Genomic DNA, 576,716 nt, shown 5'->3' with positions numbered 1-576,716 from the left:
GCCCTGCAAAAGCATGTGGAAGGAAAAATTAAACATGCGCTACTAAACTCCATCAGTAGCAAGGTCCACCTGACCACCGATGCGTGGACCAGAAACCATGGACAGGGATGATACTTTTCCCTCACTACCCATTGGGTAAATGTTGTGGAGCCGGGCACAGATCTTGAGAGAGCCGCTGTACGTGTTCTGCCAACTCCAAGGATTGCAGGAATCCAGTCTGTACACATTGACTCCTCCTCATACTCCAGTTCCTCTGAATCAGCGATGCAGGAGCCGTCACGGTCTACCTCCACATGTACCCGTGAACGCTTACCTGTTACGACCAATATGAGCACAGCCGTGGCCAAACGTCAACAGGCTGTACTGAAATTAATTTCTTTGGGGAATCGAAGCCACACAGCGCAGGAGCTCTGGAATGCCATCAAGCAAGAGAGTGACGTGTGGTTTGTGCCAGCGAATCTCCAGTCAGGCTTGGTAGTGTGTGACAATGGCCGAAATCTGGTGGCAGCTCTGGGCCTAGGCAACGCCACTCACATCCCATGCCTGGCACAAGTGCTCAACTTGGTCGTGCAGAGTTTTTTGAGGGACTATCCGGATCTTGATGCACTGCTGCACAAGGTCCGCATAGAGTGCGCTCACTTGCGGCGTTCCAGCATGGCAAGATCGCGCATTGCAGCTCTGCAGCGCCGATTCTGTCTTCCGGAACATCGCATCATATGTGACCTACCCACCAGGTGGAATTCAATGTTACATATGGTGGAACGGTTTTGTGAGCAGCAGGCAGCAGTAATGGAGTACCAGCTGCATCAGGCGCAAACAAGTCGCACTGCGTGCCGTTCACACTTCACCACCACTGTGTGGGCCTCTATGAAGGACATCTGCCATGTTTTGCGTGCCTTCGATGATTCCACGCGGATGGGGAGTGCAGATGATGCACTAGTCAGCATGACGGTCCCCTTATCTGCTTGCTTGAAAAAACACTGCAAGCACTAAGGGAGGAGGTTGTGGAAGAGGTGGAGGATGAGGAGTCACAAATGCTATCTGCTTCTGGACAGTCTGCACTACGTGGTTCCTCACAAAGGCCTAGGCAGGGGGCACTTTGTGAGGAGGATGAGGAGGAGTCAATGGAGGAGGAAGACATCTCTCCAGAGGAGGGAGGTACAAAATGCTCTAGTAGTCAGTATGTAGAGCGAGGGTGGGGTGATGCAGAGCAGGCAGAGATGACGCCTCAAGCAGGGGACAGCGTTTCTTGGCCAGTTGACAGTCTGCAGCACATGGTTGATTTCATGCTGCAGTGCCTGAGAAACGACCGCCGCATTGCCCACATTCTCAACATGGCTGATTATTGGGTGTACACCCTCCTAGATCCTCGCTACCAGGACACTTACAAAGCCTCATAATACCGTTGAACCGGAGCGTAAAATGTGGGAGTACCAAGACACACTGGTGCATTCCATCATGTTCTCCATTCCACCCGAGAGCAGTGCTGCTAGTGCTTTGCAAAGCAGCTCTGTGCGTCGAGGCAGTGGAGGAAGCTCTGCACAAAGAGGGAGCAGAAGCAGCACCTCAGCATAAGGCAAGACCAGTATGGCCCAAATGTGGCAAAGTTTTGTGTCCAAGCCACAAATGTCTGCACCATCACAGACGGCTCTAGTCAGCAGTAGGCAGTGTTTCTGTCAGATGGTGACAAACTACATGTCTTGCTGTCTCAGTGTACTCCCAGACTGCTCTTCCCCCTTCAAGTTTTGGGTCTCTAAGCTGGATACATGGCCAGAGCTTAGCCAGTATGCATTGGAGGTGCTGGCTTGCCCTGCTGCTAGTTTATTATCGGAACGCTTCTTTAGTGCCGCAGGAGGTGTACTAACAGACCGTCGCACACGACTATCCTCCGATAACGTTGACCGGCTTACTTTTCTGAAAATGAACAAGGCCTGGATCTCGCCAGAATTTGCCAGTCCTCTTCCAGATTAAATAATTGGTTGGCAACACTATCCAGGCCTCCTGTTATGTTAATGTTTCTACCACCTGAACTGTAATCCCTGGGCTCCAACACCCCCAATTGCTGCTCAGAAGTGCCATCTGCACAGAGAAAAACACTAGCTCCTGTGTTAGTGGGGTTCAGTAATGCCAGCTGCTCCCCTGCTGCGTGTCCGGCAATATCTCCTGCTCCGTCCACATTCACACAACATCAGATATTAAACTTGCTCCAATTAGTCCTCAGCCTACACCGTGATTGACCCTGGGCTCCAAAACCGCCAGTTGCTGCTCAGAAGTGCCATCTGAACAGAGAAAAACTCTAGCTCCTGTATTAGTGGGGTTCAGTAACGCCAGCTGCTCCTCTACTGTGTGTCCGGCAATATCTCCTGCTCCGTCCACGTTCACACAACATCAGATATTAAACTTGCTCCAATTAGGCCTCAGCCTACACCCTGATTGACCCTGGGCTAGAACACTGCCAGTTGCTGCTCAGAAGTGCCGTCTGCACAGAGAAAAACACTAGCTCCTGTGTTAGTGGGGTTCAGTAATGTCAGCTGCTCCCCTGCTGTGTGTCCGGCAATGTCTTCTGTTCCCTCCACATTTACACAACATCAGCTATTAAACTTGCTCCAATTAGGCCTCAGCCTACACCCTGATTGACCCTGGGCTCCAACTATTAGGAGTCTGGGTCATTCTATGCATATGCAGCAACCCAGATTCTCACATTTGTCTCCAGAGGCTAAGTCCTTTTTCCCTGCTTCTGAGCATGCTCACGGGACTAGCTCTCATTGGAGTTCAGGAGTCAGGTGCTCAGGTCCTGCTCCTGATTTGATTGGTTATGCTCGGTGCTCTGGAGATTTCTGGCAGGTCCTGTACGCTATAAAAAGTGCGCATGGCCGCTATGCCATGCGCTAGTATTTTCTATACTTGCTGCTGTGTGTTTGGTGATGGATGCTTGGACTGGTGAATGACTTATTAAGAAACCCCTTCCCTCTGATAATATGAATGTGTGAGTGATTGGGATACAGCCAGTATGCACGCTAGCGCCAGCGCGCTCAAACTCCACCTTTTACAGCAGCCAGCGTCTTGCATTGCGCCTGCTAATTGCGCTTGCAGCCATTTTGGGCATCCGCAGCTGCGACGCCGTGCACACGTCCAGTCACGGTAAGTCCATTTGGCGGTAGTGACGTCTCTAACTACCCCAATCTCTGGCTACCGCACGTGTGCCACTGATTATCTGTGCAGTATATACAGACTCAGCATTTTTGTGTTTGTGTTCTTGTGTGGAACTCTGTGAGTTCCAACAGAGCTTGCTTTTGTGCATCAGGTGCAGTCCTTCCCTGTGCACATTACCGTCCTGGTGCTCTGCCTTTTCAGCAGCGGTTATTACATCTACCGCACGGTGGACCCCGGGCGGCAAACACGCTTTATTTATATTTTTTTAAGAGTGTTCCGCCGCCGTAACACCAACACTGCCAGTTGCTGCTCAGAAGTACCATCTGCACAGAGAAAAACACTAGCTCCTGTGTTAGTGGGGTTCAGTAATGTCAGCTGCTCCCCTGCTGTGTGTCCGGCAATGTTTCCTGCTCTGTCTACATTCACACTACTACTGATTTAAACTTGCTCCAATTAGGCCTCCGGCTCCACTCTGTTTCTAGTATTTACCCTGGGCTCCAACACTGCCAGTTGCTGCTCAGAAGTGCTGTCTGCACAGTCAACATATGCTCCAGTGTTATTGGGGTTCAGTAAGGTCAGCTAATCCCCAGCTGTTTGTCCGGCAATTTCTCCTGCTCTGTCCACACTCACACAACTACAGATTTTAAACTTGCTCCAATTAGGCCTCTGTCTCCACTCTGTTTGTAGTATTTACCCTGGGTTCCAGCACTGCCCGGCAGTGTCTTTGGCACGGGTACTCCCTCCTGCCCAGCCTGGTTCCAGCACGCCAGCTGTTTCCGGGTAGTGTCAACGTCACTTTGCCTCCAAAACTTTGTCCTGTCGTGTTGGGGTCGGGTTAGCCGACTCTATGGTGCCTGCAGTTTACGTGCTTCCTATGTGGGCTGCGGGATCTGGCAATAAAGGCTGGTTCCTTAGTGCCATTAGGACAAGCACCCCCTGTAGGACTGTGGGGTTCGGTAATTGCGGCCGGCTCGTGGCCTTGCAACTTTGTTTTTCATGGGTACCTTCTGCTACCCATCCAGGTTCCAGTACCGTCAGCTGGTTCTCGGCAGTGCCTTTGGCTTAGGTGCCTCCTTCTCAGTATCCGAGTTCCAGCAACGTCTGCTGGTCCTTGGTAGTGCTTTCTAGCACAGGTACCCCCTGCTTAGTAACTGGGTTCCAGTACCATCAGCTGGTCCTCGGTAGTGCCATTGGCTCTTGTTCCTTCTGCTGCCCTCTGGGTTCCAGCACCATCAGCTGGTCCTCGGTGGTTCCACTGGCTCTTGTAGCTTCTGCTACCCATCCGGGTTCCAGTACCGTCAGCTGGTTCTCGGCAGTGCCTTTGGCTTAGGAGCCTCCTTCCTGGTATCCTAGTTCCAGCAACGTCTGCTGGTCCTTGGTAGTGCTTTCTAGCACAGGTACCTCCTGCTTAGTAACCGGGTTCCAGTACCATCAGCTGGTCCTCGGTAGTGCCATTGGCTCTTGTTCTTTCTGCTGCCCCTCCGGGTTCCAGCACCGTGAGCTGGTCCTCAGTAGTTCCATTGGCTCTTGTGGCTTCTGCTACCCATCCGGGTTCCAGTACCGTCATCTGGTTCTCGGCAGTGCCTTTGGCTTAGGTGCCTCCTTCTCGGTATCTGAGTTCCAGCAACGTCTGCTGGTCCTTGGTAGTGCTTTCTAGCACAGGTACCTCCTGCTTAGTAACTGGGTTCCAGTACCATCAGCTGGTCCTCGGTAGTGCCATTGGCTCTTGTTCCTTCTGCTGCCCCTCCGGGTTCCAGCACCGTCAGATGGTCCTCAGTAGTTCCATTGGCTCTTGTAGCTTATGCTACCCATCTGGGTTCCAGTACCGTCAGCTGGTTCTCGGCAGTGCGTTTGGCTTAGGTGCCTCCTTCTTGGTATCCTAGTTCCAGCAACGTCTGCTGGTCCTTGGTAGTGCTTTCTAGCACAGGTACCTCCTGCTTAGTAACTGGGTTCCAGTACCATCAGCTGGTCCTCGGTAGTGCCATTGGCTTTTGTTCCTTCTGCTGCTCCTCCGGGTTACAGCACCGTCAGCTGGTCCTCGGTAGTTCCATTGGCTCTTGTAGCTTCTGCTACCCATCCGGGTTCCCACACCGTCAGCTGGTTCTCGGGAGTGTCTTTGGCACGGGTACTCCCTCCTGCCCAGCCTGGTTCCAGCACGCCGGCTGTTTCCGGGTAGTGTCAACGTCACTTTGCCACCAATACATTGTCCAGTCGTGTTGCGGTCGGGTTAGCCGACTCTATGGTGCCTGCAGTTTAGATGCTTCCTATGTGGGCTGCGGGATCTGGCAATAAAGGCTGGTTCCATAGTGCCAATAGGACAAGCACCCCCTGTAGCACTGTGGGTTTCGGTAACTGCGGCAGGCTCGCCGCCTTGCAACTTTGTTTTTCATGGGTACCTTCTGCTACACATCCGGGTTTCAGTACCATCAGCTGGTTCTCGGCAGTGCCTTTGGCTTAGGTGCCTCCTTCTCGGTATCCGAGTTCCAGCAACGTCTGCTGGTCCTTGGTAGTGCTTTCTAGCACAGGTACCTCCTGCTTAGTAACCGGGTTCCAGTACCATCAGCTGGTCCTCGGTAATGCCATTGGCTCTTGTTCCCTCTGCTGCCCCTCCAGGTTTCAGCACCATCAGCTGGTCCTTGGTAGTTCCATTGGCTCTTGTAGCTTCCGCTACCCATCTGGGTTCCCGTACAGTCAGCTGGTTCTCGGCAGTGCCTTTGGCTTAGGTGTCTCCTTCTCGGTATCAGAGTTCCAGCAGCGTCTGCTGGTCCTTGGTAGTTCTTTCTAGCACAGGTACCTCCTGCTTAGTAACCGGGTTCCAGTACCATCAGCTGGTCCTCAGTAGTGCCATTGGCTCTTGTTCCTTCTGCTGCCCCTCCGGGTTCCAGCACCGTCAGCTGGTCCAAGGTAGTTCCATTGGCTCTTGTAGCTTCTGCTACTCATCCGGGTTCCAGTACCGTCAGCTGGTTCTCGGCAGTGCCTTTGGCTTAAGTAACTCCTTCTCGGTATCCTAGTTCCAGCAACATCTGCTGGTCCTTGGTAGTGCTTTCTAGCACAGGTACCTCCTGCTTAGTAACCGGGTTCCAGTACCATCAGCTGGTCCTTGGTAGTGCCATTGGCTCTTGTTCCTTCTGCTACCCATCCGGGTTCCAGTACCGTCAGCTGGTTCTCGGCAGTTCCTCAGCCTTCTTGTACCTTCTGCTACATTTCCAAGTTCAAGCTTTCTGAAATAGTTTTTGGTAATCACTCTGGATCTCCCTGACGACGACCCTGAAGACGACCCCAAAGAAGACCAAAAAGATGACCCTGAAGAAGATGACAAAGAACATGAAGACAACCACCAAGATGCACAACAACAAGAGAAAGAAGACCAAGAAGCAGAAGACCAAGAAGCAGAAGAACAAAAAGCAGAAGAACAAAAAGCAGAAGAACATTAAGCATAAGACTAAAAATCAGAGCAAAGATATTATCTAAATTATAAGCAGAAGAAGACTAAGCAGTGTATGGGGGTGAGTCCGTTCCTCCTCATGTTGCCCCTGGAAAATGCCTGCTGCTGTAGGCCAAACTGAACGCGGACAAATGCTGTTGTAAATCTTTTGTGACAGGCAGAACGGAAGGTGTAATCTTCAAACTTTTATAGATAACAACAACAGGAATGCCTGTCACAAATAAGAATATGATGAAGAAGTAGAATCTGAAGAAAAATAGTTGAATAAGAAGAATATGAAGAATGTAAAAAAAAGAATAATAGGAAGAAGGTGAAGAAGAAGAAGATGAATAAGGTGAAGAAGAAGTTGATGAAAAAGATGCTGCTCCTGCTGAGGATCATGAAGGAGAAAGTGTGGGAGAAGTAAAAAAGAAGGTGAAGAGCATGGAAGTAGTGAAACATACATATCTGACAAAATATAAAAAAGGTTAACATAGTCAATATCTTTGTAACTCCGAACGTCTTAAAAAAAATTAATTCCTGCTATTACATTTGATTGGGCTAGACCTCTATGCCTTTAATGTCTCCTCCACCTCCCCCAATACATTCTACATTATTCTTAGTTGTTTTCCTTCGTGTAGAATTAACCTACAAGGAAAGAAAGGGTTTATTTTAATTCCAATATTTCTGTCCCTTTGACTTGCATTGGTTTCCGGTATCAGAATCAGCAATATTCGATACTTTTTGGGTATCGGTCCGATCCAATCCGATCCGATATTTCCCTATATCGGAAGGTATCGCTCAACACTATTCAGGACAATCTGAGAATGAGACAAAGAAATTCATCTTTAACTTCAAATATAACATGAACACAAATTTAATACAAAATGCAATAGGGACAAAAATGGCACTTAATGGAAAGTGATCCCAATTTACAATACACAAAATTAAATAAACCCATCTTCTTATACAGAAGGAGCAAAAACCTGGGGGATACAGTATTTTAATATGAAATGAAAAAAGAAAAAATGAAAAACTGTGCGTCTTTATTTCACATGAATTCCATAAATGGATATGTGGACATGCAGGACGTTAGAGGAATGCTAGGGGAGGGAGGTGCCGGACAACAGCCGTTTTGCGATTACTCGCTTCTACGGGTCCAGGTGAAGCGAGTAATCGTGAAACGGCCGTTGTCCGGCACCTCCCTCCCCTAGCATTCCTCTAACATCCTGCGTGTCCACATATCCATTTATGGAATTCATGTGAAATAAAGACGCACAGTTTTTCAGCTATATTGGTGAGTGCTGCATATTTTTTCTTTTTTCATTTCATATTGAAATATTCATATTTTTTCATGCAAGCACCACCGTTTTTTGACTGAAATATATACCGCAATACTTCAGATAAATAGCTCCATCTGTTAATGTGGTGATTTGTGTGTCCTAGTTTGCCGTTTATCTGCTTGCTCTTTGCTGGGATGATACGGTATTTTAACCTATAACAGGTTTGTATCAGAGAAGACTAACACCTGGCTGGATAAATATAATTCGGTAAGAAAGTATAAATGTGGGAATTGCTCTTTCTGTAATTTACATATCACAAGAAAATATATCAGAGTGGGTTCAATACTTCATGATGTTAAGGAATTTATTTCATGTCGTACTAAACATGTAGTTTATTTTAAATTTTGCCCCTGTAAAATTTTTATTTAGGAAAAACAATTTGCCCATTATTCATTAGATTTAGAAAGCATTTCAAATCCATCACATCCAACAATGTCACAATGCTAATCCACACTCACTGCAGTTTGCAGGATTAGAAAATGTGAAACTACGCACGCAATGAGGCGATCACCACTGCTTATTATTAGTCAGAGAGGGTAAATGGATTTTAAATGCTGAAGCCCTTAGGCTTGAATGAAAAGGTAGACATGTCAATTTTTCTGCAAGAACTATTGAGTTGGAGATTTTAAATGATGTATGCAAATTTATGTTAATGCTTTTGTGATTCACCACTTACAAAAGGAAGTTATCAAACATGATTTTAGAATGGACCCGTAGAAGCACTATCCAAGTGCAAAATGGCCGTCGTTCACCTGTCTCCCCTCATGTCTCCTCCTGCATGCTGTCTTACTGCTTTAGGAATGTCCATATGAGTCAAAATAAAGGACTTTTAACCACCGAGGAAATGGTGAGTGCTGCCTTTCTAAATAATTACTCACGTTTAGTGTTGAGCATTCCGATACTGCAAATATCGGGTATCGGACGATATTCGCTGTATCGGAATTCCGATACCCAGTACAGGTATTTTTACATTATCGAATACCGGAATCAGAAGTTCCCATAATGCAATGAGCTAGTGTTGTGGCTGTGATTGGCTGCTGAAATTATGTCATCATGACGCGCGGTCTGTGAGCATCATGATGCGTGGTCTGTGCGGGCCTGCCGGGGGTTTGTGTGGGCCTGCCGGGGGTTTGTGCGGGCTGCCAGGGGTCTGTGCGGGCTGCCGGGGGGTCTGCGCGGGCCTGCCGGGGGTCTGTGCGGGCCTGCTGGGGGGTCTGTAGGGGCCTGCCGAGGTCTGTGTGGGCTGCCAGGGGTCTGTGCGGGCTGCCAGGGGTCTGTGCGGGCCTGCCGGGGGTTGTGTGTGTGTGCAGGCATCGTCCGATGGGACTACGAGTCTCATCGGGCTATGCCTGCTACAATGACAGTGATTGACACATTAGCCAATGATGGGACAGTAGTAGTCCCATCATCTGGCTAATGTGTTGAATGTAAAAAAAAACCCATACATACTACATACATACTACATATATACAACATTCATACAACATACATACATACATACATACTAGATACCACATACGTACATACTTCATATATACTACATTCATACAACATACATTCATACTACATACATACATACTACATACATACTACATATATACTACATTCATGCAACATACATACATACTACATAAATACTACATATATACTACATTCATACAACATACATACATACTACATACATACTACATATATACTACATTCATACAACATACATACATGCATACTACATAAATACTACATATATACTACATTCATACAACATACATACATACATACAACATACATACTACATACATACTACATGCTACATACATACTACATATATACTACATTCATACTACATACATACATACCACATACTACATTCATACAACATACATACATACATACTACATACATACTACATATATACTACATTCATACAACATACATACATACATACATAGTACATACTACATACATATAACATACATAAAACATGCTACAGACATACAACATACATACTACATACTACATACTACATACTACATACTACATTGTAGCAGGCATAGCCCGATGGGACTTGTAGTCCCATCGGACGATGCCTGCACACACACAACCCCCGGCAGGCCCGCACAGACCCCGGGCAGCCCGCACAGACCCCTGGCAGGCCCGCACAGACCCCCGGCAGGCCCGCACAGACCCCCGGCAGGCCCGCACAGACCCCCGACAGCCCGCACAGACCCCCGGCAGCCCGCACAGACCGCCGGCAGGCCCGCACAGACCCCCGGCAGGCCCGCACAGACCCCCGAGAGGCCCGTACAGACCCCGCCCGCACACACAGACACGCACAGTTTCTGCCCACGCACCACCCACACTCTTCCCCCCTCCCAAACTGGATGTGCAAGTAAAGAAAGGGGTTTTTTTTATTCCGATATTTCTGTCCCATTAACTTGCATGGGTTTCCGGTATCGGAATCGGTGATACCCAATACTTTTTGAGTATCGGTTCTATCCAATCCCATCCGATATTTCCCAATATCGGAAAGTATCGCTCAACACTACTCACGTTTATTGTTTGCTACTGTAACACAAGAAAATTTTCTTTAGCAGCTATTGTGGTTTAATAATAGAAGACAAAGCACTGGTGCCTACCTATTCCTCACCTCTACTTGTTCTGATTATTTTTTTACTAACTGTTTTGTCTCCCAAAATAAAGAGCTCATTTTTGTGAAAAAAACAATAGCTACTTAAATGGGTTATCCACTACTAGGTCTACCCCTTCTTGAACTAAATGTTTGGCCACAATAAAATAAAAAAAACCTTTACTCACCTCCCGTGCTGGTACCATTCCAGCAGTGTCAGCACTCGCGTTGCGGACTCTGTTGCGCTGGAATGACACTTGGTGCCCGGTGGTCAATCAGCGCTGGCGTCACTGTCCCCACCTCCATACAGTTTGAACATACAGGCTGCATGTGATTTCTGACTAGGTTACAGTCAAATATAAAACCATGTCAGTAGGCATCCACTCCAAAAAGGAGATTTTGGACCATTTATACAATATAAGGAGCCTAAAAGGTATAATACTTCAGAGTGTAGTTAAATAGACTATTAGTTACCAGCGATTACTTTCCATTTTCCCTTAACCAGATAGCTTGAGGTTATTTGGACATTCATAAGACTGGGTTTGCATTACAGAGCTTAAAACTGGTTCAATATACACCTAGGACACCTCAGAGTGTTATTTTCTGAGCATTTAAAGGCTTTTCACTATTTTGATTTGTGGTGACTTTATTCACTGTGAATCCAAATTTTGGAAAAATGTAGCGAAGCCGGCGAAATCGAATTTCAAATGATACACTCACTTTTTACCTTTATGAGAAACTTCTAATGATTCTGGGCTAATTTGGAGATGAGCAATGCTTTTGCCATCATGATGGAGTAATATGACACAAGGCAAAAGTAAAAACTAAGTGTCTCAATGAACAAAGCATTGAACTTTTCGGACCATGGACAGGTAACTCCCCGGATTTCATAGCCATTAAATAACCTGTGGCCAAGTGGCAAAACAAAGAAAGGCACTTAAATTGTGATAAACTCTAAGCATTGATTAGATAAGAATAGGTTGTCATCGGTCAAGATTTGTCCCAGAAGCTGATATCCAGCATATCAGGGCAAATTGTAGAAGCCTTTAAATATAAGGGTCAACACTAGTGTTGAGCATTCCGATACCGCAAGTATCGGGTATCGGCCGATACTTGCTGTATCGGAATTCCGATACCGACTTCCGATATTTTTTCAATATCGGAATTCGGCATCGGAATCGGAAGTTCAGTTGATTGACGGCCTGACGTCATCATGATGCGCGGTGTGTGCGCATCATGATGCGCCGTCATTTCGGGCCTTCCGGGGGTCTCTGCCGGCCTGCCGGGGGGCTGTGCCGGCCTGCCGGGGGGCTGTGTGGACTGCCCGGGGTCTGTACCGGCCTGCCGGGGGGCTGTGCCGGCCTGCCGGTGGTCTGTGCACCCTGTGGGGGTCTGTACCGGCCTGCCGGGGGGCTGTGCCGGCCTGCCGGGGGGCTGTGCTGATGTCCGGGGGTCTGTGCAAGCATCGTCCGATGGGACTACAAGTCCCATCGGGCGATGCCTGCTACCATGACAGTGATTGACACATTAGCCAATGATGGGACAGTAGTAGTCCCATCATCCGGCTAATGTGTTAAATGTTAAAAAAAAAAAAAAAAAAAAAAAAAAATACTACATGCATGCTACATACATACTACATGCATGCTACATACATACTACATATATACTACATACATACTACATACATGCTACATACATACTGCATGCTACATACATACTACATACATACTACATGCATGCTACATACATACTACATATATACTACATACATACTACATACATGCTACATACATACTGCATGCTACATACATACTACATACATACTACATGCATGCTACATACATACTACATATATACTACATACATACTACATACATGCTACATACATACTGCATGCTACATACATACTACATACATACTACATGCATGCTACATACATACTACATATATACTACATACATACTACATGCATGCTACATACATACTACATATATACTACATGCATGCTACATACATACTGCATGCTACATGCATGCTACATACATACTACATATATACTACATACATACTACATACATGCTACATACATACTGCATGCTACATACATACTACATACATACTACATGCATGCTACATACATACTACATACATACTACATACATACTACATGCATGCTACATACATACTACATATATACTACATGCATGCTACATACATACTGCATGCTACATGCATGCTACATACATACTACATACATACTACATATATACTACATACATACTACATACATACTACATGCATGCTACATGCATGCTACATACATACCACATATATACTACATGCATGCTACATACATACTACATGCTACATACATACTACATGCTACATACATACTACATATATACTACATGCATGCTACATACATACTACATGCTACATACATACTACATATATACTACATGCATGCTACATACATACTACATGCTACATACATACTACATATATACTACATGCATGCTACATACTACATGCTACATACATACTACATATATACTACATGCATGCTACATACATACTACATGCATGCTACATACATACTACATGCTACATACATACCACATATATACTACATACATACAATACATTCATACAATACATACATAGACATACAGTACATATAACATAGAGTAACATACTTACCAATACTTGTCACATTGTTCCCCGAAGCCATTGTCTTTTCCGGGATAAATATTAACATAACAAACCACAAAAATACTCACCCACGATCCGAAGCAGTCCACGAGTGTGTCCCACGACGATCTTGGGTAGAGAACTGCAGCATCAGATGATGCTGCCGTTCTCTACGGGCTGCAGGAATCCAATGACGGAAGGTAGGTATCCTTCCGCACTGTATTCCTCCGCCACTTAAAAAAAAAAAGTCCCTAGTCTCACTTTATGCCATTGCTGTGTGGGAATTTCTGATGCTGATGCTGCAGTTCTCTACCCAAGATCGTCGTGGGACACACTCGTGGACTGCTTCGGATCGTGGGTGAGTATTTTTGTGGTTTGTTATGTTAATATTTATCCCGGAAAAGACAATGGCTTCGGGGAACAATGTGACAAGTATTGGTAAGTATGTTACTCTATGTTATATGTACTGTATGTCTATGTATGTATTGTATGAATGTATTGTATGTATGTAGTATATATGTGGTATGTATGTAGCATGTAGTATGTATGTAGCATGCATGTAGTATGTATGTAGCATGCATGTAGTATATATGTAGTATGTATGTAGCATGTAGTATGTAGCATGCATGTAGTATATATGTAGTATGTATGTAGCATGTAGTATGTATGTAGCATGCATGTAGTATATATGTAGTATGTATGTAGCATGTAGTATGTATGTAGCATGCATGTAGTATATATGTAGTATGTATGTAGCATGTAGTATGTATGTAGCATGCATGTAGTATATATGTGGTATGTATGTAGCATGCAGTATGTATGTAGCATGCATGTAGTATATATGTAGTATGTATGTTGCATGTAGTATTTATGTAGTATGAATGTAGCATGTATGTAGTATGTAGTATGAATGTAGTATGTATGTAGTATGCATGTTGTATGTATGTAGCATGTAATTTTTTTTTTTTTTTTTTTTTTTTTTTACATTTAACACATTAGCCGGATGATGGGACTACTACTGTCCCATCATTGGCTAATGTGTCAATCACTGTCATGGTAGCAGGCATCGCCCGATGGGACTTGTAGTCCCATCGGACGATGCCTGCACAGACCCCCGGAGCCTGCACAGACCACCGGCAGGCCGGCACAGCCCCCCGGAGCCTGCACAGCCCCCCGGCAGGCCGGCACAGCCCCCCGGCAGGCCGGCACAGCCCCCCGGAGCCTGCACAGACCACCGGCAGGCCGGCACAGACCACCGGAGCCTGCACAGACCCCCTGGCAGGCCGGCACAGCCCCCCGAAAGGCCCGTACAGACCCCAGAGAGGCTGTACAAGGGCAGGAAAGGGTTTTTCTTATTCCGATACCGGAAGTCCCATAGACTTGAATGGGACTTCCGGTATCGGAATCGGCGATACCGATACTTTTTTTAAAGATCGGCCGATACCATCCGATACGATACTTTGAAGTATCGGACGGTATCGCTCAACTCTAGTCAACACTTTAAATATTAACTCTTTGCATAAACTTGATGTATGTGTCAAAAACGTTTAAAAACTTCAGTAATCACAGAAACATCTGACTAAGGTTAAGTTCCCATCTTGAGCTTTTGACGCTACATATTTTAGTCACTCAAAAATCGAAGTGTTTAACAGTTCCTGCAAGTTATAGAAATCTCATGCCCACTGTGCGCATTTTGTCCAGTGTAAACTGAAATATGGTTCGTTTTTGAAATCTGCAGCAATTCCATTTTCCTTCCAGGTTCATTGAGCTTTATGGGCGGATTTTCTCCTTATAATATTAACATTATTCTCATGGCCAAGCCTTGAGTCAGGATTGTCAAGGAGTCCAAGGTTAGAAGCCAGTATGTCAAAACAAAAGGAAGAGACAAAAGCATAGTCTGGTAATGTCAGTAAACCAGGTGGACAGTGGATCAGAGCAGAAGGGGTGAAACAGACTGATAGTCAGAACAAGGTCCAAGGTCAGGCAATGAAAGATCAACATTTAGAACTCAAGACACAGAGGAAACAAATCACACTGAGCTAAATGTACATCTGGCAGAGGTCTGGGAGAAACAGCTCAGTTAAGTAGCATGGCAATTACCTGGGATAATGAACACTTGGAGAGAGCCAGTGCCTCCCAGTCTCAGATTGGATATTCGACCTATTGATAGCTTCAACGTGCCCCTGTACCAGTTTGGATGACCGAGCTGTCAATAACTGTCTCACAGACACACTGAGTGGAACCATGACAATAATTGCATAAGATGCTTATCCGCTGCATAAATGCACTAAAAATGCATGTAATCTGCTAATGACTGTACGAAAAAAGTTTTGTCAGAGCTAAAGTGCAGAAATTAAAAACATAGTATAAAAACAAAGCTACTTTATTGAAAACATGACAAACCAAAAGAGACAAAATTACAGCATCAAAATATGATAAATCACCACTCCAGCATTTTTTTTATTTCAGCACTGGAGTGGTGCTACTAATTTAAATTCCTTGCCCCAAGTTTACTCACCAGTTTTTCCGGGCATCGCTCTTGTCTTGTGTGGCCATCTTTTGACAGCAACTTTTGAATTGACTGGAAGATAGTGGTAATGGTCATAAGCTCTGAATATAAATCTATGAGAGCCTGGAGCAATCTGGCAGGTCACAAACTGCAGAAGACTGACCGAAGTGGTGCCGAGAACAGGTGAAGACTGCGACTGGTATGTGTGAGCCTAAGTGCAGGGAAATTGGGTCAGTTACACCACTCCAGCACTGCAATAAAACAAATGCTGGAGTGGTGCTTTAGGAAAACTCATTTAAAAACATAAAGAAACACAAGTAACCTAATTTACCTAAGAGGTGAGAAATGCTTAAGAAAATCTGGACCATCAAAAACTCATCAAATATGCATCTTGGGAATGTAGCATAAGATGTGAAAACACTGAAGCAGCAAACTTTGTAAAAAACAAATTTTGTGTCCATCCAAAAGAGTAATACTGCACTTATCAGCTAAACCAGTGTGCACAGATGCCTCTTGTATGGGCTCATACTCAATTAATTCATTTGTTGTACTGTATTTAATACTTACTGCTTTATATCCATGACTGGGGCCTCTCTAGATCTTATCAGGTGGAAGGTGCTATAGCAAATAGATGCAGCCTGGTCTTGTGCCTTTGATCATCTAACCACCCCCTGATGTGCTGACCCCAGCTGCCAAATTATCCCAAACCAGCTCCCACAATCCCTCTCTCCTGACCCTGTAGTGTGGCCTATATATTTAGTAGTTCTTAAGGGGAAGCACGCAGTGTGGGGTGCAGCACGCAAGCATCCCATAAGCAAAGCATCACAAAAGCTAAGCATCAAGCAAAACGGCAGTTATCCATGGTAGTTAATCAGGGCAGGAATCTGGTAACCCACACTTTGCTCTCCCCTTTAACCATGTGGTTTATTTCTATCCTCCTGTGCTCCCTTGCCATCCACATTCACAACCCAATCCCCCCTCCATCACGACTCATACACATCAGCCCCTCTATACTTTCCTCTCCCATGTACAGCTCCCATACACTCCTCACCTTCCTGAAAAACCTCAGCCCAACTTGCCCAAACACATCGCAGAAAAAAACTACTTACAATTCCAACAACTATTTGCTCTTTATCTTCCTACTCCTACTATTTCAGGTGACATCTCCCCCAACCCTGGTCCACAATCCCCCAACCTCAACCCCTACCCTACCTCATATCGAAACCATAATAATCTTTTTAATATTACTTGCGCTCCCTCATCTCCATCTTTTAATTGTGCCTTCTGGAATCCACGGTCTGTATGTAACAAGCTTCCTTTCCTGCACAACTACTTTCTGAACAAGTCTCTTAATCTGTTGGCCCTCATTGAAACCTGGATTCAGGATTCTGACACTGTCTCTCCTGCTGCCATTTTCTATGGTGGCTTACAATTCTCTCATTCCCCGAGACCCACAAACAGACATGGTGGCGGAGTCGGCATTCTCCTGTCCCCACAATGCACTTTCCAGGTCATCCCCCCAGTTGCATCACTCTCATTCCTTTCTTTTGAGGTCCACACCATCAGGCTCTTCTGTCCCCTCTCCCTCAGAGTAGCGGTCATATACAGGCTGCCAGGCTCAGCCACCCACTTCCTTGACCACTTTTCAGCCTTGCTGCTGCACTTCATGTCCTCAGAACTACCAACTCTTATCCTGGGAGACTTCAACATCCACATTAACAGCCCTACTTCCACATCTGCATCTCAGCTTCTATCACTAACCACCTCTCTAGGCCTCTCGCAGCTTTCAACCTCTGAGACATACAAGGACGGTAACACCCTTGATCTGGTCTTTGTCCAGCTCTGTTCAATCTCTCACCTAAATAACTCACCGCTTCCACTCTGGCCACAACATTCTCTCCTTCACGCTCACAAATCCTCGCCCACCCAAGCTCGCTCCTACCTACCACACAGACAGAAATCTACAAGCCATTAATCCTCAGACACTTTCAGACTCCCTACACTCATCACTGTCCCCAATCTCCTGTATTTCCTGTCCTGATCTGGCTGTTCATCACTACAACAACACTCTTAGAAGCATTCTTGACCAAGTAGCTCCCCTCACCCTCAGAACCTCCAAGCACAGAGTAAAACAGCCCTGGCTCACATCGCAAACTCGACTTCTCCAGCGATGCTCTAGGAGTGCTAAACGCCTATGGAGAAAAACCCGCACACCAGAAGACTTCATCCACTTCAAATTTATGTTAAGAACCTATAACGCTGCCCTTCACCTCGCCAAACAGACCTACTTCACCACCCTGATCTCCTCACTAGCCAACAACCCCAAGAAACTTTTTGACACTTTTCACTCCCTCCTCAGGACAAAAGCACAAGCCCCTATCACAGACATTTGTGCTGACGACCTGGCCTCCCACTTTACAGAAAAAATAGATAATATCCGTCAGGAAATCTGCTCCCAACCACCAAGTGCTGTGGCTCCCAACCCTTCCTGCATCAGACCATCAGCAGATTTGGCTTTCAGTACCATCTTTATGCTGATGACACAACTATATACGTCATTCCCCGACCTTACCCCGCTGTACTAAAGAATGCCAGTGACTGTCCGCAGTCTCCAACATCATGTCCGCTCTCTATCTGAAGCTCAACCTCTCCAAAACTGAACTTCTTCTGCTCCCGCCGTCTACTAACCTCCCTAAATCTGACATTTCCCTCTCCATGGGTGGCACCACAATAACACCCCAGCAGCAGGCGCGCTGTCTGGGTGTTATGTTTGACACCAATCTCTCCTTCACATCCCATATGCAATCTCTTGCCCGCTCTTGACGCTTACACCTAAAGAACATCTCTAGAATCCGCCCGTTTCCCACCATGGAAACAACAAAAACCCTCACTGTAGCATTGATCCACTCCCACCTGGATTACTGCAATGCTCTATTAATTGGCCTCCCCATTACTTGACTATCCCCTCCCTAGTCCATCCTTAATGCAGCAGCCAGGGTCATCCATCTGGCTAATCAGTACTCGGACGCGTCTTCTCTATGCCAGTCCTTACATTGGCTGCCCATTCATTATAGGATCCAATTCAAAGTACTTGTTCTCAACCACAAAGCTCTCCACAGTGCGGCACCCCCCTACATCTTCTCCCTCATTTCTGTCTATCGGCCTAACCGACCACTGCACTCTGCAAATGACTTTCGACTAACCTCTGCACTAATCTGTACCTCCCACTCCCGACTCTAAGACTTCTCCCGCACTGCGCCAATCCTCTGGAATGCTCTACCTCAAGAAATTAGGACTATCCACAATTTGCATAGTTCCAGGTGCTCCCTCAAATCACATTTGTTCAGAGCGGCCTATCACGTTCACTAATCAGTCATTCTATGTGTAAGGGTGCATGTGTAGCCCATTCACTATCTCCATCCATCACTCACTCCCTCAAGATGGCTGGACCATCATTGTAAATACATCATTGTAATTACACACCTGTATTTTGTATCTCCCCCACCTCATTGTAGATTGTAAGCTCTCACAAGCAGGGTCATCTTATCTTATTTTGCTTTATTTATTGCATTGTTAATGTTGTTACTTATGACTTATGTTTGGAACTGTTAAACTGTAAAGCGCTGCGATTCTTGTGCGAGTCTCTTGCATGAAAACCTGGCACTGCCGCCGGCTCTTGGATCGGAGCATGTGGCTGCATAGAAATACATGTAGCCGCACGCTCCAGTCCGAGTGTCAGCAGCAGTGCCAGGTTTTCATGCGAGAGATTCGCATGAGATTCGTGCGAGTCTCTCGCAAGTGAGTATGAGCCCTACTACTCCATATAGTTCATAAGGATATGGTGGTGCTCAGCTTCTGTAGCAGAATAAGGTGCCAAAAAAAGCAAGGAAAAAGCAGCACTCATTCAATAGAATAGTCCTTTATTCCATATCACGGGACAAAAAGTATTAAGCAGAGAGGAAGCATGATGGAGGATGACGGAATATGGAATAAAGGACTCTTACGGGGTATGCGACAGAGCAGGAAGAGACAAAAGGCCGATAAACAATCCAACAAGATTTATTGGAACAGTGAACTGGAGCAACAGAAATTAAAGTAATTCTACAGGGTCCGTACTGAGTCCACAATGAGTCCACACAAAGGGAGCAGATCCGGGGCTGCCACCTGGCAATCCAACGCCAGGAAAATAGAAATAGTCCTTGGGTGAATTCAATGGATCCAGCAGATGAGGGACACAACACAGTCCAACATGGCCGCTTCTAACAATACACAAGGTCACTGGCATCTCGCCTCAGCATAAGATCCCAACCCTTCACAGGTCACCACACAACAACAGTCTTTAGATTCAGTACTCAAATCCAGTAGGGTGGTGAGACATCACAATTCCATGTGGCAAAATAATCTCCAATCTCAATAGATGATACCAGGATCCAGCCACAGCTGCATATCCTTGTCCTTCAAAGCACACAGCATCAACTAACTTACCATGTGGCTTATTGTCCTACCACTCTTAGTATCTCTGCCCAAAAAAGGGGCTAATCCCAACACCCACCCCCTTAAACATAGCTCCAAGGACTAAGAACATTCCAGAAACCCTGTCTGCAGTCTCTGTACAGGTTTGTGTATTGGAGATGCCCCCTGCAGAGTGGAACAAAGACAAGCATGCCCCCACCAGATACAGAGCAAGGAATGCTAATGTAAGCCGGATTACAGTATGGTTCATGTGTACAGGCTGGGGAGTGACTCTCTGTTACAACCCCTTCCACCCTCAACAGGTCACTTTTCAAGTACACGTATACATGGCTGACATGACTCATGGCTCCTGTCTGGACAATCCATCAGCATTTGTGTTGACTGCCTCATCTTTATTGCATGGAGAAGTTGTAGGGTTGAAGGCCGAGCTCCATTTTACCTCCTATTTGACTTAAACTCGGCTTCCTGCACCTACAAATTGACATTGTAGCTCTCACACATCATTTCCTTGGACAATATCTGCAGGCAGGCCCCTCATCACCCCAACCACACATTGCTTGACTCCAAAGTCCAACTCTAAACTTACTTTTGGGATACTCTTCCATTGGCCTCCAGCTAATTTAATGGTAATCCCAGGTCCATGCTCTATTGCCTCTGGCCAAACCACTCTGGGATCAGCCATGGTGAGAAATGCCCCAGAGTAAAAAAAACAATAACACTCCAACTGTCCAGCATGACCTCCTGTAACTGTTTTCCTTGAGGATTAAAGGAACTTGTGGCTGTTGCCCGCACCCCATAAACATCTAATGGTTGAACATGGATTTCTGAGCCATTAGGCATGTCAATTGGGAGGTGTGGCACCTCTTCCTTCATTGTATTTGGCTGTAAATAATTGATAGGCTGATTTGGTGTAGGGTCATTCCTCAATTGACCATGAGGGCAGGTGTATTCCAGATGCCCAGGCTGCCCACATCGGTAACATCTGGGCTGTGTCACACCGCTTCCCATTTTCCATCTGGGGAAAGAGGTAAGGGAACCTGGAGGCTTATATCCATGTGAAGGTGCATGAGGTGGTTGTTGGTGTTGAGACCTACTTCTCCACTTGATAACTGGGCATGTGGCCTGCAGATGGCCAGGATACCCACATCCATAACACCTGCATTCTACTCGTTTATCTCCTTGTTGCATTCCAGAGGAAGAGGCAGGACAAGCTGGAAGGTGAGTGTAATAATTATAGGGGATAACTCAGGAGTCTCTGTGCATGGAACAAGATGACTACAGGACACAGCTTTATAAGTGATAAAGTCTATATTAACACACGGTGATACAACAGATGCAGAAAGAAACTCAAGTCCATAACAATTGGAGAAAATATAAGAAGCAGCTTAGCAGTCTATAGGAACTTTAGAGGAAGATGCAATCAAGCAAAAAGTCTATGAAGCACAGTTATTTCTTGAGGATACTTGGCATGAATAAATCCTTGTCTTAGTCCAGACACAGATAGGTAAGCTTAAAAGGCAGTTCAAATCTTATCTTAGCTTGACCAGGAAAATAGTCTCAGGCTCTTGCAGAGCAGGAACAGCTTACATGTCCAGCAAATGCAGATGGAAGTGAAACACGAGCAGCAGAGGAAGAAGAGTTCTGGAAACTGGAGTATGCAGCAGGAACTCAGAGCAGAGCAGCAGGATCACCACACAGGTTCACAGGAGCCGGTATATAGCCAGGGAGCAATCAGAGGTCAGGAGCTGGATGCAAGGCAGAATACTCAAGCACAGACTGAAGGTTGGGGTGGAGTTTTATAGCAGGAGGACACAATGCACATGAGACCAAGGACACCATCTTGGAAAAGGGCAGTAATGCAAAAAGGTAAAAATGTTCAGAGTCCTGACAGTGAGTCACATGGGTATCAACATGAGGTGGTGGTCTAGTGGGCCAGCAATCTTTGGGGACTGAAGGACAAGAGACCACTGGTAGTGGGGTGCTGGTAGTTTTTACTCCACCCACCAGTAAATTTTTCCACTGAGGATTGATGGGGAGAATCTCATCAGCTAAAGTGGGAGGTTACTCAACTGTCGCTGGTTTTCTCTTACGCACCCATTCCTGATCTCAGCGGGGCATTTGGTGTAGAACTGCTCTTTTAGTATGACCTGGAGGTAAGTATCCCAAGTTAAGGCCCCCTCTCCCTCCAGCTAGCGGTGACATACTTGTTTGAGCCTGTGGGCATATATCTTGAAAGTCACTTCCCCCTCACAAGCTAAGGAGCGGAACAGCGTGCTGTAAGTGCCTGGACTTACAGCATAATGTTCCAAGATGGTCTCCTTAATATTCCCATAATCACAGTTCGACCAAGGGTCCATAGCTCTATAGGCTTCAATAGCTCCACTCTCTAAGAGCCCCACTAGATGTCTGACTCGCTCCCTTACCGGGACTTCCATTAATCGACATTGGTGTTCGAAGTCCTGGAAGGAGCCCTCAATATCACCTGCAGCCTCGTTAAAGGGCTTAAAGTCCTTACGGGACACACTTGGGAATTCCCTCATGGTGGGTGCTGTGGTTACAGACTGTCTGGAGATTCTAGCTGCTTCCACCATGCCCTGCCTCTCCTTAGCTGTGCGAATGGCCTCCCTCTTATCCTCTATGGTGGCCTCATCCCCAAGCAATGCCATCTCCTCCTCGTACTACACAACCCACTGACTTTTTTGGGCATTTACCTGCAGCTCCTGTCTTTCCTCCCTTTGCTGTGGGAATCTTGCAGGTAAGCTCCTTCCAAAGCCTTAATTAGTTGCTCATTGGTCAGTCCTTTGTAGCAGACTCCTAACTCATGGGCCTTTGTTTGTAAGCTCCCCACATTCCAGATCCTGTATCCTGAGGTTCCGGTTCCAGACATTGATTGGCTGCTGTTCCCCATTCCTTCTGCTCTGATCCTACTGCTGCCAAACCAGTTTATGTACTGGAGATGCCCCTTGCAGAGTGGAACAAAGACAAGCATGCCCCCACCAGGTACAGGGCAAGGAATGCTAATGTAAAGCCCCCGTCTCACATAGCGAGATCGCTAGCGAGATCGCTGAAGCGTCACCGATTTTGTAACGCAACAGCGACCTCACCAGCGATCTCGCTACATGAGACACGCAGCGGCAACCGCCCCCCCCCCCCACTGGATATCGCTGATCATGCTCGAATGTCCTGGGCCATTTTTTCATCGTCAGTATCCCGCTGGCCAGCACGCATCGCTGTGTTTGACCCTACGAGCGACGTCGTTGACGATGCAGAACTCAGGGACGCAGGCTAGAATCGTTCAGAGAAGCTGCTGTGTGACAAGGTACCAACGACCGCTGAGGATCGCTGGATGGTTGCTGCGTCGCTGAAGAGATCTGCCTATTTGGCAGCTTACTAGCTACCATTTAGCGACACACCAGCGATCCTTTCCAGGTCGTATCGTTGTCGGGATCGCTGGTGCATCGCTAAGTGAAACGGGACCCTAAACAGGATTACAGTATGGTCCATGTGTACAGCCTGGGGGGTGACTCTCTGTTACAAGGATGATTTTATGGAACGATGAATGTCGCTTTTTCCGGCACCTTACTATGCTACAGAAACTGAGCACCATCATATCCCTATGTGTCAGTCTCAAAACTTTTGACGACGACTGTAGACAGCCGTTTTTGCAAAAATGCTGTATTTGTTTGTGTGAAATATATTACAACCAGCACATTTTTGTGACTTTTTTATGTTTTTTTTCCACACATTTGCTAAGTTTTTTTCTAAGTCTGTGTGGTGCTCTGTGTGTTATTTTGCTTTGTGTGGTGATCTTTCTGCATTTTTTCTATAGGCTTTCCTTTAGAAAAAATAAGTGTGAATAAAAAAAGGCACAAATAAAGCATTAAAGAAACTTGCCACCAAGTTTTTACCATACGAGGTAAGACCAGTACCTTTCATCCCAGATATACAGCTTTCTAACATGCGGTATATATGCCCCTAATATGGCCTGCAAGACAAGAAAAGACCACTTATAATACTTATCTACGGGGTGGTTGGGCCCGTTGGGTGCTGATTATCTAGGTTCGGTGCCTCCTTTTTTGTTGCAATGGCGCCCTCCTTCTTGCTTCATGTGGAAGACATGTCCTACATCATCCCCACATCTCCAGCAACATGCTCCTGCACATGCGTACTTTTCTCGGCCCTGTTGAGGGCAGACCAAAATACTGCAGTGCACATGCTCAGGAAAAGGCCAAAGAGCCCCAGCGCATGAGCGCTGCAGTACTGCCAGGGCAGAGAAAAACGCTTGCAAAGGAGTGTGATACAGGGAACACTGTGTGGATGACGTAAGACGTGTCATTCATATAAAGCAAGAAGGAGAGCGGCATCGCAAGAAGAGAGGAGGCACCGGATCCAGACCAGAGACACCCAATCGGACCTGACTAACCCATAGGTGAGTATCATAAAATGTCTTTTCTTGTCTTGCAGGCCATATTGAGATAAAAGGAGAGATACAGGGCGCATCCACTGTGTGAAATCCGTATAAAACAATTAAAATTGTGAAACAGTAGGGAAGGTGCTCACCTATTGGGGTTGTGAGGAAGTCACAACACCCATGAACGCTTGAGAAGCAGCAGCAAGTCTGCACAGGGTCCTAGGACAGAATTGCAGAACTGACGTGGAAGTGCAATAAGGACTGCGCTTGCTTCTGGTAGATCTGCCCTGATGAAGTGAGCCAGCAGGCTCAGGAAACACGTTGGCTGAATAAAGAACCCTTTACTCTACCAGAAGCAAGCGCAGTCCTTATTGCACTTCCACGTCATTTCTGCAAGGCCATATTGAGGGCATACAAACAGCATGTTAGAATGCTGTATATCAGGGATGAAAGGTACTGGTCTTACCTTATATGGGAAAAACCTGGTGTCAGGTTCCCTTTAAAGACACCACATTAAAATAATTCCCTTTTTTTACAAGCCATAAAAATCCCGCTGTATGAAGGAAGCCTACTGGTTATTTATATATTGTTGTGCTCTTGAGACACAATGAGGAGACTTTCAGTGCTGTCACTTTCTATTTATGCTGTTGGTGACAGTTTCACCTTTGTGCTACTTGTAGGGTTCTCTCAAATAAGGGGATTACCTAGCTACCTACTTAAACTGCCTAATGTAAGGACACAGCTACTATGGTTTTAATCTCAGAATGCTCCACTGATTTATCCTATTAGCTCAATTTACCATGAAAACGTAGCACTGACATGAAGGCTTTTCCAAATAGCAATCTGCCCAGGTTTCGTGTCTACACAGGGGAAATTCCTAGTACATTTCTGGCTCTGAAGTCTGATTATGCTTCTGCTGATGCCTTCTGCTCAATGATCCTTTTTTATTATAAACATAATACATATCGTTTACTATCATTCCAAAATAAGTATTATTACTGTTCCATAAAAGATCATGCTTTTAATTAATTCAGCAGATCTTATGATAAAGTGCGGACACTGAGGCAGCCAGACATTTCATATGCATTTTTCATGCTCATTTACAGGCATACTGTATAAGATGACACCAAGTATTCTGATAAATGGAGTTTGAAAGTTATTTGCTTGTCAAATGACCCTGAGGATGAACGGCTTTTCCTGCTTGCATAGGTGCAACTTCAACAATGCTTATGCAAAACGAAATTGTGAATCAATTGCAATTTGCAATCTGTCACTCACTTCATTGTCCTAGACTGAAGCTCTATTTATATATCTTTCTTATTATAGCAGACTTTAGTCAAGAAAGACAGCAAGGCAATTACTGTAATGTGTAACGTCTGTTCACTCACCCACTCTCTATGTCTGTTTATCTTAAAAATTCCTATTATTCTGCAAAGGGAGGACCCATAGACCATGGCCAAGGAATCACCACATTGCATAGTCTAGAATTTTAAGTAACCAAATTAGTGAGCACCTCTACTAGTCATGAGCGAATATACTCGTTGCTCGGGTGTCCTCCGAGTGCTCAGAGATTTAGTTTTCGTCGCCTCAGCTGCATGATTTGCGGCTGCTGGACAGCCTGAATACATGTGGGAATTCCTTAACAAACAGGTATTCCTCACATGTATTCAGGCTGTCCAGCAGCCGCAAATTATGCAGCTGCGATGACAGAAACTAAATCTCCGAGCTCGCCAAAATACTCGGAGGTCACCTGAGCGTGCTCGGGAAAACCCGAGCAACGAGTATACTCGCTCATCACTAAACTCTACCCAAGTGAAGAGGATCTTGAATGTAGGTTCCAAATCTATCTTTTCACAACTATTTAATACTTAAATTGTATCAAAAATGTTTTTCTAAACTAGTCAATCCCTTTAAGTGCTGAGAGCAGGTGGAGAATTTAATAGATATTACAGTAGGCAGAAGGTTTCTGGTGCAGAGCATGACTGGAAGAATGAGACTCAATAAAGAGGTATTCTCATGTTATGACATTGGCATACTTATCTAGACATCATGAAAATAAGTAACTGACTTGCTTTTTGTATCTTCTATACAGTGGGTTCGAAAAGTATTCAGACCCCTTTAAATTTTTCAGTCTTTGTTTCATTGCAGCCATTTGGTAAATTCAAAAAAGTTCATTTTTTTCTCATTAGTGTACACTCTGCAGAAATGTAGAATTTTTTGCAAATTTATTAAAAAAGAAAAACTGAAATATCACATGGTCATACGTATTCAGACCCTTTGCTCAGTATTGAGTAGAAGCACCCTTTTGAGCTAGTACAGCCGAGAGACTTCTTGGGAATGATGCAACAACTTTTTCACACCTGGGCTTGGGGATCCTCTGCCATTCTTCCTTGCAGATCCTCTCCAGTCCATCAGGTTGGATGGTGAACGTTGGTGTACAAATTTCAAAAACTGACCGTCACATCCAAGCATAAGCATAGTGTGAACAGGTGCTTAACCTAGAATCACCAACTCATATACATTCAAGCAATAAAGGAAGCACACTGTAGCGCCAAACCATGCAAATCCTCACTGTATATGAGTTGGTGACTCTTGAAACTTGTATTCATTTACCTTCTGACTGAGCACTCCACCTGTTAGCTGCAGGCGTTTTTAATCAAACCAGGGCCATTACCCCTCCACAGAGATATAGACTTCAGTCCTAACAGAGGATTTTTCATAGGTTCCCATTCAGATGGAGACTACAGTCTTAGTGAGGATTGGCATAGAATAGGGACCTGGAAAACGAGAAATGCCTTATCGTGGCTTCCAGGTACACATAACTTGGCCTTTTTATGCGCTAAATTTTCTCAATTTTTCATACTTCTAATGCAGTAATGCAATTCATTATTCATTTTTCATGCTTGCATGGTTTGGCGCTACAGTGTGCTTCCTTTATTGCTTGAATGTTGGTGTACAGCCATTTTCAGGTCTCTCCCGAGATGGTCAATTGGGCTTAGGACAGGGCTCCGGCAGGGCCAGTCTAGAAAGGCCATAGAGTTGTTCTGATGCGACTTCTTTGTTATTTTAGCTGTGTGCTTTGGGTCATTGTCTTGTTTGAAGGTGAACCTTTGGCCAAGTCTGAGGTCCAGAGCACTCTGGAAGAGGTTTTCATCCAGGATATCACTGTACTTGGCCACATTCATGTTTCCTTCAATTGCAACCAGTCGTTCTGTCCCTGCAGCTGAAAAACACCCCCATAGCATGCTGATGCCATCACCATGTTTCACTGTTGGGATTGAATTGGGCAGGTGATGAGCAGTGCCTGGTTTTCTCTACACATATCACTTAGAATTATCACCAAAAAGTTCTATCTTCATCTCATCAGACCAGAGAATCTTATTCCTCATAGTCTGGGAGTCCTTCATGTATACTTTTCAGCAAACTCTGTGCGGGCTTTCATATGTCTGGTATTGAGGAGAGGCTTCTGACTGGTAGAGGGCTGCAGTGATGGTTGACTTTGTGGAACTTTCTATGCATCTGTGGAGCTTAGCCACAGTGTTCTTGGGGTTCTTCTTTACCTCTTTCACCAAGTCTCTTCTCCCACAACTGCTCAGTTTGGCTGGACAGTCAAGTCTAGGATGACTTCTGGTGGTCCCAAACTTCTTCCATTTAAGGATTATAAAGGCCACTGTGCTCTTAGGAACCTTGAGTACTGCAGAAAGTCTTTTGTAACCTTGGCCAGATGTGTGCCTTGCCACAATTCTGACTCTGAGCTCCTTGGCCAGTTGCCTTGACCTCATGATTCTCATTTGGTCTGACTTGCACTGTGAACTGAGAAATTTTATATAGACAGATGTGTGCCTTTAGAAATCAAGTCCTATCAGTTTAATTAAACACAGCTGGACTCCAATGAAGGAGCAGAACCATCCCAAGGAGGATCACAATGAAATGGGCAGCATGTGATTTAAATATGAGTGTCTGAGCAAAGGGTCTGAACACTTAGGATCATGTGATATTTCAGTTTTTCTTTTTAATAAATTTGCAAAAATTTCTTCATTTCTGTTTTTCTTTTAGTCAAGATAGGGTGCAGAGTGTACATTGATGAGAAAAAATGAACTTTTTTGAATTTACCAAATGGCTGCAATGAAGCTAAGAGTGAAAAATTTAACCACTTTACTCCCAAGGGTGGTTTGCATGCTAATTCCCGGACCAATTTTTACAATTCTGACCATTGTCCGTTTATGAGGTAATAACTCTGGAACGCTTCCATGGATCCTGGTGATTCTGACTTTATTTTCTCGTGACATATTGTACTTCATGTTAATGGTAAAATTTCATTCATATAACTTGTGAAAAAAATGGAAATTTGGCGAAAATTTTGAAAATTTTGCAATTTTCCAACTTTGAATTATTATGCTCTTAAATCACAGAGATATGGCACTCAAAAAACTTAATAAATAACATTTCCTACATGTTTACTTTGCATCAGTACAATTTGGGAACAAAAGTTTTTTTTTGTTAGGAAGTTATAAGGGTTAAAAGTTGACCAGCGATTTCTCATTTTTACAACACCATTTTATTTTTACGGACCACATCACATTTGAAGTCACTTTGAGGGGTCTATATGATAGAAAATACCCAAAAGTGACACCATTCTAAAAACTGCACCCCTCAAGGTGCTCAAAACCACATTCAAGAAGTTTATTAACCCTTCAGGTGCTTCACAGGAGTTTTTTGAATGTTTAAAAAAAATGAACTTAACTTTTTTTCACAAAAAAAATTACTTCAGGTTCAATTTTTTTATTTTACCAAGGGTATCAGGAGAAATTGGACTGGAAAAGTTATTGCTCAATTTGTCCTGAGTGCGCCGATACCTGATATGTTGGGGGAACCACTGTTTGGGTGCATGTCAGAGCTCAGAAGGGAAGGACAGCCGTTTGACTTTTTCAATGCAAAATTGGCTGGAATTCAGATCGGACGCCATGCCACGTTTGGAGAGCCCCTGATGTGCTTAAACAGTGGAAACCCCCCACAAATGACCACATTTTGGAAAATAGACCCCCCAAGGAACTTATCTAGATATGTGGTGAGCACTTTGAACCCCCAAGTGCTTCACAGAAGTTTATAACGTACAGCCATACAATTAAAAAAATCATATTTTTTCCACAAAAATGATCTTTTCATCCCAAATTTTTATTTTCCCAAGAGTAACAGGACCCCAAAAGTTATTGTGCAATTTGTCCTGAGTACGCTGATACCCCATATATGAGGGTAAACCACTATTTGGGCACATGGCAGAGCTCGGAAGGGAAGCAGTGCCATTTAACTTTTTAGGCTGGAATTGAGATCGGACGCCATGTCGTGTTTGAAAAGCCCCTGATGTGCCAAAACACTGGAAACCCCCCCAATTCTAACTCCAACCATAACCCTAACCCTAACCCTAATGGTAAAATGGAAATAATTTTTTTTATTTTATTATTTTTCCCTAACTAAGGGTGTGATAAAGGGGGGTTTTGTTTACTATATATGGCGGGTTTTTATTTTTGGCAGCTGTCAAACGCTCAAAGACGCTTTTTATTGTAAAAATAGTTTATGCATCACCACATTTTGACAGCTATAATTTTTCCATATTTTGACCCACCGAGTCATGTGAGGTCTTATTTTTTGCGGGACGAGTTGATATTTTTATTGATACCATTTTCGGGCACGTGACATTTTTTGATCGCTTTTTATTCCGATTTTTGGGATGCAGAATGAACAAAAACCAGCATTTCATGAATTTCTTTTGGGGGGTGCGTTTACACCGTTCCACGTGCGGTAAAATTGATAAAGTGGTTTTATTCTTCGGGTCAGTATGGTTACAGTGATATCTCATTTATGTCATTTTTTATGTTTGGCGGTTTTAGGCAATGAAAACAATTTTATATAAAATATAATTATTTTTGCATCGCTTTATTCTGTGAGCTATAACTTTTTTATTTTTTCGCTGATGATGCTGTGTGTTGGCTCGTTTTTTGCGGGACAAGATGACGTTTTCAGCTGTACCATGGATATTTATATGCGTCTTTTTGATCGCGCGTTATTGCACTTTTTGTTCAGTGGTATGTTAATAAATCATTATTATTTGCTTCGTTTTTTATTTTTATTTTTAAGGGGTTCACTAAAGGGGTTAACTAATGGGACAGTTTTAAAGGGTGGGTCATTACGGACACGGCGATACCAAATTTGTTTACTCTTATTGTTTTTATATTTTCAAAAAATGAATTTATTAGGAAATTTTTTTTTTTATTTATTTAGCGATTTTTTAAAATTATTTTTACACTTTTTTTTTTTTTTTTTACTTTATTATAATGTCCCATGGGGGACATCACTGTCCTGTGACAGATCGCTGATCTGTCACATCAGAGATCGCTGTGACAGATCAGCGATCTGTCACAGGCACTGCTGCAGGCTTCCTCATGCCTGCGCTCTGCGGACAGTGAGGAAGCCAGCTCCCTGCAGGCCCCCGAAGGTCCCCGTCACCATATTGGATCCGGGGACCTGCAGGGAAGGTGACCCCCGCAGCGGCGCTGCACATCACGCTGCTGTGGGGGTCGCAGGGAAGCACGGAGGGAGCCCCCTCCCTGCCGATGCTTCCTTTAACCCCCGGTACACCGCGATCATGTTTGATTGCGGTGTGCCAGGGGTTAATGTGTTGGGGGTGGTCCGTGACCGCCCCTGACACATTGTGCCGGCTGTCAGCTGTGATAATCAGCTGACACCCGGCCGCGATCAGCTGCGCCCCCCCACCGTGAGCGCAGCTGATCGCATTAGACGTACTATTCCGTCCTTGGGACTTAGGTCCCAGGTCACATGGACGGAATAGTACGTCTAATGTAGGAAAGGAGTTAAAGGGGTCTGAATACTTTCCGTACCCCCTGTAATTTTTCTTCTATGAGGGCTTTTATCTTTCATAGAGTATGTCCACTAAAGCTTCGGCCTGTCCTAATTAGAACAGAGTCTTATTGAGCGCTCAAGGAAAAGAAGAAGCTAAATACCTTGTTAGCAACAACTCATTCCAGCAGGACTCTGCTAGTTTATTGTACATACATATATTTATAGATGCATGCAGAAAAGGGTGCTTATCCCATTAACATAAGGCTGAACTTCTTAACTAATTGGTTGGTTTGAATACATGAACATATATGGCGGTGTCCGGCATGAGGGTGACTTAGCAATATAATGTATGGCACCCATTGTTCTGCAAATGTCAGCAAACTCTGGTATAGGCTGGTGCATCTGGCCCAACTTCCTCATTTCCCATGTCTGGTAGATATATCACAAGACAATGACAAGACAATGTTATCATGGGACCCTGTTGGTTCTCCAGATGGGCTCATGGGGTTAGGTCATCTTCAGCAACTGATCACAAAGTTCAAGATAGTTGTGAATGTCCATATGAGTATATATGAGTACATAGCATATAACATATAGCATGCAAGTGAGATCTAGATGAAATACATATATATATACATATATATATATTTCCATCACAAGAGTATGCACAGTAGGTACATTTTAGCTGAAGAGTTAACTTCACTAATAACAGTTAGTACTCTCCAACCCATTGATTTTTTATAAAGGTTTTAGCTGTTGACCTCCCCCTCCCTGTCAAGCTCCTGACTGAACAGCTGCTATCAGTCTTGCAAAATCACAAACCCCCATCCCTACCATCATCAGTTTTCAGAGCAGTCATGTTGGGAACCCTGGTGAGCAAGCAGATTATTGACTTGTTCTGTTCCTTTAGCACCCTTATGCCCATTGTCCTGCCTGGCTGCAGCATATTTGGGTATGGTGACACCTAGAAGTGTCCTCTCATGTGTTTTCTTCTAATAAACCAAAATTTTCACTCAAGTAGGAGTGCCCTCTACCCAGCAACAAGAAAGTGAAGAGGCTGGAGGGTTGTGTTATCCTGAAGACACATGTTGAGAATGACCCTTTAATTTATACACAGTCATCTTTGCAGTCCCTCTCCTGCATGAATCATTAGCCTCTCTTAATATGTCCATAAAGGCGATTCTCAGGTTAACCAACCTATACCGATACCTATGTCCAGTCTGTGCATTGCAATGAGAAACATGATTGCCATATATACTCGTATATAAGCCGTGATTTTCAGTACATTTTTTTTTGTGCTGAAAATGCCCCCTTGGCTTATCAGCTTATACACAAGTCAATTGTCCCAGAGGGGGCAGTGGGTCACAGAGGCAGGAGCCAGCGGCTGTGGCTAAAGCCTGTGCCGCTGCTATAAAAGCGCACAGTGCCAGCCGCAGCCGCTGGCTTCCAGCACACATACTCACCTTCTTGCGCGCATATCGCTGCATCTCGTTCGTTCCGGCGCCAACAGCTCTTCTGACCCAGCTCATTAAGGTAATGAATGCGTACACCTCTCCACTTCCAAAGGCGTGGAGTGAATATTTATTACCTTAATGAGCGGGGCCACGTGATCGCAGGAAGAGCTGCTGGCGCCAGAACAAACGAGATCTAGCTAGCGAAGGTGGTCAGGCAGGACAGGGAATGGGGGAGCCATGCATATCAGGACAGGGACTGGGGGAGCCATGCATACAATGACAGCGACCAGTTGAGCCATGCATACAATGACAGGGACCGGGGGAGCCATGCATACAATGACAGGAACCAGGGGAGTCATGCATACAATTACAGAGACCAGGGGAGCAATGCATACCAGGACAGGGACCAGGGGTGCCATGCATAAAGTGACAGGGACCAGGGAGCCATGCATATGTGGCGCCCCTGAGGCTTCAGTCACCAGAGAGGTACTGCACCTTCTCCTAAGGTGTAGTGCCCCACCATCCAGGTAAGGTGGGAACTCCTGACCACGCTCCACACCTGCATTCCACACACAGGATAGTTCAGTGGGGCCACCTAACAGCTTCAGGCTGGCGGTTAGCAGAGCACCCCTCGTGGAACCCTGCTTCATAACACGAGATGTGCTGGGTGGCGGGTGGAGTGAGATGATATAAAAGAGTTGGAGAGAGAGAAGAGAGAAGAAAGAAGATGGGTGTCTGAAGGACGTGCTGCAGCAGGTCCCGGTGATCTGGGCTGCTGGCACGAGAAAGACCAGAGAAAGAGACTGATAAGATTGATAACCTAACCTTCCATTAGAGAGATAGAACAGATCGGAACGAAGGAGAATAGAAGGACGGTGGGAAGCTGGTTGAAGAAAGATAGAGAACCCTTCCAGTCCAGAGCGCAAAGGCCGGGGCCCCGTCCCCGAGGTTGATTGGATCTTTATGTCCGGCAACAGACACCGGAGGTGTAGTGAGCCGCTAACGCCTTGCTCCCATCATAGACTTGGGACACAACAGCAACTGAATAGAGAGCCGGGACGCAGTGAGGAGTCCCCGAAGCAGGCTACAACTGTCTGTCATACAAGTAGAGACTAAGAACACCTAGAGAGAGGCATTCCAGGGTAACTAAATACTGGAGTGCTTCGCACCTAAAGGCGCATTGGAGGAGTCGTTCAGTAGAGTTACATGTTGGCGGAGTGTGGAAGGGAGAACCCTATCTGGCCTGGAGGTTTGCTGGAGCCCTGACCTGGAGAACACAGTACGGAGGCGGGCATGTGTGTGAACTGCAAACAGTGAGTAAAGCCTTGGAACCGCACACCCTGGTGTCCTCCAGTTATTCCAGCACCGCTACACCTGGGTAACAACATCTATACCATTCTGAGCCTCTCCTCATCCATTGCACCTACACTGCCCTGGGACTACAGCTCCACCTGTGGGGAGCTACACCATCTTTGCTGCACCACACCATCAGTCCCAGCAGATCTGCCCGCAGCGTTGGCTCAACATCTTACTTGCCAAACACCACGAGTGGCGTCACGAACTATCCATATAAACTACATTGCAACATCACCGCCATTGATATTGGGTGCCCAGGGCCACGGACCGGGTCACCGCTCCTGTGACACGCATCCCCCTGACACCGGCCCGGTACAGAGTACCCCGCTGCCCTGGGCGAGACGGGGCGACCCACATACCAGGACAGGGACGGGGGAGTCACCAGGATAGGGATGAGGGGACAATGCATACCTGGCTTATACTTCAGTCAATAAGCCTACCCAGCTATCCATGGCAAAATCAGGTGCCTCAGCTTATATTCGAGTCGTCTTATACTCAAGTATATACGGTATACGAAAATTCAGCCTTAAGAAGATGCTTACTTTTCCTTGCATATATAACCATGGAAATTATTTATTTCTGGACATAAGCTGCAACAGCTAATGCATTGTGTATGCAAGTTAATTATCAGTTGCACATGTGGCACTTGAGGTTTGGTGTTGTGTCCATGCTTGCAAGTGCATGCTGGTTAAATGTCTAAGCATGCAACTGGTATTCAAATTTTTCAGATTTTTCCCTCGGCTAAAGGTCTTTGCGCACTTCTTACAGATAACCTTGGCCTGATCATGAGGATTTTGTTCAAAAAAGTGCCACACTGCACTCTTCCTACTTTGGCAGACATTTTGCGGCCTAGCACGCTGTGATCTTTTGACCCTCTGGACAAGCTGTCCAGCAACTCTTTTGATGTTTGGAACCTGTCTTTGGAGTGCTCCGGGCCTGCCAGATAACAGCTGTTGCGATGTCGATGTCTGCTGTGGATGCTCCTCATCTGAGCTATTGGAAGCAGCACCCTCTTCCCCCAATGGATGCCAATCTGGGTCAACAACTGGGTCATCCATCACCTCCTCTTCTATGTCATGTGCACCTTCCTCTGTGTCACAGTGTATGGTGGTATAGTGTGCGGGAAGGGGCACCTGAGTCTCATCAGGGTCAGAATCTGGCTCTGTACACTGCGAGGACAATGTAGTGCTCTGAGTGAATGTACCAGCAGAATCATCCATCAGCGGCTGTGCATCAGTGCACTCCATGTCAGATTCATCTTGGCCTGGGTAATTCACCATTTCTCTTGATAATCCAGGCATGGCATGTGAAAACAGCTCCATGGAGTAATCAGTAGTATGGCCTGCGTCATCCTTCAATCTTGGTTGGGGTGAAGGACACAAGGAAAGGTGTGGTTCATGAACATGAGCCTCCAATGACGACTCAGTGATTTTACTTTTTACAACTGAAGAAGAGGAGGCGATAGAGCTGGAGGCTGAGTCAGCAATGTAAGACAAAACTTTTTCCTGATGCTCTGCCTTTAAAAGCGGTTTGCCAACTCCTAGAAAACTAAGCGTTCGAGGCCTTATGTAGCCAGACGATGACGCAGGGTCAGCACCTCCTGCATTCGATCCACCACCAACACCATCATTACCAGCTGCCAACCCCCGCCCAATTCCACGGCCTCTTCCACCAGCCTTCCTCATTTTTGGTAGAAATGTAGACAAAATCCAACAAACTATATAGTAATGTAAAACAAGGTACAAGGTGTCTATTTAGAAAATTAGGAAGGGGAAAGGGAAATTTGTGCTCACCAAAATAGTCCTGTAAGCCGGTCGTGCCTAGGGATCAAATGGCTGACCACCATGTGTTGCAAACATGAAGAGAGAAGGAAGATCCGGCACTGGAGACTTAATAAAATCCACGATAAGTTTTATTCACATAATTTCATGATAAAACCATAAAGGGGAAAACAGACCCCCCACGCCTGACCCGTTTCGAACCTTACACCAGGTTCTTCCTCAGAGACATGTGTCTATAGGACAGGGGAGTTTTAGAATTTCTGCACACACTTGTGGACAGTGGACACTTGTGGATTGTGTGAGGCCCACTGATATCTGAGCGCTATGTGACACGCTCGATGGCACAGCTGCCTGTGACCAAAGTGACGAGAGGATAATGGAGATTTTGAATCTCTGCGTACACTTTTGGACACTGGACACTTGTGGATGGTGTGAGGCCCACTGATATCTGAGCGCTATGTGACACGCTCGATGGCACAGCTGCCTGTGACCAAAGTGACGAGAGGATAATGGAGATTTTGAATCTCTGCGTACACTTTTGGACACTGGACACTTGTGGATGGTGTGAGGCCCACTGATATCTGAGCGCTATGTGACACGCTCGATGGCACAGCTGCCTGTGACCAAAGTGACGAGAGGATAAGGGAGATTGGATTGCTTTTAAAAAAGCAGTTTGCGGAGCAGTGGGTAAACAGCAATGCCAGCCTGTCAGGAAGTCTTAAAAGGCAGCCCAACAACCAACACCACTGATACACCACAATATAGCCTCCCCTTGCACTGCACACACAGTGACTTGTGTGTTGTGCAGGCCAAATCGCTAGCAGCAGAAGCAGTTTTTTTGTCTTCTTCCCTGCCTAACGCTCTCCCTACAGAATCAGCAGCAACCTCTCCCTATATTAAGATCGGCAGAAGTAAGATGGCGGTCGGCGTGCACGCCCTTTTATACCCCCTGTGACGCCCACCAAAGCAAGCCAATCACTTGCATGCCCTTCTGAAAGATGGTGGTGACCCGTGCCTATGTCATCACGTTGCCCACAGTGTCCGTGGATCCTGATTGGCTGAAAAAGAGCGCAAAACAAACTTTTGAAACGCGAGTTTGGCGCGTAAGTCGCCGACCTCGTGGCCGACCTCATCCTAGGGTCGGGTTTCGTTTCATGAAACCCGACTTTGCCAAAAGTCGGCGACTTTTGAATTTTTTCGACCCGTTTCGCTCAACTCTAGTCAAGGGTGATGTCAAATAAACAATTGATACATTCAGTGGGGAAAATAACAATTTGATACACTGACAATCTTACAAGTTTTCCCAACTGCAAAGAATGGAGAGGTTTGTAATTTTTATCATAGGTACATTTCAACTGTGATCGACAGAAATTAAAAAAAATTCAGAAAATCACATTGTATGATTTTTACATAATTAATTTGCATTCTATTGGATAAAATAAGTATTTGAAACAATAGGAAAACAGAACATAATACTTGGTACAGAAACCTTTGTTTACAGACGTTTCCTGTAGTTCTTGACCGAGTTTTCATACTCTGCAGCAGGAAGTTTGGCCCAGTCCTCCACACAGATCTTCTCTAGATCTTTCAGGTTTCGGGGTTGTCGCTGGTCAACACTGAGTTCCAGTTGCCTCCGAAGATTTTCTATAGAGTTCAGGTCTGGATACTGGCTAGGCCACTCCAAGACCTTAAAATGCTTCTTACAGAGCCCACTCCTTAATTGCCCTTGCTGTGTGTTTTGGGTTATTGTCATGCTGTAAGACCCAGCCAAGACCCATTTTCAATGCTCTTACTGAGGGAACGAGGTTGTTGACCAAAATTGTGTAATACATCACCCCATCCATCCTTCCTTCAATATGGTACAGTCTTCCTGACCCCTTTGCAGAAAAGCACACCCAAAGTATGATGCTTCCCCCACAATGCTTCACAGTTGGGACATTGTTCTTAGAGTTGTATTCATCCTTCTTCCGTCAAACACGTGGAGTTGATACCAAAAAGTTCTATTTTGGTCTCATCTGACCATAGGACCTTCTCCCCTGCTGTATCATCCAGCTGGTGATTGGTGAACTTCAAATGGGCCTGAACATGTACGTGCATGAGCAGGGGGACCATGCGTGACCTACAGGATTTTAATCCATAATATCGTAGTGTGTTACTAAAAGTAATATTTCAGTCTGCGGTCCCATTTTCTCTTCAAGTCATTGACTAGGTCCTCCTTTGTAGTTCTGTTCTGATTCCTGACTTTTGTCAGAATCATCCTTACCCCATGAGGCGAGATCTTGCATGGAGCCTTAGAACAAAGACGATTGACAGTCATCTTGTATTTCTTCCATTTTCTAATAATTGCATCAACAGTTGTTGGATTCTCACCAAAATGCTTGCCTATTGTCCTGTAACCCATCCCAGCCTTGTGCAGGTCTACAATTTGTCTCTGTTGTTCTTAGATACTATGGCCTTGGTCATGGTGGAGAGGTTGGAGTGTGATTTTTTAAGTGTGTGGACTGGTGTCTTTTATACAGGTTACAAATAGGGATGAGTGATCACTAAAATGCTCTGGTGAATTTCACTTCTTAGGTTTCATTGGCATATATTTGGACCTTAAGGAGTTTCTCCCTTGCCGCTCACATTTTCATTGAGAGATGAATAGTGTCGATGACAGGCACATCAACACATATCTGCCTTAACATGCACCTGATTGGTGAATAGGAAGAGCTGCCAATCTTATACATCCTGGCAGGTATCTGTAGATACAATGTCATCCACTCTGCTCACCTCCTGATGATGAAAAAGTAACACGGCACAATCTCTTTGAAACCAGTTGAACAATATTTTAAAGAACCACACCCATGAAAGATGTTATCCTCTTAATATACAGTATTTCAGTCATCATATTACATACCTCCCAACTTTTGAAGAAGGGAAAGAGGGACAAAGGCTGCGGCATGCTGAGCACTGTGGCAAATTTTGTGTCACGCCCCCGACCACACCCATTTCACAACTAGTCACACCCATGTCCAAGCCCCAACTGCACCCATTTAGCACTGCTGATCACACTGACTGGTACTGAAGGCACAGTGGCTGGCATTATGGGCACAGTAGCTGGCATTATGGGCACAGTGGCTGGTACTGTGGGCAAAGAAAGAAAGGAGAGCGAGAAAGAACAGAGAGAACGCACAGAGAGAGAAAGGAAGAGGGGAAAGAAAGAAAGAAAGAACAGAGCAAAAGAAAGAACAGAGAGAGAAAAAAGAAAACAAAGAGGGGAAAGAAAAAAAGAACAGAGAGAAAGAAAGAACAGTGTGAGAAGGAAAGAACAGAGAGAGAAAAAAAGGAAGAACAGAGAGAGAAAAAGAAAGAAAGAAGGGAAAAAAGAAAAGAGAGAGAAAGAAAGAACAGAGAGAGAAAGAAAGAGGAGAAAGAAAGAGGGGAAAGAAAGAACAGAGGGAGAGAAAGAAAGAGAAATAAATAACAGAGAGAGAAGGAAAATATAGTGAGAAAGAAAGAAAGAGGGGAAAGAAAGAACAGAGAGAAAAAAAGAAAATAGAGGGGAAAAAAGAACAGAGAGAGAGAGAAGGAAAGAACAGAGAGAGAAAGAAAGAACAGAGAGAGGGAAAGAAAAAAACAAAGATTAGAGAGGGAAAGAAAGAACAGAGAGAGAGAGAAACAGAGCGAGAAAGAAAGATTCTATAAAGATACTATAGCAGTCCGGCTCCCATTGTAATGCCCACCTGAGCCTCCCGGTGCAGGACATATCATGATCCACTCACATGGCTGGCATCCCTGATTCCAAGGCGATCCCGCTGTCCGAGCTGTCGGAAGAGGACACAGTGATGGATCTGAAGGATTTCCTGAAGTGCCTCCATGGTTCCGTCACAATCTCCCCCCGAAATTACCTTATTTCCAGTCAGTTTCCAGCACATCACTTCCATTGCAACGTCACGTGCGAGTTTTAAAGTGCTCCTCAGGGCTCTGCCATGTACTCCTGTGTCCACAGGAAAAGTAAACTCCCGGCCGGGACAGTGGGGCAGACTCTCAAAATCGGGACTGTCCCACTGGATCCGGGATGGTCGGGAGATGTGAATGCTCCCCATGCATGTCTCCGCACACCTCATACACACACGGTTCCGCTTTGTATGCCTTGAACACACACGGCTCCACTCCGTACACCTTGTACACACATGGCTCCACTCAGTACACACATGGCTCCACTTCACACACCTCATATACACGCGTCTCTGCTCCGCACACCTCGTACACATGGGGCTCTGCTCTGCATACCTCGTACACACATGGCTCTGCTCCGCACGCCTCGTACACATGCGGCTCCGCTCCATACACCTCTGTACACACACGGCTCTGCTAAACACCAAGTACACACACGACTCCACTCCGTACACCAAGTACACACGTGGCTCCGCTCTGTACACCTCGTACACACACGGCTCCGCTCTGTGCACCTCGTACACACATGGCTCTGCTCCGCACACCTCATACACACACGGCTCCGCTCCATACACCTCGTACACACACAGCTCTGCTATATCCACCCTGTAAATCCCTCCTGACCCCAAACATAAACTTCCTCTCATCCAGCACCATGACAACCAGCACAGCAGAGTCCTGCATCCACTGAGGCCCCTGATCATGTGACTCCTGACTCCTCCCCTCCTGTGACCTCATCACAGGTCCTGGCGTACAGAACAGCCCAACGACGTCATTGCTGGGATTTATCAGTGAGGGGTTGCGGTGGGTCTCTTGGAGGGCGAAGAATGGATGGGGTCAGTGTATGGGGGGGAGTGGTGGCTCAGTGCAGTGCGGGAAAAATAGCTCCCGTGTGGGACAGCAGGGCAGGCTGTGAAAATCAGGACTGTCCCGCTAGATCCGGGACGATTGGGAGGCATGATATTATATAGCACTGTGTACATAAAATTGCTCATTTTGCTTCTATCCAACTAATTCTTCACATTTCTTTGCTCTATGTAGAAACAGGAAGTCTATTGCCCCTGAATTAATCATACCCCTCTTCAACTCCTGACCCAGTTGTTCTGCTCCTCCCCGCCTGCCAGAGACTTTTGCAGTGACTTATTACAAAAGAGATTTCCTGTTTCTACAACGTAAAAGGATTCAGCTAGTCTGTTTTTAATCACATAATTTCATAGACCTAATGGATAAAATAATTAGCTGGGAAGAAAGGCAAAATCAGCAATTGTATGTACTCAGTGCTATATAACATGATGATTATGATGTATTAAGAAGATAAAAATGTTGATGGGAGTGCTTCTTTAATGATACCCGTGTGTCTTTGACCATGGGTAGGGGGTGTGCAGGTTTGGGGCCCTTCAATACTGTGCATGCCTGCCTAGTGAAACCGGCTACACTGTGAATATGTGGTTACTGTTTATACTGTGTAAATATATGTTTGTGAGTATTAATATGTCACTGTATATAATATAATGGTTCATGTTCTAATGTCTTTCATATTATGCTGTGCTAGAGATGATAATAGGGACAGCTAATGACTCAGATAGGTTTAACATGTTGGTAGCATTGGTAGTGTTATGACAGTGGGTAGCATTGGTAGTGTTATGACAGTGGGTAGCATTGGTAGTGTTATGACAGTGTAGTTTTGAGTTAGTGCTAAGGGGGCACTATATAGGCAGAAATGGAGATTAGATTTAGATAAGATAGTATTAGGCCACTAGGAAGATAGTATGGGAGGAGTTAGTTAGAGGTTAGGAGAAGTTTTGTGAGAAGTAGTGAATGATTGTTGAATGACAGAGACAAGAAGAACTGAAAGGAGAATTCTGAAGGATGAAAGTCTGTGGGGCACAATTGGATCTAGGCAGCCTGAAAGGATCAGTGGCTAGACTGTGAGGTAACTTCTGGACATCCGGGACCTATGGTCCAAACAAGATTTGCAGTGGCATCCTGAATTTTCACCCAAGGTGGGGAAAGTGGACGGGGAGCACCTAGAATCAGCTAGCTTGATTACCCAGGGAACTGCGTGACTGGATACCACGTTGCCAGAGGTTGTAATGACAGAAAAGATGAGGGAGAGCTTAGGAGGAGTTCTGATGACGTTTGAAGACTGTTGGATTAAATTTGCTTTGAAGATGCACAAATTAAGCAAAGTTTTAGTAAAAATGAACTTGGACTTTGATACCATTTGTGTGTGCCTGCGACGAATTGGAGCTCTGCATGCTGTGAAGGATTCTGGCCCACAGGTGGGTGAACTTTATGGCACACACAGTACAACACAAGATGGACACTTTATTCTGTAGCGGAGCATCGGGGTGTGATTAGGAAGCAACAGCAGACCCTCGCCATGACTACCACTCTATTATTGTCACAAGTTGCCCATGTACTAATTACCAAATAGCAGAATAACATACAACATCATGCAGAGTCTCTGAAGCCAAATCTCAATCCATTATAGCATTCTTGCACTTGCAAGATTTGCACCATGAATGTGCAACTAATAGACTGCTCTGCAGCAATTGTAGACAGGACATAAAACTGTTTTCCATATGGGGTATATATTACAGGTATGACAATTGCAGCTACTTTATGCAAAAGCAGATGTCATCCTATTCAGAAAATAACATACTGTACCTATATAGTATTAGCATTGTGCCGAGGCATACGCAGAGGTAAATCTGCTTTCATTGCACCACCAAGGCCGCTGATGTATTTGATAGATCACTGCTACAAAGGAGCATCAGAAAATTCTTATAATTTGTTAAGGTATGCAAAATATTTCATTCTAAACGTAGTGTCATTAAACATGAGTTTATGTGGTTTTATTGACTGGTCTGCAATTACAAATTTCATATGAGACAGCTACGGGTCCTATTTATTTTGTACATTCTGATTTATTGGATTTTCTCTTCTACCTTTGGCCCGTTGCTTGCCCCTTGGCCAATAAACTATAGGTTATTGTTGCGAGTGCAATCAATACCTTCACTATCAGCAGTAAACACTGCACCATCATGTCATGTTCACCATCCCTTTTATGTAAATGAACAGGTCTATTTAACATGCAAAAACACATTTCAGAAGGAAATTCAGAAACCATGTCATGATGGGAATGTTATGCTGCATTAGGCACACTGGCTCAACAGCAATGATTCCTTAGAAATGATTTTTAAATGTTGGCGACTATGCTTGCAATGTTCATCTGGTCTATAACTAATGCAGTCCCCTTGTTTTCATGGTTATCTATTAATAATGAGCGAGCACTAAAATGCTCGGGTGTTCATTATTCGAGTCTAGCAAATCATAATGCTCGGGTGCTCTACTCGAGCAACGAGTATAATGGAAGATAATGGGAATATCAAACTTTTTTCTGGCAGCCCCCCCAAAGGTCTGAAGGAAGTCTAAAAACAGTGGAAACAGCGCTGAAATGGCATGGGACAGCATGGAGAAGACCCCTGAAAGCATCTCTGAATTGCAGGTCACGGCAGCAGTGACCCGGTCCGTGGCCCTCGTTGTGCAATGAAAAATAAAGATGATTTTGTGGAATAAAGATGGGAAAGTTTATAGGGGATTATGTCGTGACGCCACCCGTGGTGTTCGGTAATAAGAAGATGGCCGACGCTGCAATTGAGATCCACTGGTGTTTGGTGATGCAGCAACGATGTTACAGCTCTCCACGGGTAGAACTAGACCCCAGGGCAGTTATAAGATAGTAGGTGATGGTAATGACTGTAGTGCAGGGCAGATGACGCAGTAAATAAATCTGAGGACACAGCGGGGTGCAGTCTTCACACTTTTACTCACGGTCTTTCAAGTTACAATCCTCAGCCGGGGTGCTGTGTCTTCCGGGTCGGCGGTCCAGCCAGCTCTCAGGTAGTTTGAGGTACACTTTTCCAGAACCCCCTTCTTATGTTCCTTCTCTTGTCGTCTCACTGCGCTGGCTCCCGCCTCTCTTGCCCTGCACCTCTCACACCTCAGGGGCACCACAAATGCTCCTCCACCTTGGGCTATGTTTGCATGCTGTAGTTTCGCTGTGTTTTTGCACATTTGCATTGCTTTAAATGGTGAAAAAAACATTGTAAAGGAAATGTAATTTTAATACCTTATCTGCCCATGTGGCGTGTGAGACATGATCAGACACATCCTGTCCAATTTATGAAGGAGCTACTCTGAAAGTCACATTTTTTTCAGGGCCATTAGGCGGCCATCATTATTTGTACAGGGCCATAAGGCGGACATTACTATTGTTAGAGGGCCAGCAGGTGACCATCACTATTATCAAAGGACTGTCAGGCGGCACTCACTCTAATTTTAGAGGGCCAACAGCCAGCCCTCACTAAGCATTTTCGCAGGGCCTGCAGAAAGCTACTGCAATATAATTTATCCATCTGAGGTAAGCAATTTTTTTTCCGTATTACTACTGTAAAGTTTGAAGCTTGGAGGGCCAGCAGGTGGCCCTCACAATTTATAGAGGGACCGCAGGCAACCCCCACTATTTTTAGAGGGCCTGCAGGCATCTTGTGGACAGATGAGACCAAGATAGAGTTTTTGGTAAAACACATCATTCTACTGTTTACTGTAAATAGAATGATCCCTACAAATAAAAAAACACAGTAGTTACAGTCAAATATGGTGGAGTTTCAAATAAATTTAGGGGTAGTTTTGCTGCCTCTGGCCCTGGGTGCCTTGACTTTGTGCAAGGCATCATGATTTGTGAAGATCCCCAAAGGATTTTGGTTGTAATCTAGTGCCCGGAGTCTGAAAACTAGGTTTTCATACTAAGTAATGAGTCTTCCAGCCGGACAATTGCCCAAAAAGAAGCACCCAGAAATAGATAGAGACAAAGCACTCGAGAGTTCAGAAGTGGTAATTCCAGCTGCAGTTGTCATGTCGGACGCTGTTCACACCACAGCATCCGGCAGGCAGAGGTAGTTCCACCTCCAGCCACTATAGCCTCAGTGGCGCCGGCCTGATCTTCAGGCTCTCGGGGGTTAATCCTGCTGGAGACCAGGTTGGCTGGTTAGTCACGCCCACGGTCTTTAAATAGTCATGCTGGCCTATGGGCGTCGCCGATTATAGCTTGTGTTTCATACCAAGTGGTTCCGGTCTGGAGTGGAGGTGTTCAAGAGAGAGAGATTCATATCTGGTGTCGTATGATCCGTCGTTATCCTTTCTCCTTCCCATATTTGTGTTTAGTTGTGCCCTGTTCACATTACTGTTTATTCCTGTGTGTGTGCGGCGCAGTGCAGTTTAAGTTCTCCCTGTCTGTCATTATTTGTGTGGGAGCTTTGGTGGTGACTTCTCACTGGGTGGAGGGTGGAGGGTTAAGTGCAGGGCTGAGCAGGAGATAAGGAAAGGTCGGAGGCTCAGGCATTTGCACCTTCAGCAAAAACCCTGGGTTGAGGGTCAGACAGGGTTTCCCCTAGTAAAGGGACACCACAGGGGCCCCGGGTCTTTCAGCCTTAGTTGAACTAAGCCCCCGTGACATTATAATCGGCCCACATTTTTTCAGGAGTCCATGGATCCATTAGATTCCATAACCCGCCAGTTGGCGGCGCTGTCCATACAGGTCTCCGAGTTGAATGGGGCAGTTCAGCAGCAGGGCCTGGTAGTAGCAAAGGTGCAAACGGCATCTGCAGGTATCGGTGCAGAGCCGAAGTTTCCGCTGCCAGAACGATTTTCAGGCGATCGCAGCAAATTTGTCGTATTTCGGGAGGCCTGCAAATTATACTTCCGCATGCGGCCAATATCCTCAGGTAATGAGGCCCAGCGAGTAGGGCTGGTGTTGTCATTACTGAGTGGTGACCCCCAAGCATGGGCATTTTCCTTACCACCTGACTCTGCTACATTTCATTCGGTCGATAATGTTTTTTCTGCCCTCGGGCTCATTTACGATGACCCTGACCGACTGGCTCTAGCGGAATCTAAAATCCGCGCCCTCCGCCAGGGGGAGCGCTTGGCAGAAGACTATTGTTCGGAATTTCGCCGCTGGGCTGTAGACACACAGTGGAATGACCCAGCACTGCGGAGCCAGTTTATTCATGGGGTATCAGGGAGGGTGAAACAAGCCCTCCTGATGTATGAGACTCCGGCATCATTGGAGTCTGCCATGAGTTTGGTGATACGTATTGATCGCCGTTTTCGTCAGGGGGCACAGGAGACGCTACCTCTGGGGGAAAACAGAGGTGCAGGTGTGGTTGAAGTAGATGAGTCCCCTGAACCTATGCAGATTGCTGGCGTGGCACAGGTTCAGCCTCGCGCTCCGGGAGTCCGGAAGTCCGGAGCATGTTTCTACTGTGGTAAAGGTGGTCATTATGTTAACGTTTGCCCGGTACTACCTAAGAGGGTCACACCGGCGGAAAACTGTTAAGCTCAGAGGGTATGGAGGAGACCCAACTGAGCGTATGCATATCCTCCATGATGGTATCTCAATGTATGCTCCCTGCCAAGGTTATTGTCGCCGGCAGAGAGCTACCTATATCAGTGTTTGTGGATAGCGGTTCCGCCACCAATCTCATAGATGAGGAGTTTGCACACACCGCCGGGTTTAAGATTGAAAAACTTCCTCACCCCATACAGGTGGTGACCATTAATGCTGTTCCCCTCCCTCAAGGGGAGATTACTGAGTTTGTGGCAGAGGTGAAACTCCACATTGGGGTCCTACATTCTGAGTCGGTTACATGTAGGGTCCTCCGTAATCTCCCAGCTCAAATGGTCCTGGGTTTTCCATGGCTGTCCAGGCACAACCCGGTAATTGATTGGAAAACTCAGGACATAGTACAATGGAGTGGTTTCTGCCAAGACAATTGCTTGGCCACATGTGTGTCCGCCGTGACGCCCAGCCTGCCGGAGGCTTTGCAGGATTTCGCGGATGTTTTCTCTGAGAAGGGTTGCTCAGAACTGCCTCCACATAGAGCCTATGACTGTGCTATTAGGCTAAAACCCGGGGCCAAATTACCTAAGGCCAGGATGTTTAATATTTCTGGTCCTGAGAGACAAGCTCTGAAAGACTACATCGCGGAGAGTCTGAGCAAAGGTCACATCCGGCCTTCGTCCTCGCCTGTAGCCGCGGGGTTTTTCTTCATTAAGAAGAAAGATGGGGGGTTACGCCCGTGTCTGGATTTCCGAGAGTTAAACCAGATTACTATCCGTGATCCCTACCCAATGCCGTTGATCCCGGATTTGTTCAACCAGGTAGCGGGGGCAAAATGGTTTTCCAAGCTGGACCTCAGGGGGGCGTATAACCTCATAAGGGTCCGTCAGGGGGATGAGTGGAAGACGGCGTTTAACACTCCTGAGGGTCATTTTGAGAGTCTGGTTATGCCGTTTGGGTTGACCACCGCGCCTGCCGTTTTCCAACATTTTATTAATGATGTCTTTGCTCATGTCCTGGGGAGATTTGTGATTGTATACCTGGATGATATCCTCATTTATTCTAGCGATCGGGACACTCATTTGCAGCATGTTAGGCAGGTGTTACAGTTGCTCCGGGAGAACCAGCTCTATGCTAAGCTGGAAAAATGTTTATTTTTAGTCCAGGAGTTGCCCTTTTTGGGATATATTGTGTCCGCAGCTGGTTTTAAAATGGACACCGCTAAGGTGCAAGCGGTGTTGCAATGGGAGAGGCCGGAGAGTCTGAAAGCACTCCAGCGGTTCCTGGGGTTTGCGAATTATTATAGGAAATTTATAAAACACTTTTCGACTGTCGCCAAACCGCTCACGGACATGACAAAGAAGGGTGCCGATCTGGCGAACTGGCCTGAGGTGGCTATACGTGCATTTGAGCGTCTGAAGAATAGTTTTGCTTCAGCCCCCATTCTGGTGCAACCAGACGTGTCTAAACCTTTTGTGGTAGAGGTTGATGCGTCGGAGGTGGGAGTGGGGGCAGTACTGTCTCAAGGCTCGTCCTTGAGCGAGATGCATCCATGCGCCTACTTCTCCAAGAAGTTGTCGCCGGCCGAACGGAATTATGATATCGGCAACAGGGAGTTGTTGGCCATCAAACTGGCTTTTGAGGAATGGCGACACTTCTTGGAGGGGGCGGCTCACCAGGTCACAGTTATCACCGACCATAAGAATCTGCTCTACCTGGAGTCGGCCAAGCGTCTGTCTCCTAGGCAGGCTCGCTGGGCATTGTTTTTTACTCGTTTCAATTTTCTTGTGACGTACCGTCCCGGGGCTAAAAACACCAAGGCGGATGCTTTGTCTAGGTGTTTTCCGGGGGGAGAACCTCGGGAAGAGCCGGTACCCATCCTCCAGAAAGGGGTAGTGGTCTCGGCTCTCACGACTGAGGTAGAGGCGGAGATTGCCGAGGCCCAAGAGGAGGTACCACCAGGACTTCCCGCCAACAAATCATTTGTACCCCTGCATCTTCGGCCTAAGGTGTTGAAGGAACACCACGATTCGGTACTGGCTGGTCACCCAGGGGTGAAGGGCACCTTAGAGCTGGTATCGCGTCGTTTCTGGTGGCCCAAAATCCGGCAGGACGTGGTCTCGTACGTGGCAGCTTGCATCACGTGCGCTAGGGCTAAGTCACCCCGAACCCGTCCTGCTGGCACGCTACAGCCTCTGGGGGTACCCAATAGGCCATGGACAGAAATCTCCATGGATTTTATCACTGACTTGCCAGCCTCGGCAGGGAACACGGTCATCCTGGTGGTGGTTGACCGTTTTTCAAAGATGGCGCATTTTGTGGCGTTGTCCTCTTTGCCCAATGCTAAGACGTTGGCTCAGGTATTTGTGAAGGAGGTGGTCAGACTCCACGGAGTACCGTCTGACATAGTATCTGATAGGGGTACGCAATTTGTGGCGAGGTTTTGGAAAGCTTTTTGCTCAAGGTTGGGGATCAAGTTGTCACATTCATCGGCGTTTCATCCACAGTCTAATGGACAAACTGAGCGCATGAACCAAAATCTTGAACAGTATTTACGATGCTTTGTGTCCGACAACCAGGAGGAGTGGTCTACTTTCCTTCCTCTGGCCGAATTCGCATTAAATAATCACCGCCAAGAGTCATCAGGAGAGTCTCCATTCTTTTGTGTGTACGGTCAACATCCTCAGTTTTGTACCTTACGTCAGGGTGACTCCGGGGGGGGTGTCCCGGAGGAGGATCAGCTAGGAGCCCAATTGTCATCAGTCTGGAGGCGGGTGAAACAGCGTTTGTTGAGCATGAGTGCCAGGTACAAACGGGTGGCTGACAGTAGACGCGTGCCAGGTCCGGACCTGTGTGTGGGTGAATGGGTGTGGTTAGCTACGAAGAACATAAAACTCAAAATCCCTTCTTTAAAACTGGGTCCAAGGTTTATTGGGCCTTTTAGGATTTCTGCCATCATTAACCCAGTGGCTTATCGGTTGGAACTTCCCGCAGTGTACAAGATACACAACGTGTTTCACAGGGCTTTATTGAAAAAGGTGGTAGGCTCTGTGGACACAACGCCGATGCCACCTCCAGTCATGGTGGATGGCGAGTTAGAGTTCGAGGTCGCCAAGGTAGTGGACTCTCGAGTAGTACGCCGTACTCTTCAGTATTTGGTGCACTGGCGGGGGTATGGTCCAGAGGAAAGGTCTTGGGTTCCAGCCTCAGACATACATGCGGATCGGCTGGTCAGTTCTTTTCACCGTCGTCATCCGGACAAGCCGGGTCCTATGAGTCTTGAGGGCCCTGGGGTCCCTCGTAGAAGACGGGGTACTGTCATGTCGGACGCTGTTCACACCACAGCATCCGGCAGGCAGAGGTAGTTCCACCTCCAGCCACTATAGCCTCAGTGGCGCCGGCCTGATCTTCAGGCTCTCGGGGGTTAATCCTGCTGGAGACCAGGTTGGCTGGTTAGTCACGCCCACGGTCTTTAAATAGTCATGCTGGCCTATGGGCGTCGCCGATTATAGCTTGTGTTTCATACCAAGTGGTTCCGGTCTGGAGTGGAGGTGTTCAAGAGAGAGAGATTCATATCTGGTGTCGTATGATCCGTCGTTATCCTTTCTCCTTCCCATATTTGTGTTTAGTTGTGCCCTGTTCACATTACTGTTTATTCCTGTGTGTGTGCGGCGCAGTGCAGTTTAAGTTCTCCCTGTCTGTCATTATTTGTGTGGGAGCTTTGGTGGTGACTTCTCACTGGGTGGAGGGTGGAGGGTTAAGTGCAGGGCTGAGCAGGAGATAAGGAAAGGTCGGAGGCTCAGGCATTTGCACCTTCAGCAAAAACCCTGGGTTGAGGGTCAGACAGGGTTTCCCCTAGTAAAGGGACACCACAGGGGCCCCGGGTCTTTCAGCCTTAGTTGAACTAAGCCCCCGTGACAGCAGTAGCGTAAAGTGTTCCACCACTGCCTCTTAAGGGGGTTTTACACTAAGCAATATCGCTAGCAATATCGCTAAAACGTCACTGGTTTTGTGACGTTATAGCGATATTGCTAGCGATATCGCTATGTGTGATACTTACCAGCGACCGGCTCCCCCGCTGTCCATCACTGATCGCGCGAGAATGTCCGGCTCCATTTCTCGTCGGGCGCTTCCTGCTGAGACTTCCTGCTGTGACGTCCAGCGACGCGTGGACGCGGGCGGTAGGACGTCTGGATCGCTGTGTGTGAAAGGTAAGTATCGTGCGCTGCGTCGCTGCTGCATCGCTGTGAGATCTTTCTGTATGAAAGCTCACTAGCGATCATTTAGCGATGCACCAGCGATCCTGACCGGGTCGGATCGCTGGTTGGATCGCTGGTGCATCGCTAAATGTAAAAGGGCCTTTACAGTTGTGGCCAAAAGTATTGACACCCCTGCAATTCTGTCAGATAATACTCAGTTTCTTCCTGAAAATTAATGCAAACACAAATTCTTTGGTATTATTATCTTCATTTAATTTGTCTTAAATGAAAAAAACACAAAAAGAATTGTCCTAAAGCCAAATTGGATATAATTCCACACCAAACATAAGTATTGGCACTGTTCGAAAAATCATGTGATGATTCTCTAATTTGTGTAATTAACAGCACCTGTAACTTACCTGTGGCACCTAACAGGTGTTGGCAATAACTAAATCACACTTGCAGCCAGTTGACATGGATTAAAGTTGACTCAACCTCTGTCCTGTGTCCTTGTGTGTACCACATTGAGCATGGAGAAAAGAAAGAAGACCAAAGAACTGTCTGAGGACTTGAGAAACCAAATTGTGAGGAAGCATGAGCAATGTCAAGGCTACAAGTCCATCTCCAAGGACCTGAATGTTCCTGTGTCTACCAGGCACAGTGTCATCAAGAAGTTTAAAGCCCATGGCACTGTGGCTAACCTCCCTAGATGTGGACGGAAAAGAAAAATTGACAAGAGATTTCAACGCAAGATTGTGCGGATGTTGGATAAAGAACCTCGACTAACATCCAAACAAGTTGAAGCTGCCCTGCAGTCCGAGGGTACAACAGTGTCAACCCGTACTATCCGTCGGCGTCTGAATGAAAAGGGACTGTATGGTAGGAGACCCAGGAAGACCCCACTTCTTACCCCGAGACATAAAAAAGCCAGGCTGGAGTTTGCCAAAACTTACCTGAAAAAGCCTAAAACGTTTTGGAAGAATGTTCTCTGGTCAGATGAGACAAAAGTAGAGCTTTTTGGGCAAAGGCATCAACATAGAGTTTACAGGAGAAAAAAGAGGCATTCAAAGAAAAAAACACGGTCCCTACAGTCAAACATGGCAGAGGTTCCCTGATGTTTTGGGGTTGCTTTGCTGCCTCTGGCACTGGACTGATTGACCATGTGCATGGCATTAAGAAGTCTGAAGACTACCAACAAATTTTGCAGCATAATGTAGGGCCCAGTGTGCGAAAGCTGGGTCTCCCTCAGAGGTCATAGGTCTTCCAGCAGGACAATGACACACTTCAAAAAGCACTAGAAAATGGTTTGAGAGAAAGCACTGGAGACTTCTAAGGTGGCCAGCAATGAGTCCAGACCTGAATCCCATAGAACACCTGTGGAGAGATCTAAAAATGGCAGTTTGGAGAAGGCACCCTTCAAATATCAGGGACCTGGTGCAGTTTGCCAAAGAAGAATGGTCTAAAATTCCAGCAGAGCATTGTAAGAAACTCATTGATGGTTACCGGAAGCGGTTGGTCGCAGTTATTTTGGCTAAAGGTTGTGCAACCAAGTATTAGACTGAGGGTGCCAATACTTTTGTCTGGCCCATTTTTGGAGTTTTGTGTGAAATGATCAATGTTTTGCTTTTTGCTTCATTCTCTTTTGTGTTTTTTCATTTAAGACAAATTAAATGAAGATAATAATACCAAAGATTTTGTGTTTGCAATCATTTTCAGGAAGAAACTGAGTATTATCTGACAGAATTGCAGGGGTGTCAATACTTTTGGCCACAACTGTACATACAGATGATAGAGAGAAACTGTGAATGGACACAATAATTTTAACTGCTTTTATGAATTTCTGTGTACAAAACACCATAAAACACATGAATCGGTCGGATACGAATCGGCCTTGAAAAGATTTTTTGTCTAGAGGAACGCAAGTAATACTATCAGCTTTGATGATTTTCTGAGTATAGATCACCATAAAAAACATGAATCGTTCAATGAGTCTATGGAAAAAGCGTCAACAAAGCTTAAAATTTTTAAGACAATAATCCCTGACGACATCCGGGTTACCAGAGATGATAAACTTCCTGATAATGCGCAGTGCATGATCAGGAAGTGTCTCAGGTCAGTGTGCAGTAAGTGCAGCGCTGACAGCTTCTGTAGCATAAATCCTACAAAAAATACGGAGATAAAGACCGCAAGTAGAGTAAAAAAGGTCACTTTATTGTAACAGACTCTTTAGACAAAATGTACAAAATACAGACAAAGAACAAAATGCTCATTCAGGGCTCATATGTAGTAACCGCTACTAACACCCTATATATAACAGAATGGGTGATAAGAAATGAAGCAAAGAGTCTCAAAGAGAGCCATTCATTATATAGTATATAGGCCCTCACTATGAGAAAACAGAGCTAACACACTCCAAATAGAAAAATAATGTGTAGATAGATAAATATCTATCCAAAATAATAATACTATAATAAATGGAGACAAAATCATACCCATATGTATCTGTAGGTGAGCGCGGCACTAAAGAGAGCAGCCCCGACGCGCGTGTGAGAATGGTAGACCATTTGAGATACAACAGCTCCGAGACAGCCACCTTACTACTGGGCTTAATATCTTATATTGAAGGGTGTTTTTTGTATTTTTTTAAATGTATTATATTTGTGTATGTCTTTTTTATTATGTTTTATTTCACATTTTGTCACTTATATTTTCCCTTCTGTTTAGGGATTTTTATAATATAGCATATTTTCTTGTCTTATTTTGTCCACGAGATTTTGAGAATTATATAATAATATTACGCTCTATTTAATGCGCGTTCACTTAGAGAGGATTTTCTTATAAATATAGTATCTATATTCATGTGTGTCCATTTTTGACTATGTGCCCCTATAATATGGCCCTTTTGGGTCATTGTCTTTAGTTTCACTGAAGAATATTGATTATTTTTTGAATGCACTATTATGAGATGTAGCGATATGTATGCCCTCTTTTTTGCCCCTACATAAGATGGCTGCTTTAGCGAGTGCGCATGCCCAGTGTGGCCGCTCTTATGATTCATCTCCCAGGCGGCCGGCAGTGATGTGGGAGGCGTGTGACGTCATGAGGGGTTTTCCCTCTGCCTTCCGATCACATGGGCGGCTGTGGGCGTTGTGTCATGGCGCTCTGCTTCACACTGTGCATGCGCCGATTATGGCGCTGACGATTCCACACACCTGGGTCTCCTGCATAAAATGACCACAATCTCAACACACAGACACAGCCCCCCGAGGAAGCCCATGCGAAACGCGCGTCGGGGCTGCTCTCTTTAGTGCCGCGCCCACCTACAGATACATATGGGTATGATTTTGTCTCCATTTATTATAGTATTATTATTTTGGATAGATATTTATCTATCTACACATTATTTTTCTATTTGGAGTGTGTTAGCTCTGTTTTCTCATAGTGAGGGCCTATATACTATATAATGAATGGCTCTCTTTGAGACTCTTTGCTTCATTTCTTATCACCCATTCTGTTATATATAGGGTGTTAGTAGCGGTTACTACATATGAGCCCTGTATGAGCATTTTGTTCTTTGTCTGTATTTTGTACATTTTGTCTAAAGAGTCTGTTACAATAAAGTGACCTTTTTTACTCTACTTGCGGTCTTTATCTCCGTATTTTTTGTAGGATTTATATTATTGTGGAGGTTCCGTAGTTATTTATATATCCTCAATGAAGGTTTATTTGCCTATATGAGTGATGGGTGTGTATCAGTGGCATTTATTCTCAAGTCTTTTCTGTGTTTTCACAGCTTTTTCTGCTGATCAGATGGATTTTAAAGCACGTGAACAAACGTGGCTTTTGCAGCTGGACAAGGTGTTTAACAGTGGTTCATGTGTGGTTGTTGACTCCAAGAATAGGGACTTGACCGAATTGACAATTAAATATAAAGAATTACTCCAGAGAAGGATTCGCTTATGGTGGAATAAATCCTTTTTAGAAAGATACATCTCATGTGGCCTTATACCGAGAGGTCTACGTGTTCAGATTTTCCCCTCTTTTAGTATTGAGAGTGACCAATTCAGGAATCAATGGGAAGAAATTGCATCCACATGTTCCAAAGGCTTTATGGGGCTATTGATTTCCAATAATGAAGGAACTCTCAGTGAGATTGATAGAGATCTAATCCTTATCCAGGATGAGATCAACAAGAATCTAACTCCTGAAACTAGTATTAATTTCAAAAAAGAGATTGATAATGAAATAGAGAAATGGGAAAAAGATATTGCTTCTATTAAAACTAAGAAATATCAGCGTGATTCAATGGATGCCCAAAATAACCGGGTTTATAGATGGAGATCCAATCTAAATAGGAGATCCACATCCAGAGCACGATCTGTTTCATTTTCATCAGTTTCTTCGGTGGATGATAGATCTGGAACATCTGATAGAAATAGAGTGGGTTCTGACAGATCTGATGGCAAAGACCGTTGGCAGAGAACGACTACATTCACTAATAAAAGGAAAAAAGCTATATCACCTCAGAAAGACAAGAGACCTAAGAATAATACTCTGGAGGTAATTAATCTATCTTGTCATACTTTGACTATGCCTCAGAAGGAAGTTTTGGGTCTCGGTCTTTCTTTTTCTCCATGTAATAATTATGATTATTTTACAGCATTGAAAGATTTGCATTTATTTTCACGAAAACTTGTCCTGAAAAAGTTGCATTCACGGTCTGCAACAGAAAATTTAAGTATTGCAGAACAAGAAGCTATCTCTGTATTGGAGGATCTGGAAAAAGAATCTTTGGAGTCATCTGCAGGTATTTCTCTTCCTCTCATTTCTGCTAAATCGACCACGTTTCCCCCTTTTTCCCTCTGTCTGCAGGTAGACATTTTCACCAGATTGGTCTCTGCTGATTTAAAAATGGTTTCCAATAAAGGGAAGAGGGATAATCTGACCGCGGTTCAGAGGGAAGTTTTAAAAGAATTAAAAGGATTACATGATGTTGTTATAAAACCAGCAGATAAAGGGGGGAACGTGGTCATTTGGCCAGTTGAGAAATACGAGAAAGAGGCTTTTAAACAACTACGTAATAAAGAGACTTATGAACTTCTTTCTCAGAATCCACTCTCTCCTTTTCAATGTGAATTATTGGAAATCCTGGAGGAAGCACTTGATGTGGGTATTATACATAAGAAACTGTTTGATGGATTGGTTACTAAAAACCCTGTCATTCCCACGTTCTATCTTCTCCCCAAGGTCCACAAAGACGCTCTGAACCCTCCGGGACGTCCTATTGTCTCTGGCATAGGAGGGCTTTGTGATCAGATTTGCAAATTTATTGATTATTATCTTAGATCACAGGTTGAGACGTTGCCCTCCTATGTCAGAGACACTACTGACGTCCTGAGGCGTGTGGATGGGGTTGTCCTTGAATCTGATATGCTGTTAGTTACGGCGGATGTTGAGGCACTATACACCTCCATCCGCCATGAAGATGGACTTAAGGCAGTGTCATTTTTTCTAGAATCTAGTAATATTGATGTGGATGTTAGGAGTCTGGTGTTGAGGCTCTTGCGATTCATTCTTACTCACAATTTTTTTACTTTCAAGGATCGGTACTACCTCCAGAATAGGGGCACCGCTATGGGGGCGGCCTGTGCGCCCTCTTATGCTAACCTCTTTCTGGGATACTGGGAGAGGAGCATTTTCCAGGGGGGTGTGCAGTCCGCTCCCCATATTCTGGGGTGGTACCGTTTCATTGATGATATACTTTTTATTTGGCAGGGCACTGTTGATCATTTACACGATTTTATGCGGGAATTGAACCGCAACAGCCTCAACATCAGACTCACATATACTTACCATCAGAAAATGATCCCTTTTTTAGATGTTACTCTGGTTGTCCAGAATGATGGTTCTATCCACACTGACGTATTTAGGAAGGAAACATCTGTGAATGCCCTCCTTCATGCCTCCTCGTCTCATACGAACTCCACAATAGGAGCAATTCCTATTGGACAGTTTTTACGAATGAGGAGAATTTGTACTACTGAGGAGGCATTTGAACGTCAATCTGTGGACCTTGGGGAGAGATTTCAAGCGCGTGGATATAGCAGGAGGAGTATTAGGAGAGGATATTATCGGGCGAGGAATTCTAAACGAACTGAACTACTCGCAATGAATAAAAAGGTCAAGAAAGAGGATTTAAGAATACGATTCATATCAACATTTAATCATAGGTGGGAGACTATAAGATCTATTCTTAAAAAACATTGGCCAATACTAAAAACTGACCAGGTGCTGTCTAGATATCTCTCGGATTCCCCCCTGATGACGGCAAGGAGGAGTAGGAATTTGAGAGATATCCTTGTACAGAGTCACTATGTCCCCAGAAGACCTGATCCTTTTGGGGCTGGCAGACGGAAATGGGGTTTTTATCCCTGTGGAGATTGCCTAGCATGCCGAAATCATGTCCGTACCACATCCTTTAGGTCTGCTGATGGTCAGAAAGATTTCAAAATTACGGATTATATCTCGTGTAGTACTACATTCGTAGTCTATGTGGCAAAATGCACTTGTAATTTGTTATATGTCGGCTTAACATCACGCGAATTGAGAATTCGCACTCGTGAGCATGTTAGAGACATATCAGCAGCAAAGACGGTGGAGGACATTGCAGTATTGAAAACTGTCCCACGACATTTCAAATTGTGCCCTAAAAGTAATCCCAGAGACCTACAAGTCTTTGGCATTGACAAAATTAGATGTGGCATCAGGGGCGGGGACATGAAGCGCCTTTTGGCACAGTTGGAATGTCGTTGGATCACTGTTCTGGGGACCATGAGTCCTTTTGGCCTGAATGAGCAGCTCAGTTTTGCATCTTTCCTATGAGTATTCTCGAATTGTCCCTGTTCTTGGATTTTAATCTGTGTGTTTTTTGTTTTATTTAGTAATTCTTGCTCATTTCATCATTGTCTGATGTTCTTGGACATTTTGTGATTGGAGATCGGTGATCCGTGTGAGAATGGTAGACCATTTGAGATACAACAGCTCCGAGACAGCCACCTTACTACTGGGCTTAATATCTTATATTGAAGGGTGTTTTTTGTATTTTTTTAAATGTATTATATTTGTGTATGTCTTTTTTATTATGTTTTATTTCACATTTTGTCACTTATATTTTCCCTTCTGTTTAGGGATTTTTATAATATAGCATATTTTCTTGTCTTATTTTGTCCACGAGATTTTGAGAATTATATAATATTATTACGCTCTATTTAATGCGCGTTCGCTTAGAGAGGGTTTTCTTATAAATATAGTATCTATATTCATGTGGGTCCATTTTTGACTATGTGCCCCTATAATATGGCCCTTTTGGGTCATTGTCTTTAGTTTCACTGAAGAATATTGATTATTTTTTGAATGCACTATTATGAGATGTAGCGATATGTATGCCCTCTTTTTTGCCCCTACATAAGATGGCTGCTTCAGCGAGTGCGCATGCCCAGTGTGGCCGCTCTTATGATTCATCTCCCAGGCGGCCGGCAGTGATGTGGGAGGCGTGTGACGTCATGAGGGGTTTTCCCTCTGCCTTCCGATCACATGGGCGGCTGTGGGCGTTGTGTCATGGCGCTCTGCTTCACACTGCGCACGCGCCGATTATGGCGCTGACGATTCCACACACCTGGGTCTCCTGCATAAAATGACCACAATCTCAACACACAGACACAGCCCCCCGAGGAAGCCCACGCGAAACGCGCGTCGAGGCTGCTCTCTTTAGTGCCGCGCTCACCTACAGATACATATGGGTATGATTTTGTCTCCATTTATTATAGTATTATTATTTTGGATAGATATTTATCTATCTACACATTATTTTTCTATTTGGAGTGTGTTAGCTCTGTTTTCTCATAGTGAGGGCCTATATACTATATAATGAATGGCTCTCTTTGAGACTCTTTGCTTCATTTCTTATCACCCATTCTGTTATATATAGGGTGTTAGTAGCGGTTACTACATATGAGCCCTGTATGAGCATTTTGTTCTTTGTCTGTATTTTGTACATTTTGTCTAAAGAGTCTGTTACAATAAAGTGACCTTTTTTACTCTACTTGCGGTCTTTATCTCCATATTTTTTGTAGGATTTATATTATTGTGGAGGTTCCGTAATTATTTATATATCCTCAATGAAGGTATATTTGCCTATATGAGTGATGGGTGTGTATCAGTGGTATTTATTCTCAGCTTCTGTAGCATGCAGATGCTGCTTCATCTGCATGCTATAGAAGCGATCAGCCTGCAAAAAATGATTGTTCCATAGTGGGACAAAGTGTAAAAGATAGAATAAAGTAAAAAAAAAATTAAATAATTGTAAAAATATTTTAAAAAATAAAAAATAATAATAAAAAAATTAATATATATTCTATGATTAAATAAATATTTGAATGAAAAAAATATAAACAATAAAAGTACACATATTTGGTATCGCCGCATCCGTAACAACCCGACCTATAAAACTGTCCCACTAGTTAACCCCTTTAGTGAACACCATTAAGAAAAAACAAGACAAAAAACAATGCTTTGTCATCATACCGCTGAAAAAAGTAGAATAACACCCGATCAAATAAATGGATATAAATAAACATGGTACTGCTGACAACGTAATCTTGTCCTGCGAAAAAACAAGCCCCCATACAGCTCCATCACCAGAAAAATAAAAAAGTTATAGCTCTCAGAATAAAGCAATGCAAAAATAATTATTTTTTATATAAAAGAAATTTTATTGTATAAAAGCACCAAAACATAAAAAAGATATAAATGAGGTATTTATATAATCATACTAACCCGAAGAATAAAACTGCTTTATCAATTTTGCCACACATGGAACGGTATAACCGCCCCCCCAAAAGAAATTCATGAATTGCTGATTTTTGTTCATTCTGCCTTCCAAAAATCAGAATAAAAAGAGATCAAAAATTGTCATGGGCCCAAAAATGGTACCAATAAAAACGTCAACTCGTCCCGCAAAATCAAGACCTCATATGACTCTGTGGGCCAAAATATGGAAAAATTATAGCTCTCAAAATATGGTGATGCAAAAACTATTTTTTGCAATAAAAAGTGTCTTTTAGTGTGTGACAGCAGCCAAAAATAAAAACCCGGTATAACGCCTCTTTCACACATCCTGATATTTCCAGTACTTGTAGATGTCTGTGTCCGTGTGTGTAATACTTGCGGCACATGTGTGGCATGCGTGTGCCACATCAGTACCACAAGGACGGAAGCCAGGGATGAAGCGTTACAGTAAGCGCTGTTCCCCGACGATGGGTGCTGAACACGGCTCTCATCATACTGCCCTGCTCTGCTGGTGATTGGCACAAGCAGGGGAGAATGATGAGAGCCGTGTTCAGCACCCGGTGCCGGGGAACAGCACTTACTGTAATGCTTCTTCCCCAACGCCGATGCATGTCACATGGATGACATCCATGTGTGTTATGCATATACACGTGTGCTGGACGTTTTGTGGCCCGTGCTGACATTAAAAAATGAACATGTCAGCATGTTTGTCCCACGGAAACACGGTCCGTGGAAACACACTGACGTGCACAGACCCATTCACTTGGATAGGCAAATGGCGCTCCATTCCTCGCAAGTCTCTCCGCATAGCTGCTCAATGGTATAAAATTCTGTAACACGCCCATGGTGTCAATATGATCACTGCACCCCTAGATGAATTCAATGAGAGGTGTAGTTCATAAAATGGGGTCACTTATGGGGGGTTCTGCTGTTTTGGCACCTCATGGGCTTTCCCACTGGGTCATGGCACCAGCAAACCATAACTGGTGCTCCTTACATTCTGAGCTCTGCCATGTGACCAAACAGTGGTTTACCCCCACATATGGGGTATCAGCGTACTCAGGACAAATTGCACAATAACTCTTGTGGTCCAATTTCTTCAGTTACCCATTGGAAAATAAAAAATTGTGGGCGAAAAGATAATTTTTGTGGAAAAAATATGATTTTTTATTTTTACGGCTCTACGTTATAAACTTCTGTGAAGCACTTGGGTGTTCAAAGTGCTCACCACATATCTAGATAAGTTCCTTAGGGGGTCTAATTTCCAAAATGGTGTCACTTGTGGGAGTTTCCACTGTTTAGGCACGTTAGGGGCTCTCCAAACGCGTTGTCATCGACATTGAGCTCGACATACTACTGCACTATCTTCTCCCGTTGTTCACTATGAGTCAGATTTGAACTCTGTTCTGCTCTTGCACAGGATGGTCTAAAAAATTTGTGAAATGACTCACAGAAATTACTTCTGCCACTTACACTCTTGCTGCTGCTTCTAATGGTTTTTTGTTGACGACTCGATGTTCCCAGATTTGGAAGTCTACAACTGCGATGCACACTGTGTGCCTCACTGTTGTGTTGCAGAAGATCACACTTAAGATTGTCTACAAGCATGTTTCGATACTTCAGCATGAACGCTCCCCTTTCCAGAGGGGAAGCATCTGGCTATATTTACTCTTGTGCTGTGGATCTACCAGGGTGGTAACCCAGTAGTTATCAATATTTCTAATCCTAACAGTACGGGCATCATGTTGCAGATAGTGCAGCAAAAAGGCACTCATGTGTCAGGTGCTTCCATAAGGTCTAAGTCCGTGGTGTTTTGGTGGTGGGGTAACACACAAGCTTGCTTTCTCTGTCCCCTCCCACCAACCACGGACAACAGAGAGGGCATCATCATCATCTTCATCTCCTAGCTGTTGCGCATCCATCACCTCTTCCTCCTTGTACTCCTCCATTTGTTCCCCAGTTCCTGCGCCATCACTAACAGCTTGTCTGGTACAATGAGCCCACTCGATAGCTGTAATCGACCACCTGCCTGTGCAATGACAGTCCGGAACGTAGAGATATTGTTATCCCTTTTGTATCCTCCTCAGGTTCCTCCTCTTCTGCTGGGACCACTACCTTCTCACTCAGACTATTCAAAGTGTGCTCCAAAATGTCAAAAAACAGAATTGCGATGCTGATGACGGCATTGTCAGTGTTTACCTTCTTAGTAGCCATTTTGAAACTGAGCAACTGGGTGCAGAGATCCTCCATATGTGCCCACTCCGCAAGCATTATTTGCTTCATGTTCATACTGTGTTAGCTATGCAAAATGACATTCTGTACCAGGGCTCATTGCTGCTGCCACAGTTGCTGCAACATGTGCAAAGTGGCATATCAACCGGTTAATTCGTAGCCCGAAAGACCTTTGTAGTGATGCCTGTGGGGTGAAAACAGCAGAAGTGAGCAGACAGTGACCATGCTTTCTGCAGCATCACATCCAGGCCAAGATAGTGGTGGAGAAATTGCTGTACCACCAGGTTGAGGATGTGAGCCATACAAGGCACATGTGTGAGGTTTCCGCAGCATAGGGCTGCCACCAGATTTGCAGCATTATTGTACACGGCCTTCACTGGCTCCAGGTTCAGTGGAGACAGCCATTGCTCAAACTCGGCCTGGATAGCTGTCCCTAACTCTTGATCTGTGTGACTGTGATCTCTAAGGCATATTAATTTAAACACTGCCTGACTGCGGTGAGCCCTGACATCGCAGTATGGAGGTTCTCTCTTCACTGTTGGTACTCGTGTCTCATAAAGGGAGAGGTTGCAGGTAGGGATGAGTGAGTAGTGAAATACTCGGACTCGATGTACTCGTTACTAGTAGCGAGTCCAATGTATGTCTATGGGAAATGTGAGTAATGGGCGGAGACAATGTGTGCGGGCGGAGAATGTGTGTGGGGGTCTGTGGGGCTGTGTGTGTGCGGGCTCTGCCGGGCTGATTGGGGGTCTGTGCGGGCTCTGCTGGGCTGATCGGGGGTCTGTGCGGTACTCGCCAAGTACCGAATCCTAGCGAGTATATTCGCTCATCCCTAGTTGCAGGTTGAGGCCTAGAGGAAGTGGAGGAGAAAGAAGCAGTGGAGGAAGTGTTAGATGCAAAGGTTTGCCCCGCAAGCCTTGAAGATTTCAAGACTTGTGTAGCAGCCTCTTCCTCACCAGCCCCCACAGCCACCAAAGTCACCCAGTACCGACTCAGCGATATGTAACACTTCTGGCCATGCTTGCTTCTCCTACTGTTAGTGGTGATTTTCACCCTGTCAGACATACATTTTTTCAAGGAACGGGTGATTTTGTCTGCAACATTCAGGTGTAGTGCAGGCACAGCTTTCTTTAAGAAAAATTGGCGACTGGGCAACTGGTATTGGGGGACTGCGATGGCCATCAACTTTTGGAAACTGTCTGTATCCACCAGGCAGAAAGGCAACTTTTCCATGGCCAACAGATTTGAGATGGTGAAGTTCAAGCTCTTAGCCTTGGCATGTGTAGAAGTAAAAAATTTTTTTCATTACCACAACTGTGGAACTAAGGGCTGGCTGCTGTGCTGAGAGGTGGTGGAGTAGGGCATACAGGGCAAACTGCTGGACTATGAGTGAGGTGCAGGCGAAGATGTTATGGTGGATTAAGAACGATCACTAAATTAACAATCAGTATTTGTTTGCAGAGATAGTGTGGCTGGACCACAGAATTAGCATAAAAGATTTATAATCTGAAATGTGGACTGGTGGCTGGACCACACAATTATCACAAAGGATTTATATGCTAAAATGTGGACTGGTGTCAGGACCACAGAATTAGTTGAAAAGATGTACAGTTAAAACCAGAAGTTTACATGAGAGAGGCCTGTAATTGACATCATAGGTAGACCACAACTATAAGAGTCAAAATGAGAAAACAAATCCAGAAAATCACTTTGTCTGATTTGGCCAGATTCATTTTGCAAATTATGGTGGAAAATAAGTATTTGGTCTTTAACAAATGTTCTTGTCAATATTTTTTTATATATCCTTTGTTGGCAATGACAGAGGTCAAACGTTTTCTGTTAGTCTTCACAAGGTTGGCACACGCTGTTGGTGGTATGTTGGTCCATTCCTCCATGCAGATCTCCTCTAGAGTAGTGATGTTTTGGGCCTGTTGCTGGGCGACACGGACTTTCAAATCCCTCCAAAGGTTTTCTATGGGGTTGAGATCTGGAGACTGGCTAGGCCACTCCAGGACCTTCATATGGTTTTTAAGAAGCAACTCTTTCATTGACCTGGCAGTGTGCTTGGGATCATTATCATGCTGAAAGACCCATCCACATTTCATCTTCAATGCCCTTGCTGATGGAAGGAAGTTTGCACTCAAAATCTCACGATAGATGGCCCCATTCATTCTTTCATGTATAAGGATCAGTCATCTTGGTCCATTTGCAGAGAAACAGCCCCAAAGCATGATGTTGCCACCCCCATGCTTCACAGTAGGTATGGTGTTCTTTGGATGCAACTCAGCATTCTGTCTCTCCAAACATGATGAGTTTTGTTTCTACCAAACAGTTCTAATTGGTTTCATCAGACCATATGACATTCTCCCAATACTATTCTGGATAATCCAAATGCTCTCTAGCAAACTTCATACTGTCCTGGACATGTACTGGCCTAAGCAGGGGGGCATGTCTGGCACTTCAGGATCTGAGTCCCTGGCGGTGTAGTGTGCTACTGATGGTAACCTTTGTTATGGTGGTCCCACCTCTATGCAGGTCATTCACTAGGTCCTCTCATATGGTTCTTGGATTTTTCCTCACCGCCATTGTGATCCTTATTACCCTACGGAGTGAGGTCTTGTGTGGAGCAACAGATTGAGGGAGATTATCAGGTCTTGTCTGTCTTCCATTTTCTTATCATTGCTCCCACAGTTGATTTCATCGCACCAAGCTGCTTGCATATTGCATATTCAGTCTTCCTAGCCTGGTACAGGGCTACAATTTTGTTTCTGGTGGCCTTCGACAGCTCTTTGGTCTTCACCATTGTGGAGATTGGAGTGTGACTGTTTGACGCTGTAGACAGGTGTCTTTTATACTGATAACGAGTTCAAACAGGTGTCATAACTACAGGTAATGAGTGGAGGACAGAGGAGCCTATTAAAGAAGAAGTTACAGGTCTGTGAGAACCAGAAATCTTGCATGTTTTTAGGTGACCAAATACTTATTTTCCACCATAATTTGCAAAATAAATCTTGCCAAACTAGACAAGGTGATATTCTGGATTTGTTTTCGCATTTTGATTCTCATAGTTGTGCTCTACCTATGATGTCAATTTTAAGTGGGAGAACTTGCACAATTGGTGGCTAACTAATTACTTTTTTTTCTACTGTAAAAAGACACATATGCATGTTTTTCTCAATATCTGATATAAAATCAGATTAAACCTCTCCTGTTTTAGGTCAATTAGGATTACCATAATTATTAATATTTGCCAAATGCCAGAATAATGAGAGAGAGAATGTTTTGAGGCATTTAAGGCTGGTAGTTGAGCTGCTCCAACTGATGCTGGCATGGCAGATGTTGCAAATGGCCTTTTTTGGGTTAACTGGACTGCCTTTAAAAAAGCAACAGACTCTGAAACAAACCTTGGCTTAGCAACTTCACCCGTGTTGGTGCTCTGTGGAACAATTGTCCACCTTTATTCTCTCGCCATCCTACTTCCTGCTTGTTGTGGTGCTGCAAATCCCTCCCCCTGTGCGCTGCTGTCCTCGCTCTGCATGTCACTTTCCCAGGTTGGGTTGATGACTTCATCGTCCATCACCTTGTCTTCATCTTCTGCACCCAAGTCCTCCTACTGACTTTATGATGTAACAACATCACTTGTTGGCAACTGTGCCTCATCGTCACCAGCCTTTGCGACAATAGGTGCATTTTCCTACCGTCACCTTCTTGTGAGTGTGGCTGCTCAAATGTTTCAGCATTGCTACATGCAATCCCCTCATGAACCACTTTTAACGAGCAGGCTGAAAGGACAAAATCTATAAATGGAAACATGAACAGCTTTTCGGAGTGTCCAAGTGTGGGATCACTTGTCTCTGGGCACTTGGCTTGGTGGGAGGAAGGAGAATCAGAGTGAGGATTATGTGTTCAAGAATCACTGCTACTGAGACTGGACCGTGTGGAAGACAGGGTGGTGCTGGCAACGTGACTGGAAGTATTATTTGAAATCCATCCAATAACTTTTTCACACTGGTCTTCCAAGAGTGGTGTTCTGCGCAACTGTGGGACAGGAATCTAGAGACATGATGTGTGTGTTTTTTGTGCTCCTGCAGCAGGCACAGTTTCACCTTGCCCAATGCCTCGCCTCTGTTCTCACATCAGCATCATGTCCACTTCTGAATCTGTTACCACGCACTTTGCCTATTTTAAATTATGTATGCTATGTCCTTGTTGAAAAAAGTTGCAGTATTACAATGCCAGCAAAATTTGACCACTTCAGATGGAAATTTTAGACTGTAATATCAATATAGCTATACTATTTGTAAACAATGTTTTTTTTTGTTGTTTTTGCTTTGAGACACAATGGTAGAACAATAATTGCTGTATAAAATTTCACTGCTGAAAAAAATTGCAGTATTATAATGCCAGCAAAATTTGCTCACCACAGATAGATGTTTTAGACCGCAGTATCAATATAGTGATGCAATTTCTAACCAATCTTTTTTTTCTGTTTTATCGGCACAAATGTAGCACAATAAATGCTGTATAAAATTTTATTGCTGTAAAAAAAATGCAGTATTATTACAGTCAAATTTGCACAATCTCTCCCTAATTGCTGCTAACAGTAGTATAAATATGGATTATCATTAGCACTAAGAAGATATGTTGTACTTAAAAGAAATGTTAATGTGGTTCAATCCCTGGCTAATACGCAGCTACAATTCTGTCACTCTTTCACCAGCACCTATCCCTGCTTTGACTGTTCCCGGGGTACAGTGTGATGAGCATAGCATCTCTGGTCTTGAATAGACCTGATGACGCTATGCAGCCAGCCTATCACAATAATGCCACAACCAAGATAGCAATGGCATTACAGTAGCTGGCAGGCAATCCCCACATGTTCATTGGCTGTCTAAAAATCGTCAAAGATGTGGGGCTGGGACTCGAGCTCCTGCTTGTGCATTAAAAATACTCGCCGAGCAACAAGCATCCTGAGCACAATAATGCTCAAGTGAGTAATGAGTAGTGATGAGCACGCTCACTCAATAGGTAATGCAAATGTTACTTCATTGAACATGGTCTAGCATTAGATTTGGTTACAATGTAGCTATGGCTATGTTTAGGATGTCCTCTGGCTTCTCTGCCTGCTGCTTCAATTTAATATTTAGGAATCCAATCTCAAATTACACTGCGGTAGTATGTGTGGATTTGAGATAATCCTCTTTGGAAGTTATTAAAGATAAATATAATTTTCCATTTGACGAACACTCATATCTCTCTATATCAACATGACAGGAATATTTGACTGCTGAGCTTTTTTTGGGAGCTTCCTTCTCCTTTAATTACATTAACCTTACACTTGCTTTCATTCCACAGCTCAAATCATCATTGCCTGTCAAATACATGTTTTGTTAATATAACCATACTGGATCATAAAATCTAGTTTCATCATATTCTGCAAATGATGGAAGATATAAGCTGAGGTAATAAACTTTATAGCATATGAGTGTTTGATTCCCATCCAAGACAATAAGAAGGTTCGGGATTAGTGTTGAGCATTCCGATACCGGAAGTATCGGGTATCGGCCGATATTAGCGGTATCGGAATTCCGATACTTAGTTCCGATACTTTTGTCATATCGGATTCCGGAATCGGAATCGGAATAGGAAGTTCCCATCATGCTATGAGCCTGCTTGCTTTGATTAAGCCAATGGGAATCCTCCGAAGTGTGGGCACATCCTGTTAGGCATGTAGGCATGTTAACTATTGGCATGGCTGTGATTGGCTGCCGAAATGATGTCATGATGCACTATAAAAGCCACCGCAGCCGCCATTTCTGGTCACTCTGCTGTGAATTCAGTTAGGGACAGGCTGCTGTAGAAGACTGTGAGGGACAGTTAGAAATAGCGATTCCACCAAACATCTAGTGCTTTACCCAGGCTACATAAACCACCACTGTAGCCTTCTTTGCCCTAGCAGCAGTGTTCACAGCTGTCTGCAAGGGCTGTGTGAGTGCAGCTCACGCTGTGGAGTGGGTCCTGCAGCCACGTCAGGCTGTAGGCCACCCAGTGTGATCACTGCTGCCTCATACATCTTTTATTTTTTGAGCTGCATTTTTTACATAATTTCAATCTAGTGTGCTTCCATCCGTATCCATATACGTTGGTTGCAAACACTAGTAGTAGACAGCGGAGCCTTTCTGCAGCCTTTCAGTGCTAGTGTCCACTTTGCTGCACTGTTCACGGCTGTCTGAGAGGTCTCTGACTGTGTGTGAGTGCAGCTCACGCTGAGTAGTGTGTCCTGCAGCTACGTCTGGCTGTAGGACGCTCAGCGTGCGTCAGTGCCTCACACATATTTTTATTTGAGTGCAGCTCATTTTTTCTTCTATTAGTGTGCATCCATCCGTCTCCATCTACGGTGGTTGCAAACACTATAAAGGAGTACACAGCGGAGCCTTTCTGCAGCCTGTCAGTGCCAGTGCCCACTTAGCTGCACTGTTTACGGCTGTCTGAGAGGCCTCTGACTGTGTGTGAGTGCAGCTCACGCTGAGTAGCGTGTCCTGCAGCTACGTCTGGTTGTAGGACGCTCAACGTGCGTCACTGCCTCACACATATTTGTCTTTGAGTGCAGCTCATTTTTTCTTCTCCTATTAGTGTGCATCCATCCGTATCCATCAACATTGGTTGGTTGCAAACACTATATAGGAGTAGATAGAGGAGCCTTTTTTTCTGGCTTGTGCCCTGCCGGCGCAGCCAGATTAGTATTACCCAATTTTTTTGGAGCCTCATCTTTTGCATTGTAGGTTACCTGCCTGCATTGTAATAGCTCCAAAAAGTTGGTGATACTATCAGTTTCAATTCTTTGTTCACATACTTTGAGTTTGTTTCCAACAAAGAAACCACAAAAAAAGTTCACCAAACACTACATTTTGAACTTGTGTAGGCCACATCAGCTCCTATTAAAGTCTAGTCCACACACACACACACTTCATAAAATTAGTGTTTCTTGTACCTGTAACCAGCTGTTCAGGAATAAGCACACTAAGGCCCCCGTTTGTACTTTTTTGCCTATCTTAAGCAGTCTTGCAAGATGAAGAAGGCAGGGAGTAAGGCGCGTGGGCGTGGGCGTGGAGTTTCAGCAGGGAGAGGACGTGGGGATTCTGCAGGGAGAGGACGTGGGGATTCTACAGGTAGAGGACGTGGGGATTCTGGGCCTGCTGCGGGCACCAGTGGATCAGCATCCCCCAGTTTTAGCAGGCAACAGTCCTTTATGCGCAGCTTTGTAGGACCTCAACGTACCCCACTGCTGCGGGAGGAACAAATTGAAGCCGTTGTCGGATGGATGGCAGCTAACGCATCGACTTCAATTACTTCCGCATCCTCTCAGGGTCAGAGCACCGAAGAGCAACCATCTGTCTCTTCACCACCTGCCAAAGTGCCCAGGCAGTCAGAGAGACATGGACAGGAGCCATCACAGTCTCTACTTCTGTTCTCGGAATCTGTTGGCTTGGAAAGAGGGGGCCAGCCAAGCAGCATTCCTGAATGTGAAGAAGAGGGAGTATGCAGTGATGCGCAACTTCTTTGTCCCTCTGAATCTGAAGAGGCGAGTGGGCCAGTGCCTATGGTCAGCACACCTCAGTACGCATCAGATGATGACGAGACTCAGTTGCCACTTTCTGGTGCGTACGGTGCTGGCGAGACAACCCCGGAGAAGCAGCTGTTTGAAGAGGGGAGGGAAGATGATGAGGTCCTTGACCCATCATGGCGTGAGCAACAGGAAGGTGGTGGGAGCAGCTCGGAGGAAGAGATTCCCCTACCGGCCAAAACAGGAGGCAGAGGGAGGGGGAAGACTTGGTTGCCTGTACCCTCCACTTCGGCACCCGTTAGGAGCATTCCTCCTTCCAAAGGCAAACCGGGCGCTCACAAGAGTTGCAGTGCGTGGTCCTTTTTTGACACAGTTGCAGATGACATTTGCTTTGTCAAATGCAAGCTGTGTCATCAGAGAGTCAAAGGAGGGAGAAATGTCAGCAACCTCAATACCACAAATATGTGGAAACATGTGCGCACCAAGCACGAGTTGGAGTTGCAGAGACACCCTGAAGACGTAGGCCAACGTACAGCACCACCTACCACCTCTTCAGTTCGTGTTGGGCCCTCTTCCTCCAGCTCACACACTGCTGGTTTGGCTTCCTCACAGGATCGCCAAGGAAGAACCTCTGCCACTGTTGTCCGGAGACCCTGTCAGATTACACCCATAGCAGCACGTTCCCATCCATCACAGCCATCGGTAGCACAGGCATGGGATAAAAGGCGCCCTTACTCGGCAAACCATCCCCGAGCACAGTCTCTGAATGCTGGCATTGCCAAACTTCTGGCAGTTGAAATGCTGTCATTCAGGCTGGTGGACACTGACACCTTCCGGGACTTAATGGCATTGGCAGTCCCCCAATACAACGTGCCCAGCCGCTTTTATTTCAGCAGGCGAGCCGTCCCTGCCCTGCAGAAACATGTTGAGGGCAAAATAAAACATGCGCTACTAAACGCCGTTAGTAGCAAGGTCCACCTGACCACCGATGCGTGGACCAGTAACCATGGACAGGGACGATACCTTTCCCTCACTGCCCACTGGGTCAATGTTGTGGAGCCGGGTACGGATCTGGAGAGTGGCGCTGTACGTGTTCTTCCAACGCCACGGATTGCAGGACTCCAGTCTGTACACATAGACTCCTCCTCCTACTCAAGTTCCTCAGAAACAGCAGAGCAGGAGCCTGTTACGACCGATATGAGCACAGCCGTGGCCAAACGTCAACAGGCTGTACTCAAATTAATTTCTTTGGGGAATCGAAGCCACACAGCGCAGGAGCTCTGGAATGCTATCAAGCTGGAGAGCGATGTGTGGTTTGGGCCAGCGAATCTCCAGCCGGGCTTGGTAGTGTGTGACAATGGCCGAAATCTGGTGGCAGCTCTTGGCCTAGGCAACCTCACACACATCCCATGTCTGGCACATGTTCTTAACTTGGTCGTGCAGAGCTTTCTGAGGGACTATCCGGATCTTGCTGCACTGTTGCACAAGGTCCGCATAGAGTGCGCTCACTTGCGACGTTCCAGCACGGCAAGATCGCGCCTCGCTGCTCTGCAGCGACGATTTGGCCTTCCGGAACATCGCATCATATGTGACCTACCCACCCGGTGGAATTCAACGTTACATATGTTGGAGCGGTTGTGTGAGCAGCAGGCAGTAGTCATGGAGTACCAGCTGCATCAGGCGCAAACAAGTCGCACTGTGCGCCGTTCACACTTCAGCACCATTGAGTGGGCCTCTATGAAGGACATCTGCCTCGTTTTGCGTGCCTTCGATGAATCCACGCGGATGGCGAGTGCAGATGATGCACTAGTCAGCATGACTGTCCCCCTTATCTGCCTGCTTCAACAAACACTGCAAGCACTAAGGGATGAGGTTTCAGAAGAGGTGGAGGATGAGGAGTCCCAAATGCCATCTGCTTCTGGACAGTCTGCGCTACGTGTTTCCTCACAAAGGCCTAGGCAGGGGACACTTTGTGAGGAGGATGAGGAGGAGTCGATGGAGGAGGAAGACATCTCTCCAGAGGAGGGAGGTACACAAACCTCTACTCAGTATGTACAGCGAGGGTGGGGTGATGCAGAGCAGGCCGAGGTCACGCCTCAAACAGGGGACAGCGGTTCTTTGGCAGTTGGGAGTCTGCAGCACATGGTTGATTTCATGCTGCAGTGCCTGAGAAACGACCGCCGCATCGCCCACATTCTCGTCTCGGCTGATTATTGGGTGTACACCCTCCTAGATCCTCGCTACCGGGACAGCGTACAAAGGCTCATACCAACGTTGAACCGGGAGCGTAAAATGCGGGAGTACGAAGAGTCACTGGTGCAGTCCATAATGTTTTCCATTCCACCCGACAGCATTGTTGCTAGTGCTTTACAAAGCAGCTCTGTGCGTCGAGGCAGTGGAGGAAACTCTGCACAAAGAGGGAGCAGAGGCAGCGCCGCAGCACAAGGCAAGACCACTATGGCCCAAATGTGGCAAAGTTTTGTGTGTCCACCACAATTGTCTACACCATCAGCGACGCCTCGAGTCAGCAGGAGGCAACGCTTCCGTCAGATGGTGTCAGACTACATGTCTTGCCCTGTCGCTGTACTCCCAGATGGCTCTTCCCCCTTCAAGTTTTGGGTCTCTAAGCTGGATACATGGCCAGAGCTTAGCCATTATGCATTGGAGGTGCTGGCTTGCCCTGCTGCCAGTGTATTATCGGAACGTGTCTTTAGTGCCGCAGGTGGTGTACTAACAGACCGTCGCACGCGACTATCTTCCGATAATGTTGACCGGCTGACTTTTCTGAAAATGAACAAGGCCTGGATCTCCAAAGACTTTGCCATTCCTCTTACAGACTAAATTAGTGGTTGGCAACTGTATCCAGGTCTGCTGGTGTGTTCATTTTTCTACCACCTGAACTATAATCCCTTTGCTTCAACACAGCCAGTTGTCGCTCAGATGTGTCGTCTGCACAGAGAAACACACTAGCTCCTGTGTTAGTGGGGTTCAGTAATGCCAGCTGATCCCCTGCTGTGTGGACGGCAAAGTCACCAGCTCCATCAACATTCAAACCACTACTGATTTTTAACCGTGCCCAACTTAGGTCTCTGGCTCCACTGTCTCTACTATTTCCCCTGACCTCCAACCCCGCCATCTACATCTCTGAAGTGGCGTCAGCACAATCTACACTTGTTCCTGTGTTCCTGTGGCTCAGTCCCATCAGTTTATCCCCTGATGTGTGTCCGGCAAGGTCTCCTGCTCTGTCCACATTCCCATAACCAGTAGTGGGAATGAGGACAGAGCTGGCGAACTTGCCGGACAAACATCAGGGGATCAACTGACGGGACTGAGCACCAGTAACACAGGAACAAGTGTAGATTGTGCTGACGCCACTTCAGAGATGTAGCTGGCGGGGTTGGAGGCCAGGGTAACTAGTAGAGACAGTGGAGCCAGAGGCCTAAGTGGAGCATGGTTAGAATCAGTGGTAGTCCACAACCTCCATAAAAACCGCTGCCCATTGGCCTCTGCATGCGGCATGCGTAATCCTGGGCTCCAACAGCTTCAGTTGGTGTTCAGAAGTGTCGTCTCCACAGAGCCAAACACATTCGTTAGAGTGTTAGTGGGGTTCAGCACTGCCAGCTGTTCCCCTGCTGTGGAGATGGCAAGTCTCCTGCTGCCTTCACCTGCCAAAATCCAGTAGGCCACAGCCTGCTCCTCGCCTAATCCTGGGCTCCAACAGCGTCAGTTGGTGTTCAGAAGTGTCGTCTCCACAGAGCCAAACACATTCGTTAGAGTGTTAGTGGGGTTCAGCACTGCCAGCTGTTCCCCTGCTGTGGAGATGGCAAGTCTCCTGCTGCCTTCACCTGCCAAAATCCAGTAGGCCACAGCCTGCTCCTCGCCTAATCCTGGGCTCCAACAGCGTCAGTTGGTGTTCAGAAGTGTCGTCTCCACAGAGCCAAACACCTTCGTTAGAGTGTTAGTGGGGTTCAGCACTGCCAGCTGTTCCCCTGCTGTGGAGATGGCAAGTCTCCTGCTGCCTTCACCTGCCAAAATCCAGTAGGCCACAGCCTGCTCCTCACCTATTCCTGGGCTCCAACAGCGTCAGTTGGTGTTCAGAAGTGTCGTCTCCACAGAGCCAAACACCTTCGTTAGAGTGTTAGTGGGGTTCAGCACTGCCAGCTGTTCCCCTGCTGTGGAGATGGCAAGTCTCCTGCTGCCTTCACCTGCCAAAATCCAGTAGGCCCCAGCCTGCTCCTCGCCTAATCCTGGGCTCCAACAGCATCAGTTGGTGTTCAGAAGTGTCGTCTCCACAGAGCCAAACACCTTCGTTAGAGTGTTAGTGGGGTTCAGCACTGCCAGCTGTTCCCCTGCTGTGGAGATGGCAAGTCTCCTGCTGCCTTCACCTGCCAAAATCCAGTAGGCCCCAGCCTGCTCCTCGCCTAATCCTGGGCTCCAACAGCGTCATTTGGTGTTCAGAAGTGTCGTCTCCACAGAGCCAAACACCTTCGTTAGAGTGTTAGTGGGGTTCAGCACTGCCAGCTGTTCCCCTGCTGTGGAGATGGCAAGTCTCCTGCTGCCTTCACCTGCCAAAATCCAGTAGGCCACAGCCTGCTCCTCGCCTAATCCTGGGCTCCAACAGCGTCAGTTGGTGTTCAGAAGTGTCGTCTCCACAGAGCCAAACACATTCGTTAGAGTGTTAGTGGGGTTCAGCACTGCCAGCTGTTCCCCTGCTGTGGAGATGGCAAGTCTCCTGCTGCCTTCACCTGCCAAAATCCAGTAGGCCCCAGCCTGCTCCTCGCCTAATCCTGGGCTCCAACAGCGTCAGTTGGTGTTCAGAAGTGTCGTCTCCACAGAGCCAAACACCTTCGTTAGAGTGTTAGTGGGGTTCAGCACTGCCAGCTGTTCCCCTGCTGTGGAGATGGCAAGTCTCCTGCTGCCTTCACCTGCCAAAATCCAGTAGGCCACAGCCTGCTCCTCGCCTATTCCTGGGCTCCAACAGCGTCAGTTGGTGTTCAGAAGTGTCGTCTCCACAGAGCCAAACACCTTCGTTAGAGTGTTAGTGGGGTTCAGCACTGCCAGCTGTTCCCCTGCTGTGGAGATGGCAAGTCTCCTGCTGCCTTCACCTGCCAAAATCCAGTAGGCCACAGCCTGCTCCTCGCCTAATCCTGGGCTCCAACAGCGTCAGTTGGTGTTCAGAAGTGTCGTCTCCACAGAGCCAAACACATTCGTTAGAGTGTTAGTGGGGTTCAGCACTGCCAGCTGTTCCCCTGCTGTGGAGATGGCAAGTCTCCTGCTGCCTTCACCTGCCAAAATCCAGTAGGCCCCAGCCTGCTCCTCGCCTAATCCTGGGCTCCAACAGCGTCAGTTGGTGTTCAGAAGTGTCGTCTCCACAGAGCCAAACACCTTCGTTAGAGTGTTAGTGGGGTTCAGCACTGCCAGCTGTTCCCCTGCTGTGGAGATGGCAAGTCTCCTGCTGCCTTCACCTGCCAAAATCCAGTAGGCCACAGCCTGCTCCTCGCCTATTCCTGGGCTCCAACAGCGTCAGTTGGTGTTCAGAAGTGTCGTCTCCACAGAGCCAAACACCTTCGTTAGAGTGTTAGTGGGGTTCAGCACTGCCAGCTGTTCCCCTGCTGTGGAGATGGCAAGTCTCCTGCTGCCTTCACCTGCCAAAATCCAGTAGGCCCCAGCCTGCTCCTCGCCTAATCCTGGGCTCCAACAGCGTCAGTTGGTGTTCAGAAGTGTCGTCTCCACAGAGCCAAACACATTCGTTCAAGTGTTAGTGGGGTTCATCATTGCCAGCTGATCCCCTGCTGTGGAGATGGCAGTCTCTCCTGCTGTCTCCGCATTACAAAGACAGTAGGCCTCTGCCTACACCCTCCTATTTCCTGGGCTTCAACACAGCCAGTTGTAGTTCGGAAGTGCCGTCCACACGGAAAGAGATACTTGCTCCCGTGTCACAGTGGGGTTCAGTAACGTCAGCTGATCCCCTGCTGTGTGGATGGCAGTCTCTCCTGCTGTAAACTCATTCAAAATACAGTAGGCCTCTGCCTACACCCTCCTATTTCCTGGGCTTCAACACAGCCAGTTGTAGTTCGGAAGTGCCGTCCACACGGAAAGAGATACTTGCTCCCGTGTCTCAGTGGGGTTCAGTAACGTCAGCTGATCCCCTGCTGTGTGGATGGCAGTCTCTCCTGCTGTAAACTCATTCAAAATACAGTAGGCCTCTGCCTACACCCTCCTATTTCCTGGGCTTCAACACAGCCAGTTGTAGTTCGGAAGTGCAGTCCACACGGAAAGAGATACTTGCTCCCGTGTCTCAGTGGGGTTCAGTAACGTCAGCTGATCCCCTGCTGTGTGGATGGCAGTCTCTCCTGCTGTAAACTCATTCAAAATACAGTAGGCCTCTGCCTACACCCTCCTATTTCCTGGGCTTCAACACAGCCAGTTGTAGTTCGGAAGTGCCGTCCACACGGAAAGAGATACTTGCTCCCGTGTCTCAGTGGGGTTCAGTAATGTCAGCTGATCCCCTGCTGTGTGGATGGCAGTCTCTCCTGCTGTCACCTCATTCAAAATACAGTAGGCCTCTGCCTACACCCTCCTATTTCCTGGGCTTCAACACAGCCAGTTGTAGTTCGGAAGTGCCGTCCACACGGAAAGAGATACTTGCTCCCGTGTCTCAGTGGGGTTCAGTAATGTCAGCTGATCCCCTGCTGTGTGGATGGCAGTCTCTCCTGCTGTCACCTCATTCAAAATACAGTAGGCCTCTGCCTACACCCTCCTATTTCCTGGGCTTCAACACAGCCAGTTGTAGTTCGGAAGTGCCGTCCACACGGAAAGAGATACTTGCTCCCGTGTCTCAGTGGGGTTCAGTAATGTCAGCTGATCCCCTGCTGTGTGGATGGCAGTCTCTCCTGCTGTCACCTCATTCAAAATACAGTAGGCCTCTGCCTACACCCTCCTATTTCCTGGGCTTCAACACAGCCAGTTGTAGTTCGGAAGTGCCGTCCACACGGAAAGAGATACTTGCTCCCGTGTCTCAGTGGGGTTCAGTAATGTCAGCTGATCCCCTGCTGTGTGGATGGCAGTCTCTCCTGCTGTCACCTCATTCAAAATACAGTAGGCCTCTGCCTACACCCTCCTATTTCCTGGGCTTCAACACAGCCAGTTGTAGTTCGGAAGTGCCGTCCACACGGAAAGAGATACTTGCTCCCGTGTCTCAGTGGGGTTCAGTAATGTCAGCTGATCCCCTGCTGTGTGGATGGCAAAGTCTCCTGCTGCCTACACAGTCGTACCACTACTGATTTTTAACCGTGCTCCAATTAGGCCTGTGGCTCCACTGTCTCTCGTATTTCCCCTGTCCTCCAACCCTGCCAGTTACAGCTCCGAAGTGGCGTCTGCACAATCCACACTTGTTCCTGTGTTACAGGTGTTCAGTCCGGTCAGTTAATCCCCTGATGTGTGTCCGGCAATGTCGCCTGCTCTGTCCACATTCCCATTATGGGAATGTGGACAGAGCAGGCGACATTGCCGGACACACATCAGGGGATTAACTGACCGGACTGAACACCTGTAACACAGGAACAAGTGTGGATTGTGCAGACGCCACTTCGGAGCTGTAACTGGCGGGGTTGGAGGACAGGGGAAATACGAAAATCAGTGAAGCCACAGGCCTAAGTGGAGCTTGGTTCAAATTAGTAGTCTACAACCGATCTTAAAATTTCTTCAATGCAGCCTCAGCCTGCTCCGTGCTTGTCCCTGGGCTTCAACACAGCCAGTTGTTGCTCGGAAGTGCCGTCTTCACAGAGTAAAACACTAGCTCCTGTGTTTGTGGGGTTCAGTAACGTCAGCTGTTCCCCTGCTGTTTTGATGGCAATCTGTCCTGCTGCCTCCCAATTGACAGCACATCAGGCCTCAGCCTGCTAAGTGCTTGTCCTGGGCTCCAACATCGCCAGTTGCTGCTCATAACTGACTTTGGCACGGGTACTCCCTCCTGCCCAGCTTGGTTCCAGCCCTGCCTGCTGTTTCCGGGAAGTGTCAATGTCAGTTTGCCACCCCAAGTTGCCATGTCGTGTTGCGGTTGGGTTAGCCGAGGCTAGGGTGCCAGCAGTTTAGGTGCTTCCTATGTGGACTGCGGGTTCTGGTAAGAAAGGTTTGTTCCATAGTGCCAGTAGGACAAGCACCCCCTGTAGGACTGTGTGATTCGGTAACTGCGGCCAGCTTGCGGCATGCCAACTTTGCTTTTCAGGGGTAACTTCTGATACCCCTCCGGGTTCCAGCACTGTCAGCTGGTTCTCATCAGAGCCTTTGGCCTAGGTGCCTCCATCTCGGTATCCGAGTTCCGGCAACGTCTGCTGGTCCTTGGTAGTGCTTTGTAGCACAGGTACCTCCTGCTTAGTAACCGGGTTCCAGCACCGTCAGCTGGTCCTCGGTTGTGCCATTGGCTCTTATTCCTTCTGCTGCCCCTCCGGGTGCCAGCACTGTCAGCTGGTCCTCGCTATTTCCATTTGCTCTTGCAGCTTATGCTACCCCTCCGGGTTCCAGCACCGTCAGCTGGTTCTCGTCAGAGCCTTTGGCCTAGGTGCCTCCATCTCGGTATCCGAGTTCCGGCAACGTCTGCTGGTCCTTGGTAGTGCTTTGTAGCACAGGTACCTCCTGCTTAGTAACCGGGTTCCAGCACCATCAGCTGGTCCTCGGTTGTGCCATTGGCTCTTATTCCTTCTGCTGCCCCTCCGGGTGCCAGCACTGTCAGCTGGTCCTCGCTATTTCCATTTGCTCTTGCAGCTTATGCTACCCCTCCGGGTTCCAGCACCGTCAGCTGGTTCTCGTCAGAGCCTTTGGCCTAGGTGCCTCCATCTCGGTATCCGAGTTCCGGCAACGTCTGCTGGTCCTTGGTAGTGCTTTGTAGCACAGGTACCTCCTGCTTAGTAACCGGGTTCCAGCACCGTCAGCTGGTCCTCGGTAGTGCCATTGGCTCTTGTTCCTTCTGCTGCCCCTCCGGGTGCCAGTACCGTCAGCTGGTTCAAGAGGACAAAGAACAGGAAGACAACCACCAAGATGCAGAACAACAAGAGAGAGAAGACAAAGAAGCATAAAAAAAACAAAGCAGAAGAACATTAAGCATAAGACTAATACTCTGAGCAAATGATATTATCTTATTTATAAGCAGAAGAAGACTAAGCAGTGTATGGGGGTGAGTCCGTTCCTCCTCGTGGTGCCCCTGGAAAAGGCCTGCTGCTGCAGGCCAAACTGAACGCGGACAAATCCTGTTGTAAATCTTTTGTGACAGGCAGAACGGAAGGTGTAAACTTCTAACTTTTCTAGATAACAACTACAGGAATGCCTGACACAAACAAGAATATGATGAAGAAGAATAGGAAGAAGATGAAGAAGCTGAATATGTAGAATAATAATTGTTGAATAAGAAGAATATGAAGAATGTAAGAAAAGGAAGAAGAAGAAGAAGAAGAAGAAGAAGAAGAAGAAGAATGTAAAAAAAGGAAGTAGAAGAAGAAGAAGAAGAATGTAAAAAAAGGAATAAGAAGAAGAATGTAAAAAAAGGAAGTAGAAGAAGAAGAAGAATGTAAAAAAAGGAAGTAGAAGAAGAAGAAGAAAAATGTAAAAAAAGGAAGTAGAAGAAGAAGAAGAAGAATGTAAAAAAAGGAAGTAGAAGAAGAAGAAGAAGAAAGAAGAAAGAAGAAGAAGACATACATGTCTGGCAAAATATAAATGAGGCTAACATAGTCAATATCTTTGTAACTCCTAACATCTTTAAAAAAAAAGTTTAATTCCTGCTATTCCATTTGATTGGGCTAAACCTCTATGGCTTTAATGTCTCCTCCACCTCCCACAATACATTCTACATTATTCTTAGTTGTTTTTCTTCATGTAGAATTAACCTACAAGGAAAGAAAGGTTTTTTTTAATTCCGATATTTTGGCCCCATTGACTTGCATTGGTTCCCGGTATCGGAATCGGCGATACCGATACTTTTTTTTAAGATCGGCCGATCCATTCCGATCCGATATTTTCAAGTATCGGCTGGTATCGCTCAACTCTATTCGGGATATATTTTGCTGATTTTATTAGTTACTTAGTCAGGAATTATATCATACGAATAAAAATTACAGTAAAACACTGTTCACACCGCATTTGTCGATTCTATTGTTCTACTGAAATTGACAGTAGTGCTCAATCCATTGGCATAACTAGGGTACGTTAGACTTCAGGGCTAAATTTTAACATTGTTTTCTCCCCTACACATACACATACACACTAGCATGTTGCTAAACTGTGCGGGCCACGTAGCATTGATGGAGCCTGTGTGGGCTGCGTATGAAAAAATAATGCAATTTACTGAATAACAAATATTATCCCCATACTATTTCTATGACTTGTGTCCGTAAAATTTAAAGTACAGATAGCTATAGCTGATTACCCTCCCTCCATTTTTTCCCAAATTTACAGTAACATTACTTTTTTATGTCCTACAGTAACAGCTTCCCACAAATTATTATACAGTAGTGATGTTCAGCTATGTGTCTCCTATACAGTAGTAATGCTTATATTCTCATTGTGCATAAATGCAGTAGAATTTCCCCTACCATAAAGTAGTATTGTCCACCTATTATGCCCCTATACAGATGTAGCGTGCCTATTATGTAGCCCCAATACAGTAGGGATATTCCTCTATGTGGCCCTGTTGTGAATTCGCTTTCTGGCCTACCTCTGGTGGGGTCTGCTCTGGGGCAGTTTAGATTTCCCCTTTCTTGTTTTAGGCTTAGTTAGCTCTCCGGCTGTGCCGAAGCGTCTAGGATCATCGTAGGCACGCACCACGGCTATTGCTAGTTGTGTGGATAGGATCAGGGGTCTGCAATCTGCTTAGTTACAAACCTCTCTGGTTTTCTGTGGCTTAGATTGGGCTTGCTCTCCTCCTCGGTGACCCAATCATAACATGGCCCCATACATTAACAATGTCCAAAATGTGGCACCCATATAGTAATAATGCCCCTGAATTCTGTCCAAATAAATTAATAATGCCGATCATGAAGTAATAATGCCCACAAATTCTGACCTCCCATAAAGTAATAATGTCCCTCAATGTAGGCTTCACAATAATGATGAATGACTCCTAATTAGAGATGAGCGACTTTGCCTTTTTTAGGGTCGAGTCGGGTTTCATGAAACCCGACTTTCTCAAAAGTCGAGTCGAACGAAATTGGCCGACTATCGGGAAAAGTCGGAGGTCCAACTGAAACATGAAACCCAATGCAAGTCAATGGGGAAGCAAAGTCAGCAGGGAGGGGATGACAGTAAACTCACCTACATTGCCCATTTCAATGCCAACGACATCAATTCTTATTACTTAAGCTTGTCAACCTTAATTTACTTTATAATAATAGTTACGCAATGAAAACTGGGGGCTATTTGGCTAAAGTTGTGGGGGGGAGTAGGGCTGGCTCCAGGTTTTCGTGTGACCCGGTCGAAAGTGTGTCAGTGGGCCCCTTTAACACATACCAAAATTCATGATGCTCCGATACGGCAGAGAAATATCGGTATAGTGAAATGACAAATACTTTACATCTTACATTACATGACTGATTTCTATTTTAAATTCTACAATAGCTCAAAAACCAGACAATATATGCCTCCATACAGTATTATGGCCACCACATAGTGCACCATACAGAATAATGAGCCCCATATATTGCTCCATACAGAATAATTGGTCCCATATAATGTTCCATACAGTATATGATGAGCTCCACATAATGCTACAGTATACTGTATGATGGTCCCCATACAATGTGCCATACAGTATAGGACGGTCCCCATAGAGTAGAATGAGCCCCACATATTGCTCCATACAGTATAATGAGTCACATATAAAGCTCCATACAGTATATGATGGACCCCATATATTGCTCCATACAGAATGGGCTCCATATAATGCTCCATACAGAATAGGCCCCATATGTGCTCCATATAATGCTCCATACCCTATATGATGCCCCATAAATAATGAACCCCATATGATGCGCCAGTATATGATGGACCCCATGGATAATGCTCCATTGTATGATGGGACTATATAAAGCTCCATATATAATGGGCCCCATATGATGCTCTAGTATATGATGGGCCCCATATGATGCTTCAGTATATGATGGGCCCCATGGATGATGCTCTATTGTATGATGGGCCTATATAATGCTCCATATATAATGGGCCCCATATGATGCTCTAGTATATGATGGGCCCCATATGATGCTCCAGTATATGATGAACCCCATGGATGATGCTCCATTGTATGATGGGCCTATATAATGCTCCATATAAAATGGGCCCCATGTAATGCTGCAGTATATGATGGGCCCCATGGATGATGCTCCAGTGTATGATGGGCCTATACACTGTGTGCAAATGAGTATTTTGATCACATCATCCTTTTTATACATGTTGTCCTACTCCAAGCTGTATAGGCTTGAAAGACAACTGCCAATTATGTTAATCAGGTGATTTTCAACTCTGTAATGAGGAGGGGTGTGGTCTAATGACATCAACACCCTATATAAGGTGTGCTTAATTATTAGGTAACTTCCTTTCCTTTGGCAAAATGGGTCAGAAGAGAGATTTGACGGACTCTGAAAAGTCAAAAATTGTGAGATGTCTTGCAGAGGGATGCAGCAGTCTTGAAATTGCCAAACTTTTGAAGCGTGATCACTGAACAATCAAGCGTTTCATGGCAAATAGCCAATAGGGTCGCAAGAAGCGTGTTGATAAAAAAAGGCTCAAAATAACTGCCCTTGAATTGAGGAAAATCAAGCTTGAGGCTGCCAAGATGCCATTTGCCACCAGTTTTGCCATATTTTAGAGCTGCAACGTTACTGGAGTATCAAAAAGCACAAGGTGTGCCATACTCAGGGACATGACCAAGGTAAGGAAGGCTGGAAAGCGACCACCTTTGAGCAAGAAACATAAGATAAAACGTCAAGACTGGGCCAAGAAATATGTTAAGACAGATTTTTGTAAGGTTTTATGGACTGATAAAATGAGAGTGACTCTTGATGGGCCAGATGGATGGGCCCGAGGCTGGATCAGTAAAGGCCAGAGAGCTCCACTCTGACTCAGACGCCAGCAAGGTGGAGGTGGCGTACTGGTATGGGCTGGTATCATCAATGATGAACTTGTGGGACCTTTTCGGGTTGAGGATGGAGTGAAGCTCAACTCCCAGACCTTGTGCCAGTTTCTGGAAGACACCTTATTCAAGCAGTGGTGCAGGAAGAAGTCGATATCGTTCATGAAAAACATGATTTTCATGCAGGACAATGCTCCATCACATGCATTCAAATACTCCACAGTGTGGCTGCCCAGTAAAGGTCTAAAAGAAGAAAAAGAAGAAAAAATAATGACATGGCCCCCTTGTTCACCTGATCTGAACCCCATAGAGAACCTGTGAGATCTACAGGGAGTGAAAACATTACACCTCTCGGAACAGTGTCAGAGAGGCTGTGGTGGCTGCTGCACACAATGTTGATCGTAAACAGATCAAGCAACTGACAGAATGTATGGATGGAAGGCTTTTGAGTGTCATCGTAAAGAAAGGTGGCTATTTTGGTCCCTTTTTTTGGGTCTTGAATGTCAGAAATGTTTATTTCTACATTTTGTGTGGTTATATTGGTTTACCTGGTGAAAATAAACAAATGAGATGGGTATATATTTGGTTTTTATTAAGTTGCCTAATAATTCTGCACAGTAATAGTTACCTGCACAAACAGATATCCTCCTAATTTAGCCAAGTCGAAAAAAAAACCCACTCCAACTTCCAAAAATAGTAAGCTTTGATATTTATGAGTCTTTTCGGTTGATTGAGAACATATTTGTTGTTCAATAATAATAAGAATCCTCTCAAATACAACTTGCCTAATAATAATTATGCAAACAGTGTGCAATGCTCCATATATAATGGGCCCCATTTATAATGCTCCAGTGTATAATGGGCCCCATATATGATGCTCCAGTGTATGATGGGCCCCATTTATAATGCTCCAGTGTATGATGGGCCCCATTTACAATGCACAGGTGTATGATGGGCCCCATGGATGATGCTCCAGTGTATGATGGGCCCCATTTATAATGCTCCAGTGTATAATGCTCCAGTGTATAATGGGCCCTATCTATGATGCTCAAGTGTATGATGGGCCCCATATATAATTCTCCAGTGTGCAATGCTCCCCATATATTGCTCCAAACATTAAAAAAATGAAATACCTCTCCTCGCTGGGCACTGCTCCACTCTAGACTCCTCAGCGTCGACATATTCAAGCTCTCTGCACTTGGACTGTTCAGGCAGAGGGCGTACAGACGTGACGTCATCGCGCTCTCTGACCTGAATGTCACTGTCAGCAAACGCGGAAGAGGTCACAGCGGTGGAGCAAGGAGAAATAAGTATTGCAAGTTCTGGTGCCCTGAGCAAGCAGGGGGGGCCCACTCATGGGCGACGGCAGTGGCACAGTGCCCCTCATAGTACGACGGTGTCTGTGATGGCGAGTGGGCCCCGCCACCATCAGACACCAGCATACTGTGAGGAGCCCTGTGCCAGTGCCATCGCCCACGAGTGGGCCCCCCACCTGCTCAGGGCACCGGCACTTGCCCGGGTGCACCAGGTGCTGACGCCGGCCCTGGGGGGGGTACAGCCCTGTTAGGGAGGTGGAAAAACTGGCATATGTTGAGGTGTAGGCTGGATGTTCAGCAGCTGTAAATGGAGGAATTGCGGAAGTCTGAGGAAGAGGAGGACAAAGCAAGCCATTTTGCTGGCAACCTATGTGTCATCAGGGGAAGGTGGTACAAAATCCTTTGAAACCCAGGCATGGTTCATTTTAATGAAGGTGAGATCACCAACATTTTGGGTCGACAGCCGGGTCCTTCTTTCTGTCAGGGTTGATCCAGCAGCACTGAAGACTCTTTCTGATAGCACACTACCAGCAGGGTAAGCGAGCTCCTGTAAGGCATATTGTGCCAATTCAGGCGAGATGTCCAGTTTAGAGACCCATTAGTCAAAGGGGAATGAACTGTGAGGGAGAACATCGATAGGGGAGGAGAGGTCATTTTGAACAATAGTTGACAACTGCTGTCTCCTGTCTGTTGCAATCGATTCAGTATTAACAGTCGTGTGTGCGGTCCTCGAGAAATCAGTCCACAACATGGTCATGAAACCCCTGTCTCGGGTTCTCAGTACGGCTCATGGTAGAACCTGCACCGCTGCTGTGTGCTGGGAACGCCTCTAACAAACGGTTTACCAGAGTTGCTTGTTTGTTCGCCAATATTAGCTCTAGGTTCTCCTGTTGCATGATGTTCTGTAATTTGCCTTTATAGCATGGATCGAGGATGCTGGCCAACCAGTAGTCATCATCCTTCATAATTTTGACAATGCGGGGGTCCCTTTTTAGGATCCGCAAGAGATAATCACATATGTGGGACAATGTTCCAGGTGTCAATGATGCACTGACAGTGGTGGGTGGAGGAGCACTTTCTGCCAAATCCATATCCCTCCAATCACGCACAAACCCTGTACCTGACCTTGGCAAGTCAACATTTTCTCTTGCCCCCCGAGAAGCATCCTCCTCCCCAAAGTAATCATCCCCCTCATCCTCCTCCTCCTCCTCTTCTTCGTCCTCCACCCTGTCCAGGACAGTTCCCTGGGCAGAAAATGGCTGACTGTCATCAAGGCTTCCCTCCTCCTCTTCCTCCTCCACTGCAGATGCCTGATCCTTAATGTGCGTCAAAATTTGCATGAGCAGACACATAAGTGGTATGCTCATGCTTGTGATGGCATCGTCTGCGCTTACCCGCCGTGTGCAATCCTCAAAACACTGAAGGACTTTACAGAGGTCTTTCAGCTTTGACCACTGCACACCTGACAACTCGATGTCTGCCCTCAAACTGCCTGCCCGAGTATCCTCCCACAAATGCATTACAGCCTGCCTCTGTTCGCACAGCCTCTCAACCATGTGCATGGTGGAGTTCCACCTTGTTGCAACGTCTATGATTAGGCGGTGCTTGGGGAGGTGGAGCGATCGCTGCAGCCTCTGCATACAACTGGAGTCTACAGGCGAGTGACGGATGTGCAAGCACAGTCTTTGCACCTTATGGAGCAGGGTTGTTAACTCTGGATAATTATTTAGGAAGCACTGCACCACCAGGTTCAAGGTGTGAGCCAGGCAAAGTATGTGTCTGAGTTTTGAAAGGGCTATGGCCTCCACAAAATTACAGCCGTTATCACTGACTACCTTGCCTGGCTCAAGATGTAGACTGCCCAGCCATGACTCAGTTTCTCGCTGCAAGTAGTCAGCCAGTACCTCCGCGGTGTGTCTGTTGTCGCCCAAAGACATCATCTGTAAAACAGCCTGTTGACGCTTACCACTAGCTGTTTGATAGTGGGACACCGAGTGTGCAACACTGGCAGCTGCAGATGGAGTGCTCGTGCGACTGCGCTCTGTCAACGAGCTTTTGCTTCTGGAGGAGGAGGAGGCGGAGGGTCAAACGCCTACAGCCAACTGTTTCCTATACCGTGGGCTAGGCAGCACTGTTCCATCGCCGTTGTCCCCTGTGGAGCCTGCATCCACCACATTAACCCAGTGCGCAGTGATGGACATGTTATGGCCCTTGCCGTGCCTACTGGCCCATGGATCTGTTGTGAGGTGCACATTTCCACTCACTGATTGTTTGAGTGCATGGACAATGCGGTCTTTCACATGCAGGTGGAGGGCTTTTCTAGAAAAAAAGTGCCGACTGGGTAGGAATGCTTTGCTTTCAACCAAATGGAAGGGCATCATCTCTAATGAGATCAGTTTGGCAATGTAGGCTTTCAAAGCCAGTGTTCGCGGATAAGAGGATTGTTACCTTCACGCTAGGCAAGGTGGAAGTCCAGAGTGGACCCTCTGGACCGCGGTACCGAGGGGCCCCGGACGAGCAACCAGGTGGGCCCGACCCCTATTCAGGGACCGTTAGGAGCAGGTCCGGGGATTCGGATGCCGCGGTAGCCAGGACCAAGAGGGGCGGCTCGGAGCGTGCTGGGGAGCTAGGCCCGGGTAGGCGAACTGGAGTAGGACGGCTGGAATGAACCACGGGCAGTGGGACTGAGACTGGAGTACAGACCACAGAAGGAAGGCTGGAGCACGGACTACAGGAACGGAGGCAGGAGCACGGACAACAGGAACGGAGACTGGAGCACGGACAACAGGAACGGAGGCTGGAGCACGGACAACAGGAACGGAGGCTGGAGCACGGACAACAGGAACGGAGGCTGGAGCACGGACAACAGGAACGGAGGCTGATGGGAGCACAAGGCAGAGAGGTTAATGCAAGGGGGCCCAGGGTGCTAAAGGAACATTAACGATCAGGCGCCTCCACTAAGGAAGGGCGGCCTGATATAGGCAGGGGCCTGCTCCCATTGGTCCGGCGGTGCTAGCCGGTCAGGGCACCGCCGGAATAGTGAGTCAGCCAGGGAGAGCCGGCCGCGGCCTAGGACGCATGCGCAGGAGTCGCATTAACGTCACAGGCCGCGGACCGGCCAGAGGAGGACGCTGCCGCCGGCGCTGGGAGGAGGAATGCTGCGGAGCCGACAGGTGAGTATGGAGACAAGCGGCAGAGTGCGCAGTGGAGACCGGAGCAGGGCGCGCGGCAGTGGTTGCCGTAACAGTACCCCCCCCTTAAGCCGCTCCTTACTGCGATTGGCAAAAAATCTCCTAAGAATGTGGGGAGCGTTAATGTTCTGCCGGGGTTCCCAGGATCTCTCCTCAGGACCAAACCCTCTCCAGTCAATAAGAAAAAAGGTTCTACCCCTAACCCTCTTCATGGCGAGAATGTCCCTTACCTCGAAGGTGTCGTCAGCACCCACCGGCCGGGGAACAGGACAAGGAGAGGGTTGAAACTGATTCAGCACCACAGGTTTCAGGAGAGAGACGTGGAAGGTGTTCGGGATACGGAGCGAAGCAGGCAACCTCAGCTTGTAGGCGACTTCATTGACACGTTTCAGAATCTCAAAAGGACCAATGTACCGGGGACCCAGCTTGTAAGAAGGTAATTTCAGCCGGGTATACCTGGAAGAGAGCCAGACTTTATCTCCGATGTGAAATGGTGGAGGGTCCAACCTCTTCTTGTCTGCGTGTCTCTTCATCCGTTCACTGGCCCTTCTGAGGGCAGAGTTGGTCTCGGACCAGACCTCCGAAAATTCTTGGGACAAGACGTTGGCTGTGGGTACCTCGGAAACTGGGATTACAGGGAGAGGCATGCTGGGATGTTTGCCAAATACCACGAAGAACGGAGACTTAGTAGTGGCCTCGCCGGCATGATTGTTGTAAGCGAACTCTGCCAAGGGAAGTAGGTCCACCCAGTCATCCTGGTGAACGTTGGAGAAGTGACGAAGGAACGCGATCAACGTCTGGTTAGTTCGCTCCACTTGCCCATTGGTCTGTGGATGGTAGGCTGAAGAGAAGTCCAGGGAAATATCCAGAAGCCGGCATAGCGCTCTCCAAAATTTAGACGCAAACTGAACTCCACGATCCGACACAATACGACGGGGTAGGCCGTGAAGCTTAAAAATGTGATGGACGAAGACTTTGGCCAATTCGGGCGCAGAGGGAAGACCGGTCAGAGGAATAAAATGCGCCATCTTGGAAAAGCGGTCCACGACCACTAGGATCACCGTGCAGCTGGAGGAGCGGGGCAAGTCGGTGATGAAGTCCATGGCGATGCTCTCCCAAGGAGATGTAGGCACCGGTAAAGGGAGCAGCCGACCAAACGGAGACCGATGTGGGACTTTATTTCTGGCACAGGAGGAACAGGCGGCAACAAAGTCTGCTACGTCTCGGTGGAGGGTTGGCCACCAATAGTACCGGGACACGAGAGCAAGGGTCTTCTGTATTCCGGCATGACCAGCCAATTTGGAGGAATGTCCCCACTGTAGGACTTTACCCTTGAGACTCTCCGGCACGAACGTCTTGCCTGGCGGTGGAGAAAGCAAATTCAACGGAGCCACAGTGATTATCTTCGTAGGCTTGATGATGTGAGATGGTTCCTCCCTAGCCTCGGATGGTTGGAAAACTCGGGACATGGCATCGGCCTTGGTGTTTTTGTCTCCGGGACGGAAATGGAGCTCAAAGTCGAAACGAGCGAAAAACAGGGACCACCTGGCCTGTCGAGGGTTAAGTCGCTGGGCGGACTGCAGGTAAGCCAGGTTCTTGTGGTCCGAGTAAATAATAAACGGGTGGACGGCGCCCTCCAGAAGATGGCGCCACTCCTGCAGGGCCAACTTGATGGCTAAGAGCTCCCGGTCGCCAATCGAGTAATTGCACTCCAAAGCTGAGAAGGCCTTGGAAAAGAACCCGCAGGGACGTAGGCGACCAGAGGGGGTTTTCTGGGACAGAACTGCCCCGGCGCCTGTTGAGGATGCATCCACTTCCAACACGAAGGGTTTGTTGCTCTCCGGACGGGACAAAACTGGAGCCATAGAGAAAGCTTGTTTAAGCGAGTGGAAGGCCTCCTCAGCCTCCGATGGCCAGAAGTTAGAACTGACCCCCTTACGGGTAAGGGCAGAGATCGGCCTGGAGAGTGAGGAGAAGTGCGGGATAAACTGTCTGTAATAGTTGGCGAATCCGAGGAATCGCTGGATAGCCTTTGTGCCGATGGGACGGGGCCATTTGAGAATGGCAGACAGTTTCTCGGGATCCATCTGCAACCCGGCGTCGGAGACAATATAACCCAGAAACGGTAGTGAGGCCTGTTCAAACAGGCATTTCTCCATCTTGGCATACAAACGATTCTCCCGGAGACGCTGCAGAACCAGACGGACAGTCCTCCTATGAGACGGAAGATCCGAGGAGAAGACAAGGAAGTCATCCAAGTATACCACGACACTGGAGTACAAGAGGTCTCAGAAAATCTTGTTAACAAACTCCTGAAACACAGCCGGAGCGTTGCATAGACCAAAGGGCATCACCAGGTACTCGTAATGACCGTCACGGGTGTTGAAGGCGGTCTTCCATTCATCACCGGCCCGGATACGGATAAGGTTGTAAGCTCCTCTGAGGTCCAGCTTGGAGAAGATCCTTGCCCCTCTGAGGCGGTCAAACAGCTCCGGGATGAGAGGAAGAGGGTACCGATTCTTGACAGTGATGTTGTTGAGGCCCCTATAGTCGATGCATGGACGCAGCGAACCGTCCTTCTTCTTGACGAAGAAAAAAACGGCTCCTGCCGGAGAGGAAGACTTCCGAATGAAACCTTTGGCAAGGTTCTCCTGGACGTATTCGGACATAGCTGTAGTCTCTGCAGGAGACAGCGGGTAGATCCTACCCCTGGGAGGAGTGGAACCGGAGAATAATTCGATTGGGCAATCGAAAGGGCGGTGCGGTGGAAGGACCTCTGCCTCCTTCTTGTCGAAGACGTCGGCATAGGACCAATAGGCAGCCGGAAGCCCCGAGAGTCCCGGAGGGGGGCGTGCAGAGACGACAGGACGAATAGAGTTCAGACACCGACCTAGACACCGATCACCCCAGCGCAACACCTCCCCAGACGACCAGTCGAGGACCGGCTGATGAGTCCGGAGCCATGGAAGACCAAGCAAAATGGCGTGAGACAAATCGGGTAACATGTAGAAGGCCACGCTCTCCCGATGGAGAGCACCGACTTGCAAGACAACCTCTTCTGTGACCAAGGAAATGGGTTCCCATAGTGGTCTGCCATCCACGGAGGCAATCCAACGAGCATTCTTCAGGGCCACCAAGGGAATCCGGTATTTATCCACCACATCACGCCGGATGAAGTTGCCTGCCGAGCCCGAATCCACGTAGGCCACCTCGGACCCACGCCTCTCCCCTGAAAGCAAAAGAACAGATAACGTAAGTGGTTGAGAGGAATCGTATTCACCTAGGGAGGCCTCTCTTACCTGGCCTAGGCGGAGGAGTTTCCCGTCCTCAGAGGGCAAGAACGGATAAAATGCGAGGCTCCTCCACAATAGAGACATAAACCTTGCGCCAGTCTCTCTCTCTGACGTGTCTCAGCTAACCGTACCCGGTCTACCTGCATGGGCTCGGGAAGAGGGACGTGAGCGGAACTCGCTGGTCGTGGCGTAAAGGACCGATCAGAAGGCGGAGCTGGCCTGGGGGATCTCCTATCCCTAGCAGACTCCCATGCGCGTTCCTGAAAACGGAGGTCTATGCGGGTAGCCAGGGAGATGAGGTCCTCGAGAGTGGAGGGAGTATCCCGACCCGCCAATTCGTCCTTTATCCTGCCCGACAGGACCCGCCAGAAGGCTCCCACCAAAGCCGCATTATTCCACCCCAATTCCGACGACATTGTGCGGAACCGGATGGCATACTGACCGACCGTCAGGGTGCCCTGGTGCAGGTTGAAAAGGGACTCGGTAAGGGAAGCTACCCGGCCTGGCTCATCAAATACCCTCCGAAAGGTGTCCAAGAAGAGCTGGATATTTAACACTACGGGATCATCCCTCTCCCAAAGAGGATTGACCCAAGACAGGGCCTCTCCCCCCAGATGGGATATGACAAAGGCCACCTTGGCCCTATCGGAGGGGTACTGATGAGGCAGAAGCTTAAAGTGCAGGCTACATTGGTTCAAGAACCCTCGACACTGCTTGGAATCCCCAATGAATCGGGGGGGTTTGGCTAGGCGGGGAGAAGGGAACGGCGCAGGACTAGGAGGTGCGACAGAGGCCGCAGCGGCGGACTGGAGGGCCACCAAACGATTATCCACGGAAGCCATGTACGACAAGATATGGGACTGAGCATCCTGCTGCTGACCCAACTCTTGCTGGAGACTGGCCAGCTGGGCAGCATTCCCCAGATCGGCAGCCTGGAGAGCTGACAGACGTGACTCCATAGATTTCATTATGGACATGATCCGCCCTTGGTTCTCCCATAGGAAAAGCAACTCCTTTTGAGCGGGAGCGGAGGTACCGGCGGGGTCCATGGCCTGATCGTACTGTTACCTTCACGCTAGGCAAGGTGGAAGTCCAGAGTGGACCCTCTGGACCGCGGTACCGAGGGGCCCTGGACGAGCAACCAGGTGGGCCCGACCCCTATTCAGGGACCGTTAGGAGCAGGTCCGGGGATTCGGATGCCGCGGTAGCCGGAACCAAGAGGGGCGGCTCGGAGCGTGCTGGGGAGCTAGGCCCGGGTAGGCGAACTGGAGTAGGACGGCTGGAATGAACCACGGGCAGCGGAACTGAGACTGGAGTACGGACCACAGAAGGAAGGCTGGAGCACGGACTACAGGAACGGAGGCAGGAGCACGGACAACAGGAACGGAGACTGGAGCACGGACAACAGGAACGGAGGCTGGAGCACGGACAACAGGAACGGAGGCTGGAGCACGGACAACAGGAACGGAGGCTGGAGCACGGACAACAGGAACGGAGGCTGGAGCATGGACAACAGGAACGGAGGCTGGAGCACGGACAACAGGAACGGAGGTTGGAGGACGGACAACAGGAACGGAGGCTGAAGGGAGCACAAGGCAGAGAGGTTAACGCAAGGGGGTCCAGGGTGCTAACGGAACATTAACGATCAGGCGCCTCCACTAAGGGAGGGCGGCCTGATATAGGCAGGGGCCTGCTCCCATTGGTCCGGCGGTGCTAGCCGGTCAGGGCACCGCCGGAATAGTGAGTCAGCCAGGGAGAGCCGGCCGCGGCCTAGGACGCATGCGCAGGAGTCGCATTGACGTCACAGGCCGCGGACCGACCAGAGGAGGATGCTGCCACCGGCGCTGGGAGGAGGAATGCTGCGGAGCCGACAGGTGAGTATGGAGACAAGCGGCAGAGTGCGCGGTGGAGACCGGAGCAGGGCGCGCGGCGGTGGTTGCCGTAACAAGGATGAGTGTCAGGAACACCCAAGTACTTCCCCGGGTACTTGGAAAGCCCGAACCAGGCGATCTGCATGTACAGAGTGAGCAGGGACCCATGAGAGCTCCTCTGGTCCATATCCCTTCCAGTGGACCAGACACTGCAAAGAGCAAAGCACGCGCCGAGAGTCCACAATACGTCCGACCTCATACTCCAATTGACCCTCCACCAGCACTGGAGGAACAACAGGCTCAGAGTCCTCTTTGACAGACCCTATGGATTTCAACAGAGATTTATGGAACATATTGGATATTTTTAAGGAGGCGGGGAGACGCAACCTATATGCCACTGGGTTGACTATCTCCATAATCTCGTACGGTCCAATGAACTTTGGTCCCAACTTAGCTGATGGTGCCTTTAAGTTGATGTTACGTGTGGAAAGCCAAACCTTCTCTCCCACCTGAAACATGTCTCCCGAGGCTCTCTTTTTGTCAGCAAAATATTTGTACCTCCCCTGGGCCCTAGAGATATTACGCTGGACTTCAGTCCAGAGGTTTTTTAACCGTTGAACGGACCCCTCTACCCCTGGACAACCGGAATCCACCTGTGAAAACTCCCCAAAAAACCCATAGTTAATCAGGAATGGGGACATGTTGGTGGACTGACTCACCCGGTTGTTAAAAGCGAATTCAGCCAACGGTAACGCATCACATCAATCCTCCTGTCTGGCGGAGGTCAGACACCAGAGAATTTGTTCCAGGGATTGATTGGTGCGTTCTGTATGACCATTACTCTCCGGGTGATATGCCGACGAGAAGGAGAGTGAGATGCCCAATTTCATACAGAACTCCCTCCAAAATTTGGCCACAAACTGCACACCTCTGTCAGACACAACATTCAGGGGTACCCCATGCAAACCGACCACATACTGCACAAACAACCTTGACAATGTTTCTGCTGAGGATAATGCTGCCAAGGGAATGAAATGGGCCTGTTTAGAAAACCTATCCTCCACCACCCAGATCACAGTATTGCCCCTGGAAGGTGGAACGCCGGTAATAAAATCCATGGAAAGATGAGTCTATGGCCTATCAGGAACCGGTAAAGGTATGAGTTCCCCAGCCGGCCGGTTATGCGAGCTTTTGGAATGGGCACACACGCCACAAGCAGAAAGAAATTTCTTGACATCGGACCTTAGTGAAGGCCACCAAAAACCCCTGGCTACTGCCTCTCTAGTGGCCGTGATACCTGGATGAGCACTCAGCCTAGACTCATGAAACTCCTGCAGAAGTCTAGGCCGCAATGAATCTGGAACAAACAGTTTATCCCCTGGCCTGGTTGCCGGAGCTAGGGCCTGAGCCCTTAAAATTTCTTGTTCCAACTCAGTTGAGACCCCCGGCACTACCACCCCTGGGGGAAGAATGGAAGACAGCGGCTCAGGGGGAGACACTGGGTCAAAACTTCTGGACAGGGCATCCGCTTTAACAATTTTGGACCCCGGTTGAAAAGTAATGGAGAACTGAAATCGTGAAAAAAAAAAGTGACCAACGGGCTTGTCTAGGAGTAAGCCTCTTAGCAGATTCAAGGTATGCCAAATTTTTGTGATCCGTGACAACCGTGATAGGGTGAGCCGCCCCTTCCAAAAAGTGCCTCCATTCCTCAAACACCAGCTTGACCACAAGAAGTTCTCTATTGCCTACATCATAGTTTTTCTCGGCTGAAGAGAACTTCTTGGAGAAGAAGGCACAGGGTTTGAGATTGGTAAGGGTGGCCGGACCCTGAGACAGCACAGCCCCCACCCCCACTTCAGAAGCATCCACCTCCACAATGAATGGTCTGGACGGGTCTGGTTGTACCAACACCGGGGCAGACATGAAACATTTTTTAATAGCTGAGAAGGACTCCTTAGCGAGTACAGACCAATTTTTTTACATCAGAGCCCTTTTGGGTAAGATCCATGAGTGGTTTAACCACTTGTGAGAAACCTTTAATGAATCTTCGATAATAGTTTGCAAATCCTAAGAAGCGCTGGAGACCCTTGAGATCTCAAGGCTGAACCCAGTCAGCGATCGCCAGCACCTTCTTAGGATCCATACGAAACCCCTCACAGGACACAATCAACCCCAGAAAAGACAGTTCCTGTACAAAAAATGAACATTTTTCCAATTTAGCGAACAATTGGTTCTCCCTGAGTCTCTGGAGAACTGTCTGTAGATGTTGCAAGTGAGATTGGCTGTCCGGGGAATACACCAAAATGTCATTTAAATAAATAATAACAAAACAGCCTATCAGGTCAGAAAACACAACATTGATGAAATTCTGGAAAATAGCGGGTGCATTAGTTAACCCAAACGGCATTACCAGGTTTTAAAAGAGTCCTTCTGATGTGAGGAACGCAGTTTTCCACTCGTCCCCTTCCCGAACCCTTATCAGATTGTAGGCCCCCCGGAGATCTAACTTGGAGAACCACTGGGCCCTGGCTAACTGGTTACATAAGTCTGGGACGAGGGGAAGCGGGTAAGTGTTCCTAACCGTTATCTTGTTCAGTTCCCGAAGTCGAGGCACTGCCGTAAATCACCATCTTTCTTCTTCACAAAGAAGAATCCTGCTGCCACAGGTGACACAGAAGGCTTGATATGCCCTTTGCGGAGACTGTCAGCTATGTACTCCTTCATGGCTTGGCGCTCAGACCCAGACAAATTGAACAATCGTAGGGTCTATGTGGTGGCAGTGGTTCAGCCTCACTTTTGGAAAAAACGTCTTCGAAATCCTTCAGGTACTCCGGAATACCTTCCAGACCGACAGACGACACAGATACGGATTTAACAGCATTAACAAGATGTCCTAGGTTACCACATTTATCCTTGCATCCACATTGAGTGATCTCCCCTGTAACCCAATCAATGGTAGGATTATGGCAGTGAAGCCAAGGCATCCCCAGTACCAGTCCTGCAGGCAAGTTATCTAGCACAAGACAACTTTGTTTTTCCACATGAGTGGAACCCACTTTTAGAGAAAAAAGTTCAGACCTGCAACAGATACCGTCCTGGGTAAGAGGGGACGAGTCAATTGCCACAAGATTAACAGGATCCTGAAGCCTGACTGTCCCTATCTTATTAAGAGTCATAATTTTGGTATCAATCAGGTTCACAGCAGAACCACAGTCAACAAAAGCAGTTGTCTGAACCGGACCATTACCAAGTTCCAGTTCCACCTGCAGCACCACTTTTGCACATGAGGAAAATTGTACCTGAAGGACTGGGTAGCCTCCTCGACTTCTACCCAGACATAGTCGTTTCCCGCCATCTTGGAGGATGACGGACAGGAGGGGCAGTCCTTCTTTCAGTGTCCAGATTCCCCACAATAGAAGCACAACTGCTTCTCCAGGCGGAGTCTTCTTTCCTTTTCCTCACAGGTGACAGCGCTCACCCCCATAGCCACAGGAGGAGTCCGGGTCTCATCTCCACTGAAGAATAATGGTGTTTCCAGTTGCATAACACCTCTAGCCCGCAATCTGCGATCCATGCGAACCGCTTGGGTCATGGCATCCTCCAGGGAGTCAGGCGGAGGATGGAGTGCCAAGGCATCCTTCAGATGTTCACACAGGCCTCTATGGAACAGCCCCCGAAGGGCAGCATCACTCCAAGAAATCTCGGCTGCCCAACATCTGAATTCATTACAGAACCACTCAGCCGAGTGCTCCCCCTGACAGACACTCATCACCTTGTCCTCAGCCAAACACACTCTATCAGGCTCATCATAAATAAGCCCTAAAGCTTCAAAAAACGCATCCACAGACATTCTCTCAGGGGCAGAAGAGGAACGCGAAAATGCCCAGGCTTGTGGGGACCCCCTAAGCAGGGACATAACCACCCCCACCCTCTGTTTCTCATACCCAGAGGAGCGGGGTCTCAAAGAGAAAAAGAGCTTACAGCCCTCCTTAAATGCTCTGAATTCATTTTTGTTACCAGAAAACGTATCTGGCAATTTAACTGGGGATTCAGGGGGACTAAAATGACATCTCTATTCCCAACCTGCTGGAAGCCTGCAGAAAGTACCCCCTGAACTGAGTCCTCAACCCACCATTGGAACTGGGCCAGAGCTTGGTGTTCCAAACTAAGCTTCTGCAGTGACTGAGTCAAGCATTTCACCTGCTCAGATAAAGCACACATTGGATCCATGCTGCAGAAGTGAGGATAGAAAAAAAATTCAAGGCCAGTTATAATGTCAGGAACACCGCACTGAACTTGCTCACTGAGCCAGTGTGCGTGTCCTGAGTAAAGCGAACTGTGCTCAAAGATACCTGTGAAGTGGGCAGCAGCCGAGTAGATGCGTACTTCAGAACAGCAGGACCTGAAGCACGTGACTGCTGGGGGCGTGGCCTAAACTCCAGAGAGCTAGGAGCTGCAAGAGAACTCCGAGCAGGGTAACTGCAAGACAAAGTTACCAAGGGGCATAGACAGGGAGGATAGTCAGGACAGAGCCAATGAGTCATACACAGAGATAGCTGCAAGGTACAAGAAGGGCAAGCAAAGAGTAGTCAGGTCACAGGCAATGAGTCATACACAGAGAGGGTAGAGCAGTACAGAATCAACAGGCAAACTCACAACGAGAAACAGAACCGGGTCAGAACCATATAAACAAGCTATAACAACAAACAGGCACAGGCACACAGAGGTCAGCACACTCGGCCAAAGGCAAAAGTATAACTGGTGGGGATTGGAGCTTCCCAGGGGCTTAAGATGCTCTCCCAGAAACAAAAAGAGGCCACAATCATTAACCCCAGGTGTGCAGGTCAAAACCTGCACTGAGCTCCAGACATTAACCCCTGACATGCAGCTCAAAAACCTGCACTGGGATCATGACAATGAGTACTTTCTTGTCCTACTCAGAGTGTCTGGTAGGGTGAGCTGGAATTGAGAGCTGCATATGGGGGAACTTGCATCAGTGCACTCCATGTCAGATTCATCTTGGACTGGGGAATTCAGGATTTGACTTGATAACCCAGACATGGTATGTGAAAAGAGCTCCATGGAGTAATCTGAAGTGTGGCCTGCCGCATCCTTCACTTTTGGTGGGGGTGAAGGACACAAGGAAAGATGTTGTTCCTGACCAGAAGCCTGCACTGACGACTCAGTGCTTGCAGTTTTTGAAACTTCAGAAGTGGAGGCGATAGAGCTGGAGGTTGTTTCGGCAATGTAAGCCAAAACCTGTTCCTGATGCTCCAGCTTTAAAAGCGGTTTACCTACTCCCAGAAAAGGGAGCTTTTGAGGCATTCTTGAGCCAGATGATGACGCAGGCTCAACACCTCCTGCCTTAGGTGCTATTGTGCTTTTGGCACTACCAGCAGATCCACCACCACCATCAGTACCAGCTGCCCCCCTTGCCCACGTCCGCAGCCTCTTCCACCATACTTCTCATGTTTGGGAAAATGTACCAAAAATACCACCAGATATATGGAACTGTATGAGGAGCGTACAGCTGTATAAGGTGTAGGGGAAAATTTAAATCACCGTATATATTTCCTTTTCCACACACAGGCGCTACCACATTATGGATTTGACCGTAATCTAAACAGCAGATATACAGTACTGTATCGGAAACGTACAGCTGTATACTGTGTAGGGGAAAATTTAAATCTCCGTATATATTTCCTTAGTCACACACAGACGCTCTCCCAGTATGGATTTGACCGTAATTCGAACTGCAGATATACGGTACTGTATGAGAAAAGTACAGCTGTATACGGTGTAGGGGAAGATTTAAATATCCGTATATATTTCCTTAATAACACACAGACGCTCTCCCACTATGGATTTGACCGTAATCCAAACAGCAGATATACGGTACTGTATCAGAAATGTACAGCTGTATACGGTGTAGGGGAAAATTTAAATCTCCATATATATTTACTTAGTCACACACAGATGCTCTCCCAGTATGGATTTGACCGTAATCCAAACAGCAGATATACGGTACTGTATCAGAAACGTACAGCTGTATACGGTGTAGGGGAAAATGTAAATCTCCGTATATATTTCTGTGATACTTTATGAGAAACTCCTGGAGTGGACCCACTGGACCGTGGCAACGAACCTCCCACGGGCGAGCTGACCAGGTGGACCACCCCCTATACAGGGAGTGTTTGGGGCAGGCCCGCGGGTAACTATTACCACGGCAGCTGGTACCCAGGGCAGGATACAGGAGGCACGACAGGAGGGTGGAGAGGCTGGTGGAAGATCTCCCCGGGACGGGAACCAGGACGGCGAACGAAACTTGAATGGAGGCTAAACGGCAGGGTGCGGACATAGACAGGAGGGCGCAGCTGCAAGACAGCACAGGACAGAGTGGAGCCACGGACTAGCAGGACCTAGAAGAGAAAGGAGCAGAGATCACGGGTAAGCAGAGGACTGGAAAGAGGAAGCTGCAGGCAGAGGAGCGCTCAGGGGAACGAGGAGCCAGAGACATTAGCTGGGCACAAGTGATCATCAGGCACTGCCAGGAAGAAGAGGCGGCCTGATATAGGGAATGTGCCTGGGACTTCCGGTTATGACCCCCTCCCAGAGCCGAGAGAAGGAGGAGGCGCGCACCTTCAGGGGAAATGGAGAGCAGGAGACGGGCGCAGCAACGGCTGCAGCAGCGGCATGACACGGGACTGCTGGAGCAGAGGTGAGGGGGCCGAGGAGGAGTGCGGCAGCGACCGCAGTGGCGTGACCCAGGCCTGCTGGAGCGGAGGTGAGAGGACCGCAGAGGGGCGCGGCAGCAGACGCAGCAGCGGCGTGACAGTACCCCCCTCTCTACGCGCTCCCCTCCGCAAACTGGGAAGAAAGTTAGCCAAAATCCTGGGAGCCTGGATATTCTCCCGGGGCTCCCAGGATCTCTCCTCGGGGCCAAAACCTTTCCAATCAACTAGAAAAAAGGTTCTCCCTCTTTGCTTTTTCATGGCCAAGATGTCTTTAACTTCAAACACATCATCAGCGGAGACAGGTTGTGGAGAATGGGTAGGAGAGGCATGGAAGCGATTGAGAGTGACAGGTTTTAGAAGGGATCGGTGAAAGGAATTGGGGATGCGAAGCGAGGCGGGAAGCCGTAGTTTGTAGGAGACATCATTGATGCGAGCCAAGACCTGAAAAAGACCAATGTACCGGGGTCCCAGTTTGTGCGAGGGAATCTTTAGGCAAACGTACTTGGAGGATAACCAAACCTTATCACCCGGATGATATAGTGGGGAGTCCAAGCGCCTCTTGTCTGCGTGTCTCTTCACCCTATCACGAGTTAACTCGAGAGCGGTCTTGGTCTCCTGCCAGATCCTGGAGAAATCCCCAGACAGAAGATCTGCTGCCTTTACACCCGAGATAGGAGGAACCGGTAAGGGTACACCCGGATGTTGCCCGTAGACGACAAAAAAAGGTGACTTGGTAGAAGATTCGCTGATGTGGTTGTTATAGGCGAATTCAGCCCACGGGAGTAAGTCAGCCCAGTCATTCTGGTGAGCATTAGAAAAATGCCGGAGATAGTTCACCAAATTCTGGTTAGTCCGCTCTGCTTGACCGTTGGACTGAGGGTGGTACGAGGAGGACAAATCAAGTATGATGTCCAGAGACCGGCAAAGGGCTCTCCAAAATCGAGAGGTGAATTGAACTCCTCTGTCCGAAACAATATGCTGGGGTAATCCATGGAGACGAAAGATGTGATGGATGAAGATTTTCGCCAAGTCAGGTGCTGAGGGTAGCCCAGGAAGAGAGACGAAGTGGGCCATCTTGGAGAATCTGTCTACGACCACAAGGATGACGGTGCAGTTTGCAGACTTGGGTAGATCAGTGATAAAATCCATGGCAACATGTCGCCACGGAGCCTACGGAACTGGAAGCGGATGTAGAAGGCCGGAGGGCAGCTGCCTAGGAACCTTGCTCTTGGCACAAAACAGACAGGAGGCGACAAAACTTCGGACATCCTGGAGAAGGGTAGACCACCAGTAGTAGCGGGACACAAGAGCAAGCGTCTTCTTTAGGCCGGCATGACCTGCAAGTTTGAAGGCATGACCCCAGTGTACGACCCGTCTCCGGTCCTTCACAGGCACAAAAGTTTTACCGGGGGGGGGGGCGAAACTAACGTGACAGGTGCCACCGTTATGAGCCTGGAGGGATCCAAGATGTGCGTTGGTTCCTCCTCAATATCTGCCGAAAGGAAAGACCTGGACAAAGCGTCAGCCTTGAGGTTCTTGTTACCGGGATGGAAGTGTAGATCGAAGTCGAATCATCCGAAGAACAGAGACCACCTGGCCTGCCGAGGGTTGAGTCTCTGTGCCGATCGAATGTAAGCCAGATTTTTATGGTCCGTGTAGATAGTAAACGGATGTACGGCTCCCTCCAATAGGTATCTCCATTCCTCCAGGGCTAGCTTGATGGCTAGCAGTTCCCGATCTCCAATGGAATAGTTCCGTTCCAAGGTGGAGAATGTCTTGGAGAAGAATCCGCATGTAACAAGCCAACCGGAGGAGGATTTCTGAGAAAGCACAGCTCCGGCCCTAGTTGCCGAAGCATCCACCTCGAGGACAAAGGGTTTGTTAGCCTCCGGGTGATGGAGCACAGGAGCTGTAGCGAAGGCTCGTTTCAGCGACATAAAGGCGTTCTCGGCCTTGGGTGGCCAGACTTGGGGATTCACTCCCTTGTGGATCAAGGAGGAGATGGGATGGGTCAAGGAGGAAAAGTGGGGAATGAACTGCCGGTAATAATTCGAGAAGCCAAGAAATCGCTGTATTGCCTTAACGCCATGGGGACGCGGCCAGTTGAGCACGGCTGACACCTTCTCTGGGTCCATTCGTAAGGCTGAGTCGGAGATGATGTAGCCTAAGAACGGAAGGGAGGACTGTTCAAAGGCGCACTTCCCCAGCTTAGCATACAGGCGGTTCTCTCTCAGGCGCAATAATACTTGACGAACATTTCGCCTGTGGGCAGACAGGTCAGGAGAGAAGACGAGGATATCGTCCAAATACACTACCACGCAGGAGTACAGATGGTCACAGAAGATGTCATTAACAAACTCCTGGAATACTGCGGGAGCATTGCACAAACCGAAGGGCATAACCAGGTACTCGTAGTGCCCATCCCTGGTGTTGAAAGCGGTCTTCCATTCATCTCTGGAGCGAATACGGATGAGGTTGTAGGCTCCACGGAGGTCCAGTTTGGTAAAAATTCGCGCCCCACGCAGTCGATCGAATAACTTGGGAATAAGAGGTAGTGGGCACTTGTTTTTGATCGTGATCTCATTAAGACCCCGGTAGTCAATACAAGGCCAAAGAGACCCATCCTTCTTCTTGACAAAGAAGAAGCCTGCTCCGGCGGGTGAAGACGACTTCCGGATGAAACCTCTGGCCAAATTCTCCTGAATGTATTCGGTCATGGCTTGGGACTCAAGAGGATTCAGAGGATAAATCCGCCCTCGGGGTGGAGTAGAACCTGGAACAAGATCGATCGGACAATCATAAGGCCGGTGTGGAGGAAGACTCTCTGCCTCCTTCTTGTCGAAAACGTCGGCGAAGGACCAATAGGACGAAGGCAAACCAGCTGGGGCCGAGGCCGGTGGTGAGGTTTTGGGAGGCTGCACAGGAAGGAGGCGCTTAGGCTACTTTCACACATCAGGTTTTCGGCGTCAGGCGCGATCCGGCGTCGTGCCGGAACGCCGGATCCGGCAAATGTTTAGTAAAACCGGATGTGACGGATCCGGTTTTCTGCCGGATCTGTCTTTTTCTTGACAGACAAAACCGGATCCGTCTCATCCGGTTCATCCGTTTTTCTATCCGTTTTTCGACGGATTACGCCAGATCTGGTTTTTAAAATTGACCCTTGTGGCCTTCCGAACGGGATTGGCTACTGGAAAACTATATATAGCATGTTCCTACAGCCCTTCTTTGACAGGTTGTAGAGGAGAAAGTGCAGGTTGGAGAGAAGAGCAAGTTACTGGCGAAGATGGATGTTGTCATTGGAAATATTACCACTAGAAGTTCTGTGACGGTTTCAGTAATGAGGGACAATTTTGCACTATACTTTATGTCACCTCAAGGCAGAGTACACTGGCAGGATGACAGAGTGTGAAAGATTTGTGCCCTAACCAAACTTGTGTACCTTCTGGACCAACAGTATATACCTTTGCCAACCAAAGTTGGCTATCTTGTCATGGTCTTACTATTTTTAGCTTTAGGCCACAGGTGTGTACCTGGTTGTGTTTTATGCAAAGTATTTCACCTTTTAACAAAAGTTGTGTACATTGTTAGGAAATCACCAACAATAAACACAACTTTTCAGGTGAAATACTTTGCTTCAAACACAACCAGGAACACAACTGTGGCAAAAAGCTAAAATTTACCCACAGTTATATACCTGGTTTTGAATACCTTTTTACCTTTTAAATACCCTGTATTTAACCTTTTTTTTAAACATATTTCGCCGCAGAAAGAAATGACAGACAACCAGTGTAAACAATAATTTAACTTTTATTTAAAATATTTTTTGTTGTGTAAACTGTTTTTAAAGTTAAAAAAACTTTTTTAATAAAGGTTTGAAACCAACTGGGCATTTTTATTACAAAACACATCATAAATCTGTGTAGTGTGGGGTGGAAATACTGCTGGAGGGGCTGCGGGACACTTCGACAATGGGAGTGTGGAGAGAGGACTGGGATCGTGGTGGGGAAGGAACAGTTAGAGGTGATGGTGTGGAAAAAGCTACAGAATGGGTGGACATGTGGGAGGCAGAAGAGGTGGTGGGCGGTGGAGTGGAGGGTTGGGCAGGGACTGTAGGAGCAGATGATGTTGATGGAAAGTTGTATGGGGAAGGAGTTTGGTACGGGGAAGGAGTTTGGTACGGGGAAGGAGTTTGGTACGGGGCAGGTTGCTAGAAGTGGGGAGATGTCTGGTACTGGGGAGGTTGCTGGTACTGGGAAGGTTGCTGGTACTGGTGAGGTTGCTGGTATGTAATAGGAGGGGGAGGATGGAAAGTGGCTGGAGGGGGTGCAGATGTAATAGGAGGGGGAGGATGGAAAGTGGCTGGAGGGGGTGCAGATGTAATAGGAGGGGGAGGATGGAAAGTGGCTGGAGGGGGTGCAGGTGGAGGAACTACAGTGGTGGGAGGTGGAGGTTGGGAGGTAACCTGCTGTAGAGCACCGTGGCACGAATGCATTACATGCATCTGCTGGGTAGGAGATAGTGTTGCCATGTGCTCCACAACAGACCTGAAAAAGGTGTGGTTTGGCGAAGATCTTGCTTCTGAATGCATGGTTTGCAGAAGTGTCTTCACCTCCAGAATGCTTGAGTTGATCTGCTGAAAGCCTGCGGAGATTTGCTCTGACAAGACTTTTAGACAGTTCTGGAAAGATGCATTCAGATGCAAGAACTCTGGCGCATAACTCTTTTCCTGACCCCTCTGCCGCTGCCGCCCAGTACCCGCAGGTGTACTAGAGGTGGCAGGGGCAGAAGGGTGGGGTAAAGGGAAAGCGATCTCCTCACCAGCAGCTTCATGTAATGTAGGCGGCCACGATGCTCCTGTGCTGGTGGATGGGACAGATGGGTCAAATGTGTGGGAAGGCTGGGAAGGTGCAGATGTACCGGGGTGGTCGAAGTGTCCCTCGGTGCCGGTCTCCTCAGGGATCGCCTCAGAAGGGTTCAATCGTGCAGGCTCCCGAGTGCTGCTCACCGTGCTGTGGAATAAAGAGAAAAAAAAACAATTAAAATACTGACATGGTATGGCCCTGGCTGAAAAAAAAAAGTTACATCTAACATTTTTTTTCACATGTGGTGTGTAATATTTACCTTCTAGTGACCATTGTTTCCCGGAGGAACGACAGGGCTTGTGCGTACTTGTACTTGCTCCTGCGTCCTCCAGATCCACTCGGGGCCCGCATCTCTTTATTGAACTCCTTCTTGAAACGATCCCTCACAGACCGCCACCGATTCACAATTCTGTTCCCTGAAACGAGAAAGGAGTGGTTAGTATACAACATCAGTGTTTCACAAACTCCAGTCCTCATGGTCCCCAGGGGTCATGTTTTCAGGATTTCCATAGTAAATAGAAATTCTGAACACATGATCCGTGGGGACCACGAGGACTGGAGTTCGGGAAACACTGGTTTACATCAAGCAACCGGTACTGTATATACTTACGCTCTTTAATCTGGGCCCGAACATCGAGGTCCTCCCAGCGGCCCACAAGGAGAGAACAGATTTCCTCCCAGAGTCGTCGGGAACGATAAGGTCAGCGTGGCGGTGGTCAGCCATATTCCAGAGCGGCTCCCTTTCTCTGACGAGATCGATGAGGTGGTCCACATCGAGTCCTCCATCCTCACCGTCAGAGTCGGGAGCACGCTGTGAAGGCTGTTAAAGAAAAAGACAAAAATAACATAATTAGCCTCCACAAAAGAAATGAAATAAAAAGTGCAAAAAAAACAAAGCAAAAATATTTATACTTACATGCTGGTGACCGCCGCGTTGCTGTCGCCGACGACCCTGGGAGGCATTGCGAGGACCTCTTGGCCGAGCACCAGATTGGGAAGACTAGAGAAGAAAACAAAAAATGTTATGTCTTTGGATGTAGGCATTTGTTTGCTGTGTGTGGTCTGCAGAACATTGTTTTCTATGTGTTGTGTGTAGTGTGATGTTGTGTTTCTGCGCTTGATGCAAAAAACTTACCAATTGTGAGCCCACTCCAAGTGTCTGTCCACCCCTTCCTTCTTTTTCTGGGAGCTCCTCTTCATCTTGTGAATCCTGTTTTGAAATAAAAGGCAATGAATAGACATATATTACAGAGATGATGGATTTTGGAAATAAAAACTTACCATCAAACGCTGACGATGCGAGGGAGGGCTCCTAGAAGATGATGTGCTGTCTTCCTGGTGGCCACACTCCATGCCTGTGGGTGGTGTTCCAGCTGCTGCCATTGCTGCTGCTGCTGCTGCATCTATTGGGCGGCTGTTGAATAAAGAGAAACAAAGGGCCAATGAATATCTTGATATTCAATAGCCCTAGTTTGGCGGAATGGGGGATTTGATAATTACCGTCTCTCATCTGCTGCTGGCCTCCCCTCCTCAGCATGTTCCATTTGCTGCTCCATTTGGGGTGGTGGTGGTGCTGATGGTGCTGCAGTGGTCTCCTGCCTTCTCCTGCTGCGCTTGGTTGCTTTCTTGGGTGGCATGTTGGGTGTGGCTGTGGGTCCCACTGTCTTGCTTTTATATATGTCTTGTGGGCAGAGCTACTGAGCATGCTCAGACCAAAAAAAACGGATCCGGCCACCGGATCCGGCTTTCGCCGGATCAGGCGCATTGCGGCGCTCATAGGCTTTCATTGTGTGAAAAAGCCGGACGCGCCGGATCCGGCGTGTCCGGCTTTTTCGCCGGAGACAAAAAACGTTACAGTAGCCGTTTTTTCCAGACGCCGGATCGCGACACATTGCCGGATCCGGCGAAAACCGGATGAAACGCATGGCCATCCGGCGCGATCCGGCTCAAATGCAAGTCAATGGGGGGGAAACCGGATCCGGCATTGCATTTCGCCGGATCCGGTTTCTGTCAAAAGCGCCGGATCGCGCCTGACGGCGAAAACCTGATGTGTGAAAGAGGTATGACATGACTGGCCCCAACGAAGAATGTCCCCAGATCGCCAATCCAGGACAAGATCATGTATCCTTAACCAAGGAAGACCTAACAGCAAGGTATGGGATAGTGAAGGCAGTACGGAGAAAGCTATCTTCTCTCGGTGCAAGGCTCCAATCTGTAACTCCACCTCTTCGGTGACCAAGGTAACGGTCTCGCGCAGGGGAGCACCGTCCACAGAGGCTAACTGCTGGGAAACTCCAAGGACCTGACAGGTATCCGCAATCTTTCAACCGCCTCGAATTGGATGAAGTTCCCCGCGGCCCCCGAATCAATATAGGCTAGACGTTTGGAACCCAGGATCAGCAAAACAGAAAGGGTCAAGGGTAGAGAGGTGTCACTGACACCTAGGGAGGCCTCTCTTACCTGTCCTAGGAGGAGGCGTTTCCCGGCCTCACCGGGCAGGAACGCAGGAGGTGGGCGGCACTGCCACAATAGAGGCACAGGCCATGCGTGAACCTCTCCTGGCGACACTGCTCCGCTGGCTTAAGACGGTCCACCTGCATGGGTTCCGGGGCAGATGCCGCAGCAGAAAATCGCGGGCGAGACGGGCTGCGTGTAGAGGGAGATGAACGGAAAGGTCGCCTCTCCCTGGTGGCCTCACGGGAGCGCTCCTGGAAACGGAGGTCGATTCGAGTCGCCAGGGAAATGAGGTCATCCAAAGACGTAGGCGTGTCCCTCCCTGACAATTCATCTTTGATTCGAGCGGACAAACCACGCCAAAAAGCCCCCACCAGGGCCTCGTTGTTCCATCCTAGCTCAGAGGACAACGTACGGAACTGGATGGCGTACTGCCCTACAGAAAGGGAACCCTGGCGGAGGTTGAATAAAGCCTGGGTGGTTGAGATCAGGCGACCGGGTTCGTCAAAGACCTTCCGAAAAGTCTCCAGGAAGGCAGCAAGCTGAGAGACTAAAAGATCGGCCCACTCCCACAAGGGATTTACCCAGGCCAGCGCCTCCCCGTCTAAGTGGGATACCACAAAGGCTACTTTGGCTCGGTTGGTGGGAAACTGCAAAGGCGACAATTCAAAATGGAGCTGACACTGGTTAAGAAACCCCCGACACAGCTTGGGATCACCGATATAGCGCAGGGGTTTAGCCAAACAGGGTGGTGGAAGCGGTACCACTGCCTGGGCTGTGACAGCAGTCGCGGTCTGGAGGGCTAGCAGGCGGTTATCTACTGAAGCCATGTAATTTAAGATGTGGGCCTGGGTATCGCGCTGCTGAGCAAGCTCCTGCTGGAGAGTCGTGATCTGAGAGGCACCTCCCTGATCAGATGCCTGTATAGACGACAGACGGGACTCCATGGACTTAAGAAATTACATTATTCTCGCCTGATTCTCCTGGAGGAACAGAAGTTCCTTTTGGGTTGGGGTCTGGGAACCAGCGGGATCCATGGCCTGATGATACTGTGATACTTTATGAGAAACTCCTGGAGTGGACCCACTGGACCGTGGCAACGAACCTCCCACGGGCGAGCTGATCAGGTGGACCACCCCCTATACAGGGAGTGTTTGGGGCAGGCCCGCGGGTAACTATTACCACGGCAGCTGGTACCCAGGGCAGGATACAGGAGGCACTACAGGAGGGTGGAGAGGCTGGTGGAAGATCTCCCCGGGACGGGAACCAGGACGGCGAACGAGACTTGAATGGAGGCTAAACGGCAGGGTGCGGACATAGACAGGAGGGCGCAGCTGCAAGACAGCACAGGACAGAGTGGAGCCACGGACTAGCAGGACCTAGAAGAGAAAGGAGCAGAGATCACGGGTAAGCAGAGGACTGGAAAGAGGAAGCTGCAGGCAGAGGAGCGCACAGGGGAACGAGGAGCCAGAGACACTAGCTGGGCACAAGTGATCATCAGGCACCGCCAGGAGGAAGAGGCGGCCTGATATAGGGAATGTGCCTGGGACTTCCGGTTATGACCCCCTCCCAGAGCCGAGAGAAGGAGGAGGCGCGCGCCTTCAGGGGAAATGGAGAGCGCGCGCCCTCCTGAGCAGAGTGGAAGCGCGCGCCCGGAGAGCAGGACACCAGGCAGGGGCGCGCGCCCGACGGCTGCAGCAGTGGCATGACACGGGACTGCTGGAGCGGAGGTGAGGGGGCCGAGGAGGAGTGCAGCAGTGACCACAGCAGCGGCGTGACCCGGGCCTGCTGGAGCGGAGGTGAGAGGACCGCGGAGGGGCACGCAGAGGACGCAGCAGCGGCGTGACAATTTCCTTAGTCACGCACAGACGCTCTCCCAGTATGGATTTGACCATAATCAAAACAGCAGATATACGGTACTGTATCAGAAACATACAGCTGTATACGGTGTAGGGAAAAATTGAAATCTCAGTATGTATTTTCTTAGTCACACACAGACGCTCTCCCACTATGGATTTGACCGTCATCCAAACAGCAGATATACGGTACTGTATCAGAAATGTAAAGCGGTATATGGTGTAGGGGAAAATTTAAATCTCCATATATATTTCCTTAGTCACACACAGATGCTCTCCCACTATGGATTTGACCATAATCCAAACAGCAGGTATATACGGTACTCTATCAGAAACGTACAACTGTATACGGTGTAGGGGAAAACTTAAATCTCTGTATTTATTTCCTGAGTCATACACAGATATGTATTTGTCCGTGATACCAGCCGGTACACGATAGTGTGTGAGGAGTGTACAGCTCTATACGGTGTGGGAAAAAATGAACGGTCGGTAACTGTGCAGAAAAAAAGTATAAAAGTATTAGTGCTGTGTAAAAAGCAGTCTGCACAGAAGTGTACACACAGCAATGCAGCTATCAGGCAGCCTAATAACCAGCGCTGCTGCACACAAAAAAATCCTCCCCTGTCACTGCACACTAACTGTACAGCACAATTTCTATCAGCACAAGCACAGAATTACTTTTCTTTCCTGCCTAACCCTCTCCCTACTGAGAAACAGCAGCAGCAACCTCTCCCTACGCTAAGATCGGCAGAAGTAAAATGACGGTTGGCGGTCAGGGCTTTTATAGCCACTGTGATGCCACACAAAGCAAGCCAATCACTGCAATGCCCTTCTCTAAGATGGCGGTGGCCGCTGCCAATGTCATCTTGTTGCCCACAGTGTGCGTCCTTGCTCATTGGCTGAGAAAAGGCGCCTGCAAGCATTATTGGAAACGCGACTTTGGTGCTCGGGTCGACGACCGCATGGCCGACCTCACGCTATGGTCGGGTTTCGCTCGGTGAAACTCGACTTTGGCGAAAGTCGGCGATTTTTGAACCTGACTGACCTGCTTCACTCAACTCTACTCCTAATTTTGGTCCCCATAAATTAATAATGTCTCCCAATGTGGCCTCCATATAGTGATGATGCCCCCCATAAAGTATGTCCTCATATATAGCCCCCATGTTGTAAAAATATCCCTCATTTCTGGTCCCCATATACTAAATATATTCCCCAATGTAGCCCTCATATAGTAATAATTGTAATAATCTGTCCAAAAGTGCCTTCCTTATAATACTAATTTCCCCAAATTCTTGCCCCCACAAGTTATGTCACCCATGTAGCCCCCATATTGTAAAACTGTCCATCAATTCTGGTTTCCATAAAGTATGTGCCCCTATGTGGCCCCATTATTTTATTTATATCCCACAATTTTGGCCCAAAAATAGTAATAATGTTCCCCAATGTAGCCCCAAGATAGTAGAAGTGTTCCATAATGTGGCCTTCATCTAATATATAAAGCTCAAGTGTGTGTATGTATGTATGTATGTGTGTGTGTATGTGTATGTGTGTGTGTGTGTGTGTGTCCGGGATTGGCATCCGCACCGTCGCAGCTACAGCCACAAAATTTGGCACAGTCACACGTCTGGACCCCGAGAGCGTCCTAAGCTATGTTGTGAGGCGAAATTTTAACCCCGCGCATTCCAATTCACCAAACAATTTTGCCCCTATCTACATACTGGGGGAAAAGTGTGTGCGTGTCAAGCCCCGCCCCTCATTATGATGTCATAATGCCCCTATCTACATACTGGGGAAAAAGTGTGTGCGTATCAAGCCCCGCCCCTCATTATGATGTCATAATGGTTGCCATGGCGACGCTGATGTCATCATAGGTTGCAAGCCCCGCCGCTCATTATGATGTCATAATGGTTGACTATGGGATGGAGGATTTGTGATGGGTATATGGGCACTGGACTATGGGATGGAGGATATGTATGACGGGTATATGGGCACGGGACTATGGGATGGCGGATGTGTGATGGGTATATGGGCACTGGACTATGGGATGGAGGATATGTATGACGGGTATATGGGCACGGGACTATGGGATGGAGGATGTGTGATGGGTATATGGGCACGGGACTATGGGATGGAGGATATGTATGATGGGTATATGGGCATGGGACTATGAGATGAAGGATGTGTGATGGGTATATGGGCACTCGACTATGGGATGGTGAATATGTATGATGGTATATGGGCATGGGACTATGGGATGGAGGATGTGTGATGGGTATATGGGCATGGGACAATGGGATGGAGGATGTGTGATGGATATATGGGCACTCGACTATGGGATGGAGGATATGTATGATGGGTATATGGGCACTGGACTATGGGATGGAGGATGTGTGACGGGTATATGGGCACAGGACTATGGGATGGTGGATATGTATGATGGGTATATGGGCTCTCGACTATGGGATGGCGAATATGTATGATGGGTATATGGGCATGGGACTATGGGATGGAGGATGTGTGATGGGTATATGGGCATGGGACTATGGGATGGAGGATGTGTGATGGGTATGTGGGCACTTGACTATGGGATGGAGGATATGTATGATGGGTATATGGGCATGGGCCTATGGGATTGTGGATATGTATGATGGGTATATGGGCACGGGACTATGGGATGGAGGATAATTATAATTTGCTATAACTAACCACAGTTAGTTACTATGCCCGGGCAGCGCCGGGCTCTTCAGCTAGTATATTAATAAAGTCCCTCAATTCAGGCCCCAATAAATTATGCCCCCTTTATATCACTCCTATTGGAATAATGTCTCTCAATCCTGGCTTCAAAGTTGTTCCTCAATTCTAGCTTATTTACATCAATATTAGGTGGCCTCTATCATGCCTATCCTGACAGTGCACTACTAAAATCATGAACCCAATCTCTCGCCTGTCCCCACTCTCGTGCTGAGCAGCTCAGACCTCTTTCTTTTTCTCTTGGCTGGCTCCCTGCCCCGCACTTAGTCTATATGCACAGGCCTATCAGAAGCCTGCAAATGCAGAGCATGCTGGCGTCACATTGCAGGTAGCATACTAATGTCATACCGGTGTCATGTCATTGCCTTTGTCTGAAGTCATTATGCTGTAGTACGCTTTACTTCAGGTCTCTTTTAGGTCCGCAGCCAGAAGCCAGTAGTGCCATAGCTTTCAGTGGACACACCTAAATTTGAAAATAGGGCTGGACCCGTCTTGTCTCCATCCCTCATGCACTCCATGCAACCATGTTCAGCACTCCCCTGGCTGGATAATCCATCATATATCGGACAATAGTCAGCACCTGATAGAACTCATAGATTATAAAATATAACCCGGTGATTGTATTTCAGTCATGTTATTCTTCATGGTACATTTGGAAAAATGGTACATTTGGTGCTGAAAGAGGGAGTGAGAATAATCCCCCTTTAAAGGAACAGCCACAGACCAAATCTGGTGTAAACAGAAGAAATTTGCTTTTGCTATGTTAGCGCACAAAAAAAGAAAATTAGATCTACAGAAAGGAAGGAATAGAACTAAGCATCAGCACATGTGAAAAAGACTTGGGTATACTAATAGAGCAGAGATTGAACAAGAGTCAACAGTTTGATGCAGCAGCAAAAAAGGCAAACACAGTAATGGAATGTATTAAAGTGAATCTGTCACCTATTTTTTCACACATAAGATGCGGCCACCGCCATCAGGGACTCATCTACAGCATTACAGCCCTCGATGTAATCTGAAAGATAAGAAAAATGAGTTATATTATACTCACCATTTTTAATTACACCATTTTGTTACAGATGTGATCTTTTGATCGCCCGTAATTGCATTTTAATGCAATGGCATGGTGACCAAATAAACGTAATTCTGATATTTTGACTTTTTTTTCTCGCTACGCCGTTTAGCGATCAGGTTAATCACTTTTTTAATGATAGATCTGGCAATTCTGAACAGATCCCCTGTATGTAGCAGAATAACTCACTTGCTATGAGCGCCGACCACCGTGATCAGGTGTCACCGATGAGCAGATTTCCGGTACGCTTGCCGGAAGCACGTGTTAAATGCTGCTGTCAGAGTTTAACAGTGGCATTTAACGGGTTAACAGTGGCGGGAAGATTGCGATTCCTCCCAAGGCAGTTAGGCTGGTTTCACACTAGCGTTTGTGTGCACAGCGTTTGCTCCGCATCGATCCACATGCGTCATACATATCTTTAACATGGTGTATGCAGGGACATGCATTTGCATGCATGCGCATACTTCTGCGTACGCATGCGTTGTTTAGCGGTGTGCGGCGGTGTCCGGCAAACGCAACATGTTGCATTTTTTGAGGCGTCAAAAATCCATCGAACATGCGCAGGCATGCGTATGCGGATGAGTGCGTAAAAAAAACGCACTACTGTCTATGGGATCGCATTGGTACGCAAGGACATGAGTTCGATACGCTTGCGTTCTTCAAAATGTAAATAGAAATCCCATGAGACACTCCCATTTTTGTCTGGTGTCATATCTAACTCATGCACATAAACAACACAAACCCGAGCAAAGACGCATACAAACGCATGCACATGCAGCTTTTTTCCCATCATGTGTAAGATGATGCGCATAAAAAATGCTCCAGAAACATGCGTTTTGCATGCGGATGATACGCTGCGGACTCAAACGCTGATGTGAACCTAGCCTAAGTGGCACATGTCTGCTGTTCAAAATAGCTGACATGTTCCCGGAAAGATGTGGACTCACCGCTAGAGCCAACATCAAAGGGAGAGTGTCCGAAATTGGCATACTATTACGCGCGATATCGGAAAGTTGTTAAAACAAATCTGTCACTACATTCCACAATATGAAGTGCATATATTATCAAATAGTTTGGTATTACAAACAAATTATGCACCTGATGATATTATGATATGACAAAATGAAGCCTGTTTTGAGATACTTAAATCTGTCACCAGATTTCATGCTACAAATTGCAGAAATTATTATGCACATGATTATTAAACTGAATTTTTTTTAATTAACTCTTTGTGATATGTAGAGCAGCACTTACTGCATGTGTTGGGGGACACTCCCTTGGCAACAGGATTCTCTCACACATGAATGATTTTCTCCATTAAACAGTCTATTTGGTTTATTTAAAAGTCATACACCGCACCGTAGGCCATGTTGTACATCACAGACCTAACATATAGTCCATAGCACTTTATAGTATCTGGCTTTACTTGTAGTCACTAAACACGCTGGACTTTTCACTTCGTCTCAATACCTTGGGTGACCGCACGCTGAAGAGTTCATTACACATATCAACAGAACATATGAAAACCAACAGTCTGTTCCAATGGCAGATACTTCTCTGCCATTATTATAATCTCCTTTCCTGGAGTTACCTTCCTGGAGCTCCTGCTCCACACACTGACCACATTTCAAGCTTACAGCACAGACTTCCTCTGCGACACATATCGGCCATTTACAATAATGCCGGTCACTGTCTCATCATCACAGTTACACCTCTGTGCGTATCCTGAGGAGCACATACAGTGCCCCCTAGCTGTAACAGGGTTCACTGCCTCACATACCCCTCCTCTGTTCAAACTTGTGGGGTTGAACACTTGTCACGAACCAGAGGTCTTGAGACAGGACACACACACGTTACCTTGCCCTACCAGTCGAGAGAACCCTATCAGTCGGTTTTGAGCATCATTCATCATCACACCCTTGCTAGGCCTCCCCTGCCCCCAGCGGTCAATATGTAAGCCTTGTGCTTTGGCCCTTAAGTCACAGTCTGTTGTGTTATCAGACCCTTTTTAGTCACCACACTTTTCAAGTGCTCCCCTTCACCTGTCCTTTCTCTCCATGGCTGCCTCCCATGGTTGTTGCAGACCCACTTACAGTCGAGCCTACAGTCTGGTCTGAGTCTGACCCATCTAGTACATCACAGGGGCTACTGTCCAGGTCTCTCAGCCTCATACTAAGTGCAGCACTGCCACTTGTAGATTCTCGGCCTCCTAGTCTTGCTGAACGTCTTTGGCTGCCAAGCCATTCCATTATTTGGAGGGCCCCTTCTGTTCCCTTTACCTTGTGTTGAAGGCGGCCGCCACCTTATATTCTGCAGCTGTTTATTAATCTGCAGTCTGTACCATTTAAGCTGCTCTATCTCCCTCAGATATGTCACCCGATATTCAAGGAGCATTCGGATATACGTAAGGCTTTCCATTGAGCTGACAATGACAAATGGTACCATCCCATCTTCACCAGCTACCTGAACTTCGTCTTTAGCCGCAATCTTCACTTTCATCACACCGGTTCTATTCACGAGTTCCTGCATCACTTTTCCCAGTCTTCCAATGACTTTCCCCACCAGTTTTCTGGGTACTTGAACAATATCTTCCACAAAGCCCAACCGACTTTGAGCTTTCCTGGCATGCTCCAAACTTCGAGCTGCATCCTTATTGCTCAACAGGATCATCTGTTTTGCGTGGAGGCATTGTAGGTCCCTCAGGATAGCCACCCGCTTCACTGTGACTTCCCTAGTCGACAGTATCACCAACTCCTGAGTCTCTGGCACCCAGTGCACATTACACACTTCTACCACCTTTTTAAAGGCCTCATGCACATCTTCACTGGTACATGCTTATCGCACGTCTTCGGGTACCTCTATCACGCACTTGAAGAGCGAAGTCTCCTCTTCATGGACGGAAAGCTCCCGCTTTGCCATGGACCTTTCCATCAAGACATCTGCCACGACCGGGTGACTGTCTTGTTTAGCTCTTAGCGCAAACTCTTCATGAGCTTTAGGCTGTGTTCACACACAGCATTTTTTTAGCGTTTTTTACCGCGGTTTTCACTATAAAACCGCTAAAAATATGCTTCCCAGTCATTTCTATGCATTTTGCACTTTTTGGGCACATTGATGCGTTTTTTACCGCGAAAAAACCGCATCGCAGTAAAAAACGCAGCATGCTCATTAATTTTGCGGATTTTTCCGTGGTTTTGGCTTCTTCCATGCGGTTTGAAACCGCTGCGGAAAAAAACGCATCAAAAACGCATCAAAACTGCGGAAAAGTAGGTGCGGTTTCTGGGAAGGGATTCAGGTTTTTGAGCAGAAATTTTCTGCAACGTGTGCACTTAGTCTTACACTCTTCAAGACCCCTCGCTAAGATGGGCATTTGCTGTTCCGCCTTGTTACCACTCTAGCACTGCCGCTGTAAGTCTGCGACCACCAACTTCTTCTGTTGCAGAAGACTTCCTAATGCTTCTCTGAGCATCTCCATATCTTCCAAAATGGCCTTGCTCTAGGTTTGACACGTTAGCAGTTGACCTCTGAGCTCAGAGACTTCCTTCTACAGTTCATCCACTCTGCGATCAGCCGCTCGTCTAAGGACCCTTTTACGTTCGACATGCTTTTCACTATGTCTTTAAGCAGCTTTATTTTGTGATCTTGTTCTCTTTTGGCCAGCACGTGTCGCACCATCACTTCTTTAATTATATCTTCAGATGAGCCATCTTGCCCACCCACACTCTGCTGCTTCAGAGTTCTACCTGTTCCTTCATCAACAGGTTCCACTTTCTCTGGGGTCTTCCGTTTATCACCTTTTACTGCCTCTAGGGTCTCTGCTGAGCTCTCTGAAGAATCGCTGTTCTCTCTCCCAGACTCCAAAACTGCATTTTCTTCAGATTTCTGTTCTTGCGCTTCCTTCTCACCAATCTTAGCTTTGACTGCCAAAAGCTCAGACGCCAGACAATGCACCTGATCCAGCGGCGCGGAGTTGGCGACTTCCATGCTAGGCACTTTCAACCTCTCTTGAGGCTTTGACCGGTCACCCTTAGGTACCTCTCAACTCTCTTCAGTATCTGGCTGATTTCTCACATCTTGACCAACAGCACAAGTCACTGCTTTTTCTTTTCTGGTATCCTCAAAGGATGCAACTTGTTCAGCCCCTTTTTGTCCTTTACGTCTCTTGCAACGGGAGGAAGACTTGCCATTTATACCCAAGTCAGTCTTACTGCACTCTTTTTCGCTTGCGTCTCAGTCTGAATGGGAGTCACCAACACCCGATCGGCCATTCTGGAACCAGCAGTCCCCACTTCTAATGGTCATACTTTATGATATGGCTGACACTGTCATGTCGCTAAGGCTAGTTTCACACTAGGGTATTTTACATGCAGCGCACGGCACCACAAAGACCCGCCTCCTGCCTGCCCCATCTGGTCATCTCCTCCTATTATCGCACACTGCCGCATGCGATCAGCGCACCCTATCTTTAGCATAGGGTGCGCAGACTGTGCGCTGGCCATGCGCTGGTAGGATTTTTGCGTGCGCTGCGCACTTTGGAAGGTGCGCCGGTGTGCGCCGAACGCACCATGTTGCATTTTGGCGCGCTCGGCACACCTTCAAAAGTGAGCAGCATACGCAAAAATCCTACTAGCGCACGGCCAGCCCACGGTCTGCGCACCCTATGCTAAAGATAGGGTGCGCAGATCGCATGCGGTCGTGTGCGATAGTAGGAAGAGATGACCGGACGGGGCGGGCAGGGGGCGGGGCTTAGCGGCGCCGTGCGCTGCATGTAAAATACGCTAGTGTGAAACTAGCCTAAGATGGGCCCGTCCACCATTTTCCTTGGTCATGCCTAACTTAGGACTGTCAACTCTAGGGGGCACAGTCTCCACATTATTACCTCCTAGACATATTAATTCTACAGAGACTTTTTCTTTTAACCACCAATCCCACAGGGCTTCCAAGTCCCGGCCTATTACCATAAGATACAACAAGTCCGGGATTACCCCAACTTCATAGTATGTGGAAACTTCAGCCGCTTCAATGTAGAGGAGCGCTGTCAAAAGTCTTTTAACGTCCTCACCAGAGCGATTCACTCTCGGCCCCGTCCCAGGTGACACAGAACATTCAGGAGAGATCCTCAGCAAAGACACTCCACTCCTCGGGTCTACCAGTCCCATGACACTTTCCCAATCTAGCCAGAAGGGACACTGTCATGACACCTTATTGGCCAAGCAATCCACAGAATAGCATGGACCTGCATAGCATGAACTAGGTTGTTCCCGGCTACAGTCCAATGGCACATTCGCCACCACCTCTTTTTTTGCCACCACCCCTATTTAGGCTACAGCCTCCTTTTGGGACATTTCCCCCTTTTGGGACTTCACCCCTTTTTTGGCAACCATCCCTGCTTGGGTTACTGCCCCCTTTTGGGACTCCATCCCCTTTTGGGCACCCATCCCTGTTTGGGTCAACGCCCCCTTTTGGGACACCACCCCCTCTCTGGGGAACACCCCATGGACTCCTCCACGGCACTCTCAGGCCCAAGTTTGCACAGTACACCAATATGTCTCTGGGCTTGCAATGGCCTTTTAAGAGTTTTGTACAACATGGACCAGCAATGTCCTTACGACACCTCACCAGCTCTGGTAGCTTCCACTGCAGCGCCTCTTGCTGCTTGCTACTGCTACCGCAGCTCCTGCTGCTGCAGAACCTCTTGCTGCAACTGCAGCTCCTCTACTCAAGGCTCTGCACCGCTGACTTCGTGGACCTACCGTTCCACAGCAAAACTTCGTAACCCGACCAAGTTACCGCCAGAAGTTTGTAATCTTCGTGGACCCGCCGATCCACAGCAAACTTTGTAACCCCACTGAGTTACAGCCAGACGCTTGCAATCATCATGGCCCCACTTAGCCACAGCAAGCTGTCCTGAAAATTTTTTTTGTGCTTCCTGGACCGTGCCTGCAGTGTAGCACCATATGTAAGACAGCGCTTACTGCATGTATTGGGAGGACACTCGCTTGGCATTGGGATTCAGTCACACAGGAATGATTTTCTCCAGTAAACAGTCTATTTGGTTTATTTAAACATCATAAACTCCACCGTGGCCATGTTGCACATCACAGACCTAACACATAGTCCATAGAACTTTATAGTATCCGGCTTTGCTCGCAGTCGCTAAACACGCCGGACTTTTCACTTCGTCCCATTATCACACATGCTGAACAGTTCATTACATTTATCAACGGAACATAATAACACCGACAGTCTGTTCCAATGGCAAAAACTTCTCTGCCATTACCTTCTTGGAGCTCATGCTCCACACACTGACCTCCTGTCTGTCTTGCTTCCCAGGGAAGCTGCCGAACTGGGATCACCAGACAATGCCTTGCTCACCAGGCCACCTGACAATTCCAGACCCTCAGACAGATGGTAGCCTCCCCAATGCAGTGCCATCACAGACTCTGCCAGTCCATGGTCTCACCCTGTTCTCTTCAGGAAATCTGTCCCCTCCTGGGACCTTCCAACACATATACTTTCAGGATCTTAGAACAGCGAACATGTGACCCAAATCCTGGTCACATTATGTATCTGTAACCACCCCCATAGGTGGGCAGTGTATGCGTGTTTAGTCAGTCCCGCCAAGCTCTCCGACTACCCCTGTAAGCCCCCCTTATAAACTGCACAAACACATGTGGAATTACAAGTGCCAGAGCAACCACATTTCGGGTTTACAGAGCAGACTTCCTCGGCGACACATACCGGCAATTTACAATAATGCCGGTCACCATCCCAGTTATGCCTCCGGGCATATCCGGTGGAGCACATACAGTGCCCCCTAGCTGTAACAGGGTTCACTGCTTCACAGATGCTTTTGTACTTTAAAAATGCTTGACAGAATGGCTGTCTAACTCTTACTGACATGTTACACTCAATTTCCTCCTACTTAACCTGATAACTCCTCAGTATACCTTCTCCCTGCTGCTGCTAATATTTCATACTGCTCAGTACAGGTTTTAAATAATAGTAAGGCTTGGTGGTCAGAGATTGAATAATTTCATGAACACTTTTATTATTTCTCTGGGACTCATAAAATGCTCATTAAATGTCAAGATTTGCAACCATTCTCACATAGATATTAACCCCTTTACCTCCTGAGTCTTATCCATACATCCCTGTGACCTGGTACTTATTGACCTGGGACATATGGATACGTCCCGGTGATTTTGCATGCACAGAGGCTGTGCATGCGATCGCCGCTGGGTGTCAGTTGATTCTGCCAGCTGACAACCCGCACTGAGTGCCAGGAGTGGTCCCGCACTGCTCCCGGCACTTTAACCCCCTAAATGCTCTGATTGAACTTGATAGCAGCATTTCAGGAGCAGATGAGGGAAGACAGCCCCTCTGGCCTTCGATTGGAGACACCGCAACATCATCTTGGGGTCCAGTCCGTTGCCATGGCAACCCGATGTCATCATGACAAAATCCGGGTTACCAGAGCTAGCAAAGTTGCTTGATCATTCTCAGAGCATGATGAAGCAACTTTGTCAGTGCAGCAAAGACAGTTTGCATAGCATAGGGATGCTCCAGCATCTCTATGCTATACAAGCTATCAGCATAGAAAAAATGAAATCCCCATAGTGGGACAAAGTAAAAGAGTAAAAAAAAGTTTAAACATTTTTAATTTGCATTAAAGAAATATATAAAAAAATCAAATAATAATAAATATATAGTACGTATGAATACATATTTTTATGAAAAAAAAATACAAGCAAACATATTTGGAAAAACTGTGCCCGGAATGACCCAACCTATTAAACTGTCCCATTAGTTAACACCTTTAGATAACACCATAAAAAAAGAAAATAAAAAACAAGGCAAAAAACAATGCTTTATCATCACATCGCCAAACAAAAGGTGGAATAAAACACGATTAAAAAAAACAAACAAATGAACATGTTACCACTGAAAACTTCATCTTGTCTTGCAAAAAACAAGACAAAATATAGCTCCATCAGCAGAAAAATAAAAAAGTTATAGCTCTCAAAATAAAGAGATGCAAAAATAATATTTTTTTTATAAAATAGTTATTATTGTGTAAAAGTGCCAAAACATAGAAAAGTGGAAATCTTGTTATAATCATACTGACCCGAAGAATAAAACTGCTTTATCAATTTTACCACATGCAGAATGACAAAAAAATCCTGAATTGCTGTTTTTTGCTCATTCTGCCTCCCAAAAATCGGAATAGAAAGCGATCAAAAAATGTAATGTGTCTGAAAATGGTACAAATTAAAACATCAACTCATCCCACAAAAAATAAGCCCTCACATAACTCTGTGGGCTGAAATATGGAAAAATTAAAGCTCTCAAAATGCGGGGATGCAAAAACTAGTAGCAGCCAAACATAAAAAAACCTGATATAAATCTGGTATCACTGTAATTGCGCCAATCCGAAGAATAAAGTCGCCATATCACTTATACCACATGAGGAATGGCTGTTGATTTGTTCACTCTGCCTTCCAAAGATCGCAATAAGACTCATCGCACATTTATTGTGCGCTCTGCACTGAGCGATTGCATTGGTGTTTCCATGTAAATCTCTGAAAAACGGGATTCAGATGGAACCTCTGGCAGAAGATTCAATTATGAGGCAGATGGAGGCACTTTAGATGTCATCTGACATGTGATCCGGTGGTGTCCGTCTTTTTAGGATTGCATAAAAGTGCCGTTGGCCACAGTTTTGTGCACTTCTGAAAAGAAGGACACCACTGAACAGAGGCCAGATGGAGTCCAGAATAACTCTGCTATATTATTATATTGAAAGGATCCCTCGGGAGTTTCATCTGAATTCACGTCACTCAGAGATTTAGATGGGAACACCAATGGAAGTGCTCATCGTAGAGTGCCGGATAAATGTCATCCCAAACGTTATGTAAAATGTCCCTAACAAAAGCTTCAACTCAATCCACAAAAAAAGGAAGTCCCCACTCAGGTCGATCATCTGTTAGCGGAAATATAGGAGCTGCTACATTACTGGTAGCACAAATGCTCTGGAAAAGCGAAATGGCTCCTTGCTCCTAAAATGAAATTCAGCAAATTCTCTCCCAAATCTAAATTCTCTCATCCCTTCTGAGCCCCCCAAGTGTACCTAAACCACATATAGCGTTCACATGGTTGGCATTTCTGAAGTGATGAGAACCCGCCTAACTTACGGGCGCATATCTCCAGAAGCATGGGCTGGGCATAACGCACTGGTCACTATAAGGTACTGGCCACTACAATGTATTGGTCACTACAGCATACTGGTCACTACAACAGTAATTTGCAATTTTCATTCAACAACATTCATTGCTGCTTGTTTCTGGAAAACACCATGGAATCAAAATCATTATTACACCTGTAGATAAATTTCCAAAGGAGTATAATCTCCAAAATGGGGACACTTGAGGGAGGAATTCTGCTTTTCTAGCACTTAGGGGCTCTTTATATGGAGTTCACAAACTATTTCAGTAAAAAATGTGTTCCTGGAGGCAAATAGCGCTCCGTCCCTCCCGAGTCTCTCTGTATGGCTAAGCAGTACTCTACAGCCACATATTACCATGTTCAGTAGAAATTGTGAGAAAAATTATGGTGCCATTTTTACCCACTTCTTTTGTGAAAATGTAAAATTATGGGCTAAAACAAAGTTTTGGTGGTAAAAATGTAATTACTTTTTTCATTGCCCAATGGTATAAAATTTTGGGACACACCCGTCCCGTGGTGTCAATATGATCACTGCACCCCTAAATGAATTTGTTGAGAGGTGTAGTTTGTAAAATGGGGTCACTTATGGGTGGTTTTGCTGTTTTGGCACCTAATGGGCTCTCCTAGTGAGTCATGGCACCTGCAAACCATAACAATAGAATCTGCACTATAATATGGCATTTCTTCCCTTCTGCGCTTTGCACTGTGCCTGAAAAATATTTCCTGATTACATGTAGGGTATTGGCGCACTAAGGAAAAAATAGATCTCAATTTGTTCTAAAAAATGTTACTATAAAACCTTAGAAAAACTAAAAACTTGGGGCTAAAACAACTTTTTAGTGGTAAAAAATGAAATTTATTCCCCGCTCAATGGTATAAAATTCTGTGAGGCCCATGTGTAGTCAATATGATCACTGGACCCTTAGATGAATTCATTGGGGAGTGTAGTTTGTAAAATGAGTTCACGTATCGGGGTTTCTGTTGTTCTGGCACCTCAGGGGCTCTGCTAATGTGATATGGCACCTCAAACCATTTCAGCAAAATCTGAACTACAATATGGTGCCTCTTCAGTTCTGAGCTTTGCACTGTGCCTCAATAGTAGTATTCCCCCCACATATAGGTACCGGAATACTCAGGAGAAATTGCAAAACAAATTTTATGGTGCAATTTATCCTGTTACACTTGTGAAAATAAAAAAATGGGACTAAGTAACATTTTTGTGTGGAAAATGATTTTTTTTCCACGGCTCAACGTTATAAACTTCGGTGAAGCACCTGGGGGTTCAAGGTGCTCATCACACATCTAAATACATTTCTTGAGGGGTCTAGTTTCCAAAATGTTGTCAGTTTAGGGGATTTCCACTGTTTATGCACATTCAGGGCTCTCTGAAACGAGACATGGCGTCCGTTAATGATTCCAGCAAAGTTTGCGTTCAATAACTCAAATGATGCTCCTTCACTTCCGTGCTCTGCCTTGCGCCCAAAGGGTGTGTGCACACAGATTCTGCTGTGGATCCGCAGCGGTTTTGGCCCTGCGGAACCGCACCATGTACAGTAGCATTATAACCTATGGAAAACAAAAACCGCAGTGTGGCGCCCCTGAGGCTTCAGTCGCCACTGCACCTCCTCCTGCATCCAGGTAAGGTGGAGACTCCTGACCACACTCCAACACCTGCACCCCCACACCACAAAGTAGTGTAGCAAAGCACCTTCGGCGGCTCCCTGCTTGGAGTAGAGCAAAGCACCCATTGGTGGCTCCCTGCTTGAACGCAAAACGTGCTGGGAGGCGGGTGGAGTTAGTATATATTGAAAGAGCGGGAAGTTTTAGGGGCCTTTTGAGTAGTCGGAGTTGGAGAGTGAAGAGTCAGCCAGTGAGTGCAGCTGAGTGGATCCCTAGAGACAGAGGGATGGATGGAAGTGCTGCAGCAGATCCCAGTGACCTGGGTCTGTTGGCACAGGAAAGGAAGAGTGAGAGAGCGACAAAAGACTGAAAGCCTAATTCTCCATAAGAAGGAAGGTTTAGTTCGGAACGTGAGGAGAAAAGAGAACAGAGATCTTGGGTTAGAGGAGAACCCTTCCTAGAAGTTCTAAGCGCAAGGCCGGGGCCCGGTCCCCGAGGTTGTATGGATACTAATAGTCCTGTAGCAGACACCGGAGGAATAGAAGTAGTGACCGCTTTATTCCCACACAAGACTTGGGGGCACAACAGCAACTTAATAGTGAGCCGGGACTTAGTAGCAAGGAGTCCACGAAGCAGGCTACAGCTGTCTGCCGTACATGTAGAGTTCATAGGAACATCTGACAGGAGGCACTCCAGTGTAACTCAGTACTGAGAGTACTTCATTCTTAGGCGCTATAAGAGGAGACATTTAGAGAAGGCACATGTTGGCGGAGTGTTGGAAAGGAGTGCTTCATTGGGCCTGGAGGTTGACTGAGTCCCTGACCCGGAGAACACGGCACGGAAGCGGGCACCTGTTTGCACAACAGACTGTGAGTAAAGCTTTGGAACTGCATGCCCTGGTGTCCTCCACTTATTCCTGCACCAACACATTCAGCACGGCTACATCTTGGTGCCCTCCGCTACACTGTCTGCTCCTATCCCGTCTCCTCAATTACTACACTGCCCTGGGACTATAGCCCTGCCTGTGGAGGGCTACAACATATTTGCTGCACCACACCTTCAGTCCCAGAGGATCTGTATGCAGCGTCGGCTTAACACCTCCCTTGCCGAACACCACAGGTGGCGTCACGAATCATCAATAGACTTTATTTCCCTTTTACAATGGAGCCCAGGGCCACGGGCCGGGTCACAGCTGCCGTGACATTCCCCATTGAGATCAACGGTCCCGGTCCCGAGTACCCCATTGCCCTGGTGACCGAGGGCGCTCCACTGACGGTGCAGAATTTTCCGTGCGGTATTGCTGCGGTTTTCAATCCGCAGAAAGAAATGACATGTCAATTCTTTCTGCGGATTCCACTGCGGTTTGCCATCTGCTCCTTTATAGAGATGATAAACCGCAGGCTAATCCGCAGATAAACCGCAGGCATGTAAGAGGCATGCTCAGGAGAAATTGCATTTTTTCCTGTTACCCTTTTGAAAAAGAAATTGGGTCTAAAGTGAGTTTTTGTGAAAAAAAGTTAAATATTCATTTTTTCCACATTCCAAAATTTCCTGTGAAGCACCTAAAGGGTTAATAAACATTTTGAATGCGGTATTGAGTACCTTGGGGGTGCAGTTTTTAGAATGGTGTCACTTTTAGATATTTTCTATCATTGATACCCCTCTAAGTCACTTCAAATATGAGATGGTCCTTAAAAAAAATGGTTGGAAAATAAGAAATCGCTGGTCAACTTTTAACCCCAAAAGCTTTTTTTTTAAATTGTGCTGATCTAAAGTAGACCTGTGGGAAATGTTATTTTTTAACTATTTAACTATTTTGTGTGACATGTCTCTCTGATTTAAGGGCATAAGAATTCAAAGTTTGAAAATTGCAAAATTTTCTAAATTTTCCACAAAATTTCAGTTTTTTTCACAAATAAACTCAAATTATATTGAGGAAATTTTACCCCTATCATGAAATACAATGTCACAGAAACACTGTCTCAGAATCAGCTAGATCCGTTGAAGATTTTCAGAGTTATTAACTTATAGGGCTTATACTCACATGCAAGAAACTCGGAAAAGTCTCGCACGTCAACACCCGGAACTGCCGCCGGCACTCGGGACGAGAGTGTGTGGCTGTATGTATTTCTATGCAGCTGAACGTTCCGCTCCCGAGTGCCAATGGCAGTACTGGGTATTGATGTGTGAGACTCGTCCAAGTTTCTCGCAAATGAGTATGAGCCCATAAAATAACAGTGGTCAGAATAGTAAAAAATGGCCTGGTCATTAACGTGCAAACCACCTTGCCTCATCAAGTCTAAGGTCTAATTATTAATATATGCAATACGTATTGTAAAATATGGTGATAGATTTGTTTTTAGGGATAGAAAGGAATACAACAGGGCACCTACTTAAGGGTTATTTCTGGGATATTTTGTTTTTTATTTATTTTACTGTGGGCCTAAAAATCTAACAAGCAGGATTTTCATGGACTGTCAGAAAAATGGAGAACTTTCTTTTTATTTCTTCATGACATTGACTATATGCTTATCAAACTCTGATCAAACTTTGATCAATGTCTGATCAGAATAATCAGTCCGTTTTTCTTGTTCATGGAATATCATATGTGCGAATGAGCCCTTATCTCTATGAAACAGAGGTATTTACCAATTTAACACTGTACTGTGTGGCGGACAACAATCTCTTTTGAGGAATTACAAGAGTCAGATGTAATTATTCTAAAATGCTCAGATGCAACATATAAAGTTAGACTACCTATGCAGTTCTTAGGCAATGAAGAAAAAAAGGTAGTATAAATCTGCTACTAGTGATATATGTCTTTAAATAGTAGTAGCTGTCATTACCAGTGCAATACTCGCCATGTGGCATAGATTAATTATTTAAAGTATCGTCCCAGAATAGCACACTTAAGAAGAAGCTCTGCAACGCAACATCATTTGTCTGACTGGTTTAAATGAGGCAAAACCTCAAAAATGAATAATCATAAAGCTTAGCCAGAAAATGAAAAAGTGCAGCAGGTTTAAAATCAAATCATGTCATGTTCTGCAAGGCAGAGATCAAGGGCCACAGGCAGCTGACAGCGGGATTCAGGATTAATATGTTTAGTTCTACTAGCCCTGGTTTTGTTTGTAGTGGTTTACAAATGAATCGTGATACAAAGTAAAGCAACTCCAAAAAATAATAAATATGGGGATTGTCATTTACATGAATATAAAAGGCTCATCAGTCACCAGAGAGGACATATAACTTCTGAAATGAATCTCATCCTATCGATTAGTAACTAGTGTTGAGCTTTCCGATACCGCAAGTATCGGGTATCGGCCGATATTTGCCGTATCGGAAATCCGATACCGATTCCGATATTTTTTTTTTATATCGGATACCGGAATCGCAAGTCCCAAATTGAACAGAGCCACTATTGTGGCTCTGATTGGCTGCCGAAATGACGTCATCATGATGCGTGGTTTGTGCGCATCATGATGCGCCGTTACTTCGGGCCTTCCGGGTGGTCTGTACGGGCCTGCCAGGGGGCTGTGCAGGCTCCGGGGGGTCGGTGCCGGCCTGCCGGGGGGCTGTGCAGGCTCCGGGGGGTCGGTGCCGGCCTGCCTGGGGGCTGTGCAGGCTCCGGGGGTCTGTGCAGGCATCGTCCGATGGCACTACAACTCCCATCGGGCGATGCCTGCTACCATGACGGTGATTGACACATTTGCCAATGATGGGAAAGTAGTAGTCCCATCATCTGGCCTATGTGTTGAATGTAAAAAAAAAAAAAAAAAATTACATACATACTACATACATACATGCTACATACATACTACATACATGCTACATACATGCTACATACTACATACATACTACATACATGCTACATGCTACATACATGCTACATACATACTACATACATGCTACATACTACATGGAAAACCAAAAGCAAAACACAAAACAAATATCCTGGAATAAAAAAGTAAAAAAATATATTGCAAAAATTGCATGAAGGTAGTAATAATAGTAATAATAAGGGTATTTAGTTAACATAATTTTGATCAAAATAACGTAGAAGCCATCCCGCCACGTCACGGCATACTACATACATGCTACATACATACTACATACATGCTACATACTACATACATGCTACATACATACTACATACATGCTACATACATGCTACATACATGCTACATACTACATACATACTACATACATGCTACATACATGCTACATACTACATACATACTGCATACATGCTACATACATGCTACATACATGCTACATGCTACATACATGCTACATACATGCTACATACATACTACATACATGCTACATACATACTACATACATGCTACATATATGCTACATACATGCTACATACTACATACATGCTACATACATACTACATACATGCTACATACATGCTACATACTACATACATACTACATACATACTACATACATGCTACATACATACTACATACATGCTACATACATGCTACATACATGCTACATACTACATACATACTACATACATGCTACATACATGCTACATACTACATACATACTGCATACATGCTACATACATGCTACATACATGCTACATGCTACATACATGCTACATACATGCTACATACATACTACATACATGCTACATACATACTACATACATGCTACATATATGCTACATACATGCTACATACTACATACATGCTACATACATACTACATACATGCTACATACATGCTACATACTACATACATACTACATACATGCTATATACATGCTACATGCATACTACATGCTACATGCATGCTACATACATGCTACATACATACTACATACATGCTACATACTACATACATGCTACATACATACTACATACATGCTACATACTACATACATGCTACATACATACTACATACATGCTACATACATGCTACATACATGCTACATACATAATACATGCTACATACATGCTACATACATGCTACATACATACATACTACATGCATGCAACATACATATATACTACATACAATACATTCATACAATACATACATATAGACATACAGTACATATAACATAGAGTACATACTTAACATCACTTGTCACATTGTTCCCCGAAGCCATTGTCGTCTGAGGATTAAAAATTAAAATAACAAACCACAAATATACTCACCCTTGATCCGCAGAATTCCACGTATGTCCCACGACGATTTTGTGTGGAGAACAGCAGCATCAGCTGATGCTACCGTTCTCTACGAGTGCCAGGAATCCAATGACGGAAGGTAGATATCCTTCCACACTGTATTCCTCCGCCACTGTAAAAAAAAAGTCCCTAGTCTCACTTTATGGCACTTTGCCATAAAGTGAGACTCGGGCCTTTTTTACAGTGGATTCCTGGCGCTCGTAGAGAACGGTAGCATCAGCTGATGCTGCTGTTCTCCACACAAAATCATCGTGGGACATACGTGGAATTCTGCGGATCAAGGGTGAGTATATTTGTGGTTTGTTATTTTAATTTTTAATCCTCAGACGACAATGGCTTCGGGGAACAATGTGACAAGTGATGGTAAGTATGTACTCTATGTTATATGTACTGTATGTCTATATGTATGTATTGTATGAATGTATTGTATGTAGTATATATGTATGTTGCATGCATGTAGTATGTATGTAGTATGTATGTAGCATGTATGTAGTATGTAGCATGTATGTAGTATGTAGCATGTATGTAGCATGTATGTAGTATGTAGTATGTAGCATGTATGTAGTATGTATGTAGTATGTATGTAGCATGTATGTAGTATGTATGTAGCATGTATGTAGTATGTATGTAGCATGTATGTAGTATGTATGTAGCATGTATGTAGTGTGTATGTAGCATGTATGTAGCATGTATGTAGTATGTAGCATGTATGTAGTATGTAGCATGTATGTAGTATGTAGCATGTATGTAGCATGTATGTAGTATGTAGCATGTATGTAGTATGTATGTAGCATGTATGTAGCATGTATGTAGTATGTATGTAGCATGTATGTAGTATGTATGTAGCATGTATGTAGTATGTATGTAGCATGTATGTAGTGTGTATGTAGCATGTATGTAGCATGTATGTAGTATGTATGTAGCATGTATGTAGCATGTATGTATTATGTATTATGTATGTAGCATGTATGTAGTATGTATGTAGCATGTATGTATGTAGTATGTATGTAATTTTTTTTTTTTTTTTACATTCAACACATTAGCCGGATGATGGGACTACTGCTGTCCCATCATTGGCAAATGTGTCAATCACCATCATGGTAGCAGGCATCGCCCGATGGGACTTATAGTCCCATCGGACGATGCCTGCACAGACCCCCGGAGCCTGCACAGCCCCCCGGCAGGCCGGCACCGACCCCCGGAGCCTGCACAGACCCCCGGGGAGTCGGCACAGCCCCCCGGCAGGCCGGCACAGCCCCCCGGCAGGCCGGCACCGACCCCCGGAGCCTGCACAGACACCCGGGGAGTCGGCACAGACCCCCGGGGAGTCGGCACAGCCCCCCGGCAGGCCGGCACCGACCCCCGGAAGGCCCGTATAGACCCTCAAAAGGCTGTACGTGGGGAAAAAAAGGGTATTTCTAATTCCAATACCGGAAGTCCCATAGACTTGAATGGGACTTCTGGTATCGGAATCGGCGATACCGATACTTTTTTTTAAGATCAGCCGATCCATTCCGATCCGATATTTTCAAGTATCGGCTGGTATCGCTCAACTCTATTAGTAACCAATTCACAGTTCATTTTCAGAGCTTATTTGTGAAAAAAATGCTTATCATTATAATATCTGAAAGCATATTTACTGAGGGGCAAACTGTAATTATAGTATTATTGATAATGTCGCACATACAGGGAAGTTCTATTGTACATGGACCCATGGGCAAGTGTTTCCACATACGTAGGTCTCCGGCCACAGAACCTCCACTTGGTTACCCATTACACTTGGGGTTAGTGAGAACCCGTCAGCTGTTACAAAAGTGGACATGCCTGCTGTTTTTGACAGAACGGAGCCTGACATGTTGTGAATGACTGGAGAGGGTGGTTCAGGAGTAGCTCTAGCTGAATTTCAATGCCATCAGCAGGGGGCTGGACCATTTTGGTCTTCAAAAATGAAAGAGTGGCCTTAGCTCATCTGTCAAACCTTTGAGGTTTTGTCATACCCAGCATCAAGCATTCTCTCAGAATGTGTCTTCAGCCCTGCTGGTGTCCTGACGGATAAGCACATCCAGCTTTCTGCTGAAAGCAATTATTAACAAGGAGAGCCAGAGTCAAATATACTAAAACAAAGTACCAAATTTTATTTTTATTTTTACACAGAATTACAATAAAAAAGGAAAGAATAATAACAATAATATATAATAGTTGTGGGTATATGTGTGATTAGATCCCAAGGTAAAAAAAGGGCCAGAGAATAGGTAAGGACATGATGATTTATAAAAATGGGTCACCCGCCAGGGCCGTGGGGTACTCGGGACCGGGCTGGTATCTCAGAGGGAAGTGTCACAGTAGCGGTGACCCGGTCTGTGGCCCTGAGAGCCCATGTAAAAGGAAATGGTGTTAAGCGTGGCTGATTAAAGTTTATAATTGGATGATTCGTGATGCCACCTGTGGTGTTCGGCAATGAAGGTGTTAAGCCGGGGCTACAGACAGATCCTCTGGGACAGATGGTGTGGTGCAGCAATGATGTTGTGGCAATCCATAGGTAGGGCTGTCGTCCCAGGGAAGTGTAGATGAAGAACTAATGAGGAGAGCGTAATGGTGCAGTGTTAAGCACAGAGATATAGCAGTGCTGAGTGGGTTGGCGCAGGAATAAGAGTAGGACACCAGGGCATGTAGTTCCAAAGCTTTACTCACAGTCTGTTGTGCATACAGGTGACCGCCTCGGTGCTGTGTCCTCCAGGTCAGGGGCTCAGCCAACCTCCAGACAAGATGAAGTACTCCGTTCCAACACTCCGCCAACATATGCCTTCTCTGAACGTCTCCTTTCTAGCGCTTGTAATGAAGTACTTGTGGTTGTGTGTTAAACCCAAGTTGCTCCTTTAAGATGTTCCTTTGAACTCTACTTGTATGGCAGACAGCTGTAGCCTGCTTCAGGGACTCCTTGCTGCCAAGTCCCGTCTCACTCACATTGCTGTTGTGCCCCCAAGTCTTGTGTGGGAATAAAGTGGTGACAACTTCTATTCCTCCGGTGTCTGCTGCAGGACCATTAGTATCCATACAACCTTGGGGACCGTAACCCGGCCATGCGCTTAGAACTTGAAGAAGGGCCTTGCTCTGACCCTAGTCCTTAGTTCTTTTCTTCTCCTCACGTTCCGTACAAATCAATCATTCTTATGGAGAATCAGGCTTTCTACTGGAAATCTCTTTCCAGTGCCAGCAGCTCCGGGTCACAGGAGACTGCTGCAGCACCTCCTTCCATCCATCCCACTCAGGGGATCTCCTCTCACAGACTGACCTAGTCCTAATAATCTCCCGCTCTCTTGTGCAGACTAAGCTCCACCCACCTCCCAGCACTCTTCGTGTTCCAAGCAGGGAGCCACCAAAGGTGCTTTGATACACTACTATGCTGTGTGGGATGCAGGTGTTGGAGTGTGGTCAGGTGTCTCCATCTTACCTGAATGGTGGGGTACCACACTTCAGGAGGAGGTGCAGTACCTCTGTGGCGACTGAACCCTCAGGGATGCCACATACCCCCCCATTAAACACAGCACGTCCTCGGGCTGCAAGTGAAACAAAGATATTACAAATAAGGAACATGCAAAATTTTTGAAATGCTTGATAAACAGTTCTTAACTAAACTTCCCAATTGACTCTTGAACGTTGCAGAACAATTTAACAGACTAGCTATAACTTAACATATTACCTAATTTAAAGTGCTATTGGATAATAATAATTACTAAGAAGTTTACTGCTAATTCAAGTACCATCATCAACACATTTTTCTTCTTCCTTTTGTCTTTCACATTTTCCACATTTTCCTCCTTCCTCTAGACCATGAGTGACAACCGCTGATGCCTGGTTCATCACCTGCATTCAAATCTTTATTCAAATTTCACATCTTTATTCAAACATTACTACAAGACTAAATTCTATAACTCTGTTGCTATCAATATCTTTATCAAAGACTATCATGACAACCTATTCTTATCCTTCACTACAAAATGCTAAGCATTAATTATTAAGACATTAGTGCGATTATTCTTGGATAAAGTAGACACTGGTCCAGCACAAAATGTCTTGAAATGTCCTTATGATAGAAGCAGAGCTCCCAGTCCGAGATAGTTTTTATTTAAAGAAGGCCTATGTAAAACCAAGAGAGGGCACCTTAAAAGGCACAACTATATACAAGAAAGTTTGTGACTCATTCCAAGTTCATGATCACTGCAGTTCCATTTTCAAAAATACTAATGCCAAAAACTAGGCAAACTTGAAGAAAAACATGATAAACAATGGGGCATAACAGTGTCAATACCATCCTGGGTAACAGTTCAGTTACTGGTACATGTTCTTTTACTGGTGGTCTCCTCCTGGGGTAGTAGAAGCAGATTTCTTTTGCTGCTTCCAGGGGAGATTGTCTGCTTTTCCACCTCCTGGTGGGTTAATGAATTGCTGGTATTCCTTCTCCCAAGGAGCTAGGTTAGTGGCTGCTTGTGCAGATGAAGTGGCAGCTGGTGGAACTGCTGCCTGTGGTACAGCAGGGGTAGCAACTTGTACCTGGGGATGTTGTACCTCAGCTTCAGGTGGTATCTCTGCTGCCTTGGCTTTTGGTCGGATCGCTGGTGAAACTTTTGCCTGTGGCCGCTTGTAGGGTGAGACGCGGGGATCATGAATCTCTGGAAGGGGAAACCCATGATGCATAGTAACACCCATCAGCTGCTCAGACTCCTCTGCTGAGATCATAAGATGTTGAATGGGACGTGCCTGCTCCAGCCTTGCTCTTTTTAGCAGAGCCTTCTTCCACTTCCCCATCGCAGTCAGCTTAGTGCCTTGGAATTGAGAACACAGCTCTTCCATTTGCCCCATGCGGGGTATCGGCCCGTTGCACGCGGTGTACGGGAACTCAGGGGGCAACCCGGTTGCAGGGGCGGCAGTCGTACCTTATGCTTCCCGTTGGTGTCTTGGCTCCGGTGCCGGTATCGGACAGTAGCTGGTGGCAGCGGTGGTCACTTGCTGCTAGGTCAGAGGCCGGGGATGGTGGTGGTGCGGATGGCGTCTCTGGGTCCTCAGGGGCCTCCAGCGGGACCTGCGCAGCCACTCTAGGTCCAGGCAGGAGCACAGCTTTTTCCTCCTCAGCTCCCAGGCCCTCGAGTAACTCCTCCTGGCAGGCAGTGCTCAGCGGCGGTTGCAGCGTGGAGGTGATGACAGGCGCTGCCGATGGCATCGCAGCAGCCGCAAGTTCTGCCGGTACTGCCTGAGGGAGAACCAGTGCATCGATGATGGGTACTGGTGGTGTAGGCCCTTCCTTGGCGCGCTGCAAGTTCAGAGTCCACAAAGCCTCCTGCTTCAGCCACAGACAGTGCGTCAGCTGGGCAATTTCATCCTCCAGCTGCTGGCGGTCCATTGTGGAAGCGGGGTTGGAGCCTTCAATCAGTGCGCCGAGGAAGATCAGCTCGGCCTCCTCGCGCTCTTCAGGCCTCCGTGCTTCTTCCAATATGGTGTCCTGGCGTTCTTTCTCCCTCCTGGGCTCTTTTCCCGCCACAGGGCCTCGCTCCTCCTTCTGGGGGCGGCGTCTTCTTCCTCTGCCTCCATACCAAGCCAGTATAGAAACCCCTCTGTGGGTGGGCCATGTTGCTGTTGCATAGAAGTTCAGGCAGGGGAGGCCCAGGACAGTTCACGCTCTTTTCTTACGGCCACCCATGTTGTCACGCCCTTCTTCACCGCGCCAGTGGCTATTTTGAGAGTCCATTTTACAGTCTATCAACTTGGTTATTTTGCACATTCTCAGCAATTTTAAGTCCAATAAATCTTCAGCACACAGGACCCGGTGGTACTGGGCATCGTCATCCTGTTTGTGACACCAAAATGTGTCGCCTGCCAGGGCCGTGGGGTACTCGGTACCGGGCCGGTATCTCAGAGGGAAGTGTCACAGTAGCGGTGACCCGGTCCGTGGCCCTGGGCGCCCATGTAAAAGGAAATGGTGTTAAGCGTGGCTGATTAAAGTTTATAAGTGGATGATTCGTGACGCCACCTGTGGTGTTTGGCAATGAAGGTGTTAAGCAGACGCTGCAGACAGATCCTCTGGGACAGATGGTGTGGTGCAGCAATGATGTTGTGGCCCTCCATAGGTAGGGCTGTAGTCCCAGGGAAGTGTAGATGAAGAACTAGTGAGGAGAGCGTAATGGTGCAGTGTTAAGCACAGAGATGTAGCAGTGCTGAGTGGGTTGGCGCAGGAATAAGAGGAGGACACCAGGGCATGTAGTTCCAAAGCTTTACTCACAGTCTGTTGTGCATATAGGTGCCCGCGTCGGTGCTGTGTCCTCCAGATCAGGGGCTCAGACAACCTCCAGGCAAGACAAAGTACTCCATTCCAACACTCCGCCAACATATGCCTTCTCTGAACGTCTCCTTTCTAGCACTTGTAATGAAGTACTTGTGGTTGTGTGTTAAACCCAAGTTCCTCCTTTAAGATGTTCCTTTGAACTCTACTTGTACGACAGACAGCTGTAGCCTGCTTCGGGGACTCCTTGCTTCCAAGTCCCGTCTCACTCACGTTGCTGTCGTGCCCCCAAGTCTTGTGTGGGAATAAAGTGGTGACAACTTCTATTCCTCCGGTTTCTGCTGCAGGACCATTAGTATCCATACAACCTCGGGGACCAGACCCTGGCCATGCGCTTAGAACTTGAGGAAGGGCCCTTCTCTGACCCTAGTCCTTAGTTCTCTTCTTCTCCTCACGTTCCGTACAAATCAATCTTTCTTATGGAGAATCAGGCTTTCTATATCTCTTTCCAGAGCCAGCAGCTCCAGGTCACAGGAGACTGCTGCAGCACCTCCTTCCATCCATCCCACTCAGGGGATCTCCTCTCACAGACTAACCTAGTCCTAATAATCTCCCGATCTCTTGTGCAGACTAAGCTCCACCCACTTCCCAGCACTCTTCGTGTTCCAAGCAGGGAGCCACCAAAAGTGCTTTGCTACACTACTATGCTGTGTGGGATGCAGGTGTTGGAGTGTGGTCAGGTGTCTCCACCTTACCTGAATGGTGGGGTACCAAACCTCAGGAGGAGGTGCTGTACCTCTGTGACTGAACCCTCAGGGGCACCACAAAAACATATGAGTTATTCTTCTAGTGTTATAAGTTTATAAAAGACATGTCAAAAAACTGGTGTCCCTAAACTGAATTGATGCCCTATGCTGCCCAATAGTGGAACAATAGTACAGTAGTGGGACAATAGTCCAGTGTCTGTCAGTAATTAGTAGATAACAGAAAACTAATATTGAACATAATTCATATTACGAAAGTAGTGAGTAAGGAAGGTATTCGCCCATTATGTCTGTCCTGCCTGGACTGCGGCCAGATCCCCAATGCGCGTTTCGCATCGATGTCGCTTACTTAGGGGGTGTGCAAGGAATCTAATCACACTTGTGCGCACAACTATTATATATTATTGTTACTATTATTGTTTGCTTATTTTATTGTAATTCTGTGTAAAAATAAAAATAAAATTTGAGATTTTTTTTAGCATATTTAACTCTGGTTTTTTTTGTTAGTTATATCATGATGAGTCACTAAATATATGGGTACATCAATAATATAGAACTGATATTCTTGTATAATGTCTCCTGAGAGTGTAGACCACATAACTTTCATCAAGATGAACAAGTCATGGACAAGAGCATTAGCCCAAATGATTTTGATTATGAAATGAGACATGGTTCCTGCACCAGACTATTTAGCCCAAACAATTTTGATTATGAAATGAGGCATGGTGCTTGCACCAGAGTATTTTCCAAAACAATTTTGGTTATGAAATGAGGCCTGGTGCCTGTACCACATTATTAGCACAAATGATTTATTTTATGAAATGTGGGCTGGTGCCTGCACAACAATATTAGCCTAAATGATTTTGATTTGGAAATGTGGACTCCTGCCTGCCTCTAAATATTAGCCCAAATGATTTTGATTAAGAAATGAGGTCTGGTGCCAGCACCAGAGTATTAGACCAAACGATTTTGATAAGTAAATGTGGCCTGATGCCTGCACACTAATATTAGCCCAAACAATTTTGACTAGAAAATGTGTTATGAATGAGTCACCGAAGGAGGAAAAAACAAAAATACAAGCTAAGTCCAGAAAACCGGAGAGGTTGGTAGCTATCGGATTGCAGACCCCTGATCCTATCCACAACAACTAACAGTAGCCGTGGGGGGTTCCTACGATGCCCTAGACCCCTCGATCACAGCCGGAGAACTAAATAGGCCTAAAGAAAGCAAGGGGAAATCTAAACTGCCCCAGAGCAGACCCCAAAGCAATAGGCAGCCCCCAACATTTAATGACGGTGAAGCAAGGTGAAAACACTAACACAGATAGAAAGATAGATTGAGCAAGCGATGGGGCCCAAGCTAACTAAAAAGGACAGGATAGAAAAGCTGCTGTCTGCAATCCGTAAAAAACCCTACCAAAAAATGTCCCAACCGTCTGATAGGAAAAAAGGCCCTGAAGTCACTAGGACTTCAAAAAGACTATATCAGCACTCAGGTAAATTCTGAAGACAGAGCAAAAAGACAAACTGATCAGAGACAAAAATGGAGCTCAGCACACCCCCGACCGGGGATGGCTGAACTCCAAAAAACAAGGTAAACAAAACAAAACTAATAAGTTCAGTAGCAGAGCAAAAACTTATCTTTGGGAAGCAGGAATCAGACTGGTCTCCAGGAATCCAGCAGAGAAATCACCAGCGACTCAGAAGGGCGTCGGCTGCCTTATATCCAGTCAGAATTTCCTGTTACCCAGTCATCATCTACCAGATCAGGTGTTTGGTAATCAGCCTCACTACCTTCCTTCACCAGAAGAGGGAGTTCATCAGACATCGACGGTGAAGGGGAAAATGAACTCACAACACGGCGAGGGCAGCACGGTGGCTCAGTGGTTAGCGCTGCAGCCTTGCTGGGGTCCTGGGTTCGAATCCCACCAAGGACAACATCTGCAAGGAGTTTGTATGTTCTCCCCGTGTTTGCATGGGTTTTCTCCGGGCACTCCGGTTTCCTCCCACACTCCAAAGACATACTGATAGGGAATTTAGATTGTGAGCCCCATCGGGGACAGTGATGAAAATGTGTGCAAACTGTGAAGCGCTGCGGAATATGTTAGCGCTATATAAAAATAAAGATTATTTATTTATTACAACAAAAATGTGTCTTGCTGCCTGCACCCCAATATTAGCCCAATCAATTTTGATTAGGAAATGTGGACTCCTGCCTGCCCCCAAATATTAGCACAAACAATTTTGATTAGGAAATGTAAACTCCTGCCTGCCCCCAAATATTAGCCCAAACAATTTTTATTAAGAAATGAGGCCTGGTGCCTGCACCTTTTGATTAGGAAATTTGACCTCCTGACTGCAAGACCCGTATTTGCCCAAATGATTTAGATTAGGAAATGTGTCCTGGTGCTTACACCTCAATATTAGCCCAAACCATTTGGAATAGGAACTGTGGCCTGGTGCCTGCACACCAATATTAGCCAAAATGATTTTGATTAGGGAATGTGGACTCCTGCCTGCACCCCAATATTAGACCAATAGATTTTGATTAGGAAATGTGTCCTGGTGCCTGCACCCCAATATTAGCCCAAACAATTTTGATTAGGAAATGTCAACTGGTGCCTGCACAACAATATCAGTTGAAATTATTTTTAATAGAAAATGTGGACTCCTGCCTGCACCCCAATATTAGCTCTAACAATTTTGATTAGGGAATGGGGACTGGTACCTGAACAACAATATTAATCCAAACTATTTTGATTAGGAAATATTACTTCCTGACTGCAACACAGTATTAGCTCAAATTATTTTTATTAGAAAATGTGGACTACATTATTAGCACAAACTAGTTAGATGCTGGAAGTTCGATTTCACACAGGATCCTATCAAACTATATGACAACTTGCAGCAACAGCAGTAGCAACCTCTCTGCACTGTTACATTGACAAAATGGTGCAAAAACAAGATGTCCACTTTTTATATGGATAGGGACATGTGACTTCGTCTGCCAATGACAGAAGCCCTTGTGTCTGGACATTGTGGATAGTTTCTGCTCCTGATAGGCAATCGGAATCTACACACATTAAGTTAGTTAAAAAAAACCAATAACAGTCTGACGCTCCACTGACCACTACCCACTCCCTCCCCTCATAAAACACATCCCACTGGCTCATTATACGTCAACACTATCCTAGCCAAAGTCCTAACAAAAGCATTACTGGAAACGTGATAATTTACTGAACTGTGCCAGAATCTAGATTTGCGGAAAAATGCTCGGGAATCTGAGCACAAATGTTTTCGCCATCTCTAGTGTTTTTGCTCATCTCTAGTCATGACTAGTGTTGAGCATTCCGATACCACAAATATCGGGTATCGGAATTCCGATACTGATTTCCGATACTTTTTGCATATCGAAAACCGGAATCGGAAGTTCCCATAATGCTATGAGCCAGTTTGATTTGATTCAGCCAATGAGGAATCCTAAGAAGTGTGGGCACATCCTGTTAGGCATGTAGGCATGTTAACTAATGGCATGGCTGTGATTGACTGCTGAAATGATGTCATGATGCACTATAAAAGCCGCTGCCGCCATTTTGGGTTCACTCTGCTGTGAATTCAGTTAGGGACAGGATGCTGCTCTTGTGTCTCTGAGGGACAGTTAGAAATATCGATTTGCTAGATTGTGCTTTACCCAGGCTAGTTTAGCAACCCCTGTGAGAAGCTTTCTTTTGCCTTGCAGCGCTGTTCACAGCTGCCTGCAAGGTCTGTGTGATGCAGCTCACGCTGTAGTGTGTTCTGCACCACCTCTGGTTGTAGGCCGCTCAGCATGCGTCACTGCCTCATACATATTTATTTTTGTTTTATTGCTGCTCATTTTTCATTAATTCTCCTATTAGTGTGCATCCATCCGTATCCATCTACATTGGTTGCGATAGAAAACAAAAAGCAAAAAACACAAATGTCCTGAACTAAAAAGTAAAAAATATACTGCAAATAATGCATAAAGGTAATAATAATAATAATAATAATAATAATAATAATAATGGTGTTTAGTAAACATAATTTTGATCAAAATAATGTACAAGCCATCCCGCCACGTCACGGCAACCCTTGTGGGACAGTCCCTACTCTAGTATTTAAAACCTTTTCACTTGCCAAGTGACGTGAATGTGAATAAGAATCGAGCGGCTGAACCACTAGTAACAGCTTAGGCCAGACTGGATGGCTTTCCCAGCTCAGAAAGAGGGCGGTCACACCCAAACATGCACTGAATGCACAATGAAATGAATAAAAAACAAATCTGAACTGAGAAAAGTAAGTTAATGTGTATGCATAATGTAAGTGCATATTAACACATGACCATTAACCAGAGAAAACAAAAAGCCTGGCCTAAGCTGTTACTAGTGGTTCAGCCGCTCGATCCTTATTCACATTCACGTCACTTGGCAAGTGAAAAGGTTTGAAATACTAGAGTAGGGACTGTCCCACAAGGGTTGCCGTGACGTGGCGGGATGGCTTGTACATTATTTTGATAAAAATTATGTTTACTAAATACCCTTATTATTATTATTATTATTATTATTATTATTATTATTACCTTTATGCATTATTTGCAGTATATTTTTTACTTTTTAGTTCAGGACATTTGTGTTTTTTGCTTTTTGTTTTCTCTGGTTAATGGTCATGTGTTAATATGCACTTACATTGTGCATACACATTAACTTACTTTTCTCAGTTCAGATTTGTTTTTTATTCATTTCATTGTGCATTCAGTGCATATTTGGGTGTGACCGCCCTCTTTCTGAGCTGGGAAAGCCATCCAGTCTGGCCTAAGCTGTTACTAGTGGTTCAGCCGCTCGATCCTTATTCACATTCACGACACTTGGCAAGTGAAAAGGTTTTAAATACTAGAGTAGGGACTGTCCCACAAGGGTTGCCGTGACGTGGCGGGATGGCTTGTGCATTATTTTGATCAAAATTATGTTTACTAAATACCCTTATTATTATTACCTTTATGCATTATTTGCAGTATATTGTTTACTTTTTAGTTCAGGACATTTGTGTTTTTTGCTTTTTGTTTTCCCTCGTTAATGGTCATGTGTTAATATGCACTTACATTGTGCATACACATTAACTTACTTTTCTCAGTTCAGATTTGTTTTTTATTCATTTCATTGTGCATTCAGTGCATATTTGGGTGTGACCGCCCTCTTTCTGAGCTGGGAAAGCCATCCAGTCTGGCCTAAGCTGTTACTAGTGGTTCAGCCGCTCGATCCTTATTCACATTCACGTCACTTGTCAAGTGAAAAGGTTTTAAATACTAGAGTAGGGACTGTCCCACAAGGGTTGCCGTGACGTGGCGGGATGGCTTGTACATTATTTTGATCAAAATTATGTTTACTAAATACCCTTATTATTATTACCTTTATGCATTATTTGCAGTATAATTTTTACTTTTTAGTTCAGGACATTTGTGTTTTTTGCTTTTTGTTTTCTCTGGTTAATGGGTTAATGGTCATGTTTTAATATGCACTTACATTGTGCATACACATTAACTTACTTTTCTCAGTTCAGATTTGTTTTTTATTGGTTGCCATAGAAGTAGACAGCGGCACTGTTCACGGCTGTCTGTGAGGTCTCAGTGTGTGAGTGTAGCTCACGCTGTAGTGTGTTCTGCAGCCACCTCTGGTTGTAGTCCGCTCAGCGTGCGTCACTGCCTCATACATTGTCCTTTTTTGCTGTAGTGCTGCTTATTTTTCCTGAATTTCTCCTATTAGTGTGCTTCCATCTGTATCCAGCTAGATTGGTTGCAAACACTATATACGAGTAGATAGAGGAGCCTTTTCTCTGGCTTGTGCCCTGGCTTGGGGCCAGCCAAGCAGCATTCTAGAATGTGAAGAAGAATGAGTATGCAGTGATGCGCAAATGCTTGTGCCCTTCAGCCCCAGCCAGATTAGTATTAGCCTATTTTTTGGAGCCTCATCTATTGCATTGTAGGTTACCTTCCTGCATTGTAATAGCTCCAAAAAGTTTGTGATACTATCGCTTTTACATCTTTGGTCACATCCTTTTTGTCTTTTTGAAAAAAAGCCATGTAAATAAAGTTCACCAAACACTCCAATTGACAGTTGTGTAGGTCACATTAGCTCATATTAAAGTGTAGTCCACACACTTTACAAAATTAATGTTTCTTATATCTGTTAGCAGCTGTTCAGGAATAAGCACACTAAGCCCCCCTTAGTACTTTTCTGCCTATCTTTATCAGTCTACCAAGATGAAGAAGGCAGGGAGTAAGGCACGAGGTCATGGGCGTGGAGTTTCAGCAGGGCGAGGACATGGGGATTCTTTGCCTGCTGCGGGCATTAGTGACTCAGCATCCCCCAGTTTTACCAAGGAACAGTCGTTTATGCACAGCTTTGTAGGACCTCGCCGTACCCCACTGCTGCGGGAGGAACAAATTGAAGCCGTTGTCGGATGGATGGCAGCTAACGCATCGTCATCAATTACTTCCACTTCCTCTCAGGGCCAGAGCACTGAAGAGCAACCATCTGTCTCTTCACCACCTGCCAAATTGCCCAGGCAGTCAGAGAGCCCTGGACAGGAGCCATCTCTACTTCTGTTCTTTGAATCTCTTGGCTTGGAAACAGGGGGCCAGCCAAGCAGCATTCTAGAATGTGAAGAAGAATGAGTATGCAGTGATGCGCAAATGCTTTGTCCATCTGAACCTGAAGAGGCGGGTGGACCAGTGCCTATGGTCAGCACACCTCAGTACGCATCAGATGATGAGACTCAGGTGCCACTTTCTGGTGCATACTGTGCTGGCGAGACTACCCAGGAGAAGCAGGTGATTGAAGAGGGGAGTGACCCATCATGGCGTGAGGAACAGGAAGGTGGTGGGAGCAGCTCTAAGAAAGAGATTCCCCTAACAGTCAAAACAGGAGTGAGAGGGAGGGGGCAGACTTGGTTGCCTGTAGCCTCCACTTCGGCACCCGTTAGGAGCATTCCTCTTCCAAAACTCAGAACGGGCACTCCCAGGACTTGCAGTGCGTGGTTCTTTTTTGACACAGTCGCAGATGACATTTGCTTTGTCAAATGCAAGCTGTGTAATCAGAAAGTCAAAAGAGGGAAAAGTGTCAGCAACCTCAATGCCACAAATATGTGGAAACATGTGCGGACCAAGCACGTGGTGGAGTTACAAAGACACACTGAAGACGTAGGCCAACCTACAGCACCACCTACCACCTCTTCAGCTCGTGTTGTAGCCTCTTCCTCCAGCTCACACACAGCTGGTTCGGCTTCCTCACAGGATCGCCACGGAAGAACCTCTGGCACTGTTGTCCAGAGACCCCGTGACATTCCACCCACAGCACCACATTCCCTGTGATCCTCACACTCCCAGGCCACTCTACAGCCATCGGTAGCACAGGCATGGGAGAAAAGGCGGCCATACTCGGCAAACCATCCCCGAACACAGGCTCTGAATGCTGGCATTGCAAAACTACTGGCCCTTGAAATGCTCTCATTCAGGCTGGTGTAGACTGACACCTTCCGTAACTTCATGGCATTGGCAGTCCCACAATACACCGTGTCCAGCCGCTTTTATTTCAGCAGGCAAGCCATCCCTGCCCTGAAAAAGCATGTGGAGGGAAAAATTAAACATGCGCTACTAAACGCCGTCAGTAGCAAGGTCCACCTGACCACCGATGCATGGACCAGTAAATATGGACAGGGACAATACCTTTCCCTCACTGCCCATTGGGTCAATGTTGTGGAACCGGGTACAGATCTTGAGAGTGGCACTGTACGTATTCTGCCAACTCCAAGGGTAGCAGGAATCCAGTCTGTACACATTGACTCCTCCTCATACTCCAGTTCCTCAGAATGAGAGCTGCAGGAGCCATCACGGTCTACATCCACATGGACCCGTGAACGCTTACCTGTTACAACCGATATGAGCACAGCCGTGGCCAAACGTCAACAGGCCGTACTGAAATTAATTTCTTTGGGGAATCGAAGCCACACAGCGCAGGAACTCTGGAATGACATCAAGCAGGAGAGCGACGAGTGGTTTCTGCCAGCAAATCTCCAGCCAGGCTTGGTAGTGTGTGATAATGGCCAAAATCTGGTGGCAACTCTGGGCCTAGGCAACCTCACTCACATCCCATGTCTGGCACATGTGCTCAACTTGGTCATGCAGAGCTTTCTGAGGGACTATCCAGATCTTGATGCACTGCTGCACAAGGTCCGCATAGAGTGCGCTCACTTGCGGCGTTCCAGCATGGCAAGATCGCGCATTGCAGCTCTGCAGCGCCGATTCCGCCCTTCCGGAACATCGCATCATATGTGACCTACCCACCAGGTGGAATTCAACGTTACATATGTTGGAGCGGTTGTGTGAGGAGCAGGCAGCAGTAATGGAGTACCAGCTGCATCAGGCGCAAACAAGTCGCACTGCGTGCCGTTCATACTTCACCACCACTGAGTTGGCCTCTATGAAGGACATCTGCCACATTTTGCGTGCCTTCGATGATTCCACATGGATGGCGAGTGCAGATGATGCACTAGTCAGCATGACTGTCCCCCTTATCTGCCTGCTTCAAAAAACACTGCAAGCACTAAGGGATGAGGTTTTGGAAGAGGTGGAGGATGAGGAGTCGCAAATGCCATCTGCTTCTGGACAGTCTGCGCAACGTGGTTCCTCACAAAGGCCTAGGCAGGGGACACTTTGTGAGGAGGATGAGGAGGAGTCAATGGAGGAGGAAGACATCTCTCCAGAGGAGTGAGGTACACAATGCTCTAGTAGTCAGTATGTAGAGCGAGGGTGGGGTGATCCAGAGCAGGCAGAGATGACGCCTCAAGCAAGGGACAGCGTTTCTTGGCCAGTTGGGAGTCTGCAACACATGGTTGATTTCATGCTGCAGTGCCTGAGAAACGACCGCCGCATCGCCCACATTCTCAACATGGCTGATTATTGGGTGTACACCCTCCTTGATCCTCGCTACTGGGACAACTTACAAAGCCTCATAACACCGTTGAACCGGGAGCGTCAAATGCGGGAGTACCAAGACAAACTGGTGCATTCCATCATGTTCTCCATTCCACCCGAGAGCAGTGCTGCTAGTGCTTTACAAAGCAGCTCTGTGCGTCGAGGCAGTGGAGGAAGCTCTGCACAAAGAGGGAGCAGAAGCAGCGCCTCAGCACAAGGCAAGACCAGTAAGGCCAAAATGTGGCAAAGTTTTGTGTGCCCGCCACAAATGTCTACACCTTCACAGACGGCTCCAGTCAGCAGGAGGCAACGTTTTCGTCAGATGGTGACAGACTACATGTCTTGCCCTCTCAATGTACTCCCAGACGGCTCTTCCCCCTTCAAGTTTTGGGTCTCTAAGCTGGATACCTGGCCAGAGCTTTGCCAGTATGCATTGGAGGTGCTGGCTTGCCCTGCTGCTAGTGTATCATCGAAATGTGTCTTTAGTGCCCCAGGTGGTGTACTAACAGACCGTCGCATGCGACTATCCTCCGATAACATTGACCGGCTTACTTTTCTGAAAATGAACAAGGCCTGGATCTTGCCTGAATTTGCCAGTCCTCTTCCAGATTAAATAATTGGTTGGCAACAGTATCCAGGTCTCCTGTTGTGTTCATGTTTCTACCACCTGAACTGTAATCCCTGGGCTCCAACATGACCAGTTGCTGCTCAGAAGTGCCATCTGCACAGAGAAAAAAACTAGCTCCTGTGTTAGTGGGGTTCAGTAACGTCAGCTGCTCCCCTGCTGTGTGTACGGCAATGTCTCCTGCTCCCTCCACATTCAAACTACATCAGATATTAAACTTGCTCCAAGTAGGCCTCAGCCTACACCATGATTGATCCTGGGCTCCAACACCGCCAGTTGCTGCTCGGAAGTGCCGTCTGCACAGAGAAAAACACTAGCTCCTGTGTTAGAGGGGTTCAGTAACATCAGCTGCTCTCCTGCTGTGTGTCCGGCAATATCTCCTGGTCCCTCCACATTCAAACTACATCAGATTTTAAACTTGCTCCAAGTAGGCCTCAGCCTACACCATGATTGATCCTGGGCTCCAACACCACCAGTTGCTGCTCGGAAGTGCCGTCTGCACAGAGAAAAACACTAGCTCCTGTGTTAGAGGGGTTCAGTAACATCAGCTGCTCCCCTGCTGTGTGTCCGGCAATATCTCCTGGTCCCTCCACATTCAAACTACATCAGATTTTAAACTTGCTCCAAGTAGGCCTCAGCCTACACCATGATTGATCCTGGGATCCAACACTGCCAGTTGCTGCTCGAAAGTGCCGTCTGCACAGAGAAAAACACTAGCTCCTGTGTTAGTGGGCTCAGAAGTGCGGTCTGCACAGTCAACATATGCTCCAGTGTTATTGGGGTTCAGAAATGTCAGCTGATCCCCAGCTGTGTGTCCGGCAATTTCTCCTGCTCAGTCCACACTCACACAACTAAAGATTTTAAGCTTGCTGCTATTAGGACTCTTCCGCCACTCTGTTTGAACTGTAATCCCTGGGCTCCAACACCGCCAGTTGCTGCTCAGATGTGTCTTTGGCACAGGTAGTCCTTCCTGGCCAGCCTGGTTCCAGCACGCCAGCTGTTTCCGGGAGGTGTCAACGTCACTTTGTCATCAATAAGTTGTCCTGTCGTGTTGCGGTTGGATTAGCCGACTCTATGGTGCCTGCAGTTTAGGTGCTTCCTATGTGGGCTGCGGGATCTGTCAATAAAGGCTGGTTCCGTAGTGCCAAAAGGACAAGCACCCCCTTTAGGACTGTGGGTTTCGGTAACTGCGTCCCGCTCGTGACCTTGCAACTTTGTTTTTCATGGGTACCTTCTGCTACCCATCCGGGTTCCAGCACCGTCAGTTGGTTCTCAGCAGTGCCTTTGGCTTAGGTGCCTCCTTCTCGGTATCCGAGTTACAGCAACGTCTGTTGGTCCTTGGTAGTGCGTTCTAGCACAGGTACCTCCTGCTTAGTAACCGGGTTCCAGTACCGTCAGCTGGTCCTCGGTAGTGCCATTGGCTCTTGTAGCTTCTGCTACCCATTCGGGTTCCAGCACCATCAGCAGGTTCTCGGCAGTGCGTTTGGCTTAGGTGCCTCCATCTCGGTATCCAAGTTCCAGCAATGTCTGCTGGTCCTTGGTAGTGCTTTCTAGCACAGGTACCTCCTGCTTACTAACCGGGTTCCAGTACCGTCAGCTGGTCCTTGGTAGTGCCATTGGCTCTTGTAGCTTCTGCTACCCATCCGGGTTCCAGTACCGTCAGCTGGTCCTCAGTAGTGCCATTGGCTCTTGTTCCTTCTGCTGCCCCTCCAGGTTCCAGCACTGTCATCTGGTTCTCGGCAGTGCCTTTGGCTTAGGTGCCTCCATCTCGGTATCCGAGTTCCAGCAACGTCTGATGGTCCTTGGTAGTGCTTTCTAGCACAGGTACCTCCTGCTTAGTAACCGGGTACCAGTACCGTCAGCTGGTGCTCGGTAGTGCCATTGGCTTTTGTAGCTTCTGCTACCCATCCGGGTTCCAGCATCGTCAGCTGGACCTCGGTAGTTCCATTGCCTCTTGTTCCTTCTGCTGCCCCTCCGGGTTCCAGCACCATCAGCTGGTTCTCGGCAGTGCCTTTGGCTTAGGTGCCTCCATCTCGGTATCCAAGTTTCAGCAACGTCTGCTGGTCCTTGGTAGTGCTTTCTAGCACAGGTACCTCCTGCTTAGTAACCGGGTTCCAGCACCGTCAGCTGGTTCTCGGCAGTGTCTTTGCAACGGGTACTCCCTCCTGCCCAGCCTGGTTCCAGCACGCCAGCTGCTTCCGGGAAGTGTCAACGTCACTTTGTCACCAATACGTTGTCCTGTCGTGTTGCGGTCGGGTTAGCCGACTTTATGGTGCCTGCAGTTTAGATGCTTCCTATGTGGGCTGTGGGTTCTGGCAATAAAGACTGGTTCCGTAGTGCCAATAGGACAAGCACCCCCTGTAGGACTGTGGGTTTCGGTAACTGCGGCCGGCTCGCGGCCTTGCAACTTTGTTTTTCATGGGTACCTTCTGCTACCCATCCGGGTTCCAGCACCATGAGCTGGTTCTAGGCAGGTCCTTTGGCTTAGGTGCCTCCATCTCGGTATCCGAGTACCAGCAACGTCTGCTTATTCTTGGTAGTGCTTTCTACCACAGGTACCTCCTGCTTAGTAACCGGGTTCCAGTAAAGTCAGCTGATCCTCAGTAGTGCCATTGGCTCTTGCTCCTTCTGCTGCCCTTCCGGGTTCCAGCACCATCAGCTGGTTCTCGGTAGTGCCATTGGCTCTTGTAGCTTCTGCTACCCATCCGGATTCCAGCACCATCAACTGGTCCTTGGTAGTGCCATTGGCTCTTGTTCCTTCTGCTGCCCCTCCGCGTTCCAGCACCATCATCTTGTTCTCGGCAGTTTCTTTGGCTTAGGTGCCTCCATCTCGGTATCCGAGTTCCAGCAACCTCTGCTGGTCCTTGGTAGTGCTTTCTAGCACAGTTACATCCTGCTCAGTAACCGGGCTCCAGTACCGTCAGCTGGTCCTCGGTAGTGTCATTGGCTCTTGTAGCTTCTGCTACCCATCCGGGTTCCAGCACCGTCAACTGGTCCTCGGTAGTGCCATTGGCTCTTGTTCCTTCTGCTGCCCCTCCGCGTTCCAGCACCATCATCTTGTTCTCGGCAGTTTCTTTGGCTTAGGTGCCTCCATCTCGGTATCCGAGTTCCAGCAACCTCTGCTGGTCCTTGGTAGTGCTTTCTAGCACAGTTACATCCTGCTCAGTAACCGGGCTCCAGTACCGTCAGCTGGTCCTCGGTAGTGTCATTGGCTCTTGTAGCTTCTGCTACCCATCCGGGTTCCAGCACCGTCAGCTGATTTTCGGTAGTTCCATTGTCTCTTGTTCCTTTTGCTGCCCTTCCGGGTTCCAGCACCATCAGCTGGTTCTCGGCAGTTTCTTTGGCTTAGGTGCCTCCATCTCGGTATCCGAGTTCCAGCAACATCTGCTGGTCCTTGGTAGTGCATTCTAGCACAGTTACCTCCTGCTTAGTAACCGGATTCCAGTACCGTCAGCTGGTCCTGAGTAGTGCCATTGGCTCTTGTAGCTTCTGCTACCCATCCGGGATCCAGCACCATCAGCTGATCCTCGGTAGTTCCATTGCCTCTTGTTCCTTCTGCTGAACCTCCGGGTTCCAGCACCGTCAGCGCCTTTCGCTTAGGTGCCTCCAACTTGGTATCCGAGTTCCAGCAATGTCCGCTGGTCCTCGGTAGTGCTTTCTAGCACAAGTACCTCCTGCTTTGTAACCGGTTCCAGCACCGTCAGCTGGTCCTCGGTAGTGCCATTGGGTCTTGTTCCTTTTGCTGCCCCTCCGGGTTCCTGCAGCGTCAGCTGGTTCTCGGCAGTGCATTTGGCTTAGGTGCCTCCATCTCGGTATCCGAGTCCCAGCAACGTCTGCTTGTCCTTGGTAGAGCTTTCAAGCACAGGTACCTACTGTTTAGTAACCGGGTTCCAGTACCGTCAGCTGGTTCTCAGTAGTGCCATTGGTTCTTGTTCCTTCTGCTGCCCCTCCGGGTTCCAGCACCGTCAGCTGGTTCTCGGCAGTGTCTTTGGCACGGGTACTCCCTCCTGCCCAGACTGGTTCCAGCACGCCAGCTGTTTCCCGAGAAGTGTCAATGTCACTTTGTCACCATTACGTTGTCCTGTTGTGTTGCTGTCGGGTTAGCCGACTTTATGGTGCCTGCAGTTTAGGTGCTTCCTATGTGGGCTATGGGTTCTGGCAATAAAGACTGGTTCTGTAGTGCCAATAGGACAAGCACCCCCTGTAGGACTGTGGGTTTCGGTAACTGCGGCCGGCTTGCGGCCTTGCAACTTTGTTTTTCATGGGTACCTTCTGCTACCCACCCAGGTTCCAGCACCGTCAGCTGGTTCTCAGCAGTGCCTTTGGCTTAAGTGCCTCCATCTCGGTATCCGAGTTCCAGCAACGTCTGCTGGTCCTTGGTAGTGCTTTCTAGCACAGGTACCTCCTGCTTAGTCACCGGGTTCCAGTACCTTCAGCTGGTCCTCGGTAGAGCCATTGGCTCTTGTTCCTTCTGCTTCCCCTCCGGATTCCAGCACCGTCAGCTGGTTCGCGGCAGTGCCTTTGGCTTAGGTGCCTCCATCTCGGTATCCGAGTACCAGAAACGTCTGCTTATCCTTGGTAATGCTTTCTAGCACAGGTACCTCCTGCTTTGTAACTGGGTTCCAGTAACGTCAGCTGGTCCTCGGTAGTGCCATTGGCTCTTGTTCCTTCTGCTGCCCCTCCGGGTTCCAGCACCGTCAGCTGGTCCTCTGCAGTGTCTTTGGCACGGTACTCCCTCCTTCCCAGCCTGGTTCCAGCATGCCAGCTGTTTCCGGGAAGTGTCAACGTCACTTTGTCACCAATATGTTGTCCTGTCGTGTTGCGTTCGGGATAGCAGACTCTATGGTGCCTGCAGTTTAGGTGCTTCCTATGTGGGCTGCGGGTTCCGGCAATAAAGGCTGGTTCAGTAGTACCAATAGGACAAGCACCCCCTGTATGACTGTGGGTTTCGGTAACTGCAGCCGGCTCGCGGCCTTGCAACTTTGTTTTTCTTGGGTACCTTCTGCTACCCATCCGGATTCCAGCACTGTCAGCTGGTTCTCGGCAGTGCCTTTGGCTTAGGTGCTTCCTTCTCAGTATCCGAGTTCCAGCAACATCTGCTGGTCCTTGATAGTGCTATCTAGCACAGGTACCTCCTACTTAGTAACAAGGTTCCAGTACCATCGGCTGGTCCTCAGTGTTTCCATTGGCTCTTGTTCCTTCATGCTACCTATCCGGTTTCCAGTACCGTCAGCTGGTTCTCGGCAGTTCCACAGCCTTCTTGTACCTTCTGTTACATTTCCAAGTTCAAACTTTTTGCAATGGTTTTTGGTAATCACTCTGGATCTCCCTGACAACGACCCTGAAGACCACCCCAAAGAAGACTAAAAAGATGACCCTGAAGAAGATGACCAAGAGGACAAAGAACATGAAGACAACCACCAAGATACAGAACAACAAGAGACAGAAGACCAAGAAGCAGAAGAACAAAAAGCAGAAGAACATTAAGCATAAGATTAAAAATCAGAGCAAAAGATATTATCTAAATTATAAGCAGAAGAAGACTAAGCAGTGTATGGGGGTGAGTCCGTTCCTCCTCGTGGTGCCTCTGGAAAATGCCTGCTGCTGCAGGCCAAACTGAACGCAGACAAATCCTGTTGTAAATCTTTTGTGACAGGCAGAACGGGAGGTGTAATCTTCAAACTTTTATAGATAACAACTACAGGAATGCCTGTCACAAATAAGAATATGATGAAGAAGAAGAATAGGAAGAAGATGAAGCAGAATATGAAAAAGAATAATAGTTGAATACGAAGAATATGAAGAATGTAAAAAAAAAAAATAATAGGAAGAAGGTGAAGAAGAAGATGAATAAGGTGAAGAAGAAGTTGATGAAAAAGATGCTGCTGCTGAGGATCATGAAGGAGAAAGTGTGGGAGAAGTAAAAAAGAAGGTGAAGAACATGGAAGTACTGAAACATACGGTACATATCTGACAAAATATAACAAAGGTTAACATAGTCAATATCTTTGTAACTCCGAATGTCTTAAAAAAAAAATAATTCCTGCTATTCAATTTGATTGAGCTAAACCTCTATGTCTTTAATGTCTCCTTCACCTCCCCCAATACATTCTACATTATTATTAGTTGTTTTTCTTCATGTAGAATTAACCTACAAGGAAAGAAAGGGTTTATTTTAATTCCGATATTTCTGTCCCTTTGACTTGCATTGGTTTCCAGTATCGGAATCGGCGATATCCGATACTTTTTCGGTATCGGTCCGATCCAATCCGATCCGATATTTCACGATATCGGAAGGTATCGCTCAACACTAGTCATGACTGTAGCACTGGCCTGCAAGTCTCCTAAACATTTGCTATAATTAGGAAACAAAATAAGCCATAACAGGAGTGTTAGGAAGAATGTGAAGTGACATGCACTGTATTTATTAAAGCATTGCACTATTTTAATAAAATGTGTGATGTGCATGCAGATGCTTGGCAGGGGTGCAGTTGCTTGGCAGAGGTGCAGTTGGCAGCGATGAGACTCAAGTTGACTCTTCTGTGTGCTTTTCTTTGCAGTGACAAAACTTCAGTATTGCGATATTAAATGCATGAGATTCGCATTCAGCATTTGATCACCGCCCTCATCTCATTTTATCTCATAGGTATTACCATGATTTCTTTTAAACAGCATGTCCTACACATTGTGTTTCTGTAGATGTCTGCAAAAATGGGTTAAAAGCACCCTTTAAAAGACAGTATGATTAAAATGCCAAAAAAGGTGAAAAATCAGATCTAAGAGTCTCTTCTAGAAATAGTCACCTAAAAGAGTTTTCTCCTACACAATTCCCCTTTTATAAACAAAGCAGTATGAATATTAATTTAGGTAATAACTCTCTAAATACAGCAACCATGGGTGGTCTATGCTATGGAAACAGCCGAGTTGGCTGTGCTGCTATAATCTCCCATTCACTTCTATGGGAGTGACAGAATCAGTGAAGCACAGCCTGCTCGACTGACTCTAAAACCTTGCAAAAAATATACAGATATAAAGATACAAATAGACAGATATTTTCATCTTAGCAAAGAATAAATTAATGCCCTTTTTAACTAATCACTGTTGTCCTGGCTTTTGAAACCTTATTAGGGCCGCTTTCACACTTCAGGCTTTCGGTATCCGGCATGGGGCGGCAAAAAACCGGACTACTGGATCCGGCCGCATACGCAGACACCAGATCCTTCTTTCTGTCGGATATATTCCTGGCAGAGAAGATTTCCGGGCATGCGCAGTGCGAAAAACCGGTCCGGCGTTGGGAAAAAACGTTGCATGCAACGTTTTTTCCAGACGCCGGATCAGCTATTTTCTCCGGATCCGGAAAAAAACGGAGCGCCGCATTGCCATCCGCATTTGCGGCGGCAATGAAACAGCACGGGGAAAAAAACGGATCTGGTCGTAACAGGTGCCGGATCCGGCAGTCCAGTTTTTCGACGCACCATGCCGGATACCGAAAGCCTGAAGTGTGAAAGCGGCCTAACTGTTATCACTGGACAAGGTACAGCAGCCATAGATTTCCACTATAGTCGATGGAGTGCAAAATTACATGGCGACCATTCAAATGAATAATCAGGGTCACCAAAGAGGGTGATCCTCTATAAACCTCTCTGTTTCGACCCATAAATGGGATCCCAAGCTGAGAATTTTTCTCTAAAAGCCCCCACACACATTAAAAGGCTTCCAACCTAATAACGTTTTGGCCATCTTAGCTGGTTCCCCCAAACCCAGGATCCCTCAATCAGCTGAACCCTCTTGGGTTCTCTATTAGAAAGCCAATGACTAACATGCTTATCTCAGCTAGAACAATGCGATCGGCAGAGTAAAATCATACATGCTCAATTTTCATCTCTCCTGACCATCAGTCGGCCCACAACCTAATATATATTAGATCGTCGTCTGAACCGGTTGATAATCGGGGTTGTTTGCCAACATTAGTCTGATCTGTATGAGGGGCGTAAATAATTGTGTCTTATTTTTTGCCTAGGCAAACAGACTAGGGCTTCATTCAGCCTTCTGAGATTTTCCACAAATGAAAGAAAAAACAGGTGTCATAAGTTTTTGTGATCCAAATTTCCTCAGTGTTTGTTAGTGTCAGTTTTTATCACCAATGTTTCATCAGATATTTTTATGCATGAAAAAATAAACAAGTTGGAAGGCTTCTCCTATATAATAATGTAAACCCTGGACAGCATGCAGATCGGAAACTCATGGCATCCATGTGCTGTCCATGATTTTCATAGACTTGTATAGGAAATTTTGATCCATGACGCCCATCAAAAATTGACATCTCTCCGTCACTTTGTGGACCATTGGGACCACAGGAAAATAAGAACATATGAAAAGCTCCACAGCCTATAATGGGTACACGTTCTATAGCTGAAAAACACAAATAGGACAGGTACATACATGTATGGATTTTACATACATTAAACCCATGTACAGGTTCAATAGGAGCCCTTCTTTTTTGCAGTACACGCATGATTCTCAACTAAATTTCTAAATCCCTTATTGAATCCAGAAATAGCAATTCTCTGATATACTGTAATGTTAGTGCTGGATTAGCTGTAGGATTAGTTGTCATGGAAATGATGGGAATGGGAATATAAACATTACTATAGGATTTTCTGTCCTGGATCACAAAACTTCCATGGCCTCCCTACCTTCTTCACATGCCACTGCATAGGATAATAATCCTATAATAGAAATCTTCTAGTTATACTGCCTCCAAATCCAATCATTAAGAGCAACCTGTCAATAGAATATGACCGAATATTTAAATCAAGTTTTTATGTTAAATGTACTTTTTTTTTTTTTTTACAAATTTTTGATTCTTTTTACAATTTCATATTACGGTTCTTCTTTTTTTTTTTTTTTTTAATCTGAATTTTGCACACCTGCCATTAAGCTTAATAATAGAGTCATACTTCAATTTCTGCACATAACAATTTTCAACAGTCTCATTATCATCACAGACAGGATCTCAATGAAAAGTAACATTGCTGCCTAAGTTCATATGGCTGCTGTCAAGAAAAGTAAGTAGGGTTCTAGTATTAGGCCTTCTGGCTAGTGTGAAAATTGCTAGATTTTTTTTTTTTTTTTTTGTAATATACCACTCTAGCATTGTTTTTATTTTACCACTTGAGTGTTGCTACTAATCTAAGTTCTCTGCCCCTGATCTTGTACATACCAGCCGCTGTCTTCAGCTGTGCCCTGCGCTGCTCCTGTCTGGCTCCAGACCTGGAGGCGTGTTGGGTTTTGCAATGTTGTTGGGCGATCTGGAAGTTACAACTCAATGTAAGTCTATGAGAATCAGATTGAGTTCAGAACAAGAGTCTCAGAGACTTACATTGAGAGCTTGTGACTGTTACCTCTTACTTCTGGTCAGTTAGCAGTTGTAGTAGCAAGATGAAAGTGTGAGACTGGAGTTGCATCAGGAATAGTTGAAGACATTGGCTGGTAAGTATAATACCAGGGTCAGAGAACTTAGATTAGAGGCACCACTCCAGTGCTGAAATAAAAAAACGCTGAAATGGTGCTTTAAACCCTTCATGACATTTGACATACTTATACGTCATGGTTGGGTAGGGGTTCCCAACCAATGATGTATAGTAACTTATGGCAATGCAAAAACTTGTTTTTGCAATAGAAGCATTTGTGTGTTAGCAGTCAATCATAAAAAATAATATAAATATGGTATTGCTGTAATTGCACCAACCCAAAGAATAAAGTCATCAAATCACTTATACCACATGCATGGCCGGCGTTAGGGGCAGACAATCCAGGCAGCCGCCTAGGGCCCTGGAACCTCCAGGGGCCCCCAGACAGCTGCTATAGGACCCCTGAGTAAGAGGGCCTGGCACCATCCCTCCCCCACGCATTGGTTATTCAACTTATCGGCATCATAGATACAGTTGAAAGTAGTGATGGAGGTGATAGCATCATGTGACGCTCCCTCTCCCATCACCCCCCCTCTGCCTTTGACTCAGCAGCATGTCCTGGCATTGGAGCTGATGAGAAGCTCTGTAGAAGCCATAGCAGAGGGGGAACGAGGAGGAGAAGTAAGTAGTGTATATGCATTATAGTGTGTGTATGCATTATAGTGTGTGTGTCTGGTGCACGATACTATGTGTGGGGGGACTGCACCATACTGTGTGGGGGCTGCATTAGACTGTGTATGTGGGGGGGTGCATTATATTGGATGTGTGGACTGCACTATACTGTGTGTGTGGAGGATGCATTATATTGTGTTGGGGGCTGCATTTTATTGTGTATAGGGGGCTGCATTATACTCTGAGGGTGCTGCATTATACTCTTAGGGGGCTGCATTATACTGTGTGTTTTTTGGGGGGCTGCATTATACTGTGTGTGTGAGGGGGCTGCACTATACTGTGTGTGTTTGTGGGGGGGCTGAATTATACTGTGTGTGAGGCTGCATTATTCTGTGAGGTGGCTTCATTACACTGTGTGTGTGGGACTGCATTATACTATGAGGGGGCTGCATTATACTGTAAGGGGACTGCTTTATACTCTGGGTGGGCTGATTATACTGTGTGTAGGGGGCTACATTATTCTCTCAGAGGGCTGCATTATACTTTGAGGGGGCTGCATTATACTCTGAGAGAGGCTGCATTATGCTGTCAGATGGTACTACATTATACTCTATAAGGGGAGCTGCAGTATACTCTCAGTAGGGCTGCATTATGCTCTGAGGAGGGCTGCATTATACTCTATCAAGGACCATGGGGAGTGCATTTTACTATCTGTACTATATGGGTCCTGCATTAAACTGAATCAAGAACTACCTGCACGAATCATTCTTCCTCAGCTGAAGTAAGGGTATGTGCACATGGTCAGTAAACACTGCAGGTTGGCCTTTGCATACTTGTGCAGACACCAGATGTTACAGCATAGTGGATGGGATTTCAAGAAATCTCATGTCCACTATGCATTCAGAGATGCCCGCGGCTCACCTGCGAAGAAGGACATGTGACTATGGGGTTAGTAATTTGGGCATCTAATTGACGCCTTTCCATTACTAACTTCGGGGCTTGATGTCACTTTTCTGGGGTGGCTGAGAGCTGATGTTTTTAGCCTGGGGTGCCAGTTTCCATGGCCCCTTCCTAGGCTATTAATATCAGCCCGCAGCTGTCTGCATAGCCTTTGCTGGTTATTAATTATACAGGGACCCAACGTCACTTTTTTTGGGTCCCCCATTTTAATAGCCAGTAAAGGCTATTTATACAGCTGTGAGCGGATATTAATAGCCTGGGTAGCTCCATGGGTCTTACCCCCTTCCCAGGCTATAAACATCTGCCCCCAGCTATCTGCTTTCCCCCTGCTGTTTAAGAAAATTACTTGGGAGCTCACACCATCTTTTTCAGAAAAATAATCTTTTATTAATTAAATACATGTACAGTAAGCTGCACACACACTGACCTAATTGTATTTGTCACTGGTATCTATATATCTACCTAGTCTATGTGTATTTATTGTATGTAATCCATCTATTCTATGCTGTCGGCTCCTGCTGTGATTTTACACTGATGAATTGCTGGCTTTATTCAATCTATCTAGGTCCTTGAGGGGAGATATGCAGCTGTTAGCAGTGATATGAGCTTGGAAGTATGCTCCAGCACCTATAGTGCTGAGAGAGTTATTTGGGCTATTCCAGGGTCAGGTTTTATGAGCAGTCATAAGAGATGGGTGGGAATGACCTCTCACATATCCCAACTCCAGGGGCATGGTTTGGCAGGTAAAATGGAGGTCGAGTCTCTCATTCAGTGTCTGTGGCTGGAGGTGTGGAGACCTCCAGTGTGTGTTGCTAAAGACACTGACCTGAGTGGGCGAAACCACAGAGCTATATGGACTATTTATTTGCAGTTCACCATCAGTGTGTGTTGCTAAAGACACTAACCTGAGCGGGCGGACCTGCAATACCATATGGACTATTTGTTTTCAGTTGGTTTTTCACTTTGTGCCTGACAAGGCTCTGTTCTGTTTTGCCACCCGGTGCGGTTTATGAAATTAAATAAACCTGTCTGGACTTTGCATGAAAATCTCCTCCTGTGCCTACCTCAAGAGCAGCTGAGTGAGTGCAGATTCCTACAATATATTATATGTGTATATGTATGTGTATGATGTGTAAATGACTTAGAGAATTGCTCTATGTAAAAGCTCATGCTAGAATCGCATTGTAATATGATAGCAATCACACTGCATTCGGATGTAAATCAGATGCTAGGTGTGAAAAATCGGATTTTACTCCCATGAAAAACGCATGACACTCGTCCGACTTTGCAGGAACAAAATAGGACTGATTTTAAAATCGCTAGTGTGACTCCATCCTAACATGAAATCCAGCATGTCACGAAACAACTGTCTCAGAATCACTGGGGTATGTGAAAGCGTTCTAGAATTACCTTATAAAGTGACGCTGGTCACAATTGTGAAATTTTGCCTTGTCAGAAAGGTGTAAACAGGTTTGGTGGTGATGGGGTTAAATTACAGAACTTAGTGATATGAAAAATTAGGGTTAGGGTTATACATTTGTCTGGTAGCTGAAAAGAACAGGAAGTACAAATTTAATATTAGGCTTAGTGGCCAGTCTAAAAAGTGTAAGATTTCTGACTATTCGTTTAACATACATAGTGATATGGAAATTAAAAACTACATCAAAAAATTGAAAAGAAAACCAACCCATCACTATAAGTCACCATTAATCATTATTCTTTTTAGAACCTAAGTTCACAACCATCTTGTAACTGGATATATGTATTTTAACGGCATTTTGTGCTGTTTCTCCTGCCATCTGCATCCCTAGACAGCGCACCTACACTTGTGTGTATACATTTGTTTTGCATGATAAGGTTGGAAAATGATTATTAAGCACAAAATATTCTGAGGTCATGTCCATAAGCAAAACGCTAACACTGCTATATACAGTATATATAGATGGGACTCTAACCGTATTAAAACCAGCTTATGACTTAGCACTTAGCAGCTCTTCTTTATTTCCTTTGTTTTCCAGTATTTGACCCGCGATTATGATCACTATGTCTATTTTATTTGCTGCTCTCAACACAAAAAGTGGAATGCATTATAAAAATGGCTTTAAGCATGAGGTCATGTGGTCTGTATCTTGACTGAAGCTACACCATGACATTTCCATTAGAAATATGATTAAAGACTTGGAGTGCAGCCAGAAAATCTCATTTTAAAGCTGGCCACAGTAGCAAATCCATTTACATCTTTAAAACATTCAGATTCAATAAATACATTAAAATAATATATCGAATTTGGATAGGTAGGCCGCAGATTGTGTCTCCATATATCAGATGGTAATCCTGTATAAAGGCTGTACACACAAACAATTAACATATCTAGACCTTTCTGTAGTCAGCGGTTTATCTGAGGACACAGGGAAGTAATTAATTGTACAGTATACAGATTCTTACTGTATTACTGTACATCATGAAAAATTGATTTGTAGTAAGAAATCAGTGACATAGACACATATATTTCCTATTCTATTGGAATGTTCCTATACACTGAAGGGGATTCTGTCATTCCATTAAACCTCTGATATGTCATAGGGGCATAAATAGTATTGACTAAGAGTTTCGGATAGTGGTTGCTTAAGGAGGACCTGTCAGCTCTCCTGAGGTGTATGCTTTGTATTCTCCTTACAAGAACAATTATCAAGCATCTTTTCTTGGAAGTCAGAATTAACCTGTTCCTCTGTTATTCCTCTAAAATAAAAAGAATAAAATTTGTGTAACAGGCTGGGTGGTGGAACCACTATGCCAAAGCCAAAGGAAGACCTGGAGGAGCATGACTAGGAGCCTCACCCAATCCAACCACAGACACTCAGCAGCTAACAACACCGCAGTCTGTGGAGAGACAAGAGAGGTGATCCAGGTGCTACTCCAGGACTGAACTTGGGCAGATGGCGGCTGACCGTTAGGAGCGGAGAGCTGGAATGGCCTGGGGAAATGTCCAACAGATGCAGGCAGGTAGACAAGATGACAGGAACCACAGGTGCAAACAGGACAGTCTGACGGAGAGATAAGCACTAACAGGTGCAGCTGGCTCAGCTGCCGTTGAGGTGACCACTGGTGGGTGCAGCTGACTTAGCTGCCGTTGAGGTGAGCACTGGTGGGTGCAGCTGGCTCTGCTGCCGTTGAGGTGAGCACTGGCGGGTGCAGCTGACTCTGCTACCATTGAAGGAAGCAGTGGCGGGTGCAGCAGACTGAGATGCTAGTAGAATCATAGAATCGTAGAGTTGGAAGGGACCTCCTGGGCCATCTGGTGCAACCCCCTGCTCAAAGCAGGATTCGCTAAATCATCCCAGTCAGATGTCTGTCCAGCCTCAGGAGACCTGAGAACTGACAAGCGTGTTAGGAACAAACTCACAACATTGCACAGGCACCTCCATGTTGGAGAAGGCGGTTTAAATAGTAAGAGACCTCCAGCTTTTGGCTGGGGACATTTTAGAGGAACGCGTGTGGCCCCTTTAAGAAAGAGGAAGTGTGCGCGCTCTCTAAGCACAGTGCCTGGAGACCTGTTAGGAGTGCGTGCACCCTGGGCAGCAGCAGGCCATGAAGGAGCAGGATGGGAGCCTTGGCTGTGAGTATGCCGATGTCTCTGCAGGGAGAGAAGGACTGAAGGCAAATATGCAATGGCTACAATAAGTCACTACTCCCCTTGTCAATAGGGAAAAAAATGCTGCAACACTGCTATTTCGTGGAGATACAATAATTCACAGAAATCAGATATGTCAGGAATGACAACAGGTCTTTGTTAACTCCTTAAATTTCTATTTCCTCCCTTTCTTGCAAAAGCCATAACTTTTTTATTTTTCCATCAACATAGCCGTACGAGAGCTTGTATTTTTTTTTGCAAGGCGAGGAGTTGTAGTTCTAAATGACACCATTCATATTAAGATGTGATAAATGGAATAGAATTGCAAGTGGAGTGAATTGGTGAAGATGTTTATGTTTTTTTTTGTTTTTTTTTTAGCATTTGTTGTTCAGTGAAAATGAACAGGCAACAATCCAACTTACATAATTTTTTTGTATATTAGTAGTGGAAAAAAATGTAGAAAATTCCTACTCTACAATGTTTTGGTTGGTATCATTGCACTTTCTGTTAACTTGCGTCGAAAATGACAATTCTGGGGTTTCATTTTTTTTCTTTTCATTGTTTACTATATTGAATAGTTTTTTTTTTATTTGTTCAGGCAGTTATAAATGTAGCAAATGCAAATATGTTAATATTTTTTCATATTTTACATTTCGCTGTTTTTGTTTGATTCACTAGGCCTCAAGCGATGTCAAGATGTGCATCGCCTTTCAAAGTCATGATGTCACTTGAGGCCTAGTCAGCCCAGAGGCGCTTAAGAGTGAAGACAGTAGAGAAGACTGTAACCGGAGTGAGGTACCAAGCCACTGGGAACAGGGCGGCATACATGAGGAGTGAAGTACCATTTCTAAAAAGAATATAGCATGTCGAACTACATTGAAAAGTCAGGTTCTGTAGAAACTTAATTTTTTGCTAAAATTTCTTTTTGTTTTTCCTTGAATCTATTTGCTCGTTTCAAATTCACTTTAATTATGGTTTTATAGGTTTACACTTTCACCATCAGATTATATTAACTGGTGTTATATACTCCTTATTAATCAAATGGCAAACATATACTGAACCATGAATGGAAAGTCTGGGAATTATGGAAATCACCGGATTGATAGTTATGCTAATTATATGCAAATGGTGAAAAAATAGAAACATAATTTACAAAACATCTCAATTTATTCAGTATTGAATAAGAGAGCCATACACAGAAATACAGGCACTTCCACACCTTGGCTGCTATCAATGAGGTTATTAATGGTTGTCTGTGGAATGTTCTACCACACACTGAATGCACTTTGTTATCAAGATCTGCTGCTGGCAGGTCCCTTTGCCATTGCCAACCAAAGAAGTCCCAGATGTACTTGATGGCAGACAAATCCAAGGACACAGCAGGCCATTGCAGCACTTTTAAGTCACATCGGCTTCTCACAGCAGCACAAGCATCATATGGCGTATTGTTATTGTGCTGAAAAATAGCTCCTGGAAAACTTGTCCATACCACTAGTTCCACAACCAGTTATAGAGAACCTGTCAGCAGGATTTAGAAAATTAGGAAGGGGAAAGGGAAATTTGTGCTCACCAAAATAGTCCTGTAAGCCGGTCGTGCCTAGGGATCAAATGGCTGACCACCATGTGTTGCAAACATGAAGAGAGAAGGAAGATCCGGCACTGGAGACTTGATAGAATCCACGATAAGTTTTATTCACATAATTTCATGATAAAACCATAAAGGGGAAAACAGACCCCCCACGCCTGACGCGTTTCGAACCTTACACCAGGTTCTTCCTCAGAGACATGAAACAAAACAGTTCACAAAATGATTATAAACATTCCTAATCAGCAGAGGGACTCCACACATGTGTATAATCAAAGAGGCAGACAACTAAGCCCTCAAATCACTGGTGGAGTCACTCCCTTGCAAGAAGAAAGAAAAAAAAAAAAAGGAAAAGACCAATACAACAATGGACAAGACATAGAATAAATAAAAATATGTGCAATACACACGTATAAATGCATAAATACATAGCAACTATCAAATGACAAACAAAAAAAAAAAAAAAAAAAACACCAAAAAAAAAAAAATAAAAAACACCAAAAATCTCAGCACTCAATAGAAATACATAAGATCATTTCTATAATTTAGACCTTGCGGATATCGTGCATCAAGCGCAAGTATCCAGAAGGCTTCCCAACAGTGTAGTAAATGTTCCCAGTCACCCCCTCTGGGGGGTTTCAATACCCGTTCTATTCCCTTAACTTTAAGACTGCATAAATTACCCTTGTGTATTTCAAGGAAATGTTTGGACAAGCCAGACACATTCCTACGACTGGACATAGACTCTGGATTAGAAGCGGTGATGTGCTCACTTAGTCTCCTCTTCAGGCTGCGTGTAGTGCAGCCAATGTAATATAAACTGCACAATGTGCACTCTGCCATATACACTAAGTGTGTGGTGTTACAATTCATGTAGGTTTTAATTTTGTAGGTTTGTTGTGTACTAAAATTAACAAATCTATCTGTAATATCCATATAGCGGCACAAACCACACAATTTTTCACCACACTTATAATTGCCCAAGTAATTTAACCACGTAGGTTTAGTGCAATCAGACAAATACAATGAGGGGGACAAAAATGACTCAAATTTTTAGCTCTCTTTGGAACACACCTATGTCCACCAGCCAATATCTGCGATAAGACTGGATCTTGATGTAGTAAGGGAAGATGTTTGTTTATGATTTTAATAACACCCTTGTAATCTGAACTGAAAGCGGTAGAAAAAGTGGGAATATTTTTATTTTGATTAGTGTGTACCATGTCATTCTGCAATAAACTACTCCTAGTTTTGTTATCCACTTTCTTAATAGCCCTATTTAACATCCAGTTCTTATAACCCCTTTTTGATAGCCTGGTGCAAATTTTACGACGCTCGGATTCATAAAGAGCGTCATTAGAGCATGATCTTTTGGCACGGATTAATTCACCCAACGGTAAATTTCGTATCACATGTGGCGGGTGACAACTATCCGCATGCAATATGGCATTACCACTGGTATCTTTTCTATATAGGGAAGTATATATATTCCCCGTTTTGACATCTCCCATAATTTTAACATCCAGATATGTGGCACAAATGCCATGTATTTCGTGGGTGAATTTAATATTCAAAGAATTAGTCCCAATATACTCAAAAAACTTAAGCATGCCAGGAGAGGGAGATACATCACAACGATCAAACCACAAAAGGATCACGTCATCAATGTATCTCCCCCACCACAATACATTGTCTAAATAGGGATTATCCATAGTATATATATATTTGTTCTCCCAAAAGGACATATATAAGTTGGCCAGAGTAGGAGAAAATTTTGACCCCATCGGGCAGCCACACACCTGAAGATAGTACTTAGTGTCAAATTTGAAAAAATTGGTGTTCAAAAGATGTTGTAGCGCCATAATGATAATTTTTTTAAGATCAGAACTGAAATTACTTTCTTCAGTCAAAATGGTGGAAACAGCAGATAATGCCAAATCATGAGGTATACATGAATATAGAGCAACAACATCACATGTTATCCATGTGTGGTGAGGCCCCCATGCAACCTCCTGAAGTGCCTGCAGAAGCTGTTTGGTGTCTCTAATGTGACCTGGTGTTTTCAAAACCAAAGGTTGTAATTTTCTGTCTATCCACTCGGAGAGTTTTTCATTAACCCCTCCAATACCGGCCACTATGGGCCTGAAAGGTGGAGGAAACACGCCTTTATGAATTTTGGGTAAGGCGTGAAATACAGGACACACTGGTTTATCCACATATAAAAAATCAGCCATGCGCTTGTCCAATACTCCCAAAGCAAGACCCTCCTGCAAAATCACAGATAAACCTTGCTGAATACAGCTTGTAGGATCATTGTTGAGAGGATGATATGTATTAATATCAGATAACATGGATAAAATTTCATTGCGATATAGTAGTGAGTCTAGAATCACCACTGACCCCCCCTTGTCTGATTGGCGGACTACTATATGTTGGTTCTTACTTAGTAAATGAAGCGCATGCTGCTCAATTGCAGATAAATTCATACAAGACTGCACATCTGAATCCAACAGAGATTTAACATCACGTTCTATTGCCCTCTGGAAAGTATCCATAATGGGCACTCTAGATATCAGGGGATAAAAAGTGGGGTTAGATATCTGTACATTTGTGTCACATTGTACTGCTGTATGTTGATTTGTGTTCTCCAAACTAGACAACATGTCAAACAAAATTTGATCTCTAACAGGAGCAGCAAGTGGCAACAAATCAACATTGTTTGAACTCAAGGATGATATATCAGAAAATTGATTACCAATACCAGACTCAGGAGTAAAGAAATGTCTCTTAACTGTTAATAATCGCACGAATCGATTGACATCACATAATGTTTGAAACAAATCCCCTCTACATGTAGGAACAAAGGAAAGTCCTCTCTTCAAAACGCTCAGCTGAGCTTCACTCAGTATGGTAGCTGAAATGTTTATAACTGTAAACTCATCAGACGCAGCAATGTTACCGTTTATTTCCTCCAATGATTCACATTCCGCAGACCATATTGATGCTTTCTTCTTACGTCGACGTCCACCTCGCCTTGTTTTCTTTGATCGTTTTTTGCATGTGATGTTAAAGGTAACACCCGATTAGAGTCCATTGAACCCTCAGAAGTAGTAGGTGAATTAAAAGACTGTTCACATGAGGAAAAACTGACGTTGTTACTACGGAATGATTGATTCCTCTTGAGAATAGATCTAGGCTTATACGGAGTGAATTGTTTCCAATCATAAACCATATTAGAGTCATAGTCCCTGCGATCACGCAGGAACTTATTTTTCTTGGACTTGGTAATGCCGCTTTCCAAATTATCAATATTAGCATGTAATCGTTCATAGCTCTTAGAAAATGTCATATGATCAGAAAATACATCCAACTTAGACTCCAAATCTTTGATGGAAGCTTCAATGTTGGTCAATTTGACAGATTCTTCCTCCACAATAAGAGACATTAGTTTCAAAGAGCATTCACTCAAAATATCATTCCACTTCTGTAGAAAGGTATCATTATAAATCACAGTCGGTACCTTTTTTAATCTCAAACCTCGCGGTATCATCTTATGACTAACGTATTTCTCAAGAGTCACTGAGTCCCACCAGGTTTTAAGGTGAGAAGTCATCTTTCTCTCCAACTCAGAGAAAAGTGAATGCATGTCCATACTAATCTTATCCTCATTATCAGAGGAAATGCCAAATAATTCATCAGCTTTTTTTCTTCTTAACAAGCAAGTTGCTGTAATATTTTTAGTCCCGGCTTGCATGTTAACAAATGTGCGGCTTGATGGGAGCACAGTTAGTCAGTATATTTAGAAAATTAGGAAGGGGAAAGGGAAATTTGTGCTCACCAAAATAGTCCTGTAAGCCGGTCGTGCCTAGGGATCAAATGGCTGACCACCATGTGTTGCAAACATGAGAGAAGGAAGATCCGGCACTGGAGACTTGATAAAATCCACGATAAGTTTTATTCACATAATTTCATGATAAAACCATAAAGGGGAAAACAGACCCCCCACGCCTGACGCGTTTCGAACCTTACACCAGGTTCTTCCTCAGAGACATGAAACAAAACAGTTCACAAAATGATTATAAACATTCCTAATCAGCAGAGGGACTCCACACATGTGTATAATCAAAGAGGCAGACAACTAAGCCCTCAAATCACTGGTGGAGTCACTCCCTTGCAAGAAGAAAGAAAAAAAAAAAGGAAAAGACCAATACAACAATGGACAAGACATAGAATAAATAAAAACATGTGCAATACACATGTATAAATGCATAAATACATAGCAACTATCAAATGACAAACAACAAAAAAAAAAAAAATAAATAAAAAAAAAAAAAAAACCCCCCCAAAAAAAATAAAAATAAAAAACACCAAAAATCTCAGCACTCAATAGAAATACATAAGATCATTTCTATAATTTAGACCTTGCGGATATCGTGCATCAAGCGCAAGTATCCAGAAGGCTTCCCGACAGTGTAGTAAATGTTCCCAGTCACCCCCTCTGGGGGGTTTCAATACCTGTTCTATTCCCTTAACTTTAAGACTGCATAAATTACCCTTGTGTATTTCAAGGAAATGTTTGGACAAGCCAGACACATTCCTACGACTGGACATAGACTCTGGATTAGAAGCGGTGATGTGCTCACTTAGTCTCCTCTTCAGGCTGCGTGTAGTACAGCCAATGTAATATAAACTGCACAATGTGCACTCTGCCATATACACTAAGTGTGTGGTGTTACAATTCATGTAGGTTTTAATTTTGTAGGTTTGTTGTGTATTAAAATTAACAAATCTATCTGTAATATCCATATAGCGGCACAAACCACACAATTTTTCACCACACTTATAATTGCCCAAGTAATTTAACCACGTAGGTTTAGTGCAATCAGACAAATACAATGAGGGGACAAAAAATGACTCAAATTTTTAGCTCTCTTTGGAACACACCTATGTCCACCAGCCAATATCTGCGATAAGACTGGATCTTGATGCAGTAAGGGAAGATGTTTATTTATGATTTTAATAACACCCTTGTAATCTGAACTGAAAGTGGTAGAAAAAGTGGGAATATTTTTATTTTGAATAGTGTGTACCATGTCATTCTGCAATAAACTACTCCTAGTTTTGTTATCCACTTTCTTAATAGCCCTATTTAACATCCAGTTCTTATAACCCCTTTTTGATAGCCTGGTGCAAATTTTCCAACGCTCGGATTCATAAAGAGCGTCATTAGAGCATGATCTTTTGGCACGGATTAATTCACCCAACGGTAAATTTCGTATCACATGTGGCGGGTGACAACTATCCGCATGCAATATGGCATTACCACTGGTATCTTTTCTATATAGGGAAGTATATATATTCCCCGTTTTGACATCTCCCATAATTTTAACATCCAGATATGTGGCACAAATGCCATGTATTTCGTGGGTGAATTTAATATTCAAAGAATTAGTCCCAATATACTCAAAAAACTTAAGCATGCCAGGAGAGGGAGATACATCACAACGATCAAACCACAATAGGATCACGTCATCAATGTATCTCCCCCACCACAATACATTGTCTAAATAGGGATTATCCATAGTATATATATATTTGTTCTCCCAAAAGGACATATATAAGTTGGCCAGAGTATAATATAATATAATTATATGCAAATGGTGAAAAAATAGAAACATAATTTGCAAAACATCTCAATTTATTCAGTATTGAATAAGAGAGCCATACACAGAAATACAGGCACTTCCACACCTTGGCTGCTATCAATGAGGTTATTAATGGTTGTCTGTGGAATGTTCTACCACACACTGAATGCACTTTGTTATCAAGATCTGCTGCTGGCAGGTCCCTTTGCCATTGCCAACCAAAGAAGTCCCAGATGTGCTTGATGGCAGACAAATCCAAGGACACAGCAGGCCATTGCTGCACTTTTAAGTCACATCGGCTTCTCACAGCAGCACAAGCATCATATGGCGTATTGTTATTGTGCTGAAAAATAGCTCCTGGAAAACTTGTCCATACCACTAGTTCCACAACCAGTTATAGAGAACCTGTCAGCAGGATTTAGCCCTATAAACTAAAGGTATTGCCATAATAGCACTGTGATGCTGATTAATATGATACTTGATGTGAAGGGATCCGCTCAGTGGTTATTTAATTCTTACCTTTTGAAGTTTTCATAAAATGACATTTTGTTTGCTTCGGGGTTGGATGTGGGGTCATGGTCTTTTTCTCGTTTTAGTGATTTAACCAGTGATGTGCCCAATTCTCCAAAGTCAAGTTAATAACCTAATTGTTAGCAATGCAAGTCATGTAAGTGCGTGTATTTCTCTGCGTGGTGCTCCATGCTGAATAAATTGAGATGTTTTGAAAATGTTGTTCCCTTTTTTCATAATTTCTATATCATGAACATGTCTATCGACCCTGCTGTTTCCATAATTCCACAATATTTCCTTCTTGGTGTTGCAATGTTGAGGATTGTTTTATATTATTATTATTATTATTATTATTATTATTATTATTATTATTATTATAGTGTTATAGGTCTATTAGGAGTGACATAAATTCCGTATATGCTCCCTGATTATGATATATTACGTAGCACAACCTAAAGCTGCAAGCACACTGGATTTTTATATTTACCATCAATCACTAACGCATCACTAGATTCTTAGTAAAGCGAACCATGTCATGAAACAAATGTAAGACACTAATGGAAGGGAGTATGAATAAAGTCTAATACATGTGGCAATTTTTACAGTACAGGAGAACAGTACAAACTAGGTCCCCAACAATTTAAAAGACAATAAATCTACATTAAAAAGTCACTTTTTAACCTACTATTTGCAATCTCAATTATTTTGCTTAGTGGCATGTCCCACATGAACAGTATGAAATATTTTTTATGTGAAGTATTAACCCCTTTTGAACATCGGGCATAATAGTACGCCAATGTCGGACTCCCCCTGTTTGGTGCGGGTTCCAGCGCTGATATATACATCTGACATGTGCCTGCAACAGACGAAGGTGGAATCGCGTTCCAACCAGCGACTGTTAACTAGTTAAATGCCGCTGTCAATTTCTGACAGTGGCATTTAAGTCACACTTCCGGCAAGTGTGTAAGCAGGTTGCTGAATGCAGTGATGGACAGGAGGCAGAGCAAGGGTTAACAAGTTTAATAACAGGGAAATACTCCATGCAGGGAGACAAAGGGTTAAACAGGGGATTAAACAGTTCAAAAGGTAAAGGATACGGAGAGTTGGAGGACAACGGTTCAGATAATGGCAGTTCTGATGGAAGTCAGTGGTTCCTAAGCTCACAAAGTGAATAGCGCCGACAACGGTTGGCGCGGTGTCTTTTCCAATGCAGTCCTGTAGGCAACAATATCCTGTCATCTGGCGGCAGTGGTCGGTCTACGGTACCTTCCACTGGCCCTAGTCCATATACTGCAGTGGCTGGCTAGGGTACAGGCCACAGTCCTGTACGAACCCAACGTGGCTCTGCAACTATATTCACTGGTGAAGTCAGGTCACAAGTGTCTGGGCAAATATTTGCTGGCAGCATCAGGGAGCAAGTGTCAGTCCCGTATGCGGTCCCCCTTATGTGGCACGTATGCAGTACTCATGGACACTTAGAGTGCGGCGCCTTTCTCTCTGGTAGTCACCGGCATACTGTAAGACTCTTTCTCTCTGGTCCTCATTGTTGACGGCGGGGAAGCTGCACGGACACTGTCCTGTGTAATGCTGGTGATCCCAGGATGGAGCACTCCACTCTGGCTGCTGCTGAACACCGGCTTCCCTGAGCACCGAAATACCTCTCTCACTGGACTGCTGCAGCACTCCCGGCTTCACTCCTGGCAGTGGTCCCTCTGTAGACTGTGGGGCCCTGCCGCAGCACCGGTACTCTGTGGTGAGGGACGGGGAAGCAGAGTGCACCATTCACAACTCTACGTGCTACTCTGTGTTTGCGCCAAACTGACCTGCTGCGCGTGCTTTTCTCTTTTATCCCCCGCTGCTGCATGTGCTTTCCTCCTGTCCCTCCCTGCCCTCCTCAGAAAGCAGGAAGGTCCACCTCTCTATCGCTTCCCCCAGGCAGCAGGGGAAGGTCCGCCTCACTCAAGTCTCCCCCCGGTAACAGGGGATGCAACCCTTTCAGTTCCTGACCCGGCACGCAGATGCCCACAGTTTGGTCATCCCCCTTACACTCCTCCTCTCCTTTAATTTGCCAATCCACAGGCGAGAGTTCTTCGTGCTCCTCTATGGTCTTCTGAGGTGGGACAGATGCCCACAATTTTTGCATCCAGTTCTGCCTCTCTTGCATCACATTCTGCCAAAAAAGTTTGTTCTTTGCACACTGAGCACTTTGAGGCTCCTCTTGGATTTGCTCATTAGGGGTACTCATTGAGTACATCCGAATTCAATGGAGAAGCCATCTCTGAAATCTGTTCCTCTTTAGAGTCAACATCTGGCGGGTCGAGAATTTCTTTTTCATAATCAACAGCTGTAGGAGGGAATATCTCAGGAACACATTGAATCTCTTCTATTTGGTCAGGATCCATTGGACTGTCCGGCAGTAAACTATCCAGTTCAGAGGATGAGGCCAGGGGTTCTTCCTCATAACCATCGGGAACCTTGGGAGTGAGCGTTTCAAGAACATTTAACACTCTCTCCCATTCTTTGGGATCTTGTGGCAGGCAAGGTAATGATATACTTCGGTGGACTACTCAGGTAGTTGGGTCGCCCTCCCAGGGCTATGGGGTACTCGGTACCGGGCCCGATGAGCTTCAATGGGAGATGTCATGGCAGCTGTGACCCGGCCTGTGGCCCTGGGCGCCCATTGTAAAAGGAGTTGTTGCAGTGTGCTTATGGTGATGAAAGTTTATAAGTGATTCCTGACGCCACCTGTGGTGTTCGGCAATGAAGATGTAAGCCGACGCTGCAGACAGATCCTCTGGGACAGATGGTGTGGTGCAGCAGTGATGTTATAGCCCTCCACAGGCAGGGCTGTAGTCCCAGGGCTGTGTAGGTGAGGTGACACGTAGATGGTGTAGTGTCAGGCGCAAGGGATGTAGCAGTACTGGGCAGGTTGGCGCAGGAATAAGTGGAGGACACCAGGGCATGTAGTTCCAAAGCTTTACTCACAGTCTGTTGCAGGTACAGGTGCACGCATCCATGCTGTGTCCTCTGGGTCAGGAGCTCAGCCAACTTCCAAGCAAGATGCAGTACTTCTTTCCAACACTCCGCCAACATATGTGCCTTTTCTGAACGTCTCCTCTTATAGCGCCTTTGAATGAAGTACTCCTAGTACTGAGTTACACTGGAGTTCCTCCTGTCAGATGTTCCTATGAACTCTACTTGTACGGCAGACAGCTGTAGCCTGCTTCGGGGACTCCTTGCTACTAAGTCCCGGCTCTCTCTTATGTTGCTGTTGTGCCCCCAAGTCTTGTGTGGGAATAAAGTGGTCACTACTTCTATTCCTCCGGTGTCTGCTGCAGGACCATTAGTATCCATACAACCTCGGGGACCGGGCCCCGGCCTGGCTCTGTGAACTTGGGAAGGATTCTCTCTTCCAACCCTGTTCCTTAGTTCCTCTATTCTCCTTATGTTCCGTTCTAATCCTTCTTCCCAATGGAGAATCAAGCTTCCTTTCTCTGTCTCTTTCCTGTGCCAGCAGACCCAGATCACTGCGGCCTGCTGCAGCACTTCCTTCTTCCATCCCTCTCCCAGGGATCTTCTCTGTCTCACTCTCTGTCCTTCTACATCCTCACTCATTGACTGAATGAATGACTGACTGCTGACTCAACTCTTCCCGCTCTTTTATTTAAACTAAACTCCACCCACCTCCCAGCACGTTTCGTGTTCCAAGCAGGGAGCCACCAAGGGGTGCTATGCTACACTCCAAGCAGGGAGCCGCCGAAGGTGCTTTGCTACACTACTTTGTGGTGTGGGGTGCAGGTGTTGGAGTGTGGTCAGGTGTCTCCACCTTACCTGGATGGTGGGGTACCACACCTCAGGAGGAGGTGCAGTACCTCTGTGGTGACTGAACCCTCAGGGGCGCCACATAGACGTCCCTTCTTGCCCTCTGGGTTGAGTCTCACAAACAGGACCATTGGGTTCGAATCGGCATTTCACCAGATTCGCCTTCCCTGAGCAGCGCAGACATCTCACCGTAGACAGTCGACACCTTCTTCATCTCTTCTCTGCATCCGTCATCATGGCGCTGTCTTGCTCTGGGTGGGGTTCCCCTCTTCTCGCCGTACCTTTTCTCCAAGGGGCGGCGCTCTCTCCAATGAGCAGGATTTTAAGAGAGATGAGTGGATCTTCGCCATCGGCTGACTTGGGTAGGGCAACTTCTGGACAGGTGTTCCATTCTTTCACACGTCCAACACCCACTTCTGCACCTGTCTGGTGGGCCCATTGGTCGAGATTGCCATCCGGGAAGCATACCCCCTCTGCATTCGCTCACCACCCCACGATACGGGGTTAAATTCTGGAGCTGCCGCTGAAATTTTCTTCATGCTCCACACCTCTCCTCTAACTTCTTTTGTCTTTTGCCAGGCGTTACCTTTGGGTATGGCGTTGGGCTTCCTTCAGGCACCCAATTTCTGCCCATATTTTCTGCATTCCCTGCCATAGTTCACTGGACCACCCCGGCTCTTCCTCGTTCGGGGTGGATAACTCACACCTCCAGACCATCCCTGTCAAGGCTGCGGTCCCCTGCTCCTGCTCGCTTATGCGCTCCTCTGCCACAATTTCTGCAAAAGTCATGCGCGGATTACCTCGCAGGCACTCACGCAAGGCTTGCTTAAGCAGTGCATCTCTAAAGCCTGTCACTAACTGGTCTCTCAGAAGTATGTTGGGGGGTCCTATGCCTACGTCACCTCACTTAGTGATTGCAGCGTGGATCTTTTGCAGTGCATTCATGTAATGGGTCACGGTCACCCCCTCCCTTTGGACATGCCTAAACAAGCACTGGCGCAACTCCCCTATGTCCGTGGGGTCTCTGTGTGTTTCCTCCAATATGTGTAACACCTTGTCAAAAGTGTCTCACTCATGGGGAGGTCATAACATGACAGAGTTCCTTGTCTCCCCTTCCAAAGCCATCATGGCAACTTCTGCCTCCATCACGGGGGTCATGGGGTGCATCCTCAACATACCGCTGACTCATTCAGTCCAGTCCCCAGCATGATGTTATCCCTTGTAAATTTGGGGAGGTTACTCAACATTGCCCCAGTGGTATACTGGCCCTTGGGGCACCCCTGACCGCTTCGTCTGCCACCTCTGCGCCCGCAGACTGCATCCTGCCGATTACGCTAAGTGTAAGCAGGTTGCCGGATGCAGTCATGGACAGGAGGCAGAGCAAGGGTTAACATGTTTAGTAACAGGGGAAAACTCTACGCAGGGAGGCAAAGGGTTAAACAGGGTTTTAAACAGTTCAAAATGTAAATGGTGAATGGGATGACAACAGTTCAGATAACGGCAGTTCTGATGCAACTCAGTGGTTCCTAAGTCCACAAAGTAAATAGCGCAGACAACAGCTGGCGTGGTTTTTTCCAATGTGGTCCTGTAGGCAACAATATTTTGTCTTCTGGCGGCAGTGGTCGGTCTCCGGTACCTTCCACTGGCCCTAGTCCATATACTGCAGTGGCTGACAAGGGTACGGGCCACAGTCCTGTACAGACTCAACACTGTACGACGCTTTCTCTCTGGTCCTCACTGTTGATGGCGGGGCTGCTGCACGGACGCTGTCCTGCATAATGCTGGTGCTCTCAAGACAGAGCACTCCTCTCTCTGGCGGCTGCTGCTGAACACCCAGCTTCCCTGAGCGCAGCAGTCCCTCTCTCACTAGACTGTTGCCGCACTCCCGGCTTCTCTCCTGGCAGTTGTCCCTCTGTAGACTGTGGGGCCCTGCCACAGCGCCGGTACTCTGTGGTGAGGGACGTGGAAGCAGAGCATGCTGCTCGCTGCTCTGCACGCTGCGCTGCATTCCCGTCAAACTGACCTGCGCTTTTCCTTTCTACCCCCGCTTCCCCGCACGCTTTACTCCTGTCTCTCCCCACCCTCCTCAGACAGCATGAAGGTCCGCCCCGCTATTGCTTCCGCCAAGCAGCAGCGGAAGGTCTGCCTCACTCAAGCCTCCCCCTGGGAACAGGGAATGCAGCCGTTTCAGTTCCGGACCTGGCACGCAGGTAACCACGGTCTGGTCATCCCCCTTACAAGTGCGCCAGAAATCCTGCTCATCGGTGACCCTGTCACATGTTTGTGGGTCACCGATGGATTGGCATGACAACCAGAGGTCTCCAGCAGACCTCTTTTGTTGTCACTGTCAGATTGCTATGAGCGCCTCCTGGGGGTCGACGCTCATAGCCAATGAGCATTTCTGCTACATACAGGTGATCTGATCATCGCCTGCATGAAGCAGAGATGCGATCTGATTATGACAGCTTCCAGTCTCCCATGGACACTATTGCAGCATGCCAAAAATAAAAGAAAATATTTTTAAAAATATAAAAAAATAAAAAATATACAAAATTCAAATCATCCCCCTTTCGCCCTATTCAAAATAAAACAGAATCGCCCAATCTATCAATATAAAGAAAGAATTAACCCAATTGTTAAACGGTGTTACGAGAAAAAAGTTAAAACGCCAGAATTACGTTTTTGGTCGTAGCAACATTGCATTAAAATGCAATAATGGTAGATCAAAAGATCATATCTGCACCAAAATTATATAATTGAAAGCAACATCTAAACCCTCACTCAACCCGAGATCACCAAAAATGGAGACGCTATGGGTAATGGAAAATGGCACAATTTTTTTTTAACAAGCTTTGGAATTTTTTTTTCACCACTCTTATAAAAAAGAACCTATACATGTATAATGTCTGTGAACTCGTAATGACCTGGAGTATCATAATGGCAGGTCATTTTTACCATTTAGTGAACATGGTAAAAAACTCAACCAAAAAACAACTGTGGGATTGCACTTTTTTGCAATTTCACCACACTTGGATTATTTTCCAGTTTTATAGTACACGATATGTTAAAACCAATGGTGTCGTTCAAAAGTGCAAGTCGTCCCGTCCTGAACAACTCATTTTTAAATAATGTCTTCTCCTTTGTAAAATAAAAATAACATAATCATCCTTTAATTATTGTTATGCCATGTGAACTTTGCAGTCAATCAGCCGATGTTGTTGTGCTGCTGCACTCTTACTATGTTACACACCTCTCCCGGGAATTTCAGGCTCTTCTTCCTTCACGTCTATACGCTGACCTCTGTTGTGCTGCACATCAAGTTTTGCAGTGGCGTGTTATCTCCATGGTCCTATTTAAGGCCCATAAGACTTTAGTTTGGTGTACTCCACCTTCTGTCTACACTGTGCTTTAACTTGCTTCATTCCCAACTGACTTTCATTTCATCCGTATTGCTGCTCCCAAGATTCCTAAGTGTGCCATCTTGTCAGCTGCACGAGCCCTCTGGGTCCATATACGTGTACCCAGACCTATGGCTTGCTGATGACACTTCACCAGGTGAGCCTCACATACTACTTCTGCGTGTGCAAGGTTGTTCAGAAATTTGTCCAAGGGAAGTGACATAAAAACGTGATGCAATCTCTTGGAGACCTGGTGCCGGCATCACTTGAACGGCATTGGTGCAGGAGGGGGAGTTTGTTTATTATTTTGTGGGGTGTGCTTTTTTTAAAAAGGGTTATCAGGTCATTGAACAGTCTCTTTAAAGCTAAATACTTACACATGTTTTTAAACTTTACAAATTAAAATGTTTTCTTTTAAGAACTTTGGATTTTACCAAACTACTGGTGCCAGTCTCAACCTTTTGGGCTCTCTCTTGGGATATTGGGGAAAAAAGAGACTTATTTTTGACAGTTTCCAAAACCCTTAGAATGGGATAAGAGGGAATATGTGAACTACTCCTGGTAGAGGTTACTATCTCATTAGTGCTTTATACCTTGCTTCCATCAATATTTTTTAAACAGATCATTTGGTGGCAATTTTGGGGATTAGTGGACAGAACAATTAAGGCTCTTTGGATGTACCCGGCAGCATAGGCCCATTTTACACAGCAGCTTTATGATTATATGTTTCTACAACAAAGCTAGATTATGCTTTTCTTCTTGCAACATTGTTGCCTAGGTTTTATGAGCTGAATTATTTATGTTGAAGTGCATATACAATATTAACTGTTTTTGGGTCAGACTGTAGTATTAGCTTTACAGTAGACATTATTGAATTCCACTTGTGCCAACTCAGCCCTGCTTTAAGTACAGTTTATCTACATAAAATAGAATTCTTACAATGTTCTATATCCTCACAATGTAATAAAAAGTAATTCCAATGATGTTAGATTTTATTGAAATTAACTCAAATTTCTACATCCTGCACAGCATCAGATTAATTAAAGGATTTGTATGATCCTAATTCAATGACTCCTCTCACTTTTTGTTGTGCTATGTCTTCCTTTTTATTACCGAAGTTCCCAGTTTTTATGCAGTACAATAAAACTCTTCTCTTAGTATGGCCCTTCTCACTTGACAACTATAGAGGCTATTTAGAGCTACTGGGCTGTCTGTTTAAAGGTAATAAGTCACTAGGTTTTTGCTACCTGGCATGAGAGCAGCATAATGAATGGGGAAAGACACTGATTCCGCTATGCTGCTCTCAGTTTAGGTAGCAAAAACGTGGTAGCAGATTCCCTTTAATGTTAGAAACCATTTTCCCTCCTTTTGTCCATATTAGGTAATCACTATCACTTATTCCTTAACATTTCAGCTGGTAAAATTCAGAGGTTAAAACCGAGCCCCCCACTACCACTTGGAAAAGCCTAATACTGCACAGAAATTTAGATCTATGAGGTAGTTGATGGAAAGTTGCTGCTATGTTGTCGCATTACTCACAGACATTGTTGGGGTAGCTATTTAGGGAGGGCTAAATTAACCCTTCACGGTTGAGCCAGTGATGTCCAAATTATTCCAGTGTTGCTAGCAACTCAAATGATCACACGGAGACGGTGGTCTCTGTACGGGAGGATCGAGGCAGATCACTAAGCCCCTTTATTTTAGTCACTTCTTTTATAATATTTTGCTTAATTATGCAAGGTTCTCAACTACCAATAAAATCATGGTAATGCTTCACTTTGTAAGCCAATAATATTGCAAGAAAACCGGAAACTACATATATGTCCGTATCCAAATAGAAAGTACTATAATGGCATATTCTTCAGAGTTTTACACCCCGCCTCCCTTATCTTGCACCTGATGGGAACAGTCTGGTTTCATGACAGTTTGAACTTTTACCTAATTACAAAATGTATCTTACATCAACAAAAACAGTGAAACGAAACCTTCAGAGAATGGATAAAACGAAACTTCAGCTCTGATTTTAGTTTTAACCCTTCACATTGCCCCCTAGATAAATTTTGTTAACACATATGCAGCATCAGAGGTGCTATCCCAAGCTAACAGCTTGAGGGGTACTGGTCTTCACATGACTGATGCCGTGTTACCAGTCATGGCTGTCGCGGCGCACCCGTCCCCCCTGTATACTGCAGTTCACGAATAACAATTTTTGATGACGGTGGTGGGGATCTTTTGTAGTTGGCATGTGCTTGGCTTCAACATCTTCATCAAGTAGCCTTTTAAGATCGGTGCAGAGAAGAGCAGGGGCAACAACACCTTTGGTATCATCATTAGCTGGCTTAGTGCAGAATTTCCTAATACATACAGAAATACACCAAAGAACAAGTTTTAGTATCACATATACAACAAGGATTCAAGCAGCAATGTGTAACAAGCTTTGTAAGATCCCAGCTACCAAACCCCCTATTCCCTTAAACCAATTGGCTGGATTGAGAAAGGAGAAGGTGTCTGACCACCAACTGTCCTTAGTACAATCATTATCTTTATCATATTGATCTCTGAGTCTTTGAATATCTTCTAACTTTAACTTTTAACTTCTACCAATAATAATATGGAAAATGTGAAAAACCAAAATATTATGTCCCTTCATTTGCTATTGGCTTGTTGGGTGATGAGGAGAACTTGATAGGGACCATCATACAAGGGTTCTAGTCCATGCTTCCTGACATGCCTCTTCACGACTATCAAATCACCAGGCTTCAGGTTATGACAGGTGTCGGTTTCTGCTGAATCTGGAAAAGAAGAAGAAACTAGAACATAGGTGTTAGCAAGATTTTTACTGAGCTGAATAACATATTGAACAGCACGGTCAGTCTCTTCTGATAACTGCTGGGGCTGGAAATTTGCAACTGGGGGCCTAGTACCAAACAATATCTCATATGGGGACAGGCCATGTTTTGCAATAGGGGTAGTACGAATATGGTATAACACAATGGGTAGGAGCTCTGGCCATGGAGCCGTAGTCTCCTGCATCATTTTGGTCAATTGTCCATTCAGTGTGCCGTTCAGCCTCTCAACTTTCCCACTGGATTGTGGGTGGTATGGAGTATGGAGGGCTACAGTGGATCCAAGCATTGTCAGAACTTCTTGGTACACATGAGAAGAAAAGGCCGGACCTTGGTCACTTTCAACAACTTCTGGAACCCCATATCTGCATATAACTTCCATCACCAGTTTTTTCGCTGTGGTCTTTGCAGTCATGTTGGTAACGGGGAATGCTTCCGGCCAACTGGAGAACCTGGGCCCAGTAGAATTTTTGCACCAGTGCGAGGGCCTGATTCTTTCCTCGATATGTAGGCCCATGTGCCCATAGCAGGGTACATCCGCTTAGGGAGACACACAAGTTGGTCCTTTTCCCAGAGGCCATTATCCATACGTGCCCCATCAGTCTTCCATTGCTTCACCTCTTCCTTTGGAGACATTCTCTGCATCGTCATTAAGCTGTCTCGCAGGGCTCGACAGAAAACTTCAGTCTGTTGTAGATCATCAGGTTCTTGTAGGGTCAGTGCTTCTTGTAACTGTTTACGCTGAAAGCGTGTGGTCACCATAGCTGGTATGGTTGGTTCAACGGGTAAGAGAGCAGCGGCTTTTGCTTGCATATCCGCAAATATGTTGTCAACAATCTGTGGACTGGTCATAGGACTGTGTGCCTTAACTTCGATAATAGCCATCTGAGTAGGTAATTTGATCGAGTCCATGAGGGTTTTAACAGCTTCAGCATTTTTCACTGGGGTTCCGGCAGCAGTAATAAACCCTCGATTTCCCCATAGAGCCCCAAAATCGTGAGCAATACCAAATGCATACCGTGAGTCCGTGTATATATTAGTTCATCTGTTCTTGGCCAAAGTACATGCAGTAGACAGAGCCTGGAGTTCTGCTTCTTGTGCTGACTGAGGGCGGGAGTGCAGTTGGGTGTTGAATCTACCAAACTCATCAACATATCTTGAACCATCCGTGTATAACACCAGATCGGGATTTGGGAGTGGATTCTCACTGACATTTGGTGGAGTAGCTGTTTCTTCTGTCAGAAGTTGGGAACAATCATGTTGGAGGTAATCCTCATCACTGCCATCTTTCCTTATAATTCAATATACCGTCTTTCAAGGCGTTGTAAAGGGGTTGCATTATGCGGGATGCATCCGGTATCCACTGACAAAAATAAGTGCATAGTCCAAGAAAACGCTGGAGTTCAGTTTCATCTTTTGGGAAAGGAAGGGAGCTGACAGCTATTTTTCTTTCTTCTGCGAGGTGTCTGGCACCCTGAAGGAGACAGTGACCCAAGAATATCACTTGACCAAGGCAGAACTGAAGTCTCGAGGCCGAAACCTGACAGTTCAGTGCTGCCAGATACTTAAGGAGGCTAACAGTGGCAAAAGACACCTGCTCATTCTTTTTTTTTTGCAAACTGGTTAGGACTGTTTTGGGCCCCTTGTGGCATAACTGTCCATGTTAACTGTCGTCCCTGATAAGTGAATGCAAATAAAAACTGGCAATCTGGGGTAATGGAATGCTAAAGAAGGCATTGGCAAGATCAATAACTGTAAACCAAGCAGCATCCTGGGGTATTTGGGACAAAAGAGTATGTAGATTAGGCACCAGGTTTAAGAAACACTTTTACTGGTTCTACAGGCATTTTCCCTATATCATTTGGCCCTTTTGACCAAAGTTTAGATGGTATCTCTGAGAGGTATGGGGTGAGTCATTGATCCTCAGGCAATATTGGGGGTGGATCTGGGCCTATCAGGGCCATCATAACCGTGGGAAGGGCATGCAAAATACAGATTTCCTCACTGTCTTCATCTACATAGGGATTATATAACGTAAGAGCCATCTGACCATCATCTTGGAATTGTATTCTGGAGCGGAACTATGATAATAAATCTGCCCCTAGTAAATTTACTGGACATGTGGGGGGAGTTTATAAACTGAATAGTAACCTCGGGGAAGAGTTTTATGGGGTTTATAAAAGTATATTAATTGGGTCTGCCATCTACCTCTTGATCTGAGAATTGAATAGGGATATCCATAGGTACATCTGATGACTTGATTAAAGCATTGGCCGCCCCAGTGTCTACCATGAACTTAACAAGGGTGACCCCTTCAGGGAGCGTGACGGTTGAGCATGCCCCAGGTTTGGTGGAGGACATTGTGATGGCAGACCCTGGTTGGCCACCCCTTTAGTATGGACAATTATCAGGATTTTGGGGCTGTCCATAACAGGGGTATCCTCTAGGGTTCCCAGTATTTAGATTACGATTGGAAGAGAGAACTTGAGGGTAGCATCTATCAGCGGGAGTGTGACAGTCTCTCTGATAGTGACCAAGTCGCCCTCAGCGCCAGCATTAGCAGGGAGGGGCTGAGGAGCAGGGTTCCCAGTAGCTGAAGTCTGAGGGGGGCCAGAGTTTGTTGTGTGGGCTGAAGGGCACGCTGTGTGCTCGCAGCTGCGGTGGGGGCTAGAGGCTGCTGTTTGCTTTTTTTTTTTTTCTCTCTCTCTGCTGAACAGAGCGGGTTAAAGTCTTCTCAAAACTTTTTTTTTCCCTCTGGATCTGGTAAATGGAAGGGGTGGATACTCATAACCAATAGCAATAACGGGGACTAAGGCTGGCGGCGGATGATAATAGGTGCCGTCAGCAGAGGTGGGGGCTGTGACTCTCGGTCTCCTTATACAATTGTCATCTAGCAGGGAGACCTCTTCTTTCAAATCATCACTTTTAACTATTCGTCTGCCTAACACATTAGTATCAATCTTAGTGTCTTCTTTAATCACATTCTCAATTCTTTCCTGTACCACAACACTTTCAGTCTTTTTCACAGTGGTAGACAATTTTCCTTTTTCTACATAGCAATAAAAACAATCAGAATTCACTTGCTGTTCAATTTCCACATAACCTTCATTATACAATTCATGTGCCAAGCCACAGAATTCCTCAGCGCCTTTAAGTAATCCATCATCAGTCAACCTACCTTTATTTTATTTTTAACTCCTTCGTCCCATAGCGTAGGCTGTAGCCTCCCGCCCTTAGGAAATCCCAAAATTGAAAATATTTTTCCTGCATTCCTGACAGATTTCTTTCCTCGTCTTTGAATCATAAGACTAACAGTATCTGATCCTTCACACAATTCCAAACTTTTCTTTTTCTTCCACAGAAACATAATTCTCTCCATTAGAGCTAAATATCCTTACTTCAATTGTGCACAATACTGGAGCGGCCGTCTCAGTTTGTTCCACAGGGTCAATAATCCCCCTCTGGGATTGCCCTAAATTTGCGGTACACAGTGAAAGGAGGAGGGCGTCTCAGACTATCCCTCCGGACACCTCTGGTTATATATATCTATCTATATATACCTGAGTTGCGTATCCTACCCAGTCTTCGATCACTCACCACGCCCGATTACTAATAATGATCAGGAATTTCAGGGTATTTTGACTATAAAGAGAGCCACAATCACTGGTCAATCCGGGGTGTCGGTCCCTTATGAGGTACGGTTCGAGCACTGGGCCCCCAACGGGACTGCACCTCTATATGATTCCACCCATGAATCACCCCACCAGGGGACAAACCTCAGATCCTCTTTGCAGCAACAAGCACAGGAAAACCACACCAACGGTCAGTCTGAACAGTATAACTGCCAACTTACCGTGGCTCTGAGGGTCCTTTGTCTTGCTGTCCTTCGGGGGCAGAGGCGTCCCTGTTCGGGGGCCCCACGTTGCGCGCCAAGCTGTCGGGGTAGCTATTTAGGGAGGGCTTAATTAACCCTTCACAGTTGAGCCAGTGATGTCCAAATTATTCCAGTGTTGCTAGCAACTCAAATGACCACACGGAGATGGTGGTCTCTGTACGGGAGGATCGAGGCAGATCACTAAGCCCCTTTATTTTAGTCACTTCTTTTATAATATTTTGCTTAATTATGCAAGGTTCTCAACTACCAATAAAATCATGGTAATGCTTCACTTTGTAAGCCAATAATATTGCAAGAAAACCGGAAACTACATATATGTCCGTATCCAAATAGAAAGTACTATAATGGCATATTCTTCAGAGTTTTACACCCCGCCTCCCTTATCTTGCACCTGATGGGAACAGTCAGGTTTCATGACAGTTTGAACTTTTACCTAATTACAAAAATGTTTCTTACATCAACAAAAACGGAGAAATGAAACCTTCAGAGAATGGATAAAACGAACTTCAGCTCTGATTTTAGTTTTAACCCTTCACAACATGAGGAGGACAGGAGAGGGATTCCTGCCCTCCTGTCTCTATGCCACAAGATCAATTAAATGGCACAAGGAAGGTATAACACAAAATATAAATAAATTTTATTCTCACTGAAATTCATATTACATACAATCACACATACTGTAGATACCTCAAACTATCAAAAAGTCGCTTGCAGCTTGAACAAAAAACACTTCTGTATCCACTAAATAAGTCATTTACTGGTGCATAGATGGCAAAAAATACCCATTCAATTAGACGATAATTGCCGCTGAAAATCCATATTATATAAGATGCCCATTTAACATCAGTTTACATCTAAACATAGTGCCTGGATTCCTACACGGCAAACAACATCCTTTCCATATAATGGGTGATGAACCATAAAAGACGCTACTAAATATATAGGTTAGCGATACCTGAATGTGTGTCCAAGCTGTCACCGCTACCCACCCCGACTCGCGTTTCGCCTGTTCTTCCGGGTATTGCTAACCTATATATTTAGTAGTTTTGAGCAAGAACATTTTTAGCTGTTTTTCAGAGTGAATAACAAGTTTAGAAGTTTGAGGAGTGAGCAACAGTTACTCATTAGTGGAGAAGGAAACCTATTTCTCTGATAATATATAATACAAAACGTATTATCCTCGCTTGTACTATTGCGTTACGCAGTTTGTTGAAATTATATTGACTATTCATGGGAGAGTAAAAGCAGCATCATTTTTAGGTTATTTTCTAAACTGGGTTTTTTTCTGCAGAATTTACCGTTTTATTTTTACTTTTTGCCCTTTTAGGTAAAATCCATTTCCTGTGCAATCATTGCAAGCTTTCAAACAATATATGAAAGCATTTCCATAGTTCTGTAAATATCAATGTACTCTACAGTAATCTAATGAACCCAAGAACAATCCTTTCAAGTTACCTACAAGTGAGAGTTGTAAAAACTGCAAAACCCTGATGACTAGAGTTGAGCGATACCGTCCGATACTTCAAAGTATCGTATCGGATGGTATCGGCCGATCTTTAAAAAAAGTATCGGTATCGCCGATTCCGATACCGGAAGTCCCATTCAAGTCTATGGGACTTCCGGTATCGGAATAAGAAAAACCCTTTCCTGCCCTTGTACAGCCTCTCTGGGGTCTGTACGGGCCTTTCGGGGGGCTGTGCCGGCCTGCCAGGGGGTCTGTGCAGGCTCCGGTGGTCTGTGCCGGCCTGCCGGTGGTCTGTGCAGGCTCCGGGGGGCTGTGCCGGCCTGCCGGGGGGCTGTGCCGGCCTGCCGGGGGGCTGTGCAGGCTCCGGGGGGCTGTGCCGGCCTGCCGGGGGGCTGTGCCGGCCTGCCGGTGGTCTGTGCAGGCTCCGGGGGTCTGTGCAGGCATCGTCCGATGGGACTACAAGTCCCATCGGGCGATGCCTGCTACCATGACAGTGATTGACACATTAGCCAATGATGGGACAGTAGTAGTCCCATCATCCGGCTAATGTGTTAAATGTAAAAAAAAAAAAAAAAAAAAAAAAAAATTACATGCTACATACATACAACATGCATACTACATACATGCTACATTCATACTACATACTACATACATGCTACATTCATACTACATAAATACTACATGCAACATACATACTACATATATACTACATGCATGCTACATACATACTGCATGCTACATACATACCACATATATACTACATACATACTACATGCATGCTACATGCATGCTACATGCTACATACATAACACATATATACTACATGCATGCTACATACATACTACATGCTACATACTACATATATACTACATGCATGCTACATACTACATGCTACATACATACTACATATATACTACATGCATGCTACATACATACTGCATGCTACATGCATGCTACATACATACTACATACATGCTACATACATACTACATACATACTACATACATGCTACATACATGCTACATACATACTACATATATACTACATACATACTACATACATACTACATGCATGCTACATGCATGCTACATGCATGCCACATATATACTACATGCATGCTACATACATACTACATGCTACATACATACTACATATATACTACATGCATGCTACATACATACTACATGCTACATACATACTACATATATACTACATGCATGCTACATACATACTACATGCTACATACATACTACATATATACTACATGCATGCTACATACATACTACATGCTACATACATACTACATGCATGCTACATACTACATGCTACATACATACTACATATATACTACATGCATGCTACATACATACTACATGCATGCTACATACATACTACATGCTACATACATACTACATGCTACATACATACCACATATATACTACATACATACAATACATTCATACAATACATACATAGACATACAGTACATATAACATAGAGTAACATACTTACCAATACTTGTCACATTGTTCCCCGAAGCCATTGTCTCTTCCGGGATAAATATTAACATAACAAACCACAAAAATACTCACCCACGATCCGAAGCAGTCCACGAGTGTGTCCCACGACGATCTTGGGTAGAGAACTGCAGCATCAGATGATGCTGCCGTTCTCTACGGGCTGCAGGAATCCAATGACGGAAGGTAGGTATCCTTCCGCACTGTATTCCTCCGCCACTTAAAAAAAAAAAAGTCCCTAGTCTCACTTTATGCCATTGCTGTGTGGGAAATTCCCACACAGCAATGGCATAAAGTGAGACTAGGGACTTTTTTTTTTTTAAGTGGCGGAGGAATACAGTGCGGAAGGATACCTACCTTCCGTCATTGGATTCCTGCAGCCCGTAGAGAACGGCAGCATCATCTGATGCTGCAGTTCTCTACCCAAGATCGTCGTGGGACACACTCGTGGACTGCTTCGGATCGTGGGTGAGTATTTTTGTGGTTTGTTATGTTAATATTTATCCCGGAAGAGACAATGGCTTCGGGGAACAATGTGACAAGTATTGGTAAGTATGTTACTCTATGTTATATGTACTGTATGTCTATGTATGTATTGTATGAATGTATTGTATGTATGTAGTATATATGTGGTATGTATGTAGCATGTAGTATGTATGTAGCATGCATGTAGCATGCATGTAGTATGTATGTAGCATGCATGTAGTATGTATGTAGCATGCATGTAGTATGTATGTAGTATGTATGTAGCATGCAGCATGTATGTAGTATATATGTAGTATGTATGTAGCATGTAGTATGTATGTAGCATGCATGTAGTATATATGTAGTATGTATGTAGCATGCATGTAGTATGTATGTAGTATGTATGTAGTATGTATGTAGCATGCAGTATGTATGTAGCATGTATGTAGTATGTATGTAGTATGTATGTAGTATGTATGTAGCATGCATGTAGTATGTATGTAGTATGTATGTAGCATGCAGTATGTATGTAGTATGTATGTAGTATGTATGTAGCATGCATGTAGTATGTATGTAGTATGTATGTAGCATGCAGTATGTATGTAGTATATATGTAGTATGTATGTAGCATGCATGTAGTATGTATGTAGCATGCATGTAGTATGTATGTAGTATTTTTTTTTTTTTTTTTTTTTTAACATTTAACACATTAGCCGGATGATGGGACTACTACTGTCCCATCATTGGCTAATGTGTCAATCACTGTCATGGTAGCAGGCATCGCCCGATGGGACTTGTAGTCCCATCGGACGATGCTTGCACAGACCCCCGGACATCAGCACAGCCCCCCGCCAGGCCGGCACAGCCCCCCGGCAGGCCGGTACAGACCCCCACAGGGTGCACAGACCACCGGCAGGCCGGCACAGCCCCCCGGCAGGCCGGTACAGACCCCGGGCAGTCCACACAGCCCCCCGGCAGGCCGGCACAGCCCCCCGGCAGGCCGGCAGAGACCCCCGGAAGGCCCGAAATGACGGCGCATCATGATGCGCACACACCGCGCATCATGATGACGTCAGGCCGTCAATCAACTGAACTTCCGATTCCGATGCCGAATTCCGATATTGAAAAAATATCGGAAGTCGGTATCGGAATTCCGATACAGCAAGTATCGGCCGATACCCGATACTTGCGGTATCGGAATGCTCAACACTACTGATGACTAGTAAAATGGAGATGTATGAATGAACATAACAGCTCATAAAATGGTAATCATTGTTTTCTTTTTCAGCCTTTAGCACATGTTTTGATATATCCTCAGGTACATACATTGTATTCTAATTGCTAAAGGAATGATACGCAGTATACTGTGCCACCATAGCAATTGTACCAGCATGATAAGGAATCCCTATAAAACAGATCACATTTTGTGTTATTGCTATACTGTGTTGGGCACATTCTGAATCTAATAAGGTCTCAGTAGCTTAAAACTTCTAATATTAGATGATGTTCAATTACAGCACAAAAAAAATCTTAATTTGAAGCAGTTCTAGAGCCTTTTACTTCCTGTAGGATGCTATCTTTATGGATTTGTTTAAATATAACCTCTTAGACTGAAGTCTCCTGAGCTCAACAGAATCAAGTCTAAGGGCAGGTGCATACGACTGTAGATTCTCTCATCTGAGGAAATTAGGCCAATTAAGCAAATGACACGCTGATCAAACTTTGATCAGAGTTTGATCAGAGTGTAAGTATAATACGCTCCAATTTTCTCGGATGAGTCAGTGCATTGAAATCAGATGTCATCTGAGTGCAGCCCAATGTCATCTGAGTTCAGCCCGGTGGTCTCCATACACTCATTGACTTGCGAACTGAGTATTGGCTCAAACTCATGCATGCAGCAATTCTTTCATCGGATAGAGTCTATCCAAGGAAGACACTTGGATATGTGCAAGGCCCTATGGACAGATGTTGTGTCAGAATACACTCGGACAGAAAACACGCTCTTCTGCACCTGTCCTAACACTATCTATTACTAATATAAGGCTACTTTCACACTTGCTTTTTTTGCAGCGCGTTTTTCCAGCAAAAAAACGCATGGAAAAAACGCATACAAATGCTGCATTTTTTTCAAGCATTTTTATGCGAATGCATGAAAAAACACAGCGTTTGTATGCGTTTTTAGTGTGTTTTACCGCTTTTGCATTTTTTTCCAACATTAGTTGGCCTCACCAAAAAAATCAAGATAGGGTTAGGATTAACACTAACCCAAACCATGACTTTACTAACCCTAACCCTTAACCAAACCATACTAACCCTAACCCTTAACCAAACCATACTAACCCTAACCCTTAACCAAACCATCCTAACCCAAACCCTAACCTTAACCCTAACCCTAAACCCCCTTAACTAACCCTAACTCTAACCCAAACCCCTAATTTCCATTGTCTAACCAATGCTCAACAAAAAAACGCATGCGCAAAAAAAGCATACATGAGCATGCCAGTGCGCACATATGCACACCCATAGACTTACAATGGGTGTCTTGCTGTAAAAAAACGCATTGCAGGCGCATGCGTTTTTTTGAGGCAAGTCGGACGCCCAAAAAATGCAACAGGATGCATTTTGTGCGCCTGAGCGCACACCACAAAAAAATGCATGCGCGCAAAAACGCATACAAACGCATGTGTATGCGCACATAAGCGCATCCCATGCAAAATATAGGGGGAAAAAGCGCATGCGTTTTTAGCGCTAAAATACAGCGCAAAAAAACGCAAGTGTGAAACCAGCCTTACTGTCTTATATTGATAGTTTGGACATTTGATTTCACACCATCATTGTGCATATTCTTTATTGTATTGGTATTCATTGGCAGCAGTGATTATACTTTTCCTTTCTGTTCCTGTTGCCGTTGGCTGGACATGCTTAGTTGTGGAGCAAAAAAGCACCGCTCCACCAACTACATTTGAATAGTGATGGATGTGCAGTATCCAGCAGAAGTAGCTATGCAGTTGACAGAGCTGTGCTGTCCGGCATTGGAAACGTCTGATCAGCAGTGGTACCGGGTCACACACATAAGGAGACTTATGCAATGCACCTCTGGGAATTTAAATATGCAAGTAGCATCTTCAGAAGTAAGGACTTGATTTCTGACACCACCTATTGGATGGAAAAATCAAAAAAATCAATATGGACCCTTTAAACAAGCCTTGTCACAAGACTTAGGATAAGCAACATTGCAAAACATATGTCTACAAATGGAGTTTCTGGTTTGGCTTCTTATACTAAGTCATGTGGCAAGGCTCGTTAAAAGGTCGATATAGACTTTTGTCCATCCAATATTTGGTGTCAGAGATCAAGCCTTCTTACTTCTGAATAGGTTATTTGCATATTTAAGTTCCCAGAGGAGCATGGCATAGCTTGTAAGGCGCCAGCTTGGCACTCTGCACAAGGAGAAACGTTCCCACTTACACATCACACTGAAAGTGATCCATGAACATTTTGCTCACGGGCATAAATTTCCATACAGGGAAGTTCCAAGGACAAGTTTATCTAACAAAGTGACCATTTACTGTACAATTTATATATGCTGCTGTTATCAGTATTTGCACAAAGCATGATTCCATTATTGAAGTACTCATTGTTCTAGCAAACATGCTGGGGCACCACACTGCAATGTCAGCGACTTTTCAATGATATGATTCTTACCAATCATGGATAACAACATGCTGTGTTGTGACTATTTTGCTATGTTTGTGACCATACATGTGTGTTTATGTGATGATTGTATGCATATAGCACAGATGGTAGCTAGATGTACAAGTCATTTGTCTGTAAGACACTGTTCTTGTAACAGATAATATAATTCAATCCTGTGAGTGCAGTCTCTTATGGGGATTAAAATCCAGGTCCAAACTATTACTCTGTTTGAGATTCAGCTCCACATTAGCCCACCTACAGAAAGTGCCTCCTAAAATAGGCTAATTGTGATTAGCTCTAGAAGGTGGCACAATAACTGAGCAAAACAAATTATTGAGTCGCTGCTCTGCCTCGTCCCATGCAGTTTTGGTGCAGAACAATTTGAATTTTCCTTCTACATTTGCTTTCTACATGGGCTTATATTTATCCTTCATTAGCATTCTCGGGCAGGGAGAATGATGATTATAACCACTTGTAATATATTTTTATTTATATATATATATATAATGGCGCAGTCGGACGGCTGTACAACAAGGACGACAATCACATCACAATGCTCGGACTGGCAGGCAGCTCTCCCTAACAAAGAGAGAGAGCTACACAGAAAGACATGCGGTCAATCTTGGGTCAGGCCTTCCGATGACCAGTCTGAGTATTGCGTGGCAATCGTCGTCCGTGTTACACGGCCGTCTGACTTCCTCCTAATGATGAGACTAGACTCAGTGGTTGGGCTCATGTGTCTGAATATTTCCACACCATGGTGTTCAATGGCTGCACTATTTTGTTTCAAAATCATAAAGCAATTGGCCACCAGAGTCAGTAGTATTCTGACTGCGGGTGCTCTCACCCTAACTTCTTCTACATTCAATATTAAACATTTAAATCAGATGTGTTTCCTGAGAACTGAGTGATATGAGTCTGGGTCTTTTCCCTAACTGCTTTCTGGAGCCAAAAACATCTACATACAGTGGACATAAAGCATTTACACAACACAACCCTGTTATAATGTCAGGTCCATAGTCCCTGCCAAGAAAATCATTTCAGAACTTTTTCCACTTTTAATATCACTCAAATACAAAAATACAAATCAATTGAAAAACTAACTGAAAACGTTTCGGGTGGAAAAAGAAAAGTAAAGAACAAACATACAGGTGTGTGTAGACTTCATGTCCACTGTACATAAAATGAGAGGCGTATGTGTACGTCTACTGAATATGCCAGCGAGATGGCAACCTCATTTAGATGGACCGCTACACTAATCAGACTCATCTCTCTTTCTGCCTAGCCTAAAATGATCTTATGGAACTTAGACAGTTATATTATGGACAGAAGGGCGCATAAGCTGCATGACTAAACTAGAGAAGGCCAAAGTCGGTAAATGCACCATGTAGATGGGCTTTCACACTTTGATCAAAAGCTGCATAAACAACCTCATATTTTAAATGTGTAGCAATTTTGTAGATTCATAGTTATTAAGGTTGAAAAAAGTCACAGATCCATGAAGTTTAATACATACTCCTAAGGGATTGCTGTTATGAATGAGTCACCGAAGGAGGAAAAAACAAAAATACAAGCTAAGTCCAGAAAACCGGAGAGGTTGGTAGCTATCGGATTGCAGACCCCTGATCCTATCCTCAACAACTAACAGTAGCCATGGGGGGTTCATACGATGCCCTAGACCCCTCAATCACAGCCGGAGAACTAAATAGGCCTAAATAAAGAAAGGGGAAATCTAAACTGCCCCAGAGTAGACCCCAAAGCAATAGGCAGCCCCCAACATATAATGACGGTGAAGCAAGATGAAAACACTAACACAGATAGAAAGATAGGTTGAGCAAACGATGGAGCCCAAGCTAAATAAAAAGGACATGATAGAAAAGCTGCTGTCTGCAATCCGTAAAAAACCCTACCAAAAAATGTCCCAACCGTCTCATAGGAAAAACAGGCCCTGAAGTCACTAGGACTTCAAAATGACTATATCAGCACTCAGGTAAATTCTGAAGACAGAGCAAAGAGACAAACTGATCTGAGACAAAAATGGAACTCAGCACACCCCCGACCGGGATGGCTGAACTCCAAAAAACAAGGTAAACAAAACAAAACTAATAAGTTCAATAGCAGAGCAAAAACTTATCTTTGGGAAGCAGGAATCAGACTGGTCTCCAAGAATCCAGCAGAGAAATCACCAGCGACTCAGAAGGGCGTCGGCTGCCTTATATCCAGTCAGAAGTTCCTGTTACCCAGTCATCATCTACCAGACCAGGTGTTTGGTATTCAGCCTCACTACCTTCCTTTACCAGAAGAGGGAGTTCATCAGACATCGACGGTGAAGGGGAAAATGAACTCACAACAGATTGCATACTCTAAAACCAATGGAGATTTCAATTTTTTTAATTTTTGCTATAATATATGACACAAAAAGCCTCTATGTGAGCAATATAGTACAGAAGGTAAAACACATCTATGGATATCTTTTGACAGCTTTGTAAGACTCCGAAGTATAATGACAAAAATTGGCAATATGAATAAAGTCTAATGCATGTAGTTATTAGGAGTTAAATCTTTCCTTTTAGGGCAGATTGGCTCCTTTCAATGGCGAAAGCAAAGCTTCAAGATTTAGCCTTCCCCTGTCCATTCATTCACATCCTCTCCCTTATTATATTCGAATTTGCCCTTTGGAACATTATAGGTAACACTGTTCATTTCCAATGTTTTCAGCTCACTGACAATTATCTATATATGAACAATTAGTACAAATGACATTGTAGTTACGTGTTAATAAAAACAAATGTCTCATATGGACATGTCTCAGCTCTGTCAGCTCTTTGTTAATGCAGATGTACCGTACTTTAGTAATACCTGCAGAGGAACTACATAAAGGTCTATGATGTAGGAATTAAAAGTTGCTCAGTCCAACACATAACATAGTTCAACAAATAACCAAAGTTAAACTAAAGAACTTGGGGAAAAGACATGGAGAAGCAAAAGCAAAGACATGGAGAAAATACAAAATCTGTGCAGACATTGTTCTTGGTTGGATTCAAAGTGAGGAACGCCACATAGGAATTCTCCCCAGACATGTGCTAGTATAGCATGGGCCATAGTGAAATGCTCATTGATGCACAATATGGCACTGTCATAAGATTTTTAACACAGAAAAAAAATGAATAATATAACGGTACCAAGAATTACAATGCAATAGAAAAAATAGATTCCCTCATAACAAACAATATATTTAAAAGACTGTAAAGCTTTGTTATGTTAGACCAAATCTGGGAAAACTGCAGCCTGTGGGCCGGACTGGAACAGCTAGAGGGCCGGATGTGGCCTGTGGGCTGCAGTTTGCCCAACTCTAATACCACTCATGGAACCTGTCAGGGAAACACAGAAGTGGAACATTTTGAATTCTAAGATGTTTGATTCTCATGTCCTACATACTAATTAGATTGTCATCTGAGTGCACCAAATTTGGCCAGAATTTTTAGGCACTCCTCCACATTACAACTACAATACCAAGAATAAAACGTTATAAAATCATGGCAATCACGAGATCGTTAAACTTGTTAATGACATGCAAATAATGTCAAAATTGAGACAATGTTTTTAAAACATGTCAATTTATTTGGTATTGAGTAGTAGTGCTACGTGCAGAAATCCCCGCACTTACACACCTTGGCATGCAATCAATGAGGTTATTAATTCTTGTCTGAAGTATTTGGATACACAAATCATAAAGATCCATTGCTGTCATCTCACTATGCAAAATTAAGCCAAGTCCGGAGGCACTAGAAGCCATGACATCATGTACCATGGCCAATCTGTGTAAAGACGAGCTGTTAGTACACCTGAAATGAAGACTAGAGGGGTTTGCCTACAGTACACTGTTCCACCCCACACCATAGTTCTAAGGGTAGAACTAGTGTGATGTTCATGATGACTTCTTCACAGTGTTGCCCATGTGGTTTCCAGATCAATCTTGGCTATCACTGACAAAAATATAAAATTGAAACTCAAAGCTGAAGAGTATAGACCTCCATTCCAGCCTCCATCTTGCTCCTCACCATGATTGCCTTTGAGAGTAGTGGTATGAGCCAATTGCTGTGCAATCTCCTAATGGTTTGTTGGCCTGTTGATTTGTTAGCCATTTCAATACTGAGGAGTACAGTTATGTTATCAAAATTTATAGACAGTTGTTGGCACTTATCAATGCTGCAAGATTCATTTTAAAAATCACTTTCCAATAAGATGAACCATGAGACTTTCACCATCACTTACTGAGCAGATTTTCTCTGTAATGTGAAATTACAATTTCTCCTTAAGATTGTCTTAAAGGAACTGAATGCATACGATAATTAGGTATTCTGCATAATAGAATTTCAACATATCAAAGTCAGTTGGCAGCTACACTCAGAGTTAGCCAGCCATGCCGAGCAGACTTCCAACAATCTCTTTGGAACGGCATTCTATCAATTGTATGCGTTTGATTAAATAACTCATTATAACAGATGGCCATCTTAGGCCTGCCATGATCCAGACACAATAAGGGACACATTTTGAGCCTTGGGAAGTAGAGCGTAATACACTGAAGGCAGAGTTTCTATACAAATATTTGTATTTTTACTTCTAATGACCTAAAACCATTTCAATTCTTTCCAAATAATGTGATTGCTGTTTTTTTCGTTCTCTGTGGAAAGTGAAATAATTGATAGTCATTAGGCTTTGTGCCAAACCTGATTATTCTTTGGATATGTGGGTTTAACTCTTTAAGGAAAAACTGAAGTAAAAAATAAAGAATACAGAAGGTTGCATTTACAGAAAGTATTTGATCACATTTTCCTGATGGGACATACTCCCAAGAAAGCAAATGACCTGCAGAACCATGCAAATGTATTCTCTAAGCTAAGGTTTTGCATTTTCATATTATTCCTTTTTACAGGCTTACTCTTCTGAAAACCTGTAGTCAGTTATGACTGCAATTGATTCTAATCTTCCATTCTCCTATGTCATATCAAAAAAGGGTTCAGGTTGCTAAGATATGCAGATTTATTTGACATTATTTAATGTTAACACTGGCATAACACAAACTAATACTTGAGGCAGGAACTTCTTTATAAGAATCATATAGTAGAATCTGAGCAATTTCTTACGATAAAATATGTAATGAGTTTCTGACAATTTTTATTTTCTAAAGAGCGATAACAGGAACTTTGGTAGATTGAGACTATGTCTCTACTATCTATTTGCTACATCACACATGAACAATCTGCCTCTTTAAAAAAATATGAAATAAACAGGGAAAAGACATAGTATATGTGGGGGCAAGAAATAACTATCCCAAAGAAATACGAGAAAGCATCATGTTACCACATACACATAAGGATATTATATATTGGGACTTAGATAGGAAAACTGCACAATTTAGAAATAGCACCAAAAAGGAAGCAGTCAAAAAATCCATAAAATTCACAATTTTATTGAAATCACATATATAAAGGACACAACAGTACATGGAATGGGGAAGAGAAATATCCAAACGTGCACAGTGGTGCAAAGGATCAAAACACACTGTGTCCACAATCCCAGGATAGTCAATATCTATCCCCAATAGGGAAGTCAGAGGCAGCTTATCATGGGCACACTGATGAATAATCGATATCTATCCCCAATAGGGGTTTAAACAATTCATCATATACACATCAGTATATAGGCTAAAAGCTCAACCCTCACTGCTGCCCATAATTTCCCATCAGGGCAGAATACAGAAATCTACAGAGCAAATGCTCAAAAGAAGCGCCCTGACAGCATCATCAGTGTTAAAACAACATCAGTTGCATAGATGCCTAGAGGACAACCCCTATACGGCGGATGTTAGAAATACACATAACAATATAAGTGCTGTGAAGGCGTCATTACCCGGGTCTAGTGGAGACGGTGTGGTAGATCCAGTCCCCAACGTGCGTTTCGGAGCCGTGGCTCCTTCCTCAGGGGGCGTGGTGAGTGGGCGCAACCACCCAGTTTAAGTAGCGCACCCACCGGAAGTCCCACCGGCGTGCACGCTATCCGCCAATCAGAGGACGACTCATCACCACAGTGACGCTGAATACATGCGGGCCCACGTGATCAGACGCCGCCGGGTGGGAGGAGTCAACCGCCTGGTCAGCAGACAGCACACACGCGCAATGGATGTGGCTGTAAAGCCACCATTTTGACAGAGGGCAAGACAAAGGGCAGAGGTGAACAATATGGCATAACAGGACAATAGGCATATAAAATGCAGCCGCATAGTGCCTACAAATTGAAAGATAATATAGCAGCTATGCAGAGCAATTAAAATTAAACAAGGCAAAAGGCACAAACATACTGGAATATACAAAATCTGCATTAGAGAGACACATAAAGATTATGGAATACTATAGCCTATACCCACAATGTATAATGGCATATATGATCATATAAAGCATACAAAGTTATATTGACAACAATGTTGAATACAGCATACATATGCCAAATAGACACTTATATACATTGTTAATAGACATGCAAGATATACACCAACTAATATATTACCATACCAAAGCAGAGTGTATGTATGTGTAACACCTCATATACAGAAAATATATAAGACAACCATTAATGATACAGTAACATATATTAGTACATCATATCACATCAACAGAAAATGTAGGTCAATACAATTGTCCTCAATGTCTTGAAAGATGGCTCTGAACTTCATCCACATTCTCCAAACAAATAGATGATGTAAGTAGAACTACAAAAATAAACAATAAAAATGAATAAAATGACAAAACCACTGTAATCACGTAAACATATATCAGACCATGACTATAAGAATGGGACATATGAAATATTTTCGTTTAATCCATATGGTTGGATAGTACCCAATGTCCAAATCCACCTAGTTTCAGACCTAGCTAGACGATTGGACAGTTTACCTCCTCTTATATTAATGTTAAGGGCATCAATGCCACGAACACTAAGTAACGTGGCATTACACCCATGATGTTCTTTAAAGTGTCTGGGCAAAGTTTTCAAGCTCGAGTTGTCAGTGCAGGCAGAGGCGGCCTGTATGCCCAAAACATGTTCTCTTGTACGAACCTTCAACTGCCGTGTTGTCATACCCACATAGATTAAACCGCAGGGGCACGTGGCATAGTATATCACGTACCGAGTGGTACATGTTATACGATGCTTGATGGTAAATGTTTTAGTACCATCACAGTTGGTAAATGAAGTACTCCGTACAATATTGGGGCAGGCCACACATCTGCCGCATGGAGTACATCCCTGCCCAGCCGGAATATCATCCAGAAAGGTGTGCGCCCGACGATCAACATAGTGACTGGCTACCAATTGATCCCTCAGATTTCTAGCCCTCCTAAACGTGATGAATGGATATTCTGGGAGAAATTTATGGAGAACTGAATCAACCTTAAGGATGGGCCAAGCCCTTGCCATAGCATCACGCATCAGCCCATGTTGCGAATGAAAGGAAGTGACAAAGCGAACCATGTCATTTCCTTCAGATCTCTTATTGTTCCTGTAGAGCAAGTCGTTGCGAACTGCATACCTCGCACATTGATAGGCCCTTTTGACACTCCGTCTACTATAACCGCGTGTCAGAAAACGTGTTTTCAACTCATTAGCTCTAAGCTCAAAGTCCGCATCGGTGGAACAGATGCGGCGTAGTCGCAAAAACTGCCCCACCGGAATGGCCTTAATGAGGTGATGCGGATGGCAGGAAGAGGCATGGAGAAGGGTATTAGTAGATGTTTCCTTGCGGTAAATATCCGTTTGAATTATACCTCCCACATCCTTACGAATAGAAACATCCAAGAAGTTGATTTTAGTCGGATCCCATACCAACGTGAGTTTGATATTCAGATCATTACTGTTCAAAGTGGACACAAATTGCTGAAGGTCGATGGAGCTGCCCTGAAAGATGAAGAAGATGTCGTCGATATAGCGTGCCCATAACTGGACACGCTCAATCAACCCCTCTCCATCAGACAGGAAGAGGTCCCTCTCCCACAGCCCCAGGAAGAGGTTGGCATAGGACGGCGCAAAGGCCGCACCCATGGCAGTCCCCTGGAGCTGTAGGTAGAAGGACCCCTTAAACACAAAAAAGTTGTGTGTGAGAGGGAACTCCAAGAGCTCCAGGATGAGGTCTCTAAGTCCAGTTGAAAGTGTAGATGTAGTAAGAAAAAACTTTACTGCACGCAATCCATCTACGTGCTTAATACTGGTATATAGAGACTCAACATCCACAGAAGCAAAAAGAGAATCACTCTCCATGCAGAGTCCATCGACCTTCCTCAATAGATCCCCTGCGTCCTTGAGGAAAGAGGGAAGACTGGATACTAGCGGCTGAAGATGATGATCTATCCATTTATTGATATTTTCAAGAAAGTTCCCTCATCCAGATATAATAGGTCTACCTGGTGGTGACTTGATGTCCTTATGAACTTTAGGTAAGAGGTACAGTGTTGCTATAGTGGGCTCTTTAACGATAAGTGCCGAAGCCAGCTGTCTGGTGACAATGCCATTAATCACGGCCTTATTCACAATCCGATCTAGCTTGTCAGCAAATGCAGAGAGGGGGTTGTATGTCAATCTTTTCTAACATTCCAAGTTGTTTAACTGACGAAACGCTTCCCTCTCATACATTGCTGTAGGCCAGACCACCACATTGCCACCCTTATCAGCCGGCTTCAATACCACATCAGGAAGATTTTGTAAATATCTCAGCCTCACTCTCTCATTTCTAGTCAAATTATCCACCTTGCTGAATCTGGGGATTTTCATAAATTCATCAGTCTCCACACGTACAAATAGATCTATATTAGGACATGAAGTGAAAGGAGGGAACTTCATTGACCGTGGACGGATGGATGGGGGAATCTTACCTCCCTCCTCGTCATGTTCAGCCGCCAGTTCCTCCAGAGTTCTTATAGCCTCCTGTTCCTCCTCTGTAGGAAAAAGATGTTGGAGATCGTTGTTAAAAAAATAACGTTTGAACAGTAATGATCTAGAGAACAAATTAAGATCCTTCACGGCAGTGAAGGTATCGAAATTGGAAGTTGATTTGGTCCAAGATGAAGTGCGTAAAGGATGTTCACCTACCAGAATTCAATCTTAGAGACCTCATCCTGGACCTCTTGGAGTTCACTCTCACACACAACTTTTTTGTGTTTAAGGGGTCCTTCTACCTACAGCTCCAGGGGACTGCCATGGGTGCGGCCTTTGCGTCGTCCTATGCCAACCTCTTCCTGGGGCTGTGGGAGAGGGACCTCTTCCTGTCTGATGGAGAGTGGTTGTTTGAGCGTGTCCAGTTATGGGCACGCTATATCGACGACATCTTCTTCATCTTTCAGGGCAGCTCCATCGACCTTCAGCAATTTGTGTCCACTTTGAACAGTATTGATCTGATTATCAAACTCACGTTGGTATAGGATCCGACTAAAATCAACTTCTTGGATGTTTCTATTCGTAAGGATGTGGGAGGTATAATTCAAACGGATATTTACCGCAAGGAAACATCTACTAATACCCCTAGTTTTTGCAACTACGCCGCATCTGTTCCACCGATGCGGACTTTGAGCTTAGAGCTAATGAGTTGAAAACACGTTTTCTGACACGCGGTTATAGTAGACGGAGTGTCAAAAGGGCCTATCAATGTGCGAGGTATGCAGTTCGCAACGACTTGCTCTACAGGAACAATAAGAGATCTGAAGGAAATGACATGGTTCGCTTTGTCACTTCCTTTCATTCGCAACATGGGCTGATGCGTGATGCTATGGCAAGGGCTTGGCCCATCCTTAAGGTTGATTCAGTTCTCAATAAATTTCTCCCGGAATATCCATCCATCAAGTTTAGGAGGGCTAGAAATCTGAGGGATCAATTGGTAGCCAGTCACTATGTTGATCGTCGGGCGCACACCTTTCTGGATGATATTCCGGCTGGGCAGGGATGTACTCCATGCGGCAGATGTGTGGCCTGCCCCAATATTGTACGGAGTACTTCATTTACCAACTGTGATGGTACTAAAACATTTACCATGAAGCATCGTATAACATGTACCACTCGGTACGTGATATACTATGCCACGTGCCCCTGCGGTATAATCTATGTGGGTATGACAACAAGGCAGTTGAAGGTTCGTACAAGAGAACATGTTTTGGGCATACAGGCCGCCTCTGCCTGCACTGACAACTCGAGCTTGAAAACTTTGCCCAGTCACTTTAACGAACATCATGGGTGTAATACCACGTTACTTAGTGTTCATGGCATTGATGCCCTTAACATTAATATAAGAGGAGGTAAACTGTCCAATCGTCTAGCTATGTCTGAAACTAGGTGAATTTGGACATTGGGTACTATCCAACCATATGGATTAAACGAAAATATTTCATATGTCCCATTCTTATAGTCATGGTCTGATATATGTTTACGTGATTACAGTGGTTTTGTCATTTTATTCATTTTTATTGTTTATTTTTGTAGTTCTACTTACATCATCTATTTGTTTGGAGAATGTGGATGAAGTTCAGAGCCATCTTTCAAGATATTGAGGACAATTGTATTGACCTACATTTTCTGTTGATGTGATATGATGTACTAATATATGTTACTGTATCATTAATGGTTGTCTTATATATTTTCTGTATATGAGGTGTTACACATACATATACTCTGCTTTGGTATGGTAATATATTAGTTGGTGTATATCTTGCATGTCTATTAACAATGTATATAAGTGTCTATTTGGCATATGTATGCTGTATTCAACATTGTTGTCAATATAACTTTGTATGCTTTATATGATCATATATGCCATTATACATTGTGGGTATAGGCTATAGATTTCCACAATCTTTATGTGTCTCTCTAATGCAGATTTTGTATATTCCAGTATGTTTGTGCCTTTTGCCTTGTTTAATTTTAATTGCTCTGCATAGCTGCTATATTATCTTTCAATTTGTAGGCACTATGCGGCTGCATTTTATATGCCTATTGTCCTGTTATGCCATATTGTTCACCTCTGCCCTTTGTCTTGCCCTCTGTCAAAATGGTGGCTTTACAGCCACATCCATTGCGCGTGTGTGCTGTCTGCTGACCAGGCGGTTGACTCCTCCCACCCGGCGGCGTCTGATCACGTGGGCCCGCGTGTATTCAGCGTCGCTGTGGTGATGAGTCGTCCTCTGATTGGCGGGTAGCGTGCACGCCGGTGGGACTTCCGGTGGGTGCGCTACTTAAACTGGGTGGTTGCGCCCACTCACCACGCCCCCTGAGGAAGGAGCCACGGCTCCGAAACGCGCGTTGGGGACTGGATCTACCACACCGTCTCCACTAGACCCGGGTAATGACGCCTTCACAGCACTTATATTGTTATGTGTATTTCTAACATCCGTCGTATAGGGGTTGTCCTCTAGGCATCTATGCAACTGATGTTGTTTTAACACTGATGATGCTGTCAGGGCGCTTCTTTTGAGCATTTGCTCTGTAGATTTCTGTATTCTGCCCTGATGGGAAATTATGGGCAGCAGTGAGGGTTGAGCTTTTAGCCCATATACTGATGTGTATATGATGAATTGTTTAAACCCCTATTGGGGATAGGTATCGATTATTCATCAGTGTGCCCATGATAAGCTGCCTCTGACTTCCCTATTGGGGATAGATATTGACTATCCTGGGATTGTGGACACAGTGTGTTTTGATCCTTTGCACCACTGTGCACGTTTGGATATTTCTCTTCCCCATTCCATGTACTGTTGTGTCCTTTATATATGTGATTTCAATAAAATTGTGAATTTTATGGATTTTTTGACTGCTTCCTTTTGGTGCTATCTCTTTAAAGAATATGAACACCTCCAGAGGAATTTTTTTTCACTTAAATTCTTGTATTTTGGACTAAAAATATATACAATTGGGTTTCATTTTCTGTACTATGCTTGGTAATGTATTTCTGCACTGATGATGGTTCTGTTGATGTATTTATGTACTGATAGTGGTTCTGGTGCTGTGTTCATGTGTGATACCCCAGAGTTGGGGATTACAACAGTTATGTTTATAATGTAAAGCACATTATATGTATGCCATTAATGTTTTGCAGCATTTTTTTAGGGATCTGTAATATTCTATGCATTCAGGTTTGTTATTTGCTCTTTTACTGTGTGTATTACTTTAAGAATAGTTATTCAGTATTTTATATGCAATAAGCTCCCCAGATATAGGCAGTTAAGTAGTTAATCAAAGCACTTGGCAGGTAGCTAGGGAACTAGTTTTGATGGTGGAGTGTGTGAACAAAACTACAGCAACAATAGTTTTTACTAAGAGTTCCTGTAGAGTCCAGTCAGAGCAGCACAGCAACAGGTAGAATATTTAATCTCCCTGTTTCAGCAGGCTGTATGAAGCAAGCTAGCTGGAGGAAAGCGAGGGAAGCATCTAAGACTTTTACTACTGAAAGTGGAGGAACACCTTGGTCCCCAAGAGTATACAGTCTAATTGCAAGTGTGCTGTGGACGCAGCCAGAAGGAAGTCACCCATAGTACAGATGGGAATGCCAGATGACCACACATAATGAAGGATAGTTGGACTAGGACATGCAGACCATCTAGCAGTCATGGCCCAACAAGAGTGGAAGAACATTCCATAGGGTTAGCACTGAACACAACCCTTAGATGCTGAAGGGACTTGCTGCAATGCACTCTTTTTTAGCACATGGTACCAATATCTGCAACCATTTATAGTCTGTGTTTTGGTTCCTGCCATCACAGAGTATGTGCCACAGTCTACTGCTGTTGATAGCTTGAAAAAAGAGGGGGAGAAGCCAGCGCTGCTTGTGGTCAGAACGTAATACATAAAGTGTGAAAACACACATTGGTTTCTATCTGTATTCAAAAATGAGACATTTAGCAAAAAATTGATCAATTGTTTGAGCTACCCCGCCACGTCAAGGCAGTCTCGTATGGGGAGTCCTACTCTACGTTTTTTATGTTCGCTGTGCCATTGCGGCCTCCTAAATGTATAAAAGCAAGACCTCATTACATGCACACTGTACCTCAAGCATTTCAAAATCGTTCCTATGGCACCAGAGGACAAGCGCAGATAAAGGTTAGCCAGGTCCATGCAGACATTTCAGGTCCAACCTCCACACTGCCTGACCAGCACCACAGATAAAGGACGATCCAGGCCCAGATACAGGTGCGTAATCAAATAAAGCCTAGGGCAGGGCAGGGCCGCTGTTAATGTGAACAGCAGCCTAGATCAATCACTAAGAAAACAGAAAGAATAGCGTACATGACCCAGCGCGCACGGCTACAGTGGTGGTCAGCCACAAAACCAATATCAAGAAAAAAGAGGGGGAGAAGCCAGCGCTGCTTGTGGTCAGAACGTAATACATAAAGTGTGAAAACACACATTGGTTTCTATCTGTATTCAAAAATGAGACATTTAGCAAAAAATTGATCAATTGTTTGAGCTACCCCGCCACGTCAAGGCAGTCTCGTATGGGGAGTCCTACTCTACGTTTTTTATGTTCGCTGTGCCATTGCGGCCTCCTAAATGTATAAAAGCAAGACCTCATTACATGCACACTGTACCTCAAGCATTTCAAAATCGTTCCTATGGCACCAGAGGACAAGCGCAGATAAAGGTTAGCCAGGTCCATGCAGACATTTCAGGTCCAACCTCCACACTGCCTGACCAGCACCACAGATAAAGGACGATCCAGGCCCAGATACAGGTGCGTAATCAAATAAAGCCTAGGGCAGGGCAGGGCCGCTGTTAATGTGAACAGCAGCCTAGATCAATCACTAAGAAAACAGAAAGAATAGCGTACATGACCCAGCGCGCACGGCTACAGTGGTGGTCAGCCACAAAACCAATATCAAGAAAAAAGAGGGGGAGAAGCCAGCGCTGCTTGTGGTCAGAACGTAATACATAAAGTGTGAAAACACACATTGGTTTCTATCTGTATTCAAAAATGAGACATTTAGCAAAAAATTGATCAATTGTTTGAGCTACCCCGCCATGTCAAGGCAGTCTCGTATGGGGAGTCCTACTCTACGTTTTTTATGTTCGCTGTGCCATTGCGGCCTCCTAAATGTATAAAAGCAAGACCTCATTACATGCACACTGTACCTCAAGCATTTCAAAATCGTTCCTATGGCACCAGAGGACAAGCGCAGATAAAGGTTAGCCAGGTCCATGCAGACATTTCAGGTCCAACCTCCACACTGCCTGACCAGCACCACAGATAAAGGACGATCCAGGCCCAGATACAGGTGCGTAATCAAATAAAGCCTAGGGCAGGGCAGGGCCGCTGTTAATGTGAACAGCAGCCTAGATCAATCACTAAGAAAACAGAAAGAATAGCGTACATGACCCAGCGCGCACGGCTACAGTGGTGGTCAGCCACAAAACCAATATCAAGAAAAAAGAGGGGGAGAAGCCAGCGCTACTTGTGGTCAGAACGTAATACATAAAGTGTGAAAACACACATTGGTTTCTATCTGTATTCAAAAATGAGACATTTAGCAAAAAATTGATCAATTGTTTGAGCTACCCCGCCACGTCAAGGCAGTCTCGTATGGGGAGTCCTACTCTACGTTTTTTATGTTCGCTGTGCCATTGCGGCCTCCTAAATGTATAAAAGCAAGACCTCATTACATGCACACTGTACCTCAAGCATTTCAAAATCATTCCTATGGCACCAGAGGACAAGCGCAGATAAAGGTTAGCCAGGTCCATGCAGACATTTCAGGTCCAACCTCCACACTGCCTGACCAGCACCACAGATAAAGGACGATCCAGGCCCAGATACAGGTGCGTAATCAAATAAAGCCTAGGGCAGGGCAGGGCCGCTGTTAATGTGAACAGCAGCCTAGATCAATCACTAAGAAAACAGAAAGAATAGCGTACATGACCCAGCGCGCACGGCTACAGTGGTGGTCAGCCACAAAACCAATATCAAGAAAAAAGAGGGGGAGAAGCCAGCGCTGCTTGTGGTCAGAACGTAATACATAAAGTGTGAAAACACACATTGGTTTCTATCTGTATTCAAAAATGAGACATTTAGCACCACTGTAGCCGTGCGCGCTGGGTCATGTACGCTATTCTTTCTGTTTTCTTAGTGATTGATCTAGGCTGCTGTTCACATTAACAGCGGCCCTGCCCTGCCCTAGGCTTTATTTGATTACGCACCTGTATCTGGGCCTGGATCGTCCTTTATCTGTGGTGCTGGTCAGGCAGTGTGGAGGTTGGACCTGAAATGTCTGCATGGACCTGGCTAACCTTTATCTGCGCATGTCCTCTGGTGCCATAGGAACGATTTTGAAATGCTTGAGGTACAGTGTGCATGTAATGAGGTCTTGCTTTTATACATTTAGGAGGCCGCAATGGCACAGCGAACATAAAAAACGTAGAGTAGGACTCCCCATACGAGACTGCCTTGACGTGGCGGGGTAGCTCAAACAATTGATCAATTTTTTGCTAAATGTCTCATTTTTGAATACAGATAGAAACCAATGTGTGTTTTCACACTTTATGTATTACGTTCTGACCACAAGCAGCGCTGGCTTCTCCCCCTCTTTTTTCTTGATATTGGTTTTGTGGCTGACCACCACTGTAGCCGTGCGCGCTGGGTCATGTACGCTATTCTTTCTGTTTTCTTAGTGATTGATCTAGGCTGCTGTTCACATTAACAGCGGCCCTGCCCTGCCCTAGGCTTTATTTGATTACGCACCTGTATCTGGGCCTGGATCGTCCTTTATCTGTGGTGCTGGTCAGGCAGTGTGGAGGTTGGACCTGAAATGTCTGCATGGACCTGGCTAACCTTTATCTGCGCTTGTCCTCTGGTGCCATAGGAACGATTTTGAAATGCTTGAGGTACAGTGTGCATGTAATGAGGTCTTGCTTTTATACATTTAGGAGGCCGCAATGGCACAGCGAACATAAAAAACGTAGAGTAGGACTCCCCATACGAGACTGCCTTGACGTGGCGGGGTAGCTCAAACAATTGATCAATTTTTTGCTAAATGTCTCATTTTTGAATACAGATAGAAACCAATGTGTGTTTTCACACTTTATGTATTACGTTCTGACCACAAGCAGCGCTGGCTTCTCCCCCTCTTTTTTCTTGATATTGGTTTTGTGGCTGACCACCACTGTAGCCGTGCGCGCTGGGTCATGTACGCTATTCTTTCTGTTTTCTTAGTGATTGATCTAGGCTGCTGTTCACATTAACAGCGGCCCTGCCCTGCCCTAGGCTTTATTTGATTACGCACCTGTATCTGGGCCTGGATCGTCCTTTATCTGTGGTGCTGGTCAGGCAGTGTGGAGGTTGGACCTGAAATGTCTGCATGGACCTGGCTAACCTTTATCTGCGCTTGTCCTCTGGTGCCATAGGAACGATTTTGAAATGCTTGAGGTACAGTGTGCATGTAATGAGGTCTTGCTTTTATACATTTAGGAGGCCGCAATGGCACAGCGAACATAAAAAACGTAGAGTAGGACTCCCCATACGAGACTGCCTTGACGTGGCGGGGTAGCTCAAACAATTGATCAATTTTTTGCTAAATGTCTCATTTTTGAATACAGATAGAAACCAATGTGTGTTTTCACACTTTATGTATTACGTTCTGACCACAAGCAGCGCTGGCTTCTCCCCCTCTTTTTTCTTGATATTGGTTTTGTGGCTGACCACCACTGTAGCCGTGCGCGCTGGGTCATGTACGCTATTCTTTCTGTTTTCTTAGTGATTGATCTAGGCTGCTGTTCACATTAACAGCGGCCCTGCCCTGCCCTAGGCTTTATTTGATTACGCACCTGTATCTGGGCCTGGATCGTCCTTTATCTGTGGTGCTGGTCAGGCAGTGTGGAGGTTGGACCTGAAATGTCTGCATGGACCTGGCTAACCTTTATCTGCGCTTGTCCTCTGGTGCCATAGGAACGATTTTGAAATGCTTGAGGTACAGTGTGCATGTAATGAGGTCTTGCTTTTATACATTTAGGAGGCCGCAATGGCACAGCGAACATAAAAAACGTAGAGTAGGACTCCCCATACGAGACTGCCTTGACGTGGCGGGGTAGCTCAAACAATTGATCAATTTTTTGCTAAATGTCTCATTTTTGAATACAGATAGAAACCAATGTGTGTTTTCACACTTTATGTATTACGTTCTGACCACAAGCAGCGCTGGCTTCTCCCCCTCTTTTTTCTTGATATTGGTTTTGTGGCTGACCACCACTGTAGCCGTGCGCGCTGGGTCATGTACGCTATTCTTTCTGTTTTCTTAGTGATTGATCTAGGCTGCTGTTCACATTAACAGCGGCCCTGCCCTGCCCTAGGCTTTATTTGATTACGCACCTGTATCTGGGCCTGGATCGTCCTTTATCTGTGGTGCTGGTCAGGCAGTGTGGAGGTTGGACCTGAAATGTCTGCATGGACCTGGCTAACCTTTATCTGCGCTTGTCCTCTGGTGCCATAGGAACGATTTTGAAATGCTTGAGGTACAGTGTGCATGTAATGAGGTCTTGCTTTTATACATTTAGGAGGCCGCAATGGCACAGCGAACATAAAAAACGTAGAGTAGGACTCCCCATACGAGACTGCCTTGACGTGGCGGGGTAGCTCAAACAATTGATCAATTTTTTGCTAAATGTCTCATTTTTGAATACAGATAGAAACCAATGTGTGTTTTCACACTTTATGTATTACGTTCTGACCACAAGCAGCGCTGGCTTCTCCCCCTCTTTTTTCTTGATATTGGTTTTGTGGCTGACCACCACTGTAGCCGTGCGCGCTGGGTCATGTACGCTATTCTTTCTGTTTTCTTAGTGATTGATCTAGGCTGCTGTTCACATTAACAGCGGCCCTGCCCTGCCCTAGGCTTTATTTGATTACGCACCTGTATCTGGGCCTGGATCGTCCTTTATCTGTGGTGCTGGTCAGGCAGTGTGGAGGTTGGACCTGAAATGTCTGCATGGACCTGGCTAACCTTTATCTGCGCTTGTCCTCTGTTGCCATAGGAACGATTTTGAAATGCTTGAGGTACAGTGTGCATGTAATGAGGTCTTGCTTTTATACATTTAGGAGGCCGCAATGGCACAGCGAACATAAAAAACGTAGAGTAGGACTCCCCATACGAGACTGCCTTGACATGGCGGGGTAGCTCAAACAATTGATCGATTTTTTGCTAAATTTCTCATTTTTGAATACAGATAGAAACCAATGTGTGTTTTCACACTTTATGTATTACGTTCTGACCACAAGCAGCGCTGGCTTCTCCCCCTCTTTTTTCTTGATATTGGTTTTGTGGCTGACCACCACTGTAGCCGTGCGCGCTGGGTCATGTACGCTATTCTTTCTGTTTTCTTAGTGATTGATCTAGGCTGCTGTTCACATTAACAGCGGCCCTGCCCTGCCCTAGGCTTTATTTGATTACGCACCTGTATCTGGGCCTGGATCGTCCTTTATCTGTGGTGCTGGTCAGGCAGTGTGGAGGTTGGACCTGAAATGTCTGCATGGACCTGGCTAACCTTTATCTGCGCTTGTCCTCTGGTGCCATAGGAACGATTTTGAAATGCTTGAGGTACAGTGTGCATGTAATGAGGTCTTGCTTTTATACATTTAGGAGGCCGCAATGGCACAGCGAACATAAAAAACGTAGAGTAGGACTCCCCATACGAGACTGCCTTGACGTGGCGGGGTAGCTCAAACAATTGATCAATTTTTTGCTAAATGTCTCATTTTTGAATACAGATAGAAACCAATGTGTGTTTTCACACTTTATGTATTACGTTCTGACCACAAGCAGCGCTGGCTTCTCCCCCTCTTTTTTCTTGCTGTTGATAGCTTGTATCATTGAAACTGCCTTTAAGATGTACCATCATTTGCTATTAACATCTACTGCTTTGTTTGCCATCTGCTGCCTTTTAGTAAAGTTTTACATATGTTTTACTACCAAGCTTGCCTGCTGACTCTCCTGTCTCCCTTCATCACACCAGCACTACAGGGAACACCACCAAACACCATATAGGTGAGGGGACAGTGCTACCTGCGTTAACCTCTACACACCCACAGCCATGTGCCTATTTCATTGCACTGGAGCTCCTGGCACGGCCACCACCACCATGTAACAACAATAAGAATCTGGTCCATGCCTGGTGTGCTGGGTTAACTGCACTCTGTGTGTGATTAATGTACTAATTATGGTTGTGTTGCTGTATTTATGTAATGATAATCATTTTGGTATTGTATTTATGTGCTGATTAGAGATGAGAAAATATATTGGAGTGGAATTGAATTTTAAACAAATTTACAAAATTCCGCATTCACCAACATGTTTGCTTTCGTGCAAAATCAGAAAAATAGCCTCCTCTGTCCTCCATTTTTAAACTGCAAAGGGTCATCAAACAGTTAAAAAATTCCTAAAAACATTTATACTCTCCTTAATGTTCACCTCTTTAGTCCTTGTGCTTCCTACTGCCACCCATTTGATCCTTGTTGCATTTTCTGATCACCACCATGAGCGCTAAAATCCAGGGAACTCTCATGCTAGGACAAGACTTCCAACTTATGAGACCCGCAAGTGTTCTGCATATGTGCGGGAGTAACCATCACTAGAGTTGAGCGAAACGGGTCGAAAAAATTTAAAAGTCGCCGACTTTTGGCAAAGTCGGGTTTCATGAAACGAAACCCGACCCTAGGATGAGGTCGGCCACGAGGTCGGCGACTTACGCGCCAAAGTCACGTTTCAAAAGTTTGTTTTGCGCTCTTTTTCAGCCAATCAGGATCCACGGACACTGTGGGCAATGTGATGACCTAGGCACGGGTCACCACCATCTTTCAGAAGGGCATGCAAGTGATTGGCTTGCTTTGGTGGGCGTCACAGGGGGTATAAAAGGGCGTGCACGCCGACCGCCATCTTACTTCTGCCGATCTTAGTAGAGGGAGAGGTTGCTGCTGATTCTGTAGGGAGAGCGTTAGGCAGGGAAGAAGACAAAAAAACTGCTTCTGCTGCTAGCTATTTGGCCTGCACAACACACAAGTCACTGTGTGTGCAGTGCAAGGGGAGGCTATATAGTGGTGTATCAGTGGTGTTGGTTGTTGGGCTGCCTTTTAAGGCTTCCTGACACGCTGGCATTGCTGTTTACCTACTGCTCCGCAAACTGCTTTTTTAAAAGCAATCCAATCTCCCTTATCCTCTAGTCACTTTTGTCACAGCTGTGCCATCGAGCCTGTCACATAGCGCTCAGATATCAGTGGGCCTCACACAATCCACAAGTGTCCAGTGTCCAAAAGTGTGCGCAGAGATTCAAAATCTCCATTATCCTCTCGTCACTTTTGTCACAGGCAGCTGTGCCATCGAGCCTGTCACATAGCGCTCAGATATCAGTGGGCCTCACACAATCCACAAGTGTCCAGTGTCCAAAAGTGTGCGCAGAGATTCAAAATCTCCATTATCCTCTCGTCACTTTTGTCACAGGCAGCTGTGCCATCGAGCCTGTCACATAGCGCTCAGATATCAGTGGGCCTCACACAATCCACAAATGTCCAGTGTCCAAAAGTGTGCGCAGAGATTCAAAATCTCCATTATCCTCTCGTCACTTTTGTCACAGGCAGCTGTGCCATCGAGCCTGTCACATAGCGCTCAGATATCAGTGGGCCTCACACAATCCACAAGTGTCCAGTGTCCAAAAGTGTGCGCAGAGATTCAAAATCTCCATTATCCTCTCGTCACTTTTGTCACAGGCAGCTGTGCCATCGAGCCTGTCACATAGCTCTCAGATATCAGTGGGCCTCACACAATCCACAAGTGTCCAGTGTCCAAAAGTGTGCGCAGAGATTAAAAATCTCCATTATCCTCTCGTCACTTTTGTCACAGGCAGCTGTGTCATCGAGCCTGTCACATAGCGCTCAGATATCAGTGGGCCTCACACAATCCACAAATGTCCAGTGTCCAAAAGTGTGCGCAGAGATTCAAAATCTCCATTATCCTCTCGTCACTTTTGTCACAGGCAGCTGTGCCATCGAGCCTGTCACATAGCGCTCAGATATCAGTGGGCCTCACACAATCCACAAGTGTCCAGTGTCCAAAAGTGTGCGCAGAGATTCAAAATCTCAGTTATCCTCTCGTCACTTTTGTCACAGGCAGATGTGCCATCGAGCCTGTCACATAGCGCTCAGATATCAGTGGGCCTCACACAATCCACAAGTGTCCAGTGTCCAAAAGTGTGCGCAGAGATTCAAAATCTCCATTATCCTCTCGTCACTTTTGTCACAGGCAGCTGTGTCATCGAGCCTGTCACATAGCGCTCAGATATCAGTGGGCCTCACACAATCCACAAGTGTCCAGTGTCCAAAAGTGTGCGCAGAGATTCAAAATATCCATTATCCTCTCGTCACTTTTGTCACAGGCAGCTGTGCCATCGAGCCTGTCACATAGCGCTCAGATATCAGTGGGCCTCACACAATCCACAAGTGTCCAGTGTCCAAAAGTGTGCGCAGAGATTCAAAATCTCCATTATCCTCTCGTCACTTTTGTCACAGGCAGCTGTGCCATCGAGCCTGTCATATAGCGCTGAGATATCAGTGGGCCTCAAACAATCCACAAGTGTCCAGTGTCCAAAAGTGTGCGCAGAGATTCAAAATCTCCATTATCCTCTCGTCACTTTTGTCACAGGCAGCTGTGCCATCGAGCCTGTCACATAGCGCTCAGATATCAGTGGGCCTCACACAATCCACAAGTGTCCAGTGTCCAAAAGTGTGCGCAGAGATTCAAAATCTCCATTATCCTCTCGTCACTTTTGTCACAGGCAGCTGTGCCATCGAGCCTGTCACATAGCGCTCAGATATCAGTGGGCCTCACACAATCCACAAGTGTCCAGTGTCCAAAAGTGTGCGCAGAGATTCAAAATCTCCATTATCCTCTCGTCACTTTTGTCACAGGCAGCTGTGTCATCGAGCCTGTCACATAGCGCTCAGATATCAGTGGGCCTCACACAATCCACAAGTGTCCAATGTCCAAAAGTGTGCGCAGAGATTCAAAATCTCCATTATCCTCTCGTCACTTTTGTCACAGGCAGATGTGCCATCGAGCCTGTCACATAGCGCTCAGATATCAGTGGGCCTCACACAATCCACAAGTGTCCAGTGTCCAAAAGTGTGCGCAGAGATTCAAAATCTCCATTATCCTCTCGTCACTTTTGTCACAGGCAGCTGTGTCATCGAGCCTGTCACATAGCGCTCAGATATCAGTGGGCCTCACACAATCCACAAGTGTCCAGTGTCCAAAAGTGTGCGCAGAGATTCAAAATCTCCATTATCCTCTCGTCACTTTTGTCACAGGCAGCTGTGCCATCGAGCCTGTCACATAGCGCTCAGATATCAGTGGGCCTCACACAATCCACAAGTGTCCAGTGTCCAAAAGTGTGCGCAGAGATTCAAAATCTCCATTATCATCTCGTCACTTTTGTCACAGGCAGCTGTGCCATCGAGCCTGTCATATAGCGCTCAGATATCAGTGGGCCTCACACAATCCACAAGTGTCCAGTGTCCAAAAGTGTGCGCAGAGATTCAAAATCTCCATTATCCTCTCGTCACTTTTGTCACAGGCAGCTGTGCCATCGAGCCTGTCACATAGCGCTCAGATATCAGTGGGCCTCACACAATCCACAAGTGTCCAGTGTCCAAAAGTGTGCGCAGAGATTCAAAATCTCCATTATCCTCTCGTCACTTTTGTCACAGGCAGCTGTGCCATCGAGCCTGTCACATAGCGCTCAGATATCAGTGGGCCTCACACAATCCACAAGTGTCCAGTGTCCAAAAGTGTGCGCAGAGATTCAAAATCTCCATTATCCTCTCGTCACTTTTGTCACAGGCAGATGTGCCATCGAGCCTGTCACATAGCGCTCAGATATCAGTGGGCCTCACACAATCCACAAGTGTCCAGTGTCCAAAAGTGTGCGCAGAGATTCAAAATCTCCATTATCCTCTCGTCACTTTTGTCACAGGCAGCTGTGCCATCGAGCCTGTCACATAGCGCTCAGATATCAGTGGGCCTCACACAATCCACAAGTGTCCAGTGTCCAAAAGTGTGTGCAGAGATTCAAAATCTCCATTATCCTCTCGTCACTTTTGTCACAGGCAGCTGTGCCATCGAGCCTGTCACATAGCGCTCAGATATCAGTGGGCCTCACACAATCCACAAGTGTCCAGTGTCCAAAAGTGTGCGCAGAGATTCAAAATCTCCATTATCCTCTCGTCACTTTTGTCACAGGCAGCTGTGCCATCGAGTCTGTCACATAGCGCTCAGATATCAGTGGGCCTCACACAATCCACAAGTGTCCAGTGTCCAAAAGTGTGCGCAGAGATTCAAAATCTCCATTATCCTCTCGTCACTTTTGTCACAGGCAGATGTGCCATCGAGCCTGTCACATAGCGCTCAGATATCAGTGGGCCTCACACAATCCACAAGTGTCCAGTGTCCAAAAGTGTGCGCAGAGATTCAAAATCTCCATTATCCTCTCGTCACTTTTGTCACAGGCAGCTGTGCCATCGAGCCTGTCACATAGCGCTCAGATATCAGTGGGCCTCACACAATCCACAAGTGTCCAGTGTCCAAAAGTGTGCGCAGAGATTCAAAATCTCCATTATCCTCTCGTCACTTTTGTCACAGGCAGCTGTGCCATCGAGCGTGTCACATTGCGCTCAGATATCAGTGGGCCTCACACAATCCAAAATTGTCCACTGTCCACAAGTGTGTCCAGAAATTCTAAATCTCCCCTGTCCTATAGACACCTTGTACCTTGTTTTACATTACTATATAGTTTGTTGGATTTTGTCTACATTTCTACCAAAAATGAGGAAGGCTGGTGGAAGAGGCCGTGGAATTGGGCGGGGGTTGGCAGCTGGTAATGATGGTGTTGGTGGTGGATCTGATGGTAGTGGCAAGAGCAAAATAGGACCGAATGCAGGAGGTGCTGACCCTGCGTCATCGTCTGGCTACATAAGGCCTCGAACGCTTAGTTTTCTATGAGTTGGCAAACCGCTTTTAAAGGCAGAGCATCAGGAAAAAGTTTTGTCTTACATTGCTGACTCAGCCTCCAGCTCTATCGCCTCCTCTTCTTCAGTTGTAAAAAGTAAAAGCACTGAGTCGTCATTGGAGGCTCATGTTCATGAACCACACCTTTCCTTGTGTCCTTCACCCCAACCAAGATTGAAGGATGACGCAGGCCATACTACTGATTACTCCATGGAGCTGTTTTCACATACCATGCCTGGATTATCAAGTGAAATGGTTAATTACCCAGGCCAAGATGAATCTGACATGGAGTGCACTGATGCACAGCCGCTGATGGATGATTCTGCTGGTACATTCACTCAGAGCACTACATTGTCCTCGCAGTGTACAGAGCCAGATTCTGACCCTGATGAGACTCAGGTGCCCCTTCCCGCACACTATACCACCATACACGGTGACACAGAGGAAGGTGCACATGACATAGAAGAGGAGGTGATGGATGACCCAGTTGTTGACCCAGATTGGCATCCATTGGGGGAAGAGGGTGCTGCTTCCAATAGCTCAGATGAGGAGCATCCACAGCAGACATCGACATCGCAACAGCTGTTATCTGGCAGGCCCGGAGCACACCAAAGACAGGTTCCAAACATCAAAAGAGTTGCTGGACAGCTTGTCCAGAGGGTCAAAAGATCACAGCGTGCTAGGCCGCAAAATGTCTGCCAAAGTAGGAAGAGTGCAGTGTGGCACTTTTTTGAACAAAATCCTCATGATCAGGCCAAGGTTATCTGTAAGAAGTGCGCAAAGACCTTTAGCCGAGGGAAAAATCTGAAAAATTTGAATACCAGTTGCATGCTTAGACATTTAACCAGCATGCACTTGCAAGCGTGGACACAACACCAAACCTTAAGTGCCACATGTGCAACTGATCACAACGAAGGTAGTCAGCAACGCTACATTGTTTCCCCCACTGTAAGCCCACCGGTTAGCACAGCAGCAAATGTTGAGGTGTCATTGCAAGACCACAGCAGTCAGGGAATCCCACTGTTATATCAACGAAAGACTGATTCTAGGCCATCAGAAAGAACACCAACTCCATCACCATCATCAACCCTCTCTCAGTCCGCCCTGTCCACCGCTACTTCCACCATATGCAGCTCTCAAGTCCAGCTCACCCTCCCAGACACTATGAGTAGGTCAAGAAAGTACTCAGTCTCTCATCCGCGTACACTGGGTTTGAACGCCCACATTGCCAAACTAATCTCGTTTGAGATGATGCCCTTTCGGTTGGTGGAAAGCACAGCTTTCCGCGAACTCATGGCCTATGCAGTACCACGCTATGACCTACCCAGTCGCCACTTCTTCTCTCGCAAAGCCATCCCAGCCCTCCACCATCATGTGAAAGACCGCATTGTCCATGCACTCAAGCAGTCAGTGAGCAGAAAGGTGCACCTCACAACTGATGCATGGTCCAGTCGGCATGGCCAGGGCCGTTACGTGTCCATCACTGCGCCCTGGGTTAATGTGGTGGATGCAGGGTCCACAGGGGACAGCGGTGGTGGGACAGTGCTGCCTAGCCCACGGTATAGGAAACAGTTGGCTGTAGGCGTTCGACCCTCCTCCTCCTCCTCCTCCTCCAGAAGCGAAAGCTCGTCCACAGAGCGCAGTCGTATGAGCACTCCATCTGCAGCTGCCACTGTTGCACACGATGTGTCCCCCTATCGAGCAGCTAGTGGAAAGCGTCAGCAGGCTGTGTTGCAGATGATGTGTTTGGGCGACAGACACACCGCCGAGGTGCTGGCCGAGTACTTGAAGCGACAAACTGAGACATGGATGGGCAGTGTACATCTTGAGGCAGGCAAGGTAGTTAGTGATAACGGCCGTAATTTTGTGGCAGCCATAGCCCTTTCAAAACTCAGCCACATACCTTGCTTGGCTCACACCTTGAACCTGGTGGTGCAGTGCTTCCTCAAAAATTATCCGGAGTTAACAGCCCTGCTCCAGAAGGTGCGAAGACTGTGCGCGCACATCCGCCGGTCGCCTGTACACTCCGTTCGTATGCAGAAGCTGCAGCGATTGCTCCACCTTCCCAACCACCGCCTCATTATCGACATTGCAACAAGGTGGAACTCCACCCTGCACATGGTGGAGCGGCTGTGCGAGCAGAGGCAGGCCATAATGCATTTGTGGGAGGATACACGGCCAGGCACTTTGAGAGCAGACATGGAGTTGACAGGCGTGCAGTGGTCGAAGCTGAAAGACCTTTGTAAAGTCCATCAGTGTTTTGAGGAATGCACACGGCTGGTAAGCGCAGACGACGCTATCCTAAGCATGAGCATCCCACTTATGCGTCTGCTCATGCAAACTTTGACGCACCTTAAGGAGCAGGCGTCTGCAGCCAATGTTGATGAGGAGGAAGAGGAGGAGGGAATCCTTGATGACATTCAGCCATTGTCTGCTCAGGGACCTCTCCTAGACGAGGTGGAGGAAGAAGAGGAGGAGGATGATGGGGATGATTACTTAGGGAAGGAGGATGCATCTCGTGGGGCAAGTGAAAATGTTGGCATGGCAAGGTCTGGTACAGGGTTTGTGCGTGACTGGAGGGATGTGTATTTGCCAGAAAGTGCTCCTCCACCCAGCACTCGCAGTGCATCATTGACACCGGGAACATTGGCCCACATGTCAGATTATGCCTTGCGGATCCTAAAAAGGGACCCCCGCATTGTCAAAATGATGAACGATGACGACTACTGGTTGGCCAGCATCCTGGATCCACGCTATAAAGGCAAACTACAAAACATCATGCCACAGGAGAACCTTGACCTAATATTGGCTAATAAACAAGCAACTCTGGTAAATCGGTTGCTTGAGGCATTCCCAGCACACAGCAGCGGTGATGGTTCTCACACGAGCCGTACGGGCCGGGGGCAGATTGGCAGAGGTGTTCGTGGTGCACACAGCAGAAGTGGCGTTGGAGACAGGGGTTTCATGACAATGTTGTGGACTGATCTTTCAAATACCGCTCACACAACTGGTAATACTGCATCGATGGAAAGTGACAGGAGACAGCAGTTGTCAACTATGGTTACAAACTACTTTTCCTCCCATATCGATGTTCTCCCACACAGGTCATTCCCCTTTGACTATTGGGCCGCTAAACTGGACACCTGGCCTGAATTGGCCCAATATGACTTACAGGAGCTCGCTTGCCCAGCTGCAAGTGTGCTATCGGAAAGAGTCTTCAGTGCAGCTGGATCAATCCTGACAGAAAAAAGGACCCGTCTGTCAACCCAAAATGTGGATGATCTAACCTTCATTAAAATGAACCACGCATGGGTTTCCAAGGATTTTGTCCCACCTTCCCCTGATGACACATAGGGTGACAGAAAAATGGCTTGCTTTGGTCCACCTCTTCCTGGTACTTCACTTATTTCGCCTTTTGCATCAACTGAATGTCCAACATCAACATATGCCACTTTCTAAAACTCCCTAACTGTGCTGCCTCCCCCCCCATGGCCGGGGTCAACACCTAGCGCACGACACCGTGCGAGTGCAGTTGCCCTGGACAGGTGGGTAGGCCGACTCTTGGGCGCGGGCACTGGCACAGGGTCCCTCATAGTGCAATCAAGTGTCTCTGACGGTGGTGGTGCACACCCGCCGTCAGACACACCGCTGTACTATGAGGGGCCCAGTGCCAGTACCGACGCCCACGAGTGGGCCCCCCTTGCTTGGGCAGGGCCCCAGCATTTGCAATCTTTACCTCTCCCTGCTCCTCCGCTGTGTAATCTGGGCCGTCAAATCCATACTGGGCCTAACACCGTCTGAGCCTGCCTCCTGAGACATATATTTTGAATGTGTACGCTATCCATACATGTTATCCAGGGATACGGTACCCTTTCTAACCTTTGTGCAATCACGTGCAATCCATACTGGGCCTAACACCGTCTGAGCCTGCCTCATGCTGTATAGACATATATTTTGAATGTGTACGCTATCCATACATGTTATCCAGGGATACGGTACCCTTTCTAACCTTTGTGCAATCACGTGCAATCCATACTGGGCCTAACACCGTCTGAGCCTGCCTCCTGAGACATATATTTTGAATGTGTACGCTATCCATACATGTTATCCAGGGATACGGTACCCTTTCTAACCTTTGTGCAATCACGTGCAATCCATACTGGGCCTAACACCGTCTGAGCCTGCCTCATGCTGTATAGACATATATTTTGAATGTGTACGCTATCCATACATGTTATCCAGGGATACGGTACCCTTTCTAACCTTTGTGCAATCACGTGCAATCCATACTGGGCCTAACACCGTCTGAGCCTGCCTCATGCTGTATAGACATATATTTTGAATGTGTACGCTATCCATACATGTTATCCAGGGATACGGTACCCTTTCTAACCTTTGTGCAATCACGTGCAATCCATACTGGGCCTAACACCGTCTGAGCCTGCCTCCTGAGACATATATTTTGAATGTGTACGCTATCCATACATGTTATCCAGGGATACGGTACCCTTTCTAACCTTTGTGCAATCACGTGCAATCCATACTGGGCCTAACACCGTCTGAGCCTGCCTCATGCTGTATAGACATATATTTTGAATGTGTACGCTATCCATACATGTTATCCAGGGATACGGTACCCTTTCTAACCTTTGTGCAATCACGTGCAATCCATACTGGGCCTAACACCATCTGAGCCTGCCTCATGCTGTATAGACATATATTTTGAATGTGTACGCTATCCATACATGTTATCCAGGGATACGGTACCCTTTCTAACCTTTGTGCAATCACGTGCAATCCATACTGGGCCTAACACCGTCTGAGCCTGCCTCATGCTGTATAGACATATATTTTGAATGTGTACGCTATCCATACATGTTATCCAGGGATACGGTACCCTTTCTAACCTTTGTGCAATCACGTGCAATCCATACTGGGCCTAACACCGTCTGAGCCTGCCTCCTGAGACATATATTTTGAATGTGTACGCTATCCATACATGTTATTCAGGGATACGGTACCCTTTCTAACCTTTGTGCAATCACGTGCAATCCATACTGGGCGTGAGAACGGCTGGCGAGCTGTTAAGCAAGCTACAGCACCTGTCCAGACAAGTACAGGGATTCCCTAGCGAGGAGACTTATTTGATTGTTTTCAATGTTGGGACAGCAATTTTTGGGGAGCACTATACTCTGGAGAATGATAGATGGGGCCCACCATACACTGGAACATTCCAAAGGTGGACATCAGACACTGGAGCAGCATTTACAGGGCCCATTATACACTAGAGCATTAGAAATGGGCCCATTATGTTTGGAGCATTATTTGGGCCCATAAGACAGTGGAGCTTCATCCATGGGGACCAACATATACTGTAGAATTATGTGGAGCTCATCATATACTGTTTCAAACATTATATGGGACCAATGATTCTGTATGGAGAAATAGATGGGCCTCGTCATGAGATGTAAAAAGTGAGGTATTTTTCATTGTACTATACCGCTATTTATCTGCCGTATCGGAGCATGATGAGTTGTGGTATGTGTTAAAGGGGCGCTCTTTCGCCCAGGGCACATGAAAACCTGCAGCCAGCCCTCCCCCCCCCACAACTTTAGCCAAATAACCCCCATTTTTCAGTGCGTAACTTGTATTATGAAGTTAATTAAGGTTGACAAGCTTAAGTAAGAAGAATTGATGCTTTTGGCATTCAAATGGGCACTGTAGGTGTGTTTCCTGTCCTCCTCTCACTGCCGACTTTTATTCCCCATTGACTTACATTGGGTTTCGTGTTTCGGGACGATCCCGACTTTTCCCTATAATCGGACGATCTTGCTCGACCCGACTTTTGGAAAAGTCGGGTTTCACGAAACAAAACGCGACCCTAAAAAACCAAAAGTCGCTCAACTCTAATCATCACGAACAATGTGACCATTCAGTGCTCGCTGCATGGATCAGAATATGCAACAAGAACAGGATGTGTGATGGGCAGGAGAGGTGAGCAAATAGATGCTTATAGAGATCTCTTTTATTTTTACATTTTAAGCTTATTATGCTCTGAGTGAACTCAGGGCATAATAGGGGAATTTACATTTCAGGATAATAACGTCTCTGAAAAAAATGTGGGAATATGCAGCAAGCTATCATTTATCCATGACCTCTTTATCACCAACAAACTCTCCTTCCTCGCCATCACTGAAACCTGGCTCACTCCCTCTGACACAGCCTCTCCAGCTGCGCTTTCCTATGGTGGATTCCATCTCTCTCACACCCCTTGCCCCAACAACAAATGTGGTGGAGGAGTTGGCTTGCTCCTGTCTGATACCTGCTCCTTTACCCCAATTCCTCTGCCACCCTGCACTACTCTTCCCTCGTTCGAGGTGCACTCTATCCGCATCTGTTCCCTCTCCAACCTCCAACTGGCTGTCATCTACCGCCCACCAGAACTAGCCATCTCCACCTTTTTTGACCACTTCACCACCTGGCTACACCATTTCCTTTCTGCTGACATCCCCACCATCATCATGGGCGACTTCAACATCCCCATTGACACTTGCACCCCGGCTGCATCTAAACTTCTATCGCTCACGGCTTCCCTCGGCCTCACTCAATGGTCCTCTGCGGCCACTCACAAAGATGGTCACACACTGGACCTTATCTTCACTCGTCTCTGTTCCCTCACTAATCTCAATAACTCACCCCTCCCCCTGTCTGACCACAACCTACTGACATTCTCTTCCCTCTCCTCTCCTACTGCGCAACCCCCGCTCCATAAACTGGCTCACCCTCGCAGGAATCTCAAACACCTCAATTTACAATCACTCTCTGAGTCCCTTCTCCCTCTTACAGACATAGCTTCCCTTCATGATACAGATGCTGCTGCCACTTTTTATAACACCACAATAACAGCAACACTTGATTCGGCTGCCCCCCTCACGCAGAGCAAAACTCGAACAATCAACAGGCAGCCCTGGCTGACCAGCCTGACCAAAGAACTGAGACGGGTTTCCAGGGCCGCTGAGCGGAGATGGAAGAGAACCAATTCTACTGAGCACTTCAATGCATACAAACAGTCCCTTGTCAGCTTTAAGTCCATGCTTTCTGCCACAGAACAAACTTACTTTGCATCTCTCATATCCTCCCTGTCTCACAACCCTAAACAGCTCTTCAATACTTTCAATTCTCTACTCCGTCCCACAACATCTCCTCCCCCTCCTCTCAATTCTGCTGAAGACTTTGCCTCCTTCTTTAAGCAGAAGATCAACACGATCAGACAAAACTTTGGCCTGCAGCCCCAAATGCCCCTCTTAGCCGCTCAGCCCTGTTCTGCAAAAGCCAGCTTCTCCACCATGACAGAAGATCAGCTCTCCACCATTCTGTCAAGATCACACCTCACCACTTGTGCCCTCGACCCACTCCCGTCTCACCTCAGCCCTAACTTGGCCACAGTCCTCATCCCATCTCTAACACACCTTTTCAACCTTTCACTTACAAATGGTGCCTTTCCCTCATCCTTCAAACATGCCTCAATCACACCCATCCTCAAAAAGCCCTCCCTTGACCAATCCTCTGTGTCTAACTATCACCCAATATCTTTTCTCCCTTATGCCTCAAAACTACTGGAACAGCATGTATATCTTGAACTGTCCTCCCACCTCTCCTCCTGTTCCATCTTTGACCGGCTACAATCTGGCTTCCGACCGCATCACTCAACTGAAACTGCCCTAACTAAAGTCACTAACGACTTACTAACCGCCAAGAGCAAGCGACACTACTCTGTCCTCCTTCTCCTGGACCTGTCCTCTGCCTTCGACACCGTAGACCATTCCCTCCTGCTACAGACTCTCTCATCTCTTGGCATCACAGACCTGGCACTATCCTGGATCTCATCATACCTAACAGACCGAACGTTTAGTGTCTCCCTCTCACACACCACCTCCTGTCCATCCTACACTCTGATGCCCGACTAATCCACCTGTCTCCCCGCTGTTCCCCAGACTCCCCCCTATGCCTGCCCAGAGGCTACAATTCAAAACCCTAACCATGACATACAAAGCCATCCACAACCTGTCTCCTCCATACATCTGTGACATGGTCTCTAGGTATCTACCCGCACGCAACCATCAATCATCTCAAGATCTCCTTCTCTACTCCCCCCTTATCTCTTCTTCCCACAACTGCATACAAGACTTCTCCCGTGCTTCCCCCATCCTCTGGAACTCCCTGCCACAACACATCAGGCTCTCACCATCAACGGAAACCTTCAAGAAGAACCTGAAAACCCACCTGTTCCGACATGCCTGCAATGATCCTCGGTCTACTGAACCACAGCAAGACCTGCTCTACCCTCTCCTACTGTATCCTCACCCAGCCCTGTAGACTGTGAGCCCTCACGGGCAGGGTCCCCTCTCCTTATGTACTTGTTTGTCACTTGTCTTGCACATGTTTATTATACTTGTCTATATTTCCCCTTTTCACATGTAAAGCGCCATGGGATAAATGGCGCTATATAAATGCATAATAATAATAATAATAATAATATGGAAATTCAAAATTTATCTGATTCTCTCATCTCTAGTACTGATGATGGAACTACTGCTGAATTCATGTACTTATATTTTGGTTTGTTGCTGTCTTCATGTACTTATGATGGTTCTGGTGATGTATTCCTGCACTGATCATGTACTAATATTGGTTTTTATCCTGTACACATGTGGCAATCCATAACTTGTCAGATAATGTGATACCAGGCTATGTCAATAAAATAGTGTACCATCTAACAAGTTAAGGAGTTAAGGATTACTATAGCTATATTTATGTTAGGAACATTAATCATTTGAATTTGCTGACTGGTAGTAAGATAGGAGTCCAACCTGGGTGTGGTGTGTATTCTGTAATCTCATTAAATATTTGTATAACTACTACATTGTCACATAGTTATTTACGGAGTTATATAGAACTGCAGGAAAATGTGCACTTTATTTTGGTTGCCATTATCTTTTTGGCTGTGCGAGAGATGTTTAATTGGATGTGGTCTGCAGAAAGGGGCATAATTTGAAAAAAGATGTGGTTCACCTCAAGCAAATACGGAACCTGCTTTTAAAAATTTGAATCCCATCCATGCTGCCCTCTGAGATCCCTGCCTAAAAACTCAGTCTCAGAACGAAGTGAAGTGTGTGGAATGTGATCAGTTGCCGAGTTGACATCTGTCAATTTGTAAATGAAGCAATTTCTGGTGCTTTTAATGTCAGCAGGAGTACAGTAAGTGTAACTGGTCTCTATGATACTTCCCAAAAAGTACAATACTGTTTCAGCAGGGCAAGGAAAATAAATAAAACATACAGTGGGTGCGGAAAGTATTCAGACCCCTTTCAATTTTTCACTCTTTGTTTCATTGCAGCCATTTGGTAAATTCAAAAAAGTTATTTTTTTTCTCATTAATGTCCACTCTGCACCCCATCTTGACTGAAAAAAACAGATACACTGCCGTTCCAAAGTTTAGGGTCACTTAGAAATTTCCTTATTTTTAAAAGAAAAGCACAGTTTTTTCCAGTGAACCCCAAGATCACTATGGCTGAGCTCCACAGATGCAGTAGGGAGATGGGAGAAAGTTCCACAATATCAACTATCACTGTAGCCCTCCACCAGTCAGGCCTTTATGATAGAGTGGCCCAACGGAAGCCTCTTCTCAGTGCAAGACATATGAAAGCCCGCATAGAGTTTGCTACAAAAAAAAAAATACGACTCCCAGACTATAAGAAATAAGATTCTCTGGTCTGATGAGATGAAGATAGACCTTTTTGGTGATAATTCTAAGCGGTATTTGTGCAGAAAACCAGGCACTGCTCATCACCTGCCCAATTCAATCCCAACAGTGAAACATGGCAGTGGCAGCATCATGCTATGGGGTGTTTTTCAGCTGCAGGGACAGGATGACTGGTAGCCATTGAAGGAAACATGAATGCGGCCAAGTACAGAGATATCCTGGATGAAAACCTTTTCCAGGGTGCTTTGGACCTCAGACTTGGTCGAAGGTTCACCTTCCAACAAGACAATGATCCAAGGCACACAGCTAAAATAACAATGGAGTGGCTTTTTTATTATTATTATTTATTTATATAGCACTATGGATTCCATGGTGCTGTACATGAGAAGGAGTAACATACAAAGTACAGATATCACTTACAGTAAGCAAACTAACAATCGCAGACTGATATTGTCATGATCCAGTGTTGGATCTGGCGGTATTAAAAGCACAAAGTGAACTTTTTTTACTTTGGTTAAGTTCAAAGGTGTTTTGATTGTCCCCGGTGGTGGTTGTGGTATTGCACTTTGGGTTTTTGTGCACTTAATTAGGTATCAGGTGTGACACCCTATAAAGGTGTGCTAGAGGTGTGCAATCACTGCCTGTGATATTGTGAGTTTGTGTTCACTCTGTTTTTGGAGAGCCTGGATGAAGGATGGAGCTGGTGAGGAGTCCTGCGCAGCTTAGCCAGGGGGGACGTGTTGCAGCTATGGTGTCTGAACGAAGGGCTCGCATGGCGTGGTGGGGTCGCAGTGATGGAGTCAGCGGGAAGTGTCTGCATGGTCTGGTGGAGTGGCTACTATGGAGAGTGGCACTCACCATGTGGGACTTGGCCGCTGAGCTGGACTCAAGCATGCTTGACTTCGTGTCAGCAGCTGAACACTTCCTTGGGACTCTGGTACTAAGCAGCTGCAACTGGTGTTGGACTCTGCTCCAAGGTTGCACTAAGGTGAAGGATCCTGTTATGGTGATGGATCCGGGTGGAGGAGAAGATGCACTCAGGTGGAGGGCTCTGTTGCTAGGAGCGCACGCAACAGAGCAAAGCTAAGTGGTGTTTCCCCTGTATTGTCTCTTTCCTCATGTGTGTTATTAGTGCAGTGGTGGGATTAGTCTCCGCACCGACCCATTCCCTAGTGAGGGTTTAGGGTCAGGGTGAGCAAGGGCGTTAAGGTACGCGTGCGGCGACAGGTGCGGAGCCTGTTTAGGGAATGTACAGGGACACTGGCTCAGGGGAGCTTAGGAGGTCTCCATTTCCCCATTCCCTATCGCAGGGCCCACCATTGTTAAAGTTTCCCAGGTTTCCCCGTTATTATTTGATTTATTGTATAACATGTAATACCTAAATTCGCCAGGTGGAGGCGGCGTATCCACCTGCACGTTTTATTATTTAAATGCGCCCCACTGGAGGCGGTGTATCCAGGGTCACGTGTGTTATGGGTCCGCCTTGCGTTATCATCTGCGTCCTGACACACGTGACCATGACAGATATCGAGGGGAAAGAGAACCCTGCCCTTTCGGGCTTACATTCTACAGGATGGTGGGGAAGGAGACAGTAGGTTGGGGGGTTGTGCAGCAGCTCCAGTGATGGTGAGGCTGTATCTCCAGTAGTGGTGATGAGGCAGTGGGGATCATTGCAGGCTGTAAGCTTTCCTGAAGAGATGGGTTTTCAGGTTCCGTCTGAAGGAACCGATTGCGGTTGATAGTCGGATTTGTTGGGGCATAGAATTCCAGAGGATGGGGGCTATTCGGGAGAAGTCTTGGAGATGGTTGGTTGAGGAGCGAATAAGTGTGGAGGAGAGAAGGAGGTCTTGAGAGGACCGGAGATTATGTGAGGGAAGATATCGGGAGATTAGTTCAGAGATATATGGCGGAGACAGGATATAGATGGCCTTGTAGGTCAGTATTAGTAATTTTAATTGGATGCGATGAGGGAATGGGAACCAGTGAAGAGATTTGCAGAGGGGAGAAGCGGAGTAGCGAGAAGAGAGATTAATTAGTCGGGCGGCAGAGTTAAAGATGGACTGGAGAGGTGCTAGGGTGTTAGCAGGGAGGCCACAGAAAAGGATGTTGCAATAGTCAAGGCGGGAGATGATGAGGGCATGTACAAGCATTTTAGTAGAATGAGGGTTGAGGAAGGGATGGATTCTGGAAATATTTTTGAGCTGGAGGCAATAGGAGGTGGAGAGAGCTTGGATGTGCGGTTTGAAGGACAGGGCAGAGTCAAGGGTTACTCCGAGGCAGCGGACTCCTGGTACGGGGGAAAGCATGATGTCATCAATTGTTATATATAGGTCGGGTAAGGAAGATCTGTGAAATGGGGGAAAGATGATCAGTTCAGATTTGTCGACATTGAGTTTGAGGAAGCGAGAGCAAAAGAAGGAGGATATGGCTGATAGACACTCTGGGATTCTGGACAGCAGAGAGGTGACGTCTGGGCCAGAGAGGTAGAGCTGAGTATCATCGGCATAAAGGTGGTACTGGAATCCATGGGACTTTATGAGTTGTCCCAGGCCAAGTGTATAGATTGAGAAGAGTAGGGATCCTAGAACAGAGCCTTGGGGGACTCGAACAGAGAGATGGTGGGATGAGGAGGTGGTGTGGGAGTGGGAGACTCTGAATGTACAGTTGGAAAGGTATGAGGAGATCCAGGATAGGATGAGGTCTTTGATGCCAAAGGAGGAGATGATCTGTAGTAGGAGGCAGTGGTCAGTTGTGTCGAAAGCAGAGGACAGGTCTAGAAAGAGGAGTATAGAGTACTGTCTGTTAGCTTTGTCTGTAAGTAGGTCGTTGGTAATTTTGATCAGGGCTGTCTCAGTGGAATGATGGAGACGGAAACCAGATTATAGATTGTAAAAGAGCAAGTTGAGAGGTGGGAGGAAAGTTCAGCGTGAATATGCTGTTCCAGGAGTTTAGAAGCGAATTGGGGCAGCAATATTGGGCGATAGCTGGACATGGCTGTTTGGTCGAGGGTTGGCTTTTTAGGGATAGGCGTGATTGTGGCATGCTTGAAAGCAGAAGGGAGGGTACCGGAATTTAGTGATAGGTCGAAGAGGTGGGTTAGAGATGGGATAAGAGTGGTGGTGATGTTGGGGAGGAGGTGGGATGGGATAGGGTCAAGTGCACAAGTAGTGAGGTGCGATTTAGAGAGAAGATGAGCAAGCTCCCCTTCAGTGATGTTAGGTAGGGAGGTTATGGGGTTTGGGCATTGTTCTGGCATGCAAAGGGGTTGTGGTGGTTGAGCAATAAAGACTTGCCGTGTTTGGTCTATTTTGCTTTTGAAATGTGCGGCAAAGTCCTCGGCAGAGATTAGGGAAGTCAGAGGGGGCAGTGACGGGCGGAGGAGGAGTTAAAAGTATTGAACAACTGTTTGGGGTTGTGGGATAAGGAAGATACAAGGGATGTAAAGTAGGCCTGTTTAGCAGAGGTGAGGGAAGATTTGAATGCGAGTGTTGCTTGTTTGAGTGCAGTGAAGTTGTCTTGCGGAAGCGTTTTCTTCCAGCGCTGTTCTGCAATTCTTGATGCTTGCCAAAGCTTTTTAGTGATGCTATTCTGCCAGGGTTGTCTATTGATTCGTTGCACTCTGTTATGCATGACAGGGGAGACCGAGTCGATGGCTGATGCAAGAGTGGCATTGTAGAAACTAGTGTCAGTGTCGTGGAGTGAAGCTATGGAGGACAGTGGTAGAATAGAGTCAGAGAGTGTGCAAGTGTCTAGATGTGCGAGGTTTGTATGGAGGTGTGCATGTTGCTGGACATGGGTGGCAGGTGAGGAGGACAGTGATGAGAAAATGAGTAGATGGTGGTCAGATAGAGGGAGAGGGGAAGTTGTGAAGTTAGATACGGAGCAGAGACAGGTGAAGATCAGTTCTAATGTGTGTCCGTCTGTGTGGGTGGCTGAGGAGGACCACTGAGTAAGTCCAAAAGATGAAGTAAGGGACAGGAGTTTGGAGGTTGCTGACTGGTGGGTGTCAATGGGGATGTTGAAGTCGCCCATGATGATGGTGGGAATGTCAGCAGAGAGAAAGTGAAGGAGCCAGGTGGAGAATTGGCCAATAAAGGCAGTGGTTCAGAACAACTCTGTGACCATTCTTGAATGTCCCAGCAAAAGCCCTGACCTAAACCCAATTGAGCATCTCTGGAGAGACCTGAAAATGGCTGTGCACCAACGTTCACTATCCAACCTGACATAACTGGAAGGGATCTGCAAATAAGAATGGCAGAGGATCCCCAAATCCAGGTGTGAAAAACTTGTTGCATCATTCCCAAGAAGACTCATGGCTGTACTAGCTTAAAAGGGTGCTTCTACTCAATACTGATCAAAGAGTTTGAATACTTTTGACTATGTGATATTTGAGGTTTTCTTGAATACATTTGTAAAAATTTCTACATACACTACCGTTCAAAAGTTTGGGGTCACCCAGACAATTTTGTGTTTTCCATGAAAACTCATATTTTTATTAATCAAATGAGTTGCCAAATGCATTTAAAATCTAGTCCAGACATTGACAAGGTTCGAAAAAAAAGATTTTTATTTGAAATAATAATTTTCTCCTTCAAACTTTGCTTTTGTCAAAGAATGCTCACTTTGCAGCAATTACAGCATTGCAGACCTTTGGCATTCTAGCAGTTAATTTGCTGAGGTAATCTGGAGAAATTTAACCTCATGCTTCCAGAAGCCCCTCCCACAAGTTGGTTTGGCTTCATGGGCACTTTTTGCATACCATACGGTCAAGCTGCTCCCACAACAGCTCAATGGGGTTGAGATATGGTGACTGCGCTGGCCACTCCATTACAGATACCAGCTGCCTGCTTCTTCCCTAAATAGTTCTTACGTAATTTGGAGGTGTGCTTTTGGTCATTGTCCTGATGTAGGATGAAATTGGCTCCAATCAAGTGCTGTCCACAGGGTATGGCATGGCGTTGCCAAATGGAGTGATAGCCTTCCTTATTCAAAATCCCTTTTACCTTGTTCAAATCTCCCACTTTACCAGCACCAAAGCAACCCCAGACCATCACATTACCTCCACCATGCTTGACAGATGGTGTCAGATACTCTTCCAGCATCTTTTCAGTTGTTCTGCTTCTCACAAATGTTTTTCTGTCTGATCCAACACCTCAAACTTGGATTCGTCTGTCCATAACACTTTTTTCCAATCTTTCTCTGACCAATGTCTGTGTTCTTTTGCCCATATTAATCTTTTCCTTTTATTAGCCAGTCTCAGATATGGCTTTTTCTTTGCCACTCTGCCCTGAAGGCCAGCATCCCGGAGTCGCCTCTTCATTGTAGACGTTGACACTGGCGTTTTGCGTATACTATTTAATGAAGCTGCCATTTGAGGACCTGTGAGGCATCGATTTTTCAAACTACAGACTCTAATGTACTTGTCTTGTTGCTCAGTTGTGCAGCAGGGCCTCCCATTTCTCTTTCTACTCTGGTTAAAGCCTGCTTGTGCTCTCCTCTGAAGAAAGTAGCACACACTATTGTAGGAAATCTTCAGTTTCTTGGCAATTTCTCACATGGAATAGCCTTCATTTCTAAGAACAAGAATAGACTGTCAAGTTTCACATGAAAGTTCTTTTTTTCTGGCCATTTTGAGAGTTTAATGGAGCCAACACATGTAATGCTCCAGATTCTCAACTAGCTCAAAGGAAGGTCAGGTTTATAGCTTCTTTAATCAGCCAAACTGTTTTCATCTGTACTAACATACTTGCACAAGGGTTTTCAAGGGTATTCTCACCATCCATTAGCCTTCTTACACAGTTAGCAAACACAAAGTACCATAAGAACAGTGGAGTGATGGTTGTTCGAAATGGGCCTCTATACACCTATGAAGATATTGCATTACAAGCCAGATGTTTGCAGCTAGATTAGTCATTTACCTTATTAACAATGCATAGAGTGTATCTCTGAATCATTTAATGTTAGCTTCATTGGAATAAACTGTGCTTTTCTTTCAAAAATAAGGAAATTTCTAAGTGACCCTAAGCTTTTGAACAGTAGTGTATATCAAAGAAATTTTATTCTTGGAATCATTGGGATCTGTTGAAGTATTCCAGAGTTATAACCCCATAAAGTGACATTGGTCAAAATTGTAAAATTTAGCCTGGTCAGGAAGGTGAAAACAGGCTTCGGAGTTAAGGGGTTAAATGCATATTGTTTCTTATGTGCTTTACAACACCAGCATACATTATGTATTTAATCCTCTACCTGCAATGCATTCTGCTACTGTATAAATAAAGGCTATGAATATCTTTGAGGATCTTCTTAGTGAATTATTTAAATTAACTTCATGATTTGTATTTATTGTTTTTGAACTTGTGATTTTCCATTTAATTCTAGCTAGAGTTGAGTTGATCTTTAAAAATTCACTTCTACATGAATACATTTGGCGGTAAACCAGTCATTTTGTGTCTCATTATGAAATCACTATTTCAATTCTACTAATAGAGTAGGTTCTCATGAACGCATTAAAAAAAATTGCTCAGAATTTCATCCAGAAAAGTGAGACAATTTTTTTCTCACTTGTTATCCGTGTACAGTGTGTAAACAATCTGTTTCTTTTCAGCGCAAATCATTTACAGGACCATTTAACATTTTCTGTGTTACATAATTGCAATGTTTCTATAATAATCAGAGACTATATTGTGGCTTTGTTTTTTGCTTTTTTTTTCACGCACCCATATACTGTACTAGAGTGGGTGAATTTCATCCGATTTAAGGAAGAAACTTATGCAAACTGAGATTTTTCTTTTTAACACGCAGATTCAGTCAGTGAAAAAAATTGATCGTCTGCACTGCCCCATTGAATAACATTGGTTTGAGTGCTATCCGTTTTTTTATGGACAGAACTTGAACTGAAAATATGGTCATATCAACGAGCCCTTACAAATATTATCCATGTATCATTAAATATTGTACTGATATAGTATAATTTGTCATATGAGTGTAGTATTACCAAGTTTTTACAACTCATCACCATAATATCTTGCACTGTATATGTTTTCTTTAGGTTTTCAGATATATTTGACTATTCTTAAAAAGGGTTTTCCGTTTTTTTTCACTAAACTATTTAGTACCAGACATGACACTTGTTAGTTGACTTGGATTATTACATTGATGGGGTCCTTTTGTTCTACTTGGAATCTGTCTTGTTACTTTATATCTCTTTACTTTGCACATGTTACTGGTGCCACTTATTGGAACATTCTGTCTTGGTATATGTATATCTTTTGTATTCAAAAAAATCTTTTTAAGTATATGAAATAAATTGTTAGCTTTGGTGAGACCTTTGTATGCACTCGTTTTCATATGTTGGTTGGTAGATTAGTTTCATAATGTCACATAAATAAATTAGAACAGAATACATTGTAAATATATTGAAAGTGATCCAAAATTGGATCAAATTACATGGGGACCAGGGAAATTTCCCAATGGGTACACTCCTTCAAACATGATTATCAAAAGAACTGAGTGTGAATCCAAGTATAAAATCCAAGTTTTATTAGGATAATAAATAGATCATACAAACATTTTCAAGACAAATACATGAAAAGAGGGGAAAAGGGACAAGCAAATAAATGATACCGGGCCTTAGATAAACAAGAGATGGGAACAGTGGTAGTGAGACTATTAATTTATTATATCATAGTTCGCAACTTAAAGTGCAAGTGCCCAAATGTAAACCATGAAAAAATAGTTCATAAATAAGCAGCAACACATAACAGGGCCTCCCATCAGATCCCTGACCACAACCCATATATCAAAATCGATATTATGGAAACAAACCACTCTTACCCATTGTCCCTCACTAAGGATTCCCGAAACACGCAGCCCCACTAAGGATTGGGAACAAGCAGCCCTAGAAGCATCCCAGCAGGTAAATTATCCAAGCCAAAATAGAAAACTACCGTAATTAAGAGAAAAGTGATTACACTTGAAACGAAAATTCCATCATTGCCCATTTGTTAAAGTTCTGAAGTAGTGGTGTTTTGTCAATACCAAAAAAATTTAATGGTTTTTCCAGACTAATTTTCCCTAATCCTAATTTCCAAGCCAGTCTCAAATCAATAAGTTTAGCTGCAAATCAATGAAAGCTAATGCTGGCACAACCTGGTTCTGAGGAAAAAATAGGTACCTGGAAGTCTGGGTGACCACCTCGACAATCACCCAGACTTAGGCGTTTAGTTGAAGGCTTGTTTGCTTGAGGGCAAGTTGGATAGTACTTTAAAAATGTCCTGAAAGACCACAGTATAGGCAGAATCCAAGATCTTGTCTATGTCTTTTTTTCCATGGTATGAAAACTGGCAACTCCAACCTCCAATGGCTCCACCTCAGGTAAATGTATTCTTGGCCAATCTCCATATGTCCCAGGTCATGGACTTCGCTAAAGAACAAGGGGAGTTATGAAGAACCAGAGCGACCTTTAGTATCTCTGAAAGACCTCTGTGGAACTGGCACCTGAAAGGTGCATCGTTCTATAAAACTTCAATGGATCATTGCTAGAAATTGGTGCCCTAGTCCTTAGCAGAGTGGCCACCCAGTGCCAGGTTCATGATCTTTGCCTTAGCGACCTTGATCCTATCAGGTTCTTCATAGATCAAACCTAAGGCATCAAAAAAGGCATCAGCAGAAGACGTTCTGGGGTTTGTGGTGACAAAGAAAATGCCCAGGTCTGATTGCCCCCACCTACTGGAACTGATCCCCTGAAGATCAAGGTCACAAAGTAAAAAATAGCCTACAGCTCTCCCTGAACAAAACAGTTTTTTTCTCCTGAAAATTTATCAGTGAGGGCCATTACAATTTCGGATAGACCAACTGTAAGCCAGAAGGTACCAACATCACAACCAATGCCAGCTGTGGAGGTCTGTAGGAAGATTTATTGAAACTAGAGATGAGCGACTTTGCCTTTTTTTGGGTCGAGTCGGGTTTCATGAAACCCGACTTTCTCAAAAGTCGGGTCGAACGCAATTGGCCGATTATCGTGAAAAGTCGAAGGCTGAAACACGAAACCCAATGCAAGTCAATGGGGAACCAAGGTCGGCAGTGAATGGAGGACAGGAAACACAACTACAGTGCCCATTTTAATGCCAAATCATCTATTCTTATTACTTAAGCTTGTCAACCTTAATTTACTTTATAATAATAGTTAGGCATTGAAAACTGGGGGTTATTTGGCTAAAGTTGTGTGGGGGGTAGGGCTGGCTCCAGATTTTTGTGGGCCCTGGGCCAAAGAGTGTCACTGGGCTCCTTTAACACATGCCACAATTCATGATCCTCTGATACGGCAGAGAAATAGCGGTATAGTACAATGAAAAATACTTCACTTCTTACATCTCATGACTGATATCCTTTTTAAATTCTCCAATAGCTCCAAAAACGGACACCGCATAGTGCGCTATACAGAGTAATGAGGCCCATATATTTCTCCATACCGAATCATTGGTCCCATATAATGTTCCATACAGTATATGATGAGCTCCACATAATTCTACAGTATATGTTGGTCCCCATGGATGATGCTCCACTGTCTTATGGGCCCAAATAATGCTCCATATATAATTGGCCCCATTTCTAATGCTCCAGTGCATAATGGGCCCTGTAAATGCTGCTCCAGTGTCTGATGTCCACCTTTGGAATGCTCCAGTGTATGGTGGGCCTCATATATCATTCTCCAGAGTATAGTGCGCCCCAAAAATTGCTCCCAACCTTTAAAACAATTAAATAAGTCTCCTCGCTAGGGAATCCCTGTACAACTCTGGACTCCTCATCGTCCCCATCTTCCATCTCTCAGCACTTGGACTGTTTAGGCAGAGGGCATACAGACGTGATGTCATCGTGCTCTCTGTCCAGAATGTCACTGTCAGGAAATGCAGAAGACGTCACGGCGGTGGAGCAGGGAGAGGTAAGTATTTAAACTTTGCAAGTGCTGTGATCCTGAGCAAGCAGGGGGCCTCACTCATTGGCGACGGCACTGGCACAGGGCCCCTCATAGTACGGCGGTGTGTCTGGCGGCGGGTAGGCCCCCTCCCACTGGCAGAGACACTTTTGCGTACTATGAGGGGCCCTGTGCCAGTGCCGTTGCCCATGCGTATGCCCCCCCACCTGCTCAAGGAACCTGCACTTTCATCTGCACCTTCCTCTTTGTCACCGTGTAAGGTGGTATAGTATGCGGGAAGGGGAACCTGAGTTTGATCAGGGTCAGATTATGGCTCAGTACACTGCGAGGACAATGTAGTGCTCTGAGTGAATGTACCAGCAGAAAAATCTAGCAGTGGCTGTGCATCAGTGCACTCCATGTCAGATTCATCTTGGACTGGGGAATTCACGATTTGACTTGATAACCCAGGCATGGTATGTGAAAAGAGCTCCATGGAGTAATCAGTAGTGTGGCTTGCTGCATCCTTCACTTTTGGTAGGTGTGAAAGACACAAGGAAAGGTGTTGTTCCTGACCAGGAGCCTCCACTGCCGACTCAGTGCTTTTATTTTTTGAAACTTCAGAAGAGGAGGCGATAGAGCTGGAGGCTGTGTCAGCAATGTAAGCCGAAACTTGTTCCTGAAGCTCCGGCTTTAAAAGTGGTTTACCTACTCCCAGAAAAAGGAGCCTTCGAGGCCTTGTGGAGCCAGACGATGACGCAGGCTCAACACCTCCTACATTAGGTGCTATTGTGCTTTTGCCACTACCAGCAGATGCACCACCATCAGTACCAGCTGGCAACCCCCGCCCACGTTCACGGCCTCTTACACCATACTTCCTCATTTTTGGGAAAATGTACCCAAAATACCACCAGCTATATGGTACTGTAAAACAAGATACAAGATGTATATAGTATTGGTGAGAATTTGAATCTCCCTAGAGATTTTAGGACACTGAACTATTATTTCAGGCCCACTATAGATTACACCTCAATTTAACAGGCTGAAATTGGATGGTATATGACAAGGTACAAGGTGTATATAGTATTGGGGAGAATTTGAATCTCCCTAGAGATTTTAGTAGGCTGACAATGATGCTCTCAGTCCAAGTATGGATGCAGGCAACCTAATAAGCAGGACTGCTGCACACAAAAGTGTGGAAAAATGAACGCTTGGTAACTGTGCAGAAAAGAGGAAGAAAAGTATTTTTGCTTTTAAAAAAGCAGTTTGCACAGCAGTGTGCAAACAGCAATGCAGCTATCAGGGAGCCTTATAAGGCAGCCTAATAACCAACAGAGCTGATGCACAAAAATATATCCTCCCCTGTGACTGCACACAAACAGTTGTGTTGTACAGTGAAAATCGCTAACAGCAGAAGCAGTTTTTTTGTTCTTCTTCCCTGCCTAACGCTCTCCCTTATTCAGAATCATCATCATCAGCAGCTCTCCCTATGCTAAGATCGGCAGAAGTAAGATGGCGGTCGGCGTGCACGCCCTTTTATAGCCACTGTGACGCCACACAAAGCAAGCCAATCACTTGCATGCCCTTCTCAAAGTTGGTGGTGGCCGCTGTCCATGTCATCGCGTTGCCCACAGTGTGCGTCCTCCATCATTGGCTGAAAAAGGGCGCTGGAAGCATCATTTGAAATGTGACTTTGGCACTCTGGTCGCCGACCGCATGGCCGACCTCACGCTATGGTCGGGTTTCGTTTCATGAAACCCGACTTTAGCGAAAGTCGGCGACTTATGAATTTGACCAACCCGTTTCGCTCAACTCTAATTGAAACTAATTATCTGACCCCGCAACTGATTTTGTGAAGATTCAATACTCCCACATTCCTAGCCAGATCCTGAATTATCTGGGTCAGAATCACCACTTGGTCACAAGCTATGAAGTTATGATGCTGAGTAACTTTTCACGGACAAGCCATGAGGCAGGGTAGTCAAGATGTCCAAGGTCAGATGCCAAGAGAGCTTATTATAAAGGTGAGACAAAAGCGTAGTAAAATCAGGGGAGCTCAAAGATCCTTACAAGGTATTTAGCACAGTTTTTTGAGCAAATGACTGGTGGTCCCCCTTATGGTTGAATTCAGTAGTTTGTGCATCATGGTCTGAGCATAGATGCGATGCACAGGTGTCCTGATCTGAAAGTGAATGAGAACCTCAAAGTCATGCATGAGGCTGTCAAACTCAGGTCAGGAGACATGCGCCAGTCTGCAAATCATGGTCCGTATTTGGACTGTGATACATAGATGTCTAAATTTGGCCTGTTATCATTAGCATGTACATAGAAGAATCAATTGTATGGAATGGGAGTAAAATAGGCATACTTCAACTATTTCCAAAACGAAGCGATATGCTGAAACAGTTATATGAGAGCTCGTCTCATTCTAGTAACGAAAAATCTCCTCTAGTGAAATATCCTTATTTTAAAGGCAGCAAGAGTGTAAATTCATGCTGTTAGAACCACTTTCAACATGTATGTATCAAACACTGGCTGTGTTATTGCAGCTGGGTATGTTATACTCTGAAACTGTGAAATGCTGGCCATAAGCTCTGATGACAATTTTGAGGCATGACCTCAGTGGCTTCCATCCCACTGCTTCCCTAGATTGACAAGTCTCTCTCCACATGTTTGTATATGGAAAGGGATTTGCCAGTATAGGAGAGTGAGGTGAGCAAAAGACACCAGAAATACTGAAATTGTACAGCCAAGAAGGAAAAGTTGTGAGGTTATGAAAGTCACAGGATCCACTCACCTGAAGAAGAAGAATCAATCACTAAAACATGTTGAAGTTTTATCTTTAATGTAGCCACTGTTGATCAATATAATAAATGTTGGATTCCATTAGCCTCTTCATTGCTTTGATGTATTTCCTTGGCACACGAGTTTCCTCTGGATTGTGGGGTTGAGTCCTGCTGATCTCCTGCTACCTATAGTCCCAATTGTTTTTGTTTTATATGTACACTTGATTGTTCCCTCATCAGGGCATTTTCTCTAACCTCATGACACTGCCCTCAAAGGCTATCATGGTGCAGAGCAAGATTACAATGGAGGCTGAAATGGCAGTACAGTATATCCTTTTGAGAGATGAGTGTTGCTTTTGTCTTGGATGCAATACTAGACGGATATACAGTAGGTCTAGAGACCACGTGAACAATGCCGTGTATAGGGCTTCATTAGGGAAAGTCATATCATTCCTACACTTGGGATTATGGTGTGGAGTGTCAAAATTTACGACCTATCTAATTTTAATTCTAGGTATGCTAACAGTTCGGCGTTACATTGATTTGGTTGTGGAACCAGTGGTTCAGCCATATCTCCAGTATCCCAGAAGCTATTTTTCATCACGACAATGCCAGGTTGAATGTTGCTCATGCTACTGTGAGCTACCTGTGTGGCTTAAACCATGGCCTGTAATGGCTCCATACTTGTCTTCTATGAAAAACATCTATGATGTCATTGGTTGGCAATTTCAAAGGGAGCTGCCAGCAGCAGATCTTTACCATTTGCCTGCCCAAATGTATTCAGCGAGATACAACATTCCTCAGGCAATTATTTATAATCTCATTTTCAGCATGCCAAACTGTGTAAGTGCATGTATTTCTAAAAATAAATTGAGATACTTTGAAAATTTTGTGTCCATTTTTTTCCCCAAAATTTGTTCATCATTAACATTTCTATCTATGCAATGATTTTCATAATTCCACAGCTTCCCTTACTTGGTGTTGCAATTTCAATGTTGAAGAGTGTATACAGCTCGGGCAAAAATTAAGAGACCACCACATCAAAACCCTGTAATGGGCAGCCCGTTCTCCAGGCGTGAACCCCATTGAAAACCTCTAGAATGTAATCAAGAGGAAGATGGATAGTCACAAGCCATCAAACAAAGAAGAACTGCTTAAATTTTTGAGCCAGAAGCAGTGTAAAAGACTAGTGGAAAGCGTGCCAAGACGCATGAAAGCTGTGATTAAAAATCAGGGTTATTCCACAAAATATTGATTTCAGAACTCTTCCTGAGTGAAAACATTAGTATTGCTGTTTTTAAATGATTATAATGAACTTGTTTTCTTTGCATTATTTGAGGTCTGAAAGCACTGGTTTTTTTTTTTTTGGTTTTTTTTTATTATGAGTTTATGACCATTTTTCTTTGCCAGAAAAAAAAATACAAAATTTGTTGCTTGGAAATTCGGAGACATGTTGTCAGAAGTTTATAGACTAAAGGAGAGAAAAATCAGACAAACTGAATATTTGAAAGTGGTCTCTTAATTTTTGCCGGAGCTGTGCTAATGTTGTTGCAATACTTCTAGAAGCAACCAGCCAAAAGCCTCCAAACATAGAAAAAATAGAATATAAGTACCACTCTAATGAAAATCAGTGAAAAAGGTGGACTTTATTCACCCAGATACATGCGACATTTCAGCTGCTCATTTGAAGCCTTTCTCAAGTCTTTTTTGGTTTTGCAATATCAATATATTGTATGTGTCGACACATATACACACATGCAGTTCAGCACACATATCTATTGCTTTGCTCTTGGCGTAGGGCGTTCAATCACTGTGGAAGGCAAAACAACAAAATATAGATAGAACATTCACGTTGAAATATGTTTGTGGGAAGGAAAGTTTAAAGACACAGTAATAATAAAACAATATTTGTTGTATCTTCTATGCAAAGTCGCAGAGATGTCAGTTGAAAGCATGAAATCAGTGTCTGCCCTAAGAATATTTATCTCTTCCTGATACAAAAGTGTTTAGACACATGGGATAATCTATGCAGCTTTATTCCGGAGCCCTACTTGTATTTATGCAGTGGGAGCAGGTGGTGGGGGGTTGTTTTGACGAGGTTAATGCGCTCCTCCCATCTTTACCCCAGCAGCAGCAACCTGATATACGTCAGCATGAATTCAATGCATTTCACTGCTGTACAATGAGGAAGAGAGTGCAAAAGCTATGTCAGGAAGGCCGGCTAGCACGCTGAGATTCAGACATGCTTCTTCTAGCTCAAGGCTTGCTCGTTTTCTGTAGGAGCATCATGGGCTAAGGGTTCATTTGGACTGCAGTCTTTGTTCTTACTCATTTTGTCCTGATGACTAGATCCTAAGGGGGATGAGAGAATCAGTTGTCATTTTTCATGTGGTTCCTACGTTATTCTGATCCCTAATTGAGTGCGATTTGGGATGCTTTGCTGAAGATGACGGTGAAAGGTGGAATGATGGTGCCCTGCTCAGTGGCTAATTTCTTCAGTTGCCTGTTCGCCACACATTTCCAATGGGCCTGACTAGCAGGAGCTGTCCAAGGTGCTGGAATGCTCTCTGCTCTCTGTGGTGGAAGAGAACGGATTGCAAAGCGAAAGAAGAGACTGGCTACAATATATTTGGGAGGAAGGTAGGCACTTTCTTTGTTCCGCTATCCCTGATTAATCTACACTACAAAAGCATCAACAGACTAAAGCAGCCAGAAAGGGAGAGGGAGTGCAAGTCTGCCGGCAGTCACAGGGGAGGGAGTACTCCATGAGCCAGACTGCTTAAAACCCTTCGAGTATCTAAGTAGGAATGAAACCCACATCATTTCACGAGGAATAAGCCATTTTCAATGGATTACGGGCTCTGCTGTAATATATTTTGGGTATTTTTGCCTCCTCAGTGTACATTCAAATGAGGCACCGCAGACAGCCGAGCGTGATTGCATTTGATGGTGCTGCAATTTTCTGTGTAGTAAAGTGGAGAGATATTATCCACGCTCTCCCGTGTTGGACCACAGAACAGGGTGTCATCGGCACACACCCATTATCTATGTGCTCATATTGTTGCATCTGGATTTAAAGAGGAAACATTCCTTTTATTTTTCTCTATCTCTCTCTCTTTCTACTGTAACGTTCTAGTCAACTTTAAAGGCCAAAGCCTTGATTATGAAGATTAAAAGGATACCGTCATGAAAGGATGCAAGATTTTACACTGTGGACTACTTCGTCATAAAATGCACTTTAGCTAAAGAAAGACTGTCCGATTTCAAGTCTGTTTTATGGTGCTGAAATATTCTTTCAGATTGCACTGAGAGCAACCCTGAGAAAGGGCTTCTGCTGATAAGGTCACATTATTCTACTGCTCATCTAGGCATAATTTCTTGGGTATGTATATGTATTTGTACAATATAAGCGTATTGATTTTCATGCCATTTTTACCCATATTTTATATACAGCATAAGTACATGTTATCCCAGATATAAGTGTATGACCATGAGCAAAGCTCTTTAGTGTATTTTGTGTAAATGCTGTTACCAAATTCAACTTAAAGCTTCACCACAGCCAAGTAACCTCTTGTTTATGCTTAGAGTACAATATAGTATTTCATTGAGCTTTGCTAGAAGAATTTCGCCAGCTGCTAAGTTGTTTTGCTTTGGGATATTATGAATAATAGATTGTGGAAACATATGTGCTCATTTCAGTTCTGCACGACTCAGAGAATAGAACTTTTAGAAAGGATATATATATTTATATGTATATAAAGATATATATGTTTATATGGGAGAGAGAGAGAGACTAGAGAGATATCCCCCTGTGAAATAAAGGCTTGAGTGAGCACATAAATGATGGTTTCAGACCAGCAACACTAATGTGAAGTCAGCACAGGTCAAGGATGAATTATTTACCCTTTTTATTCACCTCATTGTGCACTTGTGGCTATGGATATAAGAGGATGCTCAGGCTGGTGAATGGTGGGATTGGCAAGGAAGGCTTCCATTTGAACTGACATGGTTTTGCTAATTTGTTTATGATAATAAAAAAAACATGTACTAATGTAATGCAAATCATAGTAACCATAGCACCCTCAGGCAAATCAGGATTTTACTTTTAGTCTCCAATCTGGAAGCAAAATCTACTGTATGCATGTACTAGATACAAAACAATGAACTTAAGACACTAGTTAAACCACTTTCTTACTAGAAAATTAGATGTTTATTTTGAAAATATGAGGTTAGATATTCTATAAAATCTGACAAGTGAATATGACCATCATATGCCATAGTCCGTACTTGTGTGCATGAAGTGCTAGGGTTAATGAAGTGCTAACATCTCAGTAGGACATTATGCTATTGCCTTTTTGACCAGTTATTTATGGCTTTCTTGATGGTATTAATACACTGGAGAAAGTAAGGCTTACAATATTTCTGAAATGTAACAAATTAGTACAAACAGTTCTTAAAATGTATCATATTAATTGGATACACTTGTTTGATGATTGAAGGAAAATGGCTTTAAACGTATATATATTGTAGTGCAGCGGTAACACACTATGCAGTGATGAGGCAGGGACCCAACAAAGTTCCAAACAAAAGTCTCTTTAATGTTTCAGTTCACAAAACGCAGCACACAATATCCTCCGGTTTGCAGCCGGGAAACAGGACAGTCAACCTCCAGATCACAGCCAGGAACAAGACAGTCCACCTCCAGTTTGCAGCCGGGCACATATCCTCTGGATTACAGTCATTAAACATGCCAGTCCACCTCCTGAGACCAGTTGCAGTGGGCAACTGCACACCATGTTAATGTTCTACTCACAGCATTAAAAGTACACAATGTCATCTGGATTGCAACCGGGAACCATATCCTCCAGTTTACAGTCACTACACATGCCAGTCCTCCTCTGACTGTTGCCGTGGGTGACTGCACCACTATGTACGCAGTGGGTGCCAAGCTATTCAGCTGCCTTAGCTGTTTGGCTCCGCTGGCCTGTGTTGCCTCACACAGGTGGAGCGCTGCAGAGCCTTCTGCTCTGTACTCCTCCAACACCAAACTGACTCTGAACCTAACACACCCAAACCATATACTGCAGGGTTTTTAACTAGCAATCTGTGGCCTTCAGCCACATGGAAAACACGGGACACTTCTTTCTGTAGTCTGTTTCAATACACAAAAGCCCAGAGCAGGATGTCACTAAGTCTGCCTTGGACAGCTAGCATGTCCAAGACCTATACTCACTTTAGTCTGCATTGCAACCACAGCTATGCCTGTGACTGAAATGCACTCTCATGGCCTCAATACGCCTCCATGTGCATCCTGGGGGGAACATACAGTGCCCCCTACATGTAACACCAGTCACTGCCTCACAACATATATGAGTTTACCTTGTACCTTTCCAATTTGTGGGCAGGGAGTTGGGATGTCATTGAGCTATTTAAGTGTTCATTTTTTTAAAGAGTACTTTCTCCTGTAGGACCCAGAATCTTCAGTAAATAGACAGTAAGGGTACCGTTACACCTAGCGATGCACCAGCGATCCCGACCAGCGATATGACGCGGTCAGGATCGCTGGTACATCGCTAGGTGGTCACTAGTGAGCTGCCACACAGGCAGATCTCACCAGCGACATCACTGGGGACGGGGGTCGCTACTTACCTGTCAGACGCGGCGATCCTGTGTCCTCCCACCCGGCTCCACGGGTCGCTCGTCGGCGCCACAGGAAGCCCAGCAGGAAGTGACCGACGAGGAATGATTCAGGAGCTTCTCGCGCGATCAGCGATAACCAGCGGGGGAGCCGGTCGGAGGTAAGTATCACAAGCAGCGATATCGCTAGCAATATCGCTGCAACGTCACAAAATCGGTGACTTTACAGCGATATTGCTAGCGATATCGCAGTGTGTAACGGGGGCTTAAGTCCTTGAGTCGTTGTCTCCTGACAATTTGTTCAGATTTTAATGTAATCTATCTATTTGTAGGAAAGCTGAGAGGCAAACAAACATACCGCCATCACAGCCTCCACAAAAGTTGTCACCCAGCTTTCCCCCTAAGTAATGAAACATTTTTTACCTACAGTGGGGCAAAAAAGTATTTAGTCAGTCAGCAATAGTGCAAGTTCCACCACTTAAAAAGATGAGAGGCGTCTGTAATTTACATCATAGGTAGACCTCAACTATGGGAGACAAACTGAGAAAAAAAAATCCAGAAAATCACATTGTCTGTTTTTTTTTTCATTTTATTTGCATATTATGGTGGAAAATAAGTATTTGGTCAGAAACAAGCAATCAAGATTTCTGGCTCTCACAGACCTGTAACTTCTTCTTTAAGAGTCTCCTCTTTCCTCCACTCATTACCTGTAGTAATGGCACCTGTTTAAACTTGTTATCAGTATAAAAAGACACCTGTGCACACCCTCAAACAGTCTGACTCCAAACTCCACTATGGTGAAGACCAAAGAGCTGTCAAAGGACACCAGAAACAAAATTGTAGCCCTGCACCAGGCTGGGAAGACTGAATCTGCAATAGCTAACCAGCTTGGAGTGAAGAAATCAACTGTGGGAGCAATAATTAGAAAATGGAAGACATACAAGACCACTGATAATCTCCCTCGATCTGGTGCTCCACACAAAATCCCACCCCGTGGGGTCAGAATGATCACAAGAACGGTGAGCAAAAATCCCAGAACCACGCGGGGGGACCTAGTGAATGAACTGCAGAGAGCTGGGACCAATGTAACAAGGCCTACCATAAGTAACACACTACGCCACCATGGACTCAGATCCTGCAGTGCCAGACGTGTCCCACTGCTTAAGCCTGTACATGTCCGGGCCCGTCTGAAGTTTGCTAGAGAGCATTTGGATGATCCAGAGGAGTTTTGGGAGAATGTCCTATGGTCTGATGAAACCAAACTGGAACTGTTTGGTAGAAACACAACTTGTCGTGTTTGGAGGAAAAAGAATACTGAGTTGCATCCATCAAACACCATACCTACTGTAAAGCATGGTGGTGGAAACATCATGCTTTGGGGCTGTTTCTCTGCAAAGGGGCCAGGACGACTGATACGGGTACATGAAAGAATGAATGGGGCCATGTATCGTGAGATTTTGAGTGCAAACCTCCTTCCATCAGCAAGGGCATTGAAGATGAAACATGGCTGGGTCTTTCAACATGACAATGATCCAAAGCACACCGCCAGGGCAACGAAGGAGTGGCTTCGTAAGAAGCATTTCAAGGTCCTGGAGTGGCCTAGCCAGTCTCCAGATCTCAACCCTATAGAAAACCTTTGGAGGGAGTTGAAAGTCCGTGTTGCCAAGCGAAAAGCCAAAAACATCACTGCTCTAGAGGAGATCTGCATGGAGGAATGGGCCAACATACCAACAACAGTGTGTGGCAACCTTGTGAAGACTTACAGAAAACGTTTGACCTCTGTCATTGCCAACAAAGGATATATCACAAAGTATTGAGATGAAATTTTGTTTCTGACCAAATACTTATTTTCCACCATAATATGCAAATAAAATGAAAAAAAAACAGACAATGTGATTTTCTGGATTTTTTTTTCTCAGTTTGTCTCCCATAGTTGAGGTCTACCTATGATGTAAATTACAGACGCCTCTCATCTTTTTAAGTGGTGGAACTTGCACTATTGTTGACTGACTAAATACTTTTTTGCCCCAGTGTATGTTTCATTAAATAAAGAAGGCAGATTTGGCCTTGTGAGGGCTACTGTCATATTACTTGCCACCCAACTTTCTCAGAAACAGTCATAGCTTAGCTTAAATTTGAACAGTTCAATAAAGCACGCCATATAGATTTACTGGTGGTTTTTAATTTAGGGAAGTGCTTTTTAAGTCGATTAAATACCATGGATATTCAGATAGAATCTTGCATTTGGCACATTATATGTTTCAGCTTTTTTACAACTTCACCTCTATGGTTATTACTCTATCAGGCCCAAATCAACCGTTTATTAGAACCATTATTGTTTTTCTGACCTTTCAAGTCAGGTGCACAGATGGGAATGCAGATGCATGACCTTAGAAATGAGACACAATTAGGTCTGCACTGATATTATTCCCAGCTTTACGTTAGGGTGTGTTTTGTGCTGCACCCATGCATTAGTAGTGAAGATTTACATTTGCATCAAGTAATATGGAAATATTAGGGAAATTGGCACCAAAAGACTTAGTTTAAGATGCTACAGAAAACTAGACGGCCATTATCTCAATGCTGTCATATTTAAAATGTTTGCAATTGATTTTATAATATAAACTCAAAGCAATGATTAAGGTTAAAGAATATCCAATTCAATATTTGGGAAAGCTCTTTAGTCACATAAGTGAATGGTTAACCATTACATTATAGCAATCATTATATTTATTGAAACTTTTATAATGGAATTACTCATGCAGGTATTGTGATGGTTTTTTTATGCAGTTTTTTAACCAAATCTAGAACTGGATCCAAAAAGAAGGAAAAGTATATAGGGAACACTAATTTGATTAATCTCTCCTCTTTTGTATCCACTTCTGTGTGTGGTTCAAGAAACTGCATCAAAAAGTCCAGTGTGATTCCAGATGAAGTGACCTCGGATGAACTTGGAATTTGGAAAACCGATGGAATTGTTAATTGCTCTTTCTAGCCTTCTTATGATCACACCATTTTGGATCATCTTATTTCACAATTTGTTACCCTGTAAATTATACAACAAAGTCTAGCTTAAGTGGCTTTATTGGTTAATGGAATCTCTACAGCATTTCATCTTTCTGCATAATGAGTTGAATAAGTAGTGAAATGGCCATCTATGGAAAGGTACAATATTAGAATAATTTTAGATTTTGGTTGTTCAATTTCTTATATAGAGGCAAATCTAGGTTTTCCTGCACCTGGGGCAAAAATTAAGTTTGGCGCACCATACTATATGCAGCTTAAGCTGTTTGAGGAGCCATCATGTGACCACTCATATATGATTTGCATACTGAAAGTCACATGCTGACTACCTGTTTTTCCTAATTCTCTCAGTGTTCAGCTAAATACTACAGCCTCTGTTTCACTGAGAGAAGCAAAAAGATATACTAGTCACATATCCGTAAGTATTAAAATTTTATGTGAGTGATCATATGATGACCACTGAAACCGGCACAAAGAGCTGAATCCTGATAGTGAGCATATTACACACTGTTAGGATTTGGCATGCTACAGTGTGGAATTTTATAATTAATGCTCCTAACAAATGCAAATGATGTAATCCTTAACTTAAACAACAAAATCTTTTATTAACATAGTCATTTATCACATTCTCTGAAAAGTTATGGATAGTTACATGTCAATAGGATCAGAAGGAAGCACAGGATTACCTCACCAGAACCACTAAAATTACAGAAATACTACATAACAACCTACATCAGTACAGAAATACAGTACAAGAAGCACCAGTTGAACTTAGATATATCACAGGTCCACCATCAGTCCAGAAATACATCATTAGAAGCACCATCAGTACATGAATACAGAGCCAATCTTAGTAGAGCAATAAATTGTAATATCAGGTCAGATGTTAGAAATACATCACCAGAACCACCTAAGGTACAAAAATACATAATCAGTATTACCAATACTACAGAAATACAGAATCACAACCATCATCATTACAGGAATACATCACCAGAACCTCCAACAGTACATGAATACATCACCAGAATCAATAACAGTACAAGAAGACAGCACTAAGCTTAGTACAGCAATCATTTTTAATATCAGGTCAGATGTCATAAATATATCACCAGAACCACCAGCAGTACAGGAATACATCATCACAACCACCATTGGTGCAAGAATATATCTCCAGAACCACCAACACCACAGGAATACATCACTAGAACTACTATCATCACATGAATACATCACCAGAACCCCCATCAGTAAAAGAATACATAAACAGAACCCACAGCAGTACAAGGATAAATCATCAGAACCACCAACAGTGCATGAATACAGCACCAATACAGATATCAGTACTTTAATATGGAGCGCCCCACAGGGCCTTAGGTTACCCGGTACCGGGCTGGTCAAGTTCTTTAAAGGGGATGTCATGGTGGCAGTGACCCTGTCTGTGGCCCTGGGCGTCCAGTAAGAAATAGAGGATAATTATGTGGCATTTGTTCATGACGCCACCCGTGGTGTTCGGCAATGGGCAGTCGACGCTGTGGTTTTGGTCCACTGGGGCTGATGGTTATGCAGCAAAGATGGTTCAGCTCCCCACGGGTAGAGCGGGGCTCCAGGATTGTTCAGATGGTGGTGAGCGTTGGGGTGCAGAGGAAAAGTAAAGGACACAGAGAGGTGCAGTTTTCTTTACCTTTTACTTGAACTTAAATGCAACCTGGGGTACCACATACAGATGATGGATTGAGTCCGGCTCGCCTGGAGGCATTCTGGGGATCCACCCTGTCAGGTGGGGTTGGGTACCTTCCATCTGCGCTCTGTTTTTGGGTCCCTGCTGCTTGTAGCTAAGCTGCGGCCTTCTCCTGTGTGATGATTGCTAACCTGTATGGCAGACAGCATGAGACTATATCATGAGCACTGTCCTGCTCACTGTCAGCCCCGGGCTCTTGGTCTGCTGCCGTGCCTTCAGGTGTTCAGTGTGGCCAACGAACTTGCAGTCCCCTGCACTCCAGATTTGGCTGTCAGGGCGTACAGCTCCTGCCCAACCAAGGACTTTGGCGTCCCTTTTTATCAGCGCTTCGCTCTGGGGTCAGCTATACGCAATTTTAGTTCCCCAGAACCCTTGTCTTTGCTCCTGTCCCTCCCCTCTCCACAGACCAATTCCAACTGTTTTGTCATGAGCTCTAACTGCTCCTGTTTCCATGACAGCTCCCTTGTTTACTCTCTCAGCTGACTTCTTACTGACTCACTAACCCTACCTGCTGGCCAGAATTTATAAGGAAGCTCCCCTTTCTGACCTGCAGCAGGAACCATCATGCACACTGTGTTACCTGGCATGGGGACCCCCCTCCTGCCTCCAGGCATGACATCACCCCTTAGAGGGAGGCAATGTCACCATGGCAACCGGACTCTGGGGTGCCACAAATACTTGCCAATCTCGGTGCAGTAAACAATTATAATGTCAAATCAGCCCCGTATACAATTGTATCACATGATATCTCCCCATGATATGCCACTTTCTTACAGTCTACTCTAAATATATTGTCACCAGTGTCATCACATATTAGAGGTTGTTAGGTTAAATTAAATGCAAAATGAAGGCTTATCCTTTGGCCACCGTTAGAATATACTGCTTGCATATTCAGATGTTTAACATGTACATACAGTCAGTAGTTATTTTATTTTATTAAGTACAATATCTCCTAGTCCAAATTTCATAACAAAGGTGCCTTTTTAAAGATTTGCTGACTGTAGTCTAATGAACCACATGGAGTCTATTATCAAGTTTATAGAAGCAGCATGTGCTCTGGATTTAGCCATTACAAGATTGGTAGACAGTTGCTTTAGGCTATGTGCCCACGTAGCGATTTTGAAGCAGAATCGCACACCCTGCTCCCGGGAAAACGCATGCGGTTTTTGACGCGCTTTTTTAAGCGTTTGTCAAGCATTTTAGCATGCGTTTTTGCCCATACAATTGATGGTATGCGGAATCACACGCGATTCAACAAAATTAATGAACATGCTGCGTTTTTTACCGCTAAGCGAATCTGCAGCGGTAAAAAACGCACCATTGGCACAACATGTGCATTCTCAATTATGATTGAATGGAATGCTTTTCTTAAGCATTTCCGCAGCAGAATCACGTGTTTAAAAATGCAGCGGAAACACTTAAAATACGCTACGTGGGCACACAGCCTTAAAGATAGGGGTGCATGGTTAAAGAGGACCAATCGCTTATGATAGTAGATTATAAGACTTTATTCAAATAAATGTCATTAGCAAATTAGGTTATTAAATCAGTATAACAGGGACACAGGTTTTGTCTTCATCTTAATAGTGTACAAAATATGGCGAGATTCTCTTTTCTAGGAGACACCAACTGGTTGCAAAGAGAGCCAGTGTCATGTCGGACTGACCTGACTTCTCCTTCAGGGATGTCCATCGCAGCAGAACTCATGGCTGCCTATGGAGTCCTGAGTCAGGGAGAACCTGGTGCCTAAGGCCAGGTTCACCTAGCGTTAATGCAGGCCGTTCAATGCATAGCGTTGACGGACTACATTAATGCTACTCACATAACGTGATCGCGTTATGTGAGCCCGCTAGCGCAGATGCTTCATCTGCGCTAGCAGTGACGGACCCTCGGACGCTGCAGCCCGCATCCGAGGGTCCGTCACAGAATGACAGCACATCGCTAGCGCATGCCGATTTATGGCATGCGCTAGCAATGCGCTCCTAATGGGAGTGAATGGCAGTGTTAATGGATTGCGTTACATCTCATTATGCTGCGGTGTAACACAATCCGCAAAACGGACTGCATTAATGCAGTGCGACCCCAGCCTTATAGCGGACCTGTCATCACCTGTATTTACCTCCTGTGCAGGTGTACTTCTCTAACTCCTGCACAGGTGTACTTCTCTCTGATGGTAGAGCAAAGTACTGTTCTGTGTATGAGTGGGGAGAGGCCAAAGAGCGCCAGCGGATGTGCACTTCAGTACTTTACTTTACCCTCAGCAGGGCAGAGAGAAGTACACCTGCGCAGGAGAATAATGTGTGGATGATGTAGGACTTGTCATCCACATGAAGCAGGGAAGGAGGACAGTGAATGCAAGGAGAGAGGAGAGGAGGAGCTGGACCAAGACCAGCTATGCCCACCGGACTGCATCGCCCGGTAGGTGAGTATAATAAAAGGTCTTTTTTTTGTTCTGTAGAGCAGCTTATATACAGCTTTCCAAAATACTGAAACACAGGGCTGAAAGAGATTCAAAGGTGGTGGCCTTATGTTATATGGGAAAAACCTGGTAACAGGTTCCCTTTAAATCTCAGATTTGAATATCCTACACAGTTTGCTGTCATCAGCAAAGACTGACACTTTACTCTCAATCCCATCCACAAGGTCATTAATAAAGAAATTAAAAAGAATGATCAATGACCAATCAAAACAATAAGCAGAGCCAAATCCGAACATCATCTTATAATAATATCTTATGGCAATTCTGTAAGAAAAATTAGCCCTGGTCTGAAAACCCCCACTATTGAAAATGCATTTGTTTTCTATAGATTAAAGGTGGGTCCCAAGTATCAAGTCCTCTGGTGGGTCCAATGTTCCCCAGTCCAAAACTGAGGCGAGCTAAGCGTATAAAATTTCTGAAAGGCAAAATGGCGCCTTCTCAAATGTGGCAGCATGAAGCCTATTTTGATGGTTTATTGAATTGATCCACTTATTTTTTTTCATAAATTTCTTAAAGGGCCATAGCTGTGATCACCAGATTAGACAAAAGTATTTGCTTACATATTTCTAATTTTTTATGTCTGAGAAAACTTTTATATTTTATTATTTTACTTCAGGAACTTTTTCAGTAGGTGATAGGTCCGCTTTAACAAAATACTTAGATAGGCAGTAGCATTTAAGAGTTACTTAGATGGTGCTTAATGGATACCAGTGATGCCTTCCTAACCACACCACAACACCTTGTAGAGCGTGAATCACTGATACCTCCCAGAAGAGGTCTCTGAACATGTTTGATTTATGCAAAATTCTTCCCTCTACTACTGCAATTGCATTGTATTCAATTTCATTTCAATAGGGGGGCTTTCTACATAATGGGCATCTATCATCAAATCACAGGATAGGTGACAAATATCTTATCATTAAGGTTCCTTCTGGTCACTAAAACGGTTCCCAGGCTCCTGGTTCCCTTTAACGGCAGGACTGCATTGAGGAATAGTATGTACGGAGCAGAGGTTGAGCATGTGTGGATTTGACATTGAGCACTGCAGATGCTGAATTACCACAAGGAAAGGATGGCATGGGCCCACTTAACTACAATTGAAAAGTCAGTGTCCCATTAGTGTATCTGTCAATAATCTGACATTTATCACTAAATATTAGCAAATTTTTTCGAGTGTAATTGAATTCTCAAATTTTCTAAAAATTAAAAGTTCTCCAGAATGCGGATTACTAATTGGCTCAGCATTGTAATTCAGCCGCATCTGGCTGCCATTTTTCTGAGCCATAGGGGAATAAGCGAAAGGTTAAGAAAATGATATCACATTGCTCACCTGTCCGCACATCTTCATTTACCCTCCCACAATTGAGAGCATCCTATTCAGCCTCTTCACTCAAGGTGTGGACTTCAGATATGACTAGGCTTCTGATGTTTCTGCGCATCGTGTGGCTGTGGTGCACATTGTGAAGTCACCACATTAACACACGCATCACGCGAGTGGTCGCACGGAGCACAGACATATCAGAGGCTTAGTTGTGTCGGAGGTGAAGAGAATGTGTGGAATGAGGAAAGGGAAAAAGAAGAGGCACAAAGGACTGGACAGCTGGGGTGGAGGGACAGCTGAGCGGAGAAGTATTACCAGAATTTTTTTTAACAGCCTATCTTTATTATCTTCTGGGGTTGGGAAAGACCCCAAAGCCTAATAAGAAACATTTAATCTCCATTCAATAATTTCAATGCGAATCAAATTTCCCTGTAAAATCTGCATGATTTGAGAAATTCAAATCTCAGCAGAGCCGTTCATCTGTATTAATCACACATTTAAACAAAACCCTTTAAGTTATGCTTCTATGCTTACTAAATGAAAATTCTGCACTAAGAAACAAACTGTACATAGTTGCCCTTTAAGAAGTTGTTCTGCAGTCTCCAGCAGTGGCTGCTATCAGGAGCATACACAGAAATCATGGGACCCCATAGCAGAAGTTCTATTTGGGCACCCCCCAAAAAAAACACTTTAATATTCGGCGGAGTCACAAAAACATATCTCACAACTTTGCTGCACTTACAAAGTAATTTTCCTCGTATATAATCCTCAATACAGTATTTTGGGCACCATGCGGTATTATGGGCACCACATAGTCCTTCATACAGTATTATGAGCACTACATAGTCCTCCATACAGCATTATGGCCCCAATATATTGCTCCATCAGTAAAATGGGACCATATATTGCTTTATTTAGTATAATGGCCCCCATTTATTGCTGCATTCAGTATAATGGACTCAACAAAGTGTTTCTTACAGTGTAGTTGGCCCCATATATTTCTCCATGCAGTATAATTGGTCCCATATAGCGCTCCATAGAGAATAGTGGGCTTCATCTAGTGCTCCATACAGTGTAATGGGCCCCATATATTGCTCCATACAGTATAATTGACCCCATATAATGTTCCATACAGTATAATGGGCCCCATATATTGCTCCATACAGTATAATGGGCCCCATATAGTGCTTAGTGCTTCATACTTTATATTGGGCCCGACATAGTGCCTCATACAGTATAATGGGCCCAATATAGTGCTCCATTCAGTATAATGGGCCCTACAAGTGCTCCATACAGTATAATGGGCCCCATATAGTGCTCCATACAGTATAATGAGCCCCATATATTGCGCCATATGGTATAATGGGACCCATATATTGCTCCATAAAGTATAATGGGCCACATACTATTTATTGCTTAATACAGTGTAATGGGCCCCATATATTGCTCCATACATAAAAAATAAATAATCTCTTCTATCCATTCCCCTGCTGCTTGCTGCTCCATTCTCCTCAGCATCTTCTGACCCTCTACACTGCTCTGCACAGAGGGCGCGCTGTAGTGGCATCATCGTGCCCTCTGTGCTAATACATTACAGAACTCTGAAGCACAAGGGGAATAACAGGAAACAGAGTGTCAGCTGATCGCTCCATTTTCCATCAGTTTTGTACGATGCGGAGGGGGGGAGTGTTTGGACCAGGCTCCCCAGCTCATAGGCCCCATTGTGGCCTCGTGGTCTGCTGCCATTGGTGGTACTCCACTGGCTGCTATATTTGAATGGATCTGAGGAGTATAGCTCCATTCAAAGTGTTTACATCCTGCCACTGCTGGAGTAAATAGTGGTTGAAAAGTGGGGGTGCCTGGTGTCAAACCTTCACCAATCTGATATTAATTACCTGTTCCATGGATAGATCATTAAAAGGTTGTGATCAGAATGCCTTTTCAATAACTATGTCTTCATATGGAAATGCATAAAGTTGTTTCTTCAAAGTTTAAATGGGATGTCCCACGAGCAAAGTTAATTTTATCCAACAGATCTTGCAATAAAAATAAGTTCCACAATTGGTTGTGATAACAAAAATATCCCTGTGCTGAGATAATCTTGCAAATATGTGTACTGTGCTGTGTACTGTGTAATGGCTGTGTCTGACCGTACAGGGACATGGTCTGATCATACCACAGCTCCTGGGCAGGGGAGAAAACAAAAGAGAGTATACAGACAGGACAACATGGGATCACAGCTGATTCGTTCTGTGAAATGAAACGTTTCACTGCATGTTTTTATGCAATGTTTTAACTCAAAGAAAGAAGGAACTGTGATCACATGGTCTAATGTCTGTATAGTTTTTTGCTTCCCTTTCTGCCCAGGAGCTGTGGTATGATCAGACCATGTCCCTTTTGAGTCAGACACAACCATTACACAGTACACAGCTGCAGCACATTTATAAGATTATCTCATCACAGGAAAATTTTTTTTAGCACATCTAATAGTGGAACTTATCATTCCAAGATCGATTAATTAAAATGAACTTTGTTCTTGGGAAAACACACTTTTAAGTTTGCATTAATGACCAGGTATACAAATATACTAAATAGAGTGACCGCTAAATATATAGTGTATATTGATATGTAGTAAAACTTGCAATCATATACATAATATTGTAATTACTACCCTTGAGTGAATAAAGAAAAGATATTGGGCTGTAGAAGAAAGAAACAACCATATGTAGGACAGGAAACAAACAAAAAATTAAACTGGAGTCTGAACTGAGAAAGTAAATTAATGTGTATGCACAATGTAATTCATATTAACACATGACCATTAACCAGAGAAAACAAAAAGCACAAATATCCTGAAATAAAAAGTAAAAAATAAACTGCAAATAATGCATAAAGATAATAATAATAATAATAATAATAGTATTTAGTAAACATAATTTTGATCAAAATAATGTACAAGCCATCCCGCCACATCACGGCAACCCTTATGGGACAGTCCTACTCTATTATTTAAAACCTTTTCACTTGCCAAGTGACGTGAATGTGAACAAGGATCGAGGGACTGACCCACTAGTAAAAGCATAGGCCAGACTGGATGGCTTTCCCAGCTCAGAAAGAGGGCGGTCACACCCTTATATGCACTGAATGCACAATGAAATGAATAAAAAAACTGGAGTCTGAACTTAGAAAGTAAATTACTGCCTATGCACAATGTAAGTGCATATTAACACATGACCATTACACAGAGAAAACAAAAAGCAAAAAGCACAAATATCCTGAAATAAAAAGTAAAAAATAAACTGCAAATAATGCATAAAGGTAATAATAAGGGTATTTAGTAAACATAATTTTGATCAAAATAATGTACATGCCACCCCGCCACATCACGGCAACCCTTGTGAGACAGTCCTACTCTAGTATTTAAAACCTTTTCACTTGCCAAGTGACGTGAATGTGAACAAGGATCGAGGGACTGACCCACTAGTAACAGCTTAGGCCAGACTGGATGGCTTTCCCAGCTCAGAAAGAGGGCGGTCACACCCTTATATGCACTGAATGCACAATGAAATGAATAAAAAACTGGAGTCTGAACTGAGAAAGTAAATTAATGTGTATGCACAATGTAAGTGCATATTAATACATGACCATTAACAAGAGAAAACAAAAAGCAAAAAGCACAAATATCCTGAAATAAAAAGTAAAAAATAAACTGCAAATAATGCATAAAGGTAATAATAATAATAATAATAATAATAGTATTTAGTAAACATAATTTTTTGCTTTTTGTTTTCATATGTAGGACAAGGTTTGATGAACAGAAGCCTGCACATTGGCTATTGAGGTATGTACTCTAAATTTCATCAGATACTCAGCTTGTCTCTTCTCATGCTATGTTATAATGAGAAGATTCTTATAACAAATTTAAAGATGAATGAATATGACGAGATTCAAATTTGAAAAGGAAAATTAGATTTGACGAAAATCGAACTGCTGATAAAAGCTTTTTAGTATGCTCTAACATCTCTCCAAACACCAAGGCATAATGAATGAAGAGATTAAAAATTTTAAAAATATTGTGCTCATCACATCTATCACCTCTACTGGGGTTGTAGCTCTCAACACAGTCTTCCATGGCTCCCTTCCTCCCTCGTGCTACAGTCCAATCTTCTATCTTCAGCCTTCTTCTCACTTTGGTGTCTTTGGTTGTCACAAGGCCTACCATGAAGTCATGACTTGTGCTGCTCCATGCCACTATGGAGTCCAAAAGCACCAAAAAGTGGAGACATAATTAAAGGCTAGAGCTGGAGAGAGGCAGCGAACCTGGGGAGAAACTGGTGGCAGCTGTAGTGCCAGGATAGGTAGCAGATGTATATATATTTTTTTTTTTAACCCCCCCAACCCCTGACTGCCCTAGTGACAGACTTTTTTTTAGATTTGAACAAGCTGAATAGCAAAAACATAGGTTCTAGTGAATCTAAATTATTTGTTAAATTTAAAATAAATTAAATTCCCCTCGAATAGATTCACTCACCTCTAATAAATCTGTAGTTATGCATGCCATTGCCCAATATGAAAATGAAAAAAGACTGCACCCACATTTTTTAGAGAGTAAAGGAAACTGGAATGACATTATAAATGCTGTGAGCTAATAAATCAGAACCACTTTCCACTTGTGTATTGTAAACCAGACCACAAACATTACTCAGCTTTCTAACTGCTTCTGATTTTTACCACTAATGAAGTTACATTCTTAGGCTTACTTGAGGCAAAGACCTGAAGTTGGCATTGCATTTGATTTTACAATGCATCTATGCTGTTGATAAAACCTCGGCTCAGCTTCTTGTCTTGAACATATTTACATATTTTATTTTAGCCTCATTTTCATATTTTGTTTGACATTGAAATCAGCAGCAGAACACTTAAAGCCATGGCCACACGGGATGGTCTACATGCACTAAAATGACAGAACATGTATCTAACGAAAAATATCTGTGCATCACAGAGGCCGCCATGTGCATCTCCCCCCTTAAACAGTGTTAGCATTAAATATGTGCTGTTCCATAGAGTTTTATGAATATTATTGTATTTGCTTAATAATATAATAATGTCTATGTGCTTTACATCTACTTTGTACAAGACTAGGGAAAGATATAGAAGATAGAAGTAGAAAATGAGAGCGCCAGAATAAACCTAGTTAGAATAAGGGGTTTTCCAGGCTGGGAGGAGCTAGAGATGGTTGTAGTGCAGAGCAGGAAGATATAGTGGTGAGCCTTCCTGATTAAGGGGGGACAAGTGATGTAGCAATGCCAGAGGGAAGACAGATAGCCCTGGGGCTGGAGATTGCTGAGGCAATGTGCGGCCATTGAAGTAACCATTCCAAAGAGGATCCGGGGCCTACAGCCAGGACTAGGCAAAGCTGAGCACGCCTTTTACTTTTTTCCATGGGAAAACTGGACAGGGGAAATGGGAGAAATATGGTGGACCTAGGGGCACAGAAGCCGCAGAAGTGAAAGGAGCGTCTGCAGGATGGAAGTTGTCAGAAGAGAAGCAGGGAGAGCTCATAGAATGTAATTGGATTTGAAATATGTTACCTCTGTACAAGAACCCCTGTTTTCACATAAAGTTGAACTGTTGAGTAAAAATATGGAGTCAGGAATTGGTTGTGTAAACCTTGAATCTGGGGCTGAGATCACAGAATCGGAAAGAACTCTGGAGCCTAATGTGAGAGTTCTACTTCACACACATTACACCCAACAGATGGGACATTATGTTTCCCTTGTGGGGTGCCAGGGTGTGGGAGCAAAACAGCACCTCGCCACGACTACCACCCTGGCCACCTCACATAAGTATTTTGGCTATATACAGTGTGCACTTGAGTCTCAGAAAATATTTGAAAGTCTCAATTCACACTAACATCACAGTGAGTTTTTTTCTTACTTTAGGCATTTACTCCTCTCCTTAGTCTCATTTTTTTAAAAAAAATAGGGTAAAACTGAATGGCTTCTATATTTTGTGCTTTATGGCTATACTGTGTTCCAAAATATAAGCTACTAGTACAGATGTTTAAACCGAATCACCATGACTTGAATTTGATAAAAAAAATTAAATTCACATGTGTCAGTAAATTTGAGCAATTTCCAATTTGATTGTTGTGAAGGTCTGATGCCATTTTACACATTTCAGAAGATTACATCAACCACCGAAGGCTCACATAAGCTTAGGCATGACTGCATGGACTATCCTATAATGCGTTGCAGATATCACATCACATGATATAGCCCAGCCAATCAGGAGGAACTATAGTAGTCTTTATAAAAGCTGAAGTAGGAAATGCAGCAGCCATTAAAGAGTCTTTTCGGATATCAAAGGACAACCCAGCTCAGCAATAGAGATAGGAAGAGAAAGCCCTAAAACATTGGACAAATACTCCAGACAGTAATGTAATGTACAACTGCAGCTCTGAAGATGTAGTAGCCTGTGAATAATACAGAAATTAAATTAATAGGGGAGAGAAAAAGAAGTGCTAGCAGCAGTGCCAGTATGATTGATTAGTAATATAGCTAGCTGCCATTTTTCCTGCTACATTCACATTTCAATCATACATTTTTTTCATGCACTAGAAAGCAGCAAGCCAGCACAATATTTTTGCAGTAAAAATATCTGCAATCAGTCACTAGCGACTGAACTAAATTTTTGCATTTCTTATGTAATCCTTTTTATGTCCAAGATAATAAGCTTTGAAAAAAGAGATCGGTATCACCTAAGAACTAAGATATTTTTCTGCACCCTATAAAAAATTACCGAAGAGCCGCCAAGCTACATAACATATTCTGCAAAGTCATTTTATTAAAGGGGTTGTCTGGCCATAGGCTACAAGTCTGCAGTCTCGAGGCTGGCGCCGTGAGCGGGTGGTTATGTGACTGCAAGTATTACATTTTCAGCCACATACCGTCTAGTTGTGTCCAGTCTCACTCAATACAAAAGTACTAGTCAGCATGTGACTGCATCTATGCAAATCACATACTTGAGGTAACTGCTGGAAGTCAGATAGAGTGACTGCAGACTTGTACTATAAGGCCAGACAACTCTTTTAAGTACTTGTCCAGGTAAATCACAAAAATATTCTAGGTCTATAAATGATAAATGATGGGCATTTTATTGCATATGATGGCTACTGTACATACTGATGTAGCATTTATCACAGAGACAAATTGTGCATTACAATAGCATCAATGCAGAACACGACATCTACACTATTTGAGTATTGTGGCCACTCCTATTCAATGTTATTTACAGATGATGGCTGCTATGCCTGAATTTAGAATTTTTAGACATCCACAACATCTATGCAGCAACCGTTATACAACTAGTAAACACTTCTAAATATTATAGTTCATCTACATCCACATGCATAGCTCATGACTGAAGACTAAAAGTCATGCAGGCAGTCCTAATTTTTGTTGAACAGTTTTTCCCTGTATCAGTGAGTACACAGAGATAGCTTAATCATGGCCGTCAGGGGTATAACTTCAATAGGTGCAGGGGTTGCAATCATACCTGGGCCCTGGAGCCTAAGGGACCCAAAAATTCCCTTTGGTCCATATGAAAAGACCAATACTATTGAAGGTGCCTATGAGCTTCAAGTTACGCCACTGATGGCAGGCCACTGGACTAACAGGTTTAGAATGACAAGGGATTTAAATAACTAAAATATGACTTTCCCCAAAAAATCTATATATCAGTCTACTTAGATTTCTATGCTTTATACCATGCTGCCCATGAGTAACATGATCGGTTTCCTTTATGTTTGAAAGGGGTAACTTAGCAGGCAATGAGTTGACGGTGTTTTCTCACAATTCCATGATTCAAATCACAAAGCTCTTAAATGACCGATTCTGTTGCCAATGTTTGTCTATGGAAATAACATATGTATTTCTCATCTTATGGACCTGTGTGTCTGAGAAGACAATAAATAGAAGGGGTGATCATGTCCACGTACTTTAGCACTTGGCTTCTTACTAAAGGGAAACCAACTTTATCCATGATTCTACTCAGTCCCAACCTTGTTTAATCATAGATACGCAATCCCTTCATTAGTTGGATTTATTTTGCCTTTTAGTCATTACCTAAAATGTTCAGGGCTTTGCAGTTTTATTGACAGATTCATTTTGCATCTTGTTGGTCTGAAGTGCAGCAGAGCAATTCATGATCAGGCATATTATGATGCTGCTGTTGTCTAAACTCAACAGATGAAATGTCATTTATTACCAAACTCTCAGGAGGAAGCTCCTTATTTCATCCCACATATTTGTTCCTAACAGGTGGAGTCTTCACTTAGGGTTCAGAGTTTTGACCTTTCCATTGCACACTTTGTTGAGATAAGCTGTCCCATGAGCGCCCTTTGCTTGTATATTGCAGTGACTCGGAGGACTGCACCTGTGCCCATCAGGCTAATTGTAATGAATGCTCTTAATGCTTCCAGATGTACCTTATTCTACATAGGAGTATTTTATCCTAGGTCAGTGGTGGACATTTAATTTTCCAGAGGGGCCATATGAGAAACCATGGCTGTTGTGAAGGGACGAACCAATAGGCTAAAATTAATTCAGCTCAATATTAATACTAATGTATTAATTGTAATGATTTATATTAATATTAATTGTATTGCTTAATATTCAGCAGAATGAAGTATGCTGGCATCTCCTTGTATACCGTATGTGCCCGCACATAGCTGCCCTATATATTGTATGAACCCGCAGTACATATACTGTAAGAGCCCACACACTGCCTGCTAATTACAGTATGAGCCCCCACAAAGCCTCCTATATACAGTTTGAACCCACACATAGCCTTTCTATATACAATACTAGCCCTCACATAGCAACCAAAATACAGAATCAGCCCCCACAAAGCCTCCTATATACTGTATGAGCCACAGCATAGCCTCCTACTTTCAGTATGAGCCCCCACATAGACCCTATATACAGTGTGAGCTTCCAAATAGACTCCTACATTCAGTATATGCCTCTATATAGCCTCCAATATACAGTATAAGCATTCACACATCCTTGGACATTCAGTATAAGTCCCCACATAACCTCCTACATACAGTATGAGTCCACCTATAGCCTCCAATATACAGTATAAGCCCACACATAGCCTCCTATATGTGGTATGAGCCCCACATAGACTCAAATATACAGAGTGGTCTCCATATAGCCTCCTATATACAGTATGAGCCCCCAAATGGACTCCTATACACAGTGTGAGCTCCCACATAACTTCCTACATACAGTATGAGTCCATTTATAGCCTCCTATATACAATATAGGCCCCCACATAGCCTCCTATATACAGTATAAACCTACAAATAGACTCTATATGCATTTTGAACCCCCACATAACCTCCTATATGCAGCATGAACCCTACATAGCGTCCATATATACAGTGTGAGCCCCACATAGCCTGCATATATACAACATAAGCCCTATATAGCCTTCATATGTACGTGAGCCCCACATAGCCTCCTTTACACAGTTTGAGCCCCTCATATCCTCCAATATACAGTATGAGCCCCCCACATCACCTCCTATATACAATATGAGCCCCCCACATAATCTCCAAAGCAAAGTATGAACCTCACATAGCCTCATTAAATACAGTGTGAGCCCCACATAGCCTCCATATATACAGTATAATCCCCACATTAGCCTCCATATATGCAGTGTGAGTCCCACATAACCTCCATATATACTGTGAGCCCCAAATAGCCTTCATATATGCAATGTGAGCCCCACATAGCCTCCTATGTACATACAAGTATCCCATATACAATAAAAACAACAACACATACTTACCTCACTTTTGCTCTCCTGGCGCTCTGCTCCTGTCTTCTGAGCACTGAATCTCAGCAGCAGCACGATAAAATCACATCTTCGTGTCTGCTGTCTCACACGATGATTGGTGGAAGATGGTGGCCCCATTCTCCACCAGTGTTTTTGTGACACCCCAGAGTCCGGTTGTCACTGTGACATTGCCTCCCTCTAATGGGTAAAGTCATGCCTGGAGGCAGGAGGGGGGCCTGTTGTGAGCTCATTTTCGGGTTTGCCTCTGGCTTCTGGTGAGGGTTATGGAGCTGGCTGTGCTGACAGAGGAGTAGTGAGTTCTCTATTTGGACTCCCTCTGTTGGTGAAGGGAGGTAATGAAGCTGATCTAAATGGCAGAAACCGGCCACCTGAGGAAGAGGACTGTGATTGGATATCAGGAATTTCTGATTGGATTTAAGGCAGCCGACTCCCTAGTTTCTTGCTGGTGATTTCTCCTGACTGTGGCTTCTGGTTTCCAGTTTGGTTCCTGCCTTCTTAAAGCTAAGTTTTCTCTGCTATTGTTCATATAAGTTTTCATCTGGTTTACTTAGTTTTTGTGTTCAGCCAGCCGTGGCTGGGACTGGGCTGAATCCCCATTTTGTCTCTGATCAGTTGATCTCTTTTGCTCTGTCTAGCGACTTCAGGGCCTTTTTCTATCAGATGTGTTGGACATTTTTTGGCAGGGTTTTTGCGTGATTGCAGACAGCAGCTTTTCTTTCCTGTCCTTTCTAGTTAGTGAGGACCCCATCGCTTGCTCAGCCTATCTTTCTATCTGTGTTTGTGTTTTCATCTTGTTTCACCGACAATACATGTTGGGGGCTATCTATTCCTTTGGGGTCTGCTCTGGGGCAGTTTAGATTTTCCCTTTCTTTCTTTAGGCTTATTTAGTTCTCCGGCCGTGACGAGGTGTCTAGGACCACCGTAGGCACGCTCCAAGGCTACTGCTAGTTGTGTGGATAGGATCAGGGGTCTGCAATCCGCTAGTTACCAACCTCTCCGGTTTTCTGGGCTTAGCTTGCTTTTTGATTTTTCCTCCTCGGTGACTCATTCATAACATGGGCCCCCATGCCAGGTAACAGATTACATTACAATTCCAGCTGCAGGTCAGAAAGGGGAGCTGCCTTATAAATTCTGGCCAGCAGATGGGGTTAGTGAGTCAGCAAGTAGTGAGCTGAGAGAAAGCAAAGGGAGTTGTCATGGAAATGGGAGCAGCTTGAGCTGATGACAAGACAGTTAAGCCTGAGGTAAAGGATCTTACTGGAAGATCCAGGGAGTTGGAGACTAGTAGCTGATCTGTGAGGAGGGGACGGACACGAGCAGAGAGAAGAGGCTCCAGGGAAGCTAAAAACTGCTTATAGCAGACCCCAGAGCGAAGCGCTAATAGAGAGAAAGGGAGGCCAGAGTCCTGGGTGGGCAGGAGCTGTATGTCCTGACCAACAAATCTGGAAGTACAGAGGACTGCAAGTTCCTGAGCAACATTAAACACCTGAGGGCACGGCAGCGGATCAGGAGCCCGGGGCTGACAGTGAAAAGGACGGCACCTGTGGAATAGGCTCACGCTGACAGCCATACAGGTTAAAGAAACCATGATGCAATAGAGGGCCGCAGCTTAGTTGCAAACAGCAGAGACCCGCACACAAAGCGCAGAGGGAAGGTCCCAAAACCCCACCTAGCAGGGTGGATCCCCTGAATGCCTCCAGGTGAGCCAGACTCAGTCAATCACCTGTATGTGGTACTCCGGATTGCAGCCACTTGCAAGTAAAAGGTAAAGAAACTGCACCTCACTGTGACCTTCTCTTATTTCTCTGCACCCCAGCGTTCACCGCCATCTGAACTATTAATCAACTCTTAACAGCCCTGAGACCATTGCTCTACCTGTGGGGAGCCATTTCCACATCAGCTGCGTCACACCAATGGTCTCAGGGGAACAACACCGCAGCGCTCGTCACCTCTGACCGGAAAACCACGGGTGGCGTCACACTTAAATACCACACAACTTTCCCCTATTTTATTACTGGATGCCTCAGGGCCACGGACCGGGTCACCGCCGCTGTAACATCCCCCATTGAAGTCAATGGGCCCAGTACTGAGTACCCCAAGGCCCTGCGGGGCTCGCCATTTTCACCACTATCTGCATCATGAGGATGCAGATAGCACTGACAGCAGGCGGCGATGCATGGACAGCGGGCAGGGGAGGACTGGGTGCAGCCCATGGGCCATTGTTTCAGCCCTTCGGCTGTCTTGGTCCGCGGGAAGGACTGGAACAGCCAGAGGGCCAGATGTGGCTAGTTTGCCTAGATCTGGCCTATGTAAACTGCTTGTCTTTAGAAAAACTGTCAAGCTTGCAGCTATTGTCCCTAAATTATTGCAACAATAGAAATGAGTGATTTCCAAACATTTAGTACAGAAATGTTACAAAACTGATACTACACTACGGTACTCTAAGACTGATACTGAGGTTGCCATTAAAACTCAATGAATTGCTGACAAATCTAAGGGAAATATTATTAAAAGAGAACTTTTTATCACTTTAGAGGTTAAACTATCCCTTCCCAGACCTAGCTTGTGTATTCAGGTCTCGGCTGTGAAAATTATGCTCTTGTTTTGTCCTTGTCACAAGACAATGACACTTTCTCAAACAGCAGTAAAGCATCACGAGATTGTCTGGAAAATGACAATGACTGTTTATATTGTCACACCATGTCAGATGTCTGGGCTTCAGGTTTTTTGTGGGAATATACCAAATGTAACTGAGTGCAGAGTTTTAGCCACAGAATTATGTTTGGCAAGTATTCATTTTTTTACTTTTTTATTTATACGATTGTCACTTTAGATACGATGTCAAAGTTAGGCCGGGGTCACACTTGTGAGTGTGATGCGAGAAACTCGCGCAAGTCTCTTGCATCAATACCACACACTGCTGCCAGCACTCGGGACCGAAGTGTGCGGCTGCATGTATTTCTATGCAGCCGCACATTCCGATCCCGAGTGCCAGTGGCAGTGCCGGGTATTGATGCGAGAGACTTGCGCGAGTTTCTCGCATCACACTCGCAAGTGTGACCCCGGCCTTATAGTTATATTCAGGTCTGACATCATTTCCTATATAGTATTAGGGTGCATGTTCCTACAACTTACACCATACCACTTCCCTCCATAGCAGTATGGGTCAGCGGTCAGAGACTGTGCTGCTACTTGTAATTACGTGTAAGTACAGATGAAGTGAATGGATCAGGCAGGCACAGTGACATCATGATTGTCTGTCCTCTTAATATATTCAGCCAGGAGAGAAGCTGTGCAAGAAAGCTGACTATGTCATCCGTTTTTTTTTTGGTTTTGTTTTTTTAATTCTGGGCTCACTATCACTATACATTCTAGAATGCCCTGCAAAGCATAAACAGGAAAATAATTATCAAATTATTGTTTTCTTTTTCCGTTAAGGGTCCCTGTTGGATTTGGTGGGATTGGCTGACCATCCCATTTGTATGGGGCTTTATGACTCCCTTTGACAAATATTGTCGGAAGAAAGATGTATCAGGCAGGTGTAGTTTAGATGTCATATTCTTTCTTTCTCACTGGAGAATGGAGTGAAACATTAATTTATATGAGGGAACTGGAAGATTATTCTGCTGACAGTTATCTAAGGTGTATGGTCAGCGTTAGGATATGTTCACACATGAGAAACATGTAGTAGAAAATTCTCTCCATACATCTACCTGGACGTTTTTCCTGCAGCATGTGCATTCATTTTTCCATACTCGATTCAGCTGTAGAGAACAGTCAGAGAAATCTCTGGAATAAATCAGCAAGTCAGAAAAAAAAAAAAAATCTCACATCTGCACTGCCCCATTGAATAACATTGGTCTACTACATGCTGTCCCTCCACTAGGACTAAAAATACGATCATGTGAACACGCCCTTACATTGAGTGTTTGTGACCATTAGCTCTGACTCCCGGTCAGTCAGAAGCTATGGTCACAAGATTGTGGAAAGGGCCAGAGTTGCCCCAGGAATAGCTGAAGACGGCTGGTGAGTATAAGGCTATGTGCACACATTGCGGATTCTGCTTCATTTCCGCAGCGGTTTTGGCCATGCGGAAACGCAGCAGTTCCGCTGACCATGTACAGTACAATGAAACCCTATAGGGTTTCAAAAATGCTGTGCTGACGGTGCCGATTTTTCCGCGCGGTTTACAAACCGCAGCATGTCAATTGTTTGTGCGGATTCCGCAGCGGTTTCATACCTTTACCATAGTAGAGGTGTGAAACCGCAGGGCAAAACTGCAGACCAAACCGCAGGAAAACCGCAGGTCACTTTACCTGCGGTTTTACCTGCGTTTCCGCACGGAAAAACCCGCGGCGGAATCCGCAACGTATGCACATAGCTTTATACTAGGGGCAGGGAACAAGGATTTCTGATACCACTGCAGTGATGAAATAAAAAAAGAAAAATGCTGGATGGTGCTTTAACCCCTTAAAGACAAGGGGCATTTCCGTTTTCACATTTCCGTTTTTAGCTCCCCTTCTTCCCAGAGCCATAACTTTTTTATTTTTCCGTAAATGTGGCCATATGAGGTCTTGTTTTTTTGCGGGATGAGGTGTACTTTTGAACGACACCACTGGTTTTACTATATCTTGAACTGGAAAATGGGATAAAAGTTCTAAGTCCGGTGAAATTGCAAAAAAAGTGGAATTCTTCAATTGTTTTTTTTTACCATGTTCACTAAATGCTAAAACTGACCTGCCATTAAGATTCTCCAGGGCATTACGAGTTTGTAGATACCAATGGGTTCTTTTTTATTTAAGTGGTGAAAAAATTTCCAAAGTTTGTCAAAAACAAAAAAGTCACCATTTTCCAAGACCAGCAGCATCTCCATTTTTCGGGATCTGGGTCTGAGTGAGGGCTTATTTTTTGCGCACCAAGCTGACATTTTTATTGATACTGTTTTGAGATAGATACAATGTTTTAATCGACCGTTATTGCATTTTATTGCAATATTTCCAGAACAAAAAAAAGACCAAAAAAATGTAATTCTGGTGTTTTGATTTCTTCTCTCATTACACCGTTTACTGATCGGATTAAGATTAATTATTTTTATATCTTGATAGATTAGGCATTTCTGAACACAGCGATACCAAATATGTGTATTTTTTATTGTTTTATTTTGAATGGAGCAAAATGGGGAGTGATTTGAACTTTTATATTTTTTTACATTTTTAAAATATTTTTTAAAACTTTTTTTAAACTTTTTACTTGCTTCAATAGTCTCCATGGGAGATTAGAAGCTGTGATCTTCTGATCTCTTGTATTACGCATAGCAGGGCTAAAGCCCTGCTATGCGTAAGAAAAGTTCTCATCTGCTATGTGCACTGGCCAGTTCATCAATGACAACCACAGGAGTCTCCTGCAGACCCCGGGTTGTCATGCCAACTCATTGGCACCTCGCGAGCATGTGACATGGGCATTTAACTAGTAGACAGCCGCGGGTGGATTGTGATTCCACCTGCAGCTATTAGGAGCACATAACAGCTGATCAGATCAGCTGTCATGTGCTGGAAAAGGTGTGAGCTCAGCACCGGAGCCAGCACCAAAGAGGGGGACAGATATACACGTCATAGGTCGTTAAAGTGTTAGGCCGGGGTCACACTGGCGAGGAATACGGCCGAGTGAGAGGAGCTAAAAGCTACGCATTAGACACGGACCAATGATTCTCTATGGGGTCCCTCGCACCAGCCGTATATTTCTCATCCGTATTCTACGTTCCGTGCCAATCGCAGCATGCTGCGATTGTCAGCGTACTACGGCCGTAATACGCCAATGCAAGTCTATGGGTGCGCAAAAAATACGGATTACACACGGACCACACGTGTGACTTGCGAGAAATACGCACCAGGTGTCTTTTAGCAAAGCCGGCAATTCAGTGCGCTATACAGTAAACTCACACTGACAGGTTTAATAAAGAAACGAAATAATAGATATAGACACATAGAATACATATATATATATATATATATATATATATGCATTCTATGTGTCTATATCTATTCTTTGTTTTCTGTTAGAAACCCTGTCATAGGGCTCCATTATATATTATTAGATATATACACATAGAATACATATATATATATATATATATATATATATATATATATATATATATATGCATTCTATGTGTCTATATCTATTCTTTGTTTTCTGTTAGAAACCCTGTCATAGGGCTCCATTATATATTATTAGATATATACACATAGAATACATATATATATATATATATATATATATGCATTCTATGTGTCTATATCTATTCTTTGGTTTCTGTTAGAAACCCTGTCATAGGGCTCCATTATATGTCCATTTTGCAAGCCTGCGAGAAAATCTCTGCATACGGATGCCATACGGATTACATACGGATGCTTACGGAGCACTGTTTAGGGGCCATTCATCCGTATTACGCATGTAAAATACGGACCGTATTTTGCGTCGGTTAGTGTGACCCCGGCCTTAAGCAGAAATCTGCCACTAGTATTTTTGACTAGTAGATTTAAAGGGAACTATTAACCTTCAGATGTGGGGTTAATAGCATTCTGACACAATGCGGCGCTTACACTGAGAGCCCTGCTGCCAGGAGAAAAGGAACATTATTTACTCCGCATCAGATCCTGTTGTCATTCATTGCCAGCAACGCAGTTACAGTTGCTCAGAGTGGTGATTGAACCTGTCACGGTGCCAGTGCCACACGGTGTAAGAGCGCTATTAACTCGCAGATTAATCCCATATCTGCAAGCTAATAGCATTGTTTAATATGTCAGGTTTCCTTTAAGGATACTCCTGCCCTCATCTGTCCTGCATCTTGATTGTGGTTTTACTCCTGTGATTTTTTTTACTGTGCATCAATTAAGGATATATTTTTCATGACCCTACATCCAGTCTGCATGCCGTTTTTGTAGGCTAAAATTGTAATGGCTAAAAAATATGTAAATTCTGAAAAATTATGGCTGCGGTAGTAATACTGCAAATGGAAACATTGAATCATAAGGTCATAACAGACAGCTCCGTGTGAAAGATGCAACCTGACAGTGTGCTTATTTGCACATCTATGCTTGAAATCACAAGAACTGAGTACACACAAACCGAACAGTTCTAGCAACCAGAACATGCTTTGCATAAATGAGAGCCATGTGAATGAACTCTTGTTTTCCTGTATCTCAGAAGAACTATTATGAGCATAGCAGCAGCATTCATTGGTCCCTGTGGCCCAGTACAATGAGAATTGTTGCAATATGCTGAAAATCCTTCCTATGCTATGCGCATTAATAGACGTTTTATAAAGGTGAAGTAAAAGGCGTGTGTGAACTGTGTGTTAGCGCCACCAGTAGAATCTGTTCCTTTTCTGTGCAGATGCAGCATGCGTGCATTTGGTTTCATAAATGTAATACTAATGGTAATAAACACCAGTTAGTAAATCCAAATATACAAAATTAACAATAAACCATATACAGGATCCAATAAAAACGTCTATGGATAATGCTGTATATTCATTCAGTTCGGCTGCAGCATATAGAACTTTTAGTGAAAAAAAAAAATGAATCAAATGTCAGAATAAATGTGTTCATTGTCGATTCAGCCATTTTAATCAAGTCCCGGGAGGTGCGCAACCGTTAGAAAATGTTATACATACACAATGAAACAAATCCAAAATGGAAAAAAATCCAAAGTGGAAAAAAAGCCGGGCTGAATAAACCGCGCTGACCAGAAAAAAAAGCACCTTCGGCTGTCCATATAATAAAAAACTTCTTTAATATGGCTTATTAAAAGAAGTTTTTTATTATATGGACTGCCGAAGGTGCGTTTTTTTCTGGTCAGCGCGGTTTATTCAGCCCGGCTTTTTTTCCACTTTGGATTTTTTTCCATTTTGGATTTGTTTCATTCACTACCAGCGGGATACCAGCGACGACCGGACCTTTATGAGTGATTCCCAGTTTGTTGTGACTCACACAACTTCAGCAGGTGAGTCTAACAGATTGGGCTTGCTTGCTATTGTGGTTCTTCTAGACGATACACCCTATGTGCGCTTTCCATCTTTGTTTTTTCTATACATACACAATGCACATTTAAAGCTTCAATTCCCTTTTTTTTGCCAATGCCTAAGATCTCCTTTAAAATAACAGGGAGGCCTATTTCATTTGGTGGAGCTTTTGTCTGGCCACCATAACGCAGCCAGCAGTTCTGAAGAAGTCTCCTTAATTATCCTCCCTTACTCTTCCCTATATTTAATTCAGTACATTAAATGATCGCCAGTGGTTACAGCTCGGGGCATAAATCTTGCATAAGATTGCTTCAGACGTAGTACAGTAGAGATTGGGAATATTATCCTGGTCTTGACAAAATGCTAACATGGACAAAGCATTTACCATATGTGGAAATGTATTAAAATAAATATTTCTCATGAAGTAGAAAGGCTTTGTGGAGCGTTTTTACATAATAGGCGTTAATGAGGTCTATAGAGAATCCAGCATTCTGCCTTAAGTCAGACTCTTATATGTTATGGCTCCCATTCTATTTCTCCAGTGAAAATGAATGACTTGCAAAGGTACTTATCCTGTGATACAACAGGCAGCATCGCTTGATGAACCCAATCATGTTGCTTAAAGGGGTTATCCGCCTTTAAGTTACAAGTAAGCGGTCACTCTATGTGAATCCTGCCTGCCTTGTGCATTGTGAGGTTTGTCCAATGTCGGTGCCAGAAGCAGCTGGTCATGTGACTGCTAGTATGCAATTAGTATACTTCCGGCCATGTTCAGACTAGACATGTCCAGCCATGTTCCGACTAGAAGTGTCCGGCCATGTTCCGACTCAACATGTCCGGCCTCTCTCAATCCACTTTTGTAGTGGTAGATACCATGTTTCCAACAATATATCCTAGTTTACTGTGTCCAGCAATTGTGATACAATCAGAGTTTTTAGATGTAGCGTGTAGCAGAGCTCAGAAAGCTAACCCCGTCCACTGCACAGCTTTCTGTGTACATTGTCTATTGACAGTGAGCTGATAATCAGTGCTGGGAGTGGGGTTGGACCAGGATGCGCGTGAGCTGTAGTCCTGTATCCTGCTGATAAAACACTCATTGTATTAAAACAACAGCACAGGACCTTATAAGTGACACATGACTGAAATCAGTGTCTTAGCACCTACCTCATGTTGCCCTCAGATTATATAGAAAAAAAACTTGATGACAGATTCCATTTAGACAAAATCTTTTGAAAGAACAAGGTGTTGACCATATTTCCTGATGGACAAAATAACCTAAAAAGTGATTGGACAATAGAAAAGCCTGTATAAAATACACATTTTTAAATAAGTCCAGAATGATTTAAGAGCCTATTATCCGGCAGTGAGTAATGTCTTCTTGTTTTGATTACTCGCTCAACCACTAGATAAAACGTAATGGTACTTGCATGCATCTAATTGAGCATGACCAGGCTTGAGTGCAGCCAACAAATCTAAGTGTCAATATATAGAATTTTATGCATTCTATATATAGGAGACCATGAGGGTGCAGTAGTCGGCACAAAGCAGCCATTCTGTGTGACAAGTATATCCTAATAGGAGACATCTGGCACGTACTTTTTCATATCATTCTGCTTGTAAGAAGGTTTTGTTCCTAATTTGAATCAAATGCTCTTAAACATCTCTTGTACCATATGGTGCACCCAAGTGTTTTTCAGGAAAAGTGTATTTTGCTAAATTAAGTAAGTATGGAGGCGATGCAGTGCTGAGTGTATAAACACACTAGAAATGACTACACGATAACATAAGATGCACCAGTTGGAGTGTTGGCAGACTTTGGTACTTAGCTGTTAGAATATGTTACAGTACAGTATGTCTTATGTAGTGAAGCATAATGGTAAAAGGACAAGTGCTGTATACTATGTGTGCGACACACATCCTGATCCACCATGGTTTGTACTTTGTAAACTTTTTTCCAAATTCCTTTTAATAAATTGAAAGAAGAAAATACAACAGTGATGGTACATGTAGGGATAGACATTAACCTTTTCTAAGTGTCAATTTTAACAGTTGACACTTAGTCTCCAATTTTTGCCAGTGTTTTTACGCCCAAAAAACACTGGAAAGTTGCAAAATGTTGCGTTTTTTTTGTATCATGCCAGTTTGTAGCAGCTTTACCAAAACGGTTGTAGATGGAGAGGAACTGGGGTGAAATGTCGTGTGACTATGCTCACCTGTCAAATGAATCAAAAGAGTATGGGCTCCTTATGCAAAAATGTCATTCAAGTCCCTAACTGGAGTAACATTCCTTGCCAGGCGCCCTAAGCCCCACAACACTGTCAAAATATGTCAAATTCGTCAAGTGGCGTGCGTATCGTAAAGAGACATTCCTATCAAAGTTATTATCCTCTTAATATATTGCAGTCATCATGTTATATAGCACTGTGTACTTACAATTGCTCATTTTGCCTTTCTACTCTTAATTCTTCTCTTTTCCATTTGGTCAATAACATCACGTGATTAAAGGAACGTGTCAGCTGTTTTGGCTGCTATAAGATGCGGCCACTGCCTTTCAGGGCTTATCTAGGCTTATCTACAGCATTCTATAATGCTGTAGATAAGCCCCCGATCCAACCTGCAAGATAAGAAAAAAAAGTTGTATTATACTCACCCATGGGGGCGGTCCGGTGCGGTCCGGTCTGATGAGTGTCAGAGGTCCAGGTCCAGCACCTACCATCTTCTTGCGACATCACTCTCCTGCTTGCTTCATGGCTCCCCGGCATCATGCTCCTGCACAGGCGTACTTCTCTGCCCTGTTGAGGGCAGAGCAGATTCCTGCAGTGTGCAGGCACTGGGTCTCTCTGACCTTTCCCAGCGCCTGCGCAGTGCAATACTTTGCTCTGCCCTCAACAGGGCAGAGAAATACGCCTGCACAGGAGCGCGATGCCGGGGAGGCATGAAGCAAGCAAGAGAGAATCATTGCAAGAAGTTGGGAGGCGCCGGACCCAGACCTCTGACACCCATCGAACCGGATCGCCCCCCCGGAGGAGTATAATAAAACCTATTTTCTCTTATCTTGCAGGGCATTAAAGAATGTTGCAGATAAGCCCTGAAAGGCGGTGGCCGCAGCTTATAGAGGCCAAAACAGCTGACAGGTTCGCTTTAAAAACTGACTAGCTGAATCCTTCTAAGCTCTGTGTAGAATCAGACTATTACACATTTTTCGAATTGGTGAGTGCCGCATATTATTCTTATCTTGAAAAGTCATGTTTACTTCGATGCTGAGCACTTAACACCATTCGATGCACTACTACACCTCTTTGACTACGGGTCAGCCATTCCAACACAGGACCTTTATTTTTTCTAGTGCCGTTACTCTTCATATAGACTTTTAGAACAAAAGTCTATGAATTCAGACTGCCGAATTGAGACAGCGTGCTGTGTACACGTATGCAGTTTTCATACTTGTAGTTATGTGCTGACTGGCTCTTGGAGTCTGACTATCTTTTATCATTTTATGCTTTACAAAAGGAAGTAAAGAATATTCAGCATAGTGCATGTATGCCATAAAGTACTAAACTGCAGTGATCTAAGAGTCAGAGCCTTGATCTGTATAATAACCTGTCCACCAATGTTGTGAGCTGGATATCCAACCATTTTATGTTTATGGAGGAACACTTCAGTCCCATAGAAAAAATATCAGTTGATTAGCCTGAAATATACTCCACCACCAGGGTTTTTCTACCTCCTTTGGAAGCAGCATAATGAGGGGGCTGGGACCCTAATACCAGCGTTGTATCACTTACTGAGCTGATTGTTGCAGTCATGAGTGTTCATCATCAGATCATCAGTGACAGGACTATCAGAACTGCATCCAGGAAGTCCTCGATATTCATGAGCTTTGTCTATCTCTATCCCTTACCATTAATTGGTAACTTTTGCATATGCACAGTGTAGATAGAAAGCTGTCAATCAATGTTCGGGAGGGTTTACACAGAGCTCTGAGAAGACTAGCAGAGCTGCTGCACATGTAACAGTGATTTCATCAAAACTACAAGAGGAAACCTATCAATTGACACACGACTGGAATCAGAGTCTCTGCCCCTACATTATGCTGCTCTTATATGAGGCAACAAAAACTTGTCCACCTCTAGAATTATATTTACAATTGGCTGAGCTGAATGTCAATATGAATGGGAAGTGGCAGGTTTGCTCTCTCAAGACAATCCACGTGCATACCTTATTAAAGGCATATTGACATCGTAGAGGGGGAGTCCTCCGCTTGAAGTGGACCCCATCGGTTTCAGGGGGGAAGAATAGTAACAGCATATTGTGAAGAAGAAAAGCCAAATCTGTGGTTACTAGCCTATTAATACAGTGAAGCCAGATTAGTTTATTAGTAGCCCAGCTTCTGTTAAAGGAGTTGCCTTTGTGAGCCAGTCACTTTACTTGTCACTTTTGAGATAGTGGTAGTGAAGGAAACTAATTATCTAACGTAAGAGAGGTGAACAGACAATTGTAACTTCGTAGTAAAGGTAATACTTTCACGGTGTTGTAGTAATAATATAATCATCGTCATTATCAGAAAGTGAATGCTCATACTGGTAAATCAGCTGATTAATTGTGCAAGGTTTACTGTTTCTATATCTTCATTATGATAGAAAGCCTTGTTATAAAAAAAAGTTATTTATTATCATTATTTATTTATATAGCACCATTGATTCCATGGTGCTGTACATGAGAAGGGGTTACATACAAAGTACAGATATCACTTACAGTAAACAAACAAACAATCAATCACAGACTGATACAGAGGGGAGAGGACCCTGTCCTTGCGGGCTTACATTCTACAGGATGGTGGGGAAGGGGACAATAGGTTGGGGGGTTGCAGCAGCTCTAGTGATGGTGATGCGGTAGCTCTGGTAGTAGTGAGGAAGCAACGGGGTCATTGCAGGCTGTAGGCTTTCCTGAAGAGTTGAGTTTTCAGGTTCCATCTGAAGGATCCGAATGTGGTTGATAGTCGGATGTGTTGGGGCAAAGAATTCCAGAAGATGGGGGATATTCGGGAGAAGTCTTGGAGGTGATTGGGTGAGGAGCGAATAAGTGTGGAGGAGAGAAGGAAGTCTTGGGAGGACCGGAGATTACGTGAGGGAAGGTATCGGGAGATTAGTTCAGAGACATATGGGGGAGACAGGTTATAGATGGCCTTGTAGGTCAGTTTTAGAAATTTGAACTGGATACGCTGAGGGAATGGGAGCCAGTGAAGAGATTTGCAGAGGTGAGAAGCAGAGGAGTAGCGAGGAGAGAGATGAATTAGTCAGGCAGCAGAGTTAAGGATTGACTGGAGAGGTGCGAGGGTGTTAGCAGGGAGGCCACAGAAAAGGATGTTTCAGTAGTCGAGGCGGGAGATGATGAGGGCATGCACAAGCATTTTAGTAGATTGAGGGTTGAGGAATGGACATATTCTGAAAATATTTTTGAGCTAGAGGCGACAGGATGTGGAAAGAGCGTAGATGTGCGGTTTGAAGGACAGGGCAGAGTCAAGGGTTACTCTAAGGCAGCTGACTTCCGGTACGGGAGAAAGCGTGATGTCGTTAATTGTGGTAGATAGGTCAGGTAAGGAAGATCTGTGAGATGGAGGAAAGATGAGGAGTTCAGACTTGTCCACATTGAGTTTGAGGAAACAAGAAGAGAAGAATGAGGATACGGCTGATAGACACTCCGGGATTCTGTACAGCAGAGAGGTGACGTCTGGGACAGAGATTTAGATCTGAGTGTCATCAGCATAATGGTGGTACTGAAATTTATGAGTAGTCCCAGGCCAAGTGTATAGATTGAGAAGAATAGGGGTCTAAGAACAGAGCCTTGGGGGACTCCAACAGAGAGAGAGTGGGATGAGGAGGTAGTGTGGGAGTGGGATATGCTGAATGTGCAGTTGGAAAGGTATGAGGAGATCCAGGATAGGGTGAGGTCTTTGATGCCAACGGAGGAGAGGATCTGTAGTAGGAGGCAGTGGTCAAATGTGTCGAAAGCAGAGGACAGGTCTAGAAGGAGGAGTATAGAGTATTGCCCATTAGCTTTGGCTGTAAGTAGGTCGTTGGTAATTTTGGTCAGGGCAGTGATGGGGGCGGAAACCAGATTGTAGACTAGGTATATGATGAATAAGGGTGCAAGAGGCATCTAGTAATGTGAAGCTGAATAACTACCAGGGCTATAAGGGGCAGTGAAGGAGCCTTTAATAATTTATGTGACCTGTTCTCCTTAATTCACAGGACCACTTATCTGCTTCTAAATTATCTTCTGCAAGATGATGAGTACAAATCAGGAGGACGATACTCTGGGCACATTTCTCCAATATATTGAAGATATGGGGCTCAAGGCCTACGACGGCTTGGTTATACAGAATGCATCAGACATTGCTCGAGAAAATGATCGCCTGAGGAATGAAACAAATTTGGCTTATTTAAAAGAAAAAAACGAAAAACTACGAAAGCAAGAGGAAGTTATTAAACGGTAAATATGATTATTAACCTTAACTTTTATATTTTGAGGGTATTGACACTTTATGGCATGAAGGTGCTTCATACATGTTATAGGGAATATTCCTGCCTATAAATAATTATTCTTGCTTCCCTTGCTATAGCAGACATTGGAAGGCGGCCAGGCAGCTATTATCACTCAGTGCTTCCAGTGCTTTTAAGTGCTCCAGCACACTTAACTCTCACTTTAATTCATTCATAAAGCATAGAAAGGATATGTTGTGGATATTCTCTTCTATGCATGGGGCCATTATATTTTATGGAGCTTTGTAAGGGGCCCATTATACTGTATGGATCATTATATGGGGCCCATAATACTTTATGGAGCATTATATGGGCCCATTATGCTGTATGAAGAAATATATGGGGCTCATTATACTGTATAGAGAAATATATGGGTTGCCTAATAGTGTATGGAGCAATATATGGGGCCCATAATACTGTATGGAGGATTATGTGGTGCCCATAATACTGTATGGAAAACTGTGGTGCCAATAATACTGTATGGAAGACTATGTGGTGCCATAATACTGAATGGAGGACTATGTGGTGCCATAATACTGTATGGAGGACTATGTGATGCCCATAATACTGTATAGAGGGCTATGTGGTGCCCATAATACTGTATTGAGGACTATGTGGTGTCCATAATACTGAATTGAGGACTATGTGGTGACCATTTTACTATATGGAGTACTTTGTGGTGCCCATAAAACTGTATGGAGGACTATATGGTGCTCATAGTACTGTATGGACGACTATACTATCCAGTCTAAAATGAAAAGTCTGCAGTTATTCTGTGTGTCACTCTGTGTGACTGCAGACTTTTGAACTCCCTCAGGGAATGCACTGTGCGCTGCGTGGACTCACCAATTTCTGAGCTATTGTAGAATTTACAATACATATCACTCATGTAATGTAAGAAGTAAGTGAAATTTTGGCATTGTAATATACCTATAATTTTTATCTGTGCATCATGAATCATGGTATGTGTTAAAGGGGTCCACTGAGACTCTTTCACTCAGAGCCATCAAACAGCTGTAGCCAGCTGTTCCTTGTGTTATCTCCTTTGTGTTAATGCCGACATAATTAATGAAATTTTGATTTCGTGCTAAAAATCATTCTTGCGGTTCAGTCTCATTAAAGATTTCGCCCTGCTTGCCTTTAATTTGCACCGTTTGCACTGTCTGTTGCTGAATGCAGAATATGCTAATTGAGAATGAAAGCTCATTCTAACTGACAGAGGTGTTTGTAACTCCTTTATCTCTTTTTTTCGGAGCTCCTCTCAGCCGATTTGTGAGCGGTATGTTTTCTTTATACTGTAGATGGCTCTGTACGGATTGTTCGGATTGCTATATGTGTATAAACTGCTATATGTGTATAAACAAGGCTTTAGATGCATGTAGATGTAAAATCGAATTACCGAAACTAAAACAACTAAGTGGGGTCTCTCTTTTTATATGGACCCCTACTCATCTGGCCCTAGTTGTGACTACTACCTCTGATGCACCCAAGGTGCTTCCCTAGGTGGGACCTCACCCCTAATACAACCATAATTAAATGTTTTGATAGGTCACAGATAAATGAATAGTTTTCATGATGATGAAATTGTACATGTGAATGTGCCTGTTATGCCCCAGCTGTAAATATGCTGTGCTGCTAGGGAGAGCGGCTCTTCCAGGAGGGAGTAAATTACCTTTTATAATGTTTCCTCCTGGGCATCCACCTGAGCATGGTAACTAGGATGAGGATATACTCAGCCAAGAAAGCTAACAGAAATCTCATTATTGGATGTATGGGAGAAAGCATTATGTTTAATCCATATAGCTCGGACTCAAATGTGCAAAACCCAGGAGCACTTGGACTTTGCAAAGTGGAGTGTCTTGTGCCAAACCTGGCTGTGGGAGTCTGCTATTCGCTGATGGAATTACAAACAATTGTCCCCTTTAAAAAATGAAACAAGCAAAGTCCTTAACAACCAAATAACTGAGTTTGCCTAATCAATGAATACAATAATTACTTTGTCTCTCCAGTGCTCTTTATCTGTAGACCACCCTTTGGAGCAACAATTGCAAATAAATGGCTAACCCGAGCATTTTTAGGTCTAAGAGAGGTTATAAAAAATATGAAAGCACAAATCTTATTCAAAAACCTTAATGAGATGGAGGTGAGACAGAGTCTGCAGAATCCTACATCACAGCTCAATTAGTTAAAAGAAAAAAGGGTTTGGCACCGTGTTAAATTAGTTTAAATTAGCTCAATTAGTGAATTGCCAGTAAGAGTCTTTAATGTTTTTATGGCCTTTTTCAATGTCATAGACATCACTGGTAAATAAATCTCAGGAAACCAAATGTCTGGTGCAATTAGAGACCAACTGTTACATGATAATCCCTTCCCATTTGATGGCTGACTTTTCTTTCAGAGTTGTTTTTCATTTTGTGAGGGGTTGACAGGCTTAGCTGCTCCTTGAGGTACACTCAGGCACATGGGTGGTTAAAGTCTCTCAGTGGTTTATTGCCTCATAAACCAAAAACAAAGTGGTAACAAAAAAACAGCCTGTCCAGCTCAAATGAAAATAAACAGTTCATAGACCATCCTGCCTAGGTCCTCTGGTACAACACATACGGAAGCTCTCACAGGAGCTAGCAATCCGGAGGCTTGCTTTCCTCCACACACATGGGCAGAGAAAAAAAACTGGCTGGACCTTTAACTCCCCTCCAGCCACACCCTGGAGGTGCAGATATGGTGGGTAGGCTTCCAGCCCATCTCTGACTTACCCACCATGAAAGCCATGCCCATATGGCAACTGGATTGCTCTCAGTACATATGCTGGAGAAAACACTTATGGCTTTCACATCACACAGGAAAGCAATCTTTGTGGCACATATCTCCCCTCATGTACAACACCAGTGACCCTGTCACAGTTTTTTGAATATCAAATTATATATAGAACATTCCTTGCAGGACCACTGTTGATTTAATTACTTTGTGTTTTTAGAAAAACCCCAAAGAAATGAGAGCTCTTAACCTAATTATTTCACTTATTGTGGATTTTTCTCTCTCTCTTTGAGGCTTATTGGAGATTTTGTTATTTTTTGTTTAGCAATTTTGATCCTTTATTATAGACTTTTTACTTTTAAAGGAGCTGTCAACCACTCGGACAACCCCTTCTGATTTCCTAAGTTTCCCCTTCACTAAAATAATAACACTTATTCTCACCTCCAGTGTGGCCGCCATTCCAACAGTGTCGGCATTGACTCTTCTGGGTCTCACAAGACATATTTATGTCACACGATGCTTGCTGGCTTCATTCTCCCCTCCTTTCAACAAATCAAGACATTCGAAGGAAGGAAAGAGCAGCCCCAGCGGATGTTAATTACGCCTGTCGGAGATGAGAGTTAAGCTAGCGCTGATTGGCAGCAGTGATCCTGTGACATAGCAATGTCATGAGAGCATGGGGAGGAGAACCAGAGCTGACATCGCTGGAAGCGCACCGAAGGGAAGTATAAGTGTTATTGTTTTACGAGGGAAAAATATGAGATTCATAAGGGGGTTGCCCGAGTAGTGGACAACCCCTTTAAAGAAAGCAATTAAGGTGATGCAATATCTTTGTATATTACATACTGTGTCTTAGGCCCACTAGTCTAGGGTTTTAATTGTAATTAAAGCTTAGCTAGTGATAAATCTAAAGTTTAGCTGGGTTCTCTAACAATGACAAAAAGGAATGCTACTAAGTCTTGTGGATCCATTTTGCGTTGATTTAATGGTAGATAGAGAATGGCTTTGTGCATAATATTTTTAAAATTTATAAATCTTTGTATGATTTTCCTTTCTCAAATACACATTGGGATCATCTTCATAAAAGTCAAATAAGCTATTAGGATATATTTGGAAGAATACCCAGAGGAAAAACATGCGTACGCAAGAAGAAAATGCAACTTCAGTCAGATGTTTCCTTTGGAGGTGGAATGTTAAAATGAGAATGAGACACTTGAAAGGTAAAACTTGGGAAAATAAACAGAGAAGAGGAAAGAAAGGAAAACTTGCAATGAAAAAAGTAGTCTACTCTGTAAGGGATGGTAATGGAAAGTAACATGGAGTAATTCTAGGAGCTCAGCCGATAAGGGGCCTGCATCATTCCAATATTACAATAATAGGTCATTTAATGATAGGATCATTTTGGCCAGAACAATCTGGCATTTTTTGTATAATCATTTTACGTTGGCACTGCCTGCCTTTGGGTCAAATTACGAAACGATCACTGACCTCAGGGAGACCAGTCAAAGAAAACACTGCGGCAACCGGCAAAGGCGCTCAAAAAGTGAAATCCTAGGTGCATTGCTCCCTGGGAAATACGAATATGCAAATAAAGTCTGTGGATCTTCCTCCAGGGAAGGACCCAGCCAAGGAGTGGCTCCTTTCGGAAACCACCATTACCACCATATTATGTGGCCCTTTAAGTCAATATCCAGCTCTTTACGAGTTTACAGATATGACTGGGTCCTTCCCTGGAGGAAAATCTGGCTAGTCCCGTGTTTGAGACTCTTAAATGAGGCTCCACGGACTTTATTTGCATATTCGTATTTCCCAGGGAGCAATGCACCTAGGATTTCACCGATTGAGCACATTTGCCGGCTTCTGCAGTGTTTTCTTTGACTGGTCTCCCTGAGGTCAGTGATTCTTTCGTAAACTTCATACCTAGGCACTTGGACACAAAATGATCCATTTTGTTGTCTGCTCCTTTTCTCAAAACTCTCTTAACGCTCATTTATTCAGATTTAGATTACTCCAGTTTTAAAGGTATTAATATAGCTAAAAATAATAAAAATAAACACACATATATTCACTACACATATCCAGACATATATGCACAACATACAGGCACATTTGCAACCACACTAGCTTTACAGTATACAGGCGTGCCATACACTCAGTTATGCATATTCACTATGTACATAACATGCAGACATGCCATACGCTCAGTTATGTATATTCACTATGTACATAACATAGACATATAGACATGCCATACGCTCAGCTATGCATACTCACTATGTACATAACATGCCATATGCTCAGTTATGTATACTCACTCTGTACATAACATACAGACATGCCATACGCTCAGCTATGTATACTCACTATGTACATAACATACAGACATGCCGTATGCTCAGCTATGCATACTCACTATGTACATAACATACAGACATGCCATACGCTCAGCTATGTATACTCACTATGTACATAACATACAGACATGCCGTATGCTCAGCTATGCATACTCACTATGTACATAACATACAGACATGCCATATGCTCAGTTATGCATACTCACTATGTCCTGTACATAACATACAGACATGCCATATGCTCACTTATGCATACTCACTACATACATGATATGCAGACATGTGACCATGCTTACTAAACTGACACATTCCAAACTGGCACACTTGTGCACACTGTACACTCTCGTAATGTGTGATGTGCGCATACCAATAAGGCCTGTTTCACAAATCCGTTTGTCACAATCAGTCAAGATCCGCCGATTTGCAAAAAAAAACGGATCCGCCATTTTTCTTGGCGGATCCGTTTTATTCCCCATTGACTTGCATTATCAGCGGATCTTGACTGATGGTCTTCCGTTGTATCAGTTTTTTTGCGGATCCGCGAAAATTTTGGCGTCCGCTCACAAGCCTGGACGGATGATGCAACGTTTTTTCCCTGGCCGGATCCGCATTCTTGACATTTGATGGTGATTTAACCCTAAATTCATGTCTCTCTCTCTCCGCATCCTCTACCCATATCGCGCGATCTCCTCCATCCCGCGCGATCTCCTCCATCGCACGAGGAAGGCGCGCGTGATGGAGGAGATCATGCGATACGGGTGGAGGACCACGATCTCCTCCATCGCGCGCGATCTCCTCCATCCCGCATGCCTTCGTCGCGCGCCCACGATCTCCTCCATCCTGCGCGATCTCCTCCATCCCGCGCGCCTTCCTTGTGCGAACTCATCCATCGCGTAAACTCATCCATCGTGCAAACTCATCCATCTTGCGCCCACGATCTCCTCCATCCCGCGCGCCTTCCTCCTGCGATCTCCTTCGACCGCTCCATCCCATCTCGTACTTTACAGAGGCCGCGGTCACTTTAATTAACGCCGCTTTCCTTCTTCCACGGATCCGTAGTCCGCGGTCATCCGTACTTTGCTAAACTGGGACGGATCAGTTTTTCTCCCCCTTTGGCAGATTTCAGCTGACCGCCGACTATGGATGTGTGAAACAGGCCTAAGTAATATGTATGTGTCCCAGACGTAACAGACAGCATCACACCATGCCATAGCTATAATGTAGCTCATTTGCTGATCTGTTGAGTTGTGTAATACGTCCTTTGGTGGCTCACATTTACAGGGATAACTGAAAGAGGAGCTGTGCACATAACCTGCCCCTACCTAGAAAACCTTCCATCCTTTCTGGTGCCGTCAATTCATATACAATTGCCTGACCTGTGTGGCAGCCGCTACTAAAAACAAGCAAGCAAACAAATAAACAAACAGGCAAAATTATTACAATGCTGCCACTTAAATTCTCTTACCCTTCAGTGCTTAGTGGCAAATACAACCCAGTACATACAATCTAAGGCCATGTCCACAATATTTTACCTCAGTATGTGTAAGCCAAAACCCGGAGTGGAACGATCGGAGGAAAAGTATAATAGAAACACATCACCACTTCTGTATTTATCACCCACTCCTGGTTTTGGCTTACAAATACTGATGTAAAATACTGACCAAATACAGAACTTCAGAGTCTACAGTGTGTCATCCGTGTGTCCATGTTTACCATCATTGTGTCACCAGTGTTTTTCCGGTATGGATAAAGAAAAAAATTACATGGCTTCTCCTATACAGTACTTGGCACTGTTAAACACGGACAGCACATGGATGGCACACGGATGCTCTCCATGAGCTGTACTTGTTTTTCACGAACCTTTCAACTTGTTTTGGTCTTTGTCATCCGTGCTTCCGGAAAAAAACAGACAAGTACACAACACCATAGTTTAGAACGGGTACATGAAAAAACAAAACGATACAAGATAGACGTATGAAGGAGGCCTTATAATAAGGGAATTCAGTTTTTTCATTCATTTAAAATATAAAAATCTACACTTACAAAGCCCTTGCGTACAATTCTTGTCTTACTTATAAGCTCATATTATCTAGTGTTGGACAGGGGTGCCAAGGGCCCACGAGTAACCAACTCCATAGCCCCACTTTTCAGCTACATACAAATTATCCTCAGTCACCAATTTATATAACAATGAACTGAGTAGATTGTTGCCGCCTCTGTCTGTACATAGTGATTCAAGTATATAGTTCCAAGTACTGCTCATATAAGAAGGCGGTGGTCACTCCTGCACAGGGGCCCACCGGAGGATTCTCCTGTTCTCCTGTGGGACAGTCCAAGCCTGTATATACCACATACTGGTCAGCGGCTCTTCAAGAAACAAGCGAGCCATTCGATACACTATACTCTGGACTGGCTGAATGGCATCCTAGTAGTTAACACATTAGCAGCCAGTTCAGTAGCCAGAAAGCACACAGATGTATTTTCATGTCTCCTGGGATTACCATTGTTACCTAACTGCTATGTTAGAGCTCTGTCATCACGCCAAAGCGCCTTTTGTCCATTTTTCCTCTTTCATATTTCATATGTTCTTGCAGATTGCGCTCCCTCCCCCTTAGTACAAATGAAATGCCAAGTTGAAAGCCTTGCGCTCGCTCATTATTTGTAGTAAACAGCCAGATGCTCTGGGGGTGGCGCATGGCTTGACAGTGCTGCATGGCTGCCTACAAGGATAACACAGGAGATGGGGAGGTTCTCTGTGAAGGCTTTCTCTAACATTCACTCACCATACCTGGATGAAGTGAAGCAGATCCTCAGTGCAAGCTCTTGCCATTTGTGAAGAGCATGGGACACGCGGTTCATTGCTGTCTGGTATGTGCATATTTATTCATGTATATTTCTTTATTTTGCTGAGTAAAGTAAATTAAGGATAGGAATATGAATGATTCATCGCAAGTCACCTTAATGGGATTCAATGGTTTCATATAAACAGGCGTTAAATAATGCATTACGCATATTCGTCGAATTTTCTTGTACTGTAAATCTAATACTGAAATGTAGCTACTAAGACTACCGGGAGATGTTAGGTTTTGTTGGCTTACCCATCCAATCATGAGCAGGTCAGTCCATAGTCTATGTATTGGGCACCGTACACATTAGGCAGCTTTGGGTTCTGCTGAAATATTTTTATTTTTAACAGTGTAATAATTGCTTTATCATAGAAATCATTAGTGCCAGAGGGGTTTGTAAATTAACTTTTCCTTTGCTCTTGAAATAAGTAGTATATTATAATACTGGAGCGACAACACACACGGATATCTGGGGCTTTTGGGGTGAGACAGGTGCATCTCACAAAATTAGAATATCATCAAAAATTTAATTTATTTCACTTCTTCAACACAAAAAGTGAAACTCGCATATTATATAGAGTCATTACAAACAGAGTGGTCTATTTCAAGTGTTTATTTCTGTTAATGTTGATGATTATGGCTTACAGCCAATGAAAACCCAAAAGTTATTATTTCAGTAAATTAGAATAATGAACAAAACACACTTGCAATGGCTTCCTAAGCGTTTAAAATGTACTTAGAATCAGTCTTATGTAAGAAAGTGGACAAGAGGGAAGATGAGTACAGTTGATGCCTAGCTGAGTAACTGCCTGCGACCACCGCCATCTGCTGGTCAAATGCGAAAGTGAAAGTAAAGGAAGAATTACAGTAGTAGGAACTTATTTTCCAACAGGAAGAGTTTAAGGATGACACCAGGTCAGATGACACCTGTGTTGTAGTTACTAGTAATAAAAGGTCTTGCCTGGCTGAAAAGAGGCAGTTGGCACCAGATCCTGTACCAGGACAGGTCGTGTTGCTGCTAGGTGGGCTTATAGCCACCATTACCACAGAGGAGTCCAAGAGCAATCATATGCTGGAGAAGGCCGGGGCTGTAAGTAGAAGATCCATAAGCAGTATCATTAGAAGATAGTGACCAAATGTAAACTGTAAGCGTCCATATAATGCTTACTTGTATATATACTTACAAATAGATTTTCCTTTTTGTGTTAATTAAATAAATAGTGTTGGCTAAGTACCACTGTCTCCACATTGCGCTGTTGCATCCAAGTAACTTGTTGACACTTACTTACTTGTCAGAGCAGACGGGAGAATGGTTTTGTGGTCCAGATGAGGGCAGGAATAGTGCTGGAAAGCAGAGATGTAACCGGTAAGTATTTTACATCACATAAGGATTAGGACTGGAAAATCATGTATAATAGATGAATAGAGAGCTATGGATGTATCTTGTTCATTTGTACAGTATGTTTTAAGAAACAGCTGTGTTGTTACTGAGGCTGTATGTACATTGTATAAAACCCTTGATTGTAATCTTTTAAATCTATACAATTAACTCCTCTCCAATGGTGGGAGTAATAGTACACCCATGTCGGAATCCCTGTCTTTGATGTAGGCTCTGGCGCTGAGCCCACATCTTTCCCGACACATGTCAGCTGTTTTGAACAGCTGACATGTGCCTCCAACAGCCACTGGTGGAATCGCGATCCACCCGCGGCTGATAACATGTTAAATGCCAATGTCAATCTCAGACAGCAGCTTTTAGCTTGCTCTTACAGGAAGCATGCCGATATCCTGCCCATCGGTGACCCTGTCACGTGATTTCTCAAAAGTCGGGTTGAACAAAATCGGTCGAATATAGGGAAAAGTCGGAGGCCGACTGAAACACGAAACCCAATGCAAGTCAATGGGGAAGCAAAGTTGGCAGGGAATGGTGGACAGTAAACACACCTACAGTGCCCATTTCAATGCCAAAAACATCAATTCTTATTACTGAAGCTTGTCAACCTTAATTTACTTCATAATAATAGTTAAGCATTGAAAACAGGGGGTTATTATGCTAAAGTTGTGGGGGGGTAGGGCTGGCTCCAGGTTTTCGTGTGCCCTGGGCCAAAGCGTGTCAGTGCGCCCCTTTAACACATACCACAACTCATGATGCTCCGATGCGGCACAGAAATATAGGTATAGTACAATGACAAATACTTCACTGCTTACATGACTTGACTGATCTACCGTATATACTCGAATATAAGCCAAGATTTTCAGCCCATTTTTTTGTGCTGAAAGTCCCCTTCTCGGCTTATATTCGAATCATATACACCGGGGGGTCGGAGGGGGCGGGGGTGTCAGGTCATACTTACCAGCCCTGACGCTGTCTCTTGAGCCCCCAGCTTCTCCGCGCTCTCTCTTCCTGCCTTCAGCGGTCACGTGGTACCGCTCATTAAAACTCATGAATATGCGCATATTCATGAGTTTTAATGAGCAGTATCACATGACTGCTGAACGCAGGAAGAGAGAGCGCGGAGAAGCTGGGGGCTCAAGAGACAGCGTCAGGACGGGTATGTATAGCGATATTCACCTGTCCTGCGTCCATGGCTGCTTGCTGCTGTCTGTCATCGGTCAGTGACTTCAGACAGCAGAGGACGCGGTGACGTGATTAGTGCGCGCCGTGCCCCCTGCAGTCTGAACGTCACTGACCGATGACGTGGCAGATAGCGGTGAGCAGCCATGGACGCAGGACAGGTGAGTATCTGACACCCAGCAACGGAGAGGTGAGTATGTCATTTTTTTTATTTCTACATGCAGCAGCAGCACATGGGGGAATAATCTAAGGAGCTTCTTATGGGGTCAGCATATGGGGGAATAATCTAAGGAGCTTCTTATGGGGTTAGCATATGGGGGAATAATCTAAGGAGCTTCTTATGGGGTCAGCATATGGGGGAATAATCTATGGAGCTTCTTCTGGGGACACCATATGGGGGAATAATCTATGGAGCATTTGCCACCCTAGGCTTATACTCGAGTCAATAAGTTTTCCCAGTTTTTTGTGGCAAAATTAGGGAGATCGGCTTATACTCGGATCGGCTTATACTCGAGTATATACAGTATTTTAAATTGTACAATAGCTCAAAAAAAGGACAGTATATTACTCCATACAGTATTATGGCCACCACATTGTACGCCATATAGAATAATGAGCCCCATGTATTTCTCCATACAGAATAATTGGCCACATATAATGTTCCATACAGTATATGATGCTCCAGATAATGTTACAGTATATGATGGTCCCCATGGACGATGCTCCAGTGTGTTATGGGCCCAAATAATGCTCCACATATAATGGGCTCCATTTCTAATTCTCCAGTGTATAATGGGCCCTATAACTGCTGCTCCAGTGTCTGATGTCCCCAATCTGGAATGCTCCAGTATATGATGGGCCTCATGGATGATGCTCCAGTGTATGATGGGCCCTAATAATGCTCAATATATAATGGGCTCCATTTGTAATGCTCCACTGTGTCATGTGCCCCATAGATGCTGCTCCAGTGTCTGATCTGCCCCATTTGGAATGTTCCAGTATATGATGGGCCTCATGGATTATGCTCCAGTGTATGATGGGGCCTAATAATGCTCCATATATAATGAGCCCCATTTCTAATGCTCCAGTGTATCATGTGCCCCTTAGATGCTGCTCCAGTGTCTGATCTGCCCCATTTGGAATGCTCCAGTATATGATGGGCCTCATGGATGATGCTCCAGTGTATGATGGGCCCTAATAATGCTCAATATATAATGGGCTCCATTTGTAATGCTCCAGAGTATAAAGGGCCCCATAAATGCTGCTCTAGTGTCTGATGTCCCCCATTTGGAATGCTCCAGTATATGATGGGCCTCATCGATGATGCTCCAGTGTCAGATGTCCCCCATTTTGAATGCTCCAGTAGACGATGGGCCCCATTTTTAATTAACCCAGGCATGGTATGTGAAAAGAGCTCCATGGAGTGTGTGCTGCCGCATCCTTCACTTTTGGTGTGGGTGAAGGACACAAGGAAAGGTGTTTTTCCTGACCAGAACCCTGCAGTGACGACTCCGTGCTTGCAGGTTTTGAACGTTCAGAAGAGTAGGCAATAGAGCTGGTGGCTGTTTCGGCAATGTACGCCAAAATCTGTTTCTGATGCTCTGGCTTTAAAAGCGGTTTTCCTGCTTCAAGAAAAGGCAACCTTACAGGCCTTCTTGGGCCAGAGGATGACGCAGGCTCAACACCTCCTGCCTTAGCTGCTATTGTGCTTTTGCCAGAACCAGCCGATGCACCACCACCATCAGTACCAGCAGCGCCCCCCTGCTCACGTCCGCGGACTCTTCCACCATACTTCCTCATGTTTGGGAAAATGAACCAAAAATACCAACAGAGAGATGGTAGTGTATGAGGAGCGTCCAGCTGTGTAAGGTGTATTAAAAAATTAAATCTACGTATATATTTTGTTAGTCACAGACGCTCTCATAGTATGTATTGGACCGTAATCCAACAAGCAGATATACTGAACTGTATCAGAAGTGTACAGCTGTATACATTTTTTGTGTAACTAACAATCTCCATATATGTATTTACGGAGTGTCACACACACACGCTGACTCTGTATAGATGTGACTGTAATGCGAACGGCAGATGTACAATACTGTTTGAGAATCAGACAGCTCTATACGGTGTGTGTATTGAAAATTGTCAATCTCCGTCTATGTGTATAGGGACTGACACACGCTGTCTGTCTAGTTTTGACCATAATTAAACAGCAGATATACAAAACTGCTTGAAAAGTGGACAGCACTCACTCTAATGTGTAGGTCTGGAAAAACTCCTCGGCTTTTTTTTCCAGAGTCACACACAGATAGCTTCTATTTGTCCGTGATACCAGCCGGTACACGGTAGTGTGTGAGGAGTGTACACTGCTATACGGTATAGCAGAATAGATACACCATCTAAATTACACTGTGCTATAATGTTTAGTGCCGATTTAATATACAATAAATACCACAACCATACCTTAATATCAAAATTAGTAATTCACAGGTGCTTTACAGCATTCATGTGATATGGGCAAAAATATGTCAAAAATATCAAAAATATATCATTCTGCTATATATTATCTTGCTCAGTGTCCCTTTTGGACAGCATTATGCTTTTATTTTTAATTTTTTGCCTTTTTAATATTACTTTAATAAAATTTATCATTTTATACATATTGGGATCTCTTCATTTCTCCCTCATTTCTGTGGTAGATGGGAGAATTGTGTTTTCTATTATTGTTGAAGTGCTTGTTGAGATTTGGACATTTTTATGATAATTATATATTGTGCTAATCACCACCAGCGCTGCTGCACAAAAGCAAAGTACAGTGAAAAGCGCTATCAGCAGGAGCAGTTTTTTTTTTCTTCTTCCCTGCCTAACGCTCTCCCTTATTCAGAATCAGCAGCAGCAACCTCTCCCTATGCTAAGATCGGCAGAAGTAAGATGGCGGTCGGCGGACACAGCCTTTTCTACCCTCTATGATGCCACACAAAGCCAGCCAATCACTTCAATGCCCTTCTCTAAGATGGTGGTGGCCGCTGCACATGTCATCGCGTTGCCCACAGTGTGCGTCCTCCATCATTGGCTGAGAAAAGGCGCTGGAAGCATTATTGGAAACGCGACTTTGGTCTGATCGGCGACCTCATGGCCGACCTCACGCTATGATCAGGTTTCGATCGGCGAAACCCGACTTTAGCGAAAGTCGGCTATTTTTTAATTTGACCGACCCGTTTCGCTCAACTCTAGTTAGCATGACAACCAGAGGTCTCCAGCAGACCTCTATGGTTGTCATAGCTGGATTGCTATGAGCGCCAACCATAGCGGCGCTCATGGCAAGTGAGGAATTCTGCTACATACAGGCGATCTGATCATCACCTGTATGTAGCAGAGGGGATCGGGTTATGGCAGCTTCTAGTCTATCTTGGAGACTATTGAAGCAAGCCAAAAGTAAAAAGAAAAATGTTTTTAAAAATATTAAAAAATATATAAAAAAAATAAAAGTTCTAATCAACCACCTTTCGCCCATTTCAAAATAAATCAATAGTTTAAAAAAATATGCACATATTAGGTATTGCAACGTTCAGAATCGCCGAATCTATCAATATAAAAAAAAATTCACCCGATCGGTGTAATGAGAAGAAAAACGGTAATTAGACCTACCGGTAATTGTGTTTCCAGGAATCCATCCTGACAGCACACTGGAGGATGTCCTTCTCATCCGTAGTGGGACAGGAAACCACGAGAGTTTAAAAGGATCCTCACCTTCCAATCCCTCAGTGATTTCACAAAGCAACACCTCTGGATGGATGCAAACATAGACTTTATTTAAACCAACATTCTTCATACACATGTTACATCACAGTTGTATGGAAAGTATTATCGGGAGGGATCTAACAGTGCTGTCAGGATGGATTCCTGGAAACACAATTACCGGTAGGTCTAATTACCGTTTTCCAGGTCACCACCTGACAGCACACCGGAGTAGTACCAAAGTATATTGGTCCTAGGGCGGGACTACTGCATGGAGCACCTTTCTCCCAAATGCCAGCTGTGTGAAAGGTATGTCTAGTTTACAGTGTTTGGATAAAGTACTAAGACTGGTCCAAGATGCCACCCTGCAGATCTGCTCTGCCGAGGCTCCCCCCCTTTCTGCCCATGATGTGGCCATGGCCCTGGTTGAGTGGGCTCTAAGGTTCCCCGGGGGATTTTGACCCTGTGCTTATAGGCTATGCTAATAGTGGATCTAATCCACCTTGCTATTGTCGATTTTGATGCCTTTTTTCCTTTATTAGGACCTCTAAACTGGACAAAGAGATTACTGTCCTGCCTCCAGGGTCTGGTTGCGTCCAGGTACCTGAGCACAGTTTCCCTTACGTCCAAGTTATGGTAGGTTTTTTCCCTGCTATTTTTGGGAGACTGGAAAAAGGAAGGGAGTACTACTTTCTGATTCATGTTGGAGTTTGAGACGACTTTGAGTAGGAAGGCCGGGTCGAGTCTTGAGACTAAGCGGTCACTAAACACCTGTAAGTAGGGATCCTGGGTCGATAAGGCCTGCAGTTCTAACCTCTTGGCTGAGGTGACTGCCACTAAGAAGGCTGTTTTGAGAGAGAGATTACGAATACCTATTTCTGCCCCTATCTGATATGGCTGCTTGCATAGTGTATTGAGGACTAGGTTAAGGTCCCAAGGTGGTATGCTCTTCCTAATTAAGGGTTTAAGCCTCTGCACCGCTCTCGATAACCAGGCTAATCACGGGTGTGATGATAGGGCTGTGTCATAGAACACGCTCAAGGCTGCTATCTGTACTCTCAGAGTACTGGATCTAAGGCCTTTCCTGAACCCTTCTTGCAAGAAGTCAAGTATTTTCGGGATGTTGGGCTGGTCAGTTCCGACTGTCTCCTCTCCACAAAAGCTACAGAACTTTTTCCAGATTTTATTATATATTGCCGCTGTCATGGGTTTCCTACTTGCTTGTAGGGTTGAAATTACTTCGTCCGATAGACCCCTTGCTCTTAGGAACTGCCGCTCAGGATCCAGGCTGACAACTGGAAGGCTTCCTGTTTTTGATCTAGGACTGGACCCTGATGGAGGAGGTCTTTCCTTCTTGGTAGGTGAATGGGTTCCTCGCCCGCTAGCTTCCTGAGTAGGGGAAACCAACATCTTCTTGGCCAGTAGGGAACTACCAATATGATGCTGGCTCTGTCCTCGCAGATTTTTCTGAGGACCCGTGGGATGAGGGCTGGGGCGGGAAGGCGTACAACAGGCCCCTGCTCCAAGATTGTGATAGGGCATCTATTCCTGCTGGATTTCCCAGGGGGTTTAGGGAGTAGAAGGTCTTGAGTTTTGCGTTCTCTTTGTCCGCGATCAGGTCTACTGTTGGTTGTCCCCAACGATCGCACAGGCTGCTGAACACTTCGTCATTGAGCTCCCAGTCCGGAAGTCCGCGATCTGGTTCTGGGAGCCCTCCAGATGCACGGCCGAGATTGAGAGGACCTCCCTCTCTTCCCATCTGAAAATCTGATCTGCTAAGGCCTAAAGTGTGGGATGTCTTGGTCCGACTTGGTGATGGAGAAAGGCCACTGTTGTGATGGTGTCTGACAGGATTTTGACGTGTTTGTTCTTCACGTAAGACCCGGCAACGAGCAGCACTTTCCAGACCGCATGTAATTCTCTGACGTTGGAGGATCTTTTGCTGTCCTCCGGCCTCCATCGCCCCTGGTAATACCTTCCTGCGACGTGTCCGCCCCAGCCGAATAGACTTGCGCCCGTTGTCACTACAACCTCCGGGGACTGAACCCATGAGACACCCCTTTTTAGGTTTCTCGGAATGGTCCACCATAGTAGTGATCTTCTGGCCCGGAGGGTTAACCATATTTTGCTGTCCAGAGAGGTCTGCCTTCTGTCCCAGGATGCTAGGACTGTGTGTTGCAGGTCGTGGGCGTGGAACTGACTCCATCTGACACAGGAAATGCAAGAAGTCATCAGCCCCAGGACTCTCATTGCGTCTCTGACCGATACCCGATTCTTTGAGAACTGACGAATCTTCTTCGGCATTGAGGTCTGCTTTTCGGCTGGTAGATAAGACATCCTTCTTTCTGAGTCTAACATGACCCCCAAGAATTTTATTCTGGGCTTGGGTATGAGATCTGATTTTGACCAATTTATTATCCAACCTAAACTCTGCAGCGTGGAGATTGAAGACTGACAGTCGACCCTGAGCTGGGTTGCTGAATCGGCTATAATTAGGAAGTCGTCTAAATACGGGACCACTGTGATATTTCGGGCTCTTAGGTAAGCCACTACCTTTATCATTACTTTTGTGAAGACCCTCAGGGCTGATGCTAGGCCGAAGGGTAGGCAACGAAACTGATAGTGGTATATTGTGCCGTCTCTATCGACCGCGAACCTGAGGTATCTTTGGTGATCCAGGTGGATAGGGACATGATAATATGCATTTTTTAGATCTAACGTGCACATTACCATGCCCTTCCCGAGAAGAGGAATCGTGGATCTTATCGATTCCATTTTGAAGCGCCTGTAAGATACCCATCTGTTTAGGGGTTTTAGGTTTATTATGGTTCGGGTTTCCCCCGAGGGTTTTTTATTGCAAAGAGGCTTGAGTAGTATCCTCTGCCTTTCTCCTGGGCAGGAACCGGAGTAACCGCTTCCATGTCTAGGAGATCTTGAATGTTCAACCACATGGGGGAAGCTGAACTGAGCCGTGAACTGGTCCCTAAAATCTGTTCGGGGGCAGGGAGTTGAATTCTATTTTGTACCCCTTCGAGATGACCTGTAATACCCAGGGGCTGGAGATGACTTTCTGCCATTCTCCCGAGAATTTGAGCAATCGCCCCTCCCTACTCTGGTGGCGTCATTTCTTCCGGGAGCTGGACCCTGGGCCGGAAAAGATGTTATCTCTGTTCCTATTTCTACCCTCGCCTCCTTTGGGGTAGCTCCATCGACCCAACTTCCCTTTCCCCCTGTAGTCCATTCTCTGGTTGTAATGGGGTCTACGAGAGGGCTGGTATCTTTTACGTTTCTCCTCAGGGAACCCCTTTTTTTCATCTGATGCTTTCTCCAAAATGTCGTCGAGCACAGGCCCGAAGATCCTGCCCCCCGAGAAGGGAATTGAGCAAAGTTTATTTTTTGACTGCATGTCGCCTGTCCAACTCTTAAGCCAGATAGCCCTTCTGGCTGTGTTGGACAGGGACTGGCTTCTGGCCGTGAACCTAACTGATTCTGCCGAGGCGTTGGCCAAAAACCCCGTAGCTAACAAGTAAGGGGAGGGACTTTAGGATGGTTTCCCTCGGGGTTCTATCTGACAGATGCTCCTCCAGGTCATCTATCCATAGATGCATGTAGCGTGCTACCGATGTCGCGGCTATATTTGTTTTTATGACCGCTGCTGTGCTTTCCCAGGCCCTTTTTAAGAGCCCGTCTGCTTTCCGATCTAGGGGTTCCTTCAAACTTGAGGAATCCTCGAATGGAATTGCCATCGTCTTTGAAACTTTAGCTACGGGAATGTCAGTTTTGGGGATCTCCTCCCAGACTTTGACCTCCTCAGAGTCAAACGGCAGACGCGACCTAAAGTCTCTGGGAATAGTTAACCTTTTCTCTGCCTCCTCCCACTCCTCCAGTATCATCGCCCGTATGTAGGTGTTTACTGGGAAGACCATCGAAGTCTGGGAGCGTAATCCTCCGAACATTTCGTCCTGTATTGAGAGGGAAGGAGGGGGTTCCTTAATCTGCATAGTCCGCCGCACTGCTCCCAATAGTTCGTCTGTATCCCCAGACGAAAACAGGTATTTTCTTCCCCTTTCTGGGTGTTCTCTAATCTCGTTCTCCTCTGCATCTGAGTCGAACAGAATGCCTTCAGATGATGTATCCAACTCCCTCTGTGTTTTCCTGGATGACTGCGGGTTCGCCTGCGGGGTCTGGGAAGTGGCTAGGCCGGATACGTAGGCCTGTACTTCTTCCCTAATTATCGCTCTCATATTAGACATAAAAGTAGCCTGCTCCTCCCCCATTATATGCCTTGCACATGCGTCACAGAGGGTCTTTTGCCACGTGTCCTTTAGCTTCTTAGAGCAAACAGGACAATTCTTATCCTTCCACTTAGGCTCCTTTTTCTTAGAGGTAGAGGTTCCCCCCTAGAACATATAAAATATGGATTCTGTGGGGTCTATCTTTACGGGGCTCTGCAGTGACCTTTTTAGAGGTTACTCACATAACCCTGGCACTCTGCTCCTGCCTCCGTCTTAGCCTGGTCCTCCATCTTCCTGGTGGTGATGGAAACCGCTGCTGTCTGCTGCCACTGTGGAGACACAGACATGTAAGCGGTGACGGGCCCCTCCTGCCATCTGGCCCTGTGGAGCAGAGCTGCATACCACCTCTGTTCTGCCGATCCGGCCTCTGGACGCCTGCCCTTCTCCCTGATAGGCCTATGCTGCAGCGGTGTGCCTGGTACCAGGCGGTAGCCGCCTGAGGCGTCTTAGCGGCGACGCGGCCGAAAGTCACGCGCCCGTGACGCGCGCGCCGGAAGTGACGCGCCCCCCTGGTCTCTGATGCGCACCCTGGCCTGCGCATTCTCCTCTGGTGGGGCGGCCGGCCCTGGGGTGCTCCTGGACTATGACGCACGCCTGCTAGTGCGCGCTCCTGCCTCCGGGCGTAGCGGCTCCTCCGGACATAGCGGCTCCTCCGGGCGGTAATCTCCTGTCAGTGAACCGCTTGTGTGCCCTGGAAACACCAGAGGCGGATTGGCGGTGGTGGCGTCCAAGGTCGAGAGCCCCCGTCAGGAGGAAGCGACCCGACGTCCGGGAGCAGCGCTACACCGGAGTAGCTGAGGGACCCTCCATCGGGTGTCAGCTGCAGATCTCAGCAGGTAGGAAGGGTAAGGCTGGGACCCCCCGATCCTGACCATCTGCATGGAACGGCTGGACATTCTCTCGTCGTTCCTATCCGCAGTGGGACAGGAAAAACACTGAGGGATGGGAAGGGGAGGATCCTTTTAAACTCTCGTGGTTTCCTGTCCCACTGCGGATGAGAAGGACGTCCTCCAGTGTGCTGTCAGGTTGTGACCTGGAAAATCAAATTTCAGAATTACGGTATGTTTTTTGATTGCTACTACAATTGCAGTAAAATGCAATAGCGGGCAATAAAAAGATCATATCTACATGAAAATGGTTTTAATAAAAACATAAACTTGGCGTACAAAAAATAAGCCTTCACCCAGCCCAAGATAATCAGAAATAGAGATGCTACAGGTCTTGGAAAATGGCACCATTTTTTTTTTAACAAAGTTTGGATTTTTTTTTCACCACTTAAATAAAAAAGAACCAAGACATGTGTGGCGTCTATGAACTCGTAATGACCTAGAGAATCATAATGGCACGTCCGTTTTAGCATTTAGTGAACATGGTAAAAAAAAACCCTGCAATTGTGGAATTGCACTTTTTTTTCCAATTTCACCCACTTGGAATTATTTTCCCATTTTCAAGTACACAATATGTTAACATCACTGGTGTCGTTCAAAAGTACAACTTGTCCTGCAAAAATCAAGCCCTCATATGGCCATATTGACTGAAAAAGTTATGGCTCTGGGAAGAAGGGATGTAAAAAACGAAAACACAAGAACGAAAATACCTCCGTTCATGATATTTTTTAAAAATCACAAATTGGTGCCCAAATTACTTAACCCTGCTGTTCTGCTCCCATGTACTATACACTTGTATTGCTCCCGGGTCAGTATGACCCGGTTTATTAAATCTTGATTTTAGATACTCTAACTCAATTATTTTTATACCTTTTGCTTACTAGACTGTATGGAAGCATGTTTGGAAATAAAAAAATAGAAAAATGACATTGAAGTCTTTATTTTATTTTTTTTTATTCAGAAAAAAATGAGTAATAAGCAAAATGAAAAATAGCAAACTACACATATGTGGTAAAAAAAAACAAGCAAATCAAACATTTTGTGAAAAAAAAATTAAAGATAATAAACACTTCAATTTGAACATATTTACATGGTAATATTACTTTATGTATTCTTGCATAAAGAACAATAAACATGGGCTTTGCATAAGAATTTTTTGCATCCAGAACATGTAATACTTGTTTTATTATCTCAAGAATAAGAGCAATAGCTGCACCTTTTTCGTTTTATTCTTAAAGCACCGCTGGTAGAGGCCATGGGGGTAGAAGTGCTTGTGGAGGTCATGGTTTCACTTTCCTGAGCATGTTGCTGGATGCTCTGTACAAGGCCTGCTGCTCCTTCCATTCTGGATGTGACCTTTCTTTCCTCAATATACGGCCTAACCACTGATTTTCCAATAATAATAAAATCTGAGAAAAAAACAACCAGCTTCAAAAGCAATAAGAGGTTCTATACTACATCAAAACATACCAGTGCTCAATGTCCAGCCATCTAACAGGCTAATCATTCAGTCAGAGCAGTGAGAATACTACACCACTTGTAAAAACATTGAGTCTTTCAAATGCAAGTAACCCGCTGCTTCAACAAAGAAGGAGCCAAGGAAAAAAAACAGCTCTTAGCTGAAAAAAGTTTGTCAGCTTTGCAGACAGTATGCAGTGACCTATAGCTTACAGAATCACACAATAATAACACTAAGTACATGTAAAAAAAAATAAAATAAAAGTATTCCTTTACAATATACAATCTACCAACAGAATTTAAGAAGAAAAGCATAACAAGCTAGATACCTGTAAAAAGCCAAGATACAGCCTGGAACAGGGATGTGTACAGAGCTGCTGTCCAAAGAAACTGAAAGGTCAAATGGCTAAGTGTGCTAGCATATGTGTACTGATAAGATCAGAGAAGATAATAACCCTTCTGAAAACAAGGAGATAAGCCAGGAAGACAGACTTACTTAGCAAAAAAAAAGTAATTTGGAGGCCTTTAGAGCGCAGCTTTACAAAATAAAGCCCCCGTTACACACTGCGATATCGCTAGCAATATCGCTGTAAAGTCACCGATTTTGTGACGTTGCAGCGATATTGCTAGCGATATCGCTGCATGTGATACTTACAGTGGGGCAAAAAAGTATTTAGTCAGTCAGCAATAGTGCAAGTTCCACCACTTAAAAAGATGAGAGGCGTCTGTAATTTACATCATAGGTAGACCTCAACTATGGGAGACAAACTGAGAAAAAAAAATCCAGAAAATCACATTGTCTGTTTTTTTTTCATTTTATTTGCATATTATGGTGGAAAATAAGTATTTGGTCAGAAACAAAATTTCATCTCAATACTTTGTGATATATCCTTTGTTGGCAATGACAGAGGTCAAACGTTTTCTGTAAGTCTTCACAAGGTTGCCACACACTGTTGTTGGTATGTTGGCCCATTCCTCCATGCAGATCTCCTCTAGAGCAGTGATGTTTTTGGCTTTTCACTTGGCAACACGGACTTTCAACTCCCTCCAAAGGTTTTCTATAGGGTTGAGATCTGGAGACTGGCTAGGCCACTCCAGGACCTTGAAATGCTTCTTACGAAGCCACTCCTTCGTTGCCCTGGCGGTGTGCTTTGGATCATTGTCATGTTGAAAGACCCAGCCACGTTTCATCTTCAATGCCCTTGCTGATGGAAGGAGGTTTGCACTCAAAATCTCATGATACATGGCCCCATTCATTCTTTCATGTACCCGTATCAGTCGTCCTGGCCCCTTTGCAGAGAAACAGCCCCAAAGCATGATGTTTCCACCACCATGCTTTACAGTAGGTATGGTGTTTGATGGATGCAACTCAGTATTCTTTTTCCTCCAAACACGACAAGTTGTGTTTCTACCAAACAGTTCCAGTTTGGTTTCATCAGACCATAGGACATTCTCCCAAAACTCCTCTGGATCATCCAAATGCTCTCTAGCAAACTTCAGACGGGCCCGGACATGTACAGGCTTAAGCAGAGGGACACGTCTGGCACTGCAGGATCTGAGTCCATGGTGGCGTAGTGTGTTACTTATGGTAGGCCTTGTTACATTGGTCCCAGCTCTCTGCAGTTCATTCACTAGGTCCCACCGCGTGGTTCTGGGATTTTTGCTCACCGTTCTTGTGATCATTCTGACCCCACGGGGTGGGATTTTGTGTGGAGCACCAGATCGAGGGAGATTATCGGTGGTCTTGTATGTCTTCCATTTTCTAATTATTGTTCCCACAGTTGATTTCTTCACTCCAAGCTGGTTGGCTATTGCAGATTCAGTCTTCCCAGCCTGGTGCAGGGCTACAATTTTGTTTCTGGTGTCCTTTGACAGCTCTTTGGTCTTCACCATAGTGGAGTTTGGAGTCAGACTGTTTGAGGGTGTGCACAGGTGTCTTTTTATACTGATAACAAGTTTAAACAGGTGCCATTACTACAGGTAATGAGTGGAGGAAAGAGGAGACTCTTAAAGAAGAAGTTACAGGTCTGTGAGAGCCAGAAATCTTGATTGCTTGTTTCTGACCAAATACTTATTTTCCACCATAATATGCAAATAAAGTGAAAAAAAACCAGACAATGTGATTTTCTGGATTTTTTTTTCTCAGTTTGTCTCCCATAGTTGAGGTCTACCTATGATGTAAATTACAGACGCCTCTCATCTTTTTAAGTGGTGGAACTTGCACTATTGCTGAATGACTAAATACTTTTTTGCCCCACTGTACCTCCGACCGGCTCCCCCGCTGATTATCGCTGATCGCGCGAGAAGCTGCTGGACCATTTCTCGTCGTCAGCTTCCTGCGGCGCTTCCTGCTGTGACAACGAGCGATGCGTGGAGCCGGGCGGGAGGACGCAGGATCGCCGCGTCTGACAGGTAAGTAGCGATCCCCGTCCCCAGCGATGTCGCTGGTGAGATCTGCCTGAGTGGCAGCTCACTAGCGACCACCCAGCGATTCACCAGCGATCCTGACAGCATCATATCGCTGGTCGGGATCGCTGGTGAGTCGCTAGGTGTAACGGTACCCTAAGGCCCTCTTACAAAGCACATTCTGCGCAGAATGTAGTGCACACCTAGTTATCTCTCTGGATGCGCTCTACATTTTAGTATAGACTGCGCACCAAAAATAATCAATATAAAGCCATTTTTATGGTGCGCAGATCTCAATGCATACACCCGGCAGAGCGCGTGTGCGACCCCCATTGAAATAATTTAGGAAATAAATAAATTGATATACAATAGTAGATGCAATAAATAGACCCAACCTCAAGTTTTAGAAACTTATAGAAAGATATCTACAGGGCCACACAAATTCTCTTATGGGTCACTATGACCCGAACATAACAGCAAGGTTAATGTATACTATGTAGCAAGTTGGACCTTGTGTGCTGATATCTAGGACCAGAAACATGGTCCCATGAGGGATTGGCTCTCTTCATGCGCTTGTCCAGGCAGGTGGCTCTAAATGAACATAATATACTGCTCAAAAAATAAAGGGAACACAAACAGCTTATTGCAAATGGAATAGTGTTCCCTTTATTTTTTTTTTGAACAGTATATATACATAAGTCTCCATGGACAATATCCCTAAAATACACAATAAAGTGACATAATGTATGTGTGGCATCTTAGCAAAGACGGCAGAGGATCCTGACATCAGGACATTGCTAAACACTGTACATTCACAGCTTTATCACTAGATAAGGTTGTAAATACTGGATATGAACTGTACATAATGTAATTGAAGAGATACAATTATATTGTTTAGCCAAAACTATCAATAGCTGATATCATAACATAGAGAAACAATGTACCGAAAACTGTCAATGATGTGTCAGTTTCTAAAAGCTTCAGTCAATACAGATGTCAAAGCAAATGGCACAATTGCCTGTTTTTGAATTACAGGGTTTGTCTAGAGGCCAATAGTGGATTGTGAACAGGATTAAGAGATAACAATGGCTCCAGATCAGTGTAGAGGTCAGAGGACAGCAATCCATACAGGAGAGGTCAGAACAGTAGTGTGAAGGGTCCATCGGTCACATACAGCAAGAAGCATCAATGGATTCTGTCTCTGTAAACTAAGAACAGGGCCTTGGAGGGAACACAGCTGCTAACACAAGCACACCTTTGGTTAAACTGAAGTTTATTGTAATATGTTTATTAGGGTGCTTAGTGTGGACAAGAGGCTCAGTGCACCATTCCACCCACTGCATGCCCCCAGTGTCCTTCACTGGTGACTGACAGCGCTGGCTGCCTGGAGCGAGTGTAAGGGTCGGCCAGGACCGTATTCGTGGCTAAGGACTCTGGGGCAACGGAGTCCTGGCCTCCCCTCACATAGACATGACAGCTTCCTGTCAGCAAACCTGCAGCTCCATTCTTCTCAGGGCCTTCTGTAATGCGCTGCATGTTCTCCTCAAGCGATGTGGAACAAACAGAGTCACAGTCACGTTCAACTTTAACAATAACAGCTTTACTCATTTTTGTATACAGCACATCCATTTTCTTTACAGTGGTTACCTCAGATTCCACAGTGCACAATTCTGTCACTTTCCCTATGCTCTCACTGTCTTCTGTTATGAATAGGTCACCGAAGAGGATGGCAGGGATAGGCTAGGCCACAAGGAAACCAGAAAGGTTGGTAACTTAGCAGATTGCAGACCTCAAAATGCACAGGAAGAAACCAATCAAAAGTAGCAACTGAGGGAAGCCTGCTCACTTATATCCTCCCAGTCAGTAACCCCTGATTTCCAATCATCATCGTCAGGTGGCAGACTTCTGTCAACCCGACTAGCTCCACTACCCGCAGTAACCACCAGAGGGAGCCCCGACTCAGAAGTTAGATCAAGAGAATTCACAACAGTCTACCTTCAGCATATCTCCGGGATGTCCCATCCTGTTCAGCATCACAGCATCCTCTCTGTCCAGCTTCACCATTTTTGGAAGTTCCCTTGTCTGTTTTGCCCCAGACAAAAGGGCGTCTGTCCACATAGCAAGCTGCGTCATAGTGAGTGATCAGTGCTGCTGTACCGCTGCCAACTGTCTCACTACTATCTGTAGTGTAGTCATCTGCACTGCTATGTTCTGCTCTGTTGTGAACTGTGTGTCTGTGATCTGCGCTGCTGTGTTCTGCAGTGTTGTCATCTGTGGCCCTCAGGCCCTGGATGGCTGGGCCCATGTCTTTAACGTTACAGAGCTGACTGCCCTGTCAGGGCACTCCTGCCCAACTGATTCAAATCTCAGCTGTTCTTTAGCTTAACGGCTGTTAGCTCCTCCTACGTTAACTATTTACAGGCTGAGTATGCGTTCCACCCCATCTAGTGGCCAACTGGGGTACTACACTTTCCCTACAACTATAACAGTAGTTATACATTGCATTAACATAAATATACATTACACTTTTATCCCTTAAGGTAATACACAGAATAGTGTAGCAGTACCTATGTGATACACATATATTGGTAATACATGTAGCTGTACCAGTAAAGTACGAGAAAGAGATAAAAGATAGACCAATAAGGCTAAGTTCACATTTGTGTTGGAGTCCGCAGCGTATCATCCGCATTACCAAGCGCATGCAAAAACGCATGTTAATGCAGCATTTTTATCTGTATCATCTTACGCATGACGCCAAAAAACCCACATAATTTGCATGCGTATGTATGCATTTTTGCATGCATTTGCGTTTTGTATGGTTATGCATTAGAAATTTCCAGTTTTTTCCAGTAGCTTTTCCTTGACATCAGACACCCAGTAGGTGTGTCTCATGGGATTTCTATATATATATAAATATATATACTGTATATATAGACACACACTGCACTGAGGAAATCCTCATCTTTGACTGCTGTATCTAGCTGCAAGATGGATCTTGACCTGGACAGCTTCCTAGAAGATCTGGATTTACAACTGAAGTTTGCTACTGTCTTTGCTTTTGCTTGTCAATTAGACAGAAGAAAAGAAAGATGGAGAAGACTTCGTCGCTATTGGCAACACCCCATCCTTGAACTCTGATACAGCCGTGGAGCCTACCACTCTTTGTACACTGAGCTGCAGCAAGACCCGGAGAAGTTTTTTGACTACACGAGGATGTCGCCACAGAGCTTCCATGACTTGTTGCTACATGTCCAAGGATGCATCGCCAGGCAGGACACACAGCTCCTTCGAGCAATTCCTGCTGAGGAGCGTCTCTTGGTCACCCTGAGGTACGTAGTGTTGAAAAAGAAACTCCTGTCACAAATAACCCTAACCAATGTACTGATTTTTGTTTTTCATTTTCTTTTCCACAGATTCCTGGCTACTGGAGAGACATTGTCATTGTTGCATTTCAAATTTTGGATTGGAGTATCTACCCTTTCTGGGATTATTGTAGACACTTGTTGTGCTTTAGTTGGCATTCTGCTGCAAGAAACTGCAAGTGAACTCTGGATTGAAAATGCTTCTAAATTCCAGGAAATTTGTAATCTTCCTAACTGTGTGGGAGCTGTGGACGGCAAACACATTAGGATTGTGAAACCAGCTGGAAGTGGAACAGAGTACTTCAATTATGAAAAATATTTTTCCATATAGTTCTAATGGCTATTGCGGATGCCGAATGTAGATTTTTTGCCATGGACATTGGCTCATTTGGATGAGGAAATGACTCTCAGACGTTCAAAAACTGACATGGGCCAACGTCTGTATGGGAATGATTTTAATTTTCCACCGCCACGACCTATTCCCAACACTGATGGACCGCCAAAGCCTCTTGTTGTTGTTGATGAGGCATTCCAAATGTGTGCCAACCTCTTTAAACCATACTCAAGTTGGAACTTAAATTACACACAAAAAAAAAAAATTTCAACTACATACTGACAATGGCACGAAGAACTGTGGACTGTGCATTAAGAATGTTGGTATCGAAATGGCACATTTTGTACACCTCCATTAATTAAAAAATTGACACTATTGATTAGGTTGTGAAAGCATGTGTTCTTCTGCACAACTACATCATGGTAAAAGAGTGACCAAGCTTACAACCTGAGGAGCCTGCTACATTGCATGATTACCAATTTCACGCTCTGACAACCACAGTGGAATTTGCCCAGACGAGGGGTAAGTTTGCCGCTTATTTTGTTTCCAACAATGGACGTGTATTATGGCAAAATGAAATGATTTAAGCTGCTAAGTTAAATGTACCTGTTTTGTACCTGTTATGTTTAAAACATACTTGTAATGTCAAGTATTACATACCTGTTATGTTTAACTGCACCTGTGATGTTAAAATGTACATGTAACATAAAAATTTACCCCTAATGTTTGCTGAGTTAAATATAAACTACCTACCTTCCCTCAAAAATAAGTGTTTGTGTCGTACCTTACCTCAAAAATAAAGTGTGTTTGTGTCGGCGGCAGCATAAAGATACAAATAACACAAGATATAGTGCTAACAAAATACAACTTTTATTTTCAACACTTTTACCAAAAAAAAAAAAAAATGGTTAAGGTTGGGGTGATTTGCTTTTTGTTCGGGGTCTATGTGAGGGTTAAATGGGGAGGAACTTGGGGGTGTGGAACTGTGAGGATAGGATTGGGTGGTAGTTAATGAGGAAGGGGTTACAGGGGAAGGGTCTACAGGGAAAGGGGCAACAAATTGAAGGATTGGATCAGGGATGGCAGTGGAGACATTGGGGATAGATGACAAAGTGGAATCATGGGAATCGATAGACAAACTGGAAGGAACAGCCAGAGACACAAGGGAAGGTAGTGACAAATTGGTAGGTGAGGGTGGAGGTGGTGGGTTCAATGTGGGCATAGTTTTTGGGCTCCTGGTTTTTAGTGCTTGCCAAGACTTTTTTTGGACCTCGCTTTTCTTGGCCGAGTGGGAGTGCTGGGCTCTGTAGCAGTCATCTAGCATGGTACTGGACTGGGCCGCATTGTGGATACTGCTGGCTGCAGGGGTGCTGTAGTGGGCAAGGGTGCTGGAATGGGAAAGGGTGCTGGACTGGGCAGGGGTGCTGTAGTGGGCAGGGATGGTGGACTGGGCAGCATCGTTGATACTGCTGGCTGCATGGGTGCTGGACTCTGGAGCATGGTGGATGCTGGCGACTGCAGGGTTGATGGACTTGGCAGCATGGTCACTCGGTGAACTGGAGACGATGGTGGTTGTGCATAGTTTGTGCTGTGGGAGCTGGAAAGTAGATTGGCTGCTGGTAATATCCTCTGACCTGTTGATTTTAGGATTGTGACTGCTGCTGGGACTGCTGCAATGTGTGGCTGTAAGCAACCTGGCAAGCCTGCATGACATTCAGCTGGAGTTGAGGCGTAAGGTTTTCCAACACGCTCCGCTCAATTGCAGAAAAAAAAAATGTTGCCTAGGTCTCTCAAGGTCGGCTTCCAGGCTGTCAAGGCATTTGTAGACTTCCTTGAACCCACTCTTCACTCTGTCCACCTAATCCCATCCTGCATGACCGAGCTTATTTGCAGAAACTTGGGCATAACTTACCTCTCCCAGGTCCTCTGCCGCTGACGAGAAGACCCAGCAAAAGCAGAGGCAGAGGGCTGGAAGAAGGGAAAACCTAATGGACCGGCTGCCTCTTCCCCAGCCTGTGAAACCTGCAAGGTTGCTCCTTTGCTGGTGGATAACTGTTCAGTGGCTGGTAGATGATGGGCCGCTTCAACCGAGGATGATCTGGGTTGTGTGGTGCTGCACCAGGTTCTGTGTGGGAAAGAGAAAAACAATAGTGCAAAAATCAAGGTTGTGTTGTGCTGCTCCTGGTTTTGTGTGTGGAAAAAAATTAAACATTAGTAAAAAGAAAAAAAAAATTATACACTTATGTTCACTGAGCAAGCGCAGGCCTCATAAAGGCAAGGTCCCAGTAATACTTGTATTTGCGGAACCTTGCAGCAGAACCACTTCGAACCCTCTCTCTCATGTCCTTGTTGAAGTGATCCGTCATTGAGCGCCAACGGATTTTGATTCGCTTCACTGTGAAGGTGAAAAAAAAAAATAGAGAACAATGCACATCCATTCACAGGTTCACTGCTGGTCCAGAACACATTGCAATACTTACCAAAATCAGTTCTGGCCCGCGGCGTAGCACGGTCCCAACCAAGCAGCAGCGATGTTGCCACTTCTTCCCAGAGCCGTCAAATCACCACATTGTCGGAGTGCTGACGGTCACGGGTGTCCCACAACAGTACTCGCTCTTGCACAAGGTGGATTAGTTGTTCGTAGTCTATATCCAGTGTGGCTTCTTCCTGTTGTGAAACCTATGGATAAAATAGAAAAAAAGAATTTTAAGTAAAACTGAAAAAAAATTGTATTACAATTCTGATGAAAAGAATACTTACACCTTGGCTTTCCTCCTGAGACACATGAGCCCGATGACCCTTGGAAGAATCCTCTCCACTGGACTGCTCCTGCTCTTCATCACTGTCAGGTACCTGCAAAGAAATTAAGTGATTTAACACATGTGGAGCATTGCCAGTCAATACATACCAATCAGTATAGCAAATGTGATTACATAATCTTTGTCGGGTCCACCCTGGGAAGAAGTCTGTTCTTCACTTGAGGACATTTTGGAGAGCAGGCAGCAGACAAGTGAAACTCTACAGAAAAGAACAGAAGAAAAATTAAACTTGTAAAGAAAAAAAAAAAAGGACAACAATACTTACATTACAGGCAGTAGTCCAACACGACAGCAGTAAGCACAGGCCAGGGACAGACGGCAGCAACAGGAGACAACCACAGCACCAGGAGACGAGCAGTAGAAAACCACTGCATGAGGAGGCACCCACCGCACCAGAGAGTCGGCCAGTCTACAAGGAACGGAAAAAGCATTCAGATAGATAGACATTTCCAGAGTTTCTATTCTTACATAGACAGTGTTGTCCTCACCATGACAGAAAGCAGCACCAGGAGATGACCAGTAGAACACTGCTGCACCAGGAGACACCCATTGCACCAGAGAGAATCAGCCAGTCTACAAGGAACAGAAAAAGCATTCAGAGAGACAGACATTTCCAAAGTTTCTATACTTAGGCTAGTTTCACACTAGCGTTTCTGCCGCCTGCGCACGGCCGCCAATAAGCCCTGCCCTTGCCACGCCCCCTCCTGACATCACCGCCTATTATCGCACATGGCCGAATGCGATCTGCGCACCCTATCTTTAATATAGGGTGCGCAGACCGTGCGCTAGTAGGATTTTAGAGTGCGCTGCGCACTTTTGTAGGTGTGCGCCGAACGCAGCATGTTGCATTTTGGCACGCTCGGCGCACCTTCAAAAGTGCACAGCGCACTCAAAAATCCTACTAGTGCATGGTCTGCGCACCCTATATTAAAGATAGGGTGCGCAGATCGCATGCGGCCATGTGCGATAATAGGCGGTGATGTCAGGAGGGGACGCGGCAGGGGGCAGAGCTTATCGGCAGCTGTGCGCAGACGGCAGAAACGCTAGTATGAAACTAGCCTTACATAGACAGTGTTGTCCTCACCACATCAGAAAGCAGACCTGACTAGGTGAAGGAAAAGGGCCCTCTCCTGGCTGGTGTAAATGGGAGGCACCCAGGGACATCACAGTGGCACAGGGAGACTGGGTCTCGGAGACACGGAGTTGGGGCAAGGACCTTTCTTCTAAGATAAGGGGCAGAACAACAGCTTCTGCAACTGAGGCCCATAGCAGCAACCATTCATCCAAGGTCAGGGGCTGGGGTGCACTCACCGATCCGGTCACATTAGCCACACCCGACCCATTTCTGGGTTGGGTCAACTCCATCCAATCCACCCATTTTGTAGCGTTTGAAAGTGGAGGGTGTGGCTCTCTTTCCTTTAGCCACACCCACCATGGGCAGGTCGGCGACGACTGGCAGACTTTTGCGCTCTTTATAGGACACGCCCATGAAGGGCAGAGTCACTGGTGTAATTTTCTCTCATGACGCCACTCACCACCATCTTTGTCACTTTCCGTCCCACATAAACATTTAGGCATATCCAATAAAGTGGTCACTTTCTGAATTTCAGTCTCTACTCTCTTTGCGGCATCTCCGCATGACAGTATGGCAATCCACATCAAATCCTCCAGTTTCCATATCATGTGAGGCGCTTGTCACTTCTCTCACATCTCCAGCCTCATCTTTTCCTGTCATATCAGTTTCATCTTTTCTTGTCACATCAGTGTCATCTTTTCCTGTCACATCAACTTCATATTCTACAGCACTCCATCACTGCACGACTTCAGCATCCTGCCGACTATGCCAAGTGTGAGGAGACTGCAGGCACATAGGATGCAGTAACAGACAGTAAACAGACCAAGAGTGATATGGGTTTATTTTACAACAGAAAACTCCACGCAGGGAGAAAACAGAGGAATATTATTCTCTAATGCAGCGAATGACTATTGGGGATAACTAAAGGTACAAGAATAAGTGAGGCAGACAGTACAAATAAATACTGCTTATCCCTCAGGTGTCAGTCATGGTTAAACTCCTGACAGTGACTGGAGCCACTTAGGAGTCGCCACCATTGTCAGGACCACGAGAAGACACCGCCATTGTCAAGATATATTATACCAGCTTCCTCAGGACTGTGTCAGACCTCCATTGCGATGCATCCTAAGCTGCTCCAGTCACGGTCAGGAGTTTAACCATGACTGACACCTGAGGGATAAGTAGTATTTACTTGTAATATCTGCCTTACTTATTCTTGTGCATTAAGTAATCCCCAATAGTCATTCGCTGTATTAGAGAATAATATCCCTCCGTTTTCTCCCTGCGTGGAGTTTTCCGTTGTAAAATAAACCCCTTTCACCCTTGGTCTACTTACGGTCCGTTACTGCATCCTAAGTTCATGCAGTCTCCTCACACGAGCACTGAGTGCAGAGAAAACTGAGGCAAGCCAGTCCTGTCAGTCATCAGTGAGTGATGGAGACATGCAAAACCAGTGGGCAGAATGGTGCACTGAGCCTTCGGATCACTCCACGGGTGTATCAAGCAACCTAGTTAGTGTGTTTGATTAAAGTTCGGTTACTGCAAAATGGAGTCAATGATTTGATTACTCAAAGTGTGATTTTTATAGGGGCTATAACACCTACAAGAATTTGTACTAAGTTTATATTGGCAGTTTGCCCCTGGCCCCTTAATGTAAAAAAATAGAAAAATTGTGTGTTTAAAACACTTTCTTTTAGGATGGGCTTATAGTCTAAACTTTTTAGTAAAGGACACCTGTTAGTAACCACTTGTCATTTTAAAAAAAGATAAATACCTCACTGATGCATACATTGTGTCTGGTCAATGCAGGATTGATATTTTACCTGGAAATAGATGATTGCACTTGATATCATTTAGGCCCTATTCATACTATTACATTTGAGCGTTCCCCCTGATTTCCCTTAAAAATAGGATTCAGATGAACTCCCAGTGTGGACATAAATTGCTTTGACAAAAAAGGAGTTCAAATGAACTCCATTTTTTTTTCTAAAAATCTGCTATGTTTCTGTACCATTCTGAACACACAGACACTTTCAGAAAAAAAAGACAGAGTTTATTTGAACTCCATTTGTGTCAATGCGATTTTTGGCCCCATTGAGGGATCATCTGAATGCCGTTTTTGTGATGATTCAGTTGCAACCCCTGAACGCACCATTGAAGAGCGGTGTAAGTATATCCAAACCAGGATGTGAATATATTGCAGACTTTAGTGCTATTACAGCTAACATAAGAAAAAATTCCAAAAAACTTACATATGATAGGTAGACTCAACAAATCCTGACTGATGCACTAGCAGGATGCAGCAGGCCTCCATTGATAAAGGCTTGGGGCAGCACAGGTGCAACCCACTGATGAAGACAGCCAGTATCCAAAAGAAAAAGAGGAGCTGGCTGCCAAGTGGGAAAATGCACACAGATAAGGCTTGCATAGGATATCAGTCACACAGTGAGGTGCAAAGAGTCTGAACAGCCTATTGATCACGCCCATAGTATTAGCAGGCAGGCTGCTCAGCACTATATACATGCATCACACAGAAAAAACCAAGCCAGCATAAAAGAGGCCTAGCTGCATCCTGCAAAAATGATAAAAAGTGCAAAAAGATAAAAACACTAGTGCATCAGTCAGGATTTGTTGAGTCTACCTTTCATATGTAAGTTTTTTAGTGCTCCTACCTCAGATTTTTATGATCACTGCATACGGTGAAATTAGGAGTGAATATTATTTTTTATGCTGTGGATTTAAAATCTGAACCAGAGTTCAATTTCTGGGTGGAGTTGCAATGATTTTGTTAAATCTCTTCCATTTTGCAGGGAATTTAATACATTGCAGATTGTCCATCTAAATGTACAATCCATAGTATATCCACGCCATGTGAACATACCATAATGGTTCTCAGGCTCTGAAACCCCTTTGTTCTCATTAGTGCTGAGTCTGACTAGTGATGAGCAAGTGTGCTTTTCACTCGAGTTTTCCGAGCATGCTCGGGTATTCGCCGAGTGTTTTGGGCGGACACAGCTAATCATACATACTGTTTCTTATTGGCATCAGTCATGTAAATACACGATAAGCTGAACCAACTGGAATGAGAATAATTTCAATTTGAGTTCTTCCCTCATATTACTAAATCTTAAGGTTATTGCCAATTGCATCTATTCATGTAAAAATAATGAGATCAATAAGAGGTTTAGTTAATTAAAGGTGTTTTCCAGTCTTTTGCAATGTGACTGCAGACTTTTGAATCCTGATAGCGTGCTCACCACACACTGTCAGTATTTTCCGGTGTTCGTGTTAAGATACATGACTGCAAGTATGTGATTTGCGTACTTCCATCCACATTCCGACTAGACATGCATAGCTTGCTCAATTGAGCAAGGCTGAGCACGTCTAGTCGGAATGTGTCTGGACGTATGCCCAGAAAATTACATTGAAGAATGATACTTTTTGTCTAGACTGCTAATTAAAGTGAAAAAAAACTGTGATTGACATTAAGTTAAATAAAAAGATGCAGGTCAATATAGTTTCAACTGATGGCATAAGATCTAATTCACTATTAAACATTATAGCAAACTATGTTGAAAACCTGTCAGTAATGGAAAATCATAACTTTCTACTCAAATGATTTTAATTAATTTAGAAGTAATATATTGTGCATAAAGCCCAATATATACTGTATATCACAGATACGTTTGTTATGTAAAATATATGGCATTAGAAAAAGCCTAAGTGGGGAAAGTCTAGCAAAATAACAAAACACCTTACATGGACATGATGAAAGAAGCACTCCCACAAATGTTCTATTCCTTAAACCTACATAAATGTATATATAATGTAAATAAAGAAATACACCGCGCAATACTGGGAAATGGAAAAAAAACGGTTACTCACTTGATGATGTGTGAAGGATCTCGTGGTAGGAGATGTATGGCGGTATCCGAGATTATTCACACTGTCACAGATGTATGCTGCATCCCGCATGTATGCAAAAGCTGCTGGGTAGATAATATAGGGTTAGATAGGGATAAGCCCGTTTATATATTTACAGAAAAATGGACTAAACTTAAATTACTCACATGAGTATGCCAAAACAATATGAGATCCTTGTTGTGACCACAGACGTTGCTGAGGCGGCAAAAGTGGTTTGCTTAGGCGGCAAACTTGATACACTTGCAGATTAATATTCTGATGTAAGAATGTAGAGATTGAAATATATATTTGAATACAGCAGAAAAAAGAGAAATGTGTGGATACTTGGATGGCAAATAGAAACAGAACTTACTGCTGACTAAATTAAACAGGCAGGGTCATAATGATTATCCCAATGCAAAACTGCTAATGGCACAGGCACTGTAAGTTAGATGAGTGTTCATGACAGCTTGTGCTCACTTGTGGAACGGGGTGCTGGATCCGGTGCACTTACTTGCAAGGCTAGTGCTCAGTGAAGCAGGCTGGGTGCTCAGCGTGAGGGCTGCTGCTGCGTATGCACGTTGAGACCGCCAAAGCCTCGCGCGCTCCGGCCGAGAGCAGTGCTGAAGGAGGCGGCATGTTGTGGGAGCGGGGCTAGCGTGACGTCACACTGGGGCTAGGACGGTCAACCCTGATGAAGAGGGAAGCTATCCCTTGAAACGCGTCGGTATTGTGCAGCTCTTGAGCCACCGTCCTAGCCCCAGTGTGACGTCACGCTAGCCCTGCGGCCGGAGCGCACGAGGCATCGGCGGTCTCCATGTGCATACGCAGCAGTAGCAGCCCTCACGCTGAGCACCCAGCCTGCTTCACTGAGCACTAGCCTTGCAAGTAAGTGCACCGGATCCAGCACCCCGTTCCACAAGCGGGCACAAGCTGTTATTAAAGCTCATCTAACTTACAGTGCCTGTGCCATTAGCAATTTTGCATTGGGATAATCATTATGACCCTGCCTGTTTAATTTAGTCAGCAGTAAGTTCTGTTTCTATTTGCCATCCAAGTATCCACACATTTCTCTTTTTTCTGCTCTATTCAAATATATATTTCAATCTCTGCATTCTTGCATCAGAATTTTAATCTGCAAGCATATCAAGTTTGCTGCCTAAGCAAACCAATTTTGCCACCACAGCAAGGATCTCATATTGTTTTGGCATACTCATGTGAGTAATTTAAGTTTAGTCCATTTTTCTGTAAATATACAAACGGGCTTATCCCTATCTAACCCTATATTATCTACCCAGCAGCTTTTGCATACATACGGGATGCAACATACATCTGTGACAGTGTGAATAATCTCGGATACATCTCCTAGCACGAGATCCTTCACACATCATCAAGTGACTAACCGTTTTTTTCCATTTCCCAGTATTGCGCGGTGTATTTCTTTATTTATCAGCTTCTTTTAACAGGCATCGGCACAGAGCCTGTTATCCACCAGCTGCATCTGAGAATATTGGGCCTTTCTCCTCTTTTTAGTGGACTGGCGCCAGTGTGTTAACTATAAACTAATCTGTATATATAATGTAGTTTTACATTGTGTCCAACACTGCTTCGGTCCTCTTCTCATTCACATGGCGGAAATTCCGACTTTCCAGATCCCACTCGGGTTTATGTGTGATCCGGAACTTTAAGGGTATTTTCACTCCTAACCCTGACGTACCCAACAAGTTTTTCCTAGGAGAGGCCCCTTTAGTAAGAAGATGTTAGTCATAATCCTGAGATGTCAGTGGCGGTTTTTCTATAGTTTTTGCAGCAGAAACACCACTGCTATCTTTTTTCTATAATTTAAACTATTACTTAGAGAAATGATTCTTAGTTTAAGTTGCCTGAAAAATGAACCTGCTACTTCTTTTAACTGCTTTATGATTTCTTTTCAAATAATTTTATTGGTTTTCAGTCATTAAACAGGGTAAGGGAAGGAAGGTAGGAAGGGAGGAAAGGGAATGGGAAGTAAAGAACCTTGTACCGGTACGGAAAAAATTTAAAACCCACAAATAGGCATTAAATAGCATATAGCAAATAACAACAAAAAAGGAAAAGAAAATCGACAATCATGATTTCTAAACCCTGAACTGATTAAAATAAGTAACAGAAGACTGAACATGTGCACCACCATGTCATTTTTACATTGTTGTGCATTGTGTTCACTATTTGCCATAATATTGCAATATTTTACATGTAGGATCCAGGAAGAATCTGCCTGGAAAAGATGTCATGTGGGGCATGCAAATACCCTTGCAATTGAAGCAAATGAAGCTTCAGAACAAGACGCCATGGCTTCTGATACTCCAAAGACTTATATTGTAAAGGCGACCTCTAGTTCACCTGTGGTGCCCCTGAGGCTCAGTCGCCACAGAGGTACTGCACCTCCTCCTGAGGTGTAGTATCCCACCATCCAGGTAAGGTGGAGACTCATGACCACACTCCAACACCTGCACCCCACACCACAAAGTAGTGTAGCAAAGCACCTTCGGCGGCTCCCTGCTTGGAGTATAGCAAAGCACCAATTGGTGGCTCCCTACTTGGAACACGAAACATGCTGGGAGGTGGGTGGAGTTAGTTTACATTACAAGGAGCCAGAAGAGTTTAGGATTAGAGGTCAGTTGGTTAGAGAATTGGAGAGGAGAAGATCCCCAGAGAGAGGGATGGAAGGATGGAGGTGCTGCAGCGTATCCCAGTGATCTGGGTCTGCTGGCACAGGAGAGGAAGAGAAAGAGCAACGTAGACTGAAAGCCTGATTCTCCATAGAAGGAAAGATTAGCACAGAACGTGAGGAGTAAGCGAGAACAGAGGACGAGGGTAAGGCCGGAGTCACACTGGCGAGGAATACGGGAGAGTGAGAGGCGCTAAAAGCACGCATTAGACACGGACCAATGATTCTCTATGGGGTTACTCGCACCAGGCGTATATTTCTCCTCCGTATCCTATGCTCCGTGCCACTCGCAGCATGCTGCGATTGTCAGCGTACTACGGCCGTAATACTCCAATGCAAGTCTATGGGTGCGCAAAAAATACGGATTACACACGGACCACACATGTGACTTGCAAGAAAAACACACCCGGTGTCTTTTAGCAAAGCCGGCAATTCAGTGCAGTATACAGTAAACTCACACTGACAGGTTTAATAAAGAAAGAAAGAATAGATATATACACATAGAGTGCATATATATATATATATGCATTCTATGTGTCTATATCTATTCTTTCATTTCTTTATTAAAACTGTCATAGGGCTCCATTATATGTCCATTTTGCAAGCCTGCGAGAAAATCTCACCATACGGATGCCATACGGATTACATACGGATGCTGACATGCGCAAAATACGCGACCACACCTTGCTTATGGATGACATACGGAGCACTATTTAGGGGTCTGTCATCCGTATAACGCATGTAAAATACGGAGCGTATTTTGCGCAGGTTAGTGTGACTCCAGCCTTAGAAGAGCACCCTTCCTAGAAATTCTAAGCGCAAGGCTGGGGCCTGGTCCCCGGGGTTGTATGGATACTAATGGTCCTGCAGCAGACACCAGAGGAATAGAAGTAGTGACCACTTTATTCCCACACAAGACTTGGGGGCACAACAGCAACTGGATAGTGAGCTGGGACTTAGTAGCAAGGAGTCCCCGAAGCAGGCTACAGCTGTCTGCCATACAAGTAGAGTTCATAGGAACATCGGACAGGAGGAACTCCAGTGTAACGCACTACTAGGCGTACTTCACTTAAAGGCGCTATAAGAGGAGACGTTCAGCAAGGCACATATTGGCGGAGTGTTGGAAAGGAGTATTCCATCTGGCCGGGAGGTTGACTGAGTCCCTGGCCCGGAGGACACGGCACAGAGGCAGGCACCTGTTTGTACAACAGACTGTGAGTAAAGCTTTGGAACTACATGCCTTGGTGTCCTCCACTCATTCCTGCGAGAACCTGCCCAGCACTGCTGCATCCTCTGCGTCTGACACTACACCATCTGCGTGTCACCACACCTACACTGCCCTGGGACTACAGCCCTGCCTGTGGAGGGCTATAACATCATTGCTGCACCACACCATCTGTCCCAGAGGAACTGTCTGCAGTGTCGGCTTACATTCACATTGCCGAACACCACAGGTGGCGTCACGAATCATTTATAAACTTTCACTACCACAAGCACACTGAAACAAACCCCCTTTTACAATGGGCACCCAGGGCCACGGGCCGGGTCACAGCTGCCGTGACACCTCCCAGTGAAGCTCATAGGCGACCCACACATATAAACCCCAAGGTGATCCGTTGAGTTGGAATCTCAGTTACATGAGTGAAAATAAAACTGTAGAGGCACTGGAAACCTGGGAACACGGTGATTGGTAAGTATATTAGCGGACTTACACTACATTAAATACACATTTAGGTAGTTTTAAGTGCAAATGCATTTACAGTCATTGTCTAAAGTATTGGCACCCTTGAAATTGTTCCAGAAAATGCATTTCTCCCAGAAAGAACACATGTTTATTTCATTTGTGTGTATTGAAACAAAACAAAAAAACAGATAAAAAAAAGCAAAATGGAAATAATTTAACACAAAACCCCCAAAATGGGCCTGTCAAAATTGTTGGCACCTTTCAAAAATTGTGGGTAAACAACTTTGTTTCAAGAATATGATGCTCATTCAAACTCACCAGTGCAAAAAAGGGAAGAAGTTGACTCAATCTTTGCATTGTGTGTCTCTGCGTGCCATGCTAATCATGGAGAACAGAAAGAAAAGAAGACAACTGTCTGAGGAATTTTGAATCAAAATTGTTGAAAAATATCAACAATCTCATGGTTATAAATCCATCTCCAGAAATCTTGATGTTTCTTTGTCCACAGTATGCAATATAATCAAAAAATTTACAACCCATGCCAGTGCCATCACTGTAGCTAATCTCCCTGGCCAAGAACAGCAGAGAAAAATTAATGAAAGGTTGCAATGCAGGATAGTCTGAATGATGGATAAGCAGCCCAAATCAAGTTCTAAAGAAATTCAAGCTGTCCTGCAGTCTCAGGGTGCGTCTGTGTCAGTGCGAATTATCCATTGATATTTGAATGAAGTAACATGCTATTGCTAGAGACCCAGGAGGACACCACTGTTGACACAGACATAAAAATGCTAGACTGCAGTTTGCTAAAATGTATGTGAGTAAGCCAAAATCCTTCTGGGAAAGCATCTAGTGGAGAGATGAGACTAAGAAAGAGCTTTCTGGTAAAGCATATCATTCTACTGATCATCAAAAACAGAATGAGGCATAAAAAAAGAACACAGTACCTACAGTCAAATATGGTGGAGGTTCATAGATGTTTCGGGGTTGTTTTGCTGCTTCTGGCACTGCGTGTCTTGACTGTATGCAAGGCATCATGAAATATGAAGATTACCAAAGGATTTTGGGTCACAATGTAGTGCCCTGTTTCAAAAAGCTGGGTTTGTGATCCAGTCCATGGGTCTTCCTAAAGAACCATGACCTGGGACCCCAAGCCCTAGAGAGATCTGAAGTGGCCAGTAATGTGTCCAGATCTAAATCCCATTGAATACCTGTTGAGAGAACTTAAAATTGCTGTTGGGAGAAGGCACCCTTCAAACATGAGAGACCTGGAGTACCCGTATATACTCGCCTATAAGCCGAGATTTTCTGCCCATTTTTTTGGGCTGAAAGTCCCCCTCTCGGCTTATATGCGAGTCATATACCGAGGGTCAGCGGGGGAAGGGGAGCGGGGGTGTCAGAGATCATACTTACCCACTTCTACTCTTACGCCTTCCTTTAGTGGCCTGAATGTCACTGACAGAGGACCCAGAAAACAGAGCAGGCACAATGATGGACCAGGGACAGGTGAATATTCAGCAAAAAGCAGCCGACCGCACAACAGGAGCTAAGTGGATGCAGGTTCAAAGGTTCACGAACCCAAATGAACAAAATGTCCATACAAGAAAAAGGAACAGCATCCAATCCAGGTGAAAATCGTATCAAAAATTTATTAAAATGGCAGAATAAATTTTTGATACGATTTTCACCTGGATTGGATGCTGTTCCTTTTTCTTGCAGGGACAGGTGAATGTCTCAGGTGCCGGGGCCTTGAGCCAGCGGTGACACCGGCAACTGTCCCCACCTGCTCAGTACACCGGCATCTGGCCCCCAGCGACGAGAGGTGAGTATGTCATTTTTTTATTTGCAGCAGCAGCGGCAGCATATGGGGCAAAATCTATGGAGCATTTTATGGGGCAGCATATGGGGGCATAATTTATGGAGCATCTTATAGGGCAGCATATGGGGCAGCATATGGGGGCATAATCTATGGAGCATCTTATGGAGCATCTTATGGGGGCATAATCTATGGAGCATCTTATGGGAACATAATCTATGGAGCATCTTATGGAGAATCTTGTAGGGCATAGCCTATGGAGCGCCTTATGGAGCATCTTATGGGGGCATAATCTATGGAGCATCTTATGGGGGCATAATCTATGGAGCATTTTATGTGGCCATAACCTTTATGGAGCAGCATATGGGGCATATTATTCTATGGAGCTTCTTATGGGGCCATTATTAACCTTTGTGCAGCATTATATGGGGTGTATTTTGTATGGAGCATCTTATGGGGCTATCATGAACTGTATGAAGCATTATATGAGGCTTCAGATTCAATATGGATATTCAAAAACATTTAACCTACTGATGTCTCAATTAATTTTACTTTTATTGGTATCTATTTTTATTTTTGAAATTTACTAGTAGTTGCTGCATTTTCCACCCTAGGCTTTTACGCTAGTCAATAAGTTTTCCCAGTTTTTTGTGGAAAAATTAGGGGGCAGTCGGCTTAAACTCGGGTCAGCTTATACTCGAGTAAATATGGTAGTTTGCAAGAGAAGAGTGGTCCAAAATTCCAAATGAGAGTGTAAGAAGAGTGAACCTGGTTCACCAATTTATTAAAAAGAATAAAAATTCCATGCAGGTCCAACGAAGTCCACTGAATCTGAAGTAGTCCAGCGAATCCTCCTTACAAAGCATATGGAGCCTCCTTGTGACACTGCATAGACTTTGCATACAACCACTTCCGGGTCACACCGCAATGAATGAGACTCGGTGACTCTGAAGAGTGGTGTCATCAGTAACATACACACACACTATACATTATGACATTTTGCAGTTCCTTCTAGGCTTGTGACTGAACACATGAGATGACAGGTCCTGGAGCTAGTTGGGTGGATGGTCCAACTGCTCAGGATGTGCAGCATGCAGGTCTCGGTAGCTTCTTGTCCTGCTGTGCACCGATCACATAGATCGGTTGGGGGCAGGAGAAGAGATCACTTCTCTCTGTGATTGAGAAAAACGCGGTGTCTGCTTTCTCCTTCATCACAGGAAACTGCCTCCGAACTTTAAGACAAACACAGTTTTCTAGCAAGAGTTTATTTTTGCTATAAAGTGCATCTTATAGTCTGAAAATACAGTATCTATTTGACATATCTTTGACAATTGAAGACTACGGCCACTTTGGCATATATGTTACATATAAGGTAAAAGAAACACAATCTTAGTTTATGAAATAGTAACATAGTTAGCAAGGCCGAAAAAAAGACATTTGTCCATCATGTTCAGCCTATATAAATGCATGTCACCACTCTATTCCTATAACAAATAAAAGCCTTTACAAAACTTTGAAATTGTTCAGAATGTGTCTAAGGATTTCATTTAGCTTTTTCTGAGGACTTTGCAGTCATATAAGGAATAATTATCCTAACAAAGGTTTTTTAGTTAGTGAATCATTGTTGATATCTGACTAATGTTCATCTAAATCAACGTTAGACAGATACAGTATATTGCTTACAATCCAAATTGTAAAACCTAAAGCAAAGAGAGTATGCAGAACTCTTAAGTGTGGTATACATGTGGTATCATAGAGCCATTTTTCTCATACAAATCCAGTGTTTAAGTAGTGGCATTGGTTATGTCAATGATTTACCTGCTTGAATGGGTTATAACAATGGAAGAGTCATCTCATTGATGGCTGTATGAAAACAAGCTGGTGTCCTTTACAATTGCACTCAACCTCTTCATCCACATCAGTGAATGCAACACTGCACATTCACTATAAAGGACTGTGGCAGGAAAGTCCCATCCACCCGACATTGTGACCTGCAATGGTCTGAAAACAGGTAAATAACTTCATAAGTTATTTAAATGCAGTCACCTGTATATTACTGGTGATGGACGCGACACAATACACTTGTGTTAGACATCTTAAATAGACATATACTGTAGCAAACCCCTTGAGGGCATTTCATGCATCACTCAACAACTTAATCAATAGGCCATTCTGCTGTCTGTTACAATTTTCTCTTACAGCCGGCAAGACTTACCTGATCGCCAGCTGTTCGTGGTTAGTAATTCTGCCAACATAGCAGAGAAATAATAGACTTCACCCACTATTAAGTTTGCTTTTTTCAATTTTGTGAACTTATTGCTGAGATTTGTGAGGGATTAAGAAATTGCTGTAAAATTACAAATAATAAATACTGCAAAAAAACCATAAATTCTACTATTTTGGGATTATGGTTAACTTAGCATACAGTGACGCATAAATGATGGTTCCTTTTCTTAAAATTTCATGATCTCCTCAAAATTTTATTATTTTAAGGTACATGTCGTGCAAGACTTGAAGGAGGACAGTTTGGCTTGGCTCAAATATGACTTAGATTCATTGTTAAATGTCTCATTAACATTTATGTACAATCTGGACACTTCTTGAAAGACAAAGCAGAACAAGAGTCTGAACCAGGTCTAGGAAATAAGAATTCAAGGGAAACTATTGGGAAGGTTTACAATGGTTTTATAATTTTACAGTAAAAAAATACAGCTGTAGTTTTTTATGCATTTTTTTCAGGCCAAAATCATAAGTCATTTACCAAGATAGATAAAATCTGAGATAGAAACAGAATGAACATATACCCTGCTATAAGGAAGTAAAAAGCAATAGTGCATATAATTAACATAGTGGACGTAGTAAACAATTTTTTTATCAAAAAGAGTGTAAAAGCCATCCCACCAGTGCCAAGGTGTACACTGTTTGCACGGTTTTAACCTCTAGTTTTAAAACCTTACCATTTGTCAAAAATGACCTCAATGTGAATAAGGGGCAAGCAATACCGGGCCCAACTGTGGACAAACAGCCATGCAAAGCTGTATAAACATAATACCCAGCTCAAGGGAAGGAAAAACACACCCTTGTGTACACTGAATGTAGAACCAAAAGAAATTAGCTGGAGCACAAGTTGGTATACATGCAACGTTGTAGGAGCCTGTTCACACTGGCCATTAAACAGACAAAACTTAAGACAACGCATAAATAATAGTATTTAGTAAACACTGTTTTTCATTAAAAAAAGCATAAAAGCTATCCCACCAGGACCCAGGTGTACACAATCGGGCTGATCCAGAAAAAGTACTGTTCTGGAACCAAAACTTTACCACATAGCGTATTAAAAAGTCCCTCACTTTATTCACATTAGTAGGAGTGCTGCTTATTTTTCTATGTATATTATATTAGACTAAAGGTACTGTCACACTTAGCGATGTACCAACGATTCCGACCAGCGATATAACGCGGTCAGGATCGCTGGTGCATCGCTAAGTGGTCGCTAGTGAGCTGCCACACAGGCAGATCTCACCAGTGACATCGCAGCGGTTAGGGGTCACTACTTACCTGTCAGATGAGGCGATCCTGATGTCCTCCCGCCCGCGTCCACGTGTCGGTCGTCTCCACAGCAGGAAGCCCAGCAGGAAGCTGACGATGAGAAGCGGCCCAGGACGTTCTCGCGCGATCAGCGATAACCAGAGGGGGAGCGGTCGTAGGTAAGTATCAGACACAGCGATATCGCTAGCAATATCGCTATAACGTCACAAAACCAGTGACGTTATAGCGATATTGCTAGCGATATCACTTAGTGTGACAGGCCCTTTAGAGGGTAAATGTTTACATAGATAGACAGATAGATCGATAGATAGATAGATATGGGATAGATATATAGATAGATAGATATGGGATAGATACAGTATATAGATAGATAATAGATAGCTATATAGACAGAAGACAGCAGAAAAAGGCAGCAATGTTTTTACCTGCCTAGACCTCCAGACAAATGCACTGTCAGGGCGCAGCAGGCCCATGTAGTTAGGATGGCAGGTAAAAACATCGCTGCCTTTTTTTTTGCTGTCTTTTGAATTTTTGGAGGATTTTAGTCCTCTTTTAGTTGCTGTTTAGAGATATATAGACAGACAGATAGATAGGATACACTGTACATATTAGGGGTACGGGAGCTTTTATAACATCCAATTCTAAATACATAAGCATTAAAATGGAGGTTCCTTCTATGTAAACATTCTACAAGACTTTTTAGTGTGTATGTGGTAATTTTTGCCTGTTCATCCAGAAGAACATTTGTGAGGTCAAACACTGATGTTGGAGGAGAAGGCCTGGCTCACAATCTTCTTTCTAGTTCACGGCATAGATGTTCAATGTGGTTGAGGCCAGTGAAGTTCTTCCACACCAAACTCACCCAACCATGCCTTTATGGACCTTGCTTTGTGCACTGGGGCACAGTCTTGCTGGAACAAAAAAGGACATTTCCCAAACTGTTTCTGCAAAGGTGGAAGCGTACAATTGTCAAAATTGTATGGTATGTTAAAACATTGACATTTCCGTTCATTGGAACTAAAATTCCTATGTTAAGCTTTGTAAAACACCCCTGTAGCATTACTCGATCTCCACCAAACGTTATATTTATCACAATACAGTCAGGCAGGTAATGGTCTTCTGCCATTGGTGAACTGACACTTGGTATTGTGATTGGTGATGCAAGAGTTTAAGGCAGCTGATTGGCAATGGAAACCCATGCCACGAAACACAGTTTTTCTACTGTTAATACCACAGGAGGTTTGGACTCTGCAGTTACAGAGACAGCAGAGAGTTGGTGACTTACGCACTATGTACCTCAGCACACGGTGACCTCGTTCCGTAAGGTGATGGTCTGCCATTTCACAGCTGATTAGCTCTGGTTTCTGAGTGCCTTCACTTTTCAATAATTACTCTCAGTTAATCTTAGAATATTGAGGAGGGAAGAAATGTCATGAACTGACTTGTCAATACAGTGACATCCTAGAACAACCCATTATTCAAATCAGACAACTGAGGAAGGCTGGATACAACCAAAACCCGATGTTTTTTTAAAATACATTTTTGTATATCTACCTTCATTCATTAACATTAGTAAAGGCAGTCTGCATTGTAAGTTCCTGGATTTTACAATTCTGCACATCTGGGTAATGGGACTCAAGGAAAAACCAAAATTTAATGATTAAGAGTGGAGTTCCAATACTTTTGCCTGTATAATGAAGATTGTTTGATAGGATAGATAATTGAAGGAAAATGCATCTTGTCTTGTGCTCAGTAATATACCATATATACTCGAGTATAAGCCGACCCGAGTATAAGCTGAGGCACCTAATTTTGCCACAGAAAACTGGGTAAGCTTATTGACTTGAGTATAAGCTGGGTATGCATTGTTCCCTCATCCCTGTCTTGGTATGTGTGTCTCCCTCTGCTGTATGCATGGCTTGGGTCCTCCCCATCCTCCCCCGTATATGCATGGCTACCCCGTCCTCCCCCTGTATGCATGGCTGGGCATCCTCCTCCATCCTCCCCCTGTTTCCTGATTATCCATCATACTCACCCCCTCCTGGCGTGGTCTCTGCACTTCCTTGCTTCTCCGATGGTTCCCGGCGTCAGCAGCTTCTTCCTGTGTTCAGGGGTCACGTGGTACCGCTCATTAAGGTAATGAATATGCGCTCCACGCCTATTGGAGTGGATTCGCGTGCATATTCATTACTTTAATGAGCGGTACCACGTGACCGCTGAACACAGGAAGAAGGTGCTGGTGCCGGAGACCATCTGAGAAGCAGGGAAGTGCAGATACCGCTCCAGGAGGGGGTGAGTATGATGTGACAGCCACCGGCTCTTATCGCTCCCACTCCCCCCGCTGACCCCCTGAGATAATGACTCGAGTATAAGCCGAGAGGGGCACTTTCAGCCTAAAAAAATGGGCTGAAAATCTCAGCTTATACTCAAGTATATACGGCACTTTATTTATGTTTTTTTTCTGCTTTTAACAGTTCTCTTTTACATTTATATATTATTTAAACAGGTATAAAGCCTAACTTCTACATATACAGAATATTGCTGATTCCTATTATCCTCTGCACCAGTTTTAGACATACCGCCATCAGTTTTTAATTTAATAAATAGTCACCCTTTTCCCAAAAAATAAATCAATTTACTGGAGTGAAGCTTTTGGTAGATTGTCAGGAAACCGTTGTGAACACTAAATTTTATCCTATCTTAACAATGATGATTAGCTCTGGGACTAATGTATGACTTTCCGTTAAGGCAGAGGAATAAATCAGCATGTTCATTAGACTAAATACTTCAGGAGAGAGAACTGAGATCCCTTTATGTAAATCCAATAGGTTAAACCCCATGTCTTACTGAGGCCATTATTTATTATGCATCTTTTATTCTCCCAAATAATTGATTAACTTAGAGACTGACCCAGCCCTTTTCAGTATGTATATTATATGCATACAGTCCATCTCTATGAAAATCTATGCATCTAATTAGTGCCGGACTGGCGTGCCAAGAGCCCACCAGTAACATTGACTCCGGGGGATGCCTGTTCAGCTGCATGCAAATATTATTTTACTCTCATTCACAAATATATATATATATATATATATATATATATATATATATATATTAATACACAATGTAGTTTGTTACATGAATGAGAAGCAGTGAAACAAGTGTATTGTGCCAACTACTGCTCATATAAGGTGGTATGTGCCACTTTCCTGCACAGGGCCCACCGGGGGATTCACCTTTCAACCTAAGGGCGAGTCCAAGGCTGCATCTAATAATATTATTTCTTTTTTGTTAAACATATTAATAATGGCTCCATACGATGCAACAATATTCCCTGCTAGTTGCTAGGAACACATTGATATCTGTACATATAAAACATTTTGGTTTGTGGTCATATTTTTACATTTTATTTTATTACTCAATAGTGTTTTTTTTTACCTCATGCAATGTGGATATAGATGGTATTCCGATCATTTCACACCATGAATGTCACAATTTTATATGTCCTAAAACCACAAATGGTCAGTAATGTAATGTACAGGAGAAAGCAGGCTGACTGGTTTATTTCACTAGTTAAGTCAGCCTCCTTCTTTGTCTATGTATCAGCCATGGTGGGGAAGAAGGATGACTTTAAGGGAAGCAGTCAGCTGTTTAGCCGCTATAAGATGCGGCCACTGCCTTTCAGGGCTTATCTACAGCATTCTATAATGCTGTAGATAAGCCCCCAGTCCGACATGCAAGATAAGAAAAATAAGTTTTATTATACTCATCCAGGGGGGCGTTCTGGTGCGGATCAGTCCAAAGGGTGTCGCAGGTCCGTGTCCTGTGCCTCCTGTCTTTTTGCGACGCCACCCTCCTGCTTGCTTCATGCCTCCCCAGCGTCGCGATCCTGCGCAGGCATACTTCTCTGCCCTGTTGAGGGCAGAACAAATTCCTGCAGTTCTCAGGTGCTGGGCCTCTCTTATCTTTCCAAGCACCTGCGCACTGCAGTACTTTGCTCTGCTCAACAGGGCAGAGAAGTACACCTGCGCAGGAGTGCAATGACAGGGAGCCATGACGCAAGCAGGAGGGCTGCGAGCATAAGTAGATGGGAGGCACCGGACCCGGAGCTGTGACACCCATCGGACCGGACCACCCCCCGGGTGAGTATAATGAAACTTATTTTTCTTATCTTTCAGGTCGGTCCGGGGGCTTATCTACAGCATTATAGAATGCTGTAGATAAGCTCTGAAAGGCAGTGGCCGCATCTTATAGTGGCCAAAACAGCTGACAGATTTGCTTTAATTATTAAAATGAGCCAGTCATCTAGCCTCTTCCTTACACATCACCAACATATGGAGAGGGAGGAAGCATTCTCATGGGTTAAACCCAAGGAGGAAGTCTATCTGGAGCGACTAGCGTCAGTGCTGACAGCAAGACATGGGAAACAATATTAGTAAAACGTATAAATTTCAGTTTTAAACACATTAAAAGCTCGTTTTTCCAGCTGAACACTGTCTTCGGCTTAAATGCTGTCAGTTAAAAAGGAATCTGATTGTTTAAACCAAGTACAGGCACTCAGTGCACCAAGGAGGGGCCAAATATTTAAGTGCACCCAGCAGCTTGTTTTCTATCCATCTCCACCCTTCTCTGGCTCTATAAATTTGTCAATCAAAGAAGAAGTAGGTGAGAAGGTTCACATAAAATGTTGTTTGGCCATGCCAAGGGTGCACGGAACGGTTGTACTTGGTTTGAACAGTCATTCTGTGCTGACAGATTCCCTTTAAATTACAACTATGTGCAGCCTCTAACAGCAAATCCTGTGCCTCTGATCTGCAGTTAAGGCATCTGACTTCCAATTTGGCCTGGTCAATGTAACTTTAGCTTCTGATGGATATAATGTGGCCAAACTTCCTTACGTAATGTCTTTGCAGGACATTATGAGATGTACTTACCATAAATATTACTATAAAAATGTAAATTAGAGATGAGTTTGAAAATGTAAGCTTATTGTTATATAATGTAGGCTATGCTATGAGCAGAAGGAATACAGGCATTTATCTGCTAGTGTCATGCACAGTGTAGGACACACAAAGTGCAACACAAACCAATAAGAGGAAGGGGGGCACAACACTAGGAAAGCAGGGAGTGGAGACCCCTAGGCAGATCTAACATCACCCTGTCTGCCCTAAGAGACCCTAAATAGGTTCCGCACCTATCTCTGAGCAGGATACATAATCCCTGCCAGATCCTAGTGGTAAGCCCTGATTAGGGAAGGAAAAGGTAAACGCTGGTCAAACCCCACTAACACTTAAGATAGCTAGGATAAACCAAACAAGGGAGACACTTAGCTTGAGTAGACTCAGAGATAAACACTGACGCCCTCCAAACTCCAAAGAGGACGCTAGCCAACTGCTACAGCTCAAAGCCTCAACAGGGATGTGCAAATAGATAATAACACCCACAACTCCCAACAGCAAGTTGGTACTTATTAACACCCAGATAGAGGTAGACAGCGCTCTGCAGCCTCTGACACATCCATGACAACTGGAGACTCATTGATGGGAAATTCATTTTGACAAGTAAAAAAAAAATAATTACAGGATTTTTTGCCACATATAAAGCATAATATATCAACAAAGAAACAATACTTTCAAGTCATATAACACATAACATACCCAACATTATGGATTAATGCAACAAAATATACATAATACATATTGATACAGATCAGAAGCAGTTGTGCTACTGTTGGATGTCGTTAATGTCTCTCATACTTGACTTAATCTGAACCTCCACAATGCAGGATTATCAGATTTACTACATGAAAGATTTAGGATAAATCGTTGTTTCAGAAAATGGGGAAAAAATCATCAAGCACCTCGGCTCTCGAAAGTTGGATTCTCACAGAACCCATGATATAAAAACCCTCTATTTAGTTTTGTGTGAAATCAGAAGCAACAGATGTACAGTTCAGGTTTGGCGCAGTTATTGAAATGAGCAGTCTGCCGTCCCACTTCAGTCTCAGCCCCAGTCATGGAAACTATCTTGAGTTGGACACAAACTAAAAAGAACCTGCCAGGAGCAGAGCTTGACACTGAAGAGCAGATCAGCTTTCAGATGCCGAGTACATAAGTAAATTGCATAATTCCCTAATTTCCTAGATTTACCTCCATTTTTGTTCAGTTGGACAACCACTTTTAATGTGAGGACTGCAGTCTATACACAGCGCTACAAATGTACCACCGTTTTCCAGTTCAGTATTGTGACTATAAACATCTGCTCCACTAACCTCTATCATTGAGAAAACAGACCAGTCAACAGTTGCAACTAGCGAATAAAAACCTCTTTGTTTTGCCAGACCCTTTACAAGGGATTATGTACTCCACAAATTGCTGCACTATAGGGATTACTGCAGGATTGTAGTAGTGACCGCCATTGCAATCATTTTGTCAGTAATGCTCTTTTAAACTGGGCACTGTGCCTTGTCCTAGAAATATACCCTGGTCAGCTTTGGCTATCAAAAGCCCTCCTTGATTACAGTACTTATTTTCAGCACAATGCTAAGTAATCACTTGTCTGGTCAGTCCTAAATATACATAGGCATCTTTATAGCAATAATTAATTCCCGCAAATTCCAATAAATATAAAAAAAAAAAGTTCTATCAAAGGATCATACATGTTCTCAAATGATGACATATGTGCTTCTTATTAGTATACATGTATCTTTTATCCCGATTCTGTAATTGGGTAGCCAAAGAGTGGTGCACCCTCTACCTCCCAGAAACCAATTTTGAAAAAAAATAAAAATTGTTCCCAGTCATGCAATGCTCAGCTCAGATGACCATTTAACAAATAAATATCATTAATTCATCTGATTGAGACCAAAATATGAAGCACAGTCTGAGTTGGAAGCAACATTTGTCTCGTCTGGCGCTCTTCTGACAGCAGCCTGAGCTCTGTAAGGAAAATGATTGCTTTTTGCAGCTTTGTCTGCCTCGACGCATGTTATTTACAGTGTGAGGAAGTAAATTTGTTGGAAGGAATGATTGAATGTTTTAGCACTTTGGGTAATGACCTTTTTTGAATAAAGAGTAAAACATGACTTAGAACTATACAGGATGCGCCGAGCAGTCATTTTCCTGGAGACAACCCATACATAATTTAACACAAGTGGCAATCATGTTGACTTCAACAAAGCTACAATTCTCTCGTCTGTTTCATGAAAACTGATTGACTTCTCCTGACCCACAATAGATGTATATTTTAAAAAGCTCAATTGTGCAAGCTGACTAAGCAGCAATGCCGCAACGGTAATTGTGTAGCTGCAAAGTTATACATTACGTAAATATATTTGTTGTGGTTTAAGATTATATTTTGCATTTTTATATCAACTTTACTCACATACTAACAGCACACTAAGTTTTGAGTTAATATGGCTAAAAAATTATAAAGAATAAAATTGTAAATTATTTAAAGCGCAGTTGTGACCATGTCTAATTTAATAAATGCTTATGTTCTTGTAATTATTACATGCTATCTTCTCATACTACCTGCTGCTGGAAGTGCTTGTAAGGAGACCTAAGAAACAACAAAAAATGTTTATAAAGCTATAAAATAATAAATGGAACAATAATCTTACTATTCCCCTTCGGAATTTTCTTCTGCCCCAGCTGTGATGTGTCAACAAGTACATGTGATGGCTGCCACCAATCACTGGTTACAGCGGTGATCTCAGACGTGCTGACACATCATCATTGATGCTCTCTCTAGGTATTTCATTTTTTGCACCTATTTGTCCCATAAGCTTTTCCACAGATCTTTTAAAACATCAGAACAAAAACAGATGTTGCAATGTAAAACAATGAAAAAAATAACAAAAACATTTGTAAAAAATTCTACTTTAAAAAAATTCATTGCATTTTTTACAAGTGATAAAAAAGTGTGTGGAAAGAAGTCGTACCAATGTTTTATATATCCCAAAATGACATGATTAAAAACATCAGCTCATCAAGCAAAAAAGGAAAGTAATTATGCTGCCAGGTTAATAAACATCATAACAACTCCAATAACGGCGCAGTTGCATTTTCTTCACCATTTTACTCCTCTTGGAAATTTCCTTTTTTGAGTAGATTGCATTGTAAAATGAATGGCATCATTGAAAACAAGTCCTCAGGATTGCAAAATAACAAAAAAGTTATGATTATTTGAAGAAAAGGGGAAAAATGTGGTGTGAAGAGGTTAGAGATACCTAATGGTACCTAAAATATTCTTTCTAAATATCTATTTTTACATCATAATCACTTTTGTAATTAATATTATTACACAATACCCTACACTTCTCCCTATCATGCTAATCCCTAAGGCTGTGTGCCCACGATGCAATTTTTAAGCGTTTTTTGCCTCGATTTTCGGCGCAAAAACGCTGCAAAAACGTTTAAAAATTGTGTACAGAACGCACCCCATGCATTCCTATGGCATTCAGCACATGCTGTGCTAATGCTGCGCTTTTTTCCGTGGCAGAAACGCATCGCGGAAAAAATCGCAGCATGATCATTCTTTTGTGCGGAATCGCAAAGAAATGCCGCGATTCCGCACCCATAGGAATGCATGAGAATCGCTTACTTCCCGCATGTGGCTATGCCCACCATGCGCGAAGTTAAGCGTCTCATGTGCGGCTGGTACCCACGGTGTGGAGGAGAGGAGACTGTCCTCCAGGCCCTGGGTACCATACCCCTGTAAAAAAAAATAAAAAATAAAAAATCGGGGTATATTTACCTTCCGACGTCCCGCGCTGCATTCCCGGCCTAAGCATTCCCAGTAATGCCTTGTGGCAAGGTCCTGTGATGACATTGTCTCGCGTGACTCTAGCGGTCTCGCGAGATCGCTATAGTAACGCGAGACCAACGTCATCACAGGTCTCGCAAGGCATTACTGGGAACGCTGAGGCCCGGGATGGCAACGCGGGACTTCGGAAGGTAAATATACCCCGATTTTTTATTTTTTTATCATTTTTAACATTTTATCTTTTACTATTGATGCCGCATAGGTGGCCTCAATAGTAAAAAGCTGCTCACACTTGTCAAACACTATGTTAGACGAGTGTGACCAACCTCAAAATCACTTTCCAAGCGATGCTTCAAATCGCTTGGAAAGTGCTTGAAAAATCGCGGCAAAATCGCGAACAGAATCGCGGTAAAATTGCTGTGAAATCACGCTGAAAAAACGTGCGATATCTGGGAAGGAGTCCGGTTTTCATTGTGCGTTTTAACACGCAATGTGGGCACATAGCCTAAATGTGTTTTTTACTTCACTTCCTGTGACATTTCATTTGAGAAGATTCTCATATGGGATTCACTTCCCTGCACTCACTTCCCTATTACACCTCCTAGAACAGGACATCATCAAGGGGTGGTGCTGCAGTAACTTACCACAGTATCTTTCATCACTACTTTTTACTCTTAGACCTGTGACGGGGACAAGGGGGCATCCTCTACGTCTGGAGGAAAGAAGGTTTAAGCATACTCACAGACGCGGATTCTTTACTGTAAGAGCAGTGAGACTATGGAACTCTCTGCCATATGATGTTGTAATGAGTGATTCACTACTAAAATTTAAGAAGGGACTGGATGCCTTTCTTGAAAAGTATAATATTACAGGGTATATACACTAGTCTCCTTAATATTGCGTTGATCCAGGGAGCTAGTCTGATTGCCGTATGTGGAGTCGGGAAGGAATTTTTTTCCCCAATGTGAAGCTTACTGTTGCCACATGGGTTTTTTTTGCCTTCCTCTGGATCAACATGTTAGGGCAGGTTAGGATAAGTTATGGGTTGAACTAGATGGACTTAAAGTCTCCCTTCAACCTTAATAACTATGTTACTATGTTACTTTTTAAACATATTCTGGTTCCAAGGTGCTACTAGAAGCAGCATGATAGGTTAGCTCAGCACAGGCACTCTGCTTTTGTCCCAGATGCAGCTTCTAACTGATACAAGTTGCCATCAGGGGGTGGAGACAGAAGCAGTGTGAGTGACACCAGCACCAATCCACAGCTTTTATCACCTTCCTCAAGTAAAATGTCATCAGGGATGGTGCTGGTGTCACTGCTCCTATCTTAGCCTTTTGGTGATGTCTTGCTTCACAGTTAGAAGCTGCGGGGGTGGTGACAGAAGCATAGTGCTGGCACTGCGCTCAACTCTCGCACAGCTTATATCAGCACCATAAAACCAGGACATGTTCAAAGGGCAGCGATGAAACTGTAATTAGTAACTGCAGCGTCGCCCCCTAATGACATCCTGTTCCAAGAGTAGTGATAGATACTGCAGGGAAGTAAGTGCAGTACCAGCCTCTTGTGATCTTGACTCCTTGGAAATGAAACAACACAGGAAGTAAAGTAAAAAAAACACATTTAGAGATTAGCAGAATAGGGAGAAGTGTAGGGTATTTTTTTAAAAAAAAGCTAATTACAAAATTAACTAGGGTGTAGAAATAGATATTTAGAAAGGATATTTTAGGCACTGAACCAACTCTTAAAAGGGATTGGCAGACATAGAAAAAAAAAGCTGTGCCATATCTTCTCATGTGATGTGTCTGATAAAGCAGTCTAGCTCCTATAATTAATATGGCTGAGATGCAAAGCCATACAAGACCTGTACAAGACATGGTTTTCTAACCGTAAACAACCCAGAATTAATGGCATCTATTAAATAACGCAAGAGATTATTGACACTACATACAATACAAATTCCATGGATCAGTGCCATTGTGAAGAATCTAAAAGCCCAGTGCAGATGTTAATGTATAGTTATAGATATACCGTAATTATTTTGTGATTATGGATGTGAACTATTTGCAGAATGACTTCTCCAGCATTAGAGGTCTCTTCATTTCTTCTCCTTTCATTTCTTGGCAGTGGATTGTCAGGGTACAGAAATAAACATTGCCATCCCTTATTTTCAGCCCTTAGAGTCAGTACTTAATCACTCACATTCATTTTAGACAACAAAGGGTTTAGTTCTGCTCTTTCTGCATCCAGTATTCCCTGTTGGCCCGGCTGAATTATTACATTTAAAGTAATACTGAATGGATTGTTTATGTAGAGTCACAAGTGACATGTGAGAATACAGTGCTGGATCATGGCTTTGCTTAATCCTACTGTTTGCCTTCATGTCATTTTTCAATGTGTTTTAATTGAATGATTAAACCTTGTAAATGATTTTGTGTAACGTATTTAGTGAAAGCATACATTTCATTGGTGTGTTTATGTCCACATACACGTCTATACACTGTTCAAAAATTAAAGGAATTTTAAATCACACAACGGAACTCAGTAAACAAAAGATTCAAGTTGTAAACAAGTATTACTGAAATAAATTGTGAAATTGTTCAGAATAAAATGATGCATCATCGTTCAATGGCAACCAAGATGATCAACCCATTGAGATCTGTTTTCCAAATCATCCTCAAAATCAAAGTAAAAAGTTGAAGCCACAGGTGCACCCTATTGCCTGAATTTCATCCCAGGAACTCAAAATGGCACTCAGTAGTGTGTTTGGCCCCCAAGTATCTGTATGCATGCTGTATCATGTTTGAGCATGATCCTCATGAGACAGCAGATGAGTTTCATTTTCCTGGATCTAGATCAGGGCATTGGTGAGCTCTTGGGCAGTATGTGGCACTATTTAGTGGCATTGGATTCACTGATACATGATATCTTTGAGTGTTCTCAACTGCTACAGGTCTGTATTTGACATGCAGTAATTGTGTATAAACCCTGGCTATAAGAGGCCGGGCATTGTCTTGCACCAGGAGGGTCCCAGGAAACACTGCTCTAACTTACAATCTGACAAAGGTACTGGGGTGAAATCCTCAGCGTCAAACAGTAGCCATGGTATTGTTGGTTATCTCATGGAGGCTTGTGCAACCATCCAAGGATATAACATGATGTCTTGGTGGTGTGAGCAGGTTGGCAGATGCAGTGACAGTCAGGAAGCAAACCAAGGGTTAACAAGTTTTTACTTAACAGGATATTACTCCACGCAGGGAGATAGGGAAAACTTGAGGTAAAATGCAGGCAATATAGGGAATGCAGGGGTGTAATAGGGAAAAATCAATTCAGAAATAACAAATAAAGTCATTCTCAATGAAGTCACTTATCAATCAGACATCTTCCTGCCAGAAAAATTCCCGCAGTAGATGATGGCACCAACAGCCGTCGGCATCGCGTAGATCCGGTGTGGTCTGGAAGCAGGCGACGGTCCGTGCCCGGTCGGCAACATTATGTCTTTGAAGGATTCTGTAGAGTCCTCAATATGGAGACTCCTGTGACCTGGCAGAGTACGGGCCACTGTGCTGACAGAATTAAGTGAAGCTCGATGAGTCTTCACCCAGGGTTCAAGAAACTGTCCCCGGTAAAAGTCACAGTCTCTATCAGGCGTCACGAAAGCACCCCTGACTGTAGCGTATCGGTTTCCATCTCGAAAGGTCAGAGTCAACCTACACCCGGTGGGCTTCTGGTCCGAGTTGTCATGGTAAATTTCTTTCACGGACAGGTGCGAATCTGCATCACTAACGGTCTCTGAAGCAGGAGTACTCACTCCCCTCAGCCGCTCACTGCACCTTTCTGCCAATTCTGTCTGTGCTCGCATGCTGCACTGCCTCTGGTAATGCTTAGCCACCCCCTGTCAGCAAGTGTAAAGATCTGTCCAGTTGCCTAAACTTTCCTATGGACAACAGAGGAGACAGCTCCGACAGTTCCGGACCCAACACAAGAAATGCATCCCCAGCCCAGTTTCTCTTCTTACAGTGGTTAGCACTGTTGCTGGGTCCTGGGTTGAAATCCCTCCAAGGACAACATCTCCAATGAGTTTATATGTTCTCCCCGCGTTTGCATGTGTTTCCTCCGGGTTCTCCGGTTTTCTCCCATGCTCCAAAGACATCCTGATAGGGAATTTAGATAGTGAGTTCCATTACTAACAGTGCTTATATAGCACTTTAAATACCACAGCACATTACAGATATTATCATAAAAGCAGAATAAAAAAATAATAATACCTAGATCATCACTGATCCTCAACGAGATTGGTCAAGTTGGATAATGTTCAGGATCGCATACCATTTACCAAAGCATCTGCGGACTCAGTCTAACAAAGTAGAAAAAAATGCAAGAACAAAGAAAATATAAATCACATAAAAAAACTTCATATTAAGACCAATGTTATAAAAAAAAGATAAACAGAGTCCAAAAACACTTTCAAGGAAACAAAAACAAAGTGATATATACATTACTGTGCTAAATTTTTAGGCAGGTTTGAAAAAAATGCTCCAAAACTACAACTTTCCCTACAAAAATCAAGTTGTGTATGTCTACAGAGAAATAAAGAAAGCTATGGCTTGTTGAAGAAGAAGGGGGGATGAATTTGCAGAAATGAAAACTGGCAGCAGCAGGAAGGGGTTTTAACGTGTCAAAATGGAAATGTTACTTTGTGGATTACGCAATATTTGATTTTCTTTATTCAATGAAACAACATTTCTGTATATTTTACTGGTGTAGAATAGTGTGATCTCAACTTTTCTAGGCCATTAAGCTTTGAAATGGTCTTGAGGCAACACTGGTACTTTTCGTGTGACCCACTTAGATCACAGGTTCAACCTGCCATCTAATCCCTCACAGGTATCCTACCGTACATAACAAATTTCAGTATTATGTGAAAAGTCTATTTAAAGTCTATAAATAAGAATTACATTTGTACATCAAAATAGATTTTATTAGCACACAAAATTTCATATGCTGTGAGGTAATGAGGTCAAATTTAGTTACTTTATTCACATTCAAGGAAAAATATTTAATACAAAAAATTATGTAATACAAAAACGATGCATTAAAATCCACTTTAATCAGCTATAATACAACTCTATAATATTGTAAATAATTAATACAATATCATTTTGACATATTATAGGATAGAATAGCAAATTATACCAATTAATTTCAGTTGCTATGGGTATGAAATGAAGCTAAATAATTTATACATCAGAATTTGCCTTAAGCAGCCAGTTTAACTGTTGCTCTTATATTAGAGGTACTTGAGAATGTGGTTATTCTTTGGTGCATAAATAATCAAAGATTGAGATGGTGTATGCTTTGCTATTATTAGATTGGCAGCAGGCAGTATATGATTAAGTAAAACTTTTACCATGTGTAATATTGTCTTTAAATGTGACTGCAGACTTGTGCATCCCCCCAGCGTGCATAGTACGCAGGATTGTCTTTAAGACTATGTGCGCATATTGAGTATTTGCTTGGTTTCTGCATCTCTTGACAGCAAAAACACTGCTGCAAAAACGCGTTTTGGCCTAGTTATTTTTCATGCGTTTTGTACAGCAATGAAGGCTTTTTTGAGCTAAATAAACATATTTAAAAAAAAAAGTTTTGTAATGTAATTTCTTGGTTCAACACCACCTTTTTTTTCTCATGCAGTCGAATCAGAGTAATGGTGTCAGCAGCTGTCATTGACACCAAGCCCTAGGCTTAGTAATGAAAAGGTGTGAGCCCAACACCCTTATTACTAAGTCGGTAAGTAAACACAAACACACACAAACAAACATACACAAACACACACATTGTAACCAGCTGATGTAGGAGTGCTAACAGAATGAACCTTCATAGGCTGTAACCAAACACCAACTCTTAATTTAAAAAAAAAATGGAAAAAAAATTATGTGGGCTCCAGCTTAATTTTCATAACCCAGCAAGGGGAATGCCGATGACTGAGGGCTGATTTTAATATTCTGGGAAGGAGCCAATGGCCATAAAGGTTCCCATGCTATTAATATCAGCTCACAGCTGTTTACTTAGCCTTTACTGGCTAGTTTACAAGGGGAACCCAGAAAAAAAATTCAAATAGGGTCCTATAAAATTTAACCAGCAAAGGCTAGCCAGACAGCTGCAGGTTGATATTAGTAGCCTATGAAGGGGTCATGGATATTGGTCCCCTCCCAGACTAAAAACTTCAACTCTCAGCCTCCCCAGAAAAGGTGCATCTATAAGATGCGCCAAATCTGGTGCTAAGCCTCGCTCTTCCCACTTCCTCTGTAGTGGTGGCAAGTGGGGTAATGGTTTGGGGAAGTTATTGTCACCTTTGCCAGTTGACATCAAGCCCACAGGTTAGTAGTGGAGAGGCATCTATAAGACACCCCCATTACTAACCCCATTATTTTACATGTTTTTTTTAAGTGTGAGCACAGGGGCCGGCTGATGAGAGACTACTTCTCCCATCAGCGGCTCCTGCCATCACTGTTATCAGTGACAGCAGACATAGGCTGATGGAAGGAGTAGTCTCATCAGCCCACACCTGCTGACCTGCAGTAAACTTTTTACCATGGGTCATAGTCAAAGCAGCAGGGTCACGCTGACATCTGACAGCATGACACCGCAGAGCTCTGACCGATGGTCTTACCGGCGGTAGCGTTACCGCTGATAAGAACCACCTCGGCGGTGTTTCCCATGCTGTCACAGAGATGACAGCATGGGAAACAATATATGAAGCCAGTAAAAATGTAAACAAGAACTCAGCTAATCCGCAAACATTTTTATATCTGCATTTTTGCTGTGGATTTGAGTGACTCAATTGAAGTCCAAAGTGTGGAAAACATTAAAAATCCGCACAAAGAATTGACACGCTGCAGAAAAAAATGCACTGCAAATACTCAAAGGAAATTTACTGATCATGTGCACAACACTTCAGGATTGTCATTGAATTAACTGGCATAAGGATTCCATAGTATTTTTGGCCCATTTCCGCATGAAAAAATACTGCAAAAATGCATAAAAAATGCACCGTGTGTACATTACTGCAGATTTGTGAATCCTCACTGCGTGTATAGTGCATGCTGTCAGGATTGTCTTTAAGGCTATGTGCCCACGTTGCGTGTTAAAACGCACACTGAAAACCGGACTCCTTCCCAGAAATCGCACGTTTTTTCCGTGCGATTTCAGCGCGATTCTGTTCTCGATTTTGCCGCGATTTTCTCAAGCACTTTCCAAGCGATTTGAAGCATCGCTTGGAAAGTGATTGACAGGTTAGTCACACTCGTCAAACATAGTGTTTGACAAGTGTGAGCAGCTTTTTACTATTGAGGCGGCCTATGCGGCATCAATAGTAAAAGATAAAATGTTAAAAATGATAAAAAAATAAAAAATCGGGGTATATTTACCTTCCGGCGTCCCGCGCTGCCATCCCGGGCCTCAGCGTTCCCAGCGATGCCTTGCGAGACCTGTGATGACGTTGGTCTCGCGTTACTATAGCGATCTCGCGAGACTGCTAGAGTCACGCGAGACTACGTCATCACAGGACCTTGCCACAAGGCATTACTGGGAACGCATAGGCCGGGAATGCAGCGCGGGACGTTGGAAGGTAAATATACCCCGATTTTATATTTTTTATTCTTTTTTTTACAGGGGTATGGTACCCAGGGCCTGGAGGACAGTCTCCTCTCCTCCACACCGTGGGTACCAACTGCACATGAGACGCTTAACTTCCCGCATGGTGGGCATAGCCACATATGGGAAGTAAGTGATTCTCATGCATTCCTATGGGTGCGGAATCGCGGCAATTCTTTGCGATTCCGCACAAAAGAGTGATCATGCTGCGATTTTTTCCGCCATGCGATTCCGCCACGGAAAAAAGCGCAGCATTAGCACAGCATGTGCGGAATGCCATAGGAATGCATGGGGTGCGTTCTGTACACGATTTTTAAATTTTTTCGCGCCGAAAATCGCGGCAAAAACGCTTAAAAATCGCATCGTGGGCACACAGCCTAAGTGTGACTGCAGACTTGTGAATCCTCACAGCATTCACAGTGCATGCTGTCAGGATTGTCTTTAAGTGTAACTGCACACTTTTGAACCCTCATTGCCTGCAAGGTGGCCACTGTCCGGATTCTTAGCGCGCTGTTAGGATTCACAAGTATGCAGTCACATAGAGTGACTGCAGACTTGACCCCCAAGCCTGGACTACCCCTTTAATGGCTTTGTTATGTAAAAACCTCTGCATACTATTAGCTGGGTTCAGAACAGCATAGGAAAAAAATTGCCCTGTTTTCATCCAGAAAACTTGGATGATTTTCCTTCATATTGTCATCCATCCGCCATGTATGTGCCATCCGTGTGTCTATATTTTACACCCATGTGACATCCATATGGCATTCATATTTATACACCAACAATTTAAAATGTAAATTACCAAGTACAGTTTCCTAAGTTATTAGTGGCATAATGGCAAATATATATCTGAAATTAAGAAGTAAGATGCTACATGAATGCTCTGTATGGGATCTGTTTTTTTGGCTAACGCATAGACTTATATATACAAGACTTATAAAAGATGTGGAATAGTACTGCTGAGATTTTTTTCACACAGACACTAGGTCCATGTTAAAAAAAAAACTGTCATCCGAGCAGCCCTGTGGAATTACATTGGTGATTAGGTTGTCCAATTCATAATCACTCAGACAGCACACGTCCATATAACACACTCATCTGAATGAGCCCAACATACAAACACCATATTGAAATCTTTAACATCTGTTTCCAAATCTGGTATTAAACTGAGGGATTAATTGGCTCATTAACACCTTAGTAACTGCAGCTTTGCTCATTAGTACTTAAATATGCATTGCATATGAAAGGGTTATTGCCATCTTAGATAACTATGGCCCAGTTGCATTCACAGGATAAGCGATATATGTCTAAAGGATGTATTTAAACCTGAACCTGTGGAGAATGTAACACAGTAGCATAGTAACATAGTTTGCAAGGCCGAAAAAAGACATTTGTCATAGAATCATAGAATGGTAGAGTTGGAAGGGACCTCCTGTGCCATCTGGTCCAACCCCCTGCTCAAAGCAGGATTCAATAAATCATCCCAGGCAGATGTCTGTCCAGCCTCTGTTTGAAGACTTCTGTTGAAGGAGAACTCACCACCTCTCGTGGCAGCCTGTTCCACTCATTGTTCACCCTGTCAAAAAGTTTTTTCTAATATCTAATCTGTCTCCTCCCATTCAGTTTCATCCCATTGCTTCTAGTCTTTCCTTGTGCAAATAAGAATAAAGATGATCCTTCTACAATGTGACAGCCCTTCAGATATTTCTCGACAGCTATTAAGTCTCCTCTCAATTTTCTCTTTTGCAAGCTAAATATTTCCAAATCCTGCAACCGTTCCTCATGTTTTGCAGACTGGTCACCATTCTGGTCGCCCTTCTCTGAACTTGCTCCAGTTTGTTCATGTCTTTATTAAAATGTGGTGCCCAAAACTGGACACAATATTCCAGATGAGGTCTGACCAAAGAGGAGTAGAGGGAAATAATGACTTCACATGATCTAGACTGTATGCTCCTGTTAATACATCATATAATTGTATTTACCTTTTTTGCTGCTGCATCACACTGTTGACTCATGTTCAATCTGTGATCTATTAGTATACCCAAGTCTTTTTCACATGTACTGTTGCTTAGCCCTATTCCTCCTATTCTCTATATGCTTTTTTCATTTTTATTCCCTAGATGTAGTACTTTGCATTTTCCCTGTTAAAAACCATTCTATTAGTTGCTGCCCATTCCTCCAGTTAATTTATATCTTTTTGAATCCTCTCTTTCTCTTCTCTAGTATTAGCTATCCCTCCTAGCTTTGTGTCATTAGCAAATTTAACCCCTTCATAACCAAGCCTATTTTGACCTTAATGACCAGGCCATTTTTTGCAATTCTGACCAGTGTCCCTTTATGAGGTAATAACTTTAGAACGCTTCAAGGCATCCTAGCGATTCTGAGATTGTTTTTTGTGACATATTGGGCTTCATGTTAGTGGTAAATTTAGGTTGATAACTTTTGCTTTTATATGTGAAAAAGTCAGAAATTTGACGAAAATTTTGAAAATTTCACAATTTTCAAATTTTGAATTTTTATTCTGTTAAACCAGAGAATTATGTGACACAAAATAGTTACTAAATAACATTTCCCACATGTCTACTTGACATCAGCACAATTTTGGAAACAATTTTTTTTTGTTAGGAAGTTATAAGGGTTGAAAGTTGACCAGTGATTTCTAATTTTTACAACAAAATTTACAAAACCATTTTTTTAGAGACCACATGACATTTGAAGTCACTTTGAGGGGTCTATATGGCAGTAAATACCCAAAAGTGACACCATTCTAAAAACTGCACCCCTCAAGGTGCTCAAAACTACATTCAAGAAGATTATTAACCCTTCAGGTGCTTCAGGAACTAAAGCAACATGGAAGGAAAAATGGACATTTTAATTTTTCGAACAAAAATTTTCTTTTATCATCAATTTTTTCATTTTCACATGGGCAACAGGATAAAATGGATCCTAAAATTTGTTGGGCAATTTCTTCTGAGTACACCGATACCTCATATGTGGTCATAAACCACTGATTGGGCGCACGGCAGGGCTCGGAAGCGAAGGAGCACCATTTGACTTTTTGAATGGAAAATATGCTGGAATATTTAGCGGTTGCCATGTCGCATTTGGAGAGTCCCTGTGTGCCTAAACATTGGAGCTCACCCACAAGTGACCCCATTTTGGAAACTAGACCTCCCAAGGAACTTATCTAGATGCAGAGTGATCACTTTGAACCCCCAGGTGCTTCACAAATTGATCCGTAAAAAAAAGTACTTTTTTTTCACAAAAATTTTCTTTTAGCCTCAGTTTTTTCATTTTCACATGGCAACAGGATAAAATAGATTCTAAAATTTATAATCCAACTAATGCTCGTACTATGAATCAAAAAGTAGAAATATATACCTGTATTGTTAATGCAGTAGACTCATGAACATTAGAAATTAAGGAGATAAAAAATGGAGTTTGGTTGATCGAACTACGAAAAAAAGAAGACAGACATATTATATGTGATTATACGGAACCATATTACCCAGTAAAATAAAGATAATAGGGTTGCGCTCTACTATTTAAAAACAGCTACTACTAATATTAATGTGCTGATGTGCTTAGCGAATAAAATCAAATATAATGGATGAGCCGTATGCAATAAAGGTGCTTTAAATGTGTTCCAAGTTCATCTAACCCCAATATATCAAGTACCTCTAAAGAGGAGTGCAGTTAGAAAGGCCAAATACTTCACCACTAACGGTGGTCTTTTGAGCAGTGACTAGAGTTGAGCGATACCGTCCGATACTTCAAAGTATCGTATCGGATGGTATCGGCCGATCTTTAAAAAAAGTATCGGTATCGCCGATTCCGATACCGGAAGTCCCATTCAAGTCTATGGGACTTCCGGTATCGGAATAAGAAAAACCCTTTCCTGCCCTTGTACAGCCTCTCTGGGGTCTGTACGGGCCTTTCGGGGGGCTGTGCCGGCCTGCCAGGGAGTCTGTGCAGGCTCCGGTGGTCTGTGACGGCCTGCCGGTGGTCTGTGCAGGCTCCGGGGGGCTGTGCCGGCCTGCCGGGGGGCTGTGCCGGCCTGCCGGGGGGCTGTGCAGGCTCCAGGGGGCTGTGCCGGCCTGCTGGGGGGCTGTGCCGGCCTGCCGGGGGGCTGTGCAGGCTCTGGGGGGCTGTGCCGGCCTGCCGGGGGGCTGTGCCGGCCTGCCGGGGGGCTGTGCAGGCTCCGGGGGTCTGTGCAGGCATCGTCCGATGGGACTACAAGTCCCATCGGGCGATGCCTGCTACCATGACAGTGATTGACACATTAGCCAATGATGGGACAGTAGTAGTCCCATCATCCGGCTAATGTGTTAAATGTAAAAAAAAAAAAAAAAAAAAAAAATACTACATACATACTACATGCATGCTACATACATACTACATGCTACATACATACTACATATATACTACATACATACTACATACATGCTACATACATACTGCATGCTACATACATACTACATACATACTACATGCATGCTACATACATACTACATATATACTACATGCATGCTACATACATACTACATGCTACATACATACTACATACATACTACATACATGCTACATACATACTGCATGCTACATACATACTACATGCATGCTACATACATACTACATGCATGCTACATGCATGCTACATGCATGCTACATACATACTACATGCATGCTACATGCATGCTACATACATACTACATGCTACATACATACCACATACATACTACATACATACTACATACTACATATATACTACATGCATGCTACATACATACTACATGCTACATACATACCACATACATACTACATACATACTACATACATACTACATGCTACATACATACTACATATATACTACATGCATGCTACATACATACTACATGCTACATACATACCACATACATACTACATACATACTACATACATACTACATGCTACATACATACTACATACATACTACATACATACTACATACTACATATATACTACATGCATGCTACATACATACTACATGCTACATACATACCACATACATACTACATACATACTACATGCTACATACATACTACATATATACTACATGCATGCTACATACATACTACATGCTACATACATACCACATACATACTACATACATACTACATACATACTACATGCTACATACATACTACATATATACTACATGCATGCTACATACATACTACATGCTACATACATACCACATACATACTACATACATACTACATACATACTACATGCTACATACATACCACATACATACTACATACATACTACATACTACATATATACTACATGCATGCTACATACATACTACATGCTACATACATACCACATACATACTACATACATACTACATACATACTACATGCTACATACATACTACATATATACTACATGCATGCTACATACATACTACATGCTACATACATACCACATGCATACTACATACATACTACATACATACTACATGCTACATACATACTACATATATACTACATGCATGCTACATACATACTACATGCTACATACATACCACATACATACTACATACATGCTACATATATACTACATGCATGCTACATACATACTACATATATACTACATGCATGCTACATACATACTGCATGCTACATGCATGCTACATACATACTACATACATACTACATGCTACATACATACCACATATATACTACATACATACAATACATTCATACAATACATACATAGACATACAGTACATATAACATAGAGTAACATACTTACCAATACTTGTCACATTGTTCCCCGAAGCCATTGTCTTTTCCGGAATAAATATTAACATAACAAACCACAAAAATACTCACCCACGATCCGAAGCAGTCCACGAGTGTGTCCCACGACGATCTTGGGTAGAGAACTGCAGCATCAGATGATGCTGCCGTTCTCTACGGGCTGCAGGAATCCAATGACGGAAGGTAGGTATCCTTCCGCACTGTATTCCTCCGCCACTTAAAAAAAAAAAGTCCCTAGTCTCACTTTATGCCATTGCTGTGTGGGAATTTCCCACGCAGCAATGGCATAAAGTGAGACTAGGGACTTTTTTTTTTTTAAGTGGCGGAGGAATACAGTGCGGAAGGATACCTACCTTCCATCATTGGATTCCTGCAGCCCGTAGAGAACGGCAGCATCATCTGATGCTGCAGTTCTCTACCCAAGATCGTCGTGGGACACACTCGTGGACTGCTTCGGATCGTGGGTGAGTATTTTTGTGGTTTGTTATGTTAATATTTATTCCGGAAAAGACAATGGCTTCGGGGAACAATGTGACAAGTATTGGTAAGTATGTTACTCTATGTTATATGTACTGTATGTCTATGTATGTATTGTATGAATGTATTGTATGTATGTAGTATATATGTGGTATGTATGTAGCATGTAGTATGTATGTAGTATGTATGTAGCATGTAGTATGTATGTAGCATGCATGTAGTATATATGTAGCATGTATGTAGTATGTATGTGGTATGTATGTAGCATGTAGTATGTATGTAGCATGCATGTAGTATATATGTAGTATGTATGTAGCATGTAGTATGTATGTAGTATGTATGTAGTATGTATGTGGTATGTATGTAGCATGTAGTATGTATGTAGCATGCATGTAGTATATATGTAGTATGTATGTAGCATGTAGTATGTATGTAGTATGTATGTAGTATGTATGTAGCATGTAGTATGTATGTAGCATGCATGTAGTATATATGTAGTATGTAGTTTGTATGTAGTATGTATGTGGTATGTATGTAGCATGTAGTATGTATGTAGTATGTATGTGGTATGTATGTAGCATGTAGTATGTATGTAGCATGCATGTAGTATATATGTAGTATGTAGTATGTATGTAGTATGTATGTGGTATGTATGTAGCATGTAGTATGTATGTAGCATGCATGTAGTATGTATGTAGTATTTTTTTTTTTTTTTAACATTTAACACATTAGCCGGATGATGGGACTACTACTGTCCCATCATTGGCTAATGTGTCAATCACTGTCATGGTAGCAGGCATCGCCCGATGGGACTTGTAGTCCCATCGGACGATGCTTGCACAGACCCCCGGACATCAGCACAGCCCCCCGGCAGGCCGGCACAGCCCCCCGGCAGGCCGGCACAGACCCCCACAGGGTGCACAGACCACCGGCAGGCCGGCACAGCCCCCCGGCAGGCCGGTACAGACCCCGGGCAGTCCACACAGCCCCCCGGCAGGCCGGCACAGCCCCCCGGCAGGCCGGCAGAGACCCCCGGAAGGCCCGAAATGACGGCGCATCATGATGCGCACACACCGCGCATCATGATGACGTCAGGCCGTCAATCAACTGAACTTCCGATTCCGATGCCGAATTCCGATATTGAAAAAATATCGGAAGTCGGTATCGGAATTCCGATACAGCAAGTATCGGCCGATACCCGATACTTGCGGTATCGGAATGCTCAACACTAGCAGTGACACTTAGGTGCCAATAGACGGAAGCCGATAGCATGTACTTAGCTTGAGGAGAATCCTGGCTATTGGGAGTGAGCAGGTAAGTCCCAGAGCTCTGTTCCGGCCGGTAACAGGCTCTATGTACGAGCAAATGTTCGGTGATCCTCAGAGAATGGCGGACCCCACGTAGATGATGTAGAAGCGGGGAGTAGATGAAAATGTTGGATGCTCACCGGAGTTAGCGGTGTCAGGCAGCGACGATCACGCTAGCCGCGTTGCTGGATGCAGGCACACGTTATCAGCATGGTGTGTGCCTGGCAGGACCTTCGATGACGATTTGGGTCACATGATGCACGTAGTCACGTGATACCCAGCTACAGAGTGCTGCGTGAGCCAAATTTCCAACTAGTTTCGGAATAACACGGATTCCTTCTGCTTTGGATTCTAAAATTTGTGGGGAAATTTCTCCTGAGTACACCGATACCTCATATGTGGTCATAAATCACTGTTTGGGCGCACGGCAGGGTCCAGAAGGGAAGGCGCGCCATTTGACTTTTTGAATGGAAAATTAGCTCCAATCGTTATCGGACACCATGTCGCGTTTGGAGACCCCTGTGTGCCTAAACAGTGAAACCCCCCCACAAGTGACACCATTTTGGAAACTAGACCCCTTAAGGAGCTTATCTAGATGTGTAGTGAGCACTTTGAAACTCCAAATGCTTCACAAAAGTTTATAATTCTTTGCTAGGTGAAGAGAATGGGGCATCAGACTGCGCTGCTCGCCGGTCAGGATAATGGACCAGAGGAGTCCAAGTGGATGTAATAGAAAATAGACTTTATTTCTACGTGTTTCGTGGTGATCACACCACTTCCTCAGGACAGTCTATACACATACACATACAGGGTCTGCTGTTTATAGCAAAAGAGGCAGATGGAGACGCCTCCTTTTAGAAGGCCACACCCAATGGGCGGGGAATCAGACTTAAGCACATATATACATCGTAAATATAACAAACAATCATAAAATATAATGGAGTATATCACTTAAAACCATTGTTCATACATTTAAAAATCTACATGCAGAGAAACTCAATAAAACACAATAAAAAAGTAGTTCAATAAATAAAACTTTGCAAGTTGAGGGAGTGATTGAATCTATGGTGTTAGCTCATTCATTCTTTAGCAGGACCCTGCTAATTGTGCTTTAAACCATTGAGCCACGGAAGGAATTAATTGAATCTCTTTATTAGGTGGTGGTGGAAAATAGATGATAGTGGATTAAAAAACTCTGTAAGAAGGGAAAAAAAAAACAATGAAGGGATGATCCTCTTCATAACAAGGAGCAGATGTTTGTCAAATCTGTATCACAAAATACAGAGGAAAATTGAGGTGGGTTGTACAGGGGAACAGAGAACACTCCATAGATAAATTAGTTGAACAAATCAGTTGTTTCATTGAGTCCATGGGAATTTATAGTGTTCAGCTTGTGAATCCAGAAGATCTCTTTCCTATTAAGAGTCTGGACTCCGTTGGGGTTATCAGGGGGAACATGGTCAATAGGGATCACCCTGAAGGAAATCCTTTTGTTATGATATAACGCTTAATGCCTGGAAAGGCCATGCTGTAGAAATCCTTCTTTTATATTATGCCTATGCAAGTTTATTCTTTTATGTAGCTGTTGCATCGTCCTGCCCACATATAATTTCTTACATTCGCATATGATGACATAGATGACGAAACTGGATTGGCAGGTCAAATGGTATTTGATTTGAAACTCATCTGAATTTCCACTGTCTGCTGAAAAAGTTTTTGCATCATGTATGTTGCAAGAGCAGCATAGGCATCTCGGGATGCCACATCTATAGAAGCCTTGTCTGAGCTTTTTTGCAGAGTAATTGAAGTCCTCTTTCTTCTTTAGCCGGCTTGGAGCCAACATGTTTTTCAATGTCGGGGCCCTTCGGAGGGTTATCAGGGGATTGTTGAGAAGAAGCTTCCCCAATATGGGATCATTAAGAAGTATACCCCAATGTTTTTTCAGAACCAGACGAATTTTCCTGTTCTGAGCTGTAAAAGTGGTAATAAAATTGAAGTTAAACTTAGCATCAGATGCTGATTTTTTTGTTGTATTGAAGATTAAGTCTGTTCTATTTTTTTGCTTTCAGAGAAGGCTCTATGGATCAATTTTTTGGGGGTAACTTCTTTCAAGAATTCTATGTGATAAGACTTTTGATTGGTTGATGAAATCTATGTCCATACTACAGTTCCTCTTGATTCTTTTGTATTGGTTAAGTGTGATATTCCTCAGCCATTTGGTGTAGTGTCCACTTTGATAATGGACATAACTGTTCGCATCCACAGGTTTGAAATAGGTTCTTGTGTGGATTTTTGTACTAACATGAAAGAAAGTGAGGTCAAGGAAGTGGACTGTATCAGGGTTTACTACAGGGGTGAAACTCAAACCCCAGGTATTATCTTCAGTGCTCCTGAGGAAGGACCCCACATCATCATTAGAATTATTATAAATGAAGAATAGGTCATCTATGTAACATTTGTAAATGATGATATTGGGGGCATGTGAACTGCTGAATATGAAGATGGTCTCGAAGATGGCCATGAACAAATTTGCATAAGTAGGTGCCACCTTTGAGCCCATCGCGATCCCCTGATGTGCCTAAACAGTGGAAACCCCTCAATTCTGACCCCAACATACCCCTAACCACAACCCTAACTCCAACACACCCCTAACCCTAATCCCAACCCTATCTATAACCCTAACCACAAGCCTAACCCTAATCTTAACCCTAATTCTAACCCTAACCCTAATTCTAACCCTAATTCCAACCCTAACCCTAATTCCACCCTAACCCTAATTCCAACCCTAACACTAACTCCACCCTAATCCTAGCCCTAAACCTAGCCCTAACCCTAGCCCTAATGGAAAAATAAAAGTAAAAATATTTTCTTTATTTTATTATATGTGCCTACCTATGGGGGTGATAGAGGGGGGTTATTTACTTTTTATTTCATTTTGATCACTGTGAGAGTGATCAAAATGAATGAACCGAATCTGCAGCCTGCAGATGGTGACGCCCATGATCCAGGACCGTGGGACACCGGGAGTGACAGCGGCACTCGGAAAGCATCGGGGGGTGGTTGGGGGATCATCGGACTGCAGGGGGAGTGGAAGGAAGGCGGGGGCAGATGATGACAGCAGCGGCACATCGCCGCTGTCATTCAGTGGGGGGGGCGATCGCCCCTACCAACCGGTGTGTGGGGGGGTCAGGTAACTTTCTCCAGCCATGTCCGATGCTACTGCAATTTTCCTTGATGAAATATTACTATCGCTCTGATTGTCGGTTTCACTTTTAACAGCCAATCAGAGCGATCGTAGCCACGTTGGGGCGAAGCCACGCCCCCTGTGGTGAAGTTCAAAGCCACCTTTATCTGCGGGTCGGGTGACCTTTCAGTGACTCCAGTCACCCGACCCATAGGGGGGCTTTAAAGTCATGACGCCACGTAGGCGTCACTGGTCATAATGGCACAGGTTTTCATGACGCCTATGTGGCGTCATTGGTCGGGAAGGGGTTAATCAGTTTACTCTCAATTCCTTCATCCAAATCATTGATAAAGATGTTGAAGAAAACAGGGCCCAGAACAGAGCCCTGTGGTACCTCACTTGAGACATTCTTAAAACTAGATGTGCAGACATTAACGACCACTCTTTGTCCATCCAGTTCAGCCGATATTCCATCAGAATAAATCCCCATATCTACGTCTTTCTAAAGAACCTAATAACTGTAAGATACAATAATGTTACGCTCCAGAAAGACATCCAGGCTTCTCATGAACCCCTTGGCTTAGTCTGCCATCACCACCTCCTCAGGCAAGGAATTCCAGATTCTCACTGCCCTAACAGTAAAGAATCCTCTTCTATGTTGGTGGAAAAACCTTCTCTCCTCCAGATGCAGAGAATGCCCCCTTGTGACCATCACCTTCCTTGGTATAAACTGATCCTCAGAGATATATTTATATTGTCCACTTATATACTTATATTGTCCACTTATATACTTATACATGGTTATTAGATCGCCCCTCAGTCGTCTTTTTTCTAGAATAAATAATCCTAATTTTGCTAATCTCTCTGGGTATTTTAGTTCATCCATCCCCTTTATTAATTTTGTTGCTCTCCTTTGTACTCGCTCTAGTTCCATTATATCCTTCCTGAGCACCGATGCCCAAAACTGTGCACAGTACTCCATGTGCAGTCTAACAAGGGATTTGTACAGAGGTAGTATAATGCTCTCATCATATGTATCCAGACTTCTTTTAATGCACCCCATGATCCTGTTTGCCTTGGCAGCCGCTGCCTGGCACTGGCTGCTCTTGGTAAGTTTATCATTAACTTGGATTCCCAAATCCTTCTCCATGTCAGCTTTACCCAGTGGTTTCCTGTTCAGTGTGTAATGGTGATATTGATTCCTTCTTCCCATGTGTATAACATTACATTTATCATTGTTAAACCGCATCTTCCACCTTTTTGCCCAAGTTTCCAACTTATCCAGATCCATCTGTAGCAGGATACTATCTTCTCTTGTATTGACTGCATGGAGCTACTCCAACCCATTTGACTGCAGTTCTCTTCATTCTTTGCCATAGGAGTTACGGAAAAAGTTGAGCATGCCATATTGGATATTTCTTTAAACCTTTAAATCTGTCACAAGGTTTTTGCTATCCTACCTGAGAACAGTAAAAAGTAAGGGCAGAGACCCAGATTCTAGTGGTGAATCATTAAGGGTTTTTTGCCTTAGTTTTGATTTTAAAAAAATCCTGTTTCATAGATGAAGATCTGCTAGTCTTCTCTTAGTGTCCTAGCTGAGATACATTCTCAACCTGCTGCCATGTTTTAAACTTCATGAATAAAAGAAGATTTTAAGGGATGATGAGTGATAGTTAGAGATGAGCGACTTTGTCTTTTTTCGGGTCGTGTCGGGTTTCATGAAACCCGACTTTCTCAAAAGTTGGGTCAAACGAAATCGGCCGATTATCGTGAAAAGTCGAAGGCCGACTGAAACACGAAACCCAATGCAAGTCAATGGGGAAGAAAAGTCGGCAGTGAGTGGAGGACAGGAAACACACCTACAGTGCCCATTTTAATGCCAAAAACATCAATTCTTATTACTTAAGCTTGTCAACCTTAATTTACTTTATAATAATAGTTAGGCATTGAAAACTGGGGGTTATTTGGCTAAAGTTGGGGGGGGGTAGGGCTGGCTCCAGATTTTCTTGGGCCAGGGCCAAAGAGTGTCAATGGGCTCCTTTAACACATGCCACAATTCATGATCCTCTGATACGACAGAGAAATAGCGGTATAGTACAATGAAAAATACTTCACTTCTTACATCTCATGATTGATATCCATTTTAAATTCTCCAATAGCTCCAAAAACGGACAGTATATTACTCCATACAATATTATGGCCACCGCATAGTGCGCTATACAGAGTAATGAGGCAAATATATTTCTTCATACAGAATCATGGGTCCCATATAATGTTTGAAACAGTATATGATGAGCTCCACATAATGCTACAGTATATGTTGGTCCCCATGGATGAAGCTCTACTGTGTTATGGGCCCAAATAATGCTCCATATATAATAGGCCCCATTTCTAATGCTCCAGTGCATAATGAGCCCTGTAAATGCTGCTCCAGTGTCTGATGTCCACCTTTGGAATGCTCCAGTGTATGGTGGGCCTCATATATCATTCTCCAAAGTATAGTGCTCCCCAAAAATAGCTGTCCCAACATTGAAAACAATTAAATAAGTCTCCTCGCTAGGGAATCCCTGTACTAGTCTGGACTCCTCATCGTCCCCATCTTCCATCTCACTGCACTTGGACTGTTTAGGCAGAGGGTGTACAGACGTCATGTCATCGCGCTCTCTGACCAGAATGTCACTGTCAGGAAACGCGGAAGATGTCACGGCGGTGGAGTAGGGAGAGGTAAGTATTTCAACTTTGCAAGTGCTGTGATCCTGAGCAAGCAGGGGGGGCACTCATTGGCGATGGCATTGGCACAGGGCCCCTCATAGTACGCCGGTGTGTTTGACTGCAGGTGTGCACCCCCACCATCAGAGACACTTGATTCTACTATGAGGGACCTTGTGCCAGTGCCGTTGCCAAAGAGTGTGCCCACCCACCTGTCCAGGGCAACGGCACTCGCATGGGTGTGTGCGCCAGGTGGTGTCCCCGGCCCTGTGGGGGGAGGCAGCCCAGTTAGGGAGATGGAAAAATTGGCATATGTTGATGTTGGACATTCAGCAGCTGCAAATGGAGTAATTGGAGAAGTCCGCGGAAGAGGAGGACAAAAGCAAGCCATTTTTCTGGCAACCTACGTGTCAGCAGGGGAGGGTGGGACAAAATCCTTTGATACCCATGCATGGTTCATTTTAATGAAGGTTAGATCATCAACATTTTGGGTCAACAGATGGGTCCTTTTTTCTGTCAGGATTGATCCAGCACTGAAGACTCGTTCAGATAACACACTAGCAGCAGGACAATCGAGCTCCCGTAAGGCATATTGTGCCAATTCAGGCCAGGTGTCAAGTTTACTGGCCCAATAGTCAAAGGGGATTGACCGGTGAGGGAGAGCATCGATATGGGAGGAGAAGTAGTTTGTAACCATAGTTGACAACTGCTGTCTCTTGTCACTTTCGATAGATACAGTATTACCAGTCGTGTGAGCGGTACTTGAAAAATCAGTCCACAACATGGTCATGAAACCCCTGTGTCCAACGCCACTTCGGCTGTGTGCACCACGAACACCTCTTTCATGTTGCCCCCTACGGCTTGTTGGAAAAACATCACCACCGCTGTGTGCTGGGAATGCCTCAAACAAACGGTTTACCAGAGTTGCTTCTTTCTTAGCCAATATTAGCTCTAGGCTCTCCTGTGGCATGATGTTTTGGAATTTGCCTTTAGCATGGATCCAGGATGCTGGCCAACCAGTAGTCGTCATCGTTCATCATTTTGGCAATGCGGGGGTCCCTTTTTAGGATCTGCAAGACATAATCAGACATGTGGGCCAATGTTCCAGGTGTCAATGATACACTGCGAGTGCTGGGTGGAGGAGCACTTTCTGGCAAATCCACATCCCTCCAGTCACACACAAACCCAGTACCTGACCTTGCCACGCCAACATTTTTTCTTGCCCCCTGAAAAGCATCCTCCTCCCCAAAATAATCATCCCCATCATCCTCCTCCTCCTCTTCCTCTTCTTCCTCCACCTCGTCCACGAGATTTCCCTGACCAGAAAATGGCTGACTGTCATCAAGGCTTCCCTCTCCCTCTTCCTCCTAGGCTGCAGACGCCTGCTCCTTAATGTGCATCAAAGTTTGCATGAGCAGATGCATAAGTGGGATGCTCATGCTTATGATGGCGTCGTCTGCGCTTACCAGCCATGTGCATTCCTCAAAACACTGAAGGACTTTACAGAGGTCTTTCAGCTTTGACCACTGCACACCAGACAACTCCATGTCTGCCTGCAAACTGCCTGCCCGTGTATCCTCCCACAAATGAATTACATCCTGCCTCTGTTCGCACAGCCTCTGAACCATGTGCAGGGTGGAGTTCCAGCTTGTTGCAACGTCGATAGTTAGGCGGTGCTTGGGAAGGTGGAGCAGTCGCTGCAGCTTCTGCATATGACTGGAGTGTACGGGTGATCGGCGGATGTGCGAGCACAGTCTTCGCACATTGTGGAGCAGGGATGTTAACTCCGGATAATTATTGAGGAAGCACTGCACCACCAGGTTCAAGGTGTGAGCCAGGCAAGGTATGTGTCTGAGTTTTGAAAGGGCTATGGCTGCCACAAATTTCAGCCATTATCACTAACTACCTTGCCTGCCTCAAGATGTAGACTGCCCAGCCATGACTCAGTTTGTCGCTGCAAGTAGTCGGCCAGTACCTCCGCGGTGTGTCTGTTGTCTCCCAAACACATCATCTTCAACACAGCCTGCTGACGCTTACCACTAGCTGTTCAATAGTGGGACACCTCGTGTGCACCACTGGCAGCTGCGGATGGAGTGCTTGTGCAACTGCGCTCTGTGGATGAGCTTTTGCTTCTGGAGGAGGAGGAGGGTCGAACGCCTACAGCCAACTGTTTCCTATCCCGTGGGCTAGGCAGCACTGTCCCACCGCCGCTGTCCCCATGGAGCCTGCAACCACCACATTAACCCAGTGCGCAGTGATGGACACGTAACGGCCCTGGCCATGCCTACTGGACCATGCATCTGTTGTGAGGTGCACCTTTCCACTTACTGATTGCTTGAGTGCATGGACAATGCAGTCATTCACATGCATGTGGAGGGCTGGGATGGCTTTTCGCAAAAAGAAGTGCTGACTGGGTAGGTCATAGCATGGTACTGCGTAGGCCATGAGCTCGTGGAAGGCTTTGTTTTCAGCCAACCGGTAGGGCATCATCTCTAACAAGCTTAGTTTGGCAATGTGGGCGTTCAAAGCCAATGTACACGGATGAGAGGATGAGTACTTTCTTGTCCTACTCAGAGTCTCTGGTAGGGTGAGCTGGACTTGAGAGCTGCATATGGTGGAACTAGCGGTGGACATGGCGGACTGAGAGAGGGTTGGTGATGGTGATGGTGTTGGTGGTGTTGCTGATGGCCTAGATTCAGTCTTTCATAGCAATAACATTGTGATTCCATGACTGCTTTGCACTTGCGACGACACCTCGACATTTGCTCCTGGTGGTTTGCTAACCGGTGGGCTTACAGTGGGGGAAGTGATGTAGCATTGCTGACTACCTTCATTCGGAGCAGGTGCACATGTGGTACATGAGGTTTGGTAGTCCATCCATGCTTGCAAGTGCATGGTGGTTAAATGTCTAGGCATGCAACTGGTATTCAAATTTCTCAGATTTTTCCCTCGGCTAAAGGTCTTTGCGCACTTCTTACAGATAACTTTTGCCTGATCATTAGGATTTTGTTCAAAAAAGTGCCACACTGCACTCTTCCTACTATGAAAGACATTTTGAGACCTTGCACGTTGTGCTATTTTGACCATCTGGCCAAGCTGTCCTGCAACTATTTTGTTTTTTGTAACACGTTTTTGGACTGCTATGGTCCTGCCAGATAACAGCTGTTGCGATGTCGTTGCCTGATGCGGATCCTCCTCCTCCTCTTCTGAGCTATTGGCAGCAGCACCCTCTTCCCCCAATGGATGCCAATCTGGGTCAACAACTGGGTCATCCATCACCTCCTCTTCAATTTCATGTGCACCTTCCTCTGTGTCACCGTGTAAGGTGGAATAGTATGCGGGAAGGGGCACCTGAGTTTCATCAGGGTCTGATTCTGCCTCAGTACACTGCGAGGACAATGTAGTGCTCTGAGTGAATGTACGAGCAGAAAAATCTAGCAGTGGCTGTGGATCAGTGCACTCCATGTCAGATTCATCTTGGACTGGGGAATTCACGATTTGACTTGCTAACCCAGGCATGGTATGTGAAAAGAGCTCCATGGAGTAATCGGTAGTGTGGCCTGCCACATCCTTCACTTTTGGTAGGGGTGAAGGACACAAGGAAAGGTGTTGTTCCTGACCAGGAGCCTCCAATGACGACTCAGTGCTTTTATTTTTTGAAGCTTCAGAAGAGGAGGCGAGAGAGCTGGAGGCTGAAAAGAGAGCCTTCGAGGCCTTGTGGAGCCAGACGATGACACAGGCTCAAAACCTCCTGCCTTAGGTGCTATTGTGCTTTTGCCACTACCAACAGATGCAACACCACCACCACCATCGGGACCAGCTGGCAACCCCCACCCACTTCACGTCTTCCACCATACTTGCTCATTTTTGTGAAAATGTACCCAAAATACCACCAGCTATATGGTACTGTAAAACAAGGTAGAAGGTGGATCTACTATTGGTGAGAATTTGAATCTCACTATACATTTGAGGACGCAGAACTATTGGATGGTGTATGACAAGGTGTAGGGTGTCTATAGGATTGGTGAGAATTTGAATCTCACTATAGATTTGAGGATGCAGAACTATTGTCTCTGGCCCAGTAGAGATTACACCTCAATGTAACAGGCTGAAATTGGATGGTGAATGACAAGGTGGAGGGTGTCTATAGGATTGGTGAGATTTTGAATCTCACTATAGATTTGAGGACACAGAACTATTGTCTCTGGCCCAGTAGAGATTACACCTCAATGTAACAGACTGAAATTGGATGGTGTATGACAAGGTGGAGGGTGTCTATAGGATTGGTGAGATTTTGGATCTCACTAGAGATTTGAGGACGCTGACAATGATGCTCTCAGTCCAAGTATGGATGCAGGCAGCCTAATAAGCAGGACTGCTGCACAGTGCACACACAAAAGGGTGGAAAAATGAACACTTGGTAACAGTGCAGAAAAGAGGAAGAAAAGTATTTTTGCTTTTAAAAAAGCAGTTTGCACAGCAGTGTGCAAACATCAATGCAGCTATCAGGGAGCCTTATAAGGCAGCCTAATAACCAACAGAGCTGATGCGCAAAAATAGAGCCTCCCCTGTCACTGCACACAAAGTGTTGTGTTGTAAGTGGAAATCGCTAGCAGCAGAAGCAGTTTTTGGTGTCTTCTTCCCTGCCTAACGCTCTCCCTACAGAATCATCAGCACCAGCAGCTCTCCCTATACTAAGATCGGCATAAGTAAGATGGCGGTCGGCGTGCACGCCCTTTTATAGCCCCTGTGACGCCACACAAAGCCAGCCAATCACTTGCAAGCCCTTCTCAAAGATGGTGGTGATGGATGCCTATGTCATCGTGTTGCCCACAGTGTGCGTCCTCCATCATTGGCTGAAAAAGCGCGCTGGAAGCATCTTTTGAAACCCGACTTTGGCGCTCTGGTCGCCGACCTCGTGGCCGACCACACACTATGGTCGGGTTTCGCTTCATGAAACCCGACTTCAGCGAAAGTCGGCGACTTTTGAATATGACCGACCCGTTTCGCTCAACTATAGTGATAGTTTTTTCCTTTGTCACATTCCACAATATTGGTTTTGTTTTTACTGGCTCCTGAGATCCCTGCTGTTTAGAAGACTGTCCCCAGCTTTTCTATAAGCTTTTCTATAATAAGGCGAGTGTTTGTACCGGTCTTTCTATCAGTGATAAGCTCCTGATATATAGTCCTAAATATTCTTGAGCTGCAGCTGTTGGCATCCAATAGCACTGATTGGCAATTTTTTACCTATGCACACTGTATGCAGAAACTTTCAGCCAATGGTGCTGGGAGAATTACACGGAGTCCATGACTAAGAGGACTAGCAAAGCTGCAGCAGGTAATTTTATTAAAATTTCATTAAAATTACAGCAAGAAATAAACTAAATAGGACAGCACTCAGTCAGGGTCTGTGCACCTATTTTATAATGCCCTTAGACTGGGAAGTATAAATGTGGTACCTGTTTCTCTTTAACTCCCCATAAGTGTATATTGAGACATGCACATTTTATGGACCAGCTTTTCATTAATTATCTGCCTGGAAATCAGGAGGCCTGTATGCACATATTGTAAATCTATAGCAGAAAAAATGTTAGATATCAGCAATATAGTCATGTGTTTGAAGATGATCCTAAAACTTAAGTGGAATGCAAAATGGTATAATACATCAATTAAAGCACCACTCCAGCATTTATTTATTTTACAGTTGGAGTGGTGCTAGTAATCTAAGATTCCTTCTCCTAGTCCTATACTTACCAGCCATGGTCTTTAGCTGTTTCGGGAGTTGTGTTGTTTTTTTCTGCGGGTTGTGACCTGCCGGATCGCTCTAGTGTTTGCTGGGTGATCCGGAAGTCACAAATTAATGTAAGTGTATGAGAGCCATAATGAGGCCAGAACAAGGCCTCAGAGACTGACACTAAGCTTATGTCTTCCGATCAGTCAGAAGTTGCTGTCACAAATTGGTGGTTCGGGACCGGTGAGTCGCCGGATAAACACTATAAGGGTTATTCACAGTTTACTGTATTGTTGGAACAAGGAAACAGCATCTCAGGCTAGGCCATGTGAGGCCTTATTTCTAAGTACTTAGAGAAGCCCTTGCATTGGAGAGATCGACATTCTCTAAAAGCTTCAAGTCAGCGTTTCTGATTATTCGGGACTCAGCCCAACAAGCACCCTTCTACTACAGTCTCAGGATGTACTGATACTATCTTATATCTGAATATATATTTGCATATATACAGTAAATATCTTTATAGAGGTCTAGTTACTTTGGAAAAAATGCCTCTTCTGTAAGAAATACATCAAAATCTGCACTGAGTAGGGGATTACTAAAGTACTGGCTCAATACTGTCGTTTTATGACTTTATGCATAGATAGGGTTAATTGCGAGTATTTTGCGTGCATATAACTGTTAGTTCTGTTAACTGTACCTGTGTATACTCTTAGGGTACCGTTACACTTAGCGATGCACCAGCGTTCCCGACAACGATATGGATTGCTGGTGCATCGCTAAGTGGTCGCTAGTGAGCTGCCAAACAGGCAGATCTCACCAGTGACATAGCAGCGGTTGGGGGTCGCTACTTACCTGTCAGACGAGGCGATCCTGACGTCCTCCCGCCCGCGTCCATGCGTCGCTCGTTGGCGCCAAAGGAAGCCCAGCAGGAAGCACCAGCAGGAAGCCCAGCAGGAAGCAGATGACGAGAAATGGTCCAGGACGTTCTCGCGCGACCAGCGATGAGCAGCGGGGGAGCCGGTCGGAGGTAAGTATCACACATAGCAATATCGCTAGCAATATCGCTGCTACGTCACAAAATCGGTGACGTTACAGTGATATTGCTAGTGATATCGCTATGTGTAACGGGGGCTTTAGTCGATGTTATTGAGAGTAACTGCTGTCATTGTATTTGTTACTTATACACTGTGTATCTACCATCCTTTCCTTTGTTTTATAAATTGGTTAGTAAATATTCAGATTATATTATCTAATCTTTGTACGAGTCTGCTGATTGCTGCTGTCTCCCTTGTCCTGTGGCCATCCCTCCTCGATTTACAAACACTACCACTGAAATAAAAAAAACACTGGCGTGGGACTTTAATTGAAAACTCCTATATTGTACAATGTAAGGCTATGTACCCACGTTGCAGAGATGCTGCGGAAATTTCAGCAGCATTTCCGCAACTCCCGCCGCTGGAAAAACGCATGTTTTTCCCCGCAGAAAACAAGCATTTTTCTTGTGATTTTCACGTGTGAAATTCAAGCGTATTCCAAGCAATTTGAAGCATCGCTTGGAATTTGATTGACAGGTTGGTCACACTTGTCAAACATAGTGTTTCACTAGTGTGACCAACTTTTTACTATTGAGGCCGCCTATGCAGCATCAATAGTAAAAGATAGAATGTTAAAAATATTAAAAAAATAAAAAATCATGATATTCTCACCTTCCGGCATACCGCGCAGCGTCCCCAGGCCTCAGCGATGCTCCTGTTCCCACTAAGACTAAGACCTTTGATGACATAGCAGATACTGTAGCAGTCTCATGAGACCACTACGTCATCACAGGTCCTTGCCGCAAGGCATTATTGGGAACGGGAGTTGGCGAGAGCATCGGTAAGGCTGTGCGGGACGCCGGAAGGTATTATTTTAATTCTTTTTTTTTTTACAGGTATATGGTACCTAGGGCCTGGAGGAGAATAACCTCTCCTCCAGACTGTGGGTACCATCCACACATGATCCACTAACTTTGCGCATGGTGGACATAGCCACATGCGGAAAGTAAGCGGATCAATGCATTCCTATGCGTGCGGAATCGTGGCATAGGGTGCATTCTGTATGTGTTTTCGCAGTGTTTTCGCGGTGAAAAATGCGGCGCAAACGATCCGCAAAATGGGTACACAGCCTTAAAGTTCATATTTGAAGAAGCAAAGACAGATGCTCCTTCCAAATATTTTTTTTAGAAACTTTTACAAAATTTCTCCTTCAATGTCACTGTGTTTAGTAATGTCACGGAGATGTTAGTAAGAAATAACGTCTCTCAGCTGGACACAAACCGTACACACAATATGCTGGAATTGTCCTTTTGACTTACAGGAATAGGACATGATGACCCATAGAAAATGCTGCATCATCAAAATATATTTTGGCTATTTAACAAGAAAAGCCTTTTACCTTTGCGAAATTATATATTTGACTGCAGCTGCTGTCAGCATTCCAGATTAACCGTTCCTTTCTTTCTATCAGAGGTTGTGTGTCTTCAAGTGCAGTTGAAATTGCAAAGTTTCATCTGTAAATTACTTAAAAATAACATTTGAAAATCAAAACTGCCACATAATAATGTCTCCACGTAATAAAATTGGATATTGTTGCCTTGGAGAGCTCATGTTTAAAAGAAAAGTAATTAGGGCTTTTCATGGCTATATAATTAGGATAAGGTGGTGGCCCAGGAACATGAACTTACTAAAAGCGTTGTCCCATAACTGTGGCTAAAGTAGGTTGGAATATTTGAACGACTAAACACAGAAATTTATATAGGAAGTCAAAAAGGGAGATGCTGTTATTTTTTATTAGTTTATTTATTTTTTCACAAATAAATAAATGCCATTAAATAAGAAAAGGGCTCTAGGATCAGGAGGAATTTAACCCCTTCCCGACCTGTGACACAGCGTGTGCATCATGAAAGTCAATGCCAATCCGACCCATGACACATACCCTGTGTCATGACTTCAAAGCCCCCTTGCGGGTCTGGTGACCGGGGTCACTGAAAAGTCACCTGACCTGCAGATACAGGGGGCTTTGTACTTCACCCCAGGGGGGGCGGCTTAGCCCCAACGTGGCTACGATCGCTCTGATTGGCTGTTAAAAGTGAAACAGCCAATCAGAGCGATAGTAATATTTCATCAATGAAAATTGATGAAATATTACAATCCAGCCATGGCCGATACTGCAGTAGCATAGGACATGGCTGGAGACCCTAATCTGACCCCCCCAACACCGGCTGGCGGGGGCGATCGGCCCCTGCCACGGACTGACGGCAGCGATTGGCTGCTGCCATCACAATCTGCTCCCCCTCCCCTTCCCTCTGCTCCCCCCGCAGTCCGATCACCGCCCCTCACCTTCCACAGTGCCTCCGAGTCCCCCTCTGTCTCCCGGTGTCCCGCCGTCCCGGCTCATGGGCGCAGCCATCTTGGAAAATGGTGGGCGCATGCGCAGTGCGATTGTAATTTTTCACCAATGAAATTTGGTGAAATATTGCAATCAAGCCATAGCCGATGCTGCAATAGCATCGGCCATGACTGCAGACACCCTTAGAGACCCTCCCACTGACTGACGGCAGCGATCGGCTGCCGCCACCCACTGACGGCAGCGATCGGTCGCCACAGTCAACATCAGCTCCCCTCCCCCTTCCCTCCACTCCTCCCAGCCTTCCGATCCCCCCAGCCTTCCGATCCCCCCTCACCCACCCCGGTACCTCCTGTCCCTCTGGCCTTCCCGGTGTGCCGCATCATGGGCACTGCCATGTTGGAAAATGGCGGGCGCATGTGCAGTGCGCCCGCCAGATTCTGCCGGCCTGCAGATTCATTAATTTATTTTGATCACTGTGATAAACTCTCACAGTGATCAAAATAAAAAAGTAAATAAACCCCCTGCTTATCACCCCCATAGGTAGGGACAACTAATAAAATAAAGAAAATATTTTTATTTTTTGGTTAGGTTTAGGGCTAGGGCTAAGGTTAGTGCTAGGGCTAGGGTTAGGGTTAGGGTTGGAATTAAGGTTAGGGTTGGAATTAGGGTTAGGGTTAGAAATAGGATTAGGGTTAGAATTAGGGTTAGGGTTGGAATTATTAGGGTTGGGGTGGAATTAGGGTTAGGGTTGGAATTAGGGTTAAGATTAGGGTTAGGGGTGGGTTGGGGTTGGGATTACGGTTAGGCTTGTGGTTAGGGTTAGAGTTGGGATTAGGGTTAGGGGTGTGTTGGGGTTAGGGTTGTGGTTAGGGTTAAGATTAGGGTTGGTATTAGGGTTAGGGGTGTGTTGGGGTTAGGGTTGGAGTTAGAATTGAGGGGTTTCCGCTGTTTAGGCACATCAGGGGGTCTCCAAACGTGACATGGCGCCACCATTTATTCCAGCCAATTTTGTCATACAGTGCTCTCTCCATTCCGAGCTCCGACGTGTGCCCAAACAGTGGTTTACCCCCACATATGTGGCATCAGCGTACTCAAGAAAAATTGCACAACAACTTTTGGGGTCTAATTTCTCCTGTTACCCTTGGGAAAATAAAAAAAAAATTGGGGGCTGAAATAATTATTTTTGTGGAAAAAAATGATTTTTTATTTTCATGGCTCTGCGTTATAAACTTCTGTTAAGCATTTGGGGGCTTAAAGTGCTCACCACACATCTAGATAAGTTCCTTCAGAGGTCTAGTTTCCAAAATGGGGTCACTTGTGGGGGGTTTCCACTGTTTAGGCACATCAGGGGCACTGCGAACATAACATGACACCAGCAGACCATTCCATCAAGTCAGCATTTCAAAACGTCACTACTCCTCTTCTGAGCCACGACGTGTGCCCAAACAGTGGTTTATCCCCACATATGGGGTACTAGCGTACTCAGGACAAACTGGAAAACAACTTTGGTGTCCAATTTTTTCCTGTTAACCTTGTGAAAATAAAAAATTGTGGGCTAAAAAATCATTTTTTGAGGAAAAAAAAATATTTTTTATTTTCACGGCTCTGCGTTATAAACTTCTGTGAAGAACTTGGGGGTTCAAAGTGCTCACCACACATCTAGATTAGTTCCTTCGGTGGTCTAGTTTCCAAAATGGGGTCACTTGTAGGGGTTTTCCACTGTTTAGGTGCATCAGGGGTTCTGCAAACATAACATGACACCCGCAGACCATTCCATCAAGTCGGCATTTTAAAACGTCACTACTTCCCTTCTGAGCCCCGACGGGTGCTCAAACAGTGGTGTACCAGCATACTCAGGACAAACTGTACAACAACTTTTGGGGTCCAATTTCTCCTGTTACCCTTGTGAAAATAAAAAATTCCGGGCTAAAAAATAATTTTTTGAGGAAAAAAAGATTTTTTATTTTCACGGCTCTGCGTTATAAACTTCTGTGAAGCACTTGGGGGTTCAAAGTGCTCACTATGCATCTAGATAAGTTCCTTTGGGTGGTATATTTTCCAAAATGGGGTCACTTGTGGGGGTTTCTACTGTTTAGGCACATAAGGGGCTCTGCAAACATAACATGACGCCCGCAGACCATTCCATCAAGTCGGCATTTCAAAATGTCACTACTTCCATTCCGAGCCCCGAAGTGTGTCCAAACAGTGGTTCCCCCCCACATATGGGGTACCAGCATACTCAGGAGAACCTAGAAAACAACTTTAGGGGTCCAATTTCTCCTGTTACCATTGTGAAAATAAAAATTAGCGGGCTAAAAAAAATCATTTTTTGAGAAAAAAAATTATTTTTATTTTCATGGCTCTGCGTTATGATCTTCTGTGAAGCATCTGGGGGTCCAAAGTGTTCAAGATGCATCTAGATAAGTTCCTTAGGAGGTCTAGTTTCCAAAATGGGGTCATTTGTAGGGGAGCTCCAAAGTTTAGGCTCACAGGGGCTCTCCAAACATGGTGTCCGCTAACGATTGGAGCTAATTTTCCATTCAAAAAGTCAAATGGCGCTCCTTCCCTTCTGAGCCCTGCCGTGCACCCAAACAGTGGTTCCCCCACATATGAGGTACCAACGTACTCAGAACAAACTGGACAACAACTTTTGGGGTCCAATTTCTGCTGTTACACTCGTGAAAGTAAAAAATAGCGGGCTAAAAAATCATTTTTGAGGAAAAAAAAAGATTTTTTATTTTCTCTGCTCTCCATTATAATCTTCTGTGAAGCACCTGGGGGGTTCAAAGTGCTCACAACACATATAGATAAGTTCCTTCGGAGGTCTAGTTTCCAAAATGGGGTCACTTGTGGGGGCGCTCCAATGTTTAGGCGCACAGGGACTCTCCAAACGCGACATGGTGTCCGCTAACGATTGGAGCTAATTTTCTATTCAAAAAGTCAAATGGCGCTCCTTCCCTTCCAGGCCCTGCTGTGCGCCCACACAGTGGTTTATGACCACATATGAGGTATCGGTGTACTCAGGAGAAATTGCCCAACAAATTTTAGTATCCATTTTACCCTGTTGCCCATGTGAAAATGAAAAAAGGTGAGGCTAAAAGAAAATTTTTGTGAAAAAAAAGTACTTTTTTTTACGGATCAATTTGTGAAGCACCTGGGGGTTCAAAGTACGCACTATGCATCTAGATAAGTTCCTTGGAGGGTCTAGTTTCCAAAATGGAGTCACTTGTGGGGGAGCTCCAATGTTTAGGCACACAGGGACTCTCCAAACACGACATGGCAACCGCTAAATATTCCAGCATATTTTCCATTCAAAAAGTCAAATGGTGCTCCTTCCCTTCCGAGCCCTGCCGTGCGCTCAAACAGTGGTTTATGACCACATATGAGGTATCGGTGTACTCAGGAGAAATCGCACAACAAATATTAGATCCATTTTATCCTGCTACCCAAGTAAAAATGAAAAAATTGATGCTAAAAGAAAATTTTTGTTGGAAAAATTAAAATGTCCATTTTTTCCTTCCATGTTGCTTTAATTCCTGTGAAGCACCTGAAGGGTTAATAATCTTCTTGAATGCAGTCTCCTCTCCAGTCCATACTCAATGCAGCAGCCAGGATCGTCCATCTGGGTAATCGGTACTCGGACGCGTCCGCTCTTCGCCAGTCCTTACATTGGCTGCCCATTCATTATAAGATCCAATTCAAAGTACTTGTTCTCACCCACAAAGCTCTCCACAGTGCGGCACCCCCTTACATCTCTTCTCTCATTTCTGTCTATCGGCCTAGCCGATCGCTGCGCTCTGCAAACGACTTTCGACTAACCTCTGCACTAATCCGTACCTCCCACTCCCGACTCCAAGACTTCTCCCGTGCTGCTCCTATCCTCTGGAATGCTCTACCCCAAGAAATCAGGACTATCCACAATTTGCATAGTTTTAGGCGCTCCCTCAAAACACACCTGTTCAGAGCGGCCTATCACATTCACTAATCAAAGTCATTCTCTGTGTAAGTGTGCGTGCGTAGCCCATTCACTATCTCCATCCATCCTTCACTCCTGCAAGATGGCTGGACCTTCATTGTAAATACACCATTGTAAATACACACCTGTACTCTGTATCTCCCTCACCTCATTGTAGATTGTACGCTCTCACGAGCAGGGTCGTCTTATTTCGTCTTATTTTGCTTTAATTATTGTATTGTTAGCGTTGTTACTTATGACTTGTGTTTTGAAACTGTTAAACTGTAAAGCGCTGCGGAATATGTTGGCGCTATATAAATAAAGATTATTATTATTATTATTATAATGCAGTTTTAAGTAGCTTGAGGGGTGCAGTTTTTAGAATGGTGTCAATTTTGGATATTTTCTGCCATATATACCCCTCTCAAAGTGACTTCAAATGTGAGATGGTCCCTAAAAAAATGGTTTTGTAAATTTTGTTGTAAAAATAAGAAATCACTGGTCAACTTTTAACCCTTATAACTTCCTAACAAAAAAAATTTGTTTCCAAAATTGTGCTGATGTGAAGTAGACATGTGGGAAATGTTATTTATTAACTATTTTGTGTCATATATCTCTCTGGTTTAACAGAATAAAAATTCAAAATTTGAAAATTGCGAAATTTTTCAACATTTTTGCCAAATTTCCGTTTTTTTCACAAATAAATTATCGACCTAAATTTACCACTAACATGAAGGCCAATATGTCACGAAAAAATAATCTCAGAATCGCTAGGATGCGTTGAAGCGTTCCTGAGTTATTACCTCATAAAGGGACACTGGTCAGAATTGCAAAAAATGGCCAGGTCATTAAGGTCAAAATAGGCTGGATCATGAAGCAGTTAAAGAGAAATCTTTCACATTGACCTTGACATTAGTGGAAGCAAAACTTTAGTTCATCTCTGGTTAGTACTTGGTAAATTTCGTTTGTTAGAGGAATTACTAAACACAGACACGTTTCAGTGACTTTCTGTTCTGCAATGAATCAGTTTCAGGTTCAGAGAAAAATTTAAATGCAAATATGCCCAAAATATCCTGAGCTTCAGCAATGTAAAATGCATCTGCAAAATAAAAAGCTCCTGACATGACACGGAAAGGTTTTACCAGGTAAGTGGTGTTTGTTGTTTTTTAGCAAATGTAATGTGAATATAACTGTGTATATTTATCACAAATCAATGTGTATTATAAGTAGAATGACCTCAGAGAGAAAACAACCAGGGTCAGCTACCACAGATTTATCATGCACCAAGCTGTTAGTGAAAATGATTGGCCGCCCATTACATTTCTATTGTAGCAACCAAGCTACACAAATAGTAAACTGTGTTGGAAAAATGGAATTGAATTGAACCCATGACTTGTAGAGCAATAATTTTGCTTACACCTTGAAATACTTTTAGTAGGAGCACGCAAAAATAGAAATCAAAAATTGAGCCACAACTTTAGATACCCCTGCATTTAGAGGGCATCCACGGGAAGTGACAAGGCTGTCCATCAAGTCCAATAAAATACATTAGGCATCATTCCTTTGACATATTTGAGTTAATTGTGAGGGACTGTGTATTCTTTTTCATGTATGTGTATGGACCTGTAGTAAAAAAGGGACATTTTTCTATTGCTTATTCTTCTAAATGGTATGTTGTGGGGCAAGTACTATCAACTGATCTGGATGCCCTTGACAATATTGAGTCTTTGTATTTGGTCATGTGTTTGTATGTGCATTGTTGCAATTCATAACATGACACACATGCTACAATGCAGCAAGATATCTATTTGCTGTAAAGTGTAAATTGACACCAAACTAGACGTGTTCAATGATTTTGCAGTGTAAATGTCCAGTTACAATTATCTCTACCAAGATATGGTTACTGCATTGCCATGCTATTGTATGTGATGACACTTCTGCTCCTCTCTCCCTCCGCCAACTTTTAAGCACTGACAAGTAGAAGCCTATCACAAGCAGGAGAAAAAGAAAACAAGCTAAAGCTGTATCAATAGGATTTACTGAGACTCTTCATTGGGAATCAAGGAACACTGATCAATCACTTCTGCCATTGCATAGGACTCAGCGCAGTAAAGATGCAATGTATTGAGACTGCACCCTCCTCTGAAAAGCCAGAGAAATCATAGGAATTGTAGTCTGCATTAGGGTGTGTGCACACGCTGCGGATTCTGCTGCGATTCCGCAGCGGTTTTGGCCACTGCGGGTCCGCAGCAGTTTTTGCTGCGGTGTACAGTACCATTATTCCCTATGGGAATAAAAAACCGCTGTGCAGACGGTGCCGATTTTTCCGTGCGTCATGTCAATTCTTTCTGCGGATTCCACTGCGGTTTGCCATCTCCTCCATTGAGGAGATGAAAAACCGCAGGGCAAAACCGCAGGCTAATCTGCAGGTAAAACCGCAGGTCTTTTGACCTGCAGATTTACCTGCGGATTTTACAAAATCCGGGCGGCCAAATCCGCACCACAATCCGCAGCGTGTGCACATACCCTTAGGGGAATCATATTAGAAGAAAGGAAGAAATCAACATGGCAGGCAAAACACCAATGGGATCAACTAAATCAGATATACACAAAAGATTTAACATTATTCTTTAATAATAGCCTAGTTATACAAGAAAAAAGTGCTGTTTTCTTATTCACACATTCAAACACACCTATGTGTATACAACACATAAAGTGTATCTTATTCAGGTTAACCTATTGTATATTACAACTATCATGGCGTAATGCTTGATCCTTGTTTATCGGAAGATTAGTTAATATGTTGGTCAATTGACAAAGATCTCGTGCAGACATTTTCTTAAATGATCCTTCAGTAAATCTCCCTTACCTTTGGCAGCGTGCAAATTAGATTTAACATGGTACTTGTCATTTCAACAGCTGGCATAAGTTTTATGTATAGCAATTTCATGACTGTAAAATCGCGAACATAACAAGCTCATTAGTTTTATTAAATTTATGATGCACTTGAAGAAAATAATAAAATCTATGCAAACCAGAACAGAATTAGCAGACTCAAAATGTCTGTATATTGAATTTATTAAAGTGGCGCTGGATTCAATACATACTGAGTCATCTTTTATATTAAATTAGTATTTCAAATACAATTACTGGGGATGACTTAGGCTACATCTTTCTCTTCTGTGCATACAGTAGGTATGCATGAGTGTGAGTTTCTGTGGGTGGTTCCTTTTTCTTATGGGCAATTATTCTGTTTGGTAACTATCTACAGTACCAGTGAAGGGCAAACCCCTGGATGTTTGGGCAAGGCAAGTTAGGCGGAACATTTAATAAAGTTCAGTTACCAGAACAGTACCTAAATCAGAACCCAGACCCCATTCAGACGAATGAAGGGCCTGAACATCCATTGTTTGTCATTTGCATGACAGCCCGGCAAACACTGCCTATGATTGGCTGTAAGATTATTACAGTCGGTCAGATGACAGCATGAGCCAGCAGCTGTGACCGGTGTTATAAAGTTTACCGCTGGCCACAGGGGTGTCACCTGATGTAAGTACTACTACCATCAGCCTACGCCTGCTAACAGTGGGAGCAGTTGACACCGATGGGAGTATTCATCAGCCAGCGCATGCCCTATAAATACATTTTTTTATATTACGTCAGCTTTATCATGGCTGGATATTAAGAATAGAGGGGTCCCCATACAATTTTTATATAAATCATTTTAAAAAATGGAGTGGGGTCCCCCAAGTTTTTATAGCAGGATGTCACTCACCGTTCTCTTGAAATGATTCACTTTATTTCATATCGACAAAGCATAGGCACCAGCACGGGAGAAATGTAAAATGACGGACAACAGCCGTTTCATGCGGGACCTGTTGAAGCGCATTGTGCACGAAACGGCTGTTGTCCGTCTTTCTACATTTCTCCCGTCCTGGTGCCTATGCTTTGTCGATATGAAATAAAGTGAATAATTTCAAGAGAACAGTGAGTGCCATCCTGCTGTCTTTTTTACTATGACATTTCATGTTTTTTCTTCACATAGGGGACATTGGCTTCACATTGAAGCCAATGTCCCCTATAAAAAAAGAAAAATAATAAACAACCATATTCCTCACCTATCCGAAGAGAAGATAATCCAGAATGTCCCACGATTATTCGGATGATATGGAGAGCAGTCACATCAGTGACCGCTTTCACTGTCATCCAGTTTATGCTGATATGAGCTGTGGTGCAGCAAAAGGTGTAGTGCTGGATGGAAGATATATTTCTCCCAGCAGGATAAAATTTGTCTGGGATTTTCCCTAAGGTTGAGGACCTGCAGTGATGTCACGATCACGTGATCTGCCCATGTGATGTGTACCTCATCTGTGGGTGTGGTTATGGGCTATTGGGCTATGTAATGGAGATTGTTGTTTTGCTCATGGTCTTTGTGCAAGGTGTGAGGAGCTAGGCTGGAGTTAGCCTGAACCTGTTCTGTTGGACTACACTTGCTGCAAAGGTTTTGCAACAAGACTCATAGTAACACTGGGAATGGCACCTCATGGACACCACTCACCAGGCAGCCACTTAGTCAAGCTCATCCCTTGCAAGGGTGAGTCTGAGACCAGTGGTTCTCCAAGTTGGAATAGGCTTGTGTTTTTTTCCCTTAATTTCTGCTGCCTACTGTTTAAAGTGTCATTAAACCACTGAAGTTTGGACTCTAAGCCGGTGTGTTGCCTCATTACTGCGGCCCTGCCACTGCCTACCAGAGCAAATCCCTACAGAACGTAATCTCTCCTTTCAGTGTCTAGCGCTGAACTCCTGTGAGAAAGTTTATATACCCTTCTACAGATTCCCCCTACAGATGTGACAAAGTTTACATTTTCACTATTAATTATACGTATAAATTGACAAATACTGTAACCACTTCGGTCAATGGCTTGTGTATTAATCTTAATTATTTTACATGAGATAATGTTCTGTGAAAAGTTATCAAGATTGAACATTATTTGTCAAGTTAAACTTTGCTATGTCTGCATATTTGAATGCCACATTCTGGGCTTTTTTTGCATAGAAATGTTTGTTTTTGCAATGGATTTTTCAAATATAATCCACTTTTCATTATAATCCAGGTGTTAATGTAAAGCAGAAATAGATTTTTATAATCTGGGAAATATCAGGGACATTGCAGGGATGGGTGCTTACTTTGCGCTTACTGGAATAAAGCCATTTCCACTGTTGCTAATAATGAATTGTGAAATAGAATATAATACCACTACTAATGAATTACATTATGTGACCCATTGACCAGCTTTATTGCTGCTTGATAAGTAAATTTTAAGGATGATACTTAAAAATCACATTAAAAATTCAAGAATATTTGAAGGAGAGATATTTTGGCAAAGCATTACAGCAAGTGAATGCCAATTTTTTGAGTATTTAAATGCTATGCTTGAAATATTGTATTGTATATAGCTTTCTATAATTATTTTAACCTCTTATCGTCATGGATACAAGCAGTGTTCTGCACCAAGAGGTAAAGAGGTCAACATAATATGGGCATATGGATATGAAACCTGAATAATCTAGATACGCAAGCTTTAGATGTAAGATTTCTGAAGAAAGCTTTGTGCATGCTTGTAAATCATTAATTCCATTACTATTAGATAGGGAAGGTGTGGCAGGGGAGAACAGGCAAACATCTTATGGACAGAACCGATATCAGCCAATCTGTTCAAAAGACAAAGGTCATTTCTTGGGATTCTGGATAAAAATATCTCAAAAATATATCAATGCAGATGCGTTTCCAGACTTTGCAGTGATGGTACTGTATATTTCAAGTCCCTCTTTCCAGATATACACAGGTGCATCTCACAAAATTAGAATATCATCAAAAAATTAATTTATTTCAATTCTTCAATACAAAAAGTGAAACTCGTATATTATATAGAGCCATTACAAACAAAGTGATCTATTTCAAGTGTTTATTTCTGTTAACGTTGATGATCATGGCTTATAGCCAATGAAAACTCAAATGTCATTATCTCAGTAAATTAGAATACTTTATAACACCAGCTTGAAAAAAAATAATTTTAAAATCCAAAATGTTGGCCTACTGAAAAGTATGTTCAGTAAATGTACTCAATACCTGGTCGGGGCTCCTTTGGCATCAATTACTACTTCATTGCGGAGTGGCATGGAGGCAGTCAGCCTGTGGCACTGCTGAGGTGTTATGGAAGCCCAGGGTGCTTTGATAGCAGCATTCAGCTCGTCTGCATTGTTGGGTCTGGTGTCTCTCATCTTCCTCTTGACAATACCCCATAGATTCTCTATGGGGTTAAGGTCAGGTGAGTTTGCTGGCCAATCAAGCACAGTGATGCCGTTGTTTGTAAACCAGTTAATGGTACTTTTGGAAGTGTGGACAGCTGTCAATTCCTACTGGAGAATGAAATTTCCAACTCCAAAAAGCTTGTCAGCAGAGGGAAGCATGAAGTGCTCTAAAATTTCATGGTAGACGTCTGCGCTGACTTTGGCCTAGTGTGGAAACTTTACACTAGACCTCAAGCAGCTTGGAGTGTCTGTCTCTCCACTCTTCCTCCAGTTTCAAGGTGTATTCAGGATTTGGATCAGATGGTGCAGGGGTTAATAGGGAGAGCCTCTCTATGACGCCGGGGAGGGTTTTTATAGCTTCAGGTGAGCACCCCTCCCTGTCGGTTATACTCCTAACCTAAGTGTGCTCAACCCTCCATCGCTAGTGCCTCTCGCCTGTTCTTGTACGTTGATTGGTGTATGATCTGTTTTGGACTTGGTTTACGTCTCTCGGTTTCTGATTTGGTACTGTTCTGCTCAACCCGTGTATGACCCTCTGCTTCCCCTGACTGCTCTCTATCATTCTGATTTTGTACTGCTTTGCCCGACCCGTGTCTGACCCTCTGCTTCACCCGACTATTCCCTGCCACTCTTATTCTGTACGGCGTTGCTAGATCTGTGTATGAACCCCTGCTTTGCTTGACTATCGCCTTCTCTCAGCCCCTGTGTGGCTTAGTCCCCTGACTATCACCACTGCATCCCGGGAGCTAAGCCCTGCCCCCGCCTCTGACGTGCAGTCACATGGTGAAGGCTCCTGCAGGCACTGAGCGTCTCTCAATCGCTCCTCCTCTCCCGCAGGTCCTGTGTCCGTACTTCTGATCGCAGATACAGTGCCTCTGCCCATTCACCAGGAGTACCATCCCCTGGAGTCTCAGCAGCTTCGGGGCCCGCTGACGCTCGCCTTTCACGCTACTCCCGACAACAACCACTCGTGAGCGTGACATTATAACCGACCAATACCGTTCTTTTCCTTTCTTCTTACCAGACGGGTGTGTGTGTATAGAGGGGCTTTTACTATAGTCATGGATCTAGTGCAGGCACTATCCGAGCAAGTGAAACAGCTCTCACAAATGTTCCAAAAGATGAATGTGGAACAACGCAGCCTGGCCCACATTCAGCAACAGCTGGTTAGTACGGTGCAAGGGGCTATGGCTCCTGAGAGTAGGGATGTGTCCCTCTCGTCTCTGAGTCTCCAGTTAAATTACCTGATTTATTTTCCAGAGACAAAAAGGAGTTCAGGGCATTTCGGGAGGGATGCAAATTGTTCTTCTCCCTGAGGCCCCGTTCGTCTGGGGGAGAATTTAAAAGGGTGGGGGTAGTGATCTCCTTGCTGCGGGGTGCCCCTCAAGCTTGGGCATTTTCATTAGCACATACAGCACCTGAACGTATGACTGTAGATGCGTTTTTTGAGGCCTTGGGCCGTATTTATGATGAACCTGACAGAGTACGCCTGGCGGAGGACATGGTGATGAGTGCACGTCAAGGTCGACACTCTGCGGAGTGGTTCTGTGCGGAGTTTCGGTGATGGTCAGCCGAAGTCACTTGGAATGTTGCCGCACTCCGGGGACTGTTTCGTAGAGGTCTGTCAGAATGCCTTCAGGACGCCCTGGCCTTGCACCCGCCTCCCGATACTCTGGACGAGGCCATGACCCAGGCGGTACGGATGGATCGCTGGCTGAGAGCCAGAGGAGTGATGCACACCGAAACATCTCTGTTCTCTGGAACCAAAGAGGTGGAGGCCAGTTCTATGCCCATGGAAATTGGCGCCACCTCGATCAGAGAAAAGGAGATGAGACGTCGGTGGGATAGACAACTATGTTTCTACTGCAGGGAATCAGGACACTGGAGGACAGACTGTCCATCTTGTCCGGCCTCTGCCAAGCCGTCTGGAAACTACTAGGTCTGGGTAGTGATCAAGGAGGCTGCCCAGACCCTCAGGTACTTTCTTCCTCATGCCCTAAGTTTTTGCTTAATATCGAACTGGTGGTAGACAATAACCGTTTGATTTCTACAGCCTTGGTGGACTGCGGTTCATCCCTGAACTTAATCAGTTCCATCACCGTCTCCAGGGTCAAGATAGGGACAGTCAGGTTGGAGACCCCCCTGAAAATCGTAGCCATTGACTCTTCCCCTCTCACCCGTTCGGGTATCTGTTATGTTACCAATAATTTCGTGTTACAGGTTGGTTCCTCCCATGTTGAGGACAAGAGATGTTTTGTGATGGACAATCTGCCCGAAGGGTTGGTGTGGGGCATGCCATGGCTTCAACGGCACAACCTGGTAATTGACTGGGAGAAGAGAATAATTGTTAAATGGGGCCCGGATTGTATTGACTGTTCCAATAAAACTGTGTGTTGTGTTTCCCCTGCAAAACCTGTCTTTGAGTCTTCTTTTTCTCTGGAGGGTATTCCGGAATACCTGAAGGAGTTTGAGGACATGTTCTCCGAAAGTGAGGCCGAGGCATTACCCCCATACAGGCCATACGACTGCACCATTGACTTGATCCCTGGGTCCAAATTACCTAAAGCCCAACTGTTTAATTTGTCAGGACCCGAGCGTCTGGCAATGAAAGCTTATATAGCAGAAAGTCTCCGTAAAGGTCATATTAGACCTTCAGTTTCCCCGATAGCAGCGGGGTTCTTCTTTGTCAAAAAGAAAGATGGTGGCCTGCGTCCCTGCCTCGACTTTCGGGAACTCAACAAGATTACCATCAAGAATGCATATCCTTTACCCTTGATTCCAGATCTGTGTAACCAACTCTCGGGGGCAAAGTGGTTCTCTAAACTAGATCTTAGGGGGGCGTATAATTTGATACGAATAAAAGAGGGGGATGAATGGAAAACGGCTTTTCTCACCACGGAGGGGTTATTTGAAAACCTTGTGATGCCGTTTGGTCTCGCTAATGCGCCAGCAGTTTTTCAAAACTTCATCAATGTAATATTCATGGACCTAATTGGTCGCTTTGTTGTCATTTATTTGGACGATATTTTGATTTATTCACCTGATGAACACTCTCATTTATCACATGTGAAAACCGTTCTTCAGAGACTGAGTGAAAATCAATTGTTTGTCAAATTGGAAAAGTGTACATTCTTTGTTCAGGAGCTAACCTTTCTAGGGTTTATAATTTCTCCACAGGGGTTTCGGATGGATCCCAAAAAGGTGCAGGCTATTGCAGAGTGGGTTCAACCCCAGGACCTAAAGGGTCTTCAGCGCTTTTTGGGGTTCGCAAATTATTATCGAAGATTTATTAAGGGCTTTTCACAGATAGTGAAACCCCTCACCGATCTCACATGTAAAGGGGCCAATATCAAGAATTGGTCTCTCCCGGCCAAACAATCCTTTTTGGTTTTAAAGAATTGTTTTATGTCCGCTCCGATACTGATACAACCTGATCCATCCCTGCCTTTTGTGGTGGAGGTCGATTCTTCTGAGGTAGGGGTGGGGGCTGTGTTGTCTCAGGGACCAGCTACTCTGACCAATCTCAGACCCTGTGCATTTTTTCCAAAAAATTCTCTCCAGCGGAGAGAAATTACGATGTGGGAAATAGGGAGCTCCTGGCAATAAAACTAGCGTTTGAAGAATGGAGGCACTTTTTGGAGGGGGCAGAACATCCAATTACGGTCATCACTGACCACAAAAATCTGGAATAAATTAAAACAGCGAAAAGATTGCCTCCTAGACAGGCCCGGTGGTCACTGTTTTTTTCTCGGTTCCGGTTCTCTATTACGTTCCAGCCTGGATCTAAGAACGTGAAGGCAGATGCTTTGTCACGAAGTTTTGAACCGTTGTCTGCACCCGAGCCACCATCATCCATTCTTCAACCCGGGGTGGTTATTGCAGAGTTATCGTCAGAATTAGAGCGGGAGATTGTGGGGGCTCAATCTTTAGCTCCCAGGGCCAAGCCTCCTCATCGATTGTTTGTACCACAGCATCTACGTTCCGAATTGTTACGGGAATTTCATGACTCTAAGTTGGGGGCTCACCCAGGTATTGCAGCCACATGTGAGGCAGTGAAAAGAGTGTTTTGGTGGCCATCTATGTCTATAGAAATTAAGGAATATGTCACAGCCTGTGGGGTTTGCGCCCGTTCTAAGAGCTCTCATCTCCTTCCGGCCGGGGAATTGGTACCTTTACCAATTCCGAAAGGACCATGGACTCATCTGTCCATGGACTTCATCACCAATCTCCCTCCATCCCGGGGTAATACGGTGGTCTGGGTAGTCGTGGATAGATTCTCAAAGATGGCACATTTCGTACCCATGGCCAAACTACCCTCAGCTGAGGTTCTTTAAAGAAATTTTCTTTCTCAAATTATTTGTCTCCATCGGGTACCTACTAATATAGTGTCCGATAGGGGGACACAATTTGTAGCAAAATTTTGGCAAGCTTTTTGTAGGAAGTTGGGGATTTCTCTGTCTTTCTCCTCAGCATACCATCCGGAGAGCAATGGACAAATGGAGCGCACCAATCAGTCATTGGAACAAATCCTCCGGTGTTTGACTTCAACATTGCAAGATGACTGGTGCGACGCATTGCCCTTGGCGGAGTTTGCTTTTAATAATCGGATTAATCAATATACTGGTAGGTCTCCTTTTTTCATTAATCTGGGATTAAATCCGCATTTTGGTGAGTTTTCTCGTTTGGATTCAAACTGTCCGGGGGCCGAAGATTCGGTCAGAAAGATTGGTGTTCTATGGGCTAAGGTTCGAGCAAGTATTGGGAAGGCGCAGGAAAAGTACAAACACTTTGCTGATAATAAGAGAGATCCGGGTCAGACCCTACATTGTGGGGATAAGGTATGGCTCTCGACTCGAAACATAACTTTAAAACTGCCGTCCTCAAAGCTGGGTCCCAAATTCATTGGTCCCTATGTAATTACGGAAGTGGTTAACCCGGTGGCCTATCGCTTGCTACTTCCGTCTTCTTTGAAGTTGCATAACGTTTTTCATAGATCGTTACTCAAACCCGTAGGCTCGGTAAGGGAAGAACCCACACCTTTACCGCCCCCCGTTTCGGTGGATGGCCATCTGGAATTTGAGGTACAAAACATTGTGCAATCTCGATGGGTTCACGGTTCTCTGCAGTATCTCGTCCATTGAAAGGGGTATGGTCCAGAGGATCGATCATGGGTACAGGTCTGTACACGCAGATCGTCTGGTTAGGGCATATCATGCGCGATATCCGGGGAGACCTGGGGGTCCGGAGGCAACCCGTTGAAGGAGGGGTACTGTCATGATGTATTCAGGATTTGGATCAGATGGTGCAGGGGTTAATAGGTAGAGCATCTCTATGATGCCGGGGAGGGTTTTTATAGCTTCAGGTGAGCACCCCTCCCTGTCGGTTATACTCCTAACCTGAGTGTGCTCGACCCTGCATCGCTAGTGCCTCTCGCCTGTTCTTGTACGTTGATTGGTGTATGATCTGTTTTGGACTTGGTTTACGTCTCCTGGTTTCTGATTTGGTACTGTTCTGCTCGACCCGTGTATGACCCTCTGCTTCCCCTGACTGCTCTCTATCATTCTGATTTTGTACTGTGTTGCCCGACCCGGGTCTGACCCTCTGCTTCACCCGACTATTCTCTGCCACTCTGATTCTGTACGGCGTTGCTAGATCTGTGTATAAACCCCTGCTTTGCTTGACTATCGCCTTCTCTCAGCCCCTGTGTGGCTTAGTCCCCTGACTATCACCGCTGCGTCCTGGGGGCTAAGCCCCGCCCCCGCCTCTGACGTGCAGTCACATGGTGGAAGGTCCTGCGGGCACTGAGCGTCTCTCCATCGCTCCTCCTCTCCCGCAGGTCCTGTGTCCGGACTTCTGATCGCAGATACAGCGCATCTGCCCGTTCACCAGGAGTACCCTCCCCTGGAGTCTCAGCAGCTGATTCGGGGCCCGCTGACGCTCGCCTTTCATGCTACTCCCGACAACAACCACTGGTGAGCATGACATCCATACTCTGGGATCTTGATTTCCAAGGTCTAGTGTGAAGTATCCACAATCAATGATGGTTTCGGAAGCCATGTCATCTGCTTGTGTAGGTCCACTGTGTTTTATCAAGACTAAAGTCAGAGCAGCCATCTACCAGGAAATTTTAGAGCACTTCAAAGCAGATGAGTTGCCAGCAGCTCTTCCGGCCGAGCGATCATTAAGGTAATGAATATGCACGCGTTTCCACTCCCATAGGTTTGGATTGCTGGTGCCGGAACCAACGAGATCCAGCGAGAGCGCGCAGGCACAGGGATCGGGGGAGCCATGCATATGATGACAGGGACCAGGGGAGCCATTCATACAATGACAGGGATCGGGGGGAGCCATGCATACAATGACAGGGACCGGGGGAGCCAAGCATACAATTACAGGGACCGGGGGAGCCATTCATGCAATTACAGAGACCGGGGAGCCAAGCATACAATGACAGGGACCCAGGGAGCCATGCATACAATGACAGGGAGGGGGGAGCCATGCATACCAGGACAGGGACAGGGAAGCCATGCATACCAGGATAGGGATGAGGGGAAAATGCATACCCGGCTTATTCTCGAGTCAATAAGCTTACCCAGTTTTCCGTGGCAAAATTAGGCTTATACTCAAGTATATACAGTAATTAAAAAAACTGAACATTTCACATTTACAACACCATTTTTACTGTCAGAAAACTATAGAAAGCTACACAGATAGGTCTGATGCACACAACTGATTATCTTAGACGAGTGCTCCCATGGTATTCCATGGGGCTGTGCACATGTCCAATTTTTTTCCTCATACTGGGTGAACAAGGTGGTCTATAGGAAAAATGACATGCATGTCCAACTTTGACTTGAGTGTTAGATCAAAATTGGCAACGCAAGTTTATGATTTCGTGAAAGCATCAGACATCCTAGTGTGGTCTGAATTTCACAGACTGACAGAATGGAGAAGGTGGAAAACTTCTTTTTTCTCTCCACGTCCAAGAAAAACTGACTGTTTTTCTGGGATAAACCTAAGCTTAGATTTAATGTTTCCAAGCTCAAAAAGAAAAAAATTAAAGAGGCATTCCCATAATTTTTTTATCCTCTTATTCTTAATATATTGAAATTATCATATTATATCGCACTCTGTACTTACAATTGCTCATTTTGCCCTTCTACCCAGCAAATTATTCTCTTTTCCATAAGGACTATGACATCACTGGTTTAAAAGCTGGTTAGCTGAATCCTTCTAAGCTCTATGTTGAAACAGGAGGTCAATTTTCCCTGCATGACTCATCAGTCACAGAAAAGTACCTGGCACGGGGGAGCGGCGGAGCAGCTTGGTCAGGAGTTGAAGAGAGGAATGATTTTTACAGGCTCGGTATACTTCCTGTTTCTACATGCAGCAGAGAAAAGAGAAGAATTAGCTGGGTAGAAAGGCAAAATGATCAATTGTAAGTACACACATATAATATAATTGCATTATATTAAGAGGATAAAAACTTTGATGAAAATACTTTAAAAGTATTGTGAATGAAGAAAAGAAAAGAAAATAACTTAAACCAGATAAAATAAACCAATGAAGCAAAGTAAATGGAATTTCTGTCAATGTTTATTTAAATTTGAATAGTAAAACATTATTAATATGATATGACACATTAATAATTACTTTTGCTTATAAAACATGGTCCATATCTGATTTATACTGAAAGTATGTAACGATAACCCTGAGCAATATCTACCGTATATACGCGTGTATAAGCCAAGATTTTCAGCCCATTTTTTGGGGCTGAAAGTCCCCCTCTCGGCTTATACACTGGTCATATACCTGGGGGTCGGCGGGGGAGGGGGAGCGGGGCTGTCAGAGATCATACTTACCTATCCTGCCGCGGTCTCTGCAGCCTGGCTCGCTTCTCCACTGTCTCCCTTCCTGTCTTCAGCGGTCATGTGGTGCCACTCATTACCACTCATGAATATGCGCATATTCATGAATGGTAATGAGCGGTACCACGTGACCGCTGAAGACAGGAAGGGAAGGGAGACAGTGGAGAAGCGAGTGAGGCTGCAAGAGATCACGGCAGGATGGGTGAGTATAGCAATATTCACCTTTCCCCCATTCCATCGCTGCTCACCGCTGTCTCTGCTGCATCCTGTGTCAGTGATGTTTAGGCAGCAGGGGGCGCGGTGATGTGATTAGTGCGTGCCGCCCCTCTGCTGGCTGAACAGTCACTGACACAAGAAGCGGCAGACAGCGGTGATGGACCCAGGAGAGGTGAGTATGTCTTTTTTTTTGCAGCATATGGGGGCATATTCTATGGAGCAGCATATGGGGACATAGTCTATGGGGCATATTCTATGGGGCAGCATATGGAGGCATATTCTATGGATCAGTATATGAGGGCATAGTCTATGGGGCAGCATATGGGGGGCATAAACTATGGAGAAGCATATGGGGGCATAATCTATGGAGCAGCATATGGGGGCATATTCTATGGAGCAGCATATGGGGGCATATTCTATGGAGCAGCTTATGGGGGCATCAACTATGGAGCAGCATATGGGGGCATATTCTATGGAGCAGCATATGGGGGCATCAACTATGGAGCAACATATGGGGGCATAGTCTATGGGGCATATTCTATGGGGCAGCATATGGAGGCATATTCTATGGATCAGTATATGAGGGCATAGTCTATGGGGCAGCATATGGGGGGCATAAACTATGGAGAAGCATATGGGGGCATAATCTATGGAGCAACATATGGGGGCATATTCTATGGATCAGCTTATGGGGGCATCAACTATGGAGCAGCATATGGGGGCATATTCTATGGAGCAGCATATGGGGGCATAGTCTATGGGGCATATTCTATGGGGTAGCATATGGAGGCATATTCTATGGATCAGTATATGAGGGCATAGTCTATGGGGCAGCATATGGGGGGCATAAACTATGGAGAAGCATATGGGGACATAATCTATGGAGCAACATATGGAGGCATATTCTATGGAGCAGCATATGGGGGCATATTCTATGGAGCCGCATATGGGGGAATATTCTATGGAGCAGCATATGGGGGCATCAACTATGGAGCAGCATATGGGGGCATAAACTATGTAGCAGCATATGGGGGCATAGTCTATGGATTCCACCCTTGGCTTATACATGAGATAATAAGTTTTCCCAGTTTTTTGTGGCAAAATAAGGGGGGTCGGCTTATACACGAGTATATACGATATTTAAACAAGTTATCACCTCTGGCAGGTTATAACCGTGGTAGGTTATATGTGTGACCTCCGCTCCATTTATTCTCTATGAGGCCACTGGGAAAAGCCAAGCACATTGTTCACCACCCCAACAGGTTATTGAATGGAGCAGCAGTCGAGCATGTGCACTGCCACTTCATTCTAACAGGTATAAAAGTTCCCCATTCTCCTAATCAGTGATGTTCCCAGAGGTTGACATCCCCACCCATCAACAACTTATCACTTATTTTATGGCTAGCTAATAAAATGTTTTCACTGGATGAACCCTTTAAATGAATTGTTTCATTAAAAAAAACTCTGTCTACATGTCCACCTATATATTAAAGCAAACGTTTCAGCAGGATTTTGCTAAGCAAACTACAGACCCTGTCAGGTTGCCGATGTTATACTGATTAAAATGATATTTGTGGTGAACAAGTCCATCTTGTGGTTCTTGTGTAATTATTGTTAGAAGTTTTCAGCTAATGAGATTCTCGTGCTTTAGGGTGAGCCTGTATGCAGAGTCTTATTTTTCTGCTGTAAGTCAGAGAAACCAAGGAAAGACCTGCCCACAGGTTGCCCCGAAGCTCAAACAGTCTGTATCTATGATGAGGAACATGTCTGTGTTTCGGAGCAGCCTGTGGTCTTTGGTTTCTCTGGCTTACAGCAGGAAGATAAGACTCTGCCTACAGTCCCGCCCTGGAGTATAAGAATCTCATTAACTGAAAACTTCTAAGGGCCCCATCACACATAGCGACTCACCAGCGATCCCGACAACGATATCAACGTGTCAGGATCGCTGGTGAGTCGCTACATGATCGCTGGTGAGCTGTCAAACAGTCAGCTTCACAGTTTACCTTAGTTACTAGCTGATCGCTGGTCTCCCTCCTGTCACACTCAGCGATGCGTGCTGGCCAGCGGGAGACCATGGACCAAAAAAATGTCCAGGGCTTTCCAACAGCGATCAGCGATACCGGCAGGGGGGCCGGTCGCTGATCACTGTCACACACAGCGATCTCGCTGGTGAGATCGCTGTTACGTCACAAAACTTGTGACTCAGCAGCGATCTCGCTAGCGAGATCGCTATGTGTGACGGGGCCCTAACACTAATTACACAAGAACCAAAAGACAAATTTCTTCACCCCAGGTATCAGTTTAATCAGTATAACAACAGCAACCTGACAGTGTCTGTAGCTTACCTAGCAAAATCCTGATGACAGGTTCACTTTAAACAGATTGACATTTATCTGAATGGCCACAATGCAATACTACGTTTTCCCCTGAAAACACATATATGTAGAGATTCCATTCTTGAAACACTACACATTACTGAGATCAGTTCTACTACATAAATTATCCTATACTCTTGGGACCTTCATTGACTTTATAAAGTGCCAACACATACTTAGTGACAGCTTTATAATAACCAATAAACGATAAACTCATGGTTGGGATAAAATTGCTTGCTCTCCTGAAGTAAATTTTTAAAGATACTATTATTATTATTAACATTATTATTATATTTTTTATGCCTCTTTGTTATGTTATTTCTTTGAAATTCCCCGTAAATGTTCCAGTTACCATTCACTGAACAGATGTTATATGCATGAAGGAGCACAAGAAAGTCATTTACTTATTCTAGGGGAAAACTTCAGTTAGATGTGATTTCTCAAAGTAAAGGAAGAACCATTTGATCATATAGTGTACAGGTTCATGTGAGTCATGTGGCCGCCTCATGTCCTCTGTTCATCACCTGGCTGGAATGTTTGAACACTATGTAAATTAGATTATGAGTAAGGTTAGGAAGGACAATCTGTATATAGACAGGCTCATCCTTTCATACTTTTTTTATAGACATGAGTGATTTTGCAGATATGCAGACTGGCAGATTTATTTGAATTTAGCCAGTAAATTCAATTGGCATCAAATGTATTTAATGTAAGTAAAATCTGCCCTTATTACTGGTACAAGACATGTAACCCCTTAACGACATCCAACAAAAACATGTACGATGACGCTTGTTCCGCTCACCGTGCTAAGATGGCTGCTATCTCAGACAGCAGACCATCCCTGTATGTCTGCCCCACCCCACGCATTGGCTAATGCCGTGATTGGCCGGAAAATTCTGATCAGCCAATCACAGTGATTTGACAATAAACTTAAAAAAATAAATGTGACTCGCTGTAGTGTATGTCGCAGTGGTAGTGACATCCATTTTTCTTTTTCACAAAAAAACTAGCTAGCTCTCAGTATCTTTATAGCTAGTGCATTAGAAGAGCATGCATACCAGTGCTAGTGACATCCGTTTCTCTTTTAAACAAAAAAAAATATAGTAAATGCTGAGTAACTTTATACAGTTGTGGCCAAAAGTATTGACACCCCTGCAATTCTGTCAGATAATACTCTTTCTTCCTGAAAATGATTGCAAACACAAATTCTTTGGTATTATTATCTTCATTTAATTTGTCTGAAATGAAAAAACACAAAAAGAATTGTCCTAAAGCCAAATTGGATATAATTCCACACCAAACATAAAAAAAGAGGGTGGACAAAAGTATTGGCACTGTTCGAAAAATCATGTGATGCTTCTCTAATTTGTGTAATTAACAGCACCTGTAACTTACCTGTGGCAGCTAACAGGTGTTGGCAATAACTAAATCACACTTGCAGCCAGGTGACATGGATTAAAGTTGACTCAACCTCTGTCCTGTGTCCTTGTGTGTACCACATTGAGCATGGAGAAAAGAAAGAAGACCAAAGAATTGTCTGAGGACTTGAGAAACCAAATTGTGAGGAAGCATGAGCAATCCCAAGGCTACAAGTCCATCTCCAAAGACCTGAATGTTCCTGTGTCTACCGTGCGCAGTGTCATCAAGAAGTTTAAAGCCCATGGCACTGTGGCTAACCTCCCTAGATGTGGACGGAAAAGAAAAATTGACAAGAGATTTCAACGCAAGATTGTGCGGATGTTGGATAAAGAACCTCGACTAACATCCAAACAAGTTCAAGCTGCCCTGCAGTCCGAGGGTACAACAGTGTCAACCCGTACTATCCGTCGGCGTCTGAATGAAAAGGGACTGTATGGTAGGAGACCCAGGAAGACCCCACTTCTTACCCCGAGACATAAAAAAGCCAGGCTGGAGTTTGCCAAAACTTACCTGAAAGAGCCTAAAACATTTTGGAAGAATGTTCTCTGGTCAGATGAGACAAAAGTAGAGCTTTTTGGGCGAAGGCATCAACATAGAGTTTACAGGAAAAAAAAGAGGCATTCAAAGAAAAGAACACGGTCCCTACAGTCAAACATGACGGAGGTTCCCTGATGTTTTGGGGTTGCTTTGCTGCCTCTGGCACTGGACTGCTTGACCGTGTGCATGGCATTATGAAGTCTGAAGACTACCAACAAATTTTGTAGCATAATGTAGGGCCCAGTGTGAGAAAGCTGGATCTCCCTCAGAGGTCATGGGTCTTCCAGCAGGACAATGACCCAAAACACACTTCAAAAAGCACTGGAAAATGGTTTGAGAGAAAGCATTGGAGACTTCTAAGGTGGCCAGCATTGAGTCCAGACCTGAATCCCATAAAACACCTGTGGAGAGATCTAAAAATGGCAGTTTGGAGAAGGTACCCTTCAGGGACCTGGAGCAGTTTGCCAAAGAAGAATGGTCTAAAATTCCAGCAGAGCATTGTAAGAAACTCATTGATGGTTACCGGAAGCGGTTGGTTGTAGTTATTTTGGCTAAAGGTTGTGCAATCAAGTATTAGGCTGAGGGTGCCAATACTTTTGTCTGGCCCATTTTTGGAGTTTTGTGTGAAATGATCAATGTTTTGCTTTTTGCTTCATTCTCCTTTGTGTTTTTTCATTTAAGACACATTAAATGAAGATAATAATACCAAAGAATTTGTGTTTGCAATCATTTCCAGGAAGAAACTGAGTATTATCTGACAGAATTGCAGGGGTGTCAATACTTTTGGCCACAACTGTAGCTAGTGTATTAGGGGAGCATACATCACAGAGTTAGTAACATCCTTTTTTTTCTGCAGAAAAAAAAAGAATGGTTAGCGCCGAGTTATTTCTTAGCTAGCGCATTAGGGGAGCATACGTTGCAGTGATATTGAGGTCTATTTTTCTTTTGCAGAAATAAATAGCGCTGAATAACTTCTTAGTGCATTAGAGGAGCGCACGTTGCAGTGATAGTGATGTCCGTTTTTCTTTTGCAGAATAAAAAGAATAGTTAGCGCCGTGTAACCTTATATCTGGCGCATTAAGGGAGCGTACGTTGAAGTGTGAATAACGTCCATTTCTCTTTTGCAGACTTAAATATGAGTGTCTGAGTAAAGGGTCTGAATACTTATGACCATATGATATTTCAGTTTTTCTTTTTAATAAATTTGCAAAAATTTCTACATTTCTTTTTTTCCAGTCAAGATGGGGTGCTTAGTGTACATTAATGAGAAAAAGATGAACTTTTTTGAATTTACCAAATGGCTGCAATGAAACAAAGAGTGAAAAATGTAAAGGGGTCTGAAAACTTTCCTTACCCACTGTAGATACATTCCTTGAGGGGTCTAGTTTCCAAAATGGCGTCACTTATTGGGGGGGTTCCAAAGTTTGGGCAAATCAGGGGCTCTCCAAATGCAACATGGTGTCCGTTATCAATACTAGTCTATTTTGCTTTCAAAAATCAAAGGGTGCTCCTTCCCTTCCATGTCCTGCCGTGTGCCTAAATATTAGTTTTCCACCACATATGGGGTATCAGCTTATTCAGGAAAAATTGCACAACAAATTTTGTGGGTCGAGTTTCTCATGTTATTCTTGTGGAAATATAAAAAATTGGGGCTAAATCAACATTTTTGTGGGAAAAATGTGATTTTTTTTTAGTGATGAGCGAGTATACTCGTTTTCCCGAGCATGCTCGGGTGTCCTCCGAGTATTTTGGCTTGCTCGGAGATTTAGTTATCTTAGTCTTATCTGCATCATTTGCACCTTGCAGACAGGCTGAATACATGTGGGAATTCCCTAACAAACAGGCATTCCAAACATGTATTCAAGCTGTCTAGCAGTCGCAAATCATGCAGATGAGACAATGAAAACTAAATCTCCGAGCACGCCAAAATACTTGGAGGACAAAACCCGAGCAACGAGTATACTCGCTCATCACTAATCACTGCACATCTAGATACATTCCTTGAGGTGTTTAGTTACCAAAATGATATCACTTGTTGGGGTTTTTCCACTGTTTAGGTACATCATTGGCTCTTCAAACATGACATGGCATCCACTATCGATTCCAGACAATTTTGAGTTCCAAAAGTCAAATGGTGAACTTTCCCTTCCAAGCCCTGTCGTGCACTGAAACAGTAGCTTTCCACCACATATGGAGTATCAGCGTACTCAAGAGAAATTGAACAATAAATTGTGTAGTCCATTTTCTCCTGATACCCTTGTAAAAATGCAAAATTTGGGGATAAAATAAAATTTTTGTGAGAAAAAGTAAAATTTTAATTTATTTCCTTCCACATTGCTTTAATTCCTGTGAGCACCAGAAGGGTTAAGGAACTTCTTGAATGTGATTTTAAGCAGTTTGAGGTGTGCAGTTTTTAGAATGCTGTCAATTTTGGAGCATTTCTGTCACATAGGTCCCTCAAAGTCACTTCAATTGTGATGTGGTCCCTAAAAAAATAATTTTTTAAATTTTGCTGGAAAAATGAGAAATTGCTAATAAACGTTAAACCATTCTCAATTCCAAACAAAAAATATGCTGATACCAATACATCATTTGCATGTTTTACCAATGAGGCATTCGGTAAAGTAGACATGTGGTAAATGTCATTTATTAACTATTTTGTATGATCTATTTTTTTGTTTTAAGGGCATAGAAGTTAAAAACTTGAAAATTGCAAAATTGTCTAAATTTTTGCTAAAATTTAAGATCATTTTCACAAACAAGCACAAAAATTATTGTCCTAAATGTACCACTAACATAAATTACAATATGTCCCGAAAAAATATTTCCAGAATCACTGGAATCCATTGAAGAGTTCAAGGATTATTACCTCATAAAGTTATTCTTGTGAGAATTGTAAAAATTGGCATGGTCAGGAAGATGAAAACAGGCTTTTGGGCGAAGGGATAAAAAAGGTAAAGACAATATTATACCCATCTTTGCCCCTCATGTTTACCGTAGCTGCAGCTCTCTTCAGAGTTTTCTGTTGGTTCTCCTCTCTGACTCAGCCTTTTTCTCTTCAGTATTCACTCTTTGGCACCTCCAGGGCAGGCTAGGTTTCATATGATGTCATGATGTGCTTCTCTCTGCGATGTCATAAGACCTAGTCAGTATTGAAGGTGTTTAAGACAGAAGACTAAAGAAAGGAACGCAGCAGAATGGAGACTGTCAACAGGACCCTGGGCAGAAGGAGCTGCGGCACCCATACAGGTGAGGGTGATTATAGTATAAATTTTACCTTTTTTATCCCTTCCTGAAACTGTAAAGAATACAGAAAAATGGCAGCCTGCCAACTAAGCTTTGTCCATTTTTTTTAAAACGTTGGCTGAGCTGGCTGGGACCGGTATTAAACCTCCAAAAGTCGCAATGTTTTGCAATAATTAATATAGGTTCATAACAGAAATCGGGCGAAAACTGTTTCATGAGTCAGTCCCTTTATCTTTTCATAGATTGTGTATGGTAATAATATGATAATGGTTTCTGAGGACTGTAATGAACTATTTGTAAAAAAATTAACTATATTTTCTGAGGTAGACTCCAGTTAAAGCTCCAACCTTGTTATGCCCCATTTCATTTACCAGTACTGATTTGCAATTATAATTCTCTATTTAAACCATGTATTGACTTTGACTTAGTATCAACTCTTATGCAAAAGACATCAAATACAAAGTGGAAAACTTCTAAGAACAGGGGATTAAGTAGGAAGAAGTTAATTTTTGTTAAAGTGCAGAAAATTATAGCCAAGTAGGTGAAAAGAATAATTCCAAGACTCAAAATAGTTCTAATTTCTCACAACATTGCTAATACTGCAAGATTTGGAGCACTTTTTGACATTCATAATTACAAAGCTTTGGGAAAGTGGTAAATTAGCTGACTATCAAAATTCATCAAAATAGTGCTGGTCATATCACATTAATGAAAATCACTCTACCCAGAAAATTTAAAGTTACATTGTAAATGTGTCCGACATTTGAATTAACTTTCAATATGAATGAGATGAATGTCTAAGAAATAGAATTTTGAAGAAAAATATTTAAATTTAGCTAATTATTAAAAGGAATTTAACAGGAGGTTCATGCTGCCTTAATTGCTGGCACCATGAATGAGACACTGGCTGTGTGTCACAAGGGCACTGTTCGTGGTAGCCTGGCAGCTCTTAATAGGGTTTCTACTGATAGACATAGCACTTACCACTCTGTCTACTAGATTCCAGGAGTTTCCATGGCCTTCACCTTTTAACTCCTACAAAGCATTCTTGACTTAAACAGAGTCCTTTGGGTTGGAGCCACAGAGTAGGCTGCCGGCCAGTGAAGCCATCTGGTGGTAAGAAGGGTAATCATGCAATGTTATTCTGAGTAGATTAATGTCAGGGACAAAATTGAAAAGCAAATGGGTGGTCAAAATACGAGACAAAGTCAGAAAACAGAATAAACAAAATAGCACAACTCAACAACTGACAGTGTGGAACAGGGACAAAGGAACATAAAGGAGTTTTCCGACAAAGTTATTTTTAATCAACATTTTAATCAGTAGATCTTTGAATAATAATAATAATAAGTTCCACAATTGGATATCTTTAAAAAAATGTTCCTGTGCTGAGATAATCTTATATACATTATGCGGCACTGCTATATGCTGTGTAATGGCTGCGTCTGACCGTACCGGAACATGGTCTTATCATACCACAACTCCTGGCAGGGGAGAAAACAAAAGAGAGTATACAGACATTACAGTAGAGGATTGCAACTGATTCATTCTTTGAGGTAAAACATTGCTTAAAAACAGGCAGGGAAATGTTTTATCTCACAAAAAGAATCAGCTGTGATCCTACGCTGTCCTGTCTATATACTCTTTTGCTTCCTCTCCTTCCCAGGAGCTGTGGTAAGTTCAGACCATGTCAGACACACCCATTACACAGTACACAGCCAAGGTACATTTATAAGTTTATTTCAGTGCAGGAACTTTTTTCTTTTTAACACATGCAATTGTGGAACTTATTTTTATTTCAAGATCTATTAATTAAATTGTACTTTGTGGGAAAACCCCTGTAAATAGCAGCAGCTTTCACCAGGGTTAATCAATAAAAAGAAAGCAAAATCCAGAAACAAAGATAACCTTTAAGCAACCTCGACAGCAACACATGTCCCAAGGAATACTCGGAACCACCGCATTATTTTCCTGCATTGCTCACAGTCAAGGCACAATGCTACCCAGCAACAGCAACCAAAAGAGACAGGGGCAGGCATCGACACGGATGCCACACTGTTTTATTGCAGCCATGCATGTTTCAACAAAGAGATAAATATAAAGAAATATAATTAATGGGAGCCTGACTGACCCATGAACAACACCAATCAGACACTGGCTGTGTTATAGCAGCCATGTGTGTTTTACACTGAATCACTGTGACATTTCACAGAAAACATATTTTAAAAAGTCAACTGTAGACTTTGCATCTTAGATGACTAGTCCGAGGCCTGACCCTAGGCACTTCTATCTGTGTTGTTACCCTAGACTGACAGATCTCCCTATATACACACACATAGGGAGAAAGCCTTTTGGATTAGTCATCCGAGACTTATAGTCCCCGATCAGCTTTTCAATATACCATATTTTTTGGATTATAAGACGCACTTTTGTTCCCCCAAATTTTGGGGGAAAGTGAGGGGTGCGTATTATAATGCGAATCTGTGTGCTGCTGTGCTATAGAGTTGGGGGGCGGCTCTGGCGTGGTGTCAGTGGGCTGGGGTGGGATGGCTGCGGGCTGCAGAGACAGCGGGTGGTCCTGTGCTCCTGCTCATTAGGCTCATGTAATATTCACTGCACCCGCTGTCCATCACCTCGGTGCTGAAGCAGCGCCGAGTTGGTAGACAGGGGACCAGTGCATATTACATATGCTTGCACTCTCCCCCCCGCCCCGTCACTATAGTCACCTTCGATGATGGCTCCTGCTCCCAGCTCCCCCGTGGCTTTCCTGTGTCTGCCGACATCCTCCTCCTGCAGGACGCGCGGCAGCAGCTGCTCATTCAGGCAGTTCATCGCTTCAGGACCTTCCATGATGTGACCAATAGGACCTGTTGGTCACATCATGGTAGGTCCTGTAGCTGCAATGAGCTGCCTGAATGAGTAGCAGCTGCGCACGCCCTTGCAGGAGGATGTCGGCAGACACAGGAAAGCCATGGAGGGAGCTGGGAGCAGGAGCCATAATTAGAAGGTGAGTTAACTATTATTATTTTATCATGTGCTTGCCTGCAGGGGGGAAATATAAGGACGAGGGCCATGTGTGACAGCAAGGGGGAATATAGGGATGGGGGGGACAATGTGTGCCAGCAGGGTGGAATATATGAATGGGGGTCCATGTGTGCCAGCAGGGGGGAATATAGGGATGGGGGGACAATGTATGCCAGCAAGGGGGAATATAGGGACGGGGGACAATATGTGCCAGCAGGGGGAACATACGGATGGGGGGACAATGTGTGCTAGCATGGGGAATATAGGGACGGGGGGACAATGTGTGCCAGCAGGGGGGAATGTAGGGATGGGGGGCCATGTGAATGCCAGCAGGGGGGAATATTGCGACACGGGGGCTGTATATGTACCAGCAGGGAGGCATATAGAGAGAGGGGGCCATGTGAGTGCCAGCAGGGAGGAGACATATAGTGACCGGGGGGGCCATATCCAGGATGGGATGGGGGGGCTATGTGCCAGCACAAAGGGGCAATGTGCCAGGATGGGGTTTATATAGATACCAGGATGAGGGAGATATACGGCATATTATTTGAAAGATGAACACTGGCATAAGATACACCTCCATTTAAAATAAAAAAAACATTTTTTTTCTTTTTCTTCACCAAATTTGGGGGTGCATCTAATAATCAGGTGCGTCTTATAACACGAGAAATACAGTATGTTGTCTTCAAAATGCAGCATTTCAGAGTAAAACTTATATGGCTGCATTAAGGCAGCCAGTGTCTGATCCATGCTACCTGTGGTTCATCGGCATGACCTCCTGTCAGGTTCCCTTTAACTCTGTGTCTATAAATTTATCTCTCAGAGTGAAATTAGTGGTGAATGTCATACCTATATGGAAGTTCTTTTTTACATGCTGTTCTGTGCACATCTGATACATTACCACAACCCCTGTGAAATAAAAATTTAGAAAATATGAACAGAAGGTCAAACATTTAGAGCAAAAGAGTAAGTTCTCTCTCCACATGCAATTTCAATATAGCAGGTAATGACTACTGCGGTGCTAAAACATAGGGTTTCACAAAAGTTGAAAGGCTCAATCTCGCTGCCTACATAAATTAGTTTAAGTGGTGGACTCCTCATATCCCTACATTCGTGTGAAGGTCAGAAAATCATCAGATGCTGTATTCAATATCTCCTGGTAATATTTATTCTTTAGTTCTAAATATATGGATACCTCAATCAGTCATTTCTAGCAATCATTGATGAAGGTCTGTTGTCATACGCAGTTCACTTGATGAAAGTGGCGAACACTTACTATAATAGCAAATGCATTCTGTAAAATTTGACATAATGTTAATTCAATGACAGCCACCATCCTATGAACATATACGATTAACAGTGTTATGTGGCATCTCGGTGACGCCAGAATATTGGTTTCAATAGTGATAGTATTCTTCTATGTTATTTAACTTCATGTTTAATGAAGATTCCACAGCTATCAGTTGTGGATCTAGGGTCTAAATTGTTTGTCAATTATCTGTACTTCCTGGAGGAAGTTGTGACTATCCACCTATTCAAGGAAAGATACTAAAGTGGCTCACCGGTTTGGGTCATTGAGGGGGTGAAGTGGGGATCCCCATTTATGATCTTCATGTGCTCTAGTATGACATATAAATGGAGGCTGACAACTGTCTAATGAATGTCTTCATATTCAAAAATGTACTTTGATACTATTTTTATATTGAAGTCATCTTCCCTATTAGATATTATTATTTGTGTAAATATTTTCCTGGGTTTCTAAGCAGTAAATATATTATAATAGGGATTGCTCAAGAAAGAATAAATGTGTTCAGAAGTAGGTACGTTTTTAAGTTTCATGCTAACATACATATCAAGCTGATCAGCATATATTAGGAATGGACTTTGTGATGAGTGGTGAAGAATGATCACCCGCTGAAGGCTGTAATTAATGTTTTAATCCACTTTTGATCCACTTTTGCATTTCATTGTGAGTTGGAATTGCTGGATGGATATGTTGGGTAGAATATGTGATTCTGTATTTGGCTCCTTGGATGTGAGGGAGTTAACAGTTAGATGAAATGTCAAATCTTCCATGTTATCTGCAGTGGTTTAGTGGGTATAATTAGCTGTAGAAGAGCAAGAGTTGACAGTTGAAGTGAAGAGAAATGTGAGAGACAGTAAGTCCTGTAGAGAACTGAGAGACATAGTAGTGGAAGATTTAAGAGAGAGGAAGATACAGATTGAAGTGAGTACAGCTGAAGTGAAGAGCTGGGAATTGAGTACAGCTCCACTGGAGAGCAGAAAATTCAGGAAAAGCCCCAAGAGAAGCATCGGAGGCACAAGCAGCTAGAGAGATGTCTGGAGACCTCTGTGGGTTCAAATGTGTCACCCTGTAACAATCAGCGGGACTGATACCTGGTGGTGGAGTTGGGAGAATGAAGTCTAAGTCTTGCCTCATGGGAGTATTTGAGAAAGTGGTTGCTATATATGGATTGCTAGTGATGCTAAGGAGGAACATATTGATGCCAAATCTGTATGACTGTGACAGTAAGCTGAATAATCTATGTTATGTGCCACCACGTGTAACCATATAGCTAAACCCTCTGTCTTTTTCTGATGTAAGAAGTATCAAATGTTGTGCTTGCAATCCCTCATGGCTGCTCAGCGCTTATCTTTGTAACTTACAGTAAATGGAATTATGTTTTTAGCTATAATGGCCACTCTTCCTTCTCTGCTTTTGAACAAAACACACACCAGGCAGCTGCCATTAGTTAATTGGGAAGCAGTATAGCTAAGGGGAAGAGGTGTGCCAAAGAAATGGATGTTTATCAATGGTGTCAAGGCACTGGCGAACACAGACAAAAGAGGGCCAGTGTGCAAGAACAACGGGCCCTTGCAGTCTAACAGCTTCTCTTAATGCACAATTCCTGTTGTGGAGGTGGATATGGGCTCTCTTTTCGGAGCCTGAAAAGACTGCACAGGTAGCAACAATGGTATGTCCACCCCTGTGTCAAAGGGTATTAAACAGTACTTGGCCAAGGGAAACCTTACAGCTCCTTCTCCCTATAGAAGGTCATTTCCTTCAAGTTATGAGAAGAGGCTTAATTTACCAATAATATCAGTACTCCAGAGCATTTTTGAACTGTTCTGTTTTGTACTGTTTTGAATTTGTGGGCATTAAACGGAGGTGGTAAGATAGTTTATTTTCCGGCCCCTATAATGATGTTCTACTTCTTGAAGAATTTATGTCTTTGTTTCTTCTTGTGCCTTATGTCTGGAATTGGTAGAAAATAAGCTGTATCAGGCATTTAGGAGGTTTTTTATTATTGTTACTGCACAAACACTGATTCTATACATACAAAGTAAATGTCAATGAAAAACTTCTCAAAAGATACAACATAGATACAACATAATCCTATAAAATTGTGATGTATTGACTGCAATAAATTCTCTATTTTCCTAGTTGAGTTGTATAGCATTCTGCTCTACGTCTACAGCTCGTGCTGCATATATCTGCTAGACACAGACTCCTAATTATCAGAATTTTTCCATAATGTCCTTTCTAAGTCAGAAACCCAAATAGACAAAGCCCACTAATGACAACTTGGAGCCAAACCATACTTAAACATGAGTCAGAGAGCACGATTAATCTGAACACAATCTGCAATTAGGTCCACTTTACGCCATTGTCTCTTCTCATTAGGCATAGAACGCCAGGATCCATTATATTTCATTTTTTGCCACTTGTATAGTATTGTATAAAATTATATTATATCCAAAGCCAACCTTTCCACTCAAATATTCACAAATTCTGTTTTCCTTAATCACAAGTTAAGGAACAGTCTGTATTTTCTATTTCTTGCACAAGTCATACAGGATTTAGTGGATTGCAATGCAGCTTGTTTTGCACTGAATTCTTACTAGCTGCTAATGATTATTCTTCCACTTTTTCAGTATGGCATTAATTGCATTTTACACTGACTGGCCACTTTATTAGAGTCCCCTGCTCTTACGCAATTGAAGATTCCCTTTATGGAAATTAATCATGAAGCAGAAATGGAGCATAAAGTCAAGGGAGCCCATTTTTCATGGATCAGTTTTCTTGGGAATCTACCTTAGAATGGGAAAACCAAGCGACTCGCAATGAGACATGGTCATCAGTGCTAGACTAGCCTAGTCTATTGACCTATTTTTCAGACTATAAGATGCACCGGACCATAAGACGCAGCTCAAATTTTTGGGAGGAAAATATGAAAAAAACATTTTTTTAAGAAAATTGTTGTGCATCTTATAGATCGATTTTATGGTGGCTTACCGGAGGGGTGACAGTGGCTGTGAAGCGGGGTCACAGGAGGCAGGGTCGCTGCTGCAGGAAGCTTGCGGCGGCAGCAGGAATGGGGCTATTTGAAGAATAATATCAAGAGAAAGAGGATCCTGTGGATGTAAACACGTCATCAAAATGGGTATTGACCAGCAATTAAAGTGGAACTGTTACAAGTGGACTTAATAGAAAAGTAACTACTGAAACAATCAACAAATCCAGTAATTTATACCAATTTGTGCTCAATAAACCTGTAATCACTTCTCCACACTTGTCGGTCAATCACTGTGGGTAAGTGGGGGAATAGACTCACTAGATTTGACAGGTCAGAGATTTTCTTGGAGATCTCCATAAGTAATTATAATTTATACTGCACAGTGTGGAATAAATTACATATCTATCTTCTCAAAAGCTTTTTATATACTTATGACCACCAAATGAGAAAGGATGAATAAAATATCAGGTCTACTGTAGTAATGTAGCATTCGTTAGTTTGGTGCACTAAGGGTTCACAGTGAACCTACATAATGTGGTTTAAGAAACAGAAATTAATTGCTACTGAAACAATGTAGCTGAGGTTTGGTTAGTACAGAAGCTCGCTATAGGGCAATACTGCAAGAGAACTAAGAGAGAGAGTGGTGGTAGTGTTCACCTGGGGTGGTTGTGTATGGACACAACACCTATAAGAGCCTTAGAGTGTGCAGCTGCAGCCCCAAAGCTGAAGGAAAACTTCTTCCAGAAAAGAGATCACTTAAGTGGAGAAATCACGGTACCTTGGCTGCGTTTGCGGAAATTAGGAATCCTTGATAGCATAAAATGAAGGTTTTTATTACACCAATGTGTTTTGGTGCCGGACTGTTGCCTTTTTTGTCTTGAAAAAGGCCCCAGTCTAAAGCCAAAATGCAATGGTGTAATAAAAATCCTTATTTTATACTACTGAGTATTCTTTATTTCCGCAAGCGCAGCCCTGGTACCGTTATCTCTCTGCTAAAGTGAATTGAAACTGCACGCATGCTATTACAATAGCATAGCACACAACAGCATTCGGGTTTAGAATTGGTACACCTGTACTTTAAAGTGTGAGCTTCAGCCTAGGGCTAAACTGCAACTTTGGCCGCAGCACATATCAGGCGGTTAAAAAGCGTTAGGTGTCATTGCTACATCACAGCACAACATAAATGAATGGGGTCCAGGGCCAGTTTTCGACAAAGTGGGGCCCTGGGCAAAAGTTTAAAGTAGGGCCCCAAATGCTGACATATTGCACCATCACACAGAAACATTTCGGTTGTATTTCCATGCGCTGAGTTCAGGCCGTTAAACGAGCGTGATCAACAATATCGAAGGCATTCGCCGCTTGTTCCTGAGTCTCTGTACACCAGCTGAAGAACAATGATGGGCACAGATAGCCCTCAATACAGTATAATGCTGGTCCCATATAGTACAATGCATTCCCCATGGTCCTTGATAGAGTATAATGCAGCCCCCTCAGAGGATAATGCAGCAGCCACCCTAAGAGTATACTGCAGCCCCCCTCATAGAGTATACTGCAGCCCCCCCAGAGTGTACTGCAGCCCCCCTCATAGAGTATAATGTAGCCCCCTCACAGAGTATAATGCAGTCCCCCTTAGAGAATAATGCAGCAGCCTATCTCAGAGTATAATGCATCCCCCCTCATAGAGTATACTGCAGCTCCCCCTCAGAGTCTACTGCAGCCCCCTCATAGAGTATAATGTAGCCCCCTCATAGAGTATAATGTAGTCCCCTCATAGAGCAGAATGCAGCCCCCTCAGAGTGTAATGCACCCCCCACACACAGTATAATGCAGCCCTCTCAGAGTATAATGAAGCTCCACACATAGTATAATGTAGCCACCCCACACAGTATAATTCATCCCCTCCACAAACGCACAGTATAGTGCAGCCCCCACACAAAGTATAATGTAGGCCTCTCACACACACACAGTATAATGCATCCCCCACACACACTATAATGCAGCCCCCTACACACACAGTATAATGCAGCCACCCACAAACACACACAAGATAATGTAGCCCCTGCACAGTATAATGCAGCCCCCCCACACACACAGTATGATGAAGCCCCCACACACAGTACAATGCAACTCCCCACACACTTTATAATGCAGCCACCCTCCCCCACACACAGTATAATGCAGCCTCTACTCACAGTATAATGCAGGCCCCCATACACAGTAGAATGCAGCCCCCCACACAGTATAATGCAGCCACCCACAAACACACACAAGATAATGTATCCCCTACACACAATGTAATGCAGCCCCCACACACAGTATAATGCAACTCCCCACACACTTTATAATGCAGCCACCCTCCCACACAGAGTAGAATGTAGCCCCCACACACAGTATAATGCAGCCCCTACACTATCACAGTATAATGCAGCCCCTCACACACAGTATAATGCAGCCCCCACACACAGTATAGTGCAGCCCCCACACACAGTATAGTGCAGCCCAAACACACAATATAATGCAGCCCCGCACATACACAGTATAGTGCAGTCCCCCACACACAGTATAATGCAGCCCCCCACACACAGTATAGTGAATCCCCACACACAGTATAATGCAGCACACACACAGTATAATGCACCCCCCACAAACACAGTATATTGCAGCCCCCACAAACACAGTATATTGCAGCCCCCACACGGTATAGTGCAGTCCCCCACACACAGTATAGTACAGCCCACACACAGTATAGTGCAGCTCCCCACACACCATGTAAAATAGCACACACACAATAGTGCAGCCCCACTCACACACACACTATAATGCACACACACTATAACGAATGCACACATACACAATACTTACCTCTTCTCCTCTTTCCCTACTGCTCTGGCTTCTGCAGAGTGTCTCATCAGCTCCACTGCTGACACACACTGAGTCAGAGGTAGAGGGGGAGTGATGGGAGAGGAAGCGTCATCTGACACTCTCTCCTCTATCACTTCTATAAACTGTATAAGCATCAATGCCATTAAGTTGAATGCGCAATGCGGGGGGGGGGGGGGACGCCGGGCCCCTCTTACTCATGGGCCCCATAGCAGCCACATGGTGTGCCACCTGGAGAAGTAGGGGCCCTAGACAGCTGCCTGGTTTGCCCGCCCCTAACGTCGGCCCTGATGGAGTCACATTGCGACCCAAGTGTACTGTGTCTGCAACAAGCAAGTTACAAAAAAACCAAACTGGTAAGTTTTGTTCTGACTTGCTTGGCATGGTTGCAGTACCCTCAGTGTTGCAGTGTGACCCCATTCACTTGTATTATGCTGCGATGTAACAGCAGCATATAGTGAACTTTGGCCAGGTGACCTGAGTCGTAGCCAGAGTCACCATGCATTCCCAGCCTTATGCTATCTCTTCTGCATTTAAATGTGTGTAAGAGAGATAGGGGAGCAGGATGTCTCTCACCTTCTGTATGTGTATTGATATATGAGATACATCAGCGCAGCTAGGCTACCCTCCTCTTGGATTTTGGGAAAAAGGACAATTAGAGATGGTGCTTGCAGTGCTCATAAAACTGATGATCAATGCCGGATACAAGTCAAACAATAAATGACCAAAAATAGTGTTATCCTGTTAGTCCCTGTGTACACACATGACATATTATTCTAAAAGGTCACCAGAACCTTTAAGTAATTATGTACTTGGCCGCTTATAGAAATTGGTGCTTCGCGATCATCTACATGCCTGAATTGTTAGTCTTTCCCAGTTATGGAAATGTAAAAGCTGCAAAAAGTTATAGCTAATGGTTGATCTACTACTCTAATAATCTCCAGTGCGTTTTCATTGTTATACCCATGCTGACACTTCTATTATTTGAATAGACACTAAATCAACATTTATCTTCTCTATATGAGATGCATCAATTGTGTTTTCAAACAGATTTTTTTTTTAAATGGGATTGAAAGGCCGACAGTCAGAAGATTTGTGTCCCCATTGCTTTATGTAAGATAACCCTAAGTGGTATCTGTCTGTATTTACATAAATATGTGTGATTTGTGTCTTCTAATAGTGGTTTAAAGCCTTAGGCCCCTGATTCATCAATGTGTTTCCCAGATTTCTGGTGTAAACCACTGTGGCAAGTCACAACATTTTTGCACAACACAATGATGAGCAAAAAAATTGCAATTATTAGCATTTTCATGACAGTTTTTCCCAGCTGTACCAAAATGGGCGAAGCTGGAGTGGTAATGGGGGTGTGACACCACAGCTTGTCTGATTCATGATGTGCTGGTGTAATGCCCCAAAGTTGTTGTGTATGTATCTTTAAGATTTAGCAGAGCTAGAATCTACCTCATTATGTTTGCTCAATGTTCACATTTCCTTTGCAGATAGTGTACCTTAGAATTCAGTACATAGAAGTAGTTTAAATATACATAAACTGATGGACTTATTATTTTCTGCTATCTGGAAATTATAAAGAGTTAATAGTTCAACCCTGCTTTCCATATTTGGCAATAAGGTCACATGGTTAAACCACATGACCAAGTCTTGAGCTTATCACAGAAGAGAAGGAGACATCTTGTGTGAGGACATGTAGTGTCTTTGTCTGAAAGCTGGAGGAGCAGGTAGGGAAACTCAGAGCTCCTGTACATGAGAGAACAGAGCCTGAGCTGCAAGCAGTTGTGTGAGACACTGTGCATATAAGCAGAAGATCGAACTCACAACTCGCTGCACCATTTATGTATCTGCATTAATACACTAGAAAATAACTGCTTGTTGCATTGGAATTGAATCTCTGCTGAATCATCCTTTGGATTTACCTATGGTTTCATGCAACAAGTAAAGCTCATTGTGGGGAAACAAGGGGGTTGGCGGGCGCCCCGGCCCGCTAGCCGGAACCGCAAAGACCTTGGATCATCCTGCCTAACACCCGCTCTCTCATTAATGTGGGCATAACGCTTCTTAGACAATGCAGGATGAGGGTAAAACAATGTGGCAATGCTTTATTGAACCACAAAACAGACAGATAACACATAGAACAGCAAAATACCCCAAGATGGTGCACATTACAGTGTCTCACCCTTTTGCTGACCTGCCGGGATAATGTCAGATGTTACATCAGAGCTCCCAGGGTCACTACCCCTCCTGTGGTACACATACAGAGAGGAGGTAACGGCAAGCATAGGAAGATGACAATTCTTTGAGTCCATACAAGGTCCAAAGCCAGTTGACACGAGAGTCACCACCTGGATTATCCAAACATCTCCATGGAGCCAGGCAACCAGCGGGTCCCAATCCTGGCTTTCTCCAAACGTATCCATGGTTCAGTGATGGTCAATGGAGCAGATCTGTATCATTCCAACAGAACCCGAAAACCCCTAGGTTGTTTCCTGTAGTATGACAGATCCGTGTCCCTCGTGATGGAGTCATGATGTAAAATGGCTGCTGTCCTGTCTCTGGTTCTTTGGATGCTTGGAAGAATCTCTGGATCTCTCTCTCAGTCTCTCTGTTTCTGAGTCTCTTTATACAAAGGCATGTAACCTATTTTTATATTTACCCAATGTCTTTAAGTCCACCCTCACAGATAAGGAGAAGAATGATGACGACAAAGTTGCCTTGTTTGATTAAGTAATCTTTTTGCATAGATTTTCCTCCTGTGTTTTAAAAATCAACAAACTTTCTGGGCTAGAGAATGTATAATTAGCATATCAGTAGACCTCTCTATTCATCAAGGATAAGAGAACACTATATTATATCAAATATCAGTTTACAAGTCAATATTCCAGGCTCACACAAAAAAAGTCTGGTTTCTTGACCAAACAGAAATCAACACTTAAATCCAAAAGCCAACATACAGATGAAAAGTCTATTCTTGTTGGTTTGCTACACATAGTCGTCTGGGTAATTAATATATAATCTGGTTTCTTCACACTCATCTATTGTCTATTGGCCTCTCTGTTTTTCTGGCCATTTGGGTGCATTACATATCATCACACTACCAGGAAACAGAAGTGAATACAGTGCACCCTGGCATCACAAACTACATTTTCTTTTACTTTTGTTCCTGCCATAGCGAGGTGTAACATCTGCACACCACAAGGTGCGTGACCTATGGCAGAGTAGTGCATCACTGACATTACACTGGGGTGTACCCTATGTCAGAAATCTTACTTATGTTTCCGACTGGAGTAAGACTAGTGACAAGGCAGTTGGAGGCACAAACCACTTGTGTCATCGATCTCTTCATGAGTCAGGAGAGTCTGAGTCCAACAAGTTGGTCTTGATGAATTATGGTGGCCTTTTTTTAGAATGTAGGTCAAGGGCTTTTAAATAGGTGAAAAAAGGTAAATGGACACTCACAGCGAGATCAGTAAACTGTACAGAGCAATAACATGAAAATGTATATTAAAAATATGGTAATAGGAGAGAAAACGCAGAGAATCTCATATCCACAATGTTTCTCCGAGATCTGTTTTCAGTAGTTCTTTTGCTCATGTATAAAATCCATTGTTCACATAAAGCGAAGTCCCAATAGATAAAGAAACACAAAACCTAGCAAAATACAAATGATCTATTTGCAGGACCCAGGTCTGCACAACCATGATGTGCACCGATCAAAGTAATCAAAATAGGTGCCAGTGATTCCAGCAAGTAGGAGGCAGTTTACAAGGCTCCTGCAGGGCACCCACAAAATGTTGATGTGGCCACTGGACCAGACTCCTGCAAATGTTTTAGTTAATATCGGCTAGAAGCAATACAGGATGCTGAGCATCAAATAACAACTGGTAAGACACATAGTATTATAGATGGATGCAATGTTATACAATGTATAAAGGCTTTATCAAGCAGGAGCCGAGAATAGGTGACACTTATCTTTAGAGCTGGAATAGCAGGAGTTACTAGCAAATAGGAGAGTAATAATTTTGATCTGTTTATACCATTTTGTAACAACACTGCAAACAATAAGATACCTAAGATTTTGTGTCTGTAGCTTACTTTTATCTCAACAAATATCAATAGGATGAATTTGCAAGTCAGTGTCTCACTGGGATTCCTCACTTTGCTGTAATATGCTAGACGTGGCACCGCTATAATGGGCTTCACATACATTCAAGACATTACAGAAAGGCTTTATGGAGTAGCTGGCTGCTAATAGTGTCTGTTTCCTAAGATCTCTGAGACAGAAGGAAAAGCAGACACTGCAGGTAGTTAAGTCTGAACTAGAGTCCTGACTTATATAAACCTGAATCACAAACGCCTCCCTGAAGAAGCCAAACGCGAAAAATACAATATTTGGTTTTAGAAGAAAATGCGCAAAAAATGATCACTTGCTAAAAATTCCCATAATTCATAAACATGAACTGCCCCATCTGCTAATATGTCTATGTTAAGCCTATAGATAGATCAGACATATCGTCATGTGTTATGTTCTAGATCGCTATAAACTTCAATAATGGATGCATACAATCACAGGAGGTGATCAAGGGACATCCATACATCCATTTGGTTTGCTAGGGTATTTTAAGAGCAGCGGACAATTGTCCTTGTGATGTTGGATGAGAGAAGACGTATAAGTTTCATGTTGCTAGGCACTGGGAAAATGACAGCGCCAGGCACTGATTATTTATAAGAAGCCTTGAGAGGCTAATTTTCCCAAAGATGAATCTGGAGGTCTGCCAAATTTGTTCTGAGCACTTGATGCATATGAGAAGGGTTTAGTTATCTCCTTCCTAAAGCAGTTCAATAAACGGCACATTAAGGATTACAGGTCTCCTGCACACATTGTTTCTGTCCCATGTCAGATTATATCATATGTGTGTAGTCCCAACTCCTCAGATTCCCATTGTCATACTATAATTTAGATCATATTATTATTTCTAGCATGGACAAAGTCAAACCAGTGGGTAAGGATAGCCAGACTACTATCTGTCTCTGAAGGAAACTGCAAGATATTACATTGATGACTTATCAGGGAGATTTCCACCCTAGTGCCCCGAATGATCATAAAAATGGGGCAAAGACCCCCTGCGGACAGGCAACCCCTTCACTGTAGTACCTAACACAGAAAGATCCAGTTATTTTTGTTTATATCTGGCTCTGCAGCTTAATCCTTGAATAGTCTTATACATTTTCACTAAAGCTTAAAATTAATCATGAACTCAAATAACTTAGAGTAAAAATTAAGCTATAGTTTAATCCAGGGGTATTGCTAAGGAGACAGGACTTAAAAGATCAGGAGTCCAAGCCTAAAAGTACATGTTTCCCAATACAAGACCCATCCCTGCCACTTAAAATAAAATATATACATATATAATTTTCATATACCACCGTTGATGCTATACCAGGACTAAATATCACCTACATAGTAAAGCACACGTTACAAAGACCAATATTATCACGGCCCCTTATGTTATAGTAAGTCAAACCCTTCAAATAATACACTCGTAATGTTAGGAACGGCGGAACGCACTAAATAAAATCATAATAAAGTGCGTTCGCTGCTCGGGGTCCACCGTGTGGTAGGTGGTATAACTGCCGCTAAGTGGTGGCAGACAAGCAATATGGCGTTATGATGCACACGGGTTAAACTTCACCCAGAGTGCGCAGAGCGGCCTCTGTTCACACACAGAGGTGCTGTAACAAAAAAACACACAAAACGCTGAACCTGTTAGTGACACAGGCTTCAGGTAGATGCACACACGGTATCTGGTCACAGGAGCAGGACCCAAGACAGAGGAGCTGCGTCCCTCTAGACCTACCGTGTGTGCAGCGTCGCTTCTGCGGATGCCAAGGAGGGCTGCAACTGCAGCGTGGTGTAGGACACTGCCGCTCGACGACAAAGCAGAAAGCAAGCGCGATGTCGGACGCTAGCGTAGCGGTGCGGTGAGCACAGTGGCTTAAGGCTTGCCACTGACTGGAGCTGACTGCAAAACTAATTTCCTATCCACTTGCATATTATCAGAGGGAAGGGGTTTCAAATGAGTCAGTCACCAGAATCATGCATCCGTCACCATTCACACATAGCAAGTATAGTTTATACCTACGCATGGCGGAACGGTCATGCGCGCTTTTTATAGCCGTGCGGGACCTTCCAGATCTCCGAGATGGACCAATGAGATCTGGAGCAGGACCTGGGCACATGACTACCGATCCCCAATGGGAGATCATCTCGTGAGCATGCCCAGTAGGAGCACAGAGGGACTTAGTCTCTGGAGCGGTCTGCTGCAAAGCAATCTCCTCTGCAGTAGAAAGACAGCAGGAGACCGCAGAATGTGAGGCTCTGGATTCCTGCAGAGCAGATGCAGAAACCTGATGCCTAACACATAAACCTCTCAAATCTCATCAATATTCCCTGCATGCCTTCTGTCTCTTTTAATTGTGTCCTCTGGAATCCTCTCTCAATGTGTAATAAACTCTCCTTGATCCATGACCTCTTTCTTTCTGATTCTCTTAACCTTCTGGCTCTTACTGAAACCTGGATCCAGCAGTCAGACACCACCGCTGCTACTGCTCTTTCATATGGTGGACTACATTTCTCTCATACCCCAAGATTGGACAACACAGCAGGTGGAGGTGTAGTTCTGCTCCTATCACCCAAATATACCTTTCAGGTAATCCCTCAAGTACCCTCACTTATCTTTCCTTCTTTTGAGGTCCATGCTGTCAGACTCTACATTCCCTTCTCCATGCAAGTGGTGGTTGTGTATCATCCTCCAGACCCCTCCCATCAGTTCCTGGATCACTTTGCCACCTGGCTTCCATAATTTCTCTCCTGTGACATCCCCACCCTCATCATGGGAGGCTTTAACTTTCCCATTGCTTTTCCCCTCTCCCCATTTGCTCCTCATCTTTTATCTCTAACCTCCTCCTTCGGCCTTTTGCAGCTTACTAACTCTCCTACTCATGAAGACGGAAACTCCCTTGACTTGGTCTTCTCAAGGCTTTGCTCACTGTATGATTTTACCAACTCCCCTGTCCCGCTCTCTGACCACAATTTTCATTCATTCTCTGACAAGAACTGCCATCCTGCCCAGGACTCTACTCCTGACATCATGCCTGCATAATTACAAAACACCAGTGATTGTCTTACCGCTGTCTCCAACATGATGTCCTCCCTCTATCTGAAACTGAACCTGTCAAAAACTGAACTCCTTGTGTTTCCTCCCTCTACTAACCTACCTATGCCGGACATTGCCATTTCCGTGTGTGGTGCCACCATTACTCCCCAGCAACATGCCCGCTGTTTTGGGGTTATGCTTGATTTAGAGCTTTCATTCACCCCCACATCCGATCACTGGTTTGCTCTTGTTATCTGTACCTCAAAAATATTTCTAGAATTCGACCTTTTCTTTCTTTCGACACTGCAAAAACTCTTCCTGTGGCTCTTGTTCATTCTCATCTGGACTATTGTAGTTCTCTACTAATTGATCTCCCCCTTACCAGACTTTACCCTCTCCAATCTGTCTTGAATGCTGCAGCCAGGATCTTATTCCTCACCAGCCATTGTACCGATGTCTCTACTTTGTGCCAGTCATTGCACTGGTTACCCATCCACTCCTAAATTTAATATAAACTTATAACTTTCATCCACAAAGCACTCAACGGTTCAGCACCACGCTACATCTCCTCCCTCGTCTCAGTCTACTACCCTACCCGTGCCCTCCGTTCTGCTAATGACCTGAGGTTAACATCCTCCATAATCAGAACCTCCCACTCCTTTCTCCAAGACTTTTCATGTGCTGCACCTATTTTTTGGAATGCACTACCCAGGACACTTTGAATAATCCCCAATACCCACAGTTTTAAGCGTGCCCGAAAAACGAATTTCTTCAGACTGGCCTACCGCCTCAACACATTAACTGTCCCTGTGTTGCCAATTCAATATTTTTTACCATAACCAGGTTCCTCGTATCATGTTCTCACACACTTTATGCATCTAATAGCCCTCTGTGTCTATACTTTTACATATTCTGGCTGATAAAGCGGTTCAAGCAGCATTACATGAAAACCCGATTTATTACATTATGGCTGGTCAGAAAAATGAAAGCAATTGTCACTATTCTTGTCTCCCCTATTTCCTCATAGATTGTAAGCTTGCGAGCAGGGCACTCATTCCTCTTGGTATCTGTTGATTTATGTGGTTATTGTTATACTGTAATTTCTTTTATTGTCTGTACAAGTCCCCTCAAAAATGTAAAGTGCTGCGGAATATGTTGGCACTATAGAAATAAAATTATTATTATATTACCAAAATTGCTGCTATGCTAGACAAAAATAATACTGTTACACGATGATCAATACCATTGCAACTAAATAATGAGTAAGTAGTATTACAACACCTCTACAGAACGACATTCATGGTACAAAGCTCAATATTACTAACAATGGCACCATATACCTACCACTATATAATGACTCGATTGCCCCTCTAAAGAGTTAAAAAAAAAAACTATTACTAACATATAGTGATCAACACCACTCAGACTAACCATATAAGTAATTACAGATCAGTAATATACAGTATAGTGACTTACAGCTGACGTTCTTTTTGGTGGAGTCAGTCACTTTTCTTCTCCATCTGGCCCATACCAACATGACAACTTCTGCCAGCCATGCTCAATTGCAGAGTTTATAAGAAAGACAAATTTGCCTTCTCACATTTCCAGCAGTATCTCCACAACCATCCTGTCTGCACTTGTGGCATGGAGGAATGACCTCAATCCTTCAAAAATTGTGTCATCATGACAATGCTTACTCCCGCCACAAAAAAATGCTACCCAGAGAGAGTGTTTCTAAAAAAATAATAGTGTCCTATAGAAAGTAATAATGCCCAATTTGTATGTGCTACCTAGAAAGTAATAAGGCTCCCAGTTTAGTACCGGACAGTATTAATGCCCCATGAAAAAATTAAGAGAGACATTTTGGGGATTTTATTTTTCCAATACTAATTTTGCATAGTAACTCATTTTTGTAAAATATCTTATTTGTGCTACCACATTTACAGAGATATAACTTTTTATTCTGTTGACGTTACTTTATGAAATTACTTTGATACTTTTGGTGGTGAACAAAAAAACTAACAGGCAATCCTTCATTTGGTATTAAAATACCAACATACACACATGGCAGATCTGGAGAACCTTCTATAGGATTTCATGAAAGCCAAAGGGGGTTGGGTTAACGGAAACCTATCATCACTCCAGGATTGTGGCATGGGTAACTGTCATGGACGTGGTTTGTGGAACCACTGTGCCACGGACCATGGAGAGCCTGGAGGGGCATGACTAAGCAAGCACCTGACTGTTCACTAGAGACTCTGACGGTGAGCTTAGACTTGGCTCCTGATGAACACCAGGTGCCACTCCAGGACAGACCAACGGATGCACAGCAGCTGGACCCAAAGGACAGACTGGAGGGAGCAGCTGGCAGAGTTTATATTAGAATGCAGCAGGCAGAGCTCACATCAGAGTGCAGCAGACAGAGTTTGCACCAGATTGCAGCAGACAAAGTTTGCATCAGAGTGCAGCAAAGATTGCACCAGAGTGCAGCAGGCAGGATTTGCACCAGAGTGCAGCAGGCAGGATCTGCACCAGTGTGCAACAGGCAGGATCTGCACCAGAGTGCAACAGGCAGGATCTGCACGAGAGTGTAGCAGGCAGGATCTGCACCAGCGTGCATCAGGCAGGATCTGCATCAGAGTGTAGCAGGTAGGACTTGCACTAGAGTGCAGCAGAGACTGTTATGCAACATTACACAACATAGATTTCAAAATCGGAAGGTTGCTCAGGCACCTCCCCAGTGGGGAGGAAGCAATATATACATAATGTCCCACAGCTATTGGCTAGTGAGGAAATAGCAAGTGCACACGCTTATCCTTTAAGAGGGTGGGAGTGCATGCACACATGCCCTAAGGGCATGGCCAGAGGACCGGCTGGATGCATGCAGAGCATGGAGAAGGGAAGAACTGACTGCAGCACGGGTGAGTGAAGAGACACACCGGAGACCTTGCCTGTCAGAGCCGGACTCCGGGGTGGTGCTAACAGTGACCGGGAGCCAACTCTCAATCTATTTGCAATATACGGGTAAAGCTCAATGTGGAATGTAGCCTAAGGCCACGTGCACATGTTGAGTATTTGATGATTTTCATACATCCGTATTTGTAAACCAAAGCCAGGAGTGAAACAATCAGGGGAAAAGTATAATAGAAAAGCGTCACCACTTCTGTATTTTTTACCTACTCCTGATTTTGGCTTTCAACTACTGATGTAACGTACTGACCAAATAATCGACATGTGAACGTGGCCTGAGACTTAAGATTGGTCTATGCAAGTATTGATTTTGATCCTGAAATAGAATATAATAAATTAGTATTCTCTTCTTTTTTATCTCCATAAACAGTACCACGTCTCCGTTTGTTGTCCATTGATTATAAATGAAAGAAGCTTAGCTGTAATACCAGAGCTGACCATGGACAAGAGTGGAGCAGTTTCTGTAATAAAACAGATACTTTTTCCTGCTTTGCTAATTAGCGGTATGATCTTAAAGATCTATTTCCATTGGTACCATAGTGCAAAAAGCCTGCAACTTTGAAATTCCAAAATATATCTGGTCCAATAAAATTAACCCATGCACTGTCATTTTCTTTCTGCGTTATTTCTCTTTTCCATGTGCTAATGACTGCATAGGAAAAAGCAAATCTATCATAACCATAATAAGCTCATTTAACCTTATTCAAGAAGTCGACTTGTGAAAAAATAAAAATATTGAAATAATCCAGTAATTAACAAGATCACTATGACCCCATTATCTTGATGAACTGTGGATAATCGCATCATCCTCCCTTTAATTGCTTTTGTGACCTCTGGTATTGGAGGTCTTGATACAGAGACGGAGAGTGTCATGGCAGGCCAGTTTCACACCACGTTTTTGTAGATTACTTGGTGCTTGTACTATAAAACTTTGTATTTAAGTGGCTGCATTTGTACTTATATAGAATACAGCGGAAAAAACGTGGATATCCTTTTCACATACGCTTGTGCAAACAGCCTTTTGGCATTGATTTTTTTTTTTACAGATTGCAAAAAAAACACAAACTGCTGCAGTTTCTCATCCTTTAAAAAATGGATGAAAAAATCAGTTTATTATAATATTTCAGTCTAGTGGAAGATGGATGTAAAAGTATTACAATACAATTACATCTGTTTTCATTATTTTTTTTTTCATATATTTTTTTCTCCAGAAAAGAATTCACATAATCCCATGACAATCATCCGTCTTTAAAACACAAAAATGGATCCGTTTTTATTGTAATGTATATGTTAAAGAATGGATTTACTTATTTTTAAAAGCATCCGTTTAAATCGATTTTACGACGGAGCATATTTTTATGTTTACAATCTAAAAAGGCGTCCCTGTTAAAGATTACAACAGCACGGTGTGAGACATCCCCAGCGGTTTGATGAAAGGGCTATGATGAAAAAAAAAGGAGAACTTGCTGACAAAACATGCAAAATTAAAGACATGTTGATCACAGGTGACTTTTCTATGACCTCCACTAAATTAATCTTGAACACATTTTGCATTGACCCAATTTCCTTAAAGGCCCCTTGATTTATATGATTTAGTGAATATCATTCAGAAGGTCCAAAGACATAGCTGGGAGCAGGAACTTACAGAGAATGTTCCTGTCCTGATGTCTACAAACACTGACATTGTTAATATGTAATTTCCGAAAATAACCGAGCTGGGTTCTCTGTGATCTAAAACAAAACATGAAGTCAAGGACTCTGTGAGCTGCCTTAGGATAATGGCAAATATAAAACACAATTACATAGTTCATGCCTATATAATGCATGAATAATGCGATATAGTCGGAATTAACCATCTTTCATCTCTTGGATTAAGACATCTTTTGTTTTAAAATAGAGCAGTATATATTAAAAAAGAAGTTGAGTGACTTTCTATATTTCATGGATTTTTGCATGCCAATTGAAAGTTGAATAATAATCAAATAATAAATTTCATCGTCTTCAATCTGTGAATTGTAATGTTGAACCAATACGACTGGTCTAAGTATATACAGTACAGACCAAAAGTTTGGACACACCTTCTCATTCAAAGAGTTTTCTTTATTTTCATGACTATGAAAATTGTAGATTCACTCTGAAGGCATCAAAACTATGAATTAACACATGTGGAATTATATAATTAGCAAAAAAAAGTGTGAAACAACTGAAAATGTCTTATATTCTAGGTTCTTCAAAGTAGTCACCTTTTGCTTTGATTACTGCTTTCCACACTCTTGGCATTCTCTTGATGAGCTTCAAGAGGTAGTCACCGGAAATGGTTTTCACTTCACAGGTGTGCCCTGTCAGGTTTAATAAGTGGGATTTCTTGCCTTATAAATGGGGTTGGGACCATCAGTTGTGTTGGGCAGAAGTCTGGTGGATACACAGCTGATAGTCCTACTGAATAGACTGTTAGAATTTGTATTATGGCAAGAAAAAAGCAGCTAAGTAAAGAAAAACGAGTGGCCATCATTACTTTAAGAAATTAAGGTCAGTCAGTCCGAAAAATTGGGAAAACTTTGAAAGTGTCCCCAAGTGCAGTGGCAATAAACATCAAGCACTACAAAGAACCTGGCTCACATGAGGACCGCCCCAGGAAAGGAAGACCAAGAGTCACCTCTGCTCTAGAGGATAAGTTCATCCGAGTCACCAGCCTCAGAAATCGCAGGTTAACAGCAGCTCAGATTAGAGACCAGGTCAATGCCACACAGAGTTCTAGCAGCAGACACATCTCTACAACAACTGTTAAGAGGAGACTTTGTGCAGCAGGCCTTCATGGTAAAATAGCTGCTAGGAAACCACTGCTAAGGACAGGCAACAAGCAGAAGAGACTTGTTAGGGCTAAAGAACACAAGGAATGGACATTAGACCAGTGGAAATCTGTGCTTTGGTCTCATGTATCCAAATTTGAGATCTTTGGTTCCAACCACCATGTCCTTGTGTGACGCAGAAAAGGTGAACGGATGGACTCTACATGCCTGGTTCCCACCGTGAAGCATGGAGGATGTGTGATGGTGTTGGGGTGCTTTGCTGGTGACACTGTTGGGGATTTATTCAAAACTGAAGGCACACTGAACCAGCAAGGCTACCACAGCATCTTGCAGCGGCATGCTATTCCATCCGGTTTGCATTTAGTTGGACCATCATTTATTTTTCAACAGGACAATGACCCCAAACACACCTCCAGGCTGTGTAAGGGTTATTTGACCAAGAAGGAGAGTGATGTGGTGCTACACCAGATGACCTGGTCTCCACAGTCACCAGACCTGAACCCAATCGAGATGGTTTGGGGTGAGCTGGACCTAAGAGTGAAGGCAAAAGTGCCAACAAGTGCTAAGTATCTCTGTGAACTCCTTCAAGACTGTTGGAAGACCATTTCTGGTGACTGCCTCTTGAAGCTCATCAAGAGAATGCCAAGAGTGTGCAAAGCAGTAATCAAAGCAAAAGGTGGCTACTTTGAAGAACCAAGAATATAAGACATATTTTCAGTTGTTTCACACTTTTTTTGATAATTATATAATTCCACATGTGTTAATGCATAGTTTTGATGCGTTCAGAGTGAATCTACAATTTTCTTAGTCATGAAAATAAAGAAAACTCTTTGAATGAGAAGGAGGTGTGTCCAAACTTTTGTTCTGTACTGTATATACCCATGGTCAGCAAAGTCACAGTGGGTCTGCTGTTTACTCCCTACTCATGGCATACCATGTAGATTATGATAACCTATATTGTCACTGGCCATTAAGCCCAGTTGACACTGGCAGGGAAGCAATGACCGCACTCGCAGAGGTCGCAACCAGGTCTTTGTGGGTGAGGGCCCGCCAAAGGCAGCACAATCTTCCTCTGACTGTGTGTTCTTGGACACACATTCAACTGATGTGCATTGCAGTGTAAAGTCTGTGCTTGGTAATACACAGTGATGGCCAATCAGAGGCCATCAGCTGACATCGGCGTGGCAGTAACATCATGCGCACACTCGTTTGCACCCTGATATATACCAGCATGGGGCTCAGGATAAGAGACATATGCAAGGATGGGGTATATATATACCAGGGTGGGGGATTATATGGGGATATATATATATATATATATATATATATTTATGTATATATGTATGTATGTATATATATATATATATATATATATATATATATATCAGGATGGGGGATATGTGGATATATATACCAGGATGGGAGAGATATATAACAGGCTGGGGCCCAGGATAAGGGACATATATAACAGGATAGTGTATATATATATATATAAACTAGAATATGGGATATATATATGTCAGGATGGGGGATATACAGTGGGGCAAAAAAGTATTTAGTCAGTCAGCAGTAGTGCAAGTTCCACCACTTAAAAAGATGAGAGGCGTCTGTAATTTACATCATAGGTAGACCTCAACTATGGGAGACAAACTGAGAAAAAAAAATCCAGAAAATCACATTGTCTGTTTTTTTTCCTTTTATTTGCATATTATGGTGGAAAATAAGTATTTGGTCAGAAACAAGCAATCAAGATTTCTGGCTCTCACAGACCTGTAACTTCTTCTTTAAGAGTCTCCTCTTTCCTCCACTCATTACCTGTAGTAATGGCACCTGTTTAAACTTGTTATCAGTATAAAAAGACACCTGTGCACACCCTCAAACAGTCTGACTCCAAACTCCACTATGGTGAAGACCAAAGAGCTGTCAAAGTTCACCAGAAACAAAATTGTAGCCCTGCACCAGGCTGGGAAGACTGAATCTGCAAATGCCAACCAGCTTGGAGTGAAGAAATCAACTGTGGGAGCAATAATTAGAAAATGGAAGACATACAAGACCACTGATAATTTCCCTTGATCTGGTGCTCCACGCAAAATCCCACCCCGTGGGGTCAGAATGATCACAAGAACGGTGAGCAAAACTCCCAGAACCACACGGGGGGACCTAGTGAATGAACTGCAGAGAGCTGGGACCAATGTAACAAGGCCTACCATAAATAACACACTACACCAACATGGACTCAGATCCTGCAGTGCCAGACGTGTCCCACTGCTTAAGCCTGTACATGTCCGGGCCCGTCTGAAGTTTGCTAGAGAGCATTTGGATGATCCAGAGGAGTTTTGGGAGAATGTCCTATGGTCTGATGAAACCAAACTGGAACTGTTTGGTAGAAACACAACTTGTCGTGTTTGGAGGAAAAAGAATACTGAGTTGCATCCATCAAACACCATACCTACTGTAAAGCATGGTGGTGGAAACATCATGCTTTGGGGCTGTTTCTCTGCAAAGGGGCCAGGACGACTGATACGGGTACATGAAAGAATGAATGGGGCCATGTATCGTGAGATTTTGAGTGCAAACCTCCTTCCATCAGCAAGGGCATTGAATATGAAACGTGGCTGGGTCTTTCAACATGACAATGATCCAAAGCACACCGCCAGGGCAACGAAGGAGTGGCTTCGTAAGAAGCATTTCAAGGTCCTGGAGTGGCCTAGCCAGTCTCCAGATCTCAACCCTATAGAAAACCTTTGGAGGGAGTTGAAAGTCCGTGTTGCCAAGCGAAAAGCCAAAAACATCACTGCTCTAGAGGAGATCTGCATGGAGGAATGGGCCAACATACCAACAACAGTGTGTGGCAACCTTGTGAAGACTTACAGAAAACGTTTGACCTCTGTCATTGGCAACAAAGGATATATCACAAAGTATTGAGATGAAATTTTGTTTCTGACCAAATACTTATTTTTCACCATAATATGCAAATAAAATGAAAAAAAAACAGACAATGTGATTTTCTGGATTTTTTTTTCTCAGTTTGTCTCCCATAGTTGAGGTCTACCTATGATGTGAATTACAGATGCCTCTCATCTTTTTAAGTGGTGGAACTTGCACTATTGCTGACTGACTAAATACTTTTTTGCCCCACTGTATATATATATATATATACTGTGTGTGTATATATATATATACAGTATATATATAGGGGGCATACATATCAGGATGGGGGATATATATACCAGGATGGGTGAGATATATACCAGGCTGGGGCCCAGGGTAAGGGACAGCAAGTCAATCTTATGTAAATGTGGAATGAATAATCACAGCATGTATTTCTATGCAGCTGTCATGCTCGGGCCAGTCTGAGGATTGCGACATGATCCTCTGGTGAGTAATATAGCAGTCTCACTGAATCACTGATGCCGGCACAGAGGGGTAGGCAGGATTATGGGTAGGAAAAGGTAAATATTAATTTCACATTTACATACGCTTCACTTACTGGCAATACTATTCATTTTCCAGAACTTACAGCACCACAACGGGGCAACACACAGCAATAAAAGCTACATATTCTGAAAGGGCTGCCTAAGCCCTATTTCAGGATACTATTACTATCATATGCAAAATTGATCTGATTCCCGTTAAGTACAGTAAATGGAGCAACATGTATGGACTGCCCCTTGTATGAATGCAAAAAGGTGAGAAGGTGACTACTCGTTTTCATAATAGGTGGGAGTGCTAGAACTGCAACTTGTACTTATCTGACATTTATTTACATCATTTTATAAATGGCCCAGATTATAATATCACTTTAGGGTTTTCTTGAGGCTCTTAGAATTGTTTCAATCTGACAATGTGGCCCTTGGACCAAGAATGGTTGCACGGGTCTTCTGCACAACATAACTCCATGGATATAAAACTAGTAAGTAGTAACAAATACTGGCCCATATACCCCTTTAGGTGGTGTGCTACTCATGTTAATCAGTTATGCTTAGAGCTTAGTACTGTATCTTTGAAGTCATATCAATATAGGTGCATGAACCATCCTTGCCTTTGGTACCTTACTCAGATTTGAATAAAAGCTTCATGGCAGTATAGGAGAAAATTTTGAAATGAGGATCTGACACTGCAACCTTGAAAAAGTCCTATGGATACCAAGTGTAGTTTATTATTGTTTAAATATGGTGCATTTCCAGTCTTCTAAAGGCCCCGTCTCACATAGCGAGATTGCTAGCGAGATCGCTGATGCGTCACTGATTTTGTGACGCAACAGCAATCTCGCCTGCGATCTCGCCACATGTGGCACACAGCGGCGACCGGCCCCCCCACTGGATATCGCTGATCGTGCTCGAATGTCCTGAGCCATTTTTTCATGATCGGCGTCCCGCTGGCCAGCATGCATCTCTGTGTTTGATGCCAACGAGCGATCTCGTTGGTGACGCAGAACTCAGGGACGCAGGCTGGAATTGTTTAGAATAGCTGCTGTGTGACAACGCACCAGCGATCCTTACCAGGTTGCATCGTTCTCGGGATCACTGGTGCGTCGTTGAAGAGATCTGCCTGTTTGACAGCTTACTAGTGACCATGTAGCGACACACCAGCCATCCCTACCAGGTCGTATCGTTGTTGGGATCGCTGGTGCATTGCTATGTGAAACGGGACCCTAAGGGTTATGGGACTGATCCAGCACATTCTTCGTTATCACTAAACAGCTACATTTTAAATTCTTAGGTTGGTCAATGAATACAATGACTGCATGAAGCTTATAGCAATGGGGAGTCATTTTATAAACATGTCTTCATGGATAAGCAAAAGTACATATATAGTGATAGATACAGTGACTTTCAATTTCATGGTGGTCATTATTCCACTTTGAGATTCTTTGACCTGATAAGACCCATGTGTATGCTCTACATAATGTGAATGATTGCTGTTCTTACCATATTTTTTCCCTTTCTTATTTACAATAGCATAATATCTACATGGAACCTTCACAATTGCATGCTTTAATACTTAGCCTACCTAGTGCTTTCCTGTTTTATAATCTTGTAACATATAATAATCACCTAGAGAGACATGTGCTATTACTATGCTAAATTTCCACATTTGCTGACTGCACATTTCACAGTAGATGTCAGTCTTAAAATGCAAATACAAGTGCAAATTTATTGCAAATGCATTCCCATTAAAATGCACCTTGAAATGAGGAGACAGACTGAAAATATCTGTTACCTGAGTAACAATGCCAATGTTGATATGTTCCAATATTACCAAGTTGAAACTTCTACATTTGCTTATATATTCTATAAAGGGTCATAGCTATAGAGGACATGGAGGTCACTCTGAGGAGACCAGACGCATAGGAAGAGATCACTTTTATAAATGGCACATGGGAGGTGGGGTCCCCGAATAAACTTTGCATTTGGACTCATAACATTCAGATTATGTCTTTAGGTACAAGTTGCGTCCTGGGGATAGCCTGAGAGGTTGCTTACTGTAGGTCTGTCTGATCTTCTCATCTCCTCTGAGAAGAAGTCTACTTGAAGGCGAGAAAAATGTCAAAAATAGGCACCACAGGGACCTCATTGTCTAATTTCCATTAAATATAATACAGTTGGTATAAACAGCTGTGCTTTCACTATAACATATCAAACCGTGTGACCATTAATTCCTAATTCTTACAACCTATTAACACTTGGAAGATTTGTTGGAAAACTGGTTGTCACTGACCCATTCATCTGTATAGGACTTGCAGAATTGCATGCGCATGCTCCTGAAACAATTTAATTGAGTTAAATAGGGGGTATGGCAGTGAATGTGCTCCATTTGAATATACCCTAAGGGTCCTATTACCTATGTGTGTTAACTATTTGTAAGCCACCATCTGTTCTACACTACTAGTCTGAGTGGATTAAAGCAATATCCCGAAGTTTAGAACAGTTTTCTATGTGTGGAGATGCTGACAGCAGTAGTTGTGCAGCGTATATTAAAGATATTCACTCATTTGGTGGGTCATACAGGACAACTTTTGCAATGTTTCTGCTTAATCGATATCTTTTTGTTTGACAATTCACATCAGACTTAAAATGGCCCACTGGGGACAGGAGAATTCCTGGTGGGCCGCAGTGGGCCCGATGGTAGAGTGCTAGTATACTTGATACACTATGTACAGACAAGGGCTGCATGTAATCATTCCTGAAACAAACTACACAGTTTAACATTATATGGAGGCATAAGAAAATGTGTTTACTACCGTCAGGTTATTTTCTCATGCAGCTGGATACTGGAGCCAAGAATCAATGTCACGGGTGGACCCTTGGCATGCCAGTCCGACACCAATCCACATTTTGTCATGCCTCCTTCTGATCATACATTTTATAGAATCTATATTAGACTTTGGTTTGTAGGCTAATACTAATTGAAATAGCATTGCATTATATTGTTGATTTGATCTAATGTTGAGCTCAAAGGGAAACAAGCGCATGCATACCATGTAATCAACTAGTGCTGTTGCTTAAGGATTCCTGAGAAAAGGGGTACGCATGTTGGCTGATTTCTTTTCTGTAATAAATGTGCAGGGACCCACAATCTTTTTATTCTACAACATTATCAAACAAGAATGTGGATGGCTATTAAAGAATAAACGAAATACCTTCTGTGAAGGGTGCACTTTTTAGCCATATGATGGGGTCAGGCTGCGCTATAAGGTGGCATCATTTTTTTTGGTTTTTGCTATGGAGCTCCCTCATCTTCATGTATGCTTCATCACAAGCTATAGTATTAATAGTCAGTTTAGGGCAATATAATTGCTGCCAGGCTTTATTTTTTCCAGGTAACAATAATTTGTTAAACCCAAATGATTTATCATATTTAAGAAATATAGTGCTAACCATGGTGGCTCAGTGGTTAGCATTGTTGCTTTGTGGCACTGGGTTCCTGGTTTCAAATCCTGCCAAAGACATCTGCAAGGAGTTTGTATATTCTTCCTTTACCAAAGACATCGGCAAGGAGTTTGTATATTTTTCCTTTATTTGGCTGTTTCTTCCTCAGGTTTCCGCCCACAATCCAAAGACATTCTGATATGAAATTTAGATTGTGAGCCCCATTGGAGACAGTGATGATAATATCTGTAAAACGCTGTGGGATTAATGGCTCTATATAAGTGAATAAAATGAATAAATAACATAAATACAGTCATATGTTAAAGTTTGGGCACCCCTATTAATGTTAACCTTTTTTCTTTATAACAATTTTGGTTTTTGCAACAGCTATTTCAGTTTCATATATCTAATAACTGATCGACTCAGTTATATTTCTGGATTCAAATGAGGTTTATTGTACTAACAGAAAATGTGCAATCTGCATTTAAACAAAATTTGACCAGTGCAAAAGTATGGGCACCCTTATCGTTTTCTTGATTTGAACACTCCTAACTACTTTTTACTGACTTCCTGAAGCACTAAATTGGTTTTGCAACCTTATTGAGCTTTGAACTTCATAGCCAGGTGTATCAAATCATGAGAAAAGGTATTTAAGGTGGCCACTTGCAAGTAGTTCTATTTGATTCTCCTATGAAGAGTGGCATCATGGGCTCCTCAAAACAACTCTCAAATGATCTGAAAACAAAGATTATTCAACATAGCTTTTCAGGGGAAGGATACAAAAAGTTGTCTCAGAGATTTAACCTGTCAGTTTCCACTGTGAGGAACATAGTAAGGAAATGGAAGAACACAGGTACAGTTCTTGTTAAGCCCAGAAGTGTCAGGCCAAAAAAAATATCAGAAAGGCAGAGAAGAAGAATGGTGAGAACAGTCTTTCCACAGATTCTTGATTGGATTCAGGTCTGGACATTGACTTGGCCATTCTAACACCTGGATACGTTTATTTGTGAACCATTCCATTGTAGATTTAGCTTTATGTTTGGGATCATTGTCTTGTTGGAAGACAAATCTCAGTCCCAGTCTCAGGTCTTTTGCAGACTCCAACAGGTTTTCTTCAAGAACGGTCCTGTATTTGGCTCCATCCATCTTCCCATCAATTTTAACCATCCTCCCTGTCCCTGCTGAAGAAAAGCAGGCCCAAACCATGATGCTGCCACCACTATGTTTGACAGTGGGGATGGTGTGTTCAGGGTGATAAGCTGTGTTGCCTTTACGCCAAACATATCACTTGGCATTGTTGGCAAAAAGTTTGATTTTGGTTTCATCTGACCAGAGCACTTTCTTCCACATGTTTGGTGTGTCTCCCAGGTGGCTTGTTGCAAACTTTAAACAACACTTTTTATGGATATCTTTGAGAAATGGCTTTCTTCTTGCCACTCTTCCATAAAGGCCAGATTTGTGCAGTGTACGACGGATTGTTGTCCTATGGACAGACTGTCCCACCTCAGCTGTAGATCTCTGCAGTTCATCCAAAGTGATCATGGGCATCTTGGCTGCATCTCTGATCAGTCTTCTCCTTGTTTGAGATGAAAGTCTAGAGGGATGGCCTGGTCTTGGTAGATTTGCAGTGGTATGATACTCCTTCCATTTCAGTATGATCGCTTGCACAGTGCTCCTTGGGATGTTTAAAGTCTTGGAAATCATTTTGTATCCAAATCTGACTTTATACTTCTCCACAACAGTATCATGGACCTGCCTGTTGTGTTCCTTGGTCTTCATGATGCTCTCTGTGCTTTAAATAGAACCCTGAGACTGTCACAGAGCAGGTGCATTTATACGGAGACTTGATTACACACAGGTGGATTATATTTATCATCATTAGTCATTTAGGACAACATTGGATTATTCAGAGATCCACAATGAACTTCTGGAGTGAGTTTGCTGCACTGAAAGTAAAGGGGCCGAATAATATTGCACACCCCATTTTTTAGTTTTTGAATTTCCACAAAAATTTAAAATAACCAATAAATTTTGATCAACTTCAAAATTGTGTCCCACTTGTTGTTGATTCTTCACCAAAAATTTACATATGGTATCTTTATGTTTGAAGCATGATATGTGGGAAAAGGTTGAAAAGTTCCTGGGGGCCGAATACTTTCGTAAAGCACTGTGTATATATATATATATATATATATATATATATATACTAGCTGAAGAGGCCGGCGTTGCCTGGGCATAGTAACCAACTGTGGTTAGTTATAGCAAATTATAATGATTATATTGCACATAAAACCATTTCACATCATATATTCAACACTACAGATTTGCAACACAAATAAACTAAACAATTACCCAAGTATCCTCTCCTGTGTGATACCTTCTGCTGAGCTGTGTATCTAATCATAGCGTGTGTTACTGACTGCTCAGCCGTGTGTCTAATCCTATCCTGTGTGATACTGACTGCTGAGCAGTGTCTCTAATCCTATCCTGTGTGATACTGACTGCTTAGCCTTGTATCTAATCCTATCCTGTGTGATACTAACTGCTGATCGGTGTACCTAATCCTATCATGTGTGAAACTGACTGCTGAGCCGTGTACCTAATCCTATCATGTGTGTTACTGACTGCTGAGCCGTGTATCTAACCCTATCCTGTGTGATATTGACTGCTGAGCCGTGTACCTAATCCTATCATGTGTGTTACTGACTGCTGAGCCGTGTATCTAACCCTATCCTGTGTGATATTGACTGCTGAGCCGTGTACCTAATCCTATCATGTGTGTTACTGACTTCTCAGCCATGTATCTAATCCTATCCTGTGTGATACTGACTGCTGAGCCATGTATCTAATCCTATTCTGTGTGATACTGACTGCTGAGCCATGTGTCTAATAGACGATAACACCATAGAAATGATAAGAATAATAGGCCTCAGTTACCACAACTGTCTACAAAGAAAACTGTTGCTGATAGCAACCAATCACAGCTCATTTTTCATCTTTTAAACAGCTCTGGGACAGCGTGGCGAGTTATGAGTGGCGACTTTTGTGTTTCGACTTTTATGTGGCGAGGTTGGTGTATGTGTGGTGCAATGTGTGCTGAGGGAGGTATATGTGTTGAAGCACGTGGTAGTGTGTGGTGCATTTTGTGTGTGTTCATATCCCCGTGTGTGGTGAGAATCCCATGTCAGGGCCCCACTTTAGCAACTGTACGGTATATACTCTTTGGCGCCATCGCTCTCATTCTTTAAGTCCCCCTTGTTCACATCTGGCAGCTGTCAATTTGCCTCCAACACTTTTCCTTTCACTTTTTCCCCATTATGTAGATAGGGGCTAAATTGTTTGTTGAATTGGAACACGCGGGGTTAAAATTTTGCCTCACAACATAGCCTATGACGCTCTCGGGGTCCAGACATGTGACTGTGCCAAATTTTGTGGCTGTAGCTGCGACGGTGCGGATGCCAATCCCGGACATACACACATACATACATACACACATACATACACACGCTTGAGCTTTATATATTAGATATATATATATATATATATATATATATATACTGCTCAAAAAATAAAGGGAACACCACTTCTGTAAAATTAATCTGAAGCAACCCCAATTGTGAATAGATTTCTCCTGCTGTTGTGCAAATGGAACAGACAGCCCCTATAAAGGGGTATGTAAAGAACAAAGATTTGCAACTGGAATATTTCAATTTCATTCAGTGGTATCTAGGATATGGTATTTTAGTGTTCCCTTTATTTTTTAGTGTTCCCTTTATCTACTAAAGTTTCATACTTCTAGATAGGTCGAAAGAGTTTATTACATCGTGTTTATAACACCAATGTAGAAAGAGGTGTGGGGGAGGAATTTTAAGAGAAGAGGGGGTGGGGGATTTAGAGGTGAAAGGAATTTATAAGTTGTTTAAGTAGTAAAGGGCAGGCTACGGGGAAGTTGAAAGTTGGTTATTATTCTTTTGATATGCAAATTGCCTCTTCAGAAAGAAAGAGGACTTTTACTCTACAGCGCCACCTATTGGTAGTAGCGATCCTACAAGTCACAATCAACCCTTTAACGAGTCTTGTAGTATGACTTAGGATACAAGCCAAATCAGAATCTATTCTTTTGATAGATTTTCAGCCAGCAACAGAACTGAATATTAAAGTCTGGATTAAAGCCCTGACCCCCATGGGTCTATTAAACCAAACTTAGATCAGCATATGGTTTTGTGTTGATCCTAATTCTGTTCATTAGATCTGTCAGTAGGCAGAGTGTTGTGATTGTGCTACAGACATGAAAATGTGGCTGACGACAGCTGTCTGAAATTGACTTCTGTATGTAAAAATGTTTCCAATCGCTTACAGCGAGAAGACAATTTGCAAAGTTAAAACAAAAAGCGATTTAGAAAGTTTCAGAACTTCTGATGCAATGAATAAACTTTAAGACATAAACAATCTGTATAAATAATAACACAAATTTGGCATTCCCTTAAATCTTGCCAGTATACACCACAGAGATCAATGTAACTCTCTCAGAGGGCAACATTGCATTAATCTGACATCTCAAATTCTAAAATTCATATTCCTATAACATTACCATATGAGATAATTAACTTTTCTCTTTAACAATCATCTAAATTGATGTTGTGCCTTCTAACGCATGCAAGCCATTACAGATGCAAGTTTCCTCTTGTCAAATGTAATGAAGTGGGATCAACACCTACCATTAGTTAAGCTAACAGCCTAGGATGTCCTTTATTTCGAAGAGTGCATATAAATCTGTATGTGTCAGACTTTGTGCCATGTAAATAGAGAGGAACAAGGGGAGAGGATGGTTAGCAGTCAGGAGAATCAGGGACAGATTCTTGGATTAATACAGTTTAATCCATTTGCTAGCCCTGTATTACATGACCAGAACTTGGCATAAAGTAATCCAATACCATTATCAAATGTATTCCCACGTGTATTGAACCATCATTCAATGGCCATTTGTCTGACACCATCTTTTCTCTGATGGCGGCAATTTTTCCAGGGTCTATTGACTATAGTTTCGGTGGCTAGCTTAAAATTCCTTTATTAGAAATCCATTGAAATGAGCAAATCCATGCAGAGATTAAAAAACAAATGCATTTTTGGTGCAATAACCACCCTTAATCATATCATTGATACTATGAATAAGGGTGTTTGTCGTCCCAGAAACACTTTAGTGTTTTAATCTCTGCATGGATTTGCTGGTTTTAGTAGATTTATAATGAAGGAATTTTAACCTACCGGATGGATTTACCAAAATTCCCCTTTCCGGTAGTCTGCATTGATGTGCTGTACCAGCACGATCTGGCACACACCGGCTCAACATTCTCAGCTCTAGATTCATCGGGAAACGTGATGAGCGCCATACTACGTTATAACATTTGGGTAGTCTATGTACGTTCAAAAATGATTTATTATAATTCTAAGTAAATGTATTTACTGCATAGAAGAGGTTAGGTTATCAAAGACTCATTAGGTCTATGAATTCATGTGATTAAAAACTGACTAGCTGACTATGTCTAAGCTTTTTTTTTTTTTTTTAGAAACAGGAGGTTAATTTTTCCTGTATGAGTCATGAGTCCCTGCACTGCAGGGAGTTGACACAAAAGGGACATTATTTCTTATAGATCATTTGTTCTATTTGTTTGCCACATAAAACTAGAAAGAACAAACATTCAGACTCAAATAATAACTGAATATGGTGAAATCAAACAAATCTCTCAACACAACTGAGCCAATGGTTCCCTGATGGTTTTTATTTTCCACACTTCTGTGTGATGGATTATCTCCACACTCTGACCATATGTCGATCCCACTGACATCACCACTGCAGCCAGTGATGGCTCTCAATAGTTCCATAATTGAGACACCATGTTATGGCCAATGTGGCTCTAGCAAATATGGTGTATGTGGGTTTCAAGGGTTAACTCGGTTTTTGAATCTTATTCTTCAGTCAGGACTGAAAACCCATGTTAATGATGGATGCAGTGTTGTAGATATACGTATATGAAAAAGAAATATGCCCATAAATGTCATCTGCATTTTATTTATGAATTAATGTAACAGAGACATCCATAGAATTATTCTATAGTCACCAAAGCTTCTGTCTTTTAGATTTTAGGTAGAAAAATATTCTCTTAGGTGCTGACTGAGTGACAGATTCTTGTTAATATACATGTTTCTAATATTTCAATATTTTTTTCTTGTTTAGTTAGTATTATTAAAACCCATACTGAAGAAAGGTCATAATCATATCCAAAGCATGGTCAAATATCATAGTGTGTTGGGTCTGACTTAATTTTTTTACAACTATTCTTCTATTTTACAATGCAGCTTGGTTTCTCTACATTTTCTTGCATTAATGTTTGCTAACATTTTTTCCCGTTAATAAAGAATAGAATTTTAGAATTTGTTCTGCAGTACCCGGCAGTAGCCACTACAAACTGAAAGGAGCTGTGCTTTGCCTCTCTATTTAAAGTGATTACATCCTGTGGGCGCCAGAGCAAATAACAGCTCATCGGTGAGGGTTCTGGGTGATCACATACTGGTATCCTATGCATGTGAATTGGTTACCACTTGGATTTCTTAAAGCGAAAAACTCTAGGGATTTGTTTGTGCACATCAGTATTCTTGCTTACGTTTAAAGGAAACCTGTCACCCCCCCTGGGCGTTTTTAACTAAAAGAGCCACCTTCAGCAGCACTAAGGATGCACTCTGTGAAGGTGGCTCTTCCGTTTCTGACCCCCAGTAACGCCGAAATATTAACTTTTATAAATAGGTCCTCATACCTGTAATGCATCCCATAGGTATGATGTGTCCCCCTGAAGCAGCCGCCTGCCCGCTGTCAATCATGTCTCTGCAGCTTTTGGGCCCTGCATCCCATAGATGTCCATCATGCCCATGTGCTGCCATTTGTGCGCTGCCTCCTTCTGTCTCTGATACCGGCGCATGCTCTGGGAAAACATTTCTCGGGCATGCACAGTGCGCGCTGCCAGTGAGCTGACATCAGGCGATCATGCCTGCGTGTTGTGGAGGCCCCAGATCCTGCCCCGCAGTGTGTGTGTGTTAAGATGTATTCACACTGCGGGGCAGGATCTGGGGCCCCCACAACACGCAGGCGTGATCGCCTGATGTCAGTTCATGGGCAGCGCGTGCTGCGCATGCCCGAGAAATGTTTTCACAGAGCAGGTGCCGGCATAAGAGAAAGAAGGAGGCAGAGCATAGATGGCAGCACAGGGGCATGATGGACGTCTACGGGAGGCGGGGCCCAGACGGCAGAGCAGGGGCATGATTGATGGCTATAGGAGGCGTGGCCCAGATGGCAGTGCAGGGGCATGATTGACGGCTATAGGAGGCGGGGCCCAGACAGCAGCATAGGGGCATGATGGATGTCTATGGGAGGCGGGGCCAAGACGCTGCAGAGAAATGATTGATGGCGGGCAGGCGACTACTTCAGGGGGACACACCATACCTATGGGATGCAATACAGGTATGAGGACCTATTTATAAAAGTTAATATTTCAGCGTTCAGAAACGGAAGAGCCACCTTCACCGAGTGCAGGCTTAGAGCTGCTGAAGGTGGCTCTTTTACTTAAAAACGCCCAGGGGGTGACAGGTTCCCTTTAAGGCAGTGTTCACACAGGGTGGATAGGTTGCAGATTTTATGTCCTGTTTTATAAATGGAAAATCCCAGTAAGTCACAGTAGCAGAGTGGATGAGATTGCACATCCCATTCACATATTGAAAAAAATATGTTCTTGCAGAAATTGACAAGTGGTGCAGTTTTAAATATGCAGCATGTTAATTTCTTTTAGAGATTTTCATGGTGAAAATCCCCATTTACAATGCTTAGACTGCAGTTTCACAGCAAATCGGTGACAAACTCCATGACTTGGTCTGCAACTGGTATTTCCCATTACATTTGGACATACCCTAGGGCAGGAGTTTTACCAGTGACAATCTTACACCTGATCCATGATGAATTATAACGATCTGTTTTACAATTGTTTGACAATTAATCTGTTAGTTTCAGGGTTTTTTTAACTACCAGGTAGAAAAACATTTGGATTTTTAATATTTTTCTATTTTTTATTACTACAGTATCGGTGGACAAGTGGCAAGAGCAAGTGAAGGAAGCTATGTCAATAAACATTTCCGCATGGGATTTATGACAATGCCTGCACCTCAAGACAGGCTACCACATCCATGTTCTAGTGGATTCACAGTGCGTTCACAGTCCCTTCATTCAGTGGGTGGTGTTGATGATGACAGTAGTGGTTGTTCCCGGAAACAACCACCTCCAAAACCAAAACGAGACCCAAACACTAAGCTAAGCATTTCTTCAGAGACTGTCAACTCTGGAACACTAGGAAAGAGTCCAAAGTTCACAGACAAGATAGATGGTAAGTTATCTGTGGAACAAGCGTCCTTTCCAGGCCACATCATTGATGAGAAAATCCTATTTTATAGATAATTTTCTGGGGATTCCTATTATGTTTTTAGAAGTAGTTAACATATTTATATAGTTTATAAATAATACAATTCTGTTAAATTAATGTTTGGTAAAAGAAACAAATCTTAAAAACACCTTTGGCTGAGTTCACACAGAGCGGATTTGGTCAGTAATGTTCTTCTGTGCTTTGACACAGGAAATGCATTTTGGAATGAGTTATACTTATTCTCGATGCAATCCAGATTTTGGCTAAAAAATATTTATGCAAAATACTGATCAAATGTACATTGTGCGAAATTAGCCCTAGGCGAGTTCACCAAGGCCATCCACATTGCATTTGTGTGGCGTGACCACCTTAGAGATGTAATTTTAGCAAATAGGACTTTTCCCATTTACATAGTGCAATTTACATTCCATACCCATTGCAAACGGTTTCATTATATGTAATGTTTTTTAAAATTTCTGCATGCACTAAGTGTAACATTTTTGTAGCTTTACTTAAAGGGGGTCTACCTATCTTGATAATTTCTGGCATTTTGATGGAATACATAGTAACATAGTAACATAGTTTTGAAGGCTGAAGGAAGACCTTATGTCCATCTAGTTCAGCCTATTTTAAGTGCAGCTGTTCTGCATTGTTGATCCTGGGGAAGGCAAAAAACCCACAGAGTAGAAGCCAATTTTCTCCATAGGGAAAAAATTCCTTCCTGTAAGCTGGGTCAACCATCTACCTATAATATTCTGTTATTCGTAACCTTCTATACTGTTACTCACAAGAAAAGCATCCATTCCTTTCTTAAATTCATTCAGTGAGTTGGCCATCACCACTTCCCCAGGAAGAGAATTCCAGAGCCTCACTGCTCTTACCGTGAAGAACCCTCTTCTATGCTGGTGCAGAAATTGTCTTTCCTCCAAACAAAGAGAATGCACCCTTGTTCTTGTCACAGTCCTTGGTACAAACAGTTCATTGGAGAGATCTCAGTATTGCCCTCTGATATACTTGTACATATATATTAGGTCTCCCCTAAGTCTTCTCTTTTCTAGAGTAAATAGACCTAATTTTGATAACCTTTCTGGGTATTGTAGTGAACCAACTCCATTTATCATTTTAGTAGACCGCCTTTGAACCCTTTCAAGTTCAGTAATGTCTTTCTTGAGCACCAGCGTCCAAAATTGCACACAATACTCCAAGTGTGGTCTGACGAGTGATTTGTACAGAGGGAGAATTATGTTTTCATCTCGTGTCCCCAGACCTCTTCTAATGCATCCCATGACCCTATTTGCTTTGGTGGCAGCTGCCTGACACTGGGCACTCCAATTCAGCTTCTTATTGACTAAGATGCCTAAGTCTTTTCCCATGTCTGATTTCCCCAGCAGTTTCCCATTTAGTAAGTAATTATAGCATCTGTTTCTCCTTCCCATGTGCATAACCTTACACTTATCTGTGTTAAACCTCATTTGCCATTTTTCAGCCCAATTCTCCAATTTACTCAAATCTGTCTGTAGTTGCAAACTGTCCTCCTTTGTGTTAACTACCTTACATAGTTTTGTATCATCTGCAAATACTGATATTTTACTGTGTAAGCCATCCACTAGATCATTAATAAATATATTAAATAGTAGGGGGCCCAATACAGAACCCTGTGGTACCCCACTAGTAACCCTGGCCCCATCTGAGTATGCACCATTAATAGCCACTCTTTGTTTTCTATCACTAAGCCAGCTACCTACCCATCTACACACATTTTCCCCTAGCCCAAGCTTTCTCATCTTACTTACCAATCTTTTATGTGGGACGGTGTCAAATGCTTTAGAGAAGTCGAGATAAATGACATCCAATGATTCTGCTTGGTCCATTTGAGAGCTTGCATCCTCATAGAAGCTGATCAGGTTTGTTTGACAGGAGCGATCCTTCATAAATCCATGTTGATATGGAGTTAAACATTTATTAACATTGAGATATTCCATAATGGTATCCCTTAGAAACCCTTCAAAAATTTTACCCGCAACAGATGTTAAGCTTACCGGCCTATAGTTTCCAAGTTCCCTTTTACACCCCTTTTTGAATATTGGTACCACATTTGCTTGCCGCCAATCAAAAGGAACAGACCCTCTTTCTATAGAGTCTTTAAATATAAGGAATAGAGGCCTGTCTATCACATTACTTAACTCCCTTAATACCCGAGGGTGAATGCCATCAGGGCCTGGTGATTTGTCAATTTTAATCGTTCTAAGGCGGTTCTGCACTTCTTCATGGGTTAGGCAGGTAATACTTAATAGGGAGTTTACATTATCACTCTGCATTTCCCCTGATTAATTTCCTGTCTGATTAATGAGGGTGACACCACTGGGAACCATTTCTCTCTACAGCAATGATCCCCAACCTGTGGCTCGGGAGCCACTTGAGGCTCGCGGGCCTATGATGTGCGTCTCACAGCTGTCTGCCAGCCTGGTGCACTAGTACCAGATCTAGCAAACAGTTATGAAGTGCATGTTTCCTGATGGTGACTATTTTGATAAGACTCGCACAGAAGACCAAACCTGGATGCTCATATACTGGCCTTAAGGATGGAGAGATAAAATAGAATAGCAGTCTGGAAATATGAGGATAATGCCAACTGGAGGTGGTGCTTAAAGCTGCATGTGATGGTGGGTGTGCTTGATGCGCGAATACTGAATCAGGGTAAGGTGAAAATCTCTGGATGCAAGTATACTAACCTCTGTGTGATGTCTATGGGTGGGCTTTGGCTGACATTATACTGGCAATGGGGGCTTTGTGTGTCACTTCTTTGAGAGGGCAGGATCAGGCTGTCACCACTCATGGGGGGAGGGGAGGTCTAGATGTGGCTCCTGACCCACTTTCAGAGCTGAATGTGGCTCTCCAGGAAAGAGAGGTTGGGAACCACTGCTCTATAGAATCATGAATCATAAAGGGAGAGCTGGCCAAACATGCCCATGATTCTATCAATTTGTATGGGAGCACCAAAAATTGCTGAACAAATGCAGGAGCTGCCATAGTAATGAATACTCTGACTTGTCTATCATAAATGTATGCCTTATTCTGTTGATGTTCCATAAATGTCCCAATTAGGATAATTCCTTTATAAAACAAATCTAATCTACAGTATGCCACATTGAATAAAAAAAAATCTCAGAAACCCAGCTATACACATTGCAGTAAGTATGTAATTCCAAGTCCATGTCACGGCTCAACACGTGACAATCACTTCAATTCTAGTGTATATTATATATCACATAATATGATTTACAGCCACAATAATATGTTGCAATCAATATCCATCCAGGTTACTTAGTGTAACCTGTTGGTGTGCTGTATGGGAAAACAGACCAGAGCACGGCATGGAAATCATTGTGTGAAACGCATTAAAAAGCACAATGTCCTGCAGTGACCTTAGTATGTCTCCAGTATTGTCCTCTATGATAGGAAATGTCAAACAATTTATCATCACCGAAACTGCTCTTATGGTTAACAGAGAAAATTGTATTGCGTGTAATAAAGAGAAGTGTTTTGTCCACCAGAATGACAGCATACTGTACAGGCTGCTAAATATATAAACCTCTAGTATTTCATTACCAGTGATTTTTATGGAAAGTATCATACTGAGTCTTCACAAAATGTTCTGAAAATAAGAACACAGAGTATAATGTATTCTGCTATCTCCCACACTTATTATGTCATTCCCACTTGTACAGCATTTTTCAAATGCAATTTTGATAAAACTTCTCAAAATAAATGTCTTAGAAACAACAGTTATGGTAAAATAGCTATTATTAAGCTGTGAAGGTAATGGAGAAGTTGACACAAGCATTTTAATGGGAAAACTCATTTTCCTTTGTTTTTTCCCTGAAAGCACTGGAAAATGTTGGATTCTGTTTCAGCTTTTTGTCATCACAATATTAGAATAGTCTGTTCTTACTGTATAGGTTTGAACTGTATAAAGAGATAAATGATATTAAAGGGGTTGTCCAGTCTAAGTCAACAAGGTTGCAGTTATTCTGTATGACTGCAGACTCATGAACCCCAGAGTGTATACACCGTACTCTGCAGGAATTCGCTGGTTTCTGAATTGGTACCGGAGGGAATGTATGAGTTATACATACTCCCGGGCAAAAGCCATCTAGTGGGCGTGGCCATACACTTGTATTGAGCAAGGCTACACCCCATCTACTCCATCTAGTCTGGCCAACTAAAGGGCGCTGCCTCACTCTATGCAAGTGTATGGATGTTAGGTCGCTAGGAGTATGTTTAACTCATACATATCCTCCGTTCCTGACTCACAATGTAGAGAATCCCTGCAGCGCATCATGTGCGTGCTGGTGGGATTTATAAGTCTGTAGTCACACAGAGTCACTGCAGACTTATCGATTTGGACCAGACAACCCCTTTAATTGAAATAATGACTCTCTTTAGCAAGCATAAAAATTATCCACTTTAGGGGTGCTGCCTCACCACTACAAGACTGTTGTTTAGGTGACTTTTCAGAATAAGCAGTTATGACGATTCTGAAGTTGGTTTCTTATTCATCCAGTCTCTTATTCAAAGCTGAAGTTGGTTTCTTATTCATCAGTTTCTTATTTGGCAATTGTTTTAATGTTTTTTATAGGTTTAACAACAAAAAATAAGCATCACAATAATAACGTACCATGCAGCGAGGCACCCTGATGTGAATACACTTAAAAACAGCTACAAAAATTATAAAACTGGCACAAAATTGGGCATCAAAATGGGCAACAAATGGCGTTAATGAAAGGGTTAAATTAATTTGGACCAATGATATCACACCAGATATACAGAACAGGGAGCTCCACATCAAAACGAGGTCTCTCCAGCCTGGCCCAAATGGGTTATGGGCATTAGAATTGACATCAAAGTGCTCAAACAGCCAATTTTCACAGAAATGAATTACTGATGTTTTTAAATGGTTAAATGACTTTGGGCCACTGATTCCACACCACCATTACATTCATAGTGATGCCCCGCATCAAACCCAGTTCCCTCCAGCCAGGCCCAAATGGGTGCTGGGCATCAGAACTGGTATCAAAATGGGCAAAGAGACAATTTTCACAGATTTGAATAAATAAGTGATGTTTTAAGGTGTTAAATGACTTTGGGCCTCTGATCACGCACCCAGACATTGATGCCTTGCATGAAACACAAGACTCTCCAGCCAGGCATAAATGGGTTCTGGGCATCAGAATTGGCATCAAAGTGTGCAAACAGCCCATTTTCACAGATTTGAATAAGTAACTGATGTTTTTAAGGGGTTGTTGCGCGGAATCACGATCTGTTTATTCTTAGTGTGGAATCAGTGGCCTAAAGACAATTAACCCTTTAAAAACATCAGTTACTTATTCAAATCTGTAAAAATTGGCTGTTTGCCCACTTTGATGCCAATTCTGATGCCCAGAACCCTTTTGGGCCAGGCTATAAGGACCTGGGTTTTATGCGGAGGATCAATATCTGTGTATTTTTAGAGTGAGATAAGTGGCCCAAAGTCATTTAACCCCTTAAAAACATCAGTTACTTATTCAAATCTGTGAAAATCGTCTGTTTGACCACTTCGATGTCAATTCTGATGCCCAGAACCCATTTGGGCCAGGCTGGAGGATCCTGTGTTTCATGCAGGGCATCAATGTCTGTGTATTCTTAGTGTGATATCAGTGGCCCAATGTAATTTAACCCATTAAAAACATTAGTTACTTATTCAAATCTGTGAAAATCGTCAGTTTGCCCACTTTGATGCCAATTCTGATTTTTTAAGAACCCTTTTGGGCCAGGCTGGAGGAACCTGGGTTTTATGCGGGGCATCATTAACTGTGTATTATAAGTTTGAGATCAGTGGCTCCAAGTCATTTAACCCTTTAAAAACATCAGTTACTTATTCAAATCTGTGAAAACTGGCTGTTTGCCCACATTGATGCCAATTTTTATGTCCAGAACCCATTTGGGCCAGGCTGTAAGGACCTGGGTTTGATGTGGGTCATCACTTTCTATGTTTTCTTAGTGTGAGATCAGAGGCCCAAAGTTATTTAACCATTTAACCTCTTAAAAACATCAGTTACTTATTCAAATCTGTGAAAATGTTTTATTTTGCCCAATTTGATGCCAATTCTGATGCCCAGAACCCATTTGGGCCAGTATAAAGGGACCTCGGTTTGATGCAGGGCATCACTATCTATGTGTTCTTTGTGTGAGATCAGTGGCCCAAAGTCATTTAACCCATTAAAAACATCAGTTACTTTTTCAAATCTGTGAAAATGAACTCTTTGCCCATTTTAATGCCAATTCAGATGCCCAGAACCCATTTGGGCCAGGCTGGAGGGACCTGGGTTTGATGCGGGGCATCACTATTTATGTAATGGTGGTGTGGAATCAGTGGCCCAAAGTCATTTATCTCCTTAAAAACATCAGTTACTTATTCAAATCTGTGAAAATGTGCTGTTTGCCCACTTTGATGCCAATTCTGATGCCCAGAACCCATTTGGCCCAGGCTAGAGGGTCCTCTGTTTCATGTAGGGCATCAATGTCTATGTATTCATGTGTGTCATCAGTGACCCAAAGACATTTAACCCTTTAAAAACATCAGTTACTTATTCAAATCTGTGAAAATCGGCTATTTGCCCACTTTAATGCCAATTCTGATGCCCAGAACCCATTTAGGCCAGGCTGGACAGACCTGGTTTTGATGTGGGGCTCCCTGTTCTATATGTCTGCAGTGTGATATCAGTGACCTAAAGTCATTTAAGCAAATAAAGTCCGTGGAGCCTCATTTAAGAGTCTCAAATTCGTAAAGAGCTGGATATTGACTTAAAGGGCCACTTAATATGGTGGTAATGGTGGTTTCTGAAAGGAGCTACTCCTTGGCTGGGTCCTTCCCTGGAGGAAGATCTGACTAGTCCCGTGTTTGAGACTCTTAAATGAGGCTCCACGGGCTTTATTTGCATATTTGTATTTCCCAGGGAGCAATGCACCTAGGATTTCACTGTGATTGAGCGCCTTTGCCGGCTGCCACAGTGTTTTCTTTGACTGGTCTCCCTGAGGTCAGTGACTAAAGTCATTTAACTCTTTCATTAATGCCCTTTGGTGCCCACTTTGATGCCCATTTTTGTGCCAGTTTTATCATTTTTGTAGCTGTTTTTAAGTGTATTCACATCAGGGCACCGCGTTGCATTGTATGTTATTATTGTAATGCTAATTTTTGTTGTTAAACCTCTAAAAACATAAAAGACTTTGCTGTAAGTAATAAAAATGCCTTAAAACATTCTCTCTCATTATTCTGGCATTTGGCAAATATTAATAATTATGTTAATCTTAATTGACCTAAAACGGGAAAAGTTCATTCTGATTTCATGTCAGATATTGAGAAAAACATTCATTTTTTTATATATTGTATGTAAACTTCTAGTTTCAACAGCATATTACAGAGTTTATAATATATTTTCCAGTAATTTTCCAGTTAGTTTAAGCAAAGTCTGTAGAAATGACAGTAACAATTAAACAAACATTGAAATGAAAGCCTGGTGGTTTAACTTTCCAGTTTGTTTAGAACCATTGATGCAGATTTATAGACCAAAGCTTTTTGCAAGTTCTCACTACCCATGCAATTAAGCAAAAGTTCAAATTTGAATCATCCCTATTTGCAGCTTCCTACATGGAACTTACATAATTAAATAAACCTTATAGCTACATTGACTTAATGTGAATTATGTAATTCACTAGGCTGGTCTGCACCAGCAGATGAAGAAATGATTTCTTTATTTCTTATATTTTACATTTCATCATATTCCTCAAAAAATATGTTCATTCACATCAACCCAGTCCCCAAATGGAGCCTGCAACTCTCACACATTAGAACTAATTACATAGCTAAAATGATCAAATTGATTTAGCACAAATAGAATTTGAGTCAAATTTTCTGGAATGCACAGTTCTCGGCAAATTTGAATAATGTGCAATTTGATTTGCATGAATCACCCAAAAATGGCTATCACCATTTTATATAATGTATGATTATGATTCTATCAATCAGTCAAGGATTTCACCAAAACTCTTTATGGGACATTTCTTTCTTTCCTTCTCTCCTTTCCCCTTTTGGTCTCCTGTTTCCTGCTGCTTAACTCCATCCTTGGGCACGTGTTCACTACTGTATATATACAGTACAGACAAAGTTTGGACACACCTTCTCATTCAAAGAGTTTTCTTTATTTTCATGACTATGAAAATTGTAGATTCACTCTGAACGCATCAAAACTATGAATTAACACATGTGGAATTATATAATTAACAAAAAAGTGTGAAACAAATAAAAATATGTCTTATATTCTAGGTTCTTCAAAGTAGCCACCTTTTGCTTTGATTACTGCTTTTCACACTCTTGGCATTATCTTGAGTGCAAGAGGTCACCGGAAATGGTCTTCCAACAGTCTTGAAGGAGTTCCCAGAGATGCTTTGCACTTGTTGGCCCTTTTGCCTTCACTCTGCGGTCCAGCACACCCCAAACCATCTCGATTGGGTTCAGGTCTGGTGACTGTGGAGGCCAGGTCATCTGGCGTAGCACCCCATCACTCTTCTTCTTGGTCAAATAGCCCTTACACAGCCTGGAGGTGTGTTTGGGGTCATTGTCCTGTTGAAAAGTAAATTATGGTCCAACTAAACGCAAACCGGATGGAATAGCATGCCGCTGCAAGATGCTGTGGTTGCCATGCTGGTTCAGTATGCCTTCAATTTTGAATAAATCTCCATCAGTGTCACCAGCAAAGCACCCCCACACCATCATACCTCCTCCTCCATGCTTCATGGTGGGAACCAGGCATGTAGAGTCCATCGTTCATCTTTTCTGCGCCGTACAAAGACACGGTGGTTGGAACCAAAGATCTCAAATTTGGACTCATCAGACCAAAGCACAGATTTCCACTGGTCTAATGTCCATTCCTTGTGTTCTTTAGCCCAAGCAAGTCTCTTCTGCTTGTTGCCTGTCCTTAGCAGTGGTTTCCTAGCAGCTATTTTACCATGAAGGTCTGCTGCACAAATTTTCCTCTTAACAGTTGTTGTAGAGATGTGTCTGCTGCTAGAACTCTGTGTAGCATTGAGCTGGTCTCTAATCTGAGCTGCTGTTAACCTGCGATTTCTGAGGCTGGGGACTCGGATGAACTTCTCCTCCACAGCAGAGGTGACTCTTGATCTTCCTTTCCTGGGGCGGTCCTCATGTGAGCCAGTTTCTTTGTAGCGCTTGATGGTTTTTGCCACTGCACTTGGAGACACTTTCAAAGTTTTCCCAATTTTTCGGACTTACTGACATTCTTTGCTTAACTTAATGATGGCCACTCGTTTTTCTTTACTTAGCTGCTTTTTTCTTGCCATAATACAAATTCTAACAGTCTATTCAGTAGGACTATCAGCTGTGTATCCACCAGACTTCTGCACAACACAACTGATGGTCCCAACCGCATTTATAAGGCAAGAAATCCCACTTATTAAACCTGACAGGGCACGCCTGTGAAGTGAAAATCATTTCCGGTGACTACCTCTTGAAGTTCATCAAGAGAATGCCAAGAGTGTGCAAAGCAGTAATCAAAGCAAAAGCTGGCTACTATGAAGAACCTAGAATATAAGACATATTTTAAGTAGTTTCACACTTTAATTATATAATTCCACATGTGTTAATTCATAGTTTTGATGCCTTCAGAGTGAATCTACAATTTTCATAGTTATGAAAATAACAAAAACTCTTTGAATGAGAAGGTGTGTCCAAACTTTTGGTCTGTACTGTATATATTTTCATCTATCACATTTTAAAAATTATAAAAAGAAAAATGTGTTGATGCTAAAGTTTAAAGTTTGGACACCCTTGGAGATTTGTGTGCTCAGATAACTTTGACCAAAGTTTCAGACCTTCATTAGCCTGTTAGCCTAGCATTCTGAAAATTAAAATGGTAGAGGCTCACAAAGTGGTAGACGGTCATAAGAAGATAGCAAAGTGTTTTCAAGTTGCCCTTTCCTCAGTTTGAAATGTAATTAAGAAATGGCAGTTAACAAGAATAGTGGAGGTCAAGATAACATCTGATAGACCAAGCAAAATTTAAGTGAGAGTTCCTTTTAGGATTGCTAGAGGGGCAAATCAGAACCCCCTGTGACTGCAAAAGACCTGCAGAAAGATTTATCAGACTCTGGAGTTGTTGTACATTGTTCTACTGTTCAGAGACAACTGCACAAATATGGCCTTCATGGAAGATTGTCTCTGAACAGTAGAACAATGTACCACAACTCCAGAGTCTGCTAAATCAGCAAAATTAATCAGGCTTGTTTAGATGTTCTTTTGTATACTTCTGATGCTGAATTTTATGGTGAGGATGCAGGAAAGGTTTTCTTTTGATTGAAAATTCAGCGTCAGAAGTATAAAAAACAAAAGAGGATGGCTTCTACAAATGGATAATGATCCTAGACACACATCAAAATCCATGATAGACTGCCTCAAAAGGCATAAGCTAAAGGTTTTACTTTGGCCCTGACAGTCCCCTGAGCTGAATATCATTGAAAATCTGTGGCTAGATCTCAAAACACCAGTGCATGCAAGACGACCCAGGAATCTCATGGAACTGGAAGAATTTTCCAAGGAAGAATGGATGAAAATCCCTCAAAGAAGAATGGAAAGACTCTCTGCTGTCTACAGGAAATGTTTACAAACAGTGATACTTTGAAAAGGGGGTGCTGCTAGGCACTAACCATGCAGGCTGCCCAAACCTTTGCATCTGCCTGTTTCCTTTTCTAATTTTTAAAATGTAAAAGATTAATTAATATATATTATATATATATATATATATATATACTGTATATATATATATATATATATATATATATTATATACAGTATATAGCCGTACATATGGATAGATATATTTTTTGCCTTGAAATAAAATGGAAATGTGTCATCTTTAACTTTAGGCCTTTTAGAGATAATTTCATGTTCAACTTGCTTAACTGTTCACAATAACAGTAATTTTGACCAGGTATGCCCAAACTTTCACATGCCATTTTATTTAACTTGCTGACTACTATGAGTCCTTGCCAATTGTAGATTTTAGCTGAGTGGTATGTTTGCTCTGTGCTCTGTGTTCTGGTATTCTGATCTTTGTTGCCAGACCTTGGATTTGCGGTTTTGACTATCCTTTTGTATTACCCATTTTGCCTTGATGCACTCTGACCTTGGTTTCCTGACCTCAGACATTACCTTGGACTCTACATTTATATAATCCCTTTATCTATGATGTACCCTCCTCGAACTCCTTGACTTCCCTGCCTCACGGCTTGCTCATGTACTCCTTTATGCTGAGAACTGTATACGTAATGAATATATATTAGATATATGTATTTAGTGAATACTTTAATAATTGTATATATACGATATACAGTGGATGTATCCATCCACTGATAATTAGCTTATGGATATTCTGCAGGCTCTCATTGGAGACTTCATTACCAGTGTTTATCCACCACATACTATGTAGACATTTATGACAAGTGAGTCGGATTGCAGCAGTTTTTCCAACCAAACTGTAAATTGCAGATAATTGAGCAAAACAATAACAGAAACACTTCATGATCATGGAGAGATCAAGTATTTGTAAAATGTAGAAAAGCCTCTCCAATCAAGAATAATAAGTGTGCAATGAAACCACCCAGCTGGAAGAAATCAGCAATATCCCAGTATCATAGTTGTAACATGTTAGAATTTGAAAATTAAGAGTTAAATTATTTATTATGTTGTTTTTTACTATTGATAGACATGTAAGCGCAATATACTTTTAGAGACTATTATCTTTAATTTTATATAAAGTTGTTATATTGGTAACATATTTATTTTTGATCGTACAAAGCGCAAACTTAGAAATATGGCTTTAATTTATACAAAAACAAAGACAATATTTGGCTCAGGAAAAACATTGAGGAAGATTTTAAGCCAAAACCAAGAAAAGCTAGTAAAATTCAAACCTCAGACCTAAGCTATGAAGCATACAGGTAAGACTAGTTTAACCATTCTATTACCTGTATGCCCATAGTAATAGGTTAAAAGCATCCAGGAGGGTGACATATTTCCTTTAATACCATATTACCTCTACAATAATGGCCACTTATAGCTTCCTGGTGATAACAGCTGGTTATTGAGGATTTCAAGAATTGGTCTTGTAGGTACAGTGGGTACAGAAAGTATTCAGACCCCTTTACATTTTTCGCTCTTTGTTTCATTGCAGCCATTTGGTAAATTCAAAAAAGTTCATTTTTCTCTCATTAATGTACACTCTGCAGTGATAGTTGACTTTGTGGAGCTTTCTCCCATCTCCCTATTGCATCTGTGGAGCTCAGCCACAGTGATCTTGGGGTTCTTCTTTACCTCTCTCACCAAGGCTCTTCTCCGACGATTTCTCAGTTTGGCTGGACCGTCCAGGTCTAGGTAGACTTCTGGTGGTCTCAAACTTCTTCTATTTAAGGATTATGGAGGCTACTCTTCTCTATAAACCTTGAGTACTGCAAAAATTCTTTTGTAGCCTTGGCCAGATCTGTGCCTTGCCACAGTTCTGTCTCTGAGCTCTTTGGCCAGTTCCTTTGATCTCGTGATTCTCATTTGGTCTGACATGCACTGTGAGGTCTTTTATAGACAGGTGTGTGTCTTTACAAATCAAGTCCTATCAGGTTCATTAAACACAGCTGGACTCCAGTGAAGGAGTAGAACCATCTCAAGGAGGATCACAAGGAAATGGACAACATGTGACTAGTGATGAGCAAGTATGCTCATTGCTCGGGTGATCTACGAGTATTTGGAAGTGCTCTCAGATTTAGTTTCTTTTGCCGCAGCTGCATGATTTGCAGCTACTTGACAGCCTGAATACATGTGTGAATTCCCTAACAAACAGACAATCCCCACATGTATTCAGGCTGTCAAGTAGCTGCAAATCATGTAGCTGTTGTGACAGAAGCTAAATCTCCGAGCACTTCCAAATACTCAGAGACCACCCGAGCAATGCGCATACTCGCTTATCACTACATGTGATTTAAATGTGAGTGTTCGAGCAAAGGGTCTGAATATTTATGACCATGTGATACTTCAGTTTTTCTTTTTTAATAAATTTGCAAAAATGTCTACATTTCTCATTTTTTTTAGTCAAGATGTGGTGCAGAGTGTGCATTGTGAAAAAAACTACCTTTTTTGAATTTATCAAATGGCTGCAATGAAACAAAGAGTGAAAAATTTAAAGGGGTCTGAATACTTTCTGTACCCACTGTAAATGTAACTTGATATTTCCTGAATAAGACCCTTACCGGACTCTCTATTGTTTTTACTTTTTTGTATGTGTAACATGACATTTTTTAGCTTTTTATGTTCAACCTAAAATTGCAAAGATGTGGACTATCTTACCAGCTACAGTACATAATAACAAGTTATACTCCTGATGATTTGAATATTAATACATAAATTTTGTACTGTCCAAGAGCTGCTGCAAAGTCATTTTAGCCATCAGTATGTCTAATCTGTACTCATGACTTGTAGCATCTTTATTTATCTAATAGGCAGAATTACATTTTTATTCTATTTTCTAATTACCTTAAATTTTGCTTAAACTGCTCAAAAAATATTAATTGGTGGTGGGGTGGAAAGCTAATGCTGGATCTCTCCAAAATACACAATATATGGCCACAGTCACTGGTTGGCAAAATACAAACTTTATTTCATAAATTAGTTTTTGCTGGATCTCCACTGTTTTAAAGACTGAGGCCATGCCCCATGTAAGGTCTCAGTTCACTGGAAAAATACTGGGGTAAGCAAGTGCCCTCACTCATAGGATTAGATAACTTATTTTTGCTTGAAAGATATGACATTATCGATCATTTAAAACTATTTAAGTTTTATGCAAATATGCAGTACATTACGTAGTTTTTTATATGTTAAAATTAATGTATGTCAAGTACATTTATAATTTAAGTTTTCTTTCTTTAATTCCTCAGTGGCTGCAAAACAAAGACCTCACAGTGATGAATATACTAAGAAGATTCCTCCTCCTAAGCCTAAACGAAATCCAACCACTCATCTTAGCACATCATTTGATGAGACATATATTAAAAAGCATGGGACAGTGAAGAGTAGTTTGTTTAGAGAAGCATCGTCATCTCACATCAGTTGTGGATCTGGGGACCGGGATGATGAAGAACCTGTTTATATTGAAATGGTTGGGAACATTTTAAGAGACTTTAAAAAAGATGAAGAAGACCAATGTGAGGCAGTATATGAAGAAATGAAATACCCTATATTTGATGATATAGGACAGGACTCTAGGTGTCTTTATGATTTGGATCATATTAGTTGCTCTTCTCAGTGTGCTACTCCCACAGTGCCTGACTTAGAATTCACCAAGTCCTCAGTGCCATCAACTCCCAAGGGCCAGATTTGTGACATTCCCCCTCCATTCCCAAATTTATTATCTCAAAGGCCTCCTTTATTGGTGTTTCCACCAGCACCAGCACAATGTTCACCAAATTCTGATGAATCTCCTTTAACTCCTCTAGAAGTAACAAAGCTACCAGTATTGGAAAATGTGTCTTACATCAAGCAACCAGCTTCTGCTTCACCATCACCAGTTCCAACGCACATTCCAGGACACCAGAAAGTAGATAAAGACCAAACTATTGTTTCCCATGGAATTTCTCCATCTGGTCATACATCTTCGCCACCACATGCTTCAACTACCTACAGAACGCAGTCTCCACATGGCTATCCTAAAAGTCATTCAGCTTCTCCTTCTCCTGTGAGCATGTGTAGGTCACTGACTCCTCTAAGCCTCAAAAGACCTCCACCTTATGATTCTGTGCATTCAGGAAGTCTATCAAGAAGTTCTCCATCAGTGCCTCATTCTAATGTCAGAAACACACCAGAAGGGAAGTCAGTCAGTGCATCTACCAGCACTTATTGTACATCTCAAAGCAGCTCCCGATCCAGGACACCAACAAGTCCCCTTGAAGAATTATCAAGCCTCTTTACCTCAGGAAGAAGTTTGCTGAGGAAGCCCTCCAGTGGAAGAAAGTCTAAAGAACCTTCTGAGAGTAAGTGTAAGGAATATGTCTTGTGCAACTACACAGTGTGCACAATTGGTCAGCAATCACTGTTTGTCAAAAACATTTCTTTATTAAACATGTATAAAAAAACTTTTGGAGGTTTGTAAAAACTTTACATTTAGCTCTATTACAAAGCTCTGCATGATGGTTATTAGTGCTCTGCAACAGTCCTCAATGATTTCCTTAGCATTGCACAAGATGTTGGAATTATCACCTGTGCAATACTAAGTAAATCCTGAAAACATGCACTCTTTGTGCCCCTCGGACAGGAGTTGTGCACCTTTGGACTAAGCCATGTCACCCCACATGCAAAGGATCACGTGTCTACAATCACCCACAGTTTTTCATATTTACTGCTTTTCTCACATGGAGGTTTCATTGACTTGGGCATATTATGGGTGTGTACAACTTTTGACATGTACAAAGCAAAAACACTGCAATCATAAACTACTAATTGGCTCTTTTGTAAATGCACAAACAATGTTCTGTAAGATTTCGTATACATCTAATAGAACAGGAGAAAAATGAGACAACCATTATTGGATAATGTACTACTGAAACACCAAAGAAATCAGCCCGAACATAAGAGTTAGTATCAGCGAAATGTGTAGGAGCACATTCACACTGGCCACCTAACAGACAAGAAAAGCTAAAAACAAATAATAATGAGGAAATAAAGAAATAAATAGTAATAGTACATATAAATAGCATAGGGTACTTAGTTAACACTGATTTGATAAAAAAATGTAAAAGCCATCCCACCGCGACAAGATGTACTCAATTGGCCCGGTCCTATCTCTTGTCTTAAAACTTCACCTTGTGTCAACTGACCTCAATATACAGGGTGGGCCATTTATATGGATACACCTAAATAAAATTCAGACACCATGGGAAACTATATAGATGAAATTCCTAGCTCACATATAAGATAATTCTGTGGTATACTATCTAAGAAGAAGAAGCTTTATTGGACATTGAGCATAAATGACATGTTTTGGTGGGGCCACAAAATATTACATTTAACTCATACCCTTCCTTATGAAGCAATTGAGATATCAGACAATAATTCTACTGATTGCTTTCATGAGATAATTCCCCATGTATAGGATCAATAGAAAATGCCATCAGCACAACCGCTGGGCCCCCACCTATCATCAGAATGAAGCGGCGCAGCGCCAGTTATACTCTTTATCCCCTTTACATTTTTTCACAAAGAACCAAAGCCCTAAACCACCTGTTCAAGGAAAAATATCTAGACATTCTCAGGTCCTCAAACATTAAATATTGGATTTCGAATACAGGTACATTATGTCAATCTATAAGATGATTCTTCGAGTAAATTTTACTTTTATCTTTGTACTGTTTTAGAAGTAAAGAAACATTTGGTGATAAACTAAAACTTTTGAATAATGGCACCACACACATTTAATCTCTTTCAGTTTTCTGCTGCTGATCATAATCAGTAACAAACACTGACCTCCCCCGCAATCGTAGCATTGTACTCCAGGATATTACTGTCTGATCCAATCATTTGTTCATTTTTGGCATTATTGCTTTTGTAATGGAAGAACACAAACCATGAGATGAAAAGCAGCAGTGAAAGTGTTGATGATAATGAAATCTAAAAGTTTCAAAGTTTTATTAATAAGTAATCCCTTCTGTGGCTTTGCAGTCCTTTAACTCATCCTACTGTATTAAAACATTGAAGCATTATCTCCATCGTTGGGCATTGATATGAGCTAATTCCTGCCTCACTGTATTGCATCCTAAAGTAGCATTTGTTGTATGTAGACAGTGGCGTATCACAATATGGCACAGAGTATGTGACTACTATGGGGCCTGGTAATTGGAGGGGGCCTAATGCCAAATGCCAATATTCACTTCCACATCACAATTTCAATAGTAACACCATTATCAGGATCTAGATACAGTAGAGTATACTGGACCTGACGACTTTGTTCCACCAATCCAATTGTGCATCTGAGTTTCAGGACCGCAGTGCGATGACGTCATTGGATTGTGCCTGCTGCGCTGAACCTCAATCCCCACAGCGCTCAGTTTTTCTCACTTGTCATTTCATCCATGTCACCATATCCGTATTACACAATAAATCATGTTAATATAAACCTCTAGTCATATGACAAATAATAAACAATGACATGGACAACCAGCAAGACATACAACCGATGTTAGGTCAAAATCTGCTGCCAATTAAAAGTAGTAGTATTATGTATAGATTTTTGTAGGAATGATGTTTGCACCTAGTAGTCCGTAGATTTCTAAAACACAGTGTTGCTATTATATCATTTATGTATCACTCACTTTACACTATTTTCCATATAAATATTTCCTGTGCTTTGAAACCATGAAATACTTTAAGGTCCACACTTCAACATCTTAGAATGGACATTAATTTGTTCTTTAATAGTTTGAAATACAGAAATACCAAACTCACTATTAACATTTTCCCAACTTTTGCAGTATATATACGTCATGGTTGGGAAGGACTTCCCGATTAATGCAGTATATACATCATGGCTATTGCCCGCACACAGGAAGCTGTGAGTGGGCGATCGGCGCCGGGTGATCAGCCGTGCCCGAACTGCTCCTGTCAGTTTAGCCTCCTAAGTACTGCGATCGATATCAATAGCAGCATTTAGAAGGTAGGCAGAGGTAGGGAGCCCCCTCTGCCATCCAATAGGCAACCCCGCGCCTTATCATTAACATGGTGATACAGGTCACCAGGCTCTAGCAAGTTAGTTAGCTCATGTGCAGTGCATGATCTAACTAATTTGCATCAGTGTAGTGCTAACAGTTATAGAGCATAGCAATGGTCCAGCTCTGCAATTTTCAAAAAGGGAACAAAATCCCTTTAAAGTTAAAGGGTTTGTCAAGTGAAAACAAGTTGCCCCATCTCTAAAGGATAGGTCTAAACTTGCTGTCCCGTGGGTGCCCCAACGATGGTGTCTGCACCGATCAGCATATCTTGACATTTTTATCTCCAACTGGACCTTTTATCTCCATTACAAAATGGAACAACCGGTCAAATGCTCAATTGACGCTCAATTCATTTTCTATGAGGTTGCTGGAGAAAAGCTGAGCACGGAACTCAACAGCACATTAAGGACTGAATGGAGTGGTGGTTCATAACAGTGGTTGGACCCCTACTGATCACCAAGTTATCGCCTAACCCCTTTAACTTAAGATGGTAATGCCATGTAAAGCATTAAATATCAAATTATTATTGCTACATCATGGTATGTAAAGTGTTAAATGTGAAGTTATAGTTTTCTATATCTGTATCTGTCATACTCCACTTTTCTGATATACAGTAGAGCACTAAATCACTTACATAGACAAAGAAATGTAATATAACATTCACTAGCGGGGGCTTAGAACCTGACCATATTATTATTATAATTATTATTATTATTATTATTATTATTACTATTATTATTATTATTATTTATATAGCGCCATTAATTCCATGGTGCTGTACATGGGAAGTGGGGTTACATACAAAGTTATAGATATTCTCTTTATATTTTGAACTCCATTAGTTCTTACAGGGAGATAGATATTTATGATTTAAAGATGTCATCAGGTGTCATCTCTCATCCACAGGAGAGTTGATAACTTGTTGATCGTTTGGATTCCGTCTTCTGGGACTCATAGTGATCATCGGAATGGGAAGCCTCTTCATTCATTCTCTATGGGCGTGCCTAACACTGGCTTGGCTTTTTCCGGAAGCCACATAGAGAGTGAATGGAGCGGCATTAAGATGTCCAACTTCCTAGACAATTTTAAAAATGATTTGTTGAGAAAATCTCCCCTTCTGCCAAGCAGTGCGGATCCCACTGATGTCCAGCTATCACTGCAAAATAGGTGATAGGCTGTTTAAAAAAAAAAAAAATCAATATTTTATGATACTAGCTGAAGAACCCGGCACTGCCTGGGCATAGTAACTAACTATGGTTAGTTATAACAAATCCTCCTTCCCATAGTCCCGTGCCCATATACCCATCATACATATCCGCCATCCCATAGTCCCGTGCCCATATACCCATCATACATATCCTCCATCCCATAGTCCCGTGCCATATACCCGTCGTACATATCCTCCATCCCATAGTCCATTGCCCATATACCCATCACACATCCTCCATCCCATAGTCAACCATTATGACATCATAATGAGCGGCGGGGCTTGCAACATATGATGACATCAGCGTCGCCATGGCAACCATTATGACATCATAATGAGGGGCGGGGCTTGATACACACACACTTTTTCCCCATTATGTAGATAGGGGCAAAATTGTTTGGTGAATTGGAACGCGCGGGGTTCAAATTTCACCTCACAACATAGCCTAGGACACTCTCGGGGTCCAGACGTGTGACTGCAAAATTTTGTGGCTGTAGCTGCGACGGCGCGGATGCCAATCCCGGACATACACACATACATACATACACACACTTGAGCTTTATATATTAGATATATATATATAAATAAAGATTAGTGTATAGCTCCGCCCACTCCTCATAGCCACATTCACTATAATATCCCACATCATCCCGTCAGCCAGTGCTACCGGACTACTACCCCTAATATCCCACATTGTCCAATCAGCCAGGGCCACCAGATTACTAATATCTCACATTATCCAGTTAAAGCCATCGGACTACTACCCCTAATATCACACATCATCCCATCAGCCAGAGCCACCGGACAACAACCACTAATATTCCACATCATCCCGTCACAGCCGCCGGACTACTACCCCTAATATCCCACATCATCCCGTCAGAGTCACTGGACTACTGCCCCTAATATCCCACATCATCCCGTCAGCCTGGGGTCAGAACCAGAGTGCTGAGTGGAACGGTCCTAACTTCCATACTGGGGATCCCTTTAAGAAAGCCTGGGATCAGAACCAGAGCGCTGAGTGGATTTGCCCTGACTTGCATACCAATGATCCCTTTAATAGAACCCTGGGGTCAGAAACAGAGTGCTGACGGATTTGCCCTAACTTCTGTACAGGAGATCCCTTTAAGAGATCCTGGGGTCAGTATCAGAGCATTTGAAGGCAATTGCCCTGACTTCCATACCGGGGATCACTTTAAGAGAAGACTGGGGTCAGTACCAAAGTGCAGATTGGATTTGCCCTCACTTCCATACTGGGGATCCCTTTAAGAGGGGCCTTGGGTCAGAACCAGAGCGCTGAGTGGATTTGCCCTAACTTCCATACTGGGGATCCCTTTAAGAAAGCCTGGGATCAGAACCAGAGTGCTGGATGGATTTGCCATGACTTTAATACCAATGATCCCTTTAATAGAACCCTGGTTTCAGAATCAGAGCGCTGAGGGATTTGCCCTAACTTCCATACAGGAGATCCCATTAAGAGAGCCTGGGGTCAGTACCAGAGCATTTGAAGGCAATTTCCCTGACTTCCATACCGAGGATCCCTTTAAGAGAGGCATGGGGTCAGAACCAAAGCACTGGATGGATTTGCCCTGCCTTTCATACCGGAGATCCCTTTAAGAAAGGACTGGGGTTAGTACCAAAACGCTGAGTGGATTTGCCCTAACTTGCATACCATTGATCTACGGGAGGGGGTGATTCATTTCTGTCATGTGCTCTGTGCTCCTTTCTGGGGGGGCAGACAATGGCTGGGAGCTTATGTTCCTGGGGATGCTAGATTTATCCCACCATGTCAGTGTCTGCTGAGGTGCAGCTACTTTTATCCAGCTCTGGTGAAATGAGAGATGCTTTGTGATTGGTTGCAAGGAAAATTGTTGATCATAGCAACCAATCAGAGCTGAGCTTCTTTTGAACAGCTCTGGTGAAATGAAAGATGCTTCGTGATTGGTTGGTGATACACACATACATACATTCATTTTTACATATAGAGATTATATTCAATATGATTGAATCTGAAAATGACATTAATGGGGTTGCCTGGTTGTTAAATAGAAAATAAAGCCACATATGTCATTAAAGTAAAAAAAAGACTACATAGACAATTCTCTGCTTTTCTACAGGGCTCTACGGGAACCACTGGAGTATCTGTACTGGATCAGGTTGCTTCTTTTATAACATTTGAAGGTTGAGTTTTTTAAAGCTTGATTTTCACTTGTGCAGTAACTAATGCAGTATTGATGATTTGTCTGCCGAGTTACTTGTTCTCTTATTATTTAAGCGCTTGTCTGACTTTGTAAGAATAAACTTTTACAGACAAAAAATCATAAAGATAAAAAAAACTTTCCATATGTCCACATTGGGCTATGTGCCCACGATGCGATTTTTAAGCGTTTTTGCCGCGATTTTCAGTGCAAAAACGCAGCGAAAACGTTTAAAAATCATGTACAGAACGCCCCCCCATGCATTCCTATGGCATTCCGCACATGCTGTGCTAATGCTGCGCTTTTTTCCGCAGCAGAAACGCATCGCGGAAAAAATTGCTGCATGCTCATTCTTTTGTGCGGAATCGCAAAGAATTGCCGCGATTCCGCACCCATAGGAATGCATGAGAATCGCTTACTTCCCGCATGTGGCTATGCCCAGCATGCGGGAAGTTAAGCGTCTCATGTGCGGTTGGTACCCATGGTGTGGAGGAGAGGAGACTGTCCTCCAGGCCCTAGGTACCATACCCCTGTAGAAAAAAGAATAGAAAATAAAAAATCGGGGTATATTTACCTTCCGGCGTCCCGTGCTGCATTCCCGGCCTAGCGTTCCCAGTAATCACAGGTCTCGCAAGGCATTACTGGGAACGCTGTGGCCCGGGATGGCAGCGCGGGACGTCGGAAGGTAAATATACCCCGATTTTTTATTTTTTTATCATTTTTAACATTTTATCTTTTACTATTGATGCCTCATAGGCGGCCTCAATAGTAAAAAACTGCTCACACTTGTCAAACACTATGTTTGATGAGTGTGAAAAGCCTGTCAATCACTTTCCAAGCGATGCTTCAAATCGCTTGGAAAGTGCTTGAGAAAATTGCGGCAAAATCGCGAACAGAGTCGCGGTGAAATCGCGCTGAAAAAACGGCGCGATTTCTGGGAAGGAGTCCGGTTTTTAGTGTGCGTTTTAAAACACTACGTGGGCCCATAGCCTTAGGGTTACTTCAGGAGCTTTACACCATATTGCTTTCAGGGAAAGCATTCATTTTTATCCATGAGACTGACGGCTGATTCATCTGATGCTGGTTATATAATCTTAGACAGGACTATATAAAGAGACCCCATTATTTTTACAGTAATCACAAAAATATAATTACTTAGTTGAATGTGATTTTTAAAGACTGAATGATTTTACCAAATGAGCAGAACAATTAATTTTCAGGAATAGCACTCTGTTGTAATTCACTGTTACATTGTTAAATTGAACACGTGTCTCCATCCCATTCTGGGGCAATTATGTATTAATTTAAAATAACCTACAGGTATGTGTGAACTGGAGCCTAGTTGTGAAGGTTATTCTTTAGTACATTATCTGCTTTTACTATTAAAACAGTATATTGTTAGTTCCTTTGCTTCTTCCAGTGGTCGCTGCAGCGAGACAGAATTTTACAACCTACGTCCAGTATGTGTCACGAAAATCAAAGCTCTGATGGCTTTGAAGAAATATTAATAAATTAATTGTCCACCTTAGGGGAGATTTTTTTAGCCCTTTTCTGACACGGTTATATTCAATTTTTTTCGTTTTTATTTTTCTTCCTCTTCTTCCAAGCCATAACTTTTTTTTATTTTTCCGTCCATATAGCGGTATGAGGGTTTGTTTTTTGCATGATGAATTGTATGTTTGAATGACACCATTCATTTTATCAAGTGATGCACTGGAAAGTGGGAAGAAATTTCCAAGCGCATTGAATTTGCAAAAAAAGTGCAATTCTGCAATTTTTTATTAGTTTTTTTTATTTACCATGTTCACTGTATGGTAAAGCTGACCTTGAAGTACAATTCCCCAGGTCAGTCCGAATATGCTGATGCCAAAAATAAACTGTATATTTTTTTATTTTAGTATTCTAAAGAAATTTGTAAAAAAAAAAAATAAATATTCTCGTGTCGCCATTTTCCGAGACCCGTAACGTTTTCAATTTTAGGTATCTGGGGCTGGATGATAGCTAACTTTTTGTGCTGCAAGCTGTAAGGTTTTTACTGATACAATTTTGGGCTAGATACAATGTTTTGTTTGTCTTTTATTGCAAAGTTGTGGCGGACAAAAAAACATAATTCTGGTGTTTTGATTTTTTTCTCGTTACGCTGGTTATCTATTGGATTAATTTATTTTGTATTTTGATAGATTGGACTTCTATGAATGCAACAATACCAAATACAAGTGCTTCTCACAAAATTAGAATATCATCAAAAAGTTAATTTATTTCAGTTCTTCAATACAAAAGTGAAACTCATATATTATATATAGAATCATTACAAACAGAGTGATCTATTTCAAGTGTTTATTTCTCTTAATATTGATGATTATGGCTTACAGCCAATGAAGACACAAAAGTCATTATCTCAGTAAATTAGAATACTTTATAACACCAGCTTGAAAAATTATTTTAAAATCCGAAATGTTGGCCTACTGAAATGTTTGCTCAGTAAATGCACTCAACATTTGGTTGGTTCTCCTTTTGCATCAATGACTGCATTAATGTGGCGTGGCATGGAGACGATCAGCCTGTGGCACTGCTGAGGTGTTATGGAAGCCCAGCTTCCTTTGATAGCAGCCTTCAGCTCGTCTACATTGTTGGGTCAGATGTCTCTCATCTTCCTCTTGACAATACCCCATAGATTCTCGATGGGGTTACGGTCAGGTGAGTTTGCTGGCCAATCAAGCACAGTGATACTGTTGTTTATAAACCAGGTATTGGTCCTTTTGGCAGTGTGGTCAGGTGCCAAGTCCTGCTGGAGAATTCAATTTCCATCTCCAAAAAGCTTGCTGGCCAAAAGAAGCTGAGTTCGGTCTTGATAAAACACAGTGGACCTACACCAGCAGATGACATGGCTCCCCAAACCATCACTGATGGTGCAAATCTCACAATAGACCTCAAGCAGCTGGATTGTGACCTCTCCACTCTTCCTCCACACTCTGTGACCTTGATTTCCAAATTAAATGCAAAGTTTACTTTCATCTGAAAACAACATCTTGGACCACTGAGAAACAGTCCAGTTCTTTTTCTCCTTGGCCCATGTAAGACTCTTCTGGCGCTGTCTATTGGTCATGAATGGCTTGACACAAGGAATGTGACAGTTGTAGCATCTGTGTGTGGTGGCTCTTGAAGCAATGACTCCAGCAGCAGTCCACTCCTTGTGAAGCTCCTCCAAATTTTTGATTGGTCTTTTCTTAACAATCCTTTCAAGGCTGCGGCTATCCCGGTTGCTTGTGCACCTTTTTCTGCCACACTTTGTTATGACTCTATATAATACATGAGTGTCACTTTTTGTATTGAAAAACTGAAATAAATTAGTTTTTTAATGATATTCTAATTTTGTGAGAAGCACCTGTATGTATATTTTTATATATTTTAAAAATGCATTTTTAATGGAGCAAAAGAAGGGTGATTTGAACTTTAGTATGTTTTTAATTTTTTTAAACTTTTTTTTCTTTTCATTCTATTTATTAGTCCTTTTAGGGAACTTGAAGCTGTGATCATCTGATCACTTGTGGTATACATAGCAGTGCATCAGCCCTGTTATGTATGGTAAAAATCACGATCTCCTATGAGTATCAGATAAAAGCCAACCCCTGGCTTCATGACAACCTATCGGCACCCTGCAATCACGTCATGGGCACACCGATGCAAGTGTGGAATTCTGTTAAATCCAGCTGTCAGAGATTGACAGCTGGATTTAACTGGCTAACAGCTGCGGCTGTTAGAGGCATATGATGGCTGATTTAATCAACTATCATCTGCTGGGAAAGATGCAGGTTTGGCTTGTGAGAATCCATCTGTCAGCCTACTGTGACTTTCTCCCAGGGCGTCTGTAAGCCTTTTCCCTGTCCTTTTCTGAGCACTGCTCAGCTGATTTATGACCACAGGCCATATCAAAGTAGAATGTGCAATCAAACAAAGAGACGGTAAAAGCAAAATAATAGAAAATGTTTACTTCCAGAGCACCCATAGACAATAAATGTTTGGGCTGTCTATTATTCATTGACATTTTAAAATGTTTAGCAGAACAGCTGCATTCGATTACACAGCTTCAGAAGCGAGGAGCTAGTTGTCAGACACAGCTGGACTCCCTATAGAGAAGGAATAGACTGTTTATAACCATCTCTGCCTTTTTGATCGCTATATACACAGCACAGAACAAGGACTGTATATACAGTAATAGAAAGCACTAATGGCGCGTCATCCTCTGGAGCCTGCGGACATGTGATTGCTGGGTCTATGGAGCAAACAGGAACTACTAGGTCCTAGGATACACAGCCAGCTCTGCTATGCCAGCAGGAAGCTGTATTTCCACTGCACCTGTGGCTAATATTCCAGACCCAGTTACATGGGAAATCAGGTGAAAAGGAAGTGTTTAAATATTGAAATTCCCCCGAAAGGTCTTTTATGACTTTATGGGAGGGCACAATACTTGATTTAAATTAAAAATAAATAAATACATTTAAATCAGGTAAAAAAAAATGCAGAAAAAAAACACTGGCAATCCAGTAAAAAAAAGCACCTCTCTGTATGGCCTAAACACAATGCGGTTCGTTTGTCTAGTAGTGAATCCTCTTTGTGATAAATAAATACGTATAATAAGACTTTTGCTATGAGCAGTCATTCTGGAGACAGTCATAAGTAATTGAATGTAAAACCTTTCTGTGTGAATTGGCGCCCAGCTGTAAATATACTTCTTAAGTGAGGTGTCCGCTTTCTACATTAATTGGGTGTCATATGAGGTCACCTCGTCTCTGAATTCATGTTTCATGTTGGCCTAATGCAGAATTCATAAATTGCATCATCTATCGAGTATAACATCCTACACGCTACCTGGAGCTAATGTGGCTCTTGACAGCAACGTGGAAATCTAACAGGAAATCATGTGACCAGACTGTCCTCCAACACCCCGTCCTCCATCTAAATTATTCACATATCCATTAGGTAGAAATAAATTCACCTGCAATTAACGGCACAGTGAGGCTTTGACATAGATGGGATGTTACAGTCCGTCTGCGCGGTCTCGCTCGGAGACTGTGGAGAAGTGACTGTAATTTGTGTTCTTTTTATAACGCATAAACCTTCATACTCCTGACTGAGCTGATGCGAGCCTTACATTGATTTTCACCATATGCAGCACTGAAGGTCACCGAGATCCTTCTGTCACTAGAGCTGCACTTTGTTCCCTTTCACATACATGGGCCAGGTCAGTCTATAATAGATTTTTTTCTTACATTGCTTATATTTAGCATGAATATATCAATCATTCATTTCTATAAACTTAGCAAATGTCATTGCATTATGTTTACATTAACAGTTTACATTTTCAGAAATGTCTAGTTTGTTTTTGTTCACCCCCCCCCCCCAACACACACATCACAGATGCGGGATTACGACCAATAATGGCAACCATTGCTGTCCTCCCTGGGAGGTCATATTTTCCTCACATACTTGACAAAATCAGGAGGATTTTAAAAAGTTGTATATGAAATGGTGCATACGCAGTGCACAGTACGAGTTGTCAATCTGAATTTTACTTTTTGGTGTTAATTACCCAAAAACTATAAAAAAGCCAACAATTTCCATGGACAAATATATTATTAATATTAAGATTGTAACGAATATCAGTCTGTAACTCAATATGCTGACATTACCAGCATCTACTGTCAGCTGTGTCTCGTGACACCTACAATCAAAATCATCTGCTAAGTACTACCACTGTAAAAAAAAAAAAGTCCATGCGTATATGATTCCCATCATTACACTTTGCAATGAGTACAAACCCCCTGAATAAATACAAATTACACCTCCTAAATAAACAGAGGTTGCTTATCCACCTTCCGGACTATCCTGGATTGCAAGCTTTGATCAATTTTTCTCTGCTGTCCACATCCAGGGAGATTAGCATCGGTGCCATGGATTGTAAACTTCTTCATTGTGTTACGCACGTAGACAAAGGAACATTAAGATCTTTGGAGATGGATTTAGGCTACAAATTGAGATTGTTGAGATTTTTCAGCAATTTTGGTTCTCAAGTCATCAGACAGTTCTGTATTTCTCATTTTGTTCTCCATGCTTAGTCTATCACACATTGCAAAGAGTGAGTCAACTTCTCACCTTTCTATTTGGTTTCAGGTGTGATTTTTATATTGCCCACACCTTTCACTTGCCACAGATGAGTTTGAATGAGCATCACATGCTTGAAACAAAGTTATTTACCTACAATTTTGGAAAGGTGCCAACAATTTTCTCCTGCAATTCTTTTTTTTTTTTTTTTTTGAGGGGGAGGGGTTGTGAAATTAGCTCCAATTTGTCTTTTTTCCTTTGTTTTTTTCTGTGTTGTTCCAATATGCACAAAGGGAATAAACATGTGTATAACAAAACAGGCTTAATTGCAATATTTTTCTAGGTAATTTCTTCACTTTCTGGAACAAGTTCAAGGGTGCCAACACATTTGGGCATAACTCTATATATATATATATATATATACGGTGCTCAAAAAAATAAAGGGAACACTTAAACAACAGAATATAACTCCAAGTAAATCAAACTTCTGTGAAATCAAACTGTCCACTTAGGAAGCAACACTGATTGACAATCAATTTCACATGCTGTTGTGCAAATGGAATAGACAACAGATGGAAATTATTGGCAATCATCAAGACACCCTCAATAATGGAGTGGTTGTGCAGGTGGGGACAACATCTCAGTACCAATGCTTTCTGGCTGATGTTTTGATCACTTTTGAATGTTGGTTGTTCTTTCACACTCGCTGTAGCATGAGACGGACTCTACAACCCACACAAGTGGCTCAGGTAGTGCAGCTCATCCAGGATGGCACATCAATGTGAGCTGTGGCAAGAAGGTTTGCTGTGTCTGTCAGCGTAGTGTCCAGAGGCTGGAAGTGCTACCAGGAGACAGGCCAGTACACCAGGAGATGTGGAGGGGGCCGTAGGAGGGCAACAACCAGCAGCAGGACTGCTACCTCCACCTTTGTGCAAGGAGGAACAGGAGGAGCACTGCCAGAGCCCTGCAAACTGACCTCCAGCAGGCCACAAATGTGCATGTGTCTGCACAAACAGTTAGAAACCGACTCCATGAGGATGGTTTGAGGGCCCAAAGTCCACAGATGGGGGTTGTGCTCAAAGCCCAACACCGTGCAGGACGCTTGGCATTTGCCACAGAACACCAGGATTGGCAAATTCGCCACTGGCGCCCTGCGCTCTTCACAGATGAAAGCAGGTTCACACTGAGCACATGGGACAGACGTGACAGAGTCTGGAGACGCCATGGAGAGCGATCTGCTGCCTGCAACATTCTTCAGCATGACCGGTTTGGCAGTGGGTCAGTAATGGTGTGGGGTGGCATTTTTTTGGAAGGCCGCACAGCCCTCCATGTGCTTGCCAGAGGTAGCCTGACTGCCATTAAGTACCGAGATGAGATCCTCAGATCCCTTGTGAGATCAAATGCTGTTGCGGTTGGCCCTGGGTTACTCCTAATGCAGGACAATGCCAGACCTCGTGGTTGGAGTGTGTCAGCAGTTCCTGCAAGATGAAGGCATTGACGCTATGGACTGGCCCGCCCGTTCCCCAGACCTGAATCTGATTGAGCACATCTGGGACATCATGTCTTGCTCCATCCACCGTCACATTGCACCACAGACTGTCCAGGAGTTGGCGGATGCTTTAGTCCAGGTCTGGGAGGAGATCCCTCAGGAGACCATCCACCTCCTCATCAGGATCATGCCCAGGCATTGTACAGTAGGGAGGTCATACAGGCACGTGGAGGCCACATACAATACTGAGCATCTTTTCCTTGCCATGAGGCATTTCCACTGAAATTGGATCAGCCTGTAATTTGATTTTCCACTTTGATTTTGAGTATCATTCCAAATATAGACCTCCATAGGATATTCATTTTGATTTATATTGATAATTGTTATGTTTTATTGTTCTGAACACATTCCACTAGGCAATGAATAAAAATTTGCAACTGGAATATTTCATTCAGGATATCTAGGATGTGGTATTTTAGTGCTAACTTTATTTTTCTGAGCAGTGTATATACTGCTCAAAGAAACAACAGAACACAAACAGCCTGTTGCAAATGGAATAATGCTCCCTTCATTTTTTTGAACAGTATATATATTTATACACTGTATGAATGTATATATATATATATATATATATACTGTATATATATATATAATATAACGGGCTAAGCGTCACTCTGTCCGAAGCCTTTATAGACTGCGCAAACGCGACGCGCCTGAGCAGTCTGGCTCCAGACAGAATGAGGCAGCCAGCGGTGAGGAGTGTGTATGGTGCCCGGAGATGGCGGTAATGTGTACACACTGCATACCGCGATCTCGGGCGCCATACTTATATACTTACCTGACCGGGAGGAGCATTGCCGCTGTGCTTCTCTTAGGCCAGAGACGGGGGCAGGAGTGTGGCCGGAATCGTGCATGCGCATAGCTTGATCCGGCTCCATTTTACTGAAGACACATTTGCAGTGTGTCTTCAGCAATATGGTGCCAGACAGCGCTATGGGCATGCGCGTACTCCAGCGCCAGACTCCTCCCCCGGCCACCAGCAGAGCAGAACGTGACAGCGCTGTAGCACAGGAAAGAAGGGTGAGTATAAATATTTTTTTTGTATGTGTGTAGTTTAATAAGGGGGAGGGGGACCATGCATACCAGGATAGGGGGTGAGGGGACCATGCATACCAGGATTGGAGGGTAAGAGGACCATGCATATCAGGATAGGGGGGTGAGGGAACCATGCATACCAGGATTGGAGGGTGAGAGGACCGTGCATACTAGGATATGGGGGGTGAGGGGACCATGCATACCAGGATAGGGGGGTGAGGGGACCATGCATACCACAAAAGGGGGGTGAGGGGACCGTGCATACTACAAAAAGGGGGGTGAGGGGACCATGCATACCATGAAAGGGGGGGTGAGGGGACCATGCATACCAGGATGGGGGGGTAAGGGGACCGTACATACCACAAAAAGGGGGTGAGGGGACCGTGCATACCACGAAAAGAGGGGTGAGGGGACCATGCATACCACAAAAGGGGAGTGAGGGGACATGCATACCACGAAAGGGGAGTGAGGGTACTATGCATACCACGATTGGGGGGGTGAGAGGACCGTGCATACCACGAAAGGGGGTGAGGGGACCGTGCATACCACGAAAGGGGGTGAAGGGACCGTGCATACCATGAAAAGGGGGGCGAGGGGACCATGCATACCATGAAAAGGGGGTGAGGGGACTGTGTATACCACGAAAAGGGGGTGAGGGGACCGTGCATACCACAAAAATGGGGCGAGGGGACCGTGCATACCACAAAAAGGGGGATGAGGGGACCGTGCATACCACGAAAAGGGGGGAGAGGGGACCGTGCATACCACAAAAAGGGGGGTGAGGGGACCATGCATACCACGAAAGGGGAGTGAGGTGACTATGCATACCAGGATTGGGGGTGAGGGGACCGTGCATACCACAAAAAGGGGGACGAGGGGACCGTGCATACCATGAAAAGGGGGTGAGGGGACTGTGCATACCACGAAAAGGGGGGTGAAGGGACCGTGCATACCACGAAAGGGGAATGAGAGGACTATGCATACCAGGATTGGGGGGTGAGGGGACTATGCATACCAGGAATGGGGGATGAGGGGACCATGCATACCACAAAAGGGGGGTGAGGGGACTGTGCATGCCACAAAAAGGAGGTGAGGGGACCGTGCATACCACGAAAAGGGGGGTGAGGGGACCATTCATAAAAGGATGGGGGGTGAGAGCACCATGCATACCAGGATACGGGAGTGAGAGGACCATGCATACCAGGATAGGGGGGGTGAGGGGACCATGCATACCAGGATTGGGGGGTGAGGGGACCATGCATACCAGGATTGGGGGGTGAGGGGACCATGCATACCAGGATTGGAGGATGAGGGGACCATGTATACCAGGACTGGGGGGTGAGGGGGCCATGCATACCAGGATTGGGATGAGGTGTGCCATGCATACCAGGATTGGGGGGTGAGGGGACCATGCATACCAGGATGAGGAATGGGGTGCCGTGCATACCAGGATTGGGGGGTTGAGGGTACATGCATACCAGGATAGGGATGAGGGGTGCCATGCATACCAGGATAGGAGGAGGGCAGCACATACCAGGATGGGAGACCATATACCAATAAAAATGCTCGCCACCCGGGCGTAGAACGGGTTCATAGCCAGTATATAAATATATGTATACATATATATATACACAAATATATTTGATGTGTAAAGATGTCATGATCGCCATGAGCAATATAATGGCTGTTATCAGTGGCTGTCATTTAGCATGCTACTTCTATACAGTGGGAGACAATGGAAACAAAGAAAAATCATAAATATGGTATACAGTATATAATTACTTCACGCGATAAGTATCATTATGAGGCATTCAAGGAAAACTCCAGTCAAAACATTTGGAGTCATAAAAATTGTAATACTTGTATCAACGATTTTTTTTAAAAATGTAGATGCATATATTTCCAAAATTCCATGTTTTGATTAACTGTTTCTCTCATTATATCCATTTATTCATAATTCCATAGATTATAGCAGTAGTCAGTTTTTTCTACTTAGCTGGAATATTTGTGTTTTTTTTTCGTATCTTCAGCCGCTTGTACATTCTCTTTTGTTAAGATTAGAACAAGTAAAGGTCCCATTAGTGTATTCCCTTTACATAATAATTGTTTTGCTTTTTCAACAGTTTTTTTTTGATAGTTGTGCAATAGGAACATCTTTATTCTTTATTTGGTGACTAAATATTCTCAATTTCTCAATTTAATCAGTTATGTAGTGAGAAAATAGGCAAACTAATGCCGGACAATCCACCATGTTTCTTAATCTTAAAGCGAACCTGTCACCAGGTTTGGCCAAAGTAAGTTATGCCATCGCCTTTCAGGGCTTATCTACAGCATTCTATAATGTTGTAGATAAGCCCCTGATCCGACCGGCAGGAGAAAATAACTTTTATTATACTCAACTGTGAGGCGATCCGGTCTGGTGGGTGTCGCAGGTCTTGGTCTGACACCTCCCATCTTGCCCTCCTGCTTGCTTCATGGCTCCCCGGCTTCGCACTCCTGCGCAGGTGTACTTATCTGCCCTTTAAGTCTGGCGGTGCAGTGTTGCATCATCCTTATTTTATTTGCTGATATAATGTGATTAGTATATTTCTCAGAATGTAAATGGAGTTAGCAACAGATTTTAGATCCCATCTCTTTCTAGTGGGAGAATGCTCTATACGAGTTGTGATCATTTTTGCCTTGTTCATTCCCCATCAAGTCCAAGGTTTTTTCTTTGAAACAAATTTTCGTTGTTTCAAATATCTCTACTAAAGTATAAGCACATTATTTTGTTTCTTCTCTGATAGATCTTCACTGTACTACAATATTTGAATTATAATGTAGCAATATACGGTATATCTGTGGCACATTCCTTTCCATTAACCCCTAAGGCTGGTTTCACATTTGCGTTTTTTAGCGCTGGAAAAAAACGCATATGTGCGCATGCGTTTTTTCCCCTGTATTTAACATGGGTGCGCATACCTGCGCGCTGGTAAGCGCATGTATGCGATTTTCATGCGCTGCGTTTTTTTGGGGTGTGCGTTTGTATTTTCCAGACGCAGCATGTTGCATTTTTTGGCCCTGCAAAAAAGCGCATGCGCACATATGCGCACGTTTTGTGCTAAAAATGGCCATTATAGCCTATGGATGCGCATACATGTGCACTGGCATGCTCATGTATGCTTTTTTTGCACATGCGTTTTTTTTTGTTAACCATGGAATTTAGGGGTTTGGGTTAGAGTTAGGGTTAGTTAAGGGGGTTTAGGGTTAGGGTTAGGGTCAGGGTCAGGGTTAGGGTTGGGGTTAGGGTCAGGGTTAGGGTTAAGTATGGTTTGGTTAAGGGTCAGGGTCAGGGTTATGGTTGGGGTTAGGGTCAGGGTTAGGGTTAAGTATGGTTTGGTTAAGGGTTAGGGTCAGGGTTAGGGTTAGGGTCAGGGTTAGGGTTAAGTATGGTTTGGTTAAGGGTTAGGGTCAGGGTTAGGGTTAGGGTTAGGGTTAGGGTTAAGTATGGTTTGGTTAAGGGTTAGGGTCAGGGTTAGGGTTAGGGTCAGGGTTAGGGTTAGGGTTAAGTATGGTTTGGTTAAGGGTTAGGGTCAGGGTTAGGGTTAGGGTTAGGGTTAGGGTTAAGGTTAGTTAGGGTTAAGTATGGTTTGGTTAAGGGTTAGGGTCAGGGTTAGGGTTAGGGTCAGGGTTAGGGTTAAGTATGGTTTGGTTAAGGGTTAGGGTCAGGGTTAGGGTTAGGGTTAGGGTTAGGGTTAAGTATGGTTTGGTTAAGGGTTAGGGTCAGGGTTAGGGTTAGGGTCAGGGTTAGGGTTAGGGTTAGGGTTAGTTAGGGTTTAGGGTTTGGGTTAGGGTTAAGTACGGTTTGGTTAAGGGTTAGGGTCAGGGTTAGGGTTAGGGTTAGGGTTAGGGTTAGGGACAGGGTTAGGGTTAGTAAAGTCATGGTTTGGGTTAGTGTGAGGGGCCACCTAATGTTGGAAAAAAACGCAAACGCGGTAAAAACGCACTAAAAACGCATACAAACGCATAAAAACGCTGCGTTTTTTTCATGCATGCTCATAAAAATGCTTGAAAAAAACGCAGCAGTTGTATGCTTTTGTATGCGTTTTTTCAATGCGTTTTTTTGCGGGAAAAACGCGCTGCAAAAAAAAGCAAGTGTGAAACTAGCCTTAGCAACGGAGCCAAATTTTAAAAATCTGACCAGTGTCACTTTATGTGGTAATAACTCTGGAACGCTAAGACAATTTCCAGTGATTTTGAGATTGTTTTTCGTGACACAATACTTTATGATAATGGTAAATTGAGGTTGATATGTTTTGTGTTTATTTATAAAAAAAATATCAGAAATTTGACAAAAAAGTAAAAAAAATCAATTGTCAAACCTTGAATAATTATCCCTTTAATCCAGATAGTGATACCACAGAAAAACATTAATAAATATCATTACCCACATGTCTGCCTTACATCAGCACCATTTGTATAATGTTATTTTATTTTGTTAGTATTTTAGTAGGATTAAAAGTATAGCAGTAATTTTTCATGGAAATTTACAACCATTTTTTTAGGGACCTATCCAGGTTTGAAGTGACTTTAGGAGTCCTATATATTAGAAAAACCCCCAAAGTGATACCATTTTAAAAATAGCACCCCCTGACATACTGAAAACTGCTGTCAGGTAGTTTATTAACCTTTTAGGTGCTTTTCAGAAATTAATACAAAGTGGCATGATACGAATGAAAAAGTTGATTTTTACCACCTAAATGTCGCTGACTTCTGAACAGGCCGCTGCAGCCGGCAGACTCTAAAGGCCCCTTTACATTTAGCGATGCACCAGCGATCCCGACCAGCGATACGACCCGGTCAGGATCGCTGGTGCATCGCTAAATGATCGCTAGTGAGCTTCCACACAGGAAGATCTCACAGCGATGCAGCAGTGATACAGCAGACAATACTTACCTTTCAGAAGTGGCGATCCTGACATCCTCCGTCTGCGTCCACGCGTCGCTCGTCGGTGCCAGCAGGAAGCCCAGCAGGAAGCCCAGCAGGAAACGCCCGACAAGAAATGGAGCTGCGCAATCTCGCGCAATCAGCGATGGACAGCGGGGGAGCCGGTCAGAGGTAAGTATCACACATAGCGATATCGCTAGCGATATCGCTGCTGCGTCACCAAATCGGTGATGCTTTAGCGATATTGTTAGCGATATCGCTATGTGTAAAATGCCCTTAAGACCGCTGTTTGCTCGTGAATTGCCATGGCAAACATCAGGGCCACACAATCATGATCTCAGGGTGCCAATAGGGATAATGAGGGAGAATCCACGCTATTTTAACCATTTATATGATATAGTCATTATTGACAACAGCATCTAAGGGGTTAAACAGATATGGACGGTGCCAACACTGATTGTGGCTGATACAGCAAGTTGTCAGCTATAGTGTACGGCCGACAGCTGCTGGATTGTCATCTGTACGGGGATGCTAGTCTCTTATTTCTCAGGTCAGTTAAAAGATGTCTTGACGGTCATTAAGGTGTTAAAAGTACCGTAAATGTTCAACTATTACACAAATTGTCACTTTCCTACATTACGTTGAGCAAGGCCAGGCACAAATACTGTATACTAAATTATTTTTTCTTATTTGCAAGCAACAAATTTTTCATTAAAACGCTCCAAACTGATTTCTACAGAATTATCTGGTAACTTTGTAAGAATGTTCTGTTGCCTTATTACAACAAGCGACTTACTTCTCGTTTCCTGCCTACATACAGTAAATTAGCCTGTAGATTACAGACAGCGAGATGAAGAGCTTGTGTGTCTTCACTTTGCATCTATGTTCCTGCATGCCTTAAGAGGCTGTCTGCTGTAAGGGCATTTAATTTAGGAAGAAACACTGCTGATGAAAAACAGAGAGCAAGAGCTTCAAGGCTGGCACCGTGCCAGGCAACCTCAAATGATCCCAGTAGAAATTAACCGACTAAAGCTTCATCATCTGGATCCCGGTGCCACAAACAACAGTCACAGCACACAAAGAAATGTCGCGTGTTCAGTGCGGAACTGATACGGTGCCAGAGTGATACACGCGGATCATGATCACATCTATTCAGTTTACTTTCCAGGTGTTCCTAATGCATTTTCTAAAGAAGACATTTCAGTACCAGTTAGGCTACTTTCACACATCAGGTTTTCGTCGTCAGGCGCGATCCGGCGTCGTGCCGGAATGCCGGATCCGGCAAATGTTTAGTAAAACCTGATGTGCCGGATCCGGTTTTCTGCCGGATCCGTCTTGTTCTTGACAGACAAAACCGGATCCGTCTCATCCGGTTCATCCGTTTTTCTATCCGTTTTTTGACGGATTACGCCGGATCTGGTTTTTAAAATTGACCCTTGTGGCCTTCCGAACGGGATTGGCTACTGGAAAACTATATATAGCATGTTCCTACAGCCCTTCTTTGACAGGTTGTAGAGGAGAAAGTGCAGGTTGGAGAGAAGAGCAAGTTACTGGCGAAGATGGATGTTGTCATTGGAAATATTACCACTAGAAGTTCTGTGACGGTTTCAGTAATGAGGGACAATTTTGCACTATACTTTATGTCACCTCAAGGCAGAGTACACTGGCAGGATGACAGAGTGTGAAAGATTTGTGCCCTAAAACTTGTGTACCTTCTGGACCAACAGTATATACCTTTGCCAACCAAAGTTGGCTATCTTGTCATGGTCTTACTATTTTTAGCTTTAGGCCACAGGTGTGTACCTGGTTGTGTTTTATGCAAAGTATTTCACCTTTTAACAAAAGTTGTGTACATTGTTAGGAAATCACCAACAATAAACACAACTTTTTAGGTGAAATACTTTGCTTCAAACACAACCAGGAACACAACTGTGGCAAAAAGCTAAAATTTACCCACAGTTATATACCTGGTTTTGAATACCTTTTTACCTTTTAAATACCCTGTATTTAACCTTTTTTTTAAACAAATTTCGCCGCAGAAAGAAATGACAGACAACCAGTTTAAACAATAATTTAACTTTTATTTAAAATATTTTTTTTTTGTAAACTGTTTTTAAAGTTAAAAAAACTTTTTTAATAAAGGTTTGAAACCAACAGGGCATTTTTATTACAAAATACATCATAAATCTGTGTAGTGTGGGGTGGAAATACTGCTGGAGGGGCTGCGGGACACTTCGACAATGGGAGTGTGGAGAGAGGACTGGGATCGTGGTGGGGAAGGAACAGTTAGAGGTGATGGTGTGGAAAAAGCTACAGAATGGGTGGACATGTGGGAGGCAGAAGAGGTGGTGGGCGGTGGAGTGGAGGGTTGGGCAGGGACTGTAGGAGCAGATGATATTGATGGAAAGTTGTATGGGGAAGGAGTTTGGTGCGGGGAAGGAGTTTGGTACGGGGCAGGTTGCTGGAAGTGGGGAGATGTCTGGTACTGGGGAGGTTGCTGGTACTGGGAAGGTTGCTGTACTGGTGAGGTTGCTGGTATGTAATAGGAGGGGGAGGATGGAAAGTGGCTGGAGGGGGTGCAGATGTAATAGGAGGGGGAGGATGGAAAGTGGCTGGAGGGGGTGCAGGTGGAGGAACTACAGTGGTGGGAGGTGGAGGTTGGGAGGTAACCTGCTGTAGAGCACCGTGGCACGAATGCATTACATGCATCTGCTGGGTAGGAGATAGTGTTGCCATGCGCTCCACAACAGACCTGAAAAAGGTGTGGTTTGGCGAAGATCTTGCTTCTGAATGCATGGTTTGCAGAAGTGTCTTCACCTCCAGAATGCTGGAGTTGATCTGCTGAAAGCCTGCGGAGATTTGCTCTGACAAGACTTTTAGACAGTTCTGGAAAGATGCATTCAGATGCAAGAACTCTGGCGCATAACTCTTTTCCTGACCCCTCTGCCGCTGCCGCCCAGTACCCGCAGGTGTACTAGAGGTGGCAGGGGCAGAAGGGTGGGGTAAAGGGAAAGCGATCTCCTCACCAGCAGCTTCATGTAATGTAGGCGGCCACGATGCTCCTGTGCTGGTGGATGGGACAGATGGGTCGAATGTGTGGGAAGGCTGGGAAGGTGCAGATGTACCGGGGCGGTCGAAGTGTCCCTCGGTGCCGGTCTCCTCAGGGATCGCCTCAGAAGGGTCCAATCGTGCAGGCTCCCGAGTGCTGCTCACCGTGCTGTGGAATAAAGAGAAAAAAAAACAATTAAAATACTGACATGGTATGGCCCTGGCTGAAAAAAAAAAGTTACATTTTTTTCACATGTGGTGTGTAATATTTACCTTCTAGTGACCATTGTTTCCCGGAGGAACGACAGGGCTTGTGCGTACTTGTACTTGCTCCTGCGTCCTCCAGATCCACTCGGGGCCCACATCTCTTTATTGAACTCCTTCTTGAAACGATCCCTCACAGACCGCCACCGATTCACAATTCTGTTCCCTGAAACGAGAAAGGAGTGGTTAGTATACAACATCAGTGTTTCACAAACTCCAGTCCTCATGGTCCCCAGGGGTCATGTTTTCAGGATTTCCATAGTAAATAGAAATCCTGAACACATGATCCGTGGGGACCACGAGGACTGGAGTTCGGGAAACACTGGTTTACATCAAGCAACCGGTACTGTATATACTTACGCTCTTTAATCTGGGCCCGAACATCGAGGTCCTCCCAGCGGCCCTCAAGGAGCGAACAGATTTCCTCCCAGAGTCGTCGGGTAACGATCAGGTCAGCATGGCGGCGGTCAGCCATATTCCAGAGCGGCTCCCTTTCTCTGACGAGATCGATGAGGTGGTCCACATCGAGTCCTCCATCCTCACCGTCAGAGTCGGGAGCACGCTGTGAAGGCTGTTAAAGAAAAAGACAAAAATAACATAATTAGCCTCCACAAAAGAAATGAAATAAAAAGTGCAAAAAAACAAAGCAAAAATATTTATACTTACACGCTGGTGACCGCCGCGTTGCTGTCGCCGACGACCTGGGAGGCACTGCGAGGACCTCTTGGCCGAGCACCAGATTGGGAAGACTAGAGAAGAAAACAAAAAATGTTATGTCTTTGGATGTAGGCATTTGTTTGCTGTGTGTGGTCTGCAGAACATTGTTTTCTATGTGTTGTGTGTAGTGTGATGTTGTGTTTCTGCGTTTGATGCAAAAAACTTACCAATTGTGAGCCCACTCCAAGTGTCTGTCCACCCCTTCCTTCTTCTTCTGGGAGCTCCTCTTCATCTTGTGAATCCTGTTTTGAAATAAAAGGCAATGAATAGACATATATTACAGAGATGATGGATTTTGGAAATAAAAACTTACCGTCAAACGCTGACAATGCGAGGGAGGGCTCCCAGAAGAAGATGTGCTGTCTTCCTGATGGCCAGACTCCATGGCTGTGGGTGGTGTTCCAGCTGCTGCCATTGCTGCTGCTGCTGCTGCATCTATTGGGCGGCTGTTGAATAAAGAGAAACAAAGGGCCAATGAATATCTTGATATTCAATAGCCCTAGTTTGGAGGAACGGGGGATTTGATAATTACCGTCTCTCATCTGCTTCTGGCCTCCCCTCCTCAGCATGTTCCATTTGCTGCTCCATTTGGGGTGGTGGTGGTGCTGATGGTGCTGCAGTGGTCTCCTGCCTTCTCCTGCTGCGCTTGGTTGCTTTCTTGGGTGGCATGTTGGGTGTGGCTGTGGGTCCCACTGTCTTGCTTTTATATATGTCTTGTGGGCAGAGCTACTGAGCATGCTCAGACCAAAAAACCGGATCCGGCCACCGGATCCGGCTTTCGCCGGATCAGGCGCATTGCGGCGCTCATAGGCTTTCATTGTGTGAAAAAGCCGGACGTGCCGGATCCGGCGTGTCCGGCTTTTTCGCCAGAGACAAAAAACGTTACAGTAGCCGTTTTTTCCAGACGCCGGATTGAGACACATTGCCGGATCCGGCGAAAACCGGATGAAACGCATGGCCATCCGGCCCGATCCGGCGCAAATGCAAGTCAATGGGGGGGAAACCGGATCCGGCATTGCATTTCGCCGGATCCGGTTTCTGTCAAAAGCGCCGGATCGCGCCTGACGGCGAAAACCTGATGTGTGAAAGAGGCCTTAATAGCATTTGAGAGGTCAGATGATAGTTTGATCCTGTTCTTGTAATGTTTTCCTCCTAACAACTTTTATCTAAGTAATACATTGGATTGAACCCCTGGAGGAAACTCCATGAGTCTTGGTTCTGGACAAACAAGAGGCCACAGTAGACTTCCAATCGTTTGCAAGTCCATAACCATAATGGACCTTTTTACCATGTTGGAAAAAAAATGTATGCTTCTACCTTTTCAACTAGAAACATTTCTATTGATCATACTGATTGTAATGATGCGCACTTTACAGTTCACAGTAATGTGCACTCATCAGTATTCTGACCTATAGGCATTCATTACTGAGATTTTTTATTCTTTATGGTTTTCTAATTTGACTATTAATAAATGTTGCATAAAGGAAAAATCTGGTTGGCGATCCTAGTGGACCCAACTGATCACTGCTTGTGTGAACTGATGATATCACCTGTGTTGTCAGGGTAAGATGCCACTACATGTGGAAAATGCTCCCAATGTAGGCCCAAAACACACACAGATATTTCTATGAGCAGACAAATTTTGAATTTTTTGGTGGGTAACTAGGAGCTGCATGAAATACAGTTGCATACATAAAGGTTTTATATCTAGTATATAAGTCTTAAAGAATCTAGAGAGGGGTAAAAGCGCACACTTTAGGGCAGTACCATTTAAAAAGAACACCACTGGGGGGTGACTGCGCTCACCTGGTGGTGTTGTGTGAAGGCACCGGTTAAACACCTGTTTAAGCGTGAATATCTGCTGATGCCCCATAGCTGGATTAGACATATTCCAGATATCTATCCACGAGAATGGAGAGAATCACGTTAGGCAGAAAATGTGTAGCCTTGGAGCTTCAGATATGGTTTTTATTAGTACCAACGTGTTTCGGCCCCAAACCTGCACCTTTCTTAAGGACATAGAACAAATGGTTAGTGTATAAATCTGATTTCTCTGACATACTGCAGCATTTCTAAGCATGATTGGTGACCTGTGCAGAAGTCATAGTGCAAGAAGGGGATGGAGGTGAGCTGCGATCACCGCCTATTGTGAGTGCGTCACCTGCTGCTTATAGAGGTATTATCTGTCCTTGTAACTATGTCTGCAATGATAATGAAATAGCAAGAGAAAAGTGATCTCTACAAACTAGGAACACTGAGTCTAATGCTAGGCTTAGTGGCCAGCTTGAAATCTGTAACATTTCAATTATTTTTTGTTATACAGTGATATGAAATCTAAAAAATAAATTACCAAAATTAAAAGATTAGCATAAAAACTTGATTTAAACAATAGCTCGTTTTTGGATGACACATTCCTTTTAAGTTTATTATTTTTCTACTTTTAACTATTTTTGGGGATTATACTCATGGATGACTTGTTAATTATAATAATCTTTATTTTTATATAGAGCTAACATATTCCGCAGCGCTTTACAGTTTTGCACACATTTTCATCATCGTCGCCGATGGGGCTCACAATCTAAATTCCCTATCAGTATGTCTTTGGAATGTGGGAGGAAACCCACGCAAACACGGGGAGAACATACAAACTCCTTGCAGATGTTGGGATTCGAACCCAAGACTCTAGCGCTGCAATGCTATCCACTGAGCCACCGTGCTGACCTAATTCAGAAATGTAGAGAGGTATATATCCTTCCAGTCTATTGCCTCTGAAACAGGTGGCTTAATCTACATATATTTTCTTATTGGCTGGCATTAGTAGTTATACCTATCTGATCCCTCTACCAAATAACCCCTGAAGAAGCAGTGGTGAAACATGTGTTTGGTCTTGTGGTGGGTGAACTCATCACTGTCATGAAGTTCTTCCTTTTTTTCCCTTGGGGATATGTAAATAATACTTTACTACTACTAATATTCATTATTATATATATTTGGGATATTTGTACATTTAACTTTATCAGCTAAATAATTCTATTAAATGTTTCATGTACATGCATACAGGCATTTATTTTACCTACTACTATAGGATCATACTTTTTTGATCACCTGCGATTTTGCTTTCTTTGTAGACATGTACTTGTGAAACGTCCATGATTATCTCACCTGCCACTTACACATATGGTTATATGTACACACATGCACATATGTATCACATAGCTTTTATAAGCTGTCTCTGTTTGTCTTTTGGTGTTTGCTTTAATTATTTTTCATATACATGTTCTTAATGAATCCATTCAATAAAATGTACATTTTTAATGATTCTTGTGATATATTTTGTCCCCGGCACAATTCTTTTATTTCTTTGGTTATTTAATTATTTTTGTGTCACAAGGGGAAGGGCTATACCTTTAGGTTAATTGAGATATCTTGATATATTCCTAAATCGCAGATTTTCTATTTCAGAAAATGTTATGATTACACATCAGCTCCATTCATCAGAGTGAGTTTGTATTGACGGCAGCAGCACACATTTCAGTTTGCCATACTTAGATAAATGAGACGGTCACAGGATTTCTGCAAAAAATCAGTTGTGTGTTTTATTTGATCTAATGAGGTCAAATGTTTTCTTCGTCGTTTTATTTGTGCCATTCTGGAGAAGAGTAAACGGCTTCTATAGGATCTGACTGAGGACCACTGCATAGGGGATATGGGCATGCGGGCATTCGTCTTAAAGCTACATGTTTGTTTCAATCAGGACTTGAACTGAGAGACTGGCAGGGACCCTTTCAGGCTATACAAAATCATCTTGTTAGTCATAAAGTTGTCATAACTATCCTATAGAAAGATACAAGCCTCCGGGTACATTCAGGCTGCTTCTTGGAAACTATGTACTCATTTCTTCTTTTTTACTGAATCTTTATAGTAAGGTCATCTAACACTTTCTAAAGCTTCTTATTTATCATCATTTTTATATTACACCTTATAATATAAATATACCCTGTCCCTGATATACCAAACAGTGCCACCATTAACTTGTTACTGGATTTTTACATAGCCACAACCTTTACAGTATTCAAGTAAGATGTGTATGTATGTAAGTCCCCAACCCCCTCTGCATATCACAAAAATATGTTTTATAATCACCCCATAAGGAGCAATCCTGTCCTATGGACATGACGGGTCTTGCTTCGGCGCATCCTCTCTCATCACAATCGTTATCCACCTGCTTGCTTAATGTGGATGACGTGTCTTATGTCATCCACAGAGCGCCACCCAATCGCGCTCCTGCATAGGTGCACTTTGCTCTGCCATGCTGATGTCAGAGCAAAGTTGTCTAATGCGCATGTGTTGGGAAAGGCCAAAGAGCACCGATAAACCAGAAGTAAAGCCAGCATATGCGCACAACAGTCCTTTGCTCTGCCCTCAGTACACCCGGAAGTACACCTGCACGGGAACGCAATTGCGGTACACTCCAGGACCTTCATATGCTTCTTATGAAGCCACTCCTTCGTTGCACTGGTGGTGTGCTTGGGATCATTATCATGCTGAAAGACCCATCCACATTTTATCTTCAATGCCCTTGCTGATGGAAGGAGGTTTGCACTCAAAATCTCACAATACATGACCCCATTCATACTTTCATGTACACGGATCAGTCCTCCTGCACCCTTTGCAGAGAAACAGCCCCAAAGCATGATGTTGCCACCCTCATGCTTCACAGTAGGTATGGTGTTCTTTGGATGCAACTCAGCATTCTGTCTCCTCCAAACATGATAAGGTTTGTTTATACCATACAGATCTACTTTGGTTCATCAGATCATATGACATTCTACCAACACTCTTCTGAATAATCCAAATGCTCTCTAGCAAAATTCAGACAGGACCAGACATGTACTGGCTTAAGCAGGGAGTTACGTCTAGCACTGCAGGATTTGAGTCCATGGTGGCGTAGTGTGTTACTGATGGTAGCCTTTGTTATGGTGGTCCCAGCTTTATGCAGGTCATTCACTAGGTCCCCGCGTGTCCTTCTGGGATTTTTGCTCACCTTTCTTGTGATCACTTTGACCCCATGGGATGAGAACTTGTGTGGAGCTCGAGATCGAGGGAGATTATCAGTGGTCTTGTATGTCTTCCATTTTCATATTATTGCTCCCACAGTTGATTTCAACACACCAAGCTGCTTGCCTATTGCAGATTCAGTCTTTCCAGCCTTGTGCAGGGCTACAATTTTGTTTCTGGTGTCCTTCGACAGCTCTTTGGTCTTCAACATAGTGGAGTTTGGAGTGTGACTGTTTGAGGTTGCGGACAGGTGTCTTTTATACTGATAACAAGTTCAAACAGGTTCCATTACTACAGGTAATGAGTGGAGGATACAGGAGACTCTTAACGAAGTTACAGGTCTGTGAGAGCCAGAAATCTTGCATGTTTTTAGGTGACCAAATACATATTTTCCACCATAGTTTGCAAAATAAATCTTGCCAAATCAGACAAGGTGATTTTCTGGATTTGTTTTCTCATTTTGACTCTCAAAGTTGTAGTCTACCTATGATGTCAATTACTGGCCTCTCTCATCTATTTAAGTGGGAGAACTTGCACAATTGGTGGCTGACTAAATACTTTTTTCCCCACTGTATTTGACTAAACTGGTTTTATATGTTTAGGGATAGGCATGCTGATTTTATGAAACAAAGAACAATATTTCTTCTTTTGTCATTATACTGCTGTAAGCAGAAGAACAGGGCAGGAGGACCCTTTCTTACTCCGGGTCTGGAACTGTCGGGGCTGTATCCTCTTTTCTCTGGGGAAAGCTTAAAGAACCGGACCAACCTTTGCACTTAGCAGCTGGGGGCGTGTCTGAGACAAAAAAAGGGAAAGCGCGCGGAAGCAGACAGGCTTGGCGGGAACAGACAGCGGGCAGCAGGGGGAGGTGAGTGCTCCGTCTTTCGAGCACCGTAGCAGAGCAGGCCCGTGCTCCAGCATCCCCACCACCGCTAGCAGAGACTGTGAACTGAGGAACACTGTGTGCCCGTTGGCCCCCGCAAAGCAAGTTGCCAAATGCTCGCATGCCATCTAAGAAGTACCAGGTGTGTGACCATAATCTGAATCCTGACCCCCAATGCTTGTTTGTCATCCCACTTTGGGCTCCAACATTGCTGTGGCCTGTGCCTTGTCCTCCACAGCACTCGCTGGACTGAAGATCCCAGAGGAGACACTAGAGACTCACCACTGCCGAAAGGATGAAGCTCGTCATTGTCTACAGGACTTCACCGGATTAACCCTGCGCTGACCGTTGTCAGCACCAACACTTGTTTCTTGGACTCTACAGTCTGGAAGTTGTCAGAACGTATAAGTGATACCTTAAGAACTGCTACCGTCATTACCCCCATTGTGTCCAAACTTCATACCCTGCATTAACTGCTACCCGCATTACCCCTGTTTAATTCTTTACCCCTTGCGTGGAGTACATATCTGCTAAAGTAAAAATACGTTAAATCTTTCTCTGTCTCCTGTCCGTCACTGCATCGCGCAACCTGCTCACACTGCCATACGATAGTCCAACTTTAGGGGAAAAATAATAAAAGTTTATTATGCGTTGAAATAAAAAAGACTACTAACCGACCTCTTCAATGCCCTGTTCAATCTGGATTAATGCTCTTGACTCTTGCCAATCCTTGTTAACAAGCTGGCAGGCGCAGCATATGACCACTGCATCCAGTGCTCTCAGCTGCCATGTGCAGTATTAATGGAATCACCACTTGGCAGATACTAATGTGTAGCTTGTAAATAAGGACCACCAAAGACAGTATTCAGGATTAGCACTGAATCAGCAGTACATATAAAAAGATGAGGAACGCATTTTTAATTTATATTTGTGGCTTTGTATTTTTTTCTGAAATCAGAAAACACCTTTAAATAATAACATATGACAAGGTATAATAACCACCCAGGTGTTCTTACTATCTACTTACATTCAGGGCCATTTTTAGGCAAAGTGGGGCCCTAGGCAAAAGTTTAAAATGGGGCCCCAAATGCTAACAAATTGCAACATCATACAGAAACATTTTGGCTGTATTTACATGCGCTGATTTCAGGCCACTAAACGAGTGTGATCAACAATATTGAAGTCATTTGCCACTTGTTTCCCAGCCCCTTTACACCAGCTGAGGAATAATGATGGGAACAGAATGATAACTAGTAGATCAATGTGTCCACATACAATATCATCTTAGCAGCATATCTGCAGTTTTCACTGAGCGATGTGCTGATGAGATTACAGTAATGATTTTTGTTCTGGCATAAACAATCCAATCACTTGATGAATATCCTGCATTTTGCACTCCCCCTAGTCCTCCATATAGTATAATACACCCCCATAGTCCTCCATATAGTATAATATACTCACCATATTCCTCCATATAGTATAATGTACTCCCCCCTAGTCCTCCATATAGTATAATACACTCCCCATAGTCCTCTATAGAGTATAATACACTACCCATAGTCCTCTATAGAGTATAATCCACTCCCCATAGTCCTCCATAGAGTATAATGCAGTCCCCATATAGAATATAATTCTGACCTCATATAGTGTGAGTATAGTATATGAGTAATAGTATACGCAACCCCCACATAGAATATAATACAGTCGCCCATAGAATATAAGGGATTCCTATAGTATTATGGTCTCCACGTACTAACTCACTCATTGATATATACCATATTCATGGGCGTGGAGAGCAGTGAAGATTCATTCCCTTTAGTAACGGGCACATGTGATTGTCCAGCAGCAGGAAGCCTGCAGCTGCGGCTACTGAATATGAATGAATATTCATTGCTCTTCACTCCTATAGTCCCTCCAATCTCTCGCCCTCCAGTCGGTGCCAGGTTCAGTGCATAGCGGTGGGAGGGACTATTGGCGTGGGGAGCAGTGAATATGAATTTCTCTTTAGCAACGGGCACAGGCTTTAGCCACAGCAGCCGCTCTTGCCTCCTGTCACCCACTGTTCTGCTGCTGCTTCACTGGCACTGGGTGGGCCCCCTGACTCATGGGCCCAATAGCAGCTGCATGGTGTGCCTCTATTAGCGACACGCCACAGGCTGGGGGTAGGGGCGGACACTAATAGCTTGAAATGTGTCTGGGCCCCCCTCCCTGCCTGGTACACTGCATATGATGATGGCAATCTGGCAATGGGACCCTGGAGCCTCAGGGGCGTACATAGCAATCACAGGGCCCCCACACCTCTCATCTATATATATAAACGCCTTATCATGTCTGTCTGTAACCGAAATCCTGCTGCGCTGATTGGTCGCGGCCACCAGGCCATAACCAGTCAGCAACAGGCACAGTGCGCAGGCGCAGTGCGCATTTAGCAGGACGCACGCCACTGGTACCGTGCCATCGGGAGATCAGCGGCGCCCGGTACTGCTGATGACGTCACGCTCTCGCGAGAGGACGTCAGCAGCGGTCTTTGGCGCAAAGCAGTACTGGGAACAGAAGATGCTGGCAGCATGGAGAGGAGGGACAGATTCCGGGGGCCATCGGATGGTAAGTATATCACTATTTTTTATTTTAATCTGCCGCTGGCCATATTCTAGAGTACCCGATGCTTTAGAATCGGGCCAGCAGCTAGTATATATATATATATATACTATGTGTTTGTAATAAATATATACATATCCATTAGCATTCGGTTCTGCTGGTTCCAGCGCAGTCAGACTTGCAGCCAAGTGACAACAACAACTAGTGTCCACTATGTCAGTGAATAGAACACTACAGACATGGCTAACACTGTAGTTGGCACATGACAGCAAGTGTGCAGAGCGCCTCCTCATCGTTATGTGATAACTGCTGGAACCGGCAGAGCCTGACCATGTATGTATTATATGTATTATATTACATTATATGTCTGGTATCTGCTCTACATATACCGTACATACATACAAACATATAGCATACATATATACTGTACATACAGACAGACACAAATACATATATCGTACATACACACACACATACCGTACATACATACACTGCACATACACACAGATGCATATGCATATATCGTATATGCAAACACACACATTTACCATACATATACACAGATACACATACTTATACCATCATACATACACATACCGTACATCCACACATGCATATACCATACATACACACAGATACACTTACATATACCGTACATACATACACACACATATACCATACATGCATACACACATACCGTACATGCATACACACACATATACCGTACATGCATAGACACACATATACCATACATACATACAGATACACATACCATACATACACACACATACCATACATACATACAGTTATATACACATATAGTATACACATACCGTACACATATACATACACATATACTGTACATACTGTACATGCACATAAACATACATATATACATACAAATTTATCACACATACACAGATACACACATATACTATTCATACATACACACATAGACATATACATATACTGTACATGCATACACACATACATGCAAATAAACCATACATGCACACACATATACCATGCATACATACACAGAAAAACACACAGAAGCATACACATAGATAAACACATACTGTACATACACAGATGCACACATACATACATACATATACAAGCACATACATACACATACTAATCTGTGATATCAGGTGATCAGATGAGCCCTGGAGGAAGTCGGCCTCATAGCTCAGCTGGAGAGGGCTGCAGAACTTACTGTGGGGGATTGGGACATAGCAGACAGTACTGATATCAGCCCCCTGGTGCTGCCATGCTGCCCCGTGCAGGGAGGCTACTCCCCCATCTATTCCCTGTGAGGAGATGCTGCAGCCTGCTGGGATCAGAAAAGTGGAGGGAGCAGAAGACCCCCTGTAACTCCTGCTCTTCCTCCACTGATGTCTCTCTGTATTGTGCGGCCCAGGGCTCCTGGCTGTAGGTGAGTACTCACCATTGGGACACACCATGCAGGAGGACAGAGACGGCAGCCAGTGAGTGCTCTCCTCAGTCTGGTGAGGAAAGCGTTCATTGGCCAGCGTCTCTTCCTGCATGACATGCCCCCTTTTTGAACTCCTGCAATCTACACGCTGCTCTCTCCCGGCACTGGGTGATCACATGATTACAAGAGGAAGTGAGAGAGGCCCGATCCTGCATGATACTGGGCCTGCCTGCAGGGTCCCCCTCCAACGCTAGGCCCTGGAGCAGTGCCACCGGCAGGATGTCCGCCTCTGGCTAGGTGTCCCTAGGGCAGCGGGGGGCCCTAGGCAGCTGCCTAGTCTGCCTGCCCTTAACGCCGGCCCTGCTTACATTAATTCAATGAAATTGTATAAATAACTATTAAGTGGTGTGGAGTGCACTAAATCCAAAAAACCTTTTGAAAATTATCTCTTAAAGGGAATCTGTCAGCAGATTTTTGCTATGTAATTTGAGGACAGCATGAGTTGGGGCTGAGAGCCTGATTTCAGGGATTTGTCACTTGTTAAGATGTATGCTGTGGTTTCAATACAAAGAATGTTTTACCATGAGGGAATTATTACTGCCTGGACTGCAGCTCACATGAGCCCCGATCATACCACACCCCCTCTTCTGATAATCAGCTCATTGTCAATAGACAATGTACACAAAAGCTGTGATGTGGGTGGGTAGGGTTTTCTGAGCTATGCTACATCTAAATATTCTGATTGTTTACTGGGTGCAGCAGTTGTGACACAAAGAGGTAGCATAACCTGGTGACATATTCATTTTAACAGTTTATCCTACAAAGTCCTAAAGAATGAACATTTTAATCTAGAAGAGGCTCTACTAATTTGATTAAAGATAAGTTAATATTTCTTATCAAAAGACATTTGAACTTTCATTAACTATGATTTTATTTCCCTATTTTAGAACCATGTGATGAAATTAAAGTGAGAAGTCACAGTACAGAACCTTTACCAAAGTTGGAAAACAAAGAGCGATCTGGTCACAACCATTCATCACCATCCTCCAGAGAGTCATTTAAATCTCAGGAATGGGATGGAACTCCGGTCTCAACACATGTGTCTACTAGGCTTGGAAGATCATCTGTGAGCCCAACAATGTTAGCAGGAAACAGCAGTTCAGGTAAGAGATCTGAAAACATGAAGGGGGTTGATGCCTTTCCTGATGATGTATAAATGATTTAAAATAATTAGTAATTCTGTAGTAATTGTCTATAAAGTGTTTATTTGAATCATATTAATTTGGTAAAATGGAAATTGTTTGTAAAAAATAAGCAACTTTCCAACTTACTTGTTACTTAAAATTTTCATCATCCTCAAGAATGAATAATTTAATGTTATCGTTTACTGCCCATTTCCATAGCTACTGTCTGCCTCTGCAGTCTCTCCGAGGTAGCTGGTCTCCTAGGTAAGGAGTTCAGTGTTTACAAGTTCTTTTCTATTGAGTTTGTAATCTTAGCTCCCAGGATCGGGCCATATTCATTACCACTACACTCCTGCAGGGGCAAAGCTGCTTCTGTTTCCGGCATCAGAGATTGCACAGTTGGGACCAAGGACACAACATTGCAAAAACTATAAGTCAATCAGTCTGGAGCGCTCCTACCCTGTTAAGCAGGAAGACAGGAGGCTGAGTAGAAGTGCACTCCTGAGGATTGAGCAAAAGCTGATTCATTAGGTTCAGACTCTGATCGCATCAGACCATGATATTCATGGGAGTTTCACCATTTCTCAGGTTATTCGGTATTATATGTTGTTATAGATTATTTAATTATTATATGTGATGGTTAAACACATTAGTAGATTACTTTGTACCTTTAAACTGGTTGTCCACTACCATTCAACCGATTTAATAATCGTTTCAGGGAGGTGGAACAAGGAAAGGAAAGGATAGTCACCTCCTGGACCATCACCGTTCCTCCATACTAGTCACTGCATCCACCACCAATTCTTCAGCATCAACATCTGGCCAGGATATCACTTGAGTGATGCAGCTCATCATCATGTTTTGATCAGCTGCAATGTTCACATTATTTCCAAGGGAAAGAAACGTCATTACTTATGGCTCCAACAAAATATGAATGCTGCAGCTGATCAGTGGCTGCTGTCAAGGGATAGAAGCAGTAAAGAGTATGAAAGAATGGCACTGGTCCAGGAGGTGAGCATAGTCTGTTTTTTCTCACATCCCCTGGGCCCTATAATAGGGGTTGTCTAGTAGCAGACGACCCCTTTAAATGCAATAGCTTTATTGCATATTCAGCAGGCTAGAATTGATGAAATTTCACTAATTTTCTCAGATTTCTTCCTACTTCATAATATTCCTTTCATTTAACTCTCTACAGCAGAGATCAACCTTTCAGTTGTGATCCACGTTGATGTGTAAATTTGATTTTACTTTGACAATCTAGGTGTCACTATGGTGGCATAGCTTCCCCATCACACAATAAACCTAAGTGCTATATGAGCCTTCCAAACCACTGGTTGGTATTTTTCTGCTCCAAATTGCAAGTAATCTAGAAAAAAATAATGTAATTGCTACGATTTTAATGGCATGTATGATTTTTTTTTAATTTTGCAGAAATGAAAATAAGCTGCAAATTAGGTCGATCTGCTTCCACGTCAGGTGTGCCTCCTCCTTCAGTAACTCCCCTCAGGCTAGCCAATGAGCAACAACACAGCCAGGTACCACCGTTACCCAGTAGTGAATGACGTCATGTGATTCAACATGCCAAATACTTTCCACTTCTGTGTCTGTCATCTGTTGCCGTCAGCTGTGTGTGTCTGTCTTCGTATGGTCCACTCTCTGTCTACCATTAGTCAACAAAGTCATCCGCCGCTCTGTTCACGGAGGATCTTTGTATATCTTTTTCCTGTAGTTCTTCGTTGATCCAGGTTCTACTCATTTTGTAAATTTACTGTAACATTTTACTATTTGTACTTTAAGTTATTTTTTTTTTTACACTTTGTGCACATTTTTACTGTCTTAGTTTGATAAATTTCACAGCCTTGTTTATGTGTATAGATGACTGTCTTGTCTGCCAAAACAATTCCATTGTTAATGATTTATACATGCATTTTAACATTCTCCCTTCTGTATTGTTAGATATGTGACATTTTTTTGCATTTACGGTTATTTGGTGTTGGTGCATGTTTATATACGATCTGAGGTGTCACTGTCTATACACAATACTATACACAGCCATCGTTCTCATTTAAATGGCAGCTACACAAGTTCAGCCCTGTAACATTTAGAATATATTAAAATTAATACAATGAAAATATTGTTGTATATTGTATAAGAGACATTACCCTCTTCATGTGCCAGAGAGCTCTGTAAACTGCCTGGAATTACATATCTCCCTGGCACATAGGGGGCTATACTGAGCCCATTCTATTGCCAAAAAATAAGAATAAGATGTAAGTGTTTATGCATGAAAAGCCATATCTATATTATCTTGAAAAGATAAATAAAAACTGCATCAAAAGACTTTATCACACTTGTGTTGTGCCGATATCTTGTTCTTTTCAATGCATGATTCTGTGTGTCACTATTGTGTTACTTTACCAAACTAACCCTAAGAGTTAGTAACTGGTAAAATGTTCTCATCAGATCTGTTCATGTCTTACACTCACTGTCTAAATGGTTTAGAAACATCTGTCCAGCACATTACAGTGTCTCATATGTCAGTGCAATTGCCATAACCATATGCTAGTATCAGTTCATACGTAATTCTTAAGAAACATTTAGACCCACAATTATAGAGTCATCTGAAAATATACAGTATACAAATATACAGTATGTCAAGTAATTTTCTAATTATATCAATTTTGGTAAAGATCATTAACAAACAATGAGTCCGGCATTACCATTTCAACAAGGGTTTTATTGTTTTTATTATTTGAGGAGCCATAAGGTGTCTGTATGTCTTCGAAACTGACTGCCAAACAGTTTGATGGACAATTTTCTATCCTGCCTTACTCATACAGGTGCACTCTTGCTTTGGTGTGTTTTAAATTTGGAGATTTGAGTAAGCCAGTGCCAAACTATTGATTAGTCCTGCACATCGAAATTTTAGCCGATTCCTCCCTACAAAACTGCTTCAACTTGGCTATGTTGATGGGTTTTCTCCAAAGAACTGTTCATTTAAGACATTCATCCACAACATTTCTAAAGAAGGAATAAAAAGATTGAGCCTTGATATTAAATTTGCTCAATCCTTCTTTGCCCTTGATATATGTTGAGGGAAATTTTGGAGGCCTCTCAAATTTGATGCTCTGCCAATTCAACTGAAAGCTATAGGTTCAGGCAAACTTTATCTAATGTGTATGGGAGAATATAGTTCACAATGTTTTTATTTAACTACAATTATCACCTGCAGAATTATACACTCTACTAGAGATGATTAGATCGATGTGTGGAACTCCAGTCCATCGGCCAGGTCGGTAGCCTCTTGACACTGGATGAGAGATTCACAAATCTCTTACCTTCTTATCTTCCAGGATCCCCAGTACAGTTTTTGATTAGCCAGAGCTGGCACAATGTCATCTCTGAGTCATGCTGAAATTATGTTGCCTACCCTTGGCTAATCAAAGGTATCTCGGGTTGTGAGAAATTTGTGAGCCTCCTGTCCTGAAGCCAGAGACCATGATTCTATCCAGTTTTCTCTACTCTGTACCCATTATGGTTTAATAGGGCTGTGGACACCCAGCTGTTTCAAATACATTGGTTCTTGAAAGTTTGTGAACCCTTAAGAATGTGCAATCTTTCTGTACATATTTGACCTAAATTTACTTTTCACAGATGAGTTGAAATATTTGACTTTTTTCTTTTTTAAAATGAGTAAAATGAGCTATCAGATGTCTGTGAGTTGCAAAAGTATGTGAACCTTTGCTTTCAGTATAACTCCCTTGTGAAGCAATAACTGCATCTTAATGTTTCCAGAAATTGTTGATTAGTCCTGCACATTGACGTTGAGGAATTTTAGCACATTCTTATGTACAAAACAGCTTAAACCCTGTTATGTTGGTGGGTTAGCGGACAAGAACTGTTCACTTCAGGTCCTTCCACATTTCTATAGCATTATGGTTAGGGTTTTGATTGGCCATTCCAAAATTTTAACTTAATTCTTCTAGAACTATTTTTTTGTAGAATAACTTATGTGCTTTGGGTTGTTGACTTGCTTCATGATCCACATTCTATTGAGACTCAGCTCATGGACAGGTGTCTTGACATTTTCCTTTAGAACTTGGTGGTATAATTCATAATTCTTTATTCCAACAATAACAATAATGGCATACAGTCCAGACGCAGATGCAGCAAATTAGGCCAATGCTATGATTTACAGATGGTATAAGTGCCTTTTTTTTTGTCCAAACATAAGGCTTATCATTAAACTAAAAATTTCTATTTTAGTCTCATATGTCTGCAAAACAGTGTTCAATAACTTGGCTTGTTCAGGTGATCTTCAGCAAACTGCAGACATGCTACTTTGTTCTTTTTGGAAAGCAGTGGCTTTCTTCTTGGCATCCTTCCATGCAGTGTTTTTATGTGTCCTCCTGATGATGAACACAAACATTAACATTTGATAATGTGAGAAAAGCCTTTAGTTGCTTAGAGGTTACTTTGTGTTCTTTTGTGAGCTTGTGGACTATTTATTGGTCAACCACTCCTGGGGAGGACAATAATGGCCTTGAGTTTCCTAAATTTCTACACAATCTCTCTGATTGTAGTTTGGTGGAGTTCAAACTCTTTAGAAAGGGTGTTGTAACCTTTTCCAGCCTGATGAGCATCAACAAGTCTTCTGAGGTATAGGTCCTCAGATATCTACTATATTCCTGCCATGATATACAGGTGCTTCTCACAAAATTAGAATATCATCAAAAATTTAATTTATTTCAGTTCTTCAAATCAAAAATTGAAACTCATAAGTTATATAGAGTCATTACAAACAGAGTGATCTATTTCAAGTGTTTATTTCTGTTGATGATTATGGCTTACAGCCAATGAAAACCCAAAAGTCATTATCTCAGTAAATTAGAATAATTAACAAAAAACACCTGCAAAGGCTTCCTAAGCGTTTAAAAAGGTCCCTTAGTCTGTTTCAGTAGGCTCCACAGTCATGGGGAAGACTGCTGAGTTGACAGATGTCCAAAAGGCAGTTATTGACACACTCCTCAAGGACGGTGAGCCACAAATGGTCATTGTGAAAGAAGCTGGCTGTTCACAGAATGCTGTATCCAAAGCATATTAATGGAAAGTTGAGTGGAAGGAAAAAGTGTGGTAGAAAAAGGTGCACAAGCAACCAGTATTAGAAGAGCCTTGGAAGGATTGTTAAGAAAAGACCATTCAAAATTTTGGGGGAGATTCACAAGGAGTGGACTGCTGCTGGAGTGATTGCTTCAAGAGCCACCACACACAGACATATCCAGGACATGGGCTACAAGTGTCACATTCCTTGTGTCAAGCCACTCATGACCAATAGACAACACCAGAAGCGTCTTACCTGGGCCAAGGAGAAAAAAACTGGACTGTTGCTCAGTGCTCCAAGGTGTTGTTTTCAGATGAAGGTAACTTTTGCATTTCATTTGGAAATCAAGGTCCCATAGTCTGGACAAAGAGTGAAGAGGCACACAATTCAAGCTGCTTGAGGTCTAGTGTGAAGTTTCCACAATCAGTGATGGTTTGGGGAGCCATGTCATCTGCTTGTGTAGTTCTACTGTGTTTTATGAAGACCAAAGTCAGCGCAGCTGTCTACCAGGAAATTTTAGAGCACTTCATGCTTTCCTCTGCCGACAAGCTTTATGGAGATGGAAATTTCATTCTCCAGCCGGACTTGGCACCTGTCCACACTGCCAAAATTACCAATACCTGGTTTAAAAACAACAGTATCACTGTGCTTGATTAGCCAGTAAACTCCCCTGACCTTAACCCCATAGAGAATCTATGGGGTATTGTCAAGAGGAAGATGAGACACCAGACCCATCATTGCAGACGAGCTCAAGACTGCTATCAAAGCAACCTGGGCTTCCAAAACACCTCAGCAGTGCCACAGGCTGATCGCCTCCATGCCACGCCGCATTGATGTAGTAATTGATGCAAAATGAGCCCCAACCAAATATTGAGTGCATTTACTGAACATACATTTCAGTAGGACAACATTTTGGATTTTAAAATAATTTTTCAAGCTGGTGTATTTTTAAAGCATTGCAATTTACTGAGATAATGACGCTTGGGTTTTCATTGGGATTAAGCCATAATCATCAACATAACAGAAATAAACACTTGAAGTAGATCACTCTGCTTGTAATGACTCTATATAATATATGCGTTTCACGTTTTGTATTGAAGAACTGAAATAAATTAACTTTTCGATGATATTCTAATTTTGTAAGAAGCACCTGTAGTTCCACAATCGTATAGTGAATATAAGAATTTCATAGATCCCTGTTCTTTATATAAAACATATTGCACACTCATACATGATTGTCTTGCCACTGAGTGGAAATACTGTACTCCAGTTTGACCTTCAAATTATCTGCTAATTTTAAAGGTTCACAAGTTTTGCCACTCTCTGACATGTGATATTGGATAAGTTTCCACATTTATGAAATGACAAATTCTAAAGCCCCCGTTACACATAATGATGTCCCAGCGATCCCACCAACGATCCGACATGGATGGGATCGCTGGGACATCGTTAGGCTGATCACTGATGAGCTGTCACATAGACAGCCCCTCCAGCGATCAGGACCGGCGTACACGCTGGTTTCCAAGGTAAACATCAGGTATCTAAGAGCCGCGCAGCTCCTGGATACCCGACGTTTACATTAGCGTCCAGCGTCGCTGATCTTGCTGCCACACGCAGCGATGCGTGCTGGCCAGTGGAAGACCAGCGATCAAAAATTGTCCCAGGGCGATCGAGCACGATCAGCGATGCCCGGCAGGGGGCCGGTCGCTGATCCCCATCACACACAGCGATCTCGCTGGCGACATCGCTGTGGTGTCACAAGATCAGCGATCTCGCTAGCGAGATCGCTGTGTGTGACGGGGCCTTAATATTTTTGATTCATTTGTTTTACTTGTAGTGGACAAAGTTTACAAGAATAAAGGAATACCAAGCACTATGCCATTTTCTGAGACTGATACTCTCTCACGCAAGGAATGCCTGTCTTCATACATGACCCCATAATGTGTTATGTTTGTGTACAAATATCTATCATCTATCATTTTGGAAGTGGGATAAATACAAGGAAGGCAGCATTACAGCACAAAATCAGATTGTACTATCAATGTTAATACAGGAGCAAGTGTTCACAAACTTATCTATTATTTTAATAACCTGTGAACTTCGGATTTCAAGATGAATGGAATTATCTACTTACTAAACTACAGCAAACCAAACATGAGATATGTCAAACCCAAGGTGTAATGGTGGTTCTCCATATTGTACAAGCAGCAGTAAACCTTAGGCCGGGGTCACACTTGTGAGTATGATGCGAGAAACTCCAAGCAAGTCTCTCACATCAATACCCGGCACTGCCGCCGGCACTCGGGACCAGAGTGTGCGGCTGCATGTATTTCTATGCAGCCGCACACTCCGGTCCCGAGTACCGGCGGCAGTGCCGGGTATTGATGTGAGAGACTCGCGCGAGTTTCTCGCATCGTACTCGTAAGTGTGACTCCGGCCTTACCTAACAAAAAGACGCTCAAATGAGAGGTGTGGACAGATTTTAGGCAGCTACGTAGCAGCTGATAGCAACTTGGCCAGCTGATCTATCACTTATTCGTCAGGCACAAATCACTCCTTTTGATTCTGAAAAGGCAGGCATACCCCTAGGCACCAACCTGTTTAGCAATCCCTCCCTACTGTAGGGCCAGTGCACATGTTCCAATTTTGATGCATTTTTGTCATGTTTCTTTCTGCACAGATTTATCAGAAAACCTGAAGGATTTCGTGATGCCAGCAAAGTGCATGAGAATCCTGAAATCTCAGGAACATGTTGCTTATTTATTCCATGCAGATTTAAATCAGCAGCATGTCAATATGTGCACATGTTCAGTATTTGATGCACACGTTTTTGCACAATTTCTGCATTTCTTGGCAGGAAAAACGCAACGGCAAAACACATGTTTTTGCTGCATTTTTTACTTGCATTTTTGGTGCAGATCCCCCCCTCATTAGTATGGTTGAAATCGCAACAAAAATGCTGAAAGAATTGACACGCTGCAGATTTAAATCTTAAAGTCACAAATAAACCATGTGTGCATGAGATTTCAGGATTTGTGCTAGATCTGCAGTGAAAAAACACAGCAAAAACACAACATGTGCCCACAGCCTCAGCGTTTTTACTGCAGATTTCACCCATACTAATGAGTGGGGAGAAATCTGCACCAAATACGTATATAAAAATGTGTAAAAAAAAAAAAGTGCCTATTATTCGCATTGTTCTTCCTGTCAAGAGATGAAGAAATGGTGCAGAAAATTATGCTACAAATACTTAACTTGTGCACACATGGGTCCTTAAACCGGTCCTGGACATCAACTATAATGACTCTCTTTAGCTGATCACATCTAAGACTACACAGGACTGTCTGTACTCTTTTGGCTTATAAGACGTTATTGTGACCTTTATTTATGTACCCTGATCACGTGGATGATATGCAATATTCTGCCCTGCATCCCCATACTGGCTGTGGGACAAGAAGTCATCCCCCCATACTATGGCACTTGTCACCATATTCTCCATAGTGATATGTTGGACAAGTCGCTACAATTTAACACACAGTGGATCACTTATTCCAAATAACCCCACAAATTTATAGTACAAAGTGTCCACACGTATGTTATATTATATCATTATGTAACTAAAATTACTCTGAAAGGAGAACCTAGACAACTCTCACAATGTAATAAGGCCTTTTTTACATTGCAGCCTGGTGTTCCATTTTCAGCACATAACTGGTTCCATCTGGAATTAAAAAAAAGTTTTGTCAAATTAAATGGGCAGAAGCAGTTTCTTTCTGCTTGATTTTCCTTCAATGGTCATTTCACGTAGATAGATGCACAATAAAGATGCTCCAAAATGGCAGCTGCCATTATCCTCAGTCAGTCGGCTGTCAATGATCTAATGACACCGTGATGAGTACAGTAGTTTTCTGAATTCTAAATGTAGCCAGAAAGTCAGCCTCATTTGCATAGAAAGGAGAAGACAATACAGCGGCTCAATATGACATCATTAATTAATATTACAAGGGCAGGACCTTTCTGATCATCTGATACATTTTACTATACAGCTTATGTATTATTATTATTTGATTAAGTACTCCACAAAAATATAATATTTTAAAAATGTTAAAACTACACAGTAACAGATTGCTGAAATGTAAGTATTACAGAATAATAGAATAAACAGGCAATTCTAACATAAAAAAAATGCAAAGTACAGTAAAAATGAGCAGTGCTGCCATAGTCTTTCCAATCTTAGACCCTTCTATATGGAGCAATGCCAATCCCTCTATCTCAAGTCACTGTGACCCAAGTGTTATATTCTAGTAGGACTTCTCTATCTCCATACAACAGTAATCAAAATGATTCATAACCTTCATTTAAAATTAGGATTATTCATAAAATTTACTAACTTTTTGCTATTTGCAATAAACAAATCAAGCAACAACAGCTAATATAAATCTCAACACAACTCTAATATAATCTCAACACAATTAATATAAGAAGCGGTTTCTCCAAAATAAAATGTCACTTTTAATACATGAACAATAGTCTCTAGCTTACTAATATTCTTTGATTTGCATGCTGCAACTGTCATCTTTGACTTCCATCAAAGTTTTTCTAGGGTTCACATCATGCAACTGAGAACCATTATGAGAAATTCTTCTGTAGCTAAACCTTGATGAAGTTTGAGATATGATTGGGATCATTGTCCTGTTTGAAGGTCCAATGACTGCCAAGCATAAGCTTTGAAGAAGGTGTTTCCAGCATGCAAACTCACGATTATTAATGAAATGGAAGTTATTGCCAATGAGGAATGAGGTAAGATTTATCAGGAATGCTGCCAGAAGCTGGTGTCTCGCTATGCATCACATTTGCATCAGGTCATGACACACCTAACTTTTAATAATCAAGATATAAAAATAAAGATATAGCAAATCACACACATATAAATAGTGCCCAAGAGAACAGTGTAAATAATAAAAATGGTTTGGTCTCACCCATATTGTAACCAGAGGGAGCTGTCCATGAATCAGGAGGGAACAATGATCAAACAGGCGCTGCTAATCTCCCTGTTGTGCCTCATGTAAAGTCTCCCATCCTGACAAGGAGAATACCGAAGTGTGGTCCTGTCCCACTAATTATGTCCCTAATATTCCCTACCAATGCGTTTCGTCCACCAGTAATGGGGACTTATCCAGGGGGGAATGTTTTGAAAATAGCGTGGGTTCAATGAATGTAAGAATCCTAAATATGTTAAATAATAGGGACAAGTAAACGGGTGCCTAAGACTACAGGACACCTTATAAAATGGCTGCATGGCAAAGAAGCAACGTCTAAGCCATGATAGACAGGTCATGACACCCAAAGGTGCTCTACTAAGTACTTAAGAACATTCTCTTGAAGGTGTTGAGTTAGTCTTTGTGTTGAAAGTGGAGGAACCACTTGTAACATTAATTGTGTTGCGATATATAAATGATTCTTATATCATTAGTTTATCGCAAACAGCAGGAAGTTTGTCAATGTTGCTAATAATGCTAATTGGTAATTCTCAATTCCTGCCTATCATGTGTTAGGTGTTCAAGGGCACTATTTCCAAAATCTTCTTTTTCAGGATGACAGCTTTCAGGTACTTTGAAAGACATCTACTCCTCACAAGGCAACAGCTCACCTATATCTTTTCACTCACAAATGCTCTAACTAAGCTACCTATCATACTGTCTACAACCTATGGCCCCAATAATATCTAGGACTGTGCTTCCAGCACCATGTTATAGGTCTACAGGGTGACTATAATTCTGCTATGAATGAAGGAGGCTTTGATTGGAGTGGTAGAAAGGTGAAAATAGCGCAGTAAAAGCGCATGACATATGACAACGAACGTTGCGCTTTCCATAGCGTTATTTTCATTCTTCTAACACTCCACGTAATCTACCTTATTCTGATAAAGGTCAAGATATAGGACTGAAACATTAAAATCATTCTGCATCTATTGGATTGTTTGAATAAATTTCTTCTGTTCATCATATCTGATCTGAGTGCCAAGTTTTCATCTTATTTTCTAATACGGATTGAATCAATCCAATGGTAGTCTCTCTATATAAGCTGATTACATCCTCTCCCAGGTTTAGTTCCACCATTCTCCTCCACATTTTTCCCACTGGGTTTCATTTCAAGCCCAGAAGACTCTTACAGTTAACTACACATTTTGATTATAGATCTAATCCTTCCTTGTTTCTAATACAGTAAATGGCAGCCCACATGGAACTCTTACAGGCCCACTGACTCCATCAGCTTCGGACCATTATTCACAATTGCTAGCTCACTGTTCACTTTGTTACTCCTTAGGATTCACCTGGTTAAACAGGCAACCTTACACTGTGAGCAGGGGAGTAGAAATCATGGGGCCCCATAGCAGAGTTCTAATTGGGCCCCTCAAAAAAAAACCCTTAATATTCAGTGAGGTCACAGAAGATCTCACAACTTTTCAACCCTTATAAAGTAATTTTTTATCTATTGAAGCCCCTAGATTGCCCTTCCATTGCCCCCTTAAAGTATGATGGCAACAATAGTGTCCGCCGAAACACAGTATAATACCTCCACAGTGAATTCTTCCACTGTACCATCCACATATATAGTGATGCCCCTACTCTACCCCCCTCAGCCTCAACCTCCCCCAACAAAGTATGGTCACCCCAAAACAGTATGATATCCCAACTGCGATCATCAAACAACTGTCCATTCAGTATAATGGCCCCCACACCCCTTCATTTAGTATGATGGCACCAACGCAACCATCCACACTGTATAATGTCCCCCACTAGCCATTCAAATAGTATAATGGCCCCCACCTAGTCCTCCAAACAGTATGCTGGCCCCTACAGAGCCTGCTACACAGTATGATGGACTCCAGAAAAACATTTACACTGTATAAATTCTTGCATACAGTATAATGACCCTCACATAACCCTTCAAACAGTATAATGGCCCCCATAGACCTTCAAGCAATATAAAACTCCTATATAGAACTGCAAACAGTATAAAGGCCAACTACATAGTCCTGCAAACAGTATAACAACCCCCACACATGGTCCTGTAAACAGTTTAATTGCTCCCACATAGCCCTCCATATAGTGTAATGTCCCCCCATAACCCTCCAATTACTATAATAGGCTCCCACATAGTTCTCCAAATAGAATAATGGTCATTACATAGCCCTCCAAATAGCATAATGGCCCCCACATAGTCCTACATATCGTATAATGGTCCACAGATAGTCCTCCAAATAGTATAATGACCCCACATAGCCCTCCAATTAGTATAATGGCCCCCACATAGCCCTCCAAACAGTATTATTGCCCCCACATTGCCCTCCATACACTACTATGGGACCCATATAGTCATCCATACAGTATTATGAGCCTTCTATAGTATGCCATACAGTATTATTGGCCCATATAGTCCTCCATACAGTGTAATGGGCCCCATATAGTCCTCCATATAGTATTAAGAAGCCCATATAGTCCTCAATACAGTATTATGGGCCCATATAGTCCTCTATACAGTATTATGGACCCCATATAGTAATCCATACAGTATTTTGGGCACCATATAGTCCTCTATACAGTATTATAGACCAGTTATTGTCCTCCATACAGTATTAGGGGCCCCCTATAGTCATCCATACAGCATTATGGGGCCCATATAGTATGTCATGCATTATTATTAAGCTCATAAAGTCCTACATTCAGTATAATGAACCCCATATAGTCCTCCATAGAGCATTATGGGGCCCATGTACTCCTCAATACAGTATTATGGACCCCATATAATCCTCCATACAGTATTATGGGCCTCATATAGTCCTCCATACAGTATTATGGCCCCCATGTATTCCTCCATACAACATTAAGAGCCCGAGATTAATAATTTGCTCATGACAAATTGTCATCATAAATAATGTGTAGCCTAATAGCTCAAAAGAGTATTTGAGACATATGGAAAAAAACATTAAGAGCCCATATAGTCCAAACTCCATACAGTAGTATAGGCCCAATATAGTTCTCCATACAGTATTATGCTCCCAATATAGTCCTCCAGACAGTATTATGGGCACCATAGAGTCTTTCTTACAGTTGTATGGACACGGTATAGTCCTCCATACAACATTATAGAACCCATACAGTCCTTCATACAGTATTATGGGCCCCATATAGGCCTCCACACAGTATTATGGGCCCCATACAGTCCTCCATAGAGTATAATGGGCCCCACATAGTCATATATATAGTATTTTGTGATCCACATAGTCCTCCATACGGTATTATGGGCCCTATGTAGTCATCTATACAGTATAATGGGCCCCATTTAGTTCTCCATACAGTACCATGGGCTCCATATAGACCTCCATACAGTATTACTGGCCTAGTATTGTCCTCCATACAACATTATGGGGTCCATATAATTCTCCATACAGTATCATAAGCATCATAGTATCATACAATATTAAAGTCTTCCATACAGTATTATGGCCCCATATAGTCCATCATACAGCATTATGGGGCCAGTATAGTCCTCCATACAGTATTATGTGCCCTATATAGTCCTCCATATAGTATTATGGGCCCAATATACTCCATCATACAGTATAATTGGCCCATATAGTCCTCAATACAGTATTATGGTCCCCATATAGTTCTCCATACAGTATCATAGGCCCCTTACAGTCCTTCATACAGTGTTATGGACCCCATATGGTCCTCCATACAGCATTATGAAGCCCATATAGTCCCCCATACAGTAAAATGGTCCTCATATAATCCCCAAACAGTATTATGGACCCCAAATAGTACTCCATATAGTGTTATGTGCCCAATATAGTCCTCCATTCAGTATTATGAGCCCCATGTAGTCCTTCATACAGTAAAATGGGCCTCATATTATCCTCCATACAGTGTTATGGGCCAGATATAATCCTTCATATAGTGTTATGGGCCCCATATAGTCTTCCATACAGCATTATGGGGCCTATATAGTTCTACATACAGAATCATAGACCCCATATAGTTCTCCATACAATAGTGTGGGGTCCATATAGTACACAATACATTATTAATGACCCCATATAATCCTCCATACAGTATAATGGGCCCCATATATTCCTCCATACAGCAATATGAAGCCCATATAGTCCTTAATACAGTATTATGGGCCCTTATAATGCTTCCTACAGTATTATGAGCCCCATATAATGCTCCATACCATATTATGGGCCCCATATTGTCCTCCATACAGCATTATGGCCCCCATGTAGTCCTCCATACAGTATTATGGGCTCCTTTCATACAGTATTATGGGCCCATATAGTCCTCAATACAGTATTATGGCCCCCATATAGTCCTCTATACAGCATTATGCTGCCCATATAGTCCTATAGACAGTATGATGTGCCCCATATAGTCCTCCATGCAGTAGTATGGGGCCCATATAGTATGCCACACAGTTATATTTGCCCCATGTAGCACTCCATACAGTAAAATGGGCCCATATAGTCCTCCTTACATCATTATAAAGCCCATATAGTCCTAAAAAAAGTATTATGGGTGCTGTATAGTCCTCCATACAGTATTATGGGCCCTATATAGTCCTCCATACAGTAATATGGGCCTCATATAAGCCTCCATACAGTAGTATGGGGCCCATATAGTCCTCAATACAGAATTATGAGGACCATATAGTCATCCGTACAGTATTATGAACACAATATAGTTCTCCATAGAGTTATTATGGGCCTCATATAGTCCTCCATACAATAGTATGGGCCTCATATAGTCCTCCATACAATATTATGCGTCCATATAGTCTTTGATACAGTATAATGGGCACCACATAGTGGGCTCCACTTAGTTCTCCATACAGTACCATGGGAGCCATACAGTCCTCCATACAGTATTATGGGCTCCATATAGCACACCATACAGTATTATTTGTACAATATAGTCCTCCATACAGTATTATCGCCCCCATATAGTCCTCCATACAGCATTATGGTGCCCATATAGTAATCCATACAGTATTATGTGCCCCATATAGTCCTCCATACAGTAAAATGGGTTCCATATAGTCCTCCATACAGAATTATGGGCTCCATATAGTTCTACATACAGTATAATGTGCCCAAAATAGTCCTCCATATAGTATTACGAGCCCTAGATGGTCCTCTATACAGTATTATGGGCCCCACATAGTCCTCCATACAGTAGTTTTGAACTTCATATAGTCCTCCATACAGCATTATGGCTTATATAGTTCTCCATACAGTATCATGGGCCCTTTATAGTCCTCCATATAGCATTATGGGGCCCAAATAGCCCTCCATACAGTATTATGTGCCCCATATAGTCCTCCATACAGTAGTATGGGGTCCATATAGTACTCTCTACAGTTATACTGACCTCATATAGTCCTCCTACAGTGTTATGGGCCCCATATAATTCTTCATACAGTATTATGGGCCCCATATAGTCCTCTGTATAGCATTATAGGCCCCATATAGTCCTCCATAGAGTATTATCGGCCCCATATAGTCTTCCATACAGTATTATGGACCTGTATAGTCCTCTATACAGTATAATGGGCCCCGCATAGTCATATATACAGTATAATGGGCCCCACTTAGTTATCCATACAGTATGATGGGCCTAATATATTACATCATACAGTATTATTGGTCCTATATAGTTCTCTATACAATATTATGGCCCCCATATAGTCCTCCATACAGCATTATGGGGCCCATATAGTTCTCCATAAAGTATGATGGGCTGCTTATAAGTCCTTCATACAGTATTATGGCCCACATACAGTCCTCCATACAGCATTATGGTGCCTGTATAGTTCTCCATATAGAATTATGTGCCCCATATTGTCCTCCATACAGCAAATGGGCACATATAGTCCTCCATACAGTATTATGGACTCCATATAGTTCTACATACATTAAAATGAGCCCCACATAGTCCTCTATACAGTTTTATAAGCCCTAGATAGTCCTCCATACACTATTATGGGCCCCACATAGTCCTCCATACAGTATTATGAGCCCCATATAGTACTCCATGCAGTATAATGACTCCATATAGTAATTTCCATATGTTATTGTGTCCCATGTAGTCCTCCATACAGTATAATGGGCACCACATTAAAAATAAATAATCAAATACTCACCTCTCACAATTTCTCCGCTGCTCTGGTCTCTTCAGTGTCCTCTAAATCTCTGCAGTGCTTAGCACAGAGGGTGTGCTGTAATAGCGTTATCATGCCCTCTGCGCTGAGACATCATAAAGCTCAAGCGCAGAGGGGGAATGATGAGAAAGTTGAAAGCATGATACCGGGCAGGGGCAGTTAGGTGTCTGCACTGGCACCAGGCCCCCCAACTCACATCCACGTGATCTGCCACCATTGGCATTACACCACTGATTAAGGCATCACTTTGTTCATTAGCTCCTCACAGGACTTCCCCAAACCTTGGTCCACTGCTCTTGTTCATTAACCTTCCAGTCACTTTTGGACTCACTATATGGACAAATCGCCACTCAATATGAATAAGGTCTCAGCCTATCTCTGTGCTCAGACCAACTTTATCCTAGTTTAGAATATCATGCCTTAAATCACAAAATCCCTGCATTAATCTATAGTCTCCCTCTTGCTCTTCTATTAGCCTCACTCTGGTCAAAATTTCCAGCTCTTCCTAGAACCAATTAGGACATCTTACCACTTTTGATATGTTCTCCTTTGTCACATTAAAATGTATTTATTATGTTTGCTTATATAGCACCAAAACATTCTCCAGCACTTTGCAGATTTTGTCATTATTGCCCCATTGGGGCTCACAGTGTAAATTCATCATCAAAATGTCTTTGGAGCACGGGAGGAAACTGGAGTATCTGGAGGTAACCTACACAAACACTGGGAAAGCTTCAGCACTGCCAAGTATTGAGCCACCGTGCTGGCCGATTTACACATATTTCTGCTGCAGAGCATCACTGTCACCCTTCTGTGATTCCTGCAAAACAAGAACGTAAGAACAGAACAACAAAACATTTATAACGGTGTAAAAAGTATAAATAGTTTAAATACAGTAGATATATATATATATATTTTTTTTTCTTAGCAGTTTATAATTACCAGTGTAGCATTACCTAACAATAAGGTCTGCTCTTTTTTTCAAATTATTGTACGGCCCCTAAGGGCATCTAGGCTTTTCCATTTTTTTACGCCTTAATCCCACTTAAAGGCTACTGCCACACTCTCAGTATTTGGTCAGTATTTCACATCAGTATTTGTTAGCCAAAACCCGGAGAGGGTCAAACACGCAGAATTGGTGCACTTGTTTCTATTATACCTTGTCCTGTGATTGTTCCTCACCTGGTTTTGGCTTAAGGCCCCGTCTCACATAGCGAGATCACTAGCGAGATCGCTAGCGAGATCGCTGATGAGTCACCAATTTTGTGACACAACAGTGATCTCGTCTGCGATCTCTCTACATGTGACACATAGTGGCGACCGGCCTCACCCGCTCCGCTGGATATCGCTGATCGTGCTCGAATGTCCTGGGCCATTTTCTCATCATCGGTGTCCCGCTGGCCAGCATGCATCTCTGTGTTTGACACCGACAAGTGACCTAGTTGGCGACGCAGAACTCAGGGACGCAGGCTGGAATCGTTCTGAATAGCTGATGTGTGACAACGCACCAGCGATCCTTACCAGGTTGCATCGTTGTCGGGATCGCTGGTGCGTCATTGAAGAGATCTGCCTGTTTGGCAGCTTACTTGCGACCATGTAGCGACGCACCAGCGATCCTTACCAGGTCATATCGTTGTTAGGATCGCTGGTGCGTTGCTATGTGAAACGGGACCCTTACAAATGCTGAGAAAAAATACTGAACAAATAGTGATAGTGTGAACGTGGCCAAACAATGTGACTCTTCAGATTTTTTCTCACATGACATTATCCAAAGTTGACTGCAATTTCCCCTCCAAGTTTACACATAAAGCGATACATATTGAGCCTAATCTGTTTTTTTTCTTAGCGGAGTACTGTCCACTTAATGCAGTTTTAGTTGTAAAAACTTAAAATGTATATGAAAGCACCACTGCATCATTTTTTTTCTTTATTCCAGCGCTGAAGTGGTGCAACTAATTACCTGAATTAAAAAACATAGTAAGGGTGGGAAGCTCACTAATGTTGCTAATTGGGATAGTCGCTTGAAATAATCCAACACGGCGGGTGCAGAATTCAGCTGCCAGTTTGCAGTGATAATAGGCAGTAGAAAAGGAAATTGTGCACATCCATTCATAGGTAATAAAAAAAGGTTATTTTATTGAAGAGCCATTAAAAAATGACAAAACACATAGAGGGGCATATAAAAAACTGATGCATTCCAAGCGGTACAGCGCTCTTAACCATAGCAGACTATGATTAACCTTTTAAATTACCTACGGTTGGATGTGGGGAATTTCCTTTTCTACTGCCTAATCCAAGTTCCCTGGCACTTGTATAATGCTGCAGTCACCATCTTCAGCCGTTTCTGACTCCGCTCTTGGCCTGCAGCGCCATCTTGTGACTGCAACAGTTACAAGCTCTCAATGCGAGTCTATGAGAGCCAGAAGGAGACTCCCGTAGACTTACAATGAGTTATAACTTTCTGATTGCACAGGAGTGATCCGGCAGGTCACAAACTGCAGCGTCCGGAGCGGGGCTGGTGGGTGAGAGTGTTAGTAAGGGAAGGAAACTTAGATTAGTAGCACTACTCCAGCTCTGCAATTAAAAACCCCTGGAGTGGTGCTATAAAATGTCTCTGGTGTCAAGCCCTATTTTTTTTTAATAAGACCAGACTGCCATCTAGTGTTGTTTTTGAAAAATAAATTGAACAATAAGCAAAGGCACTCTAATAGCTTGTCATTAGTTGATTTTTATTAAAGAAATTCTTTCATCAAAATATTTATGCTCTTAATATATTGCAATCATTTTATTATATTGCACTGTGTACTTACAATTGCTCATTTTTTCTTTCCACCCAGCTGATTCTTCTGTTTTCCATTAGGTCTATGACATCTCGTGTATAAAAACTGACTAGCTTAATCCTTCTATGTAGAAACAGGAGGTAAATTTTCCACGTATGAGTCATGAGTCATTGCAAAGTCCCTGGCAGGGAGGAGGGTCTGTTTCTCCATAGAGCAAAGAAAATAATTAACTGAGTAGAAAGGCAAAATGAGCAATTGTAAGTGCACAGTGCTATATAATATGATGACTGCCATATATTAAGCGCTCTGATGGGAGCACTTCGACATTTATCTCACTGATAGAACGCTATAAGACATTACATCAGTGCATTTTTCATTTTTGCCACTTGAGTAGTTTTCTGCACCATTCTATAACCATTCATTACCCAGTAAGTCTTCACAGGACATTGTCTCTGACCTGGTTTCTACGTTCATTACCATAAACAGCATCAAATATTCTCTGATTCCCTCTTTGAGATCAGACAGAGAAATTTATGAACACTCCGCCCTATCATATAATTATATCATTCACCTAGCTGGCGAATCATAGCAGCACAGTCCAGTCTTTCTCCTGACCTTTACTGATCATGCAGCGCAATATAAAGTGAAACCAGAAAACTGAACACAGCCACTGGTATTCAGCTGCTTATGGCAAGTAACAGGAATAACTTTTCAGCCTAAGACTAGAGTCACATGACAGGATAAAATATAGGTCAGATTTTCAGGCAGAAAAGTGGGACAATTTTTTTCTCACTTGTTGTTCGTGTACAATCTGTTTTTTTTTACCGTAACAGCTATTAATTATTTACAGGACCATTTACAGTTTCCTGTGTTATAGAAATGCAATGAATCCATAAAAATCAGATGCTTTACTGTGGCTCTGTAGGGCATCCAGTTTTTTCACCAATCCCATTTCAGAGTGAAATCTCAGCATCGTGCAATTTTTTTTCAGACCGATTCTGTCAATTGAAAAAAATTGGTCATCAGCACTGCCCCATTGAATAACATTGGTCCGAGTGCTGTCCTGTGAGATGCACCTGTATATATATATTCAGTGGGTACGTAAAGTATTCAGACCCCTTTAAATTTTTCACTCATTGCAGCCATTTGGTAAAAAAAAAGTTCTTTTTTTTCTCCTTAATGTACGCTCTGCACCCCATCTTGACTGAAAAAAAAACAGAAATGTAGAAATTTTTGCAAATTTATTAAAAAAGAAAAATTGAAAAAAATGAACTTTTTTGGAATTTACCAAATGGCTGCAATGAAACAAAGAGTGAAAAATGTAAAGGAGTCTGAATACTTTCCGTACCCACTGTATACGGTGGTGAGCGAGCCCTGAAGAGGAGACTAGTAACCCTAAACTACCAGGGTCATTACTGTAGACAAACTTTCACTACCTATTGTGAAAAAAACCCACAAAACAATCACCACTTATACTGCCTTTCCCACAGGCTCGTCTTATAAAGTGGAAAAGAAACCCCATGGCCTGCTCTGTATTATTTACAGAACACTGATTTGTGAATGCTGTATATATTATTATTCTGGATACTTTAAGACAAGCGAGGCTACATAGTCATATCCCATAATAAGTGCCAAGGCTTAAAGGGAACATTGTTTATGACTGCTAAGAAATGGGACAAATAGAGACAATGTAGAGTGACACAGTCTTTAAATTCAGATTGTCAGTATTAAACAATATTTCATGTGACTCTGTTTGGCAGATGACTCCTATGCAGTGGCTTTATGGTGACCACACAATGATGGAAATGATTGAGAAAAAACGTACTCTTTGCAGAGAGATTAAAGCAAGACAAAAATCGGAGAAGGGACTCTGTAAGCAAGAAAGTATGCCTATCCTGCCGAGCTGGAAGAAGAGCAATGGTTCGAAGAAGTACAGCCCTCCGCCCTATTCCAAACAGCAAACTGTCTTCTGGGACACCGCTATATGACACCGGCGTGATCAAAAGGTTTTTTTTCTCATGCTAATAAGGCTACAATTGCACAAGCAGCAATGTTCAAGTAGAAGAGCAGTTGCAATCCAAGTGTAGGGGTCATGGAAGGTCATGGGAGTACTTGATGCCAATGTTCATCTTTTGCAAATCAAAGATTGATCTACCTACTTCACGAAGCAGATGTTTATCAAGATTTTTTTTTTACAGGATGTATACCCTAATATTTAATGTAAATAACGAATCAGTTTATGATGAAAAGGCAAATACATTGTTAGAAAACAAATATTAAAATTTACAACTAATTTTGATATTTTGTGTAATGTATGGGCTGTACTGTTGGTTTATCATCTATTTTATGTCATATTTTCTTGTTGCTTTGGGATTTTTACTGAGGCATGCATTTTCTTTAAATAAGATGTTTATATTAGCTACTATAATTCTATTTATTTGTTTACAGAAAGAGAAACAAGAGGAGTAAAGGCTGAAATATCCATTAAAATGTACAGAAACTTCCCCATATTATATTTTCAAGGTCCTTGTTAGTGAGTGATAACCTTACGGGGCATTCTACCTATACTGTATTGCATCATTATATGTTTTCCTCATCCTATTACAGGACTTTTTTAGCTGCTGTGTGCTAACTTTTGATAACTTTGGCAGAATTTTAGTTTTGTGTATGTGTTCTCTCTGTCAGCGCCATTAGTCACAAGTAGACCCTAACCCCGCAGTGATTGGAATGATGGCCTCACCATAGCTCTAGGTTTTCTGAACACCTTTATACAATTTACATCTAAATATAATCTACACGAAAGCAGATACATTCTTTTATTTTGGGAACCGTGCTGATTCAGTGTCAGTACAGGACAGGCTTTGCCGGTTTGTGTTCTGTATTCTGACAGATGTAGTAACCCACATGTTTGCATTACCGAAACAACAAAGACATTCTTAGTTTCATGTCCCCAAATAATAAATGTAATAAGCAAAAATTGAAATGCAGTTCTGGCAGAAAATAAATTCTGTAACTCTTTGTAAGGATAAGATTAGAGAGGGGCAGACCCCTGGATGTTTGTGTTCGGCAAACAGTTAAAAAAGGTTCGGTTCAGCTATCAGAATAGTACTTGAGCCCGAAACTGGACCCCATTCACTTGAATGGAGGGCCAGAACACCCAATATTTGCCACGCTGTCATGTGCCTGAAAGCGCAGCAAACACTGCCTTTGATCGGTGGTAAAAGCATTACCAGCGGTCAGAGAGCCGCGTTTCCCATGCTATCAAATTTTTGAGTATCTGCGGGCTGCTATTTTTAGGCTGGGGGCCAGCATCCATGGCCTCTTACCATCCTGAGAATACCATCCCCTAGCTGTCAGCTTTAGCAGGGCTTGTTGTCAAAAAGGAGGGGGTCCCCATGCCTTTTTTTTTAAATTATTTATTTAAATAATTTTCAAAAAATGGCGTGGCGAGCCCTCTATTTTTGATAGCCAACCTTGCTAAAGCTGACAGCTGAGGGTTGCAGCCCCCAGCTGTCAACTTTGCATGGCTGGTAATCAAAAATACTGGGGAACGCACGCTGTTCATTTTTTAAATAATTTATTTAGAGGGCAGGCGCCGTCTTATGAAAACTCCCATCAGCCATCAGCGGCGCCTGCTTTAGCTATTATTAGCGGCATCAGGCTTCAGCTGATGGGAGTTACCTCTGATTACAGCTGAGAGCTCATGATGTCATTTGACAGCGTGGGAACCACGGCTTTCTGAAAGGTGGTAATGATTTTCAGTACCACCGGTCATAGTCACAGATGCGGAATCACACTGATGTCTGACAGCGTATCCCCACAGCACTCTGACCGACAATGACGATCTTACTACGATTAGAACCGCTGGTAAGATCACAAACTTAGTGGAAACTCGATCATTTACCGAATTCTGCAGAAAATGCTCGGGAATCCAAAGAGAAATCCGATAGTACAACGTTCGTGCCGACTTTGAGATTGGCAAACATTTTCCAAACGAGTTCGCATATCTCTAGTTAAGATAAGTATGGTTAGCAATGTATTTAAAAAATGATTCAATTTTTTTGTAGATTATATCTAGTTGCGAAGATAAATCAACTCTTTAAATGGGTTATCCTGGCATTTTATTTTTTTTCCAAGTGGCAAAGAAATTATTGGCGGGCAGTTGCTAACTACCTGTCTGTTCTGCCCTGCGATGATCTCTCCCGGTTCACGCACTGATTCTTCTGTCTCCTTTAACTTCATATCAACAAAGCAGCTCTTCCTCTTCTGGTCTGCTCTGTCAACCATACATCACTGTCAATGTCATGCTAATTGACAGCTCGACCTCTGCAGTTACACAGTGGAGAGTCAGCTGTTAATCAGCATTACATTATCAAGGACGCCCCGTAGACAGAGTAGAGTGGATGAGAAGGAGCTGCTCTGTCTGCGTGACATCACCAGAAGAAGGAGAATTGCCAGTGCCAGCACTAGTTGTCCCAATCTCTTTAGGCTGCAAGAGATCTTCACAAGGCAGACCAGATAGGTAGTTAGCAACTATATGCCGATAACTTCCTAGCCACATTGGCAATATAAAGTTTCCAAGTAACCCCTTACATGCACAATACTTATATGAAATGTTCAGTCTGATTAATTACAGTAGGAGACCCTTCACTGTGAATAAAATAAGCATTGCTTAATAAAAGGATGTGATGCACCTTAAAATGCAATGTCAACTATGGAGAAATGACAGAGTACCAGAGTGGGATCGTAAGCTTAGAGGCTATTATGCTCCTTGTTCTGGATTTCCCTATTGTATGTAATGATGTGTTTCATGGTGAGTGCTAGTGTCCTCATTAGCTTCATATGTAAACAGAAACTCTGTATGAATGTCAATTATTGATAAAAGTCGTAAAACTTTTAACTAACAGGTTACCAATTTCATTGATTTGTACTGATAATGATAATGGTGATAAACTATAGTAATCCATAAATGTTTACATGAGACATCATTCCTACCTGCGGTATATAATATTGCTAAGAGTTTGACATGTAAGCAGTTTGTAACAGAATCAGGGCTGGCAAATTTTCACAAATCCCTCTAACTACCGCCATAAGGTAGATCCATGGAAAGCCAATCAGTTGATGGTAAAACAATTCACAATTTGCTAAGGATCAGGCTATTTTGTCTTATGATGGTGCAATGGATAAAATAAATTCTACTTTGTCAAAGAACAGTATGTCATCTATCAGGGAGAGAAAAAGTGATTCAGCTTTATTATATCACTATACAAAAAACAGCTTGTTTACAAAGGTTTTATGGCAGGAACCAGTAAAGCTTGTTCATTATATGAAAAAGTTATCCAATATATTATCAAGAAATAACTATATATAATTTTAATCCTTAAAGGGAATCTGTCACCCTTTTTTGAGATATCATATAATGATATCATTCAATTGTGTGTCACATAAGGATACTCTTAGTACTTTTGCTTCCCCCTGACCCCGCACCTTTCATGCATAAATACCTTTTTAATATCGGTTCAGATGTATGTAAGCTGCCACTGTCCGGTCCACTGGGCGGGGCTTATTCAACTGCTCCTCCCCTCCCTGTCTTGCTCTACACAAGAAGAAATGCATAGAGCAAAACAGGAGGGGGGGAGCAGTTGAGTAAGCCTCGCCCAGCGGACCGGACCGTGGCAGTTTACATACATCTGAATCGATATTAAAAAGGTATTTATGCATGAAAGGTGCGGGGTCAGGGGGAAGCAAAAGTACTAAGAGAATCCTTATGTGACACACAATTGAATGATATCATTATGTGATATCTCAAAAAAGGGTGACAGATTCCCTTTAAGAACTAATAATAAGGGTCTCAATTTAAAGAGAACCTGTAAATCACAATTATGCAGGTTAAATTAAAGGCATGGCCATAATGGTACTGTCATACACATCGAACAGATACCTTCAGAGAAAAAATCCATATCCTGGTTGTTATTTAATCAGGATTTCAAGTTTGGGTTTCATAAGCTTTTGGGCATAGTAGTGAGACTGTGGATAGGGAATTCGGCTCCTGCCCCTTCCCCTTACTCTGCCTCTGCTGTCTGTATCTTCCTCCTCCTTTAAAGTTTGCGCCGGTGCTGCCCTTATTGCTGGCGGCACTTGCACATATTGATCTCCTGGTAGTCTTCAGTAATATGGCTCCGATTGAGATCTCGGCTCAGTGCCACCAGTGCTTGTTTATCGAAACCCGGCAGAAGATCGATACGTGGAAGCGACACCTCCAAAGATTTAAACAGTTTAAACAGGAGGAAAATACAGATACCAAAGGCAGGTGGAAGGTTTGGGGTAGAAGCTGGCATCTCTAACCACAGTCCTACTACTATGCCCAAAAGTTTGTGAAACCCAAACTTAAAATTCTGATTAAACAACAACCAGGACTTCTTCATTGAAGGCATCTATCTAATCAGTATAACAGCGCCATTATGGCCACGTCTTTAAAATGCATAATCGTGACGACAGGTCCTCAGGTTCTCTTTAATAGCAACAAGCAAAGAATATTGATAGCTGAAACCCTAGTCATTGTTTGCAGTTATGAAAGCCCTTTAGAAAGTGTTCAGAGAAGCACAAAGTTATGGATTGGATTCTTTAGTTTTCAAGGTTAAAAGTACAGATAATATTCTATCAAATCCAGTGTCAACATAATCAGGCTGTGAAAATGAGGATGAATGAACTCATGGAGATCAACATTCAACACTGCGGAGACACCATCACGTGTTTCTCAACGCAGTGATTCTAGAGCAGCCAGTGCTCCTACCAGCCAGTTTCCTACTCCACACTGATGAGGGGCAATACCCCGAAACAGCTGTCTGTGGATGGATACCATGTTTTGGCATAGGTGGTTTCCTTTATTGGAGACTGCCCTTCCCGTGGTTGTTCCTTCCCGGGGAAAGACCTGGCTGGTCATTGCTTGCGTTGAGAAACATGTGATGGTGTCTCCACGGCTTCTGTTTTGCATGTTTTGCATATTTCCCATAAGGGATGGGGGCAGAGCTCTAGAATCACTGCGTTGAGAAACACGTGATGGTGTCTCCGCAGTGTTGGATGTTGATCTCCATGAGTTCATTCATCCTCATTTTCACAGTCTTTTACTAGGCATTGCTCCTACTGGCCAGTTTCCTACTCCACACTGATGAGGGGCAATACCCTGAAACAGCTGTCTGTGGATGGATACCATGTTTTGGCATAGGTGGTTTCCTTCATTGGAGACTGCCCTTCCCGTGGTTGTTCCTTCCTGGGGAAAGACCTGGCTGGTCACTGCTTGCGTTGAGAAACATGTGATGGTGTCTCCGCGGCTTCTGTTTTGCAACACAATCAGGCTGACATATCTTTTATAAGGTGGAAATGTCGGTAAACACTATTATATAACGTCCTGCTATTAAATGTTAAATACCTCCTTAAAGAAAATAATATTATAATTTTCTAAGATCCATAATGGGAAAAAATTATTGAGTGTCCAAAAAAGCATTTGTTGAATATTGAAGCTTGTTTTATAGGCTATTGCCTTTAGAATGGTAAGATCACCAACTTGACGCCCCTCTGCCATTGCATTACATAGAATTTGTGGTTCTTTTTGAATATTTGACCTATTTAATCTTTCCTGAAAACTTTATTTTCAATCCAAGAATAATTATTTATTATCACCTAGGTTGATGCTGTAGTGATTAAGACTAATCTAGAAGAAACATGCACTATACGTACTAAACAACGCTGAAACAAAACAAAAATTATTTTAGCTTAAATTACAAACAGACATTTTGGTAATGCTGAGGTCTCACTGGCCTTGGGTGTCTAAGTGCTGTAGTTTAGGTATCAGTAACTGGGTGCAGCTGTAGCTTTCATTTGTGGTTAGATCCCAGAAAAAAAGATTCTCCTTTGATTTTACTTAGGCCGGTTTCACATTTGCGTTTCATGGCGCAGCGACGGCCTGCGTACGGCCGCCGCTAAGCCCCGCCCCTGCCGCGCCTCCGCCGTAGCTCCGCCTCCGGGCGTATGATGCTGCATGCATCATGCGTCCCCTATCTTTATCACTGAGGATGCAGGCCGTGCGCAGTATGCGTTTTGGCGGCGCCTGCGTCCTTTTGACGGTGTGCCGACCGGCGCCAAATTCAACATGTTGCAATTTGGTTGCGCTCGATGCACCGTCAAAAGGACGCAGGTGCCGCCAAACGCATACTGCGCCCGGCCTGCATCCTCAGTGATAATGATATAGGGGACGCATGACGCATGCAGCGTCATGTGCCCGGAGGCGGAGCTACCGGCGGAGGCGTGGCAGGGGCGGGGCTTAGCGACGGTCGTGCGCAGGCCGTCGCTGCGCCCTGAAACGCAAATGTGAAACCGGCCTTAGATATTTTCATATAGATATAAAAATAAGTGGAAATGAGGGAAGAATTATTGCAGAACTGCTGAGAATTGAGCACGACAACAATGCTTAATTTGGTGCAAAGAAATATTTATGAATGAAAGGATCTTCTAGGAAATTCTGTCCATGTACAGTATGTCCTTATCACAAGCTCAAGCTATGTGCAATAGAAGCAGACTAGTCATTTCCTACAGTATTGTGAAGCATTATATCGGCCTAAATCTTTGTGCTAATGTTTTTTTTTTGTGAGCGTTCTGATTCTGTTTTTGGTGAAATGTGAGACCTAAATATGGCTTTGTCAATAGACATTTATGTGAAAAGAACACTCCAGGCAAATCTGATGCACTGATATAGGGATTACTTTTGGGCTTTGGTTAAATCACTGTTCTGTGGGGAGTATCCCTTTAAGCTCCAAATGAAGAATACATAATCATTAAAGGAATTCGGTCTGTGGGTTTTTGCTATGTAATCTGAGCATGAGGTAGGGGCTAAGACACTGATTACAGGGATGTGTCACATACTAGGCTGTGTGCTGTTGTTTCAGTACAATCAATGTTTTAGCAGCGGGATATTATCACTGCCCGACTAGCTGCCCACGTGCCTCCTGGTCCAACCACGCCGTCAGCACTGATTAGCAGTTTACTGCCAATATACAATGTACATAGAAAGCTGTGGTGTGGGCCGGTTTAGCTATCTGAGCTCTGCTATTTATAAAGCAGAGAAAACTCTGGCTGTATCACAACTGCAGCACCCAGCAAAGTAAGTGATACATCACTGAAATCAGGTTCCCTTTAAACACCATTTTACAGTATCATATTTTTTCCTTTAATTACAATAAAGGCAGAATGTTGATCTGTTCGGCGTAACACTTTAGATTAGACTTTCTGAAGTAGAGACAAACATGCATGAGTACAATGATAATACGTGGAACTAGATATCAAGCAAAAGCTAAGAAATCTGTGCTTCTTTTAGGGTGTGTGCACACTTAAGCATTTTTTTGCGTTTTTTAAGCGTTTTTACCAGCAAAAATGCTTAAAAAACGCTTACAAGAAGCATCCCATTCATTTGAATGAATTCCGCACTTTTTGTGCATATTGATGCGTTTTTTTCTGCAAAAAAAGCGCATCGCGGTAAAAATTCAGCATCATTAATTAAATCCGCATTTCTAACTATATTCTATTATGTGAGACTGGGGACGCTCCGGAAAAAATCGTAGCAAAAACGCACAGAAAACGCGTGGAAAAAAGCGCGCGTTTTCTGGGAAGGAGTCCGTTTTTTTGTCAGGAATTTTCTGCGTACGTGGGTACATAGCCTTAGAGTAGAGACCCTGCTGGAGATGTTACACACATTATTTATAGGCTCTCTAGTGTCAGACTTTACAAACTCAATGGTTATAAAAACATAATTGCTTCACTTCTTACAATACAAATACTTTCATCCAGTGTCAGACTGATCAACATTGGGCTCATCAGAGGGCTTAATACTGAGGGCCCACCTTTCATCTGTACAAAGCCAATTCATTATCAGTATAGGCTTTTTTTAGACCAGAGCTAATTCTCATTAGGCACTCCATCTTACGGTATATCCATTAGATACACAACATTAAGATTCGGCTCTACTCGATGATTCAGTTGGTTATCACGTAATTACAGAGATACTATTTAAATCCAGATGGTGGCACTGGGTTCTCACCGATTCAAGGGCCCCATAGCGGATGGAATGTCTGCAACTATGGATACCCCTGAAGGAGAAGCCAGGGCCTACCGGAGGATTCTCTGGTTCTCTCATGGGCCAGTCCGACCCTGCTTGCTTCCATTTCCTCAACTATATAATTCATGATTATGCACATATCTCCAACCGCCGCTGACACTATAAGCTACTGGTCCATTGTAGGACTAGTATGCAAAGGAGAAGACTTCCCCAGCTCAAGTGGTCTTTGTTTGCTAAGAGTTTCCGCACTACATATCTTGGTATATCCATTCAATAGCTCCCACCAGTCAGCCTTTCATGGAACATCCCAAACCCTCTTTATTGGGAGCACTTTTATATGTCACTGTTATCTACAGTTTTAAAGTCATCATTTTTTAGATAATCCATTTAACGAACCCAATCTAGGTTACTAGACTGATTATCTTACTCTGGAGGACCTGGCGTGCATGAACATTATCTGGACAAACCGATGATTTCAATGAGAACTGCCGAATATTGAATAAAGATCAGTAGGGTGAAAATGTCAGCCTTAATCAAGATGGTATGAGGTGGTCATTGGGGACCATAGGAGCCGTGACAGTGGGTATCTATATAGTGTACTTACCCTACCAGATGAAGTGCTTTCTCTAGACGTATTATGAAGAGAACTGTGTAATATTATTGTAATACCGGGAAATTGAACCGTCGCCGCCCGCAACAACCAATGCTGGGAACATCATGTAATCAGAATTTTTGGGAATCTTTCTTACAAAAATGAATTGTCTATTATATTGCTATTTTGTCATTAAAGAGTGTAGATGAGAGACTACAGAATTCCAAATTCTTAGTGACTACAGGGAAAGAACAAACTTAAGGTTTTTCACACTGACGGTGTTTGGAGATGTCCAGAGACTTTCTGCAGGTAACAGGGTAGCATGGGATCGCACTGGCACGAGTGACGCCACAATAACTTGTTCTTTTATGATGGTGATTATATAAATGACAGCCAAAGCAATTCAGCGCATAGAGTTCAAAATGTATGTTTTTTTAATATACCCATATATCCAAACATTATTGATTAGATTGGTCCAAAGCTTTAAGCCATTGTCTTTTAGCTAAAGGGTGCTGGACTGGACATTATTAGCGATGTGAGCCTATCTGAAGGTAGTATTGTAAAGATTTGATAAATGGGGGCTAATCCCCCCACTGTTTATATGTAGTTTCCCTATAAAACTAGTGTCAGGATCCAGTGAATTGCTGAAAGGGTGAAGTATAGGGGGTTCTAGTTCTATATGTCGTTTTGTGTCTGTTAGAGAAGAGAGACCCTTATCAAAGATCTCAAACTATAGAACGAGAGCACTTTAATGTATTTCTAACATAATAATATATTCTAATATGTAGAGTAGATATTAATGTATAACACTGGAACAAATGCAGTGCATTAAGAAGCAATATTAACAACCTCTCAGAAAATTATTCTTTTCATTAGTCATTATTACTGTTACATAAATAATTATAATTTCACCGACATAAGTATCTAATAATAATAGTAATAATAATAAAATGTCATTCAATTCTGTAACAGAGTATTGAAAGTCGTGTCACAGATCTATCTGATTATCCATTTATCTAGTAATAAGTACCTAATCACAAATTATTTTCAATCAAAAGTTGGTAACCAGACAAATATCACTCAACTATGTAAATACCTCTCATTTGCTCCTTAGTAAATTAGCAAAATGAGAGGCCAATTTGTTGGTATCAGCATGGCTGAAAATGTATTTTAAAACCTGCTCCTAAAGCTGGTAGAGTCTTATTATAGTTTTTCTTCATTTGGCTTCTAGAGCTTCCATGTATCACAGTACATCGCAGGCTGCAGAATGCTGTTCACAGTGAAACCTGACAGTGAGCTCAAGTGTCTGCTAAGATCTGAGGCTCTTCTCTCCTCCTCTCCCGAATGATCATCTAAATCAAAGCTTAGAAGATAGTTCAAGCGAGGAAAGGAATGGGAAGGCCTGGAAAACCAAGCCATCAAATGAGTTATCTGACGGATTTCACTGCGAGAAGCATTTCCCAGTCTACTATGCGCTATGATACATAGAGGCTGGAGAAGGCAAACAAGGCAAAATTCTTCCTAAAACTCTACTGCAAAGTGTTTTTCAGCCAAAAACACTTTTAGACTCATTTAATAATTTCATGATGCACTGGTCCAATTTTAATTCCATTCTGAATACAAATCTTTTTTTTTTTTCATACAGGAACTTTTATGACAGGTCACTTACACAAGATAATAAAAGTGTGATCAGAATACAGAATCCGATCCTTATTGACGGTATTGATGTGGCCTGGTCTGAGTGGCCAGTCCCCATTGGAATGAATGGGTCATAATTTGCGAGTGCTTCAAAGTGTTTAAAATGACATTCCATGTATTTATCTATATAAAAAGAAATTAATGAGTGCAATACTAAACTAATTGTCTCGGTTATAAGATCACTACTGTCCAATTTGAATGGCTTAGGTGACTTTTAATATTCTTTTAGTCCATAAGAAAAACCTATTCTTATTAGTACCCATTTGGTTACACTAGGCATGTCTAAACCCTTTGTGTAAGATTATATCTGTATGCATATTAATGTCATATGTGTATCATGTTTTCATGACTTGAATAACGCTCTTTATATTGTATTATTTCCATTTTACAGATATACAATGTCCATGGGAATTTGTGCAAAATATATTACATACGACGAATTGTAACTGTATTACCGAGGTGCCAGATGTTGTTCAATGCAAATATTCCTTATAATTCAGGAACATCACACACCCCAACTTCACAGCCCACCTATGTTTACATATGCACAGAATTATTTGGTATGCACTGCTTACATTTGACTGCTAATAGAAGAGAAACCTAGCGTAGCATTCCATGTGAAGAGTACTGTGGGGCGGCATAATAAAGCACAGTAATGTCCCATCCTGGTCTTGTTCTCCTTGCACTATAATGTTGTTTGTATAAATATATCTATATGTGTACAGGTAGCTATATTTATACACGTGTATATTAGCAGCGTCCGTTTTCTTTATTGCCTACTGACAATGAAATACAGTGTAAAGTAATATAAAGCAGTATGTTTTTAGTGTACTATGACACAGCATTTTTAAATACTGTAACAGGGTTTTTAAGAAAAAAAAAAAAAGTATATATGTTCAGTGTGATTTGTTTACCGATCCTAAATCTGAATGTCATGATGTTTTTCCGCAGTCCATTAACCATTTCAGGCTTTCCCGAAATCCTGCAAAAGTGGAAGGACTACGTAGGCAGCCATGCCCATAAGCAATTTTTACTTATGTCATATGTAGGCCAATGGGATTTTCTTTTTCCTTTTTTTTTGTACATGACTTTTTTTTTTTTTTGTTCATGTACCATGTATTTCAATGTATTTTGATACAATGGTAGTAATATTACAAAGTCGTTTCAAGATTTCGTTTCGCTTTCTTTAGAGCATTGAAAAAGATTTTCTTATGATTACGTGCTTATTTATTTGTGTCCCAGTGGAAATTAAAGCAATAGTTTAAAGTTAAAGGTATTAGCTGACTTTTATTTCAATTTACATAGCGCTGTATTGAAAAAGGGAAACGGAGAGTCAGAGAAGGTGATCATATAGGCTTCAATAGACTTCTAACAGTCATATGTACTTGAGCTGCAGCAGAAATTTTTGGCTTTTGAAGAAAAAAAAAGTACTACAATAACAGTACCGAATCTGAAAAAAATGACTTTTTCCAGTTGAGAGATGCATCAATGGAAGTGTATGTTGCCGCTCAGCCCACAATGTGCCTGCATAGAGCATACAGTATTGACCCAATGCGTCCTTTTCAAGTCCCAGGCATAGTTTAACCTTATTAAGTACCAGTAGTAGTATATTCTACACAGTGCCAACCATAGTGTGCCAGCCACAATGGCCCCTTACCATACTTATGGTTTAGTTGCAAGCAGAGTCAAACTGGCCCTCTAGTATCATATAAAAGGCCCAAGTTTGGGCACAATAAAAAGGTCCAATAGAACTACATATAGACTTTGTGGTAGAGCGGCTCACTCAGCTGGACACAGAGGTATAACCGGAACACTGTCTCCTTAAGAAGATGCTTGGTTTAATGAAGACAGCATAAACCAAGTTTTTGGAAACTAAGCACAGTCCTCTGGGCAAAACAGCAAAATAAAGCAAAAGAAACACAGTCCTTTTCCTAGCAAGGATTAGCCCGCTCACAGGCAGCAATGTCCATGGTTCAGATTAGCACTTACTTTCCTGGAGCGCTCTCTCTCCAGACTTCTCCTGAACACTGAAAGCTCTGGCCTTCAGCCATTTAAGCCCAGACCTTGTGACTCCTCCATCATGTGACTGATCACATGATCCTGACATCACAGGTCCTGTGCAGGACACTGCAGGTGCAGATACGTGGACCTCCTCCCATCCGCTCTATGGAGGTCCACTAAAACCAGCCCATAGCATAACTCTCAATAAACCATCCCAACATGCAGTGTGCTGGAGGAAACGATTCTGGTTTTACATCACTGACACCATCATGCGTAGTGATAATTATCTCCCCTCCGTCACTTCACAAATTCACAACATAGAGAGCCAATAACTTGCATCTGGGGTCTGGTTGATTCACACATAATCTATTTGGCCTTTATATAAGGTAAGAAGACATGGCCTGTGTGGCTAATGATGGCAATGAACATTGTGATTCATTTAAAAATGCTCATGTTCTGCAAACTCATTGTGAGCCTCAGAAACATTTCTTGTGTTGTGACTAGAGTTGAGCGATACCGTCCGATACTTCAAAGTATCGTATCGGATGGTATCGGCCGATCTTTAAAAAAAGTATCGGTATCGCCGATTCCGATACCGGAAGTCCCATTCAAGTCTATGGGACTTCCGGTATCGGAATAAGAAAAACCCTTTCCTGCCCTTGTACAGCCTCTCTGGGGTCTGTACGGGCCTTTCGGGGGGCTGTGCCGGCCTGCCAGGGGTCTGTGCAGGCTCCGGTGGTCTGTGCCGGCCTGCCGGGGGGCTGTGCAGGCTCCGGTGGGCTGTGCCGGCCTGCCGGGGGGCTGTGCCGGCCTGCCGGGGGGCTGTGCAGGCTCCGGGGGGCTGTGCCGGCCTGCCGGGGGGCTGTGCCGGCCTGCCGGGGGGCTGTGCCGGCCTGCCGGGGGGCTGTGCAGGCTCCGGGGGGCTGTGCCGGCCTGCCGGGGGGCTGTGCCGGCCTGCCGGGGGGCTGTGCAGGCTTCGGGGGTCTGTGCAGGCATCGTCCGATGGGACTACAAGTCCCATCGGGCGATGCCTGCTACCATGACAGTGATTGACACATTAGCCAATGATGGGACAGTAGTAGTCCCATCATCCGGCTAATGTGTTAAATGTAAAAAAAAAAAAAAAAAAATTACATGCTACATACATACAACATGCATACTACATACATGCTACATTCATACTACATACTACATACATGCTACATTCATACTACATAAATACTACATGCAACATACATACTACATATATACTACATACATACTACATATATACTACATGCATGCTACATACATACTGCATGCTACATACTACATACATACTACATGCATGCTACATACATACTACATGCTACATACATACTACATATATACTACATGCATGCTACATACATACTACATGCTACATACATACCACATATATACAACATGCATACTACATACATGCTACATTCATACTACATACTACATACATGCTACATTCATACTACATAAATACTACATGCAACATACATACTACATATATACTACATACATACTACATATATACTACATGCATGCTACATACATACTGCATGCTACATACTACATACATACTACATGCATGCTACATACATACTACATGCTACATACATACTACATATATACTACATGCATGCTACATACATACTGCATGCTACATACATACTACATATATACTACATGCATGCTACATACATACTACATACATACCACATATATACTACATGCATGCTACATACATACTGCATGCTACATGCATGCTACATACATACTACATACATACATACCACATATATACTACATACATACAATACATTCATACAATACATACATAGACATACAGTACATATAACATAGAGTAACATACTTACCAATACTTGTCACATTGTTCCCCGAAGCCATTGTCGTCTACGGAATAAATATTAACATAACAAACCACAAAAATACTCACCCACGATCCGAAGCAGTCCACGAGTGTGTCCCACGACGATCTTGGGTAGAGAACTGCAGCATCAGATGATGCTGCCGTTCTCTACGGGCTGCAGGAATCCAATGACGGAAGGTAGGTATCCTTCCGCACTGTATTCCTCCGCCACTTAAAAAAAAAAAGTCCCTAGTCTCACTTTATGCCATTGCTGTGTGGGAATTTCCCACGCAGCAATGGCATAAAGTGAGACTAGGGACTTTTTTTTTTTTAAGTGGCGGAGGAATACAGTGCGGAAGGATACCTACCTTCCGTCATTGGATTCCTGCAGCCCGTAGAGAACGGCAGCATCATCTGATGCTGCAGTTCTCTACCCAAGATCGTCGTGGGACACACTCGTGGACTGCTTCGGATCGTGGGTGAGTATTTTTGTGGTTTGTTATGTTAATATTTATTCCGTAGACGACAATGGCTTCGGGGAACAATGTGACAAGTATTGGTAAGTATGTTACTCTATGTTATATGTACTGTATGTCTATGTATGTATTGTATGAATGTATTGTATGTATGTAGTATATATGTGGTATGTATGTATGTAGTATGTATGTAGCATGCATGTAGCATGCAGTATGTATGTAGCATGCATGTAGTATATATGTAGTATGTATGTAGCATGCATGTAGTATATATGTAGTATGTATGTATGTATGTAGCATGTAGTATGTATGTAGTATGTAGTATGTATGTGGTATGTATGTAGCATGCAGTATGTATGTAGCATGCATGTAGTATATATGTAGTATGTATGTAGCATGCATGTAGTATATATGTAGTATGTATGTAGCATGTATGTATGTGGTATGTATGTAGCATGTAGTATGTATGTGGTATGTATGTAGCATGTAGTATGTATGTAGCATGCATGTAGTATATATGTAGTATGTATGTATGTATGTAGCATGTAGTATATATGTAGTATGTAGTATGTATGTGGTATGTATGTAGCATGCAGTATGTATGTAGCATGTATGTAGTATGTATGTAGTATATATGTAGTATGTATGTAGCATGTAGTATGTATGTAGCATGCATGTAGTATGTATGTAGTATGTATGTAGCATGCAGTATGTATGTAGCATGTAGTATGTATGTAGCATGCATGTAGTATGTATGTAGTATTTTTTTTTTTTTTTTTAACATTTAACACATTAGCCGGATGATGGGACTACTACTGTCCCATCATTGGCTAATGTGTCAATCACTGTCATGGTAGCAGGCATCGCCCGATGGGACTTGTAGTCCCATCGGACGATGCCTGCACAGACCCCCGGAGCCTGCACAGACCACCGGCAGGCCGGCACAGCCCCCCGGCAGGCCGGAACAGCCCCCCGGAGCCTGCACAGCCCCCCGGCAGGCCGGCACAGCCCCCCGGCAGGCCGGCACAGCCCCCCGGAGCCTGCACAGCCCCCCGGCAGGCCGGCACAGCCCCCCGGCAGGCCGGCACAGCCCCCCGGCAGGCCGGCACAGACCCCCACAGGGTGCACAGACCACCGGCAGTCCACACAGCCCCCCCCGGCAGGCCGGCACAGCCCCCCGGCAGGCCGGCAGAGACCCCCGGAAGGCCCGAAATGACGGCGCATCATGATGCGCACACACCGCGCATCATGATGACGTCAGTCTGTCAATCAACTTTGAACTTCCGATTCCGATGCCGAATTCCGATATTGAAAAAATATCGGAAGTCGGTATCGGAATTCCGATACAGCAAGTATCGGCCGATACCCGATACTTGCGGTATCGGAATGCTCAACACTAGTTGTGACAAATGGAACCTACCACTGAAAAAGAGATAAGTGGGATTTCAATCAGAAAAGAAAATGTTAAACCTGTTTGTAAATATATTGGAAATGGAAAACACAAATATTCTAAACAGTTTAGCTTAGGCTGGTTTCACACTTGCGTCTTTTTTGCGCTGTATTTTAGCGCTAAAAACCGCATGCGCTTTTTTCCCTATATTTTGCATGGGATGCGCTTATGTGCGCATACACATGCATTTGTATGCATTTTTACGCGCATGCTTTTTTTGTGGTGTGCGCTCGGGCACACAAAATGCATCCTGTTGCATATTTTGGGCGTCCAACTTGCCTCAAAAAAACGCATGCACGCGCAATGCGTTTTTTTTACAGCAAGACACCCATTATAAGTCTATGGGTGCGCATATGTGAGCATTGGCATGCTCATGTATGCGTTTTTTTGTGCATGCGTTTTTTTGTTGACCATTGGTTAGACAATGGAAATTAGGGGTTTTGGTTACAGTTAGGGTTAGTTAAGGGGTTTAGGGTTAGGGTTTGGGTTAGGGTTAGTATGGTTTGGTTAAGGGTTAGGGTTTAGGGTTAGTTAGGGTTTAGGGTTAGGGTTTGGGTTAGGGTTAGTAGGGTTTGGTTAAGGGTTAGGGTTAGGGTTAGTATGGTTTGGTTAAGGGTTAGGGTTAGGGTCAGGGTTAGGGTTAGTATGGTTTGGTTAAGGGTTAGGGTTAGGGTATGGTTTGGTTAAGGGTTAGGGTTAGTAAAGTCATGGTTTGGGTTAGTGTGAGGGGCCAACTAATGTTGGAAAAAAACGCAAACGCGGTAAAAACGCACTAAAAACGCATACAAATGCATAAAAACGCTGCATTTTTTCATGCATGCGCATAAAAATGCTTGAAAAAAACGCAGCATTTGTATGCGTTTTTTCCATGCGTTTTTTTGCGGGAAAAACGCGCTGCAAAAAAAAGCAAGTGTGAAAGTAGCCTTAGTTCTCTACAATAAAAGGGCTTGTCCAAAAGTTGAAAATATTTTGCAAAGATATTAAGATAAAAAACCCTCTTCTTGACAAGTCAATTGAATGTCAATCCAATGCAGATGCTTCACTGACCTTCTAAACAGTCACTGCTGATGATCACATGTTGTAATGGTGAGTGACCACTGCAGCCAATCACTGGCACCTGAGACACATGCCATACTTACTGGTGTCACTATTGATGAACTTAAAAATATCATCACATTCTCTTTTTATTTTCTCATATCAGAACATTTTCTGTTTCTTTTTAAGTGGGACAATAAGTTTGTCATGCATCAGACTACTTTACAGAATTTTTGGGTAAGGTCTTTAGATCTCAAAATGTATATTGTCAGGTTAAGCTTTGTGCAGATATTGCACCAGCAAGAAATACAGTGTGAGAACTGTGATTGAAGCTCAAAATTTGTATTCAGGCTGGTACACAGGAGAAACAGTGGAACCCTTCTCCTCCCAAACATAGCAGACTCATATGCATTTTTGCCGATACACAGCAGTTTAGCATCCTTTCTTGGTACCCAAGGAAGAGGTTTGCCCACACTGTCTGTCATTGATTCTCAGCATGTTACCAGTGACTACAGATACAAACTTTATATTGAAAAATTTTTGTTTTGAAATATAAATTAGTTAAATTAACACTAGTATCTGACTCAGCAGTGTCAATCAGTGCTTCATAATGCATACAGAAAATATCACCTGGGCAGGGAATGCCGTAAACTTTGAAATTATCACATGTAAATACAAAGTGGGAGCCCTACAGAGCTATTGTATTTCAGATATCAGTGGCCCATAGTAACCCTGCTACTCAATGATTCCTTAGGATGCTGATATGTGAGATCACAAAGTGTCTCAACTGCAAGCCCAGCCAAGTGACCTATTATTGTACTTTTGACTACGCTCTGTCTTTACCATCCCTCAAGAAGCTCCTCTTTCAGCCTCTTTCTCTCAGTGCCACCACCACCAAATTAAACATTAAAAAAAATTATTTCAAGCAAATACAACTACTCTGTGTCCTGCTGTACTACCCACCGATCCATGCGTGCTTTGCTAAAATATAGCCCTGCTGGCTTATCACATCCACTTCTCTCCTCACACAAATTAACCCCTTCACATTGAAGCCTGTTTACACCTGAGCACAGCAGTGCTCAGAAGGGAAGGAGCAACACAGTTTAACTTTTTGAGCCCGTGATGTGCCTAAATTGTGGAAAGCTCCCCTAGTGACCTACATTTTGGAAACTAGACTCCTCTAGATATGTGGTGAGCACCTTGAACCTCCAGCTGCTTCACAGAATTTTATAGCGTTGAACTCTGAAAATGAAAAAAATCTAACTTTTCCTGCAAAAATGTTGTTTTAGCCCCTTTTTTACTTTCACAAGGGTAGTGGTAAAAAAATAGAACCGAAAATTTGTTGTAAAATTTCTCCTTAGTACGACGATACCCCTTATAGGGGGAAAACTTCTATTTGGGCGCACAACAGTCCTCGGAAGGGAACAAGTGACATTTTGAAGCGCAGACTTTAATGGAGTGGTCTGCAGGTGCCATGTTACATTTAGAAAGCCTTTGATGTACCTAAACAGTGGAAACCCCCAACAAGTGACCCAATTTTAGAAACTAGACCCCTCAAGGAATGTATCTAGATGTATAGTGAGCACCTTGTATCCCCCAGGTACTTTACAGAATTTTTTAATGTTGAACTGTGAAAAAGAAAACATTTGATGTTGCTTTAGCTCCACATTTTTGCATTTTCACCATTTTCACAAGGGTAACAAGAGAAAATGAACTCCAAAATCTGTTTTGCAATTTTTCCTGCATACGCTGATACTCCATATGTGGGGGGAAAACTTCTGTTTGGGTGCATAGCAGGGCTCGGAAGAAAATGAGTGATGTTTTGGAGCACAGACATTGATGGAATGGTCTATGTGCGCAATGTTGTATTTTGAGAGCCCCTGATGTACCTAAACAGTGAAAATACCCCACAAGTGATTCCATTTTGTACACTAGACCCTTCAAGGAATTTAACGAGACATGTGGTAAGCACCTTGAGGCTATGTGCCCACGTTGCGTTTTTGAAGCAGAATATTCCTGAGCGGAAACGCACACCCTCTTCCCGGGAAAACGCATGCGTTTTATGAAGCGCTTTTGTAAGCGTTTTTGATGCTTTTGTTAAGCATTTTAGCATGCGTTTTCCTATGCGTTTTTGCAATACAATTGTATGTATGCACGCGTTTCCGCAAATTTAATAAACATGCTGCGTCTTTTTCCGCTAAGCGTTTCCGCAGCGGAAAAAAACGCACCATTAGCACATGTGCGGATTCCATTATGATTACATTGGATGCTTTTCTTAAGTGTTTCCGCAGTAGAAACGCGCGTCTAAGGGTATGTGCACACACTGCAGATTCACCTGCGGGTTTTTTCCTGCGGAACCACAGGTAAAACCGCAGGTAAAGTGACCTGCGGTTTTGCTGCGGTTTGGCCTGCGGTTTTGCCCTGCGGTTTGCCACTTGGACAATGGAATAGGTGGCAAACCGAAGCAGAATCCGCAGAAACAATTGACATGCTGCGGAAAAAAAACCGCAGCTTTTCCGCAGGTAAAAAACCGCAGCGTGAGCACTGCGGTTTTGAAAACCCATAGGCTAACATGGTAAAGTACCATGTCTGCAGAACTGCTGCAGTTCTGCAGGGCCAAAACCGCAGCAAAACCGCAGCAAAACCGCAGCGTGTGCACATGGCCTAAAAGCGCCGCAGAAACGCTTAAAAACGCTTAAAAAACACAACGTGGGCACACAGCCTAAACCCTCAGCTGCTTCTTAGAATTTTTTAACGTTTAACAATGAAAAGGAAAAAAAATAGAGGAATATGGAAGGTGTGCAATACAGGGATATTCTTGAGCAAAACTTGTTTCAGTCTGTCAGTGATTTGAGACTGACATGGAGGATCACCATCCATCAAGACAATGACCTAAAGCATACTGCTAGAGTAACACTCGACTGGTTTTAGGGGAACGTGTAAATGTTTTCGAGCAGCCTAGTCAAAGCAGAGACCTTAATCCTATTGAGAATCTATGGTCAGACTTAAAGATCTAACTTGAAGGAGCTGAAGTAGTGTTGCTTTAAGTAATAGTCAAAAATACCAGTGGTAAGTTGTGGAAAGCTCATGGAGCCTTATCCAAAGTGATTTGCAGATGTAGTTGCAGCAAAAGGAGGCTCTAAAAAGAAATGACTTTAGTGGGATGAATAGTTATGCATGCTGAAGTTTTCAGTAATTTTGAACTACTGTATTTGTTGTTTGCTTCACAAAAAAAATAAAACCAAATGTTCACAGATGTAGGCATATTCTTTACATGAACTGATTCAAATGCTCAAAAAAATTGAAAATCAAGGCTGTGAGGTAGCAAAACATAAAAAATGCCAAAGGAGTTGAATACTTTTGAAAGGCACTGTACATACATGTTATAGTAAATATAATATGATATAATGTAGTGAACCAAAATTATAGATGGTAGTACAACAAATGAATGGAGCATAATGCCACAATAACTAGATAATAAGCCTAATGTATGTAACAACAAGTTAAGAAAGTAATTTTCCTAAGTTGAGCAGAGGTTTCACATCCCCAATGCATTTTTCGGCAAGCATACCTTCTTCTGGCTAAGTGGGAGGCTGTGATGAGTGGTGACATCAGTAACGTGACCGCTCGCCATGCTGATAGTAGCATGAGAACTAGCGGCAGTGACAAGAGGTGATGTCATTAAGGTTACCGCAGTTTACAGCTAGTGGCTCACCTGGAGGTTACCGTGAGAACCACCGTCTGTGATCTGCAGTAACCATCTAATGGATGAGACATTTCTGGGGTGGCTAAGGTCTGCTTAGCCTTTGCTGGTTATTAAAAATTAGGGGGACCTAATGCCATTTTTTTTATCACCCCTTTTTTAATAACCAGTAAAGGCTTTACAGACAGCTGAGAGCTATTATTAATATTTTGGTAATCTCCATGGATATTGGCTCCTTTCCAGCTCACAACTGTCTGCTTTCCCTTAGCTGGTTATTTTAAAAAAACACACTTTTTTTGTAATTAAGTATTTATTTAAAAGGTTAAATAAGGTTAAACAACTTTTAGTGCCACATGAAAGGCTAGTTTATTTTATGTATTATATCTACAGGACCTCTATCCTATTTATTTTATCTATATATCTATATCTATATATTTCTTTATTAATTTGCAAACTAGTTTTAAATGATATAGAGAATTACAGCATGTAAAAGCTGATGTTAAAAATGCATTGCATATATACAGTATGTCATACGGGTGTTATACGGATGCTAGGTCAGAAAAATCACATTGCATTAGCTTGACACTCGTGATACTTTTCTGGACCAACATCAGACCGATTTTTTATATGCTAGTGTGACACCAACCTTGCTGTAACTATATAAACCAGGAAGTAGTTTCCCTTTTAACATGACTTAACTATTCCCAATCTGGGCAGGTCCCAAACTTTTAACTATACCATACCCTATTCCTATAACTTATACACTAACAAAAGCCCACCATTACCTATCTTGCTATGTCACTGCCCTGGGCCCAAAACCCTAACCTATATCTACAGTCACTAAACTATATCCTATGCTTTCCCTATACCTGAGCTGAGTGTACCAGAGTTACCTTAGGCGCTACCCTGCAGTACCCACATAGGACCATCAGTACCTATCTCACTTTGCATTAATTACAACACGCTCTATACATTTTACATATCATCATGAAACGCAATAAAACCACTTGGCAATAGTCACATAGCGCAATTTGTTGTCTTCAGGGGCAGGTACACAACAGTTTCTTTCACACTCTTACACATGCATACAAACTTATATCCCACTTACTCTTAGGTTTTCATTTCACACCAGACGTCCTTCTCCCTCCTAACCTCGGTAACTCCACATGCATTGATAGTTCAATTTCTTGTTTGCAACTGTGTTGTTTCATGCTGGCAGCCCTTTGGAATGGAAGACTTTGACAATTTCCTAGCCTGTCGCTCTAATGCCCTCACTGCCCATAACATCCTATTGTATCAGCCATAATGCCTCCTTAAAAATCTCAGCAAAGAAGCAAGAAGTCATTTTCAATAATATTTTACTAGTCATGCAACTTCTTAAAGGGAACCTGTCATCAGAAAAAAACTACATTAACCTGCAGATAGGGGGTTAATTTGCAGATTAATAGCATTATTATGCTGGCCGGTACCTGCACGTAGCCAAACGCTGTGGCAAGAGAATGAACTTAATTTCTCCCCCCCCAGCAGCGTTCGGGTTCAGTAACTGCTCTGAGTATAGGGAGCAGTGGCTGTAACCACATCCCCAGCCCTGAGTCAGTGTCAGTCAGGGCCGGGGGTGCAGATTCAGGCACTGATTCAGTCGCTCTACTTCGCATCCGGCATTACGGCTATCTTTTAGGGGCTGTGGCCACGGTTACTGCCAACTCTCTGTATTCTCACACCAGTGACTGAACCAGCGACGGCGCTGCTCCCATGCCTGAAACAGGAACACTGCTGGGGAGAATAAAGTGAATATTCTCCCCAAAGCGTTCAGCTAAGTGTGGGCTCCAGGCAGCAAAATAATGCAATTAGCCTGCCAATTGATCTCATATCTGCAGGTTATTAGAGTTTTTTTTTCTGGTGACAGGGAATAGGCATATATAGAATTCTTTGACAAAATTTGTATTCAATCATTTGTCCCTCTGCTGTTTTTGCACTTACTCAAAAACCTGCCTTTAGTTCTCTTAATAATTTGTCATTCTTGTTGCATCTGTTAATTGTATAAGGTGGGGTCGCTCACACTAGCGTATAAATCGGACGAGTGCAATGTGAGAAAAAAAGGTATTCCACTCTGGCTAATGCTATTCAATCAGGCAGTGCTGATCTGCATATTTTTTCTTAGCTGTATTTGTCGTGAGAAAAAAAATATAGTAGCATGCTGTGATTTCACTCTGAAATCTGATGGGTGTGAGAAAAAAATCAGATGCCTCACGGACCATCAGTATTGTATCTACAATTCTATAAGATGGGAAACTGTAAATGGTCCTGTAACTGATTAATATCTGCTGATTAAAAAAACAGATTGCACACGGATGGCAAGTGATTCAAAAGGTTCTTTAATTAAAAAAACCAAAACAAAGACATTCACTTTAAATCTTTTATATCTTCAACTGATTTTTTTCATGCTAGGCGATCTATTTCCATTACTGTGAAATATCTGAAAAAATATAGCGATAGAGGCATCTAGTGGACATCAGCTTTCTCATAACATTTCTTCTGTGGATTTTCTTTGCTTGCAAGTTGGAGATGTAAATTATTTGGTGCCTTCAGTCATACAATTTTCTGCATTACAGACTGTATAATCTGTATTTAGGCTGTTTCATGATGCACAATAAGGAGGCACTTGAAGAAAAATGGGCTGCATGGTCGAGTCACCAGAAGAAAGCCATTACTGCGCAAATGCCACAAAGTATCTTGCCTACAACACGAAAAATAGCGCAGATACAAGCCTCAAAACTTCTTGAACAAGGTAATTTGGAGTGAGGAGACCAAAATTTAAATTTTTGGCAACAACCATAAATGTTACATTTGGAGAGAGGTCAAAAAGGCCTATGATGAAAGGAACACCACTCCTACTGTAAAGCACTGAGGTGGATTGCTGATGTTTTGGGGATGTGTGAGCTACAAAGGCACAGGAAACTTGGTCAAAGTTGAAGTAAAGATGAATGCAGCATGTTAACAGCAAATACTGGAGGGAAATTTGCTATCATCAGCCCGGAAGCTGAGCATGGGATGTACTTGGACATTCCAACATGACAATGATCCAAAACACAAGGCCAATTCGACTTGTCATTGGCTACAGCAGACCAAACTGAAGGTTCTGAAGTGGCCATCTCCGTTTCCTGACCTCAATATCATTGAGCCACTCGGGGGAGATCTCAAACACGCAGTTCATGCTAGACATCTTAGGAATTTACAGGAAGTGGAGGCTTTTTGCCAAGAAGAGTGGGCAGCTTTACCATCTGAAAAAATAAAGAACCTCATACACAACTACCACAAAAGACTTTAAGCTGTCAGTGAAGTTAGAGGGGACAATACACGATATTAAGAAATGGAGTGGGGGAACTTTTGATAAGGGTCATTTGGATGTTTTGGGTTGTCATTATAATTTGAAAAGAGAAATCACAGTTGTTTAAGAATAAATGGCTTCTCCCAACCACTAACCATGAGTGGAGAAAAAGTTTTGGTGTTATCATTCATATTCTCTGAAAAAAGGCCAAGAAAGCAAATATTCTGCCGGGGTATGTAAGCTTTTGAGCACAACTGTATATTGCACATTTCACATCATAAATGCAACACTACAGATTTGCAACACAAATGAATATATATTGTATATATATATATATATATATATATATATATATATATATATATACACAGTATATTTATATATATATATATATATTGTAAGGTAGCGCTTATTATTCATGTTGGGGACACTCACTTGGCAGCAGATTAACAGGGTCCAGCACAAGGTTTTCCACATAAAGCGTCCATACGGTTTATCGTCAGACGGCATAAACCATGAAATGAAAGAAACAGTAACAGTCTTATCTCAAACAGAAGAGTGTTCATGACAGAGCTCCACTCTGTTAGACCTGTGGTCACACAGGCTGTTTCATGTCCAGCACGCAGGCTCCTGCCTAAACACAGTGTTAGGAACGGCAGAACACACTAAATAAATAAATAATAAAGTGCGTTTGCCACTCGGGGTACACCGTGCAAAAGGTGATATCACTGCTGCTAAGTAATGGCAGACATGCTATATGGCGGTATAACGTGCACAGGTTAAACGCCACCCGATGTGCGCTGAGCGGACTCTGTTAGCTCACAGAGGCGCTGTAACATAGACATAAATGCTGAGCCTGTTAGCCTCACAGGTCTCAGCTAAATTGCATGCACGGTACATGGTTACAGGACACAGACCCAAGGCTGAGGTTGGTGTCTGTCTAGACCTACCGTGCATGCGGCATCGCTACCGTGGACGCCGGTAAGTGCTGCTGATTGCAGCACAGCAGTAACCACAGCCGCTATACGATAGTGCCGTGAGGCGTGACACCATCGGACGCTAGTGTAGAGGTGTGGTGTGCACAGTGGCCTAAGGCTTGCCACTGACTGGCGCTGACTATCTCTCTAGTTCCCTATCCACATGCGTAATATCAGAGGGATGGGAATCATAATAAGTCAGTCACCAGAATCATACATCCATCACCATTCACACATCTAGCAAGTAAAGCCTAGCGGCCATGCGGGCCTTTTATAGCCGTGCGCTTCCGGGACCTTCCAGATCTCTGAGATGGGCCAATCAGATCAGGAGAAGGACCTGAGCACGTGACTCCCGAACTCCACCGGGAGATCGTCTCGTGAGCATGCCCAGTAGCTCGGCGAGAGGACTTAGCCTCTGGAGTGGTTTCCTGCAGAGCAGACTGCGCTACCATTGCTGGTCCAGAGGTGGCAGCAGCAACCAGACCCAGAGAGCTGGTCTGAGCAGGGCGTCTGGATCACCGAGATTGCTGTGCAGGTCCCTGAGAGGTCGGAGGGGAAAAAAATAATCCGCATGTGGCAGTGTTAACATAGGGAATGCAGAGCTTCTGGTTCACAGCCTCTTAGTAACAACATAGAGTGGGGCTGCCCAGTGCTAACTAAAATGCATCCCGTGTGAGCAGAGGCCTCTGTTCCCTGTGTGAAAACTGCCACATGCAGATTATTTTTTTGCACTGGTGTACCACATTGCCAATCCCTGATTGTAGGCTGGCTATTTCATTTGGTATTTTTGCACCTGTGCAGTTGCCATTTTACTTGGGTCCACTGCACCCTGGTTAGTGCAAATGTATTTAGGCCTGTCTGGTTTTCTCTTGATTTTTTTTCTGGAGGATTTTTTCCTCTTTCTGAGGTTTTAATGTTAGAGTAGGACTGGCAAGAGTAGGGAACTTTGACGCAGTTTGCCAGCTTCCGTATTATGGCCATAATATCAACTAATAACTTACATATATTGATATGTTTTTGTGCACTGTATTTTTTTCAGGGTGCAGTTGGGCCCACATGGTAGCAAGGATGCCCAGTCATCCTGCCTGGCAGAGACAAAATGCCGCAGGTACGTGACCAAGGTTTGGTTGGCTCTCTCAACCAACCTTTCGTCTCGGGGTGATAAGCGGAGGACAGGTTCAGCTCAATGTTGAGTAGGCTGCAGAGCTCCCTCCAAAAATGGGACGCGAATTGGGGACCTCCGTCACTAACAATTTTGTCTGGCATGCCATGCAGACGGAATACATGTTTTATGAACAGTGTGGCAAGACCACGGGCGGAAGGCAACCGTGCGAGTGGCACCAGATGCACCATTTTAGAAAAATGGTTGGTGACTACCCAGATGACCGTACTGCCACCAGACTTGGGCAGGCCAACCACAAAATCCATGCCAACCATCTCCCAAGGTCTGTCTGCCACCAGCAGAGGATACAATAACCCAGCTGGCCTCTGTCTAGAGGACCTGTTCCGAGCACACGAGACGCATGCCTGTATGTATTCCTTCGTGTCTCGAGCCATGTGCGGTCACCAATAAGACCTTGCCAGGAGTTCTGTGGTCCGCTTATTGCCGAAGTGACCACCCACCCAGGACGCGTGTGCCCACGCGAGAACCTCCGACCGTAGCTGAGGAGGAACAAAGGTCTTGCCTGGCGGCACTGACTCGAGAGCAACTGGAGCCACGGTCCTAAAACTCTTAGTAGGGAGAATTAGCCGAGGCTCAGCCTCCTCTTCCTCCGCTGAAACCACCAAGCGCGAGAGAGCATCCGCACGGACGTTCTTCTCTCCAGAGAGATAGTGCAAGGTGAAGCGGAAGCGGGAGAAAAAGAGCGACCACCTAGCTTGACAAGAGTTCAAGCGCTGGGCCGTTTGTAAATAGACCAGATTTTTATGGTCCATATACACCTGGAAGGGAAACCGGACTCCCTCCAGGAGATGTCTCCACTCGGAAAAGGCCAACTTCATTGCAGGCAGCTCCCTGTCCCCGATAGAGTAGTTATTTTCCGCCGATGAGAAGGTCTTTGAGAAGAAGAAGCAGGGATACTTCTTACCTTGAGCATGCTTCTGGAAAAGGACTGCTCCTGCACCGATGGAGGAAGCATCTACCTCTAGGATAAAAGGTTTATCCAGGTTTATCCACATCAGGACGGTGTAAGATGGGAGCGCCAGCAAAATAGGACTTTAGAGACGAGAAAGCCTTGCAGACTTGTTCAGACCAAGCCTTAGGATTAGCTCCTTTCTTTGTGAGAGCAACCAGAGGAGCTACCAGTGTGGAGAAGTGGGGGATGAACTGGCGATAATAGTTGACAAACCCCAAAAAGCGCTGCACCGCTTTGAGTGAATGTGGTTAATGCCAGTCCATTACCGCTTGCAGTTTGGCCGGATCCATAGCCACCACCTGGGCCGAGATGATGTAGCCCAGGAACGGCAAGGACTCCTGCTCAAACTGGCACTTCTCCAGCTTGACGAAAAGAGAGTTCGCCCGCAGACGGTCGAAGACCCTGCAGACGTCTCTCCGGTGGGAGGTCAAATCTGGGAAAAGATAAGGATGTCATCCAGATAGACCACCACTGAGGTAGTGAGCATATCGCGGAAGATGTCGTTAACAAAATCCTGGAAGACAGCAGGCGCATTACAAAGGCCGAAGGGCATGACCAGATATTTATAATGGCCATCCCTGGTGTTAAATGCTGTCTTCCACTCGTCTCCTTTGCGAATGTTGATCAGGTTGCACACCCCCCGCAGATCTAATTTTGTAATGATTCGGGCCCCTAGCAACCTGTCAAATAATTCAGAGATCAATGGGATAGGGTATTTATTTTTAACCGTAATGGCGTTGAGACCTCTGTAATCAATGCAGGGACGTAACTCTCCGCTCTTCTTCTGTACAAAGAAGAACCCTGCACCAGCCGGCGACACCGACTTTCTGATAAAACCTCTTGTCTGGTTCTCCCGGATATATTGAGACAGCCTCTGTCTTGGGGAGTGATAGCAGATACACGCAGCCTCTAGGAGGTTCCGTGCCTGGCAATAGATCTATCGGACAATCGTAAGGACGGTGCGGCGGAAGCGTCTCCGCAGATTTTTTAGAGAAGACGTCCGCGTACTGATGGTACGGTTTGTGGAGCGCGGAGAGATCCGCGGGTACTTCACTTGAAGCTACCTGAACACTGCTCCTCAGGAACCTTCCTTCACAGTCCTTGCTCCAACACAGTATATTCCCTGAAGCCCAATCAATATGAGGGGAATGGCAATGGAGCCAGGGAACTCCGAGGAGCACCTGGTCAATGCCATCAGGCAAAAAACAAGGACAAAATCTCACTGTGGGACGGTGAGATTAAGAGACCGAGTGGTGCTGTCTGGTGGGTCACCTGAGATGGTAAAAGTGCACCATTAACCACCCTGATGGTCAGGGGTTGGGGCAGTAACACCAGAGGAATAGTGTGCTTTAGGGCGAAGGTCGAGGACATAAAGTTCCATTCTGCCCCAGAATCCACCGTGACCTCTACCTCCCAGGTGGAAGCCCTGCTATCTAGGGTTCCTCGGAATACTGGTTTGGGAGAAAAGGGTTTCACATAAGTTAGACCACCACCTACGTCCACTGGACGTGATCGTTTTTTCGACCGCAGAGGACACGTGCTAGCCGAGTGACCAAACTGCCGGCACTGGTAACAGCGTGCGGAGCTTTGCACGGGATGTGGCTTGGGGCCGGCGTGATAAAGTTCCATTCTGTCCCAGAATCCACCGTGACCTCTACCTCCCAGGTGGAAGCCCTACTATCTAGGGTTCCTGGGAATACTGGTTTGGGAGAAAAGGGTTTCATATTAGTTAGACCACCACCTACGTCCACTGGACGTGATCGTTTTTTCGACAGCAGAGGACACGTGCTAGCCGAGTGACCAAACTGCCGGCACTGGTAACAGCGTGTGGAGCTTTGCACGTGACGTGGCTTGGGGCCGGTGCGAGACACCTCCATAGGTTCAGAAGGTGTAAGCTCCTGAGCGGGAAATCTTAGTGGCTCGGAGAATGTGGGAGCCAAATTAACCCTTCGTCTGGACTGCGCACGTTCCAGCCCACGCTCCGTAAACCAGAGATCAATGAGGGTGGAGATGGCAATCAACTCCTCCAAACTTGTGGGGGCTTCTCTAGTTGCTAGAGCATCTTTGACATGCTCCGCTAACCCTCTCCAAAACACAGGGACGAGTGCTTTTTCAGGCCACTCTAGTTCGGAAGCCAATGTCCGGAATCGGACGGCATAATGGCTGACCGAGAGAGACCCCGTGTTAGGGCCAATAATTGGAGAGAGGTGTCGTGCATGATCCGTGGTCCCAAAAAGACCTGCTTCAGGGCCGTGTGGAACTGAGCAGCGCCCTGAACCACGGGGTCATCACGCTCCCACAATGGCATAGCCCACTCTATCGCCTTGCCTGATACGAGAGAAACAATAAACCCCACCTTAGCCTGCTCTGTGGGAAATCGCGTGGCCAGTAACTCAAGCTGGATAGAGCACTGACTCACGAAATCCCTGCAGGCGGTGCTGTCACCTGAAAACTTATCGGGCAACGGGAGGCGGGTTATTGTCGGCATAGGTGTGGGTGTGGACACGCGTGAGACAGCCCCTGCCACTGCCTGAGCAGCGGCCACTGTAGCATGCGCAGCTGAGGTGGAGCTCTCAATACCCGCCAACCTGCTCTCCAGCTGCCGAATGTACTGCTGTAGCTGCTGCAGGTCCGCCATTACTAGCCAGACCCTGGCGCTAGAATAATGTTAGGAACGGCAGAACGCTCTAAATAAATAATAAAGTGCGTTCGCCGCTCGGGCTCCACCGTACAGAAGGTGATATCACTGCTGCTGAGTAATGGCAGACGCGCTATAGGGCGGTATAATGCGCACGGGTTAAACGCCACCCGATGTGTGCTGAGCGGACTCTGTTAGCTCACAGAGGCGCTGTAACATAAACGCCGAGCCTGTTAGCCTCACAGGTTTCAGCTAAATTGCACGTGTGGTATACAGTCACAGGACACGGACCCAGGGCTGAATTTGGTGTCTGTCTAGACCTACCGTGCGTGCGGCATAGCTACCACGGATGCCGGTAAGTGCTGCTGACTGCAGCGCAGTGGTAACCACAGCCGCTATACAATAGTGCCTTGAGACGTGACACCATCGGACGCTAGTGTAGAGGTGCGGTGTCCACAGTGGTCTATTGCTTGCCACTGACTGGCGCTGACTATCTCTCTAGTTCCCTATCCACATGCGTAATATCAGAGAGAGGAGAATCATAATAAGTCAGTCACCAGAATCATACATCCATCACCATTCACACATCTAGCAAGTAAAGCCTATACTAGCGCTTGGCCGAGCGGCCATGCGGGCCTTTTATAGCCGTGCGCTTCTGGGACCTTCCAGATCTCTGAGATGGGCCAATCAGATCAGGAGAAGGACCTGAGCATGTGACTCCCGATCTCCACTGGGAGATCGTCTCGTGAGCATGCCCAGTAGCTCGGCGAGAGGACTTAGCCTCTGGAGTGGTTTCCTGCAGAGCAAACTGCGCTACCATTGCTGGTCCAGAGGTGGCAGCAGCAACCAGACCCAGAGAGCTGGTCTGAGTAGAGCGTCTGGATCGCCGAGATTGCTGTGCAGGTCCCTGAGAGGTCGGAGGGGAATGGGAGACCGCTGGCTGCATGGCTCTGGATTCCTGCCTTGCAGCTGCAGGAACCTGACGCCTAACACACAGTTAGTTCACCCTGTCCAGGTTACCTCTTAGTTGCTTCTCATTCAGGATGTCCATTCCCTCCTGGGGACTGTCCCACACACACAGGCCTCACCAGGTCCGTGGCCTCAGCATGTGCTCTTCAGAGAGGCAGCACACCTTCCAGCACCTAGGCCTTCTGGGACCTTCCACATGGCCCAATCAGATCCAAATACTCTCTCATGTGACCTACACTGGACACCTTATATGGTCTGTAGCCACACCCACAGGTGAGGTATGGATCACATGGCTATGACCTCACTGCAAGTCTTTTCCAGACACCCAGCCATACACACACATATACAGGTTTTACTATGGGCGTTCAGACACACGCCCCTGGGTGGGTTTGCAGGTGACTGGTACCACCCATCTCACCAAGCCACCTGGAAGCTTTCCCTAATACACAGTAACAAACCCTCAGCAGAATATCTGCTGATTAATACTGGTTCCAGCTTCCATCACAAGGCCACCCACCTTGTGATACATATCGGTCATTTACCATCCTGCTGTTCATTCTTTCCCCATTACAATAATGGACATTCCTGTATGCATGTCCTGGGAATCCCATACAGCACCCCCTAGCTGTCACAGGGGTCACTGCACCACAATATATATACAAACATATATATATATATGCATAGTAGTATAAGCTACAGGGGATATATACCGTCCTGCTGTCTCCCTCCACAGCTCTGCTCTTCACTCACCATCCCGCTCTCTCCCACCACAGCCCTGCTCTCCACTCGCCATCCCGCTTTCTCCCTCCGAAGCTCAGCTCTCTACCCGTTGTCCCGCATTCTCTCTCAGCAGCCCAGCTCTCCATCCACCATCCCACTCTCTCCCTCCGCAGGCCTTGTCTCCACTGGCCTTCCCGCTCTCTCCCTCAGCAGCCCCCCTTTTGCTTCACAGCTCTGCTGTCTCCCTCCACATCCCAGTTCTCCATCCACCATCATGATCTCTCTTTCCGCAGTCCCACTCTCCAATCGCCATCCCGCATTCTCACTCCACAACCCCGCTCTCTCCCTCTGCAGCCCCTGTCTCCATTGGCCATTCTGCTCTCTCCCTCCACAGCCTTGCTCTCCACTCACCATCCTGCTCTGTCCCTCCACAGCCTCTGTCTCCACTGGCCATCGCGCTCTCTCCCTTAACAGCCCAGCTCCCCATCCTCCATCATGGTCTCTCCTTCCACAGTCCCGCTCTCCACTTGCCGTCCTGCTCTCTCTCTCTGCAGCCCCGCTCTCCATGCGCCGTCCTGTTCTATCCCTCTGCAGCTCCGCTCTCCATCCATGTCCCGCTCTACCTCCACAGCCCCGCTCTCTCCTTCAACAGTCCCACTCTCCACGTGCCATCCTGCTCTATCCCTCTGCAGCCTCGCTCTCCATCTGAGTCCCACTCTCTCCCTCGCAGCTCGACACTCCACCCACGTCCCGCACTTTCCCTCTCCAACCCCGCTTTCCATGGGCTATGTGGAGTGAACGTGGCTTTACACATACACACACATGCTCTCAGCTTTATATATGTAGCTGTTCCATGATACATTAAAGGTAGAAGCTTCAACTGAAATTGAATAGACAAATTCAAGGCCATACATATAGGTGTAACAAAGGTGGTGATTTCATTTGCTAGGATGCTTCCTCCAAAGTCCTAAACTAACTTAAAAACCAAACATCAAAGAAATGTGATAGGAGACAAAAAGTGTCTTTCTTGGTAGGGGCGTAAATATAGTGGATGCAGTGTTTGCAGTTGCAGCCGGACCCTGGAGCCTAAGGGGCCCCCAAAAGACTACTTTGGCCAATATGAAAAAGCCATTAGTCTTAAAGACATTATGCGTTAGGGCCCTGTTGGAGATTTCACATTGGGCTCCACAAGCATCCTATCATGCTATCACTTCATGGGTTAACCCATTCATGGCCAATGACATAAATTTACATCATTGGCTGTGCCATTGGCTGTGTCCCTGCCTTTGATGCAGGCTCACAAGTTGATTTATTTATCCATCAATTGCCTATAACAGCCATGGATGGATCCGAGATCAAACCCTTGGCTGTTAACCAGTTAAATGCCGCTGTCAATCACTGACAGCAACATTTAGCACATGCAGTCAGGAAGAGCGTCATTGCTCCCATCGGCGCCCTGTCATGTGACTGTGGAGCATCAATGGCTTGTCATGACCGCCAGGAATTTGCGGAAGTCAATGTGCCTGTCATTACCATCTTCTTGTGAACAGCAGCTCGTGGCCTGCGTTTATAGCAGATTGTGATTTATGCTATATATAGCAATGCTGGAGCACTACTATATATAGCACAAGCGACAATTGCAGCTTCAAGTCTCCTAAGGAAACTATTAAATACAGTAAAAAAAAAAGTTTTACAAGAATTAAAAAACACCCTCTTTTGCTACATTAAAAATAAAAAAAGAAGAAAAAATACGCATATTTGGCATTGTCAAGTTCAGAAATGTCTGATCTATTAAAATATAAAGCAAATTAAAAAAAATGAAAACTCCAGAATTACTTTTTTTAGTCGCCGCAACATTGCAATAAAAGGGAATCAAAGCAAAGTATCTACTCCAAAATGGTAGCAGTAAAAACAGCAGCTCAAGGCAAAAAACATAAGCCCTCACCGAGCCTCAGATCCTGAAAAATGAAAACGATATGGGTCTCACAAAATGGCGACAAAAGCAAAAAATGTTTTTGTTATAAATTTCTGATTTTGTTTCACCACTTAATTAAATAAAAAAATATACATATTTGGCAGCTGTATACTCATACTGATCTGGCGAGTCATATTGCCTGGTCAGTTTTATCTTATATTGAACATTGTAAATTAAAAAAAAATTAAAAAATCATTGTGGAATTGCACTTTCACTGCATTTGGATTTTTTTTCCCGTTTTTCAGTACACTGTGGCAGAATGAATGATGTCATTCAAAAGTACAATTCATTCCTCAAAAAAGAAGTCCTCATTTGACCATATGGCTGGAAAAATTTAAAAAAGTACTCTGACTATTGGAAAAAGAGGAGGAGAAAACGAAAACAAAAAAGAAAATTCACCTACAATGAGAGGAATCTCATGAGAGGGTCTCCAGGACCAATAAAAAAATATGGAATAGCTATAAGTGTAGACCAATTACTACAACCCCTGGCAAAAATTATGGAATCACCGGCCTTGGAGGATGTTCATTCAGTTGTTTAATTTTGTAGAAAAAAAGCAGATCACAGACATGGCACGAAACTAAAGTCAATTGAAATGGCAACTTTCTGGCTTTAAGAAACACTCAAAGAAATCAAGATCAAAAAATATGGTAGTCAGTAATGGTTACTTTTTTAACCAAGCAGAGGGGAAAAAATTATGGAGTCACTCAATTCTGAGGAAAAAATTATGGAATCATGAAAAACAAACAAACAAAAAACGCTCCAACACATCACTAGTAAATTAATTAAAAAAGTGCCTCAAAATGGTGATGGATGTGCCTGCGCATTAGCAGCTATCGGCACCGGGCTGTGCCATCTTGCTAGAGAAAAAAATAATTGCCTCCTCCAAGATGGAGCCGCCGTCACCTGCAAAATAACATCTGTTGGACCGCCGCAGGCTCCTGCCTGCTGAAGGTGATTTTTACTATATGTAATATTCATTATGTACACTAGGGGGCAGGTCACTGAGGGATCAGTGACCTGTCAGAGGTCATACTGATGAATACCTAATCAGAGCACATGAAGACCCCCCCCTTAAAAAGGCTCGGCCCGGAGCACGAGCATATCATTAACTCAAAACTGAAAATAAAGATTAAACAACAACCACAGGACAGATTTCATCACCAGGTATCATTGAAATCAGTTTACTGGTACCAACATGACAATGTCTTTAGGTTATTCAGTACAATCCTGCTGACAGCTTCCCTTTAACCCCTTTCTGACATCGGGTGTAATAGTACGCCAAAGTTAGACACCCTCCATTTGATGTGGGTTCTGGCGGAGAGCCCACATCTTTCCTGGTACATGTCAGCTATTTTGAACAGCTGACAGGTGCCTGGAACAACCGCGGGTGGAATCGCGATCCATGTGCGGCTATTATCCCAAGTACTGCTGACCGATCTGATCATTGCCTGTATGTAGCAGAGCCGATCGGGTTATGGCAGATTGAAGTCACCCATGGAGACTATTGAAGCATGCCAAGAGTAAAAAAAAATGTTTTTAACAATATAAAAAAATAAAAATATATAAGAGTTCAAATTACCCCCTTACACCCCATGCAAAATAATAAAAAAAAATCAATCATTCATATATTTGTTATTACTGTGTTCAGAATCGCCCAATCTAGCAATAAAAAAAGGAATTACCTGATTGGTAAACAGCGTAGCGAGAAAAACGTCAAAACACCAGAATTACGTTTTTTTTGTCGCCACTACATTGCATTAAAATGCAATAACGGGCGATCAATAGATCATATGAGCACCAAAATGGTATAATTAAAAATGTCAGCTCGGCATGCAAAAAATAAGCCCTCACCCAATCCGAGATCATGAAATATGGAGACGCTACAGGTCTCGGAAAATGGCGCAATTTTTTTTTAACAAAGTTTGGAATTTTTTTCACCACTTAGATTAAAAAAAGAACCTAGACATGTTTGGTGTCTATGAACTCATAATGACCTGGAGAATCATAATGGCAGGTCAGTTTTAGCATTTAGTAAACATAGTAAAAAAGCAAAACAAAAAACAACTGTGGGATTGCACTTTTATTGCAAATTCACCGCACTTGGAAATTTTTTCCTGTTTTCCAGTACACAATATGTTAAAGCCAATGATGTTGTTCAAAAGAACAACTCGTCCCATAAAAAAACAAGTATTTACATGGCCGTATTGATGGAAAAATAAAAACGTTATGGCTCTGGGAAGAAGGGAAGCAAAAAACGAAACTGCAAAAACAAAAATACCCCTGGTCATGAAGGGGATAAGGATTGACAATTAAACATTCAAAATCTACAGGAAAAAAACATTCAAACATTCTTTCCTATATAATGACTTGTACATAAGGAAAATTTTTAAAAGGACAAAAAAAAATAATAACTTAAGTGAACCAAAATTGAATTTTTTAATCATTTTAATTGAATTGTTATATTTTTATTAGCTTTCTTTTTATTAAAACATTGGAAATATCAATGTAATTTAAGAAGGAAGCAAGAACTGCCAAATATTAGATGGAAGAGGGACTCATACACACTGTATTAGACATAAGGTAGGGCCTCATACACATTATGTTCAAATTGTCATGTAGTAGTGGTACTCCTAAACTCATAAAAGCTATGCACTAAGTGCCACTCCTGCCAAAAATAACAAGCAGGGTCATCCATACATCCTTGAAGGCATCAACTGCAGTTCCTCAGTCAAATATTATGAACAAAGTGTAGTTGTGGTACTCCTACACTCATAAAAGCTCTGTACACAGTACAAAGCCTGCCAAAAATTACATGCAGGGTCATCCATACACCCTTGAAGGTACCAATATAGTGCCTCATTCAAATATTGTGTACAAAATGTAGATGTGGTACTCCTGTGAGGTGGTAGACCAGTTGTCATTTTCTTCTTGAAGACTTCAGTGCTACTGTCATATAGATTATGTAGAATGTGAATAATGTTTTGTTCCTGACATGTTTTCTTGATGTAACAGCTGTTAATTTCTCTGTAGGCCGCAATGCTAACCAACATCCACAAGATGTCACTGTCTTCCTTTCCTCTCTTCTATTGTAACTCTGCACAATAGATAGCACATACAAAGACAGAGTGAGGGTTAACTAGAAGCATGGCCCATAGTGGGAGTTCTGTGGGATTCTGGGGAAAGAGAATCATTTTAGTCAGTCAAGAAGAGGAAGAGAAAGAGGCAAGACAGATATTTCCTACTGTGGAATTACAAGGCTTATGAGGAAAAAGATTTAGTTACAGATGCGGCACGATGACACAGGCAAGTGCAGAACCCTGCAAGAGAAAGGCTTAGAAGTACAGGATGCATACTGTCCAGCGAGAAGGGAACCTTAGGACAAGGTAGCACCCTTCTGCAGGTACTGAAAATACTGTCCAGTAACAAAGAGACATTGGGACAAGTCATCATGACCCTTCTGTGGGTTCTGAAACAGGGAGTGGCTCCCAGGACTGATATAAGCAAAGACACAGGGTATCAGGGAATAGCAACACACGTGGACCCATATGACCCTATCCCTAAGGAAAATGGATCTTTCCTCATTCCTATGCCGTATCTGTTGCCAGAAACAAATTGCAGGCTGTAACTCTAAGAATGGAGCTGACTTATTGTGTGGGAAGCGATGAAGAAAGCATAACTTGTTACTCCTTGTTTGATGTGAATAAAAAGAACACGGTTTATAACAGCTGGTTTGGCTTCTTCATTGAGAGGGTTAAATTGGACGGTTCTGCATCCAGTGCATTAACAGGGACTGTGGAGATCTCAGATCTTGCAGTATCTTCGCACATGTAACCCCACAGTGCACAATATCCTGTAGCGGGCCAGAGTGATGAAGACATGCCACTGGAGCATGGCTGCCATCCTGCGCTCACTTACACTCCTAATTAGTCCAAACTGTTCAGGTAAAAATCAGCAAAGGGTTTAGCAATAGTGATGAGCGAGAATACTCGTTGCTCGGTTGTCCTCTGAGTATTTAGGCGTGCTCGGGGATTTAGTTTTCGTCATCTCATCTGCATGATTTGCGATTTGTAGACGGGCTGAATACATGTGGGAATTCTCTAACAAACAGGCATTCCACACATGTATTCAAGTTGTCTAGCAGTCGCAAATCATGCAGCTGAGATGAGGAAAACTACATCTCCGAGCACGCCAAAATACTCAGATCACCCGAGCATGCTCAGAAAAACCCGAGCAACGAGTATACTCGCTCATCACTATTTAACAATATAATTTACTGGATGGCAAATAGACCCTAATTAAAGATTCATGAGATTAAAATATAACTTTTATTAAACTAAATGAAATTGTGCTATTTAATTGTGCTTATTTTAAAATCACAGTTTATTACTTAATGTCCTAGCTAATAAACCCGTCACGCCGCAGCACTTTTTTTGTTTTTGTGTTTCTGTTTTTCGCTCCCCTTCTTCCTAGAGCCATAACTTTTTTATTTCTCATCAATGTGGTCACATTAGGGCTTTTTTTTGCAGGACTAGTTTTACTTTTGAACAACAACATTGGTTTTACCATGTCATGTGCTCGAAAATGGGAAAAAATCCCAAGTGCGGTGAAATTGCAAAAAAAAGTGCAATTCCACAACTGTTTTTTGGATTTTTTTTACCATGTTCAACAAATGCTAAAACTGACCGCCATTATGATTCTTCAGGTCATTACGAGTTCATAGAGACCAAACATGTATATTGTTTTTTATTTAAATGGTGAAAGAAAAATCCAAAGTTTGTTTAAAAAAAGAAATTGCGTCATTTTCCGAGACTCGTAGCGTCTCCGTTTCTCATGATCATAGGCTGGGTGGGGGCTTATTTTTTTGCATGCTGAGCTGATGTTTTTAGTTATACCATTTTGATGTGGATACGATCGTTTGATTGCCCATTATTGCATTTTAATGCAATGTTGAGGCGACCAAAAAAACGTAATTCTGGCATTTTGACTTTTTTTTCGCTACACCGTTTACAGTTTGGACTAATTCTTTTTATAACTAGATAGATCAGGCATTTCTGAATGTGGCGATTAGAGTTGAGCGATACCGTCCGATACTTCAAAGTATCGTATCGGATGGTATCGGCCGATCTTTAAAAAAAGTATCGGTATCGCCGATTCCGATACCGGAAGTCCCATTCAAGTCTATGGGACTTCCGGTATCGGAATAAGAAAAACCCTTTCCTGCCCTTGTACAGCCTCTCTGGGGTCTGTACGGGCCTTTCGGGGGGCTGTGCCGGCCTGCCAGGGGGTCTGTGCAGGCTCCGGTGGTCTGTGCCGGCCTGCCGGTGGTCTGTGCAGGCTCCGGGGGGCTGTGCCGGCCTGCCGGGGGGCTGTGCCGGCCTGCCGGGGGGCTGTGCAGGCTCCGGGGGGCTGTGCCGGCCTGCCGGGGGGCTGTGCCGGCCTGCCGGTGGTCTGTGCAGGCTCCGGGGGTCTGTGCAGGCATCGTCCGATGGGACTACAAGTCCCATCGGGCGATGCCTGCTACCATGACAGTGATTGACACATTAGCCAAAATAGCAGTGCATGCAAGACGACCCAGGAATCTCACAGAAATGGAAGAATTTTCCAAGGAAGAATGGATGAAAATCCATCAAACAAGAATTGAAAGACTCTTGACTGGCTACTAAAAGTGTTTACAAGCTGTGATATTTTTAAAAGGGAGTGCTACTAGGTACTAACTATGCAGGGTGCCCAAACTTTTGCATTGGCCTATTTTCCTTATTGTAATTTTTAAAATGACAATATATAATTTTTTTGGCCTAAAATACAGAGAAAATGTGTCATCTTTAACTTTAGCCCTTTTAGAGATCATTCCATCTTCAACTTGCTTAACTGGTCACAATAACAGTAATTTTGACCAGGGGTGCCCAAACTTTTACATGCCACTGTAATTCTCCATAAGTCTACCAGTGCTGTCTCCCAGACATAAATACCAAAAGGGGTTAGATTTCCATTATTTTTTTCAAGTGAATGGGGTATGGGTTCAGGTACAGAACCAGGTACTGTTTTGGTGTCCGAACCTGAACATTTTGTAACTGTTTGGCCAAGCCCACTGGACCCGAAGATCCAGGTGTCTGCCCATATCTAGTCTCCACATTTCAAAAAATAATTGTCACACACCACTAAAGTGGCATTAATTTCCAAAAAGTACAAACTGTATGATAAGCCTCTGACACCCCTTCCACTAAAGGCAACCCATCAGATGGTGACCAAACTTGTTTCACAGATTGCTATAACAGGAGATCAATGCATGACACTAAAGACAACACCATTGACTAGTCTGCCCAGTCTGCGACTGGGGTGCAGAAGTCATTAGAGATCCATGACTTGTTCATTTTGATGAAAGTTAGGTGGTCTACACTTTCAGGGGACAACCGGATGTGCTTATCAGTCAGGACACTACAAGCAGTACTGAACAAACGCTCTGTGAGAAGTCTGCCTACTGGGCACAGCAAAACCTCCAAGGTGTGACAGATGTGCTCAGGCCACTATTAGAACAAAAGGGTTAAACCACACCTCTCAAATGTCATAAACTTATAGACAAAGTTCCTGAGGCACACGTCAAATACCAGGGAGTCCAACCTGGTAAAATTCCATGACAATAAAAAAGTATGGAGAGCCTGTTTGTTGGGCTCTCCGTGCATGTGCTGTGAATGTGACACAGCCGCGACACATGCGGCAGTGGCGCTGATCAGCAGTTCAGCCAGCACGATCCAGCAACCTGGGTTCCCTCTGCAGCTTATTTGGTAACCACTACAGCTTGTCGAATAAGAGGGAACCCGAACAAATTCGGTCAACTCTATCTGCGATATGCTGGTGCAGTGCACAGCTTTCTTAGAGAAGTAATAGCGACTGGGCAACTGGTACTGGGGGACTGTGACGGCCATCAACTTTCAGAAAATCTTTGCATCCACCAGGCAAAAATGCAGCATTTCCATGGCCAACAGATTGGAGATGGTGGAGTTCAAGCTCTTAGCTTTGGCATGCGTAGGTGGAAACATTCTTTTACATGACCACAACTGCAGGACCGAAAGCTGGCTAATGTGCTGAGAGAAACTGGAGTAGGGTGAACAGGACAAACTGCTGAACTGTGAGTGAGTTCCCTATCCTGGTATGCATGACCCCCTTATCCCTATCCTGATATGCATGGCCCTCATACCCATCCTGGTATGCATGGGTCCTCATCTATAGCCTAGTATGCATGGCTCCGTCATCTTTATCCTGGCAGGTATGATGTCCCTCAGCTGTATGCTTATAGATACGCCTTTTCTGGGGAGGCTGGGGGCAGATATTTTTAGCCGGGGGGGGCAATAACCATTGTCCCTTCCTAGGCTATTAATATCTGTTCTCAGTCACTGACTTTCCCTCTCTGGAGGAGAAAATTGCGTGGGATCCCACGCATTCTTTTTCCGCGATTATAGCCTTAAATTTAACCCCTAGAGTTCCAAATTTTTCCTAACACAAAGTAATAAATTTATTAAACGCTGACTGTGTGGCTCAATGACGTGTGTATATATGTATATATATATATATTCTAAGTATATATATCTATTCTTTCTATTCTTTATTAAAAATGTCAGTGTGATTGTACTGTATCGCGCACTGAATTGCCGGCTTTTCTAAAGGACACCAGTGCATATTTCTCGCAAGTGACACGTATGGTCCGTATATAATCCGTTTTTTTCTCTTTTTCTCGCACCCATAGACTTGCATTGGCGAGTCTCAGGCGTAATACGGTGCAAATCACAGCATGCTGCGATTTCTTCCGCACATATAATACGGGCGAGAAAAAATCGGATGATGGTAGCTGCCCCATAGATTAACATTGGGACGAGAGCTATGCGATTTTTTTCTCGCATAGCACTTGTTCGTGTTTCTCACTAGTGTGACTCCGGCCTTACACTGAGAAAATGGTGACAGCAAAACAAAATATCTGCTTTTTATATGGAAAGTATCATGTGACTTTGGCAGTCTATCACATAAGACCTTGTGTCATGACGATATGAATGGTTTCTGCACCCTGATTGGCTGCCGCAATATACATACATTAAGTTATTGCAGAAACAAAAAATGTAATAAAAAAATTACATTTTGCAACTCTTCTGACCTAGACACACCCCCTTCCCTCATAAAACAAGTTCACCACACTCACCATACAGCATCATTATCCTAGACAAAGTCAATTCAAAATCATTAGTGGAAACGCGATCATTTACAAAACTGTGATCGAATTTTGCCAACTTTGAGTAAAAATTCTCTGGAAACCAAACACGAATCCGAATGTACTACCTTCGTGCCAATTTTGAGATTGGTGAATGTTCTCCAAACAAGTACGCTCATCTCTAATCTGCACCAAATATGCAAGTCACAAAAATCAAATTGTGCTTGAAACAATTCACTTTGCTGGAATCAGGAAACCCTTCAGGTTTTGTGGCAAATCCGAGCGGCAAAAACGCAACTTGTGCATACAACCACCCACTATCTGCTTATTTTTTAAAAAACATCCTTCAATATAGCAAAGCATAAATTATTGCACTTTAAAATGAAGTTCCTGTATAAAGTTTAAGTCAATGACCTAGAATCTAAACTTTACTTTTGCAGTAGTTTCAGTAGTTTTTGTTTCAATGAACTGGGGAATTGTTAACATTTTTTCAGGAGGTACAGGCTTGTACTATAAAGTTAAAGGTTAAGTACTGCTAGAGCCATAACAAAGACAAGGAGACACCAGTGAGATTTAGCACAGTTTTCAGGAAAAGATAAAAGTATGGTATTAGGAGAACAAAGAGTTGAACTTGGCATTTAGGATTAAAAGATCAGTTCAGAATTTTGCGGTGAGAATTCACATGTTAAGAGAACCTTGAACCTGGGTATGAACTTGCATAGGGTAAAAAAGCTTAAGTTTCTGTGTCCCCATATAACCTAATCTGTACATGCTAAAAGCTATCAAATTTTAGATTGCACAAAATGCACACCCAAGGCTGAACCGTCAATGGGGTAAGCTAATAAGTATCTGGTTACATCATTACCTGACTTTGCAGGGGCTTTTTATGCAAATATGTAGCCCACCCCAGTGGAAGACATAGAGTTAAGAGTGCCCCATGTGCAAGAACAATATATGGGCCCTTTGCAGTATAATAGCTCCTCATAATGCACAATTTCACATGCTGTGGAAATGAAGGTGGGCCTCCTTACTTCTTGGGACCCTGTGAGGATGCAGAGGTAGCACCAATAGTATGTTCACCCCTGGCCACCACTGCTTTCCCATTTTCAATTGGTAAAGAAAATACAACTTACCACTTTACCACAAAGTCTATTTGTAGACATACTTTAACTTTAAATAAGAATTAAAACCAGAAGGATGTATACAGACTGTGCCCTGCTACCTGCCACCATCGCACTCTAACAAGCATCTTTATTCTTCCGACAGGTATGTCCATCCACCCAGCTCTCCTGCTGTCTGTCTATGAAGGGCACACAGTGCATCACCCAGCTTTGCACATAGACTTGCCTCTGCACCTAGCATTCACATGGTATGTCCATCCACCCAGCTCTCCTGCTCTCCTGCTGTCTGTCTATTAAGGGCACACAGTGCATCACCCAGCTTTGCACATAGACTTGCCTCTGCACCTAGCATTCACATGGTATGTCCATCCACCCAGCTCTCCTGCTCTCCTGCTGTCTGTCTATGAAGGGCACACAGTGCATCACCCAGCTTTGCACATAGACTTGCCTCTGCACCTAGCATTCACATGGTATGCCTTTCAGCTAACCCAGAAATTATATTCACTAAAGGGTTGAAACAAAAGCGCAATAGGGTCTTATCCGGGTAAAATGTACAAATACTAAAAGTATTATACTCACCTTCTCAAAGAGAAAGTAAAGCCTGCATAGTAAGTCAGCCTGCTGCACGTCCAACGGTCCACAGCGGAACCGCACCACAGTTCAATAAGGAATAAATTCTTGGACTTTAAGTGCGCTGCCAGACAGATTCAATAACCACACAAGGTTAAAAAAGTTTAACCCTTTATCAACCCCTGAAGAAGAAGCGTTATGCTTCGAAACGCGTAGGGATTAAGGGTTAAACTTTTTTAACCTTGTGTGGTTATTGAATCTGTCTGGCAGCGCACTTAAAGTCCAAGAATTTATTCCTTATTGAACTTTCAGCTAACCCAAGCTTACCCCAGTGTTATTTATGACCTTGTTTGCTCTGGCTTGATCATATGCATCTGGTCCACTCTTAATTGTCTGACCAAGAAGAGTAGAGACCACTCCTCTCTGCTTCACACCTGACTGCACTTAGTTGTACTTATATTGCAGAGCACAAGTCTGCATAAAGACTTCAGTCTGCAGTGTGATTTCTATAAGTGTGTTCTAGAAGTGTGAAGATTAATTTAAGAACTACAACCAGAATTGAACCAGAAGGGAACTGAAGGTAACTGTACACAGTCACTGTAAACAATGTTTCTGTTTGTTTTCACCCCTATAATCCTTCACTTTCTGCTAATTCCCCTAATCCCTACTCCTAGTAAGGAACTGTTCATCTCTTCTTCAATCCTCCCCATCCACCTCACCTCCGCCTCAAAACTGTTCCTTAACATACAATCCTCTGTCTCCAAACACAGAGAGCCCCCTCATTCCCTCTCCTGCTCCCACCTGCTAACACTTTCTCTGCTCCTTCTCACTGCTGGTGATATCTCCCCAAATCCTGGTCCTCCTCACCACATTCCCACAGTCATTTCTACCTCCCATCCACGCTCTATCACAACCTTCCGTAACCTCTCCAACCTTATACCCATTCACCCAGCCCCCGCTTCCCCAGTCCCACTAACAGGAGCTCTGTGTAACGCTCGCTCTGTTTGCAACAAGCTTTCCTACATCCATGATCTTTTTGTTACTACCAAACTTTCCTTCCTCGCCATCACCGAAACCTGGCTCACCCCTTCTGACACAGCCTCTCCTGCTGCACTTTCATATGGTGGCTTCCACCTTTCTCACACCCCCCGCCCCAGCAGCAAACATGGCAGAGGAGTTGGTTTTCTCCTGTCAGATACCTGCTCCTTCACCCCAATCCCACTGCCACCCTCTGTTACCCTCCCTTCCTTTGAGGTGCACTCTGTGCGCATCTACTCCCCCTCCAACCTCCAACTGGCTGTCATCTACCGCCCCCCAGGGCCAGCCACCACCTTCTTTGACCACTTCACCACCTGGTTACTTCATTTCCTTTCCGCGGACATCCCTACTATCATCATGGGCGACTTCAACATCCCCATTGACACTTCCCTCTCAGCTGCCACTAAACTCCTATCTCTCACTTCCTCCTTCGGCCTCACTCAATGGTCTTCTACAGCCACCCACAAAGATGGCCACACACTGGACCTCATCTTCACCCGCCTCTGCTCCCTATCTAACCTCTCTAACTCACCTCTTCCTCTCTCTGACCACAACCTTCTCACATTCTCTTCCCTCTTCACTCCATGTCTACAATCCCCACCCCACAAACTCTCACACCCTCGCAGAAATCTTAAACACCTTGACCTACACTCATTCTCTGAATCCCTTCTCCCTCTCACAGATATAAGTTCCTTACACAATGCGGATGACGCTGCCGCTCTATATAACACCACAATAGCTGTAGCTTTGGAATCCGCTGCCCCACTTACACATACCAATGCTCGCAAAATCAACAGACAGCCCTGGCACACCAGCCTGACCAAAGAGCTGAGGCGAGCTTCCAGGGCTGCTGAGCGCAGATGGAAAAGATCCCACTCCAACGAGCACTTCATCGCATTCAAACAGTCCCTCACTACTTTCAAGACCACACTCGCCACAGCTAAACAAACCTACTTCTCATCTCTCATATCCTCCCTGTCTCACAACCCTAAACAGTTATTCAACACCTTCAATTCTCTCCTCCGCCCCCCAGCACCTCCTTCCTCCCCACTCATCTCAGCTGAAGACTTTGCCTCATTTTTCAAGCAGAAGATTGATAACATCAGAGAAAGTTTTGGTCAACAACCCCCAGAACCCTTCCTCCTGACTTCCCAGCCCTCCACCTTCAAAACCAACTTCTCCACCATTACAGAAGATCGACTCTCCACTCTACTCTCAAGATCACATCTCACCACCTGTGCACTCGACCCGATCCCATCCCACTTCATACCAAACCTCACCACAGTCTTCATCCCAACCCTAACCCATCTCTTCAACCTATCACTAACAACTGGTGTTTTCCCCTCAAGCTTTAAACATGCCTCCATCACACCTATCCTCAAAAAGCCCTCTCTTGACCCATCCTCTGTATCTAGCTATCGCCCTATATCACTTCTCCCCTATGCCTCCAAGCTACTGGAACAACACGTCTACCTTGAACTGTCCTCCCATCTCTCTTCTTGCTCCCTCTTCGACCGCTTACAATCTGGCTTCCAGTCACACCACTCCACTGAAACTGCCCTTACTAAGGTCACCAATGACCTCTTAACCGCCAAGAGCAAGCGACACTACTCTGTCCTCCTCCTCCTGGACCTGTCGGATGCCTTTGACACAGTGGACCATTCCCTATTATTACAGACCCTCTCATCCCTCGGCATCACAGACTTGGCCCTATCCTGGATCTCATCATACCTAACAGACCGGACATTCAGCGTCTCCCACTCACACACCACCTCCTCACCTCGCCCCCTATCTGTCAGAGTCCCACAAGGTTCAGTCCTTGGGCCCCTGCTGTTCTCTATTTACACCTTTGGCCTGGGACAGCTCATAGAATCTCATGGCTTTCAGTATCATCTCTACGCTGATGACACACAGATCTACATCTCTGGACCAGATATCACCTCCCTACTAACCAGAATCCCTCAATGTCTGTCCACTATTTCATCCTTCTTCTCCGCTAGATTTCTGAAACTCAACATGGACAAAACAGAATTCATCATCTTTCCCCCATCTCACGTGACCCCCCCTATGAACCTATCAATTACAGTAAATGACTGCCCACTCTCCCCAGTCCCACAAGCTCGCTGCCTCGGAGTAATCCTTGATGCTAATCTCTCCTTCAAACCACATATCCAAGCCCTTTCCACTTCCTGCCGACTTCAACTCAAAAATATTTCACGAATCCGTTCATTCCTCACCCAAGAATCTGCAAAAACCCTAGTCCATGCCCTCATCATCTCTCGCCTTGACTACTGCAACCTCCTGCTCTGTGGCCTCTCCTCAAACACTCTCGCACCCCTCCAATCTATTCTAAACTCTGCTGCCCGACTAATCCACCTGTCCCCCCGCTATTCCCCAGCATCTCCCCTCTGTCAATCCCTTCACTGGCTCCCAATTGCCCAGAGACTCCATTACAAAACCCTAACCATGACATACAAAGCCATCCACAACCTGTCTCCTCCATACATCTGTGACCTCGTCTCCCGGTACTTTCCTGCACTCAACCTCCGACCCTCACAAGATCTCCTTCTCTACTCCCCTCTTATCTCCTCTTCCCACAATCGCATACAAGATTTCTCTCGCGCATCACCCCTACTCTGGAACTCTCTACCACAACATATCAGACTCTCACCTACCATCGAAACCTTCAAAAAGAGCCTGAAGACCCACCTCTTCCGACAAGCCTACAACCTGCAGTAACCACCGATCGACCAAACCGCTGCACGACCAGCTCTACCCTCGCCTACTGTATTATCACCCATCCCTTGTAGATTGTGAGCCCTCGCGGGCAGGGTCCTCTCTCCTCCTGTACCAGTTATGATTTGTATTGTTTAAGATTATTGTACTTGTTTTTATGTATACCCCTCCTTACCTGTAAAGCGCCATGGAATAAATGGCGCTATAACAATAAATAATAATAATAATAATAACTTTAAAGGGAGTGAGTAACTCCAAAATGCATTTCAAATCTTATAATATAATCACCAGTTGGGACTTCCAGCCGATGTCCCCGAATCCCATGAGGCACCGTGGCAGTGTCACTTGCGCAGGCACAGTGACATACACGTCTCCGCTATTCCTGTGCATGCGCAGTAACAGCCACAACTGCACTCTCTACCTGTGCATGCACGGTAAAAACGCGGCTGTTACTGTGCCTGTGGGGAATAGCGTTGATGTGTATGTTTCAGCGCACTCCCGATGAGATAGAATTGGGTCTATTTCTAGTGGATTATAAAGTGTTGTAGGAGACTTAACCTTTATAGTTACCATACTAGCACTGTTGCTGTCATTGGGACAGTGCTTGAGAAAATAACTTTTAATTTGAATGTATATAAGGAGATTTTGGTGTATCCTTGCTGTGGCAAATAGTTTGGTACACAGTTATGCTTCGTTATTTGCATATTGGAGCCCTTCCTCCAGTTTTGATTGCCAGTGGTCGAGTAAAAATAGCATAAAAGACATCTCACCACAACAAGGTATACCCAAACAGGATAGTCTTACCTATAGTATTAAATCTCTCTATGTGCCAGCAGTCCTCGATAGACGGGGTAGAGCTGGACCCAGGCCTGACTGTTTTGTACCTGCCCATCGAATGCTATATATACTAAGTGCACATCCCAAAAAGGGGGAGCTACGGCAATATATGTGCAAAGTTTAAAAAACTAAAGCAAAACCAATAAAATTAGATGGAACACATATTGGCATAAGTGCAATGTGTAGGTGCACATTCACACTGTAACCATTAACAAGCATAACTTAGGATAAAAAAAATGAGCAAATACCTTGCAGCAAGAAAATAAGTAAATAGTAATATTATGTCTAAATAGCATAGGATACTTAGGGTATTTTCTCATTTTTGGTTTTATCCTAGCTTATGTTTGTTAATGGCCACAGAATGAACATGGAACTGCACATTACACTTTTCCCAACATCCACTCCAGCTCATCTTTTTGGTTTTATATGACGGTAACCCCTTCATGACATTTTATGTAAGTTTACAATATTATTGGAAAAGGATTCCTGCAAAATGAAGTAACTGTATGTAATCAGAAGCTGTGCCAGCACGATCGCTGCCGGGAGCTTTGCGTAAGTTATGGCTGTGCTCTGGCTGCCATGGCCAGGAGCAGTGCTCGCACTGCATTGGACCATTTAACTCACTAAATGTAACCGATTGATAGTGATTGCAGGATTTAGAAGGCTGGGAGAGGGAGCGGGCTCTCTCTCCCAAGCGATTGGTATCCCCACGATGTCATCGCGAGGGCCCGGTCATTTCCATGGCATCCAAAGATAGTCATGATGACCTTAGGGAGTGCCAGCTATGGTGGCCTTGTTAGAGCATGCCTGAAGCATGGTCTAAGAGGCTTTTGTCAGTGCAACACCGACAGACATAATGCATTGCACTGTTGGTGCATTGCAAAGCATTATAGCAGAGACCATAGTAATAATATTTGTGAAAATATTTTAAAAAAATAAATTAAATAAATGAAAAAATATTAAATGTATACATAGGTATATGTTATGAATGAGTCACCGTAGGGGGCAAAAACAGAAATACTAGCTAAGTCCAGAAAACCAGAGAAGTTGGCAGCTATCGGATTGCAGACCCCTGAACCTATCAACAACAACTAGCAGTAGCCGTGGGGGGTTCCTACGGTGCCCTAGACCCCTCAATCACAGCCGGAGAACTACATAGCCTAAAGACAGAAAGGGAAATCTAAACTGCCCCAGAGCAGACCCCAAAGCAATAGGCAGCCCCCAACATATAATGATGGTGAAGCAAGATGAAAAAACACTCACACAGATAGATAGATAGGCTGAGCAAATGATGGGGCCCAAGCTAACTAAATAGGACAGGATATGAAAGCCTCTGTCTGCAATCCGCCAAAAACCCTATCAAAACAAGGGTCAACAGGCTGATAGGGAAAAAAGGCCCTGAAGACGCTAGGCTTCAAAAAGACTATATCAGAACTCAGGTATTTTCTGAAGACAGAGCAAAAAGGAATTCAACTCACCCCAGCAGGGAACGGCAGAAATTCAGAAAAACAAGGCAAAACAAAACACAAATGCAAAAAGCAGTGCAGAAAACTTAGCTTTTGAGGAGCAGGAATCAGACTGGTCTCCTAGAATCCCTCAGAGAGATCACCAGCAAGGCAGAAGGGCGTCGGCTGCCTTATATCCAGTCAGTATTTCCCGTCACCCAGTCATCATCATCATACCCAGGTGCTTGGTAATTGGTCTCACTGCCTTCCTTCACCAGAAGAGGGAGTTCATCAGACCTCAATGGTGAAGGGGAAAATGAACACACAACAGGTATATTTGTTAGTATTGAGCAAACATGCTTGGTGAAAATCGCTTATCACTCAAGTATCACGGTGCTCGAATGTGCAAGCTACTCAGCAAGCAATGGGCAGTGCTCGATGTAAAACTCAAATCCATATCCGCATCTTTGGCGCCTGTTATGCAGCTAATAATCATGCAGGGATTGCATGCGAGTCACTGTAATACAGTTGCCATCTTGGTAGTAGAACTACTGTGATTGGTTGGCAGTCTGACATCATCCGGAATTATAAAAGGAAGAGGACAGGTGCCACCTGGCTTGGGACACTGACGTCATTGCACAGCTTTGTGACACTTTGTATTGGAGGGAGAGAGTGCTTCTCTTGGCCTATGTGCACAGTATAACAAATCATAGGCCTGTAGTGTTGATATTGGTGCTGAAGCTGAGCCATCACACTAATAGCCTTTCTAAGGGCTAATTGTTTGCTTTGCTGTTTGTATCAGATACAATCTGCATCTAGCCTAGGGAGGGCGACAGTTGCAGGAGCAGGGAGAGTGACACAATCCAGTCTGTAGACAGGGATTAGGCCTATGCAGTCCGTTGGCAAATATATAGCTGCAGTTTTGTTTCTGAGTGCTAAAAACATTTAATATATTTTAGTTCATAAAGTATTATGTGCTTTGAGGTAGTTTTTTGTATTATATAATACAGCCAAAAATCCTGTTACACTTTGCAGGGAGTCACGGTACATCACTTCTGAAGCCACACCAGTGCGAAGAGGTAGTCAGTTGGATAGCAGATTATGCTTTCAGCAGGTTTGGCAGCACCACACAGTCTTTTACATGATCCAGTCTCACCAGCCTAAAAGACTGGATCACTTAATCCTCACCTTGATCCTCCTTCCTCCCACCAGTCGCGTCCCAGCAGACTACTGATCCCAAACTAGGACACTTTGAGGAGCTCCTTACCACAACATTTCTTGATTGTAACTTTTCAACCTACATGCTCCAAGAGGTACCGGAGGACATGATATTTAGTTGATGCACAAAACTTAGGGCAGTCACGGCTACAAGAACATGGCAGTGGGGAACGGCAAATTTGGGATCAGGAGAACGTGATCATGAGATACAGTTGCCGCTAAGTCTTGTTGTTGCTAAGTCACGAAATCAACAGGACCAGGGTGCAGTCTTGGAAGATGAAGTGATGGATTACAAAGTCACCAACCCAACCAGGGAAGCTGGCTTGAAGGGTGAGGCCAGCAGCGCTGGGGGGAGAGATGCATGTTTCTGGTATATAATCCTCAAAATTTTTTTATTGTTATATCGATCACCCATGGACTATTCTGTAGTCTGGAGTACATTTCATTGGTATATAACCATCAAAAAACTTGTTCAAAATTTATCGGTATTATATTGCTCACACACAGGTTATTACATCTTCTTTGGAAGTTTTCATTGCTATATAAGCCTCAAAAAAGTGTTCAAAATGTACCGGTATTATATTGCTCATCCGTAGACTTTTTTACATATTTTTGGGTACATTTCACTGCTATGTAACCCTCAAAAAGCTTGTTAAAAATTTATCGATATGATATTTCTCACCTATAGACTATTCCTTGTTCTGGATTCCATTTCTTTGGTGTAAAAGTCTCAAAAAAACTTGTTAAAAAATGTGTCAGTATTATATTTCTCAACCATAAACTATTCTGTGGTCTAGATTATATTTTGTTGGTTTATAACTAGAGATCATTGAATATTTCAATGCTCGTTTGCAATCGCTGATTTTGCAATATTCCCTTTTTTATTTGTCAAATATTTGCCGAACATAGCCGAATGCCATTGATGTTAATGGGAGGCAAAAACAAAGGAATATACAACACCTTCAAATAATCCCAAAAGCTGACAAAACACATCAAATTATGGGCACACACCGAGAAAGTGGCCTCAATTCACCCACAGGACAAATTTTAGAATGGCATGGCAGCAATCAGCCATGCATGATCTGCATGTGTGACGACAGTCTGGAACTTTGAGACAATCTTATCCCTTCTGCATCCTCCTCTTACTCTTGGGACTACCACCTCCACACACAAGCTATTCAAAGTCTGTTCCAGCATGTAGATGACCGTAATAGTATTGCTGATGATGGCATTGTCAGAGCTAACCATCTTAGTAGCCAAGGGTGCAGAAGTTATTTATCTGTGCCCACTCCATAAATGTAATATGTGACACGTTCGCACTGAGTTGGCCCAGGCAATATGACATGACATACTGTATCGGGGCTCATTGCTGCTGCCATATTTGCTGCAACATGTGCAAAGTAGAATTCCACAGTGTTTCCACATCGCATATCAACCTGTTAACTGACATGGACAAAGACCTTTTTATCAATGAAAGTTGTTGACCTGAGGGGTGCGAATGGCAGAAGTGAGCACACAGCTTTCATGCTTTCTGCAGCAGCTCACCCAGGCCAGAATAGTGGCGAAGAAATCGATGTACCACCAGGTTGTGGACATGAGCTATATAAGTCACGTGTGTGAGCTTGCCTCTGTGTAGGGCTGCCACCAGGTTCACACCATTATCAGACACGGCGATCTCCAAGGCATATCAATTTTAACATTGACTGATTGTGGTGAACCCTGGCTATGCAGTACAGAGGTGGTGGGGATTCGTTCTGCACGTTTGCAATGCGTGTCTCATTAAGGCAGGGGTTGAGGGCACAGGTGTAGGCTCTAGAAAAGGTAGATGAGGAGGCAGAAGCAGTGGAGGAAGTGTGAAATGTAGAGGTTTGTCCTGCAAGCCTTAGAGATTCCAAGACTTGTGGAGCAGGACCTTCCAAGTCTGCCCCCACAACCATCAGAGTCAACCAGTGCCCAGTCAGTAAGATGTAATAACCTTGGCCATACTTACTCGTCCAAGTGTCTGCTGTGAAATGTACCCTGGCAGACATAGATTTAGTCAAGGAACAAGTGATCTTGTCTTGGACATGCTGGTGTAGCACAGGCACAGCTTTCTTAGAGAAGTAATGGTGACTGGGCAACTGGTGCTGGGGGACTGCAATGACCATCAGCTTTTGGAAACCATATGTATCTACTAGGCGCAAAGGCAGCATTTCCTAGGCCAACAGATTGAAGATGGTGGAGTTCAACCTTATAGCTTTGTCAAGTGTAGGAGGAAGCAATCTTTTACACGACCACAATTGCTATAGCATGGGTTGGCTGCAGTGCTGAGAGAGGGCGGAGTATGGGGAACAGGACAAACTGCTGGACCGTGAGTAAAGTGCAGGCAGAGATGTTATGGTGAATTGATAAAGCTGTGGTGTGCTCATTCTCTGAGATTGGTCAAAAACAGTAGGCATGTCCACTTCTGTTACAGCTGAAGTCAGGATCTTGCTCAGCCTGACAGGAGCGGGTAAAGAAATGAAGGTTTTGCGGTCAGAGAACTGCATGACAATACTTGCCATGGTATTAGAGGAGGAGGAATAAGATGCAGTTGATCGGGCAGCTGATGGTTGATGAGGTCCGCTGGTCCACACTTTATCACAGTGGGATTGCCAAAATAACACATGTTGATTGCACATGTAAAGGTTCATGCATGTAGTAGTTAAATTATTGCACTTTTTCCAGTTAATGTGAGTTGGCTCTGCCACCCCTGCAAGCTGCAAAACCACAAATGCTGCTTGCCACAGCTACAGTTGTGGCTGAGGATGCAGTGCTTGTGAAGGCTGCATCACTCCATGTCTGCACCGTACGCAGCCTCCTCATCCTCCTCCTCTTCTACCTTCTCAGATGACCTACTCAGCTGTATGCCGCTGTGTTCATACCAAGTGGTATCTGCAACCACATCATCATCCTCATTGTTATCACATTCCTCGCCCTGAGAGTCACCCTCCTCCACTTCCTGCCCTGACAGCACAGAACAGTTCACGGGAGGCTCAGATATCTGAGTCACATCAGGATCACCTCTGATGTTGAGGGTCAGTATGCTGCTCAGACCCTACTCCATCCTGTGCTGGATCAAAGGCAAAAAAAATTGGGGCATCGGTGAAGGTGATTTACTCCTCTTGACTCTTTGAAGCTTTTGAGTACACTTCTAATGCCCATGGCATAGAATGTGTGAACAGAGCCTCAGACTCACCCATCTGTGGTTCCCTAAAGTCAGTTGGATGGTTGGAGAGTTGTGATGTGAGGTGGTGGAAAAGGAGTAGAGGCCACTTGAAGCTGTGCTTGCCATCCACTCAAGCAAATGCTCCTGCTGAGCTTCTTCAACAAGGCATTCCTCAGTGCGGCTGCCAAAGAAAGGTAGTGTGGCACCCCAGGAGTCCGGTAGCCACAGTGGCGTTGCTTCCTTCACAGGGGGTGATGCCATGCCTGGAATCAAAGAGGAGACCCCTTGACAGGTAACACACAACATGCAACACTTTTCCTACTCCAGACCAGAAGGGGGAGTTCTAACACCTGATTTCAGGGGAGCTTCCTTGGAACATTCTGGCTTTGGAAGGAGTTAGGAGAGTCTGTCTGTAGACAGGGATGAGAGAGGATGTGTGGAGAGAAGCTCATGGGAGAGGAGCTGTATGCTACAGTTCACCCAGAGCAGAGCTCTGATAAAAGAGGATGCCAGAGTCCTGGGTCAGTTGGGGATTCCAAGCCCAACAGTCGCATCTGGAGAACAGAGAATTGCAAGTTCTCTGTTCACACTGACACTTGCCAGCACAGAAGTAACACAAGAGCCAGGGTTGCCAGTGAGAAGTGATGGAGCCCTTGATAGGCTCACTCTGCCTGCTATACAGGTTTGAAAAACAACACAGAGAAGAGGGCCACAGTTTAGCTTTAAGCAGCAGAGGCCAGAAAAGAGATCACAGCAGTAAGGCCTCTAAATCCTCCTGGCAAGGTGGAACCCAAATTGTTTCCAGGGAATCGGATCTCCAGCACCATCTGTAGCCAGTGCCCTGGACACTTTACCTGCAGAACTGTGAGTAAAGCTTTGGAAACTGCACCTGACTGTGTCCTTTCAATTTCTTGCTGCAACACCCACTCAGCACTGCTAAATCCCTTGCGAAATACTACATCATTACTATCTTGAACATACTACATCTGCCCTGGGACTCAGCTCCACCTGTGGGGAGCTATACCAACTCTGCTGCCTCACCACCAGTCCCAGTGGATCTGCATTGCAGTGGTGATCCCCTCTGACCACAAACCACAGGTGGCATCACGTACATTTCCCCTTTAAAAATCCCCTTTTCCTTTAATTTCATTTGCACCATTTTTGCACGGACGCCCGGGGCCACGGACCGGGTCACTGCCACCGCGACATCCCCTTTGAGGAGTGAATGGTCTGGTACTGAGAACCCTGTGGGCCCCAGCGGGCGCTCCAGTAGTGTAGTATTACATCCAGTAGCAGAAGTTGTCAGTTGCGTTTGTATAGGATGTAACGTTGTTGGTTCACTAGTGCTTTCATTAACATTACCACCTAACCAATGTACACACTGAACATCAAGCCTAATCCCCCTTCCACAAGGACCTCACTTTTTACCAGTTATACTGCTCAGAGAGTGTGGTAGGAGCACAGTATTAACAACAAAAAATTTGATTTTTTATTCTGCACCAGCTCTGCACACAGCTGAATTTCAGCGACGCTAAATGAAAAGGTGAGATATGGAGTGCTGAATCGTGTTAGTCACAGAAGAAAGAATCATTTCAGTATGAATGAGGCCAGTATGACAAAGAAGATATGATACAACAATTATAAAAATGAGATCTTCCATACTGTATCACGTTAGTCACAGAAGAAAGAATTATTTCAAAGTTGATGAGGCCTGTATGACAAAGAAGATATGCTCCAAACAATTTAAAACTGAGATCTCCCCTACTATGTCACATTAGTCACAGAAGAAAGAATTATTTCAAAGTTGATGAGGCCTGTATGACAAAGAAGATATGCTACTATTTCAAACTTAGATCTCCCGCACTGCATAATGTTAGTAACAGAAAATAGTATTTTTTTAGTGTGGATGAAGCCTGCATAATCTAGAAAATATATTCCAAACAATTTAAAACTCTGATCTAGCCTGCTGTATCATGTTTGTCACATAATATTTTTTTACTGTGCAACAGCTATGCACACAGAAATATTTCACCGCCACTAAATGACAAGGTGTGATATGGCATGCTGAATCACGTTAGCAAGTGCCTAAATGTTTTTCTTTTAGTGGGCAACAGCTCATATCAAAGAACAATGTCACCACCTCTAAATGACAAGGTGAGATGTGGTATGCTGAATAGCCTTAGTCACAGTAGAATTGTTTCAGTATCTATGAGGCCTGTATGACAAATATATGCCTCAATCAATTTCAAACTGAGAACTCACCTATTGTATCACATTAGTCACAGAAGAAAGAATTGCTTCAGTGTGGATGAGGCCTGTATGATAAAGAAGATATGCTCCAAACAATTGCAAAGTAGGATCTCCCCTACTGTATCAAGTTAGTCACAGAAGAAACAATTGTTTCATTGTGGATGAGGCCTGTATAACAAAGAAAATATGCTCCAAATAATTATAAAAATAAGATCTCCCCTACTGTATGATGTTAGTAACAGAAGAAAGAATCATTTAACCCCTTAGTGACAGGGACAATTTTTTTTAAATTCTGAGCAATGTCACTTTATGTGGTAATAACTCTGGAATGCTTTGACAAATCCCAGTGATTTTGAGACTGTTTTTTCGTGACAAATTATAATTTATGACAATGGTAAATTTAGGTTGATATGTTTTTTGTTTACTTATAAAAAATATCACAAACTTGACAAAAATGTAAAAAAATTGCAATTTTCAAACTTTGAATGGTTAGCCCTTTAATCTAGATAGTCATTCCACACAAAAACAATAATAAATAACATTTCCCACATGTCTACTTTACATCAGCACCATTTGTAAACTGCTAATTTATTTTCTTAGTCTTTTAGGAGGTTTAAAAATGTAGCAGTAATTTTCCATTTTTTTTCAAGTAAATTTACAAAAGTTATTTTTTGAGGGACCTATCCAGGCTTGAAGTGGCTTTGGAGGTCCTATATATTGGAAAACCCCAAAAGTGATACCATTTTAAAAACAACACCCCCTGACATATTGAAAACTTCTGTCAGGTATTTTATTAACCCTTCAAGTGATTTCCAGGAATTGATGTAAAGTGGTATAGCAGGAATGAAAAAGTATTTGTTTACCACCTAAATGTCGCTAACTTCTGAAGTGACCACTATATCCGGGAGACTCTAAGGTCACTATTTGGCCATGAACTGTTGTGGCAAACATCAGGACCACACAATCATGATCTCGGTGTGTCAATTAGATTAAAGCGGAATCCCCCACAATCTATCAATCAATTTATTTGATGTAGTCACTTTTGACATCAGCAGCTAAGGGGTTAAATAGATATGGACGGTGACAACAATGAGCGTTTGTGATACAGCAAGTTGTCAGCTATAGTGTACAGCTGACAGCTGCTGGATTGTCACCTGTATGGGGATGCTATTCTCTTATATCTCAGGTCAGTTAAAAGACGTATTGGCTGTCATTAAGGGGTTAAGCCTGAATGAGGCCAGTATGACAAAGAAGATATTCTCAAAACAATTTCAAACTGAGATTTCCCCTACTGTATCACGTCACAGAAGAAACAATTGTTTAAGTGTGGATGAGGCCTGTATTACAAAGAAGATATGCTCCAAACAATTCTAAAAATGAGATCCTCACTACTGTATCACGATAGTAACAGAAGAGAAATTTGTTTCAATTTGGATGAGGCCTGTATGACAAACAAGATATGGTCCAAGCAATTTAAAACTGAGATCTCACCTGCTCTATTATGTTAGTAACAGAAGAAATTGTTTTTTTTTTGGTGTGGATGAGGCCGTTATAACATAGACTATAGGCTGCAAACAATTTCAAACTTAGATCTCCCTTATTGCATCAAGTTAGTAACAGAAGAAACTATTTTTTTTTGAGTGGATGAGGCCTGCATAATCTAGAAAACATGCTCCAAACAATTTCAAACTCTGAACTAGCCTGACGTATCACGTTTGTCACAGAACATTTATTTTTTTACTGTGCAACAGCTCTGCACACAAAAAATTTCACCACCACTAAATGACAAGGTGAGATATGGTGTGCTGTATCACGTTTAGCAACATAAAGAAATGTATTTTTACTCTGCAACAGATGTGCAGAAAGATGAATTTCACCGCCACTAAATGACAAGGTGAGAGATGGCGTGCTGAATTCCGTTAGCAACTGGAAAAATTTTTTTTTTTTGCTGTAAAATAGCTCTGCACAAAGCTGAATGTCACCAACACTAAATGACACGGTGGGATATGGCGTGCTCAATCATGTTAGCAGCTGCACGCCAATTTTTTTTTTCACTATGCTGTTTTACTATGCAACAGCTCAAATCACCGAACAATTTTACCGCCACTAAATGACAAGGTGGGATATGGCGTGATGTATCACATTTAGGAATTGAAAAAATAAGATTTAGAAAGGTCTCCTTGTGCATGGAGCACAATAGAAGCAGTGCACAACACACTTCTATGAAATGTGCCCTGCTGGCTTTGTCTGGAGGCCTCTGCACCAGTGTGTGTCAAGGACAGGGGATTGGCAAGCACCTAGCACAGGGAAGAGGAAGTGGTGTAACCTACTGGCCCAATTGTGGATCCAGGATTTTGGTCCAACGAAACTATGAAATATGCCCTGCTGTCTTTGTCTGTGTTCCTCAGTAATTGCACAAAAAAAAATCTGCTGGAAGGTCGATTTTACATCCACACAGGACACTAGCTATCTAAACTATCTGACTTACAAACAACCACCTAGCTAACTAGCTAAAATATATCAGTACCCAGGCCCAGTGTCAAGAGCAGCCTCTCTGCACTGTGCTAGTGACAAAATGGTGCTAAAACAAGATGTCCGTTCTTTATATAGAGAGGGACATGTGAATTCAGCACCCAATGACACAAGGACATTGTGGATGTTTCCTGCATTTTGATTGGCTAGCCGCAATGAACACACATAAAGTTAGAAAAAAATATATATTACAAGCACGTCGCTCCTCTGAGCTCTCTCCACGCCCTATTATCATCAAACATGTGCCCCACGCTCATCATACACCACCACTATTCTAGCCAAAATGCTCAAAATCCTTTATTGACAACGTAAATATTTACCCACACTTTTTAACGAATGTTACCATTTTTTTCCAAATTATAATCACAAATCCGAATGTACCAGATTTGTGCCGAGTTTATGTTTGGCAATCGTTTTTCAAACATATTCGCTCATCTCTATTTATAACCCTCAAACAACTTGTTCAAAATTTATTGGTATTATATTACTCACCCAAAGGTTATTACATCTTCTTGTGTACATTTTGTTGATATATAACCCTCAAAAACTTGTTCAAAATTTATCGGTATTATGTTGCTCACCGCTAGACAATTCCATGGTCTGGAATAAATTTCATTGGTTTATAACCCTTAAAAGTGTATAGCCTTTATGAATCTAGGAGTACCAACATATGACAATTGGAACAGAATGTGTATGAGGCCCTCCATTATGTCTGATACAGGATGTATATGAGTCCCTCATTTTTGGCAGTTCTTGCTTCCTTCATAAGTTCAACAACTGACATTTCTTATTTTCAAATTTAAAAAAAATCAATTTATTTTACTTAAATTATATGCTTAAAAAAACTTTTTAAATTTTGCCTTGTATATGTCATTATACAGGAAAAAATGTTTCTTAACATTTTTCTTTCTGTAACATGCAATTTCTCATCGGTTTGGAATGTTTTATTGTCACTCCTGAAAGTGGAGCTATCTGGGAGTCAGAGATGCTCCCATGGATGTTCCCTATACTGTTCTCCTTCCAATTAGCACTTTTCCATTGATTTGAACATTTTCAATGCCCCCCAGACCTTTTTGTAGGGTCTGCCGGAAAATAACTCAGCTTTCCCATTGACTCCCATTGTTCTCATTACTCGGAACAAGCATGCGAGTATTAGGAATTACTTGGCTCGAGCAATGAGCATCTGAGCATTTTACTGCTCTCTCATCCCTATAATTTAACACTGCACAAGCCATTGACCACTACACATAGGAACAAGACATGACAATCCATACAATGTCAGGGTTTGCACATTCTCATCTCCCATTCTTGACAGTTTCGGCTGTGTGCCATGAGTGGACGCTAAAAATAGGAGCGGGAATGAAGGCACACACTGATATGCAGGGGAAAAGTGAGTGCACAGTGTCAGTGCACATGTGATCTCATCTCCATTTTGCTTCAGCATTGATCACACCCTGATTTGTGAAACTATGTGCCCAGAACGACTGCTACACGCAGGAGAACCATAAGAATTTGGCCCCTGCACACTCTGAAACTATATGTGCTACTGATTTTGCAGTATCAGTATGTGCAGGACTGGGGATTAAGATTAGGCAGTGCTCCAAAGTGGGCACTCCCAATCACTGTAAGTGGAGGGGCAGAGGCTGGTATTTGAGGGTGCAGAATGGTGCACGGAGCCAGGGCCGGTTTTAGGCAAAGAGGGGCCCTAGGCAAAGTTTGAAATGGGGCCCCAAATGCTAACATATTGCACATCACACAGAAGCTTTTCGATTGTATTTACATGCGCTGAGTTCAGGCTGCTAAATGATTGTGATCGACAATATTGAAATCGTTCAACACTTGTTTCCCGGCCTCTTTCCACTGTCTGAGAAAGAATGATGGGGACAGAACAATCACTAATGGATCAATCTGTCCCCATACAAAATCATGTTATCAGCAGCACACCTACAGTTTACACCCCATAGTCCTCCATATAATATAATGTGCCCCATAGTCCTACATACAGTATAATACACTCCTCAGTCCTCCATATAGTATAATACACTCCCCATAGTCCTCCATATAGTATAATACACTCCACATAGTCCTCCATATAGTATAATACACTCCTCATAGCCCTCCATAAAGTATAATACACTCCTCATAGCCCTCCATATACTAAAATACGCTCAGTCCTCCATATAATATAATACACTCCTCCATATATTAAAATACACTGCTCAGTCCTCCATATAGTATAATACACTCCTCATAGTACTCCATATAGTATAATACACCGCCAGTCTTCCATGTAGTACAATTCACTTCCCATAGTATAATACACCCCATAGTTCTTCACATAGTATAATGTATTCCCCATAGTCCTCGATACAGTATAATGCAGCCCACATATAGTATAATGCAGCCAACCCATAAAGCATAATGCAGACACCCCACAGAGTATAATGCAGCCCCACCATACAATATAGTGTAACCCCCATAGAATATAATGCAGCCCCCTCATATAGTATAATGCAGCTCCTCCATAGAATATATTACAGCCCCTTATATAGTATAATGTAGCCCCTCTATAGAATACAATGTAGCCCTCCTCATATAGTATAATGCAGCCCCAATAGAATATAATGTAGCCCCCTCATAAAGTATAATAAAGCCCCCATACAATATAATCGAGCCCCCCAGAGAATATAATGCAGCCCCCATAGAATACAATGTAGCCTCCTCATATAGTATAATGTAGCCCCCTCATAGAGTATCATGCGATCACCCCCCATAGAATATAATAAATATAAAACAGCCCCCCCATAGAATATAATGTAGCCCCGAATAGAATAGAATACAACCCATCTCTTCATAGAATATAATGCAGCTCCCCATATTATATAACACAGCCTCCCCCATAGAATATACAGTAATGTATAATGTACCCCCCATAGTACAGTATATAACAGCCACATAGTATATAGCACAGCCCACATAGCATATAACACAGCCCACATAGCATATAACACAGCCAACATAGCATATAACACAGCCCACATAGTATATAACACAGCCCACATAGTATATAATACAGCCCCACATAGTATATGACACAGCCTCACATGGTATACAGCACAGCCCCCCACTGGTATAGAGCACAGCCCCACAGGGTATACAGCATAGCCCCCATTGGTATATAGCACAGCCCCACAGGGTATACAGCATAGCCCCCCCATTGGTATACAGCACAGCCCCACAGGGTATACAGCAAAGCTCCACAGGGTATATAGCACAGCCCGCATCTCTCCCTCCTGAGAATGGCCCCACAGTCCTGTACTGTTACATTAAAATAAAAAAACACTCCTCACCTTCTCCTTGTGCCCACGCTGCTCCCGGCTGTCTCTCTCCTGTCTCCTGCTTTGCCTGGTACACAGTGAGTGCGCGATGATGTCATCGCGCACCTGCAGTGTCAGAGGCAGAGCAGGGAATGATGGGAGAGGGAGCGTCAGCTGACGCTCTCTCCTCCATCATTGCTTTGAACTGTACTGGCGTCTATGATGCAGGTTTAGTTCATTGTGGCAGCAGGGGGAGTCAGCGTTGGGGGCAGGCGGTCCCCCCTGCCTCACAGGGGCCCCATAGCAGTGGCATGATGTGCCGCTAGCTGGGGGCCCCTGGGGGGAGCAGGGGCCCTGGGCAGCCTGCCCCTAACGCCAGCCCTGGTCTGACATGCATTGTGTGCTGTGATGTCTTATATAGACGTGTATGCCTTTACAAATCAAGTCCTATCAGATTAATTAAACACAGCTGACCTCCAATGAAGGAGTAGAACCATCTCAAGGAGTATCACAAGGAAATGGACAGCATGTGACTTAAATATGAGTGTCGGAGCAAAGGGTCTGAATACTTATGACCATGTGATATTTCAGGTCTTTTTTTTAATAAATTTGCAAAAATTTCAACATTTCTGTTTTTTTCAGTGAAGATGGGGTGCAAAGTGTACATTAACAAAAAAAATGAACTTTTTTGAATTTACCAAATGGCTGCAATGAAACAAAGAGTGAAAAATTTAAGGGGTCTGAATACTTTCTGTACCCACTGTAACATACCCTAAGAGTGTAAATACCCTTTAGATAGTAGTCAAAGCATCCATACAAATCAGACTGACATCATCAGAAACCACTGGTATTTATGGGTTCAGCAGAATTTAATGTGTATTGGGGCCTCTGACTGATGATTTAAAATGAGAACATGATCCAGTGTGTCCTATTTTGGATAGCAGATAAATTTATTCTCAATGATAAGCCACCAGGCATGTCTAGCAGCGGTTCTCTCTTAGAAAACGCAGGAACGTTCAGCAGAGTTGGGTGACATGGCTGCTGGATGAATGATCGGACAGTTATCTAAAGTGTATGAGGGGTTTAGTCAAACCCTTGTTCGGTTGACATACTGTATATGGCCTCTTATTCAGACTGCTGTATTTTCAGTCTGTGTGCTGTCCATGTGTGGAACAGACGGTACTCTGATAAATTCTAACTCTAAAAAATTAAAGATGACTCCATCTACATTAAGACAGGATCAAAACCACCATCAGGACATGCATGCATCATCAGAACCACCATCAGTAGAGGAATATATCACCAGAATCATTATCGGTACATAAATACATCTCCGGCACCACTATCAATACATGAATGTAGTCTCAGAGCTACCACCAATATATGCTTTACATGAATTGTAATGACCGGTCATCCCCTAGCATACCCAATTGAAGATGGTACAGGAACCACACTACTGAATAGACGCAGGCAGTAGCATTTTTAAATATTTAGAAAACACTTAACTTTTTGTAGGTATCTTCTGTTTTAGGCACTTTATTTCTCAGCAGATTAGTGCATTTTTCAGTCTTGATACTCTCACCCTTCACGCAAAAGACCTCTTAAAAGTGCACAGCTAGGGAGACTGCCTATGACTTTCTACTGCATCTTTGCGTGAGCACTCTTGTCTCGTGAGATGCGCACTTCTAAAAGTTCTTTTGAGTAATTGTTAGCAGTCTCAGGACCGGGTCCTACACTGATATGCTCAGAATTAAAGGGCTTAAAGCATATAACAAAGTTCCCAAAAGTTTAGTTACTTTCTAATGTGCATTTACACTGGGCGATAATCGAGAATCAAATATTGGTCTATCGAAACAGGCTGTCAATCAGCTGATGCGTGAGCAAAATGTTTGTTTATCAGTGAAATGATTTTTAGGCTGGCTTAAATATCGATGCTCTTGGCAGCATATCATACTATATAAACATATGCTTCCAAGAAGAATGCTTTTCTTTGCATACAGATTGATCATGGAAATGATTGTTCTGTGCCCATGAAAGTGCGGTTCGCCTGTCTAAACAGGTTATGAAATAAATGCTGAACGGCTTCATGTGGTCTGTTAACCCCTTCCTGACATCAGACGTACTATCCCGTCCATGGGACCCGGGCCCCTATGCCCATGGACGGGATAGTACGTCTAGCGCGATCAGCGACGCCCACGTGGTGAGCGCCGCTGATCGCGGCCGGGTGTCAGCTGATTATCACAGCTGACACCCGGCACTATGTGTCAGGGGCGGTCACGGACCGCCCCCGACACGTTAACCCCTTGCACACCGCGATCAAACATGATCGCGGTGTACCGGGAGTTAAAGGGAAGCATCGGCAGGGAGGGGGCTCCCTCCGTGCTTCCCTGAGCCCCCCACGGCAGCGCAATGTGCAGCGCTGCTGCGGGGGACTCCTTTCCTCCAGGCCCCCGGATCCAAGATGGCGACGGGGGCCTTCGGGGGCCTGGAGGAAGCTGGCTTCCTCAGTGCCTGCAAAGCGCAGGCATGAGGAAGCCTTGTGCACTGCCTGTGACAGATTGCTGATCTGTCACAGTGATCTGTGATGTGACAGATCAGCGATCTGTCACAGGACAGTGATGTCACACCTGGGACTATGTAATAAAGTAAAAAAAATTAAAAAAAAGTGTAAAAATAATTTTAAAAAAATCGCCAAATAAATTAGTAAAAAAAAAAAAAAATATTCCCCAATAAATTCATTTTTTGAAAATAAAAAACCCCCAAAACAATAAAAGTACGCATATTAGGTATCGCCGCGTCCGTAACGACCCGCCCTATAAAACTGTCCCATTAGTTAACCCCTTTAGCGAACCCCTTAAAAAATAAAAATAAAAAACGAAGCAAAAAAGCATCATCAGCGAAAAAATAAAAAAGTTATAGCTCGCAGAATAAAGCGATGCAAAAATAATTATTTTTTATATAAAATAGTTTTCATTGCATAAAACCGACAAAACATTAAAAAAACGACCTAAATGAGGTATCGCTGTAACCGTACTGACCCGAAGAATAAAACCGCTTTATCAATTTTACCGCACGCGGAACGGTGTAAACGCACTCCCCCAAAAGAAATTCATGAAACACTGGTTTTTGTTCATTCTGCGTCACAAAAATCGGAATAAAAAGCAATCAAAAAATGTCACGTGCCCGAAAATGGTACCAATAAAAACGTCAACTCGTCCCGCAAAAAATAAGACCTCACATGACTCGGTGGGTCAAAATACGGAAAAATTATAGCTCTCAATATGTGGTGATGCAAAAACTATTTTTACAATAAAAAGCGTCTTTTAGCGTGCGACAGCTGCCAAAAATAAAAACCGCCATAAATAGTAAATCAAACCCCCCGTTATCACCCCCTTAGTTAGGGAAAAATAATAAAATTAAAAAAAGTATTTATTTCCATTTTTCCATTAGGGCTAGGGTTAGGGCTAGGGTTAGGGTTAGGGTTAGGGCTAGGGTTAGGGCTAGGGTTAGGGTTAGGGTTAGGGCTAGGGTTAGGGTTAGGGTTAGGGCTAGGGATAGGGCTTGGGTTAGGGCTGAGATTAGGGTTAGGGGTGTGTTGGGGTTCGGGTTGGAGTTAGAATTGGGGGTTTCCACTGTTTGGGCACATCAGGGGCTCTCCAAATGCAACATTGCGTCTGATCTCAATTCCAGCCAATTCTGAGTTGAAAAAGTCATATGGTGCTCCTTCCCGTCCAAGCTCTGCCATGCGCCCAAACAGTGTTTTACCCCCACATGTAGGGTATCAGCCTACTCAGGACAAATTGCAAAACATTTTTTGGGGTCCAATTTCTCCTGTTACCCTTAGGAAAATAAAAAATTTGGGACAAAAATATCATTTTTGTGGAAAAAAATGATTTTTTTATTTTCACGTCCGAGCGTTATAAACTTCTGTGAAGCACTTGGGGGTTCAAAGTGCTCACCACACATCTAGATAAGTTCCGTGGGGGGTCTAGTGTCCAAAATGGGGTCACTTGTTGGGAGTTTCAATAGTTTAGATACATCAGGGGCTCTCCAAACGCACATGACACCCGCAGACCATTCCATCAAAGTCTGCATTCCAAAATGGCACTGCTTCCCTTCCGAGCCCCGACGTGTGTCCATACAGTAGTTTTCTCCCACATATGGGGTGTCAGCATACTCAGGACAAATTGGACAACAACTTTTGGGGTCCAATTTCTCCTGTTACCCTTGGGAAAATGAAAAAATTGGGGACTAATTGATCATGTTTGTGGAAAAAATACGATTTTTTTATTTTCATGCCCGGGCATTATAAACTTCTGTGAAGCCCTTGGGGGTTCAAAGTGCTCACCTCACATCTAGATAAGTTCCTTAGGGGGTCTAGTTTTCAAAATGGGGTCATTTGTTGGGGGTTTCCACTGTTTAGGTACATTAGGGGCTCTCCAAAGGCAACATGACACCCGCAGACCATTCCATCAATGTCTGCATTCCAAAACATCACTACTTCCCTTCCGAGCCCTGACGTGTGTCCATACAATAGTTTTCTCCCACATATGGGGTGTCAGCTTACTCAGGACAAATTGGACAACAACTTTTGGGGTTCAATTTCTCCTGTTACCCATGGGAAAATAAAAAAATTGGGGAATAATTGACCATGTTTGTGGAAAAAATACGATTTTTTTATTTTCATGCCCTGGCATTATAAACTTCTGTGAAGCCCTTGGAGGTTCAAAGTGCTCACCTCACATCTAGATAAGTTCCTTAGGGGGTCTAGTTTTCAAAATGGGGTCATTTGTGGGGAGTTTCCACTGTTTAGGCACATTAGGGGCTCTCCAAAGTCAACATGACACCCGCAGACCATTCCATCAATGTCTGCATTCCAAAACGTCACTACTTCCCTTCCGATCCCCGACGTGTTCCCATACAGTAGTTTTCTCCCACATATGGGGTATCAGCATACTCAGGACAAATTGGACAACAACTTTTGGGGTCCAATTTCTCCTATTACCCTTGGGAAAATAAAAAAAATGGTGACTAAATGATCATGTTTGTGGAAAAAATACGAATTTTTTATTTTCACGCCCGGGCGTTATAAACTTCTGTGAAGCACTGGGGGGGGTTCAAAGTGCTCACCACACATCTAGATAAGTTCCTTGGGGGGTCTAGTTTCCAAAATGGTGTCATTTGTTGGGGGTTTCCACTGTTTAGGTACATCAGGGGTTTTCCAATCGCGACATGGTGTCCGATCTCAATTCCAGCCAAAAACGTCAAATGGCGCTGCTTCCCTTCCGAGCTCTGCCATGCGCCCAAACAGTGGTTTACCCCCACATGTGGGGTATCAGCGTACTCAGGACAAATTGCACAATAACTTTTAGGGTGCTGTTACCCTTGGAAAAATAAGAATTGAGGGTGAAAAGATCATTTTTGTGGAAAAAATATGATTTTTTTAATTGTACGGCTTTATGTTATAAACTTCTGTGAAGCCCTTGGGGGTTCAAAGTTCTCACCACACATCTAGATAAGTTCCTTAGGGGGTCTAGTTTCCAAAATGGTGTCATTTGTGGGGGGTTTCCACTGTTTAGGTACATTAGGGGTTTTCCAATCGCGACATGGTGTCCGATCTCAATTCCAGCCAAAAACGTCAAATGGCGTTGCTTCCCTTCCGAGCTCTGCCATGCGCCCAAATAGTGGTTTACCCCCACATGTGGGGTATCAGCGTACTCAGGACAAATTGCACAATAACTTTTAGGGTGCTGTTACCCTTGGGAAAATAAAAATTGGGGTGAAAAGATCATTTTTGTGGAAAAAATATGATTTTTTAATTCTACCGCTGTACGTTATAAACTTCTGTAAAGCCCTTGTGGGTTCAAAGTTCTCACCACATATCTAGATAAGTTCCTTGGGGGGTCTAGTATCCAAAATGGGGTCACTTGTAGGGGGTTTCCACTGTTTAGGTACATCAGGGACTATCCAAACGTGACATGGCGTCCGATCTGAATTCCAGCCAATTTTGCATTGAAAAAGTCAAACGGTGCTCCTTCCATTCTGAGCTCTGCCATGCGCCGAAACAGTCGTTCCCCCCCACAAATCAGGTATCAGCGTACTCAGGACAAATTGCACAATAACTTTTGCAGTCCAATTTCTCCTGTTACCCTTGGTAAAATAAAAAAAAATTGAACCTGAAGTATTTTTTTTGTGAAAAAAAGTAAGATGTTCATTTTTTTTTAAATATTCAAAAAAATTCCTGTGACGCACCTAAAGGGTTAATAAACTTCTTGAATGTGGTTTTGAGCACCTTAAGGGGTGCAGTTTTTAGAATGGTGTCACTTTTGGGTATTTTCTATCATATAGACCCCTCAAAGTGGCTTCAAATGTGATGTGGTCCTAAAAATAAAATGGTGTTGTAAAAATGAGAAATCGCTGGTCAACTTTTAACCCTTATAACTTCCTAACAAAAAAAAATTTTGGTTCCAAAATTGTGCTGATGCAAAGTAAACATGTGGGTAATGTTAGTTATCAAGTTTTTTGTGTGCCGTATCTCTGTGATTTAAGGGCATAAAAATTCAAAGTTGGAAAATTGCGAAATTTTCAAAATTTTTGCCAAATTTCCGTTTTTTTCACAAATAAACGCAAGTTATTTGAATGAAATTTTACCACTAACATGAAGTACAATATGTCACGAGAAAACAGTGTCAGAATCACCAGAATCCATAGAAGCGTTCCAGAGTTATGACCTCATAAAAGTACAGTGGTCAGAATTGTAAAAATTGGCCCGGTCATGAACGTGCAAACCACCCTTGGGGGTGAAGGGGTTAAAGACTGTGATTCTCCACTGTAAATTGACCCTGAGCCCTTCACATTGCGTTACTCTCCATAATGAGCCTCCATGTTGCTCTTTCTCCATGTAATGTCTGTTTAAGGGGTTGGAGGTTTTACCCCTTTAGACCTTCATGCTATTATACATGTATATATTTGTACTGCTGTTTCGTAATTCCGTGTTACATGTGTAAACTTCCTGTTATTGTACTATGTATATTGCAAGGACAGTGCAGTCTGGGTTGTGGCCACTAGATGGGGGCATAGAGGTCACCACTGTAGAGTTAGTAATATAAGAGTTAACTATAGGAAGAGATAGTTGGGGAATAGCCAGGAAGGTCTTCCTGTGTTTAGTCAGTTGGGGGACTGACCACTGTGTGCTCGGGTGGGCTATTTGACCGAGCTACCTAACTACCCTGTAACATTAAAGGGTATTCCCAGCCATAGACCAGAGAACTTACAGAAGACAAAGGTACAGCTGAACCAGCAGTAGAGAGGAAAAGAAGGAAGTAGAGGAAGATTGAAGGTCACCATAAAAGTGTACCGGCAGGTCACTCCAGTATGTGGTGGATAGCCTTGTGGGCTGGATCTCTGTTGTCTGAGGTGAAGCAGATGGGAGTGTAGGGTTCTGCAGGTTCGCAGGATGCAGAGACGAGACACTAGACGGATGGTGGTTGGTGAAATAACTTTTTATCAAACTGGCCGCTGGGGCTTAACTGAACAAACAAGATATACTGGGACAAACAGTCCACGCAGGGACTCAACAATCTTAACAACACTATTGCGGTACTTAGCTTTCCAGGGGCTGACAGGTTCGTGAATGTGGCCGCGTAGAGGTCGCTGAGGCGGCTGTCCTGACGCCTCGTTACTCCTGGGAGGAATGGGGCTCAACAGGCCCTGAAGAAAGTGATGACGGTGGGGCGCAACAGGCCCTGAAGAAAGCAATACCGTTGGGGCGCAACAGGCCCTGAAGAAAACGAGGCCGTTGGGGCGCAACAGGCCCTGAAAAAAGCACTGCCGCTGGGGCGCAACAGGCCCTGAAGGAAACGCTGCCGCTGGGGTGCAACAGGCCCTGAAGAAAGCGCTGCCGCTGGGGCGCAACAGGCCCTTAAGAAAATGCTGCCGCTGGGGCGCAACAGGCCCTGAAGAAAGCGCTGCCGCTGGGGCGCAACAGGCCCTGAAGGAAACGCTGCTGCTGGGGCGCAACAGGCCCTGAAGAAAGTGATGCCGTTGGGGCGCAACAGGCCCTGAAGAAAGCGATGGCGGTGGGGCGCAACAGGCCCTGAAGAAAATTATGGAGGTGGCGCGCGGTGATGACGCAGTTCCCCAGATGACCTGTAACCGTCCTTTATCAAGGAGTCTCTCCTAAAGCCAGGGTACCGAGCCTTTTGTCTCGCCTGTGATGAGGTGGCGTACCTTCAGGCCGGTGACGGCTGGGTCGGCGTGATGGGGGAAGGCTGGGGGGAAGTGCCCAGGCCTCTGTGGCATGGTTACGGGTACTCACGGCCACAACCTGAGGTAAAGTTCCTCTCTTGCCAAGGCGGGGGAAAGCGGGGACGATCCTCTGAGAACGGGGGTGGGTAGCAGTCTCCGGTAACAGTCTCTCTTGTCGATAAATGCGCAGCTTTCTCCTCACAGGCCCTTGTCGGTGTCCCTGTAAGTCACTCTCCTCCCTGCCTTCACTCTGGCTCCTCTCCAACTGCCACTTCAGCGCGTCCCCTGCTCCTTTTACCCTAGCCCCGCCCCCCTGTTGCCCTGACAACCTCAGTCGCATGTCTCCCTTTGTAATCCTCCTGATGTGATTCCTTCAATAACTCTGGTGGTCCCCTTGGTTCCGGCCCAATCACTATATGGGGGTCCTCCTCCCCACATTCTCCCACCTGTAAGCTTGCCAGTCCTCGGGCGAGGGAGTTAGTCTATTGAGATTGGCCTGTAAAGGTGTCAATATTCGTTGCCATACGAACTGGTCTTGTTCATACCGTTCGAGGGGTTTGCCGGCTGTTGACCGCTCGGAGCGTCTAAGTTCGACTGGGGTGGAATCTTCTGGGGTGGTGGACGTCGGTGGGCTGCAAGATGCCGGTGGGTTAATTGTGTCAACTGGCTCATTATTGGGTGGAGGGCCCTTGGGAACTGGAGGGAAATCCTTGTCGTCCGAGTCCCAGCATATGGACTCCGGTTCGGATGTCTTCGGGACGGGTTCCAGTTGCTTCGGGTCGGTGGAAATACACGGGCGTAACATATTACGATGCACAATGTGGGTGGGCAGTGTTTCATCCTGCTCGGGCCATATTTCGTACACAGGTCCTTCTGGATGGATACGGCGTAGTTCCCGATAAGGACTCTCTTCCCAACGTGACTCCAGTTTATTCTGGGGGTGTTGATCTAGTACAAGCACACGGTCCCCGCTTTGGAGATGGGGAGGGGAGGTTGTATTCTTCCCTGGGTGTTCCCAGTCTTGAAGTTTGGTATGTACAATTCGGTGAAGAGTTTGCAACCTGTGGCGATGATTTCGGACCCAAGACAACACTCCTGTCCAGGGCCGAGGCTCTTCGGGGTCCAACTCTACCTCCGTGATCCCTTTACCCTCTCGTCCGAACAGCAGGAAATAAGGAGTATAGCCCGTTACTCAATGTACCCGATTATTATAAGCCCATACTAATTCAGAAACATATTCAGGCCAACGAGCTTTCTTGTCACTCTCCAGAGTGCGTAGCATTTGAATCAATGTCCGATTAAATCGCTCACAAGCCCCATTCCCTTGCGGGTGATATGGTGTGGTCCGGGATTTATCAATCCCATAAAGATGATGTAGTTCCTCCATAACTTTCCCCAAAAAACATGCTCCCTGGTCGGAATGTATATGTTGAGGACAGCCGTACACTTGTATAAAGTTTCTGCAAATTGCGGAGGCGGCTGACTCCGCGGTCTGGTCTCGAGTAGGGGTGACCACAGCGAACTTGGTGAAATGATCCACCATGACGAGGCAGTGTTCATATCTCTGGAATGCATGACAAATGTGCAGATAATCCACCGTCAGGAGCTCAAAGGGTGCTGAAGTCACAATCGTCTGTGTTGCGGCCCTCTGAGCAGGAGGTTTGGCCAATTCACATAAGCGGCAGGTACGGCAAACTTCGTCCACAACAGCCGACAAGCGTGGGTGATAAACTTTCTGTTGTAACCATTGCAAAGTCTTTTTGACTCCAAAGTGGGCCCCTTTTTCATGAGCCTCTCGAGCCAGTTCGTGTAGTTGAGCTCCGGGCTTAACCACCTGCCAAACAGTCTTTGAGGTTGTTTGCAAAGTGATTTTACGGTACAGTAGTCCCTTTCGGATAATCAGTCTCTCCCATTGTCGCAGCATCAGCGACAGGTCTTGGGTCAAAGCTTGTCGTTGAGTATCAGTGGGTAATTGACCAGCGGCGACCCATGTCTGGAGAAGTCCAACTTCTTCATCTTCTTGTTGCTGTTGTATCCACTTATCCCGAGATTGTTCCAGGATGCCCCTGTGGGCCTCTGGGGAAGAAACTTTTGCATCAACATTGGTGAGCATGGCAGCGGTAGGAGCGAACGGTATTTCCTCTCCTTCTAATTCTTCGTCTCGATTCTGTCCGGGAGTTGTATGTCGAATCCTAGAGAGAGCATCTGCATGAACATTCTCGGCCCCTCTTTTGTAAATAATCTTGTAATTGTACTTCGCCATTCGGGCCACCCATCGCTGCTCCAAAGCCCCCAACTTGGCGTTTTCCAAATGAGCCAGTGGGTTGTTGTCAGTTCGCACTACCACCTCGGAGCCCGCTAGGTACTCTGCGAATCTCTCCGTCATAGCCCACACCACTGTGAGGAGCTCGAGCTTAAAAGAGCTGTAATTGTCAGGGTTACGCTCGGAGTCACGGAGTGAACGGCTTCCATATGCGATCACACTCTCCCGGCCATCCTGAACCTGTGACAACACAGCCCCTAGCCCGTGAAGACTCCCGTCAGTGTGCAGGATGAATGGCTGAGAGAAATCCGCATAAGCCAACACTGGGGAATCCGAGAGTGCAGCCTTGAGAGCTCGGAAGGCCTCTTCCTGAGGGTGTTGCCACTGGATTTTTCGCCCATTGGCCCCAGCGGGAGCTCCCTTCAGCAGGTCATGCAGGGCTCGAGCTCGACATGCAAAATTCTTTACGAAATGACGGTAATATCCAGCTAACCCCAGAAAAGCCTGCACGTCTTTCACCGTCTCGGGGGTAGGCCATTCCTGGATAGCAGCAATCTTCTCCCGGGATGGCCTCACACCCTCTGCCGAAACGACATGACCCAGATACTCAATCTGAGAGCAAAATAGGTGGCATTTCTGAGGCTTCACCTTCAACCCGTACTTTTGCAGCCGGCTGAGTACCTGTCACAACCGCTTCAGGTGGTCCTCGAAGGAGGCGGCATAGACAATGATGTCGTCCAGGTAGATCAAAGTGGCCTCAAAATTGAGATCCCCTAGACATCGCTCCATCAATCGCTGAAATGTCCCGGGGGCGTTGGCCAGCCCGAATGGCATTCGATTAAACTCGAACAGTCCCATGGGCATTATGAACGCCGTCTTAGCTCTGTCCTCTTCTGACATGGGCACCTGCCAGTACCCACTGGCCAAGTCCAGGGTCGAAAAATATGTTGCTTTGCCCAATGCAGACAGAGATTCTTCTATGTGGGGCAGTGGGTATGAGTCTTTAATAGTGCAAGCATTCAATTTACGATAATCCACACAGAATCGTAGCGTACCATCTTTCTTCCGGACCAACACGATGGGGACCGCCCAAGGGCTTTGACTTTCCCGTATCACCCCTTTTTGTAGCATCTGAGCCAGCAAAGTTTTCACCTCTTGATAGAGTTGTGGCGGAATCTGTCGATATCGTTCTCGGATAGGGGCCGCTCCTGCAGTGGGGATCTCATGAGTGATGGCGGTGGTACACCCAAAGTCGTCCTCATGACTAGCAAATACTTCATGGTACTGTCCCAGCAATGCTTTTACTTGTGAAAGTTGGGCCGCAGTTAGTCCAGAAAGCTCGGCCCGCATCTGCTCCAAAATATTTCGGCCCTTCTCTTGTGTCGAGACTTCGTGGTCCTGTAAGGTTCGTATTGTTACCTCCCAAGGATCCTCGGGGTTTACTCGTAATTGAACCGCAGGAGCGGGCAGCACTTCTTCTAAAGGCTTTACTAGTTTGGCCAGTACAGTCCATGCTTTCAGAATGGTATCTCGGTCTTCAAGGTTAACGCAGCGGACCAGGACGGTTCCTTTTCACACCGTAGCGAGGGAACGGGCCACCAGTATGCCAGGAGGTAAGTGCTCTGAGTGACATGGCTCCACCTGCACCTCTACGCCTTCCAAAGGTATCGGGGCCCGAATTGGCAGGGCCACCACTGTCTGTCCAGGAGGCAGCACAAGCAGGGGTGCTGCTGACGCGATGACCTTGCACAGAGCCTCACCCTCCTGGCAGTCCCGATGCACCCGCGCACCTCGCACCAGCTGCTGGAATACCTGTCCCTGAGCTGTGTGAGAACCCCACTGCTTCAGTGTCCTTTGTGTGGGATCATTAAGCAACAGGTTACCAAACTCTTTTAAAATATTCATGTCTAGGGTGACGGGGTGTCGTTGATCAGCTTCTCCTTGAGTCAGCACCACCCCTCTGCAGCCGAGGGGTTTACCGCACAACGTCACCTGCACCCACACTACCCCGGCAACCGGGACCGGCAGTTGGTTGGCGGCTACTAGTCTAATCATGGGCCCCCACTGAGGCCTTGCTGCCTCCGGAAAGTTTCGTTGAAAGTACGCTGCGGGCATAGTGGTTACTTGTGACCCCGTGTCCACCAGACACCGGACGGCCCGGCCCTCTACTTCTGCCCAAACTACCGGACACTTTGCTACCAAATCTTTGGGACTTCCACCACCCTGTGGTTTTCGGCTCCGAGCGGCGTCCCCCCAGCCCGGAACCCTTTAGTTTAATGGCCGCCGGGGTGGGTATCTCCCACGCCGCGGACACTGTCGGGCGAAGTGGCCTGGTTCTCCACACTCATAACACCGGGCCAGTAGAGATTGACCACCCCGTGGAGAGCGTGACCCCCAGGGACCGGGATTAACACTGGGTCGCCCAGTCTCCGGTTCTGTTCTTCTCTTTACTTCAGCCAACTCGCTCTTAATATTTTTCAATTCTTGCTTCATCTCCTCCACCCACTGAGGTTCCTCAACTGTGTTCGAGGAGGCCTCCACACCTCGTACCTTCCCCACGGGGACCGCCATCCCCTGCTCCCGAACCCGTGCCTGACTTCCCACTTCTGAAAAGTCTGTTTGGGGATTCATTCTGATCTGTTCCCGTAATGCCTGCTTTATCAGTGGATCTCGCAGTCCAGTCACCAGTAGGTCACGTAGGGTAATGTCAACAGGTCCTACCCCTACCCCGTCTTTTCTTTCAATAGCCGTAGGCAACTCTTGGAGTACGTTCATATACTGAGTAATCGTCTCCCCCTCTGCCTGCATCCGGCTAAACAGATGGGTCCTTAACTCTCCCACATTAGTGGGATCCCCGTGGGTCTGTTCCACTATCTGCAACACCTTTTCAAAAGTGTTGCGGTGCCCCGGAGGTTTCAACATCACTGACCTCCGCACCTCCCCATCTAGGGCCATGAGTGCCACTTCAGCTTCCAGGTCAGGTGTCATTGGGTGCATCCGAAAGAGCCCCCGCATTCGCTCTGTCCATCTCCATAGCATAATATTGGAGCCGGAGAATCTAGGCAGGTTGTTCAGCATGGCCCCCAATGAAATGCTAGTACGGGGGCCCTCATTATTTACAGAGTCTCCAGCTTCCCCCTGACCTGCGCCACCACCGTCTACGCTCGGAGACTGCATCCTGCCGACTTCGCCAAGTGTAGGGTTCTGCAGGTTCGCAGGATGCAGTGACGAGACACTAGACGGATGGTGGTTGGTGAAATAACTTTTTATCAAACTAGCCGCTGGGGCTTAACTGAACAAACAAGATATACTGGGACAAACAGTCCACGAAGGGACTCAACAATCTTAACAACACTATTGCGGTACTTAGCCTTCCAGGGGCTGACAGGTTCGTGAACGTGGCCGCGTAGAGGTCGCTGAGGCGGCTGTCCTGATGCCTCGTTACTCCTGGGAGGAATGGGGCTCAACAGGCCCTGAAGAAAGTGATGACGGTGGGGCGCAACAGGCCCTGAAGAAAGCAATACCGTTGGGGCGCAACAGGCCCTGAAGAAAACGAGGCCATTGGGGCGCAACAGGCCCTGAAGAAAGCACTGCCGCTGGGGCGCAACAGGCCCTGAAGGAAACGCTGCCGCTGGGGTGCAACAGGCCCTGAAGAAAGCGCTGCCGCTGGGGCACAACAGGCCCTGAAGAAAACACTGCCGCTGGGGTGCATCAGGCCCTGAAGAAAGCGCTGCCGCTGGGGCGCAACAGGCCCTGAAGGAAACGCTGCTGCTGGGGCGCAACAGGCCCTGAAGAAAGCGATGCCGTTGGGGTGCAACAGGCCCTGAAGAAAGCGATGGCGGTGGGGCGCAACAGGCCCTGAAGAAAATGATGGAGGTGGCGCGCGGTGATGACGCAGTTCCCCAGATGACCTGTAACCATCCTTTATCAAGGAGTCTCTCCCAAAGCCAGGGTAGCGAGCCTTTTGTCTCGCCTGTGACGAGGTGGTGTACCTTCAGGCCGGTGACGGCTGGGTTGGCGTGATGGGGGAAGGCTGGGGGGAAGTGCCCAGGCCTCTGTGGCCTGGTTATGGGTACTCACGGCCACAACCTGAGGTAAAGTTCCTCTCTCGCCAAGGCGGGGGAAAGCGGGGACGATCCTCTGAGAACGGGGGTGGGTAGCAGTCTCCGGTAACAGTCTCTCTCGTCGATAAATGCGCAGCTTTCTCCTCACAGGCCCTTGTCGGTGTCCCTGCAAGTCACTCTCCTCCCTGCCTTCACTCTGGCTCCTCTCCAACTGCCACTTCAGCGCGTCCCCTGCTCCTTTTACCCTAGCCCCGCCCCCTGTTGCCCTGACAACCTCAGTCGCATGTCTCCCTTTGTAATCCTCCTGATGTGATTCCTTCAATAACTCTGATGGCGGTCCCCTTGGTTCCGGCCCAATCACTATATGGGGGTCCTCCTCCCCACAGGAGAATGCTCTACCATTGTGACATTCCACCGGGAGGACACTGAAGGGTCGTCTGAGACACTCCGTCCCACGAAAACAATTAGTCACGCAAGGAACAGTGAAGGGAAAGATGAAGTAATGTGCCGTCTTTACTGTGAAGAAAATGCTGGATACTACGTGGTTGTGTTGTGTCCTGATGTAAATAAATATGTTCAGTTAAGAGATGCCCTGGACTGTGTCTCTATTCTTTGGGATCCAGGACCAGCTTCAAGTCAGTGCAGCAAAGACGACGCAGACAGCACAGTGAGTACTGATTGTAACATGCAAGAGAAAAGGTACCATTTTCCTGTAAAGGGAGGCCAGGGTGTACAATGCCCGACAACCTCAGCCACGACTACCACCCTGGATGAACTTTACATCTGCAACAGTAGAAAAAAGGGAAGAAAGTTCCAGCGCCAGGAATGGAAAATTAAAAATCCATTTTATTGTGCCAATGCATATTAAAATTCCAGCAAGTACAGCATATCAGTCGGATGACTGCAGAACAACGCGTTTCGACGCCTCAGGTCGTAATCATGTTCTGACATTAAATGCAACCAACTTCCTTATGTTGGATTCTCCCACCTCCAATAATCAGAAACAGATGTATGGACTGCTCCAAGGGAGCTCCTGATATGGTAATGGTAGGAGAGCCAAACAGAATGGAAGGAAAAACAGTCAGTGTAGACAACATAACATAAATAACATGCATAATATATAATATTCTTTATCTTTTTTTCTCTTTCTTTCCTTTCCCCTCTTTCTCCCTTTTCCTTTTTCCTTTTAAAAGGAGATATGAAAACTCCTAATGTAAAATAAGAAAGATGAATATGAAAATCAATAATTGCAACAACATATTTTAAAGTACATATCACATATTCATGTCCCATAAATAATTTACCATAAATTATACCACAAAAGGATATGTACAAAAAACAAAAAAAAAAAAAAAAACCACAATCAAATATATGGGTAAATTCAGTATCCACCAAGACATCATCCCATCATTATTAGGAACAATTCCTGAGAGAGATTTTTTATCCAAATTAAATAAGTATGATGTCTACTGGATACACAAAAATCACATCATCTGAACTGTATCAAAGAGCAGTCTTTTCTCTTCCCTATTTCTCTCCTCCTACCCCTTCTTCCTTTCCTCATTCCTTTCTTTATCCCATTTTTATTTATCAGATTAATATGAAGGGAAAAAAAAAAAAAAAAAATTCTCTCTTTTTCCTTCCCTTCTCTTTTCCCTTCTTTTTTCTCTTTCTTTCTTTTTATTTTATATAAAAATATTTAATAAATCTCTAAATGAGAAAACCCCAACCAATACACAACAAACAATCCATAAAATATATTACAACCCCTGAATGAAAAGCTGGGATAAACATATTTAATAATGCAATATAAGATCTTGTCGGCTATTCATTCCATCTGGATATCTTGTGCCCAGGGTGAAGATCCAGAAGGACTCCCTGTTCAAGAGTTTCCTTCTGTGATCTCCACCCCGAATCGGTCTGTGCACCTGTTCTATTCCCATGAAGTAAAAGCCACTAACATCCCCCTTGTGAACTGTGGCAAAGTGCTTTGAAACTGCCAAAACCGCAACAGCATTATGATTAGACAAATCTGAGAGATGCCTCCTGATTCTGACCTTCAGGGGTCCCGTGGTGCAACCAGTGTATTGGATGTTACAAATTCTGCATGATATTAAATATACAATGTAGGAGGAATTACAATTTATTAAATTTTTAATGGTAAATATAGTTATGGCGAGGTGGGAGGAGGATTTCCTGTATTCGGATGAGAATCCATTTTCCAAATGCCTGCTATGGTATGGCAGATATTTGGACGATCTGCCATACCATATGGACGATCTGCTGATGATTTGGTTTGGTCCAGAAGATAGTATACAGGGGTTTGTTTCATATTTGAATACTAATGAATTTAATCTAAAATTTTGGACGTCACCTTATCTATTAGTGATTCGGATGTGGTCATAGTCACTCCTTACCGCAAACCTACTGCCACTAATTCCATCTTAACGGCAGATTCCTGCCATGCGGTACAGACCAAGAATAATATTCCGGTGGGGGAACTGATTCGAATAAAACAAAACTGCTCCCAATCCAGTGATTACAATAGGGAAGAAAGTCAGGTTTGCAGCAGGCTTTCCAAGAGGGGGTATCGTCCCTGGATTCTCAATAGAGCTAAATCAATTGTACGTGAAATCAACAGGGAAGACTTACTGTTTAAACATAAATCATCTTATCTGAAAAATAAAACTAATAATAATATTGTCTTTTCAACCAATTACAGTAATCAGTATAACACGGTTACTAGCATTGTGAGAAAATACCTACCAATCCTTAATGAGGATCCCATTCTAAAACAGGTGATTCAGAATAATATTAGGTATGTTGCCAAACGGGCACCTACACTTAGCACTATTCTTTCCCCCAGTCTTTTTACAAGTGAGAGTGGCCAGACAGAAGGATCCTCATGGATGACACTAAAGGGTTTTTATAAATGTGGTGCAGCTAGATGTAAAACCTGTAATTTTGCACAAAAAGGAAAAACATTTTTTTCTATGGTAGATAAAAAAATATTTACCATTAAAAATTTAATAAATTGTAATTCCTCCTACATTGTATATTTAATATCATGCAGAATTTGTAACATCCAATACACTGGTTGCACCACGGGACCCCTGAAGGTCAGAATCAGGAGGCATCTCTCAGATGTGTCTAATCATAATGCTGTTGCGGTTTCGGCAGTTTCAAAGCACTTTGCCACAGTTCACAAGGGGGATGTTAGTGGCTTTTACTTCATGGGAATAGAACAGGTGCACAGACCGAGTCGGGGTGGAGATCACAGAAGGAAACTCTTGAACAGGGAGTCCTTCTGGATCTTCACCCTGGGCACAAGATATCCAGATGGAATGAATAGCCGACAAGATCTTATATTGCATTATTAAATATGTTTATCCCAGATTTTCATTCAGGGGTTGTAATATATTTTATGGATCGTTTGTTGTGTATTGGTTGGGGTTTTCTCATTTAGAGATTTATTAAATATTTTTATATAAAATAAAAAGAAAGAAAGAGAAAAGAGAAGGGAAAAGAGAAGGGAAGGAAAAAGAGAGAAAAAAATTTTTTGGAGTTTTTTTTTTTTTTTCCCCTTCATATTAATCTGATAAATAAAAATAGGATAAAGAAAGGAATGAGGAAAGGAAGAAGGGGTAGGAGGAGAGAAATAGGGAAGAGAAAAGACTGCTCTTTGATACAGTTCAGATGATGTGATTTTTGTGTATCCAGTAGACATCATACTTATTTAATTTGGATAAAAAATCTCTCTCAGGAATTGTTCCTAATAATGATGGGATGATGTCTTGGTGGATACTGAATTTACCCATATATTTGATTGTGGTATTTTTTTTTGTTTTTTGTTTTTTGTACATATCCTTTTGTGGTATAATTTATTGTACATTATTTATGGGACATGAATATGTGATATGTACTTTAAAATATGTTGTTGCAATTATTGATTTTCATATTCATCTTTTTTATTTTACATTAGGAGTTTTCATATCTCCTTTTAAAAGGAAAAAGGAAAAGGGAGAAAGAGGGGAAAGGAAAGAAAGAGAAAAAAAGATAAAGAATATTATATATTATGCATGTTATTTATGTTATGTTGTCTACACTGACTGTTTTTCCTTCCATTCTGTTTGGCTCTCCTACCATTACCATATCAGGAGCTCCCTTGGAGCAGTCCATACATCTGTTTCTGATTATTGGAGGTGGGAGAATCCAACATAAGGAAGTTGGTTGCATTTAATGTCAGAACATGATTAAGACCTGAGGCGTCGAAACGCGTTGTTCTGCAGTCATCCGACTGATATGCTGTACTTGCTGGAATTTTAATATGCATTGGCACAATAAAATGGATTTTTAATTTTCCATTCCTGGCGCTGGAACTTTCTTCCCTTTTTTCTACTATTGATTGACTGCCTAGTCAAATCCGTGCGCAGGATCCTACCAGCAAGGCAGTGCGGTGAGCTGGATTATTCTGTTCTTTTACTTCATTTACATCTGCAACACATCCACCTCTCACACTAAGCCCCCCATGCTGCCATTTCTCCAAACTGAGCCCTCAAAGGGTCTCCTTCTCCACACTGGGCTCCCCACATTGCCCCTTCTCCATACTGAGCCCATCACAATGCTTCCCTCTCCATTCTGAGCCCTCCACACTTCCCCACTATCCATACTAAGCCTTCAATGCTCCTTCACACTCTACACTAAGTCCATCACGCTGCCACACTCTCTATACTGAGTCCACAGGCTGCCCCTTCTCCATGTTGAGCCCACCAAACAGCACCCTTTCCATATTGAATAATCGTGCTGCTCCTTCCCCATATTGAGCCCCTCACACTGCCTCTTTTCTGTACTGAGCCCTCACATTGTCCAACTCTCCATATTGAGCTCCCATGCTGCCACTTTTTGATACTGAACCCCCGTGCTTCCCCTTCCCCATATTGAGCATGCCAAGTAGCGCCCTTTCCATTCTGAGCCTCTGACATTGCACTCCTCCAAGCTAAGCCCCCACACTTTCTAACTCTCCATACTGAGCCACCTTTGCTTCCTCTTCCTCATACTGAACCCTCCCCACATTGTTCCTTATCCATACTTAGCCCCCGATACTGTTCTCTCTTCATACAATGCTCCCAAAAGTGGAAATGTTTAGCACATAATTTGGCCAATTCATGTGTGCCCAGCAGCCTACAGCACAGCAAAAACAGGTGTGGCAGGAATCAGGCCTGGGTGTGGCTAGGGAATTTGAACTCAGCTTCCCCAAGATGTGATAAATCACAGTTAATTTATGTTTTAAGGGGGGGGGTCAATCAGTTTTTCACACAGGGCCCTGTAGGTTTGGATTTCTTTTTCCCTTTAATAATAAAAACCTTCAATTAAAAACTGAATTTGTGTTTACTTTTGTTATCTTTGTCTCATACTTACATTTGTTTGTTGATCTGAAACATTTAAGCGTGACAAACATGCAAAAGAATAGGAAACCAGGAATGTGGCCAACACTTTTTCACACCACTGTATAAGAAATTTGAATTGCATTACTACTTATGATGGTAAGAAAAAATGGACATGCATAGCACATAATTTGGCCAATTCATGCATGCCCAGCAGCCAACGACAAGGCGATCTCCGGTTGCTGGGAAGCTATCTAATGTGAACTCTGTACTAAGCTCAAGCATGAATTTATGGGTAGGTAGGTCCCTGATGCAATTAAAATGGCAACAGGCTGGTAGGAGGAGTGCTTGGTCAGACAACCAATATACAAATAACAAAAGACTTACAGTCACTTGCAAACAAAAGGCTAGTGTGTACAGGTGCAAACTAAAAGCAGCCATCTCTATACATAACAAAGTTTCACTCTGTAGTGCTATAGCATGTAAACATGAAATATATGAAATTTAGATATCATTACTGTTCTAGATATTAAGAAAAAATGGAGATGCTTAACACATCATTTGGCAAATTCATGTGTGCCAGCACTCAACGACAAGGCGATCCCTGGTTGCTGGGAACCTGTCTAATGTGAATCCTGTCCTAGGCTGTAGGTTCCTGATGCAATTAAAACCTCCACCGACTGGTAGGTGGAATGCTTGGTCAGAGAGCCAATATACAAATGTCAGTCTTTTGTTATTTGTATATTGGCTTTCTGACCTCCACTGCCTAGTGGCAAATAATGGTAATAAGTGGCCTGGAAAGATAATATCTTCTTCTTTTGTAATTATTCGGAACTTTGTTGTAAGATTATCTTATAGTTTTACTCTTACTTTTCTCACTTACCAAGCAGCAGGAGAAATGGTGACAGGAAGATTCTGCACCTCAGTAATCTGAAATTCCTGAGGATGGCCGCTGGATACAGGTGAAGGAAGTAAGGATATCAAGAATACATATCTGTTTTGTTTTTATTTGGTGTTGGGCAGAGAAAAGAGATTGTATTGCTATATAAGGGTTTAGTTATAGAATATATCTGAGGATAACCAGCTGTTCTTTTTTTTTTTGCTTTATTTTTTCGTGTTATGAAATGTTCTCAAAACACTCTTCCTCCTCTACTGCAGTAGGCCAATGGTTGGTATAATTCTGCTCTTCCGGGTTTTATGAGGACTCTAGCAGATAGCAACTCTCCATTAGGATGAACGCTCACAGGAGTTGTAGGCATAATCTCTGCTTGGATAAGTCACATTGTACATAGCCTTCGGAAAAATATGACGGACTGTCAGCAGGATCCTTAGTTTTGGAAGAAGAGCTGCTTCCATGGTCGTATTCTGTGAATGTGGATAATAGGAATAACTTGTTAAAATAATAATAAACTTATTTTATGTAGTAAGGACATTATAACTGGATATGATCTTGTTTTGCACTCCCACGTTGACAAAGGTATTACAGAAAAAATATTTAAAAAATATAATGTTTCGCTTACTCACTTTTTAATTTTATTACTGGTCTGCTGTGAGCAGATATGACACTGTTTCTATAGGATATGTGGTTCCTGAATGTACTGGACACTGACAATTGTATACATTTTGTGTCTACTGCCTGTTACTATACAACTTTACCATAAAGACATATATACTTACATTTGGTAATGGAAGCAATAGATCACATCTACTTAATAATACAGTCAGGATTACGTTTCTGCAGGTTTTGTTGGATTATTCCAAATTTTGGTCTAATCTCTGATATCTGGACTGCAGTTCTGTCATAGCAACTGTGTGGATAGAGTATGATGACTATGAGATACTGATGCCCATAGCCTGTGTGCCCATCCACCTCACCCGATGAGTGAAACACTGTATTCTTAATCTGCCATCCTTTCTAATGCTGTAAGTAGATAAAACATTGTTTCTGTAGGACATGTGTTTCCTGACTATTGTATAAATGTGGCCATCATTACTAAATAATAATGAATATATATACTTACATATGGTAACAAAAGCAATAAATCGCTTCTCTTTGATAGAGCGGACTAGATTACATATCTGCAGGTTTTGTTGGATTTTGCCAGATTCAGGTGTAATATCTGGACTATGGGTCTCCCTGAGATGTGGATGGAGTAGGATCTCAAGGAGATGGACAGTCCTCATTTTAGTTGGTATTTTGCATGAGAAGACTGCCCCCACATTTTCTGCAAAATGCTTTCTTTCCACTGATTTTTGTGAAACGCCCAACACTGTGGAGACAGAAAAAACA

The 576,716-nt window shown here is 43.7% G+C and overlaps 1 protein-coding gene and 2 long non-coding RNA genes across 6 annotated transcripts; 1 reads left to right on the top strand and 2 right to left on the bottom strand.

Annotated features, from left to right (window-relative positions):
• Positions 1-193,454: 193,454 nt before the first annotated feature.
• LOC141092803 (uncharacterized) lies at positions 193,455-202,687 on the bottom strand. The gene is made up of 3 exons (XR_012232928.1): positions 201,080-202,687; positions 196,926-196,988; positions 193,455-194,770 (listed from the first exon to the last, which is right to left on the bottom strand). It is a non-coding gene; the product is annotated as an uncharacterized lncRNA (long non-coding RNA).
• Positions 202,688-206,442: 3,755 nt separating this feature from the next.
• NYAP2 (neuronal tyrosine-phosphorylated phosphoinositide-3-kinase adaptor 2) lies at positions 206,443-492,629 on the top strand. 4 transcript variants are annotated; one of them, XM_073579086.1, is made up of 8 exons: positions 206,443-206,612; positions 252,530-252,571; positions 272,872-273,112; positions 420,827-421,128; positions 435,198-436,289; positions 470,990-471,205; positions 472,658-472,761; positions 492,091-492,629. In XM_073579086.1, the coding sequence occupies exons 3-8, from the start codon at positions 272,907-272,909 to the stop codon at positions 492,316-492,318; spliced, it is 2,148 nt and encodes a 715-aa protein (XP_073435187.1). In that variant the 5' UTR covers positions 206,443-206,612; positions 252,530-252,571; positions 272,872-272,906; the 3' UTR covers positions 492,319-492,629. The 4 variants fall into 4 exon arrangements, with proteins under 4 accessions (XP_073435187.1, XP_073435186.1, XP_073435188.1 ...); XM_073579085.1 differs by lacking the exon at positions 206,443-206,612 and adding an exon at positions 236,662-237,910; XM_073579087.1 differs by lacking the exons at positions 206,443-206,612; positions 252,530-252,571 and adding an exon at positions 236,662-237,910.
• On the bottom strand, positions 330,715-383,785 carry LOC141092699 (uncharacterized). Its single transcript, XR_012232878.1, has 4 exons — positions 383,664-383,785; positions 382,429-382,558; positions 374,317-374,398; positions 330,715-330,850 (listed from the first exon to the last, which is right to left on the bottom strand). It is a non-coding gene; the product is annotated as an uncharacterized lncRNA (long non-coding RNA).
• Positions 492,630-576,716: the final 84,087 nt, after the last annotated feature.

This window comes from Dendrobates tinctorius, unplaced genomic scaffold (genome assembly GCF_039654945.1).
Source record: "Dendrobates tinctorius isolate UK_male_01 unplaced genomic scaffold, ASM3965494v1 ptg000060l, whole genome shotgun sequence".
In the NCBI taxonomy this organism is placed as follows: domain Eukaryota; kingdom Metazoa; phylum Chordata; class Amphibia; order Anura; family Dendrobatidae; genus Dendrobates; species Dendrobates tinctorius.
Note: the sequence above shows the minus strand (reverse complement) of the source record. Positions and strands in the feature narration are given on the sequence as shown.

Bases quoted from the DNA above. Each gene is read 5' to 3' on its own strand.
- NYAP2 (XM_073579086.1), top strand. From the start codon at position 272,907: ATGATGAGTACAAATCAGGAGGACGATACTCTGGGCACATTTCTCCAA. The intron at 436,290-470,989 runs GTAAGTGTAAGG...TCCCTATTTTAG, and splicing joins GTCTAAAGAACCTTCTGAGA to AACCATGTGATGAAATTAAA. The intron at 472,762-492,090 runs GTACCACCGTTA...TCTGTTTGGCAG, and splicing joins ATGAGCAACAACACAGCCAG to ATGACTCCTATGCAGTGGCT.